This window comes from Drosophila erecta, unplaced genomic scaffold, assembly GCF_003286155.1.
Source record: "Drosophila erecta strain 14021-0224.00,06,07 unplaced genomic scaffold, DereRS2 tig00000092-arrow-pilon, whole genome shotgun sequence".
NCBI lineage: Eukaryota > Metazoa > Arthropoda > Insecta > Diptera > Drosophilidae > Drosophila > Drosophila erecta.
The window spans coordinates 3,808,670-4,353,180 of record NW_020825207.1 but is presented as its reverse complement, the minus strand read 5'-3'; the positions used below and the strand labels follow the sequence as shown (position 1 = coordinate 4,353,180).

Below are 544,511 nucleotides of genomic sequence, written 5' to 3'. Positions count from 1 at the left end.
GGTGGAAAATGCTGCAAAATGATACCCCTACAAAAATCATATACACACTGGTGATGATTTTATTGGCTGGTTATGCGAAGATGATTCAAATGGTGACTCAAACGGTCGTTATGTTCTGAGTCACAAATGGTTTGATTAGTAAAACAATGGAGGTGCCAGATGCATAACGATTAGTACTTATACTTATATCTTTTGATACAGTGTGTATATTATATAGTGGCAATTAAGTAAATGGGTCTGCATTCTATTCGTTTTGTAGATGAGTCTCGGCCTTCTGTGACATGATCTCGATTTAAATTAATATGCAGGCTCATTTCATAATGATAAGTAAGTATCCATTTCAAGTATCCCCTACGCACTAATTGTTCCGACGTGACCCGAACTCGGAGTTGGGCACCATGTAGAGCCGAATCGAACAGATATCATCCTGGAATCGTCCAATGGGAGAGACGCATTAATTTAATGTGAGTTTCAGGTCATTGGTAGGAAAACCGAAATTGATTGCCCCAATCTGGGCGAACGATCTCCCAGTGTGTAAGTGAGAAACCTTGTAGATACATCCAGCCATGTGTATCTGTATCTGGCCGTTGATGGGTCCATATCTAAGGCATCTTTCATGGGTTCGTAGGTAAGGCTTTAGTTTTTCGGATTTTCGGCTTTCGGCATTTTTGAGGGCGTGTTTGCCGTTGTTGTTACCGCAATCATTCCCTCCACTAATTATTTATTACGCTTTAGCGTCCGCGCAGCGAGATATAGATACATTTTCGTTGGGGCTCCACCATTCTCAGGAAATTTGTTTATTTATGGCCGATGGTGGCTTTGTTATTAAAATGTTATTGGATTTCTCTCGCTTTCCAGCTGGGTGAGTCCAAGATTGGGCCAAGATCATTAGGCCCTACATGGTGTGGTGTGGGGGGTGTTGTGATAAATGATTTCCATTCTGGCCATTCTGGCCATTCCGACAGTTTCCCTGCCTGCCATTTGCTGCGTTTTATGTTCCCTGCGCTCTTCTGTGGCCCATAAATTGGCTTTATTTTTCATTTCGGGCATTTTCAGGTGTCAGCCACGTTAAAATGGCCGCCTTGGAGTGTTCTCGATCCTTTGAACTAGCGCCGAATTTCGGGGAGTGGTGGAAAATGGAAAATGATTTTCCCAGTCAAGGACAAGCCACCCAGAAGGTATTGCTGCTGGTCGTGTGACTCCAGTGGCCTTGATTAAAACGAAAGAAAGAAAAAAACAAGAAGACCATAGGGAAAACATCATTAGAAGGCAGGCGAAAGCACCTCAATTAGGCGGGCAGCAAGGACGAGTCAAGGTCGCCGGTGGGAACTCATTTGCAGTTGCTGCCGTTCGCAGCTTCCGTAGCCTTCGTCCTGTTTTTCAATATTTCCAATACAAGGCCCAGCCTGGTCCTGCCAACCGCACAATTATTTGCAGCCGGAAAAAGGACCTCCTGCCGCGTTAGCGTGTCTAATCGCCCGGCACTTGTCCTTGTCCTTGGCCAACATCTGTGAGCCTCCGTCTGAGCCTGTCTAATATACTTAGAGCGCATCCCGGCCGACTTTCATGCTTTGCGGTTTAATCGAGTTAACAGATTTGCGAGGAGCTGTGTGTTTTGGGACTGTTTGCAAACACCAGTTCGCTTAGGTTTTTATTGGATTAACCGCACACAAAACACACAAAAGTGTCTTAAGTCGCTCAACGCGCTTATCCTTGGGCTTATGCAATTTTGTTTGGCCAGATTTCCGGGAAAATGCCTGTGGCAAATCGCCAATTAAGTGGGCGTCGAACAAGAGATTTGGGACACCAGCAAAGAGTTCAGCCACTTTCACCGGTCTTTAGGCAAAATTCGAACTAAAACAAATCTATGCGAACTAACAAGCCAACAAAATGAATTGCCATTTAGGCATTAAAATAAGATATTAAACACTTAGGAGCAATTAGCGGCCAAGAGAGACGAGCAAACATCAATAGCAAATGGCAGAAAGCGGCTAACAAGCCTGGCTAAAACTGACAAATTAGCTGAGAAAACGATTTGCGACGAGTGGCAAATTAAACAAATTACAGCTTTGCAGCGGAAATTAGCCAGCAAAAGTGAGTGGGTTAATTGATCGCAAACAAGTTAAAAGGCTCATGCAAATGTGGCCAGATGAAGTCATAAAATTCTTACGACGTTCGTCGACTCTTTTTGGCTCGATTTTGAGTTCTCCAAATGCCATTCGACTTAATAAAATTAATAAAATTCGCCAAACAACGGCCAGCCAAATAGCAATAAATATGAAACTCGTTCTTTTGTTTCGGCCAATCCATCGGATCTATTAGCTTGCTATTTTCCCTGGGCAAATAAAGTAGTCAAATTTATAATCAACAAGTTCATTAACATTTAACCCTAAACGAAATACGGCGAAACAACAACAGTCACGATAAAAACAACCAAAGGCGACAACTCAACGGATGAGCAGCAACCCAAAAAATGTATTTTTAACAAATTAAAAATTGTTTTAAAGCCTGAGGCATTGTGCGTATTAACGATGGGGGGCGGGGCGGGGAACGGGTCATGTTTGGGCCAACAGGAGGTGGAAATGATGGGAAGGCAGCCAGCTCACTGACAAACGATTTACGAACAGAGTTAAATTTTAATTAAAGCGAGCCCAGAAAGCTTGGTCTGCCACCCAATACACCGAACCAGGAAATACCCTAATCACACAGGCATAAAAAAAAGAGTAATAAAAACCATGTTAAATGAAGTATAATAAGCGAAAGAATGCCATAATGTGCAGTTTAATATATAACTTCCCTTACTTCTACCCAATCGTAGCTAATAAATCACAGGCAAAAGTATGAACAATATTTTACCCAAAATCTCTATCTAGATGACTATTGTGCATCCCAAAATAAATCATGCTGACTATATCGAATAGCACACGGAAACCTTTTATCTTCCTAAGTGGCGCGCTTTCCCCATTAATTCCAGTGTTACTTTCGGCATATCACTGCCGCAGATCGCCAGTTCCAATTACGAGTGGTAACTCTATATCCGAGTAGTTCCCAGAAGGAGTGCACCTCTCCGGAATGTTAGGGTATGCAAATGACGGACAGACGGACAGCTCATTTGTCCCTAGGCAGGGGGCGAAGTGGGGCCAGGAAGTGGGATTCGTGTGTACGTACGAGTATATTATGCCTCGCATGTGTGGCCATTAATAACTCCAGATCGCCACTCGCCGGCACTCAGCACAGCGGACGGATTTACGCATTCGGCTGCGTAAAATATGAATTTTAAATTACCCAGTCTCAGATACAGTTTCCCGCTTCAGTTCCCAGTTCCCAGTTCCAGTTTGTGTTGTTGAGGCGAAGAGAAAATACGCTTTCAATGGGGAGGGGCAATCTGCAGTTGGAGCCCTATTTATTTCATTTAATTTTTACCAGTTTTCGATCCAGTTTTAATTTCGATTCCAGGTCGACAATTGAGTTGTAGCCTGCGATTAAGTCCCTTATGCAATTGAGATTGTTATTGCCCGGCAATTTCGATATAATTGGCTCATTTTAAATCGAAACAATAAGAGTTCTGCTTACTACAATTTGCTTTGACAGGTTGTATAGTTTTTAATATATTTCCTGGCCATTAGCGTTTAAATATGCAATTTGTTTTTGTATATGGCTATTATTAATTTTTGACTTTAATAATGTTATTTGATATTCTCAACGTTTCGAAACCCAAGATAAGATCGCGCATATAAATTAAATTTGAGAATGCAAACGATATAAAAATACAAATCTCCATACAGCGTAATATGTATCTTTGGTATGTTTTGGCACCCTGACAAGTTCGTTGCTTGAGTCTTTTGTTTGGCCCGCAGCAACGAAGCTGAGAAAAGACCATTAGAGATCGAAAAGTAACCGAAACAGAAACAGAAATAGAAACAGAAACAGTAGCCGAAGTGGTGGAAAGGCAAAGTTCATTAGCAGTTACCATTTTATCCAAACAGACGCATCATTATCATTAAGGGCAAACGGGAAAGCAGCAAAAGCAGCCACAGCAACGACAGCGACAACAGCAGCAGCATCAGAAACAAGTTGAAAACTTTAATTAACGCATTTTTACGCAACTGTCGGCGGCAGTTTAACCCTTTTCGTGGCCAAATGCTGAGCAAACACGACAACGGTAATAATTGAAAATCATGGCAATCAAAGCGGAAAGTGTGTAGGGGAATGGAACGGAGTGGAAGGGTGGAAGTTGAGCGGAAAATCAACAGCTGCCGACGGCATCAGCACATCGGATGAGAGTGAGAGGGACAAAGGGGGAGTGCGAGAGAGAGGCAGCAGCCATTGTTGTCATGCGTGAGAGAGCAGGGCAGAGTGAGCGAGAGGCGCAGGGGACAGAGCGAGAGCGAGCGGGACAACCATCTATTCGAAGTTCGAAATTCAAGAAGGGGAAATAGAGCGGACTCCGCTCCGCTCCGTTCCAGTTTCCAGTTTTTCCAACTTCGACTTTTAATGGCTGACCGCAGACTGGAAGGTGCGTTCGAACCGGTTAAGACCGAATCGAAACGGTTAAGGCGTCTCAACGGCATTTCAATTTATGCATATGCGCTGCTCAAATATATTTATTAATTTATATTCGATTCAAGTCCATTCGATACTAATAAAAATGCGCATAAAAACAGAATAAATTTCGGCCCATTGATTGTGGAACAGGTTACAGACGAAATTTGCTCTAAATATGGCTTATGGCTTATTGTCTGGGCGTTAGTTTATTGGCGCGAATTGCTTATGTCACAATTGGCAACAGGAAATAGGTGGGAGTGGTGGCGAGATTACTCTCTAATTAAATCCTTTGCCCCATAAATCAGTAGCCCACATGGCAACGCTTGCTTTTATTATGCAAAAATTAACACAACAAATTCCGCTAGCTATAAGGCAATTCATTAGCGTTTTCTTTATTTGATTTCGGTTTTATTCAGCTCCAACAGATTCGTTGATTTATGAGCTATATATCAGTGGCTATATGTTCGGAATCCCACATCTCTACACTATTTGCAGCACATGTTTCACATTTGTAGATCTTCGGTTGATTAGAGCCCCACAAAAAGGCGTTATTGTTAATGTCCAATGCCCAATGCCAAATGGCGTTCGTTTTTTACACCTTCAAAAGTTTATTTTGACAGTTAGCGATGGTTTTCCATTCGTTTGTCTGCCAAATCGATATTCGATGGGCAAATAAATAAATTAAATGTCAATTAAATATCAATCAATTGCGTCAGCTGTTTTTCAAGGCACATTTAACTGGTTAATTGAAGGCCCAAAAAAAAAATTGTCATTCGGTACTTAGCGTATTTTTGTGAAAAATCGCACATGATTCTGGCGGTGGGGATGGGGGTGATAAAAAGTATTCCCCATTTAAATTAAAACAATTAGCTTTGCGGTTTTGCTCCTCTCGCTCGTTTTCCCCCTCTTCGCGTGGCCCAAAGGTGGTGTCGATAAAGTTGTAGGCTGTAGAAAACGCAGATTGAAACGTCGCGGCCGAAAACAAAATCAACAAAAACTAAATGCTTATGAAAAGTGTCGGCGGAAAGAGATGGCATGTGGCTCTCCCCCTCATGGAAAGGCAGCCATTTTCCTGGCCTACCCTCGCTGGGAGTGAGCAGTGCGGCTATATGGCCCCCACGCGGTAACGCCCCGTGAGAGAGGGAGAGCTTGCGCCTGCGCAGTTCGCTGGGGACACAGTTGTCAACCGACTGACAGCTCCAGCATGCGCATAATAAAGTCATATTGCTGCCTAACAAGCCCCCCTCGCCAGATTGGCAAGAGAGAGTGAGAGCGAGCGGGAGCGAGCGAGAGAGCGCTCGGGCCAGCAACAAGAGGAGTGAGTGAGCCGGCGAAACCGGTTCGCATGGGGCAGGTGACAAGGCTAAGAGAGAGCGAAAATCGATCAGTGTAAGGCCGAAAAGACCCATCTTCCACTCTCATCTCTTCACGTCACTGTCACCAACTGCTGTCACTCACTCACTCGCTCGCTCGCCGACTCGCTCGCACCCACCGCGTCAGCTCCTTGTGCGATCTCGCCCTCTCGCTCCCGCACTCGAACCTCTCTTTCGCCCGTGACAGTTCAATCGGCTCTCGCGTTAACTCTCCCCGACGTCGGCGCTGCGATTCCGAAGTAGTCAACTAATTCAGTCGTTGCGCTCGATGTGAACAGACGTGCGTGTCGGAACAACAGTTGCAAATCAAACACGAAAGCAAAAGCCAAACAGAAAGCAGCAAAAACAGAAAACAGAGAAGAGCATCAGAGGAATCTGAGCAATCGGAAGAATCAGTGGCCCAGTGTCAAGTGACCCAGTGACAAGTGTCTTAAGCGAGTTGCGATTTAGCGCCAAGTCGAAACCAATGGCCCTGGAGGATCGCTGCAGTCCACAGTCAGCGCCCAGCCCCGTAACCCTACAAATGCAGCACCTCCACCACCAGCAACAGCAGCAGCAGCAGCAGCAACAGCAGCAAATGCAGCACCTCCACCAGCTGCAGCAACTGCAGCAGTTGCACCAACAGCAACTGGCCGCCGGTGTCTTCCACCATCCGGCAATGGCCTTTGATGCCGCTGCAGCCGCCGCCGCTGCAGCAGCTGCTGCGGCCGCCCACGCCCACGCTGCTGCACTGCAGCAGCGCCTCAGTGGCAGCGGATCGCCCGCGTCCTGCTCCACGCCCGCCTCGTCCACGCCGCTGACCATCAAGGAGGAGGAGAGCGACTCCGTCATCGGGGACATGAGTTTCCACAACCAGACGCACACCACCAACGAGGAGGAGGAGGCGGAGGAGGATGACGACATCGATGTGGATGTCGATGACACTTCGGCGGGCGGACGCCTGCCACCACCCGCCCACCAGCAGCAGTCGACGGCCAAGCCCTCGCTGGCCTTTTCCATCTCCAACATCCTGAGCGATCGCTTCGGCGATGTCCAGAAGCCGGGCAAGTCGCTGGAGAACCAGGCCAGCATCTTCCGCCCCTTCGAGGCGAATCGCTCCCAGACAGCCACGCCCTCCGCCTTCACGAGAGTGGATCTGCTGGAGTTCAGCCGGCAACAGCAGGCGGCCGCCGCAGCCGCCACTGCGGCCATGATGCTGGAGCGGGCCAACTTCCTCAACTGCTTCAATCCGGCTGCCTATCCCCGGATACACGAGGAAATCGTGCAGAGTCGCCTGCGCAGGAGTGCAGCCAACGCCGTCATCCCGCCGCCCATGAGCTCCAAGATGAGCGATGCCAATCCCGAGAAATCCGCTCTGGGATCCCTGTGCAAGGCGGTCTCGCAGATCGGACAACCTTCTGCCCCCACCATGACCCAACCGCCGCTGAGCAGCAGTGCCAGCAGCCTGGCCAGTCCGCCGCCCGCCTCCAATGCCTCCACCATCAGCAGCACCTCCTCCGTGGCCACCAGCTCGAGCTCCGCCTCGTCGGGTTGCTCCTCGGCGGCCAGCTCCTTGAACTCCTCGCCCAGCAGCCGCCTGGGAGCCAGTGGCTCCGGCGTCAGTGCCAGCAGTCCCCAGCCGCAGCCCATTCCTCCGCCATCCGCCGTTAGCCGGGACTCCGGCATGGAGTCCTCCGATGATACGCGTTCCGAGACGGGATCCACCACCACCGAGGGCGGCAAGAACGAGATGTGGCCCGCCTGGGTGTACTGCACCCGCTACAGCGACCGTCCCAGCTCAGGTTAGTATCTTTGAGATTACCAGGGTTTCAGTGGGTCAGAAACAAGGAACTGCCAAAGGTTCGGCATAAAAAATGGCAAATGGAAAATGAAAAATGGTATATGGTACATGGTACATGGTATATGGTATATGGTTACATGGGGACCACCCTTGGGGAGCGTTATGGTGGCGGCAGCCTTTCAAGCAGCTCTGTTTTGTGTCACAAAGCCGAAGGACACTGCCACAATTAGGCGACACGCGGACAATGGCAATGAGCCCGAGTCTGACTCCCATTTCAATAACCATCCCATTCCGAATCCGAATCCGACTTTGGGCCGCACGCAGCGCTGCGCTCCTTTTGAAGAGCGACACTTTATGTGACAACATGTAGTGCAGCGGCAGCGCTTGGCTATCGGAACTGTTAGATCCTCGGGTCGAAGGTCACCGGGCACGCACACGCACACACGCACACACACGCCACGCAGAAGCAGCGACCCTAAAACGCGCTGACGAGTGATGGGGATAGGCGGGTGCGGGGGCGGGGGAAGCCCCGAAAGGAGAAGCGTTTTCCATTGACAAGCGGAGATTTCCCTGGCAGCTCTTCTTAGAGCGAGTGTTAATTGACGAGTTAAGTGCTTTTTTATGGCTGGCAATGGTTTTTTAATTCGGTGTCGATGCAATCGATGGCAGCCCATAAGCGAGGCGTTGATGGCCCCACTCCGCGGCCAGGAATTAATCAACCGATCTCCACTTACTGCCGCTCAATTAAATTATAATTTACAGTGTGTGGAAATCTAATAGGCACTTCGTACCGCTGCGATTCCGAGTTGCCAATTAGCCGCTGACTTGGACTTGGTCGCTAATTAGAGAGTTTGGCGACCGCTGGCAAACCATTTGCCTAAAATATGCCGTAAACCTTTGGGTTCGTTAGCTCGCCGGAGTTCCTCTGCCTCCGCTGACAGCTGACAAATTGAACACTTCCCCGCCAGCACGCAAAAGGGAGCACCAGCTCCAGCTCCGGCTCCAGCTCCGGCAGAGGAATTTGGCCCAGACATATGCTAATTGAATCATTAATATTATTAATAGTGTGTGCCGCATTTATGCAAATAGAACTAACGTATTTCTCGTGTTCCGTGTATTCCAGGACCCCGCTACCGCCGCCCCAAACAGCCAAAGGACAAGACCAACGACGAGAAGCGTCCACGCACCGCCTTCTCCAGCGAGCAGTTGGCCCGCCTCAAGGTGAGAATCTGTTCTATACACCATATCCGAATCCCTATCCAATTGCCTACGCTTGTTGTGTCATATTTGCACCAAAATATTGACACCGCCCGCTGCTAATGCATCCTGGCCACCGCATCCCCTGCCGTACTTAACCAATTGGCCACGCTCGGCCCGAAACCGCAAATAATTGATTTTCCCTACCTGACTGACTGCACCACATGGATAACCGTGCCATCCGAAACTCATCCAGCAATCCATTTCTTCCACTTGCAGCGGGAGTTCAACGAGAATCGCTATCTGACCGAGCGGAGACGCCAGCAGCTGAGCAGCGAGTTGGGCCTGAACGAGGCGCAGATCAAGATCTGGTTCCAGAACAAGCGGGCCAAGATCAAGAAGTCGACGGGCTCCAAGAATCCGCTGGCCCTGCAGCTGATGGCCCAGGGATTGTACAACCACACCACCGTGCCGCTGACCAAGGAGGAGGAGGAGCTCGAGATGCGCATGAACGGCCAGATACCCTAAGTGGTGACCACCGCTCATCCATAGGGGTTACTCTTCTGACGGGGGCGTGCAATATTCGGGGGCGTACAAATGGTTTTCATGTGATATAATTGTAGCGTACATATGTTTTTGTATATATCTATAACCCTAACCCTAACCTAGAGTAAGATGCATCCGCAGCGAATTCGAGGTGCAAGTTGTTGGCGTATTTATTTACCCACCCTGTCTAGCCGAAAGTATTATCGTAATCAACCGACACAAGCCTTTCGCTATCGCCGCACTGCAAAAGCTTCGACCTTCAGACGTTTATTCCCACACAAAACTATCTATAGTTATTACTCCCTATGAACGACGTGCTTGCAGCCGCTCTGTATATTAAGTATTTAACAGTTCCCTAGCTTAATTCCTAGTTTACGCACTTAAGGACCGCTATGAAAGAGTATTTTAGTTTCTAAGCGCAATGTTAACGAGCAACTAATAGCTGGCAAATGCACCTAAGAAAGTAACAAGGAAATGTTTGTGCTAAAGCAAGAAAAAAACTAAAAACAAAATAAAACAATTATGGCAAAAATTCAAATGCAATTGCTTTTCTTCTTGGAGCGGCAAGCCCACATGATTAAAGCAAAATACCGCCCATACTTTGGCGGACATGCTGGCTAATCGGTGGCATTATTCGCAGTACATATGTAGATACATAGGCCCATTCTTCACTCCTCGCTTTTCATCTGTCACTTCAAAGGCTATAGAACATTAAATCACGAGCACTTGTCGTCGGGCGAGGGTGCCGCTAATTGCACTATCACATTCCGAACCAAAATCGGAGGCAGCTCTGGCTCACCGATTCCATTCCGTTTAATTAAAGCCAAATCCGCGCGAACTATAAACAAATATCTGTGACGAGACAGCAGTCCAACAAACAGAAAAAGATGCAAAAAATGCAAAACGAAAGCGGCAGGGAGCAGTCGTCAAATGATTTATTGGCACAGATCTGGCGGCGAGCGGCGTTAATTTGCTGAAAATAAATGCAAACGCGAATGCAATGCAGAAATGCAGTGGCGTGGGAGGGGAGCGGAGGGGGCGGGACGAGCAGCTGACATTTACTGGCAAGCGTTGATGTGCACATACGATGCACACACACACGAGTGGCAGTATAAAACGCATATGAATTGATGCCAAACGCTAATTGCACAGCTTGGGGCTCAAATCCGTTCGCATGTCTCGAGGGGTCTCGCTTTTTCAGCCATCCAGTTACTCAGCCTTTTAGCCAAGGCGGATTCAAATCGCCCGAATTATAGAGGCGCAAATCCATTTGTGCACGTAATGAACCAATTAGACAATTTGCCCATTAGCAATACACACAAACAGCGCCGCAATCTGTCTCGCCATCTGTCTATCTGTATCTGTATCTGCGTCTGTGTCTGTATCTGTATCTGTATGTCTGTCAGTCGATCGGTCGTCCGTATCTGCAAATCGAATTAAATGGAAGCGGAAATCAAGTAAACTTTTTTATTAGGCACCCTAACGTTTGGCGGGTATATGCGCACGAAGTAACACGCCACTGTTCACGAAGAGTTTGCGCACTTCATTTACCTCTTTTCCTTCTTTTTATTTTGAGTTTCCCTCCTTCCGAAAAGAAATTCAAGATAAGGCGACATCACAAATTAAAGCACTGTTTTCCCCTTTTCCCAAGATTAAATTAAAGATAAGCCTAAATCACAAATTAAAACAATGTTCAACTAAAACAACTCTAGGCAGTAATCAATTTCCTAAGATTTGAGAGCTGGTGTTTTATCCCTATCCGTAAATATCCTTGCCCTTTAATATACAATTATTATTTCTACTGGTTGTGTAAAATATTGTAATAGACAGGTTCATAGACTATTATTAGCAATTTGCAAGCTATCCCACACCACTAACTATCCGTAGCTTCTTGAAATATTATGAGCTTATTATACCCGTTACTCGTAGAGTAAAAGGGTATACTAGATTCGTTGAAAAGTATGTATCAGGCTGAAGCAAGCGTCAAAAAATGTATTTTTTTTTTTAATTTTTCAACAAAGTTAAGAAATGTCCCAAGGCTGAAGTTCAAAACTCCATAACTCAACTAATCTTAATCGGATTTTGAAGTGGCATACCTCTAAATAATTCTGGCGCAATTCTCTAAAAAACTGCATTCAAATTAAAAAATTTATTTTTTTGAAATATTTTTGTAATTTTTTTGATATGTTGATGTTAGAAATTCAACAAAGTTAAGATATGTCCCAAGGCTGAAGTTCAAAACTCCATAACTCAACTTATCTTAATCGGATTTTTAAGTGGCATACCTCTAAATGTTTCTGGCGCAATTTTCTATAAAACTGCATTCAAATTAAAAAATTTATTTTTTTGAAATATTTTTGTAATTTTTTTGATATGTTGATGTTAGAAATTCAACAAAGTTAAGAAATGTTCCAAGGCTGAAGTTCAAAACTCCATAACTCAACTAATCTTAATCGGATTTTGAAGTGGCATACCTCTAAATGTTTCTGGCGTAATTCTCTAAAAAACTGCATTCAAATTAAAAAATTTATTTTTTTGAAATATTTTTGTAATTTTTTTGATATGTTGATGTTAGAAATTCAACAAAGTTAAGAAATGTCCCAAGGCTGAAGTTCAAAACTCCATAACTCTACTAATCTTAATCGGATTTTGAAGTGGCATACCTCTAAATGTTTCTGGCGCAATTCTCTAAAAAACTGCATTCAAATTAAAAAATTTATTTTTTTGAAATATTTTTGTAATTTTTTTGATATGTTGATGTTAGAAATTCAACAAAGTTAAGAAATGTCCCAAGGCTGAAGTTCAAAACTCCATAACTCAACTAATCTTAATCGGATTTTGAAGTGGCATACCTCTAAATGTTTCTGGCGCAATTCTCTAAAAAACTGCATTCAAATTAAAAAATTTATTTTTTTTAAATATTTTTGTAATTTTTTTGATATGTTGATGTTAGAAATTCAACAAAGTTAAGAAATGTCCCAAGGCTGAAGTTCAAAACTCCATAACTCAACTAATCTTAATCGGATTTTGAAGTGGCATACCTCTAAATAATTCTGGCGCAATTCTCTAAAAAACTGCATTCAAATTAAAAAATTTATTTTTTTGAAATATTTTTGTAATTTTTTTGATATGTTGATGTTAGAAATTCAACAAAGTTAAGAAATGTCCCAAGGCTGAAGTTCAAAACTCCATAACTCAACTAATCTTAATCGGATTTTGAAGTGGCATACCTCTAAATGTTTCTGGCACAATTCTCTATAAAACTGCATTCAAATTAAAAAATTTATTTTTTTGAAATATTTTTGTAATTTTTTTGATGTGTAGAAATTCAACAAAGTTAAGAAATGTCCCAAGGCTGAAGTTCAAAACTCCATAACTCAACTTATCTTAATCGGATTTTGAAGTGGCATACCTCTAAATGTTTCTGGCGCAATTCTCTAAAAAACTGCATTCAAATTAAAAAATTTATTTTTTTGAAATATTTTTTTGATATGTTGATGTTAGAAATTCAACAAAGTTAAGATATGTCCCAAGGCTGAAGTTCAAAACTCCATAACTCAACTTATCTTAATCGGATTTTGAAGTGGCATACCTCTAAATGTTTCTGGCGATATTTTCTATAAAACTGCATTCAAATTAAAAAATTTATTTTTTTGAAATATTTTTGTAATTTTTTTGATATGTTGATGTTAGAAATTCAACAAAGTTAAGATATGTCCCAAGGCTGAAGTTCAAAACTCCATAACTCAACTTATCTTAATCGGATTTTTAAGTGGCATACCTCTAAATGTTTCTGGCGCAATTTTCTATAAAACTGCATTCAAATTAAAAAATTTATTTTTTTGAAATATTTTTGTAATTTTTTTGATATGTTGATGTTAGAAATTCAACAAAGTTAAGAAATGTTCCAAGGCTGAAGTTCAAAACTCCATAACTCAACTAATCTTAATCGGATTTTGAAGTGGCATACCTCTAAATGTTTCTGGCGTAATTCTCTAAAAAACTGCATTCAAATTAAAAAATTTATTTTTTTGAAATATTTTTGTAATTTTTTTGATATGTTGATGTTAGAAATTCAACAAAGTTAAGAAATGTCCCAAGGCTGAAGTTCAAAACTCCATAACTCTACTAATCTTAATCGGATTTTGAAGTGGCATACCTCTAAATGTTTCTGGCGCAATTCTCTAAAAAACTGCATTCAAATTAAAAAATTTATTTTTTTGAAATATTTTTGTAATTTTTTTGATATGTTGATGTTAGAAATTCAACAAAGTTAAGAAATGTCCCAAGGCTGAAGTTCAAAACTCCATAACTCTACTAATCTTAATCGGATTTTGAAGTGGCATACCTCTAAATGTTTCTGGCGCAATTCTCTAAAAAACTGCATTCAAATTAAAAAATTTATTTTTTTTAAATATTTTTGTAATTTTTTTGATATGTTGATGTTAGAAATTCAACAAAGTTAAGAAATGTCCCAAGGCTGAAGTTCAAAACTCCATAACTCAACTAATCTTAATCGGATTTTGAAGTGGCATACCTCTAAATAATTCTGGCGCAATTCTCTAAAAAACTGCATTCAAATTAAAAAATTTATTTTTTTGAAATATTTTTGTAATTTTTTTGATATGTTGATGTTAGAAATTCAACAAAGTTAAGAAATGTCCCAAGGCTGAAGTTCAAAACTCCATAACTCAACTAATCTTAATCGGATTTTGAAGTGGCATACCTCTAAATGTTTCTGGCACAATTCTCTATAAAACTGCATTCAAATTAAAAAATTTATTTTTTTGAAATATTTTTGTAATTTTTTTGATATGTTGATGTTAGAAATTCAACAAAGTTAAGAAATGTCCCAAGGCTGAAGTTCAAAACTCCATAACTCTACTAATCTTAATCGGATTTTGAAGTGGCATACCTCTAAATGTTTCTGGCGCAATTCTCTAAAAAACTGCATTCAAATTAAAAAATTTATTTTTTTGAAATATTTTTGTAATTTTTTTGATATGTTGATGTTAGAAATTCAACAAAGTTAAGAAATGTCCCAAGGCTGAAGTTCAAAACTCCATAACTCTACTAATCTTAATCGGATTTTGAAGTGGCATACCTCTAAATGTTTCTGGCGCAATTCTCTAAAAAACTGCATTCAAATTAAAAAATTTATTTTTTTTAAATATTTTTGTAATTTTTTTGATATGTTGATGTTAGAAATTCAACAAAGTTAAGATATGTCCCAAGGCTGAAGTTCAAAACTCCATAACTCAACTTATCTTAATCGGATTTTGAAGTGGCATACCTCTAAATGTTTCTGGCACAATTCTCTATAAAACTGCATTCAAATTAAAAAATTTATTTTTTTGAAATATTTTTGTAATTTTTTTGATGTGTAGAAATTCAACAAAGTTAAGAAATGTCCCAAGGCTGAAGTTCAAAACTCCATAACTCAACTTATCTTAATCGGATTTTGAAGTGGCATACCTCTAAATGTTTCTGGCGCAATTCTCTAAAAAACTGCATTCAAATTAAAAAATTTATTTTTTTGAAATATTTTTGTAATTTTTTTGATATGTTGATGTTAGAAATTCAACAAAGTTAAGATATGTCCCAAGGCTGAAGTTCAAAACTCCATAACTCAACTTATCTTAATCGGATTTTGAAGTGGCATACCTCTAAATGTTTCTGGCGATATTTTCTATAAAACTGCATTCAAATTAAAAAATTTATTTTTTTGAAATATTTTTGTAATTTTTTTGATATGTTGATGTTAGAAATTCAACAAAGTTAAGAAATGTCCCAAGGCTGAAGTTCAAAACTCCATAACTCAACTAATCTTAATCGGATTTTGAAGTGGCATACCTCTAAATGTTTCTGGCGCAATTCTCTAAAAAACTGCATTCATATTTAGAATTTTTTTTTTTTCAATTTTTTTGATGGTGCGCAATACTCTAAAAAACTTTGCCTTCAAATGTAGAAAATTTGTTAATTTTTCTACCGATATTCCAGAAAATGTTGACATATTCCGTTTGCACTTCCACTAGCTGAGTAACGGGTATCTGATAGTCGGGTAGTTTTGCTTTAGTATTCTATATAGGAAAGCAAATAAACTACTAATTGTTTATCTGTTCTATCGCTTTTTCATTTACTCCTTGCAAACTTAAATGAAGACCATGTGAGAGGCACACTTTCCTTATGTAGAAGCTAGTATTTGCACCGTTTAATTGAAGTCGTGCCATAAGGTTCGCGTTAATTCTAATGAATCACTTTAAAACAGTATTGATTCATCGATCTGATTGTAACTGCCGCACGACTCTATCAATTTAGTAACGTTGGGGTCACCTGTAATTGATTACCTGTAACTTGGCGTGTGCAATGTGTGAGTAATTTGCCGTCTAATAGTTGGGCCAACAAAACGAAGGCAAATTATATAGCCAGCGATCGATTAGCAAGGGAACTATTAAGATATCATCGAAGCATGTCGGGTCACCAAATGTCAACTTGACTGGAAATCATACGTTTTATTGGCGGGCTGCTCCTCAAAGTTAGTACTTTAGTGTTTTAACAGCGCTTTTTGTTTGCCTCGATATCAAAGCAAACACTTTCAACACTTCTAATTAGCAGAAATTGCCAAGTGACACACTAAATTTCACTTTCAGACAGCTCAGGCAATGGAATTTCAATTGCGCATACAATGTACGGGGTATTTAGTTGGGGATGCAGATGCGCATAAGTGCGGAGTTTGGGGGAGCGATGTGAACGATGCGATCCATCGAGCGGGCTATTAAAAAGCCACAAAAACACATATGCCATATATGCACGGGGCTCCATAAGTCAGTCGTCTGTGTGGGCGCAGCCACCCCTCTTAACCCGGTCCCCATCCATTCCCTATCCATCCCCACCGTGATTTATGCCCCTCTGAAACTGGCTACAAATACGAAATGCAAGCTACACAATCTGCACCGCCGAAAAATCATGTTAATTACTATTAAAAGCTTAAATTCCACTTGTAAATTGTAGAAAAGGTAACTAAACGCTAGATATCTAACAAAATAACTAATTTATCATATATACTTTAAAACATTACTTCGTTCATTTGAAATATATAGTTATATCAAAGCAGGTTTCATTGCTGGATATGACATGATATTTAATTTAAGACATCCTAATATGCAGCAAGATTTCTCGCTGTGCGCAGATGCTGCTCAAGATGCCGGAGTGAAAAGCAGTGCCCCTTTTGATTCGGGACTGCGGACACGTGTCCGCATCCCCATAGCTCCACATCCCTCATCGCGGGAGCCCGGAATCGCTAATTGCGCCTTTTGGGTGGTGCACTTTGCAGTTTTGTCGCCTTAATTGCCGCGCTGCCGGCATCTAGTAAACATCCAAATGAGCGGCGGCAGATTTATTTGGCCCATTGCAGCGCCACTTGTTTCCGCTTCGCTTTATCAATTGATTTACGAGATATATGTGCCCATGTAGCGACTCCCCCGATGGGCAAGGCACATGATGCAAATACGAAACAGTCGCACTTAAACGTTACGATTACGAGCGCCTGATGTTCGCCATTTGCTGTCAGTGAAACTAAATCTGAAGCTGAAGCTGTAGCTGGAGCTGGAGCTGTTGGCATTTCATAATCGCTGCTGCTGCCAGAGTTCCGTGGAAAGTGCACTCAATTATGGCCAACAGACAGGCGCTCCAAGTCGCGGGCCAGCTCTCCCGCTTCTTTTTGTTTTTTTCCACACTTGGATACTTTTACACTGCGGCGCTACCAATGGCATGAGGAGTATCTCATGAGTATCCCACATTATGGGCTGCCAAGTTTCAGCTTCAGCTCCAGCCTAAACAAACATTCAAATGGCTCGCACACTTGGCTCGCATTTGGATTTGGATTTGGATTTTCAGCAGAAGTCAACGCCAACATGGCCAGAGAGGCAGAGCGACTGCGTCTTCAAGCCCGGCATCATCATCTCCTTCAAGTCGAGACGTCAATGCGCTGTTGACTCAACGCATTTGATCGGCCTGCGCACGTATCTCTGCGGCTGTGTATCTTAGTATCTGTATCTGCACGCCTTCGAGCCGTGGGCTTAGGGAAATCGTAGCTGGCGCTTAGCGCTGGCCAAATATTTGTGCCGCGCTTGTTAGCCCATTGTAATTGATTGTCTTTCGTTAGGCGCATTCCGCACTCCGATTTTTGGAAGCGGACTCCGTGAGCGGTTACAATTCGCTGCCCGCTAATTGCCCAGCTGCTTGCGCCTTTGTTTGGCCGGCGATTTGCACCTCCTCAGCTGCTAACTGCTCTCAATGCCCAGCTAATTGAGTTGGTCAACACGGGCGCCTCGGTGCGACATCAATGGCTCAGAACGCCCAGCTTACCGTTTGCGATTAGGGGCAAAAGTATCTAAGGGGCATTCAAATGTATCTGTTCAAAATGGAGCACGTTTTCCGTTGTATAGTTTTTTGCACTTAACATCGTTAAATGAGTATTTAATTACAATTATTAAATATTTAGGTAAAATTCCTTTTGTCCATTAAAAGCTGGGAATTTCAACTCGTTAGCTGTCACTTCACTTATCCCAAGCAATGTGAAAATATTTAATAAAAAACCATTCTTAAGACACCAAACTCTTAGCGGCGCCTTTTTAGCGGTGGTCCCCGGATGTAAGTACATAATTGCGGCCATCAAACAGCCAAATGAATTGAGCATTTCGTTTACGAGCGCTGTCAAATGGCCATAAATATATTATTATTGTATTATGAATAAATGCATGTGGATGGCTGAGAGCCAGGACTGCCGTTTATTGCCCGGCCAAGAGAAAAATAACCATGTTCGAGTGTCTTTCTGGTTTTCACCTCAGCGGTGGGTCCCCAATGCAATGATGACATTATTAACATTATTTGCTGCTTATTAATGCCTAATGGCAAAGGCGTAAAACGAACATTATTTCGTGTATGTAAATGTCACTGAGGTGTCCGCTGCCAGCTGAGGGCGGCGTAGCTGATTATTAATTTGAACCGCGGGTCAAGACGCCGCCAACCAAAGACTTTGCCTAATTGAAATGCGCCAACAACCTTGCAACTGCGGGAATGACTGACTGACTGACTGCATGGCTAACTGGCTAAATGGCCGACTGACTAACTGGCCAGAAATGCATTAGCCAGCAGATACGCGAACGCAGAGGTGGTCAATGCCAGGAGACAAATGATGCCCAACCACACAAAACAAGCTCTGCGATAATGACAATATTTCGGCATTTGAATATGACAAACAATAAGGCTCCAGGAGGCAAGAGTGCTGCGGAAGTCCTTCATTTATCATGCGATGGAACCCGCGTTATGCCAACCAATATTGCACCATTACGGATCGTCGGGCTTTCGGGCCCGCAATCATATATCAAAATCTCACGTACACATGCGTGTTAGGTTTGTGGGTGGCCCCAAGTTGGCCCAAAGTGGGGCTTTAATTAATCAAGCCGTGCAAACACGGAGTTCGTCCCGTTGCAAAGTCAATATTTGCCCAAAAAAGGAAAACACGCCAATTAAAGGGAAATGCTTTGCGCGGCGATAAAGCATTTGTTGCGTTTTCAATTATGGTGTATATGCTAAGAATTTGCTGTGCAGCAGGTTTTACTGCTTTGTATTTATTTATCACATAATACATAAAAGTGTGTATATACAAAATATTAAAATTAATATTTGATATTAATTTGCCCAACTGCTAAAACACTAAGGTTATTATTTCCACACTTTAGAGTATGTCAACGTCTTAACTACCCTCCGCGGCGTTAAAAACTTGTTGTAAAAGTTACCAAACAGCCGTACAAATTGTTTTCCATATGCAAAGTGAGCAAAAGGCACAAAAAGCGGGGTTAATTGGTAACGGCGGGCTTCATAAACAAATTCAGCGCTGATTCCTCCGATTAGGGGAGTAAAATCCGCGGCGCCTGGAATTCAATTCGCTGGGCTCACAGCCGAAACCAGCAACAAAACCCACTTTTCACACCCCAATCCCAAGGTTTTCTTTTCTTTTTTTGGGTGGCTGTGTAAAAATAAACATTGTTCGCGCAAGTTGTAAAATTTTCAAATTAAAAACGTGATCTCAGCGCGAATTGGAAAGTAAATTATTTGATTCTGCACTTTTCAGCCAGGGCGCCACCCCAAAAAGCCAAAACGAGCAGGGCAAAAAGCGAGGAAAGCCAAGCGAAAGTGCTGAAAGCTCAATAAGGCAAACAAAAACCCGGCAAAAAGGCGGGGAAACGGGAGAAAACGGGAGAAAAGCGGGCGAAACTGCAGCCTGAACATTGGCGCAATAAAACGAGTGAAAAGCGTGGGGAAAGCGGTGGAAAAGCGCTGGGAAATGTGTGGTTGGGGGGTTGGGAGGAAAGCCACCCTGCCAGCGCAGCACAAAAAACGGATGTATGTATGTGTATCCTGGCAAATGTGTTGAAAATCGCGCGCCGCCGTTCGGTTATCTCTCCATTCAGGAGTCAGTACGTTTTCAGCGGAACATTTCGGCCAAACAGTTTTTATCTGACGCCGTGCAGCGCCTCCGAGCACGAACCTTGGCCATAATTCATGGGCGGCGGGCTGCAAAAGGGGGAGACTCCGCCCGACCCGCTTGGCCGCCGGAAACGGAAATGCGCCACAAGCAGCGGAGCTTTTTGCCCCACTGTGCCACGGGCGACGCCTTAATTGAGGTACAAATTGAGCTTTTGTTGGCCGCCAGGGCTTCTTTTGGCCAAAGAAGAATGGCCCGGTCAAAAAAAGGAAAACAACTCGCAAAATCCACCTATTCCAGTGGGTGGGTGTTGGGTGCGCGTTTCTTTTGGACTCTGACCCCCCATTTTCTATGTCGTTTTTTTTGTTTTTTGTTTTTTGTTTTTTGAATCCGTTGTTTCTTAAATGCCTTTTTCTGTTGGCCATAAATCCGAGTGCTGCGAACTGAGCGTTTTAGTGCATGCCGGGTAATTGCAGTTTTATAGCAACTAGTTTTCGAAACGGACGCGACTTTGATGTGATTTTTATGGGCCCAACTCCAGAGACCCTAAATCCCCGAGTCGCTCGCAATCCCAGCAAATCACGGCCGTGCCAGTGTTCCAGTGTAATTAGTGCGATAAAAGGCAGAAGTGGTGTAATTGAGCTGATCTCCGCGTCAAATTAATGGTGAAAGACATCCAATTCGCTGGAAAGATATTGCTTTGCCCTTATATGTGGACGATAAGCAAATTGCTTTAATTGAGATCAAAACAATTAAGTGCGAGAGTCGTGTGGGGAAATCAATCTTGAGCTCAACCGACACTGATCAATCTCCCATGCAAGGTTAAAGGTCACTCCTACATCCTCATAGAAACCAAGGTTAATAGTAAAACACAACTTTCTTTTCGATTAAATTCAGTTAATATATTTAAGATCATACCATCAACCTAACTATTTCAGAGCTATCGGCAAAGTGAATTCAAACAGCGATTCATTAAATGTGTATTAAATTACCCGAGTGTCTAAACCTTGCGAGATAGAGACGTATCTGAAAGCCCACCACGTTTCATTAGCTTCATTAAATAGTATCTCAAACGCACTTATCAATTATGGGGCAAAACCGGAGTAGCAGTCACAGAAACTTCGCCTAATCAGAATACATAAATTATTACACCCTTTGCAAAGGCGCTAACGCAGCGAACGTCTTCTCTTAAGTCGGGAAGAATCTGGGGACCTCTCTTCGAGTCTTCGCTGCTGGATTCTTCTGCAGATTTGTGGTCGCCAGACCTGACAAGGACCATTACAAGCCGAATGCTAAACGCTGTTTTACTTTGCTGCAATTTGGCGCCGCATCTGCGCGATGATGACGTTCTGCGGACCCCACGATCAACCTCATGATGATCATCTCCATGATCACGGGCCTCGGCGAAGAGTCAACGCAGCAAACGAGCCGCAAAACTACTGTCGATGTTGCCGCCTTCCGTTGCCCAGAGCAGCTTGTGGCACGGCCTCGATCGTCGTGTGTGGTCCCAGGTTGCAGTGCTCAGTCTGCAGTCTTCAGTCTGCAGTCTTCAGTCTGCAGTCTTCAGTTTGCAGTCTTCAGTTTGCAGTCTTCAGTTTGCAGTCCTCACTCTGCAGTCTTCACTCTGCAGTCTTCACTCTGCAGTCCTCAGTCTGCAGTCTTCAGTTTGCAGTCTGCAGTCTTCCGTCTTGCGTCTGCCCGCCAGTCTTTCGGCTGGATTCTTCCGCCCTTTTCGCTCTCTTAGCCGCTCTCTTAGCCGCGGCCTCACGGTAGCCGCCTCACGTAGCCGCATCGATTGCCAAAGTGTCAATAATTTTAAGTGCATGGCATTTTTTTGGAGGCCTCTCTTTCGCCCGGCGCTCCTCGCTCTTAGTTGCCGCACAGATGCTTTTGCGGCTGCCGCCGAATCGCATACATATTAATCACTCCTAATGGACTGCAATTGAATTTCAAGTAATCATCGAGTGGCCGGCTTGGGGCTGGCTTAATAGCCACTCGCTCGCCAATGGCACAACTCGTACAGTCCGAGTCCAGGCCGGCAACTTGGGTGGTCCAGATGCCGTGTCTGCGCCGAGTCGGGCATGTGCACTGCGCGAAAATGTGCGCAACAGTGTTGCCAATTATACACTTAACTGCAGTTCTTGCTGCATGTAATCATTAGCTTAAGTCCCTTAGGTAGATCCCTTTTGCAGACATAAGTAAAGATTGCCCATTGCACTTTTTGCAGTGTACCAAGTCGTTGTTCTTCCGCTCGCCGCCCCCCACCCCCCTTTCGGCCTTTCCAGTCGCTGTGGCTGCCGCATTTTGCAACAGGGCCAAAGGTTTCTGCGAGTCGGAGACGCGGAAAAGCATTTTACACGCTCAACGCTCCACGCTGCTGCCTCCGATGATGAAGACGATGATCGTGGTGAATGGTGATCCTCAGTCTCCGCTCTCCTTCCCCTTTTACTGTGTTGTTTTTATTTATCCGGAAAAGAGGAGAAAACGTATTTTGATAGGCAACCGAAAAACATTAACGACTGCAATTTTTCATAATGGGTAATTAAGCGCGGTTTGAAAATTGATTTTCGTTTGGAGACGAGTGGTTCCGTGGAAACGCACTGGCCGCCGGAGATCGAAGATCGCCCCCCTCGATACGGTAGCCGGATTGGGTCCATTGAGCAGCCTGATGAGCATCATTAGTTAAGCGTCGAATTCCAGGTAAATCGGGCAGAGTCACCTGCGCACCGCATCTCCTCTGGGGACAACTCGCAACGCTGGACAACATGTACTGCTCACTGCTCACTGTTTCTGCCTTATTTTTATTTCTTTCTTTTTGTTTTTCGGGGGTTTCGAGAAATTGAAAAATTTGAATCGACCGCCACGGCAGCCATATAATTTCTCCCGATCCGTGTATTCGCATCGATCAAGCGACCAAATGCAGGCAACTGGAAAAAATGAACACAGCCACCGAACACAGTTTTTGGTAAAAACTCCAGAGAGAACATGACATGGTTACCTTTCCCCGCTGGCTGGCTAATTGACAAGATCGCTTCTAATTAGACCACCGGGCTGGCTTTGTTAGTTGGCCAGGTTGTGTGCACTTCTCGGCCAGCTCTTTGCATACGGCCAAAAGTGTCGCGTGGAGCAACTTGGCCCGCTTTGTTGGTAATTTACACGGGCAGGTGTCGGCCAAGTGGGCAGAAAATATACATACATATATTGTGTGGCCCTTTTTTTCGTTTTTTTTTTTTTCAGGCCTGCGTGTCCGCGTGCTGTTGGCGATAAATTATGGCTTAATTAAAGTAAAAATGGTCGAAAAGCTACAAAGAAGTATGCCACATACCACTGCAGGCAGGCATGCATATTGAGACAGTTTTGGGCAGGCCTAATTAAAATACCTATGCCGCACATTTGCCACTCATTGAACGTATTCATCAGCGGCTTATCCGCCGCTTGATCTTCCAAGTCGCGTCACTGGGCCCTCTCGATCCCAGCCAGAATCGGGATCAAGTCGGATGAGTCAATGGACAGCCGGTGGACAACAATTCATCAGACGAGCTCTGTGATTAATCTGCAGGGAGGGGTGGAGGAGAAGTGTTGAGCTGGCTGGAGATGGATCGCTGTCCGGTGGAAATTAATCTGCGGACAATGATCTTGTGACTCATGCAATTACCATGGCTTATACCCCTTATCGGGCTGAGGGACGGTTGACAATCGCTCAGATGAGTGTTTTGTACACTGACAAATGGGCGACAACAAATCACTTTCGCTGATTGGCATCTAAGCAGATCAATTGGGGAAAAGAAAAGTGTTGGAATCTAGCCAATTAACTGGGAATTCAAGACGCGTCGGAAGGGGTCAATCATTCAAATTACAATATAAAACTTGATAGAAATCTCTTGCTAAAAGAAACATAAGCTCACAAAGTTTGCTGATGAGATCACCACTCGGCACTGGGAAGGATCGCCCACCTGGAAAAAGAGGCTTCCTTATCGCCAGATCGCATGTGTGCCGAGCTGCCGGCCAAATGGATCAAGATCTCGGTGGTCCTGCGATCTGTCATCTGCATATGAGCCGATCCGACACAAGCAGATCATCCAGAGAAGCCCTTGAGTCGGCGGCAACAGGTTTGCTCCAGATTTCGGGCAACTGCCCGTGTGGTCCCTCGATTGAGCCATCATCAGACAACGAAAAAGTCAGAAGGCGGGGGGAGAATAAAAAATCGATGTGAAGACACCGAGATAGGGACCAATCTACCCTCCCTGCCAACTGGCAACTGCCAACTTTTATTAACCGAAGCCAGCAGGGCGTGGAGTGGCACTCGAGTGCCAAATCATGACAACGCACATACAGATACAGATACATTCGGATTCAGCTTCGAATTCAGATTGATCCTGCAGTACGTGTGGCCCGACGAAGCGCCCCCAAAGTACCAGGAATCAAGCACTCAACGGCTTAAGTGTGTGCCCCGAAAAGGTCGCACGATCATCATGCTGCCACAGCTCCGCACCAACAGCAGATTCCCCAGATCTCTGCGCCAGCTGCAGCCTCTTAATTTGACACAAAACAAGATCAAATGTCACTCATCATAACTGCGAGCACGTAGCATATGAGCATAATACTAATGAGCAACATCGATCTGCCTGTCTGGCCTGGAGCTTGGTTTCGGTTTCGGGATCTGGCTGGGATTCGGTTGGGATCGCCATCGGAATCGGGATCCCCACCCCGTCTGCTTTTAATATGCAGGCGCGCATGCGCTGACCGACTTAAGATTGCCAAGTGGCAACCACAACAAAAGCGGCAACAACCTCGTTGCGACAACTTGTGCAACAACACAGAGGAAAAATCGAGCCAAAAAATAACTCACAGTAGAATCAAAGACACTAGAATAATTAGAAGGTAGAATGTAGAGGAATATAGTAGAATATAGGCTGGTTATAATAAGAAGAAGCGAGTATTTGAATTTATTTGCTTCCTACAAAGTTTAGTTATACAGGGAAACCCAACTAAGCAAACCACATCGAAAAATGTTGATATAGATATAGATATAGATATAGATATAGATATAGATATAGATATAGATATAGATATAGATATAGATATAGATATAGATATAGATATAGATATACAGTCCAGAAATGCCTGCGTTTAGTTCCCAGTTTCTCTGCGTGCATCCAACAGTTCGAGGACCCCGAACTGCAGCGAACCGCTTTCCGGATTTTGGCCTGGTCTAATGCGCACGTACGGTGCATAATGAAACGAGGGTTGCCCGAAACCTTCATAATTTTCGGTGACATTTCCTTCGTTCCTTCGCTTCCGCGGGCCACTTTCCACGAGAGCCTCACCGTGGATTTATGGCCATTAATTTGTATGTCCGACTCGACACTCGATTAATTGGACCTCCCCGAAGCCCGGCTACTGTGCATATCATTTAGGGTTTAGCGTTTAGGGTCTCCATTTGGGCTGGGGAATGCCACTTTCACTGTGGTGCCTTCGCGTTCCTGCAACCAACAGCGATGTTTCGCACACCTGCTGCGTTTAGGATCACCCCTTTTCCCTAGAGGAGCACCGTACTAGCCGTAATTGTGCCCTTTCCGTACTATCAGGGGCTTTCTGGGAATGGGCGACCTTGCCACCGCTTGTCCTTGCCAATTGTGGTTGTCCAGCGGACAAAGGTCCATCAGTTTATGCAAGTAATGTTTTGATTTGTGCCCCTCAGGTGCGGATGCACACCCACTATTGTGCGGTCCCAATCCCAGACGCGATCAATTTCTGTTTTGACAGCTATCCGGCTGTCAGGGGAGTTGAAGTGTGTCTAATTGATGCGGTGGTTGGTGGGCACAGGTCGCAGATGTTGGGCAGGTTTAATCGAAAAACCAATATCAAAGGCACTCGAGTGACATCTGCCGGTTGTCCTGGTGACAGTTTTATAACACTTTAAATATTATTTAGGCCTCGGGTTACGTGTTTATTGCCGGGACTCTCGCTCGCAGTCCCAAAATCCCTTTTTTCTCAAGCGCACGGACATGCGTGACCAATCGCGTTTAGGCCAGAAAAAGGGTTGCCAGGCTGCCCATTGATGCAATTAAAATTGCGCCGCAAATGTGCCATGAAAATGCGATCGCAGGGTGGGCCCACGTCGTTAGATTTTACGATGTGGCTTTGACCGTCCATCCCAACCCCAACTACCCACCCATTTGCCGGTTCCGATTGCCCGCGGTATTTCCTAATTGAATTGCGAAGGTGGGATCGCAAGACAGACCATCCAACTAACCATCCAACTTATGGTGAGTCAGTATCCGTATCCACATACACATCCACGGCTCCACACTTTCGGCGGGTTCATAAACAGCCGTCCCCCTTCCGAATGGCTTGTTTTGCATGTTAACAAGATACTTCCGCTCGAATGGCACTTCGAGTACGCTCCCGTTTGTCGGCCGGCACGAATGAAAACGTAGCGTAATTTCCCATTTTCATATGTCGCAGGCGGCTATGAGGCATTTCCATTGCATAATTAACCCAGCCCACCCAGTTTTCGGTGCTTACCTGTTTGGCAGGTGGAAAGAGTGTTTGGAGTTGGAGAACTCCAGTTTTGCTTGGGAAGTTTTGCAACTTATGCCCAAGGAATTCAAGTTGACCTTTTTTCATTTGTATTACTTACTCAGCAATAGTGTTTTGTAATATAATTACCCTTCTTTTCCAAAAAGTGAGAAAGGTTTTCACGACCAGCCTTTCACTCACCTTTAAAGCATTTATTGTTAATTAACTCCTTAACATTAAAGTCTTAATAACGTGTTTCTTTATTTTTAGACTGCTATTATATATTTATTTAATGGGCCAATAATTTTTACTGCCTTCGTATCTATGTAGCTGGTACGCTGGTACTTAGATTAAGTTTGCGATAACCTATAATGCCAAGATCTCTTGCCTTACTAAAACTAACCATAATATGATGGCCATAAAACGCTGTCTCCTGTTTCACACCAATTCAAATTTTATATTATTTTTGCATTTTGAAGAGCAAACAGCTCAATAAACGGGCTGCGTTGAAACTCATTTGCTCAATCGAAAGGCGCGCTGAAATTATCGCGGATGCTTCGCTTGCGGCTCCCACGCTGTATCTGAAAGATACTTTTATTGCGGCTCCCCTTCACCCCCTCCCCCTCCCCCGTTTATTTATTTACCTTTCTCGCTTGATCTTGGCGATTGTCTGCGCGCAGGCGTAATGAGGCAACTCCACTCGCTGAGCAGCAATGTCAAATACGCAGATCTCTTCCTCCGATTGGCGCTACGTGGGTGGTCCCTCGATTTGTTGCCTTTGATCTGTCCCATGGGACGAGCCACACCCACACACACACACGCACACGCACACACGTGTGTGGTTCAATAAAGGCCAAAACTGGGGAGGGGTGGATAAAAGCCAGCCCCTCAGTGGGGCAGCTGGATTTGCATGCAGCGAGCCAGAAACTCATTAAGTTGGGGAATTAGAAGCGCCGCCAAATGGCCAAATGCTCGTAAATCTCTGGCTAGTTTTGGCCGGCATAGGAACGTTGGTATCACCACGCCAGTGTTGGCCACAAAGTGTGAGCCCGTTTCGCTGTAAGCTGGTGTTTCATTAATAATCCCCAGCTGAAAGGGCTGAGATGGCCGGCAAGTTGGCTGGCGGACTCTTCATAAATCTTGTGTCGCATAATTACAGTTAAAATTTATAAGCTTATCTCCTTAGCCGCAAATTTATTGGCGAGTCCAGCGGCCAAGTGACGCTCAACGTGGAGCGTCCGTCAACTCGCAGAATGTCGTTCAAGGTGCAGGCAGCGAAAATGCAAGCAAATGTATTTCAAAACCCCGATTTTATTGCATTTTGCATAAGAACTTCTGCTCAGTGTGTTGTGCTGGGGAAATAGTGAAAATCTACCGGATAACCAGAAAAACAAGCACAGTTTAAGGAGATTTCTTTATTCCTCATTATTTTACAATGGCTCTTAAGTTGTGTTATCAAATACATGTTTTTGTGACAACAAACACTAAGAGCAAATCATAGTGTGCATTTCTCGCAGTGCAGCTCTCAGTTCTCGTTCTCGTTCCGGTCACCCGGTTCGCTTTGCGTTGGTTCCTTTTGGCTTCGCTCATTAAACGGTCTCCAAGTATCGGCTAAAAAATGTGTATTTAAAACGGCGTGAAAACAATTTGTTGCCAATTTTATGACGCCTCGCCACTCAGCTGCCCCCCGCCCCGCCCCTTTGAACCCTATCGCCCCTCTAGAGCCAGCCGTGGATCTGCAAAACAAATTCATTTGAAGTCTGTGGTCTTTGGGTACTAAGTGTCAACCCCATAGATTTATGCGTATTGTCTTTTTTTTCGGGTTACTTGCGCTGGAGCCGGCATTCCGGGAACACTCGGACTCTGGCCCGGGATTCGGGATTCAGGATGCTGGCTGTGGCTGTGGCTCTGTTCGCTGGCCTTAACTCGCGCCAAGGCTGCGAGCTGCCAGACATTAATCATTTGGTGCAGGGGGTTAGGAGCGGAGCAGCAGTTCCAGCAGTTCCAGCAGTTCCAGCAGTTTGCGGCAGCATTCGAGGCGTTGTAATGTGTGGCAGCAAAGGGTTAGGGGGGTCGAGGGGGGCTTTGGGGCGGAGGACGGCGGGATTAATGTACGCGGACAAGGTATTTGAATGGGCCTTTTTATGGTCACATTTATTGAATTTATAACGTAATATACCCGCTCCCATGACTCATGGCGATTGCTCCAAAACAAAAAGCTCAAAGCCCCACTGCATGCCGATACGAGTCCAGTTGGCGAAGCCTCTGCCGGAGGCAATAAAAAATTATGCTTAAACAAAATACTCGCAACTATAAATTCAGCAAAATATTACTAAACTTAAATTGACTTTTTATGAAGTTATATCTCCGCCAGACGCGTGCCATAAAAAATCACTTAGGCCGCGCGGAAAACTCCAAACTCCCACGCACAGTGGAGCCTCGCGAATAAAGCGCCGAACGTAGTAACGAATGTACATACCAGTATCATTCGCCTTTGTTCGCCTGTCCGATACGATACGATACGATGCGATACTATATGATACACAAACGAATGTCGCCTGCGATGTGAAACCCAAAACCGATCCGTATATCATTCACGGCGAATTAAGACGTTTTTTATTTCACGCGCGAATTTGTTGTTGCACTGCCTGTCCAGTCAGTCGAATAAAAAATCCAAAAATGCAGACCGAAGCACAAATTAAACATTCCATACTGGTAATATACTACTTCGCTATACTTGTTATACATTCTGTTTATGGACTGCAAATGGCTTGAGTTGCTCATCGGCAAACTGAGGACCAAGTTGTTATGTATAGTAAATAAATATGAAATAAAACTTTATTATATGCCCAAAACTTTGAAAAGCAAATAAATGTTTTGGTATCATTGTATCAATGCTAAATTCCATTTAGGGAACAACTGTTTCTCTTGAAAATAATGACTGGAATAAAGCGCTTTAATAAACACAATTGAAATCATTTAAAATTAGAATAAAATTTTAATTGTTCTTTGGCATAAGAAACCATTTAATTGCTATTTCGAAAGATTGATTTACAATCGAATTGATTGCCATTCTCGTTAAATTTGTTTCTGTATTTAGACATTACCTTCAGTTGTTCATTGTTGTCGTCCACTTTGCTGGGCCCCTTGAACTTCTGCAGGTGTTACGTGTCTGCGATCCACTGTACCGCCGTGCCCCGCCCACCCCGCCACCTTAACCCGTGCCGCCTGCAATGACAGACACATTTAACACCTACGCGATGTTGACGCTGCACTTCAGTTTGGCCAAAAGCAAAAGCAAAAGCACGGCAAAAGCAAAGGCAAAGCTCGGCGGGCGCCGTTTTGGCCGTCAAGGTGTCAATTTGTGCCGTTGGCAGACTCACACACTCGCACACACGCGCACACACTCGCACACACCTGCACACACCTGGATTTGACGACTGTATGCAAATTTAATGGCTAAATTAGACGAGGAGCCCAGCGAGAGGGGCCAAAACAAAGCGGCAAGGGCGGGAATTTAATAATATATGTGGCTAAAGTTTGGCATCGCGACGAGACGCCGTTTATTAGGCGTGATTATGCTCGCAGATAGCAGTTTTAAATTCAATTTGCATAATGAATTCAATTCGAATGTAATTCCAGCAATTGCTGCGACCGCTGCCCAATCTTTTGATCCGCATTGCTAATTGAGTAATTAATGCCGACGCCCACGGAAAATGGAAATGCGATCGACTATCTATATATGTATGTGGCTATGGGTTGGGGGGACCACCCACTTGGCCAATTGGCTGCGGCCCATAAACAGATATGGCAATCACATTAAAATTATGCAAAATTCCTTGATAACGACAGCAACAACACGGCGTGTATAATTTAAATGTTTATTAAATTATTTAGTTGTGAATTTATGCATCTATTATACAAAACGCACACGCAACTTCAGCTCGTTTCCTCGGGCGATTTCTTGGCCGCAGCGGTCCATCTTCTCCAGAAGATTTCTTAGCCGCAGCGGTCCTTCTTCCACAGAAGATTTCTTCCGCAGATTCTGCGCTCGACTGCGTGTGCGGCGGACTAGAATATGGTACAACTTAATCGCTACGAATTTCTAAGCTAGCTTACACGCTACTCCATTAAATACTAGATCGTAGATATTGCCGCGCACCACGCCCCCTTCTAGCAGGGCTCCTTGGCGGCAGCGGCGGCGGCGGCGGCACTGGCCGCCTCCTGCAGCTCCTGCAGCTCCTCCTCCTCGCGGGTCAGCGGTATCGTCGAGTGGTTGTACAATCCCTGGGCCATCAGCTGCAGCGCCAGCGGATTCTTGGTGCCGCTGGACTTTTTCAGCTTGGCCCGCTTGTTCTGGAACCAGATCTTGATCTGGGCCTCGTTCAGGCCCAGTTCCCCGCTCAGCTGCTGGCGCCGCTTCTCCGTCAGATAGCGATTCTCGTTGAACTCGTGCTGTGGGCGAGGAAGTGGGAACGGGTGGACTTAGTCGGACTCAAATACTGAGTATTGGAAAGATGTATAATTAGGAAGCAAGGTGATGTTGTTGTGTAAAGGCTTTTGTGAATTTGAAAAGGAATTGAACTGAATTTTTGCTCACTTATTAAAATTAATATAAAATTTACTTATTGTCATACTTGCTTAAGACAGAAAATACTTATGGGGCTGCTAAAAAGCAATCCCAAACTTAGGCAGAGCACTTAAAAGCTGTAAGTACGCATTAAAATAACTATTTTGTATCCATATTTCTATTCCTTTTAATTATATACGTAAGACTTACAATATTTCTATAATTTGTATGCCCTTTAAATACTCTCAAACTATAAACAATATATAATACAAAGCATTTACGAAAGCAAATACTAAAAAAAGAGCAGCTCGTTAGAATTACAAAGGGTATTTAAAATCAATTATTTAAAGTTATTTATTTGCCGCGCATTAAAATAGGCACAGCTAACACTTACAAGCTTGTTAGCTGCTGATTTAATATTATACTTCAAGTGCATTGCTAAACTTAAGTGAAACTGGGGGGAAAACTTACCTTCAGTCTGGCCAACTGCGTTCCGCTGAAGGCCGTTCGCGGCCTCTTGTCCTCCGGCACGCCGCCCCCATCGGCGGCCTCCCCCTTCTCGAGGCCGCCCCCGCCCCCGCCACCTGCCGCCGCACTGGACGTCGCCGGCTTCTTGGGCTTTCGCGCTCGTGGACCTGCAAGCACAATGAAAGGAGGTGCGGGATGAGTGCGGAGGTCATAAAAATTCCAGGCAGCGCTTAATGGCACCAACATGACTGGACCAGGATCTCAACCTGCCCGACTGCCGACTCATCGGGCGGACATAAATCCTGCGCCCCACATACATATGCAATCCAGTCCGGCCCGGCAATTAATTCACATTTAAATGCGCCCAGACGTGCTACGGCCCCAACCCCCAAGTTTTCAAAGTTTACCAGCTAAAACAATTAAAGTTGTCGGCCGGAAATTCGCTCGCGTCATTTTCAAAAAGTAATCAACGCAATGACTTTTGACTGTGGCTAATTTTCCCGAAGGATAACACCCCAAAAACACCCCCACGAAGCGACTTGAGTTGTCTTCGATTTAATTAACAGCATTCGGGGCGGACAGGCGCGGAGAATTGCTACACTTGATGTGGGTTGGCCCAAAAGTTGGCCGAAGATGGCCAAATAGAATGCCATTCGAAAGGGGGTTTCAAAGTTTGGCCCGTTGCGGAAATAGTTGGGAAAACTGTGAGCGAAGTGCAAATGGAAAGCGAAAGATGAAGCAATTATGAGGTTTCACTAATGGGAATATTTTGGTCGAAGAAGAGCCAAGTCAAGTGACCACAAGATGTTCGAAACGAAGCTCAAATATGTGGCAAGTATTTTGTAATTTGGGAGCTCCATCTATCATAAGGTGTTTGTGAGTGACTGCAAATGAATTTGTATCTTGCGAGCAGTTTGGTGTTGCAAAAGGGCTTTAAGAGCTTATCTTATTTCGCTACATGCCGCTAAAATATGTCAGCTTAATAATTAATTAATGAATATAATATCATTCTGAGCCTGTAAGGAAGGCCAATTTTGTTTTCGGGAAAACTAATATGCTCCAAATGTCGGCCAGCCCTTAAATTGGTAATAATATCAATAAACTTAGCTATCAGCTCAGTCACAGCTGCAATCATGAAACCTTGACCCATTTGGACGAACTATGGAACCATTATATCGATCCCGAGTTTCCAGTTCACTGAGTCCTGTTCGACGTCCTTTTTGTACTTACTTCGACCTGCAAAGAGGAGAATTATAGAGAAAGGTTAGAGCGATTTGAGGTAAACTGCTGGGCACAATTTAAAATTTAATTTACTTTTAACGCGAATCAATAAAATATCGGAAATTGATTAAATTCCTCGACGTCAGCGCGACTCAGCGTAAACTTTCTGATGGCGAAACGTGCAAAAATTCCCGGCGACCCCACTCGGCCACGCCCCCAAAGCGCCCGCCGCCCCACAACAACCTTCAAAACAAATGTAGCGGCACTAATGGCAACGCAACCAAGTCATGCCCTAAGTTAAATCGTTGGAAAAATTGAACAAATCAATTTTGTCAACAAAATGCCAAAGCTGCCGACGGGCGCGAAATTAAACCAAAATTCGCCGATGGGCGGGGAAAGGGGCGGCTGTCTGACAAGTGGGCGTGGCGGTTGTAAGGTGTTATCACGGTTTTAAATTTCTCACGCAGCCGGCGATAAAAACAAACAGGAGCACAGGAGGCAGACCTTGAACCTGTCAGACAGCCGGGAGACGTTGACGACAGGAAAATCCAAGTCACGATGACCTCCGCCCCTTCACCCGCCACCCCCCGCCTTTGCCCGGAAAAACTCCCCCTTTTTTGAGGCATGTTGGCAAGCGGAGATAAGCAAACTCGAGCTGCATGCCACAGCGTCGCAAGGACATTGCTAAGGGGTTGCCAGTTTCCTTTTTCGCCAAAGAAATCGCTTCACAATGCAACAATTGCCAGCGTGAAATCTTTGGCTCTGCTCTCCACTCCTCTTGTGGAAATTGTGATTTATAGCGTGTTAAATTTTTCATTGCTCTGCTGCGCAAATTTGACACAATAAAAGTTTCAAAGTTGCTTTTCGGGGAAGTTGCCGTTTGTTGTTCCGTGGGGGTAACTTCAAATTGGCTTTAATACAAATTATATGAACTCAATCAAAGTTGCTCGAGTATTGCAGAAAGTAGTTAAGACGTAAGTGTGGAGGGTGAATAATTGCAGATCATTATTGCTGAGTAATAACAAGTCAGCTTTAAGGCTAAGTTTCAAGCCTAACCTTTTTATTGGCTTTGGTCACACTTTATGCGCCCTTCTCCGCGCTTCTCAAGATTTAAGTCCCTTGCGAAACGTTTTAGCTTTGACCGCAAATCGAATTCCCTGAAAAGTGAAACAGTGGCCTTGCTCACTACTAAGCTCGTAAGAAGTAAACAAAACCAGAGACGCACATTCACATAAATTCCTGTTCATCAAAAAAAAAAAAAACAGCAACGAGCCAGAACAGAACAGACGGCAAAGAAAACAAAAACGGGAAGATGTCTTCATCAGCAGCCTCAATGACCCAACTTGGCGAAGCCAACTGCCAACCGAGTGAGTGGAGGCAACAAAAAGCAGGCTTCTTCTGCCACTGGGGCATATGTTTAAAATAAACGCATTTGTTTTATTTATGCTTAACATGAGTTGCAAATGCCAAAAGCAGCACTGCGAGCACACAAAAGGAATCCAAGCAACCGGGTTAGTTACCTTTTAGGCGGGAAAATGAATGAACCTGTCGCGGAGCGCGCAATTAAATCCAAGGAATGGAGACTCCAGCAGGAGCCACATATCCAGGATCAGGTGTAGCATCTCTGTACGAAACTCGAAGCTCACGCCCCAAAAGCACCGAAATTGACTTATAAAGATCTCAAGCTAACGGGCCACACGCAGACCACGCCGATCGCGTCACAGGGGAGCCACAACCGAAACAGATACAGATACATATGGAGATGCAGATACCGACTCGGATTCAGATTGAGATACAGATACAGATACAGATACAGATACAGACGGAGCCGGTCTGGCGGCGATCGAGAACCAGTCACATAAGTCTCAAACGCCGAGCTTCGATGTAAGCGATCTGTCCCGCGACGATCGCAACTCGTATCTGTATCTAATGATCGCACATTCGAGCCCAGATCATTAATAAGCCATAAAAGACAACACATAGCCGGGGAAAATTTACATGTGAAAAGTGAAAGCGCTCGTTGATGATTGATCGGTGGTTATTCGGCATCCGCAGTTCTGACTGCCGATCGCAGCTCAGCGGAACCCACGCAGCCAACCCAAGACCCACCAACCAACCTGGCAGACAGGCAAATTAACGCTGCGGTTTGGCGACACTGATCAATATTGACATGACGACGCGTCGATCATCGGTTTGATTGCACGTTTAATTGAAGTGATTGACGCGGACAGCGCGACACTCGCATCACAATCGCAATCGCCGGATGACAAACGATGCCGATCCGCTGGATCGTCTATAGCTGGGGAACTTCGTCAGCGTTTTGTCTATCGCTCAATCGATCCATCGATCCATCGATCCATGGACCGACCGGTGCTCGAAAATAGCCATCCGACCATTTAGCCCGTCCAGCCTGACTAGCTGGCAGCGCCAAAGGCTAGCGACCACATTCAGCATTCCAGCGCATAACTTGCTCTCCTGCATGAAAATATGTTTAGGCATATTTCTTAATTGCTCTATCAGTCTATCAGCAGCAGCTATTTGTTCGCCGCTGGCCAATTTGCATAGCCCTTGCCCGCTTTGCATATGAAATTGCTGGCGGGGCACACCAGTTGTCCTCGCGGCGCTTTCATCGCAGGGCGCTTCATTGCATATGCTCCATGGGCGAGTTGGAGGTGTCAGAACATGTTGCTGCGCAGGCGATTTGAAGGCGGCAAATGAAAGTGGAAAACAGCAGCTATAATTACACCATCAGAGAGTTAGCAGTCAAGCTTATGAATGTAAAACCAAAGGCAAATGTCATTGGGCTTCCAAAACAGCCTACACAAACGCTTAAAATCTGAACTATCTATTAGCGCTCGGTTGATATTGTGGCAGTGGAAACGGCGGCAAGGAGGACATTCCTCCTCCGTGATCCCAGCGAATTCCGAGGCAACCTTTTACGCGCTCTCACACCTTTGGCGATTCAATACCCTGGCCGAGGTATCGGTTACACCTACAGCATTGATTGGGTCCATGAGGCAGCCGCAACTGGTTTGACAAATTGCAAACCGCATTTTCCGCTGATATTAGCAAACAATTTCATTAAGAAACTGTAATCCATCCGGCCGTGCTGCGCATCAGGTGGCCTGCAACTGCAACTGCAACTGGGATTGGGAGCTGTGACTGCGATTGCCGGAGGCCTCCAGTACGGGCGACACCGATATGGGCGGCCAGAGTATCTGTATCTGTAGCTGTAGCTGTAGCTGTATCTGCAACTGTGCATGTAGGCAGCGCGCCTTAATAGACACATTGCTTTGCCTTTGTGCAATTGAGGTGTGAACATTTTACGCTTCTATGGATATTTCGACTAAATTAGTGCGCTTTTATGGCCTCTCAATTAACGCAATCCTCAGTCTCGATTTCGATCACAACCCAGCTCCAGTTTCTCCAATTAGATCAGTCAAAGTCCGTCAGTCTGACAGTCTGCCAGTCTGGGAGTTACTTTCACCCTAATGAACACATCAGGGGCGCTGATCTCGTGGGACCACCCGAAACGAAAGGTATCGCTTTAGTATCGGAAGAGTGTTTGTTTATGTGCTCTTTTGTCGGTTGCGGTAGTTCTTTTGGGGGCTGGGGTCTATAAAAATAAAATTAAATCGAAGAACCCTGCGATCTCTGAGGCGATCGCCGACCAATCAAGCCGCCCAGCCACTAATGAATATTTAGATAGCCCACGAAAGCAGCATCCACAAACAAAATATAAAAAAATTTAGCTGAGCCCAGCGGCAGCAGCAGCGCCCAAATAATTTGTAGATCAATAAATGTTCGCTTTATGGCTCTATTAGCGGCGATGGACCATCAGCGTCGTGTGTGGCCAAATGACCAAATGACCAAATGGCCAACTGTCTGGGCCGCAAACAAATATGCGAATAAGTGTGTTCACACCAGGGCGATGCCGACATTAACATCAATCTTCCACGGATCACCGGGATCACTGCAGACTGGACCACACCAAAGGTCCTCGCAACTGCGATGATCGTCTTCGGCTCCATGATCACGATCCCTATCGGGATGATGATCGTGCTGATGATGGGCAGCTCTTGGGGAAGGGCAGTGGATACCCACTCGATGCCCGATCCCAGATCCCAGATCCCAGATGCAGCAGGGCTCCGCCTGGAGGTCCAGATCTCTGGGCTTAGCCCCTTTCGGCCAGGTTTGCGCCACTCGCTCAGTGCCCTGCACAGCCAAACATTCGCGGCTTAAATTAACTGCAAAATTGCTTCTTTTCATAACATATCGCACTTCACTTTTACCTGAATTACTTAAACTTTACTAGCGAAATTTGTTAATGAGCTTTGGCAAGTCTGCTATGCCTGGCTTTTGTGCGGTAGGGTGTATGGCATGTTAAATCTTGAAATGTCTTAATAAAACAATTAATAGCACAGCTGAGCGCATAAGATTGTTTCCTTTCATATTTTTTTTTGTTCCAATGCAGGGGCACAGTGCCTCAGAAGCAGGAGCGCAGTCGGGAAATCAGTTTAGCCAAATAATATTTAAGATAAATGTAAAAATGTAAATATTTACATCTTTTAGATTGATCCGTTATCCTTCTAAGAAGCTGATCTTTATATGTTTGCGGATAGCGCACTTGGCTGATTGAACGATTTGGGCTTAAGTCCCTCGACCGATTGGCTCCGCTCCTGAAACAGTTTTTATGACTGGCCTGTGTGTCGGCCAAAAGGCGCAGACCCGGCCAAAAGCCAAAGCCTGGCCAGCTAGCCAGCCAGCCAGCCAGCCAGCCAGCCGATCGTTCGTATGTCGTGTACGTACTATAAAGTAATTGAAAAGCACAACAGTTTGTTTTAAATATCAGCAGGGCGAGCCGCCCAAGTTGACCACCTGTGCGGTGGTGTTCGAGGTGGATTTATGGCCCGGCTTTTGGCCGGGCCTCTGAGTTGGCTCTTACGCTCACTCTTTGTCCATGCAGCTGATCTCTCGGTCTCGGTTCGGCCAGCATAATCATCATAATCATCGGCGTCATCGTCGTCAGCGTTGTCAGCGTGATCATCTTCATCCTCATCTTCATCATGATCGTCATGAGCGGGCTCTTATGCTAATTTCGAAGACGACGACTTCGCCTTGGATTCCGCCATGTGGACCACACACGTCGTCCGATTCGCATGGTCTCCAAAGGTCGCCCTGCCCCTCACCGAGAACTTTTTGGATCCATGCCCTGGCCGGAGTAGAGAGTATTCGCCACTGGGTTTTTCGGCTTTGATAAATTATCGATAAAACGATGCGATCACTTTTAATTTGGCTTAGTTTACCTACCGCATTCTTCGGGCTGTGAACCCTGGGTTACTGTATGGATATGGATATCTGTTCGGTTACTTGTATTTCAACAAAAATCGAGGGTAGACAGCCGAGGCATTTTGCTGCTGCTGCTCTTTCGGCTCTTAATTAAGTTATCAAAGTTTTTATGACGTCAGCGGGCTGGGAGAGGGAGATGGGGCGATGGGGAGACAGGGAAGGAAGCAGCTGGCGCCAGAAGACGCCGCATAGAAGAATCTGCGATCGGTTCTGGGCCTAATCGATGCTGCCCCTTCTTCTGGCATCCTGACAATTTCCAGGAGCCGGCAATGTTGTGGTAAATATTGAGAAGCAGCTAATGCACTGACTAGATACCCTATAAGTGAAAAGGCAATAGTTCTTTTTGCTTCTACGACAAATTTTAGATAACATTTGACTTTGGATCTTATTAAATATGCTTTATTTAACTACCTTCCGCCTCAAAGTTCCCTTTAAAATATATTATCCAAACTAATTTCGTTTAATATTATATGTTGCCCCATGGAAGTAAGTGTATTAAACGTAAACAAACCTGCCCATGTCGGATCGCATCGTTTTCATTCAGTTTCAGTCGCGGACGCCATCGATATGCCCTGAATGTCGCATCAGCTTTTTGTTAAAATTCTCACGCTTCGATCTGGCGACTTTTAATTACTATTATCCCTTGGTTAGTCCGATTTTCGCGTGTTTGTTGTGCCTGCGCCGCTTTTAATTAAGTAATTATGGCAGACGGCGGCGCGGGGAGAACAAGCAGAGCAAATTTCAATTCAATTTCAGCTTTTTGTCGTAATCTCTGCTTCAATTTCAACTGTCATCGGAGCTGCACTTGGCCCTTATCCTCCGATAAGTGCCCCACGACCCCCGCTAGTCCCTGTCCCTCCCCTGTCCCTGTCCCTGTCTGCCTGCAGTTTACACATCCTTCCTCGATTTGCCCTTTTCCTTCTGAAGAGGAAACTGTCATTTGTCTATTTTTAACAGACACGCCGACATGAAGGATTTAATTAAATTCAACTCGAGCTGACAGCTTCCATACACGAGCTTTTGATAGTCGTCGACGGTTGGGGGGGGTGGCAAAAGTATCTGTATCCGTATCCGTATCCGATGTGTCTGTGTGTCCGTATCTGTTTGTCCGTATCTGTTTGTCCGTATCTGCGCTTGTGGGGGAGTTCGCCGTTGGTTTGTTTGTTTGTTTGCGTTGAGTTTCTCTGCTGCAGATTCTCAATTTCCGATTCGATTTGTCGACTCCTCGGCTGCATTCAATTCACTTACTTTTCGCTTTTGACTTTTGTTTGCTGTTGTTTTGCGCAATTCGCCAGCAAACTTTCAATCGAATTGGATTTCGAAGTGATTGAATAAATGAGGCAAAGAGCGCATCCAGTTAAGTGGGTGTCGGCACTACACTACACATATATTTTCGCAACTTTTGCTACCACGTAATGTACCGATTTTCATTGAGAACGCTATTCGATGTAGTATAGAATGTCGAATTTTTCAACATTTGCTCATAAAATTTCCGTTTTGTATCTTGAGAGATTTCTTATTTATCGCATATGCTGTTTAGCTTTTAATTCGCACTTATTGAAATGTAAAAATATGTACTTTGCTGGTTGATATTTACCATTTTGAATGAATTTCTAATGATGAAACCATACCTAATGTTAAATTAGTTATTTATCTTTCTATTATAACCCAAGTCTTGTGTTGGCTTACTAAATATTTTTATTGGTTTTATTCCAGCGTTGTTCAAGTAAGCAATTGGCCAAAATTGCCAACAATTTGGCATTACTCATACGCCTTGTTCAGCGCCGTTTAATAACTCACTTGTCGCGCTGCCCGGACTTCCAGTCTTTTGGCCACTTCCAAAGCGGAGTATCTTGCAGGCCCAATTAGGCATGGAATGAAAATGTCACCATAATAATTTCCATAAGCCACAGTTGGCTGACTGGCGGCAATTTGGCTGAATGAAAAAGCCGACAATCAATGCAAATGTTGCATGCAAGAAAATGCAGAAAAACACTGCCAGGCAGAAGGCAGTTTCAGCATATGAAAAGAAGAACGTTGGAGGAAAAACGGCGGCTTTGCAAGCACAATTAAGCACACGAATTGGCCAAGTTATTAGCGCGGACACAACTAGAGAGAAAAAAAGCACACTTGCATGGCTGATTGCTTACTGGCAACGTCAATCAGTCGACTGGATTCAGAGTCAAACATGGCAGCTAAATTTTTCAGCCGGCTAAAAGCCGTTTTCCACTTTTGCGACGCTCCGTGGCCATTTATGAAATTAAGTTATTTTGCTCTGGGGGCCACTGTTGCAGTTGCTGTTGCAACAGCTGCAGCAGCTGCAACAGCGTTGTCAAGCAGTTATTTTAAATGAGTTATTAGCCTCGAGTTGACGATTTCGGCCAGCAACAACAAGTTTTCTGGCAACGCCCCCGACAAAAATGGCAGACTTTCCATCCCCTCCCAATCGCATGGGGGTTGTGCATCCGCATGAATAACAAGATGAACAAGATGACAAACCACAAAATAAGCGGAAACAATAGCAACGCCTTGTTTATTTTCCACGCTAATCATAAGCCACATTTTGTCACCCCCTTTCTGGGAGAAAAACCCCATGGAAAACCACCCACGAGTGTGTCGACAAGATAAGCCGCACACTCAAACAGTTTTCCCCGGAGTTTCCCGGGGAGGTGATGATGAGGTGATGAAGAGCTGGCCGCCGTCTGAGGGGTGGCTTTTATTGGATTCGGGCTTATTGAATTTGCTGCCTGAAAGCTTGTTTAAGCACTTGTACCCACCAGTCGCCAGTCGCCAGTCAGCAGTCACCACCCTTCAGCAGCAACCACACTCAATTATTAAGTGGATTGGATTGACTGCGAGGGGCGGGGATGTGGGGAATCGAAAATTTAATTAAATTTGTTAGTACTTCGGTGGGCGGAGATAACGGAAAAGTGGTTTATCTGTTACGTATAACGTATAAAAAAAGAAAAAGTTCCTTTGGCTGCGCTGGAAATCATGACATGAACAATCACTTGGCAGCGAGGTGCAGATTAGAAATAGCACTATTAAATAGCTCTTGTATCCTGTCGGAAATGAATGGCACCATCATAGATATTATCAAATAAACAGCTAATTTCACAGCCTTTAGTATACGTTCGACTTAGACAATCAGAAATCAGACAATAACCCTTGACGATTATTCAACGTATAAACCACCCCCAGCTGGAAAATAATCCATGCCAGCCCTTGGAAACCGTCAACTCATGATGTATGCCCGGGATGAAATTAATTTACCGAGATGCAAATTGAACGTAAAAGTGGGGCCGAGCATATCAATTAAGCCCGGGCCTCAATTTACATTTCAATTACAAGGCGTTTGTCGAAAATGTCGGGCATTAGGCGTGCGGCAGGTTGATCTATGTAGTATCTTGTGCAGTGCGACATTCGCTCTATATACTAAAGCACATTCATTACTCAAAGCCGGCAAATTCTATGCCATTAGCCAGGAGGCGAGGGCACAGGACAGAAAACGAGACCGGACAGCAGCAGATGTCAATTGTTGTGGGGCTTGTTAACACGAATGTATCTGCGGCCAAGTATCTGTATGTGTATCTCAGGCCGGCATCAGGCATCTGTATCTGTGACGTGAGTGCACAGAATATTAATTACACAAACTAAAAATGCAACCAAACAAACAATCGCCCGGCCGAGTTTCTCACATTGATTGATACTCCCTGGCCGGGCCAGTTGTGCAACATTGCTGTTCTGCTTTTGTTTCGCAATGCTGCTTTTTATTGAAATTGAAACAATTTATGCACGCAATTAAGCTGAAAGCGGAGGCAGCTTGCAGCTGAATCTGTGGCATGCCAGTAAATTTGTTTTCCTCAACTTCATGTGCTGCATACCCAATGAAACGGGCTCCCAAGCTCCCAAGTCATCCAAGTCTCCTGGAGGGTGCGAAGAAACCCCAGCGGATGGAGCAACCCGCTGGCGATGATACATGAATAAAGAAATTAGCGCCATCGAATGTGGATGATTGCTGTGGGGGAAATCGGATTGGAAAGCTCTGCTGTGAGGCTGGTTGGTACATATGTACTTCCACAACGAAAAGTTCCGTAAAAACTAAATAGCTTATGTACATTTTGTAACATTTTTACAGATATTTGTATCTATACCTTGTCAGGGCACTGCAACTTGAAAAGGAACAAAAACTCAAGCGCCTCTCCTTGCTTCCCCTCTTCCTTGCCCCGCACTCTCTCCTGACCTCCCCGAATCGAGCCCACGACCGCGTCCTTATCTTAGTTAATTGTTCAATTACATTAAAGTCAACTCATTTGGAGTCATTAGCATGTCATTAAGGCACCACCGCCACCAGCACCGGCTAACAAAACCCAACCTCATACTTTCTCCTCAGCTGCAGCCGCGTCTTCAGGTCCCTCTTCTCGGTTCTCGCATGCCCCTTCTCCCCTGCAATTCTTCGCCGCGGAGCGTGCAAGATGAACATGTTCGATAACGATATCGGGGATCTATGTGTGTGAGATACGAAAGATGTCTCATCTTTGGGGGCTTAATTACTTGCACGCGTGCTAGAATCTTTCATATGAGTCGGGGATCGGGGATCGGGTACGGGGATCGGGGATAGTTGATTCATCATCTGCTAGCCGCGCCTCGCTCTCCTCCCTCCCTTTCTCCTGATGCAGCTGCAACAAAGTTTATTTAAATCTCCCGTAAAGATGCCCTTTCTTCCGAGCGCGCTTCTTCTGCATCTCGAGTGTTTTTTTATTTATCCCCATGTTAGCTGTCTGTTTTGTGTGGCTGAAATGCTTTTGCCTTCGCTAATGAACTCATTAAGATTTGGCCAACAGTAGGTATTCGGTGCGTAGAAACATGGTGTTCACAAATCAAACAATAAGGTATTTAAATATGTCATAACGTATTTAGGAGATTTTATTGTCATTTGTGAGTCTCCATAGAAACCGATATACCGTGCACACCTATAGGGTATTCACACATCCCCATATGTCTGCGGCCATAAACTAAAGTCAAAAACTGTTGCTGATGAGTTCATTAACGAACTAATTTCAACTTAAATTAAACTTAATGCGAAATGATCGTCATCAGCAAAGCAAACAAAGAATCGCGACCGAAAGAGAGCGGTGAAGAATGTTTTAATTTGCAGCTTCTGCGGAAGAAATCAAAGGAGCAAAACGGAGAGTCCTCTCCTGCGCCTTCCCTCTCACTCTCAATCTCGCTCTCTCTGTAGCCCCCTTGCTCTCGCTCTCTCGCGGATCTCGCATGCAAGTTGCAGTGCAACAAGTACGAAGGCAACAGCAAGAACACATCCGCTTTGTATTGGCGACCCCCTCCCCCCCACACACCCCCTCGAAGTGCTGTTGCTGTTATTAATAAAGACCACACATTTTGACAAGAGAGCAAAGGGGACCACCCAAGTGCAGCTGCGCAGTCGCGGTCGCAGTCGCTGCGGCGCAGCTCATGCTCGCAATTCCAGGCTTCCACGGCTTAATTATATGCGAGGAGGGGTGGGGAGGGCGAGGGGCCGTGGAAAGCAGCGGCAGTTAAACTCGCGCGCGTTACTTAATTCCCCAAATGCAAATTCTTTTGCTTTTGCGAGAGCCAGATGCCTATCGGTGTTTTGTAATTGCAATCGAGGGTAAATAATTCACTCGCGAATTCACAACCGTGCGTGAGTATGAGTGTGTGTGCGTGTGTGGTCAGGCTCCGTTGGTTTTCATGGGTTAAGACCATTAACCAAACTACTCGCTTAATAAAAATGTCACTGCTACATTTACGGCATGCAAATGTGGCGCAAAGGGGCAAGAGGGACGGCGAACGGCCGGTAATCCCGAATCAATGTAAAAACAACAGGCGACTATCGGAATCAGGTGAATTACACTGGACTGTGCGATTTTGTTTTCTCACGCTGTCTCAACCTCGAAAGTTCTAGCATGCGATAAAGTGTACTTGAAAAATAACTTTATTTTTAAAATTCAGAAACGGTAATGGGTTATATATAGTAAAGGATATTTAGGATATAAATATATAACTTAAACTTATAACCAATGATTAAATATTAAAAGGATTATCAGCATACACATTTGAAACCGTTTTGCTACTAAACAGAAGGCAACAAGCCTTTGCAATAACTCAGTGTAAACCCGAATTCTGTTGGATAGTGTAACCGAACTTTACACGGCCGCTGACAGGCCAAGTTGACCGCAAAAAGTGTCTCGTCTTTCGGCCTGTCCCCAGATTATGTCGTCGAGTGTTAGGGGAGAGCCCGCCTCGCTGGGAGCGCGGAGCTGTGGACCACCCTAAAGGCAGCCTGAGAATGGAAATGGGAATGGGAATGGGTCCCGGCTTTGGGCCAACTTGCTAGGTGGTCCGCGGCTGCTGCTCCGCTTTCCTCATTGCTGTTGTTGTGCCTGAGCTTCTGCGGCTTGCCAAAAAAGCTGGCAGCTTTAAGGTTCGATCCGTGAGTCATTCCCCAACTCAAATCTCTGGGGGCAGCCACAGAGCGAGAGAGAGAGAGAGAGAGAGAGCGGGGGAACTCCTAGGTGGACACACAGATACCGCAGCGCACACACACATGTGTGTGGTCCTCGCTGATTTACTGAATCATCGGGCAGTGCACTCGGAGAAAAAAGTGCCACAACCAGGCTTAGAACCTGACCATTTGTGGGGTTAGGAACCTTCAGGAGATATTCCCAATATCTTAACCTTTTTATGGACGCATTTTTGAAACCGCTGATAGCTGTTGGTTGCCATTTTAATTTAACCCTATTTTGTTTGCAGTGCATCAAGTGAAGATCATAATGATGATCATCTCCGTGGCTGTTCATCATGTGGTTCTTGTGTGCGCCGCCGCCTTCGAGTTGCGGGTGCGTCTCGTGGTCACTGATCTGGCCCGATCCGATGCCCCTCCGCCCTCATCCCGACTGCCCAATCCCTCCTTCCCGTCCAGAGAATCTCCGTATCTGTGGCTGTCCCCCGGTTCTGGTATCCGTTGGATGCTGCGATCGCGGCGCAGATCTCCAATTAGCCTGCCTTCTGGTTGATGACTTAATTAAGTCTGTGTGGCGCCCCTTCTCCACGTACTCCTCCCCGATAGCTCCCCTTGCGTTGCCCCCGTTGCTGGTATTTGCTGCATCGATTTCGGTTTTGTTTTCTCTACCATTTCGATTGATTTGTGAGCGCAATGGAAATCTTGGCTGGTTAATTGGTTGTAAGACGCTGAGCAGACATCGCACACGCATTAACCCCTTACGTATAATACCACCCAGCTATAGACACAAAGTGGGGCGAGCAGTGTGATTTATGCTCCCCATTCCATGGGGTTTCTTTAGGGGGAAAACTGCATCTTTAAGTGTTTTGTGCAGTCGGTTGACATCTTGCTGCATCGCATTTCTCATGTTGTGAAATATTTTTGCAAATCTCTGACATGTCGGTGCCTTTGAAGGAACACTGCTCCTCCTTGCTTACCCCAAAACTCCATGTGGGTGGCCAGATGGACGAATGGACGGATGGACGAATGAAATGGATGGATAGATGGATGAATGGTTGGTTGCTTGACACGGAATGGTTTGGCTTAAAAATGCGCACACGCTTTTCCCCACTTTAATAGCTTACACTGGAAACTCTTCCCATCCTACCCCATATTTTTCGGAAGTGTGTGTGGTCTGCGGGCTTTTTGGGGCTGCCAGATGGAAATGGAGATGGGAGATATAGCCGCGCATCGCCGGATCCAAGTGAGTCATGTGGCAGGCGTGACAGAGACATACTCGTAAATTACACTACAGAAAAATGCCATTTGTCGCATGCCACAAAAGTGCTCCATTCGGCCTAATTCGGGTCAGATAGTTGGCATTCTGTGGGTACTACGATTAATGGGTGGTCTTCTAAATTTCTTACTGGCACTGGAAGTATTGGAAGATAACCTATATTGCAGATTTACCTCAGTCCATCTGAGACTGAGCCCGCCCATAAATAACTTAACCTGAATACCGCCCCAAACTTAACCTGGCCCACTTTCCGCTACTTTCGCTTTCACTTCGGCCATTTCTCTCAGTGTTAACCGCTGCTGTCCGCCAGTAGTCACATGCATATGACCTGCCCCCAAAAACGAAAAAAACACACGGATCGAACCACAAAACTCCTTCGACAACAGTTGGCTACTATAGTTAATGCCTTTTTAATGACAAGTCTGCGGCCCGCCATTGGCAAAGTGGAAAATAACTCATTTTGTGGCGGTAGCAGCCATGGGTGCCTAAGTACACCATACATAATGCTCAAGTGAATGCGAGCGGCTAATGTCAACAAATTTACAACAGTTAGTTCCGCCTTACGCAGCTTTCACCGCCCACTATTGAGCGGCGGTGGGCGGGGCACTAGCCGCATTTTCCATTGGAGCGCAAATATTCGCCCGTTTTCCGATCCTCCCCCACTTTTCAGTTGTCTGTCTTGGCTTTCCCATTGTTTATTTCCCTAGTGCTGCAATTTCCATTTACCTTGGTCCATCAAATGGGCTTTTTGTGTGTGCGTGTGTGTGTGTTCCGCGACCTGCCTCGTTTCCAGTTTACTGCCTCTGCCTCTGCCACATGCCACATGCCAACGACTGTGGAACTGGTGGATTCTTCGGCCGCTTTAGACACACAAACAAACTGTCAGGCAGCAGCTCGCTCGCCCGATTTGCAGTTGATGGATTCTACATTATTCACCATTTGTAATCGTTTTGCGGTTAAGTTCTGTTCGGACACATCGTTTATTGTGTTTGCCGGGGGAAACTGGCGAGGGGGATAACAAGTTCCCCGATGCGAGTTAATTGAACCAGAAGGTCGTGCGATGATCACCTGAATGGGGGGATGGGTGGAACAAGTAGTTGGACTTGGCGGAAAACTCTTGGAGGAAATACCCATGGAGACTCAAGAACTCAAATCGAAACAGCGCTTTTGGAAGTGTTTGAAACTTCCTCTATAGGCTGTTAAGTTAAATAAACCATGGTAGTAACAGCTATAGTCCTGAGATACCAAACTGAGATATTAATATATTCACCAGTTAAATGTTTATCAAATTTTGTTCGAGTTTAAAGCTAAAGTAGCTATGGTGTTGTGCCTTTTTGGCCGTCAACTCATTTTTAAGCGCTAGAAGCTCTTGAAAAGCCGCCAGCAACTCAATTCACCTTCAAGTTACAAGTGGCAAGTGGCAGCCCCCAAAAAGTCAAATAAAGAAGCCCAAAAGAGACGGAACGAGTAAATGAAGACAGAGACGGCGAGCCAAAAACGAACTCAACTCTGACAATTAACACCTGCTCACCTGCTCAACATCAGTGGCAGTGGCAACAACAATAATAAATAATAATTGCTCCAATGAGGAAAACATGGCCAACACACACACACACACACACACTCACACACTGGCAGTTGGCCACACAAACGCGTTTGTCAAAGAGCAGCTACCAAAGTGAAAAAGAGAACCCGAAGCACCTGAAGCCGTTCGACTTGGCCAAGAAGGTGAGGTGGTAGGGGGGTGTCCGGCCTGTTTGGTGCGATCACGACACACGACACAAACACGACAACAGCAACAAAATCGGCAACATAAACTCGCAGCACCGCAACAACATCATTAACTCGAAAAGCACAACTTTAACAAACAGCGAAAAAATAAGTAAGAATGGCACAGCCCAAAATGCTGGGGGTGTAAAAGTGCATACTTACTTGTATTTGCCCTTTGGCTTTATAATTTTGCATTTCAATAGAGGCAAACGCAGCGAAAATAAACATGAAAACACAACATGGCAGTGCCCATTAAAAAGGCATTAAATGAAAACAAGTGTTGTGCCACAACGAAAAACAACAACCACCAAAGTGTGCACAAAAAATAAAAAAATATAAATAAAAACCACTAACGACAACTGCAACTGCTACGCCAATGGCCACTAAAAATTACACACCCAGTACCAAGCGAACCCGAAAGAAATGGTAGCCATGGAACCATCATATGGTCTATTACCATCACTAGAACCCGACTTCGTAGCTCTGCAGGCGAGACAGAGCATACGGTTCGCGCTAAGTGGGAACGGGACAGCTGTCACCGATCATGAGCAGCGCTTAAAGTGATAACTTCTTACTCAAACAAAGTTTTCAAGAGAACTAAAGCCGTGATGTGGAAGAAAGATATTAACATTTGGAATCTAGTAAATTGTAATACGCGTTACCATGTGACTTAGACTTAGTAAGTCATAGAGACCAAAAAACTTAAGAAATATGAAAAACGATGCATGATAAGAAGCGATCATTTCGTATCCAAACATACCACACAAAAGAAAGAAGGTCAAAAGTTTCCAAATACTACGGAATACTTAAGATTCCCAACGATCGCCAAGCTGAATGCCATTCCTTAACAACCCACTTTTAATAACCAATAAGTGCTAGTAAAGTACCCCAAATTATGCGAAAAGGGGCCAAGCCACATCGAAAATGGCCCGTACAGCCACAAAGTGGCCTAATGAACCATCCAGACCGCAGAGCAGAGCGCAATCGCTTAACTTGCAAATCAATATTAAAATACCATAAATTTGTTCCTCCTTCGGTTTCAGTTTCAGTTTCGGTTCGGTTTCGGTTGTTATTTCAAGAGTTGTGCAACTGAACAACCGCAAGGCTTCTTTCTGCCTTGCAAATGAATGGCAAATCGTTTAGTCAAGCAGAAATTAACCGCAGAAGTAAACCCAAGTTGCTTGTTCCTCCTTTTTTATTATATATTTTTAAGGCACCCATGCCCCTTCCCATAGGCAGCTGCAGAGTGGATCCCCTGCGAAGAGGGATCGGCGGATCGGCGGATCAGGCGCCAGAGGAAATCGGACAGGAACTAAGATCAACGTCAACTCGAATGCAGATTGAACGTCGTCAGTTGGAGCCCCAAATCTGCAGCACTCTACCACACGCATATCCAATTATTTAAATCCAGGGCACCGAAATAAAACCAACAAAATCCAAAAAACAAACAACGGGCAGGGAACTTCAACGGCCTCGTAATGAAATGTTTCAATCACCGGCAGTTCAATCATCATCCAAATTGACAGAAAAACTAACTGCGAATAATAAAGCATAAGAGCTCGAAATATGATTACGATGTTTAAATGCAAATACTCGAATGCTCCCCACAGATGTCGAAATCAAGGCAAGGCCGGTCACATCCAGCAGATGTTTTGCGGCACCAACGGGTTAAGGAAGTGGCTCCTGGGGACAACTTGTTAATGGAGAACATTCTTCTGATTGAGTTGGGGTCTCTTCGGTGCCATTGCATTTTTACTTTTTGTCATTTCAGCAATCTGGTCATATTAGGCGGTGAGTAAGATTGGTTGCCCTCCATGTGTACAGTGAACTCCGGCTACAGTGAACTGTCACTAAGCTAAATGAGGATTTAAGGTAATTTCTATATAATTCGACATAATTCATAACTCTTAAACTCGAAAACCCTCAAGACCCTTATATTTTGTTGTCTATTATCCCATCCGTATTTCACTGTACTCTGGACGGCTACTTTTGGACAGATTTCCGACCACTTGTCACTGCGTTTAGCCGCAATCATCACACATAAGTCCGAGTAAATACCCTACCGTTTTCATTCGGCATTCCATTGTGGTTTCCATTTCGTTGCTCAATTGCGAATTGAGTCTCGATTTCGTGTCCGATCGAATCGAATTGAATCGAATCGAATGGAATTGAATCGAATCAGAACGCCGGATCGGAACCCAGTAGCCAGTTGCCGATTTTGGCTAGAGTCAATTGCAATTAATCAATACCAAATGTGGGCATTAGCTACAAAATAATTTAACCTTTAAAATGGCAATTAAATCGTTGCCCGATCAGCGTCGTATCAAAATGGTAACGAAATAGTTGTTGCAGTTGTCGGGCAATTAATCGATGTTGAAGGCCCTCGACCCGCAGACAATTAAATAACAAATTCGTAGAGTAAACGCAAACGCAAACGCAAACGTAAAAGAGCAACAAATTAATCGAGATGAAGTCGAGTTGAACCCATTTTTGTTTCTAATTAAGCAATTTTGTGGCGCGTTTGCCAGGCGATTTTAATCGCGAGCGCGTTAATTACCGCCAGTTGTTGTTCTGGGAAATGTGGGATTTGGCCAAGAGCGGACAGCACAGCCACCGATCGCAATTGACCGCGATCGATGAAATGACTCACAGAGATTACGAATTCCAGAGCCCATTCATTCTTTAGCTCACTCTCAATCACAGCGACTCAATGTCAATGCACTCCAAGGCGGCACAATACGTAGTATCTCAGACAGAAATACGTTTTAATCAACTTATCAAAAAGTGTCAGTCAAGTCGGCAATCAACATTTGCAATGTGTGTGGTCCCCCATCATCGTGCCCCTCCAAAAGTCGGCTCTTCAAGACCCCGCTAGCTGACTGACACCGAACTTAAGTGGCGCACAGCCGCACACGGATGCCCAGATACAACGATACTCAGATACTCAGATACTGCGATACTCGGATGCTGGATACTCGGACTCGCACAGAGATACTCGTTCTCACTGCGAGCCAGTTTTGAATGCAGCTATCTATGAGCTCGTGGTGGACACTCGTCAGCTGGCAGTGGGTAAAGCTTCGAGCCATCAATCTTATTGACACTGTTTCTTTTGTTTTTACACATTTTTTGTTTTGGTTTCTTGAGCATGGAGGAAAACCAAAAATAAAACCAAATCGGTGGCTATTTGCGAGTGCCCCCGAAGCAATTGAGGCAGTTTAACCGATCTCGATCTCCATCTCGGGCAATTGAGTTTCCACGCACACCAAGTTGGCGTATCTTTTGGGGCTGAGTGGAGTCCAGTGGAGTGCGATAATTTGTCGCTAATGGATGGACTCATAACACGGAATCGGGGTCTTGTAAATACATTGTACATATTTACATCTTTAACATGCCCTTTTAGAAATCGGTTGACCATTTCCTCAGCTAAGTGCTGATTCATCAGCTTACCTACAAGCCTACTTTAGCAAATGCATTACATCGCAAAGCGATTCCTTCCAACTTTCCCCCATTGCGCATAAATTCACTGGCAAATGCAATTTAATTACCCGCGATGAACTCGCGTCGGCCACCAGGGCAGTAATGATGACAAAAGCGATCATAAAGCTGCCTCCTGCGATCATCAGCATCGTCATTATCATCGATTGTCAGCGGGCCGTAGTCGGATTCGCATTTGTTGTGATTGTCACAATTATTACGCACATAAATCGCAATGAAACCGGCGACGGCCAACGGCAATCGTCGATCCCAGTCAACTGATGATGAGTGGATGTGGATGTTGTGGATGGGGCTGCTCGAAGATCGCAGATCGAAGATCGCGACGATCACGAGTCGGAGAATGGAGCATCGGCAAATGGGGGACCTGGCGTACATACATCAGCCATTGGCAAGGCCGGCAAATTGAGTAGCTCCACTGTGTCCAACTGATCGCGGCTACTGGTTAACCTGATCGGATCTGCTCCCCAATCGTATCCCTCGGCTTAGACCTGGCGATCAGATCGGCAAACAGATCATCATTGTACGCAACCAGCGCTGCTTAGGATCAGTGCAATTAGGGATGGGTGAATGTATCGTTTTGTATATCGAAAATCGAAATTTATCGTACATAATGCAAACCGGGTATGGAACTATGAGTTAGAACAATACTTTACAACAAACATCTGCTGAAAGAAAACTCCTATTATGACTTTTTAATTATGTATTTTAGCCTTCAGGGCATGAAACTTACATCTGCTTTAATTTGCAGTATATCCGTTAATTGGTCCTTCCACTTCCTCCTGCCCTCTTGATTCGTTTATCACATTCTCACGCACCCATCTCCCAACCGCACCCATCCCCACCGATCCCAACCCATACTATCCCATCAGACATCGGACTGTCTGCTCGTGGTGCATTTCATTAAGGCTTGTTTCTAACTGCTTAATAAAATTTATTTGTATGCAGTGGAACGACGTCGTCAGTCCGCCTGGCCAAAATGTGAGGCAGCAGCCTCGCTGGCTCCATCCGCAGCCCCATCTGCAGCTCCATCTCCATCTGCAGAGTATCTTGCTGTTGGTCTGCGAGTACAGGACAAGCTTAAGCGTTGTTCGTGTTCGCTGTCAACTTGGGTGGTCCGAGAACTTGGCTCGCCGAACAACAACTTGAATGTGGATCGAGGACGGGGCAACGGGGCTATGGGGCAATGGGGCCTCAAAGTGGCTCCCCCACTCCGACCACTCCGCCGTTCGATCCTCCTCTCCTTAGCTGTGACTCAGCCGTGGAGCTGTGGAGCTGTGGAGTGGAGCCTCCTCCGTATATAGATCAGAAGTTAGACAATAGCTGATCCCCAGTTGACATTGCCTGCCCTTTTTTCCCAACCACCAACCCCTCTGGCGCCTTCGCGGTTTCTGCCGCACAGCTTCCTGGAACGATGCTAGAATCTCTCAATTATCCGCGGAGTAACTAACGAGACTGATTATTTACCCAACACTCGACGGCTGATGGCTGGGGCTGTGCTCCACTCCATTCGGCTCCATCGGTGAACCAGTTTTCCGTGCATACATACGTGCGCGGCCTTTTGTTTTCCCACTAACACTCCAAAGTTGGCCAAAACTCTTTAGAGATGATAATGAAGCAGTAATTCCAATAAGTGTGACTATCCGATTTCTCTGCGGGCCCATCTCTCCCCCGCCTCCTGCTCCTCCCCCTCCTCCTCCTCCATCTCCATCTCATCATCGTCGTCGTCGTCATCATCACGAACAAGTAATTAAAGCGAAACAAGTAATAAACAAACAATAAGACGACGTCCAAGACGCCGACGCCAAACATATGTCTGAAATAAAGGGAAGCATCAGCGGCTCGCTCGCTGGGCATGCAAAGTATCTCTTGGATTGTTTCAGTTTTGGTTTTTGTGTGTTTTTTTTTTTGTTGTGTTTGGTTTTGGTTGGGGAAAAGTGAAACCAGGGAACCCAACTCGCTTCCCAATTAAACTTGACAAATGCGGCTGACCACACACACGCACTTCGATTCCCCAACTTGGATATCTGTCGTGACTGACTGACTGACATAAAATAATCAAAGCGATCCCTGCAGACATGTCAAGCTGTATGACATCCACATCAACATCTTCCCGCCCGGCCAACCGAGAGCTGTCAAAGGAGTCCCCAAATTTCCCCATTTCCCCACACGAAAAGCCCTTGGCTCCGATCTCAGATGATCATCGGGCAGCTTGGGTGCGAGTTATGTGCTTCAATTAACACCAAAAGTTGGGAAAGGGTTGAAAACATTCCTACAATCAATCCAGGTTTTGTACAGACTCTACTTGATAGTACTTGATAGCTCTTTTAAGCTGGTTGCTTCATCATATACCCACTATTCAATTTGGTCTACGTGCTCTAAGAGTTAGCGACTAAAACTTGTTGGGAATTATAAACGGTTTTATGAAATACCTCCTGAGTTATTACATAGCACTGAGTTAGCAAGTCACTCTAAACATAATTTGCAACTAAAGAAATCACCGATTTAATTAAACCACTCCACATTTTCCACGATTAGGCCCTGGCTGCTTCCTTAACTTTCTAATCAATTAAATGATAGGTTCTAACAAGCGATCGTAACCTGAAAATAGTGCCAGCTACCGAACTGAAAAATGAGTTCAATTAAGGCTGGCCGCAAGTGGTTCTCGATCAGATCAGCGATCTATTGAAATATTCAAATCGCATATCGAGTAGGTAGACATGACCACAACTCGAATCGGTTGGGCTTATAAGCTCATTATTAGTGACAGAATACCGAAGTAGAGTCTGAGTGTGAGCAATAAATAATCGATTAAGAAAAAGCAAACAGTCGTGTGTGTGTTTCGGCCGTCAGGCTTAATTAGATGGCGATAGAGGCCCAGAGTTCTCGATTCAAATTATCACTGTACCGCAATACTCGTACATATATGTGTATAAGCCCCACAGTCTGCAGTCATAATAATGGGGCTTATGGGGATTATTTGTTTGTTTTCTTTTTGCTGATGCATATTTGGTTGCGAGTGATTGACTGATTGACTGCCCGACGAATGCCAAATGGGAGACCCTGCCCCATTCCGGAACCTCCCACGTATCTCGAAATATTATTTGCCTGATGAATGAAGTCATTTGCTTGTAGAAAATATTTTGACAGCTGTAAATATCTCCACACCCCACGACGCGCTGTTGCCCGTTGCCCGTTGCTCGTTTTCAAATTAACACAAATGAAGTTATAAAAATGATTTTTATATGCCATGCCCAGGTTATACAATATGAAATCCCAAACCCAAATGCGGAAACGTGTCTTTCATTTCATTTCAATTCAATTCAACATTTTTGTTAGGTTTCGCCTTTGCTTTTTTTTTTTATTTTTTTTTTTTTCGCTTTGGCCTGGCTTTTCGACCACCTTGGGTGGTCTTTTGGGCCTAAGCTCGTCGTTGAGTCTTGATTGTTGTGATCTTGAGGCTTGTGTTACATACGAAATTGAAATTTCTGAATTTTTAATATTTCTCTTTTGTCTTTCCGTCGGACGTTGTTGCTGTTGCTGTTGCTGTTCGATGGAGCCCAAGTCAAATGATAGATAAGCAGGTCTCAGTCTATTGAGTGTGAAATTGGGCGAACCTGAGCTGGTTGGGGTAACTTGGATAACAGAGATTTAACACCCTAACTGTCAGGTGATTATAACTGTTCCTAGCCTGATTGGCGACATTAAGTTAATTGAATTAATTCCCAGGTCATAATAGGTCCAGTTTAAATGAAGCAGCATTGGGGTTGATAAGATCACTGCGGCCTGCAGTACGCGTAGTGACGAAGCGCACCAATGCGACTGCTGAATGTAGCTGCAGCATGGAAAATATTGATTCAAGCCTGGCTTGGCTCCAGCCCCGTCACTTGCCCTGCCTAATACACCCCACATCCTCGCTCTAGGCCAGGGTATGCGAAAACAATTACAAAATGCCTGGACGATGCCCAATTTGAGGCCATATTAACTGTGGAGCGGAAAATGCAACTGTCCGCAGCAGCAGCAGTTTCAGTTCGCATTAACCAAATGCGGTCAGCAGTCCAGTCACAGTTTAAACGACATTTTTCGCTGCTGCCGCTGTTATCGTGCCGCAGGTTTGAAAAAAAGTACATATACATATATATTTGTACATATATATGGGGCAAGGGGCAAGGGGCACAGGGGCGACTGACAGTTTTATTACCAAGGCGCATGGCTGCTTTTTCCAGTTGCGGCAGTTGCAGTTGCCAAAGCCTTAAAAGGCGCTGCTAGTTGTTGTTGCAGTTGCTGTTACAGTTGCTGCCGCTGGTCGTTGTTGTTATTGTTGCGGCTGTTGTGTGTTGCTCGTTGGCTGTGCGATAAGTTAACAGTTGAAATTAATTTTTGTCACTTCATAAATCGCCGCCGTTGATTGCCATTGCCTTTTCCACCTAACACCCATCATGCACTGCGGGAAAATGCGTCCATCAAGTTAATTCAGTTATGCACTTGTGCGCTATCCAATTGTTAGATGCAGTTTCCTTTTTGAACTAAACCTTTTAACATTCTTTGTTAGTTTTCATAAGCTGGTTCCGTGAGACCCTTTACCTTCCATGGTCCCAGTAATTTAGGCCTGGATATGGGCACATCCCAGCTTGGCTTATCCTACAACCAACCTATCTCCTTGCCCCCGAGTTATGATTGCTTTTGACCCACATAAGCGCTGAGACGTAGCACCAGAAAGTGATTGAGTGAGCGCTTAAAGTGCGCTGGTTTAATGGTTTTAGCCATCTAAGCACTCACTATCCGCGGATAGAGCTTTCTTAAAGTGTTTGGCAGGAAAGCGGCCAGCACATGGGCCGGTAAGTATTTTCCTCAATGGCTCAATTTGGCGGCCAAAGGGAGTGGGAAAAGCGGTGCCGGGTTCTCTTGAGGGTCTGGGTATCGTGATTATCATATGACGTGACAGCCTCGCATATTTATGAATGCATTTGGGTCATAAACAACGCAAATTGCGCACTTCAGACGTAAAATCGTTTGGCTAAGAAACTTTTCGTGCTGCTATCATTGATTGAGTTCTTCGATGGTTGCCAATAATAATTTCAGGCTCAAATTGGCCCGGTTGCATAAATTAAAAAATATAGGGTGTTGAGTGTGGGTTTATACTTAGAAGTAAAAGCACCCATTTAAGATTTAATGGAATTGACAGTTTTTCCTCAATATATCCACTCATATGTAAAATCATCGTGTTGATAAAAATATAAGGAGTACTTGCACGTACTAAAGTGTCGGAAAATCGCTGATGAAAATGCGAAAATGCTCCTCCACCACCCCCCCGCCTCTTTTGCTTGGAGCAATTTCCTAAGTAAATTTCCCATTTAGAACATGCAAAGGCAGCGCAGCCAAAGAAACTTTTCCAGCAATTTTCCAACGGCAAGAGCACGGAGATGAGAAAATCGGAGGCTTTTCTGGAAATGAGGGGGGTAATTGCAGGACGGTGTAATTGAAATTCGTTTGTTTATGTTGTCATTGTTGTTTTGTTGTTGTTGTTTCTGTTCCTCTGCGTCTTCAGCGCAAATTGAAAATTACTTAATGGTTCAGTGGCGATCGCGCTGTCGCTCCCGTTTTCCCATTTTTCCGCTTTTCCCGCCGGCCCCTTTCCCGCTTAGTTTTCCCGCTTGGCGCTGTCGCGGCTACCGGTTAAATGAGCTCAAAGTGCCGGACAAATGCGAAAATTGCCCACCAGCAACCAGCGGCAAAGGTCAGAGGGGGGTTCTTCGAAGGAAGAGGTGAGTATCTGGTCCTATCTGAGTGGTTCCAAGCAAAAATGTTTATCTTGCAGATGGGGGCTGAGAAGTTAAGTAAAAGATAGGTCAGTGAAAACGGATGTGGGCGTGTCTGAGTACACAAATGTGTAGCATATGACTGATCATTCAAATTTTTTACCCACTGTTACATTTACATTTTTTACTAAACAAGGCCGTAATTAAATATAGTTGGTTCACCATTTTTTAAGGTTGGTTTCAATGATACAGCCCGAATGGGGAACTTTTTGTATAAAATGACTTTACGTTTTTGCCAACGAAGGCGCAAAAAGTGCACACTGCGTATGTGGAGAACTGTAAGTTAATTATTGTTTATTGTAAAAGTGCGGTTTTTGTGGAAGACCTAGCAAAAAACACTCCACTGTGAGCACACATTGATTAATCCTTTCGACCGCGCAAAAAGGCTATCATAAATAATTGCTACATCAAAACAGTAAATAGAGCCACTCCCTCTCCCATGTTAGTGCTCCAATAAAGCCCGTAAAATATGGCCTGGCAATTATTAAGATTAAACGCCAGCTTGTACCGATTATCAAATGCTTTTTGTGATTTTAATAGAATGTCATTAATCTGCATCGAAAATGGCGCACAAATAGACGGCACATATGCAGTCGGACGACTTGCCATATGTTAGCCATATATCATGTGGCCCACAAATGGCCGTTAAGTGCAATTAACTAATTTGTTGTCGAATGTACGTTTTTGGCAACTGCTTTAATCGCCTACGCGCACACGGAATATGTTGCATTAATTTGTCAAATTAACACCTTTGTTGGGGATTATAAAAACTTTGAATATTTTTCCCAACTACGGCCGCACTCATTTTTCAAAAGCAACAAATTTATGACTTTTATTCGAGCTGGCATTTTAATTCGCCGATTTTGTAGATGACTGGCTCGAATCTCACGCTAAATCATTGTTTGCCATAGCAGCTGCAGCCACAAGCCAACTCCATACGGCCCATTATAGCCCATATAATGCCCATATAGCCACTCCGAAAAAACGATTCCGAATCGGAGGACCGACGACGCCATCGCCTACAACATTCATTCAAATTATGGAACCGCACTGCGATCGAGATCTCGTTTTAGTCACGCTAAATTTATACAAAAAGGCGGCTGGAAAAAAACCTTAGCTGAAATGAAACTGAGAAAATGAGAAAAAGCCACCACAACAATAAACACACCTTAAAACCCCGGAGCGAGCGAGACGGCCACTGCAGAGCGAAAGAGACGGCCTCTGCGGCGGGGAGCTACAAAATTCGGTTCGAGTTAATTAGCGAGCGCGACAAAACCCACCCAAAAGCGTAGATTTATGCACTCGGCGGTTCGTTTTCGGGAATTCAGTTAGCCTAAGTAACCCAAAAGCTCTCTAAGTAAATATGGGTTTGACATCCATCAGCGTAATGAGCAAATTGCCGGGGAATTATTCGGATCCGAGTTTATTTTGGGGCAAGTTGTGTTTCTGAGTTGTGTAATTGGCATAAGGTAGCGTATTACAATTATTTACTCACATTGCAACGAAATTTCGATCAAGCTGTGTATTTAGATCTATAAAACGTGTGGATAATTGGCTAAAACTGTCGTCGGTGGCTAAACTGCTGAGCTCGGCAATCTTACAAATTGGTTCAATGATACTTAATAAAGCTATTAGACTTAACCCGCTAAAGATGAAGTAACGCTCGTAATTACATATAACCATTTGCAGCTAGTATTATAATTGAATAATGCTATTGTCAACTGCTCTGTGGAACAGCACAATCTAGTAGGGTTTTAGCGTTTAATAGTGTGCCAATAATATGTTAAGATAATGCACTCAATCTGTTAAGTAAACCCTTGGCAATGAACTAGCTAACAAGCTAATAAAAGTAAACAGCTTAACAAATAGCTGCTTAGCTCAAGTGGCTTAAATCACACTCCACTCGCCGCTGGAACCACATGATCCATGGACTCACCCGAGATTCCAGGGGTTTAGCCAAAAACTATCAAGGCATCCAAATGGCTTGTTCAAACAGCAATAAGACACCCCATAAACGCTGGCTGCTCAGCATATGGGGCGCACAGCCCCCACCCATTCAATGCCCCCCCAGAAATTTTAGCCATGAAATTATTAGGCAAACGATTACGAATTCCCTGCGGCGGCATAAACTAAATTCATGAGAGTGCCACGATGGCTGGCAGATTGTTTTGGGGTTGTTCCCGAGGGTTGGGGTTGCAACTTCACACACAACACACACACACAGAGAGGAGGGGGAGCGGCATAATGAGCTTAAGTTATGTTACATAAGCCATAAGGACATGAAAACCACTCGAGCAGACACTTCACTTCGGGGTGAGTGCCTCGCCTCTCCCTTCACTTCATTTCGGTGGTTGGCAAACTAATGAGCTGTGGGTTGCTGTGGGTTGCTGTGGGTTGCTGTGGTTTGGCTGCCGCTGTTTGCACAACCGCTTTATGAGCCACCACTCAACAGCTCGTCTGCTCGAGTGTGTTTGGATATGGAGTTTGGAGATAGAGTGACTGACTAGCTACATCCTGTGCGTCGGATGCTTCACAGGCTTCGCAAAATGCAGCAAATCTCAACCATGTACTAGTAATTTGATGCATCTGCAATTACTGCAGACGTGGTGATGGACCATCAACTTCTCCTTGCGCAGCACTACATAAGCTACACTGTTATGCAAAATACCCACACTCATTTTAATAAACTTTATTTCCCTTGACAAAGTTCATAGAAGTTCTTAGTTGGAAAGCACATGGACTCACCTGAGCTGGGGCGATCGCTGTAGCGGGTGCAGTAGACCCACGCCGGCCAGACGATGGGAGTGCCCGCATCCTCGCCGGATTTGCCGGCTGCTCCTGCGGCACCCGCTCCTGCCGGCGGCGGTGGCGACTTGACCAGATCCACCGGTGCACCCGAGGTGTTGGTGGTGCTGCTGCTGGTAGCGGTGCTGTTGGAGTCGTTGCTGTTGCTGCAGATATTCGCCAGCGAGCTGGAGAAGCTCAAGCTCGAATTGGCGACGGCGTTGCTTTGGGCCAGATTCAGTGGCTTTCCAGACTTCTTGGGCGCCTTGAGGGGAGATCTGTTGCCATTGGTGGTCGCAGAATTCTTACTGCTGCCAGTACTGCTGCCACTCACACTGCCAGCACCGATGTTGCCACTTAAGGCGCCCATCTTGGGCAATCTGGAGCCAAAGTCCGCCTTCAGAATATTGTCTATGCTGAATTTGAGTGCGCGTTCGTGCAGATTTTCATTGTTATTCAGGTGATTCTGCATGTGATGATGGTGGTGGACCTGATCCCTTTGCAGCAGCAATTGCTGATGGGGATGCGCGGCTCCACCTGGCCCCAGGCCCAGTGCCGTGGCCGTCAGCTGAGCCAGTGCATCCTGACCGCTGGGCACTGTGGCCACCGCCGCTGCCGCCATGGCCATTTGCAGCTGTTTGCCCGCCGCCGCTGCCGTAAGAGCATTCACCCTGGCGGCGGCCATCAGATGCATCTGCTGCTTCATCAGCTCCTCGGCATAGAGCTGGGACTTACGCAGGAACTCCTCCTGGAAGGTACCCGTGGAGGGCGGCAGTTGCAGTAGATCCTCGGGCGAAAAGGGTGGACCTTCGCTGGGCGGCAGAACAGTGGTGGCGGCGGTGCTGCTGAATGCCGACGGTCGGTAGATTTGGCTAATCAAAAGCCTCTGCCTGGCCTGAGCTTGAGCGGATAGCGCCGCCTGTGCTGCCTCCGATTGCTCCTGGCCCACGCTCAGCACACTGTTCTCACTGCAGCAGCTGGCTGGATCCTCCAGGTCCAGATCGTGCTCCTCCTCGGCCTCCTCATCCTCGATGTTCAGCTGCTCCTCGCACTCCGTCTGCTCGTCCTCCTCCTCCTCGCGCACTTGCGGCGAGCTGCCCGGCTGGACAAGCGGTAGGGGCAAGCAATCCGGATGCATTTCCCCCACTTCGTGGCCACCTCCGCCCGCTCTCCTCTCCTGCGCGTGGTCCTCAGCCTCCTCCAAGGAGGGAATAGTCAGCTTGAGCGGGGGCGGTCGACTGCTGGCCAAGGTGGACATCAGTTTGAGGGCTTAGGTCTTCAGCTCGAAAGTTCACGGAGACCAAAAGCCGACGGCATTGCAGGGCGGCCAGAAAGCATTAAAAACATTAACCACAGCCCAATGATATCACTTCGATTGGCAAATGCGCCGCGCTATCGTCTGCGATTGACAATTGGTTTTGGCTTGGGTGATAAACTTGTCGATACCGACGTTAATCCGCTCGTCCGTTAAAAACGTAACGTGCGCTGTTACGAACCGCCGACCAACTGATGCTCTCGCGAACTGAATAGCAAAGCGAGACGGCTGCAGCTGAGAGCCGACTCAAGAAGAGAACTCTCTCTCGCACACGCTCTCTCGCAGTCTCCGTCCCGCTCTGGCTTTTCGAACATCCAATCAGCGGCTGCGGGGCGTGCCGTACAGTTGTCCCGCTCGCGCACACGGCCTGTCGCCTGTCAGTTGAGGTTATGTTAAGTGTTTGTATATTTGTTAATTAAGTGCGTCGTCGCCCCAAAGAGAAAAAAAAATGAAAAAGCAGGAAAGGAAGGAAAATAGGGATAAGAACTCCACTCCATTTCCATCTGCGCCTTGTCGTTTTGATTATGCGCTGCAGCATTTAAGTCGTAAATCTCACTCTATGTAGGCTGCCCTCGCCCTGCTTCTCCTTTTCCTTCTCCTCCTTCTACTTCTCCACTCCACTCCCCATTTCCTTCGCTCCTCTTTGCGGTCTGGCATCTGCAGTCCTTTTTTGCTGGCATCCTATCCGCCGTCCTGCATTATATACCCACACACATATGGAGTGTGTGCCTGTTTATATACAACACATGCCACAGCTTCCCCGTCTCCTTCACTCCTTCGCCCATTCGCTTCCTTTTACTTATTGTTCTTGTTGCCCCGATACAACGAAAATGTTTGCGCTTTTTGATGTCATTGTTGTTGTTAGCTGCGCTTTATAAATCACCACCACAATTTTTGTTGCCCCAACATCTGCCGTGATTTCATAATTGCTTTTGATGCTTTTTTGTCGCCGTTTCATTGTTTGTTGTCGTTTTGCCTTCACACATCCCATCGGACAACATTGATGATAGTTCTGCGTAAATGAATACCAATACGTGTGCAATTGCATATGCTTAATCAGGGGCGTAGTTTCAAAAGCGCTGAAGGGGGACAATGGTCAGTACTTCAGCTTTTCCCGGCATTTCAAAATTTCTAAGCAATGCCAAATAATTATAATTGATATCTGATATCAACAAAAAAAATTAAACCTTTGATTCACCTGATATAAAGTAGTTAGTGATAGTCAGTAATTTATAAAAAAAAAACTCCAGCATTGAGCATGGAATTTTTATATTTGATGAGCACATCATTACTTACAAGAGAAATTATTTTGGGAATATAAAAGTCATCATTACTTACAAGAGCCATTACTTGGGGAATTTAAAAGTCAGTTCGTCTATGTACCACAGCAATTACCCTCCATTCCTGACCAGTTTGAGTAGCCCCTTCTCCCGCCAGTGAAAATTTGACATACGTATGCTTGGGCTTGTCTAATTGGCCAACATATTGCATTGTTGCAGTGCTTTGTGCTCATAAATCTGTATTTAGCTTTCCTTTCAAGTATTTGTGACATTTTTTGTGTGTGGCATGTGTGGGGTGAAAACGGGTTTGCCTCGCTTGAAGTGTGGTTATGCAGGGCATGCCGAACACTCTTTTAATTAAATCAGAAAACTTAGTTGTAGTCCACGAACAGATGTATAGGAATGTCTGCATTCATTTGCATTATCATGCTGCGGACCTCTTTAGTGGCACAATCGAAATCGGTTAATGGATCATATTTCATATCTGAAATCGACTATGAAAGTTGCACCTTTCCCACCTTATCACCGATAGATTGGTCATAAAATATCGGAATTCCAGCGATCTTTTTATCGCTGCTGTTGAACCCATAAAGCCCGAATCATGGAGTTTTTCTGGCTGTCCGCGCGTTATTATCGCTTCGAATCGGATCGTTGGAGCCACGCCCCACAATGCAAACCCATCCAAGCCAGTTTAATAACTGTGTTGCACCATTACAAAGCAGCCAGTGCCTGATGCCGACACTGCGATTGTATAAGCACCGCCAAACGAATTAATCAGGTTTAATATCCAGCACTCCACAAAAGAAACAATTATACACAGCGATTAGGGAGCACAGCAAATAGTGGCGTACAGTCGAGCTTCTGTCACGTAGCCCTCCACATTTATTTGCCTAAAGACCCAAAGATTACCTCATACTGATCATTACCATTGTTGGCGTGACTTACTGCTATCGTAGCTCCAAATTTAAATGCGCTAAATGGCCGTTTGAGTTACAGAAGTTTGACTGTGGTAACCCAAGACCACGAATTATGAATAAAATTAAACGCAATTGCTCAAAACGTCTGAAAAGCCAACTGATACGCGCCCCCTTCGCTCCCCTGAACCCCAGCCATTAACTGCAGATTCCATCCGAAGAGGAGACATGATTAAAGCCGCGCACGAAACGCTTTTCACATAAAAGACGCCGCGGAGCGTAAGGCGATCTCGCTAGTTAATCGCGCAGAAAATCTTCATCAGAAATGGACGGAAACCAAAGGCAAGCGAGAGCAACAAAAAGCTTCGCAGTAAAGTTACTCAAACTAAAATAAATACAATCAAAACATGAAGCCTACAACGCAAGCAATAAGTAACAACGACAACACAGCGACAACACAACGACAACGACAACAAAAGAGCAAAGCGCGCCGGCAAAACATTACAAGACCTCTACCTCTAGCTGCCTCTCTTTCCCGCCGCAGCATCAGCTCCGCCAGCAGCAGCAACAACAAATAGCATAATCGCAGCGAGCGAGCGAGCGAGGTGGGCCACTCCTCCGCCGCCCGCCCCTAACAGCTCCCCACTGGGGCGCACAATTTAGATGCGCGGCAATAGATAAACTTAAAGAGGCTTTTATTTAAACAAAGCGCAGCAGCATCGCAAGAAACGCCAATGAAGCTGCTCACCCAGGCAGACAGAGAGCGAGATTGGGGCTGCAGGGGAGCGGACTTGCCACAACGGAGGTTGGGGCGACAAAAAACGGTGCCTCAGCATCTTTAACACTCCGAAGGTTCCTTGAACTACTTTACATCTTAAAGAAAGGAAAACTTTTACTGTGATGTCCTACGTGTCGTGAAATAGCTTTTCAAAATCCCTGCTTGGGCGCCAATTATGTCTTTTTCAGGTTTAAGTTAATTATACTAATAAGCTTATTAAACTTTCTGTTCTTCCTGTTTGTAATACCATTAGATGCAGCAGAAACCTCCTTTTAATTTGTAATCGTCACTTTAGAATGAATAGTTTCTTGAATTATTGAAAGCAAGGAGCTTTTCAGGATCCCTGCTCGGGCGCCATAACTTAACTAACATCACATAACATAAGTCTAATTTTGCAGCAGCCGTCAACTACAAAATATTTAATTTTGTGCGAAAAGACTTTGCATCTCCAAGGAAGTAGTATTACGCCAAGCATCCACTGGGAGTCCTTGAATGCAGCCCTGTGCCAGCTAGCAGTAGCTAAGTGAGCCGAGCTGGGGACCAAGACTGGGGACCACAGTTGAGGCCTGATCTCTGAGGCCCTGCTGCTGTCGGCCGAAGCGCAAAAATGTGTGTAGCTTACAAACGAGCAACATCAGAACAGAAACTGCAACAGAAACTGAAACTGAGACAGAAACAGAACGGAGCGCGGATTGGTGCTCTCTTTCTGGCCCGCCAACAGGATCGATGGCCCTCGTTAGGTTCGCGGCTCTTTTTGTCAATCTCCTGGGATCGCGGTGCTGTCCCTCTAGCTGTTTAAACGACAGATCTGACTGGATTCGAGTAGTCTGTGCAGATCTGGCTATACCTGCTCCCAAAAAGTAGCAACTCTGTCGCTGCGATTTGGCCGCTTTTTGTGTCTGCGTTCGTAGTTGCTGCTATTCGAGCTGATCTTTTAATCGAATCGTAGCATTTATTATGTTGCGACTGGGGATTGGATGTGGATTGGAGACCGTAATTGTTGTGATTTTGTGGCCAGTTTGTCTAATGTCGTTCGGCGAACAATGGACATGGCTGTGTCATAAGTTAACAAACAATAAAACAAGCCGCGCAACAAATAGCTGCCATTGGTTGCACAAATTCGTAACTCATAATTCGCCATTCTGCTTGTGCAATTTTGCATTGAGTTGCGTTGTGACTCGATTTGATTTTGTTTTGATTGAATTCCATTTTCTTGTCTCAATTGAAATTTGCATAATTTATTCGCTTGAGAGCGTGCAGCTCTAATTGCAATTAACACGTGACGACGGCTGTAATCAACATTACCACCACCACCACCATCATCATCATCACCGTCGACAGCCAAACTCCCATTCCATTATCCCATTTCTCTACTCCCAACTCTGTTCCACTTGTCGACAGTTTGGTTTAGAGAGAAAAATCAATAACAGGCATGTGGAAATTGTATTTAATTGACAGTTAAATGGTTTTCAACTCGCCATGGAAATCGATTGGGCTTGGTTCGCAGATGCCATTGGGGTTGTTGGGGCTTTCAGAGGGGGGGCTTTCTGAGGGGTGGTGCGTAACAGCCAATTAGCAGTGGAAAAGTTTTGGAGGAAAATTAATAAGCAGCAAATACCGTACATGTCAAGGGGAGGCAACTGATTTGTCAGCCTAAATCGAAGAGGTGGTTTTACAAAAACCGGGCGGAATATTTAAAGCAATTTAATGTGAAAACGAGTAATTATGAACTGCAACGAGTGCCAAATGAAGATTATTTAAATAGCTATTAAACAAAGTAACATTTAAGAGATGTTTTGCACGTTCCGCCCTGCCGAACATCATTTTCACCAGCAGACATGCTTTGATTGTGTAGCTTATTTAACTTATTTGCATGTGCACAATTCCTAGGCATATTTAATTAGTTGCACCTTCTGCGGTTCGCTGTAGAATATAACCCCTTTCTATACTCTTACCTAGGCAAATAAATAAAACGCGACATTTGAGCCCAACTGACAATCACCTAATTACATGCACAAACACCGCCGCACACACTCTAATTGAAGTGCGAGCAGTGCGGCGACACAAAGAGCGAGACGGCTGTTGGCAGGGGGAAGTGGGGTAATTGCAAGGCGATGGCCTGTCATCAGTTGCCGTGTGTGTGGCTGTTGTTGTTGTCGTTTGGGAACGCTTAAGCAAATAACATTAAATAAAAGGTTAATAAATAGCACAAGGCACACACTGCGGTCGAGCGAGCGAGCGAGATGGGTAGACAATATGGCCGACGAGGCTGACATGTGTGTGACGTGCTGGTGCGCGAGAGGGAGAGGGAAAGCTCGCTGGCTTGCGTGTGTATGCGAGTGTATTTGTGTGTGTGTGTGCGAGCAGGCAGTTTGTAACGCCTGCTTATTTATGCACGAGGGAAAGAGAGGACGAGCGAAGGGGGCACTTTGGCGGGTCCTTTCAATTCAACCGTCGCTCCTCCATGCAAATGTCAATTGTCAGTTGTTGTTGATTTAAGTTTATTTGGTACAACAATCAACTAATTACGGCTTGTTAAATTGCAGCCATTGAAATGACCGTTTAAACCATTCAATTTCAATCGCATGCAATTTACCCATTCCCCCTCTCGTTCCCTCCCTCTCTTGCGGTCTCCCCCCCTCTCGCTCTCTCTCTCTTGGCTCACTGTCATGTGTCATTTGCGTGGATACATATTTGATTTATTCCCGATACTGTCTAGAGCGATGGTCATCGCATATCCACTGTGAAAGGATTGGGAATTGCGGACTTCGATTTTTGGGTGGGGCACATTTAAATCTAAAGTTGGCTTACAGAATGCTTGCATACTTTCTGGCGTTAGAAAGTGATAATAAAAGTATTGCGATTATTTTTAAAGCCGATCGATGTGAAAATTGGGATGTGGGTAAAGAATGTCCAACGGACTGCAGAGCATAAAGCTCCGATGGAGTGGGCATTGATCAGCTTTCACCTGGGGAATTGCCGTAACGCCTACGATCTGTGGCCTATCATCGATAGGATCTGCCAGGAAAACCAAGACGAAAAACAACAAAAGCAACGACGCCTCTGCAATTTGTTGTACACGAAATGCAATTTGCTTAAAATTTATCGCAATTTAATCATCAACATGGAAATATGCCCCCAAAGCGGACGAGGGAGTGAGATGGAGAGCCCGGGGCGAGAACGAGACGGTGCGAGTGCAACAAAACTATTAACGCCAAACGATCGAGATGCCGTCCAAGATCTCGCTTCTTCTGCCTCCCGCTTCCTTCTTCCGCGAAAGAAGGGGTTCCAGTGCTCTTTCCACCTGCTCCCACCAAACGCTTGGGGCCAAATGTTTTCATTCATGGCATCCGCAAAGTACATGCAAATCGAGTCGAATAGCAAATGGCCTACACATTAATGTTTATTGCAAAGGTAATCAAGAGAACTAAATGACTCAATCTGTGCTCAACAAAGTGCCAGTTTTGAAATCGAGTTTCGCCAAAGTAATTAACATAAGATTAAAGTCGCGAATCGATTGAATACGTTTCATTGACCTATTCTGTCTTTTAAATAATGTTTTAAAAACTTTTTAAGTTTTTATATATAAGTACGTTTATAATGAAAACAGATAAAGTCTAGATTTAGGATTTGAAGTTCCCTAAAGATACCCTGTAATGGCAAAGTTTAAGAGAAACAAAAGGTCAAGAGACCCAGCCAGGAAGAAGAAGCAGACAAAGCCAGGGATCAGCGAAGAGAAGAGGCCACAAGCCATAACCGGGAAAATTAGCATTTTTGCCACATTTAACGGTTTTGGGGTTTTTTTTTTTTGTAAAAGCCACCGCTTCATTGCATTCAAAATTGATTTGTTCATGACGAACTCATTTCGGCGGGGGTTAGTGGGGGGATGCCAACTGCTGTTAACCCCAGGGACGAAATGCCAGCGATGAAAGCGACTCGAACGGGCACCGGCAATTAACCAAAAAATTTGAACACACTTAACGCTTAATTGGATGGGGTCAGTGAGGTAAAAAAACTAAAAATAAATGACAAACAATCCGCGTAGCATAACTACATTGCAATGCGAAGGAAAGACGAAACTACACCAAGGAATATGTGTTGGTATTTCATCTGAGGGCATCGGACATTGACACATTCAAATCGATCAAACTTTTTGTGTTCGCTGTTGGGCGCCAAAAACTCATTTAAGTTTTGTGACCGGAAAGTGTCAAGTCACTGTAGCGAACGACAAAAGAAATACACATTTCTATTGATATTTGCACAAAATGACACTTCTGATTGCTGGTGACACTTGCACGCGACTTTGAGGCTCAAGCAATTTGAAAATTTATGGACAAATATAGGTTTTGAAAGCTTTATATAAATTATCTGGTGCGTATTGCGTTGATTATGTATTTCTTTATTTTGTAACTTTCACGCACTTTCATGCATAAAATTTAAAAAAATAAAAAAGTTTACCACTTCAAAATCCGATGAAGATAAGTTGAGTTATGGAGCTTAGAACTTCAGCCTTGGGACATTATTTAACTTTTTCCAATTTCTGAACATCATTACATCAAAAAATTACAAAAATATTTCAAAAAAATAAATTTTTAAATTTGAATGCAGTTTTTTAGAGAATTACGCCAGAAACATTTAGAGGTATGCCACTTCAAAATCCGATTAAGATTAGTTGAGTTATGGAGTTTTGAGCTTCAGCCTTGGGACATTTCTTAACTTTGTTGAATTTCTACACATCATCACATCAAAAAAATTACAAAAAAATTGAAAAAAAATAAATTTTTAAATTTGAATGCAGTTTTTTAGAGAATTGCGCCAGAAACATTTAGAGGTATGCCACTTCAAAATCCGATTAAGATTAGTTGAGTTATGGAGTTTTGAGCTTCAGCCTTGGGACATTTCTTAACTTTGTTGAATTTCTACACATCATCACATCAAAAAAATTAAAAAAATATTTCAAAAAAATAAATTTTTAAATTTGAATGCAGTTTTTTAGAGAATTGCGCCAGAAACATTTAGAGGTATGCCACTTCAAAATCCGATGAAGATAAGTTGAGTTATGAAGTTTTGAACTTCAGCCTTGGGACATTTCTTAACTTTGTTGAATTTCTACACATCATCACATCAAAAAAATTACAAAAATATAAAAAAAAAATAAATTTTTAAATTTGAATGCAGTTTTTTAGAGAATTGCGCCAGAAACATTTAGAGGTATGCCACTTCAAAATCCGATTAAGATTAGTTGAGTTATGGAGTTTTGAACTTCAGCCTTGGGACATTTCTTAACTTTGTTGAATTTCTACACATCATCACATCAAAAAAATTACAAAAATATTTCAAAAAAATAAATTTTTAAATTTGAATGCAGTTTTTTAGAGAATTGCGCCAGAAACATTTAGAGGTATGCCACTTCAAAATCCGATTAAGATTAGTTGAGTTATGGAGTTTTGAGCTTCAGCCTTGGGACATTTCTTAACTTTGTTGAATTTCTACACATCATCACATCAAAAAAATTACAAAAAAATTGGAAAAAAATAAATTTTTAAATTTGAATGCAGTTTTTTAGAGAATTGCGCCAGAAACATTTAGAGGTATGCCACTTCAAAATCCGATTAAGATTAGTTGAGTTATGGAGTTTTGAGCTTCAGCCTTGGGACATTTCTTAACTTTGTTGAATTTCTACACATCATCACATCAAAAAAATTACAAAAATATAAAAAAAAAATAAATTTTTAAATTTGAATGCAGTTTTTTAGAGAATTGCGCCAGAAACATTTAGAGGTATGCCACTTCAAAATCCGATTAAGATTAGTTGAGTTATGGAGTTTTGAACTTCAGCCTTGGGACATTTCTTAACTTTGTTGAATTTCACACATCATCACATCAAAAAAATTACAAAAATATTTCAAAAAAATAAATTTTTAAATTTGAATGCAGTTTTTTAGAGAATTACGCCAGAAACATTTAGAGGTATGCCACTTCAAAATCCGATTAAGATTAGTTGAGTTATGGAGTTTTGAGCTTCAGCCTTGGGACATTTCTTAACTTTGTTGAATTTCTACACATCATCACATCAAAAAAATTACAAAAATATTTCAAAAAAATAAATTTTTAAATTTGAATGCAGTTTTTTAGAGAATTGCGCCAGAAACATTTAGAGGTATGCCACTTAAAAATCCGATTAAGATTAGTTGAGTTATGGAGTTTTGAGCTTCAGCCTTGGGACATTTCTTAACTTTGTTGAATTTCTACACATCATCACATCAAAAAAATTACAAAAATATAAAAAAAAAAATAAATTTTTAAATTTGAATGCAGTTTTTTAGAGAATTGCGCCAGAAACATTTAGAGGTATGCCACTTCAAAATCCGATTAAGATTAGTTGAGTTATGGAGTTTTGAACTTCAGCCTTGGGACATTTCTTAACTTTGTTGAATTTCACACATCATCACATCAAAAAAATTACAAAAATATTTCAAAAAATAAATTTTTAAATTTGAATGCAGTTTTTTAGAGAATTACGCCAGAAACATTTAGAGGTATGCCACTTCAAAATCCGATTAAGATTAGTTGAGTTATGGAGTTTTGAGCTTCAGCCTTGGGACATTTCTTAACTTTGTTGAATTTCTACACATCATCACATCAAAAAAATTACAAAAATATTTCAAAAAAATAAATTTTTAAATTTGAATGCAGTTTTTTAGAGAATTGCGCCAGAAACATTTAGAGGTATGCCACTTCAAAATCCGATTAAGATTAGTTGAGTTATGGAGTTTTGAGCTTCAGCCTTGGGACATTTCTTAACTTTGTTGAATTTCTACACATCATCACATCAAAAAAATTACAAAAAAATTGAAAAAAAATAAATTTTTAAATTTGAATGCAGTTTTTTAGAGAATTGCGCCAGAAACATTTAGAGGTATGCCACTTCAAAATCCGATTAAGATTAGTTGAGTTATGGAGTTTTGAACTTCAGCCTTGGGACATCTCTTAACTTTGTTGAATTTCACACATCATCACATCAAAAAAATTACAAAAATATTTCAAAAAAATAAATTTTTAAATTTGAATGCAGTTTTTTAGAGAATTGCGCCAGAAACATTTAGAGGTATGCCACTTCAAAATCCGATTAAGATTAGTTGAGTTATGGAGTTTTGAGCTTCAGCCTTGGGACATTTCTTAACTTTGTTGAATTTCTACACATCATCACATCAAAAAAATTACAAAAATATTTCAAAAAAATAAATTTTTAAATTTGAATGCAGTTTTTTAGAGAATTGCGCCAGAAACATTTAGAGGTATGCCACTTCAAAATCCGATTAAGATTAGTTGAGTTATGGAGTTTTGAGCTTCAGCCTTGGGACATTTCTTAACTTTGTTGAATTTCTACACATCATCACATCAAAAAAATTACAAAAATATTTCAAAAAAATAAATTTTTAAATTTGAATGCAGTTTTTTAGAGAATTGCGCCAGAAACATTTAGAGGTATGCCACTTCAAAATCCGATTAAGATTAGTTGAGTTATGGAGTTTTGAGCTTCAGCCTTGGGACATTTCTTAACTTTGTTGAATTTCTACACATCATCACATCAAAAAAATTACAAAAATATTTCAAAAAAATAAATTTTTAAATTTGAATGCAGTATTTTAGAGAATTGCGCCAGAAACATTTAGAGGTATGCCACTTCAAAATCCGATTAAGATTAGTTGAGTTATGGAGTTTTGAGCTTCAGCCTTGGGACATTTCTTAACTTTGTTGAATTTCTACACATCATCACATCAAAAAAATTACAAAAAAATTTCAAAAAAATAAATTTTTAAATTTGAATGCAGTTTTTTAGAGAATTACGCCAGAAACATTTAGAGGTATGCCACTTCAAAATCCGATTAAGATTAGTTGAGTTATGGAGTTTTGAGCTTCAGCCTTGGGACATTTCTTAACTTTGTTGAATTTCTACACATCATCACATCAAAAAAATTACAAAAATATTTCAAAAAAATAAATTTTTAAATTTGAATGCAGTTTTTTAGAGAATTGCGCCAGAAACATTTAGAGGTATGCCACTTCAAAATCCGATGAAGATAAGTTGAGTTATGAAGTTTTGAACTTCAGCCTTGGGACATTTCTTAACTTTGTTGAATTTCTACACATCATCACATCAAAAAAATTACAAAAATATAAAAAAAAAATAAATTTTTAAATTTGAATGCAGTTTTTTAGAGAATTGCGCCAGAAACATTTAGAGGTATGCCACTTCAAAATCCGATTAAGATTAGTTGAGTTATGGAGTTTTGAGCTTCAGCCTTGGGACATTTCTTAACTTTGTTGAATTTCTACACATCATCACATCAAAAAAATTACAAAAAAATTGAAAAAAAATAAATTTTTAAATTTGAATGCAGTTTTTTAGAGAATTGCGCCAGAAACATTTAGAGGTATGCCACTTCAAAATCCGATTAAGATTAGTTGAGTTATGGAGTTTTGAACTTCAGCCTTGGGACATCTCTTAACTTTGTTGAATTTCACACATCATCACATCAAAAAAATTACAAAAATATTTCAAAAAAATAAATTTTTAAATTTGAATGCAGTTTTTTAGAGAATTGCGCCAGAAACATTTAGAGGTATGCCACTTCAAAATCCGATTAAGATTAGTTGAGTTATGGAGTTTTGAGCTTCAGCCTTGGGACATTTCTTAACTTTGTTGAATTTCTACACATCATCACATCAAAAAAATTACAAAAATATTTCAAAAAAATAAATTTTTAAATTTGAATGCAGTTTTTTAGAGAATTGCGCCAGAAACATTTAGAGGTATGCCACTTCAAAATCCGATTAAGATTAGTTGAGTTATGGAGTTTTGAGCTTCAGCCTTGGGACATTTCTTAACTTTGTTGAATTTCTACACATCATCACATCAAAAAAATTACAAAAATATTTCAAAAAAATAAATTTTTAAATTTGAATGCAGTTTTTTAGAGAATTGCGCCAGAAACATTTAGAGGTATGCCACTTCAAAATCCGATTAAGATTAGTTGAGTTATGGAGTTTTGAGCTTCAGCCTTGGGACATTTCTTAACTTTGTTGAATTTCTACACATCATCACATCAAAAAAATTACAAAAATATTTCAAAAAAATAAATTTTTAAATTTGAATGCAGTATTTTAGAGAATTGCGCCAGAAACATTTAGAGGTATGCCACTTCAAAATCCGATTAAGATTAGTTGAGTTATGGAGTTTTGAGCTTCAGCCTTGGGACATTTCTTAACTTTGTTGAATTTCTACACATCATCACATCAAAAAAATTACAAAAAAATTTCAAAAAAATAAATTTTTAAATTTGAATGCAGTTTTTTAGAGAATTACGCCAGAAACATTTAGAGGTATGCCACTTCAAAATCCGATTAAGATTAGTTGAGTTATGGAGTTTTGAGCTTCAGCCTTGGGACATTTCTTAACTTTGTTGAATTTCTACACATCATCACATCAAAAAAATTACAAAAATATTTCAAAAAAATAAATTTTTAAATTTGAATGCAGTTTTTTAGAGAATTGCGCCAGAAACATTTAGAGGTATGCCACTTCAAAATCCGATGAAGATAAGTTGAGTTATGAAGTTTTGAACTTCAGCCTTGGGACATTTCTTAACTTTGTTGAATTTCTACACATCATCACATCAAAAAAATTACAAAAATATAAAAAAAAAATAAATTTTTAAATTTGAATGCAGTTTTTTAGAGAATTGCGCCAGAAACATTTAGAGGTATGCCACTTCAAAATCCGATTAAGATTAGTTGAGTTATGGAGTTTTGAACTTCAGCCTTGGGACATTTCTTAACTTTGTTGAATTTCACACATCATCACATCAAAAAAATTACAAAAATATTTCAAAAAAATAAATTTTTAAATTTGAATGCAGTTTTTTAGAGAATTACGCCAGAAACATTTAGAGGTATGCCACTTCAAAATCCGATTAAGATTAGTTGAGTTATGGAGTTTTGAGCTTCAGCCTTGGGACATTTCTTAACTTTGTTGAATTTCTACACATCATCACATCAAAAAAATTACAAAAATATTTCAAAAAAATAAATTTTTAAATTTGAATGCAGTTTTTTAGAGAATTGCGCCAGAAACATTTAGAGGTATGCCACTTCAAAATCCGATGAAGATAAGTTGAGTTATGAAGTTTTGAACTTCAGCCTTGGGACATTTCTTAACTTTGTTGAATTTCTACACATCATCACATCAAAAAAATTACAAAAATATTTCAAAAAAATAAATTTTTAAATTTGAATGCAGTTTTTTAGAGAATTGCGCCAGAAACATTTAGAGGTATGCCACTTCAAAATCCGATGAAGATAAGTTGAGTTATGAAGTTTTGAACTTCAGCCTTGGGACATTTCTTAACTTTGTTGAATTTCTACACATCATCACATCAAAAAAATTACAAAAATATAAAAAAAAAATAAATTTTTAAATTTGAATGCAGTTTTTTAGAGAATTGCGCCAGAAACATTTAGAGGTATGCCACTTCAAAATCCGATTAAGATTAGTTGAGTTATGGAGTTTTGAACTTCAGCCTTGGGACATTTCTTAACTTTGTTGAATTTCTACACATCATCACATCAAAAAAATTACAAAAATATTTCAAAAAAATAAATTTTTAAATTTGAATGCAGTTTTTTAGAGAATTGCGCCAGAAACATTTAGAGGTATGCCACTTCAAAATCCGATGAAGATAAGTTGAGTTATGAAGTTTTGAACTTCAGCCATGGGACATTTCTTAACTTTGTTGAATTTCTACACATCATCACATAAAAAAAATTACAAAAATATTTCAAAAAATAAATTTTTAAATTTGAATGCAGTTTTTTAGAGAATTACGCCAGAAACATTTAGAGGTATGCCACTTCAAAATCCGATTAAGATTAGTTGAGTTATGGAGTTAAGAACTTCACATCAAAAAAGTTACAGAAAAAGATGGTATGCTATAGTCGGGTTTACCGACTATCAGATACCCGTAAATCAGCTGGTGGAAGTGCGAAAGAGAAATTTCATGATTTTCTGGAATATCGGTAAAAATTGAGAATAAAATTAAGAAATGAAAAGAAAATGTTCAAGAGTGTGGGCGTGGTAGTTTTGGGCGGTTTGTGGACGGTAGAGTGCGCGTAGTAAACAGTTTTTCGGCAAATCGATAGAAATTTACAAGACTAATAAGAAAGTAAAAAAATATGCAAACATTTTTCAAAACTGTGGACGTGACAGTTCTGAGCGGTTTGTGAATCTTAAATGGCTTTCACAGCTCTGACAGCCTTCGCTAATGAGCTGCTAACTGCACAAAAAAGCTTAAACTGATTTTCCCATCAATTCCGAAACAGCACAGAAAGCACACATGCAGCCCGACATGGCTGCATTATAATAAACATCATGTCAAGCCAAAAGGTCAGCGGCGAAAGGAAAGTCCTCCGATATTCACACAGCCTGCGGGTCTCATCGATACGGATTCCGAATGCCATTCCTGTTCCCAACCAGCTAACAAAAGTGGCTTAAATCAACGGATGACAATGCTAACGAAGCAGTCAGCAAACAACAAACAAACTGCGACACTCGGCAAGAGGAGCGGGCTAAAGCTGGGCCAGGATGGGGCTGAAGATGAGGAGGAGTAGCCAGGAGTCGGCACCTGGAATTGAGTGCAAAATATGGCGCAGCAACGAGCAGGATAACACTGAGGCAAAAAGACTAAAAGGGATCATGGGAAAAGTCAGCTTAACTCGTGGATTAAGATAAATGACATTGAGTTAACTAGTAATTTTCGAGCATATTATCGTTTTTAGAACTATAAGTTCAGCACCCAAGTTATGAACGCGATTTCAGCGACTATTTTTCTCACTGCATGCAGTTGGAGGAGGTACTTCTTATGTCTTGTCTGGGCCATATCCATGTTACTTAGCGTCTTAGAGCAGTTGGCGCGTCATGTAGCCAATTAAAAAAAGCGAAAAACGACAAGCGCGAAGAGCGAAGACTGCAGAGCGGAGAATGGAGAATGGTGAATGGAGAAAGAAGGGGGCTGCAGAACTCGTAGCTGAGATTCGACAATGGCGGAGGCTGGAGGTGCGGCAACAGGCTGTCCTGGTCACGATCTCTGCAAGCGTCGCCCAGAAATCTAAGCGAGGCAATCAAATTAGGAAAGAAACAAAGTTGACTGCTCCCCGCAGACCTGACCCACAGGGGAAAGTAAAAGGGGGTGGTGGGAGCGCCTTAATTGCATCTTTAATGCGGCAGGAGCACACACTCGTATGCTAATAAAGGTCAGGCGATATGCACATCTTGATAGGCGAGTGTCAACGTACCGTTGTACAAATTTCATGCCAGATTTTTGGTTTTTCGGCTCTTATTTTTCGTTTTTCTTTTTTGGTTTGAACGGCAGCTGGGACATTGCAACATGACACCTCGACATGACAGCAAAATGAGCTTCTGTTGCCCGACTCCTTTTCCAGATCTCTGCCGCAGCAGCAGCAGCAGCAGCAGCAGCAGAAGTAGCAGCAACGGCAGCGGCAGCCACCGGAGTGAGTGACAACTGCAACGGCATGGCTTTCAAATATTTAACACCAGCCTCCAGCAGCAGCAGATTGGAAGCCCAAGTCTCGACGCACCAAATGCATGTGAAATCGATGCCAAAATCGAACTCACTTCGCACCAACAGAAAGATACATATAAACACGGACAGGGAGAGTGGACACTGCAAGTACAGTCGACATTAGCTACAGACTAAATATTGAAACGGGGCCCTCTAATCGAATTAAATTGACTGCACAACACTCGCCCCAATGGTGCTAGCACTCCATTAAGGATAGAACCTTAGTGACGAAGCGCACCGCAAAGTGTGTGAGGGGGGCAACCAAGGGCTATCTGTTTTATTGTCCTGTCTGGAGAACAATATAGAGGTCCTTTAAAGGTCTCAATCCCCGCAAAAGGTCTTTTATTTGGCAATTAAAAAAACAATACAAGTGGGGAAAGGGTTTTGTAGCTCACTAACTAACCCAATATAGAAAACTGTTAGCGATGAAGTACTGTAGCTTTTGCATTCGGGCAACGCAACTCTCTTTGATTCGACCAATGCCAGTTTGGCATTCATTTATTCGCATCTGTTGCCAATTTACAAAACTCAATTTCAGTCTTTTTGCGTTTCGTGTGATTTTCGATTTCGATTTGGTTTTTTGCTGGTTTCTCAAAGTTTTTTGTCAAACGTCGAGCCGCCCCTAATTGATTTTGGCGCTTTAACGAGGCGCAAAAGTAAACACACTCCCAGCCAACACAAAAAAAAATAAAAAAAATTAATAAAAAAACCAAACCCATTTGACAGCTTTGTAGGCCGAAACGAACTTGGCTATCGGAGTGTTAATTGAACGCGAAATTGTAACGCGATTGAAATTGTAATGTGTGATTAAAGTAAATAGGTTGGTATCTAATTGAATCACTTTGTATCTTAACGATTCCCATTTGACCTTAGTTGAACAAGTCCGATACTTATCGGCCTCCAAAGTAAAATCGCACAATGGTTTTTAAATTTTTTATACTTTTTATTTCATGTCGTAATCATGCACTCTGTCGTTTTGCATTTAATTTTGGTTGCATTTTTGAATTCTGTCAGCTTTCAATTAGTTTTTCCGTAATATTCGTAATTGCTCATCACCGCTGATATTTATATTTATATATCGGTTTATTATATGTACACCTTTGAAATTCGGACACTTCTATGGAAGGGATATGGCCCGCAATCCGTATCCGATTCGTAATTACACAAATTTCAATGAGTTCTCAGCTTTATGCACCTAAATGTGTAATGGTAAACTTCTTGTTTGCTTATGCAAGAAACAGTTAAAATCGCTTAGGCTGTTTATTATTTTCCTTTTTAATCATAAGTATATTTAATTATCCATCGATCTCTACGATAATATTGGTTTAATATTCTCGTTAATCGTTTGTCTTGTTTTCTTGTGCTTCGTTTAATTTTTTACAGTATTGCAAGTAGTCTCATTAATGTAGATTAAATATTTATTAATTAAACATACATACGTATTCTTTTTGTTTTGGATTTCATTACTTAATTACCACAACAAGCGTTTCCAGTTTTCTCTTTTTTTTTTTGGTTTACTAACAATACATTCATATACAATATTTGATAAGGGAATCAGCACAACTGCTAAGTGGTTTGGATTCGATTCAATGGGCACTAAGTCCCCGAAAATGTAAGAAAATGATTGAAATCATTAAATAAAATTCAAGTAAACGGCAAGAAAAAAACTCAAAATGTACCTTAAAATCTTTAGAATCTCTAGTACTTTAAGATCTATACAGAGAGGCTACATGCAGATTAAGCTATTAATACTCGATTGGTAATTTTCACGTATTAGTTAGTTATAGAGCGTAATCGATAGGCTGATAGGATGTACTGGAGTGAAATGGGATGGGTAACTTCTACGCACAGGTCGTATCCTCTAGAATCTAGAGTATCTGTATCTGCTGCCTTCGCTGTAAACAATTTCACATGTAGTTTTGGTTAAGTTCGAATACGAATACGCAAAATGGCTGTATCGATTATATATAATACATAAATATTTGTTTTCAATATATTGTATAATTTCCCTTTGTATTTTACGTTTACACTTCATGCAAAAGAAGTGGAAAACTGTTAAGTACATATAAAAAATATGAATATTCAGCCTTGTTCTGAACACAGCTTGCAACCGAATCACAAAAATTAATTAATGTCTTGGAAATCTTAAGAAATGTCGTGCTTTTGGGACAATGGAAAATCAGTTTTAATGGAAAGAAATATGTAATTACGGAATTAATCTCAAAGAGCAATCGGAATTCAGACCAAGGCTGGTTATTATAACTATGGTTAGTCATAACTATTTACAGATATTGTAAAGTACTAGACAAAAATGAGTTAAAAAACTCTTACAAAGTCAAAGCTATGATTTCATGGATTTTTACTAAACTTCTGCTCAATTTCTCCTTAAGTTTGTTTTGCATCGATGATCCGAAAATGGAAAATGGAAAGATAAATGTTTACTCGGATATCAGACAGTCGGCATTAATGTATTTATATTTATATACACAGCTCTAATTCACTTTATATATTCTGCTTACTAATTTGTTATATGTTGACTGGTTTGAAAGAGTTTCGTGTTCTTGTTTACCCGTATTTGCTGTTGCAGAAGTGTCAAATCATAAAAGTTGTACGCATCACAATCGGTATATATGGATATATGATTTATGTTTTATGTTTTATGTTTTATTGAGGATAAAGGAAGGATCGAAGAAGACTGAAACTGTGGCCATCGTCAGATATTCCGATACTACACATTTAAGGTACGAGATGTAAGATGTAAGATGTAAGATACTAACATGCAATCCCTCAGTTGGAGGTGGATTTGGAGAATCTGATGAGGAGTACGAGTGCTGAAACTGAAAATGGGAAACCAAACGGAAAATGATGATCTCGCTTTCAGTTGTTGCTGAACGAATTTTGGATTAATCAGAGTTCTGCTCGGTTTAAGTTTGCAATTTGTTTTCCATTTTATTATCGCTCTTGCTTACGCTCTTACCGATCTACAATTTACAAACTACGAAATTACATCGCTACATAATTATTGTTAAATATTTTTGTTTTTTCGTTTTGCTTTACTCGGTTTTTGTTTTGGATTTTAAAATATTATCGTTATCATTATAGTTTATATTATATCTTTATTATTATGATGTTTATGCCGACGTAGCTCGTGCCGCCATCGCATAAACATGCTTTTACGTTTGCCGTTACGAATACAATTAAAATTATTACCTTGTACAAAAAATAATAATAATAATAGCATACAATAGTAGTGTTCTTCTGCAACTCCCAACATCTCACACAATCAGTTGCCTTTTGAAGTTGCATTCCTTAGTTAAAAAAACTAAATATAGTTTTAATGTGTTTTCTTTTCGTTTAAGTTACAGGATAAGTTAATTTAATTTACGTACATTGAAAAATGTTTTTGTTACTCTTTTGTTTTTGTTTCTACGGGCTGCCCCCGACTTGCCGCGCCCCAAATTTTTGGGTTCAGGGTGGTGCCAGATGGGGGCGACGGGTCATCGGTGGAGCAGCCCGGCTAAAGCGCGTGGTTCTGAAACGGCATAAGCCGGAGAGAAGTGCTTTCTCCTCCATCGTTACAACTAATCGTATCACTAAACATAGTTTTATTACAATTATTTCTTGCTGTTTTCTTGTGTGTTTCGCAATTATTATCGAATATTTACAGTTTGCTATTTAACACTTGAGTTTTTGCTGTGGTTATTGGCGTTGGACAGGAGGGGTGAGAATGGAGAATGGAGCTTGGATTGGATTGGTTGACATCTCTAGCCCAAGAGAAAGAGCCAAGTTCTCTGTATGCATTTTCATATACATTGTACATATATATATATATTTGTTTTATTAATTTAATTCTTATTATGGTTTTAGGGTTAGGCGATCTTGAAAAATAAGACCTAAATCATTATACACATATGCTTCTATATATAGGCTATAGAAAATCAAATTAAGCGAACTTTGTTAATGGTGGCAATTATCTATACAACACCTCCTATTCACCCCACTCTCTTGGCCCTTTCTATTCTGGCTTACAGATTATCCATTTGATGGTTACATTTCGCTTCTGCATAAGCTTTATTCACACCAACAAGTTGGAGGGATTTCTGGGAGTGCGCTGCTTTTGTGAATGCGCATGAAGTTGTGGAAAACCTACTAAGTGATCGACCTTAGACCAGCTCGCTTTTCTTCACCAAACAGAGGGTGCAGCTGCAGTGGTGCTGCTGCAAGAGCTGGCCCAAGGCCACTTGGGCGTCCGCCAGAGGCAGGGATATGGCCACCGCCTGGGCTTCCGCCTCCGTTTGCGTTGATGCCAAACTGAGCAGAGGGCCGTTGGGCACTTGCAAGGGTTGTGCTCGATGTTAGCTGTTGCTGCCGCTGCCATCCGCGTCTCATCTGTTGATGGTGGACGTCACACCAGCTCCCCCCACGCCCGCGCCAGCAGATCCTCCTCCGCCAGCTCCCGTGGCATTGACACCGCTGTTTAAAGGTCCTCCGTTTCCGCCACCTCCACTGCCATTGTTATTATTGTTGTTGCTCGTGGGCAGCACCACGCCTCCGTTGTTAGCGCTGGCTATCACCTGCTCCACTGTCAGGGCTTTCCCCACTTCCTTCGCACTCAGTAGGTTGCCATCTTGGCTGCTCACGTTGTTCGCGTTCGTGGTAACCAACTGCCTGATGGTCGAAGGACCTACAGCACCACCGGTACTGTTAACCGTGGTGCCGAGCGGCAGCGTTCTAGTAATGAGCGCCGAATTGTTGAGTCGTCCCCGGAGCACCTGTTGCAATCCTCCCGGTCCCAGTTGCATCTGCATCTGGCCACTGTTGTTCTTCTGCAGCGGTTTTACATTCAGCAGACTGGTGTACAGCACTCGCTTGTCACCCTGGCCAGCTTGCGAATTCCCCGTGGTGGCCAACGTTTTGAGCTTCTGATGCTGCTGTTGCTGCTGCTGTTGGGATTTGTTCAGCAGCACAGTTGTGGCGCCCACCTGCTGCGTTTGCTCACCCGTCCCCGCACTGCTCACAAAGTTCAGCTTAAGGTTGGAGTTGGGCAGCTCCTTGTAGTGGAGCTTTTGGCCGGCTGCTGCCGCTTGCAGTTCGCTGGCAGTGGCGATGGTGAAGTTGCCAGCGGATCCGCCGCCACCACTGTTACTGCTGGTCAGGAAGATCTTGTTGGTCTGCTGGGGTGTCGCCTGGGCGGTGATGATCGCCGTGGAGCCGGGGTGCAGGCTGTAGTTGTGATTAGCTGCAATCGCCGCTGCAGAGTTTGGCTTTAATTGCTGCTGCTGAGCTTGGCCAGACACCGACTGTTGCTGCTGCAGACTTACATCCGAGACGAGCAGTGGAAACTGCGACATCTTGATCACCTTGCTGAACTTTTGCAGCTGCTGCTGTTGTTGTTGCTGCTGCTGCTGTTGTTGTTGCTGCTGCAGTCCATCGCCGGTTTCCATCTGATCGCCACTGTTGCCCGTGGATGTGGCCACCAGTTCATCCAACTCCTCATGCTGCACCAATTGTTGAAGCTGCTGCTTGGTCAGTTGAATCTGTTGGTGCTGTTGTATCTGCTGCTTACGCGGCAACTTACGATTGAGGAGTAGTTTGTTGATGTCTGCAATGTAAATTACTTATTTAATATATGATAGCAAATCCTTAAGAATATATATAATAGAAGAAACCGGACAACAGATACCAAATTGACATTCGAAAGCCGAGAAAGTTTTCAAAAATCTAGAGGGTACATCACGAATTTTCGATTCCGCCTCTTACCTGTATTTTCCGGTCCGTTGAGCTGCCTCTTCTGGGTGGCCCGGCTGGTCCAAAGGATCTGGTTGGTTACCGCCTTCGGCGAGGAGTCCACCGTGGTGGAGAGCACTGCTGTGGTAGCCACCGCCGTGTTCGTTCCGCTCACCTGGCGCCAAACAATTGGTTGCTGCTGCACCAGCTGCTGCTGTTGCTGTTGCACATTGTTGCGAGTGGGTGTGGCGACAAGCAACGGCGTACTGGTGGTCACCTGTTGCACCTGTTGTTGGCCCTGCTGTTGCATTCCGGCAATGCTGTGCACGGCTAGCTGCTGGCCACTGGCCGTGTTGATGATATTCACACTGGATCCCGAGTTGCCACTACCACCAGAGGAGATATCATCGTTCTGCACCTTTACATTGGACAGCGTGATGACTGTGTTGGGTCCAATAGAAGCGGTGGTGGCTCCTCCACTTGAGACTCCGGCTTTCTGGATGGCATATGTGACCTTTTGAGAGGCAGAAGCTGCAGCTCCTGCTGTGACAATCTCGCCGCAGCTTGTTGTGTAGATCAAATGGTTGCCAGTGGCGCCAGCGCCGGCAGCTTGTAGGGGCGTCAGGGAGCGCGAAGGATCCCGCTGCATTTGGAAAAGCAACTGCTGCTGGGGATTTTGATTTTGATTGGGGTTTTGGGGTGTCGCCTGCCGCTGCTGGACGGTCACATTACGGAGTTGAGCCTGCGCCAACTGGTGCTGCAGTTGCTGCTGGGCGGTGAGTGTGGGGAGTGGACTGCTGCCCGTGTGCGGGGTTATGGTCACTATATCACCCACAGCTGCTCCTCCGCCGTATTCTGTGCGGGCGATGATCTGCGGACCAGCGTTGGCAAACTGATTGAGCAATTGCGTCACCTGTGGCTGCTGTTGCTGCTGCTGCTGCTTCTGCGTGGTTATCTGGGCGGGTATGTTGATCAGCTGCGTCGTGGGCAAAGCAATGGCCTGTGGCTGAACCGGTTGCGGCTGTGGGGCAACGGGAACAACCTCCGACTGGGGTTCCTCCACAAACTCAACCTTCACAAGCACATTGGGTGTTTCCTTGACCACAACTTCCGGCTGTTCAACTTCTGCTGGAGGTTCCTCTTTGGGCGGAACTCCTACTGGCGGTGCTTGACTGAAGAAATGTTCACGCTCCTTAAGAGTCTCCGCCGTCGGACACACAGTAAATGCCGAGCTACCCACCGGAGTGAGGGTCAATCTTGTCTTGCGGTTGCGACCCGTGCGCTTCGATGAATCGGCTGCACCCACCTTGGGTTTCTTCTCGTCTATACAATCCAACAACTGATCGTCCGCTGCCTCACCATCTAGGATACCGTTCCAAAAACTAGTAGCTTGGTTCAATGCCTTGGGATCATCCATGGCGCACTCCTGCAAAATGTTGTCCAGCATATGCTCGTGGTTGTTGTCCTCGTCATCATCGCCCAACAGGTTGTTGATATCGTTTAGGGAGTCACCACCACTGAGGTTAAACTCAAGAGCAGATCCCGATCCTGACCCAGAGCAGTTTGGACTCTTGCTGCTGCCGCGAGCATAGTCCTGAGCTTGAACCGTTTGCAGCAATTGGGCATCTGACTCGAGATCCCTGTATTTAAAGCCGCTGCTCAAGAAGTACGAGCTGGAATCGCTTTCCTCTGCTTCTCGCTTTCCTAAGCGATTGAGTTCCACACTTATGGAAGTGTCCTGTGTCCAGTCGACAGCATGACTATCACACATCTTGCCCACTTCGCAATCTTGGCTATCGGAGAGCTCATCTGTGGGAGTTTTGGGCCGGAAGTGAAGCCAATCGCGCCGAATCTCCGAGAGAAGCTCATTGCAGATATCTAGCCGCTGGCTGGAAGTGGGCGACAGTCCACCCATGTAGTCTACATTGAATTCTTCATCAACAGGAGCTTGTATAAAGAGGTCCTTGGGCCTCGCATGCACTTGGCTGTTGCGGAGATTTCGTAAGCGAATCACGTCCGGCAGCTGGTTCAGACAGGGAGCAGCTTCATCCTCTTCCATCTTCCTGGCGGCCTGCATCTGTTCGTGCTGTACCTGTTGCTGATGCTGCTGGGCCTCCAGTTCCTTCTTGACCGCTGTATGCCGAATGATACTGCTCAGCTGGGCGAGATTGACATCGTCCTCCGCTTCATCGTCCATGAGTTCGGAAACGGAGGTCTGCGCGGACTGCAGGACAGCTGCGGTGCGAATGCTGCTCAGCGGCTCGTTGGAGTCGTCGGCATCGATCAGCTCGCGCTTTATCGTCTTCGCCACTTCCTCCAGCGTGGGTTCCGGATTCGTTGCCGCAAGCGTGACCGTCGATGCGGCTGCCTCCGCTGCAGCGGCTGCTTCAACGGCACGAGCGGCGGCCGCTGCCGCCGAGGTGGAGGCTACCGGTTGATCCTCGCATGTGGCGCCGACGAGCTCCTCCGCCTCCTGCTTTATCACATTGATTTTTTCGCTAATGCTAACATCCTTATTCATAACGTTACTACTACTACTATTGTTGTTGTTCAACACGGTATTGTTGTTGTTGTTGTGGTTGGAACGGTGGTGTTGCTGATGATTGGCTCGCGGGGGCTGCAACTGCTCCGGATCATTCTTCTCCAGCAACTCTGGCGACAAATTCTCGGAAACTTCCGTATTCTCATCCTCTTCCATCTTCAGTTTTTGGCCCAGAGCCAATGCCAAACGCTGAAGGTAGGCCCTGGGCAATGGACGCAGATCTGGTTTGGTGTCCTCATCCTCCAGTTGAACCTCTTCAGCTGTTGCTACCGCTTCCGAGGATCTCTTTAAACGCTTCGCGGCATTAAGTTCTCGCAACTGTTGCTTCTTGCGACGCAGGCGGCGGCGTTTCTGGCGATGATCGGCCCAACTTTGGGGTAACGTAACCGCTGAGCTGTAGATTCCAAGCCGTGACACATTGTCATCATCACTGGCTAGGAATTCATCATCTACTTCGTTCTCAAATTTCTCCTCAAGCTCCCGTTCTTTGTTCTCTAGCGCAGATTCCGTTCCAGTAGCAGGTTTCTCTGCATCGCTTGGCGGTTCCTCTTTTATCAGATCAGGAACAGAATGCTCACCATCGACGGGTTTTCCGGCGGGAACCAGATCCACCACCGTGGGCGGTGAACTGGGCTTGCACAGCTGATCGGGTTCCTCTTGCTTGATTTTATCGCTACACTTATCGACCACCACGCTTTCCATCACCGTGTAGTCTAGCTGCGACCAGAAGTCATCGAAATTCGTTGTGGCCCGGTCCAGCAGGATGCGACCACCACGACCCAATCGACGACGTGCGAAGCCAATGCAGCGTGGTCTGTAAAATTAGCCCGATTTGAGGTGAGTATGGGCATTTACATTGGCCAAATAGAGTGGCAACAAACCTGGGATAATTGAGGGAGGTCAGTGTGTATCGGTATTTAGCATCCGAGCAAGCACCACTGGGCGCCATCTCCTCGTCGGCTGAGTCCCACGGATAGCGACCATCTCGGTGTCGAGTCTGTTATGCAAATGGGAGCAATTAAACTCTGCCTAACTTTTAGATCCAAGCTTGGATATTAAAACACTTACCGGCAGGTAAACACAGCTTGACCTGCGCCTAAATGCAAACGGCGTCTCTTCCTCGCTCTCGGAGCCCAGCTTGTTGCCATTCTGGGCACCGGCGCCAAAGTACTCATCCTCCTCGCTGTCTGCAATCGAGTCGTTGGCCGCCGGCGAGGCACTCTGCTGCCTGCTGAGGTGGTGCAAGTGGTGGGGCAGGTGGTGCGCGGGCGAGACTCCGGCGCCACCAGACGCCGGCAAATACTGTTGTTGCTGCTGTTGTTGGTGCTGCTGCGGTTGGTGTTGCTGGTGCTGCTGCTTTTCGCGTGGCAATTTGTGCTTGCGCTTCTTGTAAGGACGCTTCTCCTTGCGACTGCTGCTCCCGTTCCCACTGCCACTGATGGCATCTAGAAGAGCAATTGGAGATTCGGTTCAATATTGTGTGACAGATAATAAAGTTTTGCAGAGATCAGTTTAAGTGTGTTCAATAGCCCTATAGTTTTAAATGAAGAATAGGGAGATAACTTAAGGAAACAAAAATAGCAAAATAAGCTGATGAATTTCATTTCTGACTGAAAATTTCCTGATTAATTCAACGCAGTGTGATTAGGACATCTGCAATCAAACACTAAATGTAATCCCACCCTTACCCATTGTCAGATTCGACGAGTTCAGGTACTGCGACGCTGAGCCGAAGACATTCGTATTGCCTGCCGCTCCAGCACCGCCCGGCAGCAGACCCGTGGGCAGGGCGGCTAGAATGGCACCAGCCGTTCCCACCGCCGCCGCCCCTTGTGAGTATTGATTCGTATACAATGGATTATACGCGGGTCTGCAAATAAACAAGGAGTATTTCAGTACCTTTCTGCATAAACGAGATGTGTCCGGAAACGCACCTTGTGTTCTTGTACTGAGAATTCAGCTCCGAGTAGACAGCACCATTGAAGTCGCGCATCTCAACGCGCTTCTCGAAGATGTTCACCGTCATCTTGAGATGATCGCGCTTCGTCTCCTCGCGTCGCCTCACCATCTCCAGTATAGTGGTGGCGCGCTGCAGGTCACGTCTAGAGGACAGGGAAAGAGGGGATTAGTTAGGTTCAGGTATGGAAAGCTGGGCAATAAAATATGCTGGCTAACGAAAACTACCTGGCTTTTTACAAATGGAATGTTATACACGGGAAAATTCCTACTTAAGGATATGTGCAAGAGAAGTGTATTTGGAAGAATTTAAATAGGACATAACTAAAATTTATATGCATCAAAAAAGGGGTTCGATTCAACTTGATGATTCAAGTTCAGCGATGAAAAATGTTGGATTGCATTCAGTAAAAGGTTTCGAGATGCATCAGCAATAAAAATTGGCACGCTCAGTGTCCAGTAAATGCAGTGTAGCAAGATTAGCCAGCATTGACAAATTTCTCAACCGACATTAGGCAAACTTCACTCGATTCTTACCGCAGCTTGAGCATCTTTTCGTAGGAGGCCTCGTCGTTCTTACGATTTTTGCGAGTTTGCATTTTCTCGGTGCGACGACGAAAAGCCAAGTACGGATTGTTTGAGCTGGCCCCCGGTCGACTCTCAGTTTTCACCGTGAGGATCAGCGGATGTTGCTGCAGAGTAAATAAGAGAGTTGCTTTAGTATATAGCCGTCAGCCAATAGCCAAGTTAAGGGTTAAATACCATCTTGAGGCGTTTGTTCAGCCAGTAATCGTAGACGGATATGCTAGTCTCGTCGTCCTGGTTAAGCAGCGACTTGGCCTCGTTTAGCGTGACCACCGTTTGGCCGGAGCTCTTTTCCAGCCGGTCCATCATCTGCTCGAACTTAAGTTCGGTGAGCTCCAGGCGCTGCTGCTGACTGAGCCAATCCTCATCGGCACTGTCCATGTCGTAGTCAGGGACCTCGGTATCCAGCCCAAGAGCTGAGGGTTCAGAAATATTTAATTAGTTGGTATTGTAGATACTGGTTGGGTCTACCACTTGCACAACTTAAAAAAGGAGTTGAGCAGCCGACAATTGCTTAAGTTATTAATTGCATTTTATATTGATAGGGAATTCAAAATCTGCTCGAGTAGTTGATTATTGCTTACGTTGCATGTGGATCATTTGGCGGGGCATCTTGTAGTCCGGCGGATAGTAGGCATCGTAGAAGGGCTGATCCGTCTGCAGCACCTCGGGCGTAGGGATGATCAGGCCCGTGCATATGGCCCGCTGCAAGTGGTGCTCCTGCAAGAGATAAGGGACAAAATTAGTCTCGTCCAAAGTATGGGATCACTGATAAACCACTTACCGACTCCTCCTCCTTCTCCATGCCACTGGGCATCTGAGGCACTGCCCGGTTGATGGCTGAGTACTCGGGCAGGTCGGGCAGCTCCTCCGCCAAGTAGATGGGCATCTGCTTGGACGGATCCAAATGGCGGGCTCTGAACGACAGCTTGGACATCTTGCTGGCTTTTGTTTGGGTTTTGGTTGGGGTTGGTTTTGGGTTGGGTTGTTGTGGTGTGTGGAACGTTTCTATTTGCTGTTGCTGTGGCTGTTTTGAGAGTTTGCCTAGTGGAATCGGCTGCTTAGGTGGCTATGGATGCTATGGAGGCTACGATTGCTCCGGCGGTCCAACTGCAGTGGGCAGGACTAGTGCTGCTACTGCTAATTTGGATTCTGGAGGATCTACTCCGATACGCGGTCGGCGTTGTGTTGGCTCCTCTACTCGCTGTCGATGAGGGGGCTGTATTTGTTAGCTGGAGATAGGGCTTGCTGGGGTAGAACAGGTGCTCCTGCTTCTGATCCTGTTCCTGACACCGATCCCGATCGTGAGCACCGGGGCTGCGGTGGCTGTGGCTGCTCTGCCAGCTGGTTAACGCAGCCCCTGTGCCCGTTGCCCTGGCCGAAGACGTAGTGCCACTGCTGGTGAGGATTGGGTGTGGATTGGCGACTATGTAGGGCGTGTCCTCCTCCTCCCCCTGGACACCCTCCCGGCGGTCCGCCTGCCGCTCCTCCTCCTCCGCCTGCTCCTCCCTCGCCTGTCGTCCTCCTTGATCCTTGGGAGCTCTGGCTGACAGCGCCGACAGCAAAATAATGGCCAAGGAAACGATCTGGTGGCAATTACGACGACAACGCAGTGGTAGCAACAACAGTGACAGCGAATGCAGCAAATGTGTCGACGACATTTTTCACGTTGAAATCGAAGGTTCTGTGTGAATTGGCATAATTACGTTCATCAAATTTGCACATTTCAGTTCATCATCGTTTTAGGCTAAATCAAAATTGTGTCCTTTTTTTCTTTATCTTTTCGATTCTTTGTTGTCTTCCTCTTCTTGTTATTATTTATTATTATTCCGCCTTGACAGTTGTGTTATCGGTTGGCTGATAAAAAATCTAGAATTGAGAACAACAAAAACTAGTAAGTAAACAACTCACAAACACACACACGCATACATTGAAAAGTGCGGGCAGCGCGCGCGGGAAAAAACTCACAAATCCACATACAATTGTATATTTCTTAGTTTCTGCTTTAAATTAATATAAGCACGCACAAAAACACGATCGCCATGAGTCATGGTTTTTTTCTTAAATTTAAATGCGATAAAGTGCAAAATCGTAGAAAGCCGAAACGAAGAAAAAGGCGGCATAAACAAACACACGCGCGCAAACACACATCTCAAACAAACGCGGCGAATTTAATACTGCTTATTCCGCGAGATATTTCACTTTGCAGAGCGCTGTTAGCTAACATTTTGTTTGTACAGAACTCTGTTAAGTGAGAAAAAAAACGCAATCAAACTCCGCCTCATGTGGGTTTTGTTTTTTGCTTTTATCTAGTTAATTAGTAATCAGCCATCGAGTGCGTGTATTTTTCTGGGCCAGCGCTAATTTTTCACACACTTTACCGCACTTTTCGTGCATCAGCGAACGCAATCTGGTTGATAAATCGCCCGAAAAATTTACACATATAAACCCGATTTTGCGTATAGCGTGGTTTCGCTGGAAAGCAATAATGGCGGCCAGAGAGCCGAACACCGACGACGCCGCGGACTGCGGGGCCGCGATTAATTTGCGCCGTCGGCGGCGATAACGATGAGCGGTCGCCGATTTATTGGCCGCAATTTCCCTTCAGAGCCCCTTCAGATATTGGTAATAGTTAAATATACACAGCTATAATTTTTAAATGACTTCAACATATTGTTTTCCTTTCAAAATATATATTTTAAAACCGCTGCCGTTATCGATAAATCGCCGTTGGCAACGCTAAATGGCCGGCCTCTCGTTCCGATGGCACTCCGAACGTTTTGTCAGCGCCCCCTGGCGAGCATTTTGCGCACTAAGCCCAACGCTGCATGATTTTTTTTTTCACAAACAAAAAAATCGATTTAGATTTTTTCACGCACTTTTTTCACACTCTTTGCCGGGCATTGGGGCCTCTTATATGATTTAATGATGGGGTTTCCAGCGTATTTACCACTGCCGCACCGTTTACAGCTAAATTCTAGCAGTTGGCTTAGCGCAAACGTTCAAAATCGTTCTTCAGCAGCGGGACACGTTTTTACTTATGGGCGGCCATTACGAATGAAAATTCGGAGTTGTCGGAGTCGAACGAAATCGTCATCACAGCGGCGAAATTATTTTGGCTAGGCCTCCAGGCGATATAGCTAACCGTTTTGAGTGCGGTTTTCAGCTAACTCTGTGGAATTTTGTGAGGGGTCGCATGCATACATTTGGATTGCCGGGGCCCAGCTGCATTTATTTATTTGTTGTTAATTTACGCAGCCCCAAATCACCAGGTGCCCAGCTAGTGGTGGGCAAATTATTCGGAGTGCTCAGGCGCTAGTGCATTTCGCCCGGACTATCGAAAAGACTCGCCATTGCGTTAGCGGCAGAGATGTGCTAACGCGTGGGTTGTAACATTCGGAATTTACAAAATGTTTCTTTAATTGTGCAATTTTGTAATTTGAATGCTTCGCTGCGCGACCGACCAAAAGTGATGAAGAAAGGCTTGTTTTTGAATGTGCTGAACAATTTGTTGCTTTATTTTTGTGCTGGTTGGCTTAGCATTTTACTTGCATACAAATAATAACTTCACTTTATAACTTCGTTTAAATGCTTTTTTTTTATTATAATCTCTTACAAGGCTTTTCGTACTCGCTGTTTTGCTTAACTTTGTTTATTTGCTGGTTACAATGTCTTGCTAGCTTTAAAGGTGCTCGTTGACTTAAGGTTTGCTCAATTTGTTTTCGAATACACTTAAAATAGACTCGCTACTCCTTAAAAATTTCTTGCTATAATGCTGATTTGGCCAAGCGATTTTGAATGGAGGGGAGATCGGTAACTTGGTATCGGTATGTTGGTATTTGTCCAGCAAAGCGAGTTGGAAGCACCTGCTTAGTAAAAAGAAAGCCTCAAAGCCTTATTCTTGAAAAGCCCCAAGCAGAAGAAGCTTGATTTGCCAAGATCCCGCGCCGATCCTCCAACGGTTTTTTCAGCTGCCTTACGATCCTTAGTTCTTTTTGGGTTCAGGTTGGATCGCTCATGCGATCATAATTCACAATCATTTTTGGGGGAATGGCCGCACGGACGTTCACAATTACAGTTTGGGGCGGCGACCGCCTGTGGCCAAAAGCGATTTTTATTGGGTAATACTCGCCGGTGACAGGCGGCTGCCGATTTTCATTTCATTTTCTACCCTCGACGTTTCAGATGCTCGGCAATGCACGCGCGCCTGCCGCCCACAAAGTGCGAAAATGCCTTTTTCGAGTGGCATTGATTTTCCATCAATAGTATTGCGTGGCACTTGTGGCGCGGCTGTCGCGGCATTGCGACCACTGTGGCATGGATTGCGATGGCGTACATGATGAAAAACATAGTCAGACAGTGGTGTCGTATGTGAAAAAGCACCATTTCCGTGGGTGGCTGTGGGTGGTGGGCGTGGCGCAGCTGCGAGAGAGGGAAGCTGTGTCTCTCTGTCGCGCCTGCGCAACCTTGTTGGTGGTGGAACGGAGTGGCGTGCGCAGGGGGAGGGCTTTTCTATTAGTATTTGCGCATATAAAACATAAGCTTAACGTATTTAAATGAAAAAAACAAAATCATCTTAGCCGCATTTCGAGAAATTCCTGCGCACGCCACTGGTGGAATTTTGGGCGCGTGCGCCACTTGGCGTGGTGAGTTGGGGTGAAATGGTGATTTGAGGTGAGTGGCGGGAAGTACTAGATGTGTGCGTGGTGAGCTGGCTGAGGTGTAAAGAGAATTTAAAATCTGAATTATCTGCTATTTTCAAGATGGATAAATCGAAACCGAAAACTAAACCATAACTCAAATGAAAACATAAAAGCGTCTGCTGATTCTTCTAGAGAGTTGGTTTTGTGGGCTTTTTGTGTCTCATTGGTTTTATCTCATTTCCTTGCAATATTCATCAACCAATACCAATCACTTAAGTTAGCATTTCGCTATATTGGTAAGATCTTTGATATTAATTTAGTGCTTTTTGTATTGTGAGGAATCTATGGATGTGAAGCTAAGGCCCAGCATTATTGGGCTGTTCAAACGGATTTAATATTTTTTTTGGTTCAAAAACGCGCCTACAAGTAGTAAAAATTCACCATTGGTTTATAGTATATTCATGAGTCGTTTGTTGTGTGTTTCTCTAAGTGCATAGCTAATTTTGTAACTGTATCGTCTTTTCTGTATATTTTTCGCTAACATTCAGTGAGTGTATCTGTGATTTTGTGTACTCTTAAAGATTTTTTAGTATATGCTACAGGTGTGGCTCTAGTGAGAGAGTTCTATGTGGTTTCTGTTTTGGAAGAAAGTTAGTAAAAAGATTCTTAGGATCAAAGTTAGTTGTTATAAGAGTGAAAGATAATTGAACAGATAGAAAGATATACAGAGAGATAGAGGAGATACAGAGAAAGAGAAATAGAGAGTATGTAGGCGCTGAGATAGATGTTGGAACTACAAAAAGTACTAAATTAAAATATGTTATTTTTTGCACTACAAAATCCGTGTGTTTCTTTTTAAGTTCATTGCCTTTTTCGATTTATGTATTTTGTTTAAACTTTCGAACGCATTAACCGTCAATCAATCAATCAAATACTGGTTATAAGAATATTGTCAACATTCACAAACCAAAATCGTTAGGATATTTGTGGTTAAAATATATAAGTTTATCTGTAATCGAACAAACCAACATACCAGGAAAGCGAGAAAAAATACAAATACAAACTAAAGAACGATTGGTGTAAACATTGCATAGGTAAGTTTTCGCTAAGTGTTTGGGGTTTCTGGAGCGGGAGGGAGGCTGGAGGGTGCTGGATCGGGGAAGGAGTGAAAGTGTGTATGTGAACCACCAAGATAGGCCGGCTAAAATCCGATATCCCATCCATCTACGAGTGAGGCAAGATCGAACTAAGAAAACGGTGCGCAACTGTACTTGACTTTTTGATTTTAGTATGTTTTTTCTTGGCTTGTGACTTACCTGTGCCCAAGCAACGAATTTAGTTCTCATGCTTCCCTGTTGGACGGATACGGATTTTCTATTGTTTTTTTGTTAGTTTTTGGTAAGCATTTTAAAACTAAAGCCAAGTCTAGGTTAAGTATTGTACAAATGCGTGGGCAAAAGTGCACGATTGTTGAAAAGTTGGTTAAGTGAGTAGTAGCAAGTAGATAAAGCAAATTTAAGCTAAAAAGTAACAGCAACGGTTGAGAGTAAATTTTGCTAGAAATATACGTATGGTAAAAATGGTTGTTTATTAGCCAATCTTCAATTATACAAATGAAAAGGTTTACGCTTAGAATACAAAACTTCAAGTCGAATACTCTAGTCGAGATGATAATCATAACTATTCATTCATAATATTAATTCAAATTCGAAAAATTTAAATAATAAACTATATAAGCTATAATTCCGATTCGATTCGTTTTAAAACTATCACTAGCATGAATGAGAATTGATTCAATTTCAATTTCACAATGAGGGATACGGGTTATTTACGGTTCTAGGGCTTGGGATCGGAATTGGGAACTGGGGGTTCTACTTACAATCTAATTATCACTTGTTAACATAAACCAAAGGGACCAGGGTGATTGGTACTTTATACAGTTTGGTGCTGGTGGCAGGTTCTACTCTAAGATCGATAGGTCACCAAAGCTCGGTCTCATTGTTGCTTCGGTACGTGATATGATGCGTGGGATTTTAGTTGGTTTTGGTGTCCAAGCGAGAACCGAGAGTACAGCTTAATGGCTAAGATCTAGGATACAGAGTATTAACAACAAAGTAACGTATTATGCATTATGGAGTTATCCTCCGACTTTGGAATAAACAAGATGAGCAAATGTTCCACTTGGTAACTGCAATACTTTTGGGATGAACTTGATGTTTTTTGGGGCTGGCTATGTACACAGTGTGTCTGGGGTCGAGTTATTCCAAGTTTACATATGATTAGACAAATGTTCAAAGTAAGTCTATTAACGAATTAAAGTGTGAATCGATTACTGGCTTTGGTTTTAGGTTTATCCCTCTGTTCGGGGCATTTACAAATGTAAGTAACAACGAAATCAAAATGTAATAACCACTACGATTCCTACTTAAGCGCTACATGCTTCAGCTTTAGCATCAACAACATGCAATTCAAATACCGAGTACGAGTACTGTGATTCGATTCGGATTCGGATTCGACTTCGATGCGATTCGATTGAACTCGCATCTCAAGAACTCTGTGCATCCCAAGCTCGCTTAGGGTGTGTTTACTGTGTGTGATAGAGAAATAGAGAAAGCCTTCTGTCTTTGGAAGCTTTGGTATGCATTCACATTCCGTAGATTGGCTTTTCGAGTCTTCGCTTGATGCTGATCGAAGCAACTCGAAGTCCGACCTTTGCAGACTGTGCTCCAAAACAAATCAATCGTAACTGTTATCGTAATCAAAATCAAATCAATCTACAAATCATACGCTTAGATAGAGAGAGGAAGAGAGATAGTGAGTGTGTAGGGTTTTCACTGGCTGTGTTGTATGTTCTGTATGTTCTGAGTATGTGGATTTCTGTGGGTGAGCCTAACACTTTCTATCTGCTGAGCAATTGACCCATTAGCCAAGACACTGCCACTGCGATGGGTATGAGATGCAGCTGGCAACCATTAGTGTGTAAATTTTTACTAGAATTGCACATATCTTCCTCACAAAAGCACATATGTCCATTGCCTGAACTTTCCATCATGCACACGTGATCGACCATGAATAAATTGATCTGTAACTGTGACGTACACATGCGTCGCACCACCTCGTACGCTGAAAGAGAGAGCGAGAGAAGAGAGAAAGAGACGGCGAAACGCACACACAAGGGTTACGATCAATCAGTCAAAGGATAATCAATTGACAGTGGGCAGACATCTAGGTACAGTCACGTCCCAAGTCCGGGGTACAGTTGTGTCGGGGCTGCTAAGTACTCACGTGATCTCTGATGCCGCACCATTTTCACGCAGCAACCGTTGCAGGTCATTAAGGGAGGTTGGTCCCTTGGTAGGGCCGTATAGTTGAAGGGATCCTGCATAATTACAAAAAGTATCATTTTAATACACTATACATAGTCCGCATCCATTGTTTTTATCACTACCTTGCAGCGGGCATCTGTCCAGGAGTCGCACTCATAGCAGTAAATCGATCGCGCTATATGAAAAGATATCTCGTTATTATCAACTTTCGATCATAGTACGCTACTCTGCTGATCTTCGGACTACTTGGTTAGGTTTAGGTTAGGTTAGTTTGGGTACAGGAATGCCAGAACGTGCAACATACAAAAGCATGCCAAGAGTTGCCAACGCAAACAAACAGCAGGCAGAAAACATTTATCGATATAAATTCTTTCCAAATGTTGAACAACAATTTTTTCTCACTGAAATACATTGCAAAGAAATATGTACAAAACAGAATACACATTGATGTCTTAGGATGTACTAGGGTTCTATTTTATGAAAAAGTGTCATTTAAAGCATGCACGCACTCTCCCATATGAAGTATACAGGCATACAGAGGTAAATATAATGTAAATATCGTTATTCCGGGTATAGTTTGTTTCAGATCTTTGACCTGTTTGATGATCTTTGATTCTAAAGAAGCTATTTTGTTCCGAAACTCCCTTTACCACAGACTTTAACCTCATTTAATGAATTTTTAGAGGGTAGTACGAATATTAAACTGAATAAAGAATGCCGAATGGATGTCGAAAAGCTTTTGTGCCAAACAAACTAGGGAAAAAGTGCAAACGAAAGATAGGTGAAGTTAGGAAAAAGGTAATGGGGATGCCCCAAAGAACTGAATGGATATTGGTGGCATAGCTTTAGGAGTAGAGGAGATAGCCTTAATCTATCGGCAGATCGAGCTTTGAATACGAAAACGATAAGATCTTGAGTAACACTGATAATCCAAAAATATTTCTTATTCATGGCGAACTCGAAATAAACCGACTCGAGTTAGTTAGAAATAGATTGTACATATACTTATGCATGACTCTTATTTTTTTTATATTTTGGCAAAAAGGTAATCGATGGGTTTAAGCAAAAGGTTTCTGGTTTGGAAAGGCAATGGACTCATACTTTGACATTCGGCTGAGGTCTGCGGAATCCATATGAAAGTTAGAAATCCGATAACGGCTGCAAATAAATAATGGAAGAGAGAGAGCAAAGTAGAAGTGGGCAGTAGAAGGAGCACAAACCAAAGATACAAAATCAAGGGGCTTGGGTTTTAATTGGGCACCAGACTATGCCCCGTGCCAGGTACAGTTGATCCCTCAGCTTGTTCCGATTCCGCATTTCCCCGAGCAAGCACAACTGTACCTGTCATTGAGTTATCAGCTGACTTTGGGTAAGTTTGAGGGGAAAACAGTAGTAGTTGGTGGGTGAAATGTTAACACTACACACGTTGGGAATTACGTTTACACCGCACACAAGGTTCCGATGCCATTCGACTCCACCGCCTTCTCAAATATGAACATTACCAAGGTGACAGTGTTGTATAAGGCAAAGAGGAAAGACTTTTTACAAATTACGTTTACATATTGGTGTTAACTTCACTGCAAATCAAGACGCATACGTGTTGTTGTTGGATGTGACCAGGAATATGCAATATATATGGGTGGATAGAATGTATAGAGTACAGACAGCTGCTTACAGTCGATATAAAACGGCATTTACAATCAACGGCACGTACGAAACGAAACCAGAAATGAAAACCAAACCAAACTCAAATCGAACGCAACAATTGCTTTTCACGTTTTTACAGGGGATTATTTTCTTTTTAGATTAGTACAAAAACTGAAGGCAATTCTGTTCAAATCGAATGGGGAAATCATACGCAAAACGAAACTTACTTGGAAAACAATTATCGGTGGTAGCGAATTTTGCCAATGCCAAAAAAACTATATGTATTTTTTGTTACCGATGGAAAATGAAAAATAAAAATAATGTAAAAAATGTTTTCAATCAAATTCAATTGAATTGTTAATGGCTTAGCAGCTAAACAAATGAAAATCAATCATCTCGGTGCCTCATCTAAACAATTTCAATTCGATCGATCAGCTTGCTCTTGAATGGAACTCACCAACTTATTCACATTAATGCGGTTCTTTTTACTTAGTGTGTATAATAAAATATTGTATAAATATATATGTTTTTGGAACTGTAAGTTGAAAATATCCTTGCGGAATTCGTTTCCTCGAAAAAATCGAAATCAACATTTTCTTTCTTGTTTTCCCTACACTACACCCTCTGTTTGTTTTATTACTGATGAAGCAAATATATATCGTTATCCACTAAATTCTTTGAACTGTGCTGGAATCTAATTTTATGTCCCATAAAGCAGCGAGAAATTATGCTGGCCATTCGGTTTCATATTCGGCATTTGTTTATCACTCAATTCGAAAAGGTGTTGACCTTTGTTCATTAATATTTGATGATCATTTCTCGGACTAAAACTGAGTGCTTGTTGATGTGTGTGAGGATGGATGAGTGAAGGGTTTACCTGTTAATACCAACAGCCAATTGCCAACTGCATTTCTCTGCGTCCACATCTTGCCGCTTTTCCGCCTTTCCACCCACCTGGAATGATTTATTTAATAATCTTTTTAATGTCTTATCAACTGCTGCTTACTTGGAGTGGGCCAAATATAACTCAGTTTATACTGTATGCTGTCTGCAGTTTGCACTCACTTCCTGTTCCTGTAGCCAAGCATTATAATGCCGTCACTAAAAGTAATTATTAGTCATATAAAAATTCAATTTAAATAATTTATTTAAATATTTATAATATCTTAAATTCACGGTTTCTTAAGCAGAACTTTTTTCCCGTCCGTATGTTATTTTATTTATTTATATATGCCTAAATTTGACTTACAGAAATTCCAGCAAGTTTTCCCCCGAACGTGTCCTATTTTAAGTCCCCAGTGTTTTCCCACAATAGCATGGGATGCACAAAGATTAACACTTTCCCGAACTGTGACCAACTCTGGTTTCCCAACTTTTATGGCGCGTTAATGGTGCACACGGGCGAGGGTCGACCCATGAGTTTCGATGAGTTGATTTGTGGCGATGCTTTAAGTTGCCACGGAACAGCCTCACATGCGTACGTCAATATGACAATCTGAATATGTGGCGTATATATAGACCGCATAGATATAAGTGGATCAAAAACATGGCTCTAAAAATAGAGTGGCACAACCTCTAATAAGTGTTCTAGGTCAATGGGTGTGAGTGTTGGTGTTCAAGTCATGGCTGCTGCTGATGTCAATGGTTTCTGGGCACCCTGGGATTGACCGGCGTTTCCGATGCTCACCATGTGGTATGTCATATCATATCTTTCGAATTTCACACGCCGCTCTGCACTTTACACACTTTTTGTTCGCTTTGGCTGAATTTATTGTGGCATTTTTTGCATTGAACTTTGGCAAAGTGTCAAAATACTGCGAGGGCGGGCGAACAGAAAAGCGAGCGGAGCGCAGACCAAACTATTTATATTTATATGTATGCCACTGCTAAGAATATTCTTTAGGCGAGTGAAAACCGCTGGGGATAACTGACTAATTGGTACCTATTGGTAGTGCGGTTGCTATAGTTTTTAAGTACGAAATGCTGACCCATTTACTTATAACCCTGCGAGATTTAATCCAATAGACTTTAAGTACTTAAATGAGTTAAATGCTGATATTGATGTATACATCCATTGACATCCATTGATCTGCCAACTAATATGCCCCTTGATATCGGGGAGCATTAAACTAGCGCCGTCCATCGATCTTTTCAGGTTAAGGTTTTGGCTTGCCTCCTACCAATTTAGAACAAAGTCTTGCCACCATGGAAGCCACTAAGCAAACTACACTGCACTAAAGCTAGTAGAATGTGGTATTTCACTGGTATTTGGGTCAAATTGTGGTGCCCGTGCAACAAGTGTTCGCAATGCCACCCTTTTAGCGATGATTATAGCTGCCGATCACATTTCTGGCCATTCATCAAGTTTTAATGGCTCTAACGAGCTAATTGCACAGTGGGTCAAATGCAGAGCAGGGCTTCAAGTGGCCTATTTTTAGACCTTTGCACCGCTTAAGTACTTGCCTTTAATGCCAGTTACTACTGGCCAACTGAATTGGAGTCCTCGTTCATGTTTGACTGCCTGGCTGCTTTCGGTGGCCCAGACACACGCGAGTATTGATTTTGTGTGGTGTGTTTACACGACGCTGCAGCCTCTCCACTTTCCCAGCACTTTCCGCTTTTCCTTTCCCTTCGTTTCACGCTTTTCCGGGTCGGTTGGGTCGCTGTTTCATAAGGTGTTGCCGATTCTCGAATCGATGGGCCAGCTTAACTTGGCCAACTTGTGCTCTTAGCCTTACCGAGGTCTGCTGCAATTTGCATTCGACCCTCGCCGTGGTCTCGGTCGCTTTTCCGTCGATTGGTGACTTTTCCCTCACTGCTTTGCTATTGATTTGGCCCACAACACTTAGTGCATCGCTTCGCCTTGATTTTCCACTGGCTCTTCAATTAACCGTGCACACTTGCCAATCATTTAATTCACTAAGTCGAATAATTTAACAATTGTTGAACAATAAGTTGTGGCCAATTTGTGTCGATGGCCTTTTTTATTTGTTAATTTTGTAATTTATTTAGCAGGTCACACGCAACGACATTGCCAACGGCGGAGACGACTGCGGATTTTCCGATTTTCCCTTAACGCTTTTTGACAGTTTTGGCGCATGACGCTTTTGCCGTATGCTGCCACGGAGCTTTTCCGCATAGCGAGTGTTGGAAAACTCGGCCGGAAAAGCTCACAGCATAAGCTTTTCCTGGCGCTCTTTTCGAAGTTGAAAAACCAAGACAAATTTCAGCTAGTCATCAAGACAATATTTTCCAATGCAATAACACATGTATTTCAGTTACTGATTTCCACTTTATTGTGAACGCTTGAGAGTACAAGTAATGTTGTTGTCGACTTTAGGGCAGCTTACACATTAAATATTAGTTAGTTGAAAATGAACTTTCCATGAATAAATACATAAATACACACGAACGTAGAAGAACACGACATGGGCATGTTAGACACTGAAATGAATGGATTAAGCAAACAGATCTCATCTGAAACAGATCTGTTCCCAGATTCGAGTCGCATAGGATTCCTTATATCTAGGCGTAGTCGCGGGCTCCCTCCAGTTTGCGCATCTGCAAATAAACAAATTGCCATAATAAACATTTAGTTGGCTAAATAAACAGGGATGCAAACCGATCGAGATGGTGGACGGGTTCGGTGGATAGGATTGAAGATTTTCTAAACCAATGCTAGCGGTTCACAAAAGCGGCTTAGATTTTTAGAGATTTGCGTGCAGGTCGTATAGCTTTAGTATACGAATATCTGCTGCTAAAGCGATAGAACATAACACATTTAAAAGTAATAGTTTAGCGAGATATGGACAAATGGTTCGGGTTGCGATTCGGTTTGCATGCCTGAAATCAAGTAATTTGGGAGTATTTACAATGCAAGTGTGAGTGAGTGTTTGTGTGTGTGTGTGATGGGTGTGTCTGTGTGTGTGTGTAATGGGTGGGTGGGATCACTGATCAGTAGAAGGACTCCTCGCTCCAGGCGCTTATCAACCTGACTCTCACCTCGCGTTCATCGGCGTGCGTTCGGTACTTCTCGGACGCCTCGTTCGCCTTCGGCACGGGCTTCGCCTCCAGGACCTGGGTGTAGAGCAGGGCGGCTGCCACGCCCCCCAGCACAGGTCCCACCCAGTACACCCAATGCGATGCCCAGATGTCGGTGGCAAAGGCGGTGCCCACGGTGCGAGCGGGATTCATGCTGGCCCCGGTGTACCGAATGGTGCCCAAGTGGCCCAGGGTCACCGCCATTCCGATGGCCAGTGGCGCCGTGTAGCGGGAGTCCGGCTTGTGGGGATCGCAGGCCCCAAACACGACGAGCACCAGCAGGAGTCCCAGGAAGAACTCGATTCCCAGGCCCTGCAGCTCGGTGATGTTGGGCGCCAGGGAGGTGTGACCCAGGCCATTGTAATAGTCCTGATCGATGAGAATCTATGGGTTGGGTGCACAGAAAATGTTAGATAAATGTTACATTAATTCGAAAAAGAAATTTGTATTCTAATGCATAATTTATTGCAAACTGCTGTAACGCATTTGTTTTTTAGTTGACTCATTTTAGGGAGCTTTGCCCTCTGTTGAATTATCCGCTCATTGAAATGTTTAGCTTTGTTTTTATAAAACTAATCCAGAAAATGCGAGTGTTTGATCAAGGCACTTCACTCATCGCCCTTGCCTACATACTTGACATTGACATATATGTATGTTATACTTCAAATCGACGTAGCCGTATCATTTATCCACTCAACGAAAGAAAGCTGTGGTCAAAACACAAGTCATTTTTGACCGCAAGCGGATGTGGGGCAATCAAGAACTTAATAACATGTATGTACATGTGTGAGGCATTTTGAGTAAGCGAGATAATTTTACATTTTTGTTTATATACAACTTGCAACCTTTTGCAAGCTCAAAGTTCTTATCGAATGAATGTTTAAGAAAATAGTGCAAAAGTTTATTTGAACTGATCCATTGAACTGAATACCTGTATTCACTTTTTTGAAAACTGGGTGACGAATTCAAAAGGAAATTGGCTAGTTTCGTTGAGTACTTTGTTGAGTACTATATATTAGTATTGATTTCACTGAGACATGTGCATGTAATGCCTACCTTAACCGCTGCAGTTCCAGCAATGGCACCCAAGCACTGGAAAACCACGTAGAAAAAGGCTCTGATCAAGCTAATTCGTCCTGCGACCAACATTCCAGCGGTAACGGCAGGATTCACATGGCCGCCACTCAAGTGGCCCACAATCTGCAAGGAAACATAGTTATGAGTAATGTCGCAGTTAAAACAGCACCTGGGGAACCCACCGTGATGGCCATGAAGATGGCCAGGCCGAAAGCCAGGGCCTTGAAGGTGCCATCCTCGATTTGGGTGCATGCACCGCAGGCAAAGAAATTGAGGATCAGATTGCCCAGGAACTCTCCAATCAGCGCCTGCCACAATCGCAGCTCCTTGGATTTCAGCTGGAATGCACATAAAAAGGTAGGTAATTAGCTTACTCAATGTTATTATCATCTAGTATTTCCTTTAAACTTTGAACTCCGAACTCACCTCATTGAGACCCAGCGAGTACTCGAACTTTCCCATCTTCTTGGCTTCGCTTTCCAACTAAAACTGACGGACTGAAAGAAAACAGGGAAAATCAGCGAACGATGTGTGGTAGTTAATGCAAATGGCAATCCAAAATGCAAATGGATATGTGTTTGAAAATGGACGTGGACAATTCTCAGACTCGAGCAGGTATTTAGCCGCTTTTATCACTCATTTAAGGTGCGATATTGTTTTGGCCTTTGCTGACAGCCTAACAATCTGCATTTCCGCTGCAATTGTCTCGTTGCCTAATTGGCCGACACTTTTGCCTGTTCGCCAATTGGAAAAGTCCCAGTTTTGCAATTCAGTCAGAAAATGTCAGTGCCAAAAATGTTCAAGCTTTATCCGAGTGTCGTGAAATGTGGGTAACTGGAGGCAATCCTCCTCTTAACTCGACGACACCCATCTTATCGGCAATTGCAGCTGCAAGTGAGACTATATTTAAGCAAACAAAGTGTATAATATTTAATTGGCAACGAGTCATAAAAGCGCGATAAATATTTGAGCACAACGCCGTCGGAAGAGGGAACAGCACACTCGAATGAGTGTTTAACCGGCGGTTAAGGGGTATCAGAGGGTCGAGTTGCTAGGCCTGTTTTAGAGTGTTCTAGAGTGGCATCAGTGGAAAGCGTTTGCTTTGCTCTGCTTATTTGGCGCAATGCGGTCACGAACAGGCCAAAAATGGGCTAAGACTGGTTGACCATGCCCCCACACAGTGAACATCAAGAGCTTCAAAACATATGTACATATATATAAATTAATTTATATTGCATATATCACGTTGAATATTCCATTTGTAATCAATCAGTGGAGCGCCCAATGTAAATTCCCATTTTGTATGCTCGCAAATCTGAGTACTTACATTTCTAATGCAATCTTAATGAATTTCGTGTTTCATTTGCGTCATCTACGAGTAGGAGTATGAGCCCCTATCGATATCAGCCAATAGACTCAAGTGCTGTGATATGAAAACGCGAGTTCCATTGCTTAATTGAGGTGCAGGGGGCGCTGGATGGCAGATAGTAATTGAGTTGACTTAAGGTTGGGCCCACGGATCAGTGGAATGCCTGCAATGGAGCAAAAATCTGCCCACACAACTAATTCCATTGACTGGCGGCTCAGGAAAAGTGGATGAAAAGCTGGGACTTCCAATATTTGTCATCGCCCGTTAATCATCCACTGTAAGTACAGATTGAGCGTGTAATTGTAATCTTTATTAGTTTCTATGAAATGCTTTAATTGGCCAGCTACTAACTGACATTCCATAGTGCGGACTCACAGTTGCTGATTATCTCTGTGGAGCTAATGGGAATGGTTAAATGGTGTGGAGCCTCGAGTTGCTGGATCCTCGAATGAAAATCTAAGCAATTAATCGGCTCTGATTAGAGTTTGCTTTGCGATTACTGTGGAGCACTATTTATGGATGATAAGCGTGTTTTATAATTGCAAACCCCATAGCCCAGTACCAATTCTGGAATTTTCAATAGCGCGTTAACAAATATGGCTATTTGGCCGTGTATGAGTGGGTCCGTGCCAATTCGCATAATAGCCGCACAATAAAGTAAAAGTTTGCTCAACAAATTAACACAAATGGCGAGAACAAAACCCACATAATTCACACAATTCACATAATTCGCACACCCAGCCAAGTCGAATGCATTTCAACGCATTTCTGGCTGATTTTCGTCATTCGAGGCATTTTTGTGACTTTTGAAACGTGTATGAACAACGGGTTCATGAACTTGAACTCACGCCGAATTCAATCGAAAGGCGGCGAAAAATGTGTTCCAATAAAGTGTAATTAAATGCAAATATTTAAGAATGTCGTTAAGAAACAGCGCCGCACACAAAGACATTCGTCACTAATTAAGAGCGATAAAAACGATGCAGATAATAATAAATATTTCGGGAATAAATATTTCGTTGCTGCGACTGATGAGCTAATATCTTTGAGTTTGCTTCCATGATGTATTTTCATGGACCCTGAAAGCGAGTACACAAATTATCTTGACCACCTTTCAAGTGATTTCGGTACTATTGCCGTTTTGAGTAGCATTTAGTGGCATCAAAGTGATTGCCAAGTAGTGATGTATTACCCATATGGTAGTCACCTGACATCTGCCTATTCTAGTGTTATTTCAAAAAGTTTAGTGACTATTAACTTTGGCTAAAATCAGGGAACATGTTTTCCTGTACTTGATTTTAATGCTCTTTTAATTGTTGTATGTGGGCTAGCCCCAATTGCGTTTGTCGGCTGACGATATAGACGTTTGCAATTGTTTGCCGCAACTTTGTCACTTAAAAAGCCATAAAACTTACTTAAGCCTTCAATTTGTATGCAACGCCGAGCGTGGAAGGGGCAGGAGTGATAAAAGTGGGGGAAAATCACATACACAGAAGCAATTGCAGAGTTAATAGCCCAAACTCCCACACGTGTTCGGGGCCACAGTGAAGCCCGGCTGTTGGCGGACAGGGCGTACCAATTACCACATCAGATTGCTGCGGTCAAACCATCAATCACAAGTGTCAGATGTGAAGCGAACTGAATGCCCCAAAGCTCTGTAAGCCCCATTACCCATTACCATATCATGGGATCATGGCATTGCCCTGCCTAATTAACAATTAGCCATTGAACACAATACCAAAAAATATAGAAATCTTAAAAGCTTAAACAGATCGCACGACCGCATCGTTTCACGCAACGCTGCTTTCAAAATAAAAGCACAATAAAATGTCCCAAAGTTGTGGGCACATTTTTAAATGCACATCTTTTGGCACGAAGACTATATATTCTATATTCGCGGCTTTTAATTACTCGAATCGCGCTGGCGGACTAAAGTAAAAATTGTACATAAATTGCTATATTTTTACGATTGACACATGCGGGGGCAGTCTAGCCCATTTCTGAAAAACAATAACAAGAGGAAGGCGATCAAAGTAGATTTGATGAATTGCGAAGGGAGGGGTAGAACAAAATGCAAAACGGTATTACAACATTAGTTTCAGTGCACAGGAAGAAATTAAGGTAAATATACTGCATGACTGCCTAACATGAAGAAAATTTAAGGTGTTACTATTTAACTATTCAAGCATGACTGAGATTCAAGTAATTAATAATATTAAATTCTAATTAAATATAAACAACTTGGAAAATTAAATCCCATTAATATAAAATTAAGTTTGAAAAAATTCCATTAAATATAAAAAACTCAGAAATAACCGACTTTCGATTGAAAAAAGTTTTTAAATTTTTTGTTTATTCCACTAGAAAAACGAAACAAATATATAAAACATTTTAAAACCCCTTATTATTCCAGGACATATGATTCGATTAGATCTGAACTCATTCAAAAAAGCATAATCATATATCGCTGGAATATTAATTTTTTTGATGTGCCCATTTTGAGTGGATGTTCTTCATGCAATTTCATGATCACTTTCAATTAGAAGTTTACCTTGTTTTGTTATTAGCTCACTTTGGCACCTTTGCACCTGCTTACGAACTTGGCTTAACGGCAACAACAACAACGGCAACAACAACAACAACCAACACCTAAACTTGCACTTAACAAATACTGAATTCAATTTGGCAGGAATTCCAGCTCACTCCTCCAGCGATCCGCGCACTTTGACTCGACGACAAAAACTGCGCGACCGCGTTTGGCAGCAAAAAGCCAAAGGCCCCAAAAACGGTGACGCAGAAAGAGAGCGGCGTACAAAGAGAGGGGAAAGAGAAAAGCCCATGCGAAGAGCGCACAGATTAACAAAATATTTATTAAATAATTAAGAGCTCAATAAAGCTTAAAACTAAGCATGTGTATTAACTGCATGCTAGATAAATGTGTAATTTATATTTAAAAAGAAATTCGTTTTCACGGGCTTTCGAAAATTCTTGCAATATAAGTTTAGTGTTAAGAAAAACAACTTATCTTTTACAGTTATAAGACTTTATAACCATAAAATCTTTATCGATGTATCCAAACTATCCAAACTTTAGAAAGGATATGAATTCGAAATTGCTTGGATGCGCGGGCGCACCGCTTGAAAACCCAACATAGCAGGCGCAGAAACTCACCACGCTCCACAACGGCCAGCCAAGACACAAACCCTGCGAAATTATTAATTTGAAAATTGCGACCAATCAGCTAATTTATGAACTGCAAATAGTTATTTAGGGGTAATATTTACACCCCCACCCATCATTCACGTCAGACAGTGACGCTTGCAGAAAAGTTTCCATTGCTTTTCGGTGTTCTTATCAAACAAATGGGCCCAGAAATCACAACCAATTTCTTTAATTAATTTAGTGTACGCCAAGCAGAGAAGACTGAACTTTTCCACGACATTTTGACGTAAGATCAAAATCACTTTATCTTTATTGGTGTTGTCTTCGACGTTTATTTTCCTTTTTAAATGAATAACTGGAAAATTGTGATCGCAGATCAGAAATCCAAGCACACTTTTATGAGGCCGCCATAAATGCGTTTGATTACAAATTTATGACTGTGAGCTTGGTGTAAAATAAAGAGTATTCGTATAATATAAGTACAATTTAAGAGTAGAAGTGACCGAGCGGGTGCACAGAAAACATTTTAATTATACAATGGGCCCAAAGTTTTGAATTTGTTCGTCATTTATATATTAAAAAATAGCTAAATATTCTTAAAAATGTATATAATTTAAAATTTGTGTATATAGTGCAGGGAGTGCAGGTGTTTTCCTGGTGTTTAAAAGTTTATGTCACGTCTTTTTTAGACTAGTGATTTTGGCTTAGATTAAGAGCATCACTTAGCATTATCTTAAGGCTTCTAGATTAGAAACGTTAAAGTAAGGAGTATGTGTACTTCACTAGTAGGTATATTTAAATAAAGGTTACTGATAACAGGAATGCGGATACGGGTACAAAAAACACGAGTCATGAGTGGGAATCAAGGCAAAGGCACAATCACACTTCTCTTCGAATCGGATTGATAACCTCCTCCTACTTAAATAAACGAATCATTTGCATTCAACTACCAAAGCTCGTAGTTCTTAATAGAAGTTCACAATTTGAATTTCATGTGTCACGGAAACTACAGAAATTTTGGGCTGTTTGATAATTGTGCTTATCATAAACGACGAATGTGTATGAAGTTGAATCATACATGTGGTTATATTTGTATGGACGGAGAAACAAACAAGTATAAATCATTTTCGCAACTCCCCTTAAATCATGACACACAAAATACTTGCCGTAGATCAAGATCCTTTCTGATTTACATGAAGCAAAAAGAATACTCCTTTCCTGCGACAAAAAGGAAAATCTAGTACACTTTTCAGTTGAATGGAAATGTATGAATCGGTGGACTCCTCCTGACACTTGACTCCTGACACCTGGGCAACGCCCACTTTTCAGCCGGCACACACAATAGTCCTGCGATGACCTTGGCCCGACATTGCGCCCATTTGCATATGGCCTGTAATCCTGTGGCGGGGCTGGGCTTTTTGCTTATTTTTCCGCTGGCATGGAGCTCCAATGTGAAATATGGGAAAGCAAAGTAATTGTGTCCTGACTGGCAAAATAATAAATTAGAGTTGTCCGGTCATAGCGCCCCCGAGTGGGAAGCCATTAATTAAATCAGACATAGCTGGAATTTAAAGCTGGCAGTCGCACAGTGCCGTGATCTGGGGAATGGGCCTTTTTCAATTTAATTAGTCAACAAAGCTAAGTTAGAACTAAGTTGTAGTTTCCCCACGTTCTTCTAACCACCAACTCCTTGAACTCCACTAGCTACATGCTGCCTAAGATATATACTGATAAATCAGAGTGCATTATCGGATCGGTCACTTCCGCAACTGTGTATAAAATTAGTTGCTGATATGATACCAAAGATTTGATAAAATGCTTGAAAAAGTTGTCTGTGTTGCTTTCGACATTTAGCGGCTTGCACTATTTTCGCTAACTTAGTTTTGTTAGTATTTTAGAGTCAAGTGTGCCTTGATTAGCGCTTAAATCACATTGCGAAAACCTCGGCACATCTGCGATGGCTTATCAGCAGCGGACCTAAGCAAATTTCCAGCAATTGCCATTTTTTATGTGCCCATTACCGTTCCCCATCTTAATGGGCTCTCGATATAGAACACGTACGCCATCAGTCAACAAAGCAAAAAAGGAAGACAAAAAAATCAGCTAAAAAATTGAAAACAAAACAAATCGTTCTTGATGTATTTTTATATAAAACAAAAGCCAGTGCGAGAACAAAAAACGAAGAAGTTGGGTAAACACAAATAGCAAATGGTACGAGTACAAGTACAAGTACAAGTGCTTGTGTCAATCAATACTGGAGTGCTGCGAACTTTTCGAGTTTTCGTATTGGACAGCTGCGATGGAGCCTTTTGTTCTCTGCTTAATTACCTGCATTTTTTGGCCGGCACGCGCTTCCACATCCACATCCACATCCACATCGCTCATACGCAGCGTGTACACCGCGCATGCTACAGGAAGTGAGTATACGCCTCGTGTGCCCGAATGGGGCAACCTTAACATTTGAACATTTGGCTGCGAGCTGTGAGCTGGAGTAGATCCATCTGCGTTCCATGGGCAGGCAGAATGCGGCATTCTGGGGCCCGCATAAGATTCAAGATTCGTTGCTGCGAAAACTGTGCGAAATATTTCCCACGGCGCATGCGTGAAGACAACGCAAAGTCAACAACGACAACAATATCGAGCTGAGGTTAGTCATGGCTGCAAAAATATGATGGAGTCTCGAGATCGCAATGGAGACGGAGATGGAGATGTAGATGACGATGGAGGAGAGGCCAGGCACGGCGACAAGCGACTGAAAATGTGCAAAACAAATAGCTCAACGGCAATCCAACATTTCGAATCGGACTTGGACGAGGCTTGCCAAAAACAATAACGAGAACCGCAAGAGCAGACACAATAAAGCCAAACGCCAAACGCCAACAGCCCCAAGCGGCCTTATTGAAACATAGTGTGATACACGCGTACAGTGAATGCTGGCTGGCGCGGATGCTGAAATGGAAATCAGTGCTGTGGCACATTTATCCGCTAGTTATTAGTAATAAACGACAGAAAGGAAAGAAATGAAAACATAAAAATGAAATGAAAGACGAAAAATGATATGACCCAGTGGGGAATAGATATTACTTGTATTGCCAAAGAGGCTTGAAGATTGTATCAATTTAAAGTACTTGCATTTTGCTTGGGAATATAATAGAGTTCTGCTTTCATATATATATCTACGAAATATCTACAGGCTCTTAAGTATTATGGAGCAGAGCTTGCAAGACCACTGTACCTCAGGTGTACCACACATCACGCCTGGAAAACCCATCTGAGTCTGAATTTGCATAGAGCACAGTTTTGGACTTGGGCCCTCACGCATCTCGTAGCCTCAGAGTTTTGCAGCGGGCCACTAACCAAGATTGATGGAGTGTCAGAAGGTGGAGATAGAGCATCGCAGCTGGGCTGGAGGGACAACAAAATGGTGCGACATTGACCTTTATTCCATTTTTGGCTGCGCGGCTCGGGCCAAATCAATCACGGGCTCCCAGTTTTGCCACCTGATTGAACCAATTTCGGGCCATTTCAGTTTCCACCGACTCATTGGCGCTCATTGTGCCCCAACAAAACTCATTTCAATTCGTTTATTAGCCGCCCCCATATGGAGTTTGCACCCATTCGGCTCGAGATTATCATCGTTTCTCCCTGTGCGCGCTTACACATTTGTATACTATACGTATTTGTTTTCTTTATATTTATGTTTATACTCGCACACATTATTTTCCTCTTCTTTTTCGGTCCACTTGGCGATCGTCCGTCATTTTCAGTTACAATTGCCAATGTTTCAATGTCACTGGAGTCCGCTTACGGTTATTATTGTTACCGTATTTCGAATTGCTTTCGAAGCATCGCAAGTGCCAAGTGCAGAGAAAACAGATAATTGCACACAACTGAAAACTGAATTAAATTTAATTTGGATTTGGTAATTGCAGCGACCATTTAAATGATTTATGTGGATTTGCATGGGCCGCAAACGAACTCGATTCGGTTCATTCGGAAAGAGCATAGTTTAATATTATTTTCAGAAAAAGTTCTACAAATACTATAATATTGTGAAAGCAAATAATTGCTTCCAATGATTTCTATTGGGTTTTTACTAAATTAAATGGTTTTATTAAAGTTTATCCCAGCTATGTTACAAACCTAACGCAGATCATCTAAATGACAACTAAACAACAATTAATGCGACTCTAATTTGATGATTTCAACCATTCCCATCTAGTTCCCCGATCAAATTATGCCTTCAATTGGTTTTCGATCAAATTACACCTTCAAGTGGGTTTCTTTGAGCGAACTCTTGGGAGGAACTCGTTGGTGAATGAAACCCCAGATGAAAGGATCAAGATCTATTGGTAACTCGACGGGCATATGCGAGTACAGCATCTCCATGGCGGCGATTATTATCTCGCCCATTTAGCCAGAGTTCGTGCCATTTTAATGGTTAACTGGCATTAAGTATAATTACTCATTAAAGCAACAAAGCGAAGGCACAAATACTCGTAAGTCCGTCTGCGATTTGGCTCTGGGCTCTTGTTTTCATAATGGGCCGAGACGCTTCCACAAACAAAATCGCAGCTCTTGGCTGCCAGTGTGCTTTTATTTTGGTTTGTCACTTGTTTTGTCAATAACTCGCAACTGTTGCTCTGTTAACAGATAAAAATAGCCAGCGACGACGTCGAATACAAGGTAAAAGCACTTTTCCCCAGCCAAAGCGCCACAATCAATAGGGCATATTAAAGTTGTGGAAAGCTGTTTAAAAGTGAAACTGATAAGGCAGCCGTCCATAGCCCATTAGTCTAGTTTCAAGCTGGAAAAGCTGCACCAAGGTGCCATTAAAATAAAATGAAAACTATTCTGGCATTCAGGTGGTTGGGTGGTTGGGTGGTTGGCTGGGTGGGCTACTACCACCGCTTGGTGGTTCAATCACGGCGGTTCAATCAGTCACGTGCCGCTTGTGTGTGGATTACCAGAAGTCAAAATCCAGCTATGATAAGAGCTACGCAAGCTGAGTGTCGGCATGACCAGCGCAATTATATTGGCCAAAAATTATTTTATTGCTCCATATTTCAAGTGAACAAAATGGCAGCGAATAGTGCTTAGGCGGTGTGCAAAATCCCAAAATGGCTGTGAACTTTCCCCTTGGTCAATGGCAATTGATTATGAATTCTGGCCATCTAACGGCTAATTGGACTTCATTGCTTTTTATTGCCGCCATATAAGCCATACTGTTTAGGAGCTTTGTGTGATTAAACATATCCCAAAGAGTAAGACATTGCCACCGATTCTATATTATATACAGTACATATCTTATCTGTATGATATCTTTGTCTCAAGACTGCGGAATGTGGTTTCTTCGGATACGAAACAGTGGATTTCAAACGATGTTATGCCAATTGCTTATGGAGTAACTTTTAGGAAGAGCCCATATATCATTAGCAACGGTTAGCTGTTATCAGCTGGACTGGAAATGTTCAACGTTTAGGGGCAAACCATTACTCATAGTTTTGTTTTAAAAACTAGCTAAGCACCAAGCCATACTCACTAATTTAAGTCGGAACTAAGGGAGAGCTGTTCCCGAAGGCACATGTAGGGATTTAGTATTCTGCGAAAGTATCTCTGGCAAAACAGAGCCATCAAAAGCCACATGTCCGCGCCCATGGGCCATAACAAATGTTTTCGCGCCCCCATTCGATTAAGTCATCCAGATCCTTTGGCGGCCAAGTGTCCAGGTGGGCGCAGGTGGAGCTACGCGGTGGCCAAGCCCCAAAACCAAGAAATCCGACGGCGACGCCGACTGCGACTGCGACGTCCACGGCGACTGCGACTGCGACTGCGGCAGCGGCAGCGAGTATATCAGTTACAGTCGCAGCGTTGGCAACGCTTATTTGCGCTCGAGCAGCGAACGTGGTAGCACAGCTTTGAGCACTAGCAGCTTACCGTCCAAACTGCGAGAAGGAAAAGCGGCAGTTTCGAAAATCCGTAGAGGAAATCGAGTTCGTAGCGGTTACTTTAATTGGCGATAATAGTAATAAAATCGAGTTAGTGCACGTTGCGCTTTCCCATTTCGAATGAAAATCTGAAAATATTGCAGTTTAGTGTGGAGAAAAGAGCTAGTCGGGTGAAACTAATTTGATAAAAACTCCGCTTTCCGCCCATTCGAAGCCGCGTGGTCAAGTGGCAGACAATTGTGCAACCTCAAGACTCTTAACCTTAACAATTATATTTCGGCCACAAAAAACTATTGGCACAATTCAGTTCGATTCGAGTGCGCGCCAACTCACTTTTACCCGCAAAAGCAATAAAGGCAAAAGCAATAAGGCAAAAAGCACGCTTTGAAAACGAAAGCAAAGCACAAGTTCCATTCAACACCCACCGCGCTTGCCAAAATCTCAAGTGGCAGCCCCCAGAAGACAGTAGGCCCAAGCCAGAAGACCGAAGACAGAAGACAGCAGACAGCAGACAGAAGACAGAAGACCGAAGACAGAAGAGAGCAAAATGGTCGAGAAAACAGGTGAGTGATTGGCGATTGGAGGCTGGAGAATGCGAACTATGCGTGTGCGTGTGTGCGAAGGTTAATTGCGAGCAAAATCGGGGGCGAAGTGGGCCAAATTGTTATGGTTTTGTGCGAAAGTTAATCCCACTCTTTGCCTGAAAAATACAACTCAAAAATGTAGAGTGTTCAATTACCAAAACTATTACCCGAAATGGCTCGCAATTTGCTATTGCCATTGTTTACCAATGAAACACCTGCTTATAAATCCTTTCTTCTTGTATCTTTTGTTATCTTCCGTGAATGAAATTAAAATTACATCAACTTGAGCACAACATTTGTAAGCAATACAATTTTTGAAAATCGTCTTTTAATTAAATTAAGTACGCATTTTGTTTATTGGGAAACAGCCCCTCTGGGATTTCACTTTCAAAGCAAACAAAGACTAACTCAAAAATATGCCTTAAATTAATCATTCTTCCACAATCAATCAACTTTAATAAGCCATCCAAAGATGTTTTGATAAATCATGATTTTTTTATTTTTCCTTTTTTTTTTTTGAGTGCTTGGGCAAATCAAAGAGCAGCCCGCTGTCGATAACGATAACGAGATGATTGGTTTTCAATAATTTCTCTGGCACAGCATGACAAAGACAGTAAATTAGCCCCCAGTTATTTTTCTATACTCAAACGATCAGACGTTGTTTTGTTGCCGCGATTTGGCTTCCGTGGCGATTGATGATGGTTTCTGTAACTGAAAGTTTGCATGACAGAAAAGCCTCGAAAGCAAAAAGATAGATAGGAGAAAACTCAGCTAGGTAAACAACAGCGGAAACTCCGGTCGGGCAATTTATGCGATGATGATGGTGATGACTGACTGCCCATCGAACCAAGTCCAGTCAAGTGAATGAACTGGGGAAGGCAGCCTCTGAGCCAAATAAATAGGAACCTCTATTTGTGCAATTAATTAAAAACCTAATTGGATGCCCTGTTTGCTCCGCCGAATTAAAGCCGATCTCTGGCGTCATTTTCGCCGCCTGTGCCGCCGATATCGTTGTGATAATGGCCATAATGTTTGCCAGCCAAGAATTCTCGGCTCCAGCTAATTAATGTCATCTATTTGAGCATCTATTTGAACAAGTGCTCAAACACAGGGCTCAGTATTTGATTTGGGTATTAAATGTGTTCAACTGACTTGGCTGCTTAATGGCCGAATGGAATTTTCAGGCCAGTAAGCAGTTGAAAACAGTCGGCTGAGGTGCGTGAGAAATTCGCGGCCCTTCTGCAAATTGTAGTACACACGAGTGGCTAATTTGAGGTGCCTCTTCCGTTCAACGTCTGCCCACCTCATAATTCAGTGCGTTGTCATCTTGGACCGACAGCTCCATCTATCTAGATGTATATATATACTGATCCATGAAGTTTTGCGGCGACAGATTCGCAGATAGAAAATTACAGTAATAATCGTGAGCGCAGTTGACATGACATCACGGTGAAATTGGCATTCAAAACAGTAGCACACTTGGGGCCAGGAAGTGGTTTTGGTACGAGCGGAGAACATTTAGACATTTGGCGCAGTTGGTGAACTGAGCTCAGTTCCAATGGAAGATCAACTTGTTTGCTAAGCGGATAGCTTATAATTAAGTTAATAAGCTGCCAGTGAGATGCAGAGAGGCGAAGATGCTCCGTTCCCATGGAAATTTTTGATGCACGTAACGTTCAATTAAGTGTACGGAATTGTGTGCACAGTAATTTGAATCTATTGATTCGCAGTAGAAGCCAAATGTAGTACAAAATTGCATCTTATTCAAATTAAAAAAATCTGTGAGAAATACAACGTTGTTGGCTTTTAAAAAGCCATCAATTAAACACCCTTTCAGCGCCCCAATTTTCCGTATCGTGTCTCAAATTAATCCCATTAATTGACAAACTTGCAAAGTTAGTCATAAACCACAAACCCCCATAAATTGCCACTGATTTATGGTGCATTGTAAACGAGTTAAGCGACATAAATTCGCTTGAGCAAAAGCCCATAAAGATTATAAGTGAGTTTGAAATTACGCCTCCCGCACAGCAAATGAGCAAACGAAAACTGAATAGTCCCTGCCATCTGACTAATTAATTTATAACGATTTTAATGGCCAGCGAACAGGTTTCGATCTTTCCCGCGACTGTTATTAATAAAATCATCACCTTGCCGTGCAAAAGTGGCCAAAAGTTGCGCAAAGCCGAAATTAATAATCCGATTAAATTGATTAATTGTTGTAGACGAAATGGGCTGAAAACAATATGCCAGAACCTTTTGTTTTGCACTTACAGATGCGAAATTAATGCCCCTGTGCTTGGCATTAACTTCAGATGAGCGACAATATTGTAATTTGCATATGTGGTCAGGAATAACGCTTGTAAATTTACACAACCCACAAAACAGGCTCTGTATATAAGACACACCTCATAGTCCTTTGTTCCAGCTCTTACCCTGAAACCCACTAAAGTTGTGCCTTAAAATTTCACTAATTTATTTCACTTTCTTGTTCATTATAAATGCACACGTGCCAAAGTGACGTCACTCAAGAAAATGACCACCTGATACCCCTTAACAACTGCCATAAGCCATTAAACTAGCTCAGAAGAATGCCTATTGCCAACCAGTCCATTTCTTCAGCTCCCAGCCCATTCTGAATGATTGGCAAACATATGAGCAGAAATGGCCATAAATTAGGAAACTTATGCCAAAATTGCGTGCCAGGAGGGAATTAATGAGTGGGGGATACGGAAAACGAGGTGAGAAAAGGCGACAGGCGATGACATTGCTCATGTTCTAATAATACGCAGATAAGTCATGGCTAACCCAACCCCAGTTCCCAATCAACATAACCAGCCAAGTGATTCCGGGCCAGGACTTGGGAGCGGCTTCCCAAGAGCCAAGCCTTTGACTTGGCCTTTATTCATGGGCACGTGTGGCCCCCACTTTGATTTTCGCCTCGGCCAAGGTTGGAGCCAAGCGCCACTGGGAGCAAGATGCACTCGGAAAAGTAGTGAAGTACTCTTCATATCAAGTTTTTCATATGCAGCTTGCATTCAGAGTTCCCAAGCCAGTTTTCTAAACTGTAAAATGGTAGTATTAGCAGAAACACGTTCCCTCCGGGAATGAAGTTCCTTGTTCGCACACCCAGTAGCTCTCAGTGTACGTGCCCCACAATGTCTCCAGGATGTGAGCACACTGGAAACAAGTCGAGCGGACATCCGCGGCCACATCGAGTCTATGGGAAGTGCAACGCCGCCTTTCCCGGGGGGTCAGACATGCACTTAACTGTCCGGGCCAACTTGGCATAGATTCCGAATCGGACACACAATGTGGACTACTATATTTGGGTCTGGACCCACTAATAACACGGTAATTATATGCAGCCTAGCCACCGCCAACCGTAGAAGGCGCTCCCAAAGCGCCTGGCTATCTGGGAGCAGCCAGCTCACCTGACTCACCTATCTTATCGGTCAGCAATTCGGAATAGTCAGTTCAGGCAATAGCCATAAATCGTTGCACTGAACGTGCTTGGCCCAAAGCGGACAGTGAGTTGAAGATGATATCTCGCCCATTGCGAAACCGTCGAGTACGGCAAGGGCCACTTGAATCCGTGGGCAAGGTTCTGGAAATGTGAAAGTGAAATTTCTCAGTGGGCGCCAAAGCTGCCACTACAGATCGTTATTTATCAGGTCTGCCGGCGATAAGAAAAGTGCTTAGATGCCTTACTACACGGTATTGGGCAGAAGCGCAGCGACCTTGACATTATAACGGAACCTGGCGTGTCTGTGGCGTAACGAATGCTCTATACCCTTGTGCTAACAGCTAAAGAGTATCTTAGTAAATCTTTTCGTTTCGGATCAGAGAGTCAATGAAGCATACACCAAGCATGTTATACTATCATATAACTGTTATAAAGTCATATAACAGTTATGAAGACTGCTTAGTAACGAAGGCTTCTTAACAGTAAGGCTTCGCATTTCGACTTTAGCAAAGAGGAACGTGAAACTCAGTCACCAAGCGATTTCAATTGTTTATATTTAATAAAATATATTGCTGTTTTCAAACACGGAAGCCGCGCAGAAAGAAAACAAAATGATGCAAAGCTCGACACGAAGCCGCTCTTTACCTGCTTTGAATTTCTAATTTCCGCCTGGCTGTGCAAAAACCTCAAACGGGACGCAGCCATTAAATCGAAATGTGTGGTAAAACAGGTACATTTTGGTATGTGGGTCAGGCGATTGGCCCAAAGACTCCAGAACGATTTTGAGGCGGTTAAATGTTATTACGCATACGCGGGCAATTTCTCGATTCGAAAGAAATGAAATGTTAAATGTACGCGTACTTGGCGCTTGTTTATGTTTCCATTTGCGATAGCAAAAAGCAAGTTTGCTTTTGATGTGCGCCCCACTAATTAATTTCGTGTCGATGGCAATGGCAATGGCAATGTCGTGTTCTGATTGATGGGCTGGAAGAATTGATGGAGTGGTCCCCAGATCTCGAGTTTATTTAGAACACACCTTGTCGCGCTAATCAAGTAGACTTGGAAGTTTACTTAGAATTCAATAACTTCTGCCGCCCCTAATTAAATTAATAACCATTCATTATGGACAATATCAAATGGTCTTCGACAAATTAAAGGCGAAATTAACAGAGATAAATCTTCGGCGCGCAAATGTATCTCGGCTGGCCTTGCTGACGGATTGTTTCTATGGCTATATGGCTTTTTGCTAAAACACACACAAAATCCAGCCAAAAGCCTCGACGTCGTCACGCCCTCACCTTCCAATTGATGACTATTGTGTGTAATTGTTGTTATTATGAATTTGTTGCCTTTTTTGTTAATACAATTTTTAATGTGTTATTGTGGCCCGGCCAAGTTATTGGGTTTCGCATTTTCTTCAGACCACTTTCAATGGCATATCAAGATGTGTGTTGTCGAGCATTAGCCGAAATCTCTCAAGGATTTGACAAGAAGGCCTACGAAGGCCGAATCGCACATGGGCCATTTAGATTTAGTTGGGTAAACGTCAGAGATAAGGTTTATTTTTAGGTAGCAGCCACTATCTTTATGGCCACCCGTTGGGTTAGTTGGCTCCCTGAAAGCAAGCCCCCACGATATAAAGCCCATCAGTTATGGAACTGATTGCTGCTGATTGCCCAAAAGGCGGCCCAAAGTTGCTGCCAATCTGAGTGTCAACTAAGCGGGCTAACACAGCCATCGAGCCAAGTGCATTTGGCGTCCGAAAGCCTTAATGAAAGCCACACAAATTGCTTGTTAATGATGCCGGGGTTCCATTGAACTTGAATCGCAATCTTCAATTCAATTGCCATGATTAATATCTGGCAGATGAAGTTATTAATTTGCCGCTGCTCAGCATTGCATTGACTGATTGTCAAACGGCGAGCGTTCAGTTCGGCAATAATTTGTGCTTGCTCGTCCCACAATGATCGTGTAATTATGTTTGACATTTCGTTATCTTTAATTAAACTCAATTTACATTTGTTTTGTCTCGGCAAATGAACACAGAGAGAACAGCGCCTGAATCAAACAAACATTCGATGCAAATAGGCCATAAATTTTACACACCTATGCTAATTGAGTTTTGGCCAATTGCGATTCTTGTCAACAGGTCGTTCTGGTTTCATTTTCCAATCTCAAAACGCACTTGTGTGGGTGCCTAGCGCCCACCAATGTGCCGATACTATCATATTTCAGCTGATAAAATGGTTATTGCTCCTATAATATTCTCTAATGGCCACTTCCTGGGCTTAAAATATTTAGCTCGAAATGCTGATAGCTGATTTCTTAAATTTACTGTCACTTTTAAAGGCTGTTTCTACTTGCGATAAAAAGTGACGCCAAAGTTGTGTTCCAAAAAGTAGCACTAGTTACTGTCGCCCCAAGTTATTTATGGCTTTCCTGGGGGTTTTGGTCGGGGGCATTCCCCGGGGATCTCTGCTCATTCAGATCACGTGGTTCTGCATCTGGCTGGCCATTTGATTTGTATTCCCCGATTCGATTTCCAACCGATGTACTCCAGTTGAATTTGAAGCGGTTAGTGCAGTTTTCGAGCGTTTTTGAACGGATGCCAGTGGCAAACCAGATTTTTATGAGTTTTCCCTGCACTGCCACTATCGCTGGCACTCAGAGTCATGGGACGCCAGATAATTGCCGTATTAAGTGAAGTGTGCGAACCTGGCGATAACAGCACCCACTTATCAGCTGGAAAAGAGGCGTTGTGTGCTGATCACTTTGTGTGATGTTCTGGTCGAGTGGCAGGCCATAAAGAACGTCTATTTGAATGCGGCTTAAGTAACAGGGTTAGGACCCATTTTTGGCTCTGTTGACAAGCTCCACTTGTTGTTCATTTCATTTAGCCCAATTAAGAGGCATGCATCGGGCTTATAAACAGCTTTATTGGCAGTGCAATCGCGGCGTAGGCAGCACTTTTTCGCAAATATTTGCTAGGACAATTAATTAACGCCCACTCATTAGCACTAGGCAATAATGACAAATGAAAGGCTTCTGTCAGGAAGTCAACACCCAAGTGCTGTTGAACAACTTAATTAATCAATCGTTGCAAATTGCTTGAACAACTGTGCAAGGCAAATAGTTTGTACAAAGGGTAAACCATATGAAGCGTGAATTATGCTACTTTAGGCATTTTGCATTGCACTTTGCTTTGTTTATATAATTTATATAATTTCTAGAAAACGAGGTGTGAAATTTCACTAGAACTTATTTGACGTAACTGCACAAAACGTGCATTTTTACAAGCTTGTTTATATTGCCTACGACGTCACATAAATACGTAGAATACCTTATTTTTGCCTTTCCCTTGTACAGACTGCAATTAAATTTTAATTTAAAATACAAAAACCTATTTGAGTTCGCCGTAAATTCGACAAAAAAAGTTCTTACATTAATTAGATACTAATTAGTTTGCTGGTTTTCCCCTGCTGGTTCAACACAGTTACGTTTATTTGTTTTCGATTTTTCCGTTGCGACTTTATTGACCAAGAATTGCATCAAACCGACAATAAGCTGACAAAAAGTAATAATTAATAATGATTTGGCATGCGCTGCGCAAGTATCAATCAACTGTTTTTGCGATCTCTGATTTCTGCGATTCGTTGCGATTACTAATCCCTGGCCTCCGTTTGGGCCGTATTTTCCATTTGCAGAAATGTCGAAATTCGTTGGCGTTGCCGACATAACCGAGAACAAGAAAATCTGGCGCATGCTGCTCGGCGAACTGGTGGGCACATTTTTCTTGATCTTCGTCGGCGTTGGCAGCACGACGAGCGGAAGTGTACCACAAATCGCATTCACCTTTGGCTTGACGGTGGCCACCATCGCCCAGGTAACTATACGCACATGGATTGCAGTTAGGATGGACCAAAGTGGGTCGGGCACTCAACGAACTCGGCTCAACGGGGCGTATGATTAATTTTTACGCAGTTCCAACTGGAACTTGTATTAAAGCGGCTTTTTGTTTCAGAGTTCCTATTCTTAATTAACATGCGATGTGATAATATGTTTATGGTCAAATTTTATTTGCATACTATTACGATTAGTCTCTAGTATCAAGTAAGAAATATTTTTGCAATATCTAAGTAATTGCTTGCCCTTTTTTAGATGATACAACGATATTACTAATAGTTTCTAGTGGCAAGATATATTTGTACAATATCTAAATAATAGTTTGTCTTTTTTTATATGATACAACGATATTACTAACAGTTTCTAGTAGCAAGAAATATTTCTGCCCTTTTTTATATGACACAACGATATTACTAATAGTTCCAGTAGCAAGAAATATTTGTACAATATCTAAATAATAGTTTCCCTTTTCTGTATGATACAACGATATTACTAATAGTTTCTAGTGGCAAGAAATATTCTTACAATAATATTTGTCTAAATAATAGTTTGCGCTTTATAGATGCTAAATATACTTATAAGTTTTCCTCCTGAAACTTTGTCCACCCTAAGAAACGCAATACAGATCACGCGTACAAAGAGAACGCATCGAGCTGCAGACTTGAGATTTGCGATCTGCTAGCCAAGTCGGAGATTTCAGGCCAGAAGTCGGCGGTGCTTGTGCCAATCGGCGGGCATTTTCAAGGACACGCCACCGCCGCGTTACACTTTCGGCTCATTCACAAACGCAGCCTTTTTGGCCAAGAGACATTGGCATTTAAAAGCGACAACATCGCTGTACCGCCATATATACGGGTATATGCAACAAAAAATACAAAAAAACAAATGGCCAGCGAATGCAGCTTGAGCGCTTGCCGGCTGCCGCTCAAAACACAGAACTGAAAACTCAAGACTGAAAACTCAGGACTGAAAACTCAAGACTGCGTGCGAATGTAATTTAGAAAATTGACAGATTTACAAACGCACACTCGCACACTCGCAGTGCGAATAATAAATGCGCGCTCGCAGCAAAAGCGTCTGCGCTGGCAATTAACATTAATCAACACGCAAAATATGCAATTAGATTATTATGCGTTTAATTACGCTATGCTGTGCGCTGCGAGTGACGACTGTTTGTCGTGCCTTAGCATTTAAAGCAATCTGCGCTTTGCATTCGATTTATTCGATTTATGGCACCACAAAAGTCAAGCTCAACCGACCGAATCCATCAAGAACACGAAAAGGCTTCTATGGGCTGCTATTTTTAGATACCTGTCTCATTAGTTTTGGCCAGTATGAATGGGAAATTCTTCGGCTTGAATTTCATTCGTAAATGGTAATTTTCAAAAACATATTCTTACTTCATCTCAGAGGGCAATTGGCTGTGTTAAAAAAGCTCTACTTACGATGGCTGATTACCTATGCCCCACGTTGGGCGCCACATATATTTTGTATATTGAAATAAAGGCTGCTTTTACATGTATGATTGTATGACGAATGTGGCTTGGCTAACTAAAACGCTTACGACGGAAAGTTGCAAGCTAATAATCATATTGAAAGCGTTGATAATTTGCACAATGAAATCAAGTAGCATATTGGCCGCATATTGGAAGCTTGTTTCTGCCACTTGCAACACATTCGCTATTAGTGGCAAATTGGCTGGCCGTCGCCTGCCGTATCACGTGAAGCGATCAGTCATGTGCTTGCCCACAAGCGGCAGCCTTTTCAGCCTTTCCACATCTCCATGAGATGCATGACTCCATGACTTGCAGCGGCGATCGATTGGACCCGCTCGAGCCCAAGAAAAGCAGTGGTATGCATATGTGCATTGCCAATTTCGCCAGCTGGTGTGACGACAATGCTCGTTCGTCATCGTCATCGTTATCGCCAAACCCCAAACATAGGTGTTCAATGGAGCAAGACGCGTGGCGTCGAATTGGAAAATAGAAAACGTGCTAATTGCCAGCGATCGAGCGCCCTGGAATGGCTAGTCCAGTATTGGTGCCAGAAATAAGTCAAGAAATATGATATTACAGGGCATCCGCTCGGTCTATTGAGTTGCCCCCCGCGATCGGCACTTCAAATGCAAATCTCTGGCGGATCGACATTTGTATGCAGTTTGCATGTGGGGATTGCTCGAAAGGCGGCAAAGAGGAAGTGAGTCAAAGAAAATGAAATTTAATGCACCTGAAAAGGCTTAGAGAAAATGGCAAACAACAATAGTACGTGCATGGAAAAATTCATATTAAGCGATTTTAATGTGGGTTGTAAATTGTCATGTCATGTTAACCGATTGTTATCGAAAATTCAGCTAGAGGATTGGCTTTTATTAGGGGTTTCAATTAAGCACATTGTTTACGTATAGGAAAATTACTTGCGGCTGATGATAAATCGTAGGAGTAGTACAACATTTTATTGTATTAATACTAACAAACCAACCGATGAGTTCAAGTAATGAAGAAATTAACATTACTTTGATTTCATTATGCAGACGTAGTTAAGGCAAAATAATCAAATGAAAAACACAAGTAAACTTGGTGCGTGCAACGTTCACGTTTTTGTTTTCAATTCGCGATCGCAATCGAATCGACTTGGTTGAACAAACTTCGACTTCGACTTTGGCTTTGGCCCAATGCGAACTTGAATTGAATTGGCCAACAAGCAGAACACAACAACAATCGCCAAAATGCCGCTGAAAAGCAGAACGAAACAAACAAGTTAGCATTCGATTTTCAGCTGAAAAGCCATAAAATATGATTTAAGCGTAAATGTCGAGCTTCGGTTTCCACTGCACATGCGTAAGCCAATCGATCTCTAAATTGTATATGCATGTATATCGCGATCGGTGGAAGAGTCTTGCCAGACTTTTTGTAGCCAACTGAAAGCCTTGAGTGCATGGAGTGTGCTGGCGCAAAATAATGAAATAGTGGTCAATTCATTTAAGATTATATAAATGATATAAAATCGTATCTCAACTTAATCGTCATCAACAGGCCATCAGGCTGGTTATCAAATCCATTCAATGCCTCCTGATTTTACAGACTGGCCAGATGGCCACCCATTTTATGGCATTTTCCAACACCGCGTGCCAGTTCAGCCTTTGTTCCTCTTCGATGTAATAATATTTGCTTCCCAGTTGCGAAAAGTTTCCTTTCTTTCTAGTCCTCGGTAATTTAGGGCTATATTACAACTTTTGAAACCGAGTGGCCAAAACAGACTGACTGAAATGCATCAAAACAGAAAAGAGAAGCTTTGTATATAGGTATACTTACAAAGTCATGGCTATCATCAAACAAAACGAATAGCAAAGCAGACATGTATATTATTAAATTAAATTGGCGTAGAATGGAATTCATAGTTCGAATCGGCATAAACTAAATGCATACAATGCGTACAGCTAAAGTCATATCGATTAATAAAGCCATTCGAAATGCGTAAAAACTGGCAGCGTAATCACATAGGCCTAACTCGATTACAGCCATATTTAATCGATGACTCACGTCCAAGTTCAGTCAGCCCATCAAAGTCGGTTTTCACACGCAGCCGGTCCGTCCGTCGATCGCGATTGCTTTCGTTGCATATATTAAATTTAATTATGGGTTGCGGGCTCGACAATAAATTTGATTAATTTCACGACTCTTCGAGTGTGTGCAACTACGTGTGTAGAGCAGCTAGACGAGTGTCTAAGCATTGGGTCGAGAACAATAGGCCTACGATTGTGGCTAAAAACTCAGATCCAGCGATTAGGTCCAGGCGGCAACTTAGTATTTTAGACAAAGTTGAAATGGCGCTGCACGCATGAGCACAGCAAAAATGTCAAGAAGTTGTTCGAGTTGTGGTGGCTGCCCGGATTTGTGTGGCCTATTGGCCGTTTGGGCCGCAAAACGCGGCTCGAACTTGCTCTTGGCGGCATTTGTAATTAGCGTTTTGTGGCCGAACAGCCAACACACGGCCATTATTCGCGCATTTATTAATTAAACGCAAAGCGACGCACGACATTGGCCGTGCGGCGAACTGCGAACCGCGAACTGCAAAATCCATATCGAAAATGGAAAATCGAAAATCGAAAATCGCATTCGTATCACCAAAACGCAAAGAGATTTCAAACATAGAAGCCTGCACAGCGACCTTGGCCAAAGTGAGCAGAGTGCGTTTCGGGCTCCATTCATAACACTTGATCCAATCCAATCCAATCCAATCCAATCCAATCCACTCCACTCCAATCCAATGCGATTGGATCCGATCATCTGGTTGGCTTGGATACCCATTTAAGTGGTTCCATGTGATCTCTCCGCGGGCAATGACTCAACAGAACCCCGCATCACTTTTACTTTCCAGCCAGCGCGACCTGAACTTTGCAGACACGCTAAACACAATAAATGCACTCGAGTGCATCTCAGGCCTGGCAAATTGCTTGTATCCGCTGGCAGTTCGATATGCCGGCGGTTGTGCAACGGAAAATTCGGAAAACTCGGAAAATCGCACAATCAGCTCCATGACAAAGGGCAAACTTTAAGCGCAGATGGTTAAGATGTTGCGTTGTCAACTCGACATTCTGGCGGAGATGGGCCATTGTGTTTGACTGAGCCTTACCCCACCTAAATTTAAGTTGTTCCTAATACCTAAGTGATCATAAGGGAAATAAATTCTATAGTATCCCTTAATTCTTGTTCTTTTTTCAGGGCTTGGGCCACCTCAGCGGCTGCCACATCAATCCGGCCGTCACCCTTGGATTCCTCATCGTTGGCGAGATCAGCATCCTGAAGGCCGCCTTCTACATCATCGTCCAATGTGTGGGAGCCATCGCTGGAGCGGCTGTGATCAAGGTGGCACTCAATGGCGTGGCTGGTGACGACCTGGGCGTGTCCTCCTTCGATCCCTCCCTGCACAGTGCACAGGCGGTGCTGATCGAGGCACTGATCACCTTTGTTCTGGTGTTCGTGGTGAAGGCGGTTTCGGACCCTGGACGCCAGGATATCAAGGGATCAGCGCCGCTGGCTGTCGGCCTGTCCATCACCGCTGGCCATCTGTGCGCGGTGAGTACGATGTGTAGGAGTACTCCGGCTGGAGGGTAATGAGTGTACGATTACTTACAGATCAAACTGAGCGGCGCCAGCATGAATCCCGCCCGGTCCTTTGGCCCCGCCGTTGTGCAGGGCATCTGGGCCTACCAGTGGGTTTACTGGGTGGGTCCCATTGCCGGCGGCCTGCTGGCCGGAGTCATCTACAGATTGGTCTTCAAGGTACGCAAGGGCGATGATGAGACCGACTCGTACGACTTCTAGACCGTGGCCGAGTACCGTCTATGTATTCCTGTAAATGTGCGCACCTGCTTCCTTCCCATTCCCATCACAAAATCGCTTTCCATTTAGCCAGATTCACATCGAATTCGTTGCCGAAATTTCTCGTAGCTTGGGTTTGCTCCAACATCACAACCAGCTAGAATTTTCCACGCAATTGTACCTTTTAAATTGTTATTTGAATAAGAAGGCAAATGTCTCGTTTTAGTTGTACCGCGAAGCCACTTTAAAATACGCAATATTGTATTTGAGTAATTTTAAGCTAAATTATATGCACATCATCATTACGCGAATCGAGGGAAAACTGTATTGAAGCTTAACTAAATTTTACTGCGACAGCACTTTCGAAACCAGCGAACAGGTGGATTACCTATGTCGTTGATCGCCGCTTGCTGAGCACCTGCGAATTGTATTATGACTATGTGTAATAAAAAATATTAAGAAAATACAACCGTCCACTTTGTCTGAATGTCCTGGGGCTTCACTCATTGTGAGTCACCATCAGTGGTTTTATTAATATTATTTACTAGCACACCATCCCTAAAGCAACTGGTATTAATTGAACTAAGTCCGGAAGAACTTGGTCTTACTGATATGTTTATAAGTGAGATCAAAATGAGAATGATCACACAACACAGGCAATCATTTGGTGACATTTTCACTAATTTTGGAGTATAGACCTATGCTGCCTTTGGAAGCAATCTAATTTGGGAAATTCAATTAATTCAATGGAATGTAGTTTTGTTATCCTTATGCTTTCGGTATTATAAATTATGTTGTTATTTTCACTTTTAAATTAATGGAATTATATATTATCAATTATGGAATGGAGAAGGGCGTTTAAATGTGCTATTACCCGTAGCATCATTAAAAAACACAAAATATAAACACAAAGTTTAATTAATACATTTTAATACATTAAGAACAACACAATTTCATTGAGTTTTTATTGATTTATGAGCATTATTTAGCCATCCGGTTGCTTTCTCTTTAAAATGACTACTTTTCTACATAGTGAAATGTATCTTACACACAGCTAGCCGAGAAACGAACCTATTCTGTATTTTAAAGTATTTTCCAATATCAACATCCAACACTAGAGGGCGGTAAACATAACTTTAGTAACAGTCGAATAATTCAAAATTATTCTTTATGAATTTTGTAATTCTTTCCGTGGAGCGGTTTTAGTATTCCCGAAATTAAACTGTAGATATTACACAACTTACATAGGAATTTTTTGAGTTATTGCCTTTTCAACTACTCTTACTCACTTAATTGGCCAGTTTGTAAAGACGAAAAGTCGGATAATAAAGTATTACAAGGTGAGTTGCGCATGCGTGCTTACAAACCCGCAAGTAATTGCAGCGATCCAAAATGCCATTTTAGCCTTAAATTCTGATAAGCGATTTCGGAACACAAAAATGTTCAGTGTGTTTGCTCAACCAACCATTTTGTAGACGCCAGGAATTTTTCATTACCAAGAAGCATCACCAACCAGATGGAGAATAACGCCTGAAAGTTTGATAGAAATGCTGGAGAGCTGATTAAGGATTCCGGACCCTGGGCGAATCACATTTCACCAGTTGTTATCCATATCACCGTATGGCCATATCATCCATGTAGTAAGCTCCACCAAGCCAAGTTGAAAGTACACGTAAGTTGGAAACAAGTAAAGTAAAATGAAATTAAGCAGGAACATGTGCTACAATTTATTATAAATGCTGAGTAATTCCAAAAACACAAGTCTTGTATTCACTAAAATGTTAATTAACCAATAATAAAAAATCGCTTTAATTTGAAACACTCAGTTATATGATATTGAAAAGGTAGGAGCACCGGAAATAAACTTTATTTTTTGGTCCGGTGAGCAATTTTCGTATTTACTTTTCAAATACAGTTATTTAGTCAACCAAACATTTTTAAGTGCCAGCATCTTATTTGTATATAATTACTTGGCGTTGGGTTTTTGTCATCTACTGTTCTGTTATCAGCCCTTACGTTTTGAGTGTGGGTAGGTCGCTATAAGTAAGTGTGTTAATGACTGCAGCTCTAGAGCTAATACCCAAGAACCAGCTACTCGGGACAGGCGATCGGTTTCAGTGCTCGATCCAATCCGCTCACGTCAACACAACACGCTAAAAATGAAGTCCGCTGTTATTTGCTTGTTCTTTATCGCGACTGCAGCTTGGGATGTACAGGCAGAAGTTCCCACCTATTTGGAACCGCCCACTATTGGAACGACGACCACAGATGCACCTGTAATGACCACCTTAGCAGAGGAGACAACAACACAATCCTTTATAACTACAACAACTGCGCCCAGGACCACAACCGAGTCAGCCCCAACTTCAACAACAGAAATATCCAATCCTCCAACAACAGAAATATCCACCACTCCAACAACCGCACCAAGTACTACAACTTCAGCAACAGAGACCACCACAGCTACAACAACAGCACTCACCACAACTAATGCAATACAAGACCCAGCAACTACAACGACCGAACCCAACACAGCTTCTACAACCCAAGGGGATCCAATATATCCCATATATCCGACACACAAACCTCCCTACGTGCGGCCTACGAATTCAGGGAGACCTCCTTATTATCCCACAAACCCCTGGATCTGGAACTATGGCAATCCGGCAGTAAAGTGTTATCTGAAAAATGTGCAGGAGTACAGAAGGGATTATTATGGTATGTGATTATTATGATGAAGAATCATATGCTTCATTTGTGTAATTTACAATATGCAGGAATGGTCTGGCAACCGAAGACAATTTGTTACCACTGCTGCTACTACGTCCATAACAGAATCGACGGATGCAATCTAGTTCACCAGGGACCGTGTTCGTGGCACGATCATGCTAGATGGATATCTTCAAATTCCTATGTGTATTAAATAAAACTTTTAAAAGTAATTTGTATATATGGGGCTTTGAAAATTTTTTTCTTTTTTCTAAGAAAATGGCAGAATATATAGGAATTTAAAAAATAAAACGTTGAATAGCATTTTCACAATAATTATGTATCACAATTGTATATACATATGTACTTTTTATAGCTAGCCAAGACATTAACCCTGACAAACATGTGTTCGTCTACCCAACTCTAGATGGCGCCAAAAGCGGGCCCTAGCGTAAGTCGGATATCGACGACTAAAAAGATATGTATAGTTCGAGGAGTGATTGTGCAGCTCCTTTTATTGTTCGTTTATATATTTCTGCAAATTAAGTCTGAAGCCAAACATTGTTTTATCCAATTCTCAAGAGTCCTAACTAGTCCAAAGTATAGACATTGCCCAAATTGAGGAAGCAGTCCTTGAGATGCTGTTGGTTCTCACAGAAGTCGGGAAAAGGAGGGGCCAGCACTTCATACATGATCCTGATAAGATCAATGAACTTGGCCAGAGCCTTCAAGTACTCGCCCGTTTCGTACAGCCTCTTGGCTGTGCGCGTCATCATCTCGGTGTCCTGCATCACCTTTAGACCCTTCAGGATGTTGGTTATCTCGCCACAGGTCACGCACTTGACCATGAAGTCGTTGCAGCTGGGTGGCACTTCAATGATCGCAGAGCAATTGTTTGGGGCATCGCAGCGGAAGCGAATCACATCCCGAGGAAGATCGTCAAACTTGGGCCAATTGTCAATGCAGGCATCGCAGGAGCATTCGAACCAGTAGAGCTCCTTTAAACGCGCCTGGCGCTCCGCTCGTTCGTCCTGTGTGTACATGGGACCGTAGTTCTCATTAATCGGCAATCCTGCTTCGATGGGTCGTACGCTGTTGATATGAATGGTGGTGCCGCGGAAGTATCGCACCACGCCAGGATCACAAGAGTGGTTGAACAGCGCCAGGGTGGGATAGATGGCGCCACCTATGAAGATCGACTTCTCCCGCCCGGAGGAGCTAAACTTATGGAGCTCTGCCACCTCGTGGGTGTTGAACTGAATGAACTGCAGACTGCGCAGCACCAAGGAGCAAATGATTGACACCTCAGCTGGCTTGGGCTCCGCTCCAAAATAACCCCCTGCCCGAAGACAATGGGTGAGGAAGCGGGCCATCAGGACGTGCTGAAAGAAGTTAGATGGCTGGCGCTCACCCTGATGCCTCTCCAGCTGGGCAACTCTTCGGAAGTCATCCTTGGGCAGGCTAGAACCGTTGAAATACAGGAATAGATATATGTAAGCGGAGGGAGTTAATAGATAAACCTACCTGATTAGCTGTTCAGGTGTCAGCTCCTCGTCAATAGTGGGTTTCAACTTGAGGAAATAATCCAAGGGTTTGCTAGCAATGATTCTCAGAGCAATGTGGTTGTTAATGGATGCGCCCGATCTCCAGATAATGGGCACTATGCCGCACTCGTACTTGTGGTACTTCTTAGAGGCCTCCTGCCGACATTGCTCCGAGCAATAAAGCACATCGGCGCATCGAGGACAGGCCACAGGCACCACAGTTCTAGACAAGATGCAAGGTTTTAAGAAATTCTATGTGCCAACGGATATAGGGATACCTCATGAAGCAGTTCTCGCAGTGGGTCTTGGCAAACTTCTCCAGCAACACAGAGACAAAAGGTCGCTCCACTAGGAGCTCGTCGCCAGGCTTCACATCTGCTGAGGCTCTGGCAAAGCGACCCTCCTGTCGATTGCTATCAATGCGCACCAGTGGACTCACGAACTCATTCTCCAACTTGACTGGCTTGGCCTGATCCAAAGCTATCTTCTGCTTTTGCTGCTTGGCCTCCTGCTTGGCAGAACGTGGATCGTTTTGCAGCATCTTAATCATGGTCATGGCATCCAGGTTCAGCTTGGCACGCTTGTCAGAGGCCAGTGTGGAGTCATCCATGGCGGTGATGCACTTCCTTCGGGAAAAATTAAGTGGTTAATGGATGAGTTGCAAAAACGAACAAGTCTCACTTGAATGATTCAATTGTGTGGGGATAGTCCTTAAGGGCCAAGTAGCAACGGGCCTGTCGTTCGTACAGCTTATAGATCAAATCCTTGGGATAACTTAGATCTAAGGCTCGTCTTATATCAATCAGGCACTCTCTGAAAATAAGCAAAATGTATGAGTTATCTATTAGAACTCATTGTTTCTAAACTACTTACTGATATTTCTGCATGTGGTACAGGGTAGCTGAGCGATTGGCTAAAACCACACGAATCTCCGCCACTGAAGAAGAGCCCAACCAATTAATTTATTTTGAATAAATTAATAAGAATGTGCTAACCACTCACCATTTTCACTGGGCAGAGCCACATAGCTCCTGGTATAGAGCACCATGGCCTCCAGCCACTTCTTGGCCTTAAATGCAGCGGTGGCCCGCTCCTTGATCTCCGCCGCCAGAGAAGCGCTCTTGCCGGCGAACTCCTGGTTCACCACCAGGTTGGCATCCCCCGCCTGCACCCAGGGCAACTTTTCCACATAGGCCACGCGCTCCTCATCGCTCTTGCACGTTGATAACTTGGCGATGTCCGACTCGCAACTGGGTCCAGCCTGATCCTTGAGCTTCAGATAGTATTCGGCAAAGAAGCCCGTCGTCTGGCTAAGTGGAGTTTTCATTTTGGCTATATACTTTCACCTCTAAATTATGCAAGTTTATAACACCAATTTTTCACAACTATTTTTCTGTACTCTCGGCTAGAAAACTGCAGATGAACTGAATCCGTATATCGGGAAAATTCGACGACAACGTGTGGTATGAAGACAGCATTTTGTGGACTATTTTTAGAAGAAGAGAGTGCGCCAAAGAGAAATAGAGAAAGGGGCCAGAAATGGTGAGAGCGGAGAACGCCCCACGTTTGTTTACTAACAAAGTGGTTGCGTTGGGTTGTATTTGCCGAACAAGGAAAAGCATTTATGATTAATTAAAAAAGGGGCAACAAAATTAGCAAGAAAACTGCCGAATGTGAAGTGAGATTTTTGGCAACAGCGGGTTGTTCGCCTCTTTAGCTCAGTGGCAGAGCACTGGTCTTGTAAACCAGGGGTCGTGAGTTCAATCCTCACAGGAGGCAGATGGGAATCCCATTCTTCAACTCGTTCCTTGATATCTCCTTTTATTTTGCTATTTTATCAAGGACTTATAATAAATTACCTGTGATTAATTTAATACCATTAATAACAACCGTTTTCAAAAAAAAAAAAATATAGCATTCTTCATAAAATGCTTATAATTAAAATAATGAAAACAATTTGCTAAAGCGTAAGTAATGAAATTCAACAAAATTTATATTTCCTACAAACTATTTTTCATCATTTTCTGATATTCAGTAAATCTGATAGTTAATATACACACTTACATACATGCAGAAATATAGCTAGTATCAAATTCCATAAATTGTGTTCTATTAAAATATTTCTTTTAACGAAAAAACCATTGGCATTCTAAACACAGTTCTGAAATAGAAAACTAAAATAAAAAAAATGCATCAAAAAATCAAGTAGGTTTTAAAAGCTGCCTCCTGTGAGGATTGAACTCACGACCCCTGGTTTACAAGACCAGTGCTCTGCCACTGAGCTAAAGAGGCTTGGGCAAGGCGGCCGGCAAAAGAGAAACTTCAACCAAACGCCGTGCGCTGGCATTGTTGTTGTCTGTTAACGTTTGTTTGTGCGCGGGTAGTTCAAAAAGTTGTAATTATATTTGCCTTGTACTTTGAGAAATTAGCTCCATGACAAAGGAAATGAATGTTACCCTTATCTTGCATCGCGGCACTTGATAGAACAGCCAGCCAGCTGCTACACTTCTTTGGCTAATGAAGACAAGTGGATGTTCAAAAAGAATTGCGGGTGTGCAACTTAGAGCGGCAATTTGTTATGGGTAAACTGAGAAGAATTGACGTGGGAAGTGGTAGATACAACACATAATTGTGTCACTGGGCTGCAGCTGAACTTAACTGCATATTGCCCAAGACACAACTGTACTTTAAATTCTATTTCACAAATGTTTCCCATATCGAATTACCTTTGCTCAAGCCCATTGGCATTTAGCTGTATGCAAATGCGTTAAAGAAAAGGTGAAATGCGTAAATTACAGTGTCAACATTACAACGCCCACTTTGGTAAAAATTCGAACCGCTTTTTTCGGGGTGTCCCGCCGTGAAAATGCATTATGTGCAAACGAAAGCGAAACCCAATACTCCTGGTAAGGGTGCACAATATGCTGTACAAGTATGCAAATTTCCTTAAGCTGTTGAATAGCGCCCCGCTTTTGACTTTACGCATTTGTAACCCCTTTTTTCGTAGAGATCCCTCTCTCTGCGTTAAGCGATTCCAGGCAGTAGTGTTGGAAAGTACACATTTATGGATGACAACTGGACATGACAGCTCGTGCATCTCGTCTCTGTCATCAATCATCAATCATGGCGGAATAAAGGGGTGGTCTATGTCTGTGTCTATGTCAAAAACAATGTAATCATCAGGGCTTACAGCGGATCGGCAGCTGTCACTTGTACGCACAGTGGCTTGTAGTACAGTAGAGCCACTCAAAGGATGCCCCGTGTGGTCCTGATTGAACATTGTCAATAGTCGTAATCGCAATGTTTATGAGCTGTCATCCCAGGCGCATAATATTTATCACTCTGCGAGAGTTGCATCCTCGAAGTTGCAACCCCTAATCATCCCGGCCTAGTGGCACTGCATTTCTGCCTTTTTCAATGCATTTCGAATCGCTTTCGTCCAGTTTTTGACCCTGGTTTGCCCTGCAACTGGCCAATGCGAATGCAAATTCATGCGGAATAAAATGTTGCATCCCCCCAACACCCTTCTTTGTCAAGAGCCGCCCGTTAATTACAGTGTATTTTGTTATTTCCTCTTCCCCAGCCCACCTTTTTTTATTCTTTATAGCTCTCGGTCGCTCACACACATTTGTGTTATCAAACTTCCGCTGCATTTGCGTTTTTTGTTTGTTTTTATACCCTTCTATGGGGTTCATTCACGTCTAAACACTTTTGGTAGAACTTTCAGTTTGTTTGCATTCTCCTTTAACACATTCAATATTTGTCAATTGCCTTTTAATGACAGCTATTGACTCGAAAATTGATTTTTGATGTCACTGGGTTACATTACGACGATACTTATTGAAAAATGCAACATTTCTAAAATATAGTTCCGAATAAAAAAGAAGTTTTTGATACAATTAAATTAAATATATTAAATGAGAATATAAAAAAAAAAATAAAACGAAAATAGCTATTTCCAAAGAGCATTCAAAACATCGACTTACCTAGAGTTAGCACTCTTTTGCATTGTTTTTTTATTGCATTTTTTATTTTGCAATATACTTAACTTCCGTTTTGCATTTTCGTTGTACGAGTATAGCTGCTTTTGTTAACTTTGCGCTGTTGTCTGAGTTTGTTTTTCAGGTATTCATGTCAACTTGATTTGCACTGAATACTCACAGCCCGTTCGCAGACAACAATCAAATAAATCCGAGATTAATTACAGCAACTAAATTGTGTTTAAGCCAGGCTGAGCACCTTCCTGCCTCAGTTTGTCGCCAGAAAAAACCGCTGCTAAAATAATTAGAAACCATTTTTCTCTTCCAAGCCACATGCATTTCAATTGCCGTCAAATGTCATTTGGTGGGCGACGCATTTGGCTGTTGACATTTGAAAAACGTCATAAATAATTTATAACAGACTTTTTTGCATTTTGGCCATTGTCTGAAAAGTCTTGAAAATGGATTTTATGGATCTTGTACTTGATTGCCAGCTGGGGCTTTTTCGTTGTTTATGTGCCAAGTTTGTTTTTATGCAAATTAAAGTGTGCCACTTAATTAATTTTGAACGATCGGATAAGCATTTAAATAAATTAAGGTCTGAAGTGATCGGAATCAAGTTGTTTACAAGTTTTTGGCTGATTTGTAAGATTATTATACCCTTTACTTGTGGAGTTAAAGGGTGTACTAGATTTGTTGAAATTTCCTATTCGCCCTTTGGCTGGATCTGCATTTTAAAACATTGATTGTATTAAGTATTGGCTATAGTCTATATGAGTATGAAAGTTTGAAAAATGTTTTGATTCCACTATCTGAGTAATGGGTATCCTATAGTCGAGGAACTCGATTATTGCGTTCTCTATTGTCTCATCTAAATTTCATTGAGCGAAGGTAAATCACACCGATAACCCTTGCTCATCAACAAATTTGTGACAATAAATTCAATAGTGACTTAAAAATTAGTTAGAAATAAAATATGGATGTAGCTTTGTGTGTCAGGCAAAAGTGTTTGAACCAGGAGTTTAAATTATTTTTTTAGGCGGGCAGTGCTAATGCAATTCTTCCCAAGCGATGAAGTGTTTATATAGAGAAATGTTTCAATGGTTCTTCGTCGACACAAAGGAATTGTGTGATTGAAATTGGTGAAGCACTCTTTCACTCACTTTTTCAATCAACACTCATTGATTTGGGGTTTTCCAAATGTGTCGTTCATTGTACTTTTTCCTGAGCCGCCACTTGTCCGTCAACGGAAGGAGTCAAATTTCCATTAAACACTCAGCTTGAGTTTTCATTCAACTCTTTCGGCTGCATTTCAATGGAACAACAAGCATTTTCTTCGCGAGAATTTTCCTCTCAGTGATTTCTGATTTCCTTATGCATTTCCCGATCAACCAATAACCCTCTTCGCCACATGAGTTCCCCTCTTTCTTCGCTAAAAAAGTCGCTGGGTCAATGGAGGTGCACAAAGGCCCTAATTCAATTTGAGTTCCATTAGCGTAAACGCATTGCGTGTAAAACTCTTCAGACCGAAATCAGTACAAATTAATTAAAAACTAAAAATAATAAAAAACAGACGAAAAGAAAGCAAAACACGAACCGAAATGCACTGCAATGCGAGTGTGTGTGTGTTGTTTACAAAGGCAAACAAAGGAAAGTGCTTCAGCTCAAGTGGAAAACAAAAGCTAAATGAAATGAATTTCCAATCCAATGAGGGGGTTGAAAAACCAATTTTTCAAGAGCGGCGTCGGCGGCAGCTGGCCAAAAAGCAAAAGGTAATGGGAAAAAGGGGAAGGGCGGAAAAGGCACGTGGCGCATGCGCAGGACCTCGATTTGGGTCGGGATCATAAGCTGTTACATCCAGCCGGTCGCAATACAGTTACAACCTGAGATTGATTGGTGCGAGGGGTTGAGGATGCGAAGTGACAGACTGTGACGGATTGCCTCGAGCGGATTGCCCACTCCCCAGCGCCGCAATGCATTCCTTTTTCCATTGTCTGCGATCCTTTTTTGGGATGCTAATGACGACGGAACCATTGATGCAATGTCCTTTGGCTGTCAGCGCGTATTAGCCTCATATTTCTTTCTGGTGTCTCTTTTTTCAGGCAATTTTACACTAAATCGGGCAATTTTTTACCCAATTTTTTGTGTGCTCATTGTGATTGCTTGACACTTTTCGGATTGATTGGTAACAAAGAGCAGAGACAGGGAGTATTAGTCAGCTTAATGCGCATGCGAAATCCTTTTTTGCGGTTTAGCTGTGCTCGTTTTAATGCGATTTAATGGCAATTTGGGCACCTCTGGTAATTTTAGGCAATTTATTTATCCCTCGACACATTTACAGCAGCTGTTACAATTTTACAACTCAGCACGCGACAGTTGCTTGCCCTTTTCCTGGCCCGATCCTGCTGTGTGTGTGTAAGATCTTCGACTTTAGGGCCAACATATGGAACCTAATCGATTGTAGTTTCTGGGGAAAATTCCCGACCCGAACCGCAGTTGATTTTACGGCTGGTAGCGGAGCGCAAAGATCGTTGATCCATTTTGCACGCACTGCTGCCTCGAAACTGAAATCGAACTGCACTCAACACAAGCCGTATATATGTACATAGGTGTAGTGTGTATCTCGCAGATGCGTGGCAATCAAAATGATGATGTGAAAATATTTGCTCATCAAGCATGTCGTCTGGGCTTTCAGGGAGGCCCATCTAATGGCTCCATCTTGGCAACAGGTGAACAGGCTGCCGAATTTCTTTCTTTTGACCCTAATTGTCATGCGCCAGTGAAGCGCAGCGCAGCGCCCAAGAGCCGATCTTAATGTTGATTATCCGCTGAATGTGTGTAATTTTTGTGAAATTAATATCCGGTCGGCCTGACCTTGTGCCTCTATCTCCAAGTGACTCCAATTCACTCCACCTTTCCACTGCCATTTCGCCTAATTGACTTTGAAAGCATTTATCAGCCCGATGACAGCAATGGAACAAGAACGAGAGCAACTCCAACTGTGTCAACATATGTTCTTGTTCTGCGACAGCTATCTTTTGTGTTCGGCGAGCAGATACAAAGATATAGCACCCGTGCAATGCAAGCCAAGCTCTCACCCAGCCGTTGAAATTCGCTTCTGGGACGCCCTCAAAACGCGGGCCTCTTTAGCTCAGTGGCAGAGCACTGGTCTTGTAAACCAGGGGTCGTGAGTTCAATCCTCACAGGAGGCATCCAACTGCCCCAGCTACTCCTGGGGTTGCGTGGGAGTACCACTTTTTTGGAAGCTCTGTGAACTACGTGCAACGATAATAGAAGTAGCTAGATTTTATGATATTTATAGATCTGACGTTTAGGAAGCGCAATATGATTAAGACAGGTTTCTGCCTACCGAGCTTGCAGCCAACTGGCTAAAAAAAATTATATCTTTTTTTTTGCACAACATAAATAACTCCATGGGAAAGTACACCTCCAGATACACAACTATACCCGTTACTCGTAGAGGGAAGGGGTATACTAGATTCGTTGAAAAGTATGTAACAGGCAGCAGGAAGCGTTTCCGACCATATAAAGTGTACACATATATTCTTGATCAGGATTAATAGCTGAGTTGACCTGAAAAACTTCATAACTTAACTTACCTTAATCGGATTTTGAAGTGGCATACCTGTAAATGTTTGTGGAGCAATCCTCTAAAAAACTGCATTCAAATTTAAAAATTTCTTTTATTTTAATTTTTTTGTAATTTTTCTGATGTGGTAATGTCGAAATTCAACAAAATGAAGAAATGTCCCAAGGCTCAAGTTTAAAACTTCATAACTCAACTTATCTTAATCGGATTTTGAAGTGGCATACCTCTAAATGTTTGTGGAGCAATCCTCTAAAAAGCTGCATTCAAATTTAGAAATTTATTTTTTTTAAATTTTTTTTTAATTTTTCTGATGTGGTAAAGTCGAAATTCAACAAAATGAAGAAATGTCCCAAGGCTGAAGTTCAAAACTCCATAACTCAACTTATCTTAATCGGATTTTGAAGTGGCATACCTCTAAATGTTTGTGGAGCAATCCTCTAAAAAACTGCATTCAAATTTAGAAATTTATTTTTTTTTAATATTTTTGTATTTTTTTGGTGTGATGATGTGTAGAAATTCAACAATGTTAAGAAATGTCCCAAGGCTGAAGTTCAAAACTCCATAACTCAACTTATCTTAATCGGATTTTGAAGTGGCATACCTCTAAATGTTTGTGGAGCAATCCTCTAAAAAACTGCATTCAAATTTAGAAATTTATTTTTTTTTAATTTTTTTGTAATTTTTATGATGTGGTAATGTCGAAATTCAACAAAATGAAGAAATGTCCCAAGGCTGAAGTTCAAAACTCCATAACTTAACTTATATTAATCGGATTTTGAAGTGGCATACCTCTAAATGTTTGTGGAGCAATCCTCTAAAAAACTGCATTCAAATTTAGAAATTTATTTTTTTTTAATTTTTTTGTAATTTTTCTGATGTGGTAATGTCGAAATTCAACAAAATGAAGAAATGTCCCAAGGCTGAAGTTCAAAACTCCATAACTCAACTTATCTTAATCGGATTTTGAAGTGGCATACCTCTAAATGTTTGTGGAGCAATCCTCTAAAAAACTGCATTCAAATTTAGAAATTTATTTTTTTTTAATATTTTTGTATTTTTTTGGTGTGATGATGTGTAGAAATTCAACAATGTTAAGAAATGTCCCAAGGCTGAAGTTCAAAACTCCATAACTCAACTTATCTTAATCGGATTTTGAAGTGGCATACCTCTAAATGTTTGTGGAGCAATCCTCTAAAAAACTGCATTCAAATTTAGAAATTTATTTTTTTTTAATTTTTTTGTAATTCAACAAAATTAAGAAATGTCCCAAGGCTGAAGTACTAAACTACATAACTCAACTGATCTTAATCGCCCATAGACCTCTCAAAGCAGTCACACCCACACTTATAAATTTTAAGTTTATAGTTTTTAAGTTTATTTGCATTTTTTTATTTGTTTCCCAAATTCTACCCATATTCCAGAAAATGTTGAAATTTCTCGTTTGCTAGCTGAGTAAAGTCGGGGAACTCGACTATATCATTCTATCTTGTTTTGTATTAACCCTATGCTCTATTCTTGTGTAAAACCAATATAAAAATACCTGACAGGGAACTATGTTTAAATGGGGTTACCGTGACAATAACCCTTAGTGAAAACCTTCTTCCCCTTGTAAAATTCTTTATTTGGCCTGCGCAATGTGCACATTAAATTAGCCCGTTGCACTAAATCGAGAGCATCTGTGTCACCTGTCCAAGGACTTTGGGGCGCCCGAGAACGCGATCAAGTTCCGCTCCCATAGCTCTTTAGCTGGTGAGACAATTTATGTTGTCTCGCGAACACGGAAATGCTCCATGGACACGCACACCTCTAAGGAAGCATGGAAAAGCGAGGATCGGCAGTGGGAAATGCGTCCAGGTAGCGCGCGCAATGTTTTCTTTATGATGGCATAAATTTCGTTTTAATTGAGGTTGCAAGCGGCTACTTGTTCGGTCATAGAAATCTCATCCACTTGGCATAAATAACGAAAAACAGGGCTCTCCCTTGGTTTTCCTCATTTTTCAAGTGCCACAAAATGTTCGAGTTTGGCTTGGCCTTTTCGCCCCGACCTCATCCTCAATTACAGAGCCGATCCCAAATGCCGACTCAATCCTATTCTCGGAAAAGTGAGGAAAACCCAAAGCAAGTTTAGTTTTTCCAGCCACTTGCGGTCTTCGTTTCTTTTTTTTTCGTAGTGTCGTTGTTTATTTTGTTCGGGATGAAAAACCATAAAAAGTGGCTTCGCGTAAGTGACAGCGTCAAGTGATTTTCCTTTGTTTTTCTTTTTGGAGAGGAAGTGTTTCTTTTTCTTATTTTTTCGTTTTTATTATTCGACTGGCAACGAATATCTCTTCGATTCTCCGCATTCTCGATCTTTTGTCTTGGTTCGCTGAAGAAACGAAAGACTGAAGTCACAAACGCGTATGCAAATGAGCAGTCATCCGCTTTCAGATTTGGTAATAGTCTCGGTCTAACGGTAAAGCACATTTCACTCACTAGATTTGATTTATAGCCAGTGGTGCCAGCCTCACATTAGCTAATCGAAACGATATCAACCCGCAGAAAGTTTCGCAATTAGGCGGGCAGAGGGTTAAAAATATGGCGCACTTGAAGCGCACGAGAGGCGCATGCGTAATCCTTTTTTCCTGTTTTAATTTTTGTTTAATTTTGATTTATGCCCGCTCTTGAATTTCGGCTCTGTAGTGTATCTATTTTGGGCTGCATTTAATGAAGGGCAATACAATCAACGCCAACAACCCCTACGCATGCGCATTTTACCCTCGGCATAGGGCAAGGGTTTTTTTTTCGGTATTGTTGTGATCATTTTAATTGACTTTGCGCACGAGCGAACTCATCGGACCGAAGCGCCTAAGATAAAGGGCAGATAGAGGGCACCATATATGTATAAGCCGATAGCCATATGTCGGTGATGCCGATCTCGGTGATGCAACTGCATCACCAGGCAAATGAGCAGTTTAAGATGCGCGCTGCGTCGTTAAATCTCAGATGCAGCGGCGCAGCTGTCAAAATAGCCAAAGACACCCACCGAATAGGAAAAGTCGAGGGAGTGGAGTTCAATGCACTGGAACTCCATTACCGCTACCCATTTTACCCATTGCGATCACAGCGCCTCGGTCACATCAACTATAACCCAATAAATCCCAATCCGAGAGGACCAGTGCACTTCGCGAGTACTCGCTCTGCGCTCAGTTCTACAACAGCACTCTCTCACTCGCTCAGCCACCACCAGCTCTGCACACCTAGCTCTTTATAAGCTAAAATGGTACGTATGATATATAAAGGCTCTTCTAATTCTATATTTGTCGAATTAAAAATATTCAAATTATATTATTTTTAATCAAGCCAACTAACAGTATTTCAATTTAAATATCACTTTAAATTTTCTTACTCAGTATTACTTATCAGTATTTCAGTATTTCCAGTCCAGCTTAGCTATTTAGCTATTATTTACTACCAAATCCGCTCAGCACCGACAAAGCAGAGAGGGTGCAGTGCTGAGAGCCGGAGAGCGGGAAGCCCAGAGAGCGGCTTCATGTAATGCACGTCTGCCGCTAAAGTCACGATGTTCAGACTTCATCCAACCGTCGACGCGATCGGATGTGCGCGCACTCTCTGTGTAATCCGAAGCCGATTTTGTGATTAGCCCTCTGCGCCTGCGTGGTGAATTCGTGGACCTTCTTCAATCAACCTGAACCCGAGTGAATTTGTGCGTTTTGTTTACTTGTTTACCTGGCCCATTTGAAAATAAATTTCCTGTATCCTGCATAAACAAAGGAAATGCACGGAGGAAATAGCATGAATAATTAAGTCGCTGCAAACGGAAATAATTAACAAAAAAATTAAAACTAAATGTGCCGATCGCGATTTAGCAACGGTTTCGATGCGGTTTCAAACACAATCGGTTTAAGCATTGACATCATTGATTTGTGTCCCAAGTGTAAATAATTCGCACAATACAATACACCAAATTGAGGCTTCCCTCCCTCCGCAAAACCAAACCAATCAAATGCAATGAAATGAAATGTTGCCATTGTTCAGAGTTATTGGTTGACTTTTAACTGGAATCCGTACTCTACGCTGGTAAGCTGGTAAGTCGTTTTCATCGCCCATAACAATGGCTTCAAATGAAGAGCGAAAATCACTTGCGGAAAGCGAAAGGTTAAGCAGCGTTCAATTGTTGCATTCTAAATACAGTGCGGCCTCTTTAGAGCAAACGGGGTCGTCGCAGACAAAATAATAATGATGATGGGGCAATTTATCTCTTGTTTGGCTCCCCAGAAGGCCGCTCCCCATCTTTACTTGGAATTTGTCTTGCATAATCCCCCTGACAATCGATTCTGATATTTGAATAAGGTGGAAATTCCAAACTCTTGTATAACTCTTTTCCTATCATAACAAGAGCGGCGGGGAAAATTGAAGCCTCGAAAATAAATTAGTCAGCTAGCCGTCTATTAAAACGCGATTTGTTTTGTTGATGAGGCGCAGATAAGGCAGTAAATAGCATGTTATTTTTGCTCATTATGCCACAACCAAGTTCAAAGTCTCGTAGAATACTGAAAAATTAGGTTCGAATTTCTAATGGAATTCCTGCAAGCAGCCACAATCAATCAGTCAAATATGACTCGATCTCTGGCCACACATATAATTACGTCTGAGAATTTTGCGGTTGAATCACAATCTGCGATTCTAATACGTTGTACAGACCCCTTCGAATCGTGGCTTAAATGCAGTGGCAGGTTCTGTCTCGGCTGGTATCTCTGTCCGAACATCACCCATCTCGCTTTTGTCATTAATTTTAATTAGATATTTCCTTTTGGGAGTCACTGGCTGCATTTGAATAACAATTGATTGGGCTCTCTAGCCGAAATGTATTCTCCGTCCGCTTCCATTTCTTCATTGAAATGCCAAACCCTTTATCGGCAGGATGTCTTTGGGGTCTCTAGAGTGTCATTTACATATCTTCGGATTCTTTTGGCTGTTCGTCTGTGAGTTTTGTCTGTTTCTCGATTTTTTCAATGCTAACAACCTAATCAGAGTTTGTTTTTTTGGTATTTGTTGGATATGGTAATTTTCGAATGACTGTATCTTATTTTTATGTGGGCTTCATGTCGTGATTTCTCGACCATGTGTGGACTGAGGTGCATCAACGCATTTGTGCTGACTTTTGTTTCGTCTTCTGCGCTCATTAAGTGGGAATAGAAAGCAGAGATTTGGCTAGATTACTTTGCATACTTTGCATACATCGTCGACCTGTGATTGTTGACTATTCGGGGTAACTGTTTCGGTTGCGGTTTTCACTTTCATTCAAAGAGGCGCTGTAACAATTAAAACGAGAGCTGCACATCTCAATCTGCTCAAAATGAACCAAGGCAAAACTATCGGCATCGATTTCGCTTTCGTTTCGATCGTATTTCCGATCGTCTGACCAGGGCAATTTGCACTTTCTTGTAGCGCCTAATCGAAGGCCCACTTTCTAGAATTGATTTGCATAAGTGATTTGTCCAGTGCGGAGACTTTCGCGACCCCAATCTGCATCTCGATCTTAAGACAGATGGCGTTCTAACTGTTAACGATAAACACACACTTTGTGGAAAAAATGTGCCCGAGAATAATTGCCCACTGAAAATGATGGGCAATTATCAGCTGGAATGGCAACAGCTGCACAGCACACAAGCCTGTACAGTGATCACTCCGCAGGCAAACAATGGAAATCTATCAGTTTTGGTGGTGAACTTGGGGTCACTTGCTAATTATCAAACAAAAGTCTACGTCATTCGTAATTGATATATCAGTTGAAAAATATTTTTAAAATACTTTCTTATTAAAGTGATCTGATTTTCGAATAATAGAATTATAAAGCGTGAAATCAATTTATTAGGAAAAGAACAAAGCCTTTTTCCCCGTCTATGATATAATAAAACGTTGATTAGAACTGCTTGCCAAATAAACAAAGCAACGACCTTTTCTTCAGAAGTCTCTCAAAGTAGAAAGATAAACAGAAAGATATAAACCCCAAAACCAAGAAATTTCCATATTTATGTCAAGTCCATTAAGCATATTCTTAGCCAGTTGTCGTGCCATCTCAGCCCGGTCTGGATCACTGGGTTGGCCATGTACTGAGCAGCCTCCGAGGCGATTATAATTATCAATGTCGGGGCTGCGCTTGTGACACTACTTTGCACACATAATAATGCCCGACCAGCCAGGCCAATTGTCAAGCTGGGCTAATTTGTGTTAGTGCCAAGAGAAATATTTCAGCTCGTAAATAACCCGAACAGACAAGCTGCAGGTGTTGGGAAACTACAAACTGAGCAGGGTTAAGGTTTTTATAGCAAAGCCACGTTGTTTATAAATAACAAAAACAAACCTTATTTGGCTGCAGGCCCGCGGCGCAAATATTTATTCATAAATGTAATTAAAACGCCAAAATGATACCGAAACTGAACTAAGTTAATTTTGGTAATTATTTCAACCTTGCCGTACGACATACTCGAATATGAAAAGAAAATAAAAATAAAAAAAGTTAATCTCGTACAATGCCTCCTGTGAGGATTGAACTCACGACCCCTGGTTTACAAGACCAGTGCTCTGCCACTGAGCTAAAGAGGCTCTGTTAAGATGGGGGCCAAAGCGCAATAGGGCATACCGCAGTCAGAACGCTTCTAACAGCTGGAAAAGATAACAGTGGTCGTATCTGCTAGTTTTAACAGCGCACAAGCCACTGGCTTTTTCCCATTTGCATTAAGCCAGGCGTAACAGCCAGAGCTTCGAATCAAGTTATTACGCTTATATATAAACAACTATATATATTAGAACCAGGTGTCATCTCCATTTAAGTAATTGAGCAAAATGTGTTTGGATTGTTCCAAGGAATTGTGGGCGCGCACTGAGCTCATCTCGCAACAATTTTGTAGGCGCGCTTGGAAGAGAAATAATAGTAAGCAAGTAACAGCAGAGGGGCGGGGCCAGGTAACGCCCCCCGTGAGATAGACAGAAATTTGATTTGATTTTCAAGCCATTGAATTTACATAAAATCCAGCATTCGGTGTGTGGGCTGAAGACTTTAGCATACGCGCAACAAACTGTCGACATTCGAACGGAATGCATTTGATATATGGCTAATTGAAGATCCGAGATCGAGATCTCTGCTGATTGGAATTTATAGCAAGCGAAATTCCCGTTTGAATTCGAGTTAGATACCCTGGATCCCCCGGGACCTTGGTGACATCAATATCATTCACTGCCGCAGAGAAATGATCAAAAGCTGAATAAACTTGTCACCATTTCGCTGCTTTTTGGGTCATTTTGTGTGAGATGCCCCGGCTGGACCGGAAAAATCGCCTCTGAACAAGTTTCACTTGCCAGATGAAACAAAAAAAAAGAAAAACCACTGGACATCGTTCCACTTGCGTGGCCATCAGCATTGAAAATGCAATTTGCAAGTTGAATTTAGGAGTAACAGTAATACCACAATTCGCAGCTAGTTCTTGAGTGCTAAACATTGTTGCGCTACCTTGAGTCAAATTGCTTCATAAGCTCGGCTTTTTGTCAGTTTCACTCCTCTAGAAGTAAGCAGAACTTGGCTGAAACGCCGGAAACACGCTCAACATAAATGAAGTCCAAATGGAAATGATTACAGGGCCCAACTCTGTGCTTTGGCTTATAGAGATGGTAGCGTGAGTGCTTAACTAACTTGAAGAGATTTGGTAAAACCGCAAGTTATTTCGAAACTATATTGTGAATATGTGTACCAAATATGCGGTCTTTCAAAGTGGCTTGAAGTGGAGTAGCGAAATGAAAACTAAACATTTGGGTAACATGGTTTTGGCATTCCCCTTGGCGCTTAAAGCTATTTTTAATTGGCTTCACTTGCAAAAGTGTATCACTTGATGTAGCTGACAAACACAAAGACTCAAAATTTGTTTAATTATATAGGTTTCGAAGCCGTGCGCCCCTCACGTAACCCTCCCTAATAACTTGATTACGGAGTACGAGTACTTGTTCTTGGTCTGGTTGCGCCTCAGCGGTTTCAGCGCCCACATGCTGAAGCCCCGAGCCTGGGAAGCACCTGAGCAAGAAGCCAGGGTCTTTGGGTCTCGATGCACTTGCTCTCGTTCCTATTAAATGTAAAGACAGACAGAGGGGACAGAGGAACCCTTCTGAGCTGGGCACGCAAATTGAAGAATAATAATTACATGCATATAAGTCGGCATAAGTCGGCTGTCTCATACGAGTATGTATACGTATGGTTAAGTATGCTGAAGAGGGTATAGTTGAACGATCTTCACGGTTGACAGACTTTTCCCACAGCCAATTGAGAATTGTAACTGACACTGGTGCAATTGGGCGGATGGCAGATGCTTTGTAGATTCCTGATTCCTGACAGATACTTTTCCCTAGTTCACCATAATTTCAGCTCATTAGCAAAGCGTTCTAACAAAGTACAATCAGCCAGAGAAGATAGATACAAATCCAGTCGCTAATGTGCGAGTACTCGACGGAGTTCCCATTCAAAGCTGCCTAAGCAGCTCTTCCCGCTCCGTCATTTCACAATTAAGCATTAAAGCGAAATTAGATTAATGGTAGGCCCACATTGGGCAAGGTAACCTAACCCAAAACATAGGTGCCCCCTTGGGGCATCACCTATTTCCTGCTCCAACACGCAAGCCGAGAGATAGGCCCCAAAAGGTGGGGCCTGGCGGAATGTAGATGGAGTTCTTAGCTAAATTTTGTAGAACGCTGCTCGCGGCAACATGATCATTATTCTCCTAGACTAATGATTTGGCTAACTTATCTCGAAGACAAAGGCGCAAGCCCAGGCCCAGAGCTAAATAGTACAATGTCAAATAGATGCTGGAGATATGGGCTCCAAACAGAGGAAGCTGTTCTTTGGGCACTACATTAATTAGTAATGGTACCGAAAAGTGCACAACTTCCCTAAGCTGAAAGAAAATGATTGTGTAAGCCTATATTAACAATCGTAACTTTAACATGTTCTCATAGAGTTCACATCGAAAGATCGTCTTTAGTCTTGGCAGCCCATTGGTAATGGATGGAAAATCTATAACTAAGCACTGGGAACTGATTTTCCATAGAACTCAGTTCTCTTTTAGGGCTCAATAAAAAGCCAGCTAACGGTACGAGTTTGGGCCTTTAGCCCTGTGAGATACATTTTGTATGTCACATGTATCTATGACAATTACAGTATGAATGAAGGGCTTTGTCTTCGAGAGCCGCCAAAGGCAAAAAAGGCAAACAAGTGAAAAGCCAGAAAAGAGGGAAATGAGCAGTCTCCGTTGTCTTTGCCGGCACATTAAGTAATGTGATCTATGCAACCTCATCCGCAAGATACAATCGCAATCGCAATCGTGAGTGTGTATCTTGCGGCTGTGCAGATCTGCATATCGAATGCATTTCTTTGTTGCTCCCCTCAACCACCGAAAGTGCGTTGTCTTTTTTTACCCCTTTTTTTGTAACCATCTCATTTGCATGTGAGCCGCATTTCTTTTGCCGCCATATGAATGATGAAATGGGAACTGGAAGGAGGTTCTGGGTGCCATCGGCTTATTAAAGCCTCTTCAGCAAATGGCAAATGTAACGTGCCAAAGTTGTTAAAAGCGACGAACCGAAAATTGCAACCCAATTGTTTTAACCTCGCCAAGCGGAACGCGAAATTAAAGTGACTTGGAGTGACTTCAGTCTAGGACTGAATTGTGGGGCTGTCCAGCTGCTGGCGATGGGTTCACAGTTCACCCTTACACATATATCATTTCCAACTTGAGGTTGCATCTTAAAGTCTGTGTATCTTTTACTTCGTTTCAGAGCTGTAAGCAAAGACCAAGAGGCTTTTCCATCATGGACACCGGAAGTGTGGTTAGTGAACCGATTTCCGCGCATCATCGCGCCTTCGCCAAACAGAAGTCCGCCTCCATGGTAAGTTCCCTCGAAAAAAGAGCAGAAAAAGAGCTTATGCACCCATATTGTATATTGTATAAGACCTAACATAATTAATGCAACATCCATTGGCTGCGAGCCGCCTGCCCCGCCCTCCTTTTGTCTGATTCCATTATGTAAGTGCGCGAATGCTATCTACGCTAATTAGATATTGACACGCACAGGCCAACAAGCATCGGGCATTAGCCAAAAGCTGCAGCACTCAGCCCAGATACTTTGCATCGCTACACGCTAGAAAGTTGTCGAAAACGAAATTCGCAAATGGGCAAACATAAATCGCAGATACAAGCAGGCGAAACAAAGTAAATAACTTGAGCCGAGGATTTGCTACTTTTTTTATACTCTTAAGCTAAGAGCAGGGTTTAAAGTATACAGGTGATTATTAATTTATTGCCCACTCTTTAATAGTCATTATAACTACTACAGTTGCAATTCCATTGAATCCACACCCGGGCTTTAATCCAAATAAATGCATATTAATAAGGCGTTGAAAACAGCATAAAACATGAACAGGAGTTCAAAACAAATTACGACAATTAAGTGCAAATCCATTTGAATGCATTTTTAAGCAACACTTTCACGCAGCCCACAATGCAGAGTCACTCAAGCCAATGCATTCAAGCGATTGGTAGTTCGAGTATCTAAAGATTTAGAGATATTATGTGTGAAATATTGCATCGCCAGGCTGGGTTTGTTTTGTATGGGGAAGTGAGTGGAATTGGTAAGTGTGAGAAAAGAGAAATTACAATTCAATAGACTCGCAGAATTCCACGTGTTCGTTGAATTTCCTATTTGCGGACATAATGCAATGTGGACTAACTTTTGCACATTTTTTCGACGATGAAGAAAGTCACTGCCTAGCCAAAAGTAAAATGCGATGGAAATGAGGTGCTTATGACCCCGCTAATCTCTAACATTCGGCCATTTGAACCTCCTCGCTAAGCCTTTGTGACTGCAGAAATAAAAATATTTTTTAGATCCACACATGATGGCTGCTTGGCAAATTAGTTGAAAGAAGTTAGACGCCACAATGCGACTTTCACTCGCAGCGAAATGATTGAAAGGCAAAGTGAGTGACGCATTCGTTTTGTTTGGGCTACAAATCAGCATCGGTGCGAATCATTAAATGACAGGTGTTTGGTCATGTTTCTCTTTTTTCGGGGGAGGCGCATCAATGGTAATAACAGCTATAAATAGTTCCAGTAAATTGGCCATAACCAAAAGGCTGAACAAATAGCTCCCAGCGAATGTGAAGTAATCACAGGCAGAGCGAAACGAAATCGATATCTTTTCTTTTCCCTATACAAAGACCCTATGAAATCCGCACCCTTCTCCTTTCGCCAGATTTCCTTACCTCACCATGTACGGTCAATTAATTCCTTCCACAAAATTACACCAATTACTCAACGGCAGTGCCGAAAAGATTGGCAGCCTGAGCTGTTAATGAATGCAATACAACTCGTAAGATATGCAAATTTATTTATGATCTGCGAGAAAAGTCAAGAAATTCACAACGAAATCCGGCGGTCGAAGAATTTCTCACGTTCGCCCCGAGTAGTGGACAATGTCCGGTCTGGAATGATTTCCCTCTTCACTAATTTAAAAAAAATGTTCTCAACAACTGCAACTTCCTTGAGGCGGTGCAGGATTTCTAGGGGTTGTTGCCAAAGGGGTGCAAGGAGCCTGAAGTGCGATAAGAAGGTGGTAGTTGCAGTTTCTAAGAGCTCACAAGTAAATGCAGCTGAGACACGGCTTTGTAACGGCTTTTGGCTGTAAGCACACAAGAGTGTACTTCCAGATCTTTAGAAAATATTAAAATGTTGCCAAATGCAACCCCACAGGGTTTCCTATGCAAACAATTATAATAACATAACATAACATGTTATTATAACATATAATGTGCAGAAGTCCAATGGAAAAATCCTTTAAAAAGCACTAACACTACACCAAACGGGTCCAAGTCAGCTGATTTAATGAAAAGGAATACAAAAGCGGTCATGCAACTATCGGATATAGTAATCTGATAATAATTAGAGTGCACCTACAAAGTAATCCCCATACCAATGACATCTGAAAGGTTTCGATATAAACACCCATATTGACATTGAAACACTTATTTTGCTAATCACGTAGTGGCGACGAAAAGCTTTTGCTACGTCAAAGCAACAGGTTCCCCAAAAGCTTATAGACGAAGCTTGCCCCAACACACCCTAATTCAACTCAGTTGAACTCAACACTTCAGCTGATGTGCCGTGATGTTTTCATTTTTCTGTGTTCTCCAAACTTTGTTTATTACCGTGTAAATTGCACCGCATACTCTATTATTTGTATATACAAATGCCATTTCGCGAGTGATATGCTTACCTCTGAACAAGTGTAAACTATGTGATAATCGAAAGACTGTAATCGCAACGAAAAAGTGCTCAATCAGTAATTTATGAAAGTAGGAACTTTATCAGGTGCCATAAGCCAGCTCTATAGTGATCAACTAAAAATAAGAAAGTGCAAACAACAAATTCCGAGTACCGCGTTCAAGGGGTAAACAGAAATCCACACGAAGTGAAGCAACAGATACGAACCCCAAACAGAGAAATACGAGTCCACAATGAGAATAGTTGGATCCAGTATGCTGTCAGCCCTCCAGCGGCTCTCAACGATCAAACCCCCCACCTTGGTCAGTAACATCCGATCTCTGAGCTCTTTCGGAACCATGAGCCTGCCGGAACGCCAGCCCTTTTCTCCGGACTTCTTCTTCCGTCAAGTACGTAAGCGGATGGACTACCTTGCAATATTCTAGTGAGACTTTTACAAGCCTTCATTCAGCTTTTCGATGGGGAAAGCAGCACCTATAGTTACCTTCTGGCGGATCTGAAGAATGGGCAGGCCGTGATCATTGATCCCGTGCTGGAGCAGGCGAAACGAGATGCCCAGTTGGTCAAGGATCTGGGCTTTCAGTTGAAGTATGCCAGTAAGTCAGCGAGATCCCATTGGATAATCATTTCACCATGGCACTACAGTATTTCCCCATTCCCCAAGTCAACACCCACATGCATGCGGATCACATAACGGGCAGTGGTTGGTTGAGGAAGTTAACTGGTTGTCAATCTGTGATTGCTGCCGCCAGTGGAGCCAAGGCGGATCGTCACCTGCAGGAGGGGGATCGCATAGATTTCGGCACGCATGTGATTGATGTCCTGGCCACTCCGGGGCACACAAATGGCTGCATGAGCTATGTGATCAAGGATCAGGGTTGTGTCTTCACCGGAGACACTCTGCTGATCCGAGGCTGTGGACGCACCGACTTCCAGGAAGGCTGCCCACGTAATCTCTACGAGAATGTGCACAGCAAGATCTTCACTCTACCGGAGAACTTCCGCATATATCCGGCTCACGACTACAAGTGAGTGGGATCTAGAAAGCTATGGGATATATATCTAATGGCGGTCGTTTCCAGGGGTCAAATGGAAAGCAGTGTGTGGGAGGAGAAGCGGTATAACCCCAGACTGACCAAGGATATTGATGAGTTTGTCAAAATCATGGAGAACCTGAACTTACCATATCCCAAGAAAATAGGTGGGGATCTGCATATACTGAGTACTACATCTTATACTGAGTTTAATGTCTTTTAGATGCCTCGCTGCCCGCCAATCGGGAGTGCGGAGTTTACGATATACCCAAGGAATAAACGCCACCCCAGAAAGCACTATATACGCAGCTTGTATAATAATGTTTCAAAGCGATTTGTAATCTTTTAAATAAATAATCATAAAAAGCTTATCACGATCAAGTCAAGACAACCTTACTTTACTCCCTGACTTCATTGCTTAATAAGATAAACGTAAAAGACTCACTTTTTTGTTCGCCTTCTTTTGTTGCAGACCATTCTCAATCCGAAGGGTTGTGGCAGTGCCGTCAAGTACAGTCTGCACTCGACTGCAGAGACGAACCAGGAGACAGCCAGTAACACCACCACCTCTACCCATTGTTCCACCACCGGAAGAAGGCGCAAGGGTGGCTCCCTGGGCGGTACGCTCTCCTCGCGATCCACGCGCAGCGAATCCAAGGAGCTGCGATCGGCTCTTCAGGACCGGGAGGCTGTCATCCAGAATCTGCGTATCCAACTGTGTCTGGGCAAGCTGCCACGTCCCACGGGACCACCGCTGGATGAGTCCGAGAAGCCGGCGGCTGAGCAAAAACTAAACCGACTGAAGACGGAGGCGGAGAATAAGCGAATTAAGATCAAGAACCTGAAGAGTGCCCTGGAGAAGCTGGACATCACAGAGTGAGTAGAATGCTTCCATATTTACATTGATGATTAAATACTAACTTTATGCCGTCCACAGCAATATAGACATCCGCATCCGTCAAGCCGAATTGGAATACGCACTGGGCAGAGAAGAACTCCAGATGCTCTCGATTGTGGAGGAGGCTCGTGCTTTGCAGGCACGTCTGGAAAAGTCCAAGCCCGAGGCCCAGACCCTCTACAACATCATCAGCTCTGGAGTCTCCCTGAGTCTGCACGCCGTGCATGCCACCTCTGGAAGATGGGCAGCTCAGCAGAGGACAGACCAGCCGGGTTTCTACGTGGAATGGGCTTTAGAGGGCGATGGCTTGTACAAGGGCGATCGCATTTTGGAGATTAACGGACGACTGGTCACCGGGAAATCCAAGGAAGAGCTGCAGAAGCAAGTTGGAAACTCCGGCAAGTGTCAGATGGTGGTACTGCGCAAGAAGTCCGTACCTATACCACAAAAGCAACTCGACCAGGAGAAGGAGAACAACATGCGGCTGCAGCATCGCATTTCGTACCTGGAAGAGCAGGTGCGCGAGCTTCAGACAGTCAAGGAGCATCATCCATCGCAACAGCAGCAGCAGCAGCAACAGCAGCAACAGCAAAATCCACAGCAGATAGCCTCCAATCAATCGCAGCATGTAACCAGCATCAGCATATCATCGCCCCCATCAACACCGCCCGAGAAACCGCTGATCTTCCAGCGCGGAAACTATATAACCACTTTGGTGGGTGGCAAACCCATCGAGCTGATGGGTGAGGACATGGCCACCGCACAAACTCCGCTAGGACATGTGACCAAGACCCTGATTAAGGAGAATACCCATATCGATTTGAGAGATCGTCTGTCGCACATGTACTCCATGCCCTCCAAGTCGCTGTCCGCCTCGAAGATCTCGATTAACAGCGATTCCGCCTATATGCAGCACCATCGGCGTGAGAAGGACCGTCATCGGGATCGCCAGCACCGGGAGCGCCCCAGAGATCCTCTCCAGCAACAGCAGCAGCTGCATCGCGAACATCTCATGAGCACGCACGCACGCAGCGTCGAGCACCTGAACCATTACAATGGGTAGGTTCCAGCCATGCCGATGTCCATCTAATCTACGATTACTAGCTAATCTCCTCCATCTTCTCTGCCATTCCAGACTGGATCGTCGCCGTGACACGCCCCGGCAAAGTGAGTCGAACGCACTTAAAGCCCGCCTGCCCTGCGATATGAGGAGTGTAAAATCCCTGGATTTCGATAGCGAAAACGAATCGAAGCCGGCGACTGAGGCGCGTACCACTAGACCCACTCCTCCCAAGAAACCCCTCCGATTGTCGCTGCAACGAGCCCAAAGTCTGCAGACCGTAGAGCTGCACCCCTGTGCGGATATCGAACGAAAGCGGCCCATGAAGAGGGTCCACCACAACAACAACCACAAGGGTGGAGGATCGCCGACGGTTGAGGGCCAGACCATGCTCATCGAGAACTGCAGTCCCATGCACACGGCTTCGCTGGGCAGGCACAAGCTCATCTAGAAACCGGAACCCAAACCAACCAAAACTAATTGTTAATCGAAGTAGCTTAATCATCGACCGATCCTAACCGGCGGTTGAACCCGAAAACAGGCGGACATGTGCAAAATTACATTAGGCAATATAATCTTAATCGGCTCCCAAGTGGAAAGTTTCTTATTATGAAGTAGCAGTAGTACTTACCTTGTATATCTATAAGTAGGGCTTGGCTATCATCCTTTAGTATTGAGAAAAGAATAGTTAAGCGTTTTTGTATGATGATTTTATTAGCACAATTTACCAATGTGAATACACAAATATTTTCACCTGATTAAATGTGTCACTTACTTGAAAAATTGGATCTTGGCCTGCTATAAATGACAAATTCCTGAATATCTATAGTTTAAACAAGCCAATTTACAAATGGTATTTGTATGGCGTTGCATACCAATGCAATCTCACTGCAAAAGAATTTTCGACATAATAGTAGTAACTCTTCAAATTTGCTTATATCGGGAAAGTCAGTCAATATTTAGAACCTCTACTGTGGGCACATATTTTATGGCGCTACAGTGATAAGGTATTCAAATGAAAAGCACGTTAGCGTGTTCCAGCTGCGCTTTTAATTTAGTACGCTTAAAGAATTACCTAATAGCTATAATTTGGATATAATTAATATTAATTATAAAAGCAGCAAATTGGGCAATGGATATATCATCAGGTCTGTACAGGTGAATCTGATCTAACTGCAGTTGATAAAGACTCAGCGAGAGAGATAGAGAGGCGAAGAGAGAGGTAAGCTCGCGATAAACCGGAGAGCGATTCTCTCTCGCCCACGCGATCGTGCTGACCACCCACTGCAATGCCATCCGCTCCACCTGGTGGCGCTCTCGATTCATCATTTTCCGGTGCTCGCTCTCCACGAATCTGCCAGCAATGTTCTCTCAGCGAGTTGATTTGCGATGGCAATGCCAGGTGCTCAAAACAGTTTCGTCGCAGTTCTCCAACGGTACAGAGGTGCAATCGCTTAATACTCGCAAAAACAATCAGTACCCAATTATTAAATAGTTGCTAACAAGGTGAGTTTGCAACGGACGCGAAAAAAAGAAGATCAAGGGCTAGAAATCGAGAATATTGGGTGAAGGTTAAGCTGAAGTTACATTTAATTGCAATAATTGTACGGTTTCATTATTCCTTGGTTTGCTTACACCTTAGAACAAGATTTAGATATATTACCCACAATGGCGTATTACCAAAAAAACCAGTTACCGCAAAAACGCAGTTTACTTCACTGAATTTTGATTTTCTCATTCGCTGTCCGCTTGCCCTTGACTGGGTTAAGGTAACCAGTTATTAATCCCGAGGAATGAGTGGGCAAAATGCACTCCAGACCATATAATACATATCCATTACAATCCACAATCCACACATGCCACAGCTTAAAACTTCGCTGAAATTCCAATTCTTTACCGTGAACAGATGGTTGAACAAGTGTTTACGATATTCTATCTCTCGATATATGGAAATTATGTATTGTTCTTATCTCAAAACTGCATAGCTTCTTCGTTTAAATTAGACGCGAAGTCACTGTGTGGGAAATCAAGTAATCTTTGCTACATTGTTTGCAAATTCATGAAGAGTCCTATGACTTACAGATTTTATTCAGATAAGCATATCGTTAGCATATCGTTTCTACGTAACTCCCAAACTGAGTTATTATTTTCAAATCCATCATATTCAATCAGCAAGCACAAGCTCTAATAACCTCATTTGATGGACAGCAGTGGCTATTAGTTGCAATTTGTGACCCATTTCGTGACAGTTTGAAGCGGAATAAGTAAATAGCTAGCAAAAAAGATTAAAATATTTATCGGTAATGACAATAGCATTTTTAGTACCTCAAATTGAGCCAAAAATCAGTCGCTCTTGTCGATTCCAGCGTGAGAATCGTAAATTATGGGACCGGGTTCAAGTGCAGATAAGGATATGTGTAGAGCAGGTACTGACCGCGTTTGAAGATCGTGCCAGATCGCCAGCATATCGCAGACACATCGATAAGGTCCTAAGGAAACCGGATCCATAAACCAATAGTGCCCGATAAAGTATGACACCCATCCAACTCATTCATGGGACTTTGGAAGCGAAGTGCGTACGAAAAAGAGATTGTTGATTGACCTTCCCGCAGCCACACTTAACCCTGTGAAAAAGGCTGTTTGCATTTAGTTTCGTTTGGGTATCGCTCAGTAGTCACACACATAAATAATACCCGTTCGCACATCATATATGACCCACAAATCGTTTCATAAATTGAGGCTAGGCGCTTCAATTCCGCACACAACTGTCCGGCTTAATGGAATCAAGAGAACGTACACCTGATGACGTCCAAGCCAGAGATGGGCTTGAATTCAAGTGCCAGAGATGAACTGGCCTCGCGGAATTTCGGATTATAGGACTTGGCCCCTCTCACATAGAAGGCATTTCGAAAAATAGTTCCCGAAACCGAAACAATTTCATTTAAAAGCATTTACAACTTCAGTAAAAACCATGACATAAACGTTTGAAAGACGCTTTTAATATTGAAGCCCTATATATTTTGAACATTTACAGGATCTCAGTATTTACCGAATGGGAGTATAATTTAGTTCGTTTTTAGCTATGTCCAATAGATCATCCCCGCTGGCATTTTCTAAGCTTGTGGCACTCAATTTAATAAAAACTATTTATTTATAGCCATTCAAACATTTCAGCCCCTGCTAACTGAGTCGTACACGTGTCTAATTTAACTATGATTTCGTTGCAGTTCAAAAATGCTGCAATATCTCGTTGTTAGCCTGGCACTTTGCGCCACAATTTGCTCTGCTGCGCAGACGGTAAGATATAATATCTCGATAGCTTGAAAAGCTTATAATCATGCACTCACTTTGCAGCGTAATATGCCCATACAAGCCATTGCCTATCTGACCGGACCCGTGCAATCGGATAATACCCAGGTCAAGGGCAACGTGACCTTCACGCAGAACGACTGTGGCCAGAATGTCCATGTGCGCGTCCAGCTGGAGGGATTGAAGGAGGGCAAGCACGGCTTCCACATCCACGAGAAGGGGGATCTGACCAACGGATGCCTCAGCATGGGTGGTCACTATAATCCCGACAAGGTAGGTGCCGGCTCCATCAAAACTATATGGTATATAATTATAAGTCGCTAATATAACTTGCATGTTTCAGGTGGATCACGGTGGCCCCGACCACGAGGTGCGTCATGTTGGCGATATGGGCAACCTGGAGGCCAACTCCTCGGGCATCATCGACGTCACATACACGGATCCGGTGATCACCCTAACTGGCAAGCAGGCGATCATTGGCAGGGGAGTTGTGGTCCACGAACTGGAGGATGATCTCGGCCTGGGCAATCACACGGACTCCAAGAAGACCGGCAATGCTGGCGGCCGCATTGGTAAGTAGTCTGGCCCAAACAGTACCAATGAATGATCGCAAATATAATGATGTTGATTTGTTTTGAACTTTCTTTCAGCCTGCGGTGTTATTGGCATCAAGTAAATATCCCTTCCAATGTGTCAGCCCAATCAATATGCTGCTCGAATACTTTATGTGTAGTTGTGTAACTCGTGGCCCAGTAACTAATGAAATGTTTACCCAGTTTTCCTAGTTTTCCCAGTTTTCCCACCCACAATCAGTCACCCTCACATGTTTGGCTTACACATTTCCCCCAATTAACTGTCTCAGTTCACTGACTCACTCGATTCCGGCCGTGTGTTTGTGTGTAATAAAATCAACAAAACTTAACCGAAATCTAAGCTAAGCATTTGCATTATATTTACCACTTGTGTTCTACCACCTCATTCATGGCCTAAACAAACTGTCGCGCTTTCCTGGGGTTGCTTGTCTGAGCGGGTAGGTATGACAGGTAGCCTTTTTACCAATCACTTTACTAACATCATTAGCATTAGTGGCCAGCCAAGGGAAGGGTATATTGGAATAACAACAGCCGCTGGAATCGGAAGTTACTGTCCAACCCGGGTTCAATCAAACTCATATTGTATGTTTTCCAGTGGCCCACCTGTACCTGCTCCTGCACCTGCACCTGCACCATCAACACCACGCCATCAACCACTGTACTATGTGCCCCATGGGGAGCCACAAGATCATGTTGTCTATCCACTCCAGCGCTATCCCTTGCCATACCCATACCCATATCCATATCCGCACCCATACCCCTATCCGTATCCGTTGTCGCACCAATTGTATCTGTGAGATCGCGAGACTACACCGTTCGCCTGTTCCACCTTCTAATTGCAGCTCGGATGTGGACGAGTGGCCATGTCGCGATGGTGGCGCCGGCGCCCTGCGCTACTCCTTCTCCATCCTGACCCTCGTCGTGGCCATCTTCTTGGCCCGCAGCCTTGACTAACCCAACACCTGCAACCGGATTGGATCGAATGCATGCATGGGAATGTGGCACGGGATTGTTGGCCATCGTAGTGATCCGCATCCCCACTTACACACTAATCACAACCATTAGTCGCACAACACCACAACAGTAATTATAATACTCCAGCATTATCCACCCAAATAGAGAACTCAAAGCAACTAACTAAGCTACTTGTAAAGTGTTTGAATTGATCGATAATAAAGTTTGTTATTTGTATTTCGGGTGTTTGCAGTTCGTACGTGCTTGGATAGTAACAAATTCGTTAAAAACGCTAACAGGGCAGATAAGGGTTACCTCTAATTTTAAAGAAAGATTAGACAATTTCAATTTGACTGTTGGAAAAGCAAGAATCAAAGTTCATTTCACATCGATATTATATAAACGAAAATACAAATTAAATAACATTTCAATGTGGTATGTTGATTCCTAAGCACATCAAGCTAAATATCCATGTCCCCTGGCTGTTTGCTACCCGAAATAGGTTACCAAATAAATGAACACCTCAACTTGGCCAGGAAACCTATATTTAGAACTCACTTATACTGTGGAAATTCGACAAGGTTCCAGCTCAAACGCCATCAAACCTTTATGGGACATATGACATTCGGTTGCCTTTGATTTCTGAATTCCAGCTTGGAGCCACAATTTGCCTTGAATTGCGGAAGCCTTCAGAAAATATTTACCCACCAATCATTCACAGAACTGCAGTTCCCAGTGATTCAGATTCCTTGATTCCTTGCAATACCAACTAATGGTCAAGCAACAGTTTTGCCTATATTTTCTCTAGATTTCCCCGACCAGATAGGGTGGGTCAAGGAATGGGTCACCCAGTGTGATTCTAGGAACTTGGGGCCATAATTGCCGACACGCAACATTAACATCATCCGAAAGACTGTGGCATACTTCTAGGCGTCTTTAATTATTTCGCACAGTCCCGACGAATTCGGCTTGCCAGAGAAAGAGAAAGCATTTTACAACTTTCTTTGCCCGCGCACGAAAGCACGCAATTAATTTCGCCTTGGGCCCGGTCGAGTTCCAAGTGCTAAGTGCTGAACTTTAAAGGGAAAACACCAGACGCGGGCGCCCCGCTGAATTTCTATGGTAATAAGTGCAATGACCCACCCGGAATCCAGCAGGAGGTGGAGCCGCAGGCGAACTGAGGTAATCCCCGGGCGACCCACTTTGCGTTGGTCAAAGTTCTTTGCTATCGAATGCTAAATCAACGAAATGGGTTGTGCAGCTATAAGCCAGCACCGACTTCCAGCCCCTAGCCCACGCCCATGCCCATGCCCCGATCCCTATATTCCTATTCCGATTCCGATTCCAGCCTAATCATGCCTGGCCTGAATTCGAATCCGGGCCTCCAAGACTTTCTCCCTCGCTTTCACTTTTGTTCCGCCCCCCACTGCCCCGCACCCACCCCGGCCGCCAGCCGGATCCGTTGCCACCACCAACCCGCCAAGTGGCCACAACAGAACCGGGCCCTTCTAAAGCCCGGCCGGACCGCCGCTCCGGTCAGTTCGCGGTTAAACCCCAGTGCGGTCAGTCGAAACGGGCCATCGCTCCAGACCCCATAAGCCACAATCTCTGGAACCAAGCGGTTCTAGCTTGGGATTGCTCCACAGTCGAATTAACTTCAATTAGTGCCCGATTCAGGAAACATCAGAATGCGTTCTTGCGGTCCGAGTTTAATTAAATATGTTTTATTCGCCTTTAATGTGCTGTTTGCGGTAAGTGAATGAAACGCCGGTGATACAAAAGTTAAAAATCAGAGGGCACAGAGGATTTTAAGACAAATGAGTTGGTAAAAGGACGCCTCCAAAGGAATATTAGTTCCTAAGAACTCAATACGAATTAAGAAGTACTATATATAAACATAATTACTTTTTGATTCCTACATCTAATCTAAAATCTATGTATCTTAAATGTTTTAAAATTACGTAAGCATTTTCTGGGAATTTTCGGATAGAAAAGCTTAACTGCAATTATGAAACCTGAAAAGCTACTTTTAATAATTCTATAATTATTTATTCTTGCTCGTGATTTGGTCTAATTCGCCATAAGCACTATAATTACGCTGTGCATCGAGTCTTGTTCGACTCATTTAGATAAATATCGCTGGAAAATGGCACTCTCACTCGCCATTGACTGGTACTCCCCCATCGGAAAATCGGAAAATAGGAAAACGGTGAAACGCGATTGCCTGTAACGACATGCAAGTGATGTATGCGTGCTCCAAAGGACATGGACATCGGGTGTCCTTCGCATTGACCAACTGAGCAAACAGGCGACGTTCAATGACGCCATGGACTTGAACATGGAAATGCCATTGACTAAGTCGTGGGTGATTTTTATCGTTCAATTAGAATAGGGAATGTAAATATAAATGCCAACGCAAATTAGGACATGATTGGAAGCCATTAACTAAATTGCTTAACGAACGTATTGCAGGTCGATTCGATTAATCGAAGGTATCAATTTTCTTACAGATCTCCGGCTTGGGAATCCTTATAGCTGGTGCCGTTGTCCTGGCCGATGTGAATGAATTCAACCACTTTGTCGAGGGTCGAGTCCTTGCACCGCCGATTGTCCTCATTGTCACGGGACTGATCATATTCCTGATAGCTTCGCTGGGCTGTTTTGGAGCGATCAAGGAGTCTCCAACGCTTCTAATTACGGTAAGTTGTCTAAGAAGTTCCCAGCCCATGACTAATGTGATAAGGAAGAGATCCTAACCCATTCGAACTACATCAACAGTTCGCAGTCCTTCTGGCCGTCATCTTCATTGTGGAGCTGGCCGTGGGCATTGCGGCCAGCGTGTTCAAGAAGGACCTGGAGGGAATGGTGAAGAACTCGCTGCAGGAGTCCATCAAGCGATCGAACAGCGAGGACACCATGGCCTGGGACAACATCCAGCAGAAGCTGATGTGCTGCGGTGTGGACTCCCCGGCGGACTGGAGGACACTCAGTGCGAACAAAACGCTGCCGGGCAGCTGTTGTCAGCCGCAGTTCATCGACACCACCGTCGGCCACTGCCTGGACTCGCCGGCTTTGGGTAAGGATAAGTACTTCCAGGACGGCTGTGTTGGCAAGCTGAAGAATCGGATCGAGAAGAACGCCATCATCCTGATCGGTGTGGGCATCGGCATTGCTTTTATCCAGATTTTGGGCATCATTCTGGCCTGCTATCTGGCCAACTCCATTCGACAGGAGAGGGCCAAGTAATGCCCATCCATAAATATAATTGATAGCTGTTTAATTCTATATAGTTGAAATTCGTTTAACGTTGAATTCTGCTCAATTTACATTACCTGTGCGGCCAGTAAACTTACCCTCAAAATCGAAAGATACACACATATATGAAAAGCGCAACAATTCATATCAGATTAAACCCTTTTCTTTCCTGTTTCACGCCATCTCAGCTTTACTTTTCCCAACTTTCCTACAAGTCCAATCAATCTTATTGATTTTCCATCGTTTTATAATGCATTTTTGTAAAAACAACCACGTTTCAATTAAATTTGTGTACCTTTTCTTCATCTACGACCGAATACATGGAAAATTGTTGCTTGTAATATCGAATAAATACTGTCCATATTTATCAATAAATATTACCTTACTACCGTTTTAGCAAATAAGTGTCCCATTTCTGACTTTTAGGTGTCTCTAGTACTCTTTATTGTAAGGGATCTACGTTGGGTCTACATTATTGGCCAGGCTCAGCGTCCACGTAAGCATGAGTTCCGTAGAGTTCAGCAATTACGGCTTCAATGGGGGTCTACCATCTAGAAGGGGGGTACCATCTAGAACTACAGGTGGACGCCGATATGGTGTCTCAGCGGGGTGCGATTGCGTTTTAACGAGTGCTCGACTACTGCTACATCCACTAGGGGGCAAATGCAATTTAATGGTCGGGTTCCATGGCCCTGGAACATGGTTTCCATCCGGAAGTCCCTACTTGCTCTGGAGCAGAGCTTCCGAGAGGCGTTCGATGGCCGTGACTGGGGGCTTGCGACCCTCCTTCTCGCCGCTCTCGAGGATGGCGGCTGCAGCGGCCGCCTCAGCGGCCTCCGCCTCCTCGAGAACCCGGGCCTCCTCCTGCTCGCGCTGCTTTTGGAAGTGCCGGAACTCCGTGGGCGTGAGCATGCCCCTCAACACCGTCTCATAGCTCACACTAACGCCCTTGGCGCCCATCTTCTGGTGCAACTTCCAGCACTCGCGCTCCTTCAAACTACGCACATACGCCGGATAGTTGTGGTCCGGCTGCGGCTGCTGGTCCTCGCAGTTGGCCGCATTGTTGTTGTTCTCCTTCTTGGCCTCGTCCGGCGACAAGGAGGCGACGGATAGCTCAGCTGCACTCTCCTTCTTCGGCTGCTGGTCCATTTTGGCCTGGACGTCGGTCAGGAAAATGGAGACTGGCGGCGCTGTGGGCGGTCGATTGGCTCGGATGCGGGCTGCCAGTGGTGCTATGGATCCACGGCGTATCATGTGCGAGTACTCCTTGGAGGCCAGTTGGAAGGTGGGCGGATAGCTGTCTTGAAACGAGACTGCCAGAAAGCTTTAGTTCGGTTTCAATGGCTGCTAAAGTGCAACGAAATGGAAGTGCCTAACGGAAAAGTATGCTACCAAATATTTTCATCGGCTGAACTTTCGAACAATGTGTATTACAACTTTCGAGCACAGTTTTTAACCCGATACGAACCGCTTGGCAAAGCAGATCTTGGCACTTACCCGATTTGCCCGTCTTCCTCAGCAACGGCGCCCTTCGCTGCGTGGCGCCCGATTGCTGTTTTTCCGAACCGCCAGTTGGCGGCGACGATACCGTCACGGAACTGTTGTCCTCCCGCTCGGAGTCGCTGCCCTCGGAACTCAGGAGGGACACCAGGGTGATCACATCCGGCGCAACGACGCTGCGCGCCCGATTCAGTGCCTTCTTGGTGGCGCTGCCGGCGACGGACGTGGATGTAGTGGTGTCCCCGATGACATCGAGGGGCACGGCGGACGAGGGCGTTCTCGTGAAGATCTTGCGTCGCCGCAGCTTCTGCTGGCTGCGCTTGCTGGCGGCTATCACGCCCTTGCTGCTCTCGTCCAGTCCGCGGACCGGAGCGGACATAGCACGCACCAAAGGCGGTCGCCTCTGGACGGTGAGGGCCGGCGAGATGCTCAACTGGATGTCCGGGTTCTCCACCGGACGGCTGCCCTCGATGTCGCTCACTCGCTCTGCTTCCACGTCGGCGTCCGCGTCCGCGTCCACTTCCGGTTCCGGTTCCTGTTCCCGCTCGTTGGTGGCCCTTATGGTCTGCGACAGCACTATGTTCAGATTAATGCGATTCTTGTCCGCCTTGCCGCTGCTGCAAACGGATAATGAATATTGCAGCTCCACAGTGCAACGTTTTGGGGATATCGAAGCCGAAATGGAAATGGAAATGGAAATGCAGGTGGAAAGTGGGGAAGTGGGAAATGGGAAATGAAAATGGAAAGTTTCGAGTGACCTACTCCCGCCACCCGGCTAAATTTAAATCAAATTATTTGGCATTAGTTGCGGGGCAATTTATGCTGTGCTCGATTCCGAATCATGCAAGGCACAGAAATAGAAATTAACTTGGGTGTTGGATTCCGCCCATCAGCCATCGGTCGGGTGAAACCATGAAAGGAAACCATGTCAATTACGTTGCCAATTGGCGCCCGAAAAGCCGACCAATGAAAGTGAGTCCACGAATCTGGCGGCCGTTGAACCCAACGGCGCTATCAGGCAAGTTCTCCGCCTTTCAGGCAGCTATCTTGTCAGCGATTCCCGCCAATGATCGACTTAAGTGTGCCGCCAGGCGGTGGGCGGTGGGCGGTGGGCGTTGGGCGGTGGGTGGTGGCTCCTCCTTTGGAGCATGTCTAGCGTGTGTTATGCACTGGAACATAAAACTTTGACGTTTGATTCGGGCGTGAAGCATGCAAATTGCACACAGAACTTGACGCGCGACGCCCATATCGAAAGTGTCACTTTCGGCATATTTATATAGATGCTATCGGGACAGCCATTACGGCTGGTTTCATTGGGCTGGTTACGTATACGCACCGGTTCGCTCACACCAAGGTCAAACAATGGATTCCCCAGCGGGTTTCCATAGGTGCGACACTTCCAGCCATTTAATTAAGCCCCTGCTTTTAGAAAGTAACATGTGTGGTGGTTTACCTTCAGTTAGTTTCCATCTAAAACTAAATGCTGGTGAGGAGTTACCCATTCCCACTCATATTCAGCTCATCATCAAAAACCGCACACTTTCTTGTGAAATCTATTCTCCAGCTACAATACTCACATCTTGGTCTCGGCCGCTTCCACCTGTGCAGCTCTTTCCGGTTCCTGATCCTTCAGCAATGACGAAGTGGAAGACCAGGCCACCAGACTCCTGTCCCGCAGCCGTAAGCCCTGCACCTGGGACGCCGTGAGGCGGGGTGCAGTCCTCGGCGTGGACTCCTCGACGGCCAGAGACGCCTGCCTGCCCACTGGATAGAGCTTCTGGCGGATGTTCTCGATGGAATGGCCCACGGAGAGACCTCTGGAGAGGTAGCCCCTCTGCTGGGTCGAGTATCTGGCCGTGGGCTCGATGAAGGAGTGCTGCTTTCGCACGGACAGGGGCAGCTGATAGCGGCCGCCGGTTGTGGATGTGGATGAGGATGAGTTCACGACGGACGTTGGAGCGTTTGTCGTCTGGAGGCGACGACGGCTGGCCACAGACAGCGACATGGTGACAGCCAGTTTATCCTTGATAACCTTGATTAGCAACGGCGACAATGAGTGGTTGCCGCAATGGAGTGGGCACGCGGTGGTGCAGAGCTTCTCGGGTTGGGAGTTGCAAGAAGGGTGCCTTACGTTTCAATTGCCAATCAATGTGGCACATCGAATGCAAATCAATTACGAAGTCATTAAGCCGGAGGCAATAACTTTGTCAACAAGCCAGTCGAACTGAAATGGAAACCCACGGCGGAGGCACCAACGAGCCGCCAGCCGTAAACCGAGATCCGTCACGAAAGCGAAAGCCACTTTGGGAGTGCGATCCCTGCGTCTGGCCGAGATCGAGGTGGCTTCCACGTCCACTTGGCTCGAATGCCCTGCACCGACTGCGTTTTGTGAATGAAGAAACTTTCGGACTCCGAACCGGAATCGGAATCGGAATCGGTTTTTTTCTTTTAGGCGCTTCGTTTATGTTGCCAACAAACAATCAACAAAATCGCAACGTTGGCAAGGAGTCGCCTGTTATGCTGGCTCAGGCTCTCCTTAGAGTTCGGTTCTGTGTTCCACTTCCTGCTCACACCCACACGCCAGACAGCCCTCCACCGATATACACTGCAAGAAATGGGCAGGACTTGGGGAAAGTGAGAATAAGGGGAAGTGTTCCTCGATCTCTATATGGAAAATTTAGAAAACCCATAGGAGCATTTGAATGTTTGGGGGACCTGGAGCTCCAAGTACCCAATTAGTTTCCGGTCAAAGTGCACTTTATTTTGCGCTCTGCACCCGTCGATCCACCTGCCAACCCCGGATCCACCCAATCCACCCAAAGACACGTGCAATTTCAGTGGGTCTGGCAAGTTTTCGACTGCGACTCAATGAACCCGCACGAACTTTTGTTTTCATTTACGGACCACCCACCGAACGCCTCTTAATCGAAAGGATTACGGCATTTTTGGCAATATGCAAATCCGGCCATGAATGAATGAATAGTGGCCAGAACGAGAAACGAAATGCTGGTAAGAGCAGGAGAAATGCGTACAAGTCGCTCAATGTCAGCGAAATGTTAGATGCAAATTCAGTTGTTGTCACAATGCGGGTACGAGTATCTGTATCTGCGGATGGGCACCGGATGGGATGGCAAGTGAAAAACTTTCACATTTGTGACAATTTCAAATTCATCAAAGACATGCAAAGTTCGGTGGAAAAGTTCCGTGCGCGGTAGCAATCAAATGGAAGTAACGAACATAGCAGAATGGAGCCGAGTCGAGCGGCGGCAAACACAAACACAAAATGGCATAAAACCGAAAAAAAAGTAGCAAACCAAATCAGGCCCACTTCAAGGTCACAGCCATACATATGCCTGTTAGCCAAAGTATTTATACGATAGTATCCGATTTTCCGATTGCCAATAAAATGTACTTAAAACAAAGCTGAAGCCCCATGCCAGCTGAATGGGCATTAATCACTGCCAGTCAGTAGTCAATACTTATATACTTTGAAGACTCCCTCCTGGCTGATTGGACAGGACTACCACTTTCTACTTCCTCCGACTGCTGCAATTCGAAATCAATTGCAATCGAAGTGCCATAAATATTGGACCAAGTCGTAACCGAATACAGCACGGTACCATAGCGAAACTGTCAGACGAAAACTTATTTTAATTAGAAGTGCAGTCGGTACGAAGCTACTGTGACTGGAACGGCCTGGACCTTATCTACCCACCTACCGTTTCCTGCACTTTAGATCAAATGGAATTACATATTTCAAATGAAGTCAAGTGAATATTTCGCAAAGTCGATTTATGCGAGGAACTATAGGTGCTAGCCTAAATATGAGCCTCTACCGATCTGCTCCAAGTTCGGCTTGGACCGCCAGGTTCGATATGGTTTGACTGGCAGCAAATTGCTTTTCCATACTTTCCAACTTCTGTAACTAACAAACTCTAAGCTTCCAGAGGTTTGATCACGATTAAACACAAACGAATTACAGGGATTGAACCCTCTATATCCTATTCTCCATGCAAACCCATAACGGCCAAGAATAAATTGTCTTTAAATTTGTATTTTTATCTTCTTTCCTGAAACGTTTCCCCTTAATATACGTTTTTTAATTTTACATACATAAATTTTACATAATTTTTAAACTTTTTTAAAAATTTTTAAATATTTTACAGCGGCTGCTAGCTATTTTGTAGCTACCTTCGACTGACAGTTTCCATCCCTGGCCACGACCAGTGTGACCACGCGCTGCCATAGGGCGACTTCGTTCATTTTCGTAGCTGTCAAGTGACGTGACGTATGGTGCTGTCGTGGCGTTCGCTTCCAGAGAGAAAGAAAGTCGCAGGTCGCCGAGTTGGATAGCCGCTGAGTTCCGCCAAATCTACTGATTCCTCAATAAAAACCACCTCAAAACCTGAGCAAGATGTCCCGTCAACTGTTCGCCATTTGCCTGATTGCCGCCGTTTGTGCGTCCGGCGTCTACGGAAGCTGCAAGGCCACCGTGAGCTCCTTCAGCACCCAGGATGCCACGATTCTGACCCAACTGGCGCATGTGGGCGAGTTCACGCTGCAGTGCAGCGGCTCCGCTCCCGCCAGCCTGTTCGCCGAATTCCCCTGCGGCAAGGTGGTGCCTGTGGCCAAAGTGGGCGACAACAAGTACCAGGTGAGCCAGTAGTTCCCTGCAGGGCTTGTGCAAAGACTAATCCTTGTGCCGCACTAGGTGAGCTGGGTGGAGGATATCAAGCAGGGCAGCAGCGGCAATATTCAGGTGCGTCTCTTCGACGAGGATGGCTATGCCAATGTGCGCAAGGCCCAGCGCGATGGCGACAAGGTTTCATCGGTGAAGTCGCTGCTCGACATTTCCGTGCCAACCAAGGGTGCCTACAAGGGTCCCTGGGTCAAGGCTGAGCTACTGGCCGCCTTCTTAGTCGGCGGATTTGCCTATTTCGCCTTCACCACCAAGGGCAAGGTGCAGTCCTAAGTAAAGATGCCTTCGTCATCGAGATCTTGAATGAAATTCATTCACACTAAAGTCATGTACCATCAAATTGCCGGGTCCCAGAGATTTTTCCACATTTTGTACACCTAAGCATCGGATCACCCGCCGCTCCAAAATAAACTGATTGAAAGACCAACCGAAGGAGCGTAGTTGAGATTAATTTAATTTTAATTTAGAGATAACTTGTACGAATACGCTTAAACCTGGCCCGTGGAGGGCGCTCCGTTCATGGTCGCCTCCTCGTCGGAGGAGATGTCGATCATGCTCTCCACACGCGACGGCGACATCACATACACAAAGTGCTCCGTGGAGCCCTCGGGGCCGACTGGCGGCGGGGGTATGACCACGGAGCCGTCCTGCGGCGGCGGTGGTGGAGTATCTATGCTGCAGTACTTTAGATTACCAGCTCCTCCTCCGCCTGAATCATCCGGCGGTGGCGCTCCCCCGTTGCAATCAAAGTTTTCCAGCTCTAGCTCCAAATCACTGACGATTCGCATGCAACGCATCTTGGCCAGCGACTGAAACTTCATTGGCATGGCTCGCACCTGCCGCGCCAGACTCAAAAAGAACAGAGTGTTTGCATCAAGTTCCCTGTTGGCCTGAAGCACCGCCGACACGTCCCAATCGCTGGGAAAGCGCGGATCGCAAATCTTACGCGTTTTCGCGGGCGACGCCTGTTGTTGCTGTTGGATTTGTGGAATTTGCAGTGACTGCTGCGGCTGCGTTTGTCCGGAATTTCCTCCCGAGCAACTCAGATTAATGGCCGTGGTTTGCGGCGAAGGTTGCACCCTTCGCACTTTGGAGGCTGGTGGCGCAGGCGGCGGCGGCGGAGGCGTGGGATTGCCTATGGGTAAGCTCGGACAGCTGCCGTTCAAGCGATTGGCATTCTGCACTTGGTTGGCCAGGTTCTGAAACAATCCCAGTGGTGCTCCAGCAGCCGCAGCCGCTGTCAGTTCCTTCTTGAAGTTGTCCGCCGCCGCAAAGAGATGCGGCTCGATGATCAGACAACCGACATTGCTGTTGGCTGCGCTTCCGGTGCTGCAACCAGGCGGCGTAATCGTAGGTGGCAGAGGTAGACCAGCAGCCACTGCCGCCGCCTTGAGCGTGGCCAGCGGGAACATCTGCTGGGCCAATCCGCCCACACCCAAGCCCATGGGCAGATGGTTAGCCAGTGAGGCCAGTGCATTTGCATTGGCCTTGCTGACGGCAGCAGCTGCGGCAGCGGCCGAGGATGCGGGTGAGATGGGCAGGGGCAGGACTACGGCGGAATTACTGCCACTGGTGGCAGGTGGAGTCATCGAACTGAGCGGTGCCACTGCAGCACAGTTTAGACTCCCGTTGGCGCTGCCATTGCTATTGCTGTTGTGGATTTGTGGTCCCACGGACCCGGAACCTCCTCCTGTGCCGCCCACATTGCTGCCCGGAGAGATCATATTGGGGGGCGTGGCCGCGCCCAAACTTGATGTTATGCCGGACGCCGAAGTACTACTCAAAGCGGTCGTATAGGTATTAACCGTGTGCGTGCCAATCGATGAGCAACCCGCCGATGCAGTGGCAATGGTTATCTTCAGTTCATCCTCGCCTCCATTGCTGGCTGCCTTGGCCAAAACTTGGTAGCCAAAATCACACTCTGTGTCGTCCTCGTCGTTGGATTTTCCATTCCCATTTGCGGAATTCCTAAAAAGTCAGAGGATCAGTTCGGCCATTGTACGCGTACAATATTGCAGTGTGGAGTGCTCACCTGCCCGGTCCCTGGAAGGGCTTTAGGAAATCCATGTGGTCCGCATGGGCCCAGTACTGGTACTTCTTGGACGTCTTTGTGCCCACGCGAAACGAGCGAAGGTACTTTGTATAACTGTCCCTTAGATTTTTCCATTTCCGTTTTGAGGCCTCTGAAAGTCAAAGGTAATATGAACAGTTTAGATATATGTATACATTTAAAATAGTTTAAAAACTACATATGCACTTAGTGTGCAGAATCGTTGTGATTTGCAATACGGCAAAAATGTGGCCATGACAAGGTAGGGTACTACTGAATATATGTATGTATATTTTCAGACATTATGGAATGGTTGACAATAACATTAACTTTGAGCTGTGCCCATCTGACCCCTTATTGTTGTACTCCATAATCAGAGCTGATAATTCTTTAAGCAGATGCGGCTTTTTTCTTATATTTTTCTATTTAGATTTTTAGATATTTTTGGGTATTTTGGATTCAAATTTCGACAGTGTGACCGCCGTTTACGACCAGCGAAATACATTTCCAACGGAGCCATTTCAGCTTTACTGAAGTTTTTCATATTTTTCGTTCCTTTGAAATTTGTGCAACCAGTACGCACGCTGCAAGCTGATTTTGTGAATATAAAAACGCGGCTAAGAGAAGTTTAATCGGAATATTCTAAACTTCAAGGCAAAAAGGGATTCCTGGTAACAAGAGTATATACGAAACATTATTTAGTCGCTGGTAAGATATTATAAGAGATTAACTTAATCATTTACACGAGTACATATACATATTTCCTGGTAATTGTCAGACTTTTCGTTTTCATTATAAAGTAATATTGTTTACTTGTACATACATATACATATGCAAAGCGATGCGTAGTATCTTCAGAGGCTCTATTTTGAAGTTAAGTTCTAGAACATTAAAATTCTGCCATGTATATTTAAAGGATCCCAAAATTAAACCGGCCTTGCAGTAACAAATGTATGATGTTTATGCAGAAGAACTAAAGAGGGTAATACAGGGTGCATACAGGGTAATACAGGTATTTAGGCAAAATACAAAGTAAAATAAAATAATGTGTGATATAGGAGATTTATTTCAGTTTGACTTAAACTTAAATTCAAATATATAAGTAATACAATTATTTAAAAGTGCAGCACAGGTGGTTGCTTGTTTTGGTTAACCGTTTCGCAGCTGGCAACGCCGTGCGCAATGTTTTTGTTTTGAAAAGCTCTCGCCCACCTACTCCCACTGCCGCCCCCTTCCGGCCTGGTCACTATCTTTCGCGCTCTCTCTCTCAGCATCAGAGAGCGCGCAGTTTTCGCTCATCGACTGTTTTTGTTTGTTTTTTCTGCGTGCCAGTGTGTTTTCCTTTTTATTTTTTTTTTGTTTCTGCTTCTCGCTGCAATTTGCCGACCGCACTCCAACTGACACACACACACACATGTGTACGTACAGTTTCTATATACATATGTATATGTACCAGCGTACGAAAAATATCAGGCCGGGCGGTTTGAGTTTGGCCGCTTTCAGGTATGTACATATACAAAGGCAGTATATATGTACATGTGTATATAAATATATATACGGTGCAGCAGTGTGCGTGGGTTCTACGTAATTCAATTTCCTGCGCCTCCTTCTTGTTTGTTGGGTGGAAGGGGGTATGGTGGTGGGCCGGGCTGACGAGGGGGTGGTGCTACTTGTAAATATTACCTACCCACTGAAAGACCTATCTCATCGGCGATTTGCGTCCACACCTTCAGCTTCACTTCAACGTTCTTGTAATCCGGATTGTGATTGTTGTACACCACATCATACTTCTTCACGATCTCGATGAAATCGGAGGTGTTATCTGACGTAGTCGAGGACTCGCTGATTGCGCGCGCCACTTTCACATCCTTCATGCTAACGGCGCTTTGCTAACGGTTTCGGCAAGCTCCTTATTTTTCGGTCTCCTCCTTGCTAACAGTACACAGAGAGCCACAGCAGGAGAGAGCGCGGGCAAACGAGAGTGTGTGACAGAGAGAGAGAGAGCGGAAGGGAGAGCGAGCGCAAAAATCGGAATCTGCCAACCGTCCGACTATCCGACTACCGTTCTGTGTGCGACCGCTCCGGCAAACGTTGGACACTTGAATGAAACGACGACGACGACGACGCCGCCGAGAGCTGCATGCACACACAAGTACGCTCCCCACTCCACCGCTCCCCCTGGCCGCACCGCCCCTGCTTTGCCCTGCCCCGCCCGCCCCGACCCGCCCCCACCTACCGCCGCGCGCGCACACTCACACACAAACGCACACACAAACTCACACATACAAGCATAGACAGCCCGAACCAACAACAACCAGCGACAGCAGCAACAGCAACAGCAGCAGCAACAACAACAATAACAAAAGCGGGGCCCCAACAGCGAACGTCGTTGGAGGACGTGTAAAGAAGAACAAGAACAAGCAGGCAGGCAGGCAGGCAGCCAGGCAAGCTCATCATGATGAAAAAACATAGAGCTGGCGGAGGGGGCGGGGCAGGGAAGGGGCGCAACATGGGCGTTCGCACCGCTTGAGCGTTAACCGCCCACAAGGAAAAAGGCAGCAACAGCAACCACATAGAAGAAAAACAACCAGAGGGCTAGTTGCACTATAGTGCTAGGCATGTACATACATACATATGTACATATGTATGTATTGCAGTACATACATATGTACAGGCATATGTATATGTGTGGACACGAAACCCAAGCGCGACAAAATTGCGATGCTGCTGCCCGCACTTTGGGGCAGGCGAAATGTGCTGCAAGAGCTGCTTAAATGCATTTTAAAATGCAGAAGATGGAACTGTTGATTGTCACGTGCCCGTCTCGTCCAGCCAAGTTCAAGGTCACAGCATAACAAATGGATGGCATATCGAAAGGATATCATAACGATGGTGCATTGTGCGAAGAGAGCTTCAAGAGAGTGATCTTAGCTTATCCTTATCAGCTTGGCTCAGGAGAGCTTTTTGTACCGCTAGGACAGCCGCTTTTGAGAGCGCCAAAGATGTGAATAGAGAGCGAAAGAGGTTCATGGGAAATGGGGTGGGTGGGGGGGTGAGAGAGAGGGGAGAGCAGGATGAGCGAAATTGAAGAGTGGGCGAGCCCGCTCAGAGGCGTACATGGAGCACCATGCGGAGAGGGGTTCACTGAAAACCTGTAAACCATTTCACGCAGCAATCATATACCCTGTACTTCTTGGAGCTAGTATCTAGCAGTACACCAATATTTACAACTAATTATTATCGCTTAAAATGCAAACGCTTTTAATATTTCAGCTTGATAATACTTGAGCCTTAAATTCTTTTAGCGCGAAGTGTCTGCCGCTGAGCCCCCTCCTTTCCTGCTGCTGGACTCGCTTTTGGTTCAGCCAAGTGGCTCCATCGATCCGCGTTCCTCAGCAAACCCCCTCCCACCCTCCTTCATCCCGCTCGTTTCCCTTCCCTGCCTCTTCTTCTTTTTCTTTTGCTGCTGCTGCTGCTGCTGGTGGTGCTGCTGCTGCTGCTGCGACTCTGGTTTTGTTGTTGCGAACCTACGACCAGTTAACTTACCTACCGCTTTGGCTCCTTCCAAACTAACACACAAGCACACACACACACACACTGGCGAATATTTAGCCAGGCGACGGCGCCTGTATGTGTGTGTGCTTGTGCGCTTTGGCTTTGGCTGCGTGTGTACGTTTGTATCTCTTCAGCTTGTGCGGGTTTTTTGTTGCTTTTATTATAAGTATTTTTTCGCTTTTCTCTCGTCTCGCCTCCTCTCCCTGCCTCTTCATCACCTCCTCTTCATCCTCCTGTTCGTACCCTCGTTCTGCTCCCCCTCCCCTGTCCGCCCCCACTCGCACTCGCAGCAGCGACGTCTCCGCCTCTGTGCCCCTCTGTCCCTCTCTCACTCACTCTTTTGGCACAAGTCCTGGCGGCCGGCTCTTGCTCTACCTCCCCCCTCACTCACTTCTGCCATCGCCAGCCCCTCCCTCTGGCACCCACAGCTCCCGGTTTGCCAGTTCCAAACGTCATCATCGCCGCCATCATCATCATCATCAACATCACCGTCATTATCGTCAACAGCCAGCCCCCAAACAGCAGGAAAAGCAACAACAACAAAAGGCATCAGTGGCAGCAGCAGCAGCAGCAGCACCATTTCGTGGAATGGGAGAGGGGCGCGTGTAGGAGGGGGAGGGGGAGGGTGAGCTGAAGTGGAAAGAGGGAGGGGATGGAGCAGCGGGCGGGTAGTGGGTCGCTGGGCGTTTTGGCGTTCGACGTCGAAGGCCTGGCTGCCACTCTGTACGTGTGTATGTATGGGTGTGTGTGGGCCGTTCCTTGTCTCTGTGTGTGAGTGTGTGTGTATGTGCGCTGCTGTGCGCTGCTGTGTGTAGCAGTGCCGCAGAAAGAGAGTGGGTGGGGTGTGGTGGGTTGGGGGTCTGCGGTGTTGTTGCCTGGAAGGGGGAGGTGGAGGTGGAGGGGGCTATGGTCTATGCCAGCTAGCTGGAAGGACGGAGCGATGGGCAGGGGGCGGTGAGCGGGGGAGAGCGGCCTACCGCCGCTGGTAAAGCTGTGCTGTTGTAGCTGCTGTTGATTGTTTTTGTAGTAGCTGCCGTCGCTGTGTTGTTGCCTTTCGCAAATCGATAAACGATGTCCGGACTGCGGAGTAGGCGAACGCTTTGCGTGTGCACATATGTATAACATACATATACATATACATGCGGTCGCCAGTATATATATGCATGTATATACATGCATGCATATGTACAAGCAACTGTATATGTAAGCACTTCAAATGCACATACATGTACACACGTACATATATACTGAATACATTGGTGTGCGTGTACCTAATGTAGGCGATTTTTATATGAACACCGCCTAACGGAGTTTTGATGCAATCTGCAACCAATACATACATATTTACTTAATTGTACACCACCTGATTGACCCCCAGGAACTATTTTGTATTTTGCGTTGATTAAGCCCCAAATTAAAGTTTTCTGAAGACATCGATTCAATTTAGAAGATTGTGGCAGCATTGGGCGCTTTGATATTATCAAATGACAATACTCATATATTTTTCTGCTAAATGTCCTTAGAAGTAACAAGTATATGTATTTCCTTTGCGCCCGAATAAATAAACCTGAATAACCTAAATCAATATATCGTTAATAATATTTAAGCAAAATTGTATGCATCTTACCTTAATTTGTTAAAATCAAGTTAAAAATCTTTTACAAATCACTGAATGACAAATGTTCTATTGTAAAGGATTCATTGCTTCCTTCAGGATTCCTGCATTGCTGGACATTTAACAAAATTATGTTCATTTTTTTTCTATGTTAAATATACATACATATTGAAGCTTGTCTGACCTTATTTAATTTTCATGTTCATCTTCCCAATAGCCCCACTTAAAGCCAACACCAGATATGGGTTCAAAATTTGAAAAATATTTGATACACATGGCCGATGGATTTTACAGCACATCGAACGATTCCGACTTCAAACTTGTCCGTGACTTTATACTACGTAAAATAGTAAAGTCTAATGATTTGTTGACCTCCACATTTAAGGTTGAAAGCTTCGATTTTGGTATGTAATAGGATGTGATGACAAATCATTATATACTATGCTTGCAATTCTTCACTTTTTAGGCAGCAGAGCTCTGGAAATCCATAATTCAGACAGCGATTACGACGTGATGATAGTGCTTGAGTTTCCCTATTTCAAGGATATTTTAGTGCGCCCGGACCAACATCGTCCTGGGATGTATCACTTTGACTTAAAGGATGTGCCCTATAACAGCTTCACAGCGGACAACCTGCTGGATGACCGCTGCTACCTACTCCGGGATAGTGTCCAAACCTTGATGCAGTGCGTCCTCATGAATGCCCACAACCATGACTGCAAATTTTATCGACTGCGGTATCGCCGCAAGTATAAGCGCCACACCATTATCGCCGAATCAAGTGGGCGTAGGTTCTCCATCAACTTTGTGCCAGCGATCAAGATCCACTACGAGAAATACGAGTGGCAGGCAATCCCGATGGAGGCGCCAGGACCAAAACGGTCAAACGGATGCACCTTTATGATGATCGACGCTAAATGTGAGATCAGTCTTTTTAAAGTGGGCGGCAAGAAGATCCGAGACGCCGTAATCTTGCTGAAGGCTATGTGCGAAGCCAAGAACCTGCCCAAGATTAAAAATTACCATTTGGTTACATTGGCCAACGAGCTAATAGATAGGGAGGATTTGGAAGACTTATCGTTGGAGTTTATCTTTCTAGACGTACGTAATATTACATATAACCATATAACACGGCCAGACTACGGTCTGGTTAGAATTCAATTAGGTATCTTAAAAATTTTTGTATTTTCTGATTAGCAGAACAAAGTGTTAATATTTGGACCTAACTGTGTCTGTCTGTACATTCTACAGCTACTCTACGATCTCGTCGATGCCTTTGAGAACAGGGACCTTCCGTACAACCTTTTGGAGGATCTGAATCTACTCACAAACTTCAACCCAAGTCAGCTCCTCGTTTATAGGGATGAACTGGATAGTGCTTACTCCACACTAAGAACCTATCCTGGACAAGAAAGTCTATCTTACGGACGGTGCAGCTGGCACTTTTTTGGTGATGATTCGGATTAAAATTTGTCAATGACCACATTCGGTTCTTATTTGGGACTAAAACTATAAGCTATAAACAAACTGTTTTATTGTAGCGGATTAATGGACAATAAAGATAAACCAACAATTTTTTTATATTAACTTCAATGCAATTGCAACTATTTCAATCCATGTGAGTAATGTGTCCCATTGGGCCAATAATGTCCACATCTTTGCTCGATGTCAACTGGCGATCCTTGATTTGCTGTTGCTGAAATAGCAGCTGCACCAGGATAATCACATAGTTGGCCATGCCGTTGTACACCTGCCAGGATACATAAAGTGAAAGATCAGAAAAGCACGCTTCTCCGCTGGTGAAGGTATCACCCACCACGTAGATGGTAGAAGTATTGAGTAATGTTGTGCTGCCCAATATTGCCGCCTGTCGGTTGTGCATGCGCCAATGCTGATAGTCCTCCGTCTGCCGGCGAGCCACATCCTGTCCGGAAAAGTATCGGGAGTATTGGCTCAACCAATGCATACAGTTGCGCTTCTAGAGATGAACAAGAGGCCCTATATCGATTGGCGCGTCTGCATCAGGTAAACAGGTCACCCACCTCTCGCTGAAGTAAATACCCATAGGTGCTAGTGATGACCACTTTGTAGGTGTGTATGGCCACGTGCAGCAACATGCAGGCGTACTCGAGGTCCCACGGCTCTCTCGCCAGCAACTTTTGGCAAATGACGTACACGAAGCAGGTCATGATAGTAAAATCGTAAAACATACCAGCCGCTGCGGCGAAACCAAAAACTCCATTTAGCTCCGCCAGGAGAAACGAACAGCGCTTGGACATATCGAAAAGATATGCAATCCTTTCGTGGACCTCTGGAGTTTCAACCGCTTGGTAAAGTTGGTGGAGCAGCTGCTGCACCAGACGCAGACGAACCCTTAGAAAGTCCATGATACCTATGTGCACGAAACCCAGCAGTCCTACGGAACTGGTCAGCAGGGAGTAGGTGAAAGCCATCAGCACGGTGGACGGTATGCCGCAGGTGCAACGCGTCGTATCGAAGATCAGTGAGATGGAAAAGGCGAGAAAGCAAAAGCCGATAATCATCGTGCCATACCAATACTTTAGGCGAGCTCGTTGATAGTTCCACTTTACATGAGGGAACACCCTCAAAAGAGATTGATCAAACTCTTGCATTTTAGCTATGAGTTTCAGGTGCCTCGCCCTCTGCAAGTCCAGCGAAAGGCAGTACTCAATGTAGGTGATCGAGCAGCTAAGGCACTCCCAGGTCAATATCGCCTTGACCAACGGGCTGAGGTGTCCAAACATGACAGCGGACATCTCGGGATCCCTCAGCTTAGTCATCACAATAGCCATAAAGCATGTAATCATAAAGAAGCGCGCGAACTGGGCATAGCACACAGTCCACCTGTTTGAGACCGCTCCTCCACGACCAGGACTCCGCACCCGGATTGTGGTCAATCCCCAGTAGAGCAGGAGGCTGTACAAATTTCCGTAACAGTAGACAAAGCCATCGTCGCGTTGCATGGCCCAACTAATGTAAATTTCGACTGGCCAAGCCGTATAGAGCTATTTATTCCCGCGCAGGGGTAATTATTATTGATTACACATAGATATGATCGGGCTAATTGAATACATCGTTTTGGCCGCCTCTACATGTCCGGTTGTTATACATATTGAAATTCATCTTTAAACAAATGTGAACTGGCGTGCCTTACTACGGGAATTTGAGTTGGCGGTGGTGCTGTTGGCGGAGCTGTTCGAGTTGGGTGCAGTGCGTCGCAGCGCCTTTTGCAGTACATGAGCGTCCGCCGGCTCGATGCGCTTATAGTATTGCTCCTTGGTGTCAACGATCTCGAAACCAAACTTCTTGTAGAACTCAATGGCTCCATTGTTGTTGATTTGCACATGTCTAAAATTTTAACAAGATTTAATAAGCATGCTCTAGAGAATTTTTGAGATAAACCAATTTCTTGGGTATAACAATTTGGCAAACAATATTCTTGAGACAAAAATAGCTGGTTTTCGTTGAAAGCATTTTAAACAAACCGTATCATGAACGTTTAAAAATTTAAACTAGGGACAATATACATATGTTTCATTAATACAGAATTCTTTATAAGCCAGAAATGTAATGTCCAACTTAAATCGGGGTAATTAATATCAAATCCAAAGAAAATCTACTAAATTGCAACCCAAGGTTTTCAAAAATGCACGAGTTTTCTTACAGGAAAATGCTGTCAAAGTTTCCATCCTTCTCGGCGAAGTTCATGATGTGCTCGAACATGACTGTGCCGATGCCCAGTCGGCGGTACGGGGAGAGGCATCCCAGGGTCATGATGTACAGGCGCCGCTGGTTCTCGGTGGTGTCGATGCGGCAGCAGACGGCGCCCACCACAATGTCATTGTAGTAGGCCAATTTTGCCAGTTCGCCGGCCTCCAGGACATCCACGTAGAACTTGTCGTTGTACGAGACCGGGAAAACCACGGTGTTCAGCTTCTTCAGCTGCTTGATGTTGTGCGGCGTCACATCGCCCAGTTCGATGCTGCTCCTGCAAGCAGGAAAGGTTAGGGAGATGGGTTAGCTTTTCCGAAACAAGCGGCACTTTTAGGTTATGATTCCGGGACATCTCTTGCAGTCACGATCCTCCAAATGGCCACCAAGGATACCCACTCACCTAGTCATGATATCTGTCTTTTCCTGTTACTTTAGAAACGCGCCTAGCGCCAAAAATTCTAATAGAAAAATGTGTTTTAAGCGCCTCAGCTGTTCCTGATTGTCCGGGTTGCAGGTCGCAATTTATCGGTTATCGGTTATTGACGCCGGCCATTGAGCAGCCCAAATAGCCATTTTATAGCAATAAAAAGGAAAATTTGTTTTGTTTTTCCTTTCGAAAGAAAAATAATTAATTGAGAAATTGAGAAATTAATTGAGATATTTAAGATCCATCTGTGATTCTACATGTTCGTACAATGCTTACATAAAACATTGCATATCGTATTTTTGGCATATGTACACACTAATTGAGCTAATAGTTATTTCCGGTCTATTATCAAAAGCTATCAAAAAAAATCTGTTAGAATATGAATATTTTCAATAATGACAAGCTTTGAGTTTCAACAGAGATTGTTGCATAAACTTATTCGTGGTAAGTAATGCAATAGCTAAATTTTGTATATCTGTAATTATTAGAAACAATACGGGGTAATCCATTTATGCAAGACTAGTTTTTTAGAGATTTTATTAATTTAATGTACAAATTTTATATTCCTTAGCGACTTTTACATTATATTATAGTTATATGATTATATTATTATTATATTTGATATTCGCCATGAGTTATCGAACGCGAATGTGAGAAATCTCCTAACGGGTTCTGCAGAAAAAAAGAAAACAATTCGCGGCTGTTTAATATTTTCCTCCTCCAATATCCATCGATTTTGAGTGCCAAATGAATCCCAACATGAACATGATGCCCATGGCTGGGCCACAGATGATGCAGGTGATGCAATCCTCGCCCTCGGGACCCCCAGGACCCGTGCAGCATCAACAGCAGCAACCGCCGCAGCCACTGCAACAGCAGCAGCAGCAGGCTGAAAAATTGGACAACATTTCCAGGGTGAAAAGTTTGCTGGGACCACTGCGGGAGTCCATGTTCCTCACGATCCGGTCGAGCGCCTTCACGCTGCAGCAGAACAATCTGGCGGACAACTTGAAGAGGGACACGGGTGCCCACCACGTACCGCGGTTCGACAAGCACTTGGAAGACTTTTACGCCTGCTGCGACCAGATCGAGATCCACTTGAAGACGGCGATGCAGTGCCTCCAGCAGCAGAACTCCTCCAATCACTATCTCCCCGGTCCGGTGACGCCCATGCGCATGGAGACCTTTATGCCGGACAACGCCGGCCCCATTCCGTATCCCACCTACTTGAACACGGTCCGCGTTCACATACAGTCCGCCAAGGATATACAAGATACTCTGATTAGCGCCGCGCAGAACATTTCGCAGGCTGATTGATAGTTATAGTAGCATTAGGTTTTATTATTTGCCACGCCTGAGCTTAAGTTAAGTAAATAAATATCCTTAGTTGTAAGATAACAATGATATTCAGAGGACTGCATACTTTGGGGAACAGGCCTAAGGTTTTTAGAGACGGAAGGGTAAGGTTGCGAACGACTTGGAAAAGAATAAAATACATATGGTCATTGATATGCAAATAGAAAGCTAGTTACACGACAATATTGAAAAAAAAAAAACTTGTATTGCTTTAACAATTCTGGAAATGTTTGCAGTGAGAACGCGTTGCAGCAGCCGATGAGTAACTGCGCATCCAGTGAGAAAGCGCTAAAAATTCGATAGACAACAGTCAGACGTGTCACAATTAGAACGCAAAAGCAAAACACTGCGGTGCCGCGCATTTATTTACAACCAAGGAAGCGGTAAGGTCTCAAAGTGTTGTAAACTATGCGCAAGCCGATTATTTATTTACCTTTTTCGATCCTCAGCTTATTAAACCAGAGAAAATGGCAGATGAACAACCAAATCTTGTGGCCGGACACCCACCTGCATGTAAGTGCACTTGCATTGGTGTGTGTAGGTGCATGCGATGTTTTCTTCTTTGGCAGCAATAGAATCTTATAAAAACAAAGTGCCTTGCTGGCAATTCATAATGCACTCAATCCAATCAATTGTCAGAATATCTGCGCCCTTATCAGTATCTTAACCTGTTTCGACCAAAGCTGATAAGTAAACAAACAAGAACACACACACGCACACCTACGCCGACAAAGGCACAGCTTTCAAAGAATGTATGCTTGTAGTTGTAATTGTATTTATGCTGACGTCAGATGCAATTCAAATAATATCGTTAACTAAAAAAGGGCATTATTCTTTTTTAAGCATGCTTTAACTCCTTATTCCTTTTAAGCAACAACAACCTTAATATAAGAGATAGCTATAAACGTTTATAAAAATGCCCTTGTCTAGATCATTTTCGTACAATAGTGTTACTTTTCATGATTTTTAACTTTGATTTAACTTTTGTTGTTTGCACGGCTTTAATCAGGTACTGTGGACTGAAAGAATGAGAAAGACATGCATCATTTGTTGTCCACCCTGATCAGCTTTATTTATATTTTGAAATATATATACATTTTTTTTAAATTACAGTGAAGGCTGGAGGCATGCGAATTGTGCAGCACAAGGCGCCCACGGCAGAACGTGCGCCCAAGGATGCAGAGGATTGCACTGGACTGACAGTGAGTTCTTGACTTAAATATGTAATATTCAATTTGCACTTACTCATCCATTCCTCCAAAGCAACCCATTGCCGTGAACTCCGGCTCTGTGAGCGGTGCCCCCGTCAAGGGCAACACCGATTTTACGCCCGCCTCCGCCCAGGTGGCCCACTCGCCCAAGCCACCGGCTGCAGTGCAGCAGAAGCCCCAGATCCACATCCAGCAGCCACGCAAGTGATGCGGACGCCGGCCAAAAAAACTATTATCATTATCCAATCTCTTTGATCTTTTATTGAAATTCTATGAGTCCTCTCAACGGTATTGAAGTCGCCTGTGAATGCGATATTTACTTTATATTTTATATGCATTTGTCACTGCATTCCATTTATTAAAAATGCTGATTTCTTGAGTTAATATTTTGTAATAAACTGTATCCCTTTTATAGATTTCAAGACTTTCGTTTCGAAAAGGTTTTAATACATACCTAAGCCAAGTCGTCGTATCAAAGGGTGTTTCTTGTGTGCATGGATAACGTAAAACATTGACCACTGAGACTTAAGAGACTAAGTCTACATGAGACTCCCTCTTTCTGTGCCCAAATTCACTGCCATGTCGTCCGATGTTATCTTTATTGCCGTCAGATCTTCTGGAATCTGCCCCACACGTACTCTTAAAATTCCCAAGTGCTTATTCAGCACAACGTGCATATAAGTAAGGAAATTCTAACATGCTAAATGCCCCACTGAGCTTCGGTGGTCCGGGGTGCGGACTTCAAATCCGTAGTCGATTAGCGTCGAAGTGGTTCGATTCCACCTGGGGGGCGAATATAAATATATTGGTTTTTGAAATTTTTAAACATGGTCTTTATTTTGCAGAATCTGTTCATATGGCATTGGCCGCCTTCACTATCCATGGTCGCAGAAAGGCCACATCGGCATAGACACCGGGGTAGTTGTCATCCACACACCGGTAGCCCCAGGATACAATGCCCACCAGCTGGCTACTGGCCACCAAAGGACCTCCAGCGTCTCCTGTACAGGCATCTGCATCAGTGCTGGCGGCACATATTGTTTCCTCGCCCACAAAATCCGCACCATAGCCAAACTTTGGCGAGGCACACTCGCCGCGATCGATGATCTGCAGCTGGGCCTTCTGCAGGCTATCGGACAGGGCTCCATTGTCGGTGTGGCCCCAACCCGTGACAGTGACTGTCGTTCCACCCGTTGGACTCTTACTGGCCAAATTGATGGCTCTGGTGGAGAGGCCAAAGGTCAGTGGAGTGGACAGGCGAAGTACGGCAATGTCGTAGTGCAGGAAACGGGAATCAAACTGCTCGTGGACTTGGTACGCCGCCACGGGAACCAATGTGCCGCCATAGTTGTGATTCTCTGCGCCCACACGTACCTTCATCAGGGACACGGATTTCTCATGTAGACAGTGTCCGGCCGTGATGATGATCTCCTTGCTGTAGATGACTCCGCCGCACTCGTGGCGCGCACTGATCTGAATGGACACCTGCCAGGGGGCATTACGAATCAGCTGGTTGCTACCGCCCACAATTCGTCCAGTGGTCTCCACATCTGATGCCTCTCCGAGCAGCAAAAGGACCAGCACCGCACCCACTATCCCGCAAACAGCCATTCCGAAAGCCAAGTGCAAACTGCTTCTATTTGTTCACGAAACCGTTTCATGACGGGCTTTTTACTAGGGCTGTAAAAGTTAATCTTCGGCTTATCGCTAGTATTACTGATACCCTCGAATGGAATTGGTCAGCTCTACTCCTTACTCGGTTTTCTAGTTCGATATGAAAACACGTTGCCCAGGCAACAAATGCCAAACAAATTTACATTGCAGTCGTGAATATCGAACAAAGGACTTTTACTTCAGAATACCGACATGGATAACTGGAAGATAACCGCGGAGGAGCTTGTTCGTCTGCGGGAAACCTGCTTGCAGTGCATCCGCGATGGAGAACTCTATGAGCTGCGCAACGATGCCAAACTTAGGGCTGTTTATAACACCCATAGCTACGACGAATTCAAGTAAGTAACAAATAAATACATGTCTGAACTTAGAAAATCCGTATGAGCCAAATGCCAATAGGAACATAGTGGATGCGGCCCATCTTCGCCCAGTGACCAAGAGCGACAAGGCCAATTTTCAGACGAAGAACCGACTATGGAACTCGGCGGCCCGGGATTAATTTGTTAATTGGGCAATAAAGTTATAAGACAAAGGTTATAGTCAAAATAATCGTTTTACTTCGCAAAATGCTTAGGCGTTCCTGACCACCCAGGCGCGGAGGTCAGCCACGCTGGCGTAGACACCGGGGTAGTTGGAGTAAGCGCATCCTTGTCCCCAGGAGACAACACCGACAAGAACTCCGCCGGAGACCAGTGGGCCACCGGAGTCACCCTGGCAGGCATCCTTGCCGCTGGCAGCAGCACAGATCATGGTGTCGCGGATGTCGCTACCATATCCGTAGGTGGAGGAAGCACACCTGCTCTGGCTGACGATGTTCACGTTCACGTACTGCAGCTGGGAGGGGATGGAGTTGGATCCGGACGACTGAGTGCCCCATCCGGAGACGGAAGCAGCAGCGCCGTTGGGGGGGTTGGAGCTAGCCAGAGAGATGGACTTGATGGTGGAGCTGAAGCTCAGGGAGGAGCTCAGACGGATCACAGCGATGTCGTTGACCATGGTTCTGGCGCTGTATCCCTCGTGGTTCTTGAAAGAGGAAACCTTGACGGTGACGCCACCAGAGTTCCAGTAGCTGGATCCAGCGCGGATCTGCAGGGAGGAGGTGGACACGGACTGCAGACAGTGAGCGGCGGTCACGATCACCCTGTCGGTGTAGATGGATCCACCGCAGGAGTGGCTTCCACTGCGCTGCAGGGAGATCTGCCAGGGGAAGCTGCTGATGGTGGTAGCAGTACCGCCGACAATGCGGCCATCCAACTGGGGCAGGAGACCCTCGGGGATGGTGGCTCCCAGGGCGCAGGCTACTGCAGACAACAAGATCACGAACTTCAGCATGGTGCGAATCCAATGAGTTTACTCTGAGCTGGACACCCCTTTTATACAATGCTCCTATCTCTTTGCGGCGTTCTAATCAAAAAATTTCAATTATTTTTATCATTTGAGTGTAAGGGTAATCCAAAGTATTTTTAATATGTGTGACCGAAAGATAGATTTCGCGAATAAGAAGTGTATTTCTATACGTACAATAAGATTTGTGCGTCACGACTTTTTATTTTGCTGGGAGTTGGTAATTTTAATAGCTTGAAAAAGGTAGCTAAAAAGAGATATCGGTTTTATTATCATAAAAAAGGAATGCAATTTTTCTTAAAAATTTAATTTTTACAAAACTAACAAACTCGAGTTCCCCGACTATCAGTTACCCGTTACTCAGCTAGTGAAAGTGCAAACGAGGAATTTCAACATTTTCTGGAATATCGGTAGAAATTGGGAAAAAATAATAAAATGGAAAAAAAAATAAAATTCTAAATTTGAATGCAGATTTTTAGAAAATTGCTCCAGAAACGTTTAGAGGTATGCCACTTCAAAATCCGATTAAGATAAGTGGAGTTATGGAGTTTTGAACTTCAGCCTTAGGACATTTCTTAACTTTGTTGAATTTCTACACATCATAACATCAACAAAAATTACAAAAAAATTAAAAAAAAATAAATTTCTAAATTTGAATGCAGTTTTTTAGAGAATTACGCCAGAAACATTTAGAGGTATGCCACTTCAAAATCCGATTAAGATAAGTTGAGTTATGGAGTTTTGAACTTCAGCCTTAGGACATTTCTTAACTTTGTTGAATTTCTACACATCATAACATCAAAAAAATTACAAAAAAATTAAAAAAAAATAAATTTCTAAATTTGAATGCAGTTTTTTAGAGAATTGCGCCAGAAACATTTAGAGGTATGCCACTTCAAAATCCGATGAAGATGAGTTGAGTTATGGAGTTTTGAACTTCAGCTTTGGGACATTTCTTAACTTTGTTGAATTTCTACACATCATAACATCAAAAAAATTACAAAAATATTTCAAAAAATAAATTTTTAAATTTGAATGCAGTTTTTTAGAGAATTGCGCCAGAAACATTTAGAGGTATGCCACTTCAAAATCCGATGAAGATGAGTTGAGTTATGGAGTTTTGAACTTCAGCTTTGGGACATTTCTTAACTTTGTTGAATTTCTACACATCATAACATCAAAAAAATTACAAAAATATTTCAAAAAAATAAATTTTTAAATTTGAATGCAGTTTTTTAGAGAATTGCGCCAGAAACATTTAGAGGTATGCCACTTCAAAATCCGATTAAGATTAGTTGAGTTATGGAGTTTTGAACTTCAGCTTTGGAACATTTCTTAACTTTGTTGAATTTCTACACATCATAACATCAAAAAAATTACAAAAAAATTAAAAAAAAATAAATTTCTAAATTTGAATGCAGTTTTTTAGAGAATTACGCCAGAAACATTTAGAGGTATGCCACTTCAAAATCCGATTAAGATTAGTTGAGTTATGGAGTTTTTAACTTCAGCTTTGGGACATTTCTTAACTTTGTTGAATTTCTACACATCATAACATCAAAAAAATTAAAAAAAAATAAATTTCTAAATTTGAATGCAGTTTTTTAGAGTATTTCGTCAGAAACATTTAGAGGCATGCCACTTCAAAATCCGATTAAGATTAGTTGAGTTATGGAGTTTTGAACTTCAGCTTTGGAACATTTCTTAACTTTGTTGAATTTCTACACATCATAACATCAAAAAAATTACAAAAAAATTAAAAAAAAATAAATTTCTAAATTTGAATGCAGTTTTTTAGAGAATTACGCCAGAAACATTTAGAGGTATGCCACTTCAAAATCCGATTAAGATTAGTTGAGTTATGGAGTTTTTAACTTCAGCTTTGGGACATTTCTTAACTTTGTTGAATTTCTACACATCATAACATCAAAAAAATTAAAAAAAAATAAATTTCTAAATTTGAATGCAGTTTTTTAGAGTATTTCGTCAGAAACATTTAGAGGCATGCCACTTCAAAATCCGATTAAGATTAGTTGAGTTATGGAGTTTTGAACTTCAGCTTTGGAACATTTCTTAACTTTGTTGAATTTCTACACATCATAACATCAAAAAAATTACAAAAAAATTTTAAAAAAATAAATTTCTAAATTTGAATGCAGTTTTTTAGAGAATTACGCCAGAAACATTTAGAGGTATGCCACTTCAAAATCCGATTAAGATTAGTTGAGTTATGGAGTTTTTAACTTCAGCTTTGGGACATTTCTTAACTTTGTTGAATTTCTACACATCATAACATCAAAAAAATTACAAAAAAATTAAAAAAAAATAAATTTCTAAATTTGAATGCAGTTTTTTAGAGAATTGCGCCAGAAACATTTAGAGGTATGCCACTTCAAAATCCGATGAAGATGAGTTGAGTTATGGAGTTTTGAACTTCAGCTTTGGGACATTTCTTAACTTTGTTGAATTTCTACACATCATAACATCAAAAAAATTACAAAAATATTTCAAAAAAATAAATTTTTAAATTTGAATGCAGTTTTTTAGAGAATTGCGCCAGAAACATTTAGAGGTATGCCACTTCAAAATCCGATTAAGATTAGTTGAGTTATGGAGTTTTGAACTTCAGCTTTGGAACATTTCTTAACTTTGTTGAATTTCTACACATCATAACATCAAAAAAATTACAAAAAAATTTAAAAAAAATAAATTTCTAAATTTGAATGCAGTTTTTTAGAGAATTACGCCAGAAACATTTAGAGGTATGCCACTTCAAAATCCGATTAAGATTAGTTGAGTTATGGAGTTTTTAACTTCAGCTTTGGGACATTTCTTAACTTTGTTGAATTTCTACACATCATAACATCAAAAAAATTACAAAAAAATTAAAAAAAAATAAATTTCTAAATTTGAATGCAGTTTTTTAGAGTATTTCGTCAGAAACATTTAGAGGCATGCCACTTCAAAATCCGATTAAGATAAGTTGAGTTATGGAGTATAGAAATTCAGCCGCTAGGGTATATTACCTTTAGTTTTAGGAAGTTAGTTTCCTTTCATGGACAGAACTGTTTTTGTATAATTTGGCAGGCAATTCAATGAAGTTTTTATCATATATCACAACATTTAATGTGGTACCTCTGCTTGGTAATTATTAAATTCCTCTAAAATATTTCACAAAAGATACATATTTGTACAAATTTAATATGTTTTTTATACTTTTAATACTTATACATGACTTACACCTTAATATTCAAAAATAAATATTAAACCAATGTATTAATAATTAAGTAGTACTTTACAAATGGAATATAATAAATAGAAGGAGAATTAATTAGAAAGGTGCTGAAAGTAGCTTTAATTCCCTTGCATATTTATTTCTTTTTGTGATAACGAGCCGCGCGACTCGAATTATGGAATATCATTCGGGCACTTCAACGAAATCTTTTGGGTTTTCCTGATACTCAGATGATAAAAATAATTGAAAGTTGTGATTATAGTGCCGCGAACAGATTGAAACCTCGTATAAAAGGGGTGTCCAGCTCAGAGTAAACTCATTGGATTCGCACCATGCTGAAGTTCGTGATCTTGTTGTCTGCAGTAGCCTGCGCCCTGGGAGCCACCATCCCCGAGGGTCTCCTGCCCCAGTTGGATGGCCGCATTGTCGGCGGTACTGCTACCACCATCAGCAGCTTCCCCTGGCAGATCTCCCTGCAGCGCAGTGGAAGCCACTCCTGCGGTGGATCCATCTACACCGACAGGGTGATCGTGACCGCCGCTCACTGTCTGCAGTCCGTGTCCGCCTCCTCCCTCCAGATCCGCGCTGGATCCAGCTACTGGAGCTCTGGTGGCGTCACCGTCAAGGTTTCCTCTTTCAAGAACCACGAGGGATACAGCGCCAGAACCATGGTCAACGACATCGCTGTGATCCGTCTGAGCTCCTCCCTGAGCTTCAGCTCCACCATCAAGTCCATCTCTCTGGCTAGCTCCAACCCCCCCAACGGCGCTGCTGCTTCCGTCTCCGGATGGGGCACTCAGTCGTCCGGATCCAACTCCATCCCCTCCCAGCTGCAGTACGTGAACGTGAACATCGTCAGCCAGAGCAGGTGTGCTTCCTCCACCTACGGATACGGTAGCGACATCCGCGACACCATGATCTGTGCTGCTGCCAGCGGCAAGGATGCCTGCCAGGGTGACTCCGGTGGCCCACTGGTCTCCGGCGGAGTTCTTGTCGGTGTTGTCTCCTGGGGACAAGGATGCGCTTACTCCAACTACCCCGGTGTCTACGCCAGCGTGGCTGACCTCCGCGCCTGGGTGGTCAGGAACGCCTAAGCATTTTGCGAAATAAATTTGAATTTAAAGATTACTCATTTTGGCTTTCTTCAATTTTGTGATATATTACTGTTTCAAAGTAAATTCAAAGAGTAGGCTAAAAAAGAGAAAACTTCTAGTCACCTCCTGAAAGAGATCAAAAACCCAGCGTAGATCTCAATGGGTAGGACACAAAGAGACGACACTAAGCTGGAGTAACGAACCAATTTGGGCCCATTAATAAAACAATTTTAAGTAGTACCCTCAACAAGTCCTGTTTTCAAGAATCTCAGCAAGGATTTCGTAGTGGGACATACACTTTAAAATTCTACCACATTAAATCATTTAAAAAACATTATCAATTTGTTTGGGGCAATAATGTTAATCGTTTAAAAATTTGTGGTTAAGGCAGGTCGACTGGAATAATCTTCTATTTTGACTTGAATCCATAAAATCTTTGGGCCCATTTTAAATTTATGCCGACCGAAGTCACTCTTAAAGTGTTTACCAGTTGGTAATATAGATTCGTTGAAAAGTATGTATTATGTAGAATGATGCGTACCCGACCCTATAAAATACATCAATTCTTGATCAGGATCAAGCTTTTCCTATCCGTCTATGGTAGTGATCTCGAGAACTAATAATACTTTAAAGATGTTGTTCAAAATGCAAGTTTGTTTCTGAATAATGCCCAGCCGATTTTAATTCCCATTACGCCCATAATCCTCAGGGCTTTCTAAAAGAGTAAATATCTATCTACTTTTCAGAACGGACCATTCATCAAAAACTTATGGGCATTAATCCTGGAAGCAGTCCTTTTGCTGTCTAAAATTCATTGGACTCGAATCTTTATGAGCAAAAAATGTGAGTCCTATTTTTTAACCACGACCATCATTTGAAAAAACTGGAGCCCATCATGAACTGTTTATAAATCATTTATTTCGAAAAAAATGCTTAGGCGTTGTTGATCACCCAGGAGCGGAGGTCAGCCACGCTGGCGTAGACACCGGGGTAGTTGGAGTAAGCGCATCCGTATCCCCAGGAGACAACACCGACGAGGACTCCGCCGGAGACCAGTGGGCCACCGGAGTCACCCTGGCAGGCATCCTTGCCGCTGGCAGCAGCGCAGATCATGGTGTTGCGGATCTCGCTACCGTATCCATAGGCGGAGGAAGCACACTTGCTCTGGCTGACGATGTTCACGTTCACGTACTGCAGCTGGGAGGGGATGGAGCTGGATCCGGACGACTGAGTGCCCCATCCGGAGACGGAGGCAGCAGCGCCGTTGGCGGGGTTGGAGCTAGCCAGAGAGATGGACTTGATGGTGGAGCTGAAGCCCAAGGAGGAGCTCAGACGGATCACAGCGATGTCGTTGACCATGGTGTTGGGATTGTATCCCTCGTGGTTCTTGAAAGAGGAAACCTTGACGGTGACGCCACCAGAGCTCCAGTAGCTGGATCCAGCGCGGATCTGGAGGGAGGAGGCGGACACGGACTGCAGACAGTGAGCGGCGGTCACGATCACCCTGTCGGTGTAGATGGATCCACCGCAGGAGTGGCTTCCACTGCGCTGCAGGGAGATCTGCCAGGGGAAGCTGCTGATGGTGGTAGCAGTACCGCCGACAATGCGGCCATCCAACTGGGGCAGGAGACCCTCGGGGATGGTGCCTCCCAGGGCACAGGCTACGGCCGACAACAGGATCACGAACTTCAGCATGGTGCGATTGAATGAATACTCTTCGAATCGCAAAGTGTGCTTTTATAGGGGTCACTATCTCGGCGGACAGTTAATCAATGGACAAGTGAGATTCCGCGTGTCTAAAGTGGATAACGACGTGGAGTGGTCGTCGTCTGATAAGCTGATTACTTCCAAATATCCCCGTCGATATCGACGGTAACAATGACGCAACAGTTATGCTGAACTTGTAGCTGTCAATCATGCGCGGATATTTGCTGCGGGGACCGTATAAAAGCGGGTTGGATCCGGGAATCAGCATACAATCGATTAACATGTTGAAAATCGCAGTACTTCTTTCCGTTTTGGCTTGCGCCTTGGCAGGCACCATTCCCGATGGGCTTCTGCCCCAGTTGGATGGCCGTATCGTCGGAGGTTACGAGACCAGCATCGATGCCCATCCCTACCAGGTGTCCTTGCAGCGCTTTGGATCCCACTTCTGCGGTGGATCGATCTACTCCCACGACATCGTGATCACCGCCGCTCACTGCCTGCAGTCGGTTGATGCCAAGGACCTGAAGATCCGTGTGGGCAGCACCTACTGGCGCTCCGGCGGCAGTGTCCACTCCGTTCGCTCCTTCCGCAACCACGAGGGCTACAACGCACGCACCATGGTTAACGACATTGCCATTGTTCGCATCGAGTCCGACCTGAGCTTCCGCTCCAGCATCCGTGCGGTCCGTATTGCCGACCACAACCCTCGTGAGGGCGCCACCGCCGTGGTTTCCGGCTGGGGCACCACCGAGTCCGGTGGCAGCACCATTCCCGACCATCTGCTGGCCGTTGATCTGGAGATCGTCGATGTGTCCCGTTGCCGCTCCGGCGAGTTCGGTTACGGTAAGAAGATCAAGGACACCATGCTCTGCGCCTACGCCCCCAACAAGGATGCCTGCCAGGGTGACTCCGGTGGCCCTCTTGTCTCCGGCGACCGCCTTGTCGGCGTTGTGTCCTGGGGCTATGGATGCGGTGATGTGAGGTACCCCGGTGTCTACGCCGATGTTGCCCACTTCCACGAGTGGATCGAGAAGACCGCCAGGGAGGTGTAAAGCCAAACAAACACTTCAAATAAATCGCAATTGAATCAGCATTGGTATCTGTTTCTCTATTTGGGCCCAATTGCGTCGCAGGTGTAAGCCCTCGAACTTGCGGCTAGATAAGACCTGTAGCGTGGGCTGTATATAAGGCTGGACGGGCGGCATGTAACCTAGCACTTGCTAGCAAAGCCCACCATGCTGAAGATCGTGATCCTGTTGTCCGCCGTGGTCTGCGCCCTGGGAGGCACCGTCCCTGAGGGACTCCTGCCCCAGTTGGATGGCCGCATTGTCGGCGGCTCTGCTACCACCATCAGCAGCTTCCCCTGGCAGATCTCCCTGCAGCGCAGTGGAAGCCACTCCTGCGGTGGATCCGTCTACTCTGCCAACATCATTGTGACCGCCGCCCACTGCCTGCAGTCCGTGTCCGCCTCCTCCCTGCAGGTGCGCGCCGGATCCACCTACTGGAGCTCTGGCGGAGTCGTCGCCAAGGTGGCCGCCTTCCGCAACCACGAGGGATACAACGCCAACACCATGGTCAATGACATCGCCGTCATCCGACTTAGCTCCTCCCTCAGCTTCAGCTCAAGCATCAAGGCTATTGCCCTGGCCACCTACAACCCAGCCAACGGAGCCGCTGCCGCTGTTTCCGGTTGGGGTACCCAGTCCTCCGGATCCAACTCCATCCCCTCCCAGCTGCAGTACGTGAACGTGAACATCGTCAGCCAGAGCAAGTGTGCTTCCTCCACCTACGGATACGGTAGCGAGATCCGCAACACCATGATCTGTGCTGCTGCCAGCGGCAAGGATGCCTGCCAGGGTGACTCCGGTGGCCCACTGGTCTCCGGCGGAGTCCTCGTCGGTGTTGTCTCCTGGGGATACGGATGTGCTTACTCCAACTACCCCGGTGTCTACGCCGATGTTGCTGTCCTCCGCTCCTGGGTGATCAGCAATGCCAACAGCATCTAAGCGGATAACCTGTGGGTTGGATGTGTCAAATTCCTTCAATAAATATTTGGCATGCAGAACATAGATAATTTGTACTTGGCACATTAACCTTAAGATGGTTTATGGATGGCTTACTCCTAACTTAAGTAGGAGGTTAAATCTGAAGGGAGAGGAAGAAGTTAGGTGTTCCTTGAAGTATTACACGTACTCCTTATTACAGCTTACGTATTATTGAATTACCAATGAGGAAATAACGTCACAGGTCTTATCTTGTTTGGGGTTTACGGGTATTCACATTTGGTACCCGTGATTTCCACCGATTTCAATGGGCTCGAGTGGCTAAGGGTAAACATTTGTCCAGGACCAATCTAATCAACCTCGAGTGCATCGCGTGGCTGGGGTTTCAATTCATCTTTCATTAATAAGTTGAGTGATGGTCTGGACAGGTGTGGCAAGATTAATTAGCCGGCAAAATGAAATAGATAAGATTGCACAGATTTGGACTCTCGAAGTTGAACGTTTTGCTGAACCGTGACTGGTTGAATACTGTGAATAGATAGTAGAAATTTATTTTTCTGCTGTTTTCCTAATATTTGTGAATTAATTGCAGCAACAATTGCAGAAGTATAAACAATTTGCAAATGGTAATCTCAATATTTGGGGTCGAAAAAAAGTTCCATTATCAATTCCATAATAAAGTTGATTTTTGCCATTTTTAGTTTGAAATGTTGATTGGCAGAGTGCCACCCCTTACTTTAACGGGTATTTCCAGCCCGACGGCGCATTGGTAACATTTGGGTTATTGTGTGTGCTTTTAATGACCAATCAAAATTGTTTCTGGTATGACATAACCTACTTTTGGAATTACGTGTCGTAGGAATCACCTTCTCCATTTCGGGAATACGGTAAAAGTTATTTATTTTCATGTGAAATTTCCAGCAAACCTCAATTAGTCAATTAGCCAATATCCATGAAACCCAATGTCATGTGTCGATGAGCTCAAATCCATATCTATGTTACTATACGAGAAAGAATGTCAGAACATTGGTGTGAAAGGAAAGGAAATATATTCTAGTCAATATCTTTGTAACACGAAATGTATCTATGCATGTAGTTTTCGGATATTAATCTTTATCGATGTCATAAACGTCGTATTTGTGCCATCGCTCGTTTTTTAAACGGGAACATAGTAAAGGCGTGTCTTGGTAAAAGCTCCTCTAATCACCTAGAATGACAAGGTCAATATATGAGGACAAGCAATCTATATCTAATGACAACCGCTGAAGTGCCGACTTCCGAGTTTCGACTGGTGCGCTCTCTTTGATTGATAGCAAGTCCCATTGATAAGGAACAAGCCGACTGCCTTCGATTGCAGAGTATGCTAATTCCACGGATCAAAAGATCGACTGATACTGTCGGCTGGCCACTCAATGGCTGGCATTGCACCCACTTCATCGCCTGGCTGGAAGGTTATAAATACCTGCCATGGCTCGCTGATGGGCCAGTGTTTGTCCAGAATGCACGGATTAGTGGTACTGCTAGTTTGCCTGGCCGTGGGTACCGCCTTTGCTGGCACAGTTGGGGTCTCCAATGCTGATCCCTTCGAGCGCGAAGGCCGCATTGTGGGCGGCGAGGATACCACAATCCGAGCGCATCCCTATCAGGTTTCCTTGCAGAACAAGAAAGGCTCCCACTTCTGTGGTGGCAGTTTGATCAACGAGGACACTGTGGTCACAGCGGCCCACTGTCTGGTGGGAAAGAAGATCGCCAAGGTGTTCGTGCGACTCGGTTCCACGCTCTACAATGAGGGCGGAATAGTGGTTGCTGTCCGGGCGTTGACCTACAATGCGGACTACAGCTCCAAGACCATGGAGAACGACGTGGGCATACTGAAGCTGGCCGAAAAGGTGAAGGAAACCGATGATATTCGATACATCGAACTGGCCACAGAAACTCCGCCCACTGGCACCACCGCCGTGGTCACCGGCTGGGGTTCCAAGTGCTACTTCTGGTGCATGACCCTGCCCAAGACGCTCCAGGCGGTCTACGTGAACATTGTCGACTGGAGGACCTGCGCCTCGGATGAGTACAAGTACGGCGAGGTCATCTACGACACCATGGTGTGCGCCTATGAGAAGAAGAAGGACGCCTGTCAAGGCGATTCCGGTGGTCCTCTGGCGATCGGTAACACTCTCGTGGGAATCGTATCCTGGGGATATGCCTGTGCATCCAACCTGCTACCCGGTGTTTACTCCGATGTGCCAGCTTTGCGAAAGTGGATCCTGAACGCGAGTGAAACTTTGTAGATACATCCAATAGACGGGCATACTTTCGGGCATTATTCAGCGATTCACAATCAGAAAGTTTGCAGGCCCATCTAATTGTTTTAAGCTTCACATGGATGATACACTGATGATTCATTAACATACATATTTGTGGCAAATTCGGTTTTCCGTCTTTCCTTTCTGGCCAAATCGATGTCTACCAGTAAAAATATCCTTTACATGATTATATTACTTTTGTATATTTTAATCAGCCATGCCAATTTGTAGTATTTCTCTTCATTCACATTTCATTTAGCCAATTGAAGCTTTTTATTGCTTCAAGTGGCACTTAAATATTTGATCACATTGATCACACTCCTAGACTAAGGTTAATATTCTTAGTCAGCAATGGTGACAGAGCTACCGCTCTCGGATGGTCATCTTATCGGTGTTAAAATAAAAACAGTTTATGGGCCAATTTGCGATATGAGCCAAAGCTTTTCGTTGATTTCGAGCAGGGTAAAAGATCCCATTTAGTCACTCTTCGAACAACAAAATGAACAAAGTCATACTGCGGATTCTTGCGCTGCTGTTTCTTCTGGGAATTGGTGCAGTATCGGCGCAACCAGATGGCCGCATAGTCGGTGGAGCAGATACCTCCAATCGCCACACCAAATATGTGGTGCAGCTGCGCAGGCGCAGTTCACCGAGTAGCTCCTACGCCCAAACCTGCGGCGGATGCATCCTGGACGCCGTGACCATAGCAACCGCTGCACATTGTGTCTACAACCGCGAGGCGGAGAATTTCCTGGTGGTGGCAGGAGACGATAGCCGTGGGGGTATGAGTGGGGTGGTGGTGCGAGTCTCAAAACTGATTCCCCACGAGCTGTACAACGCCACCATTATGGATAACGACATTGCCCTGGTGATTGTGGATCCTCCCCTGCCTTTGGCTAGCTCAAGCACCATGGAAGCCATTGAAATCGCCGCGGAGCAGCCAGCCGTTGGCGTCCAGGCCACAGTCAGTGGATGGGGTTACACCAAGGAGAACGGCCTGTCCTCCGATCAACTGCAGCAGGTCAAGGTGCCAGTTGTCGACTCCGAGAAGTGCCAGGATGCCTATTACTGGCGACCAATCAGCGAGGGTATGCTCTGCGCCGGACTATCGGAGGGCGGAAAGGATGCCTGCCAGGGAGATTCCGGAGGACCTCTGGTTGTTGCTAACAAGCTGGCCGGCATTGTTTCCTGGGGCGAAGGATGCGCACGTCCAAATTATCCTGGCGTTTACGCAAATGTGGCTTACTTCAAGGACTGGATAGCCAGCAGAGTATAACAGAGTGTATATACCTAACTGTTGTATTAAATGTCCAATAAAATAACGAACTACAATCGACAAACCGGCTTTATAGTTCAGACAGTCTATAAAGCGATTAAAAATGCAGTTATCGAACCATATATAAGTTGGACAATAAACTCTTTATAGGCAATGCTGACTTTGAAGTCCACAGTTCAGTTTTCTAAGGCACATTACTCACTTTAAAAATCGATTGTAAAATCGAAATGAAACAGAATTATTATGTGTTTTAGTTTGGAAATTTAAAAAATATAATTTTCACAAAAATAAATAGCTTCAACATATGGCCACTTACATAAAATAAATTTGAAATGTTAAATCCATCTCAAGTGTGTTAGCCACTGTTATATTAGCCTATAAAGCGTAATCGCAAGTAGTAACGAATGACCATGCATATCCATTATAAAATTTATGATTTCTATATACGAGTCGACCGTCAGATAAGCCATGGAATTGGCGGCCAAAAAGTTTGGGCCTTCAGTTCCCTATTCTCCTTGCCTTCGTGAACATGTCGAGCTCTTCTTGGCTGGGTTGCCTCCTGGCCGTTCTATTCAGCGCCTTGGCCTTGAGCCAAGGTCTTCCCCTTCTGGAGGATCTGGATGAGAACAGCTTTCCGGATGGCCGCATTGTGGGTGGCTACGTGACGGACATAGCGCAGGTCCCATACCAGATTACCCTGCGCTACAAGGCCATCAGCTCGCCGGAGAATCCCTTTCGGCATCGGTGCGGAGGATCCATTGTCAATGAGACTACAATACTGACAGCGGCGCACTGCGTCATCGGCACGGTGGCTAGTCAGTTCAAGGTGGTGGCCGGTACCAATTTCCAAACAGGCACCGATGGCGTCATCACCAATGTCAAGCGGGTCATCATGCACGAGGGATACAACTCGGGAGCAGCCTACAATAACGATATTGCCGTTCTATTTGTGGATCCCCCATTGCCCCTGAACAACTTCACCATCAAGGCCATTAAGCTGGCTACGGAGCCACCACTTGATGGAGCGCCCAGCAAGATCAGCGGATGGGGCTCCACTTATCCCGGCGGCTACTCCTCCAACCAACTTCTCGCGGTGGATGTCCCGATTGTGGGCAACGACTTGTGTGACCTGGACTACGAGAACTTCATCGATGAGACCTACCACATCACATCCGCCATGTTGTGTGCCGGCAAGCGGGGTGTCGGCGGTGCGGATGCCTGCCAGGGAGATTCCGGCGGACCGTTGGTGGTGCGCGACGAGCTCCATGGAGTCGTGTCCTGGGGCAACAGTTGCGCCCTGCCCAATTATCCCGGCGTCTACGCCAATGTGGCGTTCCTGAGGCCCTGGATCGATGCCGTTCGGGCAGGTCTCTAAATCAATTATGTCATCATCCCACGTTTTGTAAATAAAGTGGCTTGTGCAGCCATTTACCTTGGGGTTTTCCAAGCCGAACGTTTTTATTAATCTTTTCCCAATATAATCAGCTTAATCAATGATTAGATGGGCGGCTGGATTAAGGTCGTGGGACTTCCAAGAAGTACGATTAAAAACTGTTACCAATGGCCCAAAAGTATGCAATCAGGTGCTTGATTATGTTTAGAGTGGACCGAAGAACTTTGGACATTTCAATGTGGGGATTTCTCCACTTCTCCACTTATATTGGCGCCTAGTTGTTGATAAGGTCTATAAGCATTTGGTTTAAGAGAGGCTGCAAGCCCAAGAGTTAACGTGTTATATACACCACTAATGTGTCAATCGGATGGAATGACCTTATCTTGGTCGGACCCAGTGCTCTCACCGCTATCAGAAGCTATCTCGAGCACCGACCATTAGGTCAATCAGTATGCTCATGGAACGTCAAAACTTGCCACCCGCAATCAGTTCGATTGGAACCTCCCATCCGTGCGAATCGATGGCAGGTGCTATGTACTTCCCGCTACTGCTGTTGGCCATTGGCTGCTCCTGCATTCCAACCATTGCCGGTCAACCGGAGGGCAGGATTATTGATGGCACTACGGTGGACATAGCCCGTCATCCATATATTGCCTCACTTCGCTATCGCCGGGATGAGGAGTCCAGCTACAAGCACGAGTGTGCCGGTGTCATCATCTCGGAGCATGCCTTGGTCACCAGTGCTCAGTGCCTCCATGGCTTGCCCGCGGAAACCAAGCTTCAGGCTGTGCTCGGCGCAAACACGCGCAACGGAACCGATGGATTTATTTACCCAGTGGCCAATTGGACCCATCATCCGAACTACGATCCCGTGACAGTTGACAACGATGTAGGCGTCCTCCTGCTGGACACAGCCCTAAACCTCACGCAATTCGGAATAAGCTCGATTGGTATCCGCCCGGAGCGCCCTGCAGTGGGTAGACTGGCCACCGTTGCCGGATGGGGCTACCGGGAGGAGTGGGGCCCCTCCAGCTACAACCTGGAGCAGGCCCAAGTTCCGGTGGTGAGCTCGGAGCAGTGCTCTGCCATCTACGGCGCTGGTGAGATCACCGAGCGGATGATCTGTGCGGGATATGTAGCTGAAGGAGGCAGTGACGCCTGCCAAGGGGACACCGGCGGACCCCTGGTTATCGATGGGCAGCTGGTGGGTCTGGTGTCCTGGGGACGTGGATGCGGCCGACCCAACTACCCCACCGTCTACTGCCACGTGGGCAGCTTTGCCGATTGGATCGAGGAAACTATTGCAGCTGCTGGAGCGCAATAAACATAGGCATTTTCACGGCTATCGATACGCTATCTTCAAGTGGTTATTGCCCGGATAAAGCTACCTAATTTAATAATAAAACCTTAATCAAACAAACAGCGTACCACGTTATCGCCTGCATTGGTCACTTCTTATGTAATTCGCAGATATAAAAAGCTCGGACTTGTACGAGGCAGTTACAAGATGTTTGACTTAAGATCACAGGAAGTCGATTTTGCCCACACTCTCCTTTTCCGCCAAGGTCTCCTCCAGCCAATCGCTTACATCCGGAACGGAGCAATAGACACCGGGATACTTCTCACGGGCACAGCCCGTTCCCCAGGAGACAATGCCCAGGAGTGTGTTGTTGTAGACCAGCGGTCCTCCGGAATCTCCCTGGCACGCATCCTTTCCGCCGCCGGGTGCTCCGGCGCAGAGCATACGGCTGGTCAGCGTTAAGGGATAGGCTTTCTTGCAGTTCGGGTTGTCCACCACATTGACGCTGACCTCCTGCAGGACGTCGGAGAGGGTTCCACCTTCGGTGGTGTATCCCCAGCCCGTCACGGTGACGGGTGTATCATGATCGGGACGCTCCTTGGCCAACTCAATTGGCTGCACTGCGTCGTTGAACTCGAAGTCGCCATCCAGGATCAGAATGGCCGCATCGTAGTCGTAGTACAGTGCGCGGTACTTGGGATGAATGATGAACTCACGGACGGCCAGCTCCTGCTGCGGACCGGTGGGGAACCAGATGTTCGAGGAACCAGCCACAATGGTGAGGTCTTCCGGACTGGTCAAGGTGTTCACACAATGGGCAGCGCTGATGATCTGGTTTGATCTGTAAATGGCGCCTCCGCATCGGTGATTGCCCCTGTACCTCATCGAGATCTGATGCGGATAGGCGGTGATGTTCGTGTCCTGTCCACCCACAATGCGTCCATCTAGCTTGGGTACATGGATCTCCTCGTTGCGGCTGATAGGATCTGCCAGGGAACAGCCCACTCCGAGGAGCACCAGACACACAACCAAAATCCGTGACATTTTTGGCCAACTGAACGCAAAAGTAGCGCAATGTGTAGATTTATAGATTATGCCTATCAATCGGCTGTAGATTGCCGATTACTTGGTAATCTAAAGATAGTTCTCGCAATCAAGGAACAGACATGAAGGAGTAATAAATCTTGCTCACAATTCTTGCTAGACTTTTCCCATATTTGGTTGGTGACCTTGCAAGTTACCTATCATTGATTATCTCGCTCTGCTGCTTCGAAATCAATTAATTGTACTTGCTTTCTTTCACTATCGCTTTCTAAGCATTCTGGTAGAGATAGAAATATTTTATTTGGCGGATTGGTAGATTTATTTTTACCCAAAAGCAGGCTACATCATGAACAACACCCACATTTCTTCTATAAAAATGTTTATTACTCTACATAAGTAAGACATAGTACGATAACTTAAGTCTAAGGCATTTACACTGACTCTAACACTAAGATTGCACATTTCCGGCCCAAGACTGCTGACATTTATCACAATACGCATCCGTTAGATACTTAACCATATACTCGTACATATAATGGTGATTGATTGCACTTACTTTTCTTAGGGCTTGGGTTCGACTCCTTCTCCTTCGCTATTCTGATGTACTGTTGGTACCTGCACTTTGCGTATTGGATGCAGTTTACCAGGGTTTCACCTTCCTTAATACTAAAGCTTATCATTAGCTTAGATCTATTATAATTGCACCTTGTGGTTTGGCAAGAATCTCTAAGTTATTGCACTGATGTGTTGCTATTGCGTTGCTTAAGTCTTAAGATAGTCTTTCGTCTTTCGTCTTCCTTCCATATTGCACGACCCTAGAAACTAACTCTTCCTAATCATCTTGTAGAGCACGGAGTGCGTTTCTATGCTCTCTGCCCCCGACTCCCACATGTCCTCCGCGTTGGTCTCCTCGTCCGTCTCCGACGATCCGCAACAGGTGCTGCGTCCGCGTCCATTTTCATCCGAGGAGTAGGAGGACATGGTGGTGGTGCTGCCGCGCACGTTCCGCTCCTGGGAATTCGTTTGCGAATGGGAACGGGTCAGAGTTTTATCGGATTCCGCATCGCTTAGATCACAAGCGACAACCGCGCTGTTTTCCGGCGACCGACGACTGTGACCCGGAGAGACCATGTGCTCGAGGTCCTCGAACCGATTGTCATTCGGACCGCCTTCCTCCTCGTTGTCCTCGATGGTGTCCACCCGTATGATCTGTCCGCGGCCACAGGGCATCTTAAAGTTATACCGATCGTAGACATTACGCTTGTACAGCTCCGTGGAATCGGTGCTCATGTATCCACTGTCCAGCTGACCAAAGCGCTGCTCGTAGTACGTCTGGCTACCCGGTTGTCCCATGCCCATTCCGGCGGACTGAGCTGCATCTTCGATAATGGAGGCAATGCCATCATCCTCGAGGAATCCGGCTGCATTCTTGCTGCCATATGTTGGGGCTGGACTTTGGCTGGGACTAAACTTGTTGGCCGCCATCGTGACGAACTTACGCCACGCATTCTTCAGGTCCTTGGCTTTTTTGGCCCGATCCTTTAGTCCAATGGCAATCTGCATTCCAGCGGTAAGCTGGGCTTGCTCGATTTCGCAGCGATAGACGGTTTGCACGTTTCCGCCGGAACCAGCACTGCCGGAACTACTAGCCGCTCGTTGGGGATAGGCAATGCCCACCGGAACTCCGGCATTCCTGTACATCTCCTTTGTGCGCTCCGAAAGGTGACTGCTGCTGCGATTCGAGCGTGAGCTTATGGACAGCGCATCGAACTGGGCCGCGTCCACCTCCTTCAAGTTCTTATTGCTCCCAGCGAACTCCGGCTCGGGGGCCACGTCCTTTGGGGAATCCTGACCAGCCTTGGTCACCTCCTCCCGCTGACTCTTCCGTCGATTGAGGTACTTCGTCAGACTGTAGTCGTTGCGCAGGCTGTTGATCTTTTTGTTGTACATCCCTTCGTAGTCCTCTTCCGGTATCTTGGCGTTGATTTGCTGGCATTTGGAACCCTTGGCATGAGTTCTCTCTTCGGTGGTTGCCGATATAGCACTGGACATGGTGTTGTTGCACGAGTTCTCGAACTCGGAGGTGGCTGTGACCTCCGTGATCTCACTGTGCAGGCTGTAGGCATCCTCATCTGGCGCCTGATGTTCCGACGAGCTTGGGGGCGGTGGTGGTAGTGGTCGTTTACTTTGCACCAACGGCGGGCAGTAATGCTGATTGACCTTGGGTCTAGGAGGAGGAGGAGCCTTATCCGCCGGCTTCGGTGATGAAATCGTAATGGTCGTCTTGTTTACCTTCGTGATATCCAGCACTGAGTGGGTTGGTGAGGTCTCCATCAGACGCTGGCGACGCGAGTGCTTCGCCTCCAGGGTGAGAATACGCCCCTCTTCTTCCGGCGTGGGTGGAACCTTCTTCTCGTACTTGCTGTTCTCCTGGGCGATCAAAGGTGACTCATAGATCTCTCTCAAGTTCCTAAATGAGTTGCTGGATCGCAGGATGAAGGAAGCGGTCCGCGGCTTAATGGCCTGGTTGGGTGCGGAATTAATTTGGCGACTCAAATCGGGCAGCGAACTGATCTGGCTGAAGTCCGAGTCGACCGGCTTGTGCCCATCCCAAGCTGAGATGTCGCAGAAGCTCTGCTTTTTGGGCTTGCGATCCAGGGTATCCGGCTCGAATTGATCGCTATCCGTGCGCTCCAGATCGGAAGGGGGTTCATGTTCCACCTCGATGGTCATGCTTCCCCGAAAGGGCGTGTCGTATTTGATGCGAGCTGCCGCCTCCTTTTGCCTTTGTTGCTGGCCAGGATGTGGATGCTGGTGCTTTGCTGCCAGGCGCTTCTTCATCTCGCCCTCCTTGCGAAATCCGTCCATGCGATCGTATACAGTGTGACTGATCTCCATCTCCTCCTCGAGCGGCAGAGCTGTACTCAAGCTGGGACTCAATTGGGAGCTCACATCGGAGGACGGTGAACTGGACGAGTGGGAGCTCTTGCGTTTGCTGGGCTCCAGACGTTCCAGACTATCCGTTTCATAGTCCACGATCAGATACTGCGGGGACTTTCTTCTATAAATCGGTGAATCCGGCTGGAACTGTTTTAGAGATTTGCGACTGAGGGAGCTGTAATCCGGAGTGGGCACCGAGGGTATGCTGCTCTGCGTGCTGCTATAGATGTCCTTGATTCGCTTCTCTATGGTGCTATCGTAGTCGGGCGTTGGAATATGCGCTGCAAACTCGCGCTTGAGGGAATCGTAGATGACCTCCGGCGGCTTCATGTTCCTCAGCATGTTGTAGTGCTGCCGATCGAAGGAGGTGAGCGAGGTGGGCGTGGAGTTGGCGGCAGCGAACTGATCCAGAACCTCGCTACGCTTCCTCATCGATTTGGAGCGACTGGAGGCACTGCGCAATGAGGCCGCCGGCGAGTCTGCCAGCATGAACTTGGGATTATTGTAGATTTCGCCGCCGGTCTCGGCAAATCCATAGACATTGGCGGCCACGGAGAAGGCAGTGAAGCCCTCGTAAGTGCCACCCACGTTTGTCTTCGGCTTGGGCGACTGTTGTGGACTGCTCTTGCCGGTGCTTCGCCCAGAATGCGGACCCGAATGCGCTGGTGAAGATGACTTGGCATTACCTTCATCTGCTTTCGATTTCTGCATTGGCGGCGGTGGTGGTCGCTCTTTGGGCGCGCTTATTTCCTTTCTCAGTGAGCCCTTGTTGGGGGATCCGGATGATGGCTTCTTTGCCGTCGGTGGCGCGGATCTGTCGAGCGTCTTCTGTGCGGCAGTCGCGTCCGAGTTGGGTACACTTTGCAGCCACTGCTCGATGCTGTTCCGCTTGTCGCCCATGCCCTTCACCGCCAGACTCTGCTGCAGCGGAATATTGAACATGGTGGGTGAACTGGAGCTCGACTCCGGGTGCTGCTCCTCCGGAATGATGTTCAACGAGGGTTGGTAGCGCTTCGAGGCCATTTTGTACTTGGCAATGGCGATGACCTCGCGAATTTTCTGCAGAAACTCAATGGCAGCTTGAGGCGGTTCCTGAAAAGTTGTCAGATAAATACAATTAGGTTTTCAATCAATTCCATGTACTTGAAAAGTAGTGGACTTACCGCTAAGAGATGCGGCTCAAAGTAAGCCGGATTGAAGTAGAGCTTCTTGCGCACATTACCACTGACCATGGCACGCAAGTTCTCCAGCTTTTCCTCGCTCATCAGCTCATCAATTACGGCCACATTTTCCGCGGGCAGACATTCGTTGTCCTGCAGGAAGTCATCCACATCCATTGCAGCATTATCGGTTCCACTCGAAGGCTTGGGGGACTTACTGAGCTGTGGATGCACCAGCACAGACGTCTATAACGTATAGTTCTGTATATTTCATTTTCATTGTAGTACAGCTAACCCACCTTGATCTTTTCCTCCATTTCGCACTCAGAATTCGAGTTGGAAATATCGCTGGCAAAGCCGGAATTGTGCTCCCGTTCACTCAGCTGTGGAAAATGCTGCAGCAAGGGATTATTTTTCACAATGCCCATGTCCTCCTTCAAGCTGCCGATACTCGTACGTGTATTGGACTCGTTTCCATTGCCCAGACCCAGGCTATTGGAGGAGTAAATACTACCCACTCGGCTGAAGGGTGCTCCATACGTAACCTGATCATTCTTCGGGTAATTCATGTCAGTCGTCAGATTGTCTAGGGAATGACGAGAGTTGTGCCGCTTTCGTTTCTTCATGTAGAGATATAGAAACACTGAGGCCACATAGATGAGGCCCAGGAGCAGGCTGCAGATGCCAATGACCACGTACTCCCGCATGGTCATGCCATCCGAAGTGGAGGCCAGCGTGGTGGAGTTGGCTGGTTGGAAAAAGACCTCGGGAACATCTGTACAACGAGGTGGGGATAAGCTTGCATGCGATATGGCTCATTATTAGTACTTACTGTGGGCATATTTCACGGGACTGCCATTCACTCGGAAGGCCACACAGGGTGAGTGGACATTTCTGGGCGGCATGAGGGGCTCACCCTTGAGGTGACTGCTGGCATTCATGGCCACCGTCATGTCGCGACACACCAGATGCACCACAATCAGGCGACCCTGCATCTTCTGGCGCAGATCGGCTTCACCCAGCCACAGCAGGAAGCTGCGTCCCTCATCCCGGAACATGCGGAACGGGTAGTCGGTGTCTATGGGGTTCCGCAGATCCGACCAGCCATTGGAGCCCAGGTACTGGGCTCCGGTTACCGCGCAAACGGGTGTGTGAATGCCTAAAAATATAAAGTGGCAGTAAATGGCATTAATGAGCCAAAAGAATACAAAGACTTTCACTAATTTACCAACTGCTTGCCAGATAAATTTATTGCCTTATTGTCCAGTAAAACTGATTGATTGGCCAGTACTTAGAAACCAGTTTTATGTAATTTATAATTTAATTTTCTTCTTTAAGCCTTGCAAATAATACTTTCGATTAACTGAATAGTCAGCATATCTCTAGTTATCCAACTGAAAAGTGGTACACTCGTATGTTACTTACTGGCAAAGCTGATCTCCCTGCTGGGATAGATGATCTGACCCTTGAGCGGCAGGAAGACAAAGGGGATCTTCTCCGAGGAGGAGCCACTCACGAAGGGCGACAGGGAGCACTCTGTAACAATGGGTGGAAAAATGGGAAGCGATTAGGCGCTGGTGGTTGTGGGAAAGCACCTGCAAATGGCGGCGATAACGATCGACGCTTATCAATTACGAGTCGGAATTGGTCGTGGGACTACATATTTGTGGTGTTATTTTTATGTTTTTCCGGACAGCCCAGCTCTTACTTTCGGTCCGACTGGGGGTCCGATTCCGATTCCAATTCCGACTCCAACTCTGATCTTCGAGCCGGATTCCAAGCCTGCGTTAGAGTTAGACCCCGAAATGGCAGCGGTTTGGGATTGTTTATGTTGGCAGACGACGACGGGCGAAAGTTTCCTTTCATTCATTAGCAGCGGGGAAACAAGCGATTTGTTCAATAATAATAACATTTTTTCCCTCTTTGCGTCACGTTTTTATTATTTCGTTTTCATTCTGCAGCCAGCCCTGCACAATTTCAGTGGCGCTTATTACAGCATTTCTATCGTTCGCTTGGGCTTTTTTTTCGATTTTTCTCCATTTTTTGTTTATTTTTGTTGGGCAACCATTGTGCTGGGATATGACAAAACAATGGATGGATGGATAGTGTCTCACATGTGGGAGCGACTCCCACCGCGAAATGGAGCACACAATTTGGCTTGGAATCGGCGGTTGGCTTCCGCAATGCACACTCACCATGGATGTCGTCCACACAAATGCCCAGATCCTCGCGATAGGCCCGCTGATAGGGAAGACATCGGCAGGTGCATCCAGTCTCGCCGCTCGCATCCCCAGTCGCCACTTGACCGCGACCCTTCTGCAACTTGAGGCGACGGGTCAGCAGCTCCATCTGACCGCCGCCCAAAGACGCCGTCGCCGGATTGAGTCCATCTATGGATTGGGGGGTGGGCAGTTTCTCTGGATTATGACAGGCACACATTACCATGCTAATCTCTCGCTTACCGTTGCCTTGACCGCTTCCATCGCCGCTCGCACGCACCAGCGATGCGGTGCCACTCGAGAGTCCAATGCAGGTGTCCGCGTTGCAGGCACTGCTTAGGCCTGCGCAGAGAAAACGTTAAGATGGATTGAGTCGGGACTTCACAACAGCTCCAGCCGATTGACGGCTAATCAGACGGATCAGGCCCGGACCCGACCGGACCGACCCAGGCCAAGCCTTACTGGCAAAATTAATGCTGCTGTCAGCGGATCAGCCACGAAAAGCCGACGCATCATCCAGCCAAAGCCAAAGAAGCCACATGCCAAGCCAACTTGGCCAATGACAGTGACACTGGCACTGTGGTCGGAAAACTACGCAAGACTGCTGTGCTCTCTGCCATATAAGAGCCGAATAATAAACTTGGAAAATAACGCTACAAATTGCTATTGAAAAACACATTTTAATCAAGCAAAAAAAAATTGTAATGAAGCAAAGCATATTTAAACATTTAATAGATCATCTATCGTTAAAAACATTTTAATCAAGCAAAGCAAAGTTAAACATTAAATAGATCATCTATTGCTAAAAACATTTTAATCAAGCAAAGCTAAGTTAAACATTTAATGATCATCTATCACTAGAAACATTTTTAATGTTTCAAAGTTAAACATTTAATAGATCATCTATCGCTAGAAACATTTTAATCAAGCAAAGCAAAGTTAAACATTTGATATATCGTCTATTACTATAAAAACGAATTACTCTTCTAAAGCAGAATATATTCCAATCCAGTTAGATAATTACCAACAACAAAGTTTTTAAGTAAGTTTTAATTTGTACGCATTGTTTAAATATCGCTGCAGCACATTTATTGCCGCATAAATTAAGTTTAGATGAGACGAATTCTAGATGAGCTAACGTGAAAGCACTCAATGAATCAATGAGTACCAGCCCGTTGTGCCTGGAGATTCCACCTATATCCAAGTGGGGTAACTCACCGCTCGTGTGGAAGGTATCGCCGTCGTGCTGTCGCGTCAGATTGATGAGCTGCCCGTTGGTCTGCTGCAGTTCCTCGAGCAGCAAGCTGGCCGGCATCAGTGGCTCCTCCCCGAGATCTTCGCTGGCATAGTGGTTCCTCGCCCTCGGATGGGTGAGCGGTCGGGCAGCCGAAGTGGGCGTGGCAGGCGGGAGGGTGACGACAGCGAGCAGAAGGAGCAGCGGTAAGGATTGGAGCCGCATCTTAACAGCAACATAGCTGGATGGAACGCACTCTGGGGGATTCAACGCCGCAGCTGCAACTGGTTCGGCGGCGGAAGGTGTGGGGGAGTAGAGAAAAACAAGCACTAATTAATTAAAAAGAAGTCCAAATTCGTAGCTAGCAAAACGGAACCAGCTAGTCAGTTGACATTCTTTGGGTCCCCGCTTAATGAGGCAGAAATTGTTTTGTCCGTTTTGCTGGAAATGGCTGAAATGGAGCAACATCTACGTCCAGTTGGTGCTAGCTTGCCGGTGGCTAACGGACAACATTTAAACAAATGTTGCAATTAAAACTCGTTCTGGCGGCAAGTGTATACTTATTGGTTGGGACGCGGCGAGGAGCTGGCATAATGCTGCACTGGATCAAGTGCGTCGCAGTGGGAAAACTGTATAGCGTTTTACCGTTACCAAAAGCCCCGCTGCTGCACTTGGCTCAGAACACCCCGTTTATACCGCTAATCAGTTGCACTTTAGCAGCTGCTTTCGGCCAGGCCAATTTACATAAATATTTCACACACACAGCGCGAAGGCACCACAGAAAACTTATTGGGGACTCCTAACTGTTCATATCTACGAGTTCTACTGATCTGAGAAGACTGTGCTTGTTTTTTTTTTTTTTTTGTTGTTGTTGCTTTTTTGTATCTGTGCTTTGCTTTTTTGGCTCTTCAAAAGAAGAACAAAAGAGACGGGTGCGTAGAGGTAAAGGCATATTATCTAGAGTCATAATGTGCGCGCGAATGAATGAGAGAAGAAAGCGATAAAAAGCAACAGTTGCGGCCTAATTTGAAAGTAAAATTTCTTTACAAAACGCAGTAGAACGCACAGCAACAAAAACGACGAGAAGCACACTGAAGTTCGTTGCCTAAGTCTTTTGATTGACCAGAGTCACCAGCGCTAGCATCATAATCGCCATCCATCTACATTGGCGTTTACAAGCTCAGCCATCTCCATCTATCACTCGACCTGCTGTACAGTTATGGCATTTAAAAACAAACAACAATAACATTTCCATTATTTCTCTTTCTTTTCGATATGTTTACGACTTGGCCATAGTTATTCGGATTTGGTTTGATTTTGGGTTATCTAGTCTCGCTTTTCGGCTTGTCTGCATTTTCGAAACGAATTTAATGGCAGTAATGACCTGCTTTTCGGTTTTCCAACTGCAACATCAGCAAAACTCACAGAGCAATACCAGCTGAAACTGATGCGATTTTGATGATGCTGGGAAAAACACAAAAGAAAAAGAAGAAAACTTTTGCTAGTTCTGAGATCTGTTATTTGTGGTCTCTTGCCGTGTACCATTGCATCGCGTACCAGACTCGTATGTAGTCTCTGGATTACTTCTCCATGGGGCACCTGTGCAGGGTCTTGACTCTTGCGCACTCGACTAAACTCAATTAACAGGTAATTGAACCCAACTGCATAAATTAGCCATATTCCATTCCATCTATTCCATCTCATTTCAGACCATTGCGGCCCATCATACGCCGCCATGTACGCGATCATTAATTATTGGGCAACACGAAAGAGCGTGTGCGCATTGTTCTAAGTCTGTGCATAAATTTATCCATAATAAACAAGTGGCAGTTGTCCGAAGCCCAACCTGATCGGCCCGGAACATACCCCTTAAATGCAGGGCTTGGCCAACGGACTGGAAAGTGCACCATTGGATTAGGACCTGAAATTCGCCATATTTCAAAAATAAATAAGAACTAATTTGTTTAAAATGGCATGCTCTTTTTGCAAAATAAAGCAGTCTGCTAATAGTTTGTAAATGACCAACTTATGTTATGTTAAAAATAGCACTTTAAAAGGGTTCATTATTAGCCGATTGAAACAGTTAAACTTTCAATGGTTTGCTTTCTAATGCGGCATGAAAATAACTTTCAATTTGTGAAAATGAAACAAGTCATTTAATCGCCTTTGGAGCCCTAAAATGGTTATACTTTTTCAAATTGGAGCACTATACTCGAGCTGGGCACCAGTTGATCATGCCCCGCAGAAGGCCAGGTGCTCTGCAAGGGTGTGGAAATTACCACAACGCATTCTAACCTGGCCATTGCAATTCACATGCACATGCAGCGACCATGGAGTCGGCTGCATCTCCGGGCACCAGATGAGGGGCCCATTGTCTGGCCGGAGCTGCCGCTACACTTCCGAGTGCAGTCGACGTCACACTCGGCGTACTTTTAACACTTAGAACACGCTAGCAGCGGATCAGCATGATGGCAGAGTGGCCGCGAAACTCTGGAGCATCATACCCAGCTCTGGAGTAGCAATAACAAATTTCAAATTTATTCCGCTGTTATTTTTATTATTTTGTGTTAGCTGCTCCCGGTCCAGTCCATTGTGTGGCCAGAGGAGCGCATCATTTGCTCGCCGCCTTAATGTGCTTTAATATGTACTTAGGCCCGCCAGCTTAGGGCCAACTTGGCCGACTGTCCAACGGTTTCGGCCGGTTGTTAAGACCGAATTACGGCGGTGCAATGCCCGGTGTTTTGGTTCGGCTTTTTTCCACCACAAATTACTTTCTCCCAAATGAGGAAAAAAAATAAAACAGATTTTCAATTTGGGAGAGTGTGCCCATGCCCAGTGACCTAAACTCAATTGGCAATGGTCTGATTAGCCCGAGCCAAGGGCGCAGCAAGCCCTTTTGGCAGCCAACAAAATCTAGATCTGGTCGCGATAAGTCCAATTTTATTTTTTTCATCAAGTACTCACTTTGCAGAGCCCGGTTTCAGTTCAGGTGAATAAATCAGCACCTTTGGCCGTTAATTTTCCCGACTAGATACACCCAGGATTACTTTTCGCACATAAACTTAAGCGGTTTCTTTTTCGGCTTCAACTTGGTTAACTTGGTTAACTTCACTTTGCATCTGCTGGCATTTTCACACATTTCTTCGGCAGCATTTTCTGCACGTTTTTCAGCATTTTTGAAACAACTTCATCTCGTGCCACACACTAAATAACACATAAACAACCAGAGTCGCGCTAACTGTTGCTGCTATTGTTTTTAGAAAATTCGCTTCTTCGGTTTCTTTGTTTTCCTCTGTTTGGCCGCAAAGAAAGCGAAGTCGACGGCGGCTTTTCCTCGCGATTGCTGGTTACTCAGAGGGTTTGAGGGATTTTCCTCGATATCTTTCGAACCGCTAAGACGTCTATCAAGGTCGCCGTCGGTGGAGCGACTGCCAAAGCAATCCGCAGCTCAAAGAAACCAAAGCCGAATCCGAATCCGAGTCCGACGACTGAAGCCAGAAGAAAAGTGCCGGAGAGAGGCGGTGCGCTCTTAAACGAGTTTTCTTTTCTGCTCCACGCTCTTATATCTTGAAAGTATAAGTTCGGTCCGTTTGTGTTTTGACAAATTGTACAACCAAACAGCCGAGCAGCCAACTGCGGGCTAAAGCTGCGTGTTGTGATGTGTGAAGGCGAAGATCTCTAACTGCAGACTAATTAACAAAGACTGGGACAGGTTCTGCATCGCGCATCGCGTATCGCGCATACGCCGTGTGGCCGGCGGTAGAAATGACAGGAATCCCCAGTACCGTTCGTAGATTCACGCTCCAGTTTGATAAAAGCTGCAGACCAAGAAAAAACACGTCATTTGTCATTGGTTCAACTCAATTTATGACAATTTACTCGCTTTAGTTGCGCTCGAGTGCAGCTGCACTTCATGGGATCCGCGGGTTCTGCGCATCCACGATCTACAGATCGAGGAAAAACCATAGATCCGGAGATCCGTGCCGCAGAACAAGTGAAAACTTTCGAAAAGCTCCACGGCAGGTGGAGTTATGGGGCTGCCTCAAATTACACAGCCAATACGTTTGACATAAGCGAGTTATAACATATATAGTAAGGCGGTCGGGGCAACAAGCCAAAAAGACAATTACCGCAAACGGGTTTCAATTAAAAACAGTTAAGCAGTGGCACACAAAACGACAACGAAACAAAAAATATATATAGAAATTTATAGAAATATTGGCATCTCCTTTTGTCCGCGCTGCGTACGTGCAGTTTCCCAGTTGGAGACTGCAAAGCTACAGCAGGCTTCAGTCTTCAGTCTTCAGTATGCAGTATGCAGTCTACAGTCTGCAGTCTACAGTCAGCAGTCTTCGTCTTCATTCCCATCTCGTCTGGCCAATAATTATACTTTAGTTGGCGACGCGGCTGCAACTATTTGCTTTGGCTGCATTTACAGTTTTGGTTTTTTGCCGCTAAAGTTGCCGCCCGTCATTTAGAAAGTTTTGGTTTCATAGATCTCCATCTAATGATACCCAGCGTACCGCCTTCTGGCAGCCACTCTACTCCACATTATCCACATTATCTCGTCCAAATACAGAATACAGTTCTCGAGAATGGGCCTGCGACCATTTGTTTATACTTTTATGACTGTGTCTATCTGCATTTTATGACGCTCACTGTTCGAATTTGTATTTCTGTGTCAATCGGAGTCCGGAGCTCGGAATCTCTGGATCAGTGGAGCTCCTGCTCCTCTGGGTTCTTATCTTTGGGTTCTGGAATAAATTTGTGCCCGATTTCGCGTTGCGTTACCTACACACAATTGCCGCGTATCTGTTCGCCGTTTAGCCATGCATGATCCATAAATCTTTAACTGTAAAAAGAAGCCCGATCCAGGTCCAGGTCCAGGTCCAGGTCCAGGTCCCGGTCTCCGCTCGAGTCCGGATCCACAGCCACATCCACATCCCAGTCCTCGTCCATGTCCATGCCATGTCGAGGTCTAACTTATGCAAACTTTGGGCACACGTCGTTGGTTGGCCGCTGGCTGCGGTGAGTCGTCTGATCTGCTGCTGCTGGAAAACTGGGAAACCAGTTCACGTCTGGCGTGCGTACACAGGGAGAAAAGTGCTGAACTTCAAGGCGTCACATTGGGAACGTCTGTCTAGAAGTAGAGTAATATAACTCATAGAAGAACAACCAAGTTCCAACCAATTGTATTATAGTATATGGTTTAGTATTTAGCTAAAAATTTTTTGTTGCAGTGGCAGCTGCTCCCCCTCTGGCCACCAATTCCCGGCACTCCGCCTCATCTTACCTTGTTATTGATACGCTGGTGGCGGAGTGGAGTGTGCGGTGCCTCCGGCTGAGCTAAGCAAACTTGCAATTGTATTCATAAATAACGATTGAGAAATGTGTTCTTTTTTCCACGTCTGCGGTCGCGCACTTATTACCAATTGCTTCTGCAATAAACATGAAAATGCGCTCATTGAACTTGGTCCACTTCGAGTCCAGAGTCCATAACGGTTAATGGAGGATGCGAGTGTCCATCGTCCATCCAGCTCCAGGGTTGGTAATTACTGGAGCTCTGTCCTGGTTGACCATCTCTGCCGCCACGTATATGGCTTTTTTAATATGTTATATTTGGGTTATTATCTACGCAACTTTTATAAACTTCTACATACTGATACTTTGAAGTATAAATGTGGAAAGATTCTCTGAGCTCGCTCTTGAAGGATCCACTTTGTCAACTAGATGCTAAAAGTTGCTCGGCAAGTGCTATAATTAAATACACATCACGCACTTCAATTAAATATTAATACAGAACGGCGTTTTTTATTGCTCAGCGACTCTTAATTGGTACTTAAAATCAGGTGTCAAACCATAGTCTATATGGCTACCGTTTACGCTTCGTCACATTTAATTGCTTCTAAAGTTTTATGGCCATTGCAGAAATAATTTTTTACCCAAGCTAGGAAAGTGTTTTATTTAAATAGTCGATTTATAAGAAACAACTGCTAAAATCAGGTGTCAATCGGAGGTAATTTCGGCTAACACACTGATAATTGTTATTACAGTCGTTGCTCAGATTGAATAATTAAAATCCAAGCAGGAGGCGAATCGTCATTACCAAGAATCCCCATTGCGTGTGGATGTGGTTATGGATGTGGCTCAGCAGTTTTGATGGCTTGGCAAAGTGGCGTACGGCGGCGCCGTGGGGTTGCGTGTGCGTCCTGGCCAAGATCCAATAGCTCCATTACCCTTCGGCCACTGGGAGGCCGAGTTCCGGGGCCTATCCATCCATCGCAACGGCTGATTGACAGCCAACAAGCCAAATGCATTTCAATTAAACGCTAACCGCTACGAATATTTCCATTTCTGGGTGAGTTACTGATACCGTGTCTGGTCAGGTGTGCTCTGATCTGCAGCTTTTTCGTGACCAGAGCCAGGCAATCCGAAGCAATCCAAACACAAACCCGTAGGAGAACAATTCCAGAACAGCGGTCAACTCATCAGTATGCTGTATAAATTAGAGCATCAAACGGCGCTTTGCCAACTCGGAACTGGTCTATACTGTTAGTGCTACAGCACCACTATCCACTATTCACTATCCACTAACCCCATCCACAATTCAACTATTCAACTGTGGATGAGGTGGTGCATGTGGTTGCAAACGCTTCTGGCTGGCTCGCATGGGATGGCATGGGATGGCATGGAATGGAATTGGATGGGATGGAGTTCAATGACGAGGCGCGGAGTCATCGACGCAACTTGTGCACATATTGTTGCAAAATTGATATCAATTTGTTTTAATGGCCGGCCCATTATGGTACCATTATATGGTTAGTCCGTGGGTTATAATAAAACACACTTTATTACAAACATTACGGGCGACGCGCGCCAACAGGCCAACAACTTGGGGGCTATTGACTTGGACTGCCTGGACTGCCTGGACTGCCTGGACTGCCTGGACTCCCTGGACTCCCGGACTCCCTGAACTCCCTGGACCCATTGCTCTAGTCTAATCCCAGATTGATTCCAATGGCCTTGCTAAATGGATGTCCGTGTCCAGCCATCAGACGGTGGCATTAGCATGTTGGCATGGTAGCGGATGCCCAGTTGGCCATCATAGACACCAGAACCAGTATCGAGCCGCCTACCAGGCCACGGGATTATGACGAAAAGTGTGCCGGCGAAATTTGAATATCGAACTGGATTTCCTACTGCATCGAGTACATATGATATCGGTGTCTCTGCGGGACGTCCGGGGATCCTGATTAAGACATAACTCATTGTACACAGCTTAGATATGCAGATGGGCTCCGCACATGGCGGTGATATGCTACAGGAAGTGTTTGAAGCCAGGTTGATTGAACTTAACTCAGCGCAACTATTTGCTTCGTTGGGTGGAGTGAGGAGCACTTTGCGATGATCATGTTTTGCTATACGCTTCAAAAACTGTGAATAAACAGAATTCAGCATTTATGCAATATATTATACATTGTTCTTAATGATGCTGATGATCTAATGGAGCACCTGAGTCACGCGAAGCCAACTGACCGGCGGGGTTCACTGACCGAAGGGTCCATCAAACTATATCATCCGAGATGAGGTAGCTGCTAATCGATTGGAGCAGTGAGACTTGCAGCACATGTTCGCAATGCAATCATATCATTTAAGGAAATCTACCTGGTGGGCGTTTTCATTGCAAAACAATTGCTTATAAACATGGTAATTAGCCCCTGGAGGCCTCCTTGTATAAAAGGAACCGGCCGCCAGTCCGCAGCTCAGTTAATACTGTGCGCAATGAGCGACGCGGGCTATCAATCAAATCTGAGCCTTTCGCGGCTTTTCCTGGACGAGTTCCGATCGGTTCTGAGGCAGGAAAGTCCCGGTCTCATCCCACGCCTGGCCTTTAACTATGTTCGCGCCTTCTTGTGGTGAGTGCTGGATGCATCGGCCATCAGTCGGTTCAATCTATGTAATCCACTTCTGCATTGCTCGCAGTTTGCTGGGCCAGTATCCCAACAAGAAGTTGGCCAGTTTGTCTCTGTACCGATGTATTAACTGGTTCATCATGTGCAATGTGATGGCCACTTTCTGGGCCATGTTCGTGGCCCTGCCCGAGTCGAAGAACGTGATCGAAATGGGCGACGACTTGGTTTGGATTTCGGGGGTGAGATTGTCCGATGCGCCCACTCGCGAATAAACAAACTAATGGTTACTTCTGCCTGATAGATGGCCCTGATTTTCACCAAGATCTTCTACATGCATTTGCGCTGCAACGAGATCGATGAACTTATTTGGGATTTTGACTACTACAACCGGGAGCTGAGGCCCCACAATACCGATGAGGAGGTGTTGGGTTGGCAGCGGCTGTGCTACGTGATCGAATCGGGCCTATACATCAACTGCTTTTGTCTGGTCAACTTCTTCAGTGCCGCCATTTTCCTGCAACCCTTGTTGGGCGAGGGAAAGCTGCCCTTCCACTCCGTCTATCCGTTTCAATGGCATCGCCAGGATCTGCATCCGTACACGTTTTGGTTCCTCTACATCTGGCAGAGTCTGACCTCGCAGCACAACCTGATGAGCATCTTGATGGTGGACATGGTGGGCATTTCCACCTTTCTGCAGACGGCGCTCAATCTCAAGTTGCTCTGCATCGAGATGCGGAATCTGGGCGACATGAAGGTCACTGACAAAAGGTTCCACGAGGAGTTTTGTCGAGTGGTTCGCTTCCACCAGCACATCATCATGTGAGCTTAATGTGTCGCCATTTACAAATACTATAGCTGCTCTTTGGCAGGTTGGTGGGGAAAGCCAATAGAGCTTTCAATGGCGCCTTCAATGCACAGCTGATGGCCAGTTTCTCGCTGATTTCCATATCCACTTTCGAGACCATGGCTGCAGCTGCCGTGGATCCTAAAATGGCTGCCAAGTTTGTGCTCCTCATGCTGGTGGCATTCATTCAATTGTCGCTCTGGTGCGTCTCTGGTACTTTGGTTTATACCCAGGTAGGTCAAATATACACATTCAAATAGAAACTTTATTTAGGTAATCGAATATACGAATGATATACAATCACGTCTCTTCCTTGGATATCCCACCTAGATACAAAAATCCGTTTATTTTAAGATTCCCCTCTCATATTTTCATCCACAGTCCTTGGAGGTGGCTCAGGCTGCCTTTGACATAAACGATTGGCACACCAAGTCGCCTGCCATCCAGAGGGATATATCCTTTGTGATACTACGAGCCCAGAAGCCCCTGATGTATGTGGCCGAACCCTTTCTGCCCTTCACCCTGGGCACCTATATGCTTGTAAGGCTACAGCATATATTCCATGAAATAAGAGATATATATCAATGGTTCCTCTTCAGGTTCTGAAGAATTGCTATCGCTTGCTGGCCGTGATGCAGGAATCTATGTAGTCCGTAGTGTACGAGTATGTGGCTTGTGAAAATAAAAGTTGGACTTTTCTGGGCGTTTGCATTTGCATTTGCATGGCTCGTTTGGGTTGTCGCCGCGCCCATTGACACTCGGTTGGCACAATGGGGTTTGGCCCACGCACACCCAGCGGCGACAGGTGCAACCCAGCTGCAAAGTGCAGAGGAGGAGCCCTAGCCCATGATGCAGTGCCTCCGGAGCCAGCCTCGAACTTATTCAGACGTGACACGCATTGTCATGATCTGACCCAACGCCGGACAATGGGGAGCGGTGATCGTTTAGATTTGCTATTTAGTATTTGGTATTTGGAGTTGGAGCAGATGCTGCTCCATGCCCTTCACAAGTTGGGAAAGTCGCCCGTGTCCATGAAACGTTGACCGGCCGAAATGTCATTATGTGCCATGTGCACATTCGGCCAGAACGAATAGCTCCACCACTCTCGGAACTTCAACAACACACCCAATTTAGCCGGTGCGTGTTCTTGTGCACTGACAAAAATCGGATAACTCTGCCAACAGTGTCATTCCTGTCTTGCTTATAATAGGTTGGAAAATATCTCCCTTCCGCTTTTTTGCTCTTTATTCAATGCCTTATAAAAAGTGTTACAGTGATCGGATTTAGTTCAAATATGCGCCGTTTTGTTCGATAATCTGTTTCCATCTAGATGGCAACTTCATAATACCTCCCTCGTAGAAGCCCCCCTCCTTATTTGCGAAGAACTCGGACAGCCACTTTTCACAAGCCTCTTTTGAGTTCAACTTTACACCACCAAGGGCATTCGCCATGGACAGGAACAGGTGGTAATCACTTGGCGCTATGTCCGGGCTATATGGTGGATGCGATAAAACCTCCCATCCGAGCTCCCGTAGCTTCTGACGAGTCATTAACGAAGTGTGTGGTCTGGCGTTGTCCTGGTGGAAACCTACCCCCTACCGGTTGGCCAATTCTGGACGCTTCTGGTCGATCGCCTGCTTCAAGCGGTCCAGTTGTTCGCAGTAGATGGTAGAATTATGCGTCTGGCCATATGGGAGCAATCTCATAGTGGATGATTCCCTTCCAATCCCACCAAACACACAGCAAAACCGTCCTGGCCGTCAATCCCGGCTTGGCCACTGTTTGGGACGATTCACCGGCCTTCGACCACGACCGTTTGATATTGTCGTATGTGATCCATTTTTCGTCGCCAGTCACAATCCGCTTCAAGAATGGGTCGAGTTCGTTCCGTTTCAGCAGCATATCGCAAGCGTTGATTCGATCCAGAAGGTTTTTTTGCGTCAAATCATGCGGCACCCAAACATCAAGCTTTTTTTTGTATCCAGCCTTCTGCAGATGGTTTAAAATGGTTTGGTGACTAACTCCCATCTCCTGGGCGATGTCACGAGATGTCACATGCCGGTCTAACTCGATGTATTCCATGATTTGATCGGTATTTGTCGTCACAGGTCTTCCGCCGGCTGGCTTATCCATGGTGTCGTTTTCACCGGCTCTGAATCGTCGAAACCATTCCTCCGCGGTTCGAAGTGATAGAGTACCATCCCCCAAAACACCATTAATCTCACGGAACGTTTCTCTGGCGGATTTGCCTTTAACGAAGGAAAACTTTAAAATAGCGCGAATTTCGGCGTTAGTGAACTCCATGTTTACACGTCTATAACTGTTGAACGCAATATCCAAACTAATCATGCATAGCGTCGTTTTGTAGGTTATGTCAAGACCTTTCAAATTATGTATAGTATTGCCAGATACGAGCTCTGTAGCGCTTTGTACATAGCCGCGAAATTCAAAAGACAAAAAGGCGGAAGGGAGATATTTGCCAAACTAATATTTACATCCATCTGCCGGCAAGGTGCTCTCCCGCAATATATACTTGTGCATCATACAAGGAATATATTTGAATAGCTTTACAACTATTGTTCTTGGTGTACCGGCGACTCCCCAATTTGGAGGGTGGAGTGGGTGGTGGCTGGGCTTTTGTCCACTTGGGTCTGCTCGCCGCACTGATTAACATTTGAATGGCAATCCACGTACGAGCATTTAAAACATTGTGTCCCATGGCTCTTTGTTGCTGTCTCCACATCTAATTAATTCCCCCATTTCGACCATTGTTGCCATGGAGTCGGGGCCGCTGCCCCCGCAAGTGGTAATCGCATTGGCAATCGCGATGGCGATGGCGATGGTAATGGTAATGGTAATCGTAATGGTCCAACCACCGATCCGACTGCAGACCAGCCACCAAGTTGGGTTCTCGAATTCAGTTTGTCGCGCCATATTCTAACGATCGGTCGGCTTCGGTCCCCAATAAACCATTTGAGCCCATAATCGTTTCAGTTTACAATACCATTAGCCGGATATCCTTGCAGCAACAAACGGTATTCAAATTATCAAGTGCCCAGCAGTGACCTTCAAACATGAGTATCATGAAGTGATACATCATCGCTAAAGTGTTTTAAGGAATATACCTAATCCTGCTTAGGATGTAAACCTCCCAGGACATTTGGTACAGAGCAATGGAAGAATTAGAACTTTTTCGTGTAGGCATAAAATAGATACGGGAGCAACAAATAAAGTGAATCAAAGGATAATCAAATGACAAACTCAATATATCTTAACATTGACTGATCCTAAGATTAAGATTATCCTAACATTTTGAACATTTTTTGTATAAAGCAACTTTTTTAAGGATCCTGATCCTTTAGAGTTTCCTATGCCTCCGTAATTCATGAACAACGGACAAACAAACCTTTAAGATAAAAAGGATCTCTAAGAATAGGCTCAATATCGTATAGCTCCTTCCACCAAAGCTGTAACCTTTCACAGTGAATTTCACAATTTTGGAAAAGCGTTCGGAGCTCAAAGCGACACTTTCCAAGTACAGCCACCACTTGAGGTCAACAGCTAACGCTTTCCGTAAGCCCACTTCGCTTTTGTGGCAATGGGGTTGTGCGGAGAGCATAAAGAGTTGAGTGGACAAAAAGCCGGAAGCGACATCCGGAGTTGCGGATCGATATGAGTGGGGCGACACGTAGCTCGGCTAGATTTTCGTTTAATGATCCAAATTCACGTTACGCATTGTGCACATTATGGCGGCAGAAAGGCAGAAATATATTTAACTATTCATGTGATTTTCCCGTTTTCCACCCGCCACACATCTCGTCGCGGGGAAATTCTCCCTATTGAGGTCGCATACTTCGTGTCATTTTGTTGGCCAATGAACTAATTAGATCATGTCGGATAAACCAGCGCGACTAACCACGAATTCTGCTTCCAGCTAAACGCCAAACACGCAATAGTTTCCATACCCAAATCCCAAAGCCAGGTTGCGGTGAAAATGCCGCGATCCAGCTAGAAAACCCCTTTCCAAGTACTCCAAATCGAACCATTGTGGATCATACAGCATGAGACCTAGAAGCGGAATACACCTGCTGCTGACGGCCCTATTGGTTGGTCTAAGTCTCAGTAAAATTAATGGTAAGTTAAACTACGTACATAGCCTTGTCAGCAGTAAATGAATATCTCTAGTACCTCATTTGCTAGTTGTTATACACCAAACATATATTAATCCATCTGTGATATGATCTCCATCTTCATCCAACATCTTGAGCGACTATAGCCCAGTGATATAACCATTTCTCCTCGATAATCGCAGGTCAAACCACCTGCAAGAACGGCCTAGGCCGCGTGCTCTACGAAAGATTGCCCAACCAGCAGCTCCAGGGCTACGACGATGATGTGGTGCGGGACACGGCGCCACCGTTCCGTGTGCTGGAGAAGTGCCAGGACCTATGCCTGCGCGACCGATCCGGCTCCAACAACCTGGTGCGCACGTGCACCAGCTTTGACTTCCAGCCAGGCAGTCGGATCACCTCCTTTGGAGGCAACTCCGAGTACGAGGAGTCCCTGTGCTACCTGACATCCGAGCAGGCGGGGCCCGAGGGCATCGGAAGCCTAATGCTGGTGCCCAATAGTGTGCACTTCAACGAGATCTGCCTGACCTGTAAGTGCAATCAGCGTTATTATATGGAAACATACTTCCATGATACCCTTAAATCCGTAGCCAGCCGCCCGGAGAGGGAGTGCCCCAGCAGAAGGTACGTCTTTGAGCGGCATCCGCGCAAGAAACTGAAGCTGCCCATAAGCGATATTAAGGAGATCACGGCGGCCAATCGCTCGGACTGTGAGGATAAGTGCCTGAATGAGTTCTCCTTTGTGTGCCGATCGGCGAACTTTGATTCCACCATGCGCTCCTGCACGCTGAGCAGATTCACCCGACGCACCCATCCCGAACTGATGGAAGACGATCCCAACTCCGATTACCTGGAGAACACCTGCCTAAACGGTAAGTCCAGATTATGGTGCACCAGTGCCTGGACTCACTTTCCGAACCATTGATTAGCCGAGCGACGTTGCGATGGCCTGGCCGTTTTCGTCAAGGAGGAGAACAAGCGCCTGGGTGGCCCCTTCGAGGTGGACATATTCAATAATATGACGCTGGAGGAGTGCCAGACCATGTGCCTGCGGGCCGAGAAGTAAGGCACCTGCATAATATCTCTATTTCAGCATCATTTAAGCTAATTGCACACCGCAGATACTTCTGCCGATCCGTGGAGTTTGACGACCAGAGCAAACAGTGCATCCTCTCGGAGGAGGACTCCATATCGCAAAAGGATGACATTAGCATCAGCTCCAGTCCCACACACCATTTCTACGATCTGGTGTGCCTCGATAATCGTAAGTGGCTACCGTAAAGGCGATCTCGTGTGAGTCGAGAAAAGTCAACAGCGACAACAAGATTATAGTGGTGCCGCTGCCATCACAACGGTTGCATCCAAAACCATCTCCACTTCCACTTCCACTCCTGCAGCTACATCTGCCTCTATGCTATGTTGTATTCCCGTTGCAGAACGAGCCAACGATTATCCAGATAACTCAGTCACCTCGCACCTCTTCTCCAGCGGCCGGCGGCCAGATACAGCATTCCAGCGGTACCGCAACTCCAGGCTGGGCGGCGAGTTTCACTCCGAGATCACGGGCCGTTCGCTGAGCGAGTGCCTGGACGAGTGTCTTCGCCAGACGAGCTTCCAGTGCAGGTGCGTTTACAGCCTCGGCGGTTGCCGTTGCCATTCTCGTTTCCATACCCTGCAAAAGGTCTTCTCAGCTTGAGGCACACCCTATTATTTGCTCGAAATAAGCTCATCTTTGGTGAAACTACTTACTATCGTGTAAGCTGAAGTATTATAGCCACACATACTTTCAGCAACATATAATTAATATAGATATATACAGCATAGACAACTGATATAGATATAGCCACATATAATTAATGTAGACATGTGAGTTTAAAGAGAACTCCCATCTTCGTCGCTGGACCTTAGCGTCGTTCTGGTTCTCCTACTGCCTCACTAACGCAACCACTCTATCCCGTCGCAAATTACAGGTCTGCGGTGTACAGCGATCGTTTTCGTACTTGTCGCCTGAGTCGGTACAATCAAAAGGACGGCATGCGCATTATATACGATGCTGATTATGATTACTACGAGAATCTCATGTGTAAGTGGTTGGAGGAGGTGCTAATAGCGGGCCAGTAATCCCTGACTTGGCTGCTGGTTCTGTGTCTTCCAGTGAACGTGGTGGGCGGAGGCGCCGATGGCGATGGCGCTGGCGGTGGACACGGTGGCAGCGGCGATGGCAAGCGACCCGGGGATCAGTCGGGCAGCAACTGGAGACAGCCTAATAAGCACGACGATCGCTACGGGTCGGGTGGGTCAGCTGGCGGCGGAGGCTCGCATGGCGGAACGGGTTCTGGTGGCTCAAGATTGCCACCGGGCGAGGGCGTCGACTATGGCAGGCCATACGATCGTTATCCGGACATTGCGGGCAATGAATATGGTAGGCAGTGCACTTTATGATCTCTAAACTCACTGCTAATGTACATCTCAACCAGATCGAAATCCATATGGCGGAGATCGCGATAGAGACCGCTATCCCCCAGATCGTTATGGATCCCGCTATCCCACTGGAGGAGATGGCATTGGCTACAACAGGCCCTACGATCGTTTCCCTGATGAATATGGTAAGCCAACTACTTCTTAAGTTTCCTAACTTTTAATCCCACAAGCATAACGACCAAACCCACATCGTTCTAATGCTAATTCTACTGACAACTAATTCACTAACCCACGTCAGATCGGTATCCAGCGGGTGCGGGTGTCAATGGCGATAGAGACCGAGACCGCGATAGGGATCGCGAACGCTACCCAGTTGCTGGTGACAGAGATCGGTATCCAGGCGCTGTGGACAGAGATCGGTATCCAGGCGCTGTGGACAGGGATCGGTACCCAGGTGTCCGGGATAGAGATCGCTACCCGGAGCCTTATCCGCCGGAGCGCTATGCGGACAGGTACGGAGATCGACGGTACCCGGAGCGGGAAAGGGATCGCGAGCGTGATAGGCTGCCCTACCGTCCACTGCCCTATCCCGGTATCAATGACAACAGCCTGCCCAGTGACTTGCCGCATACTCGACCCTATCCCACCGACGATGATGCTCCCTTCCGGCCCTATGGATACGGTGGTGGTCGCTATGGAGAAAACAGATACGAAGGCCGATACCCACCGCGATTCCCACCCAGCCGGGAACGGGATCCCGTGGGCGGCTACACTGGCAGAGATGCTCCCGACAGCATATTCCCGGACAGACGCTACCGGCCCTCGTCGATGGATTCCCCCAGGTATCCCTATCTGCCAGACTCGCGTGGACCCCCGGGTAGATACGATGATATCGTACATAGTGCCAGAAGACCAGAACCCGACTCCGCCAAGCGTTACCCGCCAGCGCCAATTGCTCCAACGGGCAGCGCCAGCAAGTATGCCTCCACCCCGAACCGGTTTCCGGTAGGCAACGATCGTTATCCCATTGACATCTACAAATATGGCAACCGTCCGGGAGCCAATGATCTTGGCAGGCGACCGGGTAAGTAGCTCGGGCTGGGACTAACCAACTACCAACTTGTAACCCGTAACTCAATTGGTGGCAAGTGCAGATGTAAGGTGATCTATGCTAACCAGTATGCCCCACTAGGTCTGGAGCGCCCACCACCTCCCTTCTACGACTACGACTACGAGGAGCGGTATGGCGATCGATACGGACCCTACGATCGGGAGTACGATGGACCGCCGGGCAGGAGGCCACCAAGTGGTGGTCCCTATGGACGCTACGACAGTCCCTTCAATCGTCCCTATGGCGGCAACGGCCTAGACGATCGTCCCCTTCCCCTGCCTGGCCTGGGGCTCTCCCATCCGCCCACTCCGTACGGAGGAGGTGGAGGAGGTCATGTGGGTGTGGGCGTGGGTGTCAACTCGGGTCCCCCGCGGCCACCAATCACCCGCTGCGAGGAGAGCGACAATTTTAAGCAAATAGCCGCCAGGCACAAGATGCGCCGCCACTTTGTGCGACGGGCTCTCATCGTCCCCAGCCTCATCCAGTGTGAGAGGGAGTGCATCGAGTCGCGGGACTTTGTGTGCCGCAGCTTCAACTACAGGTGGGTGGGGATGCGATCGGACTGCAGTTGCAAGATACTCGCTACAATTCGCATTGTAAATTTCAATTTGCAGAGACTCGGCTGCCTCTGGCTACGAGGATAGAGATAGGGATCGCGACCGGGATCGGGACCGGGACTCACCAAACTGCGAGCTGAGCGACAGAGACTCGCGGGAGCTGGACATCCACGATCCGGGCACCTTCGACGCCTCCAACTATGACTTCTACGAGCGCAGCATTGGACGCAGCGATGGCGAGTGCATGGACGGTTGGTCGATTCCCTGCTGATGTAAATCATTTGATTGAAATAAACTATATTGTTCGACCGATCTTATCTAGTCACGCAAACGTGTAACGAGGAGGGCATGGAGTTCACGATCCGCACGCCGGAGGGCTTCCTGGGACGTATATACACGTATGGATTCTACGATCGCTGCTTCTTCCGTGGAAATGGCGGCACGGTCAACGTACTGAGGCTCAGCGGACCCCAGGGATATCCCGACTGTGGAACTCAGCGGGTGAGTGACCAAGAATTGGCCATTGCGAATGGTATCATTAATCGTATATCTTGCAGTACGGCGACACTTTGACCAACATAGTGGTGGTTCAGTTCTCGGACAACGTGCAGACCAGCAGGGATAAGCGATACAACCTCACCTGCATCTTCCGTGGTCCGGGAGAGGCGGTGGTCAGCTCTGGTTACATAGGAGCTGGGTAATGCTGACACTTCATCTACATCTGATGCATCAAAATTTCTGATTGCGCCATTCCTTTGCAGGTCCGGCAGTCCAATACCCATTGAATACCTGCCAGCGGAGAACACTCTCAGTTCCAAGGTGCGCTTGAGTATCCTGTACCAGGGCAGACCCACAACCACCATTGCCGTGGGTGATCCGCTGACCTTCCGGTTGGAGGCGCAGGATGGCTACAACCACGTTACTGACATATTTGCCACCAATGTGGTGGCCAGGGATCCGTATTCCGGCCGCAGCATCCAGCTGATAGACCGCTTTGGATGCCCCGTGGATCCATTTGTTTTCCCCGAACTGGACAAGCTGCGCGATGGCGACACCCTGGAAGCCCGCTTTAATGCCTTCAAGATACCCGAGTCCAACTTCTTGGTCTTCGAGGCCACCGTTCGCTCCTGTCGCGAAGGCTGTCAGCCGGCCTATTGTCCTGGGCCAGCGGGTCGTCAAGAACCTTCGTTTGGTCGCCGGCGGCGATCTCTGAACACCACCGAGATGCCCGAACCGGAGGCACTGGCTCTGGAGGGCAGCAGCCAACTGGAGGCATCCGCACTAGACGAAGTCACCGTGGTGAACAGCACCACCGTGAGTGCCACACTGGGTCAGGCTCCGCTGAACGAGACTCAGTCGGGGGAGAAGACCAAGGAGACGGAGGAACCGGAGCAAGTGCGGGAAATGATTGAGGTAAGTGTTTGATTGGTTCGCGGGGATATTCTGCATAAGCTAATGGCATCGATTAGGTCTTTGAAACGCGCGAGGAAATTGAGAAGGAGTCGTATCCCCGCAAGCTAGTGGCCCCGGTGGAAACGGTGTGCATGACTCCGGCCGAGTATCATGGCCTAATCACAGCCATTATCCTGCTAATGATCCTGCTATTCAGCATCACGCTGGTAGCGGGCCTGGGCTACAGGTAGGATGTCTTCAGCTGGCAAAAGATCAGTGCTAATTGGCGCCTTTTCCAGACGCTACTGGAAATCCATCTCCAAGAACCGACTCGTGGACCGACACTCGCCGATCCACTCGCTCGGACACTCCCATTCCTCCATACGCACCCATGAGCGCTTCACAGAGATCGGACACATGCCCCACCTGAATGGAGGAGGAGGAGGAGGTGGTGGAGGAGCAGGTGCAGGAACCGGAGGCGGAGCCAATCAGAGCGCATCGAATCGGGCCTCAAACGCTTTTCGCACCAACATGTCCATGTTCGGCGGCTCATTACACAAGACATTTGCCACGGGGTGAGGAACGGCTAGTCGCCAATCGCCCAACCGGTCCACTTATGGGGTGTTTGGTGTGTTTTATGTCTTTACAGCAACTTGGCGCGCATGTGCCAACTGCCAGTGATAAATCCCATGCGCAGCACCAACCAGAGTAGCCACCAGTTCGAGGATCCCAGCGAGCCCATCTACACGGATCCCTCGCTCTTCGAGCGTTCCAGGCAAGTGGTGGACCATAGTGTTACAGATCCCCAGAAAGTGCTCCAGACCACCGTTCGCAATTGTAAATATGTTCGCCTTTATTGCGATTTGTCTAACCCTCATATCACCACCACCACTACAAGGGTCTGCAGATGCAGAGGCCCACCTTGTTGCAAAGTCCGTCCCGTCCTCCGGCTAGCTGGCACCTGGTAGTGCACCAGTCGCCTTGCAACTGGCACACGCCTTGGAACGTGGGCATCTCGTCTGTAACTAAACCAGAAGTTAACTTCCAAGTTGGGCACAATCTTCAACTAGAAATCAGACTCACTTGCATGGGCACCGACTAAACAGACTAACACAATAAGCAGGCAGAGGCGTTGGTAGTCCATGTTGATGAGTTGTCAGATTCCGACTAAAAAGCTGGATTCCGACTGCGCTGGCTGCGAAGGCGATAAGCCATATCAGTCAAATGAATCTGAACTCATCACTCCCCGTTCTCTTACAAAATATTTGGAATAATACTAAGCTCGCTGATTAATGCTCGGTCGCGTTTCGTTTCGTTCACAGATCGCTGCGAAGTCTGACCATGGTGGCCGAGTCCGAGGACAATCAGGAGGTCTGAGATTCCAACTCCAATCCTCCTGTGATTAGTTGTAAATAAGCTAAAGGTTCTTAACTTCAGTTAATCAAAGACAATCCGCGAGTAAACACATACGCTAGCCAAATGCGTGGGACCCTCGTGCAATCGGCGGTCCGTCAAGTAGCCTAAGTATTGCACCACTGACCAGTATCCAAATATTATGATCTTATGCTATTTACCATAATTTATCTAAGCCTAACAACAGAAGACACAAGCAAGTAATTATTCTCTCTACCAGCTAAGATATGAAATGCAATAAAGCCTAAACTTATCCATATCACCACCGACTTTCGTTCTGCCCAGAGGAATGCAAAGCTGGCCATTAATCAGCGTGCAGGATTGCAGTTGCAGTGGCACATTGAGCCGCTTGGCCACTCGAGGGTTAACGAGCTAGGCCAATTGCCAGTTGCAGTGCCACTTTCCGCTGCACACAGTAGCCAGCGGTGCTTTGCTGTGCTGCAGTTGCACTTGCAATCCGCTCTGCGGGCAATCGCAGGAACGGAGGATCGGTCAAAGGCCACCCATAAATCAAGCAACAGGGCGGCTACTGAACATAACTGAAATTAAACCTCAGTGGATCACGAAGCTTTACATATCATTAGGAACTTCTTTCTTTATGATGACTGCCATAACGCTAATTGCTTGTGGAGACCCGGCTGTAAACTTTCGTGCCGAGAAAAACCCCCCGCCTTCAAGGTTCATCAAAAGTGCAGCCCTTCACAAAATTTTTTAGTAAGGTCGACAAATTCAGCAGAGCAAGAGGAAACTGAGCTTACATACAAAACAAAAATGCTCATTTTGATTCTAATAACTACACATAAATAGCAAATTTCCTTTTGGAAAGACACCTTTCCATTGAGTAAATTTTAATATGAATTTAAATAAATTAAAACCGTTCATTGTATTCTTAAACATATATAAAATATAAATTAATGCAGATATGGAATCCTAATTGCTGATCTTGACTAGCACATTTGAAAAGTGTTCGAGGGGTCGCACAGCTTTGCAAATGACTTCTTGGTGGGAAATTTGACCAAAGCGACGCAATTATCTGACAACCGTCTAACGAATAACATAAGTTAAGGATAATAGATTACACTATTTACAAATACCTAGCTGCTAGCGCTTTAATCGTCGAAGAATAGTATTTCTAGGATTCGTTTCTGCGCACTTTTCTTCCGTTCCTTGTTCATCTTAAGCAGCTCCGTGGTGACTAATTCTCCCAGCAAATGCTCCGACAACCGCTGCACACCCGGATGATTGGGCGGCGCCTGGAATTTCCCGAAGTTGGCGGGATGCGAACTGCTTGCCTGATGTGGGAACTGTTGGTATAACTGGAAGAGGAAGTCCGTGTTTGACGGAAACATGTTCTGGTGCTGTTGTTGCGGCTGACTGTTGTGGCTGTTATTGGCGCTGGGATTGTTGCTGCCGCTATTAATGCTACTATTATTCCCGCTCCCATTGCCCCGCTGCATGGGCATCGAGTTGCTGTAGTGATTCTCCTGCTGCATCAGAACCTGCGGCTCCATCAGATCATGGCTGTTATCATCGGAATCGTCGTCCGAGTCATTGCCAAAGTGGCTGCCATTGCTGGTCATCTGGTTGTGTGCATTGCCATTAAGCTGAACACGGGGTTTCTTCATATGGAAATTGCTGGATGCCGAAGAGTCTAAAACATCTCCCTTGGCGTTATAGACGTGTGACTGTTGCATCTGCAGGGTGGAACTGTTGCCGATTGAAGCGCCTGTGGCGCTGGAAGAGGAATGTACCACCGGAAGCTGCTGTTCAGATGCCGGCGACTGTTGCTGCGCTTGTTGCTGCTGCTGTTGTTGTTGCGACTGCTGCTGAGCATGATGTGTTCCTGCCACAATTCCTTGCAGCGGCGACGACAGCGGTGATTTCATCGAGGATGATGTTGAGGTCAGACTGCCAGCGCTGTTCTGGGCCCCGTTCATGCTCACGGTGCCATCCTTGTACTGATCCTGATAACCTTGCGAGGAATCAGCCATCACAGCTGCCACGGCCGCCGCCTGTTGCTGCATTTGTGACTGTGATATGTGCTGGAGCTGCTGTGAGGCCACGGCAACCGCAAAATCCCTGAACACCTGGTCGGCCTCGATCTTCACCTGGCCATTGACGTTCTCCAGCGCAGATGCAGCGGCATTACTCAGAGCACTCATTGTGTGTTGCTGATCCGGCTGGTGGTAAAGGTGACTTTGTCCTGAGCTGCCAAACTGAGACACATTCTTCATGGAGCCATTCGACTTGTCCACCTGATATTCATTGTATCCGGAGCTGTTAGCGGACTGCGGAGACGTTAGGAAGTTGGGCACATGGCGGTAGGACTTGCGTGGCTGGATGTGCTGGTCCAAGAACTTCATCTTCTCCAGGTATGGACGCGACAGGTGTTCGTAGACAGGTGGATCGCCCTGCTTCCGCTGGGAGACGTAACGTTCGCGCAGATACTTCCACCGCTTCTTGCACGTGTCCACTGGAAAGGAGGACAACATTTACTTATAAGGTCTTCCGGAGTAGCGCCTCTTCCTCACCATCCGTGCGCAGCTTCATCGCAATCAGCTGCCAGGCCTCGTCCTTAGTCTCGTACTTGCCGCCATTGGCGCCGCCGTTGAGGTAGTACTTCTGCCGGTTGTAGATCACTCCGTGCTGTGCCACCTCGTCAATTAGCTGCTCATCCATCATTTTAATTTAATTCGCGTTTTTAGCTGCCAATTTGCCTTTGGTGTATGTCAGGCCATTTCCAACACTGTCGATCGAAACCGTGTGACCAAAACTTTTACAGCACAGTGTAAAATACAATACGAAGATTTTGAACTTAAAAATAAGTTATTTTCGCTTTTTTTCACTAATAATATGGAGAAGTTATTTTATTTACTTTTTATACATCTAATTATTGTCCCCTACACAAGCAAACATATCTAAGATTAATACGAAATTAGGAATCATTTTCTGTTGCTACAGCTAATGAATTCAAATTTTTCAAAATTCAATTTTCAAGTCAAAATGTTTCTTCCCAAAATCAATAAAAAATAAGTTTAGCTATAAAACAGTTGCTATAAACATATTTATGGTTATTTGGTTGCGGTTAATGTAAGCGTTTCTTTCGCGAATCCCGATCCGGTCACACTGGCAATTTGGTACCCGAAGTTGAATTGCCGTTTTGTGAAGCGCATAGTTAACTGCCGATAATCATAAATAAAAATGTTCAAACTAGCCCGCATGCTTCTGCCGCAGCAGCGGATCCTGGCTAGCCCGCTGCGCCTGCAGCGTCTGATCTCCACCAGCGACGAGGTCAACGCGGAGCCCATCCTCAAGTCCATGGACACCATTGGCGGCCTATCCACCGAACTGGTCAACGAGCAAAAGCTGAAGAAGACTAGCAGGTAATCAATCTACCGGTTTTCGCACTTGACCTTTGCCTGTTTGTTTTGTTTACGTTTCGACCGGTATGATGGTATACATATGCATGTATCGGATGCCTGATTTGGGCGTGATTTCGGATGCGGATTTTCGGCATTTTATTTGCTTGATTGCTGCAAGTGGGGGAGAAAGTTTGTATCGTAGCCAAGTATGCAGTCACGTAGACCATAGATGTGTACATGTGTGTGTGTTTGTGTGCGTGCCTGGTGCTAGTCGTTGACTTCATTGTTCTCAACTTTTGTTTTGTCCACAGAACCTTATCGACGCTCCAAAATCACTCGGTTCCCATTGCCGCTCGCGTCACGGTGTCGAAAGATGAAAGTCGCGACTTTATGGCCGTGTTCCCAGGTGAGATTTGTTTACTTATGCCCATTATCAATTATCATGCAAATACTAATGCTGATTTCTTTCCGATATATGCAGATCTTGTGCGTGACGTCACCACCGTGGCGAAGGCATACAATTGCAGCGACGCGGCCAAATGGTTTGCCCAGGCACTTCAGTACAATGTGCCGAGGGGCAAGAAGAACCGCGGTATCCTCACCGTGCTCACGTATAAGAATCTTGTTCCCGCCCAGGATCTCACGCCCGAGAACATAAAACTGGCCCAGTATTTGGGCTGGTGTGTGGAAATGGTAGGAGTTTTAAGCACTAACTAGTTTTCCTAACACAAAATTATCGATTATCTTCCAGCTTCAGAGTTTCTTCATCATCTCAGACGATGTGATGGACAACAGCATCACCAGACGCGGTCAACCCTGCTGGCACAAGTTGGAGAACGTTGGAATGACTGCCATTAACGATTCTCTTATGATCGAAAACGCCATGTATGCCATTCTCAAGAAGCACTTCAGCCACTTGGACTGCTATGTCGCCCTAATGGAGCTCTTCCACGAAATCACGTTCATCACAACATGCGGACAGTCGTTGGACCTACTGCACTCAAACCGCTCTGTCTCGGAATTCACCATGGAAAACTACAAAGCAATTGTCGAAAATAAGACTGCTTATTACTCCTTCTACCTTCCATTCGCTCTTGCTTTGCACTTGGCTGGGTAAGCAATGACTACCATTTACGTACATACATTAGATTCCGATTGCTTACCCTCCGCTCTATTGTTTAGCTATAAGGACGCAGAGGCCTTCCGTCAGTCCAAAACCATTCTCCTGGAAATGGGCAACTTTTTCCAGGTTCAAGATGATTTCCTAGACTGCTTTGGCAATCCGGAAGTGACTGGTAAAATTGGAACCGATATTCAGGACAACAAGTGCTCGTGGCTGGCAGTGGTGGCAATGCAGCGGGCCAATGTCGAGCAAAAGCAAATCATGGTCGATTGCTATGGCAAAAAAGGTAAAACTAGCTTAACCAGCCCTCACAATTAGATATTGACTATTGAATTAACCTGCAGAACCAGCTAAAATAGAGCGAGTGAAAGAACTGTACAAGGAACTTGGACTGCCATCCACGTATGCCATTTTCGAGGAGGAATCCTACAACATGATTAAAACTCACATACAACAAACCTCTCGCGGGGTGCCTCACCAAACCTTCCTGCAAATACTGAACAAAATCTACCAACGTGACTCCTAAATTACTCGAGCGCAACGACTTTACGAATATGTTTTTAATTAAATTGTAGTTTTAGCATTTACATGGATAAACTGTTAGCAAGGGCTCAGCAATTACAATCGATATGAACTTTTTACTATACATACAATGTTCCTTGCTTAATCGTCTGTAAAGTCAAAAGGCGCAAAGGCCTTTCGGAAATCTTCCACATACGTTACTTCTTCGTCCTTATCGAGGAGGCAATCCTTCCAGTTCACTTTCTCGTCGCAGTTAAGAAGATTTTCCGAACAAAACACGTCCCTAAAAAATGTGTTTAGTCAAGAGTTGATAGCTTAAATAGAGTAGTTAACGCACCTCGCAAAATGAATGGGAAAGTGTTTCATTTGCCGCGTTATAAGTGTGCTATCGTCGGGTAACTCAGCCAGGAAATAGGGTCCCATTTCAGGCAGCATTTTCTCAGAATCCAATGCCGGAAGTGTCTCGAACTCCAGATTAAATTCCTCCGCCTTATCCTGAAATGTTTTGGTATATATAAAATATTTTACTAAAGTTCGATAGTCAAGAGCTACCTCAAAACTATGTTTTATCTTCCAGGCATAGCCTTCTTCAAAGGCAAGCACGTTGATTTGCAGGTGAACGGACTTGTAGTGCCGTTCTGTAAAGCACACCACTTGACCTAAGGTTTTGAAGAACTTTCGCAAAGCTGCCTTGAACTTGTTCAGTTCCTCCCAATCATCTGGACTGAGTTGGGCAGCGCAGGGCACATGTTTGGTGGACAATATCATAACATGATGCTTGTTAATAGGTCCTTTGGCCAGGGCCAGGTAGAAATGTTCGCCCACAGTGATAATGAGATGCTTCTCCACATCAGGTGAGGATAAACAGAACCAGCATTTATCTACAACGATAGGAAAAGTATTAACGATCCAGCTTTTAAGGTTTAGCACTAGACAAACCTTGCTCAATCTGTGGTATTTTAGGTCGTTTATCTCGTTTGTTATTGTCACCGCCTTGTCGCTTGCGACTGCCACCATCCATGTCGTAGAAGTACTGTCGATTTTCGGACTGAAAAAGTAAATGCTTTAGTCACTTGGGGTACCTATAGATATTTGAAAGTTACCCACCGAATCATTCTTGTTGATAGCTCCGCCCAAGTCTAAGCCAATGAAAGGACACTGAATTTCATTTGTGGTCTTCTGCACCAGGTCCAATAAGCGTGATTTGTCCACTGGCTTAAGGCTGAGTGCATAGATGTACTTGGCTTTTTCGGCATTTCCCACATCCGCGAGGGAAATGAAGCGTGTGCACAGCTCAAATTGGGTGGTCTCATCTTTGGGCATCCGAAAAGGAGCGCTCTCGTAATGCGTTCCATTAATGGCACAAAAGTGATAGCGCGGCTTTATCTCACGACATAGAAATGATACCAACTTGGATGCTGTGGCCTGAAAAGTGGCATTAAATACATAGTAACGGAAGCTCCAGATGTAAACGTACGTTTTCCTTCTCTTGCATGCCGAATGGCCATTGCGATGTGAGTAGCACATCCACCCCGCGGTACTCTGTGGAACAGTTCTTGGACACCAAACACGAGTTCCTCACGGCGATGACATCGGCTTTGGTGAACTCGTGCTCCGAGCCAGCGGAATCTGCAGTGCCCTGTGCCTCCAAGCCGCTTAGGTAGGCGATTTTAACACCACTGCTCAGCGTGTAGACCCCACGTCGACCGAGATACGTAAGATTGGTGCAGATTTCACCGTCCGCCAGATTTTCAAAGTATTTTCCGTGCTCCTTTCGGTTGGGACCCAGGACATACGTGGGAACGGTGACTAGGTAGAAGGAGAGCTTTTAGAGAGTGCTACATGATTATATACCACTGTACTTACTATGTTTGAATCCATTTTTGTAGGCAATCAGTTCCTCGTTTTGCTTCTCTTCGCCGAAAAAGTCACCGACGCAGCAAAGGATTTCAAACGGACCCGCTTTTTTGTTGACCTGCTCCACGCGCTGAAATAGTTGCTTGAAGCGACCACGCACATCGCCCACAACTAAGCTAGGATAAATAAGCAATATTAAACCCTTAATTCATATTTTTTATACCATGGGTTTTACTCACATTTTGGTGCCCGCGTCCATGGTTATCGATAACTGAGCATTCGATTGCCGCTTCCTCATGCTGGTACTGCCAACTTGATAGATTTTTTGGGCGGCAGAATTCGAAATTCAAATCGATTTTGCCTATTGATTATTTCACTAATATTAAATTACTCGAAACCCAATCATGTTCTTTAAACCGAATTTAAACATAATTCTTGCAATTATGCCTTAATTCGAATACCATGACACACTTTGCATCGGCATTCCCAGCACCACAGTATTTTTCTGGAAATTGCTGTTTAATTGAGCGAAGAACGTTCTATGCTTATATAACGAACTATAACCTTACTGCAATGTCAATGGCCCAAAACATGACATTATTTATGACATTGGCCCCAAACAGCAGCAGATTGCAACAATGAACTTTTGCTGGGCTTTTCTGGTCATGCGTGGCTGGCACTATTAAGTGGCCATTACTCTTTTCAATCCATTAGAAGTGGAGCTGCGTGGAGCTGAGGGATATAAAATGGGCCTTGCGATTTCATATTCATATCAGTCATTTTATTCACTCAATCGCAGCTATGTCGCCCAGTCAGCTTTATGTGATCTTCGCCTTGCTGACCCTAAATACTCGTCTAGTATTTGGCCAAACCACCATTAATTGCCAAAGACCGCCCCAACTAGTGGTGGGTTTTGAGTTTGGTTTTCCGGAATTCAAAGGTGATTCTCAATCTCCACACTTTTCTAGGATCCCGCACTTTGCTGCAAGGATGGGGGTCGCGACCAGGTGGCTGAGCAGTGCGCACAGCGGATTTTAGGTGCAGCTAATGGACAGAAGGCAGGAGCTCCTCCATCATTGGACACGGCAGCAGTGAGTAATCTCAGCCTATTAATTTATTTACAAATTACATTACATAATAAACTAACCACACAGTGCCTCGCTGAGTGCATCCTCACATCGTCCAAGTATATTGATGAGCCCCAGAAACTAAACGTGGCCAACATACGCAGTGATCTCTCCGCCAAGTTCTCCAACGATACCCTTTATGTGGAAGCCATGACCATGGCCTTCTCCAAATGTGAGACCCAATCGCAACACAGACTGGCTATGATCATGCAGCAGCAGCAACAGGCGCAGCAGCAACAGGAGCAGCAGCAACAACCAAGATGCAGCCCCTTCTCAGCCATCGTACTCGGGTGCACCTACATGGAGTACTTCAAGAACTGCCCCGATCATCGGTGGACTCAAAATGCCCCGTGTGCTCTGGCCAAGGCCTACGTGACGCAGTGCGGCTTGGGTGCCTAACAAGCCTAACATTACTTAATGGAGATGGTGCTTGTACAGTGTACATACATTTATAAAAAGTAGTCATTAAATAAGAATCAAATTATCTTTTTATATTCATCTAATTTTGGATCACTGAAAGCCAATTATAGGCTGAAATTACATGACAATCGCACCTGCAATATACAAAATATCTGAACCAAAACTTGTGACGAAAAATTGAAAGTTTTTCAGATTGTCTCCCTTGCTTAAGTTTGACACCTGCTCTATAAATTGGCTACAACAGTCGAATAAAATATGAAAAAAAAAATACTCGTTTACATTGTTGTTCTGTCCGTTATGACTAAAAAAAATACGCACAAAATATATGTACCTCAACTGTTTGCTTGTCGAGTTTTAAATTTTCGCGGCATGCGATTGATTGGTAACGATACTTACAATCGGCTGTTTAGTGTGACCAGGCCATGGCTGGCTTAGTTCTGCAATATATCGATGAATCGTAGGGAGTACAACATTTTCGTCTGACAATCGCAGCTTCCTCTTCTCGCAGTCGTTTTTGTTTTTCACAATTGTTGAGATAAAGTCACAAGCGGAACGCCCGAATAGTAGTGCAGACGCACAAGTGCTCTTCCCATAGACGATAAAGACAATCTTGCAGTGATCCAACATGGTTGACCTCACCGACGCCGGCTCGCCGTTCCAGCAATCCATTCCCGACTTCGCCTTCTACGTGCCGGCAGTTGTTGTTTTTACCCTGGCAGGTGAGTTTCCAATGACCCCTCCCCGTTTTCAGCTACCCCCTAGACCCCCACTCCTTTCCCAGTGTTATGCATGTAATATCTTTATAGTCATAGCGAAACAGCGACTAAATGGGTCGAAAGACTTTCACCAAGCGAGCAACTTAATCGAATGGCCTGCTGGCCGTTGTTTTCAATGCACAGCTGTTGGATGTTTGGTTTTTCGTTCTTATCTGTTTTGATTTGAGATACTTTCCGTTCGGATTGTCTTTGCCAAGTTGGTCCTACGTGTTCCATCTGGCCACTGCGTTTCATTCCGGTTTCTTGCTTACGTAGTCAAAAGTTTGTGGTTCTCGAGAGCGATAATGGCCCTCTGATAAGGAATCAAACTGGCACCATTCAATAGTTGAGTTGTACAGTCAAACCTCTTCCGGAAAACGCACCTGTCGAAGACATAAATTTAAAGTTGATAGCACATTTTCGCAGAGATCTCCAAACAAACCTATTGACTCCAAAAGTAACTTTATTGGGATAGTCATTTCAATATGAGCCTGGTTAATATTTTATATTGACTAGGAGCGTTAAATTCTGTAGCTAGACTTCGAGAAGTTCGAGTTGAGGTATGAGAACTGTAGGCGTGAGCACATGTGGCCATCTTGTATAGTAACTTTGTAGCCATCTATCTCTCCCGAGTGGGACTCTTTACTGGGGCTTTGTCTCTATGTGTTCGTCTGACCGGCACTGATTAGTGGCAGTGGCTCTCCCTTATCGCGTGTACACACATATGTATGCTCTCCGCAACGCCAACTTCTTTGCGATCACCTTTGGAAATATGCTGACGAAGGCAGGAGGCACACCGAAAAGCGCAGCGAATAATGTCTGGGAATAATGAAATACTGCGACTGATTACACGAGTGCTGGTTTATATTCATATTGATTTAATATAACTTTTAGAGAGACTCATTCAGTCCTGCCAAACCTCAGAAGCCGCAGCACGTAAGCACCGGCGATCTAGCGCCAAAAGTAGTTAATATTGGAAAGTGTGTGAGCTGGGGAAATATCATATCATATCATAGTTTATGTGATTTGTACAATAGTTTCATTCGTTATTATCTCTGCATGCCGCGTGTCAAACTTGTGTTAAAGATAATCGAAATCCATTTTCGAGTACGATTAGTTTATTTTGCCACGTTGTTTGTTTCTGTGATTTTGTTTGCCCCCCAGTAGCATGCTGAAATGCAGAAACTAGAACCATAAACCAACCGAATACCATGATTTCCTATATACCATCCATTCAGACGCGAACCGCTAAAGGCGAGAGCCCACAGAACACAGCCCGTAAATTAGAGCCGCACACAGAGATTAGATCATGGCTGAGGATCCGGTGAACCAGCAGGCCTTTGCTGAGGACGTGGCAGCTGCGGCTGCGGCTGGAGGAGCCGATGGTTTTGCCGGTCCCGAGCCCGGGCACCCCGACTTTAAGATGCCCAGTGCCGACGAGATCTGGAAGCTGGTCGAAGGCATGGAGGGAATTTCGGATGACGAGCGAGCCGAGCTCCGCGAGAGCATCTTTAACCCGAAGCCGCCGTCGCCGGATGACTTCATGCGCCAGTACGGACATCCGGGCCACAGTTCCCGCGAGTACCTGGTGTTCTTCGTGATGCTGGCCCTCATACTCATTGTCTTTGGTAAGCGTCCTCCGGAACGAGCCACGGCCGTTTAACCCGTTATCGGACGCGATATCCGCACCCTCTGGGTTTCTGATTAAAAGGCGATAAGGTTTTTGGAGGCGGCCCTGCCCAAGCACTCACACTCACGAGCCCCGGCTAGAATGTTTGCTTCGTTTATAGGCGTTCGATTTTCGATAAGATAACCAGTGGTAAGCGTAGGATCCGCCGCAGACACAGATAGAGTTGGGACCCTAAAAGCAGTACTTGCCAGAGACCCATGCCACCTAGAACCTTTTCCGAAAATCCCGCAACATGAGTTTGTCGGGATCCAGCGACGACCTTGGCGTTATCGAGCAGCTGAAAAAGTCCGTGGAGTCGATCGTGGCCAGAACGGGGCCCAGTAGCAAGTTCTCACAGGATCTGGTCAAGCGGATCGGCGAGATGCAGAGCAAGCTGGAGTCCCTGGCCGAAACGGATCGGCATGTGTTTCTCGCCGAGATGAAGGACAAGTTCCAGGAGACGATCGGCAGAATCGAGGAGCGAATAATGCAGCACGCCCACTTCGCGCAGACCTACTCCAGTTCCAAAGTGTCGGCGGTGATCTTTCTCCTGGTCTCCATATTCGGTCTCAGTTCCCTTGATCTCAAGATGTAACCATTCACCTTATTAACCGTCTGCCTTCTCTCCGCATTACAGCCCTCTTTGGCTACAAGTTGTACAAATCGCTGACGGAGAAGGAGCTCAAGAAGCAGGAGAAACTCAAGAGCAGGCAACAGAAGAAGGCCAAGAAGTCCAACTGATGGAGATGGAGGCGAGGATATCATTGACGTAGTACTTTCCGGCCCCGAGACCTTCCATCTTGTTAATCAATACAATCGCCCTGTAAATGACTAAATCGTAAACCAGTAAACGTAATAAAATAAACAGTACCCCATAACTCTTTTAAATGCCACGGTAATTGTGTTGTTACGAGGAGTCGAATTAATTGCCATTAAAGAACGGCATCAGGAAATGCAAATCGGTGTCGTGACCTAACTTGTTGCTGCCATCTGGGCAATCCGGGCAATCCTGGCCTCCGTTGTCATGGGCAACGGGGTCGTTTTGTCGAAGCTTCTCCTGTCAGGCGTGCTATTAATAGTTAGATTCAGTTTCCAGTTACCCAGTTAAGCAGCAACACTCGGCGGGATCAACAACTTTTTGCGGAAATATAAAACATGTCCTATTCCAGCCGTAAGTGAAGCTTGTCCAAGGGGTTCCATCAAACTAATTTATGCACATGCCCCCAGGATTTGGTTTCGACTTCCACCTGCCGGATGAGGGATGGTGCTACCCCAAGAACGACATGCACTTCATCCGCAGCGCGGAGTGGGTGCCCGTGGAGAAGGCGGGCGTGGGTCGCTCCTTCGCCAATCCCAATGGCGTGATCTATCCGCGGGTGGTCGGCATGATTCCACGCTACGGCGGCCACGTTCCGGGCAACAAATTCCGTGTGGGCAACACCTACGGCCGTTCCACCATCGACGCCAAGCGTCATCTGGCCCTCAACCACGATTGAGCAGCGAGTTCTCGGATCACTAGCTCACCATTAGCCAATCAAATTCGCTGTGTTACGCTTACAGAAGCACCCGAAATAAATCGTATACAGTAGAAACCCGTAGAAAATGGCAGATAGAAATGAAATCATACAAATTCCAATGTCCCAAGAAAGCACTTTTAATTTATAATGGTTTTTTCGAGTAAGGAATCTATTTTTAGGTCACAAGATTGCATATATCTATTTTGTATATCAAAGAAAACTTCTTACAACTAATTATTATAATTACTAAATGCTGTCATTTCAAAAAAATATTCTCAAAGTGTATATTTTATTTATTATTTCTAATACAACTTTATACAAATTTGCTGGAATAACCTTATATGAACATATTTTACAATGTGATAAGAAATGGAAAAAGGCGCGCGATTTGATTTTTTGCTCCGCGCTGCAATCTTCTGAATAACAATCTTAGATTATTTCCATTTTCCTAGCTTTTTATTAGTGATATAATATATGTTTTAGTTCAGATTTTTAACTCCTAGAATTTTCCATCAGAAAATCGTGAAAAGCCAATAAAAAAGAAATCACGTAGTGTTACCAAAACGCGAAGTCGGGTAAATACACTGTTTTGGTTGGATTTCACTGGGTATTTCGGGGACCGCTGGCGAAAGTCTTTCGGGAGATAACGAGTAAATAACAAATCATCGTTAGCAAACAACTTTTATAAAGAGATCACCGAGCAAACCGCCAGATTTTCTGTAAGATTGGAAAGAGCTTATGTCCCAGTAGCCAAAAGTCGGCGAATGATCCACGATGGGCATCAATTGCCTAAACATCTTGAGACGTGGCCTCCACACGAGTTCCGCCCGATTGCAGGTGATCCAGGGCGCCACGCCCACCAAGCGGATATGCATTGTGGGCGCCGGGCCCGCCGGCTTCTATGCCGCCCAACTGATCCTCAAGCAGCTGGACAATTGCGTAGTGGATGTGGTCGAGAAGCTGCCGGTTCCCTTCGGACTGGTGCGGTAAGCAGAACTATGTAGCTTTACAAGGCGGTGCTATTGGCCGCCAGGCCAAAGCCAAATATTGGACCCACAACGGAGCGGAAGATGCCACTGAGGTAGGCTGAAGAGTACGAAATGTGTGTAATCCTGGCGAGAAATTCAGGGGTAGTACATACCTCCCACCTGGTCAAGACTCCACAGGGGATTGGCTGCAATCAGTGACGGAGTGATGATCAGCAAAAGACACAAGCTGAGTGGAGGGCCGCCTAGCACCTGCATCTTGGAAGGCAAACTGTGACTCCCACCTGCGAAATCAAATGCTTATATCCGCACACGATTGCGTGTGCACGGCATTCCATCGCACTTATCGACTAACGACTTGTCCCATTATGCAAATCGCACATTGCAGCTTTGGCGTTGCGCCCGACCATCCGGAGGTCAAGAACGTAATCAACACCTTCACCAAGACCGCCGAGCATCCGCGTCTGCGTTACTTTGGCAACATATCGCTGGGCACGGATGTCAGCCTGCGGGAGCTGAGAGATCGATATCATGCCGTGCTCCTTACCTACGGAGCGGACCAGGATCGGGAGCTAGAGCTGGAGAACGAGCAGCAGGGTAATGTGATATCAGCACGCAAATTTGTGGCCTGGTATAATGGATTGCCGGGTGCGGAAAACTTGGCTCCGGATCTTAGTGGTCGCGATGTCACGATTGTGGGTCAGGGCAACGTGGCTGTGGATGTGGCTAGGATGCTGCTTAGTCCCTTGGATGCTCTGAAGGTGAGTTTCTCTGAAATACCCATATAAATCCACGATTCTCATGTGCATTGTTGCAGAGTACGGACACAACTGAGTACGCCTTGGAAGCCCTTTCGCGCAGCCAAGTGGAACGCGTCCACCTCGTTGGCAGACGTGGTCCCCTGCAGGCCGCCTTCACCATCAAGGAGCTGCGTGAGATGCTTAAGCTTCCCAATGTAGACACCCGATGGCGTTCTGAGGATTTCTCGGGTAAGAATTGTGGAATCTCCGAAGTCCTATTTATTGATTATGACGTCCTATTCTTTAGGCATTGACCTGCAGCTGGATAAACTGCAGCGACCTCGCAAGAGACTCACCGAACTGATGCTTAAGAGTTTAAAGGAGCAGGGCAGGATCGCCGGCTCTAAACAGTTCCTGCCCATCTTTCTGCGCGCTCCGAAGGCGATATCCCCAGGAGAAATGGAGTTTTCCGTCACGGAACTGCAGCAGGAAGCAGCAGTGCCCACCACTTCCACAGAGCGCCTTTCCTCGCACTTAATCCTGCGCAGCATTGGCTACAAATCGAGTTGCGTGGATACGGGCATCAGTTTTGACACCCGACGCGGCCGAGTTCACAACGTTGATGGTCGGATTCTCAAGGATGATGCTTCCGGAAAGGTTGACCCTGGACTTTATGTAGCTGGCTGGCTAGGAACTGGACCCACTGGCGTTATTGTGACCACCATGAACGGCGCCTTTGCGGTGGCCAAAACCATCTGCGATGACATTACCACGAATGCCGTGGACACCAGTTCTGCCAAACCAGGATACGATGCGGATGGCCAACGAGTGGTTACTTGGGATGGCTGGCAGCGAATCAATGATTTTGAGTGCGCGGCGGGAAAAGCCAAGGGAAAGCCGCGCGAGAAGATTGTTAACATCGAGGAAATGTTACGGGTGGCAGGAGTCTGAAGCCAAGATTCCATGGGTTGCGGTTGACAATAGTTTCCTTTTAGAACACATCTAGCTTTCTTTATTTATCTGTCGTTTGAGGCCCTTGTTATTCATTGTAAATATAAGTCCTTTATAAAACAATTGTAAATTCCGTAAAGTTTCCAAATTAATTGTGCAAGATAAATTATAGGCAGTTAGCAGGATGGATCACGCTATAACGCCGGAGCCGCACTTGGTGCCAGGGTAAGCAACCTGAATTGCCCCACTAATGGATAAATGTATCAAGGATGGTGCTGTATCTCTCAGTTACACGGGTCACTGCGCCCAGAATCGGGACCGAGTGGGTCGAACTTATGGCCGGCAGACGCACAAGCTGTTAATAGACCCCTGTATTTACCACGCCCCGGAACTGATAGTGGCGCCCATTCATGCCAAGCGCGGACTTAAGGACTATCCCACGGAGCAAGAGCTGAAGATTCTTCGTACTCGGGAGGGGCTGGTGGACTCCGTTTACAGGCATCCCATATTGCCGGGCTACGCCGGCTTCGTCCCGAACATTGTGAGTCAGATTGGCAAGCGATATGTTGCTGCGGCATCCGCTGGAGTAGCTCGGCATGAGACGCTGATGGAGTTGTATCGGTGCGATAAGCGGACGCTCAGGCATCGGGATCTACTGGAGAGCGGGAACGGTCTCTTCGAGCGCAAGATCAACGAAAGACTACTGCCACAGACCTACTACCGGTCGCCACTGATCCCGGTGACCGGAGTGTCCAAGGGCATTAAGGAGGAGACTTGCCCGCCAAAAACAGAGAAACTCTGCTACAGCAAATTCACATCGCCGCACTTCCTAGAGGATGAAGATCCCGACAAGTTCATAATCAATGGATATTCCGGCCATATTCCCATTTCGGTGACCCGATTCGGGGAGTCCAACAAGGTGCTGACCAACCGGGCGCTGTGCAGCTTCTCGGACTACATGTACAAGCGGAAGCGGGACACGTGGTGTTGTGGCCAGGATCTCAGCCGGCCGGCCATCACCTGCCCGCCCGTGGGACACTTCGTCGTCTACCACGAGGACAGCGGAATGGTGCCCAGCTATGCGGGCCACGTTCCTGGGGAGACCTACAAGTTCGGACGCACCTACGCCAAGACCACCTACGATGCCAAGCGCTGGCTGGAGGTGCACAAGAATCTTACCGTGCTGCCCGAGGTGGCCAATCTGGATTACGCATACTGAGGAGTCCCAACTACGGGTGTTTCCCTTTTGCGGAAATTCAAATTTTAACGCTTTCGTCAAGGACTTGCCACCCGAAGTTGCAAGTACAGCATTTATTGTTTTTGTCTCACCTGGTCCCACTGGCGATTGTTGTGATGTATCGATACAACAACAACATCCCCAGCTTTCTATCTACGTCGTTCGTTGCAGCAAATAAATAAGTTTTAATTGATTGTGCGCCTTTAAAATGTACGAATTGTGGCTTATGCCGTGACCAAATGCAGTGCAGTGCCTCTTATAATCGGCACCAGTGTGAAATCGGCTGTTCGGGGAGCAAAAGAAGCCTAAAGTGTCCACTAAACGCCAAAGGAAAAAATCTTTAGAATCGAATTTGGACAATTCAAACACACACAGCTTGTGCTGCACCGTTCACACACCGCCGTGCAGTACAGTACCGCAGTGCGTGCGAGCGAAACAACCCGTGTCTCAGCAGATAACATACATTTGTGTACCTACCTCTCTTCCAAGTGGTGAGTTGAATGCCGATTATGCACCCTGCACGCGTCGCACCGAGCATTGTATGCAATAAGTGAAGTGCACAGCCGCGAAAAAAAAGGAACAGCATAGTGAAACAAGAAACCCCCTGGACACTCAAACTGCCTATCTGCACAGATCCCTCCATAACGCTCCTCTCACCCCTTATTTACAACTGAGATTTATGGCGGGAACTCGAACGGAGTGTGCGCACAGGTCACTAACAAGTCGGTGCGACCCCAACTGCGGTCGACTTGTTTATTAAGAGCGAACAAACGAATAAAAATAAAAACAAAAATATATATGTAAGTTGTAGCAGGTGAGATTTACGACTCGTATGTTGAATTCGGAGAGGAGAGAGTTTTTCGTATTGAGAACGGGGGCGAATGGGAAACCGTGAAAAACCGCCAAAATGGGTTGAGTTCTTTTGCATCGATTTTCCCGGCCGGAATGAGAAAATTTCAAATTGTGGTTCTTAAACGATAATGCATTTGTCGAAATAATTTAAAGAAATACGTAATAAATAACTGGCATCTTGGAAAGTGAATTAAGAAAATTGATCTTGACAAATAATATGCAGTCTATTCTCGAAAACCCTATATCGGTATAATTAATAGATAAAGTGCACCTATATACATAAGTATAACATAGTTACTAAACAACATTTTTTTAAGTGGTTTCTTGGCAATTTAAGTAGGAGTCGGACACTAATAGTGCATTTTGCAATTCAAAACTGATATCTAGTGTTAAAATTAAGCTTCGCTTATTCGAAGACTCGAACAGTGAAATGGCGACAGCAAGATAATATTAGAAATATAACGGAACCAGTAAATACTCCATTGAAAAGCAGGTAGTAACGGTTGTACTCTTTTCTAACTGCAGAAGAGCGAGTGGAGTGATGAGCGAATCTCTATCTTCTCAAGTGGAGGAGACCAAGGTGTCCGATGAAGATGGTGTAAAAGAGAAAGCTGAAGTGTCCACCGCCAAAGATTCAGCGGAAACGGCTATGGAAGTGGAGGCGGATGATGTTGGCGGCCAGCAGCCGGAGCAGAGTGAATTGTTAGATAAGGAGAAATCTGCCACAGTGGACATAAACACACTCACTCCTTCGACGCCCTCACAAACCCCGCCACAACTGCTGGCGGCCGAAACTGCCACATCGGGAAGCACGGCCGTCATTCCGGAGAACATCCTGTCACCGCCCAAGTCAGAAACTCAAACCGATGAGACTAACACAGCAACATCGACGTCCTGCTCCCCAGCCTCCGAAGGTCAGCGGTCGCCGGCGGCGGAGCAACAGTCATCGGCTCCGCCGTCTCAGGTGCAGGCACAGGCCACGGCGGCACCGGTCAATGGCTCCGTACCAAAGTCGGGGAAACCACTCTCCACAGCGCTCAGCGGCAAGAAGCCCAGCAAAGCGGCCACTACGTCACCACGTGCATCCCGATGCCGCAAACCTAAGGCGCTGCCCATGTACGAAAGCGAAATCAGCGACAACAAGATGGGCATCAAACTGTGCATTAAGAAATCCGATGCCGGCGAAGGCGCACCTGCTGGTGTCACATCTCCGCCAGTTGCAGTTCCCACAGCTTTAAAAACGGTGCGCAAGCGCGTCCGTAAACCAAAGCAACAGGACAGCGATGAGGCCGAGTATGAGCCACGGAAGAAAAAAGGCGGAGGAGGTGGTAGTGGCGGAGAGAAGAAGGTTTCAACGAGCCCGGATGCTGCGGAGGCGGCTGGCGAGCCAGTCGAGCAGAGTATTTGGGCTCAAAAGCTGCCCGAGGAAGTCCTCTTCAGGGTGAGTATAAAATCAAGCAGCATATATGTAAATTGTGTGCCTTATTTGAATACATTTTACAGATCTTTGAGCACGCTGTGGATACACAGGGTTGCCTGCCCACCCTCTTTCGCCTTGGCAGAGTTTGCTCGCTCTGGCGACAGGTGTCTCTTAGGCCTACTCTGTGGCGCACCATGGATCTTACCACATGGGTCAAGGAGAAGTACCGCACCGAACTTAAGCTCAAGTGGTTTGTCGACAACCGCTGCAGTGCCTGTACAGACTTGAATGTTTGTAAGTTGAAAAGTATAGACTTGAAACTATAATTTAATTTGAAAATATCTTTTTTCAGCCAATTGGAAAATTTCAGACATAAATTGCTTCCTTGCCAAATTGTCTAGCGGTTGCCCGAATCTTGCAGGCATTACCCTGTCCGGCTGGAAAGGTTTCACCTCGGATCATCTTACGTATTTGGTGGATAACATGCACAAGTTGCAGCGCTTGGACTTAAGTTCCATCAATGTATGTTGTGGCATGTGGTTGCGAAGCTATATCTGATTTAAATTTGTATTGCACAGGTTGAGATGAATGCCAGCAAGAGTGCTGTGGGTGTCAACTCCCTATGCAATGCACTGCAGACTATGGGCAGCCGCTTAACGCACCTCTACTTGGCGCACAATCGTCTGGCAGGAATACCACAAATAGTCGGAGTTCTTTCGGTGAGTAGAATGCTGTTACAACACCATTCTTATGGCTTATTGGCTTGTTTTACCTGTTGCAGACGCACTGTCCGAACCTAACATTATTGGATCTCTCGAACGTGACCACTCAGGCCACATCACACGGTGTACTCCACATTGAGAAATTGCAGCGTGGCTGCCAGAAGCTAAAGGTCCTGCGTGTGACAAACTCTCATATAACACCAAGCACGGCATCAATGCAGGAAATTGTAAGATTCGCCTTTAAATTTACGAAATATGTACTAATAGAAAGCCCTTGTAGATGGACTCCCCCGGTTTCCCAGAACTTGAAGAACTGTCCGTGGCTGCCTTAACAGATGAATCGCGCATCATAAGCGACGATCATCTGCAGCGCATCCTTAAGAGCAGCTCCAAGTTAAAGCTACTGGACGTACGCAACTGCACACGACTGACGCACGAGAGCCTAATCCGCTTACCTGCCTGGGATATCAAGCACTTATTCCTGTCTGGTTGCTCAGTCACTCGTGATATGGGGTGTGTTTATTTAGTATTAGTATACAGAACCCAGTCTAATCAAAAGTTTTCTCACCGCAGGTCGGGTCTGGAGCTCATTGCCTCAAAGTGGGCGCACAGTCTCATAGAATTGGATCTGGCTTGGGCGAATATGCAGCAGCCCATTGATAATGCGCTGCGCGCCCTAGCAGAAAAGGGCAGAGATTCGCCGATGGCGTGAGTATATATAAAACTAATGTATATATTGTATGCTAATAAAATTTAAATTATTCTTGCCCTGCAGTCATTTAAATCTGTGCGGCTCCTCTGTCTCCGATGAGGCGGTAAAGGAAATACTGACGAACTGCCGAAATATGAGCTCCATCAACCTGGCATCGTGCCGTGGACTGCCGCGAGGCGTCAAGCGCCTAATGCAGGGACCTCAGGAGCTGGGCGAACTCCGAGAGGTTCTGGGAGTGCAGCTGAAGAACAGCAGCGGGGGCAACTAATCCAGTCAGTGGGCAAGTCCACACATCGGTTTTATTGTTGAACAGGCGGGCCAAGTTTAAATGTAATTTAAATTGTTGCATCCCTCTTCGCGCGAAAGGCGTTTAGCGCTTTGTTGATTTTGTAATGTAGTCCGCAAACATTGCAATATTTGCATATTTGCAATCGCTTGCATCTTCCAATAATGCTTATCTTGTTTATAGGCCTTAGAGCGTAACTACTGTAGTAGTATAGTATTCTTTGCACAGCGGCAGCAGCGAGTTTCTCCCTTTTCTGGAGGTTCCCGCATTAGATGCTGTGCGAATAAGCAACCTTTTGTAAATGCAATACGTATTCATAACTAAGTTGATTCGAATTTTTTGCAGCGCGAAAATTATTTCCATTGGAAGACAACCGTTGCAACGATTTTCAATGATTTTTTTTAATATATATAATGGTATATATATTTACTGATTTATTGATAGTTAAGTCCGACCATTGAGCGTTTGTAAAGTATGTATACAAGAATTTAAAATAAGTTTAAAGTGTATGATTCGCAATACAAAAAGAATATATTTACCATAAAGTAGTCGTCAATTCAAAGTCGCTAAGGCAATTTGTAGAATGTTTTAACCCGACAAGAATGTACATATTGGCGTTAGAAAAACTTTCCGATTGGATGTTTTTTATATAAAAGAAGTAACCATTAATAAAGGTAACGCATATACCACACATACATAACATAAATTAAAACAATTCAATTGTTAAGCATTACTAGCAGTTAAGAGACGGCAATTAAAGGTAAATTTAATTTAAAATAAACGCAAAACATTTTCAATCTACGCCCGGCATTATCTCTTGACAGCAAAACACACCGCTCAGTCGGGTTTATAGTATAATTTTATTCAAATATGCGGGAGATAATATTGCATTACGAGCTATGTACGGCCAAGACAGCAATTACAGTACGAACCCAGTTTTGGGTTGAGTTCGGATACCTTAGTTCAGTTCAATAGATTAGATCATCTAGTTCTTCTGCAGCTTGTCCACGTCCTGAATGTAATCAGTGCCGACCTTCACGATGGCGGCGCCAGTTCCCAAGCCCGCCAGGGTCGCCAGCAGTGCGTTGTCCTGTGGCAGGGCGGACTTGATGAGCGCCCAGGCCAGTACGGATCCCATGGAGAATAGGGTGGCGCCCAGCAGGGCGTACGCACCTCGCTTGTTGTTCTTCACGTCCTTGAGGTGGGGTCTGCCGTATATGTAGAAGGCACTGCCCACCACCGCGGAGATAAGGAACACGTTCGTCAGATCCTTCTTGGGCAGGATTTTGGGCACGATCTGGGGGTTCATAACATTCACCGCAAGGGCTCCGTAGCTCACCAGGCCGTGCAGCGGTATGTAGTAGTTGAACACATTCTCCCGGGTGAAGGGCTTAAGGCCCACTTTGTCGCATATGCTGCAGGCGTCTTTTGACTGTGTGCCGGCCATTATTTTCGATGAAAATGCAATTAAATTTTTGGATCCCGGTGTGGTGGGGTCGATGAGTCTTCTTCTTCTTGTTATGTAAAGAACAGGGTTGCCAAGTTGCGATAAACATGAAAGGTTTGCCGGTCTTCGCGGACACTGCAGATTGAATATCACTGGTTCTAGGTAAATATGTATGTATGTATATAAAGATGTAAATGTTTTGGCCCATATATGTCAATGTTTGAGAGTTCGTAATCTGAAAATGTATCTGACAGGGAGTGTACGTGTTTTCAATGGCGCTTAAACTTGGAACGCGCATGTGGGTTGTTCGTCAGTTATTTTAGGTGTATTGCGTTTTATCATAACATTAACACGGATACCTGGTAAATATCCTGTTAAAAATGAAGTTCATAGTTTTTAAATAGAATCCTTTATTTTGACTGATCATTGGAATTTATTTTGGAATTTATTATTTCAGTGGTTCCGGAACAAGTCACCGTCCCGAACAAGAAGTGTCAACTTTGTTGAACAGCCGGCACGGTGTGCAAACCAGGTGGCAACACCAGCCGGCGCAGGAGAAGGAGTGGTGGAGTGACAGAGAGGTGGGAGGACCGAATGGGGATAGACAGAGAGCGAAATAGGTGCGAAAAATTATAGTTGGTGTAGCCTGGAAATTCCTCGATTTCAATTTGCAAAAAGTAAATAGCAGCCGCCCCAAAGCAACGTCGATGAATGTGCGCGCCCCGCGAGCAGAGAAAAAACAACACCATCTCCTGAAGCACAGTAGTCCAGAGATATCGCCGAGAGCCACAGTGCAGCAGATCCGTGGACGACATGTTGACGCACAAAACTTGTCAGGCACGTAAGAAAATGCAGGTGAGTGCGCCAATTGAAAGCGGGGAGGCGGAAAGCGGACACCTTAGCTCAAACTAATTAAATTAAACCGCCGGACGACAGGTTTCCTTCGTGATACGGGATGCCGAGGAGAAACAGCACCGGAATGGCGTCAACGCACTGCAGCTGGATGCCAATAACGGCAAGTTGTACTCCGCCGGACGCGACGCCATCATCCGGGTGTGGAATACACGGACGGACTCCAGCGAGAAGTACATACAATCGATGGAGCACCACAACGACTGGGTCAACGACATAGTACTTTGCTGCAATGGCAGAAACCGTGAGTTGCCCCACAGATCAGTTTGCCCAGTCATATATTATCGAATCTTCCGGAATCTTAGTTATTAGCGCCAGCTGTGATACCACGGTGAAGGTGTGGAACGCCCAGAAGGGCTTCTGCATGTCCACCCTGCGGACCCATCGCGACTACGTGCAGGCGTTGGCCTACGCCAAGGATCGGGAGCAGGTTGCCAGCGCTGGTCTGGACAAGGCCATCTTCCTGTGGGACGTGAACACGCTGACCGCTCTCACGGCGAGCAATAACACGGTTACCACCTCTAGTCTAACCGGGTCCAAGGACTCCATCTACAGCTTGGCCATGAATCCATCGGGCACAGTGATTGTGAGCGGGTCTACGGAAAATATACTGCGTATCTGGGATCCCCGCACCTGTATGCGCAGCATGAAGCTGCGAGGCCATACGGAAAACGTACGCTGCTTGGTGGTCTCGCCCGATGGAAACCAGGTGGTGTCTGGCAGCTCCGACGGCACGATCAAGGTATGGAACCTGGGTCAGCAGCGCTGTGTTCAAACCATCCACGTACACAAGGAGGGCGTGTGGTCGCTGCTGATGAGCGAGAACTTCCAGTACATCATTTCCGGCAGTCGGGATCGCAACATCATTGTAACCGAGATGCGAAACCCTAGTAACAAGACGCTTGTGTGTGAGGAGCAGGCGCCCGTGCTTAGTCTGGGCTACAACATCGACAAGACTGGGGTGTGGGCCACGACCTGGAACTCGGACATTCGCTGCTGGAAGCTGCCCATGTACGACAGATGTACAATGAATTCCTCGGGCGGAATGGACGCACAATGGACACAGGGCGGCACTGAGGTGGCCTGCATTAAGGGTGGAGCCGCCATCAAGGAGTGCGCGGTTCTAAACGACAAGCGTTATATAATAACCAAGGATTCACAGGATCAGGTCGTGGTGTACGATGTGCTGAGAGTAGTCAAAAAAGAGCAGTTGGGCGCCGTTGACTACGAAGCGGAGGTGAAGAAGCGTAATAAGCAGGTTTACATTCCAAACTGGTTCACTGTTGATCTGAAAACCGGGGTGAGTTAAGCTCTATTGAAGCTCAAGTTCGTTTAGCTTAATCATGTATTGCAGATGCCAACGATTGTATTGGGCCAGGAGGAAGTCGATTGCTTTTCCGCTTGGGTCTCCATTGAAGCTGGACTGCCGGAGTGCGTCGATCCCACAACAGAGATTAAGGTTGCTCGCTTATTAAACCTCTCTTCCACAGATGACACTTATTGAAATGCTTTTTTCTTATAGATCAACTATGGCAAGCTGCTTCTGGAGGCACTGCTAGAGTACTGGACACCACCGCATAGCATACCACCAAACGAAATGGAACCCGATATGCACGGCAATGGCTACTTCCAAGTACCCAAGCACACGCCCGTCATCTTTAGGTTTGTCTTTGTAATATAAGCTTATCTACACCATGGCTAATTTATGGCTCAATTTAAATAGTGAAGTGGGCGGCCGCACTGTTTGTCGACTTTTAGTACGCGATGCAGCTGGCGATAGCGAAAGTACCCTGCTCCACGAGACGGCGCCACAGTGGGTGACCGACGTGGTAATCGAGAAGAACATTCCCAAGTTCCTCAAAATACCGTTCTTCCTGCAGCCCCATCCGCAAATGACCAAGCCTGAACGGACGAAGAAGGTAGCCGTCTTTGACACCACACAAAAATCCTATTTTAAAACGATTAATATTCACTCTTTAGGATCGTCTGGTGGCTAATGAGTTTATTCAGTGCCGGAAGGTGTGCGAGCACGTTCTTGAAAAGGTGCTGAATGCGGAAACTACTCCAAGTGGGGGCAATGCTAACAATTCACTGCAGAATAGCCAGAGCGATGCTAATTCGGAGGGATCCCAACTGCCAGCTGAGGAACGAATTGAACTGTGGTGTAATGATGTGGTAAGATGATGGATAAATCTCTTTTAAAGGCCCTTGCTCACAGTATTCCCTTTAAGGTTGTGGACCCCAACATGGACCTGCGCACGGTGCGCCACTTCATCTGGAAACAGTCGACCGATCTTACGTTTCAGTACAAGACCAAACAGAATTTCAACTACGATGGTAAATAAGAGAGCCCACGCATAGACCAACACAAGAACACCATTCACAAACACAACGCATACTTGATTTCTGCAATTGCCATTGCCTAACCAAGAGTTGTGCTTATATATATCCGCCCCATAGGTTCGATCGGGGATAGCTTGGAGCGCGTGACGCGCAAGTATTGAACGCCGGCAAGTGATCTCCCGCCTAACCGAAGCAGTACCGATGCATTATTGAATGAGAACGAGATTGAGCAGATCGATTAACAATTTATATTTTTATAAGTTGATTTTGCAATGTATTTGAGTAACCTGCGTTTCGTCTCGTCACGTCGCGTCTAGTGGACAAAAACATTTCAAGGAGAATCTGTACAAGCGTTAACTTTAAAATTTAAAAGTGCACCGGAGTACTTTTGTTTGTTCACTTCTCGTTAGGAATAAATATGTACTTCAGATTCAGACTTATAACAATTAAGCTTGCGACACACGTAGATAAGCATGGCAAAAGGACTAACTGCAGACATACCATTAAAACGTATTTGCATCTGAAGCAACTAGACCTAGAGTATTGCGCATATATGTATGTAATATTCACACTTGTTTCACATTAGTTTTATACATAATTATTTACATAGAACATAGGTATAAGTAATCTGTTAAAGATACAGAAAAATCAATGCAATGGTAGTAGCCCAACTTGTAAAGAGCTCTATGCAAGCCAATTTGTACATAAGTAATAAGCGAAATCGAAAATCGAAAACCAGGATGAAAATCAATTAAAGTTATTAAATTATTTGAAAATCAAGCCTGTCTCTCGGTCCCTAAGATGATTACCCCCCTTTAACTAACAACTAAGAGGGCGCTCCTAACGCCGGCGTCGGGTGCCTGCCACTCGGGAATAGGACTCGATGCAGGTCAGCAAGGTGAGCAGCTGTTGCTTCAGCGTCGAGGGTATGTGGTATCCGTGGATAATCCTTCGTGGCGCGTTGCTTGTCCGGATCAGCCAGCGGGCAACCAGCCATAGGCAGTTTTCACGCAACGATCTCAATGGGAAGTGAATCAGCACTTCGCTGCGCACGTCCACCAGCTGATCCGGACTCTGCTGGTTCTTGGGCACCCGCACCCGGATCGGCTGAAAGATCCTCTGCGAGCGTACGTGCATCCGTTCGCCCGTGTAGTAGTCCCGGAACAGCCAGCTGTGCGTGGTGAACGTGTTCACCCGTACCTCCTCGAAGGGCTTGAGGGTAAGGTACATGTTCTCCCGATCCCGCTCGCACACCCAGTACAAGTCCAGGGTGCGGTAGGTGGTGTTCGCAAACAGCACGTACACCTCAACCTTTCCCTGATCAGCGCCCACCAGCTGCTGGCCGTCGCGGTTGTTCTGCGCTATCTGGAGCGCCATCTCCAGCAGGGTGCTAAGCCGATCTGCAATGGCTGCCAAATCAATTTTCGTTGTTTTTTCGTTCGCACAAGCCCTTGGAATGGGATTCAATCAAAACACAACAAACTAACAACAAGTATAGATAAAATTCACTTCTTATCAGTTACGGTAACATTTTTCCTGCTGCGTGTCCCTGCACCTGGCCACACTTTCGATGGCTGACTTATCGATAAGGGGAAAACAGCTGATTTGCTTCCGCCTCTAGCGGAACAGTAAACAAATAAGCAGCAAGAAATAACAAAATATGGCATTTTGCATAGCAGTAATTGGCAAGGATGTGAGTTTTATTTTCCATTTGAATACAATAAGCAGCATGACGAATTCCCACAGAACGCCCCCCTGTACCTGACCACATCCGATATGGAGCAGGAACTGGACTTGCAATATCATGTTAACGCCGCTTTGGACGTCGTGGAGGAGAAGTGTCTGATTGGCAAGGGTGCTCCGGAGTCCAAGGAGCTGTACCTGGGACTGCTCTACTCGACGGAGAACCACAAAATGTACTTGGGTGTAGTAATGCGCTGGAATTGGCAACTGAATGCTTGATTTTATTACAGCTACGGGTTTGTGACCAACACTCGGGTGAAATTCATAGTGGTCGTCGATTCCAGCAACGTTGCTCTTCGGGAAAACGAAGTTCGAGCGGTGGGTATCCAAGTATTACCTAAATGAAAGCCCTTTTACCTCCTACTCTTTGTACCTTCCAGATCTTCCGCAATCTCCACTTGCTCTACACGGATGCCGTCTGCAATCCCTTTTACATTCCCGGCGAATCGCTGACTTCCAAGTAAGCGGGCTTCTCCTTAATTAATATGTATATTTTACTCTATGAACCACACATCACCTTAATATCTGCAGGAAGTTCGATCGTGCTGTCCAGAAACTGATGAGCGGCACTGCCTAGCTGTAGATTAATACTGATCGAATAATAAAGCGAATTAGTTATCAGATGCATACGATTTCTCAGGAGGGATGTCAAGGTGGCCTGACCAAGTGTCCGCCCGAAGCTAGACTCAAGTAGAGATACGCACCAGAGATACGCAAACCGGTCGTTGGTTGGCTAGCCGTAGCCAAATATTATGCTAATTTGACATTTTTGTCAAAAAAAATTCGAGAATTAATTATATCTTTACAATGTGTCTGCTATTTGACACATAGTTAGTTAATGTCTCCGCGTCAAACTTGTCTTCCGTCTGTATTGGGATTTGTTATGGGATTCACTGCGATCTTCAACTGAACGGCAATAACGAGGCACACATAAACATGTATTTTGTGTTTTCTTATGCATAATTAATGAAATTAAATCCTACGCGTCTCCGGACTTGAACTTGGGCGCCACCGGCAGAGGTAAGCCGAGCATCAGTATCATATAAAAAGCCGGCAGAAGTTCCAGTTCGATATCAGTTAGCCTTCTCAAGTCTTTCAACAATCAACATGAAGTTCTTCGTAAGTGGCTTTATCACAAATTGATCCTTAAAGGATTCTAGCTATTTACAATCCTTGTAGATTGCTTTCGCCTGCCTGTTGGCCGTCGCCCTCGCCAACGAAGACGCCGGTGTTCTCCGTTCCGAACAGGAAGTTAATGTGGACAACTTTAAGTTCGCTCTTAAGCTGGACAACTCTGTCGATGTGGAGCAGCAGGGTGCCCTTAACGGTGAAGAGTGGGTGGTGAAGGGTGCCCAGGCGTGGGTTTCTCCCGATGGAGTACCCGTGTCCATTCAATACCTTGCCGATGCCAACGGTTACCAGGTGCTGTCTGCCAACCCTCCTCTGCCCACCCCACCCCCAATCCCAGATTACATCCAGCGTTCCCTGGAATACATTGCCGCCCACCCTTCCCAGCAGTAAATTGTTTTAAATAAATGCGTTGAGACTTACATTCCAAGACTTTTGATTTCATACCAAAAGGACCGACGCTTCTCAAACTGAGTAACCAAACATACGCATCCATTAGCTGACAGAAACAAGTTTGTCAGGTTCAACCGGACGGATGAATTAAATTAGTACGTAGTATGTAGGTCTAACAGATGGTCATTGTTGATACGCCATGCTGCCCCTGAACTTGAGGTCGTCTCGAGAGTTTTCACTTTCGATATTGTTTTTCGTTGCGGGGATGAAAATGAAAGCAGCAGAATTATTTGGGTTTTCTTGTTGCATTTAGTGCGCAAAATAAAGGGAAAGGTTATGGGTATTTTTATCTGTGGGAAGACATTTAGCAATCCCTATCTAGTCACGTGATCGCGATGGGATAATCAGGCTCTTTGTTGTCATAATTTGCGATGCAAATGTTAGGCTTTCGGTCTTTGAAAGTGATGCGACCGTTTAGGCTGTGCGATGCAGATTGTGCCACTGCAATTATGACGTCGACGGGCAAAGTGAATGCCATCGTAAATTACGTGGTGCAATCAGGGGCAAAAGTAGCAGTATCCGAGGTAACTAAAGTGGCCGATCCGCCGACGATCAAGGCTAAGCCGCGTCGGCTCTCAAATGTCAAAAAAACATTGAAAAGCTTGCGCTCCGTTTGCCGATTCGCCGCCAAGTCGTCACTATGATTTTGATTCTGATTCGGATTCTGGGTCGCTGAGGCTAATCGCTCTGGAAGCACAACATGGAAACCCCGACAGATGGCAAGCGAAGAAAACGAATCTCAACGATGATGGATTGAGATGCCGAGAGGGCGATGTCAATATGCCACCGAGCTGTCGGGGATCGGGATCGGGATACACTGCTGGAAAAATGCCATTTTTGTGTTTATTTCTTTTTAGATTGCCCATTCAACGATAAACGCCCATAACATTTCCTCCGTGTAACTCGATGAAGAAGTGCATAAATTTTCCGGATTCTTTGCGGCGCCAAGGATTCCTTTCTCCGGCTCAGCTGTTGGCCATTACTAATTCCTGGCATTTTGAGATATGGGTCGCATATATTACGCGCTAATAAATTAATAAGAACATAAACAAATGGTCAATATGTCAGCGTGACGTCAACTTTTTGGCGGCTTCTTTGGCTGGCGCTGTCATAATTCGAAATCAGCATTTGTTTCCTCAATTTTCCCAATATTCCAAACCAACATAAACAAATTCGAAAATGTGTGCCACACAAACGGCTATTTTATTCAAATGTATAAATCAATTTGCATATCATGGCTGGCATTAAACAAAGAGAATTAATATTATGGCTGATTTAAATCTGAATATATGTATGTACCTATATGCGTATGGGAATAGGAAGGAGAATCGCAAGAGACAATATTCGAATCGCTTATAAAAATGTTTTAACACATTGCTCGTTTGATATTTCCATGTGCGAGTTTCGGTGTCTGTGTGTGGTATGATTCCATCCTCTTAATTAATGTCGATTTTTTAATTGGTCGTTAATTTGGTCGAGTTATTAAATGATTTTATGGGCACGGCGTGATTGATTCATAAAGCGTGTCACCGCTGCGAATTGGAAAATGTGATCAGATTTGATCCAATAATGAGGGGATAACTGATACATATTTTAATGAGCACCACTTAAGCGTGCACTGAGCGAAATGCCACTGCTGAACTACTTACAATTTTTTTTTCCGATTGACTCATTTCGTATGTTAATTTCTGAATAAAAGCGAAACCGAAAAGCTAAAGCCGTAGAACAGGGTTGGTTTTAGGTTTCAGCCGGAGTTTGTAGTTATTAAATTGGCCGAAAACAAAGACCAGTATGCGTCCCAAAAGTATAAAAAAGAGATGTGTATTTAAATAAGGTTATTTAGACATTTTTTATCGTCATTAAGCGTGTTTAATTTTAATAGATGTTGACAGCGAACTTGAAACTGGTTTATCATCACATTGATTTAGAATGATTCCAGGTTCCCCAGAATCTGATAGGAATTTTTCCCGCAGTGCTGGGTAAAAATAGTCACTGTTAAGCCTAGCAAACCACTACAAAATCGTATTGGGTGGGTGGATGTGGATCGTCTGCTCTTGGTGGTGGTGGCATTGGTGGTGGTGGTGGTGGTGGTGCTGGTGGCCAGGCGCAGTAAATTCAGCAATGCTCAATGGTTTTACAGTGCTTTTCGTATTTTCCCTGCTTTTTTTTCACTCCACAAAAATTAGAAACACATTTTAAGATTTCCACAGGTTCGTGTGCGCGTTCACTTCTTTTGTTTATTTCGCTTGGTTTTATTTTCGAAATGCTGCTGAAAACCATAAATTAGCTTGTTACTTTTGGAATGCCTGGCATTGTGTGTGGGTGTTTTTGGTCTTGGGGATCTCAACAGCTAAATGAAGAAGTGGGGAACTGATTCAGTCGTTAGCGGTGATCGATCTGGTGAACAACTAGCACAGGACTTAACATGGACAACATTGTGAGTGCAGCTGGAATGCAAATTATGGCAGCCACTTGCACTTGAAAAAGTGTTTAGGCAGAGGGAAATTCGAATTACGTTAATTTATACGGGAAATTTTCTTAACAGGACGAAGACCTGACCCCCGAGCAGATTGCCGTGCTGCAGAAGGCATTCAACAGCTTCGATCACCAGAAGACCGGCAGCATCCCCACCGAAATGGTGGCCGATATCCTCCGTCTGATGGGTCAGCCCTTCGACAGGCAGATCCTTGACGAGCTGATCGACGAGGTTGATGAGGACAGTAAGTACTCGCAGCCTATATATATATATATAGCCCTGTGTTCAAACTAATCCACCCAATTCCTGCGCAGAATCCGGTCGCCTGGAGTTCGAGGAGTTCGTCCAGCTGGCTGCCAAGTTCATCGTGGAGGAGGATGACGAGGCCATGCAGAAGGAGCTGCGCGAGGCTTTCCGCCTGTACGACAAGCAGGGCAATGGCTACATTCCCACCTCCTGCCTGAAGGAGATCCTCAAGGAGCTGGACGACCAGCTGACCGAACAGGAGCTCGACATCATGATTGAGGAAATCGATTCCGACGGCTCTGGCACCGTTGATTTTGATGGTAAGTGTGCGCACCAATTAGCCGCCGTCAGTCGGGCGATAAAAATCTTGGATTCCTTGGCCCGCTGCCATGGTATTTTCCACACAAATTATATCAATTTGTTGCGGCGGAGCCCCCCTCCCCCTCCCCCATCCTAATCCCGCTGAAGAGGGGAGACGCCCTTGTGCCGCTTTATTTATAGTTCCTTAGATCTTTACACAGAAACAAGCGGAGCATTTTGCCCCAGATTTGAAATGGCTCTTCACCACTCCCGTTCCGAAAACAATTGACTTCCTTATTTGCCCTCTTTTATAATTTGGCTAGCTGTGCACCCGCTTACTTTTAGGGTTTTTGCGTTGATACCTAGTATAATTATACAACCCATATATCATACGCTTTTAGTTTTCGCCACTCCATTAATAATCTTATTTTTAATTGAATTTTCAGAATTCATGGAGATGATGACTGGCGAGTAAGCGTCATGGAGCCATTTTTTTTTTTTTTTTTTTTTTTAAATGTTTATTATTATAAAGCGACGAATCCGTACATGCAGTACTAGTACCATAACATTGCAATTAAACATATAAATAATATAACCAAACTTCTCACTTATCGTGGGAAGACTAACAACAGAGTCTCAAACGTCGAGGGGGTCTTTAAAGCTGTCCAATTGTTTTGGCAAAGCCCTTTCTTTTAAGCCTTCTTAGAGGCCTGGCAGGGAGTAGGCGTCTTGCTAGCATGCTGTGGTGTCTTTTAAGCCTATCACTGTATCTGCTTGTGTGCCTTGAGATCTGTTCTTCCACTGTATGCAGATTAAGGTCCCGATGAAGGGTTGAGCTACGTACATAGTATGGGCAGTTGGTGATGGCACGCATTGCACGATTTTGCAAGACCTCAATGCGTTTATAGTTCGATTTTGCAGCAATACCCCAGATCTGCACTCCATATAGCCAGATCGGGGCTATACAGTGGGCGTATACTGCCCTTTTGGCTCTAAGTGTCATGGTGCTTCTTCTGTTGATCAACCATCGCAGTTGTTGCATTCTCTGACCGCATCTCCGTGCCGCAGCTTTTAAGTGTGGGCCAAAGGTCAACCGTTTGTCAAGGGTGATCCCAAGGTATTTAGCCTGCAGAGGTTGTTCTAGGGTTACGCCATCAAATTGTATGGGTGGTGTGCGCCTAATGAGAGTCTTCAAGGTGAAACAAGGATTGATGGTCTTATGTGGATTTACCTTTAAGTTCCATCTTTTGCACCATGCAGCCAAAGTATTGAGATACTCTTGGAGGCCACGTGCTGCCTCAGTGCAAGAACTGGAGCTGTATAACAGTGCGATATCGTCAGCGTAAGTGGCGAGTAGGGCCTTCCTGGGAGCTTCCATATGGTGCATATTTGGGCAAGGCAAATCCGCGGTAAATATTGAGTAGAGCAGCGGGCCGAGGACGCTGCCCTGCGGAACTCCAGCTCTCATGTAGCAAGGGGTTGAGTAGGTGCTTCTGACCCTGACCATGAACTTCCTATCTTCCAGGTAAGATTTCAGGACTCCATAGTATGGTGCTGGAAGCAGCTTTTTTATTTTGCAGAGTAGGCCGATATGCCAGACTCTGTCAAATGCTTGCTGCATGTCAATAAATACAGCATTGCAGTATTCCAAGTCGTCAAACGCCTGAATAATGTGCTTAACCAGTCTGTGAACCTGCTCCACAGTGCTGTGTCCCTGTCGAAATCCAAACTGGTGATCTGGGAGGATACGGCGCTCCTTAATAAAGTCACCTAGTCTGTTGGCAATCAGCCTTTCCCATATCTTGGATAGCGAAGACAGCAGACTTATGGGCCGATACGATTCCGGATCCTCTTCAGGTTTCCCAGGCTTATGTATCATGAGAATTGCTGCCATTTTCCACTGCTTTGGGAAGGACTGCACCCTAAATATAGCATTAAATATTTTCGCCATGTATAGGATGGCTCGGAGAGGTAGCGCTTTTAACGTGGCATTACAGACATTGTCGATGCCAGGAGTCTTCTTTATTGGCATTGATTTAATGACTTCGGCAATTTCCTCAACCCTGATTGGTTTAATTGGTAGCGACATTTGTAGGGGTATCTCTAGGCTGTCAAGCGTCTCTCGATTCTGCTCCATTGTAGCGAATTGGTAATGGGTGAACCTAGTCTCCAAATGATTTGCAAAGGAATTGGCCTGTTCCTCCTCGTTTTTAGCAAGTTCACCTCCCGGGCATCTAATGGGTACCTGTCTGAACGGTTGTCTTTTGAGGGATTTGGTGGACTTCCAGAGTGAATACCCAGCATCCACCGTATAGTCCATAGAAGCCAGCTTCTGCTCAAAAAAGATACTTCGAAGGTCTCTTACCACATTTCGTAGTTGTTTTGCAGCACGGTTCCATAAGATGCGGTCCCAGGGATCTTGAGATCGGATTGCTCGCCTTCTGAGTCTCCTTTTCTGTGTCAGGAGCTCTCTAGCCTCTCTTGTTAGGGATATTCCATAGGGGGTGCCTGTCCGAGGAACAGAAGGCGTAGATGCAGTCGCAGCCCTGTGAATACTTTGCGTAAGGTGATCAACAGCCATTTCAATTTCTTCACCAGAATTTAGCGTGATGTTCAACGGGATCATGCTCTCCAGTTGTTGACTAAAAGCGAGCGGGTCAGTGTGCTTGTTGACTAATCGTGGACTTGGATTCACATGGGTACTATCTGTCACAATACTGATGATCAAAGGCAAGTGATCGGAGTCCAGATCCCAACTTTGTGTTATACTTGTTAGGGAATCTGGTATACCATGATGCACCGCGAAGTCAATGCAGGAAGGCGTATGACTGGGTACATAAGGATACCTGGTTGGCGAACCAGTTGCAAGTATCTTAGCTCCAGTGATAGAGATGGCTTCCGCTAGCTCACGCCCCCGGGGTGAATTGTAGGTGTCGCCCCAAAGCCAGTGTCGGGCGTTCCAGTCGCCACCAATCATATACCGTTGGCCGCAAGAGCGTATTGTGTCAGTAAATTGTCTTTCGTCGATACTAACACTGGGAGGACAGTAAATGGCGCCGAACTGCACGTCACCCAGTCCTGTAGCTACTTTTACTGTAGACATTTGTATGCTGCGTGTCTCTATGACCCTTTGCGGGAAATGGCGAAGAGTTGTCCTAACGAACACGGCTGCTCCACCAACGCTATTATTATTTTGCGATGGCCTAAATGCTGGATAGAAAGCATAACCATATATCTTAACAGTATCCCCTCTTTTAATTCTAAGTTCCGTCACAAGAAGAATGTCCACGCTATTATTGTGCGCGTAAAGCTCAATATCTTTAGCTTTTCTTGAAATGCCGTTGGCATTCCAAATAAGAATCTTTAGTGGATTCATTGTGGGTGTGGAGCGTTGTTAGAAAGCTGGTAGGTATGTTCATTCCCAGCTCCTTGCTTTAACATGGTGGTTATTTCAAATACCATTCTTTCGAGCTTTTCAAGTCGTTGATTGGTTTGATTTCTGTGATGTTGCTGATCTTGTTGCTGCTGTTGCAACCACATAAGAAACTGATGTTGTTGTTGTTGTTGCATTTGCTGCTGCCATTCTTGGAACTGTTGTTGTTGCTGTTGTAACAATGCTTGGACGTCAAGTGAATTATTTTGCTGAGTGTTCAGTCGTTGTTGCTGCGATAACTGTTGCGTTTGTAAGTTATATAAACGTCGCTGAGCTGGTCCATCCTTGGAGGGAGTTGTATTAGAGTATTCTTTTGCTACTGTGGCATAGGATACTTTTGTATTTACCCCAGGGCCTATAGATGGTTGATGCTGTACCATATTTTGGTGTTGTTGTGTTGGTTGCTGATCTTCAGTTGACTGGTTAGTACTCTTACGGCGATTAATCTGCACGGAAGGAAACTGTTGCTGATCTCTATGGTTGAACCCATGATTCTGCCTATTTAAGTGATTCGCCTTCTTCGCAGGCCCCATAGATCTGCGGAGAAGCTCCTGGTACTTATGGCAACCTTTATAACTAGCCATGTGATCGTGAGAACAGTGATAGCATGTGGGCAGAGCATCTACAGGACGTGTACATTGTGTGGTTTGGTGATTTTCACCACACCTGGCACAATTTGGATGTCTGCGGCAGTATTTAGCTGTATGGCCATACTCCTGGCAACGTCGACATTGTGCAATTTCACTAGACTTTCGCATCCTTTCGATCCGTATTTTCTGTCGGCAAAGGGTCTTCACGTGATAAATTTCATTAATATTAGGGCAGGGCTTAATGTTAATGAAAAAAATATTGAGTTTTTCATCTTTATTAACCCTTGAACTAGGGTTGTGAATGTGAAGTACTTCATAGCCTAAACATTTCAGATCGGCCGTTATATCTTTGTTTTGTGTGCTGTGATGTAAGTCCCTTACTACAATTCTGTGTGCTTTTTCTGTCAGCATTTGGTAAGTGTGAAACTGCATACCAATTTCATCCATATAGCTAACAATTTTTCTGTAAGTGTCACTGTCTTTGGGAAATATTCTGACTGTTTCCCCTTGGTTAGCTTTGACTACGACGTTATCTAGACTTGCCTTTTCTTGTATGAGCTCAAATAGGTCATTTAAGTTGCTAATATTAACAACAATTTGGGGTGGTTTTTTAAAATCTTTGAGTTGATTGTTGGCGTTAGATGTTTCCTGGGATTTATTGGCAGTATTGTTTTCTGCAGATTGAAATTCGTCCATGCGGGCACTAGCATCATCGGCATCCTCAGACATCATGTCTTCCCCGTTTTCTTCATTAGTAATGATGTCCGTGTCGAGAATAGCAAACCTGTTACTAGAGCTTGCCTTCTGGTTAATTGTGGGGACCAAGTGCGGGCCCTGGGTACTGCTCACTCTTTTCGGTTTAAGGATGGGGGACAGTGGCTTTGCATTTTTTCTCTTGCCTGCTTTCCGATTTTGATCATCCAGTAATCTTCTGGCAGCACCGCTTAGATTTTTTGCTGCAATGTCGGGGCTGGTCAATTGGGAACATTCTTGGTTTGCTACACTTGAACCAGAACAGATGCTGCTCATTGTGGGATTTGCCATTGTGTATATGGTGCTGCTACTGGCACTAGAAAATGTCACTGTTGTTGTGGTGGGACTGCTTTGAGACTTATTGCATGTAATGCGTTGAATTTCTGATCGGCACTCGTCTCTAATCTTACTAGGTAATTTTCCAGCTATTGAGAACATTTTTTCATGATCAATCTGCTTCTTTATAAGCTGAGAGTCATCGAAACTGTTTTCATTCATTGTTTTTATATTGTCTTAATATTCAGCAAATAATTTGCGGGCCCAAATGTCCGGAACAGAGCATAAACAGTTCGGTTTTACTGATAAGCAAAGTTTGTTTACCTCTTGTGCAGTTCTGCGCGGGGTGAGGTAGATGACTTGCCCGAAGGGCAGAAAGCACCGTTTGAATGCACTTCACCTGATGCACTTTTTGTTTTTGTCAAACTGCCGACACCGCTCAAAGCAGCGCCCAAATAAATGATTTGTGCTATTTTGAGCACAAAAGGGAATGCACCGATAAGCAAAAAATAAATCACTTTTGCATGCGCGCGACACAACCGATCTCTTTGACTGCCAGAGTAGGAATCTCATGGAGCCATTGTAACTGAAAATTGTCTACCCCCTAACACCCGAGGCTTGAATAAACGTTTTGTATTTTATTTCTACGATTGAGTAATCATAATTACGCTATAAATAATCCGCTCGTTCAGGAACTGATTGAGTAGAAAAACCCAAAGCGCGGCAAACATTCTATTGGCCGCAGTGCATCTGCATCCGAGTTGAGTCATCTTAATTGCCACCCTCTGCCATGCGGATTATTATTAAATTTCGATGTTTGTGCAATGGGCTGGTAGGGGGCGTGGCCGTCAGCTCATTTGTGTGTTAATTTGGCAAGGCCACACGGCGTATGAGTGATGCATGTTGCGCATACGCAACGTGGCCAGTTGCATGTGGCGCTGATTGTCTGAGTTCGTTCTTGGCGCAATTGCCGGCAGTGCGTGCACATTCCTTTTGCCACTTGGCTGGCGTTCTGGTCCGCACAGCTGTGACCATCCCAAGCAGAATAAGGCCCACTGACAACCTGCTAGACGGTGTGCCTTTCCAAACAGAAACAGCCATGTTAGCCAGCTATGCATGTGGCTGGCAAATGTCAATGAGCATTCTCCTTGTTGCCAAAAGATGTCAAGCATTTACGCTAAACTTGGCCGCCGCGATATGCAGTGAGTTTTCCCAAAAGCAGCGAAAAGAAGCAACTGCCCTTTCTGAAAAGTTTACGAAAATGGAGAAGGGGCTGCGGCAGATCGATGGGTTGTTGGGGTTTGGATGTTGCCACCAAGTGGAGCAACTTGTTTTGCGCAATGCCTTAGTCGTTCGGCCGGAGGGTGTCGATATTAGTGGTATTTATTACCGCTTCGAATCCAGTTTTCAGCTTTTAGCCAATCATTAGGTGAAAGGTCAAAGACTGGACCTGGACGCCCTCTGGGCTTGTTTTGAGTGCCAGACTTATTGACATCCGCCTGGGCAGACTTCTCAATATGCGATTCTTGACACCGAGCGCATTAAAACGGTTTCCCAAACATGCAATTCAATGGAGATGAAGCTGATGCTGAATGATGATGATGCGCTCGAGCGTTGAGGGTTTCGATTGGATTCCAATTTACGAGCACCACCAGCAGCAGCAGCAGCAGCAGCAGTTGCCTGCTAATTTTTACCCACTAACCGAGAAGAGAGATGTGGCTGAGAGCGTTTGTTTAACAAGACAAGGTACATTGAGTAAACGAGATGCCGCCGCTGAGACAATAGTCGTACTGCATGGGCTCGCGGATGAGGGGCACCTCCTCCTCCCTTTTTTTTTTCGTGCGATTGTTTTCTGCCCCAGCCACCAACACAGCTGCACACGATTGCAATAAATGCCATAAAGTATCAAAATCTCAGCACTCGCTCAAATCCGAGTACCAAGCTCCAAGCTGCAAGCTGCAAGCGGCAAGCTCCGGCTGCAGTTTTCGTTCATTCCATTCCATTTGATTGCATTTGGCGCCAAACCAAGTATAAAAGCTGGAGAACCTGGGCTGCGATCGGCACACAAGTACTGTGACATTCGAGGAGCCACAACACGACACGCGGAGGCACTGCATCGCTGGTGCGGCAAAGGATTCACGTGGATTACCTTAGCTTTGTGGATACATTAAAAAGTGGATAGTTTGTGGGTGCGCCAGGATCCTTCTCAGTAGTTCTCGACTGGAATTTGACAATCGAAAGTTTGCTGACATGGCTTTTCAGTGGGTAAGTTCGGTGAAAGCGAAAAGGGAACATGGGTTGGGAAATCCAGGAGATCCAAGTGCTCAAATGATTCGGCAAAGTCCTTTGAAACTCTATGCTTGTAAAAATCATTTTAATTTGAAATTCAGTAATGGCCAGAACATATTAACAAACTTATCCCGAAAATATTCCTTCGTGAGTTAAGGACCTTGACTCAAAAGTTAAATCAGAAAATAATTTTGAAGTAATTCGATATTTGAAATAAAAGTTACTTTCATATTTTCCGTTTTTATTCCTATCTTAGGCTTTATTGTTAAACAAAAACTACGTTATTGATCTAAGACTTGAATAAATTATTTTACTACTATTTCGTTCATACAAGCAGCAGTTTTTTTTTAAATACAATCGAATAGAAAGATCTTAAAACTTCAAATTTAATTGAATTTAATTTTCAATACCCGCTTTAAATTTAGTAATAACCTAATAAGTTTCGCATTTTCCCTTAGAATAAATGTTTTATGTAATTGATTTAGTGTAGGGAATAGGCTCATCAAAAATCTGGATACCCAGGACACACAGGAATGTCGAATGTAACTTGACTTCCTTTTAGGAAATTACAAGTTTTCAGGGAACCTTAGGTACGTTAACTATTTAAGCAGTGTGTTGTCCAATCTCAACGTGGCAACACGTTAAATTCCACGTTGAGTTCCAAGAACATGTTTAAACAATAGACCAGTGGAGTGTCCCATCTTGGAGTGTTAGATAGCCAAGGGTTTCCCCACTGCACTTAGCATATCCGATTGTCTTGAGCAGACCGAGTAATCCCCGCGAAAAACGCATAAATTAACAGCCCATTTGCAATCGGAGATGGCGGATGGCGGATGGCACGCAGAGTTGCCCAAGTTGGATCGGTCGTGGTCGATCCGCCCCCAAGGGGATCATCGAAATGGTAGCAGTGGCGACCCAGTTGGCAGCCCATTTGCAATTACCGCAATTATATTTGCGGTTGCGAAACGCTGTCGAAGATGTCTGCTGCTCGGTGGTCACGAACTCCAAGAGCCTCTCACAGACTCCTCATGATATTCCGGCCCAACGGGGCAGGCGTTGGTTGCTCGGTTGCCACAATGCCACAATGCCACAGCCGCCGGATGAGTCAGTGCGGCAAATGTCAGAATTTCCACAAATCTTACATTACTGCACTGCAAGTGAGCTCATCATCGCGCCAATCGATGAAGCTGTTAGGCTTATGGCCCAGTGGAATCCGTAAACGGTTTAAACTTCAACTTGACACTCCACTTGGTCGTGGAGCAGCCCCCATCCGCTCCGCTTGCCTGGCCTTCCCAGCCAGCGATCCAGCGTGGACTCTCGGTTCACACGCTGCTGCATCTTCAGACGTCTTCTGTCTAACAAGAAGTCCATAAATATCAGAGTTCGCCTCAGGCTGAGACAATGATGAGCCCGATTGTGATAGTCTAGAGTTCCCGCTGCACTTGCAGCCTTAATGGGCGACGACGATCCGATGCAACAATGGAAAACGTGATCGGCTCAGTCAATGGCCAACATCGTCTTCATTGATGAGTTGGCCGACATTTGGCCACACTCTTGACCCCTTTGGAGGTTGCAGGCGGGGTCATGATACCCACTTGGCCGAGATATGTAACAGGGCCTAATTAGCGCCAGAATTCAAGGTTATTCTTGTAGTTTGAAGTTTGGAAAATGATTATCGCGTACAAATTCGAGGTATTTAATTTGTTTTTTTAAGAGCTACCGCTTATTTGCTTGTTACTTAAATTCACATTTATTAGAAATAATTACGACCATAGAAGATCTTCAGTTGTGAAAGAAACGCAAGTCTAAGTGAGCCACTTAAAATCGTAAAAAATTAACCTGCTTAAGCAACAAATATTTATTGGAATTCCACTTTTTATGGCAGCCATTAAACAACTATATCCTCATTTGTAAAGAGCAGCCTTTTTAGTCTTCAGATTTATGAATTAGCCACAGACATAAAGGCCAATTTTTAAACAATTAGCCACCCCTATGATATTTCACCGGTATTTATTTGGCAATCAAATAAGTTAGCCCGCCAAATAGTTGCTTCAGGCCAAATTGAGAGCGTGGATCGCGATTGAAAATGCTACGAATGAACTTTCCATGTGCTTGCATAAATTTGTGAACTTACCGGGCAATCCCTACCTGCATCGATCTTTTTCAGGCTCTGGTGATCACGACGCTGGTGGTTGCCCAAGCAGCCAAGCTGGATAACAAATACCTGCCCCCACCTGCAAGTGCGGCCAGTGCGGGCGGCAGTCCGGGAGCAGGGCTCCAGGGACCAGGAGGTGGCTTCGGCGGAGGTGGCGGCGGTGGTGGATTCGGTGGTGGCGGAGCGGGTGGAGGTTATGGCGGAGGCGGACCGGCTGGTGGCTTTGGGGGCGGTGCCGGTGGAGGTAACAACGGACTGGGCGGCTTCGCAAACGGACGACCCATTGCTCCTGGCGGTGGCGGTGGCGGTGGAGCACCCGCTCCGCGCCCCAGTCCGTCAGGTGGCGCCCCACCAGCTTCTGGACCTCCCATTCCGATTCTCTCATTTGTCAACGAGAACGACGGCGATGGCAACTATCGCTTTAGCTACGAGACCGGTAATGGCATCAAGGCCCAGGAGGAGGGCACCGTCAAGAACAAGGGATCCGAGAACGAAATCCCCTCCGTGATGGGCTCGTACTCCTACACAAATCCCGAGGGCGAACTCGTCGAGATCATGTACACGGCGGACGAGAATGGCTTTGTGCCCTCGGGCAATGCCCTGCCCACTCCACCGCCCATTCCGGAAGCTATAGCCAAATCTCTGGCTGCCCAGGGCATCTCCATACTGCCGGGTGGCGGATACAGTGGCGGTCCTGGCGGACATGGTGAGTATCTGCAATGAACCAATAAATGCTCTCATTTCAATGCACACTTTTGTTTGCAGGAGCAGGTGGCGGCGGAGGTGGTGGTTCGGGATATGGCGGCGGATCAGGATTCGGAGGCGGTGGCGCAGGAGGCGCACCCGGTGGAGGCGGAGGTGGAGCAGGTGGTGGCGGCGGATACGGACCAGGTTAGATATCAATCCAAAGCAGATTTGGGTCTCTTTGTTTGGTTACTAACTTTTCAACAATTATTCTTAGGAGGCGGCGGTGGTCGCGGTGGAGCCCCAGGAGGTCCAGGTAAGCAAGAGATTTCATTAAAAAAAATTTTAAAAAAATCTTTAAAAAAAATGTTTTTATTTCCAGGTGCGCCGGGTGGAGGCGGATTTGGAGGTCAAGGTAATTTATGTCCTACACTATGATTACACTTGGATCTAAACAAATTATTTACTTTTTAGGAGGCGGTGGTGGCTATGGAGGAGCAGGTGGCGGCGGCGGTCGTGGTGGTGCTCCAGGCGGTCCTGGTAAGTCATCTACTTAATCCTTTACTTCTTTCTGAAGAAGATCCGATTTACCTACTTAATGCATTTATATTTTTCAATAATTTAAGGATCACCAGGTGGCCAAGGAGGTGCTGGCGGCGGCTATGGCGGCGGTGGCGGCGGCGGCGGAGGTCGCGGTAGTGGTGGAGCACCTGGAGCTCCCGGTAAGTTAGCGAATAGTTACTATATAGACACTCAAAACTAATTACTTTCCTCACCTGAAGGATCACCTGGCGGAGCAGGTTTCGGAGGTCACGGTAAGTAATCCCGCCTTGCTTTGCGTTTCAAGTTAAAACTATAAACACTTTGTAGGTGGCGCTGGAGGATTCGGTGGTGGCGGCGGACGCGGCGGTGCTCCTGGTGCTCCCGGTGAGTTCATCAGCTCATTCCCTTTGTTTTTGGCCTATAACCTATTGCTTATTTTTATTTATTTTTTAGGATCACCAGGCGGAGGCGGATATGGTGGCCAGGGAGGTGCTGGCGGCGGCTATGGAGGCGGCGGCGGTCGCGGTGGTGGTGGAGCACCAGGTGCGCCAGGCGCTCCAGGAGCACCAGGAGGTGGCGGTTTCGGAGGTCAAGGTAGGTGCTAATGAAACCTTTCGTACATACACTTTAAGAAATACATTTAAACACATTGCAGGTGGTGGTGGCGGATACGGAGGAGGCGCCGGTCGCGGCGGTGCTCCAGGAGCTCCAGGTGAGTTTATGATTTAGATTGATTGTTTTCGAAAATAAGGGAATTTTAACAGGATCGCCTGGAGGGGCAGGATTTGGTGGTCAAGGTAAGCTAGCACAATGTTAATCCAACTCCAGACCTTAAGTGCAACATATTTATCTTGTAGGTGGTGGAGGCGGTTACGGAGGAGGCGCCGGTCGCGGTGGTGCTCCAGGAGCTCCGGGTGGTGGCGGCTTTGGCGCAGGCGGTGGTCGCGGTGGTGCTGGTGGTGCTGGTGGTGCCGGCGGTGCTGGTGGAGCTGGAGGAGCCCCCGGTGAGTATCCCTGGCTTCCCAATTAGTGACAACATCAAGAACATCTCTTGTAATCCGCATAGGATCTCCGGGCGGACCAGGTTATGGCGGAGGTGCTGGCGGCCCAGGTAAGAAACATTATAGTCATCAAGCAGCTCTTACAATCTGTGTGGTTTATTGCAACTGCCAAACTTGAATTAGTCTCATTCATCTTCGTGAGAAAATGCTGTGAAGAGCTGTGTTCCCACAATTTTTATTTGCTGGGTCTGTAGTTTTACCCACGATCTACTAACGATCAGTCATGAATAAAACATTTTGGGTTGGAAGCGGTCCTTTTGAAGACGCTAGCTTATAATAATTTTAAAGACTGCTTTAAGTATTTACAAGCTGCCAAAGAGGAGTTTACATAAGTTAAACGATCGTTTCAGGAGGCGCCGGTGGACGACCAGGCGGCCCAGGACTGCCCGGCAATCAGTACGTTCCGCCAGCAGCTGGAGGCGGAGCACCCGGCAGACCAGGATCAGGAGGAGCACCCGGCACGGGATCGCAGTACATTCCACCTGCTCCGGGAACGCCGGGCGGAGGTCGTGGAAACGGAGAGTTCAATCCTCAGACGGGCTATAGCTATTAATGCCACAATAAATCCCGAAGCGCCAATCAAATCTCTCATTTCCGTGCAGGCTGCCCCAATGTTCTTTCACTAAAAAAACAATTAATTTATTTATATAAGCTGACCTCCCTTTTCTTACCCGACAATGTGTGTGTGCAACTATCGAAATAAATGATTATTGTAAAATATGTTTGCAAAATATTACTGCGGAAATTGAAACAAGCTGTTTGACTTTTCAGTTGCATGTATTGCATGCCTTTGAGCTGCGACTACATCTTTAAACTAAGCAATCGTTTAAATGACATTAAACGTTATTTAAATGTTATTTCTTTGGGGACTTCTTGAAGCGTCTGCCGTACTGGTTATAGCCATAGGGATCCACCAGATTGTTGGGTCTGCCCCTCAGTTGTTGGGTGATTAGCGCCTGTTGCTGCTGCTCGTTTTGCTGCTCCTTCTGCTGCTGCTGTTGCTGTTGCTGCTGCTGCTGTTGCTGCTGCTGCTGGTTGAGATTCTGCTGCTGTTGTGCCTGTTGCGCAGTAAGATTGCTGCCAAACGATTGCTGGCCAAATTGCCCGGCATACTGGCCGGGCAAGTTCCCGGAATGCAGCTGATTGAACGGCTGATCCGGTTGATATTGCCCGGAGTTTGACTGCTGGAATCCGCGTTGCTGTTGCAGCTGCTGCTGCTGCTGCTGCTGCTGTTGCAGCGGGTTCAGCGGCTGTTGTCCTGGAATCTGGGGACGAAAGGGGGCGTTGGGCAGTGGCGGCGGCAGCTGGCGGAAGGGCGTCTGGTATGGATTCAGATTGGGATTCAGCAGGCCCTGCTGATAGGGCTGGGAACCCGCGAAGTACTGCGGTGTAGATGGAATCCCCGTGCCCTCCGCTCGAAACCCGTTCTCATCGGCGATGTAGCGCACTGTGATGGGTGTGCCCTCCGGTGAGGTGTACGAGTAGGAGCCCTGGATTACCTGTCCATTCATAAATAAAGTTCTTAAAAATAGCACCCAAAAGCATGATAGGCATTTTGTGCTTATACGCCGAAAAGAGTGCAGCGAAATTCGGTGCTAATTTGAATTTTATGTTCGTTGGTATCTTTTAGAAGGCTTTCCCTTGAAAATGTATCTACAGGTTCGTGATCAATGCGAACGGTGAACCCACCTGTGCCTCGACGCCCTCACCATACCCCAAGTTCTTGACGTATCCCTGCGCCTGGGCAGTGGTTCCATCGGCGGACGAGTATCCGTAGGAGAAGCTTCCATCCAGGTTGAGTTCGTTCTGGTAGGCGGTGATGGGCACGTAGTTTTGCTGCTGGTACTGGTTGTAGCGGGTATAGGGGTTCTGTAGGGCAGCTCCGGCGAGCGGAGGTGCCAGTGGGTTCAGGGGATTCCGCTGGCCAGGGAACAGGCCCTGACCCTGTACGGGATTGGGCTGGCGTCGCTGGAAGGGATTGGCTGGCTGCTGCAGCGGCTGCAGTGGCTGAAGTGGCGGCACCTGCGCACGTTGTCCCTGGAAGCCGGCTCCAGGCAACTGAGCCCGGCTGCCGGAGAACCAGAGGCTGGCCAGCAGACAGACCACCCAGCGGAGGCGCTGGAATCGAGGGGCACGGGGCACAGACATTTAGGCTGTCAGTGGGCAGGTGCCGTGGATCATAAATCTCGCGAACAGAGCACAAATTACACGCTCGATAAACCCGACGATTCAATTTCGGAGCTGGGAAACACTGATGATGCTGTGGGATTCGATGGCGTACCGTAGCAAATCCGTTGCTGCCACTGGAAGTCACTGATCGAAAGCCGTGCCGCGACTGCAATTGTGGCTCCCAACGGCGGCCGTATTTATGCGATTCTCGATCGTCGATTCTGGGTGTTCGTCAGGCCCTAAAGCTCAGCTCAGTTATGGCCAGAACAATCGGCCGCTTCCTGTGCCCTGGCTATCGGCTTCTGACTGCATCTCGATGGTAATCTCGCGGGCGGCCAGTGTAATTTATCTGCGTGTTAACAAGCCGCTGGGTTGGCAGCTTTATTGGTTTTTTATCGGCCATTGACAGAAGGACAAACGAATTTCGTTTGGCTGCCGCTTTGGCCCGGGCTGATTGATATCTTCATGGTGGCCCATCGGCCTTCTTCCGCGCACTTGTTTATGAGCCAGCCCCATATGCAAATGCTGCCTCTTTTTGCTCCAGCACTTGTCTTCGCATCTGCCTCGAAGGTGTTTGCTTGAGTTATGTGCTGACAGTGGATAGCCCCGCAATTTCCCTTGGTCAAGGTGGAAGTCGGAGCTCAACTTGGCCCACAAACATCATTTGTCAAATCGCATACTAATCAAATGAGCTACTACTGCTTATCCGCAGGATAGCTTGAGAGCTTTTTGGGGCCCGGGGTGTTCCATTGTTCCACGCTCCAGTGGGGTTAATCATCAATCTCTGTGCGATATTGCTCTGGGATTGCTCATGTCTAGGTGTGAGCTGGTCGCCATCACTCATTTATAACTGCCAAGTATCTGACAGATACATTTTCGTTTGTCATCAACGCGAGCTGCCATTAAAAGGCGAACATGTCTTGTTCCATGTTCAGCTCCATCTGTAATTGCATATGCTAATTCTGTGCAGGTTTTTCATTGCGCAACAAAGGTCAATTCTCGCATTGGGGTTAAGGGTCACCACTCAATGGCGTGCTTATGCTTGTTCTTAAATCCAAGCTTAAATTTCGTTTCCCGCCAAAATAGGCGATCATTTGGGTTCTTTTATGGAAAGTGATGCGAAAGTGTTCAGCTTAAGGTACCTTAGCAATTTGGGACTCTGCCTAAAAGCCGACAAGCAATTTAAAGTTAAGAAATATAAAAACCCAGCCGAAAAGTGAGCTACATAAATTTGAAATCCAAATAGGTTCCACTTTCGGTCCTAAAGGCATTTTAATACGCTTCGCTAGGAAATTTCCGCATACTCTTAGCAAGGTAATTTAAAAACCAATGGATATTTTTACTTTCTATTAGCTTTTATATAAATAAATACATATCAATTTTGTGCATATAAAAGAGAAGTTCTCATGGGTCTTAAATAGTTCTTTGTAAGTTATTTTTGTAACTATTAATTAAAATGGGTATTATACTTTTCAACTTTGTAATTGCTTGTGATTTTTAAGAGTGCCCTGTTTTGGTAATATTTTAGAGGCATACATCATAAATTTTACAGTATGTTTCAAATGGGTTGTCGTTTTACAGCCCATATATGGGAAGTCAAGTCAGCGACCGTGGGAAGTAAGTTAATTTTCTACCAGTTTGGTTATCACAAACCTCTTGTTTTTAAACCAAGGTCAAAATTGGATATTTTGTGGCAGCTTCCGTAAATGTAAAAGTACGCCTGTATGGCTATAAAATAGACTTTGGAAAATGTTGTGACCTAATAAGCAGCCGAAAATGTAAGGGTCAAATATTAATTATAAACATGTTTTGGCCCATATTGGCCAATCGCTGCCTGATTGATTTGCCATTTGAATAATGCGCAAACTTGGGCTATAAATAGCCGTAAAACAAAGCTCCAAAATGCGGGAAAACGAGGCGATGGGGGCAGAAGTAGGGGAGCTCCATAAAAATGGCCCGCCAAATTTATGCAGAAATGCGAGACACAAAACAAAAACACAACACCACACAATGTAGCTGTTGGCCGATGAGCAAACCGCATTAAAGACGGGTCGGACACTCCTCCCACGACTCCAACTCCGACTGAGCCAAGTCTATGAGCTATAGGCCCTAGCCCCAAATCCAACTGAAAGTCGGACAGCAAAGGCGACGGTTATTAATAGACTGCAGCCAGAAAGTTGCACCGCTTCGAGATGGCTTAGATGTTTCTATACTTTGTTAAGTGGGCCTGACATTTTGCAATTGCGAATTCCATTAGTTAGAAATTATGGCCACCAGCGGGGCTAATTGATTCACTTTGTGGCGGCAATGCGTAGTGCGAGTGCAACAAAGTGGCACTGCAGATGGGGAATCCGATCTTCAGGTTCCGGCTGGCAGATCTTGGCTAAAGGTTAGAGTGTCGCAGCTCTGAATTACGACCTCGTTGGCATTGCGGCCGCTTCATTAATGAGTTTCCACTTCTGTGGCAGGCGTGTCAAATGCAGCTCTGCACAGCCACACTCGAAGAAAATAGAACAGGATCATTTCGGAGTTTTGAACTTCAGCCTTGGGACATTTCTTAACATTGTTGAATTTCTACACATCATCACATCAAAAATATTACAAAAAAATTGAAAAAAAATAAATTTCTAAATTTGAATGCAGTTTTTTAGAGAATTGCGCCAGAAACATTTAGAGGTATGCCACTTCAAAATCCGATTAAGATTAGTTGAGTTATGGAGTTTTGAACTTCAGCCTTGGGACATTTCTTAACTTTGTTGAATTTCGACATTACCACATCAGAAAAATTGCAAAAAAATTGAAAAAAAATAAATTTCTAAATTTGAATGCAGTTTTTTAGAGAATTGCACCAGAAACATTTAGAGGTATGCCACTTCAAAATCCGATTAAGATTAGTTGAGTTATGGAGTTTTGAACTGCAGCCTTGGGACATTTCTTAACTTTGTTGAATTTCTACAACATCATCATATCAAAAAAATTGAAAAAAAATAAATTTCTAAATTTGAATGCAGTTTTTTAGAGAATTGCGCCAGAAACATTTAGAGGTATGCCACTTCAAAATCCGATTAAGATTAGTTGAGTTATGGAGTTTTGAACTTCAGCCCTGGGACATTTCTTAACTTTGTTGAATTTCTACACATCATCACATCAAAAAAATTACAAAAAAATTGAAAAAAAATAAATTTTTAAATTTGAATGCAGTTTTTTAGAGAATTGCGCCAGAAACATTTAGAGGTATGCCACTTCAAAATCCGATTAAGATTAGTTGAGTTATGGAGTTTTGAACTTCAGCCTTGGGACATTTCTTAACTTTGTTGAATTTCGACATTACCACATCAGAAAAATTGCAAAAAAATTTAAAAAAAATAAATTTCTAAATTTGAATGCAGTTTTTTAGAGAATTGCACCAGAAACATTTAGAGGTATGCCACTTCAAAATCCGATTAAGATTAGTTGAGTTATGGAGTTTTGAACTGCAGCCTTGGGACATTTCTTAACTTTGTTGAATTTCTACAACATCATCATATCAAAAAAATTGAAAAAAAAATAAATTTCTAAATTTGAATGCAGTTTTTTAGAGAATTGCGCCAGAAACATTTAGAGGTATGCCACTTCAAAATCCGATTAAGATTAGTTGAGTTATGGAGTTTTGAACTTCAGCCCTGGGACATTTCTTAACTTTGTTGAATTTCTACACATCATCACATCAAAAAAATTACAAAAAAATTGAAAAAAAATAAATTTTTAAATTTGAATGCAGTTTTTTAGAGAATTGCGCCAGAAACATTTAGAGGTATGCCACTTCAAAATCCGATTAAGATTAGTTGAGTTATGGAGTTTTGAACTTCAGCCTTGGGACATTTCTTAACTTTGTTGAATTTCTACACATCATCACATCAAAAAAATTACAAAAAAATTGAAAAAAAATAAATTTTTAAATTTGAATGCAGTTTTTTAGAGAATTGCGCCAGAAACATTTAGAGGTATGCCACTTCAAAATCCGATTAAGATAAGTTGAGTTATGGAGTTTTGAACTTCAGCCTTGGTACATTTCTTAACTTTGTTGAATTTCGACATTACCACATCAGAAAAATTGCAAAAAAATTGAAAAAAATTAAATTTCTAAATTTGAATGCAGTTTTTTAGAGAATTGCGCCAGAAACATTTAGAGGTATGCCACTTCAAAATCCGATTAAGATTAGTTGAGTTATGGAGTTTTGAACTTCAGCCTTGGGACATTTCTTAACTTTGTTGAATTTCGACATTACCACATCAGAAAAATTACAAAAAAATTGAAAAAAAATAAATTTTTAAATTTGAATGCAGTTTTTTAGAGAATTGCGCCAGAAACATTTAGAGGTATGCCACTTCAAAATCCGATTAAGATAAGTTGAGTTATGGAGTTTTGAACTTCAGCCTTGGTACATTTCTTAACTTTGTTGAATTTCGACATTACCACATCAGAAAAATTGCAAAAAAATTGAAAAAAATTAAATTTCTTAACTTTGTTGAATCTCTACACATCATCACATCAAAAAAATTACAAAAAAATTGAAAAAAAATAAATTTCTAAATTTGAATGCAGTTTTTTAGAGAATTGCGCCAGAAACATTTAGAGGTATGCCACTTCAAAATCCGATTAAGATGAGTTGAGTTATGGAGTTTTGAACTTCAGCCTTGGGACATTTCTTAACTATGTTGAATTTCGACATTACCACATCAGAAAAATTGCAAAAAAATTGAAAAAAAATACATTTCTAAATTTGAATGCAGTTTTTTAGAGAATTGCACCAGAAACATTTAGAGGTATGCCACTTCAAAATCCGATTAAGATTAGTTGAGTTATGGAGTTTTGAACTTCAGCCCTGGGACATTTCTTAACTTTGTTGAATCTCTACACATCATCACATCAAAAAAATTACAAAAAAATTGAAAAAAAATAAATTTTTAAATTTGAATGCAGTTTTTTAGAGAATTGCGCCAGAAACATTTAGAGGTATGCCACTTCAAAATCCGATTAAGATTAGTTGAGTTATGGAGTTTTGAACTTTAGCCTTGGGACATTTCTTAACTTTGTTGAATTTCGACATTACCACATCAGAAAAATTGCAAAAAAATTGAAAAAAAATAAATTTCTAAATTTGAATGCAGTTTTTTAGAGAATTGCACCAGAAACATTTAGAGGTATGCCACTTCAAAATCCGATTAAGATAGGTTGAGTTATGGAGTTTTGAACTTCAGCCTTGGGACATTTCTTAACTATGTTGAATTTCGACATTACCACATCAGAAAAATTGCAAAAAAATTGAAAAAAAATACATTTCTAAATTTGAATGCAGTTTTTTAGAGAATTGCACCAGAAACATTTAGAGGTATGCCACTTCAAAATCCGATTAAGATTAGTTGAGTTATGGAGTTTTGAACTTTAGCCTTGGGACATTTCTTAACTTTGTTGAATTTCGACATTACCACATCAGAAAAATTGCAAAAAAATTGAAAAAAAATAAATTTCTAAATTTGAATGCAGTTTTTTAGAGAATTGCACCAGAAACATTTAGAGGTATGCCACTTCAAAATCCGATTAAGATAGGTTGAGTTATGGAGTTTTGAACTTCAGCCTTGGGACATTTCTTAACTATGTTGAATTTCGACATTACCACATCAGAAAAATTGCAAAAAAATTGAAAAAAAATACATTTCTAAATTTGAATGCAGTTTTTTAGAGAATTGCACCAGAAACATTTAGAGGTATGCCACTTCAAAATCCGATTAAGATTAGTTGAGTTATGGAGTTTTGAACTTCAGCCTTGGGACATTTCTTAACTTTGTTGAATTTCGACATTACCACATCAGAAAAATTGCAAAAAAATTGAAAAAAAATAAATTTCTAAATTTGAATGCAGTTTTTTAGAGAATTGCGCCAGAAACATTTAGAGGTATGCCACTTCAAAATCCGATTAAGATGAGTTGAGTTATGGAGTTTTGAACTTCAGCCTTGGGACATTTCTTAACTATGTTGAATTTCGACATTACCACATCAGAAAAATTGCAAAAAAAATTGAAAAAAAATACATTTCTAAATTTGAATGCAGTTTTTTAGAGAATTGCACCAGAAACATTTAGAGGTATGCCACTTCAAAATCCGATTAAGATAGGTTGAGTTATGGACTATAGAACTTCAGCCTTGGGACACTTTTAAATTTTTTTGCTGTTGATCCTGGTCAAGAATATACATACATGTACATACATATACCTTATATGGTCGGAAACGTTTCCTTCTGCTTGTTACATACTTTTCAATGAATCTAAGATACCCTTTTACTGTACGAGTAACGGGTATAATTACTACATCGTTTTACATAAAACAGACAATCCAATAACAGTGAATGGCACGTAATGACGAAGAACACCTCAATTTGCGAAGTTGTATATGCATCAATAGTTTTTGCAGCCAATTTAAAAAATCAAGAAGACCATAAATTTATAATGGGTTTTTATATTTCCATTCTGTTTTAACAGAAACAAAACCAAATTAATTGTAATGGAATCCTTTTCAGGTGACTTATTTCCCCAATAATTTCTCAATGTGCACGATAGCAGTCATAGCTGATTCCGCGGGATTTAAACCAAACCAACGGACTGGGGAGCCAGCAAGAATCAATTTATTAACACGTTGCCCGAGTGCCTGGCCGTTTTGGCAAGTGGAACTGGAAATTGGAACTGGGCGGGCCAAGGCAAATGCCAAAACTTCTGCAACTTCTGCCGCAATGTGGTGCTGCTGGTGCCGCAGCTCAGTTGCGAAATTGCTGGAAATTATTATTGAATTCTTTTTGTCTTGCCGTTTGCCATAAATGTTAGCCGCTTCTCAAAGGCCCAGAGGTGCCCACCCACTGTATCAAAATTTGCTGGCTGCAATTTGCATTTAGAAGTCAGTTGCAGCATTTCTGTGCCTTTCGCTTGCCACAAATTGCCGCAGTGCCGAATTGTGACAAATTTTATTAGCTGCTGCACCTTTCGAGCAGAGCCCACGCGACTCACATGTGTCTATGATGCTATCTGCATTGTAAACATGACAGTTTACCTGCTCTCCACACTTCTTAATGGCCATTTGAATTGCAAATCTGCGGTTCAACAACCCCAGAAATGCCACAAACTCGACCCGCTACTTTCTACTGACCTCAATTAGGCAAAAAGCATCTGGCATTGCATAACTTTTGCCTACTGATGGGTGGAGAAATGTCTCTATATACATACTAGAATATCTGGGATATCGTCTAACGAAGTGCTATAAAAGGCGCAGAATCTTTGCTACGCGCTTAGTATTAGCATAAATCATGTTCGCATTGGTAAGTAGCGGATGGCTCATGAATACCCTGGCGTTAAGTGACTCCACATCATTTTTCTTCATGTTTTTTTCATACATTTTTTTTTATTTTTTTTGGGGAACTTCCAGCTATTGATCTTGACTGGCTGGCAACTGCTGTGGAGTTGGCCCGCTGCGAGTACTTCCATTAACGAGCCGGTGCCAATCCTCAAATCGGTGGCCGAACAACTCAGCTCCGGCTCCTACCTCTTTTCATACGAGACCGCAGATGGCACCTATCGCGAGGAGCTGGGCATAGCGAACACCGATTCGAAGAGATCTGGCGACGATCTCGAGGTGTCCGGTACTTATCGCTATATCGACGACGCGGGCCAGGAGGTGGAGGTGCGCTACACGGCGGACAAGAATGGCTTTCTGCCCCATGTTAGGTACTCATCCAAGGGGAAGGCTGTAAACCATTTCGCATAGAGCCATTATCTTTGATGGGCGCACATTCTTGAAAATGTTAGCCAGACACAATTACCAAAGCCAAGCTCAAGGAGCGGCACACGGAAAAAAATATACGCAAACTAGTATTATTATTGAAATAAAATCAATTGAATTTTGTTTTATTTATTCACTATATGTTGATAGAATTTTTAACTCTACTCGCTCAACAAATAAAATGTCTCAGATGTACATTTTAAGTAATAGTAAAAATGTCTGAGAAGTACATTTAAGTAATAGTAAAAATGTCTAAGAAGTACTTTAAGTAATTGTAAAAAGTCTAAGAAGTTAATTTAAGTAATGGTAAAAATGTCTAAGAAGTACATTTTAAGTAATAGTAAAAATGTTTAGGAAGACATTTTAAGTAATAGTAATAATGGTTATCAATCAAGCTGCGTTTTTTATATCTACGAAATAAAAGATAGAGATACTTGTTGCGTAAAGTCTGCGGATTTTGTGTTATTTCAATGAATACACATTTCTTTTGTGTGTGCCGCGTCCAGCAGCTGAATTTGGCTCCCTTGCCTATCGCTAATATATTTAATTTGCGTTCGATTTTTGAAATTAGTTAAGCCGTCAATGTTATAAATTGTGGCAGCAGCGCAGTTTGCCCTTTTGCCAGGTCCCAGTCAAATGTCGTTGGGTGCAATAAATGAATTAGTATTTATCACCCCATGAAGTACGTAACGAACAGAAAAAAAAGCGTTGATTGAATTAATGGCGCCGCAATGTAAATGAAATTGCTGATGCACCCCATCGCGATTCTGAATCGAGTCATTTGTCAGCCGAAGATGTGCGATCTGTAGTTACAGATATGGCTGTACAGACAGATAGATAGATAGATAGTTAGATATTCGCCCTGGGCTAGCGGCTACACCCCAGAGTGGATCATAGTATAAACTGCATCAAAGCTGGCATTTTACACATTTCTGGGATTGGTGTGGAGTAGATTGTGGTGTAGAGTGCGAGGTGCGACTGATTAATCGCGACACCTGGTGAGTGGGTGAAGCCGTGTAAGTTATGCAGTTGCAGAGGCCGTTAATGTGGCCGGCGAATGATAATCGGTGTCATCAATCGCCGCCATGCCAATGTGACTCAGATGCCGCCAGCATAGTGACACATTTTCGAAACCCCAGCACCCAAAAACTGACCCATCCGAGACCTTGACATTTGGAGCGAGACGATATGATATTATGGGAGCTTTCGCGGACGTAAAGTCCACATAAAACGGGATGCAAACATGTTTAGCATGTTTAAGCGAAAGAGCCGAAAGAGCTGGATGCGGTCGAAATACTGATGGAGGAGTGTGTGGCTATAAAAGCCAACTGGCCGATCCACTTTGTGATCACACGCGCTTTAACTCTCGCTTTCTACGCTCCCAAAAAAACGCAACCAAAATGTGCAAGATTGTAAGTCGCAGCCTATCAAATATCCTCTGAACTACATATGATACGCTAAAGTGGAATGTGAAATACATGGGGATTTGCCGACTCGAAGCAGGATAATGAGTGTGTCTATTATGATCTCCTGCAGCTTCCTCTCTTCGTCCTGGCTGTGCTGGTGGCCTGTGGCCACGCCCTGCCCGTGGAGCCCGAACGCGAGCCCGTGGCCATCCTGAAGTCCGAGATCATCAAGAAAGTGGATGGTGGCTATAACACCGTATACGAGGCAGCAGATGGAACATCCCGCAACGAGGAGGCTGTGGTGGTGGACAAGGGCACCGACGAGGAGGCTCTGGAGGTGAAGGGATCCTACAAGTACATCAACGACGAGGGCCAGGAGGTGGAGGTGTTCTATACGGCGGGAAAGAACGGATTTGTGCCCTACGGCAGCATCATCAATCCGGAAATCACGGCCGTTGCTGAGGCAGCCAAGGATCTGCCCAAGCCGGAGAAGGTGGAGAAGCCTTAAGCAGCGTTCCTGACATAGATCTCGTAGAAGTTAATAAGATAATGATAAGTCCCAAGTCTTGTCGCTGGGCAAACTAAAATAAAAACCAACACGACTGCGATAGAATCGTTTCATTCTGTCTGTGTGTTCTACCAATTTGCATACTTAGCATGCGAAGATGCACAGAGAAAAGTGGGAGCAGAGCAAAGCCATTTTATATTAAAAAATCACTTTGTATCTTCGCTTCACCTAAGCTTTTTTCCATATTTCGTTAATTATTTTTCTGGGTGCACAAGGGACATACCCGGCTGAAAAGACCTTGAAAACAGACCAAACTTGGACCAGTATCGAAGTCTGGGACGTCGGATGATTAAGCACACGTTTGGCCACTTTGCGGGTACAGTGGGCCCTGGGGGCATCAAACCAGAGAGACATCTGTTTCAATACATCTTTACACGCCTAAACATCGTCCATTAGCTTGAATCAAAGACGAAATGAAGATCTAACGAACAGGGAAACATGAAAGAATGAAATTGGCTATATAATGAGGCATAAATCATCTCGCAATTTGCATATTTTATAGGTTTCAAGCTCTCAGCACAATTTCCTTCCTGTTTACACGCCGTATGCATGGATCACGCCCTTCTCCAGAAGTATGAGCACTCCCAGAAAGAAGATGTAGTAGGTAACCAGCAGAAAGCCACAAGCTCGTCGCAGCTTAAAGTTCGTGGTTAGCACGGAGAGCATCGAGAAGCCCATTCCGACCTCCAAGAAGATGCACGCCGTCTCCCCGAATCTGCCTTCCGCTGGCTGCTGGCCAAAAAAACTTGGAAACTACTTTACATCGCAACATTTACTGCACTACTTACGTATATATTCCCGGGCGCTTCTACAAACGAGTTCACCAACAAGGGCATGGCCAAAAACACAAAGGATCCTGTAAGGAAGGCCAGAGCTACATAGACTTCTCTAGGATCAGCCATGACTACCCACCAAATACTGGCGCGGAGAACGTGGCCGTCATGGCCATGCGAGGCCATCCCTGGTGGGACAGTGAGAGATTCGCCACCAAGTCGTTGCTGCTCAGTGCCCAGCACACGGCGGTCGCCAGCAGGAATTCCTGGCTCACATTCAATATGGTCGCCATCGTGAAGAACATGGCATTCACCTCGGTTGTCAGGCAGAAGATGAGGAAGACGGCGGCCAGGAAGCCCATGCCAGATGTATACTGCAAGTGAAACTCCATTTGGTTATCATACTAGCCTAGTCCCTATCTAAAGTTAGGAGCAATATTCCTTGTCATTCAAAGAAAAGCGCTTCTTCGTATGGGAACAGGCCTCAAATATGCGAAAACTTACCCGGAAAAAGATGGGCGGGGTGTCAGTGCGCGTGAGGAAAAATATCAAGATAGCCACAGGAACCATGCTGATAAGCGCAATCATATAGGCGGCGAAGCCCGCAACGCTATATCCCCTAACTGAAATATAGATATAGAACGTGAGTTGGAGGTAAGCTGCATTCTGTGAATTGGAGCTCACGTATTATGTAGGCTATGTAGGTGGGCACGAGAACCACCTGCATGTTGAAGAGCAGCTTGGACCATCCGTAGAGAGGCGCGTTCATGTCGACCTTTGGTATGAGTAGTCTCAGCAACATGTCGATGGGTTGCTTCACTATCAGGAACACCTTCAGCAGGAGGGTACCACGCTGGAAGCGATCCTGGTCGAATTCGGCGACGGTGTTCCAGAATTGCCGGAATATTCGCTTATTTCGACTGCCCTGACCCATGGATGGGCGTTGGATTTCCGGGCGCATCAGTGGCAACTCCTTCTGCGGCTTCAGTGCCTCCAGCTGCAGCGCCTCGGCAACATTCAGTTGTCGTTGCTCCATCTCTGACAAAGAGTATGGGGTATTCGAACCCACTTTGTTGATGACTAAGCAGAGAACTCACTTTGTATGCGGGCAATCAGCAAGTACTGATCAACGATGGTCACCACCACATAGCCCACGAATATAAAGGCACTGGGCAAGGCAGCTACCCAGCTGATTCCATGGGGTCGCTTGTGTATGTAGTCCATGTAGACGGTGTTGAGGAACAGGAAACCGAAATCCCTCAGGTATGTGTTTGGCTGCATGTGGAAGGGCTTGGTCAGGATCACCAGTCCGGCCACAAAGAAGTGCAGGAACATGGCCTGCGACATGCACGCGAGGAAGGAGTACTTGGAGCCCTGCATTCTCGAGGCGATTGCCGTGAAGAAATCCGGCGATCCGCTGGCAACGGCCAGAACCGTAACTCCAGCCGTGCTCTCGTTCATTCGCAGTAGGTCCGCAATCACCATCAGGGTGGGACAAAAACTGGGTGAGTATTTAAAACATGTACTCAGTGCATTTGCACATCACTGGCGAACTCACTAGTTTTTTATGGTTATCTGCATCATCCAGAAGACGTAGACGGCAATCAGAAACATGCCCAACACACTCCAGGAGGAATTGAAGCTATTCCGGACGTCCACCTTGCAGTAATGCCAACCCAGGTAGTTGATCAAATTCATATTGACTAGGCAATCCGGCACTTTTCGCACAAAGTCGCATTTCTGTGACTCCAGCAGTTCGTGGACCTTGGAGCAAGTGGTTTCGTCACGCATTTCGCGCTGGGCATATAATAATTCCCAACTATTGAGCAAAATCCCTAGACTTTCTAGTGTTGTTAAAATCAGGATGTTTCGAAATTCCATCAAATAAAGTCAATGTTAACTTGTGAACTCTTGAAAAGATCAAACTTGTTCGTTTACAAAAGTTTATGCCTTTCCAAGTTGTGTTTTATGTGGTTACTGTTATTCTCGTTATTGCTCAACAACAATATAAACAACATTACCAATTTAAAAAAAAAAGGATTTCAAGTCTTTAATGAAACCCAGCTTTGTGAGAACCATAAAAATGTTTTTGCGAAAATCTTTTGAATATATTGCTCTAACAGTATTTTGTTTTGCCGCATTACTAATCAACAAAATATTTGCAGTTGCTTTGTGCTCACCAAGCCGTTCTTGTTTGATTATACAAATCGTTAATCTCTTTATATTCTGCAATAAAGTTATAAGCCAACAGTTTGCTGTCGGTGAGATAATGCGGCCAGATTTCTGCTTAAATTAGCACTAACCATAGCGAAATTTATGATAAGTATTTGTATGCCGCACGGAATCCGCAATTTCACATGCAGCTGCCATCGTTCCATTTGATTGCAGAAAGATGCGGATACCAGATAAGGAATCGTTTTATTGCTAGCCAGTTAAATTAGAGCGCACTTGGTTTTAAATTAAACAATACTTAGGTAGTCTACTATCTAGAAGAGCTTAGGCAGTCTTGGTCTCAACCTTCTTCTCGGCCTCGGACTCGGTTTCAGCCACGACGGCGGTCTTGACCTCCGCCTCGGGCACGGCATCGATCAGCACCTGGACGGGCACCAGCTGGGACTCGGCGGGCAGGGGCTCGGATTTCTCCAGCGCAACCGATTCGCTGGCAACCACAGGCTCCTCCTTTTCGGCAGGAGCGGCTTCCTGCTCGACAGCAGCCTCCTTGTTTTCCGATTCCTGGGATCGGCCCCTGCGGTACTTCTGCTCATCCTCGGTAACCTTGGGCAGCAGGGCAGCTGACTTGGCCAGCTCGGTGATCTCCTTGGGAATGATGGTGCCAATGGGCACGAATCCGTTCTTTCCGGCTGTGTAGTGCACCTCCACGGTGTTGCCATCGGCATCGATGTAGCTGTACATGCCGGATACCTCCAGGGCCTCATCCTCTGTGCCTGCGTTCTCGATCACGCCCTGCTCCTGGCGTATGGACTGATCGCCGCCCTCGTAGCTGAAGTGGAAGGAACCGTCGGGGTTCTTGTTCGTCTCGAACTTCAGCAGCGGCACAATCTCGCGTTTCTCGGTGGTGCTGTCCACCTGGCCAATGCTGGCGGCCAGAGATCCACTGGCCAGGGCCAACAAGCAGATGGCGATCTTGAACATTTTGGCGGCTATTCTTTCGATGGGGGTGAGAGTGGAGTGAGGGATTTGGTGCTTTCTAGGCGGGAACCGGCGGACGACTTGGCTTGCCACATCTTCCAGCCACTTTATATACCGGCGTTTAGTGTGCGCAGCAGCCGCGAATTAGCATCTTTCAGTCCCATTACGCCATAACCGAAAAAATACAGAAATATACCCAAAACAAAAGCGAAAGAAAAAACGGAAAAAACGGAAAAAACAAAAGAAATTCTATGGAAGCGCGCAGAATGTGACTTAATAAAATACTCACATCTTAACGACACCATTTGCATATTTGTGATTCAGCCAAGTTGGCTGAAACGTAAGTCACCAAAAAAAACCAGAGGTCAAGTGATAAAGCCCATGATGATGGGGCACTGTAATGAGTTCGATTTTGGCCGGCAATCCGAATATTCCAGTAATCGCAAAAAATAAAAAACCCGCCAAGACAGGTTGATCTTCGTGTCCGAAACACGTCATAAACTTGTTTCGCATTGGCTGGCAGTCAATCCATCACCTTAAGTGCCCGAAATACCTAGGCAAGCTGATTGATTGCCAATGTTTAGGAAACTGCACTCGATTAGCATAGCAGCATAGTGCTACACACGCTCCAGCAGACAAAGGGGCATAAATTAAGATACATTTGAGGTGCGCTTAAAACAAGTGCATGTATCGGTTTCGGATTCGCATCGCACGCGATCCATCAGTCATCAGTCATCACACGGGAAACTACTCGGCCATCCTGAGTGTGTGCAAAAGAAAAACAAAACAAAAAACATCGTCTAGCAGTGAGTAAGCCAAATTGTATGTCAAATGTGAAGAAGGCAATAAGCCAGCGGCAAAACAACTCTTCCTCTCGGCGAATAACTGCAATTTTGAAAAGCAGCTCGAAGGCCAAAAGCAAAACGCGGGCAACCGCGAAATTGGCCAAGTAACATGGAAAACAAACGAAAGGGAAAACCAAACGGGCAGCGGGAGTTGGCCAAAAATCTCGGGCGATGTTCATCATGCTCGTGATCATCTGCCAACGCCGAGCTGGCTGCATTTTTGGCAGCAGTTATTGCTGTAATTTTTATGAATTGCAACTGACATTTCCTACACGCTGGCAAAGTTTAAAGTTTAAGCCGAACCACAAAAGTAGCCTTAGCCGGCCGGCGAAAATGTGCCAAATGGGAGCGAGTTACTGGTGCAGCTGGGAGTGGTGCCTTTTGCCTGTTGCCTTGCTCGACCTGGTCAGCGAAATTGGCCTAAAAGGGCAGGCTCACCCGGTCCACATAGGGCGAACCGCGTAAACAAAGACAAATAATGCACTTTAACGATGCATTGAAATGGACAAGCTGGCCACGCCCCAACCCGCGGCCCATTCAAATGCCAGTCGGCAGAGATTCTATCGCGACTCATTGGCAGGCATGTGGCCAAATGCCCAAATGGCCAATTCATCAAATCGAATTGCAACATCTGTAATCTTTTAATTAATATTTGACTTAACGAATTCTTGCACCCAGTCGAGCATCCAGCGGGGGCACTAATCAAATGAAGTTCGCATTGCTAATTCCCATAAATTACACCGCGCAGAACTGTGAGCCCCGTTTGCTGTAAGCTGCATACGCGGCGTATGCGCAACGCCCATTTGCATTTGAAACTCGTTGCGCATACGCTACGTGGTGCACTGGCAGCGACGGCAGCTCTTCCGATTCTGTTGCTGTTGCTGTTGCTGTCAGGTAGACAAACACTGTTTGTTTCGATTCCCGCTCGGCCCGGTCCGCCCGCTCCACCCGGTCGTCGGCACCTCCTGCCCTTCCAGCCGCCAGATCTGGGCTGCTGCACTGCATCTGGCTGCGGATGCTGCTTCTGCCGCTGCTCTGCTTTGAGCTGCAGTGAGTGCGATTTCGGTATAAAAACGTTTGTGGCAACTGCAGCCAAGTCAAAGCACTTTAGACGAGCCTCCCAGCGCAGTAACCGCTAACAAGTCGCGAATCCGAAGTGAGTTTGCGTTCCGTTTGCGCTGGTGGGGTCCTTGAAAGACAGGATCACACACAGGCGAAAAATTTCGAACGAGTGCAGGGACAAGTGGAGCTGATCCTGCATAGAGGATACCCCAAACTTAGTTGCAAAAGTTCAAAGCCAAGTCCGGATATTTTTTCCCACGATCTCCGCCTGCATTGCCATCAAAATTTCGCAGCACTTTCAAATCGCAAAAGCCAATCGGAGTATATCAAATACTAATTGCCAAGCAACGAGTTTGACATTCAAAGACAACGCCGGCGGCATCTCAATCGAGCACCAAGCACCGAAAACTATACGCCAAACACCAAACACCAAACTTAAAACACCGCACCTCATCTGCAGCACTTAGTTATGACTCTATTTAACCAACGTACCGCCGCGCGTTTCCCTCTTCTCTCTCGCCCACTAAAGGTCATGCCGCTCAGCCACGCCTCCTCCGCAGCCCTCGTCTTGGCCCTCTGCTGCCTCAGTTTCATTCAGGCCCAGCCACAACGCGGACTTCCCCCGCCCCGCGGCAACTCCTTCGACGCGAACGCGGTCATTCTCAAGCAGAGTTTCGACCAGAATCCCGATGGCTCCTATCAGTACAAGTAAGTGGGCTCCCTGGACTAAATAGATAGGACTATCAGATACTTTCAAGGACTTTAAATAAGTACAACCAAATTCTTGTGAAACCATTTCATTGAGGATCATATTTAGCATCTAATCTGAAAGAATAGGTTCGCTTGATGTGCGAGAAGCTTTTGGAATCGAGAAAATCAAGAATCTTCAACTGAAATTTTCATAAATGAAAATTATATGGATATCATTTTAAAACCCTATATATCTCCAACATATTCTTCAGGGCATATAATATAATTTATACATAATCTAAAAACACATTGCACCTACTTCTGTGAGTCTTTTCTTTTCATAGCCTGCTCCAGTTGCAACTTACTACCCCTACTTTGTCAGCTTATGCCACATGATTTCTAATGAGAATTAACTTGTATCTTTAAACTTGCAGCTACGAGACAAGCAACGGCATCCGTGCGGATGAGACTGGCTACCTGAAGAACCCGGGCAGTCAAATCGAAGCTCAGGTTAGTGCGCTTTTCGGTGCAGCATGCACCAAATCGTAGCCTACTTTGTGGCGCGGCTGAAACTCTTTGTCTCCCGGCACTACAGGTGATGCAGGGCTCCTACTCGTACACCGGACCCGATGGCGTGGTCTACACCATCAACTACATTGCCGATGAGAACGGATACCGCGCCGAAGGTGCCCACATACCCACTCCGCCTCCAGTTCGCGCCGCCGGCGCTCCCGGCAGATTCTTCAAGTAATGCGCTTCGCTGTAGAAACGCGTTTCAATTCTTCAACGTTATGCTCAAGTTGGCAATCATTACGTGCCAAGCTGGCCGAAAGTGAACCAGAAACAGACAGGAGAGAGAGAGCAGCATCATCCCACCCAGAATCATCTTCATTTTCTATCCCGCCCCTGAGAAATCTCACTCCCTTCGTGCGTCATCTGTGCATTTCTACAGCCAACTCACATTCTACACTCTACAATCTACATTCTACATTCTACTTAGTGCTTAACGAACTTTGTGTGAGATCAACCCTTGTAAATGACGTAAGATCGATTGTTAAGTGTCGTACGGCAACGCAGCTCAGCAATAAAACAAAAATTGCACAAAAATCAATCCAAAGCCTTGTTGAGCCATTTAGGAGAAGGATCTCAGCATTGTTATGTAGGACATCGCCGTGCGCACAATCTGAAAATGGAAAGTGGTAGTAGCTAGAAGCTTCCTTGGAACCAGGCACCCACCGATGAGAAGGCCTCCATGTTGGCCTCGAAGAAGTAACCGGTGATGCGAAACCCTCGATGGGCCCGCATCATGCTGATCAGCAAAGAGCGGCAGATCGAGGTGGAGGCGCCACCAGCACCCAAGCTCTCGTGCCAGGGACTGTCGTAGATGGCCCACTCGAAAAGGGCACTCTCCGTCTTCAGATTCTCGCCGCAGTAGCAGTAGATATAGGCCTGTATGATGATGGTGGCTATGAATGAGGCATAGTAGACGCCCTCTGTTTGGGCAAAAGTAATGGAGAACAGGTAGCCCAGCATGCAGAGCTGCAGGGATGAGATGAAGAACTGGGCGCAGATGATCGGCTGGTAGCACTGATTCAGATCGTTGCACATCTCCAGGCTGGTCTGGTACAGGGCAAACACTTGGTTCAATGTGGCCTGCGACTCCTTGAGAGATCTGCCCCTAAATCGCACCACCTTGTACTGGGCGATCTTGAAGAAGGCGCACAGGTTGCTGGTGAACGAGCAGAATATGGTGTCCAAGCTGACGGCAGGTAAGACCACACCTGTCGAGGCGAAGGCGCTCCAGACAAAGCTCAACGCATAATTGCGGATGATGTGAATGTCCCAGGGAAAACTGTAGGCACAAAACCCTACTAAATGATCAAGGTTGCTATATCATTTGCACGTACAGGCAGGGAAAAGGCAACTCCGGCTCGACATGACCTGTCTGCCAGTAGCTGAAACCCATTCTCACGAAGGGCAGCACACTATTCAGGGCCCAGGCGAGGAGGAAACAGGTCCTAAACAGAGTGCACATGCGTTGATCCTGCCCGTTGGCCGCGTCCAGGATCTCTGCGTACTCCTTGCCCTGGTCCGCCTCTTGAAAATGACAGTTTGAAAGTTACACATTCTGGGCTTGGTCAGTTGTTGCTAACCATTCGACATGAGGAGGCGAAATTTGTCAATCAGGCGCTTGAAATCGCGACGCAGGTGCAGTATCATGCTGAACTTGAATAGGCCCAGTATGGTGATCAGTAGTGCCACCATGGCATCGGCCAGCTGCATTATGTTCATCCAGTTGTGGAGCACGGCTGCCAGGATAAAGGGGAAAATGGCAGCTATGCCAAACACGTTGATGGCTCTGTAGGGGCGCTTCCACATCTCTCGGTCATCGCTGAAGAGATCGAATCCCAGCAGGGCGATGGTGCTCTTTTGCACTTGCAGGAAACTGTCCATGTCGGCAGTGGTCAACTTGGCCTCGCACTAAGGCCAGTGGGCTCGGCACAGGGGTTTTAAGCCTTTCCATTGACCAGGAGTGAGTGACATGCGGGTGGGCCAGCACAGCTCTTGAATACCCTTTACATCATTACGCTGCTGCATAATCAAATAAGCCCGATGTCCTGGGAAAGGGTATTCAAGACTCCCCAAGAAAGTAACACCAATTGAAAATGTCCTTGCTAGCATTAATCCTTGTAAGTACAGAGATTTCTTATGGATATTGCAAATTTCCTGCTCGTGGAATAACTCCTTGCGAGGGTATAACAGCACGCCTAAATAATAATAATACCTCCGTTTGACACCTCTTCAGGCATACCAAATGAGCATACAGTGTTTAAATTTTAATGCTCTTTATTCACGCCTCGACATCCGAGGTCACCTGTCTCGCCAAGTGATTCATTTGACCGGAGGCGTGGTCAGCGATGTCGGAACACTAACGGCTGAACAATCGCCGCCAAAACTCAAAGAAATCCCAGTCTGGAGATTCATCGCTATGACAATTAGCGCCCTCATCGGCGTACTCCACAAACTCGATTCCGGGATAATTGTAGTCCCTATGATCCCAGGCGAACGTGTAGAGCAGGCACAGGACACTGATGAGCACCTGGAGTGTGGGACGCATCTCGCTTTTCCTTCGATTGGATAGATTGCTGGTTGAAACTCAAGTGCAACTGATGGCTTTCTCGACTGGACGGCAGCACTTATACGGAAATATCTTACACTCGTAGCTTCTCTACGGTAAATATGATTGTTTATCGTAGTTTTAGGCGGCGTTTTTTCTTACAGCGATATATATTACTATTCTAATTTCGTATAGCAGTACCTTTTTTAGCCATTGTGTCGCCTGTCAGTACAGAAATATTGAAAGCTTAAGTTGTGGCGGACTTATATTTATCGATCCAGCCATGTCCGCCCATCCGTTCTAATGTCAAGATCTCGACCATCTTTCACAGCTTTTCAAGAACCCGAATCGAAAATCAAGCTTAAGTGCTTCACTGCTCCTAATAACACCTTCAAATCCATGGCAGGGCGTCCTTCTGACTGGGCAAGTGGATCCACATCCACAAGTTCGATCCGATGAACGATGGTGGCAAAGGTCACTCACTTTTTCTGTTATTTTGGCAGCTCTCATTACAGATTGATCCAACATTTCGATGCATTATTCATTAAAGATATAGGGGTTAAGTTAAGTGTTAAGTGGTTTAATGGATAGCAAATCATTGGGAAGTCATTACAAAGCGCCCAGTACATCTGATTACCTTTAATTCCATCCGACGTCTGGAGATGATTATCCATTAAGTTAGCCATACCAATTAAAAATCGAATTTTAAATGCTCCAAAGTTCTTTATTCATGCCATGACGTCAGTAAAGGGGATCCTCAGACTTGGCAAGTGGTCGGAATGGCCCGGAGGCGTGGTCAGCGATGTCTGCCGTTCTAGCGGCCATACCAGCCACCTCCGCGACCGCCCCAGCCACCTCCACGACCGCCCCAGCCACCTCCGCGACCGCCCCAGCCGCCTCCGTATCCTCCACGGCCACCCCATCCTCCGTATCCGCCGCGACCACCCCATCCTCCGTATCCTCCCCACTGGCGCGCCTCTCGGGCTCCATCGTTGGCATGGTTCGCTCCCTGATCGGCGACGTCCAGGAGTCCCACCACCTGATCGTTGGTCTCGGCATCATCCAAGGCGTAGGCACAGGCCAGGCACAGGACACCGATGAGGGCCAGAAGTGTTAGACGCATCTTGCTTTCTGCTTGATTCAATGGGTTGCTGGTACAGGCTCGAGTGCAACTGATGATTTGTTCGTCTCAATCGCAGGTCTTATATGCGAAGATCTCGCCACTCGGCGTTCCTGTTCTCATACGCATCGATGAGTCGGGTCTTTCCACAACCCCCTCCATAGCTCCATCACCACCTCTTGCCGTAGTATTCTATACTATACTATACAATACTATACTGTGTATGTACTATACTCGTATAGCTGGCCGCTAGGTGCGATTGTTTAGGGGCTTTTTGACCGGGTTCTGGTTTGTATCGTTATATTTCACCACACAAATTTTACACTCTTTGTTATTCTGTGTACCTTGGCTTTTTTTTTTGTAACTTTTTGCCTGTCATTACTGATTCATTCCAAATTTTAATGTCTCATTTGCGAAAGTTGTCGGGATGCTGCTCGTAAGTGGTTTCACACATAGATCATTCGATTAGGATTAGTGGACCGTCAACAATTGGGACCTGTTTTATTTTATGGGTTTTTACTGAACTGCATCGGCAGCTAAATGCCATTTAGAGTGTCCATAAAACTTAACAAGCAAAGCCAAGTATGCGCAACAGAAACTTTTCCATTTACAAGTAATAATCAACAAATCTTTGACTAGACGGTCGATTTTCTTGGCTATCAGATACCCGTTACTTAGCTAGGGAGAAATTTAAGCAACGAATTAGTTGACCTATATAATAGAATTTAAAAAAAATGACCACTTTATAAAATCGGAAACGCTTCCTTCTACCTGTTACATACCTCTAAAAGAGCCTGGTATACCCTCCTTCGCTAAAAGCAGTGGGTATGCACATATAACATGATATACTAATCTGCTGCTCATTAATCCCATAATCCCATTTAACTAAGTACTTATTCAAAAGGATTAATATGGAAACAAGCTATCAATTGTTTAATGAATGTCAAGATCAACTTCTCACTATCTATAGTCTAAAAAGTAAACAACTAGGGATTTACGAGTGCAAGCCGTTGAACTTGAATTCTCATACAGGTTTCATCAAAATATCCCCTACTTTTCAAAACAAAATATAAACATTTAACTAATTTGCCTTAATTTGTTCGGGCCAACAAAATTCACGCCTACTAATTTGTATGGATATATCTAACTTGTGAACTTAAAATCCACAAAATTAATATAAGACGTGCTTGAGCTTTTTCAAAAATAAAGCTCTCCTAACTCAGTCTCTGTGTAGAAAAGGCGCTTGTCATTCTAAAAAGTCTACAATTTCTATGGTTTTTAACCAGTTATTTGAAATTCATCTAGTCTGCTATTTCAATTTCTTTTCATTTCACAGATTTAAAGATAGCAATGTGGGCTGAAGGTGAATAAGCTTAATAAGTCTTTCCATAATCTAATTCTTCGAACAAGAAGTTCCGATTTGTTTCAGATTACGATTTCCTCATTTTTATTAAAGACATCCAATCGCAAACATTATTTTAATGATTTTTGCTTTAAATACATCGGGTCATCATAACCACCGCCACCGTAATGGCCATGTCCATGACCACCGCCACCGCCATGACCATGTCCGTAACTGCCGTGTCCGTAGTTCCCATGACCATAACCACGAGCCTCTCGCACTCCGCTTTCGGCATGGCCTGCTCCCAGATTGGCCAGGTCCTCCAGATTAGATGCTCCATTATCGTTCAGAGCGAAGGCATAGGCCAGGCACAGAAGGCCAGCGATGGACAGAAGGATAAGACGCATCTTGGAGATACTTCGGCTAGGTGATTTCTTGGATAGATTGCTTCGATTGTGCTTGGATCTTTGCTATGTGCAACTGTCATTTTTGGAACCAAGGCTGTGGCCTTTTATTGGATCCAGCGACCCAAAGAATCGACCAGCATTCCTGTTTCTTGTTTACATTTTTAAATGTTCTTGTTTACGTTTGACAAATTTATTTGATACCATAAAATGTCGCAGCGCAAACAATTTAATTGAATAATTTTCTGGTTTTTAAATTGGCTATTGGAAGCTCTTTAAAGCTGTGGTTTCTTTGTCAACTTAATAGGCATCATTTTGAGCTCAAGAGCTTTCAGAGAACTTTAACATAACTTGATTATACTATTGTATCACTTTATTTCAAAGTTGGCATTAAGTTTTGGGAAGCTACTGTTTGGGACTGCTACCACCAGGCATTACTATAGCTGCTTCTCCAGGGTCTGTACGCAATACTCCATCCTCTGTTCCAGCCTCCATTCCAGCCTCCGTTCCAGCCTCCATTCCAGCCGCCTCCCCAACCTCCGCCTAGCCAGCGAGCTGTCCTATCGCCCTCCTTTGCTTCCTGGCCACCCAAATCAGCCACATCCTCTAGTGTTGCTGCAGGATCCTCGTCCACAGGATTCGTCCAAGCGCATCCTAAGACAGTTGCCACAACCAGCAAGAAGAAGATGAGCTGCACACTGACCATGTTGCACACTTCAAAGTGAACTGCGAGCCAAACTGCCTTTTATACCTCAAAAGTGCAGTTCCTGCGCCTCTAATTATTACGTATTCGCAACTTGCTGACGAGAAGTTGTAAGGCCATGACCCCACTATATGTGGTTAACACCCAGCGATAAAATCAGTTAACACAATTTACATGCGGATTGGCAAGGCATGAGCAGTCGAATGAAGACCAAAATAAAGTTTGCTGTTCATGGCAACACAACAGAGGTTCTATTTTAACAAGGAATAAAATGTATTTAATAAAGGAAAATGCATAAAGAAATTATATTAACTAGACAAAAATATAAACAAAACAATGAAGGTTTTTTGAATGTAGTTGTGATGCTAAGTTCGCTACAATGATGAATTGGATTTATCAATAATGTTTCTATCTGTTAGTTAATACTGACACACTTTAGGCCTAGCCCAGAAGACTGAGTAGACCGCTGAGGGCTTGTGGATTCACCGCCGCTCCTGTCGCTCCCGTCGCTCCAGCTGCCCCGCCCCCATTGGCGAGCAGTGGGCGCAGACTATTGCCAAGCGCCTGACCCAAAATACCGGCCAACTGGGCTTGCTGAGCGGTGGACAGCTGTGGGCTGCCACCTCCAGATACTGCTCCTGCTCCCGAGGTTATGGGAGCGCTGGAGATGCCAGCCGAGCCGCTGTACGAGGGATAGCCGCCGGATGCGCCAGTTCCAATGGAGCTGTAGGTGGGTCGGTATCCATAAGACGGCTGCGGTCGCTGGTAACCAGCATAGTTGTTGTAGCTGGGCCTATAGTTGTTCTGGCCATAGCCATAGCCAAAGCCCGGGTATCCGTAGAAATAATTAGTGCCATAATTGGGATATCCGTATCCGTAGTTGGGTCTGTAGCCGTAGCCTGGATAACCGCCGCCGTAGTAGGAGTCCGATTGTGTGCCGCCTCCGGCAGCAGCAGATGAACCACCACCTGGTCGGATGGGTGGTCCTGCTGGCAGGGGAACATCGAAGAGCGGCCCGCCACCACCCAGTAAGAGGGGCGTCAATAGACCCAAGGTCCTGCCCTGGGGCCGTTCCTTGCGGGCCTTACTCTTCTGGCCAGAAACCATGAGGACGAGCAGGCTCAGCAGAGCCAAACGCGCGCGTAGATACATTTCGTAACCGTAACAGTCTGGGGCAGATTAACAACTGGGTGGCGACTGAAAAACCCAATAATATTTTATACCACAGCGTTCTTGGATGGATTTCCAAATAAGTTTGCCAAAAAATATACCAGAAGACCTTCGGCACCTGCAAGTAATGATCGCAGGCCGAGCGGAACTTCGCTAATCTTGGCCAGAACGTCATCAACTGGTTGGCGCCGTGCTGCTTTCACGCCCAGTTCGAGATCATTTCGTTTTGGCCCAGTCCGCAGACGAGCACACCCGACATTGACCTTGCCGAAAGTTGGCCAAATAAGTCAGCAATCTGTTTCACACCGTTAACGCGATGGCTCACTTCCGCGCGTTTTTTCTTCTTTTTTTGGCCTGTTGTTTCATTCACATTGAAAGAGCCAACAGCCGGGGGCGTTTCTTCTATGCTCGCAGGCTATAATAATAAAGATTGTCAATAGTTAAGTTAATTAGCGAACTTGAAATCTATTCGCCGTCTGAGTAGGTGCATTCAACTATAATTGTGAATCATCTTATACGCGGCGTATAAGAGCGAAGTCTTCCCATTTTCTGTTTCCAGATGCTTTGGGAATGTCTCGAATTATTATATTTGCACTAATTGATCAGAGTTTCGCCAGACATGGAAATCTTTGACTTTTTAATTGAATTAAGTCTGGCTAGACATCTGCCAGTTAGTCAATCATCCGAGGCACTTAAAGCACGCGTGCTTTTATATAAGTATTTTTGCCAGCCTCATATTTTTACAAATAGGTAAAGATAGAGTTTACCAAGATATACAACAAAATGTAATTAAGTCATTGTTGTACAGCTATGTTTCATTAGTGTTGATTTATTAATAGACCATCATATTAGAGGTCTGGAGCAGTAAAAAGATTGTTCAAAACAATATATTATAGGAATTAACTATATTGCTTTTCCAAGGTTCGGTGCTAATGAAAAACAGCTCTTTTTGTTTTCAAACAAAGATCAGTCTGGCTCTATTCATCGTATACCATATAACGACTGGACTTAGGAACTGCGAGAGATATGGAAATTATAATTAACATAAGAGTACACGGCATAGCCGGAACTTTTAACTACAATATTTATTGCCATTGCCGAGTTAGACTGCAATAATATTTTCCAATTTAAGAGGGAGTGCCTTTTTAGCATGCTTCTTACGCCCAACCAGTTTATGATGGTGATATACGATTTGTTGTGCTAAAATCTGTTACGTTTATTTCGCTTTTTTTGCCCGCTCATCTGTAGATAATCGTTGTTCGCTTACTTTTGGAATGACTCGAATGCCGTTCGGCAAACGTGTTTGCGATTCTCCCAGAAACTTTTAGATACTTGCGCCTTAGAATTCAATGTAGTTCCCCTAGTTCCCCACAAGTTCAGACAGTGTAGTGAATCCAATCCTCTGATAGCATGCAGTTAATGAACTGCGCAAAATCAATCTTGGTTCACTGGTCACTTAAAATGTGTTGACTGGTCTGCATTCGACCGTGGGAGAAGTAAATCCCCATCCTGGGGGCTGGTCTCAAATGTGATGGTGCAGTTGCACACAGAAAGAAAGCTGCCTAAAAATATTCATTGTTATTCGCCTGGTTCTATACACCAATTTCCATTTTGGGAGATATATTTCCATAGTTAAACTGAAACCTAAAGGTGGAAATTTCCTTATTACAATAATGGGAAGAAGCAAATAATTCACACGCTTTTATAGACAGTGTAATTGACGAATTTTTCATAGTTTTTTGTAAGTTCTGGAAGAAGTTTTCGACGCGTCTGGGATTTCCATTGACCTCAAGTTTCGGTGAAATCATCAGCGTCATATGATAATTGCCCTTCGGGTGTAACTAATGATACTTGGATAGCTGGGATGCGCTTTAGAACACTTGCTTCTCCACTGGGAGATCCCCGGTTTATTTGCCTATATAAAAGTTGGCACCCATGGTGATTTGATTGCAGAAAGTGTTTGATCGTCCAATATGAAGCAGTACCTAGTGATTGCACTCGTGCTCGCGGCCATTCTGGCCATGATCAGCGCCCATCCTCTGGAGGAGCAAAAGGTCACCCTGGAAGATGCTGAGGCGCAGCCGGGAATCGATGATGGCACTGGAGATAGGATCGCTCGTCACTTTGGCTTCGGAGGCTTTGGCGGTGGCTATGGCCGTGGAGGATTCTGCTGTGGAGGAGGCGGTGGCTTCCGCCGCGGTGGCTACGGTGGCTACGGCGGCTATGGCGGCTATCCCAGAGGTGGTTTTGGTGGAGGTGGAGGCAGTGCTTCGGCCTCGGCGTCAGCTTCAGCCAGTTCCAGTTGGGGAAAATAGTTACTCACTGTAATTGGGACAAATATAAATAGAAAAATCGAAACGAAAACAAAAACATAGAACTTTGGCAATGGGTGGGAATCGAGGGACTTTCGGCGTAAAGGGCGTGTCAGATTGCTTACGCACTTGGTCGCAAATACAACGTTATCAAATGGAACCGGTCCAGAAACGCTAATCAATGAAATCGTTTCAAACACGATCGAAATACTACTTTTTCCACAAATGAAAAATCTTCCAATAGTAAGATTCCGCTAGTTCTAAGCCATTTAATTAAAAATAGCACATCTGGAGCACAAATGTGGTGGTTTTTGCTTCAAACTTGGTGGCTGGATTTGATAATTTTTGCGAAATGCTTGCACAACTTAAAGGAGTCGCCAAATCTGGGATAATGTAACCTGTTTTTGAACAGCACACTAATTGACGAGTCAATAAAAAGCTAGTTCGATTAATTTCCAGATATGTGGGGCTGAGACAGGGTTTTTGCGGTTTTGCTTTGATGCACCCCCGACCAGCCTTGCGATCGATATCTTAATGGAAAATTACCTCCAAGCTCCTGGCACAACATTTCACCAGAGGAGTTGAACTCCAGGTTGCTGTGACTGACGACGAACTTGTGACTCACGACTTCTAATTGATGCATGTAAATATTTTGCACTCTCGATTGTGGAATTTGCTTCCTTGGAAACGGGCACGTTGTCCACATGATTCATGTTTATTTCTAAGTTTTCATTAGTGCACTTAATTAGCGCCTCCCCCACAAAGCAATTTCCGACAACAAATTGGCATTGTTGTATGCAATATGGGAAAAATATTTTGTAGTACTTCAAATCGGTATATGTATCCCATGACTTGAATTTATTATTAATTGCGGGCACTTTAAAAATAACTCCAAATATTTCCCGAAATAAACACGCAAAGTGTTCAATCACGCTATTGACTAATTGTGGTACAGTGATATTGTGGTTTATCATTTCCGAAAGACCCAGCAACGGCAAAACCATCACAAAACTGCCTAACTTCATGATATATTTATAATTGTGTTAAGTAAGTTCAAACTGTCACAGATTGACTAACTATAAATAAAACCAAAGATACAGCGAAGTCCATTGTTAACAGCACGACTAAATACGTGATTGATTCTAAATCTGCCTAATTGATGACCAATGCTGATGTATTTAAGTTTCTTTGATCTTTTGGGGGGCAAACTCCACCAATGAATCATTGGCATTGCGACGGTGCCTACCGCAACAAAAAGCAAAAGTCGCGAAATATCTAAACCGCAAGACGTAAAAAAAGAACTCCCCCCACGGGGGCTTAGCCCCCAAATGACGTCACACGAGTTGCCAAAAGGCTGGACCACATTGACGGAAATGTTGTGCGGCGCCATTCCTGCTAATCAAATCAAAAGATGCGCAACAGATCAAATTAGTGCCCCCATACTGACACCACTGGGAGCTGGCTGACTGACTGGGCAACTCGGTCTGTCATAACAATTAGCGCGTACTGGCGAAGATTCGCGGCTATAAAAGCCACAGGCGCACGGCAGATCAGGCACAGAACCCAAAGGAACTCCAGCACCATTGGATATACCCAGCCAAGCTCAACTGCAAACTCCCATCCATATACATATAACCGATAAGCATGAACGGCATCAGCTCCATCGTTGTGATCTTCCTGATCTTTGGCTTAAGCCAGAACCAGGCAGCACCCATCGCTGGAAGTGCACAGGATCCAGGATTCGTTTCGGCCACGGATATTACGGGTGAACCAGTGCGCCAAAAGCGCGCCAGTGCGGATTACTACCAGGGCGACTACTTCATCTGCTATCCCAAGAGCGCCGTCTACGGCAAACAAGGATACGGCGGCGCCAATCGCAGGTCCTACGACTCGGAGGACTATGCCCCCCACTATCTGGCCAACGATCCTTTGGCCGTTCGCCAGGCTCGTGCTGATGCCAGACGCGCCGCCTACACCGACAGCTTCGGCAAATAGATACGTATCTGCCAGATTCAGTAACTTATTCTATAGATACCAAAATGTCCCGCACCCAACGTTGGGAAACTGAACAGGTCTAGCTTGTAAGGATGTACAAATACCATTACTACTATTTATTCAACGCAAATATATTTATCATTTAAAGAAAAGATACTATTTTAATTACATTCGACTGGGTGGTACATTTAAATTTAAAATTAAAAAACAGACGGACTCGAGTACGGGTCTAGTTGGGAGTTTATAAATATATATTAGCATACTTTTAGGCATTCCAGACGCTTGATTTCTACTTCAGACTTCAGACGCCCCCGCTGCGCCTTAAGATACAAGATATACCCACGTATAGGCGACTCATCTGGTGAGCAGCGATTTTCTGCAAGGCGAACTCCGTGTGCTGAGACATTTCGCACCTTATTTGCCTTGGGCATTAGGCTAAAAGTGTGAATTGTTTATAAAGAGATTACAAAACCGAAGACGGGGCGCTCAGTGGGCCGCAGTGTTCGACTTTTGCCGCCATAAAAACATAAAAAAGGCATCACTTTAAGCGAAAAACCAAGGCGGATAATTGCAAAAGAAAGTTTTCACCATCGGCCTCGGCATAAAAGAGGATTTCATCGAGCCGGAAGCAAACAGTTGCCTTCAACGATAGCCACCGAAATGACCGAGTTTGTTGCAAAGAAAGCCATCCTGCTGCTCTCCCTGCTCCTCCTGGGCACGGTGCAGGCCAAGCCACTGGATGTGGAACAGCAACATATCGAGGATCAGCATGTGCGTAGGGAGCGGCAGCTGAAGATGGCCGGCTCAACGGATCCAGATGTCAAGATGGTGGCCAACGTGACTCCAGCGACCGCAGCTCAACCCATGTCCATGACCATGGGCGTGCCGATGAACCAGATGGCCCTGAGCTCGGTCGGTGGCCAGCTGGTGAGGTATCCCAACTATCCGGGTCTGATCTACCCTGGCCTTGCACCGGCACCAGGCCTGAGTGGCGTTCCCGGTCTGCAGACGAACATTGCCAACAACTATCCTTCGTATCCGGATCCCAATCTGGCTGGTTCAGTTCCTGGCTTCAATCCCTTTGGCTCCTTCGGCTATCCAGGCGCGGCACCCATGTACGGAAACCCCCTGCCCATGCTGCCCAATGGATTTGGGCCCAGTCCTGCCGTAGACAACTTCCAATCGGTGAACCATATTGTCAATATGGCCAACGTTCAGGGATTGGCTGGCGGCAATTCCGGAATTTATCCAGCACCTCAAGGATTCGGTGGCGTGAGCCCGGCTCTATATCCCGCCCCGCAGGGATTCGGCGGAGCCAACCCGGCACTGTATCCAGCACCGCAGGTCAACATGCAAGGATTGTATCCACCATCCGGCGGCTTTCTGGAGCGCGTGAACATGCAGGCCTATGCGCCAGGCTTTTAAATGAGCTTTAAACTGCATACCTCATAAGCTAATTTATTTTATTTATTTTCGATAAATACACGAACATTTATACAACAGATTTACAGACTTTCATTTGCGTTTACTTTAGTTAATTGTAAAAGTATGTCATGTATCAACTCTCGTTTTTCAAGACAACGTGCAATATATCACCGAGGAATCTCTTTTTAAACGCTAATTGAGCAGCAGGTGTCAAGTGCAAGGTTGGTAGTTTGGCAAATTTAGCAAGACGGAGCCAGGATGACAAGTTTTTGAAAGTGAAACGAACATGCTGGTTTGCACCCGCAGAGCCATCGATTTTCCCCTAGAGATAAAGACACCATTTCCCGCTCTGATTTACGATCCACAGTGATTTGTTGGCCTGGGCAACGCATTTATCTGAGTACCTGGGCCATTGATAAGTTACGCAGGTAGTTGGGTCCCCTGACATGCCGGGGCTAATCCGATAATGGTGTGTATTCAGCTGGGTATAAGAGCCCGCGTTGTAAGGTCAAGGAGCGGCAGTCTTCAGTGAACCATTGCACCATGAACTACGCCGCGTTGAATTGCATTCTAATTGTTATACCCATCCTGCTACTTTTAATGGATATCTGCGAAGCGAAGCCCTGGTGGCCCACAAATGAAGCTGGCTACGATGCCAGCCTGGACCCCATAGCCTGGTCGAGATCATTTGTGCCGGATCAAGTGAGGAAAACCCGCTACAATGTCATCCGAGAACCGAGGAGCAAACATCGCCATCGCCAGTCCTCCAAGCTCTGGTACCAGAAACCAGTAGCTGTGCATCCCAAACATTTCGTCAATGCAAAATACTACAAGAGATATCTGAGACGAAGACAAAAACTGGCAGCACGTGAGCGTCACGCATACTGGCAATAGACTACTTAGGTGCTAAGCAATCTGTACACATATCTAGTAATTAGCAAAATAAACGAAAGACTTAAGACACAAACTAGCTACCCATCAAGTCGCGTGTGAGCAAAATCTTGACTCGCTTTGATTATAGTCAATGCTAATCTGATAATTATGAGAAGTTCTAAGCTAATTCAAGTGTATCTTGGGCAAAAAAAAATGTGTCTAAGGTCATCGTGATTACGTTTCAAGACCATCAACCTGGTAATCGCCATGGCAAACATGATGTAACTATCGTTAGGCCCAAGCTAAAGACCTGAGCAAACCCAGCCATGTGCACACACGCACTTACCCAAAGACCAAACTGACCAAAAACCAATCCCAAAAGTCTAACAATACTTTTGGATGAATGAAAGTACGAGTATATTTGGTCAAGATCGCAGATCGCAGATCGCAGCCGTTGCTGGGTCCACACTTTGTTGACACTGCGAATTAGCAACTCTTCGCACGAGCCCAAGTCCCAAGCCAGAAGTATATAAACCTAGTTGTCATGGCACTTGGTATTAAGTGCCAATCCAGCCAACATCCATCAATCAGCTGCCTTTAATCTGTTTGAATCCCTTCGCGAAGCACTAAGATGAAGTTCCTCGCCCTGAGTCTCGCCCTGATCGCCGTGATCTCCTGCTCTCTGGCCATTCCTGTGGACTTGGAGAATGGAGAAGCACTGACACTGCTGGAATTGGAGGCGGAACAGGAGCCTCAGGTGGATGAACTGGAGGGCGAGCGAGTGGTTAGAGGACTAGGAGGACTGGGAGGACTTGGCGGCAAGCTTGGAGGTTTCGGAGGACTCGGCGGATTGAAGGGAGGATTCGGTGGTCTGGGACACGGTTTTGGAGGTGGATTCGGAGGACACGGCTTCGGCGGCGGTTTCGGTGGACTCGGCAGCTTCAAGAGCCTCTTCGGCAAGAAGTTCCGCTAAAGCAGCAGCACTCACCCAAAATATAGCCTAAGCATTTCGTAATAAACCTTAGTTAAGTTAAAAGTTTCCTGTTTGATATATGGGATTCAGAGCTCCATAGAACTGCAGTTCGGGCTCGGAAGTACTGGTGGTTATACCCGTCCTGGTCCTAACGGTGGGCGGAGTGGGTGCTTTTGGCTGAAGGCGACTGAAGACAAGCCGCAGCTGACTCGCGAAATTTCGCCACAGCTGAAAGGGTTTTGGAACTGGAAAGGAAATTAGGTAAACCCTTTAAGCACCAAATATAACATTCTTTTACCCTTTCTTGAGAGGAAGTAAGTAACCCACCTGAACTTTGCGGCGGTGCCACCTGTGGATCGAATTCCCGCACATCCAGAGCTGCCACCAGCCCCACAGTGATCCACAGCACCATCCAGCGGAACATTTTTGGAGCTTAGCCTCGTGGGCCCCTTATAAACACCACCGAACTCAGCTTTCCCCGTCATAAACACAAAGTGTTATTAATAAGCCCTAATAAAAGAAACCGATTGAATGGACTTGCATAAGGCAAACAGTTTTATTGCCCTCCAAGGGGCAGCACAATAGAAGTATCACAAAGTCTGCACAATCGAGTCCAAGCTAGCCGATTAGCCGTAGAATCCACCGCCGTAGTAGCCACCGCGTCCGCGGTAACGGGTGCGGGTGATCACGCGGGTTCTCTGGAAACCACCGCCGTATCCGCCGCCAAAGCCACCGCCATAGTACGGTGGTGGTGGTGGGCCAAAGAAGGGTGGTGGCGGACGTCCAAACGGCGGTGGTCCAAACGGTGGTGGTCCAAAATACTGGCGCACTTTCCTAACGTTCTCATCTCCAGTATCAGCCTGGTCGGTTTCACCGGCGGCCAACAGCTGAGTGGAGCTCGGTTCCTCTGCCACCACTTCCGTTTCCTTTTCATCGGCTCTTGCAATGTTACATAGGAGCAGAGCAGCAATGGCGAACAAAAATAATATCCGCTTGTGATCCATTTCGATGTCGTATTCCTGCGCCAACCTCGTCAAGTACTAAAACTCATCGCCCACATCGGCTTTAATTTATAGCCACACATTTGCCAAGAACACCCAGCACCTGGTGTCATTAACAAAGGAGGTTCATTGGCATTTGTTGATTGCCATTGAGTGTCTTTTTTTTACATTTTTCGTCTAATTTCAATCGCAGCCAGGCAAAGACGGCGAGAATAATCGTGGGTTTGAGGAAAAAACCCCAACAAATCGCTTATACAAATACTTGGGGTTGACCCAATCTTAATGTGTAGATGAAATGATATATGATGCGGAAGTGTGGGGCAACCGTGGAACAATATCTAGATTTAGATCATAATGGGCAGACAGTAAACTGTAGTAATAATCACAGCTTGTGTTCCATATTTGGACTACCAACTCGTTCAGATACGAAGTCAGTCAATGATGAAAAATCTCAGAAAATCAAAGTCAGCACCACAGCCGTGCTTTCAAATGACAATATTTAAATACAAATAAAAGTATCAACCCGTCTATGAAGACCACAATTAGCAATCCGATAACCAACTACTGGAGACCGCTCTTCAGGCCAGCCAACTTGACCCACTGTAAGCGCTTGATGGCTTGTTGTTTACCACTTAAAAAGCCCATACGCCCCACCTCGTCTCGCCTCGCGATATCCGACATATATATGGAAGCAAATAGCAGCGAGAGACTCTTCCAGAAATAACAACCAGTTAAGTACGGAATATGCAAGCTCATCGAATTTGTCGACTCCAAACACTCGGCAAAATGAAACTCGATCGCGCAGCACTTTTTTTTATTCATTGTTTACACTAGAAGGGTCTCCACAAACACTGCGATTTATTCGGAAAGAACTAGCCAAAGAAACCGCCTTTGAATTTGGCAAAACCCACAGCGCCGCCAACGAATCCGCCGCCTCCGCCCAATCCGCCACCTAGTCCGCCCAATCCTCCTCCAACGGGATAGCCACCGCCATATCCGTATCCATAACTGGGAATCGTCTGGACGGTGGAAATGCTGGATACGACGGGCACTGTGGTGATAAGGGGCACAGTGGACACAAGGGGTACTGTTTGAATAGCAGGGGCCGCCACTATGGGGGCAGCTACTCCTCCGCCACCGATGATGCCACCTCCCACGATGCCGCCACCCACGATGCCGCCACCGCCAAATCCTCCAATGTGCCGGGGTCTTCTAATGCTCGGCTGGTCGCTGCTGGAGAGGATCGGTGTGGCGCTGACCAAGGCGCACGCCAAGACCAGCAGGTAGACCGTTTGCCACAACATGATGGGGTTAACTGTCTGGTCTGCCCCACTCCCGGCTGCTTATTTATGCAAATTAATTAGTGGCCACTGTTTGCACTTCCAATTGGCAGATTGGGGCGCCCGAGTTAAAAAATCCCCATAGCTCTAAGGCCCCATCTATGTTTTTTGGGGGACTCATGGTTTTGCCCACTGGCTAGTGGTTCACACCTCATCATCATCATCGTTTTTGGTCTGAAGGTCGCTGGCCTGGGCATTAAAAGCCAGTTGACTTTAGTTAAGATAACTCACATCGTTATTGGACACGCAGCCGAGATGAGGTGCGATCTTCGAGTGCATTTTTTGCTACTGCTGGGAATAGGCGCTTGGCGGAGTGAAGCCCACTCCCTGGGTGGAGCTGGAATCGGTGCGGTCGGAGGAGTGGCAGCCATCGGCGGAGTGGGTGGCATCGGAGGCGTCCAGCAGGTTCCCGTTGTGCAACAAGTGCCCGTTGTCCAACAGGTTCCCGTCGTGCAACAGGTGCCCCTCATCCAACAGCAGCCTCAAGCACTTGGTCTCGCCGGAGGAGCTGGATTCATTGGTGGCGGCATCGGTGGAGGTGCTGGTTTTGGGCGCTACAAGGAAAGCTATCGTGTGAGGGCGAGGGGATTCGGCGGTGGATACCGCGCCCGGTACGACAAGAAATTTGGAGGAGGATTCGCTGGATTCGGTGCTGCTGGAGGAGCGGGCCTAGCAGGCGGCGGTCTGCTGGGATAAATATTAGCCTGTTATCTAGTTTAATAAACAATTATATTAAATTGTAACAATACCATTTCAAAGTCAGACTCTATTTATGTTAAATAAACCCGTCGTTTCTCTTAGGAAATTTTATGTTTCGAACATTTACCAGCCAATCAATTTCCTTATTTACCATATTTCGTAACTTAATCCTGAGAGAACATAATCCTGAACACCCTGTATTTCTTCCGCTCCGCATTTCTGCTGACCTGCGCAGATTCCACCCCCAGCAAAAGTCCAATTGGCGCTCTGCGCTCTCCTACTTTTTGGATTTCCTACTCTCCGGTGGTGCATTCGTCCCATTCATTTTCATTTCCGTTGTTGTTCCACTTACTCAATATCTCTCTCTCAAACGAATTTGTTTCGCTCTTGGTTTGTAAAGAGACACCACAGTGGTTTTCAATTTTTCGAGTTACTATACAATTTTTTTGAACATATTTTTGAAATAAAATAAAAAAAAGAATATTTTGGATAGCGACTATTTTTATTTAGATTTTTATCTGCAAACAAATTTGAAATTCAAAATAAAAGGGAGAGAATGCATCAATTCACAATACCTTAACATATCAAGCCATCCCATAAAATGTAAATTAATGTTAAATAAAAATTAAAATAAAACAGAGCTTGTGTTATTTTCAATGCAACTATGCACAATACTGTAACATATCAAACCCATAACAAGTAATATGTTGATTTAGTTCCAAGAGTAAGCGCTAAGAGTTCCAAGTTGGGCGCTCTTCAAAGAGCCGCAGAGATTCGCGAGATGGCAGTTCCCTCGACGTGGAAATGAATTCCTGAAATTAAACGTTGTTCTTTGCCCATCGTGTGCAGTCGCTCTCGCTCCCGTTATTCGCCGTTCTGGGATTCCCGCTGGCGGACTCTGGTGGCCATCACCTTGATAATCCTTTGTGTGGGGTCCTGAATGTGAAGTGCTGCCAACAGGAGCTACGGATAGCCCGATTAAACGGTTAACTAAACTGGTGCGCAATATTAGAGGCCTAAAAATAGCGAAAATAGCGAAATTAGCTGAAATGCCGTGTTTTTGTGCCTCTGTGTGTGCGTGAGTGTCTGCGAGTGAAGTGGAAATTTAAAAATAAAACAACGCTGGGACTCAAACGAAATCCGTCTGCTTCGTATTGGCCAACTGCCCAGAAAAACTCCAGGTGATAATCTCCATTCGAATTAATGTTCGTTTATACTTATTCTTTTTTTGGGCCATATTTTGTTGTTAATTGAATGCTCAGGGGAAAACTTGTAACACTCTCTCTCTCTCAGCTGGCTCTCACTCTCTCTCTCTCTCAGCGCTTTCAATGTTTCAATGCCTTGTGGACTTTCTCTTAAGCCACCGCTATTTGCAGTATGACCAGATTATCACTCGTTCGGATTTAAGGAACTCAGTGCAATTACTTGGGTTTTTATTGAGGGAGTGATTGAAGTCCTGGCACCTGCCTTATCTACTGGCCACAAGGACTGCCACTTTCGCATTTCAAGAACCCGGGGCAAAGTAATTGTTCCGCTTTTCGCCAGACCTCTTGGCCCCTGTCGACTTTTCTCAGCGTAATTAGTGTGATTGGGGCCAGGCCTGACTCGCTTTCTTGGCTTCTGCTTGCCATTTGGCTGATTGACAGCAGTAATAGTGGCAAATGCAGCAACCCCCACAGGGGATTGCCTTCAAAGTGCGGCTAAACTATCCGAAATCAACCTTTACCTAGTCAAAAGTTGTACCAGTCTAGCCTATCTCTATAATGTTCAGATAATTAGCTAAAACATCATTTAAGTATAATATTAACAAAAAAGGCAGCTTATTCTACTGGAGGATGTGCTCAAAATCTCAACAATACAGCTCCCCATTTATTTTTACAAGTAAAGTGTAATTGATGTGAGAAGCACTGCCTGTACACGATGGTGGTGGCTTAGCATCGGTTGATATCCTGTAGTTAAAACCCACCACCCCCTGGAATAAAGACCCTCAACTGGGGCTGCAACCCTCGGATCCCACGCACTGACGTCGCTGCAACTGAAGCCATGGAAATTGTTTTAGCTCGGCCTTTTGCTGGGTGGCTGTGAGTGCCGACGTGTATGTAGTTCAAGGTCGTTGGCCAAGTTTCGGAAAGTGTCGGAGGGCCAAGAAGTGCGTTTTTCCCATTACCATATAGGGAAACAGAAATGCGAGAGTCCGCGGCAAGTTGAAGGACATGCAAGTGCCCCACTTGAGACGCTATTCTTGGGCTCCAAAAGCGGCCACTCAGTTGACACTAATCACCAGCCACCCACGTTCCGCAAAACGTGGCACTAATGAGCACCGGTCATGCAAGAGGGCAGCGTGTTGGTGACCTCATGGAATGTGGCACCTGGCCAAGAGCAAAGCTGCAGCACGGCAACAGGATGCGCAGTCATTGAACAGTTAATGGTGTGCAGATTGCAATGAGGGGCGCCAACATTCCGGGCCACTGGGCATAAATCCAACGCCTGCTCTAATCATATCGCCCCCTGGCCAGCAGCCAATGGCCAACCACAGCGGACACCCCACTTGGCCGGGCTTAATGTCAGCTAATTGCATTGGCGGCCCGCTGCCCGGGAGCTCTTTAGACTTGGCGTCGTCAGTGGGGCCACCCAACTCCAATGTTTCGGGGTCACCGAGGCGCAAACTGTTGTTATGGTAACTAAACAGTGGAACTCCTCTAAGATGTATTCGAGAAACTATGAACTACATCTTCACGAAAAGCTTAAGCACACAATACAAAGCCATATGGCTTTGATATTTCCTACAAATAAGATAGATTCCACATATCATTCTAAAGCTAGTTGAACCTTAAAATGATATATCATTTTATATGAATTTTCTTATAACCGACATATTGAATTACAACTGTATCTTAATATCCAAAGCGAAATTCGGCAACATTTTCCAGTGTCTGGTGTCCTTTGGCGAGTGACGCAAAGTAGTCGCTGCTGGGGCGTGGGGGTGGTTATATGGTGTTTATGGTTAGTGGGTGGTGGGTGCTGGGTGGTGGGTGGTGGGTGGCAGCCTTGAGCCTGGAATTATCATTCGGCTCCGGCCTGGCCCCGCTTGCCCCTCGTTGACATGTTTATGCGCAAATTTATGAAGTCTCTCTCCGGTTGTTGTTAAAGTCGCATATCGATTTTGTTAACTCGATTATAGGGACAACGGCAAAGGATAACTGGTAGAGGATAAGCAAGGACAGTGACTCGTCGCCTGTTGTGGGACATGCTAGAAGCAGTTATGGCATCGGACATCAACTGGGATCCAGGTGAGCTGAGTGACGCAGCCAGGCGGTGCGAAATGATTGATTAACCTTTCGCTCGTTGTGCAGCTCTTTCCAAACTGATCAGCACGCTGAAGGAGTCGGAGAATCTGTCCAATGACCAGGAAATCGACTTCCTGAAGGCCCTGCTTGAGTCCAAGGAGCTGAACGCCCTGGTCAATGTGCACACGAAGGTGGCCAAGGTGGGTCGGGATGATCGCCTGGCCCCCGTGCTCTCCACCTCCGCCCAGGTGTTGTACGAAGTCCTGGAGCAACTGTCCCAGCACTGTCACCTGAACGACGATTGCAAGGAGGCCTTCCACCTGCTGCAGGACTCGCACCTGCAGGTGACCGGTTTTTATATTATGACAGACGAGCGTTTTTAGTAATTTTTGGATTTCATTGCAGCACCTTCTGTTCGCCCACGATGCGATTGCCCAGAAGGACTTCTACCCGCACCTGCCGGAGGCGCCTGTCGAAATGGACGAGGACGAGGAGACCATCAAGATTGTGCAGCTCGTCAAGAGCAACGAGCCCCTGGTGAGTGTTCGTCCAGTGGCACCAGCGCTTTCCATTTTCCATGCCCATCTCATCGCCGTGATCGCTGTATTGTGCTGCCCATCGTCTACTTTCGACTTTCATTTCCGAATCCCGCCCCTACTTTCACCGCCCACCTTTCGCCTTCGCCTTTGCCAACTGCTCCTTTCTGCGCCTTCACTCATACTCGTACTCGTTCCACCGCTGTAATCGCCAACATGTCAACTCCTTTCAATGCTAATCAATTTTGTCAACTTTGCCTTTGTTAAAATCGAATGCAATCGAATCAATTTCTCGAATTCGCCCATACCAAACAAATACGCATTTGCTAACAAACAAAAAAAATGTAAAAATCGAAAAATGTATAAAAAATATAATAACACAGACAGGAGCACAGAGTGCGGAGCCAATTGTTGTAAGTAATCGAATGTCCATAGCCGTAAAATGTCCACTGTAAGAAATAAAACAGAAACCCATTCGCCAAGCACTGAATACAACAAACAACAGCCAGGAAGCTGTGCACACACCAAGATACATGCCACATGAGATACCATTACCATCCGTTGTGCCCATTCCGTTGTGGTTGTCGTTGTGACGCATCCATCAGATACACTCACATCTAGAACATCGGAAGCCGCACTCCACACAGATACAGAAACACAATACAATCACACACGCACACACACACAAACACACTCCACTGCACACATACGCGCCTTTGTTGGCCCTCCAGTAACACGTATTGCCTACTTTTAGGGCGCCACCATTAAAACGGACGAGGAGTCGGGCAAGATAATCATCGCCAGAATCATGCACGGCGGCGCTGCAGATCGCTCCGGACTGATTCACGTCGGCGACGAGGTCATCGAGGTCAACAACATCAACGTGGAGGGCAAGACGCCGGGCGATGTGCTCACCATACTGGTTAGTAAGCCAAGCATCGATCGAGAAACACTTAGATATTTCTAAACCGCTGAATACGTTTTATGTTGGCAGCAAAACTCGGAGGGCACCATCACCTTTAAGCTGGTTCCCGCGGACAACAAGGGCGCCCAGCGCGAGTCCAAGGTGCGGGTGAGGGCCCACTTTGACTACAATCCGGATGTGGATCCCTACATTCCGTGCAAGGAGGCGGGTCTGGCCTTCCAGCGCGGCGATGTGCTGCACATTGTGGCCCAGGACGATGCCTACTGGTGGCAGGCGCGCAAGGAGCACGAGCGCTCGGCGAGAGCCGGCTTGATACCCAGCCGGGCGCTGCAGGAGCGCCGCATCCTCCACGATCGTACACAGAAGAACGGCACCGATCTGGACTCGAAGCGTAAGCATTGCACGTTGCCAGCCCATTGGTTCCATAGGATTCGCTCTTCATTTTCTTGCTCTAATTTCATGCTTCATCTCTGCCCCCTCATCTAACACTCAACCCAACTCCAATTGGCCCCATCCATGCATTGCCATCGCCATCGCCAGCCGGATCATGCGCCTCACTATGCACCACCCCACCTGGCTCCCCGCGCCTGCCTGCGAGTAGCAGCACCTCCTCCTGCCGCCAGCCCAAGACTAAAAAGATCATGTATGATTTGACAGAGAACGACGACTTCGATCGCGAGCAGATCGCCACGTACGAGGAGGTGGCCAAGTTGTATCCACGTCCCGGAGTCTTCAGGCCCGTGGTGCTCATCGGAGCTCCCGGCGTGGGCCGGAATGAGCTGCGCCGACGGCTGATAGCCCGGGATCCCGAGAAGTTCCGCAGCCCGGTGCCGTGTAAGTAATGCAACGAACTAGTGATTCGTATTCGTATTAAGGAAAGTGTTCATTTATATTTTGTATACTTCCTAAATACTTCACTTCACTCTGTTTGTTCAATGATGTTCACTTTTCTAGTTCTGCATTGGTTTACGTTTGCTCAGCTGTTAACTTAATTTGCTCATTATGTAAAAATGAACAAGTGACCAAATGAACTAGTGTAGAAATGAACAAGTGACCAAGTGATCTAGTGTGGAAATGAACAAGTGACCAAATAAACTAGTGAAGAAATGAACAAGTGACCAAATGAACTAGTATAGAAATGAACAAGCGGGCAAATGAACCTCTTTTTGACCAACTTTAATTGAAAACCTATTCGTTTTCCAGACACCACCCGACCAATGCGCACTGGCGAAGTGGCCGGACGAGAGTACATCTTTGTGGCCCGCGAGAAAATGGAAGCGGACATCGAGGCTGGCAAATTCGTGGAGCACGGCGAGTACAAGGGCCAATTGTACGGAACGTCGGCGGAGAGTGTCAAGTCGATTGTGAATGCCGGATGCGTATGTGTGCTGAGTCCGCACTACCAGGCGATCAAGACTCTGCGCACAGCCCAACTGAAGCCGTTCCTCATCCATGTGAAGCCACCAGAGTTGGACGTCCTGAAGGCCACACGAACGGAGGCGCGGGCCAAATCCACCTTCGACGAGGCGAATGCCAGGAGTTTTACGGACGAAGAGTTCGAGGATATGATCAAGTCAGCGGAACGCATCGATTTCCTCTACGGACACTTCTTTGACGTAGAGCTTGTGAACGGAGAACTGGTCAACGCATTCGAGCAGCTGGTCCAGAATGTCCAGCGATTGGAGAACGAGCCAGTGTGGGCACCATCCATGTGGGTGCAGTAGATCGGTTGCCAAATGTGGATAAGCATTTCATGCAATTTGTTGAAGAACACCAAAGTATTTTTGCCATACGAATTTAGCAATCTGCTAGAGAAACGGAGAAGAGACACTATTTACCCGTAGGCGGTCCTGCTGGGCACTCCCGTCCGGCCTTAGTCCTTTTCACGACATGTACCTTTTTTGCGTAACAGTGAAAACAAAGAAATGAATACAATAATTGACAGAAAGTGAAGGAAATTTAAACTTAACCAGCATCTATCTTGCGATTACGAGAACAAAATTAACTTATAAAACTTGTTGTACAAAATTTATTTGTGTTCAAAGAATGACTAAATTATAAATGTATGTATTACACGTTGTTGAAATCAAAGTACAGAGTTAATCCCCCCGTAAACCTAATGCTAACCGTATTGTATCTCAGTTGTATATACACTCACTCACTAACTAGAGCATATATGGAATACAATATGCAATTCTGTGTGACATGTCTCATTTCGAAAACTGATTTCACCAAAACGTAGTGACAAATTGTTGAAAACAAGTGAGAAACTAATAAAAAAAAACTATTTTAAATGCGATCAAGAAGGAAGCGTTAAGCTCAGGAATTGATGATGTATATTTAATCTATTTTAGGGTAGAGAAGACTTAAACACAGCTTTATTGGGCAGCGCACTTGTTGACATATTGACATGCTCACGTACATATGTATATACTCGTAAATATAATCTGTCACCTATGCTAACCTATGGCAAATGTGTACATTAGTAGCTTAGGCATATGAAGTCTATCCAGGATGTACTGATCAGTTTCCTTGATTGTTTTTCTTTTTTTTTGCTTTGTATTGCGAAGACAAAATTCTAATTTCACATCCATTCGTATAACTGGATCAGGTATCGCTGTCGTCCGTCCCATCGTACTACGATATCCCATCTACAGCTAGAGTTGCGATTTTGTCCCGGAACGGGACACGCTTACTCCGTAAAACTGGGCCAGTCGTCTGGCCTCCCGCCATCCCGCCTCGACTGCTCCGTGTACCGTGGAGTAGTAGTGCTCGCTGGAGGCCTCTCCGGCAAACTGGACAATGGGCCGGTCGCAGCGACTCTGCTGCCACGCCTCGTCCTCCGAGTCCTTCTCTTTCTCCGGCGTGGTGGCCACCACGGTCAGGGGATGGGCCAACTCCCGCGCCCCCGTGCCCAGCTGCTCCGTGTCCATGGAGCGATAGGAATAGGAGCCACGGAAGTTGTCATTCGTGTACCAGGCGGAGGTGCGGAAGCTCGTGGGATCTGGGATTTTCCACCTCAGGAATCTTCGGAAGAGGTACATAACACCGGCCTGGACCTCATCGATGGGTAGGGTTTCCATGTGCCTGCCGCTCTCGTTGGTTATCCAGCCCGCCAGGATCCTCGGCTGATAGCTCACCCGGTAGAAGCCAAAGACATCCTCCAGCCAAGCTCGCGAAGTGCCGCGTATGTCATCCAAATCCTCGTCCCGCCAGAGCAGGGTGAAGCCCGTCCAATCCTCGGGCCAAAATGCCTCGGGAAACTCCACGAAGATTTTGTTGACCGTCCCAAAGGCCAGACCATCAATGGCACGTTGCTTCTCCACTGGCAGCGGTGGCTCAAACAATCGAAGGTGCTGATCCTTGAGAACGCCCAGGGAAACGGTGACCACCACATGGTCAGCTATGCAGATGTCGCCATTGCTCAGTTGCAGCTCCACGCGTCCGTCGTTCCGATTCCAGTTGATCTTCACAGCACGAGTGGCCAGCAGCAGGCGCTGCGCCAGAACTCCATGCTCCACATCCAACTCTCTGGAGCGCATGAGAAGTCGCAGTAGCTCCACGTAGCCCTTGTCCTTCCAGTTCAGCAGGATGTCGCCCTCACACTCCCAGTAGTCCAGGTAGCCTCGTCCCGACACTTGTTCCAGCGTATCCGAGGCCTCGACGGAGTTCTCGAATTTCTGGTAGTTAACGAAGAACTCCCTGGCCATCTCTGCGTCTATATCGGAGTTCTCCGGCCGTCGGAGAGTGTCGTAGAACTTGTTGGTCAGATAGCTGCCCAAGGAGCCGCTGCAGTGGCGCAGCTCCAGTTGCCGGGTGACCAGCGAATCACCCACGATGGCTTTCAGGCGACTGGCTACCTCTTCCGGTACCACGTCTCCATTGGAACGCACGCACTCATAGTTCTCGTACACCGGACCCGTGGACTCCAGCAGCTCCTCATCCTGTTTCCGGGTCAGTTCATAGACAATGTTGTCGCGTTCCCCATGACACCATTGGGCACCCAGGTCGATGACGTTGTCCGCAAAGGGAATAGTGTGTATGCGGCCACCTAGACGATCCTCCGCCTCCACGACGAGCACATTCTGGAAGCCCAGTTCCAGCAGCTTGGTGGCACAGGCCACGCCCGAGGCTCCGGCTCCGATCACAACGATCTTGCGATCCACATTCCGCTGTGCGCCACTCATTCCGGGTAACTGAATCTGGTTTGAAAATAAAGGGGTAGCTGAGCAACAGGAGAAGCGCAAATTAAATAATAAGCACCATGGGCTCGAATGCGGTGGTGTGAGTGGGTTGGTGGCAATTGAGCATACACTTGAAGAAATGCTAGTATACATCAAAGCACATTATGGTTCACACAGTATTGACACAAATACATTTTGATAAATCCCTCAAAATTGTATCCAATTCAAAAGTCTTTAAAATTGGTTGCCAATCTAATATAGCAGCTGCCCTAGAAACTGTGTAAATTGTAATACAATCTCAGTTATTTGCAGTCATGCCACCTGAAATATCCGTACGTGTTTTTGCATATTATCCAGTAAAATGTTTAAATTAAGTGAGCAAGCTCTTTGAAAAACTAAAACAGCTAGACTTGAACAGAAAATTTGACTCAGTTTCTAAAAACTTGGGCTAATTTGATTTTCAATATTCCCATTGTGCTCTCTGTTTACCCTTTCACTTTCAAAAATAGCCTTGTAAATTGATTTCGCAATAAACTCATCATACAATATACATCAACTGCATAAACAAAGGTCTGCTGATATATAATATGATATTTTCATCGACAGAATTCGTGGCCATTATTATTTTTATGAGCATTCATTTTGAAGTGCACTTTTTGCTCGCAGTGCATTAGAGCAATTTGCTTATGGAGGTGGTGCATTGTAATTCCAGACACTTGAAAGACAATAGAAAGTGCAACTTTTGATTAAAAATGAACGGCAAGTTCGCTCATCTGTTCCGATAACGAATGCCCCTGCCCGCAATTCGGACTTTTGATAAGAGTTTCGAAAAAGCTCCCCCCACCAGCAACAAAAACCACAAGCAACACTGTCGTCCAAAAAGGAAAACACACAAAAAAAGCCACAAACACATGTAGTCTCAAATATGTTCACTCGCCTCTGGCTACATGAATCTATTAATAGCCCTGGCAGCAAAGGGAAACCGGTGGGAAAATCGGGTAGGAAAAATCCCAGCAGGAGCATCTAGCCAACTTGACTAGCTGGTTTTACCTGGCGGCTGGTTACCTGAACTCTGAGTTCGGTGGGGGGAAATGGAAGCGGTATCCATCTTCCATCGCTTGACATTGATTTTATATTTTTGGCCAACAGTTTTTGCTCAAGGTTCTCTGCGTCAACAAGAACAATACAATGGGCAAACCAATGGCAAACATCTGAGAGGAAGTCGAATTTTGCGTTGCTGCATATTTGGGGGGTGAAAATGGGTGGTTCACTGCGCACTGCCACTTACCAAAATAACTTGGACACCGTTCAGCGGAGGTAAATCAAGAATTGAACATTTCTGCCGGGTTGGTCACAGATATATGTATGCTATATGCTAGCTGCTGGGAAAACTCCAGCTCCGCGGAAAAGGCAAACAACACTGAATGCCGAAAGCCCCAAGCAGCACATGGAAACGTGCCGCTCTGCCCGTGTGCTTATGCTGTGTCCAGTGGCGTAGTCGGTACTTCCCGGAGGGGTTATGTTCCACCCATTCGAAGGTGCCCCCTTCGGCGCGCCCCTGTGCCCCCTGCGCAGACTGTAAGCTCGCCAAAAGCTCTGGGCAAAAGCATCCAACACAGCTGAGTGAGTGGGCACATCGAGTGGGCTGTCGAGTGGTTTTTCTGGTGCACAGAGAAAAATACCTTATACGATTCAATTTGCAAAAGCACTCCAAGTGAGCCCCTCAGAAGACGATGCCTAATCTTCTAGGATAATCAACATTTAAGCACATTGCGAAAATATAAGGTTTGCATCGACATGCTTCTATTTCGCATTTTTGTTTTATTTAAATTGTTAAAGCTGCCGAGCGATTTCTCTCTGTGCACTCATTATGTATTTCCAGGTGACCCGTAAGAAGTACCTCATTTAGCTTTAAATTAGGAATTGAATTTATGTGTATATATATTTACTCAATTGCATACAAGTTTTTGCTAGATTTGGTTAGAGGAATTTCCTAAGACTCTTCGTTAAATAACTCGTTTGATATTGGTAGGTCCATTCTGTGTATACATATATATGCAGATATATCCTTCGATGTATGTACAGGTCAGTTGCACTATCCTTTGGCCAAATAGGGAATGACAGAACTCTGGAGCACTTGGTATATAAGTAGCTAGTTATCTTTTATTACCCGCCTACATTGACTTTACATGATCATCTGTCCGTAGCTTTGGAATTACAGTTTATATATATAGAGGCTGGTAATAAATCTGGTTAAAACTTTTCCGTGTATATACAGCAAAGGAGTTTACATGGAATTGGCTGATAAATCGTTTAAGTAATCGTCATTTGATTTGCCTTTAAGAGCCCGAATTCAAAATCAAGCCAAGTCATAAATAAATCTAATTTACACTAAATATAAACGAATTGAATACAACGCAAGCAATTACAAAATAATAAACAAAATTATCACAAACAATAACAGCCCGGATAGGATGAGAATGGCGGCCCACTGTCGTTTATCTGTGGGAGAAAAGATTGATGCAGTTCAATTATCCGAATCAAAAGTTACAGAAGCACACGATGGTTTATTTCGATTGTGGTTCACTGAAGCATTTATCCTTCAACAATATTGCAATCAAAATAGTCCTTGAATACTCCAAGTGCCGCTCCACTTACCATTATTCATGTGCAAGACTTTGGCAACTTTCTTCATGGTCGTGTCCAGCTTGGACTCCGTGGTATCGAACTCGTTCCCAAAGTCATCTAGCATCACGGCCTGCTCATCGAGCTCCACGCCAATCTGCCGCGAGACCGTCTTGAGGGTTCCAATCGAATCACTGATCATGTCCAGCTGCTCATCCTGTCCCTGGATCATACGCTGCTGTATGGACACCGTTTCGCCGACATACCTATGACTCGGACTGTCCATGCCGCCGTGATGCGTCTGCCCGTAGTGACTTGGACTGTCCAGGGCGTTCTCCAGCTTGGAGTACTTGGTGCCACTGTGGCGGGAGGCTGCTGCCGCTGCCGCCGACATGGTTCCAGCTATGGTATTGGCCACCTGACTGCCGCTATTGATCAGCGAGTTGCCGTTGGGACACTCCACGAGGTAAGTGCGATCGTTGTGTGGATGCTGATGGTACTCGTTGGAGTTGGAATTCGAGTTGGGTATGGCAATGGAATGATTATGATTGGGGCTGTGGCGATCGTTGTCGAGCAGCGGCTGGTGTGCGGTGATGTCTCTGTCCCGGCTCCGGTTCAGGCTCATCTTATCCTTCATCTGCTTGACCTCATCGCGAGTGTTGTCGATGAAGTGGCGCCGGCTGGAGAGTTCGCGGTTGTCGATCCGAAACTTGCTTGGATTCTTCTCAACGATGCGTGTGAGTCAAAATGGTATGGGTTAAGAAGAAAACCAGGTAAACTGAAGACCAAGACAGTCGATTCTACCGACCTAAAGGTACATATATGTATATTATAGAGGTTTTAATATTTGAATACTGAAAAGAGTAAAATTGAATCTTGAATAGCAAATTGAATCCAACCAAAACCTCGATAGCAATCGCAATTGGATGCCGTTGAGTAGCAGGTAACGAATTGATTTTTCAAAAGGATATTGATAGTGTCCTCGAGGTCCTCGAGATCCCACTCGATGCTCCGGAGCGAGTTACGCAGCTCGGTGGTGGTCCATTCAGCCTCCGTTCCGCCGTTCTCGCCCAGCTCCCGCCAACGCAGATAGAGGCCGCGGGTTTTGTTCAGAGCTTTGAATACCTCGCTGTGTGGTTGGGGTGGGTGGAGAGGGAAATGAAGGAAAAAAACAGAGGTATAAGTAAGATAGCATTTTGCAGTTGCCAGTTCGCCAAATCGGGAACACCTACTCCTTGACCACAAAAAAGGGATCCTCCAGCGACATGCCGCGTTCTCTTGTTGCCCCAAAACGGAAACTAACTCCTTAGCAGTTTTTCACCAGCGTGGCGCACTTGACAGTTCTTTTCATGGATTTTTCCGGCCAAAAAACCAACCCCCAAAATGCAAGGGGGAAAGCGCAAGTGGGCAGTACCAGCAACGCTCGGGGGGATTACATCGAAAAAGTGGAGCCAAAGGGGAGCAAATTTGGTGCTTTCAATCCGTTCGACAGGAACGTAATTTCACAATCAACTGGGTTTTATCTTTCTCCTTCGGCCAGCAGCGATGTTTGAACAGCACGTTTATTGATTATTGCACTTGGCCCGTTGCGCTTATCGCTCGATTTGCTACGGATTCCGCCGATTTAGCTGGTTCCGCCGATGGCCCAGAGAACACTGTCGCTATTCGCGCTCCAGAAACTAGAGATGCCCACCGAGAACCACTGGCATTTGTTTACGCCGCTCCCGCTCCAGCGGCTGCGCACACTTCCCCCGGAATTTCCAACCCCTTGGATAACCGATTTGAAAACAACCCAAAAACAAAAAAAGAAAGCAAAAATTCCACAACAAATAGTCGAAAAGCGGCCAAATGGTCAGCACTGTGTGGCAATTTTCTTGGCTCACCTGCTGCTCGTCGCCACCTCATTTAGCAAACTGCGATCGAAGAACACGGTGACAGACTGTGATTTACGCGATTTACACGAGACAAATTTTGTTTTCCTCAAAAATTGGTTTTTATTTTTGTTTTGCGGTGAACAAAATAAACCGTAAGGATTTAGTATGACCTAACTGCGATAGCACATTTATCCGACGACAATTTGGTATATATCGCAAGTGCAGAAAGCGCGTTATTTAATTGATTGAAAAAAGTGGCAGCACTGGCTGCGAATATATTCAACTTTCAAACTCTAAGCAGCACAACATATTATTTAAACAAAACTGCACTCTGATGGGCATTATTGGAACGAATACGTTTTACAAAGTACGTTTTAGTTCACACAACTGAAGTTGCTTCATCACAATATATTCAAAGCAGCCGCGTCAAACAGTGTGACCAGGCGATGCACACCAAGCATTTAGCCGCTGCTGTGCGACGGCCACACTGCCACCGTTATCCATTTCATTTGGACCGCCGTCAAATAAGTTTGAAAACTGCTTGCAAAATGTTGCAAAACAACGCGGTGCGAACTTTGCAATACGACAGCGAGATCCGTGTGGCCCAGCAGCCAAGTCCCTCAGAACCGAGAGGTAATCAAGGGATATGGGTTGTGGATAGCCAACGAAAGCAGCGAGTGAATCACGCACGGAAAAGGGCAGCCAACTTTGTTACCAACTGATAAGCAGTGCACCGGATTAATTATTATTGGTAGCGAATGTGTCACTACAAGTTGGCTATATCTTATCGGCCAGCGTTTTGTTATGGTCTCGGCCTGCTCAAGTGCCTTTGTTTGGCACCATCGAACCGAACCCAGCCGATCGTTCCGATAGTTAAACCACATCGATGAACTTAGTAGGATACACCTACAGCAACTTTTCCCAGTTCCAGGAAAAGCAATAAATCGTTTATGGACCTAGCTTTCCGGAAAACCATGAAACTGATACAGTTCTAATCTAAACCTTAAGATAACCATAACATAAATTCAATACTGTTACCATTTTTCACAGTTATTATAGTATTCAATCGAAATTAGAGTAATATCATTTCAAAAACGTATTATATTTTAATACAGTCAACAGGTTTGATTTCACTTTCAAAATTCGATCTATTGAAAAGCTTCCATTACTTTTATTCCTTACCTCTTTGAAAATATTAGTTGAAAAATGATAATATGGACAGCTTCTTGATCCCACTCCCATTGCAAAATGGTCTATGAATGATTTCCGTTTGCCCCCAGTTTACGACTCCCATATCAGCATTACTTCACAACCCCGGCCGGAAGCTCCTCGCATCCCGCTGCCAGTGCCAATTGCCACGGTCACGGGAAGCCGTACCTTCATCCCACTGTCCGGATACGATTGCCTTGCAGATCTGCCGTCGGTGCATATCGAACAGACCTTTGAGCTTAATGATGGTAAGTACTAGACCAACTATATCCATACCAATCGCTTTTCATATACCTTGCTCTTCTGCAGCTCTAACAGCTGTCTCTTCGGAGAATCGATATGTGGTGCGATCCCCACTGGGTGACGCCATCTACGCGGCCAGCGAGAGCTCCACAGAGAAAGACCGCCTACTTTGGGGAGCTGGACGACCCTTTCAGATGCACCTGCTGGACAAGACGCACCAGGAAGCTCTGGTTTTTCGCAAAAAACTAGCCCTAGGATCGCTGTGCTGCCAGCCAAAGAGTCTGGAGATCTGGATACCACCTGGTAATATGCTGGGTAGAGTGGTGCAGTCACCCACTTTCATGCAGCCAGTGTTCTTTATCGAGGATGAGAGCACAGGACAACCGGTATTTTGTCTGGAGGGTCCTGCTCATGTAGGATTCTGCTGCCTCTGCCTGCCCAAAGAGTGTTACTTTAGGGTTGGTAGAACCTTTGACTTACTATAAGCAATATATTCAAACAATATTTTTGCTCCCTTGCAGATCCATTCGGGAGGCAATATGAGGGCTTCCATAGACCACAAGTGGCTGGCCAGCAAGTCGCAGTACACCACGAATATTTACTTTAGTGATGTCAAGCTAACCGCCAAGGAGCGGGCTTTGATACTGGGATCAGCCTTCCTACTGGTAAGGTGCTCCCAGTAAATATCAATTGCCACAATAACGTTTTATATTGTTTTTCAGGAGTATCTGTACTTCCAAACGCGCTTTTGATTGTGATTCACCAATAATAAACTTTGTATATTCACATTGATTTCTTTATTTTTTGTCATTTTTTTGTATAAGATTTTATGTTTGTTTGTGTTGTTTTTTTTCTCAGTTTTTGATATATTTTACAATAATGTAATAGATCACTTCATTTTCGTGTTGTTTAACCACATACATACATTCAAATATATAGATATATATCTATGTGTATATATAGATTTTGCTGCAGCACTTGCCATAGCAGTTTGTACAATATTTCATTTATCTCTATCAACTTTGTGTAGTTTGTTTATCTAGCCTACCGCTTAATGCATATATGACAACATATTGTTTATTTACAGTTAGCAATTTTTCATCATTTCGTTTCTCTTCTGCCAAATACAAAATTAAAACAAACAATTAAATGAGTCTCGTGGTCTCGTTGTTTAAAGAATTAAAACAAAACTAGGGTATACATCATCTCGCATTCACCGTTTTTAGTTGCTCTTTAAAACCTGGTGTGATAACAATTTGAAATAAGGAAGAACTACGTGATTTTCCGTTGGTTAAATTTGGATTTGGATTTGGACATAGAAAACCAATATACTTAGTGTGGGTGTTCTGGTTCGGTTTTCGGGGTTTATTTTTTGGGGCTAGGCCTTAAAAATAACACACTTCTCTCGCTCTCGGATCTTCACATTTGTAGATAGACTCACAGCACTTCAGGAGTTTTTGCATTTATGCATTTCGAAAACAAATTATGGTTAAGTGTATATATAGCAATATAGATTTATAAGTGTGCTTGTTGGTTGGTTGTTGGCTTATAACTAGGGCTAGCTGATGACGATTCCTTAACCTAAATACTTAAGAGGCAGATCGAAACGATCTGTGTGGGTTGACTGCCTTTTAAAACCGTAAAAGGTTTTGTATAAGATTACTTTAGGGCATTTCCTTCCCGTAGAGTGTTTACACTGGAATAGCTGACTCGCTTATCTGGCTCTCCTATTCGTTTGATTACTACTCGCGATTAGCCCAATATTAGCTGGGCCCCATCATCGATGAGAGGTGGGTCTTATAGGCTAGCTCTAGAGTAAGTTGTGTGTGTGTGCCCAAATGCGATATGCTTAGACATTTGATATGCGCTCGTTGGAGGTGGTTTGGTCATGGCGGCCCTCGATCCTGGCATGGTAGATGCCGTACTGACTGGTGTCCAGGTGGTAGACCGCGGGATACTGATAGCCTCAGCTGGGCTGCAGCATGTACATGTACTGTCAGTTGCTTGCCGCTGCTGAAGCAGCCACGGGAACGGCCACGGGAACAGGCAACTCCTGGCCAGAACGAGCCCGCTTCTCGCCACTGCTTTCCGGCGGGTTATCGCTCTCCTCGCCCGTACTGCTGAAACTGCCCGGCAAACGACGCTTCAGACTTTGGTTCAGGCCATTAGCCACCGTTTCATCCTCGGACATCGAGCTGGCTCGCTTGGGTGTGTTGCCAGCACTGTCGTTGTCCAGCGAAGCTATCGCCGAGGCAATGGCGGCACTAAAGCCATCCTCGGACGCACTATCCTGCGAGACGGGACCTGTTGCGTCCTGGGCCAGCTGCATCATGCCAGAGGGTGTGGTGTAGCTACTCAGCTTACTAGGATCCTTCTCCAGCAGCTTCTGGGCCAGCAACTTGAGTGATATCAGCGAGTTTTCACAGTCGCTTGTATCAATTTCAGTGAGACTGATCCCGGCACGTTCGATTTCAGCATAGGTTCCAAAGGGCAACTTCTGCAGGCACTCCAGCTTCTGAACGTGCGTCTTAGAGCGCAAGTGCTTGGCCAAATGCCCATGGATGCGGAAGGCGATCTTGCAGTCAGTGCACTCGAAGGGTCGCGGGTTCGAGGTGGTTGGCACACCAAAAGTCGACGTCATCATAACCTTGTTTTTGTGCGCTTCCGATCGCTCGTGCTTCTGCAGATGCCCTTGCGTGCGGAAGGATATGCTGCATGGCTCGCACTTGAACTTTCGCTCCATGTAGTGAATGTTCATGTGCAGGGTCAGCTGATGTTGCCGCTGGAACGTCTTGGAGCAGACGGTACAGGTGGGACGCGCATCGCCTGCAATGGGTGCTGGTGGCACACCTCTGCCATACGAAACATGCTGGATATCGCCGCTCTTGCTAGTGGGAGTGGAGCTTTTGAAGCCATCTTCGCCCACAATCACAGTACGCTGGGTGGGCTGAGTTGAGTTGGCAGTGGATGCGGGGGCCACAGGTGCAGCTGCTGTTGTGGCTACTGAAGTGGCCACATATGCTGCTGATGGTGCTGCCGGATTTCCAAGTACTCCAGAAAAATCATTGACATCTGGTTGCTGCACTGCAGCGGGCAGATTGGCATTGTGTGGCTCCGCGATATTCGGTTTCTCCTGATCCGATTTGATCTCGTTCTCCTCGCTTTCTTCCCGGCCCATCTGAGCAGGAAGTGACGTCGGTATAACTGGAGCCAGTACAGGTGCACTACGAGGTGGCTCGGTGGCTTCTGGTGTCTTTACTTCGTGCACTTCGATGCTAGGAACCTCATTTACGCTCATGACGGGCCTGCTGTTGGCGGTAAAGAGCGTGCCACTGCTGCTCATTACAGGAGACGCCGCTGTGTATAAAGTGTTGATCAGGTAGCTGCGGCTAAACTGACTCTGCTTTATCTTGGCTTGATGCAGCGCGTGCTCCTTTATGTAGGTCTGTAGTTGAACATCCTCACCCTCCGCCTCGTGCTTGGCCTGTTCTTCCATTTCGGCAGATATGCGCACTTTGTCCGAAACCGAGATCAGAGTCTTCATGAAGCCGCTTTCGTTGCCGGAGGTGCCGAAGATAACATCGTGCATCTGTTGGGCATCCGATTTGGGTAGATCATGGGCGGGCAGCGAAACAGGCGAGGGGGAAATTGATAAGATGGAGCCGCGCGGCTTAGTGAGATCCATGGGAGCACTCTCCTCGCTGGCCACACTGCGCTTTGGTTTGGACTCCTCCGGATTGGAGTAATACTGTTCCTGCTTCTGGTAATCGAAAGGTGGCTTCGGCGAAGTGAAGGAGCACACTAGTCTCTTAGGCTGCGAGCCCGAAGAGCCAATGCTGTTTGCAGGACTGGCCGCTGGCAGGGGTGTGTCCTGCAACTGCGGATATGGCGATACGCTCTGCGGAATGGGCGGCGTCATTGATAACGAGAGTAGGCCCCTGGCTGCTTCGTGCTCTTTTAGTCGGGACTTGGACTCATCCGTATCTGTGAATAGATGTTATTGAGTCAGCCATTTGGCCAAGCAAGTGTATGTGCATTTCGTCTTACCACTACTTTCAGATTCGTTGTCACTGTAGTCATCGGAATCAGATTCCCCGGCCATCGACGATGTGCGTCCACCTGCAGAAGTGGAGGACTGCTGGTCAAAGTCCATATCTACATCCAAGAACTCGCTGTCGGGTGGCATTGGTCCTGGATTTATACCCAGTTCAATGCACTTCTTAAAGTGAGTTTTTGATTGCATGTGCTTGGTCAGGTTTCCCTTGGTCTTGAAACTGTGGCAGAGAAGAACGTTTCCAATGAGTAATCTTTGGAGTACACACAAAATGCTATAACTAACCTGAAGTTGCAATGGCTGCATGTGAATGGCCTCACATCCGTGTGGGTGCGAATATGCTTCTTGAGCATCGACGGCTTTTTGCAGCGAATTCCGCACTCGGAGCAAACATATCTTCCCCTTCCGCGGCCCCGGATATACGTGTAATCCTCATGAGACTCGTAGCCACCCACCAGGGGCTGCCCGGATGGACTTGTCTCCAACTTTTTGGCCTGCGCCTCCTCGTTCGCCTTGGCCGCCACGTTTGCCTCACTGAGAGCGGCAATCGTGACAGTGGGTGGGGTTTTATGGGGCCCCTGATAGAAGGCACTGCTGGCGGAGGACGTCGAGGGGGAGGACACGATTTGCTGCGAAGCAACTAAATTGTAACTAAGTTTTCCCGATCCAGCCATAGCGGTGGAGCTGCCATTTCCTAACATCCTTTGGCGGGAGTCATAGAGAGCCATAACTTGCTTTAGCTTGAATCCAAGTGGATGTGGCTGGTTCTCCTCGCAAACCTGCCACACGCTGTACATCGATAGCTTGTGCATTCCTGCCACATACGAAGGCTGTGGGCAGTTCACCGTACAGTAAAACATCTTTGTGCTGCATTTGAGGCCCAGATATGTGTAGGCGTGTCCGTTGAGATACAGTTGCACACAGGATTTGGACGGCCTGGGGGTCTCCGGCGAGATCAGCGGCAATGTATTAGCTGTCGGTGTAATGCCATGATGGCGTTTAGGAGTAAAAGTGCCCGGTTTTAGTGGCAAACTAGTGGGCCGCAGAAACTTGGTCTTAGCCGATGATGAGGCACTGGGCACGGGACTGGCCTCTTCTGCAGGGTTTCCGTTAGGAGTATCAACGTGCAGTGGGATTAGAGGCAACTCTTGCTGTTTCCCGGCAATAACATTTTCCAGATTAAAGTGCCGCACTTCGGGCTCAGAGGTCTTCACATTATCAGCCATGCGTAGAAAGTTAAATGGCGCTTTCTTCGGTGTCTCCTTGCTGTTCCACTGCAGAGCTTGCCGCTGGGCTGGCGTTGGTGGCTGTCGACTGAATTCGCTCGGCACATTCTGAACTCCACCGAATGGCGATAGGGCCTTCAGTTCACCGGATCCTCCTCCCAGCAGCAGAGGGCTGGGTTGCTTTCGATTTGGACTGCGACCTCGACTAGGGGGAACTGGTAACTGTAGCTGTTGAGGTGGAGGCGGCAGTAGCGGCATTGGTGTCAGACTGCCGGGTCCTGGCATTCCAGGCACATGAGGTATTGGTGTTACTGGAGTGGCTTTATCACCACCGCTCATCGGTGGCAGCGTTAGCGGATTGAAGGCAGTTATCGAATTAATGGGCGGAAATTGAAAGTGCTGCGGACCCGAGCTAATGCCGAGAAGTCCACTGCCACCGACCAGTGCCATCAGCTTGCGCTCCTTACTGGAGGTTGCTGCATCGTTGTTGACTTTGACTGAAACATCCTGGAAGCTTCCACCGGACAGCAACGGGGTTCTGATCATCTTGGGACTATTGTCCAGGTCAGGGCACTCCGAAATGGGAATCATGGTGCCGCCCGAGGAGGTGAATCTGCGCAGTCGCTCCTCCTTGGAGGACTGCAGCTCCGGCACACTATTAATGTTATTCTGATTATTAAATGAAAAGTTGAAGCTTGTCGGTTGCTGAGAGGAGGATGCAACCACCAAATCGCTAGTCTTGATGCGTTTGGCGGGCTGAGCTTCAATCACAAATTGCCGATCCTCGTGCATTTTAGTTATAACCACTGAATCCTGGGCCTTGCGTGGTGCACTTTGCTGCGCATAGTCCACTAGGGGAGTTTTTCCCAACAACGGACCGGGCGATGGCAGAGGTGCATCCACAAAGCGCAGTGCTTCAATCTGGGGGGCAGGTGCTGATGATGGAGCAGTGACTGTGGCTACAGCAGGAGCTGGTGCAGAAGCGGTTGCAGTGGGAGCTGTTACTGTTGATGTTCTCGCTGGCGTCTGCGCTGCACTAAGGCGACTTAATACCAAACTGCTCCTTTTGGTTTTCAACTGCGACCAGGCCAACTTAGCCAGAGACAACGGATTCTTCGAGTTGGCCATGTGGCTCTTCAGCTCCGGTAGACTCAACGAGATAGAGTTGGAGCGGAAGGGCGAAGATGCTGGACTCATTGGGGCACTGGAGCTCGCATCCTGGCAGTAAGTGCTGTTGTGCAGCTTCAAGTCGTCCGCACTGCGGAATTCGCTCGCACAGATGGGACACGAATAAACAGCATCATCGCCTTCGCCAATCGGCACCGCCAGTCCTCGAGCATTAAGCAGTAGGTTCTTAATTATCGAGTTATTGACTTGGGCAGGTGGTGGAGCCGTTTTGGAGCTGCTACTCGGATTGGCAGATGTCGCTGGAGTCGTTGGCACAGAGTTGTTGGACAGTGAACTGACGGGAACCGTAACCAGATTTGGTTTGGGCTTCGCTGATAAATTCAGTGGCATAACAGGCACTGCCGTCGTCGGTTGCTCAATTTTGGCCACTGGTGTTGCAGGATCCTGGCGGTATTGCATCGTTTGCATGGGCAACGGGGAGGGCGGTGGCGGAAGTTGTGGCTGCTGCTTCACAGGCGTCGTCATCACTACTCCAGGCTTATAGGCATTCCTTTTAACCACCCCATTGGGAGGTTCTAGCTGCTGCTGGGGCTGTTGGCATTCCTGTTGCTGTTGCATGTACGTATAGTAGTTCTGTTGCTCGAGCTGCTGTTGCTGCTGCTGCTGCTGTTGCTGCTGCTGTAGCTGCTGTTGCTGCTGTTGCTGTTTCTGGAAGATGGCCTGCGCCAAATTCACTTTAGTCTCGCGCTCTGGCATCTGTGCATTGGTGTTGTGACTGTTGTTTGCATGCAATGCCGACAGGTTGCTCCCGTGTTGCGAGGCACTGTTGCTGTTGGCATTGTTGAAACTGCGGGAACGACTAAGTTGCTTGGGGTATTTCTTCTGCAGCAATATCTCCTTATTTTCAACTATGGCTTCATTTTGAGAGATCAACTTGGATATGTGCTCCTGCACCTTGGCCACATTCTGCAAAGTAATGAAGTCAAATTTAGGTCTGCAGTGAAAATAAAGGTTTAGTGAAGCACTCACTACTTGCTTGCCACCACTTGAGCTGGCAAAACTGCTGAGATTGGCGGCGGGCGTGGGAGTGGCAGGTGCTGTTGCTACACTGGAAATCTGGCTATTGGCACGCACCAGCTATAGACAATGAAAATATATAGATTATAATTAATCTCCGCATTGAAAACCAACCGTTCTTAACCAACCTGTTGCGGCGGGAGACTCGGAGGTTGTTGCATTGGTGGTGGTGGCGGCTTGACCAACGGCGGGTGTTGTTGCTGCTGTTGCTGCTGCTGCAGGTGGATATGGAATTGCTGAATGGCTAATGCGTGCTGGTGAATGGCAGCCGCAGTATCTTGGTTGTAGTAGGGAGGTTGCCCCAGGTAATACACCCCGCCAGGTGGCATGGCGGCCAACAGTGATTGCTGGGCCAACAGGGATTGCTGCTGCTGCATTTGCAACTGGATCTGATGCGAGTTAATGTGGTGCTTCATCTTCATCTGTGTGCTTGGCGAAAGCGTGGGATGCGCTAGTGACGGCTGCTGCACCAGGGGAAGCTGAATGGACAACTTTTGCTGCGCAAACTGGTGTTGCTGTTGCTGCTGCTGAATCTGCAGCTGCTGCTGCTGCTGCTGCTGCAGCTCCTTACTGCTGCAGGAATACAACGAGGCATTGTGGAACTTGGGCTTATATGGCTTATAGTCAATCGACTGGCGATGCTGGGCAGTGGCCGAGTGGTGATTGTCCGCTGTGGTGGGTGGCAATGTTCCAGCAGCCGGCGAGCCAAGAGGCAGTTGCTGCAAATACGTGGGCAGCGGAGGCTGTTGGATGTATGCGCTCTTGGCCGCAGACAGCGTGGAAGGTGAGGGTGTGGGCGAATTGATTGGCTCCTCGTAAGGCGAACCAGCGCGACTCGGCTGCAATAAGTCAGGCATTAGGCAATTTTCCGACAAGAATCTCAATTATTTAACTTACCAACTCTGAGCTACTGTTGCTCAGCTCTGCATCCTGATCGGACAAACCATCGTCCGCATCGGCTGGCACTTCCAGGCCGCGAGCTCGGGCTGCATGCGATCTTGAGCGGCAATGTTTGTACAAATTACTCTTCGTCTTAAACGCAATGTCGCACGTGTTGCACGGATACGGCCGCTCGTTCGTGTGGGCCCGTATATGCTTCTCCAGCACCGAGGGCTTGGCACAGATCAGATTACAGTACGGACAAACGTATCGTCCGGACTTCTCGCATGCAGGATTTGGTGCTGCTGCTCCGCCTGGAATTCCAGGACTTCCCGTTGTTGGCTGCGTCATTTGCTGATGCTGGGCAAATGTGGCCGGTGACAGTGTGGCATTTGCTGCATGGTTGGTATTGCTGTTGCTGTTGCTGAGAGGCGTTCGCGTTCTTCCCGCCGCTTTATAGCCACTATTGCTGATAATGCTCTCCTCATGACCAATGGCATTGACATGATTGCTATTTACAAAATTGGCACTGAATTCATGTGTTGCTACTGACGGCGGCGGCGGCTGCTGCTGTTGCTGCTGCTGCTGCTGTTGCATTTGCTGGTGACTTTGCTGTTGGGTCATCAGATGATGACCGTTGGCCAGCGGCGTTGTTGGTGGTGGTGGCGGTGGTGAAAGCGAACTGTTTGAGGACAGCGATGTGGTGCGAACAGCATCGCCACTAGGTTGCAGTGCACCGCCGCCGTTCGTCGCATTCCCGCTGCCGTTCACGCTCCCGCTCTCCACCTCGGTGGTGCTGGCCAAACGTTTAAACTTCTTATGCAGATAGCGCGAAATATTTGAGCAATCCCCCAACGGAGCCTCATAGGTGGCGGGTGTGGCATTTACGGTGGTCTGCTGGCTGCTGATGATGCTCGAGTTGCTCATCGTGTTGGCCACATTAGGAGCCACTGGCTCCTGGTTGCTGCTGACTGCTGCCATCTGTTGTAGCGTCATTTTGCTATCACTTAGACTTGCTTTATCTCTACTCTTAAATTCATAACTATTCTCACTAATACTATTATCACTGTGGTGGTTGTTATTGTTATTATTATTTGTGTTGTTATTATTATTATTATTGTTGCTGATGATGTGGTTCGCACCGTCAACAGTTGGCAGCGGCACCTCGCCTAGCTTGTCTCGTGTGCTTGTGCTGCTGAGTTTGCTGCTGGTGTTGCTGTTGCCACTAGCAACATCTGTTGCTGTTGCTGTTGCTGCTGCTGTGGCTGCCGCTTTAGAGGCTGTTAATGTTGCTACTGTAGCTGTTGCAGTTACAGTTGCTGATGCCGTTGCAGTTGCCTCTGTTGCTGCTGCCAATGCAACTGCAGCAGCGATGTTGGCTTTGCTGCTTGATCTCTGAGTGACTGTGGTTGCTGTTGCAGTTTCCCGATATGTCCGCTTCTTGGTTGGCGTTGCTGCTGTTGCTGCTGTTGTGGTTGATGCTGATGCTGCTGCTGCTGCCGCTGCTGCTGTGGCACGTCGCGTGTTGTTCACTTTATTGGTCTTGTACTGTTTGCCTGCGGTTTTGTAATGCTTGGCCGTTGTGGTGGTTGCATTTTCCATATTATTATCAAATTTATTATCCTGTGACGTATTTGCAGTGGGCTCATCTATGGCAAAACGAGAAGAGAGAGAAACGAAAAAAACGCAAATTAATTCAATGTGTTTCGCATAATTTAATTTAAATGCCAATGCTAATTGATACATTCATGATAAGCCCATTTATACATTGATATTCCTGCTAGCTAATCCGGTAGAAATCAACCACATCTGGGAATTTGCAAAGCTTCGAATGCTTAAATATTAATTATCATTTAATACATGCTTCATTTTAACTTTCAGCTAATACTCGTACATGCGATATACAAATGCGATTTCCCAAGACGAGTTCCCTGCCCATATAGTACACATTTATTTCCAGCCCCATTATCAGCTCTAATTGGGGCTCAATCTTATCACCGAGAATGCCAGATACTGAGCACGCTAAATCTCTCCATGGCGATCAATCTGCCAGGTGAATCACAAGCTGGCAAATTCCTGTGCGCTATTGAAAATCAATTTCCCACTCTGTGAACGTGTCAACATCGATAAAGCACAGTGGCAAAAATATACGAATACACACCATAACATCCATAGGTATGTATATTCGCCTTGTTTCTTTTTTCTTTTTTATCAACTTTCTATTTTGAATTCCCAACTTAGCTGGGGTTCAGGCCCCACCTGCCGAAAACCAGACAGGCGACCAAAAGATACAAAAATCCAAGACAAGTGACAAGTGAAGTGTAATGACTGTTGTTGTTGGGGGCTTCCTTATCAACGCTTCTGCACACATGTGTGACAACAGTGCGTATCAGTACTATAAGGCTGGTGGCAGGCAGGTGAGATTAGCAAAGGGATTATAAAGTGTTGCCAAATGGGAAGAGTGGATACTTGGTAACTCCATTTGCTTGCATTGACTAGGGTTGCAGTTTGAAAAACATTCAATTCAACAAAATTGGTAATCTTTCGCAATTTATCTAATTTGTGTATGTGCCAGAAATCTTTAGAAAAGGGCTCACATAGACACGGTGAGCTGCTGCTATTCATGTGAGCCCCACTGTCTGCCTAGATGGTATTATATGACTCCGGCTGTCGGGTGATTAGTAAGCCGGGGCAGTTCTCAAATCACAATCGCAAACAGGCTGAACAAAAAAAGAAAAAAAGCTCACTGGCAACCGAGTTGGGTCGCGTTAATTGACTCGACTGCGACTGCGACTGTTTAGCATTCAGCGTTATTATTATACACATTATACGGCATTATGCGATCCCAGCGCCTCTCGTCGCCTTCCAATGTTTACTCAATTTGTTATCAGCACGGCTGGCTATAAGGCTTTCGATCCGTGCGACCGCACAAAAAAAGAAAAGACAAAAATTGCCCAAAAGTTCCATTGATAATGCCAAGCTCTACATACGTGTATAGAGGCGGTAAGTATTTTCGGTACGTGTGTTTGCCAGATTCATTATCAGTTATCAGTGGGGACTATCGTGCGCCTGAGTCAGAAACAGTGCCCCCGATAAGCGATCCCCATTGTAAGCCAAGTGATTGCCAATTTGCCGGAGTGCAGACGCGTTGACGTCAGTTATCCGATACGTACATACGTACATATTCGTAATCGCAAAGGTCTATCAGATTGTCAACTCATTGGGCAATTAAGTGGCATTCGCTGGCGATTAGTGGTACGGGAATCCAAATCCTAATTACATAATCACGTGTAGTAAATTCTTACATACAAATGTATGTACATATGCATGTGTATGCATTCGACTTATTAATAAAACAAGTGAGTGGGTCAATTACAAGGCGCCAACTGCGCCACAATTGAAATATGTGTGTGGCGATTACAAGGAATGTGTTATTTCTTGCTAGAAAAACAAACGCAGAGCAGAATGAGCATTTTGACTAAATAAGCAGAACAAAGTTGAATATAACAAAACGCACAGCTTTGAAGGCAAGATTTAGGTACAGTCCATAATCGGTATTTCGAAATAATATTTACATTTTTGTTCATACACAGCGTCGCATGGAAACTACTGAAGTTCAACTGTACATAATCACGGAGCAAACTGTAAACTACATTATACGGCAGAAACTGGCGAAACTAATGCCATCAACAGTCACGACAATACAATAAAGTCAAGCGGTTATAAAGAAGATAAGCTAATCAAAAGTAGGCGCTTATAAAATGAAAGCAATTAAAATACAAGAAGACTCAAGAATACCCAATGTGCAAATAAGATGTGCAAAGTGCACATGTGACGTTTAAAGATCGTTTAGCTTACACCGTTTAGTTCATTGCTAGCCACGTTTGTACGTATGTAAGTCCATTTGGCCATAGTCGTCAAAATCAATACGACGTTTTCTTTATCACGAACTTTTGTTTAACGATCGGTGGGGTTCTAATTACGCCTGTTTGCCAGCATTTTGAGGCGTGAAAACGGCAAGTGAACGCGAAACACTTGGGAACGTATTTCAATACATAAACTGCAACTGCATTTGCATTGGCATTTTCATTTGCATGCACATTTTTATTGAGCCAGGCGAAATACAATTGCCCCTGTGCAAAGTGCAATAAATAAGGCGCCTCGGCAAATAATCGAATAGGGCTCGGTACACTGTTACAAACTGTTCAGGCTGAATGCAATCCACAAATCAAATTGAATAAAAACACACTTTGGCCCACAGTTCCACGCCAAACATCATGAATGTATAAAATCTATTAATCACAATATGTGCGTGCATTATATATTTAATCATATTCATATTTGTTCAGAGTTTGTTTTTCTAATCATGCGAAAAGTGCTGGCATTAACATTGTTATTGTTTCTGTGTAGAAAAGCCCGTTCTGTCAACTGATAAAGTGGCTGTTCATATTGAGCACACGCTATCTCGCCTACGTCACAAGTGCAATTCGCGATTGATTGACTGAGTGACTGCCTGAATTCGAATTCGAAATTATAATGAAACCAAAAAAGCGAAAATACAAAAACACACCCACAGCAGCAGCGCAGCGAAATAATGAAGAATAAATAACAAAATCAACGAGGTGCGGCAACGGCGCCACAAAGTCCACACATCTGTCTGACGGTCAGTCTGTCAGTCCATCAGTGCGTCAATCTGGCATTCGGTCATTCGCTCAATCCGCGCGATGACGACTACGTCATCGCAGTGCAAAAAGCACTAAGCACTCGCCCACTTGGCAATTGTTTATAATTTATTAGCAAGCAGCGTTTTACACCGATTGAGCAGAGCGAACAAAAAATGCACATGTGCATATATGTGCATACGTATGTATGTATGTATGTACAATATAATACGTCAAAAATTCGCGGAAAAGATTCCGAAATTCCAGCGAACGGCGAAATGCGAAATGGCCGACAAAAACGACGAAAACGGCACAAACGGTAAAGAGGAACATACCCAAGTTTAATTGTGACCACACGCATTTCTTCGCCTATACCGCTCATTTGCATTGTTGCTGGTGTTATTGCTGTTGTTGTTGGTCGTTGGCGAAGCGCAACAATTGGAAGTGCACGGCGAGAAAAATCTGGCGGCGCGAATAGCAAGAAATCGAAAAGGCGACAATCGACAATCGACGACAACCGACGCGCCTGAAACATTTAAGGCAACTAGACGAGGCGACCAGCGAAATTCATTCAGAGTGTGCTCAGCGTGTGTGCTTGTGTGTGGTGTGTGTGTGCGAAAAGAAAACGAAGAAGCGACCGAACGGGGCAAAAACAACAACTCAGAAGCCCAAAGCCGCACTAGTCGACTAGAATGTACCCTTGAAACTGCAGTAAAATGATATTCTTACTACATATGTACGCAGATTAAAAGATTTTGCTTTCTGCGATTTTGAAATCTGCATACGAATTATTTAAAAAGTTTAGAAAAGGTTTACTTGTAGGAAAGTTTAGGCAGAAAAGTGGTCATGCTAAAACTGAAAGCGGTTCCCAAAATATTCAATACTAGCTCTAATAGATCCCCTAGTTTTTAATATTTGGAATTGAAAATACATATATACTTATTTAAAGTAATATAGGTGGAAAAAAATTCTTGATAAATTTTATAATTGTTATTAAATTAAGAATTTCTTTCGAAATACCTTTTTTACAGAAATGCAATATACCCATGTATGTATGTATGTACTCGGGTACTGAGTGTTAAAGGGGCGCGACGTCAGCGCATGCAGCGCAAAAAAAGTACAATAATCAAATAATTGCGGCAGCTTCGTCGTCGCCCCCCGCACACTCACACGCACACACACACACACACCCATGTGCTCTCAATCTCCTCACACACATTCGCAATTGTCAATCAAATGTAAGCACAGGGTCGCCACTTCTTTTTGTTCAGCTTTTGATTTTGCGGGAGCCACTGAGAAATGATCAAATCAAGCAAAAATTAAGACTCAAGAAAATATAAAAAAAAATTAAACAACAACAGGTGACGCGAAGTCCATACGAAGCGAAATGAAATGAAACGAAACGAGTCGAAATGAAAGACTGTCGCCAGCCAGTCAGACATTGCTTATGTGTTTGCAGTTGTTGTTATTTCCCCCTATTGTTGATTACGTACCCCACACACACACACTCTCACACAAGTGCGCTCCGTAAAACACGCGCACGCACACAAACAAACGAACCCATCGTCGACCACATTCCCCCGCACAAATATGCGAAATTTTGCTGACTAAGGAAGGTCTGGGGAGCACCAGGCAGCAAAAAAAATAAAAGCAGCAAAAAGCAAAAAGAGGCTAAAAAGCACAGCGCGATAACAACAATAGCGTTTAAAACGTAGAAGCACAAAACGAAGCAACGGAAAAAGTGATAATAAAATAATAATTGCTACAGCGCACACCGATCGCGCGCTAGAGAGGGAGAGAGAGAAAGAGAGCAGGCCAGAGTTGCCATATTAGCTTTGGCTGAGCGAGAGAGAAACCCCATTAGCAACCCCCACTCCCATCCCCAATACACTTATTCAGCACGATCTGCCCATCTGTGTTTCACCTTTACTTTTTTTATAGCTAAACTTTTTTGCTGTAACTCATTTAGGACAATCGTACGTCATTTAGGACATGGAATGTCATTTAAGCAGCCAGTCTGGTTTTGTAAAATCTAAACGCTATAAATAATAAATAATATTCAGCTATTATTTATCAAACGCCTTTCCTTAATTACATGCAGGTATTCTTAGCTTTTTATTTAGATCTAGCTTTTTTTCGAAGGCAGCAGCGCTGTTTGCCATGTGGCGACGAAGCCCCACAACCAGAGCCACTGCTCCCCCGCTCCCGCTCCCAGCCTCTGGCGGTTCGCTCGCGAACATGACTAAGCCAAACAACTTGACAACACTGTCGGGGAATTGTTGCTGCTTTTGAGTCAATTCATAAGAAACGAGGAAACCCGCCGCCATATCGTTGTTGCTGCCGTATTTATTTACGTACATACATGTGCCTGTGTACATATGTATATGTATGCGAGTGTGCTGGTCTGTTGGCATGAGCATGAATCAAGTTAAAAATTTTAATAATTTTGCCCGATGTTGTGGCTGAAAACGAGTTTAGCTTGTTGAGCTTGAATGTGTGTGTGTGTAGAGTGTATTTCAGTGCGGCTACTTGTTTGCTTCAGTCTTCTTCTTCTCCCTAGTCGACGTCTTTTTCTTCTTCTTGCTCCAGCTTGGACACTACCATAATATTTTACACTCATGCACACACACGCACACACAGACGCACACAAAGGCGAACAGAAGAGCTTGATAAGCGCTTTGGAAATGGAAATTGTATGGTGAGGGGCAAGGGTAGGCGGCTGTGACGTACCCGTGTCTCACTGTTATTGTTGTTGTCCACTCAGCCGTGCTGAAGTGTTATAGGAAATCAAATTAAGGCGATTAAAGAGCGAGTGCATGCGCTCTCGTACGAAAAGAGAGAAAGAGATCGCTCTTGACAGAAGATAGAAGATGACTACTTAAGTGGGGGCATTCACGAAGGTTGATACCCTAACTATATCTAAACCTAACATTAACATATACGATTGTTGCGGTTTATTTTTTAGACCAAAACATATTTCAGTATTATACGCTTTCTAAGTATAGGGAAGTCTTTAAAATGTATTTACAAACAAAAGTTTATACTTTTTATACCCGAAAAATGTTGAAATTTCCTCGTTCGCACTTCCTCTAGCTGAGTAACGGATATCTGATAGTAGGGAAACACGACTATAGCTTCCATTCTTATTTTACTTCTATAATACATTAATTTAACTATCTGTACTGTATTTGGATGCTAACTTAAGCCCCCAGGGAGCCCCTTGTCAACCCATAGTGTCCAAGAACTGATAAGGCCGGGACAAAGACTTCTTGCCTTTGAGCAGAACTTTGCCATTTGCTGATAAGTTTGAGTGCGATTCGAGCCAAGTCGGTAAACAGTTTCATTTATTTATTTTTTAAGGGGTTTCCAGTTCAGAATATTGATATAAACAAGCACAGTGCCAAACAAACGGCTGATATATTATTGGGAATTGCGAAAACAATTCTCGAAAGTGCTCTGACGTCGGTCCGCTTGACTAATCTTGGAATAGATATAGATTTTGGGGGCTTATCAACCGACTGGGCGTTGGGTTCTTTTGTGGGAAGTGAAAGGTCAAGGTACGCTTAGGAAAATTGGTAAATAGATTAGACATTTCGATGGAATATTTGTTGGGTCTATAGCGTCTTTGCAGGAGATCCATTTCGTTTATCTCTCGGCAAATGAGTAAGCAATATATTAAGCGATTTGCCGTACACAACTAAATTCTTGGCATATTATACACTTTTCACATTAGCACGGAAATTCCCAAATTTTCGTTGACGTCAGCAGAGAAAATTTGTAAAATTTCCCGAGAGTAAATTTCGTTTCGTACTGAAATGTTTTTCGATTGCCAAGGTCCCTGGGCTTACATGTGAAAATCTGTACAAAGAAAATTGATTTTTGGCACAGCGAACCATTTTATCTTTATAGATTTATATTATGCGGCAGCAGTTTTCATAAATTTTGACTTAAATAAGGCGTTGAATTTTGGAAAAATCTGTTCTTTTTTAATATAGTATTAATTGAAGTGCTTAAAGCAAAAGCTTAAACACTAAGGCTTTCTGTAAAACGAAAATGATTAAATTTTTCAAATAAGTAGACATATATTTTCACATATTATTATGATTATTGCTTGCGGTAGCGATAATCGTAAATATAAACTGAGTTCAAAGTAAATATCGAATTATTTCCTTCTCCTCAATGCGAAATTGTGTATGAAAAGCCTTTAAAATATAGGAATTCGTGGTCAAAAAGTGTTAAATAATTGCCAGGCCAACAATTTTTTTGTTTACACACAAAGCGAAACAGCAGAAGATCAAGAATAGCAGACAGAAATCGTTCGATAATTTGTGTTTATTTTTATTTTCCACTGTCTTTGACTTTTGACTTTGCTTTGCTGGCTGATAGAATGTGATTTTCTCGATTTTCTTGATTTTCATGATTTTCAATTTTGTTTTGGTGCCGCCGCCTCGCTAGAAAAGTATTTTTAAATGCTCCAACTACGTAAGACGACATTCAAGTGTTTTATTTTAGACAGTAGACGGTATAAAGCCAACTAGTCGGCTATATATACACACATTGGCGTCTATATATCTGCATAAATATTTTTAGTTGCCTCTATTGGCCTTTTGAGTTAGCACATTTTTCTGTTAAATATTATCTATTTGTAGTTTGCTTTATGACAGCCAAATGGAAATCTCGAATCACTTCGATTGTGCAATTTGGGCGCAGCCCATAACGATCATAATTCAATTTCGCCCCCTATCAAATGAATCTTGAAAAATTCTTGATATTTCAAACTTTATGGCGCCGTAAAAGAAAAAGTTCACATTATTTTAGCTCACTGTGTCACGTTATGCTTTGTATTTCGGGGGCTAATTGAATTAAAATGCTTATAAATACTTTTGCTCCATCAAAGGCCACCAAAACAAACGATTTAAGAAAGAAATCTCCAAATCGTGCATTCGAGCGCAAACAAAAATGTTTCCCAGCACCAGCCAAGCCATCTAAATAATTTTTCACAAATTGTGTGCGTTGTTCTTTCTTGAAATTTAGTGCTTCTTTTTGGTTTTTTTTTTTCTGCTTGTCTTGACGTTTTGGCATTTGAAGGACGGAAATACGTTGGCGGCGTTGTGAGTTTTTGCATATTAGCAAAAAGTGAGAAAAAGAAATAGCCATAAATACGCCAATTTTGATAAATTCAAAGCGCTTACGTAGGCAATTCAGGGGGCTATGCGAATGATTCGTTTCAATTCAATGCGAGTCGATTTGATTCGAATCCAATCGAAACGAGCCGATGAAATGTATGCACAGGCATGCGCATTGGGCGTGAAAAAAAAAATGGTAACAGATTTCCAGACTCGGACCCAAAGTATCTGTATCTGTGTCCGTATCCGTATCTGTGACTGTGAGTGCGGAGTATCTGTTGCTCTGCAGCTCTGTTGTCAAGGTCATGACTGCTCTTTAGGGGTTGCCCCGTCGATAAACATGTGTCGTCATTCCCCAGGCGGCGGCAGGGCATTCCTCAAAACTCACAAGCGGCACACAGGCAAAGGCGGAACGTATTATAACTGTTGCATGTTTAATTGTTCGCAAAACACTTGAGAGCAGTCCTAAGACCCTGAGATATGTGTACAGTGAAACTCCGCCATGGCAACCAAGACTACTGTGCTACGAATTTGAGACATTAACTGAAGATTGTTTTTGAGGATTTTTTGTAGGATTCTTTAAATTTGTTTCTAAATATGGTTAAATGCTTAATATACATATGTACATAAAAAGCTCCCAATTGTTCTTCTCTAGTTTTGGTTTCTTCCCATAGACTCTGTGGCATATTTTGTAAAGATTTCAGAGAGAAAATCTGTTGCAGCTTGCAACACACATTGGTGCTGTGCCAGAAGTTTCCACTGTGGCAGCAGGAATACATAGCGATTTCGTCTGAACGCCCCGTGGTGCAGTCTTAAGTGGATTTCCACCTTAAGTTGCATTAGTATCGATGTTGTTGCTGCGCACGTTGCACATGCACAGTAGATGTGGTTGTTGTTGCCGCTGGCGTGTCAATGACGTTGCAAGCCTTTTGTTTGTCTTTCTACCTAGCCAGGTATCCTGGCGCCGGCTTAATTTACGAAAAAGGTAAAGGTAAACGGCAGGTAAAACGCCTCAAAGTAGTTCAAGTCCAATCAGCGTGCTCTCCCGCTCCCTCACGCACACCAACCGAGAGACACCTTTACCCACACCACACCACACCAATGCAGAGATTATCCACTCACCCGCACACGTTGCTGTTCTTGTTGCTGTACAAACTAACACTAATCTGAGAGATATTGCGGCCCGGCCGCGGGGTTGCCCAGATTTGAAGTGTTGTTTTTGTGTTGCTTCTCCTTCGGTATTGTATTCTCTAGAGGGGCGGGGGAGGTGGGGGGATCGCTCTATTGACTTTTGTTTATTTTGAATTTTCACAGTTTTTCTTGGAATTCCTTCCACACTCGCTTACTCACTCGCACGCACTTACTCATTCGCTCTCTCTCTCTTTTCCATTTCCTTCACTTTTTAAGAGAGATACTTTGAAATTTGCACTTTGATTCCGTGTGTGGTTTTCGTTATACTATTTTCGCTTTTGCACCGCTGCTAATTAGCATATTATGACATTCATTCCGCTGTAACCTCTTCCTCTTCGTTTCTCTTGCTGTGCACTCTTTGGCGCGCTATGATCTAATTCGATTAATATAAAACTTGTTGTGGCGGCTGCACTCGCACTTCTCGCCCACACACACTATTATATACATACAAACACACAAGTATGCTGGGGACAAACACACGCGCGTATGTTCCGTTCTTTTGTGGTTTCTTTTCTGCCTTTTGTTTATGTTGTGCGCTGCGTTGTTGTTTATTCCGACTTGTTCGAATTCATTGCACCGCCGAAACGAAATAGCCACGCCGCACCGAACGAGCGAACAACCACACCGAACGACGAAAGATCGAAGAATGGCGGGCCTCGACTGTTTTTTTTTCGCCGCCGACGCCGGCAGCGACGCGGGCAGCGCAGCAGGCAGTCACGCTTAACCCTTGGGCGACCGAAAGTGTAGATTTTCGACGAGCTGCATAAGGCAGGTGCCCACTCTTCCTTGATCCTCATCTTAAAGTTCTAACTCGATTAACATGGCTTATATATTTTTGAAATTTTCTAAATAATCGATTGCCATAAAGTTTAGTTTTCATAAGGAAAATGTTTTACATTTACATATGTACATATTTCAGATGCAGATTAGATGTTGCTTCGTTCAAACTCCAGTTTTATTATCAAAGGTACAATGATAAGTTATCAACACCATAGAAATCCCTATTATCATTAATATAATCTTTATGACGTTGTCAGGGGATAAAATATAAATTTTTAGCAGTGCCTTTTCTATATAAATGTTAGGTCAAAGATAAATGACTTTGTAATCATAATAGCACCATTCCACAGTCATTTGGCATTAGGAAATACAAGGAAAAAATACGCCTATTACATATAAACATTGTTATTATATTTTACCACATATGTATAAAGGCTGTACACCTTCAAGGGTTAATAGAACCGATCAACTGTTTCTCTCAATCAAACGTCACAGTGTGGGCAAATATTTGTGGATCAGTTGGCGCACTGCACCCAAAATCACAATTTATTATAGCCATTAGGTATTTATGCTCGATGGCAAGCATATGGTTTTCCGTTTACATTATTCCGTTGCATCATTCAACGGTTGGTTAACTTACCCCACAATGCCTGAACCGCCCCTGGGCGAATGATTAACAATAACCGGCAAGAACAAGAACAACAAAGAGAGAAACAGAACACAACAAGAACAACAAGTGAACTGGCGTCGCCAAGTCGTCGGCGTCACTCTGCCTATGCCTGTGTGTGTGAGTGAGCGCGACTGTTGCGTCTGTAGTGTTCTGAGGGCCTGCCATCTCTTTCCGGCAAACGTGATTTTCGCGCGCCAGCAGACATATGGCGCTGTTGCGCTCTCTTTCCACGAAATGAGCAAAATCACTTTCCTCCTCCTTCTGTCCTGCTGCTTCTTCTTGCAACACCCTGTACTCGCAAGGTATGCTCAGTTCCTATTCGTTAATCCATATCCATACGATAAATATTGTGCAAAATATGATATAAGCTCAATGTGATATTAAAATAAAACCAAAATTATTCGAAATTGGTGATAATAGAAAAGGTAATAATGAAGAGATTAGAACAAAGATGTTCATATGTTGTTTCAGTAGTATGGACTTATCAGGGGGTATTTGCTGGTCGACTGCACCTGAAATACTATTCTTTCTCGTTTCTGTTGTACTTCGCTGCGTATTTTTCTGCCGCGAGGGAAGCCCGCCCGCAAAATGTGCTATTGTTATTGTTGCTCTAGCTTTTGTTAAATAAAACCTAAAAAGCAAAAAAAGAACAGAAAAAAAAGAAGAGCGCCGCGTTCTTGGCTTATTAGATCAATTGGTTTTGCACTTTTTGCCTCCGTACTGTTGCGCTGCCTATTTGTTGAGTTTATTTATACAATTTATATTCTATTTCCCCGCTCTGCGCATTTTTAAGCGTACAGTTTTTGTTTGCTAATTTATAGTGGACTATTGTTTTTGGGTTGGGCAATTGCAAAACGCGAGTTTCCAAATTGATTTTGACTCATTAGGTGTTCAATTAATTCAATAACAGCATTGAATTTGGAGTAGTTTGAATAATAATGTCTGATATATGTACAATAAAACAAAGTGTACAAAATATTAATTTTAAATTTGTATTATTTTAAGCCCCCCACATATAATAATTGTTTTAAATGTATAATAAAAAAGGTAATTTACATATAGCGCAGCCATTAAACTGTTAACAAAATCAGTTCGTTATGGATATGAATTTGTGGCAGCCGTAAAAGCGTTTCATAAATCACTTTCCCCTTTCCCACAGCCATTAAAAAACCATCTACGATAAGGACATTGAATTGGCCAAAGAGCTTGACGACAACAATGGTATCAGCGACATCGAAAGTCCCCCGAAGTCTAAAACTTTCTGTGCCAAATCGAACGGAAGCGATTCGATAAGAACTATCACACAAGCGCTCTCAATATGGAAAATCCATCATATGTACATATACATACATATGTACATATGTATATGTATTTCATTCCGTAGGAATAGTTTTCGATGTGTGCCCAGATGTACATTTATTTGGACAGTTGACGTACGATAACGCTCAGCACTTGGTCGCCGATGATATCACGAAGAAAGGTAAACAATCTAATCAATAAACACAATCAAGCGAGGACGAGTGGTACGCACTCATCTATTAGAGCAACACGTATGTACATGCAAACATACATATGTACATACATACGTATACACGTAGACAAGTCTGCATACGCGTGGAAATGTACACGGAAAGAAATTTGTCATCGATTCCGGCAAGCTTCACTTCATCCTGTGACATCAGAATTATATTTTGAAACATCACGAAATGGTTTCTACATCGTGCAATTAAATTTTGATAAGATTATGATGTTTTTGATAGTGGCAATAAATAAACTGATCTGCCCAGGAAATCAATTTAATTCAGTTTTCACAGTTTCCACTACGCCCTTTTCGGTAGCATGTTGTTATACATATAAATAGTGTAATACTATGGTAATGACTTGCCTTGTATCTAAAGTGTTTCTAGGTGCATGCATTCGGTATCCGTATCTGTGGAATAGCAATTGTTGGTACTCGTGGTCGAACTCGTACGATTAATCGAACAGGCGACGCTGCCGCATGCACGCGACGATTGATTACAGCAATAAAAAGTCTATCGCATCGATTGATTTAAAAATATAAACCCACACACACTCGCACACACTCAGTCACTCGAAGCCATCCCAAATGATCGGCAATTGGGCTGCACGGCAACAATTAACCGGGCATCTGTGTCGGTGTATCTGTGTCTGTGCGAGCGGCTCGGTGCATCTGTGCTAGTGGCAAGTATCTGCGAGTCTGGCGCAAACATAAATAGGCACAAGTGGCCGGCCCCAAAAGTGCAGCGCAGGCAACAGTACCAAACCAACAAGAACAACAACAACCAGCGTACGTCGCCCCCGATGGATTCTTACTCATTCACGCATTGGGTAATCGATACACTCGCAGCAGACACACATGGAGAAACGCTGCTCAGCCGCCAAATGAAACCATTAAGCGCAACATAAAGCAGTTCACGTCGGGGGAAGTCGGAGGAAGTCGGGGCCCCTCGTGGGGTCAAGGGGGTGCGGAGGGGCATGTGGAGAGCGGCTGGGGCGACGCTGGAAACATTGCAACCAGAAGCTACGATCGCCAGTGCCGCCAAAGTGGCGACAGTGGCGACACAGGCAGAAAAATTGGTGTACTTCAGATACAAATATTTCAGATACATGTATTTGTATATAGTACATATATTGTAGTTGAATCTAAAGCAGCTATTTGGACATAGGTACAAACATAGATACAGATTTATGTAAGTGTTTAAAGTAGCTACTTGGGCTTAGTTGATAAGTACAAAGATACATATTTAACTAAGTGTCTAAAGTGACTATTTGGATCTTGGTGATCCTACTAAAATCAGGTTATATTCCAAATAGCACAGGGTTTTCTCTCAGTGCACCATTGGCTCCAAACTCCGACGCAGACAGACAACGCAAACAATCAGAGAGCTGGCCAGCAGCAACAACAGCAACAACAGCAACCACAGCAACAACACGGGGCGACGTGATCATGTCTGGCCCGTTCAGCAGTTCAGCCGTTCCCGTTCCCGTTCAGCCGTTCAGCAAATGTTGGCGACGTCGTCGTCGCCGCTCGGCGGCTCCAACTTTGTTATTATTACCGCTCGTGCACATGCCCCCAACTGCCCACGATTCGATGTTGCCGCTCCGCAGTCCGCGGAGCAAACTGGTTTGACCATTCACTTGAACCGCTTTTGGGAGTCGCCAACCGGAGGAGGAGGCTCCTCCACACGTTGGTGAGGCTTAGGGGAGTTCCAGGTGGGGGGAGGGGGTGTGTGTGCGGTTGTCTTCGTCATCGACATTAAACGTAATCAATAGAGCGAACTTCTTTAATTGAGCATCGGTAACATGCGAGAGACAAAAGCGAAGCGACAATCAAAACTAATTGAATGCACAGTGCAAAAAAAGAGCAATTTTGAGATAAACGATGCAGAATTGATTGGCACTGGGTTTGGGTAAGCTCACGGAGAGAAATATTCTGAATATTTCTGAATCTATCTAGAACTATCTATCCAAGAGGCAGTAATATTTTTATAAAAATTACACTTGTTTTCTCAGTTTTTTGTAAGAACTATTTATAGCAAGCTGAAACTTTTCAGAGTTCAAGTACAATAATGTTGCATGTACATTAGGTTTGCCCAGTTGTTGCTGTGCAGCATTAATAAGTAGCTTATCCTAAAACGATTTCCGTTCCACATATAATTGCACGGCACCAACGAGCAGCCAAATTACACATTGCATAGTTATGGGCGTTATCGATTTTGGAAGCCGCTTAAACCCAATGCCAAGTTGATCAAACTGGGCTGCAAAAGCCAGCCAGACCATTTGCGTCCATATGGGGTAGCCACTACTATCCGGTTGCCATGGGGAAGCTCCGGGTGGAGCACTTCGTTGCCGGATTGGGAGTGCCCCAACATTACGAGTAATGCTTCCGTCGATCGACGGAGTTCCCATTTATCAAGGAGTGCCTATTAATAATTATTAAAGAACATGCACTAATTATTTTTATAAGAACTACTACTGCTTACTTATCAAGAGGTTCAGTAACATTATAAGGGAATGGGTTTATAGTCTATAAATATCTCTTCAGTTTCGTTCGAGAACTGGAATTAATACAATGTTAGTCCAAAAAAATATATTAATAAATCATTTACAGTAATCTACCGCAATTGAATGGAAAACAACTCATTCACCGTGTTTATGTGAAACACACTATCAAATCATCTAAAATAATCGACAGCAAATTAAGAAACCATTTGATGGACGTTATATAGAACACGGCACTATCAGGAGATAAGCGTATAGTTTTTCTGTAAATTCAGTGCTGATTTCCAAGAACATCATCCATGGGGTTCGATCAGCACTATCAGTACGTGGCCTTTCCATAGAAAGGCTATCGCATTGGATCCACAGTTTCTTAGTCAGACTGCCTGGTGGTGATGGTGTTGGTAATAGTGGATCCAATTCGATTTGAAAATGACTGAATGCGTCAGCACTGAATAAATAAACGCGGACGCCCAGACCTTAGTCAACTGCCAACTACAAGTTTTCGACGTTATGTGTACATACTTGTGTCTACATATATACATAGTGGGCCCAAACAGAACTGACCGCGTGGAGCTTTCGGTGTTTGGAGCCGCTTAACTTGGCCATTATACGATTGTCGATTGCTCATTTGTTGACACGCAACACTGGCTTTTGGCCGTTGGCAGTCAGCTGAAAACTGGGTGTGAGTAACACATTGCCGGCTGAGGTGGAATAATCAGCGAAAACAGCCGCCCAGTGCGGATTTCAGCTATTTTAGTTTATTTGCCCAACCTCAACTATCCAATAACAACAATCAGAAAAGCCCCAGAGGGCTGCAAACTATGAATCAAGTGGAATTTACATAGTGAGTTGTACTCAGGCGCAATTAAGAAAACACGTTGCTTTTCTATTCCCAGCTGAAGAAGTGGCAAGAAATTAAGATACATTCTTGTTATAGTTAGAATAACTATCTTGAGCCATTCAAAATCTCATCTTAAGCGAACAATGTAGACACGATAGAATAATAAATCAAACAAATTTGTAACACAATGCTTTTCGAAATAGAAACGCCGCTTTAATATTGACCTCTTCAAGTAGCGAGGTATATAAACCATTTGGCCTTTAGCCCACAATTCTTAGGGTACTTTAAATTCGTTAGCCGCCGTTTTACAAGTTTGTGTACCCAAGTCGAGAGTCGATGCCTCTGGTTGCTGCTGCCGCAGTTGCTCCGGCTGATTGGGAATCGCCAGTTTGGCGACTGCTTGCACAGATACAGATAGAGATACACACTCTCGGGGGCCCGGAGATACAAACACAGATACTTCTGTGCACATTCTTCGGCACGACGCTTGTCGGCGTACTTGTAGCGTCTATAAAATCGCTTTATATTAAGCACCGAGAGCAGTAAATAAAACGCAAAATGCGGCGATCGCAGACGAGTGACGCCAACGAAAATATGCCGTGGAATGTTCAGATCTCCGAGACTCACTGATTGTCGCCCATACGCATATACACATGTATGTATCTGTAGATCTGCATTTGAATCTGCTGCTGAATCTGAATCGGATTTTCTTGGCAGTAAGTGCTTGGGCTGTTGGGCTTGTTTGCCATTCCGTTTGCTGTTGGCCACATCATGGCCGCATATTTGCATACGCCAGCAGCTGTTTATAGTTTCACATGTCGGCTAATTGAATCGGTTACCTATGCGTTTCTACATTTACGCTTTTCCGCTGGCCCAGACAACACCGAGACAGCTTAATCACTTGCGTCAATGGATTTGCTAGCTGCTTACCTGGCCGGAACGAAATAGTTGGAACAATAACACAATATGGCCAGATCAGACGGAATGGCATCATTATGTCCCGGGCACCAGAATTTCCCGGGTAAAACCCATAAAATCATCAATAGACCCTGCCAGCAAAGGGATATAATCGTGGCTTACTTGGCCACTTGACTTGACGCACTTAAGCCGGCGCTAGGCCAATAGCAAAAGGTCCTAAATCCCCTACAGGTCAGACTTCTTGGCTGGCTGCAATTAAAAATGGCATGGCAGCAAATTCAAATGACACCCATCCACAGGTCAGGTAGTGCTAGATGACCTAGGATACTTCTGGCGAAAATCCTTGCCACGTTTCTCCTCACACAAATGTATCTTTGATCTCGTAAATGGGATACAATTGTTATGGTGTTTCTAAGACACTTAAAATTTGCTTAGCTGTTTAGCCAGGTTTCTCAAATCAATTAATCTATAAATATAATTGTATTTCTATTTACATTAAGAAGCCTTTTGTTGCCGAATGGTTAGCGTTTTTTTAAGATACTTTGAGTTCGTTTTCTCTATACTTTGAGTTCGTTTTCTTAAAGATACTTTGAGTTCGTTTTCTTGAAGATACTTTGAGTTCATTTTGGGAACTGGATAGCTAAAGTTCTGGCCAGTGCATTAACACTATCGCAGTGATATCTTTATTATTGGCATCTACGTCACGTTTGGGCTTATCGAAATGAAAGTGAAATGCGGCTGACTTTGGCAAAGTATCTATAATCGCATAATCTTCTCCGATACGCTACGCTTGCACACACACAGTAAGGTGCTCAGATACAGTATTGTTGCCGATTTGTATATACAGTTGTATATACCACAAGTATCGGCGTACAAACTCGGTCGTGAATCACGCCATTTGGCCTTATCAGCCGAGCGCTCATCGGCTCTATTTCATTACTTCATGCCTATGTACAGGGCACGCACTTTATCAATATTGCTAAGCGCACTCGCTTGTGTATCTGTGAGATTGCTTTGTGCTTGGCATCCATAACAACTGTATTAAACGCCATTCGACATGAGCGGAAACCCATCTGCTTTACCCGCTCCGAGCAGCCCATAGATAACCATTACTTTTCCCCCTTTTTTTCCAAGGAAAGGAAACCCTATTGATACCCGTAGACCCCTGAAGGTCATTCCCATACCTACGGGAATATTTCTCTATCGTAGATGTTATAGATTCGATTGAAAACTACGAGTATAGTGTGCCATTGGTTATAAACTGCGATAGCTGGCAAGCGATGGCCAGCGTTTCCTGATTCATTGTAAATAAATTGATTGAGTTATCAGGCCAAAAGCTAAACAGGGAAAAGATTTGTTCTATACCTTTGGGAGTGGAAAAAACTAAATTGAAAATTAACGCGGAGATATGCGGTTGAACAGAATTTATATGTGGTCAGTCCCAATTATGAGTCATGGTGATGAGACATAATTTTAAAATCAAACAAACCAAAGTCTTTTACTGATTTAGAATATGTTTGAACTAGGAATGGGTATTTCCTAGTCTTTAAGTGATTTTTACACTCACCCTTAGGTTTTTCTCGCACCGATTCCAAAGCACTCTTGCGTGAATTCACCGTAGATTCTGCAAATAAGAAATGTAAAATATAAGAAAATATTCGCAAAAGTTTTCTACGTCTAAAATGTACACGTTTTCAAGTGCAATTTCAATGCTAAATCTTAGACAAAGCTCGCCCACAAAATTGCCGCTGGCATTTCACTTGGTGACGTCAAAAAAGAAGGCGAGGAAAATACCAATACCAAGCAGTGGGGGAAAATCGACAAGGAGGAAAGCACATCTGACACACAGATACACATTTATACACTTCGTAGTCAATAAAGTATTCAAATGGCGTGAGGGGAAAAACCGAGAAGAAGCAGACCCAACTGTTGCCAATTTCCAGGGGGCAAGAAAAAGGAAAATCCGAACTGGCGGCAGACGGAGGCCATCAAACCAAGCTGAAAATCCATTTCATTTACCAGCCAAAATGTTTACCAGCCAATTCGGTTGCGCTCTCTTTTGCTAATTTTAAAATAGACACACGCTTTGTGGGAGAATTTCTATCTGCGCGTACCGATATAATTTGAAATATTTTGCTGAATTTAAGCGCAAAGTGAACGTGAAAAACGCATTGACGAGTGGCCAAAAATACTCGTATCTCGAGATGCTGATGCCAATTCGTGGCGAAATTCCCAATGAAGGCACTAAAAATACACCGAAATGGTATACAACAAACAAGCGTTTCCGATGAAAAACTTTCAGATTCGTTTTTCCCACCAGTTGCCTCGGTCTTTCAAATGACGCACTTTTCCAAACTGATAAGACAGTGTGGAGTTAAGAACGATGGAAAACAAAGTAATTGCAATTGCCAAGTATTGTGAAAATATAGAATAAACATTTTGAATGTGGTACTCCTGCTTTTACAACCCAAAATAAGCATGTTTTAGACTCGATTTTGTGTCAGGAAGCAACCTACTTAGAGCATTTACCAACGATTGTGGTTTCTTGAATGGGCTATGGTGGCAGCTAATCGCTTGTGGTCAACTCTATATGGAATACAAGCGCTAAAGCGCCTCGAGTGGCTGCACTTTGAACGCATCAGCGATAAGCCCAGAATTCTGATACCCTCTCTTGAAAACCGGGCCCCCGTAAATATGCAAGCCAAAATGGGCTAGAATTTCAGATTGTGCTGAACGGCACGAGTGGAAAAAACCTGCATGCAAATTAAAGCTGGCACCAGGCAAACAGAAATGCAAGGCAGGCCGACTGGCGGCCAGCTGGTGGCCAAGAAACCTGGCCAAGTGCAGAAAAACGGCAAAGAAGTTGGCCCAGGTAGCCGCCAATGCCGAGAACGCGGCCCGATTGCGCACGCATCTCCAATCGCATCTCAAAGTTTCAGCGTTTTTACCACCTGCCGCACTTGTTTATGGCCGCGACTTGTTGGCGACCAAGTTTGGCTTAAACTGCGGATTCTCCTTTTTTCCTGCCAAAGCGGAAACATGCGCATCAAAGCAGCAGCAGCTGCACGGAGAGAAAATTGGTCGCATGTATGGAGGAAATACAATCCCATATGTATTGAAATGAGTCATCTACTTGAAATCTAAAATTTCAAAAATAAAAGCTACAAACTTATTGGGTTTTCTAGTACTTAAAGGTCACTTCAAATATATTGCAATATTTATAAGTATCTAAGATATTTTAAAAGGAATATGAATAAGATATGAAAGACTAAAATATATTTTTAGACTAATTTTGACTAAGCTACAACGTTTTTTCTCTGTGTGCATGGCAGATTGAAATTGGCAATGTCGTCGTCATCGCCTTTTGCGCCCCTTTTTCTTTTGGCTCTTGCACCAGGTTGAATTATTTTTGCTCGACAAAACTGGTTACGAGTTGCAACCAGTTTTCCAGCTTATTCACTTTATTCAGTTTATTCACTAGCGAATGTGTGTGCCTCTCCGTGTGTGAGTGTGTGTGTGTGATTGGGGGAAGCCTCTCATTGGCGCGGTCTTGGCTTTTATTGTTGATGGCTCACTAATTGCTGGCTCGAATGTTTATAGAACAATTAACATTTGCGGCTCATTACGCGTACATTTTGGCGCATGAGCTCAGCCAGCTGAGAAGCGATTCAATACAATTCAATGCGATGCGATGCGATGCGATGCGATCATAGCCAGTGGGGCGTATGAGTAATGTTCGGGGCTAGGAATACCGAGTACTGCCAATGCAATGATTCAGCCGTTTATTGCTGCCTATTTATGTTCGCAGATGTGTTCTGTGGGATATTCGTTATTATAAACAAGCTGCTAGATGGTTTCCAGATGAGAAAGGGGATTTTTCTTCTAAACTTTAAAATGTAAGCAACTAAAAGTTATCAGGTCAAAGTGATGTGTAATAGAGCAGAATGTACATAAAATGTATTAATCGAATTTTTTATTCGTATAAATTTGCTTCAGGGAATTCCCTTTTCATTTCCGACAGAGGAAATGCCTTAGAATCATCAGATGACAGCTGTGAAAAAATACAAAAATTGGGACCGGAGCTCAGTCATAAAAATTCAATTGGGAGCGACGGAATATGGCAAATCGGCCTACACTCACATACAAGTATATATTCATGAGTACTCACACCCGCAATCGGCTTGAGTTTCTCGTCGTTTTCAATTTCATTCGCAACTCACTGTGTGACGTATTTGCCTGTTGATTGCGTAATATCTATTGCTGCTGCTACTGCTGCTGCTGCATTTTAATTTCATTTATTTCAGCCAAGTTCTGGGCACCCAGCAATTGTTGTTTTCTGGCTGGGCCAGGAGCGCAAATAGCCAAATATAAATTAATGGCAAATAAAAGTGCATTTCGAGCATTTTTTGTGCCTGCCAATTTTTTGCAGCTGCTGGCACATTTTATTAAAGACAAAGACAGCCAAAATGCTATAGAAAAGAATATGGTTATGGATATGCACATGGCCCACAGACAGCCAACTTTGGGCAGCTGTTCAAGTTGGCTCTGCGACTTTAGCGGGGTCTTGAATATATATACTCGTATATACGTGCATATATATGTGGCTAAGTGAGTATCTAGAGTGCGACCCACATGGAACTATTTGCCTAACTATGCCAAGAATTTCGCCCATGTGCGTGTGGGACTTGCACAACCCATAACCGTGGGGGTAAGGGGTACTACACAGTCGTAGCCCGACAATTAAATGACTTTGACTTCCCAGACATGTTGAGCAACTGGAGCAGAGTGCTGGAATTCCTGTGACTCGACTTTGTGACTGCACCAACTACCAATTCAGTGCTATCTTGGTGAACTGAAGTGTGTCTACTCAACGGGGTTTTGCCTTTAAACCGTTTTATTCCTCCTTAAAGAACTCTTGACTCGGCAGATCTTAGTTGTCCTGAGTGCAGTAGTTTAGTATGCATTTTCGGGGAATATCTAATCCCAAATAAGAGCAACAACTTGAGCAGGATTTACTTAACAAAGTTTCGCCTTCTTGAAGAGCGAATTACAAATTCTGTTTGTTATTCTGCAGTTGGCTGCATTTTACGTGTGCCACTTTATTAAGAGCTTTTGCATATTTTCTGAATATCCCTTACGAGTATTTAATATTCGGTTGGATGAAAGATTTATGAGCTACTCAAAATGTAAAGTAAAGTGGTAACTCTTCTGAAGTTAGAACCAAATATTTGTTATCCATAGAATGATTTTTTTAATATGGAATATGAATATTTCAAGAACTTAATATGAATTTAGTCGTAGTTCAACTTCAACTTCTTATTCGCAACTTTTCAAGCTTCCTGGAATCTTCAAATTTCGGTAGAAAAATTCTCCAAACAATTCGCCATTGGATTTCCCATGTCGAAATGATTAATTAGCATAAATGCGCCAAAAAGTGTATATTTATTTGTATATACATATACATATATCACTATATATATATAAATATTTATATATACAAAGAGGGCGTAGGTGGGCAAGGACATGTGACTGATAATTGACGAAAAATAGAGATAAGACGCCGGAAAAAGTTGAAGAGTGCTCAACTGGTGGCGCTTCAAGTGATAATCAACAGCTGATAGAAAACCATTAATTTAAACCAGAGTGAAAACTATTTTTATGTATCGACGGAAAAATACCTTGCTTTAAAAGGTATTTTAATTTTTTTATTGCATTGCCTACTTTTTCCCTACTTTTTAAGAAGGACTCTATTTAAATATGTTTTGTCGGATCTTTAAAAATTGTTTAGGGATTGAAATATTATAGGTTTTGCTTTTAGATGCAACTGCATGTATTGATATGATGTATTGACATTGAGCAGTGGTTTATTTATTATATGTGTGTTCTCATCAACCTTATTCTGCGTATAACTAATATACTCTGCAGTTCTATAAGTACCCGGTACAAAAATAAAACATCACCAATCTGTGCGCTAAAGCACACTCATACAATCCATACATATACCATCTAAATTTATGTTCGTCTAGTTGAATGAGCGCAAAATGGAATGCCAAAACGCTGACACCGCAATTATGAAAAGTTATTCACTTTTTATGCTTAATTTCCTTTGAATGGCCCACTTGAATTCCCTGGTTGAAAACGAAACAGAAATTGAAAGAGAGCTGGCTGCCTGTTTTTCTCTTTGGAGCAGAATGTACATATATTCAATCTATTTGTTGCTGGCTGGTTATAGTTCTTGTTGTTGTTGGTCGATTATCATTAGCGGTCGCTGTGGTTGTTGTTGCCGGTGCCTTAATTGCCTAGTATATGGTTTTTGGCTCTATTTCACGAGCGATAAGATTTCACGTGTCTTTTTTCCGTTAGTCGCCCGATTAAAGCTGCTGTTTACTAGATAGAAATTATTTGAACAGCGGAAAGAAACGGAAATTGGTTCAAGTTTGATGGTAATGAATAAACTTTCTTAATAACATTTACATTTCTATTTATATTTCTTGTATTAATTTATATTTTTTGTTTTGGTTTGTCTGGTAGAAAAGTACTATATGTGTATATTTTCTATTCAGAAATGAATTTATTCTTTGAATATATAATTCGTATTTCTTAAATATATATTTCATATATAGTTATTGAAAATGTTCCCAAATATTTTGTAATTCTGCGTGTATTTTTGTTTTACAAATCTGGTTTAACATACAAATTGCGAGTCCGGGAAAATATCTAATTCAAAACAAGTTAGGAAAGTTAAATACAGACTATAGCCTGTATGCCTCGACCTTATCGAAGCAATCGCAATTTCAAGCTGGCCCTGTTGTGCAGAAATTTATCGCGTCCTTCGGCTTGAGGGGAAAATAAAAAAGGGCCACAACAAGTCCGAAAAAAAAATAAATAAAGATTTATTTCTCGATCTGCGTTAACATAAATTACGGCTCCACCAGCCAAAGCACTGCAAAGCCAAAGACTTGGGCTAAAATCACACGGGCACACACAAAGACGACTACGTCATAGCCATGGTAACATTGTTGCCTGTTGGCCCGTGTGTGTGTATATATCGTGCCATTTCGTTTCTGCACAGCGATTGCGATTGTATATGTATCTGCTGCCCGGCGAAAGATACTAAGATACAGGTTCCAGCGAAAAATAAAAGTATCTGTTGCTGCCAAGTTCGAGCTTCGGAGCATCCTGGCAACGGCAACAGCTGCCAACTTTCGTGTTCGACAAGAAAAAGGCGCAAAAACGAAATCTGTCTGCCTCTGTGTGTTTCTGTGTGTGTGTGTGCCATTATCCCTGTGTGTGTGTGGGAGAATCCTCAATCAACTGCCTCCACACCTTCTACAATGTCTGCTGTTTCTGCTACAGTGGCACATCTTTAATAATGACGATATTGTAACATTTCATTTATGTCCGTCAGTTCGTAACACCTTATTTCTGGTACAGTGGCACATCTTTAATAATTACCATTTTTAACCATATCTATTCGTAATACCTTGGTTTGTAAATCTATTCGCTATATAAATGGTGTTCATTTTTAAAGCTTTCATGCAAAGAGTGATACTTGGATAATGTGCTGAAGTATAAGCGCTCCCATCAAATGCTGAAGAATTCGCGTACTTTACAAGCACCAATGCTAAAGTCTTAATATAGTACTGTTTTTTAAAAGAAAATTTTCTGCATGTGGGCTATTTCATTATCGGTTATTTTACTGTATTTGTAAGATACGCGTAGCACTTGACGTTACTTTACTTTTCGGTTCTCAGTCACTCGCTTTCTCGCTCCGATTGTATCTGCAGCACGAGCTTGTCGCAAAAGGGGGCGTGGGGCTCTTGGGGGTGGGCTTTAGCTGCGAGTGAGTGAGAGGAGTTGAGAGAGAGACAGAGAGAGATGGCTGTGCGTGGAGCGGTCTATAAACAGAATTCTAAATGCTGGCGCCTCACCGACGTGCCCGACGTGCTGGGCGCACTACGTGCCACATTCGTAACGTGACTTCCTTCAATAAATGGCCCACGGCCGTCGTGTAAGAGAAAGACGGAAAGAGAGCGAATTTGCGGTGCTGTCGTTTAATATAAAGTTTCGCAGGCCCCATTTCCCCCCATTACTCTCAGCACAACCAGCTCAGTTAGCCCAGAAACCCTCCCCCCATTGTCTTTTGCCCCCGCCCAGCTCAACTTTAAATGTATTTTCCCAGAATCCTGTTAGCTGAAAGCTCTGGGCAAGTCTTTTACATAAGAAAACTTTTGGCCGGCTCATTTTTCATCGGAAAGCATAATACTTCTGTAACGAGTAATTCAAAGTTGAGCGGAATATTCTGGTATATTGGTTACACGGAGAGTTCCGCCTCCATCGCAGGGCCACACTTTACGAGTATTTCGTAGTTCCAATTGCATCCCGGGATTGTATCGCTTTGAAAACGCCGCCGTCGCCAGACAACAAGACGACATCGTCGCCAGACAGTCGCAGTTGGAGATGGCGACGTTTGCCAGTTGGAGAGGGGGAGGGGGTATTGCACCATCGCCATGCATGGGTCTTTCACCCAAAACGCAGCCGATCAATGTCACACCGAGAAAAAAAATGGCAGCTCACAGTTGATCTTCATTCGTTAATGAAGCACTGCTCCCGAGTAATGCACTTGGAATCTGATTCATTACCAAGTTTGTCACTTTCAAGCCAACCGTGCAACACAAGATACAACAAGTTAGACACACAGATAACAGATACAAAGTCTAGATACGCGTACAAGAGTCACACATCAGATGCAAAATTAAGATAGCAATAGATGGCAGATAAAAACTACAAATATGTGTGACAAGAGGTGCAAAAATAGCAGTTACTTAAGTTGGGAGTAGACCTCATGAAACAGAAGTAAAATTTGTCCAATTTTTTCAGTGGGTGCTTCGTGTTTCTTGCAGTGCACATGGTTGGTGCTATCGATGATGCCCGATTTTGAACTTGAGAGTGGCGACCCTCTTCACGTCGAGCAGTCTTCGGTCGTGTGGAGAACCCTTTGTTCCCGATGAGCGCGGAACGGGCAAACCCGTATCCACTAGTGCAGACTCTCCCTCTCGCTCTGGGCAAGTATCTCGCACTCTGTCTCGCCGCCTGGGATCCTGGCTTGTTTATTGTTTTCCGCTCTCGGGCGTTGAGTGCTTGCCTCGGTTGTGGTTGTGGTTCTGCCTGATTCTATCCCTGGGCAGCCTCATCGAGTAGGGACTACCTGACGAAGCAACCTTGTTTACCTGTACTGCCCTCTCGCTTCCGCCCCGGCAGCCGTCTCTTTCTTTAGCCTGGTCTACTGCAACGTAATCATATTTGAGGTGCACATAAGGAGTATTTCAACCTGTCCCTGATGGTCGCTTTTCTGTTTGTCTTCTGGACTTTTGGGGGCACTTAACTTTTTATCGGAAATCATCTTTTCGTTCTTCTGCGAATTTCAGTTCGATGGGTGTGTTTGTGTGAGAATTTATGCTTCAATTTTATACATACATATTGCTTTGCGGAGGACGTGTTTGATTCTCTCCTTCGACTTACATACATTATATTTGTAATATATTTAAGGATTATTAGATACAAGTTACATGTGTAAACTCGGCTATTATTATCGCTGAAGTCTTGCTTGAATTGAGCGTTTTCTAATGTTGATAATTCAACATTTGTGGCAGTCTGGTGAAATGACCTTTAGCCCATTTTGGCGTCCCAGCTTGACTGCAAATTCGTGGTATCTCATTACCGCCGCATGTCAACCAAGTGGTCGAACTCAAAGTGAATTGCAATTGCAATTAGGCAACGACTTCCGAGCAACATGCAGTCTGCCAAAAGGCCCCAAATCAATGTGGGCAAACAGGCGTTCACGGCCCGGTTGGCTTCAAAATAAATTGATATGTGCTGATAATGTATTGATTACGGCGATTAATCACCCACCGGGCCGAAATGAAATTCCAAGAAATTGGCTGCGCGATAATTTGAAGTTAGTTCGGGCGGTGACTAAGATAGAGCCGAGCGAACTAAAGGCAAAGATGATATAAAAAACCCGTTTGAAGTGGCCAATAGGCGGTTGAGCGGTGCGCAGCGAGAAACTTGATAGAAACACTCGTATAAGCCCCGTCAGGTGAATCATCATCGGCCAACAACAGTGCACCACTACCTGTCACTCGGGCGGTTCTGTGTGCTAATATTTGGGCTTGTTGGACGAGTGGGTGCGGCACCACCAGCACCGCCAGCACCACCGCAACTTGGAGAGCGATTTAATAAAGTCTTAAACCAGGCTATATCGCAGCCCCACCGCGAATCGAGTGACGCCGAAACAGGTTAACAGTGCCAGAACGTGCTTTTATTGGTGCATTGTAAAGCAGGTACACAGCGACAAATAGTTGGGTACTTTGTGCATACAAATGTCAGGGTTTACTTCATGCAAAGTCAAGTGAAAACACAGCAAATGACGTGGGTGTTTGGTTTAAAAGAATAAACTCATTCAGAGCGTTCGAGTAGCTTTCACTGGCCTTGAAAAGATTGAAAGTATCTGAAGGATCACCAGAATCTATGATAGTGTTTAAAAGCATACTGCATTAATGAGGTTGGACTTAAGATATACTTCTAAGCATATTTTCCGTTATAGGCATTAAAATCTTAATTGAAATGTGCAAAACAGCAGAATAGGTATGTTCGCTCGAAGAAAGTAATTAAACAAAATGAAAGCATGCTATGTGGTTTCTCGCCGTGCACTTAAGCAGCCAAAAGCAGCCACTTGGCTGGCTGGTTGCAGCCACACTTTTCGCGTCACTCTGGCCCCCGTGGAAGCCCCAAAAACCGATTCCGAACCAAAGTGCTAGCCCCAAAGCCAAAGTGCGCGCGTGTTTGTCTCTTGTTGTGCCGGACTTTGGGTTCTTGGGGCCTGTGTGTGTTTGTATTCATTCTTTCGTGAGCTTCCCCCATATTTCTGGTTCGGTTTTCCTTTGCTTTTGGGGCAGCAGCCACAACAGCAACAATATGCATAAACGTTGGCCAAGTCGAGCTGACGACGCTGAATTAAACTGAAACCGGTATGACGTGATGCCGGGCTTCATTTTCTTGGCTTTTAATTTTTTGTGTTTTATTTCTGTTGGCTTTATGTGTTGCTTTTATTTGTTGCTCTTCTCTGACTTTGCATATTTGCGTTTTGTTTGTTTTTGTACACCCAAATTCAACACGTTCGTTTTTTTAAGTGCCTGTGTTTGTGCGCGTTTGGCGTAGACAAACAGAAATTAGAAGAATATAAAAACGAAATAAGTATCAGAAAAAGTTTGTTTTTTTTCTTATTTCTTTATAGTTCTCTAACGAAATTTTTACCTTTTCGATTCGTTATTTTAAAAAGCGCCTATTTGGGCAGCTGATTTGGCTGAAATTTTTGCTGTTTGAACTACCGAACTCGAATTTATTTGCAAAAATAAGCGAAAACGCTTAAACTTGATGACAAATTTTATTACTTAGTTGAATAGTAGATATTGTATATAAATATCTTTCTTAAGCAAATGTATACATTTATAAATAGCCAATTTGACAAATTTTAGTGTATGAAATGAATGCTTACCGCATTGTTTAGAATCTGGAAGGATTTGTGTACGAGTATTGTTAAATTAGTGATAATTCAAGAGATATTGCTTCAAGAACAACTAAGTTTGATTCGAGTTTGATTATAGTTGACTTACCCTGCCCATTATCGCAATAAGCCGGCCAAGATTGCTGAGTTCGTATAAACAACGAACGCAATGACCGAATTTAGCATTGACCTATGCTGCGGAAAGGTTATCAATCGCAACGAAAATAAACAGTTCACTTCACTCGTAAAATCAAGTACGTAATTGCTGGTGATTTCCACAACGACTGTAGTCATCAATTTGAATTAATTGGCCGTTCTGTGAAAAGGCATTCCAGATATAAGCCAAAATCTCTGTGCATGATCCCCTGACTTGGCTTTGTCCATTAATTAGTGTTTGTCTGAATAGTGTTCTTAGTCTTTTTGAGAATGCATTATAGCTGCAGGAATTATTTACACATTTCGGTTGCTCAGAATTTCATGGCATATCCACAGCATTAATTAACCAGGCCTTTGCTTTAGAATACCCACAGCCATGCCCTTCTGGCCCCAGGAATGGCAATACTTTACAAATCATGCACTTCAATTACAAGGCAAATGCTTTCCAGCCAGCTGTTCCAACAGAAGGGGTCGCCAATCTAGGCAGCTGACGTAGGAAACGCCACTTTGGCCGGCTCCAAATGTGGGGGGGGGGGTTAGCTGGGGGCTGTGGGGCTGAGAACTCGAAACGACCGACAATCCAACGCCGCCCCATGACGAAGCAATCGAGAGATACACGAACGAATTCCGGCACGTCCTTAGGCAACAAAAACAAAAATTGTATTAGGTTATCCTTGCCGCACTCACACACATGCACTACAGTGTGTTTAGCACACCCATTGTGGGTCGAAAATGGGGCGGCGGGTTGGGGGGTTGGGTGGCTGGGGGTCGGAGGGTTGAAGTGGAAGGCAAATGGCCTTTCACGGTCGTTGCCGTCACTCACTTACTGTTGCTGTGGCCCTTGTTGTTGCTGCTGAACTGCTTTCAGCCGCAGCAACAACCTCTGTACACGGCGAGAAATTCATGGCGCTCATTAATATTAAATGAGAAATACCTATACACGAAAATACAGAAGAAAACTGGAAAGTTCAGTAGCTTTGCAGTGGTTTTTGGAACTTTGTAATTGTTGCATATCTCCTAAAATGTAATAATATGAAAAAAAAATTTCTAATTGCAAATATTGCACAGTGAATATTGAACAAAGTATTCAGCTTGTTGATATCATTTAAGAAGTTTTCCAATGGAATAAGATAACGTTGTCTACTTTTCAGAACTTTTTTTAAGAGCTTCCTGCCATCAGTAATTGTTTTCAGTGCAGCAGCAACTCACATTGGCCATAGCCAACAAGGCTCGCACCCGTGACACATCGAGTTGTTAAGGGGGCCAAGCTCACGTTTCCTTGTCACACACCCCCCATTTTCCGCCATTTCCACTTGGCGCCCTCTCGCTCACTCCCGGGCGCTCTATCTCGCTCACTGGTTGCCTACTCATTTGTGTTAAGCTGCTCGCTACCCAGCAGAGTTCCTAAAATCGGGTATTATCAATGCAGCTAGGGAATAACCAAGTTTACTGCGTAATGAGCAACCAAAATCTCATTTTAGCCTAAAGTTTGAGCCACAACAATATGGATGTATAAGCAGTTTCCAATGCCTAACATTTTATTAGCCCAACAGGAGTAGTTAAACATGTTTATTGGAACTCGCAGGAAGATTCATTTACTTGTAGATACATAAAGATACTTGGAGATACTTATAGTTACTGGTAGATACTTATAGATACTTGTAGATACTGGTAGATACTTGTAGATACTGGTAGATACTTGTAGATACTGGTAGATACTTGTAGATACTTGTTGATTACTGGTAAATACTTGTAGATACTGTCAGACCCAAATGAAGCACGAAATGCTTGGCAGTCCTGGCTAAAATGTATCACACTTTATGGGGTATCCCCAGCTCGCTTCATCTCTGGCGATTCCCCAGTGGTTGGTTGACTTGGTTTAATGTTCGCCTTACTGTGGCAGCGTCATCATCCCCATCCAGCGCCACCCAGCCCCCCAAACCCCCCAAACCCCATCTTCCTCGTCATCATCATCGTTCAATGTTCGTTTTATTGTGGTGAAGTGCTGCTGGCGTCGCCGTCGACGCTGGCTGCTCTGCCGCCAGCTGCCCCACAAAATGTACAAAAACAAAAAAGCAGTGGCTGAAAAGCAAAGAAATAAAAAAAAAAAATCCAATGTGCGCCCGCAAAAGCAAATAAAACTTTATCATTTGGGGAAGCCCTGCGCTTTCATAGACTTGCCTTGAATGTGTGGGTGGTGTGCATGTATTTGGGTGATGAAGAGCCTTGCCTCACACACACACATACACAATGCCTTGTTTTCCCCTTCTTTTTTTGCCAGCTGCCAACTTTTCCCTTAATTTCTTGTTTTCATTTTTTCCGTTTGCTAGTGCCCTGCACACATGTATGTACGTTTTTCGCTCTGTGTGGCAGGTCCTTTTTCTACAGGTATGGGGTTTTATTTTTGCTCAAACTCATAGGTAAAGTTGGGCCCTGGATTTCAGTTCACGTTTATTTATTTCCCTTTTATTTTCGCTGCTTTCCTTGTTTTCCTGCGTGTTTCTTTTCTTTTTTTTTTGGGTCTGCTTGTTGCCTTCCCCGCTGCCATGACCTTTTTAGTGGGCGAGGGTCGGTGGGCGGGTGAAATGATAGAAGAGAGAATTTTCTGGGCGTGGCTGCCCACAACAGTTGCCTAAAAGGCGTCCCAGGAAAAGCTGAAGTGGAGTGTTTGTTTACGGCTATGATATGGCCCAAAAACAGGGGGGCGAACCAATTTGGCAGAATGGGTAAACTGTGACTCAGGAAATTCACTATATTCGTTTGGAAATTGTTGCGTGCTGAATCGTTGGTACTGATTTTTAAATGGAATTGGATTGAGCAGGGTTAGGCGATCCAAAATCCACAGCTTAAATATGGGTTAGGCATAAAGTTCCTAAGCCTATGAATCAATTAACGGCAAGAAGACTTGAAACATTAGATCAAAAATAAATCAATCTATTGAAACGATTAGATCCAAGATCTGTTAGGAAGCCAAACTGAGCCAACCAGTTAATCCCGAGCTACAAACGGAATCAGAGCAATCACCAAATGGAAATGGGCTCCGTTTAGGCCACACCTAGACCTACATGGGCAGTTACCCGGCACTTGAGGACTCCGAACACGAAGCCCACGCCCAGCAACACTTCCTTCCTGGCAGCCATAATGAAAAGCTACCCCATCTGAATGGCAAAACTACGCAAACTAAAGGCTTTTCTTTTTCATTCGCAAAGGAAATGGAATGCGAGCGGGCCAGGCAAAAGTTGCCAAAGGGAAACAGAAACAAAGGTAGCGATGGAATGAAAATACTCGCAAATAAAAGTGCGGGGAAATGCCAGCCGCAGGGAGTGGGTGGAATTTCCTCACCCAACTCCATTTCCACTTCCATCTCCACTCCCGCATCCCCGACTCCTCCGCCATAAATTATCCGCACAATGGCCCAGAGGCAAGCAAAGGCAATGCGAGCACGGTTGCAAGAATCCTGAGCAAAGTCTATTTTAATTTTGACGTCGTTAGACGAGGGCGAAAAGAGATTACGGCGAACTCACTACTGGCAACGCAAAGGCAAGCCAAAGTCAAAGGCGGAGACAATGACAAAGACAAAGCCAAAGCCAAAGCCAAAGCCAAAGCCGAAGCCAGCTTAAGTGTTTCGGCCCAGCTCCCCAGCCCTAGATCCCCAACCTCAAAGATCAAACCAAACCCATTCCCATACTCAAACTCAAACCCAAGCCCAAGCCCAAAGTCGCCTGCATACCAAAAGCGAAACCCATTGGCAGCTTGAAGTCAAGTTGTGCCCAAACTTGGGGCATGTTGCGCCTGCTACACTGGGAATTCCACGGAAGCACTTTCATTTGAAGGCTATGACGCTTTTAAAATAATTTGTCACAAATTTTAGGAACAACTACAGATAATATCGCCCAGAGTACAAGTACTTTCAATTGAACATTGTCTAATCATCAAAATGTTTTAGATGTTGTGAGACTCAAACATTTGTTGAAAGTAATTATTAAAATAGTACATAAAATACTTACTCAAACAAAATATTTATTCAAACTTAATGGGCATAAAATGTTTCAAAATTTCTTAGATATATATTTTTTAAAATTTTATATCTTTCGAAGAACAACATACTTCTATAAAACACTCAAAATAAAACATATTAATTGAATCAAGTTCAAAATGTATTGATTAAACACAAATATTCAATATATTCAATTACTGGTCGTCTAGCCTGTTTGTTTTGAAATAAAAGTAAATCCATCTTAAATCCCTTTAGCTCGTAGAAGTAATCAAAAGCTGGGAATGTGCACTGTATCTCAGCGCGCAGTACTTGGCGTATATCAAAAGGCAGGCAGCACACTTGTATCTCATTTGGCAAAAGTATCTGGGGATGGGGCAGTCACAAGAAAGTATCTGGCTTTTTAATAGGTTCAAACTGTGGCATGAGTAACGCAGCGCACAGAGCAACTTGACTAACAGGCGGCGTGACGGCGTGACGCAAAGTATCTCAGCTATTGCGATTGTGAATGTGAATGTGGATGTGAGTGTGCAAGTCGAGTATCTGCGACTGTGTGCCTTTTGTATCTCTGTATCTGCGTATCTCTGTGGCTGCGTATCTGTGAGCTAGCTGCCTGTTGAGCGGTTGAGCTGCGCCAAAAGTTCATGACGCTGGCTGAGCTTCATTTTCAGCCCATTTTTTTTACATGGGGCGATTCCGACTGGCTGGCAAACAAGCTGCCTTGTTTGCGTCTGTTTGTTTTATGTCTTTTCTGTTTTTCTGCTTCTCTGCTTTTCACCCGTTTTCTGTTTTCCTTTATTTCAGCTCTCTGCTTTTCCGTTTCTGGCTTCTGCCCCTTTCTTTTGCCCATTTCGTTTGTGTTTTTGTTTTGTTTGCCGCTGCCCGAGACTGTGAGTGTGCATGAGCTTGTATGTATGTGTGTGGCTGTTTGTTTGTTTGCCTTTTGTGTGCGCTGGGGGATTACGTAAGGGAATCCCCAACATTTTGCAGCGCGCGCGCCAACGCAACTGAATTGAAATGATAAGGGGGCTGTGGGTGGTTGGGCGTGGGCGCAATGCAATGAAAAGTGACTACTGACGCTGTTGTTTCATGTTTTATGCATGCCTCCCCTCTCTCTCTACCCCACTGACTCTCTCTCTGTCTCTCCCTCTCACACTCTGCATCGCTCTCGCTCTCGCCGGTGGAGCACTCATGGCACAAATAATAATGCAAAAAATATATCTTATAGATACAGCCAAAGGTTCCGAGTGGGGGCGTGGCCGAATACTACTACATACTTTCTTAATTACATGGTTTCCTTTGAGCCGCGTTGAAAAAATCACTGCACTTGACGAGATTCTTTTGCTTTGAGGCAAGGACTTACTGTCCTGCCATATGGCAGCTGTGAAACTCGACGTCCTTGAGCTCAAGCCTAATGCTATTAAGACCGGTGGAGTGGTTTTTATGGATAGCAGTTGGATATTCAAACTTGCAAGAGTTCGATCCCATAATGGAACAACTAGTTATAAGGATTTGAGGACCTTCAGACGAGAGCTCGATCTTATAATGAAAGAACTAATTATAAGGATTTGAGGACCTTCAGATGCGAAGTTAGCATACTTTACTTTGAAAGTTAGCTATGGAAACTTGGCAGAACAGCTTAAAATCGTTGAGAAGGCGGAATTTCCGGGAATTTAGCTGGCATATTTTCGTACTCACGCTTGATTTGAATAATTAACAGGAAAATGTACTTACTGCCTCGACCGCTGCCCTTGCGTCGCGCCATTTTCGCTGCTTGAAAGTTGGTGTCCCGTTTTGGCGCTGTCTGCTGTCCGTTGTCCGTTGTCCGCTGTCCGTTGTCCTTTTGCACAGGACAACTGCTGGAAATTAGGATCCTTGCGCTTGACTGATGTATATTTAATCAGAGGCCGCCTACCCGCTGGCACGCCCACTTGCGACTCTGGTTCTGGTCTGTTTGTATGGCACAACAGCAACAAAGCTTGTGTACGTGTGTCGACGTCCTTGACGCACACAATGACAAACGTCCTTGTTTGTCTGAGCGTGTGAGCGGGTGTGTGTCTCCCTGTGTGTGTGTGTGTGTCTGATTGTGTGTGTGGCCTGGTTCCCGGTTCGCTGGTATTTGCCAACTAGACAAATAGTGGAGCCATGATGTCCAAGTCCCTGGTATTATCCTGATATGCCGCTTGCCTGTCGACCTGGTGGAGATTGCAACCCGCTGGCTGGCATCGCTGCTATCCTGCCCAAGTCTCAGTATCCTTGGTTGCTGTAAATGTGCTGTATAAATCCATGTAGGCGTATCCCTTGCTCGCTGTGTACAAAAAACAAAAATCCTCAACTGGTAAGTGTTCTTTGATATGCCGTTTGCTTGTGAGTTCACACTTTTTTTTTTGTTGTGGTAGGTTGAATTTGATGTGTATTACTTGTGGCAGACCAATACGCAATATACGCAACTAACTCGCGCGCGCCGCGATTTCTTTCAGTTTTATACGCTCCGTGTATGTGTGTGTGTGTACACTTCTTATCAACACTGTTTCATCCAAGGGCCTCACTTTATTACATATATATTATATATCTCTTTCGAAATATGCGCCTTATGAGTGTTGCGGAATCTATTAATAAAACGGACATGTATTCACCATGCGTTGCGATTTCATTTGATTTGATTTGATTTCGTTGCTGGCTTTTTTGCGCATTTACCGAAAAGTGCGAGAAGCGCGCGAAAACGAGTGGCGTGCGTCGACGTCGGCGTTCACGGACAAACAGAGCCAGCGAGAATCCGTTAGGCCCCCAACAGCAAAAGCAAATGCAAACGCAAACGCCAGAAGCGCCCAGCTCGCGCGTTAAGAGAGCAGTGAGAGGCAGTAAGAGCAGAGCGCCAAGTGAGCTCTCTTTCAGCGCAAAAATGGGTGCGACTCAGTTTGCGGCTGCTGGCTGGTGGACTCCACGATATTGTGGGTCGCTAGTCCTTGGCCCAAAGGACCCTGCAGGACACGCTCATCAATCGCTGGATAGACAATGACAATCAGGTTCTTGAAGAAGAGTGCGCTCAAAGGAGCACAGGCCTCGCCTAGATGTCTTCATTTTGACATGTGAGGCACTTTTTCTTCGCAATCGAGAGAACTGTATCTTTACGATTATTTCCTGGCCTCTTTCTTCTTTCAAACGAACTCGTGTTGATGTTTTATACGATCTATAGATCTGGTATAGGAATATTTGTATATTTTTGTTGTCTTTTTTTTTGTATTTTTACTTGTATTTTTATTTTTATTTGTATTTTTATTTGAGTTTTTAATTGCATATTTATTTGTATATTTGTATTTTTATTTTATTTTATTTTTATTTTTTTTTTATTTTATTATTAATTTGTATTTCTATTTTATTTTTATTTATATTTTTATTTGTAATTTTATTTGTATTATTATTTGTATTTTTATTTGTATTTTTATTTTATTTAATTTGTAATTTGTATTGTTAATTTCATATTTATTTATACATTACAAGGTGTAAACGAGTTACATTACACACAATACACCGATTTTGTGCTTTCAATTTTCTAAGATTACATTTAAATTTTTCATTTATTATATTTTAGTTTTTACATTTCGGATAATATGTATTGATGTGTCACAATTATAATTACAATGTTTAATTTACATGTTTATTTATGTGATGTTATTATTATTAAGTAAATCAGCTGTCCAAATAAATGCAAATGCAACGATTGAAAAGAGCTTCATTTAAGAGTAGTACAAAATCTGTAAAAACGTTCATTTCTCAAAACTCAGAAAATTCTCTTAATGTTATAAACTTAACATGTGATTAACATGCAGTTAACAGCTAACAGCAGGCTCAAACTCAGCTCTCTTACGGCGCAAAAATGTCATTCCACCAGCGGCTCCTTTTCAACCGAAAACAGTCGTTCAACTAGTCTGTTTACATTTTTCAGTATTGTGTGTGGCCAAAATAATAAATGCGAATATCAGGAGTTCTAGAAAGACGTTTATTACTTGGCTTAATGCGGCTTGATATACCTAGGGTGTTCGTTTTATCAGTTTGCTAATATAAGTTTATTCACACAGTTGATAAGATGAAATACTTACGTATGCCTAAAAGTATGTAGTGTTAAATTAATTCATAGTGTTTGGGCGGAAAAGCATTTAATTAGGCAATTCATAAAATTCCATTTTCACTGCAGATATACCCAGCAATTAATTAATTTTATCTATCTATATTAATTATATTATAAGTTAAATTTCTCATTAGATTAAGTTGCCTAGATGGTAGAATGCTCTTCCTGTAAATAAAATTAAGAAATGTCCCAAGGCTGAAGTTCTAAAGTCCATAACTCAACTAACCTTAATCGGAATTTGAAGTGGCATACCTTTAAATGTTTCTGGAGCAATTCTCTAAAAATCTGCATTCAAATTACGAATTTTATTTTTTTGTAATTTTTCTGATGTGATGATGTGTAGAAATTCAACAAAGTTAAGAAATGTCCCAAGGCTGAAGTTCTAAAGTCCATAACTCAACTAATCTTAATCGGAATTTGAAGTGGCATACCTCTAAATGTTTCTGGAGCAATTCTCTAAAAAACTGCATTCAAATTAAAAAATTTATTTTATTTTAAAATTTTTTGTAATTTTCTTGATGTATGATGTTGTAGAAATTCAACAAAGTTAAGAAATATCCCAAGGCTGAAGTTCAAAACTCCATAGCTCAACTTATCTTAATCGGATTTTAAAGTGGCATACCTCTAAATGTTTCTGGCGCAATTCTCTAAAAAACTGCATTCAAATTTAAAAATTTATTTTATTTTAAAATTTTTGTAATTTTTTTGATGTGATGATGTTGTTGAAATTCAACAAAGTTAAGAAATATCCCAAGGCTGAAGTTCAAAACTCCATAGCTCAACTTATCTTAATCGGATTTTAAAGTGGCATACCTCTAAATGTTTCTGGCTCAATTCTCTAAAAAACTGCATTCGAATTTAAAAATTTATTTTATTTTAAAATTTTTGTAATTTTCTTGATGTATGATGTTGTAGAAATTCAACAAAGTTAAGAAATATCCCAAGGCTGAAGTTCAAAACTCCATAGCTCAACTTATCTTAATCGGATTTTAAAGTGGCATACCTCTAAATGTTTCTGGCACAATTCTCTAAAAAACTGCATTCAAATTTAAAAATTTATTTTATTTTAAAATTTTTGTAATTTTTTTGATGTAATGATGTTGTAGAAATTCAACAAAGTTAAGAAATGTCCTAGGGCTGAAGTTCTATACTCCATAACTCAACTTATCCCTATCGGATTTTGAAGTGGCATACCTCTAAATGTTTCTGGAGCAATTCTCTAAAAATCTGCATTCAAATTTAGAATTTTATTTTTTTTTGATTTTTTTGTAATTTTTTTGTCATTTTTCCGATGTGATAATGTTGTGGAAACTCAAAAATGCCTCACGGCTGAAGTTCTAAAGTCCATAACTCAACTAATCTTAATCGGATTTTGAAGTGGCATACCTCTAAATGTTTCTGGAGCAATTCTCTAAAAATCTGCATTCAAATTTAGAATTTTATTTTTTTTTCATTTTTTTGTAATTTTTTTGTCATTTTTCCGATGTGATGATGTTGTGGAAACTCAAAAATGCCTCAAGGCTGAAGTTCTAAAGTCCATAACTCAACTAATCTTAATCGGATTTTGAAGTGGCATACCTCTAAATGTTTCTGGAGCAATTCTCTAATACTCTGCATTCAAATTTAGAATTTTATTTTTTTTTCATTTTTTTGCCATTTTTCTGATGTGATGATATTGTGGAAACTCAAAAATGCCTCAAGACTGAAGTTCTAAAGTCCATAACTCAACTAATCTTAGTCGGAATTTGAAGTGGCATATCTCTAAATGTTTCTGGAGCAATTCTCTAATACTCTGCATTCAAATTTAGAATTTTATTTTTTTTTCATTTTTTTGCCATTTTTCTGATGTGATGATATTGTGGAAACTCAAAAATGCCTCAAGACTGAAGTTCTAAAGTCCATAACTCAACTAATCTTAGTCGGATTTTGAAGTGGCATACCTCTAAATGTTTCTGGAGCAATTCTCTAAAACTCTGCATTCAAATTTAGAATTTTATTTTTTTTTTAATTTTGTTGTAATTTTTCTGATGTGATGATGTTGTGGAAACTCAAAAATGCCTCAAGGCTGAAGTTCTAAAGTCCATAACTCAACTAATCTTAGTCGGAATTTGAAGTGGCATATCTCTAAATGTTTCTGGAGCAATTCTCTAATACTCTGCATTCAAATTTAGAATTTTATTTTTTTTTCATTTTTTTGCCATTTTTCTGATGTGATGATATTGTGGAAACTCAAAAATGCCTCAAGACTGAAGTTCTAAAGTCCATAACTCAACTAATCTTAATCGGATTTTGAAGTGGCATACCTCTAAATGTTTCTGGAGCAATTCTCTAATACTCTGCATTCAAATTTAGAATTTTATTTTTTTTTCATTTTTTTGTCATTTTTCTGATGTGATGATGTTGTGGAAACTCAAAAATGCCTAAAGGCTGAAGTTCTAAAGTCCATAACTCAACTAATCTTAATCGGATTTTGAAGTGGCATACCTCTAAATGTTTCTGGAGCAATTCTCTAAAAATCTGCATTCAAATTTAGAATTTTATTTTTTTTTCATTTTTTTGTAATTTTTTTGTCATTTTTCCGATGTGATGATGTTGTGGAAACTCAAAAATGCCTCAAGGCTGAAGTTCTAAAGTCCATAACTCAACTAATCTTAATCGGATTTTGAAGTGGCATACCTCTAAATGTTTCTGGAGCAATTCTCTAAAAATCTGCATTCAAATTTAGAATTTTATTTTTTTTTCATTTTTTTGTCATTTTTCTGATGTGATGATGTTGTGGAAACTCAAAAATGCCTCAAGGATGAAGTTCTAAAGTCCATAACTCAACTAATCTTAGTCGGAATTTGAAGTGGCATATCTCTAAATGTTTCTGGAGCAATTCTCTAATACTCTGCATTCAAATTTAGAATTTTATTTTTTTTTCATTTTTTTGCCATTTTTCTGATGTGATGATATTGTGGAAACTCAAAAATGCCTCAAGTCTGAAGTTCTAAAGTCCATAACTCAACTAATCTTAGTCGGAATTTGAAGTGGCATACCTCTAAATGTTTCTGGAGCAATTCTCTAAAAATCTGCATTCAAATTTAGAATTTTATTTTTTTTTCATTTTTTTGTAATTTTTTTGTCATTTTTCCGATGTGATGATGTTGTGGAAACTCAAAAATGCCTCAAGGCTGAAGTTCTAAAGTCCATAACTCAACTAATCTTAATCGGATTTTATCGGCATATCTGTAAATGAAACCAGAAACTCCTTTGGTACTTTTAGTTACATATGCTGAAGCTGATAGGCATTTATTTCAGTTTGTTTTAAAAATCTCATATATAATTAGAAAAGGCTTTCTGACAGAGTTCCAAATTATATCTCGAAAAATGTGGCAAGCATAAGCTTGATGATAAGATATGTTGTATATGTACTGGAGTATATTTAAACCCATTTAATTACTGCCCATGAAATCGTATGATGTAATCCTTTCAATAATGGTAATCGACTTTCCTTGATATACTTAAGTGTTTCCATTAATGTTTCCGCTTCATTTCAGACAGACACTTTGGGCCCGGTCGAAAGCTGTTCGTTCAAGCCGTAACGCCTCGTAACGCCCGGTGTCGAAGGGCTGGAATAATGCGGCTTCAAAGGAAATGAAGTGCTGGCGAGAATACTTAATATACTATATGTGAAGGAAAGAAAACAAAATGCAGAGCATTGGAGATGTCAAGTGGATGGGCTGTTGGCTGACAGCTGTGAGAATTCCCGGCTCGAGTGACAAGTAAAAGGCGTGGCCTTGAGCCTCATTTGCCACCAACCAGCCGCCCTTCAATTTAAATTCATACACGAAGATGCGCGACTTTCAATGAGCTGTGGGTTTTTTCGGTTCGGCATTTTCACAAATCATTGATATCTATTAGAGCCGCTCGCGTGCTCACCCTAATCACATCACTCATCCTTATGTTCGCAGTTAGCCCCCACTGCCCCCCAATTTATGATACGATGTATGTACACATATGTTCCATCGTCAATGAAAAACAGCTGGTCTTTGTTTACAATTGGCTGCCCAATGCGCAGGCGCCATCAGCCGGCTAGAAAGCCACTGCTTCCAGTTCCAGTGCGAAAGCAGTTCGAAACTGGAAGCGGGAAGTAGGGGAAATTCGAGGTGCCGAACACTTTGGCGCCAAATGGACATCGTCCGTCGGCATTCCACTTGCAGTCGGAAAATTACAGAGCGCGTGAAAGGATCACAGTGCGGATCAAACGGACCGGTCTGTGAAAAGTTCATGAAACGCGCTTGGGAAATATAGGCAAAAGAACCTATGAAAAAATTACAAACTGCCTAGTAAAAATTTCAGACATTGTTTCAAGAAAAAAAGTGTGATTGTGTATTCTTCGATCTAAATAAAAAAATAAACACAGGAAATAAACGGCTAGTGTGAGTGCGATAAAAATAATGTTCAATTATCACCAAATTTAAATATCATCCATCCGCAAATGAAAAAAATGGAAATATTTTTCATAATGAAATGAATGGGGTTCCAAAAAAATGTTGTTTGGTTTGATATTAAATGAGTTTTTTCTGGGAATCAGTTTAATTGATGGATGAATGCCCATTTGATACAACTAAATATTTTTTTGGCCTTGTTCTCAAATAAGAAATTAATTTGCATACTGGCATTTTTGTGGCAGAATTATTTTTGGTTGGTAAACAAAATGGTTCCGTTCACGATTTGACTTGATTTTTTCGCAACTGTTTATCTTCTGTTTACTGGGATAAAAATGGAGTAAAAAGAAAAATTTGTAAATACGATTGCCAATTTATATAATTCCATGATTTCATTGTACTAAGATTTTGATTTCGCCTCTTCTGTAACGATCGAAATAATAAGTTTTGTTTGTTTGAATACAAACATTTCGCAATGTTTTGTTTAATTTTGTGAAAGGGTGGGCAATTATTTACGAGCTTGGAAAATAAGGACAGTGTAATTTTTCATCAGGAAAATCCCTTTAAAAGATAACAGACACATTTTTGTGGCGACAATTTTCAGCTCTGTTTTGGCCAAAAGAGATATTGCGTTTTACGGAAAGGATTTCTTGGTAAAATATGCACTTTGAACTTACTGAAGTGATGTGGTTTTCCTAACAATCTTTTGATTCAAAGCAGGATTACTTGGTAAAATGTGCACGTTGAACGTTGGGCTAAAAATATAGGGCTTTCCTCACAACCTTTTGCCTGAAAATATTATCATAGTCCTTTTGCAGCACACAAAAAAGGGAATAGAAAACTTCAATGAACAGGCATTATTTTTGCCATCCCATTGATTGATTCGTTGTGCCCTTTTATGTTTCGGTAAATGGGGGCAAAAATATGTGGCTTTCCTAACAATATTTTGTCTCGAAAAATTAGAATAGGCCTTTGCAACATTTGTGTCATCACATTGATGGATTCGCTGTGCCCTTTTATGTTTCGGCAAACAGGGGCAAACTATTTGAACATCTAGTTCCGGCCCACAAAAATGGCTGCTGTTAAATGTTCTGTATTTAATTGATCTTATGCATAACTAATGGGGTTTCTTCGGAGTGTGTAGGCGATGCCTCTGCTTGAGTTGGCCATGGATGTATGTATGTACACTTGACCACGCTTTGGGCCAAATGGGAATTCGGGCGAACACAAAATATCAATCTGGGGGCGGAAATCCAACCACAATAGGAAATTGATGCCCCACCGCATGAGCCATTGCAAACCCGACCCAAAAGGCAAAGCCGCACTCAACAGGATAGATAGATAGAACACATGGATCACAATTCATGTGGCAGCCGCTTGTGGCATGCTTAAGTTGTATGTATGTATGTTTGTGGCGCCGCCATTGTAGGCACATCAAAGCAACACGCTCGGGACATAAAAGAATAAATTAAATGTAGATGAAAAATTGCCAAAAAAAAAAACAACAGCAAAACAGACAATTGGGAAATGGAAATGCTCTTTCTTGGCGCCAGCATTGCACACTCAAAATCATTGAGGCACCAGCATGAGGTGACATCCCTGTTGGATGTTTTTTAATAAGTCGAGCAGAGTCGAGCCTTGCGGCACGCCATGTGGCATTTAATATTGCATAATAAACAGGGCTGCTGTCCAGCCACTTCATTACCACCGATTACCAGGGGCACGGTCGAAATTAAATAAATAATGCTTGCATGACGCTCGTGCCCAAAAGTCTGTCCAAAAACTGCTGCTCACTAAATCCCAATTAATGTGCCTTAAATTCCGGCATTAGACTCCGGCACGGGTGCAATTTATGACGCGCTAATTAGCCAGGACTTCAGGTCCTCTAGGACATCAAGTGTCGCGACAGGATCAATGATTGGTAGCCGTCAACGAACAAAGGTCAGCGAAGGGATTTGTCTCATTAGTGGGCTTCCTGCTGGCTTACTAAACTTTCAGGACTGCAGGATTGACAGCAGTGAGTAATCAGTTTTGGCGCTACGAACATGGCATTGCGCAAATATTGGGGCACTGACACGTAATCAAGTAATCGGCGCTTTCATAGGGGAGTTGAATAAATAAAAGGCAGAGAAATAGGCGTATTCATAGGCAAGTTTGCCCAATCATGGCTATAAGTTTGGAGCTGGACATTGGTTCCATACCCCATGCTTTAAACAGCAAATGTTTTAGTATTGTTTTCCTAAGTGTAGCAAATCCACGGATGAAAGGAGAAATGGCACAATAGGATTGCTTTGATTTGGTGTAATCGATCCACTTGAGTATGCCATCGAGTGGAAAGGAGAGGTATTTGTTTGAATGAAAGCAGAATTAAATGCCGCCAAGACAACCGCCAGTTCCAATTTAATGCTGCATTGAGGAAAATCATAAAAAAGTATGCTAAGATGTTTTGCGTGCGAACGGCGATATTGTTCCGGTACCAGTTAAATAAATAACTTCGCTGCCCTTCCGAGAAACACTTAGCATCTCCTACCATTCACGCATTATTGATACGACTGGCTGCTTTTCAACAAGACGTTGAGTGCAAAAAGTAAACAATAAACAATTCTCGAGGTTTTCGGCAGATGCCTGTGTACATAAGCACACCCAGCCCCACCCACCCAGCCACTAACCACTCAATTTCCCCACTAGGCATCCCCAAGTATGAAAACATCGCCGTGTATACAACTCACAAGATTTTGCCATGGTTTTTCCCAAAGTGTGGCGCTTTTTTCTCGCAGTTTTTTGCGCCGTCTCCACAGACATTCCTTCTCGCTCTGGAAAATGCTTTAAGGTTGAAGGTTAATTTATGAATATGTCGACAGATTTCGCATTGTTGGACCAGCCAATTTACCTGAGTAAAAAGCCTGAAGCCCAAAAAATCCAAAGTCCGCCAGCAACAAATTAATGTTCTGGGGCATGTTAATGATTCGCACTGCTAGTACCTACTGTTTGGCGAAATAATTGTATTTTTCAGTTGCTTGGCTAACTGATAAATAGTTTATTAAGAGATTCTTTGAGGCAAGCAAAATGTATTACTTCTAAATTGAACTACTTTTACATGCACACTTTTTCATTCAATTTAGTTATTTGAATTTATATCTTTTTTAGGTACACCCAGGCAGCTGAACCATTCGCTAAAATTTGCATACCCTCCACGCAGCTTTTCAAAAATTCAAACGCAAAAGTGCCTTATTTTAGCACCTCATTTCAGACCAGCAATTTTATTTATTGTCCATTTGGGGTGCTCACCTCTTGGCGAAGGGCCTCATTGGTTGGCTTTTGAACTTTATATCGCGTTTGTTTGTTGTTCCTGCCGTTTTCACTTTTTTCAATTGTTGTTCTTTTTTTCGCAATGTATACTTTCTGTTTTATTGGTGCGTGCTGGCATTCATTAGCATTGAACGTCTAGCCGTCTGAAGATTGCCTATAAATTGTCTAATGGGGTCCAGTGGGCAATTGATAATTGTACTTTATGTCGATGGGATTTCTTCTGCCCAATCGCCTTTACTCAAATTCCTTTCCTCGAATTCATTACAAATAGGTGGAGTTGAAGCTAAAGACGGAAAGTCAAGCGCTTGCCAGCCCACAAAAGGGACATTACCAAATGGCCATTAGTCAGCGCAAATATTAATGATAAAAAACTTGAATTTGCCCTCGTCAATTGGCTTATTTTCCGCATTCTTGCTGAATTGACTTTTCAGCTTGGCGTGTCTCTTTGTAGCATTTCCACTCTTTGCCAAATCCCCCTCGAATTTGGCCCAATGCCATTTGTCGGCTTCAATACGTATACGCAGTGTGAGCGTTACAAGTTTTCAGGACCCAAATCACATTGAATGGCTGTCATCGTGGCATTACTCAAAACTCGTCCAAACAAAGGGGTTCACTTAGGTCAGACCAGATCAGACCGCTGCTCTCCATAATTCCACTGCTGGATTCATAGTTCGCATCACTTCATTTGAGCCAAACATTCGCTGTTCTTTTTACGACCGTGTATGTTGGATAGGTTTTTTTGGGTGGCATTAGCAGCTACGTGACGGAAATGTGAAATTTTGAGCTGAAAAAAGGACGCAGAAATGAGTGGGGAAGGAGTCCTGCTGGTTAATGCAGTATCCTTGAAAAGTATCACTTTGTTTTTCTGATGGTAATAAAATGATTTGTATCTAATAAAAAACTCCATGATATCAAATGGCTGGCTAACACTTGGGCACTTACTTTATGCCCATAGATAGAAAAGGTTTGACTATGCTTTATTTCACTTATTATTGGTGCTAATGTGCACTTTTTACTGTTTTATCTTAGTTGTACTTCTCAGTTCCTTACTTTAGTTCCTAGAGATTGCGCTCAATAAGTTTCGTTTGTGCTGCAAAGTTTTGCCGAGTAAAAATAACTTTTCTTTTGAAACAGTAGGCCATCAATTTGTGCATTTGTTAAGTGTGTTCAGGCCAACAAGTCGTTTGTCTAGCACCTAACGAACCTGAAACGACGTTGCCATGTCTGCAGAAGAGATGAGCTTTCTTCGGATGTCGGAACCGCCTTTTTAGGGGCAGTTTGATTTATGTCAAAGTGTACTGTACACATTCCCTTAGGTTCCGGCTGCCTTCCCACCATTGTTCATATTCTAATTGAAAGGAACCATTTGGCAGATTCCTGGGTTGCCTTCAATGAAGATAAATGGCCAGAGCTCAAGCGCAAATTTTGCAAAATTTGCCTGTGGAGAGCGGCTGGGAAGTGCTTGTTGCGCTTCAAGACTGGGAACTATTTACAATTATGGTGATTTCCCAGTGGCGGGGGAATTTTTCCCCAACAGAACACAGTTTTTACATTGTTCGCGGAGTGTAGTTAAGTGAGACCATCAAGAGTTTCTTTCATTTCATTTAATTTCTTGAGAAAACACTTTCAGGAGTAATTTAAAATTATATTTTCTTAAATCTGGAAATAATTAAATAAGCTTAAGCATCATTAAGTCGGGATAAACATATTCTTATATCCTGATATTCGTATTTCAAAAACGTTAGTAAAAGGCTTAAACTGCAAGTTTTTATGTTTTGTTTATACATCTTTTTGTTCCCTATAAAGTAAAGTTCCCTATATATAATCTGGATCACTATCACTGCGTTGAACTGGCCATGTCCGTTTGTCCGTCCGTCTGTCTGTCCGTCCGTATAAAGATCTCGGAAAGTACAAATGCTAAATATGCAGTGTAAGCTCGATTCTTTAGATATTAACTTATTATATAAAACTTATTATATAAAATATAACAACTATTTCATCCATTTTTTTCACCAATGATTTGTATTGTTTTTTTTTTTCCAACGTAAGAAGCAGTTGTGGTTGCTTCAGGCTTCACATAGTTGTATCAATTTAAACCGCTAGTTGTTACCTCGGTTGGTGAAAAGAGTGTGAAAATAGTCCAGATTACATGGCAAAATGGGTAACACCAATAAATAAACAATGGAGAACAGCTTAGGTCTGCACCTGAATATGTCAAAACTATTGGACAGAGAATGTGGTTGCTGTGGACAGCACTTGCCAACAATTCATACCCATAGCATTCCTCGTAAAAACTAATTAAAACAGAACCCAGCTTTTCCCATTTTTGGTCCCAACAAGTGATGGCTTTGTGAAATGGCCCTAATTGCTGAATATGTTTGATGTTGCTTACTTACTTTTTGCTTACTAAACAAACTTTTATGGTATAGGACTAACCACTATCCTTAACTTTTAATCAATGGTAAACGCACTGGGATTTATCTTTAAATTATGTGTGCTTTTGTTTCTGCGTCTAAGCGCAAATGTAACTAGCTAATTAAAATCAGTGATGAACCAACAGATGAGTGCATTATTTTGTCGTTTTATGTCCCTTATGGCTGTCAATGACCAAAACCACACTAAGTTTTAATCAGTTTTCGTGATGCAACATTATATACGCTAAATGTGGATAGATGATTATGTTTGCATTTCCGTAACGATTCAAATTCCACATTAGCTGGTAGTTTGTTTTTACGAGTCTAGGTAATAAAGGTTGAATTCCAGTTCATACCTTCACAGGTATCTGATAGTCGAGGCACTCCACTGCGTACGCTGCTGTTTATCTAGATAACCTACATTCGCTTCCAGCCAGTTGTCACACCCCGAATAGCCAGTTAGTTATTTGCATCGAGATAACCTTGTTTAACTCGGAACAGCTCTCAACGGTGTATTGTGGACATGATTAAAGGTATTTTATTATAGTCAAACGAACCGGGCTGATTTCAATCGTCGAATAAAGGGCTCAGGTTAACTTTTTGAACTGTATGTATTCAGATAAGTATTCTTCGCAAGGTAGGAGACCAAAACTGTGGTAACTTTTTAAGGCGGCTTACTGATGTGATACCACGCATAGGGATTAAAACATTAAAAGCAGTTTGCGTCATTCATACAAGTTTGAAAATGTGCAGAAGGGACGAATTACTCGAATTACTGATGGGCTGAGCAGTATTTGTTGCATCTATTTTTAAACGCTTTTAACAAATGCTCAAGGCAGCCGAAAACGAACTGTTTTCTCTTGGCCAACTTTTGACTTTCGCTGAAGTGTTTTGAACTTTGGCCAAAGTCATTATAACTTAACGGAATCCGTATCTAGAGCAATTAATTAGGGAAATTCAAGTGTTCTAGCAAAATGGACCATAATGTTTCTGGTGCTAAAGTTGCCACTCGGCAATTCGTTATACGCCCCCTAAATGAAATCGACAAAGTTTTGCATCAGCACGTGGCACAAGTTTGTTTAAGAATTCGTGTTTTTGAAAAACACAACAATTGGCCGTCAGTTTTATTTTCGCTCTCGTGGCGCACGGTGGAAACTCAGTTCTTTTAAAATCGCTTGGAAGTCCGATAGATATTTTTGGATATAAGAAACCTCTCATACATACCCACTTAAATCGCTGGATGAGTTTTAAGTGATTGAAATACTGCCTAGCGCTTTGACAGCCCGAGGGAAATGGCATGCCAAATAAATAAATAAATAAATATGGCTTTTCGCATATCAAGTGATTGGCCGTAGAAGTGTTAAATAAGAGCAGAAATTGAGAAATATATTTCGGGTAGCTGCTGGAAATTCCGCTGCCCCGTTTCAATATTTTCATAGAGCAATTGTAAACAAATTTATAAATATTCTCGTTCAATTTAGTTTATTGACGTTTTGCGCGTATATCCACACACTTGTATTTTTAGGAATTTTCAGCTTGATCTCCATTTCGGCTTGGCTGGATTTCAATTTGGGCATTAACACATAAAATAATTTCGAAAGCTGTTGGTGAGTCATGATGCATGTGCCCAAGCACAAACTAACATAAATGTCCAGGAAATCAAATCATTTAATTAAGTGTATTTAGTAAAGTTCAACCTATATCCGTTTTATCATTTAAATTTGGATGCAATGCAATGTTTAGTTACAAGAAAGTTTTGAATTATTAGGAAGCAGCGTTAAATACGAAAACATTTTCATTAAGGAATGCCAACTAAGGAAACCACTATTTAAAAACCTTTTCACGGGTTTTTACATGCTTAGCAACATTTTACGCAAATCCCCTACCATTCTGGCATTCTTTTTGGCTGTTTTTTTCCCAGTTAGCAGTTGGCTAGGTGTACCTGGAGAAAAAGCAGATGTATTAACGAGTCTGGCTATATTGTGGTTTTGAACATGTTTGCTTACCAAAAAGACTGCTTATATTTATGTTGAGGCTGAGCCGCAGCCGTAGATTGAAAAGAAGACGAGGTCGAAAATCCGCATTAAGCCACAGAAAAGCGCACGAAGTGAACACTTGAACATAATGAAATGAAACAAAATAACATCGCAAAGCGTTAAGTACCGTCGAAGTTCGTGATGATGATATAGGGGTGGTGGTGATAAGGGGTTTGTAAACAGAAATGTTGCCAACTTTTCCCTGCCCCTGCATCGTTTGCATAATTTTTCGTGGATAGCAGACAAAGTGGGTTATGCGTTTTGTTTATTTTCTTAAAGTCGTGGCTTGAAGCCAACGCACATCTGGCTTAGATTGTGTTCTTAATAAAAACCAAGACGTTATGATGCCATCGCAGAAAGCAGCAAGACAAACTCAATTTGCCGCCTCATATATATGATACAGTTTAATTAGCCAGTGCAAGTTTAATCGCCTTTGCCCTGAATATATGGCAAGCCCCAATGCAGTTGATTAACTTTCATGGGCTATCCAGCTGCACATTAGTGAGTAATTTCCACTTGACATGCTGCATATTCCACAAAGCCATTGGAGACATGCCATTCAGGATATTGTTGTTTTGCAAAAATTAGGGCGCCATAATTGATCAGAGCTGGATGAATTGGCAAAAGCGGGGCCATTCGGCCAGGATCAAGGCCATCAAGGGTCTGGCACGCAATTCTCGAGCCATCGAGCTGGCTTTTCCAAAGAGCCTTGTTATTTATGGCGTATCCTTGAAAACACCTATAATTTAAACATGACTTAACAGCTTTGCAGCCCTTTGTTGTTCGCTTGACGGATTACATCCTGTATAATCGATTAATGCTTGGAACAGAGCGTTAAGTACTCATATTCCAGTAATAATTCTAATAAGTCACACATCTACGGTATTTTCTCTCCGTGCAGCCAAGTCAAATCAAACATGGCCAAGAAGCGTTCGAGCTTCGCTGCGTTGTGGGTTCTATTTCGATCAGCAAACATTAATCAGCAAATGCAAATCAGCATTTTAATCTGTCAAAGTGTAAAAACCAATAAAAAGCATTTAGCCCGCTACCCGAATAGACAAGATGAGCAATACCCAGGAGGTAAATCACTTTGAGCACGGGGTCGCCATTTAAATTACTTTTCGCAGGATATGGCTAGCTGCGGGCAAAATGAAAGGAAAAGTTCTAGCTGGAAATACGTAATGGCCAAGACGCTTGTGTAATCAAACATAAATCCGTAACACGGCTGTCATTTGCCAGCAAAAACAAAACCGTCAAATGCCGTGAGTTGACCAAGTAATGGGCGTATCTGATTTAACTGAAACGGACGGGTTGCGCAACAAATGTTTGTGGTTTCAATTGGTGACCACCAGGATACCTGAATGTATCGGTTCTCGGGTTGCACAAGTAATCCAAGCTGCTCCTGACTGACCTGCAACGCTATTTCCCAGATTGCTGTCAAATGGATTATGAAAAGCGTAAACAGAATGGACGCTCCTTGTGGAAAATTTCTGTTCAATCGAGTGGACACTCCCAGAAGCATTCTTTTTTCAGGTATATACATATTTGTATATATACAGAGGATACATAGCCTTATGATTAATTGGTGTCCAGGATGGACGAACACATTCTTTGGCAGGTGTCGCCGGGATGTCGAATCCCACTGTTTTAGCGAACCTTCATAAACGGGGAGCTCTTTTGATTTATGGTAGACAATATCGCGCCTGCCTTTGTGGCTCAAATAAAGTCAGCACAAAAAGCATTCAAATGGTTTCAATAACGAAACGCGTTTTTTCGTTGGCAATATCTCTGCGATATTCCTCGCAGTACGCGGCTTTAAATGTGCTTTAAGTTCAGACTACATTCCTTGTAAACATCCTATAAATTTGAATAAAGCCATCTCATTATATAACATTTGAATAAATCGAAGGCGTGTATAACATGTGCTCATCACTTATTTAATTCAACAATGACAACGAGTATTTTCAATGACAATCAAAAATCTACTAGTAGTGTGCTGTCGAAAATGTTACGTGGAATTTTGTCATGCTTAAGGAATTTAATAATTTATGGGAAATAAGCTTCGCCTGTTAGTCGTAAAGTAAAAAGGTAGACCAGATTTGTTTGTCCGTATATCTGTCCGTCCGTATGAAAGAAAATTCGCAGATTCCACGTATGGCAACGTTATGCGTTGAAATAACCAGAATCAAATTTAATTTTTAAATTAGATTGTATTTATCTTGTTAAAACCGATCTACCGAAAATAAAATATTTAAAAATCTACATGGAACCCGCACGCTTAAAAATTTGGTAAAAGCCTAAAAGGGATTGTATAATTACATTTAGATTCAACAAATTAATCGAATCAACGGCTATCATTTTACCGACGCTAGTGAGCCATGCAATCTGCCTCGTTGGAAGTGGAAGTTACGGGTGCCCATAAACCAATTTCAACACATCGAATGTGTTTTACCTTAATGTTTGATGAAAACTGGCTTGTTTGTTTCGATCTGTCATGGATTATTCAGTTTTATTCAACTGTGCCTTGACATAGGTGGGGGATTAAATCGTATGCAAATCGTGGGGTTATAAGAGCAGACTACAACAAATTTGCCAGACAAGCCATCCAACCCTGGCCAAGAATACATTTATAAGGAATTTAATAAAAATTCACATACAGTTTCTTGACCCAGGCAACAGTTGCTTGTTGGACTTGAAAATGAAATGAGAGTGCCTTCGACTTGCAGCCTAATATTGTTGGCTCGACATTTTCAGACGGGTTCAGATCGGTTCAGCTTTGGTTTATGTTTCTCGGTACATGGCCCTCGTGTAATTGCAATGAGTCTTATTTGATTTCGCCTTATTAGCCGCATCGAACAAAGGACTCATTGTCGAGCAAGCACTAATTTCGTTTATGGTCATAAGTTACTGGGCTCCGTCAGCCATCAGTTTTGATGGGCCAGCACACGCAGGCAGCTTTTGGCCAAGATGCGCCTCAATTGCCGGAAAACTGTCGCCCATCATCCAGGTTAACGTGGCGTGTCCACAGCCCAGGCATCATTTCTCATCTCCTCGGAGTGGGACTCGTTTTGGCCATCAATACACGCACATGCGTGCCAATCTGCTTACCTTAAGAGCTTTCCACCAACTTTTCCATTATCCAAGACGAGCAAAAGTTTGCTACTCGATACTCGTATACCTTATCACCTGCTAATCCCAAAAAAAAAAACCATTTGGCCTCAAATTTGATACCACACATGCTCGAGTATAGGGTTGATTAAATCCTTAAATGCGCGTGATGGCGCGAAAGGATTTCATGCATACCAATTTTTGTAGCATACATTTCGGGGCTCCGCTTCTGGCTCATTGGCTTTCAGCCATGTGTATTTATTGCATTAATGCGTGATTAATATTTTATGTGGCATTGCAGTAAGCTCGTTTGCAAAATGAAATAATTCAATTATCTGACATGTTTGCCGTGCATTCAATCTGCAAATAGCCACATAACTGCTTAAAGGATATTACGTTAATGAATAATCACATATCCATAAGCAAACACCACAAAGTAATCCCAACAAATTATTTTGGCTTTATTGTTTAAATTTTCCTGCCAGCCAACAATATGCGAGTAGATAAAGTGCCTGTGCGCAAAGTGCCAGCAAACCTGTTCGAAAAGCAAACGAAGTCATTGACTGATGGTAAACGTCTGACGGTAATTGATATCCCACCATATGGAAGGAATTTGAGTGAAAACACGCGCATCCCCCGCTCAGATATCAGATATCTAATGTATTTATATAGATACCATTGTCGTTGCTTGGAGAAACTTTGCTCCACACTGCAGGCTCAATTGAGAAAAAGTTTCTTTTAATCAAAATAATTAGCTATGCAGATTCGATTTGTAATGTAATAAGGAACTTTGTTGAAAACACCTCTAGTAGGTATTCGTGGGTCGAGCGCTCAGTTGATTTTATTAACTTGTCGTCCGAAATTGATATTTATCAGATATCTAAAAATGTTATTTGTTTGTTTGTCTCCCCATTTTAGCAGCTTCTCGTGGCGCCATTTATTTGCATAATTAAAGCCATTCGGTTAGATGGTGGGCGAGATTAGGAGTGCCTTGGATGATGGCAGGTAAGTCTGGATATTTGGCCCAAGGGGGGGCCTAATTTGCAATGCAAATCGATGCGAATCGGTGTAGTTTAATAGTGGTTAACGAATTTATACGACTGCCTCATGCGAGAAATCTTTCTCCGTCTTCCTCAATTGATTGGGTCTGGCTTCATTGAGTTTGCCACCCAGTTTTCAGCATTCCACTGGGAATTCCTGATCGAGATAAACTTTGTTTTGGCAGCTCAACAGCTGTCCAAGATACTGGCTCTTAGGCAGTCGTAAAAGAGCTCGTAAAATGCCATTGTCAGGGACATAAAAAACCTAGGCGACCACGTTCACAAATTAATTGCTAGGGTCTGCCCATAAAACTGTCGATGCGGAACTAGAAACTATCCACCAATTAGGGAATAATTAGTGCTGCGGTAGTGGTGTAATGGATATTTACTTTGGCGACGCATCCAGTTTTCAATACATCTCAAAGTGTAACTGGAGGCAGAACAAACCACATGTATTGCAATTAGACAAGTTTATTGCTCAATAGCAGAAATTTACATTTTATCTATGTTTATAATACATTATATGTGGTGCACCAGACTATTAAGTTGCATATCGCTTTTTAACTAATATGTTCCTTAATCTTGCCACAGTCGAAATTTAAAACCCTCAAATCGTATAATGTGATGATAATTTTGGAATTTACCTTTTCTTTCACTTGCTGAAAGTCAAACATAAAAAATTCTTTTGACTACAAAATTGTTTTCCATGTGTATATGTGTTAGAAATCGTATTCGCCTTTGGTTTCTTTGGTATTTAATCCTTTCAATCCCATCTTGATGCGAACAATTAGCTGTCAAATACAATTAACTTAATCTTGAAAGAGGATTTCCGCACAGCATTTACTCAAATTTCATACTAAAAATGAATTAAAAGGGAACAATGCCTTTTCCGTTTTGTGGTACAGTAAGAAAAGCTCATCTGTAGAGTTAATGGGTATATTATATTCGTTGTAAATTATGTACCAGGTAGAAGGAACCATTTACGACCCTAAATATGCATTTCATATATTTTATGTTTTAAGAACTGTGGTGATACACATTATTATTCAATCAGAACCTAAAAACTACGGTGTTTTCAATTCTCTTGCTTTCTAGGTAAAAATAATATGAATTGAATTTTGCACGTGACTATTTTTTGAATGGGCTCTAACAACTTTTTTTTTATTTTCGTTAAAATTTTGTTAGTATAGCCTTTGGTAGGATTAAAAGTGTCTCTGTACTGAATTCAGTTCGAATTTTCTCGCTATTTGGCGTAGCAGTCATTATTTTTGACGGCTTACTTACTTTGGCAACAAATCCATCTTTGGATCCTTATGAAAGAGGTTGACTAAAAAAGAGAATTAAATATAAAGCAGTAACAGATATCCAATTATTCAGATGCTTCACAGTTGCGTTCTCTGTTGATTTTATGGATTTTGCAAGCTTAACTTAGCCTGGCTAATATTAAATTATATATTTTGCCCCTTGCAATAAGTATCCAATTAGAATAAGTAAATATTATATGAATTTATATGCAGCCCATTCTGTGGCTCGGTTTTTCAAATTAAGCATACAGCGTACAATAATAATAATAATGCTGCAATACAATACATTTTAAATGAATATTTGTTTTTGTTTGTAATTTAATACTTGTTTTTGGCATTTATGAATATAATACATTTTAAGTGAATATTTATTTTTGTTTGTAATTTAATGGTTTTTTGGCATTTATACATTTTAAATTAATATTTTTGTTTGTAATTAATTGTTTTTTTTTGCCATTTATAAATCTAATAAAATGACAATACCACCGCTTAGAAAGTGCCACAAATTAAAGTCGCTTTACCCCTTTGAACTTCTGAAATGCAAAACGAATACCTTTCTGATATAATTAATTATTGAATACTGTAATATAATAAATTTTAAATTACATTTAATTTTGTTGTCATTTAATTTTTGTTTGGCAATAATACCTATAATAAACTGCCAATACCGCCGCTTAGAAATTGCCAGCAGTTCAATTCGCTCTTACCCCTTTGAACTTCTGAAATGAAAAACGAATCCCTTTCTGGGATAATTAATTATTGCATCTACTTGTAAGCGCTTTAATTTATTGCTGGGCAGCCCTTAGCCAACTTTTAAGTCATTATAACTCATCAGAATTTGTATCTTTAGCTTTTATTTTGGGGAATATTTACGTGTTGCTGCAAAATGGACCAAATGTGTTCGAAGTTGAGCAACTTTTGGCGCAGAATCCTTAAATGTTGTTTGTCGTCCCTCAAGTTTAGGCTACGATTTTCTTGCTTGAAGTGCTGACAAATTATTCATGACCTTACGTCAAACGTGTGGGCGATAAAAAAAAAATGCGGTAGCGTATGGGATAAGCACGGTCCATATCCAACGATATGAGCAAGTTTTTACGACCCGGACAGGCAATTTATTTCACTTGGCTAGGTTTGGAGAGTTTTGCACTGGGGCGATTTCCATTTCCCCGGTGCAGTTATCTGAAATGCATTTATGACGAGGCAACGCAAATATGTAATATCAGCAGGGCTTTAACCTTGCCGTTGACATTGGCATTGACTTTAAGCCCGCGGATCGATGGTGGGGCCTATCTCGCTAGATAACAATATTGCATCTCATTTAAGTGCTCCACCGAGAACAGAAGCATTTTTTTCACCGATTCGAGGGCTGAGCAAACACTTGGGCATCTTTGGCATCTGGGGCATCTGGGGCATCTTGTGCATCCTCGTACTGAGATTCAGCTGTGAGCGATAACTTTGTCCCATGACTTGGTAATCCACTTGTTATCAAATTGTCCTTGTAGCCAATTGCGGGGAAAAGGCGAATGACCAAAAAACTTCTGCAACACGATAAGTCGCTGGGCTAAAGTGACTTTGCTTTAGTTTAGTTACACAACTTTAGTTAAGCTCTGCATCTGCCGCCAAAAATGCGGCAAAACTTTTGCGCACTGCAAAACGGAAATCCCCTTCCGGCCAAAACTAAAACAAACACGAGAGAGAGAGGTGGCTGTAGTCGAATATCTGATACCCGTTATTCAGCTAGAGGGTGTGGCATATGGAACAGAAATGGTAAATTTCAAATGTATAGCTTTTTTCACTTTCCGAGATATCGACGTTTATACGGACGGACAAACGGACGGACAAACGGACGGACAAACGGACGGACAAACGGACGGACAAACGGACGGACAAACGGACGGACAAACGAACGGACAAACCGACATAGGGTCTTGATCAAGAATATATATAAAATATATTTATAATTTTTGAAGCTTAAACACTGATGCTTAAAGTTTATCAAAAGTTAATTTGGCCTGTTGCATTTTTCTTTTTAATCAAAAAATCCCTGCTGACATTATGACATACAGAGTGTATTAGAAAAGATCATTGCCATGCAAAAAACTTTGTTACATCGTACAGGGTATGTTTCGCTCCACCCACATAAATGTTATTTAATTGGAGTAAAATTTGATTTGGCATATTCCTAAGAACACCTAAAAAGTCTGCCAAATAAGTAACTAGAATCTAAATCATTAGAATATGGCTTTCGTTTAACTTATACTTCGTATGGCATTTATTTGGGCATTTAGTTTAGGTAGTCAGGTAGTGTTGGTGTTGGTGTAGGTGGGACTTCAGAAGTGGGCCACAAAGGTGTTCGGGTCAATCAAAGTGGCCACCTCCCAGGGGTGAACAACTGAGGGACCCGGAATGCGGTTGTATGCGGCTAAAAGAAAAGGGAGTTGGGGGTCAATCCGGTAACAGTTCACGGCAACTATGGGCCCAACTTACCGATTATCTTCTGGATGGCCGTCCGGGCGTCCAGGATCTGAGTGGGCGGGGCGGGTGCGGGGGCGGCGCTGACAAGGACCAGATAGATGGTAACGAAGGCGATGGCGGCGACAAGGATTCTCGACATTCTGGAGCTTTGGTTTGGTATTGTGGAGCTTGGATGGTAATCTAATTGAAATCGCTGCGACCGCAGCTATTTATACTCGACTCGTAGAAACTTGTAGGATGAAAGAAAGCCAGCATAGCGATTTTGAGATGAGCTTCTTGTTCCGAAGCAGCTGTTTGAAAATTGGATTTCTTGTTTTGATTTGGCTGCCAACGAATTTCTTTGGCGATACTTAATCCGGGGAATGTCCGCACTCGAAGACGGAAAACAAGTTTCGGAAAGAACAAACGATTTGAGTTGGGAATTTTGAACACCTTGCAGGAAAGCATAACAATGCAAAATACTTTTCAAACAGTTAATGCAAATGTATAATCTTTTTGAATGCTAATAGTTTGCGCTAAAGGTTGCGCTTATGAACTTGAAATCTTGAATTTCTATAAGTGGGTCTATAGAAAACACTAATTTAGAAATGAGATTTAATGCATAGTCTTTCATGTTGGTTACTTTACCATCCATACATAGATTTTAATAGTATCATCGAAATTATTAAATAATTCCTTGCTTGAACTTTGTAAACAAATTATGTTACCCAACTCACAATATACTTGTGGATTTTCTTTTCCCATTAAAAGAATAGGTACTGAATATTCCATACGCAAAAGTACATAGAACTTGGCGTGCTCTTTCTGAATATATTTGCCGTAACGAAAATATTTTGCATATGACAGTTCATTGTACGAATGTGCGGCTAAAAAATCTTTGTTTATGTTTTGCATTGTGAGCTTTTATTTTATTTGCTATGCCTCAGATGTTTTGGGCCTTTCCAACTACCATCAAAATATGCCGGCCACATGAAAGAGATACGTTTTGGCAATTTGTCGCCATTTGGCAGCGACTTTTCGGTGTTGATTTATACAAACAAACCGGTTCCGCTAATTTGCCGCTTGGACGCAGGCCAATCGAAAGTAAAATTCTGTCGGTATTTTGTTCGTTTCATAAATAACTTGGGCTTGGGAATTCCTTCTTAGCATGGCGGCAAATTAATAAAAAAAATATCAATTCCCGCAAATTGTATGCTGAATTCTTGAGGCAGACGCGCTACCAATGTCTATGGAAATCGATTTGGAATTTTGGCAGAAGCGAGTAGGCGAAATTGTGGCTCAAAGTTTGGTAATCAGTTCAAGACGTGTACCGCCTCAAACAGACGTTGAATGTTAAGGAGAACACGTGTCCTTCCGACCAGATTGCCAACGGAACGTATTTAGATACACATGTCTTCTGATAAATCCGTGTCTGGCCGTAGGACATGGTGGGCTTGAACGGCCTGGAGGGCAATTGTTCACGGAAATGTGTACCTTTTTGTATGGGTGACGGCTAATGAGGCATCCGTAAAGCCTCTTATCGCCCCATTTATTGGCCTGTCGGACGCGCAAAATAATCGTGATCTATGGCATCGAACGAGTGCGAGTTCATATTAATAATAATAGCGCTGAGCCCGCTACTTACGCATATTCATATTTTTGCGTATTTGCTCGCTTTTTTGCTGTTTATTTATCTATACTTCTTTATTTGGGTCGTGCGCAAATTAGACTCCCACTGCGGCTTCCTATTCATGGCTGTATATTAACACATTTGCATCGTGGGCTTTAAACCAGGGGAAATGCGAGAAAAGCATGGCAAATGAGTGAAAATGGATAAGTGCTATGCGTAAGCACGCGAAAAACCTCCCCTCGGGCCATTTGAAATTATATGTTAATAAATGAGTATTTTTCTTCATAGACTTCCTCTCACGGGATATATACATAAATGCTCTTGCCCAGAAGTGTTGTTCCACATTGTTTGCATTTTACCAAGGCAGCCGCCACACGCTGCGTATGCGTAATATGCGAACGGATTAAGCCAAATCCCAAAACGTTGATGTGAAAAGACGACAGCCATACAATCTGCAGCATCACAATGAGTTAAATGTATTATTAATTATGAGAGCAATTAGCGCACAGCTCTGCAAGTCGTTAACAAAAATATTTCCTCTTGGCCATAGAAAGCAAACGACACCCCAATTTCATGTGCGCACTAAGTTTCTTGGCTAATAGGTTGCCATGATAACATAATTGGGAAATACAGTTCTGTGTAAATATTTCCCTGCCACATCAGCTTTGAATGGCCAAGAGAAGACATCCGCTTTCATGGGGCACAAACGCATGCAACAGATTTTGTTGCGCCGCATCAATGCAGATGCATCCGTATTGGGTTTATGGCCAGAATAAGAAATTCCTTCCTAATTAACAAGGATCTTTAAATTTATGCATTTAAATATATATTTGTGTTTATCTGTGTATTTGTGAGTATCTGTGTATTTGTGTGCATCTGTGTATTTGTGTGTATCTGTGTACTTGTGAGTATCTGTGTATTTGTGAGTATCTGTGTGCATCTGTGTGTATTTGTGCGTGTGCAAATTAGATTTACTGGCTTGTCAGCTACGTGCCCATATTGATGGATCTGCTGCCTCCCAGCTGCCAGGTGGAAATCCCATTGTGGAAAAGTTAATTTTTATGTTAAAAGTTTTCCCCCCGCCATTCAGTTAATAAACTTTCCGCGGGGCAACGTCAATGCCACGCGATATATGCATACGAGCACATGTATACATAAGAGTGTGCATGTGGATGCAAAATGAAGTGTAGTCTAATATGTGCACTAAATAAACGAGCTATTTTAATTACCGTTCCTTAGTTATTTGAGCACTGACTGCAGGTTGTAAGCGCAGATGGAATCTAAAAGCAACTGCTTGTCGGAAGGAAATCGAAGAAGGGGCAACTCATTAATTTAAGCTGTGTAGAATATCAAAAGGCACGATTAAATCTCATCTATGCCCTTCAGAATTCATTCCCTTTGGTAAGAGATAGTTACTTTCAACGGCAAACAGACGAATGTGTAACTCTGCATAACATGTTGCACGTAAATATTGCAGGTGCAGATTTCATTTTTTTAATATATAATTCAAGTGGGTTTTTGCCCGGAGTGATTGCTGTTTATTATGCAACTGAACATAATTATGTGCTCTTCATAATCATCGTGTAACAGGTGCCAGAAATACAAGCATTGCTGCTTAAAAGCACTCAATGCTAATTAAATGTTTAATTGTGATCCCAAATGCGTTTTATAATGAGCTTGTCATGCTTATTCCCCCAATTGGAGTATATTTTATTATTTGTTTGTGATGTGCCATTTAAGGTGCACTTTAATGGGCGTAGGTGGGTGTTGGGTGGGCGCATTGAAATCCTCGATGGGTTCAGGAAAATGTATGTATGTATGTAGTCTTAAGCCCTGCCGAGGAGCATATGCTGCCTGTTTGTCTTTCATGCATAATTAATCACTGTGTGACGCCGCCGGGAGTTGAATGGTGTTGTGCTGACATGGCCGTGCTTTTTTACGGGTATCACTGCCACAGACTCCTAGCCGCTAAATTCATCTCCTTCCTAGGATTTCCAAGGACTCCCCTTAGCCTGTCCTGCCTTTGGCATGCGGCAGCATAAGCGATTCGGATTCCGAGGGGCGTTGCGAGTGGAGTGGACGTGGACGTGGAAAGGACGTTTACCAGGAGGTGAAGGCTCCTGGCCGGCAAAACGATGTTAATGTCAAGTAGATCCCGGAGCACGTCTTGCTGCGATAATTGTCGGCGTAAATCATGCCGAAGAGCAACAGAATTACGGCCCAGACAGACACATACTATCCTTTGACATATACATGGAGAAACCAATGTAACTTACTCACATATGTATCCTTAGTCGGAGCGACTTTCATTCTTGCAGTGTACTGCCCGCGTTAATGGATTGTGTCATTCGAAGTGTTCGGGCATTTCCGCGGACATTTTTCATTGCGGCCCCAGGACATAATTGAAATAAATATTATGCTGGGTTCCCTTTGGAGCGGGGGAATATTTGTTAGGCAGCCACTTTATTGAAATGTGTTTACTTATTTGCATACCTTGTGCGGGGAATTGATTGAAATGGAAATGTAAACTCAAGTAATGCGGGGAATTTGCAGACGTTTAAGGTATGGAATTCTAAAAGTCAGATTAAGTGCTGTGGCAAAAGGAAAACAAAGTGTTGCTTGGCTTGATGCTGAAATGTAAGAGGCATTACACAAATTAATGCGCACAGCAGCGGGTGAAAAATTATGCAAATCACGTAATTTTTATTTCGCCGTGTTGAAAAGTCAAGACGACATGCTTTTTGTTTCAAGCGGCTGCTTTTAAGGCGGTGGGCCTATTGTTCCGCCCACTTTAATTGCAAAAACGCGCGCAGGTATCTCCTTAAAACAAGGAAATTACTTTATTTGGGCTTTCTCTTAAGCATTACTTCGGTTTTATTGACTTAAATTCCGTTTTGTGGGTTTCTAACTGGTTATTTGCAAGCATTCCTTAAATAACGACTTTCCCTTACTTTTCAAATTACGCGCCTGCCGTGCAACCCTGCGCACGTAATCGATTGCCAGTGGGCATGCGCACAACTATCGATTGCCGATGACAAACAGCTGTGTACCTATACTTATCCAATATGGCTGCAAGTAAAAAAATTGTAACGCTGTGAAAAAACTGCAACTGAAATTGCATTTTCCGCTTGGGTATTTGATAGAAAAGTGCCAGGAATGTGAATTTGTGCAAACGAACGTGGAACACTAATCGAAAATCAAGTGCGCGCTAGGAAATCGCAGCGGAAAAGTGAAAAACGAAAAGAGTCGCCGGTGCCCCGCCAAAAAAAGAAGAAGACTTACCCCCCACCACTTTGCAAACATTTGTATCTGGAAATAAGGAAAATACTGCGAAAATGGAAGCCGACATAACGCCCCTGGCGGAAACCAACGGAGAGCAGCGCGCAAATCCCCAGGAGAGTGCTGAAAACCCAGAGCAACCGCAACCGCGCCAGGATTTGGCGGCCAAGTCGGTGGGTTCCGCCGATGATGGCGTCTCCGGAACTGTGGGACTGATTATGGATTATCTCGAGGTGTGCCCCCGGCTCAAAACACTCTCAAACGCTTGCGAAGCTCATATGTATATATATGTATGTTTGTATGTTTGTATTTATTTATATTACAGGACGATGCCGGTGCAGCAACTGCGGATCAGGACGCGGAAATGGGCGAGGCGGAGTATCTGGATGGCGAGATGGCGCAAGAGGATGAAACCGAGACACCGCAACCGGAGAAGGCCAATGAAGGTTGCCAGGACACCAGCAATAAGAAGGATTTGCTAGAATCTGCAGCTAAAGATAATCTTTCCAAGGAAAAAACTGTAGAGACAGGTGATAAAGACACCGAGCAGGAGAAGGAAGCAACTCATTTACATGAAAAGAACAAGTTAGATGAAAACGATGAGGCCGAAAAGGATGGTGAGGAGGGCGATGCAGATGATGAAGACGAAGCAGAGAAGCTGGAGGAGGAGGATGGCACCGAAGAAGGCGATGAGGCCATTGAAGAGGACGAGGACGCCATCGATGAGGACGAGGAGCCCACCGAAGAAGTCGAGGAAATCGACCAGGAATTCGAGACCGCCACCGATGCAGAAGGTGAACTAATCATTGGCGATGAACCCGGCGATCTGGCCGATGTGCCCATAAGGGAGCGCAAGAAGGAGGAGCCCGTGGACGAGAACCAGTGTCGCGTATGCACCAGCAAGGAGGAGCTAGTCTGCCTGTTTAAGAAGCAAATCGATGCCACGCCCGCGGACATGCTGCTGGTCATCTGTCCTAATGTCTCGATTTTGCCCAAGGACTTTATGCCGCAATTCATATGCACCAAGTGCATGGGCAGCCTTACCATTGCCATACAGTTGAGGAAGCAGCTAGAGACCACGGACCAGGAGCTGCGCAAGCGCTTGTCCAGGAGCAAGAATAAAGTGCGAAGACCACGCGGTTATGTGGTCATAGACGCACCCGTCACCGATTCCAGCGAGGATGAGGATGAGCTCGACGATGAGTTTAAGGTATCCGATGTGGCCGGAACCACAAGTGCAGACAGCGATTCTGCCGACTCTGATGCCAGCGAGGAGAAAAAGAAGCCCGGTCCACGCGGACGTCCTCGAAAAAAACCGCTCAAGAGAGGCACTGACAGTGATGGGGAGCCTTCAAGCGCCCAGAAGAAGAAATACCAGCCCACATCGACGGCTTCGGTGGGCCCATTTGAGTGTCCCAACTGCGACTTGACGTTCTCGCGCAAACAATCCTATGTGCTTCACCGCAAGACTCACGAAAGAATAGAGCATGCCTGCCCCATTTGCGGCAAGAAGTTCAAGGTGGAGTGGGCCTATAAGACGCACATGCAGCGGCACGAACAGGAGCGCGCCCACTTCCGCTGCGAGCTGTGTCCCAAGATATTCCGCCTGCGCGCGGAACTGAAGCACCATATGGCCCAGCGTCACGACGAGCACGGCTTCATTTACGAGTGCAAGCGCTGCCAGCGGACCTTCCTCACCCAGCAGCGATTGCAGCGCCACCAGGCCGTCGGCTGTCAGCGGCACAAGGAGGAGACCGGGCGCATCAAGGAGGACCAGTCGCGCATCAAGCAGGAGCCGCGCAGCAAGGATGACCGCATGAGCCATCATGGTAACAACAGCAACATGGGCAAACGCCGTCCCGGCGAAGGACGTGATCTTTTCAAGGCGGTGGCCCCACCAACCACCACCTACTGGAGCGACAGCTTCTCGGACTAAAGTCAAGGTGCGGCCGCTTTGCAGATTTCATTTCAAACATTTCTAATGAACGATTTTAAGTTTCTCTAGCTGTAGGAAGAATTCAGTGCAAATAAATCACATTTGTAATAAATACAAAATAACATTAGTGGAAGTTTTGAATCCATGTAAACTTCTCAAGCTAAGTAAGTAAGCGAAAAGGCAAAATAAAAAGTTCGATTAATGGCAAACCCCAAGCTCTTCTTTCGTTTCTAAGTACACCATTGCATCATAAATATATCAAACATAATATATAAGATATAACCCTTGCTATTAAAAATATGCGCCGCAACTTACATGGAATGCGCTCAGTGACCCACAATGCTTTCCTTTGAACCCCTTTTAATTGGATCCCAAAGCTGTTGCCTGCGAAATGGCAGCACTTAGTGCCATTCTGGGGCACAACCAACTGCAGTTCCGCACAATCTTGGCCATAATGTGGCGGTCTAATGTCTATAATTTCGCTGCTGCTGCATAACTAGGAGTGTTTAACTACTGCGGATTACTTTTGGCCCAAGCTGGGGTCCTTTTGCCGACTTGCTGCTTGTATACGAAAAAACCAAGTGTGGCTATTCACAACTTGCATTTGTGATCAGCTACTTCGGCAAGGTTTGGCCAGAAAAATGCTATTAAACTCGAAGGAAACAATTCGGCCAGAAAGGTGGTACTCTTCCAGGCAAAATACACTCGTGGCTTGAGGGAAAACCAACTTAATTGCAACGTTCTTAAAGGCAATTTCAAGTTTATTGGTAGAAACTACGTTTTTTTTCTATGCCTACTGACGATGTAGCAAGTTTTAGGGCGAAATTGAAACATTTTAAATTGAATTGAGACACGGTTTGACTTCAACGTTTATTTACAAAGCAGTGGGTAATTGTTTTGGGGCAGGAAATCTGATGCACGTGCTAGTGTTTCGCTTCGGGAATGCTGTTGCACTACATTGGTGTCCAATTGATGCTGCGCCTCGGGCGCGCGCCTAATTAGAAGTGATGGATGGAGTGGTAGGTGGGCAGGTGATAGGAGACCGAGGACACTGGATGGTGGGCAATCAGCGGGGCATGGGAGATGAGTGGGGCATGCGATATGAGTGGGGCATGCGATATGATTGGGGCATGGTGCACCAGCGTGGGCGCGGCGATGTAGTGCGAGTGGGTGACCAGGGGGGCGTGGTAGCCGAGACCCAAGGACAAGCCACGCTTTGTCTTCACGGAGGACTCCTGCTGCTCCTCGGCGGCGGGAGCAGGTGCGGCCAGGATGCAGGCCAAACTGGCGATGAGCAGTAGCAGCTGTGTCGTTGCCAAGCAATTTTCATTGGCATTTGACGAGGTTGGGCGGGAAAAAAGAAAGCGGCAAGGATTATTAGAAATTCTTGAGTGTATGTCATTTCTGTTCAATATCTTCTCAGCTGTGGCAAAGCTTACAGTGAATTTCATGTTGCTATCTATCTAGGATTAAGTGTAGCTCGAAGTGAAGTTCGCACGCCAGTGGCTTTAATTCAACTAACGACGCTGGCAGCCAGAACCTGGTTATTTATACCGTGCGGATTGTTAGAAACTCACTCAAAACTAAGTCAAACGCACTCATTAGGCGAAAACTATTTAGGCCCAAAAATAAAGTAAAATTCGCACAAGACACGCATCGAGAAAAATATGCCCACATCTAGACAAAATTGCACAAACAAGCCAAGCGACTCAAGAAATACACATGCGGCTAGATTTGTGTGCTTGTGCGTATCCGAGTGGGGCCGAATGTATCTGAGTATCCGACGGAACGCCACTGCCAGTCCACATAAATTGTTTTTTAATTCGGCAATTATTTGGAGTACTCACTTTGAGTGGCCATAGGCGCCTCAATTTATTAGCCACTGCTGTGGTCAATGTGTTCATCTCTACTACTAAATGCCAAAGCCATTAATAACAATAATATTTATCTGGCTGCCACTTGTCCGCAATTGTGAGTTATGAACACTCCATTACTTGCTTTTGTCGGTTATAAAACACTGCAATCAATTGAAAATGTGCATTTAAAAGCAACAGTTTTGCACAGTTCTTGGTTTTTAAACCCAAACCATTTGCCTGTTATAGGCGTGCAAAATGGGAAAAATAACTACATTTTTCCAACTCCGAAAGCAGCAGAAAATCAAGGAGGTATTTGTCCTGTCTGTAATCTGATAAGAGCTGGACGAGGCTGTGCAAATAAACTACCAACCAATGGATTAAGTAAATTAACCATGGGCACGAATTTGATTAGGCCTTCAAAGGAATTGACATAGCTGAAGACCAATTCGCATTTGCCTGCCGGCGACGGCAACAAATGTTTGCCTGAGCTAATTGAAAGTTACACTTTAAGTTATAGCCAAACATATAGCTTGCTAAATTCTCAGTTGATATGCAGCACTTTAGTGGTAGTTACACCACTTAATGACCTCAATAACTGGGCTCCCTGGTGGGCCAGAAGTGACGGGGAGCTAAGCAGTGGGATCGTTGAGCCAATTGGCCCAGCGTGGCCTTCTGAGGGTCCTTCTCCTCCTTCAGTTCATCTAATACTTCCGCCGGAAATGTGGTAATAAAAAATGAGAAAACGGAGGTATACAGCTGTGAACACTCAGAAAAATAGCTCTACTGATCTGCTAAATCAATTAGGATTTACAGCATGTGCTTTGTTTATAAAACTTGTATTTAGTGCTAAAGATAACTGAATAGGTAATCTTCTTTATGCTTCGCATATAAGTTATTGATATAATTAGCATGAATTGTTAATTTTTTATGAATAACATTTTCTTTTTTTACTACAGTTACAACTTCTTTCTACAACATCAGTTCTATATTTTATGATGCGCTTTGATTGTTACCATTATACATTTTTTTTGAGTGTAAAAACTCTTATCTGGCTAGCGAAATGTTAATTAACGGCCCCGCAAATGGCGGAAAATGAGGAACGAGGCACGGTCTGGAGTGCCACTGCTGTTTATCTGCAGCTGTCAGTTGGTGGCGTTCATTTTTTCGTCCTTTGCGGGGTCCTGGGCGTGTCCTTTGTGGGCGCGCCACCTGTTCAGACATTTTGCTCAAGGCCAGGCGCTTGTGAATGGGAGGCTAACAAGACGCAAGGAACTTGCTGTCAGTGGGAGGTACAACATAAAGTTTCTGAATTAAGCGAAAAAATATAAACAAAGCCATGTTCGTAAGACATTGAGATACCGGAAATTAAAAGTAACTATAAGTATTGTAGCCGCCGCTATGTGGCGCTTGTGTGCCATCATGCATATCTGTTGGATTTCCATTAACTGAGTAACGGGTATCCGATAGTCGGTGATTGGTTCCCCAGAGTCTTCTGTTACACTCCCTGAAATTAATAATTGCCTACTATTCTTTTATTATTTCCCCTAAAATGTCTCTTTAATTACAAAGCCATTTGCACAAAAAAAAAACGCCCCCAGAAATGGTCAAATTAAATGAGTTTTTTGAAACCGAATTCATTTCGATTGAATGTGTGGAAATAACTAATAATGGCCCGCAACGCAACAGATGTAAACGTTTGACGAAAGCGAAAGGCCAATCGATCAACATCAAATTGCAGACAGACATTGGATTGACTGGCAGTTAGTTTCAGTTCAATGGAACTACATTGGACAGTTTTGAGTTACCTGAGTTACCTCAATATGCATATTGACCGAGGAATGCAATCGATCGAAGTCCGGCAAAGCGTATAAGTTGCGAAATGAGTGGCGAACAGGATTTATATTCAGATTCAGACTTCGATTTGTGCGCGCCATTAGCCAAATGCAACACCTTCGACGACGTGTGGACACGTCGACTTTGATTCGACCACTGAGTGATCCGGGGTGGTAGTGTCATATGCCAACATAACTTGTGCACTGCAAGAAATGTATAAAGGATATGATATCTCGACGTTCATGCGGACGGACAAGCGGACGGACAAGCGGACGGACAAACGGACGGACAAACCGACGGACAAACGGGCGGACAAACGGACGGACAAACGGACGGACAAACGGACGGACAAGCGGACGGACAAACGGACGGACAAACGGACAGTCAAGCGGACGGACAGACGGACAACCACTTATCATTAAATTTGTTTTGAATTAAATGGTTCTCTGATGTACACTTAACAGACTCCACGAACATTAAAATTGTAATGAATTATAAATCACAAACTTGTTACCTGAAGCATTTTCTGCCATATAAATGTGCAGCTACTTCAAAAAGCATGTGTATTAATGGGTCTGCTTTTGTATTCAAGTGCGGTTCCAATTAATTGCCTACAACGCCCAGGTTGCTTTGAATCACAGGTGGACATTTGGACAGGTTTGCTCAGCTCACTGCAGCTCTACTTTGGCCATTCAAAATTGTTTATCGTTTTGAGGAGTTGCAGTAGCATTTCGACACCATATGCCCATAATGAAGAAACGGCACAGATAATTCTAAGTAAAGTTGTTGCCTAATACTTATGCTAATACCCATTTTCTGACTTCAGTGTGAACAAGTTTGTTGCACAGCTAAAAAGGACAGGAGGTCCTTTGAGAATCCAATAGAATATTGTTTGAAAATGAAATAAATAATATATAATCATATTTGTTTATGGCACGCTTTAGACGCAAGTTGTAAGCTATTATTTAAAAGGACTAAATCCACTAACAGGAATCCTCACTGTTGTTTCAGCTTCTAATTAGCACGCATACAGCACAAGAAAGAAGTAATCGGTCTGCAATGATGCAGGACACCGGCAGTCAAATGGGCAAGGCCCACTTGCAACATCGGGTTCCTCTGAACGAGACGGTCCTGAAGGACCATCACCTCACCAGCACCGACATAGAAAAGTTCGTAAAGCTATGGCAGGAGTTCCAGAAGAACATGACCGCCCAGGTGGACGAGTGCCAGGGGTACTGTCAGGGGGAAATATACAACTGGTTGCGAGCCTACAACAGCATCCATGGATACGTTTCGCTGATGGTGAGTATTGGCTACATCCCTCCAAGGGCACGAAACCCGAAATGTGGGCCAAAACAAAGGAGTCCCGTTGACTAATGATGAGCTAGGAAGCCAAGACGTTACACGCGGAGCCTTTCCGGCAGACCACTGATGAATGTAAGGGACTTCTTTACCTTTGAACTCTGGCCAAGTCCTGGGTAGTCGGCCTTTTTTCGAATTAAAGTTATTCCATGCGCTCAGCTCAACCATCGAAATCACAAAATCAAATTAGAGTCCGGGAATCTCGGTCTTTTGTTTTTGTTCGAGTCACCCATTCAGGGATTTTTTGAAAGGGATATAAATTATATTAGACGTAGCTAAGGCGTTAATGAGTTTTTGTTTCATTATAATTGTCAGTCATAAGCCTTTTTGCGCTTTACAACCACAAGAATCTGCTCGGAATTTAAGAATTTAGGCCTAGTTTATATTAATTTATAGCCCAGCAAATACCAGAAATACAATGTCTGAAAATGTGGCTGTATTGATTTCACTAGTTGGCAACAAAATAGTTTAAGAGGCTACCTCTTAAAGGCGATCTGAATTCCGAACTTCGCTTACAGGCATTTTGTGCTTGCCTGAACAATATTAGGAAATGCAAATACGAAAGGTCAGGACAGTTGAGTTGCTGCTCACGAGCAGGGTAAATAAAATATTCATCCACTTTGGTGTCCAAGGGGAGTGCATCCAATTGAAAGTATCTGAGGGCTCGAAGGACGCATTTTATGTGGCTTCCTTTTGTTTCTTCACATCATCTAGATTTGCGTATTCGGGACGATAGCAAACATATTGAACATAATGGTGCTGACCAGAAAGGAAATGGCCAAGACGCCCATAAATAACATTCTCAAGTGGCTGGCGGTGGCCGATATGTTTGTGATGCTGGAATACATACCCTATACGTCGTATCAGTACATCTACATGGGGCCAGGTAAGCCTGTCTTTAGGAATATCAGTTTACTATAAACAACACTGTATATGGCAGGTGAAAAGGACTTGAGCTACACGTGGGCGGTTTGTCTGCTGGTCCACATGCACTTCACCCAGATTCTGCATACGATTTCCATTGGACTGACTGTGACGCTGGCGGTGTGGCGCTACGTGGCCATCAGGTGAGAAGGATCCCTTGGCCAGCAATGCATGAATTACCCACGGAACTCGCCGTCATCCATGTAGAGTTTGTCTCCGGTTCACATTCATGCTTAATCCACATCCGCAATTCGAACAGACACATCCGGCTAATCTGATTGCCACACCATTGTGGCAATGTGGCTTCTCTTCTCTTCCCCCGTCTTTTGTTTATAGCCAAATGTTACCGTCTCTATTCCACAGACATCCGAACGGGGGCTGTGCCAACTTCCTGCTCGCACATTCCCGGGAGGCGATCCTCCTGCCCTTCATCCTCTCGCCGATCCTCTGCCTGCCCACGTACTTTGTGTTCCAGGTGCGGGAGACCTACGACGTGGACAAGGTCAACTCGGAGGCCCTCTACCACGTCTACTTCGATAAGGACTCGGTGCTCTACAGGTGCGACTAGCAGAATCACTTCTCCAATCGTTTTATCTTCGAAACCCCTTTCAGATTCAACTTCTGGATACATTCCGTGCTCATCAAGCTGCTGCCCTGCGGCATCCTAATTGTGATCAGTGCAGTACTCATGCATGTCTTGTGCGAGGCATCGAGGCGCCGCTTGAAGCTGAGGGACTACAACAATCCAGCCAAATATGCCATCCAACCCAATCTGAATGAGACGAAATCCAAGAAGTAAGTGCGCAGTTGAGTTACTTGAGTTACTTGAGTTAGGCTCTTGGATTCGGCAAGTCCCTCCTAGTTTCAGTACTTAGGATCCTTTCTTCCTAGGATCGCTACGCCTAAAAACTATTTTCCAAAATGGGATTGAACCAGCTCCAATATTTGAGTAGCTTAGCTATCCCATTTTTGCATTTATCGTTTTGCAAGATATTATTCCCCATTTTATTATGATTTTTTCTATAATTTTGTAGGCCGCCGCGCTGTGATCGCCGAAACGATCGGACCACGCTTTTGCTGGTGGCCGTGCTGGTCCTGTTCCTGATCACGGAGTTTCCACAGGGACTACTTGGCCTGCTGTCCGGGGTGATGGAGAAGTGCTTCTTCGCCCACTGCTATCCGCCGTTTGGCGAGCTGATGGACCTGCTGGCCCTGATCAACGCCGCCGTGGGATTCGTGCTGTACGGACTGATGTCGAAGCAGTTCCGCACCACCTTCCGTTCGCTGTTCATGAAGCGGCACTTTGGCAGCACCGAAATGACCAGGCTAACACGTGTTACCACGACTTGCGTCTAATTGTGTGTGAATCATGGGTTGAAGTAGCTGAGGGACATCCAAGATGTTCTTGTGCGGCCCGGGATTTGCGTTTTCTAAACCACAAACTTTATAAAAGTTTCGTTATCTTGAGTAAGAAAATACGAGAAACTGTGTGTGGGATTAGTGTGCGGACTCCACAAGGATTTACTTTTAGCTATAGTACTAAGGGGTTGACTGGTGCATCGATCGGTTAGAAATTGATTCTGCTTGTGATCTGGCTGTTTCGCAAAGTGCCATTTCGTTTCCAAATAATTACATTACGTTTACATTCATTAGTTTGCCAGTTGGTGTTTCAGATTCGTCTTAGTGCATAAGTTTCATAGGCTAAGTCAGTGCGCGTTGTACAAATACGAGACATTTACTTTTCCATAAGGTGTAAAAACAGGAATCCATCAGCAAAACCACAAAACCACAAAACATTAACTGGCTAAGAGGACTGCAGAACTCAATGAGCCCCGAGTTGCGCTCTCTTCTTAGCTGGAATTCTATATTGATTGTATGGCATTAACTGGTATTCAACAAGGTGCGCGTGCATTTTACATTGGCCAATTGAATACCCAATATTTTGAATACTTTTTAAGTCGCTTATACGGTTTATAAATAAATGTGAACACTTTCAAAAGAACTGTTTATTGCTTTCCATTACCAAAAAACCCAGCTAGTTCTGACTAACGACAGCATTCACCTCCAGTGGCAGCTCGTCTGGCAGGAGTTCCGTGGACCGATTGTGTCCCAAACCAGATTCCCCCACATCGGCGGTATCCAGCAGGATGCCAGTGCCCTGATTCGAGATTCGCAGCAGGGATTTCAGCTTGGTGGCTTGGAATTTGTACTGCAGAAATGAAGATTGATAAAATCTGGTCTCGAGCGAGTTGCGTCCACAATGTAACGAAGTTGCAAGGCATTGCGGTGTGCTTTCTGGCCAATTATGCGATGGAATTTCTATTCACGTGCCCTTGCATACAGCCACTGGGAATGAAAGTATTTCGGGCGACTTACTTCCGTTGGCAGCAGCAGATCCTGGGCCTGGCTCATGAATCGGTTGTACTGCTCCGTGGCCAAGGCCAATCTCCCGGTTTCGTAGCAAAACAGGGCAAAGTTCAGCACAACCAGGGGATTACGTCCGGCTCCTTGCTGGCCAGTTGCCATGGTACTGGCCCTTTCCAGAGCCACAAACGCGTTCTCCATATCCTCCAGCTTTCGCAAGCAAACTGCGGGTTGCGCGGAAAAAGGAAGCGGTTACTTTGGCTAAAACTTACACATTGCAAAAGGAAAGTCAAGTGCTTTTATTAGAGCTGAGTTTGCCGTATGTATCTATTTTGTATGTGCACACCATATGAATTATGAGGTAGAAAGTGAAGTGCAAACTATTTGTTTTAACTATTTGTTCTGCGAGTGCATTGCAACTTACGGCCCAGCAGCATGTAGCACTCGGCATTATCCTTGCGCAGGTTTATGGCGGCGGCCAGCGTGTGAAAGGCACTGGCGTATTGTTCAGCTGCAGCCAAGAGGGGGGTAAATGGAAAAAGGGAAGACAACAGACGCTTCTTAACGGAAGAAAGGGCAAGAAACGGCCACAAATGGCAAGAAATGTTAACAATGCAGCAGGCAAAGGGGCAACGAATGCCTTCGGCTCGGGCGTGTCCTGGCACTGTTTGGAAATTTATTAAAACCTCCAACCCATGGGGTCCTTCCTACGCCTGGAGTGTATATCTGTGCCCAAATCCAACCTCATGCAGTTTGGTTTCCTATTTCTCTACTTATTCGGTCTTCATTTGACTAGCTATTAGTTCGTTTGTGACGATTTTCCCTTTGACTAAGGTAGTGCAAGGACGAATGCTGACAGAATTGCAAACAGTTATTGGCCAATCATGAAACTGTCGAAACGTAGTAGACATTTCCAAGCATTCACTTAGTGCACAAAAAGTTCTGAGTGTCCGGCAGTTACATTTTTGCTTCCCACACTTTCAGCTACGTGACAATATTGCTTTTCATATTTTAAATATTAATAAATATTTAATGAAAAACATTTTCAGCCCTACGGCTTGGGAGCTGCGAAATATTAACTATACCCACTACTCGCAGTGTAAAGAGGCATACTCGGTTTGTTGAACAGTAAGTAACATGAAGCATTTCCGAGCTTAGAAAGCGCATTTCGCATTTCTTTTTCTGAGAATAAGTGGTTAATATCTTCTAATTCGCTTCCATGTTAAAAAGAATGTGGTGTGCTTTATACACATTGAATTAGTGTTCTATACACAACTTTGTTTACTGGCTTCACTGAATAAGTAAGTAATATAAATGGTATACTTTTTACCCGGCACTTTGCCATATCAACAGTTTGAAAGCCATAAAAGACTTAAATAAATCCCCTTTTACAAATCTGCCCACAAGCGTTGCCGATTGATAACTTGATTGACACTAGGATAATACCCCCCAGTCGTAATATTTAATGTCCCAAAGTGCACTTGGGTTTTGGCCAACTCACAGGCAATGTAGATTAAACTGAGGTTGTAAAGGGCATTGTAGTTAAGTGGTGATAGCCAAACGGATTTGCGCAGCGATGAAATAGCCTGTGGGTTATTAAACATTTAAATGCCCGCACAAGTGATACAGCAGCATGTCATTTCCATTACCACAATGAACTTTTGCTTCTTGAATAAGCACAATCCGATGTTATTCCACAGCTCGGCAATTTCCGGCTCAGCGTTTGCGATTTGGCTGTATTTGCTGAGGGCGCCATCGACATCGTTGCGCGACTATTCCCAAAATATGCGCACACACATTCAGCATCAATACAATAAACATAAATATGTATTATGTACCACTTACCTGCAAAATGGCGCCAAAGGCCAAGAGTCCCTTGGGCGAGCATTTCCGTTCGATGCTGACGACTTCCGCTAAACGATCGTGTGCCTTTTGCGTCTCGTTGATTTTCAGGTACAAGACGCTGATTTCAATCAGCACCTCCGAATTCTCGGGCGTCAAGCTGAAAAGGGCGAATTTACAAAAAGAACTGAACTGGTAGCTTAGCTACTAACTGTAGGCAGTTCTCCAAGATTTCAATGGCTTTTTGGTACTGCTTGTCCTTGCGATACAACTCCGCCAAGCGCACATAGCTCTCCAGCTTCCGGCCGGATTGCACGGCCAACTCAAAGTAGGACCTGGCTTCGTCCTGCTGCTGGCTGGCCAAATCCTTTTGAGTCTGGTTCGTGGCCGCCCTGTAGAGGAGCTCGCCCAGGTAATGGTATATCTCGTGGTCCTGCCGGCTGCTCCTTTGCTCCGCCTCACGAAAAACGCCCAAGGCCTGACTAAAGCGGCCCATTATGTAGCTGAAAACGAATACGAGTTGGCAGTCAGCCTTTAAGCCGCTTTCGAAATATGTATGTGGGCGCTAAAGTTCCATTATTTTATCGAAATTAATTTAATGCCACTCTATTAATAGAATATGTTTTATGGAAAAGGCGGGGGTAAGCGGTCAATAAAACCATTTAATCTTCAATGTTTTTTAAGGCAGACGGACATGTCTTTTATGCTTGCAATAATATAATCATAAGTAGATTAAAATACACGAAAAAAGGTTTTAGCTGAAATCACAATAGAAGTTCCCAGCAAATGTAAAACACATTGTGATTAATTTCCAGTAAACGAACTCGGCTATAAATGAAATCCTTTAAAGCGCTTTTGAAAGTTCGCTGAAAAAAAGCCGCCTCGAATGAAAAAATGGTTGAGTATTTAAACAATAAATATGTGTAGTGTGAGAGCGTTTAAGGAGTTACCCACAGTGTGCGTCCGATTTCCTTGTAAGTCTCGATGTTCCTGGGATTGAGCTCCGCGGACTTTTGCAAGTGCCTGAGCGCCTCGATGTGGTTGCCCTCTTCACGGTCAATTAGACCCTGGCGAAGGCAATCAATTAGAAGGGACACCGAGCATTAAACACATCGAGTGGCACTGGCCCTTTGTTTTCGTCATCTCACCTGGACAAAGTACAGGTACTCGGGATTCAAATGCCGATTCAGTTCACGTTCGATGAGTCGGCGGCAGCGCGTGAATTCGCGGCGAGTAAAATAAATGTGGAGCAACCAATCAATGTTGGCATCGCTGGGCATTTTGGGAGCTAATCGAAGGACGAAGGACACAGGACAATGTAGTGAGTTCCGGAGCAAATGGCGGGGTATATCCTTCACCTGGACGCACAACCTCCAAGGTGGGCAATTCAATTAGTCTGCCGTTGCAGTTGATCTGTTCCGTTCCCGGTTCGTACATCGATTAGTTTGGTGTTTTTCCAGGACTGCGGCCAAAAGCTCAACTTCAAAGGCAACTTGCTGAATATTATGTTTCGATTTGTTTTGGCCGCCGGCAAGTTTGTTGTGCCGAGTTCGCGTTGCCATGGTTTTTCAGCATTTAAAGGTTGCCAAGGCAGACGGGCTGGAAATTAACTTGTTAACTGAATTAGTGCGCGTTTTAGCCGGGCCAAAACGCCCAAAATGAGCATAAGCAAATTCCGCGCTGTGTGTATTTTTAATTAGCTGCGACATACATGTCGAAAACCCATTCGAAACTAATCGAATTGCAATAAAAACAAACTTAAAAAAGGCAAGCTGGCAGATCTTGGGATAACCAGTTCCTTGGAACTCGCAGCGAAGTCCCGACTCTGACGCCGCCTAATTACTCAATTTATTTCACACCGGCCAAAGTGGCAAAGTCTGTTGCACTTGTTTCCATTTCGGGCCAAAAGACAAGTGATCGTGAGCTACATTTCAAACCGTTTACGCGGCCCAGGCCAAAACTCAAAAGCAATTAATTCACAAAAAATATCGTACAAGATCACCACCAATATCTGCATCAATCGATCGCTGGCGGCGCCGCTTTCAGATCTTTCCAGATCTCAGATCTCAAACGGGAAGTGCCACCTGAAGTTTTTTATAAAAGGCGCGGATTTTTTCTTTAGTCGGAAGTACTCACATACCCGCGGACCATTACGATTGACAGTCGTGATGGATTCGGTTCCAAAGTGGGGTTTCAATTGCAACAGATTAAAAGTCAATTGCCGCAATTCAGTTTACAATTACAAAGAATAAACAATGTTCTAAACTGGATACACTACATGGGGCTACAGTAAGTATTCAGTATCAAGTTTCTTTCGGAAAGCAATTGGAATATCTAAATTATTTCATTAACTTTTTTATTGCATTAGAAAAGTTGAAAGCTTTTGTAAATCTTTCCATAAATGTATAAACCATATTTTTAATATATCAATTTAAATATAAAGTCGCCTGACCTTAAGCAGTAGTGCCTCCATTGAAAAAATGGCACTAACATTTTTCTTAGATTGGTATATTTTCCATACATTTCCACTCGAAAATCTACATTCTAGTTAACAACTACATATACATATACACAGGCATATGTATATGTTTTCATCAACGAACAAAAGTTAACTCTTTTGCTAACTACTTTTTTAATTACTCTTTTTTTTCATAGTATATATCTATTTTAACGTAAAATTATTTTTCGCGCCCACTGTGTAGTAAGAAAACCGGTGTTGCCAGACTGTTGCTCTTTACATTTGGTGCGACACCTATCGGCGAATGATGCAACTTTAGTACGCAGGTCAAAGTAGAAACAACATTTTTACATGAACGACGCTTCGTTTAGCCTAATTTACGTAATTTACACAGTACGATTTATAGTTACGAATAAAATATGCTAGATGGCGGTTTGCCTGTGAGCAAACTTGATATTCCACTGTTAACTTTTTTACCTGTTTAGTTTCGTTATGCTATAAATTTAGTTTTAGAATTTTCAGAACGCCTTGCTCTAATATATAACGGAAAATCATAGTTGCACCCTGTAAAGTTATTAAAACCCGGCACTTTGTGTAAAATTGTTACGAAATATGTGTTTATGTCTGAAATAATATTTAAATAAATCTATATCTATAAAATATAGTTTGAAATTTTAATTTCGCATATGGTTCATATCTTCCATTAAAGATTGCTGCAGGTTATGGTTTAAAAAACGAAATCAATTAAAATGTTAAGGTTAAATTTTTCAAGATTTAATTTCAAGATAATTACATTGTATTTTTAGACAATTTACCCTGATATGCGCAAACAAATTTTCAATTTCCCCTTCGCTTTAGTTGACCAACAGGTTTCTGATAGTCGATTAACCCTCTTGTGTTTATATTTTCTCAACAGTTTCCAGACAAAAGAAGTAAGAAGTGTGTGGAAAATTGAATCGTGGTAAAGGCATCAGAAACACAATGTTTTTTTGGATCCGAGCATCTGCGGCTAAAGAGTCGAATATGCTTCGATACATATCATACAATTAAATTCCCTTTTATTCACGCGCGCTGTTTCGCAGCAGCTGGGGGAAGACCTAATTCAATTAGAGTACCACTGTAAATATGATTTACACCCGACGACACTTCAGCCCCTGACCTCCGCGCCATCCACGCATATCTTACGCACATTTCTGTGGGGCCAGAGGTCATAAAAAAGCGACTTACACAGCATACCAATCCGCCCCAAAAATTTGCGCCCGCAGGCTGAAAGAGTCATTCATGTGGATTGCAAGTGCCGCGCACGTTTGTTTCCCCCCGAAAGGCTGTTGTTCACTGGGGAAAAGCGGCGGAGTCGAGCCGTAAAGATGTGTATTGTGCAGCAATACGCGACTTGGCCTAAATCCATCTCTTCGGCTTTGACTTTGGCCCGTTCGCTTGGCCCAAATTATGCAATTCCATTGTCCACTTTATTGTTTCTCCATGGGTTTATGACCACGCCGCGCCGGACACCTAAATATAGCTGTGTCCGACTTGTTTACCAAACTGCCGTCTAGTCCTTGGTCCTGGCCTCCACTTCACCCCAACTTGTTCGGCAATCTGTGCCCAGACAAGAACAGGCAAACAGGCAAAACATTTGTGTGTGCGTGAGTGACCCAAATAAGTATGCTGTGTTTCTTGCCACTACTGCCCCTTTCCTTGGCATCACTATATTATTAAATCGCAAATTGATGTTTACACGTTTGCTAGTGTCTATTGCGCATGAAGTACACAAGGAGGAAATTTGCTTCATGGACATTTTAAACTCATTTTTATTAAATACATATACCATATTTTATTTTAATCAATATGAAAGGTACATACTGCATGCTCTTTAGAAGTTCTTGTTATCAATGAGCTATGTGTATATCCTGTTTCTTTTCAAATGTTTTATTAATGGGGAAATGTATGCCTACCAAGATATCCTCGCAGTTCGCTTTAATGCGGCTTTGATGTTTGTTTTCCACATGTTTTTGGCCAAGTTACCCCTTTGCCATTGCTGTGGCATATTGAAGTCACTGCTGCCATAGTTTGTTTGCTGAATCTATGACACATTTCGTTGGGAACCAGAGGTGACAACGCAGCCACTTTCTCGCCCACTGTCGACCCGATGTATTGCATTAGCATAACTATGGCATGTCGGGCTGGCAAGCAGAAATATGTTTCGGTTTAAAAACTGACAAAATTTGACAAAAATGTATACCAGGCGGGTGTTGTGCTCCGAGTGCGGTGGGAATGTCAATGAAAGGCCCGGGGTCCTGTGGCCTGCGTTTCGGCATCCTGTGCCCCGAATAGCCGAGAGCTGAAAAACTCTGTAGCTGGAAAATATGCGTGCTGAAGTTTTGCGTGCTGTCGCTGTAATTTATGTCAAGCCAAACAAAAAACAACGAAATTGTTGTGGCACATAACCGAGAGCAGCACTTTGTTCGGATGCAGATATGCAAAAACAAACACAAAAACAAAAACACAAGAGGAAATGGCCACAAACACAAACACACACACACAGTGGTAAAACAGATACATATAGATTTGGATGCGGCGATGCGGAATGTTTATTTGCTGTAAAATTTGAGGCATGCAACGCTTATGAAATAGAATTTTTCGACCAGAGCAATGGATTCCATTCCCAGAAACGAAACGGCCACTTCATGTAATAACTCTATTTGCTGCTGCATGGCTACATTTTAGAAAACATAAATGCAAATTGCTTTAAATGGCGAAATGGGAAATGCGATAGCCAGCAAACATCAAAGCCAAATGCCCATTAAACATTCACCAGCTGAGTTTCAGAAGTGGCTCTACCTCCCTACCTCCCTACCTCCATACCTCCATACTTCCATACTTCTATAATTCTATCTGTATTGGTCCTTGTGATGTTGCCACGTTAATTTGACTTTAATATAGCAAATAATGCAATTAGGCAGGGGCCCCCATAGAATGTGATATTCGGGTTCAATGAGTTCATCGAAGGGTTAGGCGCCTGCGGGCGAGGTTTCTTCTGCTTCCCATGATTGATGAAACCACCACCATCACCACCACCACGCCATCGCGCGGAACGGGTGGGTACCACTGGAGAAGCAACAGAAGTGGCTGCCTCACATCCAGTTTGTGGCTTTTTCGGTTGCCGAATAATAAGCAGGGGCCACTGGGGCCAATGGGGCCAAGTCAATGTGTGTCTCCTAGGTTGCCTTTACTTCCTTACATTTGCAGCATTTTCCAGCCCACCACCACATGCTCGAAAGTGAGTTCTGTGTCGTTAATTAATTAAATTGTCATACCCTCTGGGCGCCACAGCGACAATTGAGAAATCTTCAGCCCGGTTGCCATTTGAACTCCACCTCAGGCATCAAATTCAGAAGGGGTAACCGGGGTCGTTTCTAAAAAAAAAATTAATGAGCTCGGCTTGCTGAAGTGTGGCTTTTAACCGGAACTCACTGGCAGAAGCCGCCTTCATCTGGCCCATAAATAATCATTTACTGAATGAACCAAAAATATATATTCTAGCACTATGTTTGCGACACTCACACTCGTATTCCAACTGCTGGCTGAATCATTTACGAGCGATTCATTCATAAAAAGCGAGTAAATAATTCAATTTAGATCGAATGCGTCATCTCCTGTTAATTAAACGATCACGCAGTCTTTCAACTAACTGATACCTGGTCTAGTTTGCATCGTACTACTATATGATATGACCTTCCAAAGCTGCTTTTATTATATATAAACATGTTCTTGTCCTAAATACGTTTATAGTACTAGAATATATCAATATATAAACATTAATTTGCAAGGAACCAAATACATAACATAGTGATCAGAATTTGAAAGATTCGCTTGTTAATAAAAATACATGTTCGTTGTGTCAAATTTTTGGGGTATTTTAATGCAGTGTCTTTTATCACCCAAGCATTGGGTAATTACGAAAAAGGGACTCCTCTTCAATCGAGAATGTTCTCAGCGATCTGCTGCGATGCGTGGAATTGATTCGATTACAGGGTATGCGGGCAGCTGGAAAATCCCCGATGAGCACTGACTGACAGCCGAGCGAGAGTGCAACCCTTGAGTGCAATCGCCAGATGGGTGTGTGCATACGTATCTGGTTGGCTGTCTGGCTGTTTGCCGCTGTCGACGACGTCATGAAGGTCAACAGACAAACAATCCCCCACTTAAGCCACCTCCCCCAGCTACCAGCTGCCAGCTCCCAGCTCCCAGCTTGCAGCTCCGGTCAATTGAAGAGGTTAAATTCGTGTGGCCCCCACTCTGGGCAGCTTGTTTCGTATGCTGTGTCAGGGGCTTAGTCATGTCCCCAGGGTGTTAGTGTTAATGCCCCAAATGCCACTGGCGTGCGTTGTTGCAGTTATGGCCGGCAATTATAATTTGAACAAATTATAAATTAATGTGTGCTGGTCATACGGTCATCAAAGCAGCATAATTGTAATTGTTGACTTATATGGGTGGGTTTTTGGGTTAATTCGGCAAGAAGCGGAGGGTTAAGCGCTCCAAAGAGCTGCCATCGCTTATTATAATTTAATCAACAAAATGCCAGGGGTGTGCGTGAAGTCAACTATGCGGGCATGGCATTTTTTCTTCTTTTTTTTTGCCGGCCAGCCAAGTTAAACACTGTCGAAACTGCCACAATTTATTAATTAGTCGCGGTCAATCAAACAAACAATGTGCCAAAGGGCCTAGATTACCCGGCGGCCATTTAGCGGTTTAGTGAGTCCGATATGGAACGGGTTTCAAAGTTTCATATCGAAAACTCTGTCAAGCGCCACCAATTTTGATTAGGGTTCATCAACCAAAGGGAGTCCTAAGTAAAAGGGTGTGAAAAGTATGCAAGAAATAAACCAAAGTGCTTTAGAGAATCAGTATCTGTATCCATCGAGACCTAAGAACATCATCACATCAAAAAAATGACAAAATATATTAAAAAAAAATAAAATTCTAAATTTGAATGCAGATTTTTAGAGAATAGCTCCAGAAACATTTAGAGGTATGCCACTTCAAATTCCGACTAAGATTAGTTGAGTTATGGACTTTAGAACTTTAGCCTTGAGGCATTTTTGAGTTTCCACAACATCATCACATCGGAAAAATGACAAAAAAATTACAAAAAAATAAAAAAAAAATAAAATTCTAAATTTGAATGCAGACTTTTAGAGAATTGCTCCAGAAACATTTAGAGGTATGCCACTTCAAATTCCGACTAAGATTAGTTGAGTTATGGACTTTAGCACTTTAGCCTTGAGGCATTTTTGAGTTTCCACAACATCATCACATCAGAAAAATGACAAAAAAATGAAAAAAAAATAAAATTCTAAATTTGAATGCAGATTTTTAGAGAATTGCTCCAGAAACATTTAGAGGTATGCCACTTCAAATTCCGACTAAGATTAGTTGAGTTATGGACTTTAGCACTTTAGCCTTGAGGCATTTTTGAGTTTCCACAACATCATCACATCAGAAAAATGACAAAAAAATGAAAAAAAAATAAAATTCTAAATTTGAATGCAGATTTGTAGAGAATTGCTCCAGAAACATTTAGAGGTATGCCACTTCAAATTCCGACTAAGATTAGTTGAGTTATGGACTTCAGAACTTCAGCCTTGAGGCATTTTTGAGTTTCCACAACATCATCACATCAGAAAAATGATAAAAAAATGGAGAAAAAAAATTAATTCTAAATTTGAATGCAGACTTTTAGAGAATTGCTCCAGAAACATTTAGAGGTATGCCACTTCAAAATCCGACTAAGATTAGTTGAGTTATGGACTTCAGAACTTCAGCCCTAAGGCATTTTTGAGTTTCCACAACATCATCACATCGGAAAAATGACAAAAAAATTACAAAAAAATGAAAAAAAAATAAAATTTTAAATTTGAATGCAGACTTTTAGAGAATTGCTCCAGAAACATTTAGAGGTATGCCACTTCAAATTCCGACTAAGATTAGTTGAGTTATGGACTTTAGCACTTTAGCCTTGAGGCATTTTTGAGTTTCCACAACATCGTCACATCAGAAAAATGACAAAAAAATGAAAAAAAAATAAAATTCTAAATTTGAATGCAGATTTTTAGAGAATTGCTCCAGAAACATTTAGAGGTATGCCACTTCAAATTCCGACTAAGATTAGTTGAGTTATGGACTTTAGCACTTCAGCCTTGAGGCATTTTTGAGTTTCCACAACATCATCACATCAGAAAAATGACAAAAAAATGGAAAAAAAATAAAATTCTAAATTTGAATGCAGATTTTTAGAGAATTGCTCCAGAAACATTTAGAGGTATGCCACTTCAAATTCCGACTAAGATTAGTTGAGTTATGGACTTTAGCACTTTAGCCTTGAGGCATTTTTGAGTTTCCACAACATCATCACATCAGAAAAATGACAAAAAAATGAAAAAAAAATAAAATTCTAAATTTGAATGCAGATTTATAGAGAATTGCTCCAGAAACATTAAGAGGTATGCCACTTCAAATTCCGACTAAGATTAGTTGAGTTATGGACTTTAGCACTTTAGCCTTGAGGCATTTTTGAGTTTCCACAACATCATCACATCAGAAAAATGACAAAAAAATGAAAAAAAAATAAAATTCTAAATTTGAATGCAGATTTTTAGAGAATTGCTCCAGAAACATTTAGAGGTATGCCACTTCAAATTCCGACTAAGATTAGTTGAGTTATGGACTTTAGCACTTTAGCCTTGAGGCATTTTTGAGTTTCCACAACATCATCACATCAGAAAAATGACAAAAAAATGAAAAAAAAATAAAATTCTAAATTTGAATGCAGATTTTTAGAGAATTGCTCCAGAAACATTTAGAGGTATGCCACTTCAAAATCCGACTAAGATTAGTTGAGTTATGGACTTCAGAACTTCAGCCCTAAGGCATTTTTGAGTTTCCACAACATCATCACATCAGAAAAATGACAAAAAAATTACAAAAAAATGAAAAAAAAATAAAATTTTAAATTTGAATGCAGACTTTTAGAGAATTGCTCCAGAAACATTTAGAGGTATGCCACTTCAAATTCCGACTAAGATTAGTTGAGTTATGGACTTTAGCACTTTAGCCTTGAGGCATTTTTGAGTTTCCACAACATCGTCACATCAGAAAAATGACAAAAAAATGAAAAAAAAATAAAATTCTAAATTTGAATGCAGATTTTTAGAGAATTGCTCCAGAAACATTTAGAGGTATGCCACTTCAAATTCCGACTAAGATTAGTTGAGTTATGGACTTTAGCACTTCAGCCTTGAGGCATTTTTGAGTTTCCACAACATCATCACATCAGAAAAATGACAAAAAATTACAAAAAAATGGAAAAAAAAATAAAATTCTAAATTTGAATGCAGATTTTTAGAGAATTGCTCCAGAAACATTTAGAGGTATGCCACTTCAAATTCCGACTAAGATTAGTTGAGTTATGGACTTTAGCACTTCAGCCTTGAGGCATTTTTGAGTTTCCACAACATCATCACATCAGAAAAATGACAAAAAAATGGAAAAAAAATAAAATTCTAAATTTGAATGCAGATTTTTAGAGAATTGCTCCAGAAACATTTAGAGGTATGCCACTTCAAATTCCGACTAAGATTAGTTGAGTTATGGACTTTAGCACTTTAGCCTTGAGGCATTTTTGAGTTTCCACAACATCATCACATCAGAAAAATTACAAAAAAATGGAAAAAAAATAAAATTCTAAATTTGAATGCAGATTTTTAGAGAATTGCTCCAGAAACATTTAGAGGTATGCCACTTCAAATTCCGACTAAGATTAGTTGAGTTATGGACTTTAGCACTTTAGCCTTGAGGCATTTTTGAGTTTCCACAACATCATCACATCAGAAAAATGACAAAAAAATGAAAAAAAAATAAAATTCTAAATTTGAATGCAGATTTTTAGAGAATTGCTCCAGAAACATTTAGAGGTATGCCACTTCAAATTCCGACTAAGATTAGTTGAGTTATGGACTTCAGAACTTCAGCCTTGAGGCATTTTTGAGTTTCCACAACAGCATCACATCAGAAAAATGATAAAAAAATGGAGAAAAAAAATTAATTCTAAATTTGAATGCAGACTTTTAGAGAATTGCTCCAGAAACATTTAGAGGTATGCCACTTCAAAATCCGACTAAGATTAGTTGAGTTATGGACTTCAGAACTTCAGCCCTAAGGCATTTTTGAGTTTCCACAACATCATCACATCGGAAAAATGACAAAAAAATTACAAAAAAATGAAAAAAAAATAAAATTTTAAATTTGAATGCAGACTTTTAGAGAATTGCTCCAGAAACATTTAGAGGTATGCCACTTCAAATTCCGACTAAGATTAGTTGAGTTATGGACTTTAGCACTTTAGCCTTGAGGCATTTTTGAGTTTCCACAACATCGTCACATCAGAAAAATGACAAAAAAATGAAAAAAAAATAAAATTCTAAATTTGAATGCAGATTTTTAGAGAATTGCTCCAGAAACATTTAGAGGTATGCCAATTCAAATTCCGACTAAGATTAGTTGAGTTATGGACTTTAGCACTTCAGCCTTGAGGCATTTTTGAGTTTCCACAACATCATCACATCAGAAAAATGACAAAAATATGAAAAAAAAATAAAATTCTAAATTTGAATGCAGATTTTTAGAGAATTGCTCCAGAAACATTTAGAGGTATGCCACTTCAAATTCCGACTAAGATTAGTTGAGTTATGGACTTTAGCACTTTAGCCTTGAGGCATTTTTGAGATTCCACAACATCATCACATCAGAAAAATGATAAAAAAATGGAAAAAAAAAAAAATTCTAAATTTGAATGCAGACTTTTAGAGAATTGCTCCAGAAACATTTAGAGGTATGCCACTTCAAAATCCAACTAAGATTAGTTGAGTTATGGACTTCAGAACTTCAGCCTTGAGGCATTTTTGAGTTTCCACAACATCATCACATCGGAAAAATGACAAAAAAATTACAAATAAATGAAAAAAAAATAAAATTCTAAATTTGAATGCAGATTTTTAGAGAATTGCTCCAGAAACATTTAGAGGTATGCCACTTCAAATTCCGACTAAGATTAGTTGAGTTATGGACTTTAGCACTTTAGCCTTGAGGCATTTTTGAGTTTCCACAACATCATCACATCAGAAAAATGATAAAAAAATGGAAAAAAAAAAAATTCTAAATTTGAATGCAGACTTTTAGAGAATTGCTCCAGAAACATTTAGAGGTATGCCACTTCAAAATCCAACTAAGATTAGTTGAGTTATGGACTTCAGAACTTCAGCCTTGAGGCATTTTTGAGTTTCCACAACATCATCACATCGGAAAAATGACAAAAAAATTACAAAAAAATGAAAAAAAAATAAAATTCTAAATTTGAATGCAGATTTTTAGAGAATTGCTCCAGAAACATTTAGAGGTATGCCACTTCAAATTCCGACTAAGATTAGTTGAGTTATGGACTTCAGAACTTCAGCCTTGAGGCATTTTTGAGTTTCCACAACATCATCACATCGGAAAAATGACAAAAAAATTACAAAAAAATGAAAAAAAAATAAAATTCTAAATTTGAATGCAGAATTTTAGAGAATTGCTCCAGAAACATTTAGAGGTATGCCACTTCAAAATCCGATTAAGATTAGTTGAGTTATGGAGTTTAGAACTTCAGCCTTGGGACATTTTTGAATATTTTTGAATTTGTACAACATTATAACATCAGAAAAATAAAAAAAGTTTTAGATAAAATATATTTCTAAATTTGAAAGCAGATTTGTAGAGAATGCGCCAGAAACATTTAGAGGTATGCCACTCCGGCCGGCGGCTCAAAGGAACCACAGACAAGATGGCCATATCGATGCCAGAAAATCCATTTTGCTAAATTAGTTAGCAGTCCATAAACAGAAATGGTCAAGAGCTCCGTTTCGTTGTGGGTGTGTTCTGTTTGCAGCAGCTGCAATATTTGGTATAACGCTTAGTTTTTGGCAATCAAGACATGTTGAGGCACACGCACACCATCGGCCAACCACTTGTACACAAACGCCCAGTTGTCTGTGTGCTGGCCAGAAGTGTCTGCAAAATCTTGTGGTTGCTTTGCCGAGTTGGTAGCAGCCATGGTTGCTGACAGCTCATTAGGCCAGGTGTTAGGTGGCAAGGTGGCAGGCTGGCAGGATTGGAAAGATGGGGGAGGCAGCACACCATCCGCTGCATGCATATGAGTGCTGGCCAAGTGACGAATTTTGACAATGTGCGTGGAGCAAGTGTGCATTTGAAGGCTCCACCCGACCATCTATCCGCCCACAAACCGCATCCGAACACGGAGCGTTGTCAGCTGGGTGACATGACATGGAAAAACAGCGTTAACCACATGTCCAGCCGAGTCTTAGGTGCCACTCGTGTGTGCCGGGCAATCACTTGATTTGATGACCAACGGCCAACGGCCAACGGCCAAACGGCCAACGGCCAACAGGCAGGAGGATTAAGGACACATAAAATGCAGTTTCATTTTTGTGGAGCATTTTGTTGTGCTGCCTAGCAGGTTGTTGCATTCCAAGCAAATTAAGTTAATTAAAAAGTTGCAGGATTTGTGAAGTAATTACCATAAACAAGGCAACTGTGTGCTGCGCTCCAGCTTCTGCGGTTCTTGATGTTGCTGCCAGGGATTTTGCTACTGTTGCCATTACTGTTGCAAGTACACGGAGCGAAAACTAACGTAGACAGACGAATTTCGGACATGCTGTCAATTTTAATTTATTTCATTTATTACCTTAAGTGTATATAGATTTCTAGAACTAGATGGCTGAAACTGAATCTTTACAGATAGTTCTTAGTTTTCATTTAACCATTCTTTCGATTTTAATTTCTCCCTCGTTTCGCTCAGTGCATCTTTGGCGTGGATAAAGTTGTCGGCATGGAATATAAACACTTCAAGTCGTTGCGCTTGATGCGTTCAGAACCCGGTCTTCAAAAGACGCTCGGCACACGTGAGAAATTCCAGCAGCTAAGTGGGAATGGGCGCCGTGGCAGGATGTTGTGCCACTTGCCAAAGGCAGCTTCAAGGGTGCTCCAGTCGAAATTTAAAAACCTTTCACCAGGCACTGAAACAAAGGACTGGGAAGGCTGAAGCTGAAGAAGCCAAAGTCTGAATTCAGCAATGAATTCAAGAGATATGTCGGGCGGCAGATGCCAGTTGGCAGCTGGCTTAGGCCATGTGGCCATGTGGCGAGGATGGCTCGCAAAATGAGCAACTGCAACTCCAACTGCAACCGGAGACCACACGCACTCAGAAGCAATGAAAGGGGAGGAACGGTGGCCCAGAGATGGCAGTCATGTACGTCGGGAGCAGGTACAAAATGGAGCCGCAGCAACACGTCTCCTGGCGTCAAAAGCAGAGCAGGAAAATGGGCATCGGGGGATTGCCCACGTACCAATGCCTCCTCAGTAGCAGTCTCATCCACATCCTCATCCTCATCCTCGGAGCCAACTCAACTCGACTCGACAGTGGGTTTGTTATTGCCGACAGTTGCGGCCAGCCTTGGTGACACTTGAACATAACTGGGTTCTGTTCTGCGCTGCGTCTTTTGTGCAATGCCTGAGTGCACTGATTATGCACATGGGAGGCCAAAAGGACTAAAGGATACGGGATCTGACGCAGCTATAGCACAACAATGCCGCCAAGATTTACAGCCTCTTCTTGGATTGCATTTGGCTGGCGTAATTTGTTTTGGGCACCACAGCAGAGCACAGCACTTCTTGGCCAAGTCTTGAGATGCTAAGAGTTTCAGCTCTCTCTTGGTAATACATGTATCTTAAAGATGTGCTTTAATCAGCTGAGATCAAGGGCTGTTGCCGAATGAAAAGCCGAGGTAAGCTATGTTGCTGTGAAACAAGCTAAAACTTTTTTAAAGCTAGTTCTTACACTGAGCCGATAGGCCTATGAAAAATCAAATATTTATTTTGTATAATAATGCGTTATAGCATTTGCCGTATCAAGCTTTTCTGGCTCACAGCATTAATTTCGCTTTCTAGCACAGTGATAGGCACAATTTTCAAGAGTCATGCTGTATTGCAGTTTTTCAAGTGCGATAATTACTTTTTTGCTGTGGGTTTGAGAATCGTTTTGCTTTTCCTCTCGGGCTGCTTTTCTCTCTCTGAAAAGATAAGGCGAGGCTATATAAACTTAGGTGAACAATCTTCCCAGCTCAGTTGTTAATTAAGGCAAGCAGCTAATTAAATTAACAATGAGTATTTTGCAGAATGCACAGCGCGCTTTCTTTACAAATGAATCGATTAAGTTTGTGAGGACTGCTTCTGGCCAGGCACGGCTTTTAGCCAATGTGAGTCGAAATAGTGTCACCAAAATCGGATTATCCGCTAACAATTGTTATCTGCTCTTTAAGGTAGTCGATGGTGTTGTCCTGGAGGCGAAGCCCTATAAGGACATCCCACGTCCCAGTAAACTGGAGTTTGCCAGGGCATTTATGCCGGGTGGCGAATTCCACGATGCCTCAGTCTTCGATTATGCAGCAGCGATGAGGAGTCGTTATGGTGACATCTTCATAATGCCCGGCATGTTTGGCCGCAAGGACTGGGTCACCACTTTCAGTACAAAGGACATCGAGACTGTGTTCCGCAACGAGGGAAATTGGCCGGAAAGGGAGTTCTTTCCCTCGATCACATATTTCCGCACTCATTTAAGACCAGATGTGTATGGAGAAAGTGTGGGTCTGATATCCGCGTGAGTTGCACAAAAATATATACATATTTCAAGAGCGTAATTTAATGTGCAAACTACATTTTAAGGCAAGCAGCGTCGTGGGGCAAGTTGCGATCAGCCGTCAATCCAATTTTCATGCAACCCAAGGGCTTGAAAGCCTATTACGAACCGCTTTCCAACATAAACAACGACTTCATTGAGCGGTAAGATGTGGAAAATATATCTCAAAGTAGAACTGGGTCTTACTTGTTCTTTAGAATTAAGGAAATTCGAGATGCTAGAACTCTGGAAGTGCCAGATGACTTCATGGAGGAAATAAACCGGCTGGTCTTCGATTCCCTTGGCTTGGTGGCCTTTGATCGCCCAATGGGCTTGATCCGTCGCAATCGAGACAATCCAGATGCCCTAACTATGTTCCGGTACACGAAGCAGGTGTTTAGATATGTCTTTGAGCTGGATGTGAAGCCGTCCATGTGGAGAGTAGTCTCCACTCCAACTTATAGGAAGATGATGCGTCTTCTCGATGACAGCCTATTACTGTCGCAGAAAATGATAAAGGACACCGAAGACTCCCTGGAAAAGCGGCGCCAGGCTGGCGAACAGGTAAATAGGAACAGCATGCTGCAGCGGATGATGGAGGTGGATCCAAAAATGGCGGTGATTATGAGCTTGGACGTCTTGTTCGCCGGTGTGGATGCCACGTCCAATCTGCTGTCAGCTGTGCTCCTTTGCCTGGCTAAGAATCCCGACAAGCAGGCGAAACTGAGAGAGGAACTCCTGAAGATTATGCCCACCAAGGACACCCTTCTCAATGATGAGACCATGAAGGATATGCCCTATTTGCGCGCAGTGATCAAGGAGGCTCTGCGTTGCTATCCCAATGGATTTGGAACCCTACGCACTTGTCCCACTGACATCACCCTCTCTGGATACCAAGTGCCCAAGGGCAGCGAAGTAGCTCTGGGCTTCAATGTCCTTTTACATGACCATGCGTATTATCCACAAGCTGATAAGTTCCTGCCAGAACGCTGGCTACGAGATCCGCAGACAGGCAAGAAGACCCCCATCAGTGCATTCAGCTATCTGCCCTTCGGTTTTGGCCCTCGCATGTGCATTGGCAAGCGATTGGTGGACTTGGAAATCGAGACGAGCATTGCCAAGTTGATAAGGAACTTCCAGGTGGAGTTCAACTACGACGCCAGTCGACCCTATAAGACTTTTGTTTTTATGGAGCCTGCCATTCCATTCAAGTTCAAGTTCACTGATGTCGATCAATAACTTGCTCTGAAAGCCTCATACACTTATTACATATAAGCTAAATAAAACAAAGAAAATAAAATAAAGAAAACATTTTTTAGAATTGAGACTTTATTATTAAATTAGATCACACGAATGAGCTATCTTCAGCACAACAGTAGAGTCAAAACGAAAAGGTAGTAAGAGTCGAATTACTCGACTGTCAGATACCAGTTTCTCAGATATGGGAAGTATCTGGTACCCATTACCTTGCTTGTGGCACTGCGAAGGAGAAATATGAACCTCTTTTTCTCAGTTGTTTTTCAACATTTGTAAGCAGAAGTTTGTCCGCTGTAATACTCAATTTTTAAAATTTTCTCTGAGGGGTATTCTAAGTTTAAATGCTCCAAACCGGTTTTTTAGCTGGTCAATTACGTTTGTTTATTTTTTCAGCTGAGAGCGGTAGGCGATTCACGGTGATTATAACGTTTAGTTGATAAGAAACTGAAACTCATGCTTTGTTTGCTGGCTTTTGTTTTGGTTTGTGAGTTTTGCTTTTTGAAGCATTCCTTCTATTCGCTCTGCTCTCTTTTTTACGTTTCAGAGATAAGCCATTCTATAAGAACGCACTCCAAGGTGGAACCACTTTTAGTGCCAGTCGATCACCAGGAGGAATAGAATGAATACATTGAGCAGCGCGCGATCGGTGGCGCTTTTCGTAGGCCCCATTCGATCTCTAAGATCAGCCTCCGCTTTAGCACCAGATGCAGCTAAATCTGGCGTTAGTACACAGAACATCCAGTTGAAGTAGATTGATCATAATAATAACATACATTTATAGGTATCCGAGGAGTACAAGAGCTACGAGCAGATTCCGCGCCCCAACAAATTCAAATTTATGAGGTCTTTCATGCCTGGTGGTGAATTCGCAAATGCATCGCTCACGGAATACACCGCTGCCATGCGAAAGCGCTATGGAGATATCTATATAATGCCGGGAATGTTTGGCCGCAAGGATTGGGTCACCACTTTCAGCACAAAGGACATCGAGATGGTGTTCCGCAACGAGGGTATCTGGCCACATCGCGATGGTCTGGACTCCATTATATATTTCCGCAAACATGTTCGACCAGACGTCTACAGTGAGGTCCAAGGACTGGTGGCTTCGTGAGTACAACAGCTGTGGTTAATTGGTTGCAAGGTAGCAAATAGTTTGATATTTCAGCCAAGGCGAGGCTTGGGGTAAACTACGATCAGCACTGAATCCAATCTTCATGCAACCCAGGGGCTTGAGAATGTACTATGAGCCCCTGTCGAATATCAATAATGAGTTCATAGAGCGGTAAGAAATTGGCTTTTAAAGCGTTTCATTTGACTAAAATCCATTTTAATCCATTTTAGCATTAAGGAAATCCGCGATCCGAAAACTCTGGAAGTTCCCGAGGACTTCTCGGATGAAATAAGCCGGGTGGTCTTCGAGCTACTCGGCCTGGTGGCTTTCGATCGGCAAATGGGTCTGATTAGAAAAAACCGCGATAATGCCGATGCATTAACGCTCTTCCAAACCTCCAGAGACATCTTCCGGCTCACATTTGAGCTGGACTTCCAGCCCTCCATGTGGAAGATTATATCAACGCCCACCTACAGGAAAATGAAGCGAACCCTGAACGACAGCTTGAACGTGGCCCAGAAACTGCTGAAGGAAAATCAGGATGCACTGGAGAAGCGTCGTCAAGCGGGCGAAGAAATAAATACTAACAGCATGCTACAGCGATTAATGGAGATCGATCCCAAGGTGGCGGTGATCATGGGTCTGGACATACTTTTCGCTGGTGTGGATGCCACAGCCACACTCCTTTCGGCTGTTTTACTCTGTCTCTCGAAACATCCGGATAAGCAGGCGAAGCTGCGGGAGGAGCTCTTGCAAATCATGCCCACCAAGGATGCGCTGCTCAACGAGGAGAGCATGAAGGATATGCCATACCTGCGGGCTGTGATCAAGGAGACGCTGCGATACTATCCCAATGGCCTGGGCACGATGAGAACGTGCCACAATGATGTCATACTTTCGGGTTACAGGGTGCCCAAGGGAACGACAGTGCTGCTGGGCTCAAATGTGCTCATGAAGGAAGCCAAATACTATCCGCGACCAGATGAGTTTCTGCCGGAACGCTGGCTCAGGGATCCGGAGACCGGCAAGAAGATGCAGGTCAGCCCCTTCACCTTCGTGCCCTTCGGCTTTGGACCACGCATGTGCATTGGCAAGCGAGTGGTGGACCTGGAAATGGAGAGCACCGTGGCCAAGTTGATTCGCAACTTCCACGTGGAGTTCAACCGCGATGCCAGCCGGCCATTCAAGACCATGTTCGTCATGGAACCGGCCATTGCGTTCCCCTTCAAATTCACGGACGTCGAGCAATGATTCGCTGCTTATCCATGACCCTTACTTGTGTTCCTTATAGTTACGATTTTTGATTACAATAAATGTGTTTTGTCCGATGAGCTCCAGGTGAGCTCCACTGTTTTGATAAGCAAAATGTTGTGTAAGACGTTAGATAAGATTGGGCTTTGTTGTGGCATCCCTAAATTGCTTAAATTTGAGCTTTTAAAGCAACAAAGCACAGAGTAGTGGCTGTGATTATTTTTCTTGTTTTCCCCCACATTTTCCTATTTAGGCAATAGCTAGCACCCACCAAAGCCACTTTCAGCCGGCTCTGCTCCACCGCTTGGAGCTCGCAGCCTGGCAGGCTGGTGAGAGGATGTCCTTTGCCGCGCAGAAATATTTCTAATGGCAACGGCAAAATCAGGAGCAGCACCCAACAGCAGGAGTAGCAAAGCGGCAAAAGCAGACATATTCGCCTGCGGCCTGCGGAGTTATGCTAACTGGCACTCAAAGCAAAGCGCGGCCAAAAGCTCAGGTGGTTTGCCCTGTGCCTCTTGCCACCTGCCTCCTGCCACCTGCCACCTGCCACCAGCCTCCTGCTCTCGTTGCTGCTTTGGCTGTTGTTGTGCCTGCTACTTGGCACTGGCAGCTTGCAACAATAATTTAAGCGATTTTGCGCTTTTTGCGAGTGGGTTAATGGCATGCCCGGGATCTAGGAAACAACTGGCAACTGGGAGCTGTGAGCTGGGAGCTGGAAGCCTGTGAGCGGGCATCCTTTGGCGTGGCGAAAATTCCACTTTTGTAGCAAACGCACATAGCTTATGAATTCCGCAATCCTCGATGCGGTGCAGCAAAATGGTGGAGATGATGGACCGTGGCTCCTCGTCCAGTACAAAGTAAAAATGCAGAACATGTGTGCGTGTGTTTTTTGGGTTCTGGCTGGGGAAACCTGGCTTATAACAGCCAGTGCCAGAGACTGGCGCTTTTGTGTCTGCTGTACATTAAAATTCAATTTTAAAACGAGCCACGCACCACCGGGCGTATGCGTAATGCGGCATGCAATCATTTGCGTGCGCCTTCGCTTGGAAATTCCTTTGCCATAACTAATCTCGAAGGCCAACCAAGGACCAGTCCTGACGTTTCATATTTCTAGCTGGCCCACAAAACCCGGTCCAACCCTTTCCTTTTCTGCTCGTCTTTTATTTTATTTAATCTTTTTCTTTCTTTTTTTTTTTTGTGAAAAATTTCATACTCATCAAGTTGACAAAGAAAAAGTTTTTCATTATTACATTTCGCTGTCATTTGGGCGCAGAAATAGCTTGGAAAAGTTCTCGGAGCGGCGCTTTTCCTTCGTCGGCTGCCGGCTGAAACTCGAGTGCAGCGCGTAAATGAGTCACTCCCATTTTGAGTCGCCCGCCCGCAGCAGTTGGCGCTCATCATCAGATTTCCAAAAGGAAAGTGGGTGGGGCTGGCTTGGGTTAGGTTCACTGGGGTGGTGGGTGGCATGAGCGGGCCCATTGCGTAGCTCGGCGTAATTTTCTTGGCCTGCCTGACGAGTCGCATCCTTGCACATTAATCCATTGGTGCCTGGATCTCGGAACAAGGAACCCCGGAACCCCGGAACCCGGAATCCCGGAACCCAGAGCTCGGATCTTGGTCCTTGCTGCACGCAAATGAGGGTATGGTCAAATCACTCACTGTCAGCCCGTGTCCCAAGGAATGCGTTCAGCATGTCCTTTAATTTTTTCTCCCTCTGAGACCAGTTCCATTCCCCTTTTCTGCACTCGAACAAAAAGGCGAGTTGAATGTATCTTTCTCCAGCTCAGATGCTTTTGTAAAGATACAAAATGGCACTTTCATTTTAAAAACACTATGAACGATTTATTAATTATTTGTAATACTCTCGTTGCTTTAGAAATTATTAATTGAATGTTCCTTATATTTTTTTTTGAGGCTACTGAGCATCAACCCATTGATTAGCAATTCGGCTGACACTTTTCTTATTGTGCAGGCACTAGCATTTTCTATAACTTGACGTTTGCCATTGCCCCCCGCCTCGGCTCTCCCCCGCCACTCTCCATTTTCCATTTCCCATTTCCCATTTTCCATTTTCCGTTCGGCCCCCCCTTCACCCTTCCCCGGCCCCCTTTGTCCGGCTTGTACTTGTGTTGCTTCGCCTGCCGCTTTGCTGCCTGTCAGCGCAGCTTAAGATAAAAACTTTCCTTTCCACCCGAAAAAGGGGCGAAGGCGGCAACACCGGCCAGAAAAGCCAGCTAAAAAAGGAAAAAAAAGCAGGCAGAATGGCTCGAAAGGGTTGACTCTGACATTTAGCTTTCGCATATTTGCACACACCCCGCGTCCCCATCCGCCGACAATATATTTTATAGACTAAGGCGAAGACATGACAAATGCTCAAATAGAAATTCTTCAACAAGATTCTTGGCCGAAACTTAAGTTCATTTTTTGGTCGTGCACATCGCATGGGGGCATTTGTATGAGCCTCACCAGAAAGAATTCAAATTAAAATGCGATTGCTCTGGGGCTACACTCGATTTTCGTGTGTTTTCTGACACGGCCTGTCGATGGTTTTTGCATTTGTCTGCAAGGCTGAATTTAATACAGGACACTCTATGTTTTCAGAGCATGGATTGGTTTCACATTGATTTCATTCAAATTAAAAACGAAAAAAGAGTTCAAGAAGCGGCTGGTGTTCCAAAACAATTTGAAAATTGCCTGATTGACTTGGGTACTGTAATTTAATACAACAGTACAGCAAATGCTTAGCTCAATTTATCAAGGAATTGATGAAGTCATCATTTGAATCAAACAGGTCGATGTAAGAACCAAGCTTATTGAACAATTAAAAGTAATGTTTCAAGTACGATGAATATTTTTTTTCAGTAATTCACATTGCAAGCAAACTAAATGTGATAAGTACTACTACTTCAAAGAATAGTATCATGTGAGTTTAGTTTTAGTTTAGTTTAGTATATGAAGTGGCTTTTAAATACTCTATACTTTAAAGTTTGAACATTTTCCGGGCTTATTCATTTAGTATTCAAAACCATTTCCTGCTTCTACAGGCATAATTTGAAACATATGTCCGTTCAGCTGACGCTCAGATGTTTTCCCGCTTTCCACGCGGCCACTCGAAGTTTTCATTCATCAGGCGCAGCGCACACGCATTGCCGAATTTGCACCAACACCAGTGCAACGGGGTCACCCAATTTCCACCCAATTTCCAACCAAAACACCCACTCATCCGAAGCAGTCCAACAACCCAGACACCCGCGCAACTCACTCACCCATTCATATATTTTATGTTTTGTTTACATTGCCGGCTTGTGCAGCCCAAACAACAACTGATTCTATGGAAAAAGCGTTGGGAAAGCCTCGTGACGTCACTGGGAAAGTGCGTGCTATAAACCGAAGCGCCAGTATAAGAGAAAACTGTTATATGGCCAAAGAGAAAATGCGGTAGGGAAGGGAACACAAATACGAGTATATAAACGATACGAGTGCGCAATTAAGGAAGGAACTCGCAATTTGGCTGCTCATTTTGGAGCGTTTTGCGGTGAGTTGAAACTTCCGCAAAATGGCCGAGAGAGTGTGGGAAAGAGAGAGCGAGTGGGCCGGCGAGAGCGAGAAAGAGCGAGTTCGCAACGTCATCGGCACAGCATCAACAAGCTTACTGGCTGCTAAAAATCGTCATTACGCTGAGATCATTTATTCCCATCGGCGAGGAGCGAGAAAAGTTGTCGCAGAAACGAGTCAACGCTCGAGTACGTCGGTCATTGCGCTGTGTGTTGCACTTTGTCGGCTAACACGCACACACACACGCGCCCACCCGTTAACACACGGCACACACACACGCGGAATCGAAAGAGAAACAGAAACTATTGCATACCGCCAGGCGCACATGGCGCTTGCTGCTTGCGTTGGTGTGCGTGCGCCTTTGTGCTTTGTGCTTGTGATATCTGAAAGCGGTTTCATTGAAGGGGACTTCAGCATGTTTTAAAATACATAGAGCACCGGAACTATGCACATACTGCCACCAAAACGCCAAGTGCTTTCCAACAACTGTTTCGAAAAGTGTAAGTTGATTTCACTCACTCAATACTAGAATAAACAAATTAATTGATTGAAATTATTGCTGAAATATAAACTGCATTGAATTCCAAGCGAAATACCGTACTTGCATACAAACTGTAGTGGAAACTCGCACTTTTTCTTCTATTTTTACCGGCTTGCCAATCGCAAGCGCTCTCTTAGCGGTTCTCTTGCGCTCTTTTTGGCCAACTCGCCTGCGCCAGAGCCAGGATAAAAAGAAAAACGGCAACTTATAAGCGCAAAAACAAACTAAAAAGAGCGCCAAGAGCGTAGTAAGCGGCGTAGTTCAAGTGCCGGTTGTACTACGCGGGGTCAAAGGGTAAGAGATTGGGGCTGTTTTGGGTGGCAAAGGTTGGTGGGGTTGGAGGGCGCTAAAGTGGATGGCTGGTAAGCAGCTTCACCTGCAAAAATATTCAGAAGGCGCGCCTTCTCATATCATTAAAATTCCATTTTGTCTGGCTACCGACTTGTGCATCGTTTTCCACCTGACTCCCGTACACTTTTTCTGGCAGCGACTCCATCTTTGTTGTGGCATTATTGTTATGGCACACTGTATCGCCCAGACTCTCGACTTCCGGTGTTGCACGTGTCGCATGTTTGCTGCTGCCTCCTTGCTGTGAAATTTCCGCAGCGGCAACAAAAGTGCGAAATAATGACCGACTGCCTGTCACATGGCTGACTGGCTGACTGGCTGGCAGCCTGTTACTCGAATTCGCATCGCCTTTGGGCCGTTTTGCCTGGCCCAACGGATGTTGTCTGTAAAGTTGGTTAAACCATTTATTTGCCCAAAACAAAGCATGTGGCCGTTGTACCAGTTCGTTGACCTTTCACACCGGCCATGCCCACCCACTCCCCATTCCCAACTAGCTTGCTGCATAATTAATATGCTGATTAATATATTGCTTAACCCACAAAGGCTGCCTGTCATTAAGGTCCTTTCAATTGCCTTCATCAGTCGCCTTGCCTTCACGAAAAAAGTGAAAAATTATCCACCTTGCTGGGCTGGCAGTTTTTTATTAAAAATTCTTGAGCATCATTATCGAGGGAGTTGCGTGCGAATTCCGCTGGCAAATAAAGTGATATGAGAAACGGGCGCTGCGCATGTAAACGGCCATAAACTGGAGAGCCAACTCGCTACCTGGCTGATACCCATGTCTGGCAACCAAAAGCGTCAACAGGCGCCCATCGCAGCCAGCAAACCGAAACCGCAACCGAAACCAGAACGTGGCCTGCCAACTCAAGACACACAAGCAGCAGCAGCAACAGCAGCAACAGCAACATAAACAGCAGCAACATCTACTGCTGCGACATCAGACAGGAAGCATTGCCGCAGGCGAAAGGGGCCAGTACAAAAGGCCAGGAATCGCTGTAGTTGGGCATGTAGATATGGGTATACTTGTATATAGGTAGTACATATGTGTGGCTGGGCAGATGACAAAATCGAATCAAATTCAGGTGACTAAAGCTGAATGGAGGGAGTTAAGTGAGTGCGTTTAACTTTGGCAAGCGAGTGCAACAAATTTCACTTGCTGCAACTTAACTGTCTGCATGAATGTCAAGGATCCAGCTAACACATCATAATTAATTTGCAGGCATATTGATTACCCATGACAACAATGTGGATTTGCCTCAATTACCTTTTATCCAACAGCCAATTAATGTCACAGCACAAATAACAAAATGTTTCCTAATTGAAGGATTTAAGGCCAAGGTATTTATATTTTAATAACTGGACATATTTTATATAAATGCTTATTAAACTGTTGCAAGGATTTTGTACCATACCAAATAGCACTTGAATTGAATTCCAAATAAAAATACTTTTGTGGGTATGAAATATGTACATTCCTTTAATATTACTCTCGTGGATTCAATTGATTTCATTGTTTACTTGAATGTGACGTAATGTGGATTTAAAAGCGCAGTGAATTTATTAGATGGATACCAACATTATGATACCAATGCCCAGCCTTTACAGTCTTTACCTTCAAACCCGCTGAAAAGGACTGTTTGCAGCTTAATGAGTGCCACAAACATGTGGCTGTCAACTAACGAAATCATCGGCCGAAAACCATTATGGCCCTCCGCCTTTCTGGTGGGCGTGGCAGATTCAATAATGCAAGTGTCGCCCTGCGCAATAAATGAATGGCCATTAAGCAAAGCGCAAAAGGTTTTTAAATTGTGCGTGTAAATACATTTGACGTACACCAACCATATAGCTTGGGGCGGGCATTGGCGAGGTGGGCGTGGCATATGTAATGATGTGCCCGCCGGCGTCGAAAAAGATTGGCAAAAAATCTGGAGAACTTTGGGAACGGGTGTTAACCAACGCTAATTGAATAAAGTCGCAAAGGGCTCTGGGCTAAAATCAACATTTAACTTGTTGCCAGTGATTAAGCACTGAATATTTAATTAATATCAGTTGCATATAACTAGATGGGAATTTCCAACTTTGCCTTGACAAATGGTTTCAATAACTTGAAAATAACCATGAGAAAAATGAGGAAAAATGAGAAAAATGTTGACCAATTTATGCAGCGAAACCGTTTTTTCAATTAGACAATTAATGTTCTCTTTAAATTTTATGACCACACAGGCAAAACGCCAAATTAAGAGTTAATTCAATTACCATGGAAAATATTTCTGCACATAAAAAAATTGGTCAAGTTTCAAGTGGCTAACAAATTCATCATCATTTTACTTTAAAAGTTAAAGCATTACATTTTTGAGGCATGTGTTGAAAATTTATGGCACAAATCCTTGTTGCATTAGGAATATATTATAACAAATCAATATGAATATTAGAATTTGATAACTTTTGTTTGCAATGTAGTAATGTGAATTTTTGGTGGACACAACAGCATCTGCGAATTGAATTAGCATTGATATTGGTACTAACTCAATGAGAAAAGTACCGAATACAAGTTCTTAAATTCCCCATTTAATTGAATTAGCAGATGCGAAGCGAGTCCAAAGTTAAGTGGTTTCAGCTGAAACATTATGCCAGCACATTATGGCAATACATTCTTTTTGCAAACATAAAAGAAAAGGCGGCTATTAAACAATTTGCAATAGTCGAGGTTGGATTAATGGGTTGGTCGCTGGGCCTTTATGGCCGTAAACCAATATTTGCATTGTTGAAAGTCTGCGACAACATTGACGGAGCTGCAGTGTGTTTGTTGATTATTGAATCATAATTAAAATTGTTTAATTTAAAATTAATTTTATAAGCAAGCAGAGGACGCTGCTGCCGCACCAGCCGCCGCATCCCACGACCTGCCTGAAATTATACAAACATTTTTATTAAAATGACGACCGCCGCCGGAGACAAATATGCAAATTCTGCGGCAAAGTGGGTGGTTCCCTGGGCTGAGTTGATGGCAACTTTCTGGTATTTGTTTTTGATACTTTAATAAGCATTTCGATGGCGTGTCTTTGGGGCAGTTGAAAGGCGCAAATTGCAGCACAAATCCCAACAGCCTATGCCGCCAGTGATAATTATGCGAATTTATTTCAAAATGTATTAAATGCGCGATGACACAATTTTAATAGGTTTCCGCTTTACAGCGGCACAAACGTGGGCAAATAATAAAAAATGTTTGCTTTTAATTAAATTGCATTCGCCATTATTTATGAAAAAGTTAATTAATATAACGTGGCGTGAAATCGAGGATTACACAGCTCTCTTCTAAGCCAACTGCTCGTTAATTGCTGGCCGGCAAATTAATGGCCGGGTTAATCTGCATTAAGCCGCTCTACAACAATCCAGTGACTGTAGCCATTTTCCCCTGCGATCGCACTGAATGCGTTTGGGAGTTGCTCGAATTAACGCTGAAAACGATATCCATATAAATCAATTGGCTTTCATAATTAAATGCACTTCTCTGCGGTTGAAAAAAGTTTATAAAATTGGTAAAGGTTCCGCAGCAGTGCACACATTTTATTGCGCTGATTTGAGATTATCTTGGGCCATTTGTTAAACATAATTTGTACAAATGATGATGAATGTTTTTGAGTGCATTTCGTTGCGTAAATGCATCATATGCGTAGTTAATTTTTTCTGTGTTAAAATCAGCAAGTTTAAAAAAAAATAGGCATTGCCTATTATTTAATCTAGATACCTTCTAATAGAGTTACATAGATACTAACAAGTTGTTTTATGCATAGTTTTATTATTGAGTTATTATCTTTTCCACAGCTTATCCCTTTTGATTTCTTTGCCGAATTGCGCTGGTCAGTTTTTCCAGAATCGCGTGCGTTATCTCTTTGATATGCGAAACGGCATGCGTATAACTTATTTATAGCTCTTTATTGGCAGCCAACTTCCCCGCCTTCGGTTCGTAATCATCCTCAGAGTTTCTGGGACTTGTCATTTATTCTGTTTGTATCTTAACCCTCTGCTTGGCTCATGTGATTCGCATGGTTTATTGTTGCTGCGCCTATTTGCATGCTCGACAATTTGAAATTGTCAAAGACGTGCAAACAGAGACGCACTTGTATAAAAGTTGGCTGAAAGAAGTTTGTCATCCCGAAAACTTGTGCCGCTGTCTGTTTGCCCGACGCAATGAACTGCAGCTAAGTGGATGGCAAGTGTTTATATTTGCCAGAAATTAAATTAATTTTGTCCCTAAAACGCGGGGTTGGTTTGAATGACAAAGCAGTTAATGAATGAATGCCTTGCCATGTTCATTTGTTTTGGCCATTAACGGGCGCCCGAAAGAAATCAGGCAAAGTATGTGCTTTAAGCCCAATGCTAAGCCGGGAAAGTTTACCTCTCCCACCAAGAAAAAAAGTAACTGGAGTGAGGTTCTTCTGGCGACATGCAATGAATATCAACAGATTTTTATGAGCCACACATGTTAACTCTCGCTTCGTCCCTTTCTCTTTGCCGCTAGCCGTCTCTTTCACGTTTTCCTTATGGATTTTTCTCAGTTTTTCCACCCTCTGCTGAAGAAGTAGCATTTCCCCCAACTGTCCATGACAGAGATAATGATTAGTGTGATGTGCATAATAATCATTCTCATATTCCACGATTAGTTTCCAATTCATATGCGTCTGCCTTGTCTTCTTATATCCCCCCATCTCCTTCTCTCCCTTTCTTTCTCTCACTCACGCACATATCGCCATCTCTTTCGGCTCCTTGGCCAATTTTCCACCTTTAATGCGCCTGGTGTACAGGTAAAAACCATTAAGTGATCTCCGAACACAGTTTTATTTGGGTAATATTTTGGTCTTATGTCATTCCCCTTATTTTTATTAGGTAATATAAATTATTGCCTAATAAATTTAAGTCTTCGCTAGATAACTAAATCATAAACATTAAATTTGATTTTTGTATCTTTTGACTATTTTTTAATAATTATTATTTGGAGACCTACCCATTCAAAGTTGTGCAAGATAAACATCTATTTATAAATAAGTGATCCAGCCGAATTTTCCAATTTTAGCATATAATATTTATATAATAATGTTTATATTTTTATAAATCTTTGTCACAAAGCTCTGTTCAGCTCTGTGCGTATCCACTGTACCTCGTTCGAGCCTTTTGTTGCTATTTTATTTTTTCGGGGGGTAAGAGGCAACAGAAATATTACCACGTAAATTATTAATCAGCCGAATGGGCGGGCCTCCCCCGCCACCCTCGGCAGCCAAAAACCCTGCGTAGCATAAGTTTCCGTCGATTTGTCTGTTACTTAACATGCATAAAATGTTTCCATGAATACATCAAAATATTTTCGCTTTGGCAGCAGCGGCGGCCAGAAGAGTGGCATTAACCATGGCCCACAACCTGCTGGTTGGTTTTCGGTTGGTTTTGGCCATTGGCTTAAGCTGGAAAGTGTCGTCTTCTGTCTGCTTGGCGATTCCGACTGCGAGCGCATATTGTGCCTGTTTTTTGAGCAATTTGCTTTGTGATTTTATGCACTTTATGATTTCCTTAATGGCACAGTCGGTCGAAGACGGTCGCCAGTTGCCCGTTGCCAGTCGCCAGTCGCCAAGTTACCAGTTTACCAGTTGAGTAGGTGGCTTCCAGCAGTCTGTGTATCTGTGAGATACGTACTTAAAGTGCTGTTATTGATGGCTAATATGGACAAGCGCCTCGTTGGAGTCACAAATTGGTAGATGATGTATAAGCAGAGTTGGCTTTTTATTTTCTCAGGCTCTTGTTGTCGGTATTCCATTTGCCAACTATTTTTTCCAGCGCTATGGCATTTTATTTGATAACCTTTTTTATAACCTTAACAAGTCGATTCGCATAGGTAGGTTATATTATTTAAGGCAGAAAATCCCTCCAAATCCCTTCCCCCTATATTTAGTAGTTATTTGACTTGTGGAACATTCAAAACTAATCCATTTAAAATATAGACATGTGGAACTAATTTAGTTCCTGATCAGCACTGTAGCTATTCCCCGAACTTATGTGTCCCTCGACTGCACTTAATCTGCAAGTTGGCCAGCGTAATTGTTTCCCCCGAAACTCCAGAGAGTGCTCAAAATGCCGTGGCCCAAAGGTGGGCAGCCACAGCAATAGCCACAGACACAGGCACACCTGTAATTAAGGCCAGGTGGAGCTGCGAGCCCTACAAGTGCGAGGGGTCCAGCGTGGAGAACGGCAAACATACAGAGACCGACAAACATAAATTTCCATTACAATTGCACAAACGTCACATTAGACGCTATCAAGGCGCAATTTGCAGCGTCTACTAAATCAATAAGCCAAACTTGGCAACCTAACGGATACGCACATTAGCATGCACATGTGTATTTGGCCAAGAGCACTTTGCATGCAAGCCTCCCAGCAAACATAATAAATTGTAACGCGCTTTACATTAACATTTACATAATCGCAATTAATCGACAACATTTCGGTCTGTATGCGTTGCAGATCCCGCTCGAATCCGAATATCCGAGTCCCGTCGCCAGTTTATGCTCCAATCAATATTAATAACGATTGCACTGGGCCCCTCCCCCATTCTGGCCCCCGCTGCCCACCGATAATAGACAATTTGCCGCTCCTAACTTGGCCCGAACTTCGGCCAGAGCTTTTGGTGGCATAAACTGTGCCATTTACGGATTTGTGTGACTTCCGCCTGCCGTCGGCAGTTGGAAACCCGAGAACCGGGGAAATGGGCACTTCGAATCCCAGCCGAGAACGTAGAAGGCAGCCAAACGAAGGGCAAGATGTCAAATTGTCAACGCACCTTTGCCGCCTCATAATCTCGATGGGGGATATCCATGCACATGTGCTTAGGTACAGTCAATACTTCCTTGAACGAACCCAAGTATAACTCTTACACCGCTTAAATCCATCCATATATAATTTAACAGCTCTACCAATAAATATGCGGGTTTCAAAAAAAATGAAGTAAGTAAATCAAAAGGATGCACATTAGTTTTTAGCTCCTATAAAAGCAGCTGCAACTTTTCGACTCATCGAAATTCAGCTTACTAAATCCCGACTGTTGTTCTGTTTTAGTTGCTGTGTGGTTTGGAGGGCTATTGTTGCAAGTTTATTTGCAATTATGCCAACTGCCAGCTGCCTGCGCATTACACGCTTGTCATAATTTTGCTGGCAGGCGTATACGCAATGTGATTGTCAATTATTGAAGCAATATGGAGACCATTGGGGCACCACAGGAAGTGCATTAATATTTCAGCAGGGCTTTTGCCCAGATTTGGCTAATTAGCCAAGTGATCAAAATTGTTTGTCAGAGCCAGAATGAAATGTTAGTGGGCTGTTAGCTAACATAGCACCCAATATCGTAAATGTATAACACTTAAATCAAATGCATTATTAATATCAATAATAAGTGTAGTATTTGAATAACAAGAAATTATTTTAGTTCGCTTAGTTTATTTAATTTGTAAATTTATACACATATTTGTGGCTAATCTACTAACGTGAATTCCTGTAATTTACGGCTTAAGAGAGTTTTTATTGAAGAGAATCTCCGCTCTCTTAGCCGGCTTCGTTATTTTGTATTCGGTATTTTATATTCACGAGCACAGTTTCGTTAACAGTCTCTCGGCGCACGCCTAACAGAGTTTCGTCAAGTTTTAACGGTGGCTGCTTGCAGTTACATTTATGTTGGCGCCAAAGCAAAGTTCTTAATTACTATATTTAAATGTTTTGTACGTTTTTTTTAATTTGCTTCAATTAAATTAATTAATTCAATTCAATTAAATCTTGCGCTTAAATTCAATTTATTGAATGTGTTTGCATAAACAAAATTCAGTGTTATTGGTTATCTGTAAAATTGCATTATAGAAATGGCCAAAGTACAATTAAATGCTTAGTCTAAACAAGTTGCTGGTGGGGTATAAATAATAGAAATATTGTTTATGTATTATTAGTATATATGTATGTATGTAAGTTTGGTAGATTTTTTAAGTGTATTTTTAATTGTTAAATAAAAATAATTTGCTGAAATGGCAGCACGGGTGTGCTAATAGGAATAGCTGGCACAAAAGTCTGCTTAAATCGCCGCCGATTGCAGTTCTTATCTCTCAATCCATCAGATGCACTTAACATAACCTTAACATTTCGTGAAGCCGAAACATAACACTGCAGTTAACATAACTCAGCGATTTGGGGCTCTAACATAGTTCGCTTTACAGACGCGTAACAGTCAAATTTCAGAAGTCGAAGCGGAAAGACGCGTTTTTCTCACGTCCTCTTTTCTGCCGGTTATTCGAAAAATCGCAGTCGCAGTCACAATCGCAGTTATCGGATGCATCTATGCAATCGCACAGATAATTATTTTGGCCCAAAAATAACGAAAATCGCCAATCTAAAAGATACGAATACGAAACCCAACGGATGATTGCCAATTTGTTTATATGCCATGGTTGCGTTCGTGTGTGCGCGAGTATCTGTGTGAGCAGCGCGGGTAAACAAAAAAAAAAAGATAAATAAAATAATAAACGAGCAGTGTATCTTCTTCGGCTCTGATAAGCTGACAAGTTTGATAAAACACCAACCGATGGTTGTTGTTAACAGCTAGGAAAACACAAGTGCTGCTGCATAAGAAAATCACCCTCCCCCACTCCGCCCCCCTGCCTTCTGAATTACGAATCTAAACAAAAAGCGCCGGCTAGCGGAATAAGTGAAATTCAAGACAACAATTGTAAATACAGCGGAATTATTGGAAAATATACATAAATAGCATCGCCGGTATCGCTGCAAATTAAAGCCGTGAAAAATTCGCTGAAACAACAACAACATCAACAATAACAACAACAACATCAACAATCGGAGCAGCAGTAGCAGTAAGCAATTATTGTGTAAAGTATACGACTAAGTTCTTATCGGTGTGCGATCGTTGTTGTTAATGTTATTATTCTATATGCTGGTTCGTTGAGTTGTTGTTATTGCCTTAGCCGGCGTCGCGTCGGTGTTAGTGTGTCGGTGTGTTTGTGTGCAAACGAGTTTTCAAATACAACAAAAAGGAAGGAAAAAAATTATTGCATTTTACGGTGGCAAGTGTTGCAGATATACAAGCAGCAGCCGCAGCAGCAGCAGCAGCAGCAACAACAAGTTAGCCAGGTACGATGGCCCGATAGGAAAATGCAAGAAAATGTAGGAAAATCAAGAGCCAAATGAAAGCAACTGCCGAAACTGAAAGCTCATTAACTGTCGAGTGCGAAGTGCGGCTTTGATTTTACCGCTATCCTGTAGACAAGTGTAAATGTTAGCACGTCCGTTGTGAATTGTGAATCACTGCCAGCCGCCCACCCCATCAACACCCCACCCCCTCCTATTACTCATGGTTATAAAGGTTGGCAACGTGAAACACAGAGAAAAAATCGCATTTCAATAAACATAATTAAAATAATTAAGCAGAAATTTATATCATATAAACACAGTGTTTGCTCGCTATTTGAAGGAAAAAAATGTTGTTGAAAATTATGTTTTGAAATGTTGAAATCTGTAGTGAGATGGAAATGATTAATGTATAAAAATTAATGTATCATTCCCTATGCAAAATAAGTGAAATTCATTTCAAAAAACCTTTTATAATAATAAAAATAACTCGTTTGGTAGATTTTCTAAGCTGATGATTCCGAATGAATCACTTTAAAGTAAACGCAGTACCGAAATTAAGTAATAGACAACTCGAAAGTAGCATGTTATGTTGTAATATAGAATTCTATCATGTTTGGCTTCCAATGTTTGATTATGATTGAAGGACAAAAACGCCAGTGATAAAGACTTTTATGATATTTTTCCTCTGCGGAGCTTCACACTCATCGCTCGATTGTGGCCAAAATCGAGACGTCTAATCGGTTCCGTTCCAGATTCTCGTACTGTGACTATTATTACAGCGAATATTTTCAGCTGGGGCGATACATTTGCATCGATCGGATCACGTATTCTGCATCTGATTCATGCAGTCTCTGGATAGTATTCGATTTGAAATGCGGTTGACTCGCCGGCGCCGCCATCCATAATCATATAAATATGAATAGCTGGCAAAACACACAATTATATGGCAATCTATATACGGCTATATATACATATATATATGCCCGATTCGCTGGCGGATCGAACAGCCAATGCACTTGTTCTGCGATTAATTCGAATCGCTTTCAGCTCGACTTGCACCGGTCTCCCCTTACACTTTCCGTCGAATGTCAACAGAAATGGTGGGGCACAGGTTGCCATAAACACGTAGTGCCTGGTTCTTGGTACACTAAATATTTACTGATAGCTACGCTTTGTAATCCAATTACTCGCTGCTGAGTGTTCCTCCAGATTGGCGTTGATGAAATTGGGGGGGAGTCCACATTTCACATTATTACCCGCTAATGGGTTTCAAAATCACTCTCGCCATATTTTCGTAGGACTTAGGCTTATATTTATGGATCCCGGACCCAATTAAAGGGAATGCCACATGTGTCGGGAGGCCGAAAATAAAGTGCCCCCGTCGAACTGTCGCCTTGGTATATACGCGCCACAGTCTTTATTAATATTTATTTGACTGTACCGAAAATAAAATAGAGAACATAAATAACGCTTTGTTTATAAACACACAGAAGCAGTTTGGCAACTAAAAATAAATGACGCGAACGGCCCGAACCGAATAGAAAGGGAATTTCTTCATTTGTTTTATCTGCCCTCCAGCAGTTTTCCATCTCCATCTCCATCTCCAAGTCCAACTCCAACTCCAACTCCTTTGCCATCTCCATTTCCATCCGGCTCGGATTTGGATTGCCTCTTGTTCGGCCGGTCAATTTGTGTGAATTGGGAAATGGTAAATGGGAAATGGCAAGGAAATCTCTTGACAGCATTTCCGAACTTCCTTTTGCGGTGGCATAACGTGCATATCCCTGCCAACAGGTACAAATCCAAAGCAACATTTTTGCCCTAATATGAATTAATTGCTGGCAACCGCAAAGAAGCCGCAGCAAAATGTCGAACTCCTTCTCTTCCTAAATATTCCCCTCAAAACTGTGGCCTCTGCAGTTAGAAAAACGTGTGATTTCCCATCTGGAAACTTGTTCTAAAAATACTCGCCTCAAATAAATACTGCAATCAAGTGAAATAAATCTTTATGTGTATGAAATGCCAACACTAGCTGTCAATAAAAAAATTTAATGAGGCTTGCGTTGATAAGAGCGTCTCATTGTGTTGCACAGCATCTTTAGTTACTTTAGTTACTTTAGTTATAATAAGAACTAGTTTTGAAAATCGTTTTTTCCCTGTGTAATACAACAAAGGGGATTGAGTTTGGTTATAGAAGTTGTGTTTCCTATGTTCCCAATGTTTCAATGTCAAACCGCGTGTAACCGCAAGAGCTGAAAATGAAATGGGCTTTTCTAATTGAGAATGCGTGTGCCTGCCATTCCAATTTTATATATTCCTAAAGGAAAATTCCCACTCGAATTGGAATGTAAACAAAATGCGATATAAAAATAGACAAGCCATGAAAATTCCCCCTTTTCATTTCGCCTGCCTTTGCTCCGCAGCAATTCACGTGTGAAATGAACAAAGTGTTGATTTGCTTCTGGCCTGTGTTGTATGCTATATGCCACATAACTAAGAGTATACTCGTATCGTATGTGGGTGACTGAACGCTGGAGGATGGGGAATGGAGATGGGGATGGGGATGGGGATTGGGGATAATACGAGCAGGAAATCGTACAATGTGAGAAGAGCTTGTCCCCTTTGCGTAGGAGAGCAGGCAAATCAAGTTCGGGGAATGAAGTTCATTTCATTTCGGTTCGTCTTGCTGTTGCCATGTCATTGTGCACAGCGAGAAAAGGTGCGAAAACGCACAGAATGCATAACTGCTGCAAGCATACTTATTTTATTTCTAAGCCTAGACAAACTAATACTATATCACCAAACCCACTTGTCAAACTATGCTAACGGTGTAACATTTAGATAGGCGCAATTTGAGAGCCTGTGGCGTTTTTCTCCCAGTGTGGCTGTCCCCAAGCCGAAGAAATGGAAGATGAAAAGCAGCTACAAAGTCTCACAAATGCAGGCAAATACCCGTTGGACTGCTGATGACGTTTTCACTGTCTATTGTTGCTGCTGCTGCTGCTGCTGCTGTCGGCTGAGTGGATACAAGTCCAAGTCTGGCTGCCCGTTAAGGTCGCTGCGATGTGGTTCTGTTTCTGTTTCTGATGTGCAACAACAATCAGCAGCAGAAGCAGCAGCAGCAGCAGCAGCGGCAACAACATTTTGGGATCCCGCGCTTTCTTAGCGCTTAAAATTCCGTTTCGAAAATGGAAAACAAAACAAAAACAAACTGCTCGAGACCCCGCCAACTCCAATCGCGACTCCAAACTCACATCCAAATCAACTTGAGCGCTGAAGTGGCCACGCAGCAGCAGCAGCAGCCGCGGCAGCAACGCAGCAGCAGCAGCAGCACGATGGAGCAGTCGGGGAAACAAAAAATTCAAATTAAAACGCACGTAGGCAGCAGAAGAAGAGGGAAGAACCGGGGAAGTTAACGTGGTTGTCTGCCCTCGTGGCGCGTTAAGTTGTTGATTGAAGGGTATTTGAGTAAAGTATCTTTACGTGTGTCTGCCTGGGATGTTGCTGCTGCTGCTGCTGCGACTGTTGCTGCTGCACTCATAAATGCAGCTGGGCTGCGTGGCAATGGAGATTCCTTGGGGAGGGGGACAGGTCTGACTTGTGTGGGTTCCTGTGTTTTTTTTCGGTGTCTGGTGGGCTGGGATTTTCGTATCGCAAACTTAATGAGCAGCTGTACGGAGCACGCTCCTTTATTTGATTTCACTTGAGCGATAGCGCACCGAAACTGGGTTAGCAGTTAATTAGACCAAACGGCCATTCCGGCCAGACGCAAAACTCAAAGTTCAATACGAAAAGCGTATTGAGTTTCCAGTTTCGAGCGAAATGCGAACCGGCGGCCATCCGCTCATTTCACGCCCAGCCAAACCGAACGGAACCCTTTGGACAAGGGCCAAAAACACAAGCAACCCAGACTGGACCCAAAAACTGTACCCCAGACGTAACTTTTTGTTTCGATTCGGTTCCCCTATTCTATTTAATGTTTTTTGTTTTTGTGCTCTCTCCATTTTATACACATATATAATATGGGAACTTGTAAAAATGTCTAGCGATAAAAATGTTCGATAATCAAAATGAAAACGACCGCCAGGGGATCGGTGGCGGGGACGGGGGCGGGGGCGATTGGATGGCTAACAATAAAACAGGAAGAGTTCGGAGCGCAGGACAAGTGTGTGAAAGGTTCGGGATGAAAATGCCTTCAAATGCTGCTGGAAAATCAATAAGCCATGCTTATTGTCAAAGACCAGGGAGCCAGCCAGCCAACAAAGCGAACAGAACATGCCAGACCAGAACAGAACAGAAATGATATGGCAGACACACAGAGAGACACATGGGGCAGAGTCAAGAACATAAAAATGCCATTGACTGTGGCCCATCGTCTGTGATTGTGAAAGGGAGAGAAGTACACTCGGAAAAATGCCGAGATGTGCAACTTAAATTAGCGAGCAATGAAGGTATGATAAGCAGCTGTGTAGAGCTTAAAGAAAGTGCCACAATGTAGAATTACCATCATAAAGGCATCAGGAAAATAGGAACAATGACCCATGACCTATTGGATTTATCTAAAGCTTAGTTATAATGCATTCTGTGCTAAATAAATTATGCACACTAATAGTATTGTACGCCCTGATTTTGTGCACCACTTATGGATTTTCCGGCGGTTGGAGAGCGCGCGGAAAAACACAGAGTTTCCTTTGGTGTAGCTCCAAAAGAATAGATACAGCTTCAGTCTGCCTTTCCCGTCATCGGCGACACTAGTCGGCCCCCTACACACATAATTCTCCCACTGGCGGCTGAGTAATGAAAGTTGCTTTTACCAGGGCCAGCAGAAATGCATTGCAAAGTTCTAATTTGGCCAGAAAAAGAGAGGGAAACCGCTGCCGCATGCCGCATGCAGCAACAAAAACAAAACTGTACCAAAGAGAGAGAAACAAAAAAAAAAAAAAAAAAAAAAAAAACAAGTTGAAAAACATAATACAGGGGAAAAAAGAAGTCCAAAAGTGCACACGGACGGTCAACGAATTTGGGTTTCGGCTGTGGTGGTTCTTTTTCAGTTAACACGAAAACGTTGTGAAAGAGCCCGGCTCAAACAACAACAAGAAACAGGTAGTAAAAATCGACAACAGACCGGGTTTACACCGCCACATGCACGTACACACACACACACAGATAATTACTTGCACGTATTGGTGGCAGGAGGAGTGAGGAGCGAGGTACAACGCTTAGAAATTAAAGAAAAACACAGGCTGAGACTCAGTTGCGGCCGAAACCCTCGTCCGTGGCTCAAAACCGAGCCCCTGTTGACTATCATAATAATAAAATTCGAACCCAACACCGTCGACTGCATGGCCATAGTTAGATATACATACACATGCTTACTCACATAGATACACACACACACAAACATATATATATAAAGGTGTGTGTTTCGAATCGGGGTTACTGACCCAAAACGGTGTTTTGATAGTGAAAAAGTGTTGAGCTTGGCCAAAACGATCCCAGAGCGATATGAAAATGTGAGCAAGCTAGCAGCTAGCTGGGAAAATAAGCTTTGCATAGTTCCAAAAAAAATTTTAAAAAAATATAGGGGAATTATTAACACTCGTTCTCGATGAGTCGGCGAAAATGTTTGGGAAAAGGCGGATTACGAAAATGGAGCGAATTGCCTAGAAAATAATTGGGGTTAAGCAACCACTATGGAAAACACTATGATTAATGTTTATATTTGCACTTTTCGTTTTTTTATTTGCAGAAACCAACACACAACAGGCCACGAGTAATATTGGAATGTAACAAATCTGAATGAAAGTGCTGAAATGAATAAAAAAATTTAAGTGAATAAGAAACCAAAAAAGAAAATACCACTTATAAATGACGAGCGTGTGCAAAGTGTACATAATTACATATTAGCTGTATATTATTCATATATAGGCCAATATTCAAACGCGAGTGCTAAAATGCGGTCAACGTCGGGATGCAGAAATCTGTCTGAAATCAAATAAATCAAATTAAGCTAATCAAAATATATCTATCGCTCTAAGTAATCGTAATCGTAATCGTTGTAGCCAATCAAATCAAAATTTGCATCAAAAGCAAACCTCAAATTGTTGCCACACCAACAGTTTGAGTGCACATTTTCCTTGCAACCACTTCGTGAAACATTTGAAAAACGGCCTCAAAACGGAGTCCCTAGAGTTTTTGCGTTGCGAGGAAGAGGATAGCAAGATGGATATCCTTCCGAGTGGCAACATCTTCAGCGAGCTGGAGCGGATCTGCACCACCGGCTACTACTCGTCGCAGCCGTCGATTGAGGATCAATGGCAACAGGTGAGTTGCAAGTGAATAAGTAATGAGTGAATAAGTGAATAAGTTGGGTTTGTCCAAAGTCAAGTCTGTCAAAGGATTTTTTCGTATTTGTGTGCAGCTGAATCCAATTTCTTCTTGAGTAAACTGGCCCAAACTTCAGCTGCAAACTAAATACTAAAGCATTTTGTCCACTGCAGTGAAATCTCAGACTTTTTCGATTTTCCAAAAATAAGCAGTGCGCCCTATTCGATTTCATAATTCGTCTTGGGCATTCCTATTGTGTCTGTGGCTTTTTAAGTTTTTAAGTCTATAAACATAAATCAAATTTCTACCCTTTCCACTTTCCACTATAATTTTTCCCCCAGTTGACGTCACCCGCTTAGTTTGTTCATTATTTATTTAGCATTTAGTCCAGCATTTATCATAGACTCAATTTCTTAGGCCAGTCGGTGGTATTTTATCGATGGCATTAACCGACTTTAGGCGCACTTCCTTGAAAGGCGTTGCGTAATACATACATATTATGTATGCGTTCGGGAATTGAATAAACTCATGAATACTCTCCACCCGTGATCTTTTGTTTGTTTCTCTGTCCAACAAAAGTGAATGAAAGAAGAAATCGCTTCAAGGTCCCACACTCTCTTGAAATTTACCTGAACGAGCGTGGGCTAAAATTAAATTGCTAAAAATTATAAACTCTTGATAAGCGTAACAGTGTGCTATATAGTGTATATACAAACACGCTAAACGAGTGTGTGTGCAAAAAGCGAGCAAGAGGAAGAGCCGGGTAAATAGATGCCAGCCCCTAAATAAGTAAAATTCGCAGCAGTTCGCGGTTATCATCTGAGGGCATGCATAGTATATATACTAAATACATAGCTCACATACTTGTGCAGTTTGCGAATTTTTTCGCACACTTAATATGCATATGTGTGTCTGTGTGTGTGAGCTCTTTCTGCTTTCTGTTTGGCTTGTATTTTATTTATCATTTTATTTTGGCTTTTTTGGCCGCTCTGATAAAACGAATCGAAGCCGCCGCCAGCTGATTGCAGACAGCTTTGTTGGCCGTTGTTTTGCTCGTCGTTTGCTGGTATTATTGTTAAGAAATGCCGTTGGCATTTTCTCGTTGCTCTGGTGTTATCAAAAACCTGACGCATAAGAAGATTGTGTGTGTCGGATTCGGTGTCGCTTTCAGTTTCTCTGGTTGCGTTCTTTTTCTTATATTATTTTGTATTTTGTATTTCGTATTTCGTATTTTTATTTGTATTTTTTTGTTTGCCCATCAAACGCAAAGTCGTAATTCACTCGGCGAGGGAAATCTGCGATAAGGCGGAGGATTCTTCGCCAGCGGCGGCTGCTCCTTCAACCTCCCACTTTGCAGCTCGTATCTTGTATCTTGTATCTGGTATCTCACTCGAATCCATACCCAGTCGGCTACCGCTTGATGCTCGCACCAATTTAAAGATACTTTTCACACCTTCAGTTTATTTGTTTAGTTTGTACACACTCACACACACAGCGCACTGTGCTGTTGGCTGTTTGATTTATTTTATTCATTTGCTGCATGCCTCAATTGAAACCTCAACTAATGGCAGCCAGAAATTCGCGGAATGTGCCAAAAAAAAAAACATAGATTTGCCAAAAAGTATTCAAAGTATTCAAATTTGTACCCCTTCCCTCTGAATGTTAAACTAAAATTAGCAATTCGCTTCGATTTCCAGCTGGCCTTCAACTTTAACTGCTTGCGGCCGCAATATCTTGAGTCAAATTTGGTTTGAGTATTATTACCGCACGGAGCCAAATAAAGAAATAAAAAAATAAAGAATTCATACTAATCTTATCGTCTGCTGAATTCTGGGCTCTGTTCTACACGATTTTCGCTGTATTTAAATTCCTTTTGGCCGGGCACACGGCAATTAAGCCAAAGTTCCGCCTCTCAGTCTGAGTTCTGAATTCGCCGTCTGAATTGGAAAGTCGCAGTTGAAGACGCAATGCACTCGTTCCATTTGCACAACTTAAAAACTTTTAATTGAACTCGAGTACACATTTTTGCATAACTTTTCGTATTTTGTATTGCCGACACTCGTCGGGGGTTGACGTTTTTTGGTTTTTGCTCGCTCGTTGAATTCGAGTGCCTTCGAATACCCTAAATATGGAATCGTATTCATCATGCCATGAGTTATTCGAAATGATCGTTAGTCGCTGCACTTGAAGCGAGAGTCGTTAGTTTAAAGTACTGAAATTTGACTATGAATCAGTTTCTATTTATTTTGTTTTTTTTTTTAGTTGTATTTTTAGTGTTAAGCCATTTAGAGTGAAGTGAGTAATGCCTTTAAATTTAAAATTAGTAATGTTGTTTGATGAAACTCGTATTTCAGTCGGATTATATTCAAATTGGTGATGTTATTTTCCCATTATATAAGTATATAATCTTAACTTATACAAGATTATATATTATACTTACTTATATTACAAATAACAGAGCATTTCGAGATCAGATTGCAGCAAGCCAGAGTCATTTAGGCGTTTTATTTCTTCGGTTAAATTTGATGCGGGGTTAAAAACTTTGAATTGCTGCATTTAATATAAGTTTCGGCAGGTGGGGGGAGGGGGTGGGTAAGGGCAGGAGACGCAATCCGAATTGAAACTTTCTCTACCCCGACCTTTCACCCGGCTGCGCCCCCTCATTGTATCTGTAGCCGTATCTGCATTTGTATCTGTATCTGTAGCTGTAGCTGTAGCTGTAGCTGTATCTGTGGCTGTATCTGTATCTGTAGCTGTTTTGGTGGCTTTTGTAATTAGAACTTGCGGATGTTTTGTTTATTTCCGTTGACTTCCGCCAGCTTCCGATGCGGCGGCTGCGTTTTGCTGCTGCTTATTGTTTTATTGTAATTGTTTTGGTGAGGGGACTGTTTGGCTATGTTTTGTTATGGTTATGATGCGTAATTCGGTTTGCCAGTCATTCAGTCACTCAGTCAGTCGGCCGAACACTTGTGTCTTCTCGTTTGAACAGCTGCTGGATCCCAATTGCTTCGCTGATGGCAGTGGCAAAAGCAAACAACACCAATCCGCATCTGCATATGTATTATTTATGAATTTACATGCGCATCTGGGAGCTGTATCTCAGTATCTCAGTATTCGTATTTGTATCTGTTTCGGTTTCTGTATCTGTACTTGTATCTCTATCTATTTCTTGAGCCCGGCGAGCATGTTTATCTAAGCTGGGAAATTATGCTGCACACTCAAAACAATTTGAAAGCGCAGAGAAAGCAGAAATATGCGAACAAAAATAAATACAAACGAGGGTATGGTATGGTATTTGGTTTTTACTCTTAATTTATTTCATATGCTGCAGATTGATTTCGATTTGGTCGGCATGTTATTCTTTCATTTCTGTATAAACAGCCAGAACCAAAATCCCGACCGAATTCAATGGATATTCCTTTTGTTGCCAGGCGTGTGAAAACGGATGAATATGTCTGCCAATCTATTTGCGATTAATTTCATTTCATTTGTAGAATTTTTGGCGATTTGCATGTTGTTATAGAATATTGGTTTTAATTCAAGCGTCTAAGCGGATTCGATTGGATTTTCGCTTAGTTATCAGTGTCCATTGATGTGGCTTTATCAACCAATGCCACATTTGCCGCATTTTGAAGCGATTACCCAACTGTGGTTGCCATTTAATGCGTTTAAAATATTTCGAATTAAGCCGCTTTGTATGTGCAACATAAAAAATAGATGCATTCGTATATTACATTACTTCACTGCCAATTGTTTTTACCGGCCAGAAATGCCGCACAAGTGCCAAAATCAGCGACGACTACCACCTCGCCGCCCCCAGCGAACAATATGCAATCAGCAGTTAACATTTAGCACACGCAAAAACGTAACAAAACCCAAAATGGCACGTACACACACACACGCGAACAAAGTGTGGCAAGAATGGGGGAATGGTAAAAAATAAAAGAAATGCCCCCGAAAACGATGCTGCCATTGGGAAATTCATGAAGACAGATGCACACACACACACACACATTGACTTACACCTAATAAGCCAAAGGCAGAGTGACACACTCACACAGGCACACCTCATTGATTACACTGAGAGAAGTGCCGTGGGAATTCGCGCCATAACAGCACTCAGAAATGAGCCATTGTTCATGTGCTAATGAACTGGCAAGGTAAAGAATTTGCTGAGGTACAAATGAGATATGCAGCAAATCACCTATGTACCTGCGCTTTTCGCGCAGTGCATGGCCAAATCTTAGTCTAGCCGGGATGGGGAAAACAGTTATTTTAGCAGCGCCAGCAAAAAATGAGTCGAAAGAACCCAGTGAAGGAAGTGAAAGATTTGGGCGTTGGAAACGAAGATGCGACTGGGATGGGGGAAATCCCAAATACGTGCAATTGCTGAAAATATGCTCGACGTGCGGGGCAAGGCGAACGTGCGGGCCAGGCGTCCGTGAGCCTTAAATACTTGCCACCAGGCGGCACTCCCCCTAACATTCCCCCCACCAGTCCCCTTCCGCAACACACACCGAAATCCAACTAAGCAGCAGCTACCACGTTTGCTACTCCTATTACCCTCAATCATTTATCATCTGGGCTGCAATTAATCATCAAATGCGCGCTCCGCAGTCGCACCCACCCCAGAAGAGTCCTTTTATAGTTTTTGTGGGCTGCCCCCTGGATTTATGCTCATAATGTGGCATGTGGAATGCCAGTGTATGTTTATCTGGCAGCCCAAGAGTGCGGCGTGTGTGTCTGCTACATTAGATGCTCATATACGTACGGATTCGGATTCGTATTCGTATTCGTATTCGTACTGCTATTCGTATGTGGCGCACATAGCTCACAGCTCACATTTAACTATGCGACAGCAGTAGCAGCGCAGAGCCACTGACAGAAACAAGTAGCTAGTCACTCTGAAATGAACAATCATAAAAAGTACTATATGTTTTGCAGTCATTTGAAGTACTTCTTAGCTACATTTCGATTTTTAATTAGGCCAGCAACTCATTCAATCCTTTCTTGCCTTTCTTGAGCGCACTTTCCGTAACTGTTTCGCTCAGTGCATGAGCGCGGTGCGGTTCGCTGCTCGATCTGGCCAACACTGCACTCGGTTCCTTCCCACTGGTTACGTGCAAGTTTATGATATGGCTCCTGGCTGAGAGCCTCGACTCGTTTCATCTCGTTTCTCGACTGCCTTGCGGTTGCACTGGCACATTGGCTTACTGCCATCCTGCAGTTGTGCCACACGCAGAGTTAACCAGAAAAGTTGCTGCAACTTGCGGCGAGCAAGCCAGACGCACACTGAAAACTCGAAACCCCAGAAACGCCGTACTCGGGATTTTCTTGCATAACTGCGATTAGTCTTCTTTCGCCCGAAAGGTGTCTTCTGCAGTGGGTATACGAGTGTACTCGTAGAATGGAGGGCATTAAAAAAATCATTAAAAATGGTCAAGGCATGTAATGGTTCTCCGGGGATTACCTTTCTATGCTACTAAGCTGATTAGGTCGTCCCAACCTTTGGCAACCAAACCCTTTTGATTTCGTAATTATTTTCATAATCGCCGGGTGCATGTGAGCTCCACTGCCCCACAATTAGGGGTATGTGACATCCGCCTTGAAGTTTTCCAGTCCTAAGTTTTGGTTTTTGTTTTTTTTCCTTTTCGATAGCAAACCACCCGCATGGGTTTAAAATTCTGTACAGCTGTTGCGGCGTTTCATAATTCGCAGGAAAGCGGAAATACGGCGGAAGTGTAGCTCAGCCACCCCAGAAATGTAAACTTTGCGTGTGTTGTTCGGTTGCCTTTAGCTTTTTTTGCAATGCAATGCCTACAATTAGATTGGCAAGGACTCTTGTAAATTGCGCATAATTGAGTTGCCGGTTGTCGGCTGTTTCCTCGGTTTCCTAGCCATTTTCCTACCCATTTTAACACCACCCAACCGCTCGACACGAACTTGAACTGTGAGTCAGACAGACTATATAAATCATGATTAGGTCTGCACTTTGTATTTTGATCAGAGTCACTAACAGATACAAATACCCCACGATGATTCGGACTTCGTTCGATGCTCCTGTCTTTGTGCTTTAAGTTTGAATTATATCCATTCCTAATTGGCTGTACAATTATGTATGCTTCGGCTGCTGCCTGATAAATTTGTATTTATTAGACTCATACATCAAGTTGGCATCTTTGTGGGTCTCTGTCTATATCCCCACCGTTCTTATCCTGGCATCCCCATCATTATGTCGCTATACAGTAGGTGTGTGTGTGTGTGTGCGTGTGTGTGTGAATATGGAGGATGCTGCAGCACTATATGCTCCTAAAACCCATCTCTGTTGGCATTCGAGGTTGACGTTGTCGTTGGTTCTTTTTGCTCTTTTGCTCCTCGGGTCGGAAGATGTGCGCCGTTGATAAAGTCTCTTAGTAATGAGTGGATATGTTTCGTATTAATTACAGTTGTGTTATACCCCCCACCCCCCCAGTTGTGCGAAAGCCCCATCCATCCTTCCAGTATTTCAGTATTTCCTGCCTTGTTAGCGAGAGGAGTTCACTGATTGTGGGTCGCTTGCTAATCTGACGACGTGGGTTGGGTTGCCTACACCCACTTTGCCGTTCGGAAAAATCCCCCTGTGTGGGTTGACTCTTAATTTCCCTCCACACACACACATACACACAGACAAACACACACACACATAGACACTCGTATACATTTCAGCCTTTCGTATTTAAGCAACTGCGGGCCATTAAAGAGATGCTTCAAGTTGGCCCATAAAAACGGGTCTAAGCAATTGATTGATTTTGTTCTTGTTTTTTTATTATTTTCCTGTGCGCCATTTTATGCCCGAAATGAATCTTTTTCGGGGCCAACGCGAACTCGCAAAAAGTGCGATTTGTGGTCGTAAAAAAGAGCCAGCAATGTCCTGGCAATTTTACGAGCGGCACAAACTAATCCTTTTTTAATAATGCGAATGGTCGCTGGCCACTCGAGAGCCACGTGCCTCAGTCCTTGGGCAAAAGTCCTCCTACCACGCTGTCATCTTTCATTGCCAACTCATTTGAGCGGCAGATACGCAATTTCATTATGCCACAGCCAATTGCACACTCATTGTTTTATTTCTTATGTAAATTTCGAGTAAATACAAATACGGATCCGAATCCAAGTACAAATTGTTTTCCATTTCTTCGGGTAAACGAGCAGAACGAGTACGAAACGGGCCAAGCCGCCATCGTCAACGTCTTGGGCAAATAATGTCTGGGCCAAAAAAAAACCCAAAAAAAAAACCATAAGCGAGCTGAATATTTTGTGTAGAACAACTGAAAAAGGCCAACCAGACCAGAACCAACCACCAGCAGCAACCCCAAAAACAAGAAAACAGAAAACAAAAATATAAAACTGGAGGGTAGAAGCAGAACAAGGACCGAAAATTGCACGAACATTTTTATTTTGAAAATTGTGTATTTTAAATTTTTTGCACACTTGCCGTTTTGTTTAATTTTGCACACGTCGAGACGAGTGGGTGAGTTTTTATTTATTTATTTATTTTTTTTTTATATTTTGAGGGTGCTGGCGATGTGTGTGCGCTTGTGTGAGTCGTACATAATTTATGGCACGCAAGGAGGGGAAACCAGAAATTAGGCAAAATAAGTGTGGTCGAAGTTGTACTACCCTTAACTTTTAAAGAAAGGTTTCGCTTAAAATTAACTTTTTCCATTTTTAATACATTCACTCCACGAAGGAGTGCAAAAATTTAAGTTCAAAGACAGCCTTTTTTCTGGCTTTCTGAAAGATATATTAACTGCGAAACTACGAAAGCAATAAAGACAGCTAAGTTTAGGTTTCTAAATGGATCTTTGGGGACTAAGAACACATCCCTTCCTAGCCTTCATAAGTAAACCAACAGCTCATCCCATTTGGGTTTCAGGGGATATTGATATGTCAACTGGATGACAGTATGACATACCCTTCGAAAGGGCATCAATATGATTGCCTTGTACTTGGGCTTGTAAACCGAGTGGAATGAGTTTCCAGCTTTTTTGCTTGGGTGCGGGGGCTGCTAGACGAACGCCATTGTTGCCGGCTGGCAGTCTGGCCTAGTCCTGGCTCCTCTGGCCACCCCACACCCCCAGCCCTAATCCATCCAGTTTTCCGGCGAAAAATGTATGTCAAATGCGGCAGCGATGAGATGTGCGTGGGTGTTTCGCCGGCGGGTGAGATTGGTGCGATGTGGCCAGCAGTTGGGCTCAATACAAAAGCAGTTGACAGTTGCAGCCCGAAAGTTGTCAGCTGCCTCGCAGCGGCTAATTAAAGGGTCCAATCATAAATTACATGCGCTGAACCTCGACCTTGGAGAGGCACAGGCTGCCTGTCGTCTGCCCGCTTGTCTGATAAGTGATAAGACCAACTGGCGCCAAATGTCTTCCGCCTAAGAGCCGGCCAGAGGCGACAATGATAAGAACAATTTGTGAGGCTGTTGTTTTGTGGCACTACTATGTGCTGGATGTGTATACAAAGGCAATTTTCGGTTTTCGGTGGCTGACACATTGGCCATAAAAGGGATCAGGACCCGCCTGCTCGCATATGGCGGTAAATTGTTTTCCCTTATTTCTCAATATTTTCCCAGAGTTTTCCTCCACATCTGCAATTGCAGGGCCGAACGCCTTTTGTTATAGTTCGAGCATGGTGTGTTGATGTTTGCCCAATGATAGGGGCGTTGGGTGCTAAAATTTCTGGCCGATACTGGCCACGGGTTAATGTGGGGTCTTGGGCTTCGATTTGCACTTGAATTGGAGGACTGTTGACTGCCAGAGCTTCCTGCGGCCACTGATAAGGCGTGAATCAGAGGGCTTGTTGAATCTGGCGAACCCTTTGTGTGTCTCATATGCTGGCTATCAATGCGAAGGCCTTTTGCCAGCAACAATAACAGAGAATTTGTTTTATTTTGTTTCGCTTCGTTTCGCCCTCGAAAAACCCCGTCCATATATGCATGTTAATCATCCATTCAAACAGTTTTCAGCTCATATAACATCACGAAAGAACGCGTTCTCAGGGTGTGGATTGTGTGCCTGTGCCTGGGCCTGGGAATCGAATGCACTTTGAAGAGCCCATTCCAAACAGTGGCACCCCTTCATCCGCTCCAAAGGCCTGGGCTCTTCCTTGGGTTATATGCACATACAAGTATGTTTCACACTGTCTGATGGCAAGCCCAAAAATGAAATCAATTTACACACCCCACTGCGTCGTGTCCGCCTTTTGTGTAAGAAGATCTTAGCGCCTAAGTGCATCAATTGACGCGCTTTTCAGACGCAAAGTTCCCCCAATTGCATTAAACAAATTGAAAATGCTTCAAGAGCAAGTGCGAGGTGGCTGGGCTGGAGAAAGTAGTCTCCGTTTGGGGGAGAAATTCTATTTGGTGGCAACTTTTCGTTGCCCGTGACACTTTGTAATTGAAATCTGCGGTCGCCAGACCCGAATATAAATATAGAAAAATTAATAAGCCAAATAAAATGTCTACTAGTCGATGGACTGATCCCGGCGAAAGCAATTTATCAAGTGGCAAGTGGAAAGTGGGAGTGGCAAGTGGCAAGTGGGTAGGGGAAACGGAATTCAAAAGAAATTAAATATATGTAAGTATGTACAAATGCTGGGAGGTCTGAGTCAGAGCGAGATAGGCCCAAACAGGATGGAACTCGGAAGTGGAGGAGGCTGTAGGCTATAGTATAGGCCTCCAATGATAATGATTGATGGCCCAGCAGGCTGGAGGAATTTTGTTGTTGCGCTGCTGGCTGTTGATAAAATAAGAATAAGAATAAGAAGAATAACTTGACTTTTTATATTTATACACATTTCAAAAGAAGATGAAAGCAAGAATGGGATTTCTTCCAGCTCAGATAAGCTCACTTCTCCTCTGTTCTTATCGAGCTCTGAGTACGGAAAACAGAAACTCGAAATAAATATGAAATACTAATGAGTATAAGGGGCTCTCCCATGTGGGAGCTGATAAATGTGTCATGCCGAAGGAGTGGGTCCTAAAGATTCGCGCCTCATTTGAGGGGCCTTTCCTTTTCGTTTCGAGGGGTTCAAGGTTAACTGTCGCTAAATGACTCAGCCAAAGATACATTCTGATATACTTGATATACTCAAAGCCCTGATGGTTATTATGACAAATTGATTACATGTAATTCTCTGTCTGTCTGTCTGTCTGTCTGTCGGCTCCTTTGATTAGGTGCCAGCTGAGGAGACGCGGCGAGCTGCTTCCGAAAATTTGTCTTATTTCTGCTGATTTATATCTTGGCCAGCATAGTTTGTCCGCCCCACGCTTTCAGTGTTTGTGCGAGTCTGTCGCTTTTATTTGATTTCGGCTAAGATGATTTCGCCTTAATGCATTGAATCGGGCCAAACAGGAAACCTTTGAAGCAGCTTCCCAGCTACCCAAAGATTCTTTCTCGTATATTTTCCTGCTTGGGGCCAATTGGGTGAAGTGGAAGTTGCTGCGGAAGAGATGGCCAATATATATATGTACACAGTTATAAATTAAATTTTTCATTCTACTTACATTCGACTGACTCCCTCCCTCCATTTTTGGATGTATGTGTGTTTTTATTTACGGTAAATTTCATTTCGATTTCTTTTCCAATTTCTTACGTTCTCATTCTTTTTTTTTTTTTTTTTTGGCTGAATCGGCTGTCTGCACTCCTTGAGAGACGGCCAACGACTTCGATACCAACTGAATGGCCAATCAATAACATTGGCCAAGACATGCAGCCCCTCCCGACAAAAAAACGAGATTTTCCTCCGCCGCCCGGGTTTCTCTCCTTTGCCCCCGGTTTTCAAACACTCTAAACACCAATTGATGTTTATATGATAATGATTAATGACTACGTTACTTTTACACAGATTGCTTTCCGAATGGCTTCAGTGCTCCAAACACACGCTTGTGTGTGTGCTGTATATTGGAAAGCCTATTTATTTATAGGCCCAATACAAAGGGCCATTTTCCTTCGCCTGGCGCCTAGAGTTTGGGTTTTTCCGCCCGCTTTCCCCTCCTCGCTCACAGCTTTTGACAGAGTTTTAGTTGCGTTTAGCTTAAGTTTTTCCCTCGTATTCTATTTGGGCCATGTTGAGCGGCGCGTCTCATTACCAGACATTCATCAATTGTTGGCAATTTGTTTGCGAGTAACCGAGGCGCCTTGTCTCTGTCAGTTTCCCGTTCTTGGTTACTCGACTTGAAAAGGATGTGCAGGGCGTGAGCTTGCTAGTACAAAAAACAGGGTATCAAAGTGGGTATCTGGCCTAGAAGACATTTTTACAGTCAGAAAAGGAAGTGAAGGGTGTGAGCTGACTAGTAAAAAACAGGAATTTGCGCCATGAACTTAAAGTTGTAAAGTTTTCCCTTGAGAGTATTACTTGGTCGAGTTCGAGCAGCGTAGACTTTTCCGCTGCCTTTTTTATATTCTCTTCGCTTGCCTGGTCAACTTGTAACTGTTACTAATGATGACAACTTATTTTGGCCTAAATGCTCGGCCAACACTTTTATTGGTTTTTGTAATTAATGATGCTGGCCGAAAAGTGCGGAAATGACTTTGTGGTTTGCTCGAGGTGTTTGGACACACCTCCGCCCAGCTGCTGCCCTCAAAGAGGAAAAGTTGATTTCGGTTGGATTGGAGCTAAGTTGCCATTAATCAAATGCACTGATTAGAGACTTGCAGCGCGGCGACTGGAAGTGTACGGATGCAAAGGGCAGAGGTCCTGCCTTCGAGTTCCATGGGCTGTCGTCCGATTGTCACAGATGTCAGTTGAGCGGCACAAATTACACTCGTGGCAATTAAATTAGGCAAGCAATTAGGCCAACGGGCGGGTGCCGCACACAGAAAAAAAAAGCAAACCAAAAAGAAAGGGTTGCACATCGGGAATATCGATGAGCTCAAATTAATCAAAGGCGAAAGTAATCATTGAGTCGACATGGCCAAATGGAATGTCAGCCCAAATGGGGCGTGGCACATGCTGTCCACGTTAATTGGGCGCCGTGTTCCTTCGTCTACCACTTTCTGTTATCCGCGCTTTCTTTGTCCTTAACTTCGTTTTGGCTGTTGCGCCTTTTTACAATTTCATTTGTAATTTATCATTGTTTGCCCTCGCTCTCGGCTCCTTGCCACTTGCCTCTTGCCACTCGAATGTTGGGCCAAAGGGTTCACCCCATCTGATTCACTTTGCTTTAGCATTTAAATATTTTATTGAGTGCCTCAAATTGTTAATTGTTTTTTGATGGGTCGCGGGCGCGGGCGCGGGCTAAAAGGATCTCCCTCGAGCCAAATCGATTCTAATTAGGCACTGTGCGTGGCAATATCCATATCAGAAATGGCCCGATCCTTCCACACCGTTCTCCTACGGGTTGCTAACACAGTTAGCCAACCCTTTTGCGAGTTGTCAATTGGGCTAATTTGGGCCTTCGCTTTATGCATGCCTGATGTGGATGCGCTCCTTGGTGGCTTATCCCTGTGGCACCCACGCCGCCTCGTCCTTTTTCGTCCTTGTCCTTGTCCCTGTCGCCGGCGCAACACATCAAAGAACGGCTGCTGGCCGCCAGACAGGTGAGAATGAAATGGAACTTGATCAAAGGACAACACGCAGGCGGCTAACTTTTTGGCCGAAAGGCGCGCAGCACTCGAAGAATTCCTAATGAAGTCACGATGACGTTTCAGCTTTGGCTGGCTGGAGGAGAAACGAAATATGTTTGGGGTTTTGCCGCGCTGACAGCTTTTAATAAAAGTTGCTCCCCCTTTTTTTTTATTTTTTTTTGGGGATTTTCATTTTGATTTTCCAGACGCAAGCGTCGCTACTTGAGGCCCGCCTGTGTGTGTTTGGGACTTCTGGGACTTGTGGGGGTTTTGGGGCTTTGGGGCAACCCTTTTTACGGCTGTCTAGCCACCAAATTTTGACCTTCTTCATGTGACATATTTTTAAGTAAGTTGTCAAATTATTTTCACTGTTCCGCACAGCAGGCCAAATGAAATTATGTTTTACCCTTGCGGTTTTTTCCGCATTCCTACGCTTTGTTTGCGCGGGAAATGGGAAAAGTCAAATGCTGATGAGGACAAAGGCTAATAACGAAAACCTTTCTGTAATCGAATACCCAAAACAAAAAAATCGAGGAGAAACGAGCAAAGAAGTGACGAAGCGAAACGGAAAGACAACTCACCCTCGTTGAAATTTGAGTCCTGTGAAGGCAAAGATCAAACTAAAACTGCACTCTAGTCACTTCAGCATTTGATCCCACTGAATCGGTTTTTTATAGTTCTTTGTTTACTTATCTGTGCACATTGGAAAAATGAAGGAAAACAGCCACTAATTACGATCTTTTCTCTCGTCCCATTGCAGGTAATTCACTCAGACCATAATCTCCACCAGAATGATGCACAACTTCAGGAAAACGGCGAGGGTGAATATAACCAGAATCAGGGTTCTGCTGGGCCGCTCGAATCCCTCATCTTGATTGCCACACTCCTGATTGTCCCACAACATTTTCCAGGGTTTTTTTTTGGTTTTGTAGGGCTTTCCAATGATTTCAGCTACGATTAGAGTTTCTGAGTTGTGCGTCAGAGAGATTTTCACCACTCAAAGTGTGAAATGCGTTGCCAAACACAAAGGCCAAGAGCGGCGTCAGCAGTGAAAGCCGGCAAACAAAAGATCCATTTGAATGCACATTTGCGCCAGCTGCATTTTCAAACGCCCCGGGCCGACATTGAAATTTTCACACATCCTCTGGACGGACCACCAAATTATGGGGCCCGCTGCCCAAAACCGCCGGACGGACAGTCAGTCAGTCGGCATTGAATACCTGTAAGCTGCTGTTTGGTCATTGGCCAACAGCGGCAAAGGGTTAGGCAGGTACAAATCCGTGGCCAAGCGCGGCTTGTGCAGTGGTTTCTGTTGGTTTTCTCGCACTAAGCCACGTTGAGCTCGACTTGGCCTAAACAGCCGTCAAGCCCCCCACTTCGCTCGTTTTAGCCTTGGTGCTTGCTTAGTCTTTTTCGTGTTGATGTTAAGTGTTTTTCTTTCGGTTTTGTGTGTCGTGTCGTGTCGTGTTGCCTCAATTTGTGTTTGGCTAATGAAAATACCGCCGCGAAACAGACAAGCAAGCAGCAAACGATTTACGATATTCGGGCCAGGCATTTTCACTTGCCGCAACGACCGCCGTACATTCCACAGCAAATGACTTCATTGTGCATGGGACTCGCACTCGCAGTAGCTGGCGAGCTATAAATTCGCCCAGACCGCAAGACAATGGGCGCCCAGAGCTGAGATCTCGCCACTGAATCCCACTGCCGGGCTTGCAACGTTCGCTCATGCAACTGCCACAATTGCTGCGACTACTGCGATGCTGATGATGATGATGCTGATGATGCTGATGCGTTCGTAATGGAATTCAATGCCTTTAATGTGCATTTTCGCATTTACATAATCGATGGAGGGCAGGCACAGCAGTGGTGGGGGAAAAAACTACAAAATATGAGCTCGCACGCAAATTAAGCAGCTAGGACAAATAGTAGTAGTAGCAGTAGTAGTAGTAGTAATAGTAGTAGTAGCAGCATGCCAACTCAATTTGCCAGCCATCTTACTGCAAATTTGCAGTTGCTGTTGTTTATGCGCTTAGATTGTGTCCGTGTGTGCAGGTCTTGATTTAAGATACTTGCTTAATGTGTAATTTAGTGCATTTAGATAAGTTGCATAGTGAATTTTTGATGTGTGTGCTGCTGCCGTTCTGTGGCTGCGCTCCACACATCAGCAAAGGGAATTTAATGCATTGTCTTGCATCTCTGCATTTTGCATTCTGTGTCTGCCTGCTGCTGGAGCTGGTGCTGATAATGCTTTTGTTTATTTAACGGCGCTAAGTGCATTGGTTGCATTTGCATAAATCGCTCGGTGGTTGGCGAGGTGGATTCAACGCCATCGCAAGCTGGAGGGAGCGCAGACTGGTGGGGGTAAGTGGTGCAGGAGTGGGCAGAGTGGCAGCCCGACGCATTAAACAATTTGTGGCATTTAACAGTCGTTATAATATTGAAAAAAGCGCTCGCCGTTAACCCATGGCAATGACTATAAGCTGTAGCTGCAAACTTTTACTTGGCGCCCAACCAGGGGCTTTTGCAAGTTCAGCATTTTGAAAGCCTTCATTTTGTTCTAAATATAAATAATTAAGGCTTATCTTTGTTTATAAATTTCATACTTTCCGTACTGACTTTCCGCACTAGTTTCGGTCACACATGGGTTAAATCGAGGCTATCGATAGCCTGTGTCAGCAACAAGGGTATCAGTGTTTTAATGCGTTTGCCGCGCTGCATGTGTGAGCGTTAATCACAAAAGCCAATATGCAGCTGAAAGCCGTTTGTTAATGCGTTATGCATTGCCACACTCCACACTCCACATTCCACACACAGCACCCCACCACCATGCCACCATGCCACCAGCATCGTGGCTTTTTCCAGCGCTTCACACCCATTGTCAGGGCATTAAATCCCGCAGAAAATTCCTTTCTGGCCGGCCAGGCTGTGTGATAAATTACACAACGGCACAGGCGATCGCCAGCGACTCTCATTTAATAAATAAAAATTCCATTATGGACACACTCAATGCCGGCCTCAAGCTCCATCAAATAACAAAGGAACGCTTGCTGTCCGTGTTGTGTGTGTAATAAATGACGTTGCACCTCCCGGTGCCAAGTGGCTGCCTCGTGGCGCTCCAAAACTTCGCTTGGTCTAACGTTGCAGGGAGGACGACAAGCTTGTCAATTGGCAAAACATTTTCACATAAATATACGTTTTTTTTTGGCAAAAGCAGCACTGGCGCCATTGACAAAACGCCCACAATGTGCCTGCCTGGCGTTGCATCATCGAACTGCAGCGGACATGCAACAATTGCGGCCGTGCAACATCAATGGAAAAAACATTCCTGTTTTTGTTAGCCGCCGTGCTGCTGCCGCCGCAACACGCTGTAATTAACCCGTTTGTCATGCAAATAAATCAAAAGTAACATACCTCATACCCGCCGGCGGCCCGGAAAATGGTGTTAAATGCAATTGCGACTGCATTTTGAGTGCATTTTCCGTGTTTTACGAGTGCAATGAGAAATCTCATTTGCAACCACTTGATGGCCGGGCATGTGAGATTTTCGCATTTTGAAAGATTCCGATTTTTCGCGCTGCCGTTTTGGCAGGCAACCAACAATTCGCGCACACCCCAAAATCGGCATGAGGCAAAAATTAATTGCAACAAAATGCGTTAAATGCCTGCTGCATGCATCATGTGTTGGGCCTTCGTTTATTTATTTGGCTCTTCTCGCCAGCCGGAAAAACGTGCTGGGCATCGTTCATCTCGATCTCGATCCGTCGATCCGTCGATCGAGTGCAATTTAATGCCTCAATTTTCACCAATTTCATCTATTTCGATGGCTGCCACGAATGCTACGTGCGTGCCCCAAAATAGCCGTGTAAAAGCATGGTGTGTGCTTTTCTTGTACTTTCTATACGAATTGTTTTTTTTAGTTCAGTTTTTTTGTTGTTTTTTTGGTTTTTTGTTTTTTTGTTTTGTGTTGTTTCTGTTTTCGTTTTGCGGTTGCTCGGTTGTTGTATTTTTGGCTTCCTTCGTGCGTTTTTGGCCCAAAGACAAGTTCCGCCTGCGCCAATTTTGGCCTAAATGGCAATGAACTTGAACGCCGTCGCGTGGAAGTTTGTTGGCGCCCTGCGATTTGATTTTGGATTTCGTTTTCTTTTTCTTCTGCTGTCGCTTTTATTTCTTCTTCTGTTTATCTTTGTCGCTTAGCGTTCTGTTTTTGGTCACGCGATGCCGTCAGGCGTATCAATTAGCCCCCAAAAAATGTGTTATTAAAATTGGGATTGAGTGACGTGAAAGGTTTGAGTGGATGGCCGAAAAATATACATTCATTTGCTGCAAAATGGGTCAAAACTGAAGGCTTATTTGCGGGGCAATCAAACCATAAAACATGCAACTATACACGCAACATGGGAACATAACTGCGGCCATGTATCTCACCGTTCTCACCTGATAAGAGTGACGAAGACATTTGCGTCGCGCTGACAGAGCAGCCAACAAAAAGTTGGCGAAAATGTGGGCAAAAATGAGAAGGAGTTGATGTATGGCGGTGGGCGGCAGCGGAGTTGGGGGCGTGACAGCGTGAAGTGTAGCGTAATAAAATGCACACAATTTACGCAATTTACGTAAAGCTAAAAAACATAACAGGCAAACAAGGACAATAAAGGGCGTTGGGGGGCGGGGTGCTATTGGGCGGGTAGAAGAAACAAGGACGAAGGACGAGGCGCACGGGCACTTAGCGCAGCTCACACACACACACACACACGCTTCTAGCGCTGGTGGCGCCTCTAAATACAGTTGCTGCAGCAGCTCCTTGCTGTTCAAACAGTTTTCCACGCGTTTTTCGCACTTTAACAGCCGCCATTTTGCAGGCATCCGTTGTTGTTGTTGCATTTGCCGGCTTTACGCTGTCATTTTCATGTTTCTTGTTGCTGCCGCTGAAATGTTTCTCTATTTGCCAGCCAGTGTTGTTTTGTTTCATTTTCGTTGCCGCTCTTCTTTTTTTATAGTCCTTTGGTGGTTCTTCTTTTTTTGCTGTACATTTTCTTTTTAGCCAGCATGTTTCGAAATTCAATTTTCGTCAAGTTGGCAACAGGCACACGAAGACAGCCAGTTGACGTGGGTGGGCCTGGAGTGGCTGCTTTTGTTGCTGCCTCCGCTGCTGCTGCTGCCTCCTCCACTTGCGACAAGAGCAACATTTGTCTATGTCGAGCTGCGACGACATGCAATAACTTTAACTGATTTTTCGCACACACGAGCGAGGACGATGCCTGTAGAGTATTTATAATTCTATTTATGTTTCAATATAGGGAGTCCTGCCAGAGCCTGGGAAACTGGCCACACACGACGTTGCACAGCACTCGAAAAAGTTCACCCGTCAGGCTTAATGATAAAGTGAAAGTTTTTCCAGTTGCAACGCTTTCGGGGCTCAGAGGGCCTTGCTTTTCTTCTGCCGTCTTGTTGCACATTGGCTTTGCATGCGACACACAGTTGTGAAGGCGGCGAAGGACCAAACGAGCAGGAAGCAAGAAAGGCTCGGCTTTTGGACGGCTGGTTGGTTGGTTGGCTGGTTGGCTGGTTGGCTGGTTGGCTGGTTGGCTGGCTGGTCTGGCATGAAATCAAGTTGACTTTTCATTAACAGCTCAACAATGCCTTGGGTTTTCGGTTTGCTTTGGCTCGGCTTGGCAAGCCAAGTTAAGTTGTTTTTACTGCCTGTCATAGCGGTACTTAAAAAGCACATCCTCGCACACATGCTCACATGCGGGCTGCGGCAAAAGTTGTCCCGCATTAAGCCGCACATCCTCCGCATTTAGTTGCCACACCCCCCACCCAGCCGCCACTGCCACAACAGCAATTAATGCGATTTGCTCAACGCTTTCCATGTTAACTACTTGAAAGAAAACACACTTATCGCTGGCAAGAAAAGAAGACGAGCATTTTTTGCTCAGATGGGGGCTAGCAGCCCTTCGCTCGCCCAGGGGAAGAGCCCTGAACATTTATTATTATAATAATAAATTGCTGCAAATGATGATTGACATTGAATACGTGTGTGTGGGTGTGTGGCAGAGTGTTGCTGTAATTTTGCGATGTTCATCAGCAATAAAAATGACAGAAAATTGCGCATACGCAACGTTGCACGTTAACACAGCGGCGATTAAAAGGCGTTCAGCCCGCTTTTACGAGCACCAACCCAACAAGCCCCCAATGTCACGCAAGATGATCTGAGCTGCTCTGGTGCCTCGGAAACTCGGAAAAGTCCCCGTTTGACGTGACCGGGAAATAAAACGGGGGAACGGGCAAAACAAGTTGTAGGGAAAACCGAGTCCTAGGCCACTTGATTAAATGAATATTCTGTCGTTGTGACTGCGTGACTTCCTCTGGGCACCGAGTGCCACCCATTACTTAATGCGGCTGAGCTGCGTCAATTTTTGGATGCATTTCAAATGAGCTAAACTCGGCCGGAAAATAAGAAATTCTCATAAATGTTTGAGAGACCCTGGCCCTTTAATATTTAATGCCCGTCGCTGAAAGTATGCATTTATTTTGGCCCGCTTGCTTCGCTCACTCAAAAGCACTTTCGCTTTTAATTAACTGAAGTTAGGCGCGCAAACTTTGCCAAAAACCGGGCTTTCAATATTCCAGGCTCCTTGTATAGCGGCTAAAAGTACTTGACTCCATCGATTTTGCAGTTGCTGCAAAGGTGGAAACTATGAAATAGTTGCGATACTTTGTGTAGTAAAGTTTGACCAGCTTATTTATGTCGTTGTCAAGCACTTTCGATTTTAATTAATTGATATTAGGCCAGCTGACTGTGTTTACCAAATACCCGGCGATAGTGCGCAAAGTTTGCACACGCTCGCATGATAAGATATGGCTTAGAAACTTTGGCTAGCGATAAGAACTTGGATTCAATTAAGGTAAGTTGGTCATTGCCTTGGCTTGTGGGCAAGTGCAGCGGGGTGCGGAGGTTGCGGCGTGGAAACTGTGCCACATGGAAAATGGAGCGTACGGAGTTGGCGTTACTTCCACTTTCCACTTCCAGAGGATTCGTGGGTGGCGGGTCGGATTTTTGCTCCGCTTTGTTGTCAGCGACGTCAAGTTGCCACTGCGCCGGCATCGTGACAGGTGCCATGTTGCACTGTGTGTTGTGCAGAGTCTAGTGTAGTGCCACGCCCCAAATATGTCGGAGAGCATTAGGCCGCGAGTACGCCACTTAAACGGACTCGCTCAGCTCGCGCAATTCTTTGCAGCTTCCCGGCGCTTTTCCGACCACCCACCAACCACCACCCACTGCCCTGCACCAAGTTTTCCTCCGCTTTTCCACGATGCGTGTCAGCCTGTCCATGTGGCAGTTTGTCAGTTGCTCGGTCTGTTCACTCACTTGATTTCTATTACACTTGACAATTTCGTTGGCTTGTTCCACGGCTGCGTTCTTCTTCAGCGTGCTGACATGATTTTGACACATAAATGACAAAGTGTTTAATATCTGTTGGAATCGTGTCACTTGAGGAGCACGGACGCGGCGCACTACCACTTGCTCCCGCGCCAAATTGATTACATTTTAATTTGTGCTGAAGTGAAAGCGCCTGGGAAATTAGGCGAAAAGTGCATGCCTCAGTTGTGACGCACATTACGGCCAAATTCGGAGCTCTGCAGGTGAGGAAGCGAACTTCCCACACAAAACGGGGGAACCCAGTTATAACGTTTTCTTTCTGCTTATTTTGGGCCCCAGTTCCCCGTCATTATCGTTGCTGTTTATGTGCCGTCATTATCGCCAGATTAACTGCCTCTCCGATGGCTTGTCTGTGTCGCTTTTCTGCCTGCTTGTCGTTGCCCGATTTCGAGGTGCCCCAACTCCAGCCCCAATCCCAATCCCAGTGCCAGCCATCCTTTTGGCAGGTCTCGCGTTGGCGTCGTGCATCCTGCACATCCTGCCCACGCGTGCCGCACATGCAACATCGCTGCATCGCAGCATCGCAACATGGAAACATGGCAACAAGGCAAAATGGCAACTTGGCAACTTGGCAACGGCAACAACGCAGCTTCCCCTTTGTTGCCGACGTGTCGCCTGGCCAAATTATGCTGCAGTTAAAATTTAAAGTTGAGTGGCGCAAATGACATTTAATTGAATTAAAAATAGCAACAGCGCGTATATGGAGCGATTGTTCGTGTTGCAATGCCAGGCGGCGCGGGGGAAGTGCGGCATGCCCAAACTGGGCGGCACTGTTTCACTAAAAGCCCAGCGGAATGCAGCAAATTGAGCAATTTAATGGCGAACGAACAATGAATTTAATCAGCTCGCAGGAAACCTTAGACATACGTTGCTCAAATGCTTAAATCTAAACTAAATTTAAATAGGAAAACTATTCAAGCATCGACTGCATACTCAAATATTTGTTATTTGCCTTTGAAACAACTCCGCTTCTGACTTCAATTAAAAATCGATAACAATTATGGTGCATGTACAAAGTGCTTGCCTTCAAATATGGCCACAGCACACAGCCTAGCTTTGTGGCACGGTCCAACTGCACTTGACACATCCGAGCAGCAGTGGAAACCCACTTCCCACTGGCTGAAAGGTCCCTTGTTGCGGGCGATAATGAATTTGACGTCAATCTTTATTTGGCGGCGAGTGTCATTTAAGACATCAACGCAACGATTTTGGTGAGTGGCAATACAGGGTGTACGCCATGTTCGTAGGGGATTCCTGCCGCTGTCAGCAGCGGAAATGGCTCAAATCGAAACACAAAGGGAGCTGCAGAAAACAACAGCAGCGCGGGGCAGGCAAAAGCGGAATTACTGATTGGCAAGAGCCAAAATGCCGGCAATGGCAATGAAATGTGAAAAGGCCGAGAGAGCAAAAGCTACGCAAACAACAATTCCCATACAAGTTTAATTTAATGATGGGGGCATGGCAGTGCAGAGGTGTTGGAACATCTGTGGGGGCGTCGTGGTTGGGGTTTTGCTCATGCCAGCATGCAACAACATCAGCAGCAGCAGCAGCAGCAGCAACATCAGCAACAGCAACAGACAGGCGGACAGACGGCCGTTAGACATGTTGTATAAATAAATAATTGCGCATTGATGAGCAAAAGCGAAGCGTCCGCAAATGGACAAAGCAGATACAGATACAGATACAGATATGCTGCCAGGAAAAGGGGGACCAACTCAGATGCAGATACAGATACGAACACAGCTACATACACATACACGGACACAGAGTGCCTGTTGAGCCAGAGACACGCACTTCCGCATTACTCAAATGAATCTGCCATTTCAGATGTCAATTTGTGTAAAACACAAGTCACCATCAGACTGTACCCACACCCATGAGCTTTTTCTCCATCTATCCATCTATCTATCTATCTAACTATCTATCTATCTAAATGTGTATATGCGGGGGCCATCAAGGTCACTTGCTGGCAATTGCATCTTGTCGAGGGGTCGGCGGCAGGTCAACGATCCCCCATCGAAAGACTGCTCATTTTACGCCCTCAGAGGCGCAACTCAAAAGCAGCTTAATGATGCCGTATTGGGCATCGGCCTTCCTGCGCTCCATAAATATGGCCAAAAAGCACTCGCGACCGGGCGGAACTGTGTTGACGTTTTGCCAATTTCGTAGCGCGCTTTGCCATTGATTCCCTTCGCGTTCCCCCGTCCTTCTTGGCCATTTCGTACCTATGTCACTGGGGGTCTGGGTCCGGATTGTAGAGCTCCACCCGTCCTCCGCCCGCTTTGCATTCGCCAGTTGCGGAGCTGCAGAGTTCTTGCCCCGTTTCCTGCTTTTCCAGCTCTTGCAGCACGTGTGGCGGAAAGTCACCGATTCGGTTTGACCATCATCCTCGTGCAGTGCCCTCTGCCAACTCACCAACCAGCCAGCCAACTCTATTTCTGGCTATCTGCTGTCTGTGCCCCTTTTTATGGCCGCAACTTGGCTGTCAGCTCTCGAGCTCTTTGCATCTTTGCATCTATTTGCAACTACACGGGCCAGAGTCACTGATTTGCTTTGGGATTACGATTTTGTCCATCACCTAATGGGGTCGTTTCGCTTGGCACCAGCGGCGGACCCACAAACTTGGACAAAGAGTGCTCCATCGGTGTCTGGCTGGCGGCGTCTGCTTTAAGTAGATGTTAACTCAGGTCAACTGCATAGTTTTGCTTATGGCACGTGAATTAAAGGTATTCCAGTTTCCAGTTGACCTGCTCCTGCGCTCTGTCTTTGCCGGATTACTGTTTGGCCAGCCGGGTTGATAATTAAACGGAAATTGCTGCAGGAAATCGGGCCGGTGGAAGCCCCATTATGATGGACGGCCCTGTGGATTAAGTCCCGGTCGCATTCTCAGCTCCTCCTCCGGTAATCCATTTTATATTGCATGTCTCGGAAACCACATTATGCTCTATGTCGCATCTCACTCTGTGTCTCAGACTCACATCAATAAAGGCAACATTGTTTGCCTGTCACATGCTCTTCTCGTGGTTTCCGTTGCCGTGTTGCTTTCTTTGCGAAGGGTATATCCATTAGGAGCTTACTTAAAACTATCACTAGCATTTCCCATATTAGGAACAAGAATGAAATGTCTTACCCATAATCCGTTGGATTCACTTCATAAGTTCTCCTTTGATCTAAAATATTATAGTTATACATATAACCACATAAATGCCACAATTAAGTGCAGGAATCAAGTGCTGTACCGATTAGGATTAGGTTACTCGCTGCAAGTTGTTCCTAGATACTTACGGCCTGAGCCCAGGATATGCCCCATTCGACATACTCGTATTACACTCGCAGCCCTCTTAATATCATTTATCGTTTTTTTCTTTCAATTTTGCCCTCCACTTTGCGCACACAAACCCATACGCATAAGCTCGAAATGACATTTTAACTGGTGCGTATAAACTTGAGCATTTTATGCATATTATCCTTTATTGTATGCGGCCAGGACCAGGGAATCCGCAGCCCCGCCTGCGGCCTAATGCGCATTTCCCCGCCCACATGCTCCCTGGATTCTGATAAGGATGGGGCTGGAGAGACATCTGGGACAACGACACGCCTTGGCAGCGCTTTAACAAAGTCAAAAATCGTATTTATTATATTGCATTGACAACTCATGTGTCATGGCTGCGTGTGTGTGTGTGTGTGTGTGTGTATCTATGTGTGCGTGAGTGCCTATGTGTGTGTGAGTGTTTGGTGGTGAGGGCTGGCAAAGGGATAAGGAGTGTATATACTCGTACAAGGGGGTTACTGGGGAGATCGAGCTCACTGTCTCAGCCGCAACCTCATCCACATCCTCATCCACATCCTCATCCTCATCCACATCCTCATCCTCATCGCAGTCCCCCATCGAGTCCCCTGCCCACTTACTTGCCCGATTCAGGTTCTGTTTGCGTCTCTGGATAACTTTAAGTTTATGCCTGGGTCTGATTCTTTTCTTGCCTCCTTGAACCCGGGCTGTGTAGGTGGGATTCCCGATTCGAGGAAAAACTTTGCCGCCAATGCCGGGGTTTATCACTCTTCGATGTTTGTTGCCTCTGCTGCTGCTGCTGCTGTCGCTCATTTGTTATGCGACAGTGATAAATGTCATGCAAAAGTTTCGGCAGCTGTCAAAAGGCATGTTTTTGGTCTTTTTCATTTTCCTGGCTGGGCCGCCTACTCGCATCCTGGTTTCTTTTGGGCCCAGTCCTTTGTCTCTGTGCTCGCATTTTTCTTTTGAATCGCTTTTGCCTGTTGACAGAGCTACAAAAGGGCCAGGCGAGGGTTGATTAAGCTCTTCCACATGTCGCACGAGTGGGTGCACTTGGAAAAATGCGTGCCAAAAATGTATTTTTAATTATAGGAGCAATTTCAAAGGAAAGTGTTTCAGAAACCAACACAAACTTCTTGCCTAAAGAATTTGAATGGCAGAGAGAGATGCTTTTGGTGATACTTTTCGCTGAGTGCATTGGCAGATTAAGCGGACGTGGATTAGAGCATAATCCTTTGAGTTTCCACATAAGTTATAGCAGCCAAGTGCGCGACAAACGCAATTTGGGAACTCGCCGGGAAATTAGCTTTTACCCCATCCAGCAGCTGCAACTTCGGCACTCACACTGCCATCCTCTAATTTTACGCATATTAGTTTTGTGCGAGGAGCAGGAACGCAGGAACGCAGCAAAAATCCAGTTCCTTTAAGGATTGCGAGCAGTTCCTTTGAAAAATTAGCACCATTTGCATAGACGCCCCCTTGTCGACCCCGCCGCCATGGATGTTCACTGATTTTGATGATGATTTTTCTTTCGGAATTCTCCTCTTGCCATTTTTCTTTTCTTTTTTGGCTGCTGCTCAGCATTTTCCGCGTGGCCATGCCATGCGTGTGCTTTTTCTCGCTTTTCGGCGGGCGAGGAGAACCTGATTTTCCTCAATTTATTGGAACTGCGTACAAGTGCGTGTGTGTATGAGTGAATTATATGAATAAAAATTTATTCAGCCATAAAGGCGCGAAACTCCTTTCCCTTCCCAAAAAAAAAGGATACTTGTCTTTATGACTGCTCGCTCCATAACAGTTATTCCGGGCAACGATGTGATTTATTTGTGTTCTTTATGTTCCAATATTGTTGCTGATGGCGGAAGATCCGCGACTGATTTATCTGAATTGATTATTTGCTTGTGCCCGCACTCGAGTCTCTTTTGGGCATAAAAATTCAATTTGCCAGCGCTTCGCTTTAAAGTGCTCTGAGTGGGCCATATCGGCTCAGATCTCTGAAGCATTCCGAGTCTCAATCGAGAAACTGTTGCTAAACTAGCCGAGGAACTTCAAATCAACTGGCTGCTGCTGCCACGTTTTCCCACTTGACCAGCATTATGTAGAGGGCCATTTAAAAAGGGTTTTCGTATGGGGCACTCGGGGTGGCCATAAGCGTATTTCACACAACTTTATTGTTATGCTGATGAGTCCACGGGCCACGCAGATAGAGCGAGAATGTTGGCCCAAAACAAGTTTTAGCCAGAGTTCTGCGCAGCTTAATTCGAAAGCCAAGACGCCGGCAGATGTTGCTCCTTTCCCCGCCTTTCCACTGGTTACTTTCTTAATTAATTCGGTGTTGGCTGGGGGCTTTGTCTCCTGCTGAGCATCACTTCAATTAAGCCACTTCACTCTGCTCTTCGGGCCTTTCTAGCCCGTTCCGCCCCCTGCTCCACCCTGCTGAATTCAGGATCTTCCTGCGAGGTGTTGCACGTGTGCAGTGTGTGCCTTCTGCAACGTGCAACATGCAACATGCAGCATGCAGAGTGCAGTGTGCCGTGCGCCGTGTGTGTGGGTTGCCCTTTTCTGTGGCGGCCTCTACAAGTGTCAGTGGCTGATTATGATGAAGCATCTTGTCATAAATAAACACGACAGTTTCCCTTCCCTTCCCATGAGTTGATTAACCCCTTTTGTAATCCACCTCGGCATCTGGCTTTCCTGCACGCTTTTTATCCGATCCTCGTCTCCTCGCTCCTTGCTCCTTGACCCCTGCCCCTGCCCCATGTGGCATTCGCATGTGGGCTGGGTCCTGGGAGTCGAGAGTTTTGGGCCCAGGCACTTGCGGTTTTTAATTATTTCGAGCTGGTTTTGCCCCGCGTCAACTGTACTCTCGGTTGTCGTAGTTGCTGTCGCTCGGATTCACTTAATTAAGCTGTGCTGTGCCTTCAATTTGTTTCTATTAAACAAAACAAGCCTCGCTTTTTGGGCAAACGCACTTTCCGTTTACGACTCTCGGTGTCAGTCGGTCAGTTGAATGGCCCAACTGAATGCTGAGTGCTGAATGCTGAATTTCCAGAACTCAAACTGGCCCATTCATTATCTCATTTCCGCCTGAGTAAGCAAAAACTTTGTGCTACAGATACTAAATATAAACACACTCGACACACACACACACACACACTAAACGCACCATCGCACCCACACACACGCATGTAGTGTACACACAGAGACAGTTGAAAATTTAATAATAATGAAAATTGCAAGCGACAGTGAGAAATTCAATTAGCTTGAGCTCCGCCAAACACTTGCCGGCGCGCGAGAGAGAGAGGGCGAGAGAGGGAGTGAGAGAGAGGGAGTGAGTGTATGTCATGGCATAATTTAATTTGTACGCCTGCTCATCCATTCAAGGCGGCAAGTATTCATTCAGCCATTCATTGCGCTCATTGTATCAAACCGAACGAATAAAAATACGGCACCCAAACGAATCGGAAAACAAGTTGGTTTGGAATGGTGTGGCATGGTATATGTAAAGAGATATGAAATAAATGGCAACAGGATACTGTGCTTCCAATGAAGTGAGTTCCTGGGATAACATGAATAATTTACACCCACCTCACCGAGCTGCTGTTTGATCATAACAAATCGACTCGAGCCAAAGGACATGAAGTGAATTAAAGACGGCAAAGCCCTGTGTAAACGCTCGAAAAACCCAGCAAGCTTTTACTTCCAACTGACCGAACGACCAGAAGCCTGAGAAACCAATAGCAATTTATTAATAATGCCAGGCGCTCTTGTTGTGTTGTTGCAGCCCGTCGGAGTAATTATACTCAAGTGGAATTAAAGAAATTGCCAGCAATTATTATTTGTCATTAGTGGGTTGCGATGAAGCTGCACGATTTTCAATTTGACCAGGGACGCCGCCAAATGGATGGCCCTTCGGCGCGGGCATCAAAAAATGCACGAGAAACAATTAATTTGTAGAGGAATTAATGAAGGGACCGAATCCGCACAGGGATAAACCAGAGCACGGATCCCCAATTCCCAATCCCCCCAATCCCAACACCGCCAGCAATGTTGATTGCAGTCGGCGATTATTAACATTGAGCAATGCCCCATCAATATGCAGGACCCACTGCGTGTGCCATGTGCAACAGCAGCAGCGCAGCAGCAGCAGCAGCAACCACTACAAATTGACACTTGAGTGAAGACGACGATGGACCGATGGCGATGGCGAGCCAAGGAGACGGCGTCAAATCGATTTGCGAAACAACAAAACATGGCGCGATAAGCGCGGCAATGAGACAGGAACGTAACTTGATGATGATGCCAGGCGGCGACATTCGGCAGCAGCAACACAATGGCAACCGCAGTGTTGCAGCAACAGCAGCAGCAGCAGCAACAGCAGCAGATTTGTGTTTGCCTTTGATAATACTGCCCCTTGATGATGTTGTTGCAGCTGTGGTTGCTGTTGCTGCTGCTGCTGCTGCTGCTGTTCTTGCTGCTGCTGCTGCTGCTGCTGCGCTTGTTGCCACTGCCGTCGCGGCAACTGTACTGCGAAATGCGCTTATGCAACGAACAGAGACAGCAGCGTCGCCTTTCCCTGTCGCCTGGCGCGCAGGGAAAATACTTTGTGCAAATCGAATTACCAAGTTATAACATCCACTTGGCCAGAAGGGTAGAACAAAAGCACTGCCAAAGCAGCACGAGCGGAGTGAAGTGGCTGGGAGATGCAATGGCTATCCGATTGCCAACCCCTCGCCGTTGCCTGCCCTCTTAGCCCGCCGCCTGTCAACAGTTGTGTTTTTGCTGCTTTTTATGGCTGCTCCAGTTAACCGGAGTCCAACGAGTTGGCAGTGCCAGCAGTGCTATTAAATTTCGCCCGCCACTGCGTTGTGGGCATGTCGAATCCCCTGAATCCCCCGATATGCTCGTTATGCGTTATAGGATTTGACAGTTGCTTAATTTTTCTATTTCACTGCATTCTCTCGCATGTTTCCGCATTTGCGATTGGCCCTTGGGGGCGGCGAATGGCTGCCTCCTTGGACGACTCATCATCTCGAGCATCCTCATCCGCTGGGCCACGTGTTGGCTGTCTGTCTGGCGCCGAAACAAGAACGCCGTCTTCCATTCAGCTACAGATACAGATACAGCTACAGCTAGAGATACAGATACAGCTACAGCTCGGATTCAGATACATGGTGTGGCTGGTGTGGCCTGCAGCTGGCTTTCTCGATTGCCTTTCGTTTGAGCGCTTGGCCGGCTATTTGCTTAGAAAGTGCTGCAGCTCCTTTGGCCGCAAAACTGCAAACTGCAAACTGCAAATTGCATTTGCCGCGCACATTTAGCTGTCAATGCCAGGAGCTTGAGTGAAGCTATTAGTTTTTCCAGTGCTGCTGCTGCTGCTGCCGCTGCTGCTGCTGCGCTTTGCCTTTTCCATTTTCCATTTGCCATTTTCAGTCCTCCAGTGCCCTGTTGCCGCCCACCACCCAAGTGGGTCCTATCGATAGGGTCCATGGACTAGTACGGACTACAGTCATCTGCTGCGGGGCGGCTGCAATTTGTTTGAACTGCACTCGCAGTTCTTCGGGTGTTGTTTGCCCTGCTGCATCAGCATCATTATCAGCCCAAGATGCCGGCTACACCGCAGATACCAGTAATGCAGTTCATCAATATGTCGCCCCGCCCACCGCCCGCCGCCCACTGCCCACGCCCACCGCCCACCGCCCACTGTCTTCAGCCCCAAGCCACTGCGTCGCTCTCCTGAGTACATAATCAACAGCTATGCGCTAAGAGCCTGGTGTTTGCACTGGGTGCACTGCGAGAAATCAGAGGCCTGCTTCGCTTACAAGGAGCGGGACAAAATAATGCCAGCCCTTGGAAATGTTTTAAAATAGTTTAAGGAATTAAGCAACTAAATAGATATAGGGCAATCAACAGCAAACGAATTATCTTTATGCTTACTGGCATTAGCTTGGATTGGCTGAATAATCACAGCTTCTTGCAGTGCATTTTGGCCTTCAAAGCGGCGGTTCTCCGCTGCCACGCAATGCAACTTGACTCAGCGCGGTTCGATTTGGTTCAGTCGGGCTTGGTTTTCAATACGTTTCATTTCGAATTAAGTTATTTCCAAGCTGAATGCAATTTGCTGTCCCTTTTCACTTTGGCACTTCGCCCAGCACTTAAGGCCAGGCCAGAACCCAGCCAGAACCCAGCCAGCTCCTGGCCGGCAGTGAAAAAGGGGTGTGTTGCTGGATCAGTCAGTCCGAAAGGTTGCTGCGTCATCATCTGCCTCATGCTGCGTGGCACTCGCAGTCACGACCCGAACTTAATCATCGACGCAGGTTGGTTGGCTGCAAAACTTCGGGGCGCTGCACTTTCGCCCATCGAACCCACCAGCCACATTCCATTTGCATTTGACAAGCGAGAAACTTCGCTGGTGTATGGCGGATGCAGGGACTAGACAACCATCGCCACTTTAAATAATGATTTGTTCCGGCAACTTCTAGCCAGCGTTCTCATCCCAATTCCATTTCTTGCTCTCGTTACAGGTAATTAGAGATGCCAGTCAGCCAGTAGACATTTGCAGCTTTGGCACGCTTCACTGGCACTTATTCCGGCAGTGGGCGTGGCCCTAATTAACAAATTGTCTGCCATTAATTAGTAAGTAATAAAAAAGAAGGCGGGCAGCCAGTCGATGCGGAATGCAGCTGCAAAATGTGCTAATTTGGCAGTCAACTCTGAGCGGGAAGCTCAAGCGCGTGGGAAAAAGCCAATGGAAATAAATGCCAGCCACTCAGATTTGGCTGCCAGCTTTAGCGCAAAGTTCCAATAAATATCTATTGGATTATTGCCCATTTTTTAGCTCATCAGCTACATATGTAGCATTTTTCCCTGAACTAGTTGCCTATTAAGCTGCATGAGCAAACTATTTCAAGTGCTCAAATTCCATCTACCCGAACTTTCAACATACGTCTGCTATTCTAAGCAGCAGAATTCCAGCGTTAATAGAGCTGTTCAGGCTAGTTGCTAATGGCGCTTATAATTAGCGCGCTCACATGCAAACAACAAAAAAGGCAATTAATTAAAAATAATAAGTGCTTTGAGCAAAGAGCAACAAAAGCGAAAGTTTAAGTACTTGCAAACGGCCCTCGGGCCAAGATGCCCAGCAACACAGCACTTTATAGTCCAGTGCGAGCATGTGGCATGAAAGGGGAGTTGCAGTTGCAAGTTGCAAGCTCAATGAGTGGCTGGTCAGTTGGGGAGGCGAGAGCTCTCCACTCCTTTCAATTGGCTTCGAATTTGTTTCGTTCAGCGGCTTTGTTTGCTAATTTCTCTCGAGCAACTTTGTTGAGTATTGGCCAGCGGCATTTTCTCATCCGTGCAGCTGCCGCTTCTTCGTGGCTTTTCCACCGCCAACCGCCCCTCGACCCAGCTGGTTGAAAGCATTTGCCGCTGCTATTTTCTAATAAAAGTTGTCAATTAATTTAGTGCGGCCAGCACTAGCTGTTTTCTTGCAACTGTTTCTGTTTCTGTTCGCTGCAAACGCAGGGCTGCTGAATGTGGCATTGCAGAAATATTTATGAACCGATCAGCCAGGCGACGTTGCACTGTGCCCTGCCCCCCACCCAAATCCCCTTTCACGTTACGCTCACTGAACAATGGGTAGCGCGTTTGAGCTGGGGCAATGTTTTTAATCAAAAACCGCAGTCCATAACTTGGAGGCGCAGCAGCAGCAGCAGCAGCAGCAGCAACTGTGGCAGCAACTGTGGCAGCAACTGTGGCAGCAACAGCAGTTGCAGCACAAAGAGTGCGCCTTAGAAAGATGGCAGAACGCAAATGGTGCTAAAACAATGCAAAAAGAGGAACCGCAAACCAGCAGAACGCAAAGGCAGCAGTCCACTGAGGATAAAACCACAAAGCCAGGAACGTATTTTCATATTCAAACATCGGGCCAAGCGAAACTTTTACACAGCATGCTGTAGAGATTTTCCATGGGAAAAGCGAAAAAAGTTGAGGCGTTTGCTATCACAAAGTTCTTGGAAACCAAGCGTCTCAAAGTGTCTCTAAACTAATATAACAAGCAAAGAAAATGTTATTCGCATTAGTTGCATTGCAAAAGTGTGCTAGTTGCTAATGTTAGAAGCATGACTTATTTCGCACTGTGTACATGTGGAGTGGGTGAGGGCGCCCCAACTCCACCCCCCTTGCCGCCGTTTTGCCCCCCGTTCTGCTCGAGAGCACAGCGACAAAATGTGTGTGCGAGTGTCTGGTTAACATGGGAATCAATCTTTGAACAGAGCTATATTAAATTTCGAACATTTCCGCAATTTCACAGGCAGTGAACCAAGAATAGGCCAGCCAGATGAAGTGGGGGGATGACCCGAGTATCGACTTAAAGGGAAACACTTCTGATGATTGTCTTTGACAGCACTCACAAGTATTTAATTTGATGTTTATTGAGCTGCTTGCAAATGTAAGTGATACTCGCACTGAGATTTAGCTACATTTCTACGGATTTATTGGCCAAGTGCTGTGTTGCTTTGTGTGTAATTAACTTGAATTGACATTCGCCACTTGAGGCACTCGCACGGCCAATTATCCAGGCGAGTCAATCAATCATCCTGTTAAAAAACGGAATATATTGCGCTTGCATCCAAAAAGCGGCAAATTAAAAGCCAGTGGGAGCCTGCTGCTAGTTTGGCATAAATTACGCATACGCGGCGTGGACAAGTGCGGCAAATCGCTCGCTGGCGAGTTAAAATGCAAATAAATTCATTAAATGCAATCGCCAGATAAAAGTGCTCAAGTGCAAGGGGCAGGCGGGCAGAGGCTGGGCTTTTGTTTAACAAATGCAGTTGTTGTTGCATGTATCTAGCATTTGGTTTTGTGCTAGTTAATAAATCTTCATGTAAAACACAAAAAGCCGAAAAGGGGCGCACAGCGCGTTGTGTCTGCTATTTTATCTAACTTTCATTAGAACAACAATAATAGCAACCGCAGCGACAATAGCAACAACTGTGGCATTCATTGCTCGCCGTTCGTTGAACTTTGCCGGCAAACTGCAGTGGCAAAAGCAAGAAAAAGCAAAGCAGCGAGCAAAAGCAAAAGCAGCGAGCAAAAGCAAAAGCAGCGAGCAAAAGCAGCAAGCAAACAATGAGCGCATGTGCGAGTTATTTTATTTTATTTTTGTATTTGTGCTTCTTTATTTTTATTTTTATTTTTTTTCTTTTTCTGATTTTCGTTTTCTTCATCTGTGTGATTGCTTGTTGTAAATGCCATTAAATGCTTGCTCGCGCCTTCGGATCGCGCGTCTCTTTCTAGAAAGAGATGGGCACTGTTTCATTCATTCATAAACCCGTTGACATGCATGTTACACTGCGATTTAATGTGACATCGACGTTGGACAAAGGCAAACAGTAAACAAGCCGAAATCGAATTTGCCATTTGGTATTTGGGTTTCTAGTTTAGCTCGGCATCTGTGCCTCTGCACTTAACGTGTTTTTCAGCTTATGCAATGTGGGGAAAACTAGTTTCCGTACGTTTCCATGATAACTAAATGATCTTTGCTTTCGGTCTCTTTCCTTGTTTGGCATTTTTATAGCTAAAAATAAACGACATAATTGCATATTTACTGCCACGCTCGTTCGGACGCTTTTGTGATTTGTTTTTCCCGCACTTTTGATTTTTTTTGGTTTTTGTTGTCGTTATTGCGAGCGGAAGTCACAATTTCAGTTTCAGTTTTGTCTTCGCCTCTGCTGTTTAGCCATTTGCATACGAAAAACACACAGTTTTCGTCGTGCATTTTTGCTTTAGCGCGGCGGATGCAGGCACATTCCGCAGAGCTGAGCTAATTTATGCCATTTTATTGGCTGGCCAGCGCATCTGGGCTAATAGAAAGTCGCCCGGCTTTTAGCTTTTAGAAAGTACCCTTGGTCATTCTGTGCTGCTCGAATTTCCGCCGCTTTTCACACGCCCGCAGCGGGGAGGAGGAAAAGCCAGTTTCCCAGCCTTGGACAATGTATCATATATCAAAGAAGTGAGTGGAACAATGGCGATGCTGCAAATAGAACAAATTGTGGGTGAGCGCCAAAGTTGAAAGGCTGTGCAATTAACTTGTATCTGGCAGGATAATCCAGCAGCCCACAAACAATATCTTGAAAATAGCATCTATTCAAAGACTTTATCCTTTAAAAAATCTGATTTCTAGTCAGCGCACATAGCGGATGATTCATATCAAATATTTAGAAATCGGAAATCTTGAAATGTTCCATTTTAATTTGCAGCTTGTAGAAATGGTTTCTCCAGCATTTGGCTGTCTTTAATCTCCGCAGATGCCGCAGATCTTAGATATCGAAACATCAACCCTGACAGATGTTGGCAAGTAAATCCGTTTTCTTGCTTTTTTTTTTCTTTGGTCTTGCCACGCTCGCATGTATGGCCAAATCTGTTTCGATTTGCGGAGACAGCCAACAAAGAACAGAAATCGCTCGAGTGTCGGCCATTAAGCATACGCAGCGTGTGCGTCTTGCCAATTAAGTTGGCGGCACTCGCAACGGACCATTGAGTCATCAGATGGGTGAATCCGAAAGCGGGAATAAAAGCCACATGGCCACATGGCCACATTGCGGAATACCCGGCGTGCGGTTGGCCCAAAAAAAGGGGGCGCATTCCAGTGGGCAGGGGGCGTGGCATGTCGCGGTGCAAACGGCGAGACACGCGTCTCAGATGTTTTATGCTCATTGCACAGGTAAATGGCTGAAACGAGGCGACAGCGAGTCCAACTCCGCAGTGGACTGCAGTGGTCCATTGTTTGTGTCCACTTCTACATGTTGCACTGTGTGTTGTGCCACATTTCGCGAAAGCGACAGGAACGGCAACAGGCAACAATGGGCCACAAATATTTGCCAACGTGACCGTGAACTGGCATAATGTGGCACGCGATGCTCATGCCGCGACACGTGCCGCTGGACTCGCTGCCCCACTCCTTTCACTTTGAAGCCCAACTGGTGTAACTGGTAACCCCATCCTGGCAACTTCACTTTTCGTGCAGATTTGCACAAGGATTTGCACGCATTTTCGCACCATTTGTCAGCCAACTCGAGTTGTTGCAATAAAATCAAGCAATTAATATTTGAGTAAGTTCACGTACATTTCGAAATGGCCCTTGGCCGGAGCAATTTGCCTGCAATATTTATGATGAAAGCCTTTCAATTTTCATAAACAAACTTCTAGTCGTCGTGGCCACAAAGATCAACCGAGATTTACGCAGTTGGCCTGCAAAATTTATGAGCTCAGCTGAGGTTCCTCCGGTCCTGAAACCCTCGGCCAATTGGGCTTGCCATGATGGCTATGTTACTTTTATCTGACCAGAAACTTAACTTTTCGGTCTTAGGCCCGGCTGCGTCGTGTTTTGCCATAAATTTGCCCGCTGAATGTGCTAATAACTGAGCGGGCTTTTTGTTTTCTGGCCGGGCTAAGAGGCGAAACGAAGACAAAACGGCCAAGAGTTTGCAGAGGAAGTGGAAACCGTTGAAGTTTGTCCGTTAGGCTACGGTCATGGGAAAATTTGTGTTTCCCTGCCTCATCACTGGTTTCACTTGTATAATTGGCATTTTCATTATCCAGCAATGTAACCATTTTTCACACGTTTAAGCCCACTTTAAATGCATCTATTTATATGCATGACAATTCGCTTTGTCGTTTGTTATTGTTGCTGATTTCATTTCGAATTCTCCAAATCGCACAAAAAATTCATAAAATATTAATACCCTGGAATACATGATGCGCGTAAAGGTATGAACCCGAGCTTTGCAGCTTAATATACAAATGTTTAGACATGCTTCGGTTACTTATGTATGCATTCACAGAACGGTCTATATTAATGTTTTATTAAATGGGCATAAAAAACAAGCAATGGGTATTCGACATTTGTAATCCCCTGCATTCCAGGCAATTTGCACTCGCTTTTATCTATAGTTTTTTACGCTCAAGTGTTTCAACTCAATTTATTCATATTTGCTGCGGTTGCTATTGCTGTTTGTTCATTATGGGTATTACTAACCAGTTTGGAATGCCAGGAGTGGGGGAGCGAAATTATAATTTGTTTCGTAGTTTGTATAAACATTCCTGATATTGGTATGGCTCATTGTTCTGTCCGTGTGTTTGCTTCAATGTGGGCGTGCCGGTTTCTCGATTTTTTATTTTTACTTTGTTACTCTGTTTAGACAGCCGGCTCACAAAAGCCAATCCTCTCTCGTTCTGGCCAAGTAGTGTGCTGTAAGCCATTGGTAGTTCGTTGTTGTTGGCCTGAATGTCGAAGCTACGTGCCAAGTATGTGTCATGTTCTTAATGGAGAGCCCGGTTTGTGCGACTGGCTGACTGGCTGACTAACTGCAGTCAAGATCTGGCTGGTGTACAGTTTATAATAGCATTAACCTTCAACTTTCAAATGCAGCTGCATTAGCTCTATGTCGAACACAAGCAGCAAGCAGCAAACAACAAACAACACACAATACACAACAAACAGCCAACAGCCAAAAACGTGCATTTAATAGACCTTGAATCGCTGGCAGCCGAGTGAAATACCAATGTGAGAAAATCTCGTTGTTGTCTTTGCAGTTCATTGACACAATTTTCAAGCTTTGTGTGTCTTGAAATTGTTATCGAACAAGAGTATTCACAATATACATATATGTAGCTGCATATGGGCGGCTCTTTCACATATTACACAATTTTTCGATTGTTTATGGAGGCGCCAGGAGCCGGCAGAAGAACCGGACAGTCGCAAACCTGGCCATGATTTATGGCATTTTACGGAGTACTTTAGCATTTTCACAGTCCATTTGGCTAATTGCCGGCCGTTTCGCCCGCCGGCTTGTATGCAAACGAATTTTTATAAAAGCCTCTCGGCTTCTGAGAACTTTTTGTTAAAATAGTTTTTTCTCTTTTTTGGGGGGGTTATACGTGTACACACAGCACTTGAGTTGATCCATTGCAGTGCCGTGCTCATGCTACCCATTGTAATACCATTTCGAATCGAATGATCAGCCTGACAGGCCGAGAAATCCCTCAAAATGAAATAAAACAGACTGAAAGCGGAGCGGAGTGGCCATGAAAACTGCCCAGCAGACTAGACATGCTAGCTCAGAGATAGGTTTTTGTGCCGTGTTGTTTTGGCCCAACTGCCTGGCATTTTAATTATGAGCCAAGCCTGGAAAAGCCGGCCCTGGCAACATCTCCATGACATTTATGATTGCTGCCAGTCGGGCAACTTGCAACTTCGTCCACCTGTGCTCCACCGCCGCTGGAAACAATGGACGAGGGGGATTAGTGGAGGTGGAGCAGTAGTAGTTAATTAATATGACATGGCATGAAATCAAAAGCACTTAATGATGATGTTGTACTCCTTAGCCGGGCCCGTAATTAGCCAATTAAACCTGGCTTCCCCTGCGAACGAGAGCACATTTCACCCGGAGATTCGCTTTCGTTTGATGTATGCAAATGACTTTTGATGTCATTGAGCCTTTGGCACAGTTTTGGTTGCTCGGCTGTTGCGTTTCTGCTCCAGTAAGCAAGTTGGGCGGCATATACTGCTCCACATGAAAGGGAAACGCGCCGCCCTGGAATTTATTATTGTTTTTATTACATCGATGTGAGCAGTGAATTTACGATGTGCCACAGTGACAGATTCTTGTCTCCAATTGTAAATCTCGAGCGGCGTAATTTTAATTGGCCGCGAATTCTTTGGGAATTGTTTTCGGTTTTCGGTTTTCGGTTTTCTGTATTTGGTTTTCGAATGAATTTCATGCCTCATTGGGGCCTGACCACCACACATTCCATCGTTTGACACTTTAAGCGGGTTAATAAATCAGCGCGCGTGCCACCGCCATTATCTCACTGCCCATATATATTCCAATATAAATATATGTATATATATTGGAAGAGGCTGGGCTTGCCGCAAATCTCATTCGGCTTTAATTTACCTAAGTCCTGAGATTGCGCCCGGGACTGGGGCACACCTTTCCGTGTTGGCAGACGCACCTTTCCGCTAAGCTGAGGATATTATGCCGGGCCAAGTCAGCTCTAAATCAACAGCAGCCGCAAGTTGAGATGAGCGAATGTGACACCAGCGACCCGGGGCTAGATGTTTTTGAAGGCTGAGAAAAGGGTGAGCTGGGTGAGCTGGGTGAGCTGGGTGAGCTGGTGTCCTTGTGCCTGAAACCCAAGCTGCTGGCAAAGGCCAAGGTGCGATCACGTGTGCTTCTGGGTTGGGGCATGCCCCGAGATGCTCGGATTGCGTATGTCGGGCACTTCAAAGGGCCATCACACCAGACCGGAAACTAATGATAGACAAAAGGGCTGCCGGAGCCCAAACAAGTGGTGTTGGTTGTTGGCCCGAAGGCAAGTGCTCTTCCCAGATGGGATTAAAATTACCAAGGGACGAAAGGCAAGCAACTCCTTCTAACATCGACATCCACATCCTGGCTGTCTGGCAGACAAAGCCGCTTAATGATGGCAGCGAAACCCGGACTTTGGCTTTAGTTTTTGGCTTTGTCGCCCGACGCCATGTTCAAAATCATTAAAATGGATTTTTCAGCAAACTAACCAAACGCCGTAATCGCTAACCCATTCCGATTCTTGGTTTCATTTGAGCTGGCAAAGCCAATTTATGAAATGCCACTGACGAGCGGCAAGTTGTAAATAAGTTTAGTTACTTAATGTAATTGAAGTTAAGTTTGTGTTTGTATTTGCCCTGCATCAAATTGAATTGGATTTGATGTGTTTGGCGCATCTTTTGCTTTGAGAGGAGCTTAGGATTTGACAAGAGCTTAAATGATAAGCTAGTAGGTAAAGTGCAAATAAATCGATTCAACTCTATCAAATACAATCAAATGCTGTGCCCAACAATTTCGTTAAGTAAATATTTATTTCACTGCTGCTTTGCGTGCGTTCAACTGCCTTTAAATGCACTAAATGATACCCATTTCCCCAACGCCCACTCAAAGTTCTGAATGAAGCCATTCGAATATGTGCATAATTGCATTATCGACAACACTGTGTATGCCAAACGCTCAATTATCAGGGGATATTTATTTGTGCTCATATTCGATCGCTTTGATATTGGAAATCGAATCAGCAATCGGCACTTGATTGATGCTGCCTGACCCCAGACTGCAATTAGTTGTTAATTCGTTTTCCGGACAAATTGCATGTGGCTAAATTTCATTTAGCTTATTTTTTGCATTTATTTTATTATTTAATGTCGCCGCATTCGGATTGCAGGGCTGTGCGATTGCTGTTATTATTATCATGCTGACCATTTAATGTTTAATGGGCCAGTGGTGCGATAGATAAATAAATAAATAGAACCGCATGGCGATAGCGCACTTTTTATGGAGTCGTAAAAGGAAGTTTGGCCCAGCAAATTGCCGGAAGTAAATCAGCATTTGGCTGCTGCCCCCCGAAGTTGCGACAAATTGCAGTTTCACGTTTTTTTGGGCAGCCAATCTGAGCCAATCACGGGCTGATGACCAAGTTTTATGAGCATTTAAAGCGCCAAATAAAACGATACCAAAAACCCATCAACCGCCAAGAAGCCCGAAGTTGCCAGCCAAGTTGAGCGTAAAACCTGGTCAATAGATGCAGTTCAACTGTCTTTGTACTCATCCCTAAAACTACACGCAGAGAAAGGACCTCCCTCTTCTGAAAAGCAGCGTTGAATATGCAATATAAATCTCTAGTTTTTAAACTAATCCATCTCGAGATGAAGCCCAGTGGCTGATGAGGTAATGAATGGAGTTGCTGGGCAAATTTAGAAAATTGAAATGGCGCACGTGTGTGCGTGTGCGGCTGTGTCTGTGTGCGTGGGCTGTAAGCACTCGTATTCCCCATAGAACATTTGCGGGATGTGCAGCGGAGGGGGTGCATGGTGGAGGGGGCGGTGTCCCCAATACAATCACACTAAAAGGTGTTACACCGCAAAATGCAAACGCTTTTATGACGCAGTCACCAGAGCCTCGGCTTTTCCCTTTAACTAGTGTCAAATGTTACCTTGCCCACCACCATTTCAAATTTTCCTGCCACTTTTCCTCCGCTTTCCCGCCGCTTTCCCGCCGCTTTCCCGCCGCTTTCCCGCCGCCCAACCTACAGCACAGGCCGCACTTTGAGAGTCATTCCAGGTTCGCCCCATTTGTCAGGCGCACACTCCTCTTTTATGGTCCATAAGATGTGCATACATGTATGAGTGCCAGGCTGTGTGTGTGTGTGTGTGCGTGTAAGTATTATGCGTACTTGTAGTTTTTACAAGAAATACACGAAGCAGCATTTGATTTTCGCAGGAAAACTATAAAAAATAAAAGTCATAAGAAAAAATGGCAAATCAAAAACACGAATTTCGCTTACCCTTATCAACTAAAATGATTTAGCATTTGGCTAAAATGTCTGCAACGAAAACCAACCCGAAATTACCAACAACGAGCACTGGAAAATGTATGTAGAAAATGCAAATGACAACCGCAGGGCTTAGTTGAATATTTTCCGAAATGAGCTTATCGGCTTTGATCCTAATTTAGATGCCAAATCCGTTGTTGCCTTTTTGTCAGGTGCACGGCGAGGTACCATAAAAATTGGTAATGCTGTCCAAAGTCGAAGGAACACGGAAGACAATTCCCGTTGGGGTCGTATGGTGCTCAGGGTTTACGAGACTGCCAGTCTGGCGATGTCGACGTGGATGCCTGCCCCATCCTCTCCAGCCTTCAGTTTGTTTCGCACAAATTATGTTTGCCCGCACAAATTATACGAGCACGGCGGTCCGCCGATGCTGAAGCTGATGCCCTGGGATACTTGGCCTGGGTTGCTCCACTTTTGGCCCTGTTTTCCTGCGCTGCCTTTTCGCATATTCAAATTGGCAACAATGTCGCCCCCCGAAAGCAGCAACGACAACAGTAACCATATGCAGTGCGTTCCGGTGTTGTCAAGTTTTGTGCTTGAACTCCCATTTTTGCTTAGTGCTTTTTTTCATAAAATTTGTATGCAATTTTATGGTTTTTTACTTTTTACATGACGAGGCGATGCGATGCGATGCGTTTGGCATTCCCTTTGCGGTTATTTCAGCGACGTGTTTACGCATAAAAATTTTCCAGCACAGTCTGAGCTGCCCCCCAAAAGTCGTAAAATGTATATACACATAATTTTGGTGAAAGTGCAGCTTATGCTCTTGCCCGGAAATTTGAAATTTGCTGCAAAATGCTTTAGGTGCCCTTAGTTTTAGCACCCACTCCCCACTCACTCAAGGCCCAATGTTTCAGGCTAGCAACCCTTCTAGATGTTGCTGGTCGTAAATAAACAGCAACCCCTGAGCTGGTCAATTGAGTAGGCCGCTGTTTGTGTTTGGTAATGGCCATGCTTCGCCCCACGCTTGCTGCTTTCCAGCTTTTCGCCGCACTTTTCCCCATGGCTGTTAGTGGCATATAAACTGGGTTTTAATTTTCTAATTACACACGGCAAACAAATGAAAATTTATTGCCGGCAGGGTGCGGTGTTCTCTCCGCCCCTCTCACTCAACCCCTAACAACATTTATGCAAAGTCTGTGCCAGTGTGTGTTTGTGTGTGTCTCACCTTGGTTGCTATCTTTGCGGGGTGTGCGTGCAACCACCCCCGCACGCACCACCCAAACCACCCAAGCCACCCAAACCACCCACTACACCCACTCCACCACCCAGACAGCTGCTGCGGCTCCACACTTTTTGTGCGGCAAGGTAAAAGGCTCAAAAAAGCAAGCCAAATTTATATATATTGTATTAATAAAATAAAACGCCGTGCAAACAAATCGTAAAAGCTCACATATACCCCGCAATTGGCAGTGGGGGTAGCTGTAATGGCCGCTCCTGATGTGCGTTTTTAATTTAACATTTTGTGCTGGGGATGCAGCACTTTAGAGGGGTGGATGCCACTAGCTGGGGACCCATCCTGCATGGCCTGCATGCTGTTTTGTCCTTTATTTCATTACATTTGAAGTGCGAGCTCGCAGTTTTATAGCGCGTCCCGGGAGGAAAACTAAGAATATGTTTTAGAAAGTAGGAAGCAACAGAAAAAATCAATAGTAACACGGATCTGCCGGATATTCCCCGATCGGTTACTATATGTATATGTTGGGAGCCCCTTCATTTCTTTTTATTTTCCCACTGATGCGCCTGTTACTGCCATACACGAGTCCTTTGGGAGGATGAGCGGGCGCCTTTGGTGCGTGACCTCCCCACCCACCGCTGCCTTTCCGAACTCATTTTCTTAGCCTTACGTGCGCATTTTCCTTTTATTATTATTATTCCTTGCGTTTTTTGTACTTTTTTTGCATGTCCTGGCTGTTTTTATTTTACGGCCAAGTAAAAACACACGACACATATGCGGAGGGGAACGAGCGTGACCTTAGAGATTTGTATTTCGAACATTTCCATGTGCAAGTCCAGCCGGGGACTTAATTTATATGTGCCGCACTATAAACGAGACCCCAAGCTGCCGGGCCCTCCGCTTCGAGGCTAATTTAGTCATATTTTCATTTTTTCCTTTCCCCGCTTTTCCCTTCCCTCTGCGCAGCTGTGTGCGTGTGTGTGTTATTTCGGCGTTTTCCCTCCTCGCAGTTGTGTGTGTGCGACATGCATCGGAGCGCACATTATGGCGGCGTCTCGCACTTTTCACGCTACACCGAGCACGCTCCCAGCCAGGATATAAACGTGTGTGTGTGTGTGTGGGCCATATAGTTGTCCTTATTTTATTTGCATGTGTATCTGTCGGCGAGCCAGCGGTCCCTTGTGGCTTTCAGTGCGACAAAGTAGACAGAAATGAGTGGGCAGAGTGAGTACTCAGCGTTGGCTGGCTGACTTGGCCATAAAAAACACTAAGTCCTTTGGCCTTCAGTCATCTTCTTGTCTTGGCCATAAATATATTGCTGCTGCTCTGGCTGTTAGTAGTGCGCCCATTTTAGGTTTGTTGCCCAAACGTGATTTTATTAAAAAGTTGTAAACCCCCCAGCCCCCGGAGCAAATAGTTTGTTGTCCTTCCGCCAGCAGATTGCGAGTTTGCACGCAAAAAGGAGCGTGCAGGATGTAGGAAAAGTATTCAGAATTACTTGCAGTGCTCACAATGTAGCGGCCATAAAATTAGTTCGACGATTTTACTCCTTGAAGGGCGGCTATAAAATTAGTTCGACGATTTTACTCTTTAAGGGGTGAAAAACGTGGTGGAAAAAATGCTAGTTTTTCCACAATTCATGTACTTGTTAAAGTTGTATTATTTCTATAACATTTTCATAAATAAATGCAGTCGCTAAGTGTGTCCATAAAATGTCGCCCTTTTCCTTTGATCTCATCTGCTTGCTGTGTTTTTATTTCGCTTAGTCCTGCGACACTTTGGCAGCCCTTGACTAAACGTCAAAGTGCAACTCATTAGAGCTGAAGCGGCAACTTGCCTCCTAGACATGATTAAGTGCAATGAAATGGGTAAATGATGCTCTTTCCTCTCCCCCTCCCCCATTTTGTAGCCCCTCGAGAGCCAAACATGCCGCACACGAAAAAAATGAGACAAAGCAGCGTGCTAAAGTGTCAACAGAGTTCCAAAGTGTCATTGTGTGAGGAAGTGTGCGTGTGTGTGTGTATAGGTGTTTGCCTCCTGCCTTTATCCTTGCACTTGCTGTGCGAGTGTGTGTGTGTGTGTGTGTGTGGGCAAGTGTCGCTCTCAAGTGCTGCGAAAAGCACTCAATTAAAAACATCAAATGCTTTTCTTCAGCTGCAAACACTCGAGTCCTCGGGCGCAGATCAAGGATAAAATTAAGGAGCTGAGCAGCCGTCTTTTATCTGCGGCTTGTTTACTTGCATTTTCCGATTTCTTTATAATGACATGCCGCAATGTCGCGTTGATAGAAGGCAAGCTAACTGCTTCTGAAACATTTCCTCATTTAAGAGCACTAAGTCTGCCATGAATGGCGTTTTTAAGGGGCCATTATAATTCTAAAATAATAACAAATTAATTATGAAGCAGTGCTCCGTTTTCAAGAATTGAAAATACGTGTTTTTTCTTTGGAATTCACCTCATATTTGCATAGGCAACCGCGGCATATGGCCAAGTGGCAGACCCTTTTTGCAGACAGACTTCTGGTTGAAGCACGCTCGATTGTTTAACCTGCTGCGGTGGCTATGTGGCTGCTGCTGGCCCCACATGCTGCTCCCCTTCTTGCCACACAACCCCTCCCCCCTTGCCGGCGCTGCAGCCCCCTAACTTTGGCAGGTCCTTGTGGATCTGACCATGTTCCTGTTCCTGGCCCTGTTGGCAGCAGTGAAATTGCTTGCGGTTAATTGTTTTTCACGCGAAAAACTTCAATAATGCAGATATTGGCTGGCAGTTAGCCCCCCGCACCCCGCACCCCGCATCCCTTATAACGCTTTGTTTTCAGGTTGTGTCGCCAGGGGGCGCTCGGCTTGGCTGGCCGCATTGTTGCAATTTATGATGTTGCATGCATTTTTGCCCCGTTTTTCCCCACCCCCCACACACTTTGATGGCAAACACGAAGCGCTGGCCAATATAATCAAATATGCCAGCTTTGCGGGTTTGTCGAAGTGGCGGCATGGAGGCAAGGAAATCCAATAAGCATTTTCATTTGTCAAGCGGCGACCAAGCGTCGTATACGCAATTTGTCGAGCATTTCGTTAGCCTTTTGCTGTGAACCGTTTCGTTTCGTTTTGGCTTGGTTTTGTTCGCTTCGCTTTGGCTGCAAATTCAATTTATTGTAAATATTTTTGCGCCAAAGGCAAAACTTGCAAATTAATTTTTTTTCGCCTGCCGCCAGCGGAAAATGCACAAGTGGCCGACGAGCAAAGTGGAGTGGGTGGAAAACATACAAATAATAGAACAGAAAATAAAACGAAATCCAATAAAAAAGGCAACAAGGAATCGGCCAAGAAAGCGAAAGATGGCGAAAAAAAAGAACTGCGCAACTTTATCACAACAAAGGGGAAAAGAAAAGCAAGCACAGCTGTGAGCAACAAGGAAAACTCGAGGAAAACGAGCGCGAAAACGAAAACTCTATTACAGGCACAGTTGTTGCTTTTCTCTGTATGTATGTATGTGTGGGATGTGTCCTCAAGGCTTTTCCGCTGCTCAAGTAATGAGAAATGCCAACAGGCACACAAGCGCTGCTCCGCAGAAAGGACGAGGTTTTCCTCCATGTGCCGTAAGATCCTGCAATATTTATTAAAGCCGAAAATTATGAAGCCCGCGTGCAAATAAAGTCGAGTTTCCATCAGTTACACTGTCAATGATGTGCGACGAGTCCTCGCGTTGTCCATTTCAATGGCCAGTGTCCTTAGCTTTGAGTTCTGAGTGCTGTGTTTGTTTAACCCTCGTTTTCCGGTCGTGTTTTTCTTTTGGCAAGCTGTACTTTGATTGTTTTCCTCGATGTCCTTTGGTTGTGTCTATATATTTTGCGGCCTTTAGTCCTTTTAGCCGTAATCAAATCGAGCAACTAAGGGCCTGGCACAACATTTTGATTGTTTTCCTCTTAGTACAAATTAATGGCCCGCAAGGCATTCAATTAGTCAAGCAATCTTCCTTTTGCTATTTTTGCGTATTTATTGATAAGATTGTTATTTTTGCTGCACTGGAAATAAAAGGGAAACAAGAAAACTGTCATATTATGGCATCTACTCCTAAACAGCACAAATGAATGGAATAATGTTGCTATTTAGAAACCACTTAGGCATTAGAAATATAATTATTCCTGTTGTAAATATACATTGTAAACTAATGCCAAATTTTCCTTTGCCTTCCTTTCATTGCAGGTTGGTGTCGTCCAGTTTCTAAGCCCACTAGCGTTACTTAAAGCCAGGTTTGCCATGCTTTAAACACTTTTCATCGAGAGTCACTGCATTGTCCTGGCGGCTGGCAGAAATGCAAATTTCTTGGCCAAACAACAACATGTGCTGCTCTGTCCTTCCTCGTGGGCCAAATGCATTCATGGCAGCACAAGGCAACTGAGCCAAAGCCGGCAAATAAACACCATCGCCCCCCGGACCACCTAAAATCGGGGGCGTGGCAGTCGGCAGACAGTGAGGGCAATGACTAAAGACAACAAACCACATGTCAGCCCGGCCGGGAACCCTTTCACGGGCACAAAAACCACCCAAAGGGGTGTGACCCAGACCCATACCCCCTATCCCCTACCCACACCCATGGCCACACCATTCCCCGGAACACAGAACCCAGGACACTCCCCAATCGACAATCGACGTCATCAACTGCAAGGCTGGACAAACAGAATGAGAGGGCGCTACTGGCGGGGGAGGCGCGTGAAAGAGACGGCACGATAGCAGGGCACGCGATACTGTGGTTTGTCATTGCCGGGATGACGACGTCATGATAGTGGCTACAGGAATATGGATGAGCTCTGGGTTTCGGGCCCCCGGCTCTGTTGGCTTAGAAAGTTCATTGTCTTGCCGGCAATCGCAAAATGGAAAGTGGTTGGGTGGTGGGTGGTGAACCGCTTAAAGCTTAAAGAGGGGTGCAAATTGCAAATTGCATGCAAAGCCTGCGACTGCATTAGTTTTCCCGCCTGCAGCCATATGGCTGGTGTCTCTGTCCTGAGTCGAACTTCCAAGTTCCACGTTCCAGGTTCCCTCGTCCTGAATATTCTGTGAAAATCCCGCCCCACTGCAGTTGTCTAACCTCATTTCGCAGTGAAAAGAAGTTGAGGCTGCATTGTATGCCGCCTGCAGACAATTGAATTTTAATTTGTATAACTTTAGTGCCAGACAGTTGGAGGGGTTGGCCACGTTGGGCATGGCGTGTCCCTTTCAACGCTTTTAAAGCCCCTCCATTGAAGCGTTGCCGGCGGCCATGCAACGCAAAATTGTACATATTTCAGGCGACGAGGGCTTCGTGCTGCACACAGCACTGCACTGTTTAATGGAGTCAGGCATGGAGGCTCTTTAAGCGGCCTCGTCCTGCCACTAAATCCTTTTTGTTTTAGTTCACGCTCGCCGTTGTTGTTGCTGCAAAACAATTTGCAAATTGCTGGCCAAAAAATGGCGCCGCAAAGCTCACCTGAAAGCCACCCAAAAACACCCTTTGCCATCGCCATCAATTCAAGCAATTACAAAAGACAAACGGAGCAAGGACCCTAAACCTATACACACACACACACATGTGTACAAACAGAGGTTGCACAACAACAATGGCACAACTTTAACGGCTGGTCGCCTTGATCATTATCAGGCAGGAGTCGTTGGCCAAGTGCACGGCACGGGCCAAAACCGGGAGCAGGATGAGGAGCAGTGCGAGGATGTGGCTGGTGAACCGGGCTCCCAGGACGAGTGCCACCAAGGATGAGAATGGGAATGAGGATGGGGCTGGGGACGAGGACGTGACTCTTAAGTGACTGCTGTGGTGGCGTTTTGTGGCCATGTTTTGGGGTGTCAAGCTCGACTGCACAAACACAATAACACCCAACACCATAAACACCATGCCGAACACAGACAGAGACGGGTAGACGTCCTAAGAGAGAGAGAGAGATAGGCAGCACATATGCAGCGATGACAATAAATGGCTTTCGGTGGAAAAATCAGAAGTTGGCCATAAAGTTGATCCCACCAACTATCGAACCTTTCCATTGGAGGAAGACATCGAGTGCAGAGCGAGAAATTATGTGCGGGAAATCGAATTCCAAATAATATGGCTTTCAGAAGAGGGCAAACAAGAGGAACTACATATTTCTTTACCCACTCAAGCTCAGTTTTTTCAATTCTTCAAGAAACGCGCGAAATGACAACCCTGCTCATGTGCAGCAACATTGGCAACACCTGCCGCGCCTCCCACAAAGGAAAACATTGCAAAAAAAAGGGGGAAAAGCGGGAAAATGCAACAAAAAGAGCGGGCGAAGTTTAGTGCTTTTCATAAACTAGTTGCCGAAGAGCGGCGGCCGGGAAAAAAGCTGCACACAGGACATGGGGCACGGGGCACAGGACATGGGACACAGGAGTGGAGCTTCCTTTTATTTTCGAATTTAGTGCCGCCGCGGCCGTTGGCCCGTCTCCTATTATTACTGCTATTATTATTATTATTATTTTTGGGCCCCAGTTGCTGTTGGCCTGCTGGTAGTATATTTATTTTCTCGCTTTTGTTTTTCCTTGTTGCTCCTGGCACAGGAAACGTGCGACGTCATGTAGGCGCGCCAGTCAGACGCCTAAAAGTATGCCTCAGCGTTTAGTGGCAATATCAGCAAAAACACGCGATGGGGTAGCAAAAAAACGCGGAATAGGTGGCAGGATGGGTGGCAGTTGGGTGGTTGGGCTGGTGCAAGGACTCTAGGCCTGGCGTCGTCCTGCTTCCGTGTTGCATGTTGTCGCTGGCTGGCTTTTCCTACTGCCTTCTTCTCTTTTTTAAGCTCAATTCTCGGCGAAAAGTAAACAAAAGAAAAGCGAATTTTTCGTTGGCCACAAAAAACTTTCGTTAACACGAGAAATTGCATGCCGCAGTGGGGGTTGCGCGCAGAAAAAGGGGGTGCCACTTTTTGCTATTTTGGTTTTAGCTGCCACACCAGCTGAAGGTTATTGTGGCAAATTGAGTTTTTGCATGAAACTTTAAGCCGCTTAAAGATTAGACCAGGCCAAGACAGCACCCCAAAGCTCTACGCTCGACGTGGAGTTTCCCAAGAAAATGCCACTAAGGAGTTTTCCATTTACGGCAACTCGCTGCTAAGGGAGGAGCAGCCCTCTTCCTTATTTATAATTATTATGCAAGCTGAATACGAAAATAGGATGGCAACTAAATCACGGCGTACGTAACGAAGAACCTAACACTCTGTAAGTGTTTCCGGCTGAGGGTGAATTATGAAATATTTATGCTGCCTGCTCCAAATGCTATAATTTTAGTGCAGTCTGCACAACTTGTAAGTGGCTTAAATGGTAAGAAGTTGCATTTATTTGGCCCTTAAACTGCAGGGAAATTTAGCTCCTTTCTTTCATATGCTCTTTATGGAAAACTAATATCTTGTTCTGCCCATTTCATTTGCCCAAGTACACTGTAACATCCTATGGTAAGTGTGGCGTATTATTCTAGGGTTGATTTGATTCTTTTAGGGCAGTTTTGGCGTCGCCCGCTTTTGTGGCCTGCTCATTATCATTCCTTTTGGCCGGCGAGTCCTTTTAGGGCTTTCACACCAATGCCGTAACAGCTGCATAAATATTTTCTCCCAGCCATTTGGCTTTTATTGGCTGCCTTTCATTGCGGCATTATCTCTGACGCTGCTGCCGCTGCTGCCGCTGCTGCAGAGATGGAAGTGCATTGGCCAATTGTAATTCAAGTCGCATAATTTTTCGGCTTATTAAATATGGTAATGCCGCAGTGGCAGCCGAAACACCTGCCAGCGACAGGAACCGCAATGGCAGTCATTTTGCCTATTTGTGTTAATAGTCAATGGCTGCTCGCTGGGGAGCTTGGCAGCCAAAAGCGGCTGCTCTAATGAGTCATGTGCCGCAGCTCTGTCAGCCAAGTGCACGGCGTCAGAAATTCATTAAAGCCATGATTGTAATTTATTCTAATGGCATTTCGGTGTGCAATGCTCGTGCAAACGGCTGCCCAAAGGTTACGCAACTGCCAGCCAGCCAGCCAGCCAGCCTCGCAAAAATGTTGGCCAAAAAGAACATTTTCCAGCCGCCGCCGCTGCTGCTGCTGCTGCACAGTCGTTATGGCCAGCATTCGTTTTGATTGACGTCCCAGCCAGAGTGGCCAACTTGGCCCAGCTGTACGAGTGGCGACCACAAAAGTTTGGAGCTGGTTTGGGCCATGTTGGTATGATCTGCATTCCGCGAATCAAAATGCTAATGAAACACCTTTGCCAATTAAATCGCATCTTCCCGTCCATTCTTTCAACAAGCCAGTGCTTGCACAGCTTTATTTCTCGCAGTGCACGGCTGTCATCTGCAGTACTGTCTGCTTAATTAGCGGTCTTGAGCTTTGACTTGCGAATTTCTCACGACCATGCAAAGTGAGTTCGGGCCATAAATTCGAGTATGAAAGAAACGCATGGGCAGCTAAAAACTGGTTAGCCGACTGAACTGATTTATCAGCGCAGCCAGTTTGATATTTTTGTTTGTATGCTGTTACTCCTAAAAATATAAACATCGTCATGCGCGTCCGTAGTAAATCGATGGCAGAGTTAATTCAGCTTTATACAAGTATATAAAAGCCGGCCAGATACAAGTATCTATATGCATGAGAGGACAAGCTGCAGCAGTTTGTTGGCAGTTGAGAGTTGCTGCTGGCCAGTTTCTGCTGCTTTTGGCGCGCTGCGAGAAGCCGAAACAAGTTTTTTGTTTATAAACAGATTTCAGATTTTGGGCTTGTTGTCGCTGTCCGGCGATCTGTGCGCTGTTCTTATAAACAAAAGCTTCGCAAACAAATGACATAATTTGATATTCAAATTCCTGCACAAACAAAATTTTAATTTGAAAAGAAAACGAAATTGAATTTCAATTTCCACTACCTGCCGCTAGCAAGCTGACTAGCTGACTAACTGACTAACTGACTAACTGACTGACTGACTGACTGCCGCCTTGAATTCAAAATATGCTAATAACGCGAAATGCTTTTTGTTGGCTGATATCATGATGGTATTCTCGCCCATCTCTCCGCCACGTTATATAATTCATGCGACTTGGCATGCATATTATTTCTGATAAACTGGCAAACTGGTTTATGAATGGCTTTAACTGTTTGGCTTTGGCCTGGGTAAAAACAAATCTCGAGCTGATGTCATCGGCGATCGGCGATCCGATGAGCAAATGCCAAGCGCAGAAATAAAAACAAAAACCGCTTGGAATTCTTTTGATTATCTCGCGTTCCCGCTGATCGATTGCCTTGGATCACTATCAGAAACAAGCCTCCAATCGAAAGTAAAACCCCAATGTGTAGTCGTATCTGCGGAGATAACGAACCCAGACAAATGACACCAAGTTGGGGTGAAAGCGGGGGCTGGTGTTTGCTAAGATGAAACACTTGAGGAGCGGCCAAGATTCAAAGGCTCTGGATTATTTATTTGTATGGGCTCTGACCCATAATGATTCACTTAATCGATTTGGTGCTGGCCGCGATTGCCGCATAAGCGCCTGGGAAACTTCATATACCTCATGTACTTAAGAATGTACGTCATTGCTTCATAAAGATCTCATCTAAATTAGAGCAGAGGAAAGGTGTTTTTGGTATTACAGAACACGTCAGCTAAGTCGTTACATTAGGTTCTACACTTCATCATATCATTACCATTATCATTATAATCATTATCATTGGTTGGTTCAGTATCATTATTATCATTATGATATGATATGATATGATATACTTATTTACAAAATGATGTGATGGTCCTAACTTGATATCATTATTAGGATAAGCGTGACCCAAAACTGATTTGCTGAGTCCTAAGATTTTTCCCTATTTTCCCTTCGTGATTGGTTGTTTCCAGTTCAAGTCCATGTACCCTTCAAGGTCCAGGGTATCAGTGCCCTGTGCTGCTGGGGAATGGCACTGCTAATTAAATTTGCATAGGCAGCGCGTGCGAGTAAATAATTCTCCGATGCGATCCATCGGAATGACCTAACATGTGTTTCAGTCGGCGCTGCGTGAGAATGTGACTTCCACGAGATGAGTTCCCTGAGTTGGAATGAGTTGACTCACTGGCAATGGCCCCCATCCAATTGTTGCTTCTCCAGCTAGGTTCACACAGCAATTGGGAGCCCAGAACAGATGAGGCCGATGACTAAGTGGGGGTACTGTTGCCTCTAGACGCTGCAAGTGCTCGTGACTCAGGGAAAAGTTCGTGGAAAACTTCTGACAAGACTCGTTTACGGGTCTTACGAGCGGAACCAATGAATGGAGCACTGCAATTGAGTCAGTCGCCTTGGAATTCACTGCCAACCGAATACGAATTGTATATACAATTAGTTTCATGCAAATGAAATGTGTGCTTTTCGCTTTTTTTTTTGTTTTTAGTGCCACTCGGCCGTAAAATAACTAATAAGAGAATCTGCGAAATTTCAACATGGCTTAATTATTTTTCTTAATTAAGCCAAAGCATAAATTGGGTCGGGGCAGGGGCGGTGGGGGCAGGCTGCCCGCTGCCAGCAGCTGTATTAAAAATAAACACAAATAATTATGAACCACCCCCAACGCGCTCCACTCACCAACACAGATGCAATGGCAATAAGAGGCGTCAAGGAAATGTTTAATAGGCGCGTTGAAATGAAACTTAAACAAAGAATTTTACATCCAGCCGCTGGCCAAACAGCAAACACATGTTCCACAGATAAATACAAGTGCCTGCATATATCTTCCCCTTAGTCCGCTATACATTTTAAGCCAGCCAACGTCTTTGCACTCTAAAAAAATGAGCACTTTAAGTTTCGAAGTAAATACCACAAATATTCGACTCTTAGCTGGCTTTATGGCAACATTATTTTATAGTTTATGAGCTTTAAGAGGAGAGGATTCTGCGCCGAGCTCGTCTGATTTCTCCCTGTTTATCCGACTGACATTTTCAGTTGCCTGCATTTTCCGCAGAATTTCAAGAGTTTTTTGATTAATTGCAGCAATCTGGGGGAAGAACGCCCAGCTCGACAGGCGAGACAAGCGACTCGTGCCCTCGAGAAAAGGAGGCTCCTCTGTTGCTGTGTTGCCCCCACTCATTACCACTCAATCTCTTAGGCATGCCTCTGTTGCATGCCACAAGAGTGGTCCGTTTATTTATACGAAATGGGGGCAGGCTAGGGGAAGCGCTCTGTGTGCTCTTTCTGCCACATTTAGCGCTGGATTTGTGGCCCAAGGTCTCGATGTGTTTGCTGCACTGCAATTCGCTGCAATTTCGGTGTCATCGCCAATGCCGCCTGCCATTTGTTGCTGGCCAAATTGCAACATAAATCTGAATTTAAGATGCCCCGCCCACTGCGACGGCCTTATCTATTTTTCAGCCCGAAAGCGCTGCAGTTTTGTTTATTGATGCTGTCCAATTAGGAGGATATTTGGCACACTTGACTGGCCGGCGAAACAAATGCCCAACTGGCAACTGGCAATTGGCAACTGGCAATTGGCAATTGGCTCTAAATTAATTCTTAAAATAATCCAATTCAGCCATGTGTAAAGCCAGTGAAGCCAGTCGAGCGAAGTCAACATTATTTTTGGCAAATAAATTTGGGAAATATTTCCAAAATACTGCCAAACAAGTGACTAATTAAGGCGGCGGCAAAAACAAACTTCTCGTCTCCATCTTTGCCAAACACTAAAGCAAACAGTAACGAAAACAATGAAGAGTTTTCTTATTTTCTTCGGCTGTTTGCCAACCTTGAGGCGTGCTAATAGATGGTCATAGATATGGATAAATAAATGCTGCATGGCTGCTGTGCGTAGTCGATAAGTGGTTACCCCCTACCTCAGCAACCTAAATACAATTAAGTACAAGGCTGAAAAGTCTTTAAGGCCTTAAGCACACTTTGAGTAGTTACAACATATTTTAAAGACGTAACATTTGAATTGAGAACAGTTTAGCATTTGCTTACATCGATATACCCCTACACGCAATGGGTATCCAAAGCTATGTACACTTCGGCAAATTCGTCTATATATAGCCACTGTGAGCCATATCAATGTGTATAAATTCTGTTTGGCTTTTGAACTCGAGTAGTTGAGACTCAAGCAAATGCTTCTTTTCGCATAGTAAGTAAATTATTTGCGCTCATCTACGGATAAAGATACACTCGCAAAATGTGCAAATTTATTTAGCCTTGATAATACCCAAATTAAAGATCTGAGCGAGAGGCCATTTATATGGCTTGCCACATGGCGCATGGCATGAGTGTGTGTGTGTGTGGTGTGTGTGTGGTGTGCGAGATGAAAGGCTGGATTTAAACTGATTAATCTGCGAGCGAGCGGGCGGCTGAAGTTCGAATGTATCCTATCTGCATCTCTGACATCATTTGCAAATTCAATTTATCCAGTTCAAATGGAATTTATACAACTGGAGGCCGAACAAGCGCTGCACTCTCCTGCGTTTTTACTACCAATTTTTATGGTTTATGCATAGTTTACTCTTTGTGGCCGCCCAAAGACCCAATCCCCAATCCGCAGGACTCCGGACCCCGGACCTCTTTGTCTGTCACGGATTGCGGACTGCCAACTGGCTGCGACATTGTGACTCCGGCATGCTCATAAAAAGGTAATAAAATTTTTGTTTACCTTGGTAATAGGAAGTGAAAAGCACTAACACACACAAAGCCCGCCGCACGCACACACAAGCATTTGAATGTACTGCAGGATATGGGGGGAGAAACATATTCCTTTGCATGTCCTCGGCTATATGACTATATAGCCTTGAGTGGTTTAGTCGACTCGACAAGTTTTTGGGGCGGCAAATGTGTCCGGGATGCGGGGAGGTCCTTCAGAGGCCGTATAACAAAATACAAAAAAAGGAGAGAGAGAGAGCGCGGAGATGGGAATGGGGGAAAAACATCAGGATAATCGCAAGAAATGGAGTCGAATGTTTGGAGTCGAGTCACAGGAAATTGATTTCTTTTCGTGGTTTGGCCCCAGGACCCAGGATCTTCCTCTCGCCGTTGTCAAACAGAATTTATCGGTGATTGGTTTGCTCTTTGCGCATATTTATCTCAATGCAGATTTTATCCACACGATTGGGGAGTGCGGGGTCGCTATAATTGCACTTGCCTGCATATAAATAAAGTCGCTTCAATGGAGATCGTAAAGTATTGCATAATAAACTTCTTACGTTGATAAAATGCCCCGACTTGTGCCCCATGTTCGCAAATCATGGTCGCTGGGGTGCGGCATTAAAATGTGGAATGGCAAAACAACTTCTGGCATAAAAGTATCGCAATTTTATGCAAGATGCAGATTATCTAGCGGGCGAAAAGAAAACAACTTCTCGCACTTATTGGCTTTCAATTTCCATTTTGTAAATATACTCGCAGACAAGTCGCCCTGTTTTCCACCACCCTCTGAGAAATGCGAGGGAAAACTTTTGCGCCTCGCTATTCCTTGTTGATTATTGAAATCATTTTCCTGGCCGCCTGCGAGAAACTTTGCCATATTTGCTTGCTTAGGCCTTCATTAAAAGTTTGCCCCTGGCTCGACATTTGTCTCCAAGGTATACGTACTACGTAGCTACACAGCGGAGCTGCGGGAAAATCAGGGTTGCGACCTCTGGCTTTGATTTATGGCTCTATAAAATAATTTTCCCGTTGCCGTTTGCTCCACAAAAAAGTGAAATGCATCGGAATTTCAATCGGGAGTTTGGCTGCGACGTGGCTAAAATGGGAGAGAGGTGGCGAAGGGCGAAGATTTGTGGTGTCATTAAAATTTTGTTGCAACCAGAAGGCAGTCCATCTCTTTCCACCCACTCGCGCCGTCCTCTTCGCTCTCTTGCTATTTATATGCATCTTTCTTCTTCATTTGCTTACTCCTTCTCTATCTTGCATACTTCGCAGAACCGCTTAAATATGCATTTGTTATTGAATTTTAGTAACAGCTGGCTGGCATGCCCTTGCCATTACACTCAGAGAAATTGTGCGCAATTCGATTTATTTGTATATACAAACTACCTAAAAGCTTTCTTGGAGATTTCAGATGCTAAAACACTTGCACTGCAATATTTTATACTGTTATGATTAAATATCGTTAGCTTGTATATTGTTTTAAAACTTACTCGGAGTGCTTAACTTCCGCGGCTTTTTTTCATATGTAGCTGGTGGCTGTTCGCATTCCGGCGGGCGCTCAAGCGTATCTAACACACCGTGTGTGGCATGCCACATGCACTTTCACCTTTAACTTTTGGCTGATTTCTAGTGCGGAAATCGCTCGTCGAAGGACCTGCTACCCTCCCCCCGATAATATGTGTCTAATACAGCGTATTAATTTATTTAAATTCCACACAGACCCGGGCACAGCGCCACAGCCAGACTCAGATGTGCCGACATCCGCCGTCGGATAGCTATCCTGTTATCCTGGGTGTGTGTGTGGGTGTGTGTGTGGGTGTGCAAGGATGTGGCACACATATGGATGCCGAAGCCATTACGACGTTCAATGACACGGCAAAGTGTGCGCCGTGGCAACTTTTTGCCTTTTTGCCCGCCCTGCCTCACGGGATGCCTGACTGCTCCAGCACGGGCTCCTGATTCTGCTCCTGCTCCCGCTCCCGCTCCTGCTCCAGCTGCAGCTATCTACAGCCCGATGATTACGACAGCCATCAGCGGGGGATCGAATGCCGCTGGTGGAGGCGCCCCGTCCTCGCAGCCCTTTGCTTCTGCCGCATCCTTTCGAAACCTTCTAATAGCTTCTAATGCATGTAATGTCAGTGCTCGTCAGCTTCCGCCAGCCACCGCAGCTCCCCACTCACCTGTCCACTTTTTCCCACCTGAGCTTGATGCTTGGCGTTTAGCGTTTAGCGGTTGCTTTTAAAAATGAAAGAACAGGGTATTGATTTTATGCCGAGGCCGGGCAAAGTAGGCTACGCTAATTTACTTACTTCAGTTTTGGTCTGCCTCCAAGAAAATAGTGCTTAGATGGCAATTTAAATTGTAAGCTGAAGCTAAGGAATCTGGGGCAGTCAGTAGACTCAGGTAAATGATTAATGTGGCTGTTTAAGAACAGATTCCAGACATTATGAGCTCCTCAAAGCTGCTCAAATTGATGGCCGGAACGTTTATGTTCATTTCGGCAATTATATCTTGGCCGAGAATTGAAAAGCTTGTTCTGCCACTTTGTGTTAATCCGGAATACTCTGCATGCAGATTGACAGCACTCAAGAGCCTTGGCAGCCAATGGAAAATAGTTTTGGCCCGAAACTTCCACCATCAAATGACCGCAATTCATTATTTTATCTAGTTTCACAACTATTCAAATGTTTGTGCGGCCCTGGGAGCCCTTTGCATTATGCTAAATTGCCTTGTTTTACAATGCTTAACTGCCTCGCCAAGGGTATGGGATTTATATTTGGGGCATTGGGGGTGGCCAACCCACCATATGCTAATAGTTTTGTCACTCTGCCGAAAAAGGGACCGTCATAAAATTACCAAAAAGGGGGGGACTTTAGTTTCGGATCCAACCACTGGAAAAGTTGCAAAGTTTGTGATGTCGGCACCTCGTGTTGCTCGGTGATTTGCCGTTTTTATCTGGCGATTCAGGATATTAATGCAGGCTGCAGGACTGCAAGGATATCTCGTAGGTGGATGTATCTTCATCTTTAATAAATATTTATGTGCTGTCACCAGCCAAAACCAAACCCATTCCCATTCCCAACCCCAATCCAATCCACCTTCTATCGCTTTTACCCCGCCCGTCAATTTGCTTTTCTAATTTGTATACAAGGATTTGTGCTGCGGCTTTTGTTGTTGATGTTGCTGCTGTAGATGTCGGTGTTGATGTTGCTTTTGTGTTTGCTCTCGGGGGCAACAGACTTGGAAAACTTGGCACTCTTACATATTGATGAGCGCTGCGATTAAGTAGAGCGTGCCTAATGCATGCAGCCAAGTGCGGGGCCCAGCGGAGGGTTAAGGAAGGACACCATGTGTGTCACCCGTGCACCCATACAGCCGCACAGCCACTCCAGCGCACACACACACACAACCCATAAACGAAACTCATCAATTTTTATGCGGTTTCGGTTTTTTGCGCCCTCTCCCAGTTTTGTGTGTGTTTGATGAAAGTGAAAAATGCCCGAGAAAGGTGAAAAGGCGGGGATACTTTGGCTACCTGTCCCTGTCGCTAATGTTATGCAAAATGAAAGTAAACAGAGTATGGTTATCCCTCTCTGTGTGTGTGTGTGCGAGTGTGTGTGTGTGCGGGGGGTGTGCCAGTGGGCGTTAGTGTTTGGCATACAAATTGTTGCTGGCGGCTTTTTAGGCATAGCTTAATGCATTTAAATGGGAAAATTACACAACTTTTTGCGACACCTTCCCCCTGCTCCTCCACTACTTTTCTTTTCTAGGCGGCCAGCGAAAGGGTTGTGATACACTTAAGAGCCAGCACATTTGAATTTGCATCTAATGAACCAGCTTTAAGCCGCACACAAAACGTTGCAAGCAAACTATGACCTGAGTCAAACTTATTTCGAATCTATAACGTTCACAAATAATTTCGCAAGTGTATCTCCTATTTACGCGCTCGATTGCAAGCGGAAATCTCACAGCAATTTCTGCCACTCGAGCTGTGTGTGCCACATGTGGCGGGAAAGCTTTTAGCGCGTTCATTGCGGTAATTAATGTTCGCCAGCTTGGCTTTAAGCCGCTTTAAAGTGGTAAGGGGAAGGGAAAGGGGAAGGGCATCGGAATCGAAATAGAACAGACTTTTATTTAGGAGCAGCACAAGCTTCTTGGCTGAGGTGCCATTGTGCGAATAGCATGGCCGTGGTGGATGTGCTCCCCAGTTGATGGACGCCATCTGGGCGCCAACTTTGGCTTGCTGACTGGCTGGCCCTGGCCCATTGTTGAGTGGGCAAATATGGCTCACTGCTATGGCTTTTTTCCTCCCGGCTGCTGTTGTTGTTGCTGTTGTTGTGACTGTAAAAGTGTCGTCATTGTTGTTGCCACTGCTGCTGAATGGCTTAACAACAATAACAATGGCGAGTCGCACAATAACAACAAGGAAGGGGGCGGGGGGCGGCAAACGCACGCACATTCGCTGCTGTTGTTGTTGGCCTAGGCTAGAAGCGCCCTCGATTCTGGCAACAGACCACCCACAACCCACCACCCACCACCAGCACGCCCTCCTTTGGCCGGCGGACGGACTTCTGCTCGTTGGCTTTTATTGCTTCAGCTTCAGTTTCAGCCCTGAAGTATGCAGCGCTTTCCCGGCTTTTCCCGCTGCACAGTGCCCTCCACTTCCACTACCACTTTTCCACTTCTGACCCACTTTACGCGTTTTTTATTTACTCACTTTTCCTTTTCGCCCGCCCCCGCTCGTCTCGGCCCAACTGCTTTCCTTTTTTTCCTTTCCGTTGGCCCATTGTTGCCAAAGTCTTATTATTATGTGGCTTGCTTTCGTCCTTTCTTCAGTTTTATTGCTTGTTGTCTATGGCGGCGACAGCAATTATGTAGATTTCAGTTGCACAAATAAACTTAAATTTATATTGTAGTCCGGTAGGGCAAAAAAAAGTGGAATAGTAGGAAAAATGTGGGGGCTGCATACAGGACCGCATAATGAGCGGGTTATTGACATTAATTGCTCGCCATCGCTGGTGAAATCCTGGCTCAGACGCCCGCCGACAGCTCGTGCGTATAATATGATGTATGACATGTCAGCCGAAAACACAAACAACCCACAAACAGCCTGTCATTCGGCCTGAAGGACCAAAAGGACGAAAGCCGAGCGTTTGACGGGCGGCGATGAGGCAACCTGCGAATTTGGCAAAACACTCCGACTCTGTCTGTCTGCCTGTCTGTCTGTCTGTCTGCATTATGCCGCTGTTCCTCGTTTTTTGGCTATTTGGGTTACACAACACAGCACACACAATGCCAACATTGCCGCCAGTCAGTCACCCACAGCAGGGGATAAAGCGTTTTAACCTGACACCAGAACAATATTATTTATACCATCAACACCTTTTTGCTTGACGTGCTCGGTACTTGTGGTTTCACGGAGAATATTCTTGGGGTGATTAAGGCAATTGGGCCGAAAAGTAGTACTACAAAAAAGGATTAAAAGGATTCAAGTAGTTCAAGTAATTTTTATAATGGAATCGCTGCAAAGATGCGTCCAAAATGAAATCAAGTGCATTTGGCAAAGCGCATAAAATTCAATGGGTAATTCCTGGGCGAAACGCATGTACTCGTATGTGCAACAAATAGATATTTTTTGTACGCAAACATGAAGTAGCGTTTAATTGAAGCTCGTTTTCCGATTTCCGCTTATCGAAATGAGTTTTTTGCCCATTTATAGCCGCGATATTGGATTACCTGTGGCATTTCGCTTCTTTTTTTAGCCCGCGTTTGCTTATCTTTAGCTGAATTCATTTAAATATTTACGCACAATTATTTGCAGATGCGCAGCCAGCGAAGCTGAAAAATTGATTGCTTGTAATGTACATAGCAAATAAATCGAATCAATGACTGCGAATCATGTAATAAAAAGCATGCATATTAGAACAAACAAATACAGCATACAGTTTGCAGTTTCAAACGTAGAAAACACAGTTCGCTGATAACCAAAACCTTTGGCCCGTTAAATGCTAAACTTATGGCTAAGCAAATACCACTGCCACTTTCGAGATCCCCTTCTGTGGACTGAAATCAAAGTTATGTTTAACGAGAGACCACGGATTGTCGCTTTAAGGTCGGGTCGAGTTTAATCAGTCTCTGAGGAATTTTGCTTGCCACCTTCGGCGAGCTAAATCCTAAAATTAACACCCCAAATGGAGGGGAGCAAAAGAGCCGATGCTGAAGTTGACTTTCTGGGAAACGACTTGGCCCTGATTTGCTTGGCTTTCAGCCCTCAGCCCCCAGCTTTCGGCCAAGTTGGGCTTGAGTTTCTAGCTCGTGTCGCCATTTTGCAGGACGCTTCGCTGATTTTGCCAGGGCAACGCAATAATTTGTGTAAATAATCAATGGACTGTGCCGGAGCTTATTGACATATTCTCCAGCATGCAATGGCCCCGGGCTCCTTGGCGGCCTTTTGTGGCCAGGGCAATTAAATTATTTATAGCCGCCTTTTGTGAGCCTCCTCCTGGAACTTCCCCATGGCAACTCGGATGTCCCGTGTCTAGACTCTAGGCCTCGTCCACGTCCTCCAGCAAATGGACCCGAGTCCCAATCCTGGGCAAAGGCAAGTGGAAAAGCACAAGCCCCCCAGGTGGCTGGAGCTCGAAGGGCGAGGAACAGAAGGCGGCTCTAATTACAAAGAGCTTAGGCTCGGAAAATATGCAACAATTGCTAATTTGATGAGTTGCCCCACGTTTCGGCCGGCGGTTAATGTTGCTACAGCTGAAATAATAGAAAAATTAAAATACTTTACAGCGCCGGCTGAGGGGATCAAGTGTCAGGCGGGCTAACAATTATGGCGCACACCTTTCACGCCAACCCCAGCCGTCGAAGGCATTACCAAAACTTTGACTAATACCATCGAAATTTTGTGCATAATTTCGCGGCACTTAAAGCAGACGCTTTGTGCGTACTTAAGTGCCACGCCCCAACGCCCGGCCACGCCCCCTTGCCGCCCCCCAAAACAGCCAGCCATTCGCAGCGGCGCTTAGCAAAGCAATTTAACAGAGTGAGCCCCGAAAATTGTGAGTAAGTAATTCCCTTACGAAACTTCCGCGCCTAATTTGGCGCTTTAAACAGGCGACAGGATTTGGATATTTGTGTGGAAACTGACAGATAAATTGTTTAGTGACCCATTCGGTCAGGGTGTCTGAAAGTCGGATTCGAGGCAGGAAACCTCGGGCAGCAACAGTTTCTGCATGTATTTAACCCAAAGTAGAACACGTCGCACTTAATTAACTATTCAAAAATGTTGGCAAATTGCTGGCCAGAGTTGAGGCATCGTTAAGGGGAATTGTCCAGACAGCTTCAATCTCTCTATCTCGTCCTGGATTTTTTCCTTTAGCTACCCCGAAACTCCGAAGCCACCCGCATTCGTTCGTGCGTAGGCTTTTTGATAAGGAGCCGGCTCCTTACGTCTCCCATTTTCCATTTTCCATTTCCCATTTCCCATTTCCCGTTCCCATTACAGCCGCCCTAATGGTGGCTTGTCCTTTTTGTGTAGCTGCTCTTTGTTTGTCTGCGAGGACGTCCTTGACTTTGCACACCCTGCCCATCCGACTGCTTCGATGGGGCATTTTCCCCATTTGACTTTCAAATAATAAAACATATTTTTTGGGGCGCCGAAGCCGCACGAAAACGGCAGCTGTAAAATTTGTGGGTTATTTGTTGAAAATACATTTTCCACTTTTCATTTTCGTTTCCACTTTTTGCGCTCTCCGCCGAATTTTCCGGCAAAGGTGAAGTCGTTGTTGCTTTTTCGATGCGACCCAGGCCCGAGTTATGTTTTTGTGGGATATTTGATGAAGAGGGTCGCCGGTTGGAGTTGGGAGTTGGGAAGTGGGAGTTGGCCACGAGTGGAGAGTGCAAAAATGCCAATTTTATGCATGAGCAAATACTTAAAATAAAGTATAAAATATTTCATTTAAATGTAAATGATTTTTTATTTCACTTTGGCCCACGTCTGATGTTTGCCAGGTGGAAAACGCACGAATAAATAAACGAGTGTGCGCAAATGTTCGCCCATTACGCAAGTTATTACAGTTGTTAGTCAGCAGTTTGCAGTTTGCAGCTTCAATATAAATAAATTGTATCAATTAATATTTGAACACGTTTCGGCAACCATACTCTTACGCACTTCAGCCAAAAGCAAGCTTTTTAAATCGCCAAGGTAGCAATAAATAATTAAGAAATCAAAATCAATGCAACTCACATAAAGCAAAACAATCTGTGCACTGTTTCTTAATGTAAAGTTCATGCATAAATTCCGCACTTTGACAACTCTGAATGTGCCATAAATAAAATGAACTTCTTCCTTTGCATCACTGGCACCTTTTCTCCGATTTTTGTTGGGTGCAAACGAGATGGTCCATTTGTAGCACCATTTGCCATTTATCTTGGACTGGCGACCTGGACTGCTCCCAGCTAGTTGAGAATTATGAGGCATGTCCTTCGGCCTCGTTCCTGTCGCTGCCCCCGAAATTGATGTACGATGTGCCAGGTGATGAAGGGGCCCTCGCTCCCCATAAATATATCTCTCAGCGAGCCTGTCTGTCGTTTGTCATAAAATTAGCGACAGTTCGGGGAGGCATGCCCCATGCCGTGGCTCCATTTGGGCGTCCTTGTGCCGCGCACAAATTAGTTGGTGAATTTTTTATGTTGCCACAGCACGATAATGTGACACGGCCGCCCACATACGTCTTGTCCTTGTGCCACGCCCCCTCCCTGGGGTATCCTGCTGATGTATTCGCTCATTTTGCTCCACCTTGGCAAGGTGTCTTGCCCCATCCACATCGCCTCTGCCGCTGCCCATAAATGAAAATGGATGCTGGCGTAAGATTTTTCACGCCACATTGTCAAGTGTGTTGATTCGATTAAGATGCGGCATGAAGTGCGTCTGGGGAGGAGGAGGATGAGGAGCAGGGGCAGGATGTTTGGTGTGTGGCCCACAAACCCATTTCAAGTGCAACACCACCGGACTGAGCCGCAGACGGCGAATGAAATTGAGACTCCACCTAATTGCATTAATGCCGCACGGAGCTCCATGCCATCAGTCAGTCAGTCAGTCCGTCAGTCAGTCAGTCTGGCCATCCGGCAGTCCGTCATTACATCAGTCGAGTGTGTTCCACGCTCATTACGCGCCGAAAAGCGAATCGGGAGCACGCGAGCCGGAGTGAAATTAAAATTTCCGCTTTTGCGTGAGAGTCTGGGCGCAAGAGCGATTGCAGCAATAATTGCGGAATTGCAGCAAATATTTGCAACACAGGGGCCCAGCGCAACGCACCGCATCCCATCGCTTCGTTCATTGTGTAGGCAATTTGACTGTCCACCTATGTGGACGCCTGTGTGGCATGCCTCAAGCCTCAAGGCTGAGGGCCTGCGTCACGCAATGGGAAGCCGTAGCTGTTCTTGTAGCTGTTGCATGTTGCATGTTGCTGCTGCTGCTGCTGCTGATGATGCTGCTGCTGCTGCTGCAGCCTGACCCATTGTAATTGCATTGTGGCATTGTGTCGTCCTACTCATCACTGCCCACTTGTCTGGCTGTGCTCTCGTTTTCAGTCTCGTCGACGTCTTTCAGTTCAGGGTGCACTGAAAGAAACTGCAGCACACTACAAATCAGACAAGGAAACCAACTAATCCAAGGTGGCATAGGTTTTATTGGCTCATAAAGGAGTCACTTAATGTCACTTAATCAGCGCAGTTCAGGAACTATTACAATGTAATATAAGCTATATGCCAGCTATTTCTGTCAGTGCATAAGCAGCAACCGTTGCGTTGGATGATTCCCCGGTTTTAAGAAGGATATCCGCTCTTCTACTCAATCGGTGCCGCATTCCTTTGCCCTCCCCGATTCCCCGATTGCCGATTGCCCCAAACTGCCTGATCTGTTTGGCATGCGGACAAAATAATTACAATTTCGCATTATTATGCGAAGTGAATTTTCATTTTCATTTATGGAACCTTTTCAATGTCTCAAGTGCCGCTGCTACTGACTGATTCCTCTGTTGTTGCTGCTGCTGCCGCCTCGTTGAGAAGTTTATTAAAATTGCAAGTGGCCCTGGACGCCGCGCGGATGTTGCAACATTAATTTCGTATTAAATTGTGCTGCACAGAGTCGGGGACCATCATCGGAGTATTTATATGTGCTTCGCAGACATATTTGCAGACGCCGCAAAGGCTTTTCAGGTTTCCAGGTGTTCGAGAGGCAAAGGACTGGCAAAGCGAAAGGCATCCGTCGGATGCAAATACAATTTTGAAGCTACATATTTGCTGGAGCGCTGGAGTTGAACGCACTTCTTATATTGAACACACATCGCTGCCCTCGAATGCGTTTCAGTCTTTGGCATTGAACGAGGACTTGTGCAGCATTTTTGAAGGCATGCCATAAATGCTTCGACGCCAGCAAAAGCAGAAGCAAAAGCAAAAGCATTTTGCACCCATTGGTGTTTATATTGTGAGGTTCCTGACTGATTGTGCCGAGCTGCCGAGCTGCCGATGTGCCCCGTTTGCCATCTTAAGTGCTTTTCGATTTCCCCCGATTTTCCCTGCTGCTCAATGAGCCCGAAATCTATTCAAATGGCTGCAGCTACCTTTAAGTTTAGAGTGCAGCATTTAAGCGCAACTGATGTTGCCTTGCTGTTGCTCCTGCATAATTAACAGCCATCGAACTGCAGAGGGTGGAGGGCGTGTGTAATCCTATTTGTAAGCCCCACTCATTATTAATAAGCACAATTTCGCATAATGGCCAATGAGAGCGGAAATGTAAATAAATTATGAATACATAACAATGCGAGCGAGAAATAATATAAAATATTGGCATTGTGCGCCGCCGCGCTCGTGTTGCATAAAATGGCTCAACTACTTTAAATCCGCTTGCTATTTTCGCATTCCTGATTTATTGCGAAATATTTACCCTCCAAACAGAGGCACGTCCTGCCCCAAACTTTCCAAACCCAACCGCATCCCGCCGAATTCAGCCGAACCAATATCGCAAAGTTTAAAATTCCAAACGCCTACGCAGCCCAAGAACCTAAGAGCTGTGGACTTATATAGAAATAAAATGAAATGGGCAAACGAGACAATGGGAATTACGATGGCGGATGGCGGAAGATGGCCCTTTCTGCCTAATTTAAATCTTGTCTCCTTGCCAGCTTTTTTTTATTGTTTACCTTTACAGTGGCGGGCAAATTGCTACGCAGGCTGCGTTGTATCAAGCAATTCAGCACTTACTTAAATGTTTCTGAATGGCATAAAAAAAGCTTCAAAAGATATATAATATTTAAAAAAAAAAACATAGCTTTTAGAAATAGCACAGCCTACAAGCTGCAGTGAGCGAACGCGCGAATTCTTCAGGATATTCAGCGTAGCTAGAAAGCACATTCTTCCCTGAGCAAACCAAACAAAGTTATACATATGTATCTGTAATTAAGAACGCAGAGCGCTGCTGTATAAGTAACAAAAAAATAAAATCACAACGCCAAATATAATTAGTTTAGCTGCTGTAGAGCAATACGTTAACAGTGTAGAGGTGGTGTTTAGTGCTATTATTACGACCGCATTTGTTTACTTACACATACAGCACCCCACCGCCCTACCAAGTTGGGGATGTTGGCCTGCCGATGTGGCAGCTTATGGCGAAGTACGTGCCTGGACCTACACACGGCCTACACCTTTTGGCGGCTTGAAGGAGACAGCGACAGTGGGAGGGAGTGAGTGGGAGTGGGAGGGCTACAACTTGCCGCGGGCTAGGAATCGTGGCTAGAATGCCCAAGTGCGTCGTGAGCGAGTCAAGTGGCAAGTGCCCCCCCTTGGCAAGCGAAACTATGCGTGGGCGTTGTGTGCGTAGCAAAGTTTAATGAACTTCAAAGCGTCGACATTCCCATTCCCATTCCATTTCCATTTCCATTTGAATTGAATTCAATTCATCAATGCGGCAAACATCGATTGACGAATGTTTGCTGGGCCCCCTCAATAATTCTTTGATGGAATTATTATTATTGAACGGCAGCGGCATGGAGCTGTCTGTGTGTGTTTTGCATATTTATTGGCAGCCAGGCAGCGCTCAGTAAATGGCTTTTAATTATGGCCATGGCTATCCAATTCTGACCGCATTTTATGGCCAGCAACAACTCGGCCTGCCTGCTGCATGATGGCATTTTTCAATTGTCAGCATTGTGCTTTGTTTAATTGTTCAACCGAAGCAAACAGAGAATGCATGTCAAAGGGAGTGTTTTGTGGGGTGGGGTGCGTGGTGGCAAAAATAAAACCAAAAAAAAGGCACACAAAATGCCAGTGTGTAGCAATGAATTTCCACCATCTAGCGTGAAAAGCGCCGCCGGGAAAATGTTGAAAAGTGCAGCCAGCAAAGCCGCCCAAAAAAACAATGCGAATTTGTCAAACAAATGCAACGCACATGCTCATAAATTCGCAGTTTTTGAATGGGGGGAAACGCGGAAAATCGGAAAAGCGTGGCTATAAACAAACATGTTTCCATTCTTTTTTCGACGCGTTGTTGCTTATTTTTGCCGCATGCCGTAAATCAGCAAAAACAGTTTTGTAAACACCACAGCTAACTAAGAAAATGGTTCTCACATTTCCGTTCCGCCCATCCGAAACCCACTGTAATTGACTTCTTGTGGCCGAAATAATCTAATAATTGTTCTCCCCTTATTTTCAGGTAATTTACAACACCCTTTTTGTGGCCCGCATAAAGCATTTCGCTCGTAAGTAATTTAAGTAATTTGTCAAAAACAACAAAGCCGGAGCTCCGTAAGCCTCAACAACCATCGAGTTTATGAAGCGAGCTTTATTTTTATTATTATATTTATTATGCAACGCAAGAGGGGCGTGTGTGTGTGTGTGTGTGTGTGGCACAGGAAACAGAAAACAGAAAAACAGAAAACAAGTAAAATCACAGAAATTGCTGCATGAATATCCTTTTAGCGCGCTCCTGACGCTTTTATGCGCATTTAACTTTTACGGTTATGATGACGTTGCGGTAAATTGGTTTGGGGCGCCTGCCACGCCCACTTTCCCCCCATGCTGTAAAACGTTGAGTTTCCGTATTTGTATCGAAAACATTTTTGCGAACGAGAAGCAATTAAAGCGAGTCTTTCAGGATTAATCAGGACATGAGGGCAGGACATTGCCCACCCGCTCGCTTTCCACTTTCACCGCATAGTCGCGCATAGTTTGCATTGCATTCGCATTGCATACTTTCCAGCGCCATGAATGAAAATCCCCGGCATTTCCCAGCCGCACAGTTGTAGCCGCGTAGCGTAAAACTCGCCCAGTGTCTGAGCCAAGTTGTTAATATGGAATTGCAGCCACCCCATTGCCTCCAACTGCTCCTCCTGGGGCAAACGCTTGTAGCTGGCATATTAAAAAGGCAGCGAGCGAAGCAAACTGAATGAAAAGTTGTAGTAATGCCCTTACAATGATTGCGCCCCAAACAGCCGCGGCAACTTTTCAAATAAACTTCCCTGACTCTCTGATCCGCGCCTGTCTGTGTGTGCGTTCATTGCACCCGAGTCGGAAAACTCAAACGGCGGCAACTGCAACAGATACTGGCGGCCATTGTTTGCCAATCCACGCAGGATATTAGAAACGCGACAGGCTGCACTCATTACGCATACGCCCGGTTGGCCTGATATGGCAAATAATCGCCGCCTTAAAGTGCTCGCTTGAATCCAGTGGCAAGCGGCAAGCGGCTTAAATGCTATATGGCGCTGCACGTTGCTGCGACCGTTGTTGCAGCGAAATAAAAACCGCATTTGATATAAAGGCATCCGAGCAGGCAGGCACCCACAGTCCCAGACAGCGGCAGACAAAGCGGCACGACAACCAACTGGAGTCCTCCCACTGTTTTCCTGTATCCCCACCGCCACAGCCCCATTTTCCCGTTTTCCCACTTTCCCACTTTCCGTGCAACCATCTAACTCTATGTCTGTCTGCCCGCTGTCTCTATATGTGGCTATGGCCTGCCTTCAAGAGTTTTCCCAGTGTTTTCTGTGGCACGCCGTCGACGACAGCAGCCACCCCCTGAAAAGGCCCATACCCTGGATTTCCCGCACTGCTGCGTTGCACGGTAAGAGAATTTGTGTTCTAAAACATTTCATTTTGATTAGGTTCAACACATATCTTTGTGAGTAACTTTAGCAAATGGAAAACAATTCTGCTCCCTATCAAATGAAAGTCACATTTCCATTTAAAATGTTTATGGCATATGTTTAAATGAAAGTTATGACAATGAAACATATTTTTAAATTAAAATCACTTGATTTATAATTATCATTTGATTGATTGAAAGGCTGGGTCACAAATCCACTTATCTATAATTATTGCTGGATAGTTGCAGAGGGATTACCCTAAATTTATTGCAGTGCATAGATGCCAGTTGGTTGGCTGGCTGCGCTGCATGTTTGTGCTTATGGAAAATCCCTGCGCTCTAAAAAATTTATAAGTGCGCACATGGTGGAGGAAAAGTCTACATTGCACGCCGGCCGGGCTGCTCCATTCCCGCTTTTCCCACTTTTCCCGCACTTCCCGCTTTTCCCGCTTTTCCTCTGTGCATTTTGCGAAAACTTTTGTAAAATGACAAAAATATGCCCATTAAAATGAGCAAATGTTGGAATTTATGTACATTAGGAGGCATAGGCGAGCGAGCTGGCGAGGAAAATGGAGGAGTGGAGGAGGGGCAGCCTCATAAGGGATGCTCTTTTATTTGCCCGGCTTGTGCTTTTCCCGCCCGCCCCTCGGCTGCGGCTCATTCATCATGGAAAAGGGAACACAGAAGGAGACAGGCCGAGATGAAGAGGGATGAAGCGGGTGGAGGCGGGAAAACTGTCCTTTCTGACTGCATTTCTTGGCTTGTTGAAGTCACAGTTGGTTAGTGCAAACAATTAGCGCAGCTTAATCAGATTTGCCCCGGCGCATTAAGGCCGGGTAAGTCCCTCTGTGCCGAGCGGGAGGCTGGGGGGAAAACCCCTTTTCCCAGTCAGCCTGCACCGTTCGATTGGGCGAGGAAAAGTTGACCCCAAAGTTTGTGCTGAAAGAACTTAAAACGCTTTTCCGACTCGGCCGCGGGCAAAGTTTAGTCCTGCCGGGCAGTCGGACAGACGTAAAGTTTTCCAATTTTAATGAAAATATTTGTGCAGACTAGTGTACAGTGAGCGCCATCAGCATCAGCATCAGACTCGAATGCGAATCCGAATCGGACGAGCTCGTATCATTAATATGCATGTCATCGAGCCAAAAGGACGAAAGGATCCTTCTGCAATGCCGGCGAACTTTATGAGTGGATGGCTGTTACCTACGTAGTTGGTAGTTTGAACCGCTATCTTCATGTCCATGTGTTTATAACAAGCTGTGGAAATATTTCCACTCGTTTTCCTTCGTTTTCTTTGCCAGACTTCTGCACTTGCTGTCCTCCCATCGATTTTCCAGGCGTTTTTCCTCGCACTTGAGGAAAACAATACGTCGAAGCCAAGCCGAAGTGTAAGAAAAAGAAAAGGCTTTCATCGCTATTTCCTTTCTCCCCATTGTTGGCCAGCTTTCGTGTTGGCAAAACAATAACTTGGCCAGAACAGAATACCTCTGGGCTTAAATTCCGGCATATGACGCCAATAAATTGCAATCAGCAGCTGTACAGCCAAATTTGCAGCTTCAATCACGACTTACAGCTCGACATATGCGCATCATTATGAACTTTTAATGAGCTAATTAAGAGCAACACTTTCGCTTTCACAACGCAGCACATGCTGGAGAAAGTTTTCGTTTTGTATTTCGGACTTGTTGGCAACGGCACAATAGCCGAATTTGTTGCCAATTAAAAGTTGCCACCGAGTGCGAGGTGCGTCGATTTGCTTCGGGGTGACAAAAACCAGGACCTCTCAGCCAACACCAATCGAATGGCATTTTAATTGAAATTCCCCCGATGCTGCTGTCTAATAATCGAAAGGAAATGCAAGTCACGATCCAAGTTCACTCGGCGTGTATGTGTGCGAAGGATAATGAAAAAGAAATTACGTTTTATTAGTTTGAAATTGAAATTTCCTAATCGAATTTCGTCGCTCCCTAAGGTTGCTTGTATACTGGCTAATAGTTTGATATTTCGAAATGGAATTGCTCTCCCCAAATGCAATTTAAAAATGTGCCCTAACAACCCTTGAATTTTCCGTGCCAACCCACAGAAGGAAAAAATAAGAGCACCTAATTACTTTTGCCCCAAATGGACAGCATATCCGGCAGATATCTAAATGTATACGCATTAGCGCTATCTTATCTGCAGCACAATTAAAATATTAAAGGAAATCATAAACGGGACAGGCCACTAGCCATAATTCATGTCATTAAAAGTTGTGTGGCCACTGGCCACCGAAAACACCAGAAGCACCACCAGCACCAGCAGCACCACCAGCAGGACGAAAAGGACGAGAAGCACCAGTAGCACCACCCAAAGTGGGGTGTGTCTGCAATAAAATTGCCCACCGCGTCTAATTCTAATTTACTGCGTTTGTATGGCTTGGGGAGCCGGATTTTCCACGGCATTTTTCCGGGCGCCACCTTGAGCTTTGTTCTCGTGGCGAAATAAATTGGGCAAATTTATGCGCCGAACATTAAAGGGCAGAGGATTTTGGGTCTATGGCTAGGATTCGGTTGCCAAGTGGCAGCCTCACCTGACGCCACTTAATTTGGCCCAAAATGAGTTACAAATTCTGGTTCCGTTTTCGGTGCAAATTGTTTGCCAATTTGCCTCGTGTTTGTTGTTCACGCGCGGCAACGGTTGTGTGTGTGTGTGTGTGTATTCGCGATAATTGCGCGTTAAAATATATATGTATATGTATCTCAGACGGCTCATCTCGAGTGCTCGGCTCTTTGGGCCAAAGAAAGGAAGGAAGGAAGTTGGCTAAACAAGCGGCATTCAATTAGGAGCCAGCCAGGCGGAAATTAATCAGCCGCCAGTCGCAAAAGCTGCCAATCAGGAAAAGTTTTCCCTTTGAAGTTGCTCCATGTCATTCTCATGCAGAATCCATGAAAATGGGAAAATGGCAAAGCTTTTCACACACCCACACTCACGCCGCGAAAAGTGCAGGCTGCCTGACACTGACAATGACAATTAATCAAGCGATAACAAGATGTAAATGCAATGCATTGAATATTTTCCCTGACCCCGCCGCATAATATTTCCAAAAGTACCTTCCTTGTTCTTTTTTGTCCCACCCCCCTTTTATTTCTGTGGCCTTGGGGAGAACTGCAGTTTATTTGAAAATTAAATTTACGCCAAATTTGCGCAGACAGCTGGCTGCGTTTTCCACCCAACAACCCCCCGCCCGCCTGTCGGAGTTTCAACTTCATGAATTGGATTATGCCGGCTTCTTGGACCGGAGTCTTGGTGAGATTCGGGCCATGTTTCCCAGCCGCCGGCGAGCTGGCTCTGAATCAGAATCCAGGATCCAGAATCCAGAATCCGAATCTGGAGCTACTGGAGCTGAAGCCTGCATAGTTTTTAAGTAGCTGCGTAAATTTTGCCGCACAGATTTGCCCGGAAAAGCTGGAAAAGCGTGCGGAGCTGGGGGAAAACGCCCAGCCCGCGTCTGTTTTCTTTCAGCGCAAAAATTGCCGCCAGCATCGAGCGTCGAGAAGAAAAATGAAATGTTGTCTATGCATGAATGCAGTCGCTGCTGCTGGCGAACAGGGGAAAAGTGCGGAAAATTCCGGGAAAACGCTGGCCGGGGCTGGGAAATCCCTTTGTGCTCACGATTCGCGTACTTTGCATGTACGAACAAACGGTTTAAGTGCTTTCAAAATGTTGACGCTCAACGAGGATGCTGCTGATGATGATGTCGTGGTAGTGGCGATGGCGATGGTAATGGGGATGTAGATGGATATGGGGTTCCACGATGACGATGGCCAAACTCCGACATTATTTTATTGTCTGCTATGTAAATTTGCGCGCTGCTAAAGTTTGCGCAAAGTATTTCGGGTTTGATTTTGAGGTAGCCCCAGTCGCAGCGGAAGCTGAAGTTGTAGCCGAAGTTCCGAGTCCCCGCTCGTTATTCTTATCCCCTGGCCAGGATTAGCCAGCCAGCCAGCCAGCCTGAATGGCCAAAAACCAATAACCGAGGGCGCTATTCTGTGCGGGGCCATAATTTAATTCAATTATCGTGGCCACTGCCACTGCCACCGCCACACAGCCGCCCCGCTGAGTGCGTCCTTTTATGGAATTTCTATTGGATTGCCGCTTAAAATGCTAAATTATGTGCTGTGCGGCAGGGTCTATAAATTTAATTCCACCTTGGCGAATTCATGGTGGCCTGTAAAAATTTTATTGCATATTTGCAGGCGCGAAAAGCCGCCGCATATGAAAAATATTTAAGGATCTACGACTAAGGACGACGACTGCGGCCCAAACAATTTGCCAAAGCCGCTTAAAAGCCGCAAGGCGCTGAAAGCCCCACATACCTTGAGGTCCTGCTCCTGCCCGCCTTTTCGACCCCACACATGGCCACACACACAACCCACTGCCGGCATGTAGGTCCTTTTGTTTTATTTGGCCAAGTGGGCGGGGCAAAGCCTATTAGACTGCCAGCGAAACCAAGATGGCGCCATATTAAATTTCGCTTTCCCCGACTGGCTGCCATTGTATTTGTTTATGTCCTCGCAGCCTTCCCCGCCCACCCGTCTGCCTCACATAATTGTGCCACAAAAACTGCGGCCTTAGTGAAGCGATAAAGCGCTCCGCACTCGCTTCCTGATTATCAGCCGCTGACTTGGCTCTGCGATTTTGGCCTCGTAGGACTTGAAAGGCGGCGCCCAGCTTGCCAACTAATTGTTAAAGCTGACAAATGTGACGTCAGGCTTAAAGAGCGCCCAGATCTTTAGTTCCGTTGTCATGCCAAATAAGAACATCTGGCCTGGAGCCTCTTGGAGCTGCTTGTTTGTGGCTGGCTCTTATCAAATCAGGACTTTTGACAGCTTTTGGCAGACATACACCCGCTCCACCCGTCGAAGGATGTATGTGCTATCTGCTTGATTTTTGTTTGTGCGGCGCGTGGATTTATTTATGTCGTCTGCCAACCGGCGGGCAAAGTAATAAATTTTTTGCAGAGAGCAAACAAACTTCAAATCGTTTTCATTAAAAAACATGAATGTGGCAGTTACTGGCAAACTCAGTACTCGCCCCCCATCGATTCATCCCAGTGACTTTCTCCGCCCATCGCCTTGTGTTTCACTTGGCTTGGCAGCTTGATTTTGATTTATTGACCTGACAGGTTAAGGCCTGAATTATTAATGCCAATTACTGTGATTACCCGAAGAGATTGGGGCTGAAGCGATAGAATCATTAGCCCCAAATAGGCTTCTAACTTTTGGCAGGCGCATTATCTGCAACTTTAAAAGAGACTTCCTGATTCCTTATGATTTCAAATGGCACATAAATATTTCAACTTAAAACCATTTAGAGTGAGCAGAAGTAGTTAGTCCATCGCATTACATTTATTAAACTTTACTTAGCTTTTATTCAGAATCTTTTTCATGACTGTAAAGTTGTTTCCAAGTGCCTTTCAATTAGTTTGCCTTAAAGTAATTTCCACAATTTGCCGCAAACGTCTGGCGGGCTACTTGAAAATATACTTTTATAGCACCTGGAAAATGTAAAATCGATGGCAATCGAATGAAACGAAATGAAATGAAATTGAATGACCCCAACAACGCGCTCTCGAAGAAAAAGGATTCAAATTTTATTGTAGCACACACTTTCAAGCACTGCTGCAAAGTTTTCCTTTTGAACTTAGCCTAGTAAAATCTCACAGAAATTTCCTGCAATTCGTTGGCTAACTTTCAACATTTGCTTTCATTGCAGGTAAAAAACCCATCCGAATGGAGCATTTGAAAGCCCCCAAAGTGGCTAACACATACACATTGGTGGCGGGAGCAGCCACAGAGCGTATCGGCCAAAATTGGATTACAAACTTCGCTGAGCAGAAATAAATCACTTGACTTTCCATAAATCATTAGCGGGTTGGGGGACTTTCGATCCCAAACCCGATCCCGATCCCGACTCCCCTGGGTCACGTCTGCCAAAATCAAAAGCAAAGCATTATGCCCCAAAGTATGCAAACATAAACCAATTATGGCCAAGCGCCCCAACCGAACCAGTTTGAGTTTTCGACGCGTATTATCCCCTTAGATATCATTGTGCCGCCTTTGTTGCCATTTATTATGGCTCCTGGCAGTCAAAAGAATCGCCGAAGCATTTAATCAAGGCACGCACCCAAATTTACACGCTAAACTGATTACGCGGAAAAGCCAATAATTATGTAATCATAGCCGCATATAATTTTTGACAAAGGTTCTCGCCTTCCAGTTGGCTAAAAAAGGTCAAAAGGCGTTGATTTAGTGGCCCCATCTTGGACGGCAGCTGCACAATGTGCCAATCCCAATGTGGAGCAGTTTGCGGTTATTGACCAGGCCAAAACTGCAGTCGTGGGGTGGCTAAAAGGATGGGTGGGGGATGGGCTTGCCTTTATGCTGCCTCTGAATGGCGCTGGCCAAATGGCAATGGCTGGCTGTTAAGGGCGCAATGGAAGCATTTTCCAGCACGCCGTTACTTTTAATTAACTTTGATTTTCATTAAAGAAGCCATAAACACGAACTCCGCCTTCTGCCACTTCGTCTGCTTGGCTCTGCTCGTTGGCCATAATGATTATGAATCGGAGCCAGCGCCGCATGCATTATGCATTATGCATAAACAGTAACAAAAGTTTAATAAAAATTCATTTCAATTTTTAATTAAAATTAAATTTTCATGCCGCTGGCTCTCGTTGCTTTTCAGTTTATAGTTTATACTTGTAGTTTATAGTTTCTGCACAGCTCTGCGCCCCGCAAGGATATTAATATTTTGGCTTACATACAGGAATACAGCCATGCGTGGTGTCCATTTTAATTATGCATAAATGTCTGTCTGCATTTTTTCACTTTTGCGGCCAGAAGGAGTGGAAAAAGATCTCGTCCTGGGCCATAATTTGACTATATTTGCACAAGTTTTTCTGCAGCCATTTCGACAGTTTTTCTTCTTTTTCCGTTCCATGGCCCCAACCGCAAGGTAAATAATTGACCGGGCGACGGCGGAAACCTTTGTTTGTTTAGGCCATTAGCCCCGTGTTCGTGTGCCAGCCCACACCACTTTCCGCTTTCCCGCTTTTCCGTTTTCCGTTTTCCGTTCGCCGTTTGGGCCGTGAGTCATTCACTCAATTGTTGCATGCACACTCGGCTTATTAGTGCAGCTCACTTAAGGCAAACAAAGCCGGGCTAAACTGTTAATCGCCGGCAACACTTAAGACAAACACGAGTTTCAGCCGCTCGAGGAGATTGGGCGGCGTGATGGGGATTGGGCGCCAAAGGAGCGGCCTGCAAAATCCGGGGAGCTGCTGCACTTGAGCCGCAACAATTGCACGTCGAGTCGGGGAAATTCCTCTGCCGGCCTGCCTTTGTTCGCACTCAGGACACATGGATGCACATGCACTTGCACACCAAACGGGGGAGAGGAAAAGCTGGGCTCAGATAGCGAGAAGTACACCGGGAAATGCCTTGCATCAATAACACTTGCCAAAAAAAATATCAATGTGTGTATTCAGACTGAACAACTTGCAAAAATTCCTCCTAAATTAGCAGCCAGAGTAGCCCAGCTTTTCTCCAAGTGCAGAGGGCTTAAGAGGCACAGAGGTTTAAGAGCTACAGACACTCGTTGTGGCAGTTGCACAAGCCACCTGTTCGGCTCTGGCTAATCTTGATGGCCTGCCAATTGCCAAATGCTCTTGCCATTGATTGCCGGACTCCTGGACTCCGGAGGCAGAGCAAAAGCAAAAACAGAGGCGGATTCGTAGGCGCAGACAACAGAGGCATCCACTTGGCGGATATGGGGGCGTGGCATGGGGGCTTTTGTTCCGCTCCACGTCATCTTGCACCTTTTCCAGTCACAGTCGCACCTGACGAAGATAGCTCCCTGCGTTGCGGCCGCCCCAAAAACCAAACTGAAGCTAACCAAATGTTGACCAATTAGGGTTTTCGCAGCCGGAAAATCGATTAGCGGTTGGGCCAAAATCGGCTGACTGTCCGTCCGCTAAGGGCCCAAATCGGCTGGCTCATTTGTCAGGCAATTCGATTGAGTTGAAACCGTTTGAAATCGTGAAACCGAATATCCGGGCCACCTGCTGCCAACAGACTAATGCCCAACATTATGGCCAATTGACCGGGCCGTGTTTTGCGTTCTAGCGTTTTTGCTCCGCGTTGCATTCTATTTATTTGGACTATTCTATTTGGCGAACTCTGATTGTTGCAGAGCGCAATAAGCGAATTTGCATAAAATCTCAACGTTTGGTGTACTTTGTAAAACGAAGCCAAATAAACTTGCCATAACAATAACACCAGCAATAGCAGTAGTAGTGGCAGTAGCAACATCAACGCACTTTGTCATGTTTTATGCATGAACGACAGCGGCAGCCAGTGAAACCAGCTGAACACTGGCAAATTCAGCTACCAAAAACTCGAAAAAATAATGCCAGCTTGGGTAATAGATTGCTGCATCGGAATGCCATTTTAAAATCAAATTATTGTGCCTGCATTCTTTTAGTAGCCCTCATGACTTTCCATTCAAAAATATTTCACAGCATACTTTTAAGCACCATAATAAAAAACAAGCGAAATGAATGATAAGAGGTGCAATAACATTTTCAATGATCAAGTGGCCTTTATTGCTCTGCCTTAAAACAGCTCTGCGGCTTATTGCAACAAATATTTCACAGCATACTTTTGGACACCAAACAAACAAGTTTTTTTTTATGTGGCTTGAATGTTTGATTTGAGCTGCGCGTTTTGCTCTCTGTACGCGTGTTTGCATATCCAACTAAATAAGAAAAAAGCTTGACAAATAAAATGAAACCAAGGGGCTTACAAGGGGCCAAAACCCCGCCCCTCTCCGCCGCCCCCTGCCGTGTGTTTGTCGGTGTTTGGCTGCTGAAATCATATGCAACGTCCTGTTGTATGCCACATATTGCTAGTTCGGGCCCCTCCCCCTACCCATCCCGCGCCCTCGAGTGTTATGCATTTTCGACTTTATGGTAAATCAGATTAGGGCTGGCCCACTCACACACTCACACTCACTCACACTCACACAAACACGGAGCTGAGCTCGGCTCAGTTACAATTTCAATTGCAAAAATGTGTTGCATTGTTTTATTGGGCCGAGCTGCCTGTCCGTCTGTCCGTTTGTCTATTCGAATGTCTGCCCTTCTGTGGTGCGTTGCAGTTGTTTGTTGATTTAGCAGTTAGATTTATTGCATATTTGATGCCATGCAACAAATTGCCTGTATGCCACAGGCAATCTCTCTGTGCGCCACCTCATCTCGCATTGCAGTATCTCTAGCTCGTATGTATGCGTGTGTGGCAGGCAATTTAATAATTTTTTCCATGCCGCTACCACGATGCGAATTATTCTCGTTTTGTCGAGGGCTCTTCATATCGTTGCTGCGGTCTAATATGCAGTTAGTAAATATAAATTTCCACTGACAGCATCGACTAAACGAGAAATTTTCGAATTTCACAAGGTGCGGAGATGCCACTGGCAACTGGCAACTGAAAATGTTCACTGAGGTCGCTGCACACATTTCTGCCATATTTCCATGTTGACCCATAAATATTTAAAATGTTTTGATGCATTTTACATTTGTATCTCCCATCGCCCGCAATGGCTTCCTTTTCATTCGATTTAATTATTTACGTTTTCGAATTTCATGAAATCCGGTAAATAGTCCTTCATTTAGGGCGTTGCTCCAAATTTAAATCACTTCATTTAGCTTTTCCTCTACTCAGCTTTAAATTCGCTGGCATGGATGTGTTTACAAAAAAAAGAAAGCGACCAGCCGGACAGTTCTTAATTTATTTCTTAATTGGTCAAACTGGTAGGCTGTGGAATGTGTTTGTGGCACAAAGAAAGGTCTCGAAAATATTGCTTTCTTAATTAGTTTTTGTGACTGTGACACCATTGCAGTTTTGCCACAGCTTTATCTTATGATTTCTCAGAACTTTTCTCGTAATTAGTTTTGCTTTCTGCCTGCAGTTCATAATGTTATTCCACATGTCTGCAATTGTCACATGCAAATGTTGTGCATTTTCCTTCGCTTTTCAGGCATTTTCCACAATGCCATTGTTGTCAACGTAGCTGTTGTTGCTGCTGTTGCTGAAACTGAGTTCTGCTGCATTTTCCCACTCGCAAAATTACCTTTTTGCGTTCTACCGCTGTCATGTGGCTGCTTTTCCACTGGCTGTCGCCGTTGTTGCCGCACTTAATTTATGGCATTCGCTGCTTGCCGCAAGAGCGGCGACACCAACAACAACAACAATGCCGGCAAGCAGCCAGTTGCAAAATTTTACAACATTTTTGGCACACGGTTGCAGCAGCAGCAGCAGCAGCAGCAGCCGCAGCAGCAAGAAAAACAACAAACCATGGAAATGACATCGGCAATTGCCGCTGCGGTTGGTTCTGCCGCCCAAAAATGAAAGTGGGGCGGGAAAACGGTTGGAAAAGCTCAACGCTAACAATGAAATTTGCTACAATGCCAAGAGTGTGCTGAAAACGTAATTACCATTAAATTACACACGGCATTTGGGCCAAGCGTACTCAATCATTTTTGATGCAACTCACCTGAGTGGCGATTTGCGAGTGTATCTATTAGTGGATTTTGACAGTTTCAAAAGCGTGAACAAATATGCACTCAATTAATTTCCGTGCAAAACAATAAAAGTAACAAGCAACACTTTTGCTGCATTTTCCTGTCGAAGAGCAGCTGAAAAAGCTGTTCAAAAAAATACAGAAATGCTGACTGGTACTTTCACTTTGAACATAGAGCCAGAAACCGAGAACGAGCTGCTGCTGAGTTTCAAAAACAATCAGAGAAATGGCAAATTGCACATTTCCGCATGTAAATGCACACACACACACACATAAAATGTTGGGGAGTGATAGCCCACTTGTGCACCACCCCTTTTGGCTCATAGCTGTGGTGGGGCTGGCATTCTTTTTTGCTCGTCAGACAAACAGCTAAAAACAACCGCAAATTGTTGAATTTAATTTTCATTTTGGATGTATTCCAATTTCATCAACTCGAATGCGAGCCGCCCCCTCCAGTTCGGTTGTGTGGAACTTTGCTTTGCCAAATTGCTTTCGCTGGCAGCAGCAGCACTGCGTATACGTAATATTTGTTAACACGACGAAATGAAAGCCAACAAAAGCCAACGAAAGTTGCAGCGGTATATCCATTGCCTTTGGCAGGACAAGCGTAATGTGCAATTACACACTTCGTACTCGTTTTTGGATTGCTGCTGGTGGCTGCTGCATCTAGTCACGCATAAGTAACGCGTCCATAATTTCCCCGCTTTGGCCCACATTCTGGCCAAGAGCACGCTCCAAATCCGCACTCACATCCAAGTGCCACATGCCACATGCCGCATGCCACGTAGCACGGGCACTTGCTGCTGGATGGCGGTTCATATATGAGTGCGACATGTTTTGAATTTATGCCGCGGACGTGCAAAACTTTGGCCCTCGTAAACTATGGCCAAGAATCTAAGGCCAAAAGCCGGCTTGGCCGCTATCAGTGCAGAAATGGCCTGCTTATTTTCTGCTCCAAGTTGTGTGATGTGCTCTGGATTTTCCCAATAATTTATTAATGCTACATGATTGCGGATCATTTGAATACCTTAACCGTTTCGGTGTTCGCAAACATATTTTTCAAGTCATATCTCTCGACTTCCTGCAATTTGGCAGTTGCGAGTGTAAGTAAACGACCCTTTTGTCGAACATTCCGTCTGTTGGACACTTGATCGAGTTGGTGCTGCGGGAATTGCATCAATTGGCGCCACCTTTTGTTGTCGACACCTGGCCGAAGCCTTTCAGCGCTCTGCAGTTTACCTTTTCGCATATTTTTTATGGCCATCGATCAATTTAATAATTCTTTTTTGGGCCAGCGAGGCGCTGACGTCCATCAATTGTTGCCATCGAGACGGGTAATGGAAAGCGAGTTGCAGGAGTGGGGCTCTGGAAAAGCGCTTGCCCCAGCAGATGCGCCATTACAGGCTTTTCCTTTTGTCCCCTTTATTTACCCAGCCCGTTTTTCCTCCACTCGCCATTCGTTTTCGCTTTTGTTTCAGCCGAGCGTTTTTTCCATATGGCTGCGCTGCAATGTGTCCCCGTAATTTATTCCTGTTGAGTGCCATGTGCGAATTATTGTCAGCGATTTGTTGCAAATTTAAGGTATTAAAACGGCCACGAAGGGGCAGAGGGCAGAAATGTCAAGCAGCCGATGGAAAGACAAATGGCGGCCAAATCCCCGATGGCATTTGGTTTGGCTCCGGCTTGGATACACATGCGAGTGTACCTGGATGAATGTTCACTTGCGGATTGTTGGCACTGCGATTCAATTACAACAGCCCAGCGAATCCGAGCCGAGGTCAGGTGAAAGCAGCGGGCGGATAACAAGCAACCAGCTAATGCATAATTTATTTGCCTTGTACATTTGGGTCGCAGCATAAATCAGGGCCAAAAACAGCAGCCAGAACATAAAAGAAGGCCGCGTAGAACAGCAAAATTATACTCTATATACAAAAAAAATCCGGGCTAACAGAGCCGTAAAACCCATTAACAATTACGCGCTGCGTTTTGCGCTTGTTACGGACTCCCGTTGTTGTCAACCTTTTCTGGTTTTTCCTTTTGGGGCGGCTGGGGCAAAACCAGCAGCAAAATGATAACCTAATTATGTTGGGGGCGCACCTTTTCGCTGCCTTTTTTGCCCGGCCCATCCGCTTCCTACCGAGTGAAATTAAACAGGCAGTGCGACAATGTCAAAAGCGAAATGGAAACCAGGCCAGAAGGGAGAAAACCGAGTCAGAGCCAAAAGACGCCATGTTTTGGGCCTTAGAGTCTATGGTCTAGGTCCTTTTGGCCTGCCAACGCTCCACTTTCTTTGCCACCCGGGCATACGCGTTTTTAATTTCCCCACAGTTTATCTGGCTGCCATTCAATGCCATTTCATTTACTTCCGTTTCATTGGAACTGCCCTCCATCGGACGCTCTCTTTCCCACTCTTTGCTGCCTCTCTTTCTCGCTCCTGCTGTCTGCTGCCTTTTGGCTGTGGCTTGTAATTGCTAATATCCGCTTTTAATTAAGCAACTTCCTTTTCAGCATTGCGGTCCGACGAACTGTGGCTATCTGGCTCCCTTCTTTCGCTTTGGCTTTGGGCCTTATTTTCCATTTGGCTCGCACCGCACATATACAAGTATATGAACATATACTACGGGATTTGTATTTGGCTATATGTTGGATATATATTTTGGCGCCCTTTTTGCCCTGCCTTTTGGGCTTTTGTGCGCTTTTGGCCCAAAACTCGTGCATTATTCAGCTGCTGGGTAGCTGCTGCCTTGTGGCTTAAAGTGCCGAGATTCCGCTTAAAGGAACTGAGGAACCGAACCATTCGTGCGCCTCAATTAGTCGACATCGAGAGCGTCGGCATCCATGGCGTTTTGTAATTTCGAGCACTTTTATCTAAATAACCGCATTCAATGGTGCATGCAGCAGCGGCCAGAAACAACAAGGGCCAAAACAACCAGGAATACCAGCTGGCCAATGGTCAATTCTCCGTTCTCGTTGGCAATAAAGTTTCACGGAGCATATCAATTGCTTGCCCTGCGGCTCGCGCTGCCCATCCTCTCGGCTGGATTTTCCTCAATTTTCATCCCTTTTCCCCCATTCCCCTTTTTCCCGACCAGCTGAAAAGCGTATGTGGACGGGGGTTGGGGCGAATGTGTAAAACGAGCCAAAACAGCAACAGAAACAATGGCTATCTGCAAACAGCAACCGGCTTGATTGGGGTCAATTCAACATTGCAACAACATTGGTAGCAACATCCTCGACTCGTTCGATTTTTGCCTTCTGACATTGTGGTTGTTTTATGCCGGCCCCCATCACCCCGCCCGTTTTTTATAGCCAGGTTTTTCGTTTTGCTTGTAGCGCAGTTTTGTTGTCCAATAATCAACACCCAAAGCCTCGGGCAGGCAGCAGCTGTTGGGGAAAACTAAAAAATCATAAAAAACAATGGGCAAAACACACGGCAGGCCAACGGCGCAGGATGCCAGTATTTGTGGTTGGAAAAATAGAATAGTGACGCGGACAGGTGAAAATTGCCGCAAAAGTGACCGTAAAGGCGGAGCTCGTTCTATATGCACATGCAGTAGGTGTCAGGCAAACAGCTCATCTCCGGTTTCGCAAAGTTGCTCAAATAATTGCCGAATGGCTTGGTGTCGGCGAGCCGGCAGTGCATTAATTAAGCCTTGACCCCCAAAAAGGACACCTGTTCGGGCCGAGAGCAACACACCTGTGCTGACCTGAACCTGTGAACCCGTGAACCCAGGAACTCCGACATTGTTGGCACTCAAGCGCCAGAAAGTAGGCTCAATCGTATTTGCAATTTCGTTTTAATGGCCATGGAGCAACAGCTTTGCCAGGGTTTCGGTTTCGTTGGTGCAGTGCTGCAACTAATCGGCTTAGTTGCCGCTGGCCAACTGCATTCAAAGTGGCTTAAAGCAGTTGAAAGATGGCCGGGAGTGTGGGTTCAGCTCACTTGGCTGCCAAGCTGTTTTGGATATTTCGTTTATTTTTGGGGGCTTTGGCATCACAGCCGAATTGAATGTTGATGTGCACCGATTTAGTCGGGCTTAAAAGGTGCACTTGCTAATTGCCGTGGTTCAATGCAACACCACCAGCAACAATCGGCTCACACGCTTTTCCACGGCTTCCCTGCGATTTCCAGTTCAGCAGTACTTTTTCCTACTACCTTTGCGCCAATTCACTTGAGAAAACTGCAAGCTGATACGCTTGTGCACTCAAGGAAATCAATGGCCCAAATGCCCGGGATGCCCGGGATGCCGGCTACTGCTACCTGTTGCTGCTGGCCAGGCAATTACTCAGGTTTACGATTCATTAAATCTTTATGTCGCCGACACATAATGGATTAAAAACGAGCCTTGATGAATGCGAACGAGGCGATGCTGTGGCATTTTGCCACACAATTTCTTGCTGCCACTTTTGCACCTGTTTCGACTCGTATGTATCCTGCTTTTCACGTCGCCCCCTGTGGAGCTGCTGGTTAAATGGAGTGCAACTAATGGCCACTTTTATTCGAGTCTCGGCTTAAAGACAACGGCTCAGCTCGTGTCCTGCGGTTGCTCTGCCCTGATCCTTTTGCAGGACTCGTTCGCCAGGGCAATAGAATTGCAAATGCGAGCTGCAAAGCGGTCAAATATTTGCCAATTCTTGGATGGTCGATGTCAACTGCAGCATTTGGCGCAATTCTCGCATAAATTTTGCACACACAAATGCTGCAAGCCCCACGCCCACCGCCTACCGCCCACTTGGCCACCCAACCCCCCTATGCAAATGTGTGTGTTTCCAGGCCCCCGCACTGCGTGTAAATGAAATGTAAGCAGTGTCGCATATTTCATGACACGCTGCATAAAATACAATCGTATTTTAGTTAACGAACACGGGCTACAAGCGCTCCACTCCGGGTTTTGGCCACTTTCTTCCCGGGAATTGCCTGCTCTATGCAAATTTCGGCAGGGGGTGGCTGCTAACTGAACTTTATGGCCATGTTCCTATCTTATGCCTTGGCCCTCCTCCCCCCGCTTACATAATCTCGCCTGCCCAGGGAGGCGGTAAACTTGGTCCAATTTTGTTAGTTTTGCACTCGGACAGGCAACTTTTGTGGATCTGCTGGTCGCACAGCAATGTTGTTAGGCTTGTTGCCACTATTTGATTGTCCCACACAGTGGCAGCAGAAACTTGACCTTAAACTCGCTTGTTTAGTGTAATCTCATTTCATTTGGCCTACTCCCAGCCAAAAGCACTTTGGCCAGCAATTAAGTTTTCGGGACACGGACACATGTTGCTGTTAAGAGCGTTTTTCGGGCTCCCCAACATTATTACTTTTATCGTGCGACATTCGTTGGGAAAAAAACCTGCTTTGTGTACAAATTTCCTATTTATGTGGGGTCACCTCTCCGCTTCCGTTTCCGTTTCAGCAATCGATGAATTGAGCCGATAAAACCCTCGCACACTCACACACACTCGCCGCATAGAGAATGAAACATTTTTCGGTTTTTGTGCACAGACAAAATGCGTTGTTAAACATGTTTTGGGTCAATATCATAAGCCATGATAGTTATAAGCCACAAAATGTTAGACAAACACTTAAGCAGACACTGAACGATGAACATGTTGATGGTGGGCGGCTGCGCGGGGGAAACTTGGGGATCAGGGGACTCAGCACAAAATCCATTCAATGCCATAATAGACACTGAAAATGTTCCACCTTCGTGCTTTGGCGCAGGGAAGGAAGGGTGGCTTTCATATGGTCTGTCCTAAAAATGAAAACCACAGAAATTGCATTTTTCGTCTCGACAGTTTTGTGGGCTCCCCAAAAACTCAGACAGTCCGCTGTCGCTGTGTGTGTAATAAGTGTGTTGTGTGCATGTGTGTGTGTGCTTATTTTGTCATTTACGTGTATCCTTTAATGCGACCCAAAAATTAGTTTTTATTGTCACACAAGGACAAGGACAGCAGGCAGCTGTAGTGGCAGTACTTTTGGTAGTGGTGGTGGCAGTGGAGCGGACTTCAGTTATTAAGCTTTTGTCTTTATTCTATACGTTTTACAATCTCTGTGTCGTCGTTGGCACCACAGCCATGGGACAGGCGGATTAGATCCAATTCCTGGAACAGGACATGTGCGGTCCTTCCAATTGAATGTGTGCGCATTTTGTGGCCGCCTCTAAATGTGCTAAATAATTTTTGGCCTGTGTATCCGGCTGGGTTCATGGCTTATGACTCGGATTTCGATTTCGATTTCGATTCAGATCGGAATGAAATGTAATTGCCTACTAAGTGGATGTATCGACTGTTGCGAGTGCGGGAATAGTTGCTGAAATGTGGCTGCAACTCTTAATTGCAACAGAGTGCACACACAGGCGCATTTTCCCAGGCAGTCATGTGCAAATTGTGATTGTTTCTGGCTCTGCCCCTCGATTACTCGATTACTGGATTTAGTTGGAGCAGACCAAGCAGAACGGACCCGATAAGCTCTCGCAGAATTTAAAAGTTTCGCCTCGGCTTTAATGCCGGCAATGTGGACAATATGCCAGGACATGGCAACACTGGGCCGTTAATAAAGTTTCATTTCGGTTACAGCACACAAAAAATGCAAATGACATTGGCTACGACTTTCGGGATGAGGGCGCGAGTCGCTGGAAGTGCGTTAAATTTATTTATTATCATTGTCAGCGTCATCATTTGGGCAAAGTGTCATTTAGGCCGGGCCAAGGCGGCAACATGCCGCAAAATGACGAAGCGAAGCGTGAAGGGGCGCAGGCGGCAACAAGGAATAAGGACTAAGGAACAAGGGGAGCCATCGCAATTTGCCTCTGCCGCACAAATAACATCAAGTTCAAAGCTAATGGCGGGGGCAGACAATCTGGGCGGGATGGCGGCATGGTGGGAGTGGCTGAGTGGTGGTGGCGCACCAAGGAGCCCAGGAGCTCGTAATCGAAGCGGGCCAGGCAGCGAGAAAGAATACGGAAGACCGAAATTGTAACCGAAAGCGAAGCGGGGCACAATGCATGTGGCAAGTGGCAAGTGGAAAGTGGCAAAATGTTTGCATAGTCGGCGGCGCGGCTGGCGAAAGGAGGGTTGGAAATAATGTACGCATTAATTCCTCATTTAAATTCAGCGGCGCGTACAACGCATTAGTTGCCCCGCTCATCGTCCTTGCTTACTTACTACTTTTCCTCGGTTTCCTTCTTTCCGATAGCACACTTTTCCGGGCGACACTTTTGGGCTCCTCGCACTCGAGAGTCCTTCGATTGCCTGCGGGCGAAAGTGATCCTCCTGCCAACTCCTTTCAAGCAGCACTACTTGTGTGTGTGGCAAGTTCCTTTCCGAAATTAGCATAATGCCTGGAATTATGCAACGCTTTTGCCGACTCTCCAGCTCAGTTGCTTAAGTGCACTTTCCACCCAAAAACAAACAAACAAACTGACAAACAACTGCAGCGGCTTCGGCGGGACGGGCAGGTCAAGTAAATCAACGCATTACACTTTGTAATGTGGCTGAGTGAGCAGGAGAAGTTGGCCAAGCTGCTGGGTGCGAGGCATCTGAGGAGTTGAAGCGTGTTTCGAGCTTGGCTGTAAGTGCAAATGCAGTGATAATGCCAATAATTCAATTATCCCGCTGCGTCCTGCCCCTGTCGTCTGTCACCTCCTAGCCAGCATCAGCCATCGGACCGCCCGCTGGCCCACAGCTCCTTGTCTGGCTTATTGTTATTGCCAAATCGAGTGACTAGTGACTGGCTGATATTGTTGCTGCTGCTGCTGCTGCTGGTGCACTTACAACTCCAGAGATGGCAGCCACTTTTGCCCCAGCCCCGCCGCACACCCTCGTATTAAGAAGTCACTTAGCTGACAGCCAGATAACAAGGAGCTGCATGCCCCTCGCCAGGACCTCTTGGCCAGGAGGCGGCTGCACAGCAGGACGTAAATTGAAAACAATAGTTGCAATCCAAGCGACACATGAAACGTATCAATCCGTGTGTAATCTGCAGGCATGTGTGCACTGATATAAATATGTAAGTCGCATGCTGCACCATCATTTTGCACCTGCAATCATTACAACGATTTCGAATTGCGTAGGAATTTTAGTATGACTGCTTGGCGCCCCAGTCCAGCTATGTGAATAAATAGCATAATTGCAATTGCACACGTTATGATTGCTCATAAACATTCCCTTTCCAAGCAGAAAGCCAACAGAAATTACAATGATTGTATAAATATATACGCCTTGGTTGTCTTGTAGGGAAATTTGTCTCGCTGGTCGTTGGAAATATCTATTTGAAAAGAGCAGCCGATTTACAATGCCTTAAAGTGCTTACTTTGCCTCCACTTGGGCGGCATTAATTGTTGGCATAATTTCATTGCGATTCGTTCATTAAAACTTTCAAGCGGCCAAATGGAAAGCGGAAAAATGTACGCAAACATTTCCCGCGGGCCTCGGGTTTGGCGCTCTCCTCGGAATTATGGCTCATTAAATGACATAATGCAGAAGTCGAAATTGTATTTGGTGTAGCGCGCTTTTCGGCGCCCACAGATGCTCCAGGTCCTGGATTTTGGTCCTCGTCCTTGTCCTTGGGTTGGCTGCTCGGCATTTTCGTAACCGCAGGGCCATTGCCGCCCGCTGTCGTCTGCTAATGTCTTTCTAATACACAGACACGCACTGAGGAGAGGCACACACACACACACACACACACAGGCACAAATCGCAGCGGGACATTCAGGACACTTCAGGACACAGACATGTGCCGCATAATAGTCACGGCTTGATTTTTCTCGCACAGCAGCTTTTCCTTGAGGCATGCGTATGTTCCCTAACTGCCGTTGCGTCTTTTTCAATTACACACATAATTAAATATGTTCCGCCCACCAAGGGCGGCGGCCGGGGGCGTGGCATCCCGCTGGGAATGCCCCAAAAGCCAGCGGTATTTTCCACTCCCCTGCGAGTGTGTGTGTGTGTGTGTGAGAGTGTGGCAACCAGACAAATACTTGAAATCTCTCCCAATTGTGCGATATTCCGCCCATCCATAGCATCGCATTTGTGGACTTTAATAAACATGCAGGATAATTAAATTTAATCGCATGCTTTTATTTTACATTAGCATGTGCGCACACACACACACACACTTGCGAGCCCCGGTAAATGACAGACTCTATTTGCTGTGGCCAAATTCAATTTGCCACCAAAGTCCTGGATCGCATGGTCCTTGGGCAAACATTTCATTTCATCCGGTTTGGCTCAAAATTTTATTTGCTCGTGCCGCACACAATGGGGGATTCTCTTGAGAACTCAAATGCTCTAGACTAGGCAAACAATTTGCGGCTAGATAATTGCAAAAATTTAAGCATTTCCTTTCAGTATTCCTTTTTTCCCCCACTTTCCATTGTGGGGGGCTGAGTTATTTCCCCAATAACAAGTTTAGCCTGAAAGTGTGCCAACATCCTTCGCATTTGCAAATTACGGGCAGAATTGCTGGTCTGCTCTGGTAAGCTGTGGGCCAATAAATTTATGCCGAAATATGTCTATTCTTTCTTTCCGGCTTGTCAAAATCTGGAATCCCACTTTGCCGGGGGGATATAAATACAATTTGCAGGTTTTAATAACCGCAGCTGTCACCACATCGCCTAAGTGCATCGCATAAACCAGCTCAGAGTTAAAACCCGGTTCCGGGAAACTCCAAAAAGTGTGGAAAAAAGCAAAGTGGGAAATGGGGAAACCACAATTTAGGATCAGTAACAGGAGCCGGAATAGAAATGGAATACGAAACATAAGGCAGACGGCAAATAAACGCCACGGAAATGAGGATTTTTATGTGGCCCAAAGTGGAGCGACATAAATTGCTGGCAAAAAGTGCGCAAAAGTGTTTTCTTGTCACCCGCGCACCAGTAAAATGGACTTTTGTCCCTTGCTTCCATGCATCCTGGACGGGCAAATAAATTTCTATTAAACACAAATGAGCAGCGGAGAAAAAAAGTTTTGCTAAGAAAGTAGAAAAGTTTTTCTCGCACACAAACACACATGGTGGGAAAATGTTTTCCTCCCTTTTGGGGAAGTTTGCGCCAACAATAATTATGTTGATTACAACAAAGAGTCAACTTTTGGCCTCTTCAATCTGCTGCTAAGTGTACTTCTTGCTGTTGTTAAGGGCTTAAGTAGGAAACCCGTCAATATCCATAATTATATACATGCATGCACGTTGTTTACGGGTATTACGCATATTATTCAACGCAGCTACCGAATTGTTGGCCATAAAAGCCACTAGTCGGCTTATACACTCATTTAATCCGGCCTTCGGACCATGCACTGCCACATTAAGGCCAATGGAAGACTGGCCATATTTCAAAGTGACGGTTAGCAAGTGGTTGCAATTAGATTTGCCACTTATCAATAATAATTCGCATTTTCGAACCCATTTGCAGCGGCAACAGAGCATGCAATATCTGCCTGTGGCTTACTCATTAATTAAAATCCATGCATTTAGTTTGCTGGCCAAACTCTAACTGGCCAACAACAATAGCCGCCCTGGCAACAATGCTAATTATCCTAATTGCCCAGCCAGCGATGGAGGATAATTGGGATTTAGCCTGGCGACCAGCTTGCCATGTTGTTGTATCCCATCCAAATCCATGCCAAGGAAAAAAGCAGCCAGCCAAGCTGTCATTGGTTTCTATAAATTGGCCAGGACCTGAACTGCACTCCCGCCGGCCATCAATCAGGTGTTTCAAGGTGCGAGTATCTATGTATCTATGTATCTACACGGCAGTGCTTGTTCGCCGGCAGCAATTTGAAAGTCGCGTCTAATCTTTGGCCTGTTGGCCCACGTGATTTGTTTGCAGCATCGCCGTTGCCGCGAGCAGCGAAAGCGGCGGGGCATAAATCAAAATGCCATTTTTGATAGTACTTCCCTTGGCCACCTGCCACCTGCCACTGCCACTGCCACTGCCACTGCCACTGCCACTGCCACTGCCACTGCCACTGCCACTGCCACTGCCACTGCCACTGCCACTGCCCCGAAACGCCCCCCAAAACAATATATCAAATTGCTTTTGCATTGCGCGCATGTAACATTTTATTTAGATTTCAGCTCAAAGATTCCCCCATTGTCTGAGTGAAAATAAAAGAGGAAAAGCGTGCGGAAAATGCAGCAGCAGCAGCAGCGGCAGCAGCCGCCCATTAATCATGTGTTGTGTGTGCTGAGGCCAAAACCGAAAGTCTAAGCCCGATCCAGGGACCCTCAGCCATTATCCCGATTCATAAACCATTATAGTTTTCCCTGTTCTATGCCACTTTTGCTGCGGGGAGGGGGAGGGCGGTGGCAGAAAGGGTTGCGCAAATTTATGTGTTGCAATTATTTTCTTGAAATAACACTTCGAGTGATTTACGCGGCGGGCATGTGTGAGATCCGGCATAATGGTCAAAACGGATTCTCCTCGACGCTTTTGCTGATGCGGCTGCTTATTCCGACTCATTGCTTTTGTGCGCCTTGCAACGCACTTAACAAGATTTGTTAGCTGCCCCAATCAAATTGGAGCTTCCCCCAATTGGGCTGCTCGACACACGCTTCATGTGTCCAATTTTGTGGCGACTCGGGTGACTGGGGTGACTTGGGCGACTTTAAGAGGAACGCCAGTCACTGTGCGCAAAAAGGTGGCCGCCCTTGTTGCAAGCAGTGCATCAAAGGGGCGTGCCACACGCCGGCGGCATGTTTGCAGTTTGCTGTTTGCCGTGCGCACACCGCTTGCAACGAGTTGCAAAATGAGTTCGCTCGACTGAAGCGCAGATCAAAGGAGCCGCCCGCCGGCGGTGCACCACCCAACCACTGAACCACTGAGCCACTGAACCACCACCCACAACAGCGAGCTGGTTAGCCTTTCATGTGCACTTAATTGTCGCCTCCATTAGGGGCAGTGGGGCGCCCAAAAGTATGCAGCCGGGGAATAAATCCCATGCTCAAAATTATTACCTGTAATTGCGGCGCGGGCATAGAGCATAATTTGAAATTTATGTTTATGTTTCTGGCCGCGGGCAGCGGGCAGCGTACCTAAATTATCGGCTTAATGTGCTCGAAAATGCCGGCAAATTGAATTTGGCCACAGCAGCCATTAGGCCCTAATGGACCGCTTTTCATGAACTTTCCTTTTCGCTTGTTCCATTCGCAGACCTGCTACGAACTGGAGCGCTATCTGCGGGATGAGCCCAAGCTGCAGAAGAAGATGCACGGCAATCTGGACAATCCGTGGGACATATTCTCCACGCCCGCCCGCCTGCTCGAGGAGCTGAAGATCAAGGAGCAGCACCTGGACACGATCTCGACGACCTCCTCGGTCTCGTCCAACTGCTCGGGCACCTCCTGGGACAGCAATGGCTCCCAGGCGCTCAGCTGCTCGGTGCTGGTCAAGCAGGAGCGCATCGACGAGGAGGACGACGACGTGGGCTGTGACGACAAGCTGAGTGTGCTGCTCGCCGCTCCGCCCTCGGCCATCTCGCCCAATCCCAGCATCGGCAGCGCCGGCAACATGACGCCCACCAGCAACAGCAGCAGCATCAGCAGCAGCAGCAGCAGCAGCAGCAACAGCAACGGCAACACCACCAGCAGCAGCAGCCACATCATACCCAGCTCGCTGAGCAGCCTGGGCAGTGGCAGCACCATCACAGTGAGCTCCAGGAACAGCTCGGCGCCGGGCATCAAGGTGCGCGTGGTCCAGGCCAAGAACCACCCGGGCAGCAATGCGAGAATGCACCTGGGCCACGTCCAGGACTTTGTGCTGCCCACGCTCACGCCGCCCTCGTCGCCGGAGTCCAACCTGCGCAGCCACAACTACGCCCAGCAGCTGGAGGCCAACGATCTGGCGGCTCTGATACAGCAGCAGCAGCAGCAGCAGCAGTCGCATCCGCAGCCCAGCAACAACGCACCCGCTACAGCAATCCTGCGCTTCACCAGCCAGAGCAATCCCACTATGACGCAACTGCAGCAGCAGCAGCAGCAGCTGGCCGTCCAGCATTTGAGCATATCGCCACAGGCCCTGGGCCACAGCAACGCCGGCAGCAACTCGCCCAAGAGCAGCAGCAGCAGCAGCAGCATCAGCAGCAACAGCAGCAGCAGCAGCAGCAGCCACAGCAGCAGCAGCAGCATCAGCAGCATCAGCAGCAGCGGCAGCAGCGGCAGCAGCGACCAGCCCACACACAGCAACATTCCGCGCAGCACCATCGTCCGGCTGACGACGGCCAACGGGAAGCCGGGAGCGGCCGGAATCAGTCTGGCCCGCGTCATCCAAATGCAAAACAACGGCAATGCCAATGTGGCCGCCGTGCTCAGTGCAGCGGCCAACAGCAGCAGCAGCAGCAACACCAGCAGCAGCAGCAGCAGCAACGCGACGCCGCAGCAACAGGTGCTTTCGCAGCGGGCTGAAAAGTCGACGAATGGTGAGTTTGGCCCACACTTGACCCAGTTCAGCAGCTCACCCTTTCTTCCTTCTTTTTTGGCTCAGGCTCCTCCAAATCGCACAACCCGCGCCAACATCACAGCGATCACAGCCCGGACGCCAAGCGGCGGATACACAAGTGCCAGTTTCTGGGCTGCAAAAAAGTCTACACGAAGAGCTCGCACCTGAAGGCCCACCAAAGAACGCACACAGGTGAGTGGCCCCCAATACGAGTGCACTGAATGAGTGCGGCGAGAAGTGTGTGCCACTGACAGATCCGCATTTCCCACTGCCACAGACGGCAATTAAAGCGTGCGCCCTGCGAAGGGGCCGGAAAATCCGGAGCGCACCTGCCCCAAACTGCTGTGCAGCTGCCCAATAAATCAGAGGCCTGCGACAACAATGTCCTGGGCAGAGTTGCCTGGGACAGGCGGGAGTGACATGTTGCGTTGTTTGCGCCACACCGTCCTTTGTCCAGGCGCTCCACTTGCCACCTTGCCACAGCCTTGCAGCCGCGCGCGGGAAAAGCGGCCAAAAACATGCAATGGGCTGGATGATGTGAGCGGGGCGGACATGGGCACCGAAAACAGCCTCATCGTCTGACAGCAGACGATGCTTGAAATTTCAATAAAAATCGCATAATTCAAACATGAAACATTGGTCGCACACACACACAAAGCGCTGAAATGTAATTTTATTACAACCACATTCGAACACGAGAGAGCAATCTATTGATTTCAATGGGTGTGTGCGTGTGCAAACACTTAACCCATAAAATAGAAAACCAAAATCCATTTCAAGTTCTGCCAAAAAGCGGGCAAAAAGAAGTTTGTAGTTGCTGGCGAACAACATTTGTGCGCACTCAGTTCAAATTTGTGCACTCAGAGGAAAAACGCAAGTCCTTGCCACCATTTTCCAAAGCTTTGCTTTGCTTTCGTATCAGAAAAGAGAGCAGCATTTTCGTTGCCCCATGAAAAATGAGTTTTCTGGCTGATTTTTCTATCTGCACAACTAGGAGCTTGCTTTATGAATTGTGGTAGCTTCATTCTTTGTTTTGGCTTGTCAGTTTTCGGCTCGGGGAAATGGAGGGGTGGCACCAACAAATCATTTGGCACGCACTCAAGTGCCAGGCAAATGATTTTGCAATGCCGTTGCCAAGCCTTTCATCCCCCAGAAGTCTGGCCTCGAATCGAAGATACCCTCTGACTGAAGAGATTGCTTACTTATGCATGCAAGTGTGGGCACTGCCTGTCCCAAGTCGCATTTTGTGCTTTTGTTTGGTCCGCAAAATGAAATTCAGGCCTCGCAAATTTCTCACTCAAGTCGACAATGGCCGTAACTTGTTTGCTCAGAGCCCGAATGTTGGTCAAAGCTGCTCGGTGCCTGCTGAAATGGCCCCTTGAAGGCGTGGCCATCGCAGAGGCACATAAGGACGACTCATGTGCAGCTCAAGGCCTGGGCTCATCCTGCCACATTGTGGCGAGTGTCAACAGCAGCAACTTTCTGTGACGGCCGCAGGATATTGCTCAATTTATAAATTTACTTTGGCCCCCGGTCGCTGGGGCCTAACATTTTAATTAACATCGAATTCCGGACCTGCTGCCGCCGTTGTTTGCGCTTGCCACAGGAAAGCCAGAAGCCTTTGGCTCAATAAAAATCCATAACAGTCAAAGTTTTTGCTAATAACTCTCAGTTTATCTTGGGCAAAAGCGAAGAAGTTGCCAGCGCCTTGTTTTGTTGCCACAACAGCTTTAAGTGTTAATTTTGGCAAGGAAAACTTCTGCAGTGCTCCTTGAACCTGAGGAGTTTTTAATTAATTACACATGTTCAACTACTGGCAAGTGCAGCCGGGCAGATAGCAAAACCCGGTGAGACCAATAAATCAAAAGCCAAGGTGTTGGCCCGACGATAAGATTGAAACATTTGATTTGGCCCCGAAAAGCGGGAAAGCTCGTGGAAAATGCGGGCAAAAAGAATTTTATGATAGGAGCTGGGGCGAAAAAAGGAAAACGTAATTATTTTAATGATACCATGGGGACTAGGCGAGGTTTTTAAATTAAAGAAAACATAATGAATTACGTTTTTTGCATGGCAAATGAACTCAGCTCAGTTCAGCTCAGCGTAGAATTTCATTAGAGCGCCAAGTTGGAGGATTGGATTCTTTAAATGTTGTCGCATTTGAAAAGCGGACGCATGCGAATAATTGATGACGAGCTATTATTTAGTTGCCAAACAGTGTCCTTGAACATTTAGCCTGGGAATTTGGGCGGAACAGACAGTGAAATTAATTTGATTTGGGTTTTCGAGCGCACTTCCTGCATTTCCTCCTGTGGCTTCTGCCTTCTATCCGTTTCCATTTCCATTTGCATCTGCCCGTCGCCATTTAATTAGAAAACCCATTCGAGCACACTGGCCACCGCACATATATATATATTTATCGGCCCAATTGAATATCAATTAAAGCGACATTTGGCGAAATAAAATCCTGCTCGCAAACTTTGGCCACAAACGATTTCAATTAGTTAAACGCGGGCGACTATAAAAGTGCCAGAGTGGCATGCAACCAGAGTCTGGGAAAGCCGGCAAAAGCGGGAAAAGCACGAAAAGCAGGAAAAGCAGGAAAAGCGCCAAGACGCCGAAGCCGTTAAGAAAAGATTACAAGTGCAATCAAGTGAAAAGACGCAAACAGACCATAAAAATTGTGTTGAGTGCAAAAGCCGAGAAGGCATCGAGCAGCTCCATAAAAAGGCGAGCCATCGAGGAAAAGGGATTCCTCGGCCATTTTCCCAACGCCTCCATTTCCACATCGCATGTCCCGCCGGTGCATTCTTTCCTATTGCCGGCGAAATTAAAACCCAGCGCCAAGTGAAATTTATAAAATATTAACTGGCTCCATTCGCTGCTCCGTTGCTCCGTTGCTCCTTTTTTTCTGTACTTTTTTGCTAAGCGGTTGCATTGGCGGTGCTCCATCGTGGCCGCCTCCTTATTGCCTTTAAACAAGTTACAAGTGCGGGCTTTATGGCCTGCCAGTGCCACAGAATCGCAGCTGAAACTATCAATATATATGCGGACAAACGGCTGGGGTTAAGTTTTAACTGCGTTCGGCTCAATAAATTAACATGGCGACGTCTCGGCGCGATTGGAGGAAATAAAAGCAGGCGAAAATCGCTTAACCCAGTTGCCGATTGGCTGGCTGGCTGGCTGGCTGACATTTTCGCTTTTTGGCGTTTTGGCCAGGCCCGTGGCGCTGCATCGCGGCTAACAATGTCAGCTCAGATGACTTGCCATGAAAACTAATTAAAGGACTGCCGCTGCACTGGGCGGGAAAACGCGAGAGTGGAAAACCATCTTCCTCCACATGCGAGCTCATTGCACACTTTTGGGCCTGGCCCGTTGGAATGGCCAATATCCAGAGCCTGAGTAATGGCCAACTATTGGGCCAGGTCCGCCGGGTGCTTCGCAAAGGGTAGGGAAAGGGTATGCCGATCGCCCATAACATATATATGCTTTAAAAATCGGTAGTGCTCGTGCAAAATATATTTCATTAAACTGTAACTGAGTACAGCACTTTTTTAGGCACTTCTTTATTTAAATTCTTCAAAAGAGGGTATCCAATTAGTCAGTTATTGGCACATCGCCTACGTTTTGTTGTTGGCTCGTTTCGGTTTCATTTCGTTTTTGGTTTCGTTTCGTTTTGCCGGGCCACTTCAATGGCCAGATAACACGGCCATTTTGGGTGCTTTATCGCTGCTTTTGGCCCTCGGATTGCCGACCGCCTGCTGCCAGCACTTTTGCCGTTTAAATGCACTTCAATACGAGACTCTTGGGGGTCGCATCCTAGATCTCTGGGCCTGCACTTTGTGCAGTTGACGCTGATTTACACAGCCAGAGCAGCCAGAGGAGGTATGGCCAGAAACAGAGAAAAACTGATAAAGAGCAAGAGGAGTGTAGCCAACAAACTGCCAAAGACAACGATATGTGTGCGAGTGTGCATCCCCTTATTTATTGCCAAATGCTTCGATTCCCAAACAGTTCTGACAACATGCCAAAGTCCAAGTGGCTGTCACCCACACTCACTCCCATCAGACGCACCTACATACAGCGCTTTCCAACACAATCACTATTCACCAAGGTATTCACCAACGAAATCAACAACAATTGAGCCAACAAAATGGCAGCCATTTCTTAAAGAAGTTTCACTTTGTTCAACAACCAACAAACAGGTCTCATTTATCTAGAAAACAACAGCCATAAAATTCACCAACGAAATCAACAACATATTTAGCGATACAATTGAACCGACATAATGGGCAACCATTTCTTAAAGACGTTTCACTTTGTTCAAGGATCAAATCCAGATCTCATTTATCTAGAAAATAACAACCATAAAACTCACCAATATAATAGTCGTCACTTTTGCCAGCTCAAGCCACATTTTTATCATCGAATGAATACCAATACCTACCCCAATAAATTCACCAACTAGCACAAAATCGTAAAAAATCTCCCAAAAATTCCGTGCAAGCTATAAAAAACTTTAAAGTTAAAAACAAGTATGATCAATACGAGGGCGTTCACGGGCAAATTTATCAAGAACTCACCAACACATATCCAGTGGCACAAGCACGAGACTTGAGCTATGGCCAAGTGTAAACAAATGGAAATTAAGACAGCCGGCAAGTCCAAGCCCCGGTCAGCGGAAGGGTTGAAAGGCTGGGGAAAATGGCTGCGGGAAAATGGGAGGAAAGCCGCAAGTGCATAATGTGAAATTGAGCACGGAAATATCACACATTTCCGCATGCATTACGTTTTAAGCCAAGTCCATGTGTGCGTGTGTGTGTGTGTGTGTGTGTGTGTGGTATGCGTTACAAAGTTTTCCACTCAGCTTTATGCATTTTTCTTGGCTGTCGTCGTCTACTTGCCGGTTATCTCGCTCCATTTTCCCTCTTTTTTTTCTACTTCTCCAGCGGCAGCAACGGCGGCAATTTCCTGCCTCGGCTGCTGTTTGTCTTTTAAACTGAAATAATTTTCCCATTTTTTTTTTCGGGGGTTCTCGGGCTAGGTTTTCGTATTTTTTCAGTGTGCTCTGGCACTGGCCGGCTTTACACCCCGCTCTATTCAGGTCGTTCTCGCTCTGGCCCTCGCATTTTTAGGTTCCTCTTCGTTTTTTGTTGCTTTGTGTGAAATTACAACTTCTGCATTTCCTTTTCCTTTCGGCTGGCTGGTTTTCGCCATGGCTCGGTTTCTGTTTCTGATTCTGGCTCTGTTTCAGTTGCTGTTTCTGGTTCGGGATGCTGCTCTGGTTGGCTTTTGGCGCTACTCGGCTTGTATCCTTTGAGGCTTTTGGCACGCATGAAAAATGTTGGCAAGGGACCGCGCTTGGCACACCGTCGACGCCGACTTTAGCATCTTTTCGTTCCGTTTCGTTTTGGTTCGCTTTTAATTTTACAGTTTTTCATTTTTAATTGTCTTAAATTCCTGACTGTTTGTGCGTTTTGCCCGCTTTACCCGTGTTTCCACCGCCCTCTGTTTACTCATGTTTTACTTTATGTATATTTCTCGTCTGTGGAGCGCCAGCGTCGAAAAAGTTTTTTCATTTGGCAGGCGCGTGCTAAATAAAAAATGTTTCCCCAAACTCTATCCCTTTTTTCCTCCCAGAGCACGCATATTTATGCGCTTTATTGTTTGTGCTGCAGCAGCGAAGCAACGGAGAAATTGCAGCCACTTTGCACTGCGGCAATTTCTAGGCACTGGGAAAAATTCTGGGTCTTTGGGAGAGATGCAAGTCCTACCGCAAGCACAGCACCCAAATACGGCGATGCTTGGCCGACAAATGGTGCCTGATCATCGAACGTCTCTACTTCAGCGCCGCTTTAAATATTTTGTTTTTTTTTTTTGGTTAAAAGTATGGGAGCTCAGTAAAAACCTAACCGTATAATATAATATAAAAATATATATGACCAGACCTATGATTCTTTAGCCATTTTTCTCGTGCACATTTTAGCTTTGCCATTGTGGATGTAACTTATTTAATACGAGTTTTCCGCCTTTCCTTCCCGTTGCAGGTGAAAAGCCATACAAGTGCTCCTGGGAGGGCTGTGAATGGAGGTTTGCGAGGAGCGACGAGCTGACCCGCCACTACCGCAAACACACAGGTGCAAAGCCGTTCAAGTGCCGCAACTGCGATCGCTGCTTCTCGCGGTCCGATCACCTGGCGCTGCACATGAAGCGCCACATGTGAGGCGAGATTTAAGCAGGGCCATTACAAAATGCCGGGAAATCCAGAGGCGGAGGGGAGGAGGAGGAATCCAGCGGAAACTGTGTGCCATCAAGGAACGATGAAAAACTTGCGTAACGCTAATCAAAACCACTTTATTCGTGGAGCAGAGAGGGGTGTGAAAGTAATCAAGGAAAAGCAACTAGGAAAAACATCACAACACAGCACAAAGTTGGAAATTCAAGTTCACTGTTTCCGATTGACATTTGTGTTGCCATTATTGTCGCCGTTATCGTTTTCGTTATCATATGGTTATCGTCGTTATCGTTTCAATTGCAAATTCGATTTGTTTCAATGCCTTGCTAAGAATAAGTTTAAGCTTTAGCAGCCTGATCGCATTTCCCCAATCACACCTAGCATTTAGCCGCAAGTTCTGAACAAACAGCAAAAATTGTGTACAATTTACCAAAGCTAAGCTGATTTCTTTATTTAGTAAAGCAGCAACAAAAATCAAGCATTTGCTACAAAAAAAAAATACAAAAAAAATAGTAACTTAATTAAAAATAATATTTTTGTTTTCATAATGTGAACACTGCCAAAATGAAAATGTAAAAAAAAGCAAACAAAAAAAACAAAAAACTAAAAGCTAGAAAAAATATATGTACATGTAAAGAATTATGATAAGTAATTAGTTTCATACGTCAGCATCCGTAAATAGAAACACAAATATTACAAGAAAGAAGTAAAAGTGCAAAATATGTTTTAAACAAAACGAATGAAAACAGAAAACGATGGAAATGCTTATTTTCTTAATTTAATTTTAAATATATTTTAAGTGTTGCCTAGGTCTGAAAATTTTCACATTTCACCGCACCACTCAAAATTGGAAAGCTATAAAATAAGCTATTAAATGCCTAAATTAAATTTAATTGATATTCGGAATATGACATTGATGCAATTTGGTTGCTCTGTTTTTAATGAATATACGTAATTATTTAATGTAAACAATTTCTCTTATGCATTGCCTAAGTGATGGAAAGTATTACGAACACATTTTGATATGTATAACTAATTTAATCAAAATTTGTATTCTCAATCGAAAATCGAAACAAAATTTACCTTCGACTTAACATACAAATTCTTCTTTACGTGCCTCATTAATATTAATTTAAAAAAATCAATCAATTCCTTTTAGCTAAGCATCATTTTTTTGGAACCCTCTTGATTTGCGGTAAACTTAAAATTACATTGGATCTTTTATATTTTGCGTGCTGCTTCTTATTTTGTAGTTTATGATTTCCTCGTTCTTGTTTATAATGATTTGTTTATTTTTAATTATTTTTAAATAAAGAACAAGTATGTGAAAAGCGAATGTTTCCACGGACTTATCATTTTACACCAGCACCCCTCAGCAAATGAAACACGACATCAAAGTATACAACGTTGATCGAGTTATCGGTCAATCATTATGGTTTGTGTGATGAGAAATTCTGTGATCCAGAGAACAACAACAACAAAATAGCTAAGGCAAAGAAAAATAATGGGAAAACCAAAACCAATGTCAAGCAGGTAATCAACTGCAGCACACATGCACTAAAATGCTATAGAAAAACGTATGGGGCTCAGTAAGAAAGAAGTCCTTTCCAATTGCCCAGAAAGGAGCCGAAGAATTTAGTAAAGCTCTTGAGATATATATATATATAAATGTTAATGTACATACAAACACGAAATACAGTTTGACTCATTTTCTAGCTTTATTCTCACTGATTGTCGATGTGAAGATGTGTGGAGAATTTTGAAGATTTCGTCTGTAATCATGGTCGAAATCCATATGTAAGGTGTTGCTTGTGCTTTGTGTCATTTGAGTGTTATCGTATTTGTATGTATCTGTATGTATCATCAGATCAACTCGCCACAAAACGGATAATCCCAATAGACCCCCCAAGGGGTTCTTCCAGTTCCAGAATCCCGTTTGGCTTCCAAGCGAAAATTGCACTGAACAATACTTAATGAATACGAATACGTGAAAATCCAAATCTAAATCCAATACCAATACCAATACCAATACGATGTGTCAAAAATGCTTCAATCAGTTTAGTCTAACTTTTGAGAGAAAACCGAAACGAAAAACCGAAACCGTAAAATAGAAATCCCGAATATATAAAATATTTTGTATAGAAAACCTTTAAACTAAAAATCGAAAGCGTAAGGAAAATTTAGATCCTAAAACAGATATTGGATAGTAA

At 44.5% G+C, this 544,511-nt stretch overlaps 90 protein-coding genes, 1 long non-coding RNA gene and 4 other non-coding genes across 128 annotated transcripts; 52 read left to right on the top strand and 43 right to left on the bottom strand.

Annotated features, from left to right (window-relative positions):
- Positions 1-5,823: 5,823 nt before the first annotated feature.
- Positions 5,824-9,591, top strand: LOC6546857 (segmentation polarity homeobox protein engrailed). Its single transcript, XM_001976017.3, has 3 exons — positions 5,824-7,699; positions 8,822-8,919; positions 9,175-9,591. Exons 1-3 carry the CDS (start codon positions 6,385-6,387, stop codon positions 9,421-9,423), a joined length of 1,662 nt encoding a protein of 553 aa, XP_001976053.1. The 5' UTR covers positions 5,824-6,384; the 3' UTR covers positions 9,424-9,591.
- A 20,758-nt stretch (positions 9,592-30,349) lies between these two features.
- LOC6546858 (homeobox protein invected) lies at positions 30,350-31,764 on the bottom strand. The gene is made up of 2 exons (XM_026980812.1): positions 31,494-31,764; positions 30,350-30,907 (listed from the first exon to the last, which is right to left on the bottom strand). The coding sequence occupies exons 1-2, from the start codon at positions 31,734-31,736 to the stop codon at positions 30,626-30,628; spliced, it is 525 nt and encodes a 174-aa protein (XP_026836613.1). The 5' UTR covers positions 31,737-31,764; the 3' UTR covers positions 30,350-30,625.
- A 69-nt stretch (positions 31,765-31,833) lies between these two features.
- LOC113564313 (homeobox protein invected) lies at positions 31,834-61,235 on the bottom strand. Its single transcript, XM_026980811.1, has 2 exons — positions 59,665-61,235; positions 31,834-32,726 (listed from the first exon to the last, which is right to left on the bottom strand). The coding sequence occupies exons 1-2, from the start codon at positions 60,959-60,961 to the stop codon at positions 32,650-32,652; spliced, it is 1,374 nt and encodes a 457-aa protein (XP_026836612.1). The 5' UTR covers positions 60,962-61,235; the 3' UTR covers positions 31,834-32,649.
- A 17,235-nt stretch (positions 61,236-78,470) lies between these two features.
- Positions 78,471-90,578, bottom strand: LOC6546860. Of its 2 annotated transcripts, none has more exons than XM_015156097.2 (11): positions 90,321-90,578; positions 88,226-89,310; positions 88,026-88,161; positions 87,619-87,857; positions 87,394-87,548; positions 86,835-87,002; positions 86,589-86,770; positions 85,969-86,345; positions 85,782-85,897; positions 82,392-85,714; positions 78,471-82,233 (listed from the first exon to the last, which is right to left on the bottom strand). In XM_015156097.2, exons 2-11 carry the CDS (start codon positions 88,376-88,378, stop codon positions 81,017-81,019), a joined length of 6,066 nt encoding a protein of 2,021 aa, XP_015011583.1. In that variant the 5' UTR covers positions 88,379-89,310; positions 90,321-90,578; the 3' UTR covers positions 78,471-81,016. The 2 variants fall into 2 exon arrangements, with proteins under 2 accessions (XP_015011583.1, XP_001976056.1); XM_001976020.3 differs by lacking the exon at positions 90,321-90,578 and adding an exon at positions 89,823-90,295.
- Positions 90,579-91,020: 442 nt separating this feature from the next.
- On the bottom strand, positions 91,021-100,169 carry LOC6546862 (protein quiver). Of its 2 annotated transcripts, none has more exons than XM_015156096.2 (7): positions 99,521-100,169; positions 98,064-98,158; positions 97,935-98,011; positions 97,285-97,332; positions 95,533-95,585; positions 95,370-95,463; positions 91,021-95,207 (listed from the first exon to the last, which is right to left on the bottom strand). In XM_015156096.2, exons 3-7 carry the CDS (start codon positions 97,981-97,983, stop codon positions 94,984-94,986), a joined length of 468 nt encoding a protein of 155 aa, XP_015011582.1. In that variant the 5' UTR covers positions 97,984-98,011; positions 98,064-98,158; positions 99,521-100,169; the 3' UTR covers positions 91,021-94,983. The 2 variants fall into 2 exon arrangements, with proteins under 2 accessions (XP_015011582.1, XP_001976058.1); XM_001976022.3 differs by lacking the exon at positions 97,285-97,332 and adding an exon at positions 96,512-96,568.
- A 160-nt stretch (positions 100,170-100,329) lies between these two features.
- Positions 100,330-106,296, bottom strand: LOC6546863 (aquaporin AQPcic). 4 transcript variants are annotated; one of them, XM_001976023.3, is made up of 6 exons: positions 106,096-106,296; positions 102,602-102,672; positions 102,358-102,513; positions 102,155-102,298; positions 101,060-101,482; positions 100,330-100,618 (listed from the first exon to the last, which is right to left on the bottom strand). In XM_001976023.3, the coding sequence occupies exons 2-6, from the start codon at positions 102,635-102,637 to the stop codon at positions 100,583-100,585; spliced, it is 795 nt and encodes a 264-aa protein (XP_001976059.1). In that variant the 5' UTR covers positions 102,638-102,672; positions 106,096-106,296; the 3' UTR covers positions 100,330-100,582. The 4 variants fall into 4 exon arrangements, with proteins under 4 accessions (XP_001976059.1, XP_015011581.1, XP_026835880.1 ...); XM_015156095.2 differs by lacking the exon at positions 100,330-100,618 and having other exon boundaries at positions 100,997-101,482; XM_026980079.1 differs by lacking the exons at positions 100,330-100,618; positions 106,096-106,296 and adding an exon at positions 105,512-105,565 and having other exon boundaries at positions 100,997-101,482.
- Positions 106,297-112,579: 6,283 nt separating this feature from the next.
- Positions 112,580-126,397, top strand: LOC6546864 (aquaporin). Its single transcript, XM_001976024.3, has 4 exons — positions 112,580-113,217; positions 120,409-120,587; positions 125,329-125,682; positions 125,743-126,397. Exons 1-4 carry the CDS (start codon positions 113,202-113,204, stop codon positions 125,929-125,931), a joined length of 738 nt encoding a protein of 245 aa, XP_001976060.1. The 5' UTR covers positions 112,580-113,201; the 3' UTR covers positions 125,932-126,397.
- A 1,610-nt stretch (positions 126,398-128,007) lies between these two features.
- LOC6546865 (cell wall protein DAN4) lies at positions 128,008-128,870 on the top strand. Its single transcript, XM_001976025.3, has 2 exons — positions 128,008-128,646; positions 128,706-128,870. The coding sequence occupies exons 1-2, from the start codon at positions 128,088-128,090 to the stop codon at positions 128,849-128,851; spliced, it is 705 nt and encodes a 234-aa protein (XP_001976061.1). The 5' UTR covers positions 128,008-128,087; the 3' UTR covers positions 128,852-128,870.
- Positions 128,871-129,150: 280 nt separating this feature from the next.
- On the bottom strand, positions 129,151-131,630 carry LOC6546866 (SET and MYND domain-containing protein 4). Its single transcript, XM_001976026.3, has 6 exons — positions 131,184-131,630; positions 131,055-131,118; positions 130,863-130,994; positions 130,460-130,807; positions 130,162-130,404; positions 129,151-130,098 (listed from the first exon to the last, which is right to left on the bottom strand). The coding sequence occupies exons 1-6, from the start codon at positions 131,506-131,508 to the stop codon at positions 129,228-129,230; spliced, it is 1,983 nt and encodes a 660-aa protein (XP_001976062.1). The 5' UTR covers positions 131,509-131,630; the 3' UTR covers positions 129,151-129,227.
- Positions 131,631-131,888: 258 nt separating this feature from the next.
- Positions 131,889-131,960, top strand: Trnat-ugu. The gene has a single exon. It is a non-coding gene; the product is annotated as a tRNA-Thr (tRNA).
- Positions 131,961-132,401: 441 nt separating this feature from the next.
- On the bottom strand, positions 132,402-132,473 carry Trnat-ugu. Its single transcript has one exon. It is a non-coding gene; the product is annotated as a tRNA-Thr (tRNA).
- Positions 132,474-137,301: 4,828 nt separating this feature from the next.
- Trnat-ugu lies at positions 137,302-137,373 on the top strand. Its single transcript has one exon. It is a non-coding gene; the product is annotated as a tRNA-Thr (tRNA).
- Positions 137,374-141,310: 3,937 nt separating this feature from the next.
- Positions 141,311-153,862, top strand: LOC6546871. The gene is made up of 5 exons (XM_026980585.1): positions 141,311-141,856; positions 147,591-147,701; positions 151,601-152,004; positions 152,066-153,085; positions 153,162-153,862. Exons 2-5 carry the CDS (start codon positions 147,624-147,626, stop codon positions 153,535-153,537), a joined length of 1,878 nt encoding a protein of 625 aa, XP_026836386.1. The 5' UTR covers positions 141,311-141,856; positions 147,591-147,623; the 3' UTR covers positions 153,538-153,862.
- Positions 144,306-144,377, bottom strand: Trnat-ugu. Its single transcript has one exon. It is a non-coding gene; the product is annotated as a tRNA-Thr (tRNA).
- LOC26526356 (persulfide dioxygenase ETHE1, mitochondrial) lies at positions 149,920-151,565 on the top strand. The gene is made up of 5 exons (XM_015157301.2): positions 149,920-150,483; positions 150,546-150,690; positions 150,759-151,122; positions 151,177-151,295; positions 151,352-151,565. Exons 1-5 carry the CDS (start codon positions 150,328-150,330, stop codon positions 151,405-151,407), a joined length of 840 nt encoding a protein of 279 aa, XP_015012787.1. The 5' UTR covers positions 149,920-150,327; the 3' UTR covers positions 151,408-151,565.
- Positions 153,863-154,485: 623 nt separating the features above from the next.
- On the top strand, positions 154,486-158,179 carry LOC6546872 (extracellular superoxide dismutase [Cu-Zn]). Of its 2 annotated transcripts, none has more exons than XM_001976028.2 (6): positions 154,486-154,592; positions 156,314-156,383; positions 156,441-156,668; positions 156,739-156,967; positions 157,046-157,067; positions 157,831-158,179. In XM_001976028.2, the coding sequence occupies exons 2-6, from the start codon at positions 156,321-156,323 to the stop codon at positions 157,940-157,942; spliced, it is 654 nt and encodes a 217-aa protein (XP_001976064.2). In that variant the 5' UTR covers positions 154,486-154,592; positions 156,314-156,320; the 3' UTR covers positions 157,943-158,179. The 2 variants fall into 2 exon arrangements, with proteins under 2 accessions (XP_001976064.2, XP_026836453.1); XM_026980652.1 differs by having other exon boundaries at positions 157,584-158,179.
- A 1,289-nt stretch (positions 158,180-159,468) lies between these two features.
- Positions 159,469-161,588, top strand: LOC6546874 (CD63 antigen). The gene is made up of 3 exons (XM_001976030.3): positions 159,469-159,693; positions 160,453-160,641; positions 160,721-161,588. Exons 1-3 carry the CDS (start codon positions 159,631-159,633, stop codon positions 161,186-161,188), a joined length of 720 nt encoding a protein of 239 aa, XP_001976066.1. The 5' UTR covers positions 159,469-159,630; the 3' UTR covers positions 161,189-161,588.
- A 24-nt stretch (positions 161,589-161,612) lies between these two features.
- Positions 161,613-165,085, bottom strand: LOC6546979. Of its 3 annotated transcripts, XM_026979851.1 has the most exons (4): positions 164,829-165,085; positions 164,275-164,729; positions 162,695-163,314; positions 161,613-162,510 (listed from the first exon to the last, which is right to left on the bottom strand). In XM_026979851.1, exons 2-4 carry the CDS (start codon positions 164,700-164,702, stop codon positions 161,918-161,920), a joined length of 1,641 nt encoding a protein of 546 aa, XP_026835652.1. In that variant the 5' UTR covers positions 164,703-164,729; positions 164,829-165,085; the 3' UTR covers positions 161,613-161,917. The 3 variants fall into 3 exon arrangements, with proteins under 3 accessions (XP_026835652.1, XP_001976067.2, XP_026835653.1); XM_001976031.3 differs by having other exon boundaries at positions 164,275-165,085; XM_026979852.1 differs by having other exon boundaries at positions 161,629-162,498; positions 164,275-165,085.
- A 1,769-nt stretch (positions 165,086-166,854) lies between these two features.
- Positions 166,855-167,794, top strand: LOC6546980 (translocon-associated protein subunit delta). The gene is made up of 2 exons (XM_001976032.3): positions 166,855-167,351; positions 167,409-167,794. The coding sequence occupies exons 1-2, from the start codon at positions 167,112-167,114 to the stop codon at positions 167,667-167,669; spliced, it is 501 nt and encodes a 166-aa protein (XP_001976068.1). The 5' UTR covers positions 166,855-167,111; the 3' UTR covers positions 167,670-167,794.
- Positions 167,795-167,837: 43 nt separating this feature from the next.
- LOC6546981 lies at positions 167,838-171,556 on the bottom strand. Its single transcript, XM_001976033.3, has 3 exons — positions 171,134-171,556; positions 169,429-169,579; positions 167,838-169,364 (listed from the first exon to the last, which is right to left on the bottom strand). The coding sequence occupies exons 1-3, from the start codon at positions 171,318-171,320 to the stop codon at positions 167,885-167,887; spliced, it is 1,818 nt and encodes a 605-aa protein (XP_001976069.1). The 5' UTR covers positions 171,321-171,556; the 3' UTR covers positions 167,838-167,884.
- Positions 169,758-176,203, top strand: LOC6546982. Of its 4 annotated transcripts, none has more exons than XM_026979854.1 (4): positions 169,758-170,117; positions 174,834-175,020; positions 175,083-175,717; positions 175,868-176,203. In XM_026979854.1, the coding sequence occupies exons 2-4, from the start codon at positions 174,858-174,860 to the stop codon at positions 176,081-176,083; spliced, it is 1,014 nt and encodes a 337-aa protein (XP_026835655.1). In that variant the 5' UTR covers positions 169,758-170,117; positions 174,834-174,857; the 3' UTR covers positions 176,084-176,203. The 4 variants fall into 4 exon arrangements, with proteins under 4 accessions (XP_026835655.1, XP_026835656.1, XP_001976070.2 ...); XM_001976034.2 differs by having other exon boundaries at positions 169,760-170,154; XM_026979853.1 differs by lacking the exon at positions 169,758-170,117 and adding an exon at positions 170,855-170,949.
- Positions 176,101-177,600, bottom strand: LOC6546983 (putative gustatory receptor 47b). The gene is made up of 3 exons (XM_001976035.3): positions 176,659-177,600; positions 176,433-176,594; positions 176,101-176,366 (listed from the first exon to the last, which is right to left on the bottom strand). Exons 1-3 carry the CDS (start codon positions 177,598-177,600, stop codon positions 176,226-176,228), a joined length of 1,245 nt encoding a protein of 414 aa, XP_001976071.1. The 3' UTR covers positions 176,101-176,225.
- Positions 177,601-177,635: 35 nt separating this feature from the next.
- On the bottom strand, positions 177,636-178,913 carry LOC6546984 (probable N-acetyltransferase san). The gene is made up of 3 exons (XM_001976036.3): positions 178,752-178,913; positions 178,302-178,625; positions 177,636-177,985 (listed from the first exon to the last, which is right to left on the bottom strand). Exons 1-3 carry the CDS (start codon positions 178,757-178,759, stop codon positions 177,763-177,765), a joined length of 555 nt encoding a protein of 184 aa, XP_001976072.1. The 5' UTR covers positions 178,760-178,913; the 3' UTR covers positions 177,636-177,762.
- Positions 178,914-179,416: 503 nt separating this feature from the next.
- On the top strand, positions 179,417-180,295 carry LOC6546985 (mediator of RNA polymerase II transcription subunit 29). Its single transcript, XM_001976037.3, has one exon. It carries the CDS (start codon positions 179,526-179,528, stop codon positions 180,093-180,095), a length of 570 nt encoding a protein of 189 aa, XP_001976073.1. The 5' UTR covers positions 179,417-179,525; the 3' UTR covers positions 180,096-180,295.
- A 113-nt stretch (positions 180,296-180,408) lies between these two features.
- Positions 180,409-181,729, top strand: LOC6546986 (death-associated protein 1). Of its 2 annotated transcripts, none has more exons than XM_001976038.3 (4): positions 180,409-180,517; positions 180,584-180,647; positions 181,248-181,336; positions 181,398-181,729. In XM_001976038.3, the coding sequence occupies exons 2-4, from the start codon at positions 180,602-180,604 to the stop codon at positions 181,551-181,553; spliced, it is 291 nt and encodes a 96-aa protein (XP_001976074.1). In that variant the 5' UTR covers positions 180,409-180,517; positions 180,584-180,601; the 3' UTR covers positions 181,554-181,729. The 2 variants fall into 2 exon arrangements, with proteins under 2 accessions (XP_001976074.1, XP_026836507.1); XM_026980706.1 differs by having other exon boundaries at positions 180,415-180,522; positions 181,398-181,724.
- Positions 181,730-182,159: 430 nt separating this feature from the next.
- Positions 182,160-183,056, bottom strand: LOC6547177 (trypsin iota). The gene has a single exon (XM_001976039.3). It carries the CDS (start codon positions 182,954-182,956, stop codon positions 182,198-182,200), a length of 759 nt encoding a protein of 252 aa, XP_001976075.1. The 5' UTR covers positions 182,957-183,056; the 3' UTR covers positions 182,160-182,197.
- Positions 183,057-183,072: 16 nt separating this feature from the next.
- Positions 183,073-183,565, top strand: LOC6547178 (coiled-coil domain-containing protein 103). The gene is made up of 2 exons (XM_001976040.3): positions 183,073-183,357; positions 183,419-183,565. The coding sequence occupies exons 1-2, from the start codon at positions 183,212-183,214 to the stop codon at positions 183,516-183,518; spliced, it is 246 nt and encodes an 81-aa protein (XP_001976076.1). The 5' UTR covers positions 183,073-183,211; the 3' UTR covers positions 183,519-183,565.
- Positions 183,554-184,377, bottom strand: LOC6547179 (trypsin delta). The gene has a single exon (XM_001976041.3). It carries the CDS (start codon positions 184,349-184,351, stop codon positions 183,590-183,592), a length of 762 nt encoding a protein of 253 aa, XP_001976077.1. The 5' UTR covers positions 184,352-184,377; the 3' UTR covers positions 183,554-183,589.
- Positions 184,378-187,897: 3,520 nt separating this feature from the next.
- Positions 187,898-188,726, top strand: LOC6547180 (trypsin delta-like). Its single transcript, XM_001976042.3, has one exon. The coding sequence runs from the start codon at positions 187,931-187,933 to the stop codon at positions 188,690-188,692; it is 762 nt and encodes a 253-aa protein (XP_001976078.1). The 5' UTR covers positions 187,898-187,930; the 3' UTR covers positions 188,693-188,726.
- Positions 188,727-189,590: 864 nt separating this feature from the next.
- Positions 189,591-190,409, bottom strand: LOC6547181 (trypsin beta). Its single transcript, XM_001976043.3, has one exon. The coding sequence runs from the start codon at positions 190,385-190,387 to the stop codon at positions 189,626-189,628; it is 762 nt and encodes a 253-aa protein (XP_001976079.1). The 5' UTR covers positions 190,388-190,409; the 3' UTR covers positions 189,591-189,625.
- A 256-nt stretch (positions 190,410-190,665) lies between these two features.
- LOC6547182 (trypsin epsilon) lies at positions 190,666-191,492 on the top strand. Its single transcript, XM_001976044.3, has one exon. It carries the CDS (start codon positions 190,681-190,683, stop codon positions 191,449-191,451), a length of 771 nt encoding a protein of 256 aa, XP_001976080.1. The 5' UTR covers positions 190,666-190,680; the 3' UTR covers positions 191,452-191,492.
- A 118-nt stretch (positions 191,493-191,610) lies between these two features.
- Positions 191,611-192,466, top strand: LOC6547183 (trypsin alpha). The gene has a single exon (XM_001976045.3). It carries the CDS (start codon positions 191,635-191,637, stop codon positions 192,403-192,405), a length of 771 nt encoding a protein of 256 aa, XP_001976081.1. The 5' UTR covers positions 191,611-191,634; the 3' UTR covers positions 192,406-192,466.
- A 1,423-nt stretch (positions 192,467-193,889) lies between these two features.
- On the top strand, positions 193,890-195,138 carry LOC6547184 (trypsin theta). The gene has a single exon (XM_001976046.3). It carries the CDS (start codon positions 193,902-193,904, stop codon positions 194,688-194,690), a length of 789 nt encoding a protein of 262 aa, XP_001976082.1. The 5' UTR covers positions 193,890-193,901; the 3' UTR covers positions 194,691-195,138.
- A 51-nt stretch (positions 195,139-195,189) lies between these two features.
- Positions 195,190-196,041, top strand: LOC6547185 (trypsin eta). Its single transcript, XM_001976047.3, has one exon. The coding sequence runs from the start codon at positions 195,205-195,207 to the stop codon at positions 195,979-195,981; it is 777 nt and encodes a 258-aa protein (XP_001976083.1). The 5' UTR covers positions 195,190-195,204; the 3' UTR covers positions 195,982-196,041.
- Positions 196,042-196,463: 422 nt separating this feature from the next.
- Positions 196,464-197,438, top strand: LOC6547186 (trypsin zeta). The gene has a single exon (XM_001976048.3). It carries the CDS (start codon positions 196,511-196,513, stop codon positions 197,354-197,356), a length of 846 nt encoding a protein of 281 aa, XP_001976084.1. The 5' UTR covers positions 196,464-196,510; the 3' UTR covers positions 197,357-197,438.
- A 374-nt stretch (positions 197,439-197,812) lies between these two features.
- Positions 197,813-198,816, top strand: LOC6547187 (trypsin eta). Its single transcript, XM_001976049.3, has one exon. The coding sequence runs from the start codon at positions 197,826-197,828 to the stop codon at positions 198,696-198,698; it is 873 nt and encodes a 290-aa protein (XP_001976085.3). The 5' UTR covers positions 197,813-197,825; the 3' UTR covers positions 198,699-198,816.
- Positions 198,807-199,732, bottom strand: LOC6547188 (vitellin-degrading protease). The gene has a single exon (XM_001976050.2). It carries the CDS (start codon positions 199,716-199,718, stop codon positions 198,897-198,899), a length of 822 nt encoding a protein of 273 aa, XP_001976086.1. The 5' UTR covers positions 199,719-199,732; the 3' UTR covers positions 198,807-198,896.
- Positions 199,733-200,313: 581 nt separating this feature from the next.
- Positions 200,314-210,760, bottom strand: LOC6547170. Of its 2 annotated transcripts, none has more exons than XM_001976051.3 (9): positions 210,236-210,760; positions 207,256-207,555; positions 206,281-206,379; positions 206,014-206,208; positions 205,244-205,354; positions 204,651-204,977; positions 204,118-204,593; positions 203,822-204,064; positions 200,314-203,750 (listed from the first exon to the last, which is right to left on the bottom strand). In XM_001976051.3, the coding sequence occupies exons 2-9, from the start codon at positions 207,494-207,496 to the stop codon at positions 200,541-200,543; spliced, it is 4,902 nt and encodes a 1,633-aa protein (XP_001976087.1). In that variant the 5' UTR covers positions 207,497-207,555; positions 210,236-210,760; the 3' UTR covers positions 200,314-200,540. The 2 variants fall into 2 exon arrangements, with proteins under 2 accessions (XP_001976087.1, XP_026836668.1); XM_026980867.1 differs by having other exon boundaries at positions 203,822-204,040.
- A 4,293-nt stretch (positions 210,761-215,053) lies between these two features.
- On the top strand, positions 215,054-216,738 carry LOC6547171 (odorant receptor 47b). The gene is made up of 6 exons (XM_001976052.2): positions 215,054-215,187; positions 215,255-215,423; positions 215,486-216,003; positions 216,054-216,261; positions 216,410-216,568; positions 216,628-216,738. The coding sequence occupies exons 1-6, from the start codon at positions 215,054-215,056 to the stop codon at positions 216,676-216,678; spliced, it is 1,239 nt and encodes a 412-aa protein (XP_001976088.1). The 3' UTR covers positions 216,679-216,738.
- A 2,120-nt stretch (positions 216,739-218,858) lies between these two features.
- On the top strand, positions 218,859-227,314 carry LOC6547172. Of its 4 annotated transcripts, none has more exons than XM_026980600.1 (20): positions 218,859-218,876; positions 219,963-220,162; positions 220,341-220,688; positions 220,749-221,030; positions 221,088-221,220; positions 221,280-221,422; positions 221,595-221,781; positions 222,129-222,241; positions 222,314-222,580; positions 222,636-222,764; positions 222,878-223,663; positions 223,772-224,231; positions 224,305-224,498; positions 224,570-224,748; positions 224,805-224,944; positions 225,009-225,660; positions 225,717-225,886; positions 225,939-226,214; positions 226,289-226,414; positions 226,962-227,314. In XM_026980600.1, exons 2-20 carry the CDS (start codon positions 220,090-220,092, stop codon positions 227,014-227,016), a joined length of 4,713 nt encoding a protein of 1,570 aa, XP_026836401.1. In that variant the 5' UTR covers positions 218,859-218,876; positions 219,963-220,089; the 3' UTR covers positions 227,017-227,314. The 4 variants fall into 4 exon arrangements, with proteins under 4 accessions (XP_026836401.1, XP_001976089.2, XP_026836402.1 ...); XM_001976053.3 differs by lacking the exon at positions 218,859-218,876 and adding an exon at positions 218,904-219,063; XM_026980599.1 differs by lacking the exon at positions 218,859-218,876 and adding an exon at positions 219,078-219,191.
- On the bottom strand, positions 226,468-226,871 carry LOC26526265. The gene is made up of 2 exons (XM_015157282.2): positions 226,723-226,871; positions 226,468-226,664 (listed from the first exon to the last, which is right to left on the bottom strand). Exons 1-2 carry the CDS (start codon positions 226,781-226,783, stop codon positions 226,531-226,533), a joined length of 195 nt encoding a protein of 64 aa, XP_015012768.1. The 5' UTR covers positions 226,784-226,871; the 3' UTR covers positions 226,468-226,530.
- A 556-nt stretch (positions 227,315-227,870) lies between the features above and the next one.
- LOC6547173 (nuclear transcription factor Y subunit beta) lies at positions 227,871-229,811 on the bottom strand. Its single transcript, XM_001976054.3, has 2 exons — positions 229,584-229,811; positions 227,871-229,525 (listed from the first exon to the last, which is right to left on the bottom strand). Exons 1-2 carry the CDS (start codon positions 229,732-229,734, stop codon positions 228,162-228,164), a joined length of 1,515 nt encoding a protein of 504 aa, XP_001976090.1. The 5' UTR covers positions 229,735-229,811; the 3' UTR covers positions 227,871-228,161.
- Positions 229,812-230,144: 333 nt separating this feature from the next.
- LOC6547174 (farnesyl pyrophosphate synthase) lies at positions 230,145-232,183 on the top strand. The gene is made up of 6 exons (XM_001976055.3): positions 230,145-230,435; positions 230,726-230,820; positions 230,896-231,107; positions 231,166-231,527; positions 231,597-231,823; positions 231,882-232,183. The coding sequence occupies exons 1-6, from the start codon at positions 230,254-230,256 to the stop codon at positions 232,061-232,063; spliced, it is 1,260 nt and encodes a 419-aa protein (XP_001976091.1). The 5' UTR covers positions 230,145-230,253; the 3' UTR covers positions 232,064-232,183.
- LOC6547175 (CWF19-like protein 1 homolog) lies at positions 232,081-234,638 on the bottom strand. 2 transcript variants are annotated; one of them, XM_001976056.3, is made up of 8 exons: positions 234,156-234,638; positions 233,926-234,092; positions 233,537-233,868; positions 233,167-233,484; positions 232,999-233,107; positions 232,612-232,940; positions 232,397-232,554; positions 232,081-232,342 (listed from the first exon to the last, which is right to left on the bottom strand). In XM_001976056.3, the coding sequence occupies exons 1-8, from the start codon at positions 234,212-234,214 to the stop codon at positions 232,201-232,203; spliced, it is 1,614 nt and encodes a 537-aa protein (XP_001976092.1). In that variant the 5' UTR covers positions 234,215-234,638; the 3' UTR covers positions 232,081-232,200. The 2 variants fall into 2 exon arrangements, with proteins under 2 accessions (XP_001976092.1, XP_015011580.1); XM_015156094.2 differs by having other exon boundaries at positions 233,926-234,087; positions 234,156-234,191.
- Positions 234,639-234,691: 53 nt separating this feature from the next.
- On the top strand, positions 234,692-235,519 carry LOC6547176. The gene is made up of 3 exons (XM_001976057.3): positions 234,692-234,822; positions 234,885-235,007; positions 235,071-235,519. The coding sequence occupies exons 1-3, from the start codon at positions 234,718-234,720 to the stop codon at positions 235,440-235,442; spliced, it is 600 nt and encodes a 199-aa protein (XP_001976093.1). The 5' UTR covers positions 234,692-234,717; the 3' UTR covers positions 235,443-235,519.
- A 375-nt stretch (positions 235,520-235,894) lies between these two features.
- Positions 235,895-238,765, top strand: LOC6547271. Of its 4 annotated transcripts, none has more exons than XM_015157048.2 (3): positions 235,895-236,182; positions 237,457-237,846; positions 238,525-238,765. In XM_015157048.2, exons 2-3 carry the CDS (start codon positions 237,528-237,530, stop codon positions 238,626-238,628), a joined length of 423 nt encoding a protein of 140 aa, XP_015012534.1. In that variant the 5' UTR covers positions 235,895-236,182; positions 237,457-237,527; the 3' UTR covers positions 238,629-238,765. The 4 variants fall into 4 exon arrangements, with proteins under 4 accessions (XP_015012534.1, XP_001976094.2, XP_015012533.1 ...); XM_015157047.2 differs by lacking the exon at positions 235,895-236,182 and adding an exon at positions 236,930-237,154; XM_001976058.3 differs by lacking the exon at positions 237,457-237,846 and having other exon boundaries at positions 235,899-236,182.
- On the bottom strand, positions 236,245-236,796 carry LOC113564357. The gene is made up of 2 exons (XR_003407951.1): positions 236,661-236,796; positions 236,245-236,601 (listed from the first exon to the last, which is right to left on the bottom strand). It is a non-coding gene; the product is annotated as an uncharacterized LOC113564357 (long non-coding RNA).
- Positions 238,722-239,479, top strand: LOC6547274 (protein FAM166B). Its single transcript, XM_001976061.3, has 2 exons — positions 238,722-239,058; positions 239,115-239,479. Exons 1-2 carry the CDS (start codon positions 239,043-239,045, stop codon positions 239,381-239,383), a joined length of 285 nt encoding a protein of 94 aa, XP_001976097.1. The 5' UTR covers positions 238,722-239,042; the 3' UTR covers positions 239,384-239,479.
- A 117-nt stretch (positions 239,480-239,596) lies between these two features.
- On the top strand, positions 239,597-242,202 carry LOC6547275 (NADPH:adrenodoxin oxidoreductase, mitochondrial). Its single transcript, XM_001976062.3, has 4 exons — positions 239,597-240,390; positions 240,779-241,151; positions 241,208-241,379; positions 241,438-242,202. Exons 1-4 carry the CDS (start codon positions 240,179-240,181, stop codon positions 242,079-242,081), a joined length of 1,401 nt encoding a protein of 466 aa, XP_001976098.1. The 5' UTR covers positions 239,597-240,178; the 3' UTR covers positions 242,082-242,202.
- Positions 240,036-240,679, bottom strand: LOC6547276. The gene is made up of 2 exons (XM_001976063.3): positions 240,546-240,679; positions 240,036-240,490 (listed from the first exon to the last, which is right to left on the bottom strand). The coding sequence occupies exons 1-2, from the start codon at positions 240,646-240,648 to the stop codon at positions 240,411-240,413; spliced, it is 183 nt and encodes a 60-aa protein (XP_001976099.1). The 5' UTR covers positions 240,649-240,679; the 3' UTR covers positions 240,036-240,410.
- LOC6547277 (UPF0605 protein CG18335) lies at positions 242,102-243,511 on the top strand. The gene is made up of 2 exons (XM_001976064.3): positions 242,102-242,306; positions 242,370-243,511. Exons 1-2 carry the CDS (start codon positions 242,266-242,268, stop codon positions 243,298-243,300), a joined length of 972 nt encoding a protein of 323 aa, XP_001976100.1. The 5' UTR covers positions 242,102-242,265; the 3' UTR covers positions 243,301-243,511.
- Positions 243,512-243,727: 216 nt separating this feature from the next.
- Positions 243,728-248,111, top strand: LOC6547278 (F-box/LRR-repeat protein 6). 2 transcript variants are annotated; one of them, XM_001976065.3, is made up of 9 exons: positions 243,728-243,809; positions 244,696-245,611; positions 245,674-245,884; positions 245,943-246,112; positions 246,169-246,309; positions 246,372-246,539; positions 246,593-246,825; positions 246,886-247,020; positions 247,088-248,111. In XM_001976065.3, the coding sequence occupies exons 2-9, from the start codon at positions 244,712-244,714 to the stop codon at positions 247,290-247,292; spliced, it is 2,163 nt and encodes a 720-aa protein (XP_001976101.1). In that variant the 5' UTR covers positions 243,728-243,809; positions 244,696-244,711; the 3' UTR covers positions 247,293-248,111. The 2 variants fall into 2 exon arrangements, with proteins under 2 accessions (XP_001976101.1, XP_026837132.1); XM_026981331.1 differs by lacking the exon at positions 243,728-243,809 and adding an exon at positions 243,816-244,417.
- A 40-nt stretch (positions 248,112-248,151) lies between these two features.
- Positions 248,152-248,975, bottom strand: LOC6547111. Its single transcript, XM_001976066.3, has one exon. The coding sequence runs from the start codon at positions 248,755-248,757 to the stop codon at positions 248,296-248,298; it is 462 nt and encodes a 153-aa protein (XP_001976102.1). The 5' UTR covers positions 248,758-248,975; the 3' UTR covers positions 248,152-248,295.
- A 256-nt stretch (positions 248,976-249,231) lies between these two features.
- LOC6547112 (WD repeat-containing protein 48 homolog) lies at positions 249,232-252,753 on the top strand. Its single transcript, XM_026981332.1, has 9 exons — positions 249,232-249,612; positions 249,694-249,913; positions 249,975-250,969; positions 251,024-251,128; positions 251,192-251,331; positions 251,393-251,588; positions 251,650-251,844; positions 251,901-252,006; positions 252,130-252,753. The coding sequence occupies exons 1-9, from the start codon at positions 249,571-249,573 to the stop codon at positions 252,171-252,173; spliced, it is 2,043 nt and encodes a 680-aa protein (XP_026837133.1). The 5' UTR covers positions 249,232-249,570; the 3' UTR covers positions 252,174-252,753.
- Positions 252,754-252,803: 50 nt separating this feature from the next.
- On the bottom strand, positions 252,804-253,588 carry LOC6547113 (protein Vhl). The gene has a single exon (XM_001976068.3). The coding sequence runs from the start codon at positions 253,387-253,389 to the stop codon at positions 252,853-252,855; it is 537 nt and encodes a 178-aa protein (XP_001976104.1). The 5' UTR covers positions 253,390-253,588; the 3' UTR covers positions 252,804-252,852.
- On the top strand, positions 253,572-254,378 carry LOC6547114 (trafficking protein particle complex subunit 2-like protein). Of its 2 annotated transcripts, none has more exons than XM_026981333.1 (5): positions 253,572-253,705; positions 253,798-253,928; positions 253,986-254,073; positions 254,136-254,215; positions 254,287-254,378. In XM_026981333.1, exons 1-5 carry the CDS (start codon positions 253,673-253,675, stop codon positions 254,330-254,332), a joined length of 378 nt encoding a protein of 125 aa, XP_026837134.1. In that variant the 5' UTR covers positions 253,572-253,672; the 3' UTR covers positions 254,333-254,378. The 2 variants fall into 2 exon arrangements, with proteins under 2 accessions (XP_026837134.1, XP_001976105.1); XM_001976069.3 differs by having other exon boundaries at positions 253,578-253,705; positions 253,759-253,928.
- Positions 254,379-254,768: 390 nt separating this feature from the next.
- Positions 254,769-255,307, top strand: LOC6547115 (cuticular protein 47Eg). The gene is made up of 2 exons (XM_001976070.3): positions 254,769-254,874; positions 254,935-255,307. The coding sequence occupies exons 1-2, from the start codon at positions 254,863-254,865 to the stop codon at positions 255,274-255,276; spliced, it is 354 nt and encodes a 117-aa protein (XP_001976106.1). The 5' UTR covers positions 254,769-254,862; the 3' UTR covers positions 255,277-255,307.
- A 2,330-nt stretch (positions 255,308-257,637) lies between these two features.
- LOC6547116 (troponin C) lies at positions 257,638-258,846 on the top strand. Its single transcript, XM_026980236.1, has 4 exons — positions 257,638-257,773; positions 257,882-258,056; positions 258,127-258,378; positions 258,805-258,846. The coding sequence occupies exons 1-4, from the start codon at positions 257,762-257,764 to the stop codon at positions 258,831-258,833; spliced, it is 468 nt and encodes a 155-aa protein (XP_026836037.1). The 5' UTR covers positions 257,638-257,761; the 3' UTR covers positions 258,834-258,846.
- A 6,629-nt stretch (positions 258,847-265,475) lies between these two features.
- On the top strand, positions 265,476-270,891 carry LOC6547117 (glycine-rich cell wall structural protein). Its single transcript, XM_001976072.3, has 15 exons — positions 265,476-265,675; positions 267,867-268,560; positions 268,620-268,745; positions 268,816-268,854; positions 268,921-268,953; positions 269,013-269,078; positions 269,165-269,260; positions 269,321-269,353; positions 269,409-269,465; positions 269,535-269,675; positions 269,737-269,793; positions 269,846-269,878; positions 269,939-270,085; positions 270,148-270,192; positions 270,493-270,891. The coding sequence occupies exons 1-15, from the start codon at positions 265,661-265,663 to the stop codon at positions 270,693-270,695; spliced, it is 1,785 nt and encodes a 594-aa protein (XP_001976108.1). The 5' UTR covers positions 265,476-265,660; the 3' UTR covers positions 270,696-270,891.
- Positions 270,892-270,903: 12 nt separating this feature from the next.
- On the bottom strand, positions 270,904-272,481 carry LOC6547118 (mediator of RNA polymerase II transcription subunit 15). The gene is made up of 2 exons (XM_001976073.3): positions 271,832-272,481; positions 270,904-271,641 (listed from the first exon to the last, which is right to left on the bottom strand). Exons 1-2 carry the CDS (start codon positions 272,288-272,290, stop codon positions 270,997-270,999), a joined length of 1,104 nt encoding a protein of 367 aa, XP_001976109.1. The 5' UTR covers positions 272,291-272,481; the 3' UTR covers positions 270,904-270,996.
- Positions 272,482-279,622: 7,141 nt separating this feature from the next.
- Positions 279,623-280,159, top strand: LOC6547135 (larval cuticle protein 1). The gene is made up of 2 exons (XM_001976074.3): positions 279,623-279,657; positions 279,765-280,159. The coding sequence occupies exons 1-2, from the start codon at positions 279,646-279,648 to the stop codon at positions 280,101-280,103; spliced, it is 351 nt and encodes a 116-aa protein (XP_001976110.3). The 5' UTR covers positions 279,623-279,645; the 3' UTR covers positions 280,104-280,159.
- A 1,236-nt stretch (positions 280,160-281,395) lies between these two features.
- Positions 281,396-282,132, top strand: LOC6547136 (endocuticle structural protein SgAbd-6). The gene is made up of 2 exons (XM_001976075.2): positions 281,396-281,530; positions 281,655-282,132. Exons 1-2 carry the CDS (start codon positions 281,519-281,521, stop codon positions 282,030-282,032), a joined length of 390 nt encoding a protein of 129 aa, XP_001976111.1. The 5' UTR covers positions 281,396-281,518; the 3' UTR covers positions 282,033-282,132.
- A 404-nt stretch (positions 282,133-282,536) lies between these two features.
- LOC6547137 (mitochondrial sodium/calcium exchanger protein) lies at positions 282,537-284,683 on the bottom strand. Its single transcript, XM_001976076.3, has 7 exons — positions 284,424-284,683; positions 283,963-284,366; positions 283,550-283,903; positions 283,370-283,488; positions 283,005-283,239; positions 282,881-282,948; positions 282,537-282,821 (listed from the first exon to the last, which is right to left on the bottom strand). The coding sequence occupies exons 1-7, from the start codon at positions 284,654-284,656 to the stop codon at positions 282,627-282,629; spliced, it is 1,608 nt and encodes a 535-aa protein (XP_001976112.1). The 5' UTR covers positions 284,657-284,683; the 3' UTR covers positions 282,537-282,626.
- Positions 284,684-285,273: 590 nt separating this feature from the next.
- LOC6547138 lies at positions 285,274-286,096 on the bottom strand. The gene has a single exon (XM_001976077.3). It carries the CDS (start codon positions 286,016-286,018, stop codon positions 285,362-285,364), a length of 657 nt encoding a protein of 218 aa, XP_001976113.1. The 5' UTR covers positions 286,019-286,096; the 3' UTR covers positions 285,274-285,361.
- A 1,854-nt stretch (positions 286,097-287,950) lies between these two features.
- Positions 287,951-289,720, top strand: LOC6547139 (cuticle protein CP14.6). The gene is made up of 4 exons (XM_001976078.3): positions 287,951-288,016; positions 288,452-288,630; positions 289,047-289,122; positions 289,208-289,720. The coding sequence occupies exons 2-4, from the start codon at positions 288,455-288,457 to the stop codon at positions 289,361-289,363; spliced, it is 408 nt and encodes a 135-aa protein (XP_001976114.1). The 5' UTR covers positions 287,951-288,016; positions 288,452-288,454; the 3' UTR covers positions 289,364-289,720.
- LOC6547140 (odorant receptor 47a) lies at positions 289,539-291,081 on the bottom strand. Its single transcript, XM_001976079.3, has 4 exons — positions 290,766-291,081; positions 290,520-290,709; positions 289,849-290,464; positions 289,539-289,795 (listed from the first exon to the last, which is right to left on the bottom strand). The coding sequence occupies exons 1-4, from the start codon at positions 291,064-291,066 to the stop codon at positions 289,745-289,747; spliced, it is 1,158 nt and encodes a 385-aa protein (XP_001976115.1). The 5' UTR covers positions 291,067-291,081; the 3' UTR covers positions 289,539-289,744.
- Positions 291,082-291,541: 460 nt separating this feature from the next.
- On the bottom strand, positions 291,542-291,730 carry LOC6547141. Its single transcript, XM_001976080.3, has one exon. It carries the CDS (start codon positions 291,728-291,730, stop codon positions 291,542-291,544), a length of 189 nt encoding a protein of 62 aa, XP_001976116.1.
- Positions 291,731-292,472: 742 nt separating this feature from the next.
- LOC6547142 (neuropeptide-like protein 32) lies at positions 292,473-292,904 on the bottom strand. The gene has a single exon (XM_001976081.3). It carries the CDS (start codon positions 292,851-292,853, stop codon positions 292,545-292,547), a length of 309 nt encoding a protein of 102 aa, XP_001976117.1. The 5' UTR covers positions 292,854-292,904; the 3' UTR covers positions 292,473-292,544.
- A 1,391-nt stretch (positions 292,905-294,295) lies between these two features.
- Positions 294,296-294,739, bottom strand: LOC6547143 (holotricin-3). The gene is made up of 2 exons (XM_026980163.1): positions 294,734-294,739; positions 294,296-294,662 (listed from the first exon to the last, which is right to left on the bottom strand). The coding sequence occupies exons 1-2, from the start codon at positions 294,737-294,739 to the stop codon at positions 294,324-294,326; spliced, it is 345 nt and encodes a 114-aa protein (XP_026835964.1). The 3' UTR covers positions 294,296-294,323.
- Positions 294,740-294,958: 219 nt separating this feature from the next.
- LOC6547145 (DNA helicase MCM8) lies at positions 294,959-295,355 on the bottom strand. The gene has a single exon (XM_001976084.2). It carries the CDS (start codon positions 295,300-295,302, stop codon positions 295,018-295,020), a length of 285 nt encoding a protein of 94 aa, XP_001976120.1. The 5' UTR covers positions 295,303-295,355; the 3' UTR covers positions 294,959-295,017.
- Positions 295,356-295,740: 385 nt separating this feature from the next.
- On the bottom strand, positions 295,741-296,492 carry LOC6547146 (probable peroxisomal membrane protein PEX13). Its single transcript, XM_001976085.3, has one exon. The coding sequence runs from the start codon at positions 296,449-296,451 to the stop codon at positions 295,741-295,743; it is 711 nt and encodes a 236-aa protein (XP_001976121.1). The 5' UTR covers positions 296,452-296,492.
- A 1,913-nt stretch (positions 296,493-298,405) lies between these two features.
- On the top strand, positions 298,406-298,833 carry LOC6547147 (glycine-rich protein 2). The gene has a single exon (XM_001976086.2). The coding sequence runs from the start codon at positions 298,443-298,445 to the stop codon at positions 298,782-298,784; it is 342 nt and encodes a 113-aa protein (XP_001976122.1). The 5' UTR covers positions 298,406-298,442; the 3' UTR covers positions 298,785-298,833.
- A 1,502-nt stretch (positions 298,834-300,335) lies between these two features.
- Positions 300,336-300,928, top strand: LOC6547148. The gene has a single exon (XM_001976087.3). It carries the CDS (start codon positions 300,426-300,428, stop codon positions 300,774-300,776), a length of 351 nt encoding a protein of 116 aa, XP_001976123.1. The 5' UTR covers positions 300,336-300,425; the 3' UTR covers positions 300,777-300,928.
- Positions 300,929-301,328: 400 nt separating this feature from the next.
- LOC6547149 (postacrosomal sheath WW domain-binding protein) lies at positions 301,329-302,273 on the top strand. Its single transcript, XM_001976088.3, has one exon. It carries the CDS (start codon positions 301,437-301,439, stop codon positions 302,199-302,201), a length of 765 nt encoding a protein of 254 aa, XP_001976124.1. The 5' UTR covers positions 301,329-301,436; the 3' UTR covers positions 302,202-302,273.
- A 410-nt stretch (positions 302,274-302,683) lies between these two features.
- LOC6547150 lies at positions 302,684-303,171 on the top strand. Its single transcript, XM_001976089.3, has one exon. The coding sequence runs from the start codon at positions 302,745-302,747 to the stop codon at positions 303,093-303,095; it is 351 nt and encodes a 116-aa protein (XP_001976125.1). The 5' UTR covers positions 302,684-302,744; the 3' UTR covers positions 303,096-303,171.
- Positions 303,172-303,614: 443 nt separating this feature from the next.
- On the top strand, positions 303,615-304,110 carry LOC6547151 (glycine-rich RNA-binding protein 2). The gene has a single exon (XM_001976090.3). It carries the CDS (start codon positions 303,706-303,708, stop codon positions 304,045-304,047), a length of 342 nt encoding a protein of 113 aa, XP_001976126.1. The 5' UTR covers positions 303,615-303,705; the 3' UTR covers positions 304,048-304,110.
- On the bottom strand, positions 304,105-304,525 carry LOC113564338. The gene is made up of 2 exons (XM_026981032.1): positions 304,375-304,525; positions 304,105-304,292 (listed from the first exon to the last, which is right to left on the bottom strand). Exons 1-2 carry the CDS (start codon positions 304,469-304,471, stop codon positions 304,105-304,107), a joined length of 285 nt encoding a protein of 94 aa, XP_026836833.1. The 5' UTR covers positions 304,472-304,525.
- A 49-nt stretch (positions 304,526-304,574) lies between these two features.
- LOC6547153 (metacaspase-1) lies at positions 304,575-305,083 on the bottom strand. The gene has a single exon (XM_001976092.3). The coding sequence runs from the start codon at positions 305,049-305,051 to the stop codon at positions 304,674-304,676; it is 378 nt and encodes a 125-aa protein (XP_001976128.1). The 5' UTR covers positions 305,052-305,083; the 3' UTR covers positions 304,575-304,673.
- A 701-nt stretch (positions 305,084-305,784) lies between these two features.
- On the bottom strand, positions 305,785-306,373 carry LOC6547154 (ctenidin-3). The gene has a single exon (XM_001976093.3). The coding sequence runs from the start codon at positions 306,350-306,352 to the stop codon at positions 305,921-305,923; it is 432 nt and encodes a 143-aa protein (XP_001976129.1). The 5' UTR covers positions 306,353-306,373; the 3' UTR covers positions 305,785-305,920.
- Positions 306,374-306,584: 211 nt separating this feature from the next.
- Positions 306,585-307,146, top strand: LOC6547244 (glycine-rich protein 5). Its single transcript, XM_001976094.3, has one exon. It carries the CDS (start codon positions 306,644-306,646, stop codon positions 307,082-307,084), a length of 441 nt encoding a protein of 146 aa, XP_001976130.1. The 5' UTR covers positions 306,585-306,643; the 3' UTR covers positions 307,085-307,146.
- A 732-nt stretch (positions 307,147-307,878) lies between these two features.
- Positions 307,879-314,133, top strand: LOC6547245 (MAGUK p55 subfamily member 7). Of its 4 annotated transcripts, none has more exons than XM_015157053.2 (9): positions 307,879-308,268; positions 310,269-310,377; positions 310,441-310,718; positions 310,780-310,911; positions 311,294-311,323; positions 311,665-311,832; positions 311,905-312,226; positions 312,493-312,669; positions 313,039-314,133. In XM_015157053.2, exons 2-9 carry the CDS (start codon positions 310,335-310,337, stop codon positions 313,557-313,559), a joined length of 1,671 nt encoding a protein of 556 aa, XP_015012539.1. In that variant the 5' UTR covers positions 307,879-308,268; positions 310,269-310,334; the 3' UTR covers positions 313,560-314,133. The 4 variants fall into 4 exon arrangements, with proteins under 4 accessions (XP_015012539.1, XP_001976131.1, XP_026836373.1 ...); XM_001976095.3 differs by having other exon boundaries at positions 312,376-312,669; XM_026980572.1 differs by lacking the exon at positions 311,294-311,323.
- Positions 308,022-317,507, bottom strand: LOC6547246 (spermine oxidase). 4 transcript variants are annotated; one of them, XR_003407884.1, is made up of 2 exons: positions 317,308-317,507; positions 308,022-308,103 (listed from the first exon to the last, which is right to left on the bottom strand). XR_003407884.1 is itself a non-coding variant. In XM_015156093.2 (2 exons), the coding sequence occupies exon 2, from the start codon at positions 316,020-316,022 to the stop codon at positions 314,493-314,495; it is 1,530 nt and encodes a 509-aa protein (XP_015011579.1). In that variant the 5' UTR covers positions 316,023-316,037; positions 317,308-317,507; the 3' UTR covers positions 313,850-314,492. The 4 variants fall into 4 exon arrangements, 3 of the variants coding, with proteins under 3 accessions (XP_015011579.1, XP_026836376.1, XP_026836375.1); XM_015156093.2 differs by lacking the exon at positions 308,022-308,103 and adding an exon at positions 313,850-316,037; XM_026980575.1 differs by lacking the exon at positions 308,022-308,103 and adding an exon at positions 313,850-316,060 and having other exon boundaries at positions 317,308-317,326.
- A 435-nt stretch (positions 317,508-317,942) lies between these two features.
- On the bottom strand, positions 317,943-320,750 carry LOC6547247 (syntaxin-6). 2 transcript variants are annotated; one of them, XM_026981045.1, is made up of 4 exons: positions 320,528-320,750; positions 319,616-319,773; positions 318,678-319,379; positions 317,943-318,521 (listed from the first exon to the last, which is right to left on the bottom strand). In XM_026981045.1, exons 3-4 carry the CDS (start codon positions 319,279-319,281, stop codon positions 318,445-318,447), a joined length of 681 nt encoding a protein of 226 aa, XP_026836846.1. In that variant the 5' UTR covers positions 319,282-319,379; positions 319,616-319,773; positions 320,528-320,750; the 3' UTR covers positions 317,943-318,444. The 2 variants fall into 2 exon arrangements, with proteins under 2 accessions (XP_026836846.1, XP_001976133.1); XM_001976097.3 differs by lacking the exon at positions 320,528-320,750 and adding an exon at positions 319,877-320,501.
- Positions 320,751-320,979: 229 nt separating this feature from the next.
- LOC6547248 (phospholipid scramblase 1) lies at positions 320,980-322,762 on the top strand. The gene is made up of 5 exons (XM_001976098.3): positions 320,980-321,151; positions 321,799-321,975; positions 322,037-322,428; positions 322,492-322,635; positions 322,693-322,762. The coding sequence occupies exons 1-5, from the start codon at positions 321,067-321,069 to the stop codon at positions 322,720-322,722; spliced, it is 828 nt and encodes a 275-aa protein (XP_001976134.1). The 5' UTR covers positions 320,980-321,066; the 3' UTR covers positions 322,723-322,762.
- Positions 322,763-322,830: 68 nt separating this feature from the next.
- LOC6547249 lies at positions 322,831-367,049 on the bottom strand. 3 transcript variants are annotated; one of them, XM_001976099.3, is made up of 8 exons: positions 365,995-367,049; positions 350,112-350,168; positions 330,353-331,983; positions 329,584-330,294; positions 329,408-329,515; positions 326,310-329,344; positions 326,018-326,244; positions 322,831-325,954 (listed from the first exon to the last, which is right to left on the bottom strand). In XM_001976099.3, the coding sequence occupies exons 1-8, from the start codon at positions 366,023-366,025 to the stop codon at positions 323,967-323,969; spliced, it is 7,788 nt and encodes a 2,595-aa protein (XP_001976135.3). In that variant the 5' UTR covers positions 366,026-367,049; the 3' UTR covers positions 322,831-323,966. The 3 variants fall into 3 exon arrangements, with proteins under 3 accessions (XP_001976135.3, XP_026836844.1, XP_026836845.1); XM_026981043.1 differs by lacking the exons at positions 350,112-350,168; positions 365,995-367,049 and adding an exon at positions 341,244-342,064; XM_026981044.1 differs by lacking the exons at positions 350,112-350,168; positions 365,995-367,049 and adding an exon at positions 335,331-335,616.
- Positions 367,050-372,593: 5,544 nt separating this feature from the next.
- On the top strand, positions 372,594-403,303 carry LOC6547253 (sex peptide receptor). The gene is made up of 8 exons (XM_001976103.3): positions 372,594-372,810; positions 384,605-384,691; positions 400,030-400,320; positions 401,095-401,266; positions 401,321-401,447; positions 401,668-401,862; positions 401,917-402,099; positions 402,339-403,303. The coding sequence occupies exons 3-8, from the start codon at positions 400,078-400,080 to the stop codon at positions 402,658-402,660; spliced, it is 1,242 nt and encodes a 413-aa protein (XP_001976139.1). The 5' UTR covers positions 372,594-372,810; positions 384,605-384,691; positions 400,030-400,077; the 3' UTR covers positions 402,661-403,303.
- On the bottom strand, positions 388,274-388,682 carry LOC6547250. The gene is made up of 2 exons (XM_001976100.3): positions 388,518-388,682; positions 388,274-388,452 (listed from the first exon to the last, which is right to left on the bottom strand). The coding sequence occupies exons 1-2, from the start codon at positions 388,642-388,644 to the stop codon at positions 388,361-388,363; spliced, it is 219 nt and encodes a 72-aa protein (XP_001976136.1). The 5' UTR covers positions 388,645-388,682; the 3' UTR covers positions 388,274-388,360.
- On the top strand, positions 393,116-395,544 carry LOC6547251 (zinc finger protein 316). The gene is made up of 2 exons (XM_001976101.3): positions 393,116-393,626; positions 393,719-395,544. The coding sequence occupies exons 1-2, from the start codon at positions 393,450-393,452 to the stop codon at positions 395,327-395,329; spliced, it is 1,788 nt and encodes a 595-aa protein (XP_001976137.1). The 5' UTR covers positions 393,116-393,449; the 3' UTR covers positions 395,330-395,544.
- LOC6547252 lies at positions 396,328-396,851 on the bottom strand. The gene is made up of 2 exons (XM_001976102.2): positions 396,769-396,851; positions 396,328-396,633 (listed from the first exon to the last, which is right to left on the bottom strand). The coding sequence occupies exons 1-2, from the start codon at positions 396,778-396,780 to the stop codon at positions 396,328-396,330; spliced, it is 318 nt and encodes a 105-aa protein (XP_001976138.1). The 5' UTR covers positions 396,781-396,851.
- On the bottom strand, positions 403,270-407,162 carry LOC6547254 (Bardet-Biedl syndrome 4 protein homolog). The gene is made up of 10 exons (XM_001976104.3): positions 406,869-407,162; positions 406,659-406,798; positions 406,465-406,577; positions 405,723-406,013; positions 405,514-405,670; positions 405,318-405,440; positions 405,170-405,254; positions 404,093-404,179; positions 403,681-403,892; positions 403,270-403,513 (listed from the first exon to the last, which is right to left on the bottom strand). Exons 1-10 carry the CDS (start codon positions 406,945-406,947, stop codon positions 403,340-403,342), a joined length of 1,461 nt encoding a protein of 486 aa, XP_001976140.1. The 5' UTR covers positions 406,948-407,162; the 3' UTR covers positions 403,270-403,339.
- A 13,045-nt stretch (positions 407,163-420,207) lies between these two features.
- LOC6547255 (probable cytochrome P450 12d1 distal, mitochondrial) lies at positions 420,208-422,056 on the top strand. Its single transcript, XM_001976105.3, has 4 exons — positions 420,208-420,336; positions 420,400-420,737; positions 420,803-420,919; positions 420,974-422,056. Exons 1-4 carry the CDS (start codon positions 420,241-420,243, stop codon positions 421,992-421,994), a joined length of 1,572 nt encoding a protein of 523 aa, XP_001976141.2. The 5' UTR covers positions 420,208-420,240; the 3' UTR covers positions 421,995-422,056.
- Positions 422,057-422,567: 511 nt separating this feature from the next.
- On the top strand, positions 422,568-424,461 carry LOC6547256 (probable cytochrome P450 12d1 proximal, mitochondrial). Its single transcript, XM_001976106.3, has 4 exons — positions 422,568-422,733; positions 422,794-423,119; positions 423,178-423,294; positions 423,354-424,461. The coding sequence occupies exons 1-4, from the start codon at positions 422,632-422,634 to the stop codon at positions 424,372-424,374; spliced, it is 1,566 nt and encodes a 521-aa protein (XP_001976142.3). The 5' UTR covers positions 422,568-422,631; the 3' UTR covers positions 424,375-424,461.
- Positions 424,462-428,095: 3,634 nt separating this feature from the next.
- Positions 428,096-542,717, top strand: LOC6547257 (Krueppel-like factor luna). Of its 3 annotated transcripts, none has more exons than XM_026980372.1 (5): positions 428,096-428,429; positions 443,739-444,313; positions 534,786-536,049; positions 536,115-536,261; positions 542,114-542,717. In XM_026980372.1, the coding sequence occupies exons 2-5, from the start codon at positions 444,212-444,214 to the stop codon at positions 542,287-542,289; spliced, it is 1,689 nt and encodes a 562-aa protein (XP_026836173.1). In that variant the 5' UTR covers positions 428,096-428,429; positions 443,739-444,211; the 3' UTR covers positions 542,290-542,717. The 3 variants fall into 3 exon arrangements, with proteins under 3 accessions (XP_026836173.1, XP_001976143.1, XP_026836172.1); XM_001976107.3 differs by lacking the exon at positions 428,096-428,429 and adding an exon at positions 437,041-437,989; XM_026980371.1 differs by lacking the exon at positions 428,096-428,429 and adding an exon at positions 443,447-443,502.
- LOC113564350 lies at positions 456,662-456,983 on the top strand. Its single transcript, XM_026981178.1, is given in 3 exon segments — positions 456,662-456,706; positions 456,805-456,898; positions 456,901-456,983. Coding segments are annotated over 3 exon segments (222 nt in total).
- On the bottom strand, positions 457,559-457,825 carry LOC26526904. The gene has a single exon (XM_015157391.2). The coding sequence runs from the start codon at positions 457,823-457,825 to the stop codon at positions 457,691-457,693; it is 135 nt and encodes a 44-aa protein (XP_015012877.1). The 3' UTR covers positions 457,559-457,690.
- Positions 542,718-544,511: the final 1,794 nt, after the last annotated feature.

What these genes read in the sequence shown, in the direction of transcription:
- LOC6546857 (XM_001976017.3), top strand. Translation starts at nt 6,385, where the DNA reads ATGGCCCTGGAGGATCGCTGCAGTCCACAGTCAGCGCCCAGCCCCGTA. An exon ending in CAGCGACCGTCCCAGCTCAG is followed by an intron (nt 7,700 to 8,821) that starts GTTAGTATCTTT and finishes CGTGTATTCCAG; the next exon opens with GACCCCGCTACCGCCGCCCC. An exon ending in AGCAGTTGGCCCGCCTCAAG is followed by an intron (nt 8,920 to 9,174) that starts GTGAGAATCTGT and finishes TTCCACTTGCAG; the next exon opens with CGGGAGTTCAACGAGAATCG.
- LOC6546858 (XM_026980812.1), bottom strand. Translation starts at nt 31,736, where the DNA reads ATGTTGGTGCCATTAAGCGCTGCCTGGAATTTTTATGACCTCCGCACT. An exon ending in CGCAGTTGGCCAGACTGAAG is followed by an intron (nt 30,908 to 31,493) that starts GTAAGTTTTCCC and finishes CCTCGCCCACAG; the next exon opens with CACGAGTTCAACGAGAATCG.
- LOC113564313 (XM_026980811.1), bottom strand. Translation starts at nt 60,961, where the DNA reads ATGTCCACCTTGGCCAGCAGTCGACCGCCCCCGCTCAAGCTGACTATT. An exon ending in CAGCGATCGCCCCAGCTCAG is followed by an intron (nt 32,727 to 59,664) that starts GTGAGTCCATGT and finishes TCCTCTTTGCAG; the next exon opens with GTCGAAGTAAGTACAAAAAG.
- LOC6546860 (XM_015156097.2), bottom strand. Translation starts at nt 88,378, where the DNA reads ATGTCCAAGCTGTCGTTCAGAGCCCGCCATTTGGATCCGTCCAAGCAG. An exon ending in CTCGTCGAATCTGACAATGG is followed by an intron (nt 86,346 to 86,588) that starts GTAAGGGTGGGA and finishes TTGCTCTTCTAG; the next exon opens with ATGCCATCAGTGGCAGTGGG. An exon ending in ACCTCCCTCAATTATCCCAG is followed by an intron (nt 85,715 to 85,781) that starts GTTTGTTGCCAC and finishes CTAATTTTACAG; the next exon opens with ACCACGCTGCATTGGCTTCG.
- LOC6546862 (XM_001976022.3), bottom strand. Translation starts at nt 97,983, where the DNA reads ATGTGGACGCAGAGAAATGCAGTTGGCAATTGGCTGTTGGTATTAACA. An exon ending in TTGGCTGTTGGTATTAACAG is followed by an intron (nt 96,569 to 97,934) that starts GTAAACCCTTCA and finishes ATTTATTTGCAG; the next exon opens with CCGTTATCGGATTTCTAACT. An exon ending in GACCTCAGCCGAATGTCAAA is followed by an intron (nt 95,586 to 96,511) that starts GTATGAGTCCAT and finishes CTTTTCATATAG; the next exon opens with CGCGATCGATTTACTGCTAT.
- LOC6546863 (XM_015156095.2), bottom strand. Translation starts at nt 102,637, where the DNA reads ATGGGAAAGTTCGAGTACTCGCTGGGTCTCAATGAG. An exon ending in CCATCTTCATGGCCATCACG is followed by an intron (nt 102,299 to 102,357) that starts GTGGGTTCCCCA and finishes GTTTCCTTGCAG; the next exon opens with ATTGTGGGCCACTTGAGTGG. An exon ending in CTGGAACTGCAGCGGTTAAG is followed by an intron (nt 101,483 to 102,154) that starts GTAGGCATTACA and finishes CCCAACCCATAG; the next exon opens with ATTCTCATCGATCAGGACTA.
- LOC6546864 (XM_001976024.3), top strand. An exon ending in CGGTGGCCACCATCGCCCAG is followed by an intron (nt 120,588 to 125,328) that starts GTAACTATACGC and finishes TTCTTTTTTCAG; the next exon opens with GGCTTGGGCCACCTCAGCGG. An exon ending in CCGCTGGCCATCTGTGCGCG is followed by an intron (nt 125,683 to 125,742) that starts GTGAGTACGATG and finishes GATTACTTACAG; the next exon opens with ATCAAACTGAGCGGCGCCAG.
- LOC6546865 (XM_001976025.3), top strand. Translation starts at nt 128,088, where the DNA reads ATGAAGTCCGCTGTTATTTGCTTGTTCTTTATCGCGACTGCAGCTTGG. An exon ending in GTACAGAAGGGATTATTATG is followed by an intron (nt 128,647 to 128,705) that starts GTATGTGATTAT and finishes TACAATATGCAG; the next exon opens with GAATGGTCTGGCAACCGAAG.
- LOC6546866 (XM_001976026.3), bottom strand. Translation starts at nt 131,508, where the DNA reads ATGAAAACTCCACTTAGCCAGACGACGGGCTTCTTTGCCGAATACTAT. An exon ending in GGCTCTGCCCAGTGAAAATG is followed by an intron (nt 131,119 to 131,183) that starts GTGAGTGGTTAG and finishes GCTCTTCTTCAG; the next exon opens with TGGCGGAGATTCGTGTGGTT. An exon ending in TACCACATGCAGAAATATCA is followed by an intron (nt 130,995 to 131,054) that starts GTAAGTAGTTTA and finishes GCTTATTTTCAG; the next exon opens with AGAGTGCCTGATTGATATAA.
- LOC6546871 (XM_026980585.1), top strand. Translation starts at nt 147,624, where the DNA reads ATGGACACCGGAAGTGTGGTTAGTGAACCGATTTCCGCGCATCATCGC. An exon ending in AACAGAAGTCCGCCTCCATG is followed by an intron (nt 147,702 to 151,600) that starts GTAAGTTCCCTC and finishes CTTTTGTTGCAG; the next exon opens with ACCATTCTCAATCCGAAGGG. An exon ending in CACCTGAACCATTACAATGG is followed by an intron (nt 153,086 to 153,161) that starts GTAGGTTCCAGC and finishes CTGCCATTCCAG; the next exon opens with ACTGGATCGTCGCCGTGACA.
- LOC26526356 (XM_015157301.2), top strand. Translation starts at nt 150,328, where the DNA reads ATGAGAATAGTTGGATCCAGTATGCTGTCAGCCCTCCAGCGGCTCTCA. An exon ending in CTTTCAGTTGAAGTATGCCA is followed by an intron (nt 150,691 to 150,758) that starts GTAAGTCAGCGA and finishes CCATTCCCCAAG; the next exon opens with TCAACACCCACATGCATGCG. An exon ending in ACCATATCCCAAGAAAATAG is followed by an intron (nt 151,296 to 151,351) that starts GTGGGGATCTGC and finishes AATGTCTTTTAG; the next exon opens with ATGCCTCGCTGCCCGCCAAT.
- LOC6546872 (XM_026980652.1), top strand. Translation starts at nt 156,321, where the DNA reads ATGCTGCAATATCTCGTTGTTAGCCTGGCACTTTGCGCCACAATTTGC. An exon ending in GTCACTATAATCCCGACAAG is followed by an intron (nt 156,669 to 156,738) that starts GTAGGTGCCGGC and finishes TGCATGTTTCAG; the next exon opens with GTGGATCACGGTGGCCCCGA. An exon ending in TGCGGTGTTATTGGCATCAA is followed by an intron (nt 157,068 to 157,583) that starts GTAAATATCCCT and finishes TATGTTTTCCAG; the next exon opens with TGGCCCACCTGTACCTGCTC.
- LOC6546874 (XM_001976030.3), top strand. Translation starts at nt 159,631, where the DNA reads ATGCGTTCTTGCGGTCCGAGTTTAATTAAATATGTTTTATTCGCCTTT. An exon ending in CCTTTAATGTGCTGTTTGCG is followed by an intron (nt 159,694 to 160,452) that starts GTAAGTGAATGA and finishes ATTTTCTTACAG; the next exon opens with ATCTCCGGCTTGGGAATCCT. An exon ending in CTCCAACGCTTCTAATTACG is followed by an intron (nt 160,642 to 160,720) that starts GTAAGTTGTCTA and finishes CTACATCAACAG; the next exon opens with TTCGCAGTCCTTCTGGCCGT.
- LOC6546979 (XM_001976031.3), bottom strand. Translation starts at nt 164,702, where the DNA reads ATGTCGCTGTCTGTGGCCAGCCGTCGTCGCCTCCAGACGACAAACGCT. An exon ending in GAAGCGGCCGAGACCAAGAT is followed by an intron (nt 163,315 to 164,274) that starts GTGAGTATTGTA and finishes ATCCGTTTGCAG; the next exon opens with CAGCGGCAAGGCGGACAAGA. An exon ending in GAGGAAGACGGGCAAATCGG is followed by an intron (nt 162,511 to 162,694) that starts GTAAGTGCCAAG and finishes GCTTTCTGGCAG; the next exon opens with TCTCGTTTCAAGACAGCTAT.
- LOC6546980 (XM_001976032.3), top strand. Translation starts at nt 167,112, where the DNA reads ATGTCCCGTCAACTGTTCGCCATTTGCCTGATTGCCGCCGTTTGTGCG. An exon ending in TGGGCGACAACAAGTACCAG is followed by an intron (nt 167,352 to 167,408) that starts GTGAGCCAGTAG and finishes GTGCCGCACTAG; the next exon opens with GTGAGCTGGGTGGAGGATAT.
- LOC6546981 (XM_001976033.3), bottom strand. Translation starts at nt 171,320, where the DNA reads ATGAAGGATGTGAAAGTGGCGCGCGCAATCAGCGAGTCCTCGACTACG. An exon ending in TGAGATAGGTCTTTCAGTGG is followed by an intron (nt 169,580 to 171,133) that starts GTAGGTAATATT and finishes TTTGACTTTCAG; the next exon opens with AGGCCTCAAAACGGAAATGG. An exon ending in CCCTTCCAGGGACCGGGCAG is followed by an intron (nt 169,365 to 169,428) that starts GTGAGCACTCCA and finishes CTGACTTTTTAG; the next exon opens with GAATTCCGCAAATGGGAATG.
- LOC6546982 (XM_026979854.1), top strand. Translation starts at nt 174,858, where the DNA reads ATGGGTTCAAAATTTGAAAAATATTTGATACACATGGCCGATGGATTT. An exon ending in GGTTGAAAGCTTCGATTTTG is followed by an intron (nt 175,021 to 175,082) that starts GTATGTAATAGG and finishes TTCACTTTTTAG; the next exon opens with GCAGCAGAGCTCTGGAAATC. An exon ending in TGGAGTTTATCTTTCTAGAC is followed by an intron (nt 175,718 to 175,867) that starts GTACGTAATATT and finishes TACATTCTACAG; the next exon opens with CTACTCTACGATCTCGTCGA.
- LOC6546983 (XM_001976035.3), bottom strand. Translation starts at nt 177,600, where the DNA reads ATGCAACGCGACGATGGCTTTGTCTACTGTTACGGAAATTTGTACAGC. An exon ending in GGTATTTACTTCAGCGAGAG is followed by an intron (nt 176,595 to 176,658) that starts GTGGGTGACCTG and finishes GTTCATCTCTAG; the next exon opens with AAGCGCAACTGTATGCATTG. An exon ending in ATACTTCTACCATCTACGTG is followed by an intron (nt 176,367 to 176,432) that starts GTGGGTGATACC and finishes GTATCCTGGCAG; the next exon opens with GTGTACAACGGCATGGCCAA.
- LOC6546984 (XM_001976036.3), bottom strand. An exon ending in AACTTTGACAGCATTTTCCT is followed by an intron (nt 177,986 to 178,301) that starts GTAAGAAAACTC and finishes TTAAAATTTTAG; the next exon opens with ACATGTGCAAATCAACAACA.
- LOC6546985 (XM_001976037.3), top strand. Translation starts at nt 179,526, where the DNA reads ATGAATCCCAACATGAACATGATGCCCATGGCTGGGCCACAGATGATG.
- LOC6546986 (XM_001976038.3), top strand. Translation starts at nt 180,602, where the DNA reads ATGGCAGATGAACAACCAAATCTTGTGGCCGGACACCCACCTGCAT. An exon ending in GGCCGGACACCCACCTGCAT is followed by an intron (nt 180,648 to 181,247) that starts GTAAGTGCACTT and finishes TTTAAATTACAG; the next exon opens with TGAAGGCTGGAGGCATGCGA. An exon ending in AGGATTGCACTGGACTGACA is followed by an intron (nt 181,337 to 181,397) that starts GTGAGTTCTTGA and finishes ATTCCTCCAAAG; the next exon opens with CAACCCATTGCCGTGAACTC.
- LOC6547177 (XM_001976039.3), bottom strand. Translation starts at nt 182,956, where the DNA reads ATGGCTGTTTGCGGGATAGTGGGTGCGGTGCTGGTCCTTTTGCTGCTC.
- LOC6547178 (XM_001976040.3), top strand. Translation starts at nt 183,212, where the DNA reads ATGGATAACTGGAAGATAACCGCGGAGGAGCTTGTTCGTCTGCGGGAA. An exon ending in CATAGCTACGACGAATTCAA is followed by an intron (nt 183,358 to 183,418) that starts GTAAGTAACAAA and finishes AAATGCCAATAG; the next exon opens with GAACATAGTGGATGCGGCCC.
- LOC6547179 (XM_001976041.3), bottom strand. Translation starts at nt 184,351, where the DNA reads ATGCTGAAGTTCGTGATCTTGTTGTCTGCAGTAGCCTGCGCCCTGGGA.
- LOC6547180 (XM_001976042.3), top strand. Translation starts at nt 187,931, where the DNA reads ATGCTGAAGTTCGTGATCTTGTTGTCTGCAGTAGCCTGCGCCCTGGGA.
- LOC6547181 (XM_001976043.3), bottom strand. Translation starts at nt 190,387, where the DNA reads ATGCTGAAGTTCGTGATCCTGTTGTCGGCCGTAGCCTGTGCCCTGGGA.
- LOC6547182 (XM_001976044.3), top strand. Translation starts at nt 190,681, where the DNA reads ATGTTGAAAATCGCAGTACTTCTTTCCGTTTTGGCTTGCGCCTTGGCA.
- LOC6547183 (XM_001976045.3), top strand. Translation starts at nt 191,635, where the DNA reads ATGCTGAAGATCGTGATCCTGTTGTCCGCCGTGGTCTGCGCCCTGGGA.
- LOC6547184 (XM_001976046.3), top strand. Translation starts at nt 193,902, where the DNA reads ATGCACGGATTAGTGGTACTGCTAGTTTGCCTGGCCGTGGGTACCGCC.
- LOC6547185 (XM_001976047.3), top strand. Translation starts at nt 195,205, where the DNA reads ATGAACAAAGTCATACTGCGGATTCTTGCGCTGCTGTTTCTTCTGGGA.
- LOC6547186 (XM_001976048.3), top strand. Translation starts at nt 196,511, where the DNA reads ATGTCGAGCTCTTCTTGGCTGGGTTGCCTCCTGGCCGTTCTATTCAGC.
- LOC6547187 (XM_001976049.3), top strand. Translation starts at nt 197,826, where the DNA reads ATGCTCATGGAACGTCAAAACTTGCCACCCGCAATCAGTTCGATTGGA.
- LOC6547188 (XM_001976050.2), bottom strand. Translation starts at nt 199,718, where the DNA reads ATGTCACGGATTTTGGTTGTGTGTCTGGTGCTCCTCGGAGTGGGCTGT.
- LOC6547170 (XM_001976051.3), bottom strand. Translation starts at nt 207,496, where the DNA reads ATGCGGCTCCAATCCTTACCGCTGCTCCTTCTGCTCGCTGTCGTCACC. An exon ending in TTGTGTGGACGACATCCATG is followed by an intron (nt 205,355 to 206,013) that starts GTGAGTGTGCAT and finishes CCATTGTTACAG; the next exon opens with AGTGCTCCCTGTCGCCCTTC. An exon ending in TTGAGCCGCATCTCTTAGCG is followed by an intron (nt 203,751 to 203,821) that starts GTAAGTCCACTA and finishes ACAACTTTTCAG; the next exon opens with GAACCGCCTCAAGCTGCCAT.
- LOC6547171 (XM_001976052.2), top strand. Translation starts at nt 215,054, where the DNA reads ATGAGCGACGCGGGCTATCAATCAAATCTGAGCCTTTCGCGGCTTTTC. An exon ending in TATGTTCGCGCCTTCTTGTG is followed by an intron (nt 215,188 to 215,254) that starts GTGAGTGCTGGA and finishes CATTGCTCGCAG; the next exon opens with TTTGCTGGGCCAGTATCCCA. An exon ending in TTCCACCAGCACATCATCAT is followed by an intron (nt 216,004 to 216,053) that starts GTGAGCTTAATG and finishes GCTCTTTGGCAG; the next exon opens with GTTGGTGGGGAAAGCCAATA.
- LOC6547172 (XM_026980600.1), top strand. Translation starts at nt 220,090, where the DNA reads ATGAGACCTAGAAGCGGAATACACCTGCTGCTGACGGCCCTATTGGTT. An exon ending in CAACGAGATCTGCCTGACCT is followed by an intron (nt 220,689 to 220,748) that starts GTAAGTGCAATC and finishes TTAAATCCGTAG; the next exon opens with CCAGCCGCCCGGAGAGGGAG. An exon ending in GGAGAACACCTGCCTAAACG is followed by an intron (nt 221,031 to 221,087) that starts GTAAGTCCAGAT and finishes ACCATTGATTAG; the next exon opens with CCGAGCGACGTTGCGATGGC.
- LOC26526265 (XM_015157282.2), bottom strand. Translation starts at nt 226,783, where the DNA reads ATGGACTACCAACGCCTCTGCCTGCTTATTGTGTTAGTCTGTTTAGTC. An exon ending in TTTAGTCGGTGCCCATGCAA is followed by an intron (nt 226,665 to 226,722) that starts GTGAGTCTGATT and finishes CTTCTGGTTTAG; the next exon opens with TTACAGACGAGATGCCCACG.
- LOC6547173 (XM_001976054.3), bottom strand. Translation starts at nt 229,734, where the DNA reads ATGATGGATGAGCAGCTAATTGACGAGGTGGCACAGCACGGAGTGATC. An exon ending in GATGAAGCTGCGCACGGATG is followed by an intron (nt 229,526 to 229,583) that starts GTGAGGAAGAGG and finishes CCTCCTTTCCAG; the next exon opens with TGGACACGTGCAAGAAGCGG.
- LOC6547174 (XM_001976055.3), top strand. Translation starts at nt 230,254, where the DNA reads ATGTTCAAACTAGCCCGCATGCTTCTGCCGCAGCAGCGGATCCTGGCT. An exon ending in AAGCTGAAGAAGACTAGCAG is followed by an intron (nt 230,436 to 230,725) that starts GTAATCAATCTA and finishes TTTTGTCCACAG; the next exon opens with AACCTTATCGACGCTCCAAA. An exon ending in CTTTATGGCCGTGTTCCCAG is followed by an intron (nt 230,821 to 230,895) that starts GTGAGATTTGTT and finishes CGATATATGCAG; the next exon opens with ATCTTGTGCGTGACGTCACC.
- LOC6547175 (XM_001976056.3), bottom strand. Translation starts at nt 234,214, where the DNA reads ATGAGGAAGCGGCAATCGAATGCTCAGTTATCGATAACCATGGACGCG. An exon ending in ATGGACGCGGGCACCAAAAT is followed by an intron (nt 234,093 to 234,155) that starts GTGAGTAAAACC and finishes TATTTATCCTAG; the next exon opens with CTTAGTTGTGGGCGATGTGC. An exon ending in CTATCAACAAGAATGATTCG is followed by an intron (nt 233,108 to 233,166) that starts GTGGGTAACTTT and finishes TTACTTTTTCAG; the next exon opens with TCCGAAAATCGACAGTACTT.
- LOC6547176 (XM_001976057.3), top strand. Translation starts at nt 234,718, where the DNA reads ATGTCGCCCAGTCAGCTTTATGTGATCTTCGCCTTGCTGACCCTAAAT. An exon ending in AAAGACCGCCCCAACTAGTG is followed by an intron (nt 234,823 to 234,884) that starts GTGGGTTTTGAG and finishes ACACTTTTCTAG; the next exon opens with GATCCCGCACTTTGCTGCAA. An exon ending in CATCATTGGACACGGCAGCA is followed by an intron (nt 235,008 to 235,070) that starts GTGAGTAATCTC and finishes CTAACCACACAG; the next exon opens with TGCCTCGCTGAGTGCATCCT.
- LOC6547271 (XM_015157048.2), top strand. Translation starts at nt 237,528, where the DNA reads ATGGCTGAGGATCCGGTGAACCAGCAGGCCTTTGCTGAGGACGTGGCA. An exon ending in CCTCATACTCATTGTCTTTG is followed by an intron (nt 237,847 to 238,524) that starts GTAAGCGTCCTC and finishes TCCGCATTACAG; the next exon opens with CCCTCTTTGGCTACAAGTTG.
- LOC6547275 (XM_001976062.3), top strand. Translation starts at nt 240,179, where the DNA reads ATGGGCATCAATTGCCTAAACATCTTGAGACGTGGCCTCCACACGAGT. An exon ending in GTTCCCTTCGGACTGGTGCG is followed by an intron (nt 240,391 to 240,778) that starts GTAAGCAGAACT and finishes CGCACATTGCAG; the next exon opens with CTTTGGCGTTGCGCCCGACC. An exon ending in GTCCCTTGGATGCTCTGAAG is followed by an intron (nt 241,152 to 241,207) that starts GTGAGTTTCTCT and finishes GCATTGTTGCAG; the next exon opens with AGTACGGACACAACTGAGTA.
- LOC6547276 (XM_001976063.3), bottom strand. Translation starts at nt 240,648, where the DNA reads ATGCAGGTGCTAGGCGGCCCTCCACTCAGCTTGTGTCTTTTGCTGATC. An exon ending in GAGTCTTGACCAGGTGGGAG is followed by an intron (nt 240,491 to 240,545) that starts GTATGTACTACC and finishes CGTACTCTTCAG; the next exon opens with CCTACCTCAGTGGCATCTTC.
- LOC6547277 (XM_001976064.3), top strand. Translation starts at nt 242,266, where the DNA reads ATGGATCACGCTATAACGCCGGAGCCGCACTTGGTGCCAGG. An exon ending in GAGCCGCACTTGGTGCCAGG is followed by an intron (nt 242,307 to 242,369) that starts GTAAGCAACCTG and finishes TGTATCTCTCAG; the next exon opens with TTACACGGGTCACTGCGCCC.
- LOC6547278 (XM_001976065.3), top strand. Translation starts at nt 244,712, where the DNA reads ATGAGCGAATCTCTATCTTCTCAAGTGGAGGAGACCAAGGTGTCCGAT. An exon ending in CTGTACAGACTTGAATGTTT is followed by an intron (nt 245,885 to 245,942) that starts GTAAGTTGAAAA and finishes ATCTTTTTTCAG; the next exon opens with CCAATTGGAAAATTTCAGAC. An exon ending in CGGCATCAATGCAGGAAATT is followed by an intron (nt 246,540 to 246,592) that starts GTAAGATTCGCC and finishes AAGCCCTTGTAG; the next exon opens with ATGGACTCCCCCGGTTTCCC.
- LOC6547111 (XM_001976066.3), bottom strand. Translation starts at nt 248,757, where the DNA reads ATGGCCGGCACACAGTCAAAAGACGCCTGCAGCATATGCGACAAAGTG.
- LOC6547112 (XM_026981332.1), top strand. Translation starts at nt 249,571, where the DNA reads ATGTTGACGCACAAAACTTGTCAGGCACGTAAGAAAATGCAG. An exon ending in ATCCCACAACAGAGATTAAG is followed by an intron (nt 251,129 to 251,191) that starts GTTGCTCGCTTA and finishes TTTTTCTTATAG; the next exon opens with ATCAACTATGGCAAGCTGCT. An exon ending in CACACGCCCGTCATCTTTAG is followed by an intron (nt 251,332 to 251,392) that starts GTTTGTCTTTGT and finishes CAATTTAAATAG; the next exon opens with TGAAGTGGGCGGCCGCACTG.
- LOC6547113 (XM_001976068.3), bottom strand. Translation starts at nt 253,389, where the DNA reads ATGGCGCTCCAGATAGCGCAGAACAACCGCGACGGCCAGCAGCTGGTG.
- LOC6547114 (XM_001976069.3), top strand. Translation starts at nt 253,673, where the DNA reads ATGGCATTTTGCATAGCAGTAATTGGCAAGGAT. An exon ending in TCGACGGAGAACCACAAAAT is followed by an intron (nt 253,929 to 253,985) that starts GTACTTGGGTGT and finishes ATTTTATTACAG; the next exon opens with CTACGGGTTTGTGACCAACA. An exon ending in GGCGAATCGCTGACTTCCAA is followed by an intron (nt 254,216 to 254,286) that starts GTAAGCGGGCTT and finishes TAATATCTGCAG; the next exon opens with GAAGTTCGATCGTGCTGTCC.
- LOC6547116 (XM_026980236.1), top strand. An exon ending in CGACGAGGTTGATGAGGACA is followed by an intron (nt 258,057 to 258,126) that starts GTAAGTACTCGC and finishes ATTCCTGCGCAG; the next exon opens with AATCCGGTCGCCTGGAGTTC. An exon ending in TGGCACCGTTGATTTTGATG is followed by an intron (nt 258,379 to 258,804) that starts GTAAGTGTGCGC and finishes TTGAATTTTCAG; the next exon opens with AATTCATGGAGATGATGACT.
- LOC6547117 (XM_001976072.3), top strand. An exon ending in AGGCGGATTTGGAGGTCAAG is followed by an intron (nt 268,954 to 269,012) that starts GTAATTTATGTC and finishes TTTACTTTTTAG; the next exon opens with GAGGCGGTGGTGGCTATGGA. An exon ending in CGGTGCTCCTGGTGCTCCCG is followed by an intron (nt 269,466 to 269,534) that starts GTGAGTTCATCA and finishes TTTATTTTTTAG; the next exon opens with GATCACCAGGCGGAGGCGGA.
- LOC6547118 (XM_001976073.3), bottom strand. Translation starts at nt 272,290, where the DNA reads ATGTCTGTGCCCCGTGCCCCTCGATTCCAGCGCCTCCGCTGGGTGGTC. An exon ending in GTGAGGGCGTCGAGGCACAG is followed by an intron (nt 271,642 to 271,831) that starts GTGGGTTCACCG and finishes ATGAATGGACAG; the next exon opens with GTAATCCAGGGCTCCTACTC.
- LOC6547137 (XM_001976076.3), bottom strand. Translation starts at nt 284,656, where the DNA reads ATGCGTGACGAAACCACTTGCTCCAAGGTCCACGAACTGCTGGAGTCA. An exon ending in CTACATAGCCTACATAATAC is followed by an intron (nt 283,489 to 283,549) that starts GTGAGCTCCAAT and finishes TCTATATTTCAG; the next exon opens with TTAGGGGATATAGCGTTGCG. An exon ending in CCCCGCCCATCTTTTTCCGG is followed by an intron (nt 283,240 to 283,369) that starts GTAAGTTTTCGC and finishes TTTCACTTGCAG; the next exon opens with TATACATCTGGCATGGGCTT.
- LOC6547138 (XM_001976077.3), bottom strand. Translation starts at nt 286,018, where the DNA reads ATGTTCAAGATCGCCATCTGCTTGTTGGCCCTGGCCAGTGGATCTCTG.
- LOC6547139 (XM_001976078.3), top strand. Translation starts at nt 288,455, where the DNA reads ATGCCGCTCAGCCACGCCTCCTCCGCAGCCCTCGTCTTGGCCCTCTGC. An exon ending in GATGGCTCCTATCAGTACAA is followed by an intron (nt 288,631 to 289,046) that starts GTAAGTGGGCTC and finishes TTAAACTTGCAG; the next exon opens with CTACGAGACAAGCAACGGCA. An exon ending in GCAGTCAAATCGAAGCTCAG is followed by an intron (nt 289,123 to 289,207) that starts GTTAGTGCGCTT and finishes CCGGCACTACAG; the next exon opens with GTGATGCAGGGCTCCTACTC.
- LOC6547140 (XM_001976079.3), bottom strand. Translation starts at nt 291,066, where the DNA reads ATGGACAGTTTCCTGCAAGTGCAAAAGAGCACCATCGCCCTGCTGGGA. An exon ending in TCGCCTCCTCATGTCGAATG is followed by an intron (nt 290,710 to 290,765) that starts GTTAGCAACAAC and finishes GTCATTTTCAAG; the next exon opens with AGGCGGACCAGGGCAAGGAG. An exon ending in ACATGGAGGCCTTCTCATCG is followed by an intron (nt 289,796 to 289,848) that starts GTGGGTGCCTGG and finishes TTCCATTTTCAG; the next exon opens with ATTGTGCGCACGGCGATGTC.
- LOC6547141 (XM_001976080.3), bottom strand. Translation starts at nt 291,730, where the DNA reads ATGCGTCCCACACTCCAGGTGCTCATCAGTGTCCTGTGCCTGCTCTAC.
- LOC6547142 (XM_001976081.3), bottom strand. Translation starts at nt 292,853, where the DNA reads ATGCGTCTAACACTTCTGGCCCTCATCGGTGTCCTGTGCCTGGCCTGT.
- LOC6547145 (XM_001976084.2), bottom strand. Translation starts at nt 295,302, where the DNA reads ATGGTCAGTGTGCAGCTCATCTTCTTCTTGCTGGTTGTGGCAACTGTC.
- LOC6547146 (XM_001976085.3), bottom strand. Translation starts at nt 296,451, where the DNA reads ATGTATCTACGCGCGCGTTTGGCTCTGCTGAGCCTGCTCGTCCTCATG.
- LOC6547147 (XM_001976086.2), top strand. Translation starts at nt 298,443, where the DNA reads ATGAAGCAGTACCTAGTGATTGCACTCGTGCTCGCGGCCATTCTGGCC.
- LOC6547148 (XM_001976087.3), top strand. Translation starts at nt 300,426, where the DNA reads ATGAACGGCATCAGCTCCATCGTTGTGATCTTCCTGATCTTTGGCTTA.
- LOC6547149 (XM_001976088.3), top strand. Translation starts at nt 301,437, where the DNA reads ATGACCGAGTTTGTTGCAAAGAAAGCCATCCTGCTGCTCTCCCTGCTC.
- LOC6547150 (XM_001976089.3), top strand. Translation starts at nt 302,745, where the DNA reads ATGAACTACGCCGCGTTGAATTGCATTCTAATTGTTATACCCATCCTG.
- LOC6547151 (XM_001976090.3), top strand. Translation starts at nt 303,706, where the DNA reads ATGAAGTTCCTCGCCCTGAGTCTCGCCCTGATCGCCGTGATCTCCTGC.
- LOC113564338 (XM_026981032.1), bottom strand. Translation starts at nt 304,471, where the DNA reads ATGTTCCGCTGGATGGTGCTGTGGATCACTGTGGGGCTGGTGGCAGCT. An exon ending in GGCACCGCCGCAAAGTTCAG is followed by an intron (nt 304,293 to 304,374) that starts GTGGGTTACTTA and finishes TTTCCTTTCCAG; the next exon opens with TTCCAAAACCCTTTCAGCTG.
- LOC6547153 (XM_001976092.3), bottom strand. Translation starts at nt 305,051, where the DNA reads ATGGATCACAAGCGGATATTATTTTTGTTCGCCATTGCTGCTCTGCTC.
- LOC6547154 (XM_001976093.3), bottom strand. Translation starts at nt 306,352, where the DNA reads ATGTTGTGGCAAACGGTCTACCTGCTGGTCTTGGCGTGCGCCTTGGTC.
- LOC6547244 (XM_001976094.3), top strand. Translation starts at nt 306,644, where the DNA reads ATGAGGTGCGATCTTCGAGTGCATTTTTTGCTACTGCTGGGAATAGGC.
- LOC6547245 (XM_001976095.3), top strand. Translation starts at nt 310,335, where the DNA reads ATGCTAGAAGCAGTTATGGCATCGGACATCAACTGGGATCCAG. An exon ending in TGCAGGACTCGCACCTGCAG is followed by an intron (nt 310,719 to 310,779) that starts GTGACCGGTTTT and finishes ATTTCATTGCAG; the next exon opens with CACCTTCTGTTCGCCCACGA. An exon ending in CACCGATCTGGACTCGAAGC is followed by an intron (nt 312,227 to 312,375) that starts GTAAGCATTGCA and finishes CGCCATCGCCAG; the next exon opens with CCGGATCATGCGCCTCACTA.
- LOC6547246 (XM_026980574.1), bottom strand. Translation starts at nt 317,144, where the DNA reads ATGTCAAGCGATGGAAGATGGATACCGCTTCCATTTCCCCCCACCGAA. An exon ending in TTCAGGTAACCAGCCGCCAG is followed by an intron (nt 316,038 to 317,069) that starts GTAAAACCAGCT and finishes TTTTCAAACCAG; the next exon opens with ATTCAGTTACCCGGAATGAG.
- LOC6547247 (XM_001976097.3), bottom strand. Translation starts at nt 319,911, where the DNA reads ATGTCGCTGGAGGATCCCTTTTTTGTGGTCAAGGA. An exon ending in GGACCTCGAGGACACTATCA is followed by an intron (nt 319,380 to 319,615) that starts ATATCCTTTTGA and finishes TTTGACTCACAC; the next exon opens with GCATCGTTGAGAAGAATCCA. An exon ending in AGTCTTGCACATGAATAATG is followed by an intron (nt 318,522 to 318,677) that starts GTAAGTGGAGCG and finishes TTTCTCCCACAG; the next exon opens with ATAAACGACAGTGGGCCGCC.
- LOC6547248 (XM_001976098.3), top strand. Translation starts at nt 321,067, where the DNA reads ATGTTGCAAAACAACGCGGTGCGAACTTTGCAATACGACAGCGAGATC. An exon ending in GACCTTTGAGCTTAATGATG is followed by an intron (nt 321,976 to 322,036) that starts GTAAGTACTAGA and finishes GCTCTTCTGCAG; the next exon opens with CTCTAACAGCTGTCTCTTCG. An exon ending in TGGGATCAGCCTTCCTACTG is followed by an intron (nt 322,636 to 322,692) that starts GTAAGGTGCTCC and finishes ATTGTTTTTCAG; the next exon opens with GAGTATCTGTACTTCCAAAC.
- LOC6547249 (XM_001976099.3), bottom strand. Translation starts at nt 366,025, where the DNA reads ATGGCGCGACGCAAGGGCAGCGGTCGAGGCA. An exon ending in CGAGTCTCCCGCCGCAACAG is followed by an intron (nt 329,516 to 329,583) that starts GTTGGTTAAGAA and finishes CATTGTCTATAG; the next exon opens with CTGGTGCGTGCCAATAGCCA. An exon ending in CAACGAATCTGAAAGTAGTG is followed by an intron (nt 325,955 to 326,017) that starts GTAAGACGAAAT and finishes ATCTATTCACAG; the next exon opens with ATACGGATGAGTCCAAGTCC.
- LOC6547250 (XM_001976100.3), bottom strand. Translation starts at nt 388,644, where the DNA reads ATGTCGAGAATCCTTGTCGCCGCCATCGCCTTCGTTACCATCTATCTG. An exon ending in GGCCATCCAGAAGATAATCG is followed by an intron (nt 388,453 to 388,517) that starts GTAAGTTGGGCC and finishes CTTTTCTTTTAG; the next exon opens with CCGCATACAACCGCATTCCG.
- LOC6547251 (XM_001976101.3), top strand. Translation starts at nt 393,450, where the DNA reads ATGGAAGCCGACATAACGCCCCTGGCGGAAACCAACGGAGAGCAGCGC. An exon ending in TGATTATGGATTATCTCGAG is followed by an intron (nt 393,627 to 393,718) that starts GTGTGCCCCCGG and finishes TTTATATTACAG; the next exon opens with GACGATGCCGGTGCAGCAAC.
- LOC6547253 (XM_001976103.3), top strand. Translation starts at nt 400,078, where the DNA reads ATGATGCAGGACACCGGCAGTCAAATGGGCAAGGCCCACTTGCAACAT. An exon ending in GTACATCTACATGGGGCCAG is followed by an intron (nt 401,267 to 401,320) that starts GTAAGCCTGTCT and finishes TGTATATGGCAG; the next exon opens with GTGAAAAGGACTTGAGCTAC. An exon ending in AAGGACTCGGTGCTCTACAG is followed by an intron (nt 401,863 to 401,916) that starts GTGCGACTAGCA and finishes AACCCCTTTCAG; the next exon opens with ATTCAACTTCTGGATACATT.
- LOC6547254 (XM_001976104.3), bottom strand. Translation starts at nt 406,947, where the DNA reads ATGTACGAACCGGGAACGGAACAGATCAACTGCAACGGCAGACTAATT. An exon ending in CCTTTGGCGCCATTTTGCAG is followed by an intron (nt 405,441 to 405,513) that starts GTAAGTGGTACA and finishes TTTTGGGAATAG; the next exon opens with TCGCGCAACGATGTCGATGG. An exon ending in GTGCTACATGCTGCTGGGCC is followed by an intron (nt 403,893 to 404,092) that starts GTAAGTTGCAAT and finishes CGCAACCCGCAG; the next exon opens with TTTGCTTGCGAAAGCTGGAG.
- LOC6547255 (XM_001976105.3), top strand. Translation starts at nt 420,241, where the DNA reads ATGAGTATTTTGCAGAATGCACAGCGCGCTTTCTTTACAAATGAATCG. An exon ending in AGGCACGGCTTTTAGCCAAT is followed by an intron (nt 420,337 to 420,399) that starts GTGAGTCGAAAT and finishes CTGCTCTTTAAG; the next exon opens with GTAGTCGATGGTGTTGTCCT. An exon ending in AGTGTGGGTCTGATATCCGC is followed by an intron (nt 420,738 to 420,802) that starts GTGAGTTGCACA and finishes CTACATTTTAAG; the next exon opens with GCAAGCAGCGTCGTGGGGCA.
- LOC6547256 (XM_001976106.3), top strand. Translation starts at nt 422,632, where the DNA reads ATGAATACATTGAGCAGCGCGCGATCGGTGGCGCTTTTCGTAGGCCCC. An exon ending in CAGATGCAGCTAAATCTGGC is followed by an intron (nt 422,734 to 422,793) that starts GTTAGTACACAG and finishes ATACATTTATAG; the next exon opens with GTATCCGAGGAGTACAAGAG. An exon ending in GTCCAAGGACTGGTGGCTTC is followed by an intron (nt 423,120 to 423,177) that starts GTGAGTACAACA and finishes TTGATATTTCAG; the next exon opens with CCAAGGCGAGGCTTGGGGTA.
- LOC6547257 (XM_026980372.1), top strand. Translation starts at nt 444,212, where the DNA reads ATGGATATCCTTCCGAGTGGCAACATCTTCAGCGAGCTGGAGCGGATC. An exon ending in TTGAGGATCAATGGCAACAG is followed by an intron (nt 444,314 to 534,785) that starts GTGAGTTGCAAG and finishes TTCCATTCGCAG; the next exon opens with ACCTGCTACGAACTGGAGCG. An exon ending in CCACCAAAGAACGCACACAG is followed by an intron (nt 536,262 to 542,113) that starts GTGAGTGGCCCC and finishes TTCCCGTTGCAG; the next exon opens with GTGAAAAGCCATACAAGTGC.
- LOC26526904 (XM_015157391.2), bottom strand. Translation starts at nt 457,825, where the DNA reads ATGTTGTGGGACAATCAGGAGTGTGGCAATCAAGATGAGGGATTCGAG.